At 36.4% G+C, this 576,716-nt stretch overlaps 1 protein-coding gene and 1 non-coding gene across 6 annotated transcripts; one reads left to right on the plus strand and one right to left on the minus strand.

The window, feature by feature from the left end:
* Positions 1 to 172,982: 172,982 nt before the first annotated feature.
* Shroom4 (shroom family member 4) lies at positions 172,983 to 439,740 on the minus strand. Of its 5 annotated transcripts, none has more exons than XM_003461976.5 (10): positions 439,501 to 439,740; positions 289,923 to 290,074; positions 216,333 to 216,467; positions 211,358 to 213,821; positions 205,101 to 205,162; positions 187,567 to 188,370; positions 183,231 to 183,380; positions 182,180 to 182,360; positions 178,128 to 178,397; positions 172,983 to 177,076 (listed from the first exon to the last, which is right to left on the minus strand). In XM_003461976.5, exons 1-10 carry the CDS (start codon positions 439,615 to 439,617, stop codon positions 176,807 to 176,809), a joined length of 4,605 nt encoding a protein of 1,534 aa, XP_003462024.2. In that variant the 5' UTR covers positions 439,618 to 439,740; the 3' UTR covers positions 172,983 to 176,806. The 5 variants fall into 5 exon arrangements, with proteins under 5 accessions (XP_003462024.2, XP_013014495.1, XP_013014502.1 ...); XM_013159041.3 differs by lacking the exon at positions 439,501 to 439,740 and adding an exon at positions 310,149 to 310,289; XM_013159048.2 differs by lacking the exon at positions 439,501 to 439,740 and having other exon boundaries at positions 216,308 to 216,467; positions 289,923 to 290,062.
* Positions 332,556 to 332,662, plus strand: LOC111758466 (U6 spliceosomal RNA). Its single transcript, XR_002792643.1, has one exon. It is a non-coding gene; the product is annotated as a U6 spliceosomal RNA (small nuclear RNA).
* Positions 439,741 to 576,716: the final 136,976 nt, after the last annotated feature.

The raw sequence follows: 576,716 nt of genomic DNA on the forward strand, positions 1-576,716 counted from the left end.
CAGATTCTGATAAGTTGTATTTGTATTTTTGTTTGCTTGTATGTATTGTTTAATTCCTTATTTAATTTCCCCTTTGACCCACTGATTGCTCAAGATTGTATTATACAGATGCCAGAGCAGAAAGACAACATGTCAACAATAAACCAATATATAACAGTTATAACCATTAATGTAAATGGTCACAATCAAACAATTAAAAGAAACAGACAGGCAGAATGGGTCACGAAACAACATCCATTCTGCCTGTCTGTTTCTTTTAATTGTTTAATTGTTGACATGTTGTCTTTCTGCTCTGGCATCTTTATCTTTCCATTCTGGTTAACTGTCTGCTTTGGTGAGTGTTTTTTTCCTATGTATATCTAGTCTGTCTTTCAGTATTCTTTGCAGGGTTGGCTTGGTGATCATGAAGTTCTTCAGCTGTTCTTTTTCATTGAAGCATCTTATTTCTCCATTCATTTTGAAGGACAGTTTTTCAGGGTACATTAGTCTAGGTTGGAAATCATTTTCCTTTAGGGTCTGAAATACTTCACTTCGTGCTCTTCTTGACTTTATTGTTTGTGCTGAGAAGTCTGCTGTGATTCTGATAGGTTTTCATTTTTAGATGATTTGTCTTTTCTCTCTACAGCTTTTAGTATTCTATTCTTATATTGGATTTCTGGGATAGTGATTATTTTATGTCTGGATGTAGTTCTTTTTTGCTTATGGTATTTGGAGTCCAATATGCTTCACTCATTCTGATGTCACTTTCCATTCTCATGTTTGGGAAATTTTCAGCTATTACTTCTCTAAATATCCTCTTGATATCATTTGTGTTGTGTCCTTCTTTTTCACTTATCCCTATCAATCTTATGTTGTTTTTATTTGCATCATCTTTCAGCTGTTGAATTGCTATTTCTTGATTACTTCTTATTTTTTAAAAGATCTTTCATTTCCTGTTCACTAGTTAAAATCTTGTCTTTGAGGTGTGCAATTGTGTCTTCACTTTCATTGAGGTGGTTTGACAACTTTCACAGCTATTTTTGATTTCCTGTTTATCTCTATGAATCTGCTTCATGTATTCTGTTTGTTTCTTATATTGTTCATCCAGGGATTCTATCTTTTTGTTTGGTTCCTCTAATTTTTTAACTGTCTTATGTAGTTTTGTTCAGCTTCTCTTTCATTATTTTTATCATTTCTTCTTTTACCTGGGAGATTATTTCTAGTTTCAATTCCTTTAAAGCTTCCAGGAGTTGCTTGTTTATTTCAGTTGCTATTATTTCAGGTATTTCAGGTGTATGGCATATATTTTCTTCTATGTACATAGCTCCTAAGCTTTCTTGAGATGGGCTGAAAGTTTGAAATTTCATTTTGGTCTTTCACTTTGTCATTTCTCAATATTTCCCTGTTTCAAGTGTTCTTCCAAGGCTTCCCCAGGGCCTTTGCAAATCATCTACTATGCTCTTGGCTCCTGGGACTGAATGGACTTTGCTGAACGTGGTCTAGTCACTCCCTCCAGACCTTCCATGCCACTTGCAGTGTTCAAGCAGCTGGTCAGGCACCTAACCACTGTGGATGATGGTTCAAAGCCCTCCCGGTGTAAGGACCAATGCTGTGGAACTCACTTTAGGTGACCTCAACAACCCTGATTGAAGAAGGTTGCTGGGCATAATCTAGTCAGGCCACAAAACCTAGTGTAGTCTAGGTTGTTGGAACCTGGTGGTGTCCTTGACCACTGGTAGCGGTAATCTTAAACTCTCCTGGGCCTTGGGATGGTGCCCAGACACTCACCTTTGGCCACCCAGTCCCTGAATTGAGAGAAGTTCACTGCACATGTCCCAGGCATGCCTGAAACCTGTGGAGCTGGTCGAGTATGGCTCAAACCTGGGCAGTTCCTTGACCACTGGGAGCGATGATCTTAAACTCCCTGGACTTGGCATGGTGTGCAGACATTCCCCTCCAGCCACCCCATTCCTGGGATTGAGAGAGAGGGTCACTGGAGGTGGCCCAGGCAGTCTCAAGACCTGTGGAGCCAGATGAGTGTGGCTGGAAGCTGAGAGGTTCCTTGACCACTGGGAGCAATTATCTTAAGCTCCTGGGGCTTGGGACAGTGCAGGGACACTCCTCTCCGTCCTCCCAGTTCCAAGATTGAGAAAGGATCACTGGGGGTGGCTCTGGCAGGTCTAAGACTTACGGAGCTGGTCGAGTGTGGCTGGAAGCTGGGAGGTTCCTTGACCACTGGGAGTGATGATCTTGAACTCTAGGGGCTTGGATGGTGCATGGACCCTCACCTCCAGCTGCCCAGGTCCCCTGATTGAAATTCACAAATTACAAATGTGCATTATTTCAACAGAATTCTTCATAATTAAGATTTATTTGTAAACAGATAAAGTCAGTCTTATGCAGTATACCTGTGAATGTTCACAAGTCAAATATTTGTAAGGTGAAGATTTACTGTAGTGTGAAGACCTTCTTAGTTAATGTTTGCTTTTCAGTGGACTCCTCTGGTTGTGACTAACTACTGACCTTTGCCTATGTCTCCAGAACCAACACCTTCCTTTGCTTGAGAGGTAAAGTTGAGGCATATTTGACTGAGTTCCTAATTCAAAATTGGACACAGTATTGTTAATAATCCCAGTGCAACTTAACTATTGGCATCTCACAAAAATGAGTTATAACAATGGCTATATCAGCTTGTTATAATATTAATCATCAGTGTGAATTATACCATTAAATGCAATTGAAATATTGACAAACCCTAAGCATTAATAAAGTACCACCCTTATGCATATGGAAAAAAGATAATAGGGGGAAAATGAAAGAGAAAATGGGGGAGAAAAGCCTCTGAAAATTTAATGAACCAAAAAGATTAATAAAAAAATAAAAACTCAAAAAATATTGAGTCAATGAAAAAGTTCCTGTATTTTGCAATTGGTGGTTTCTTTCTGTGATCTATAGTCTTGGAATCTACTCAGACATGATTTTACATCTCTAGTCCTAGGACCTATAAATTTTTGAGGTGCTCTCATTGCACAAGCTGCCTGTCTCTTCATTCCACTCTGGCTATGATTCAAGGTGAGTCCTTACTGTCCAATTCAAGGTGAGTCCTTACTCCCATTTTTAGGTAGGAAATGTGATCTTCTCTCTGTTCTCTGCTGAACATAGGCCACAAAATGGGGGCTCGTGGGCTCTTGTACTCAGTGTCAACAGTTATGAGGTCTAGTTGCTCCTTATCCTGAGTGTTACTCTTTTCCAAGATCAGGTTGGTTGGCTTGTTCAGGAACAGACCAGTGCTTCTTTGAAGTCAGTGGGCTTCCTCACATGTGGGTAAGATAACTACCCCTGGTCTGGTCTCTTACAGAGGGTGCAACATTGTTTCTCAAGTCTAACCAACTTTTTTTGTTGATGGAGGCATATCTCTCTCAGTCAACTGTTTCATGTGGAGTAGGCACTGCTCCTTGGCCTGGAACTTACAGGGCTAAGTGCCACTCCAAATCAGCTCTGTCAAATGGATGAGGTTTCTTAGGCATGGGTCAGCTTCTTCATGTAGAGGTATTGTACCACTCCTCTTGCACAGATCAGCTCTCTCCACAACAGTCATTTTTAAATAGCTTTCTTACTTTTAGATTTACCCCTTTCAAATCCTTTCATTATAATCTTACAAACAGGGCTGCCACATTACATAACTACAAGAAACTTTCACATTGTTCAATGTAGCATCCCTACTAAGAAGACTTTGTAAATTTATTATTTTTTTATTTTAAAGAGGGTAAAATTAAACAGAACAAAACAGATAATAAGAAAATAGTTTAAGAAACACAGATTTCAAAACAAGACCACCTGAGATCTCAAATGTCTATCATATTATCTCTTGTTTTCTTCCAAATAGTTGTCCATATTTTTACACACAGTGAATTCATACCAAACAAAATAATACTAAACTGATCAGAACAGGATGATGTAGGCATTTTACATCTTCAAGAACAGACAATAAGGAAGTCAACAATGGCTGCCATATGTCTCTTGTTCTCTTCAAAATAGTTGTGCATATCTTTACATGTTGAAATTAAATAAAAGAAAATAGACTAATGTCACTTTGGACAGAGAATAATAGTATTGCTAGATTTTATATCATAATGTTACAGAATTAGCACTGGGTATCATAGTGTCTCTTTTTCTTCAGAGTATCTGTTCATTACATCGTGCGTTATATAATCTATTCTCGTAAGCTTTTTAGAAGTTCTACACATGCGTGAGTCTCTACGTATGTACTTATCCTTTATGTATTATAGAGAAAACAGATGAAAACAAGACAACAAAAATTTCTAGAAAAACATGAAGGAAAAAAGACATATAAAACCACAATACTAGGTGATCTACAGTATTATGATGTACTATGATGTCTCATTTTCAATAGAATTGTCTATATCATCAGGCATAATATAATTTAACATAGCACAACATTGGAGACAGTATAGGACTTCAAAAGCAGTTAATAATTGAACTGGAATGGGTATCCTATTGCATATTGTCATCTTCAGAGTACTTACCTCTACTCTTAGACTTGATACTATCAAGTGTATCAAATTTGAATAAAATCAGTAAAGACAAAACAGAGATCTAACAAACAAGATTTAAATAATATCAATCATAGTAAGACAGTGTAATACAGGGCTTCAGCTTAAGTTAATAGGAAATTAAGGATAGTTACCATAGTATATCCAGTTATTTTGGGGATAGCTCTCTGTGCCATCAAATCTAGTACAAAGGAAGAAATTCTCCTTATCTCATTCCTGGAAGCATGTATTAATCTCGTACTAAAACCAGAGAAAGATCCAACCCCCAAAGAGAACTATAGGCCAATCTCCCTAATGAACATTGATTCAAAAATCCTCAGTAAAATCCTGCCAAACAGAATACAGCAAGTCATCAAGAAGATTATACACCATGACCAAGTGGGATTCATCTCAGGCATGCAGGGATGGTTCAGCATATGAAAATCAATGAATCATACATCACATCAATAGAGCCAAAGACAAGAATCACATGACCATCTCAATAGACGCAGAAAAAGCTTTTGATAAAGCCCAACAGTCATTCATGATAAGAATCCTACAGAAAATTGAAATAGATGATCTCTACTGATCTCAATCTGATAAAAGCTATCTATAACAAACCAAGAGCCAGCATCATATTAAATGATCAAAAAATGAAAGCTTTCACTCTAAAATCAGGAACAAGGCAAGTCTGTCAACTATCATCACTCCCGTTCAATATAGTGTTGAAATATTAAACTGAGCAATTAGATGAGAGAGAAATAAAAAGAATAGAAACAGGAATAGAAGAGGTTAAACTATCATTATTTCAGATGACATGATACGCTACATTCGAGACCCTCAAATCTCCATTGAAAGACTTCTAGATGGAATAAAAAAAAACTCAGTAAGGTAGCTGGATACAAACTCAGCACTGAAAAATCAATAGCATTCCTCTACATAAACAACAAACTCACTGAAAGAGAAATAAGTGAAACTACATCTTTCACAATAGCATGCAATAAAATGAAATACTTAGGAATCAATCTAACAAAGGAAGTAAAAGAGCTGTAAGTGAAAATCACAGTACTCCAAAAAAGGAAATCAAAGAGGATTTCAGGAAATGGAAAGACATTCCCTGTTCTTGGGTAAGAAGAACAAATATTGTGAAAATGGCCATTCTCCCAGTATTGCTATATAGATTTAATGCAATTCCAATCATAATATCATTAGCATACTGCATAGATTTAAAGAAATCATTCCTAAAATTCATCTGGAACCAGAAGAGACCTAGAATAGCTATGGCAATTCTGGGCACAAAAGCAAGACAGGAAGCATCACAATCCCAGACTTGAAATTATATCACAAACTAATTTGATAAAATCAGGATGGTACTGGAATAAAGTCAGACCTAAAGATCAATGAAATAAACTAGATGATACAACCACAACTACAAACACAGCTACCTTGTCTTTGAAAGAGACCAAACTTGTTCATTGGAAGAAAGATAGTTTCTTTAATACGTGGTTCTGGAAAAACTGGCTCTCTATATGCTAAAAACTAAAACTCAACCCATACCTATCACCATACAGTAAACTAAAGTCAAAATGAATCAAAGAACTAAATATTAAAACAGTAACACTAAATTCACTGGAAGACAAAGTAGGTGGAATTCTTGATGACATAGGATTAGTCAGAGAGTTCATGAACAAAATTCAAACTGGATGGGAAATACTTTCTTGATACAACAACTGGGATCTTGTCTTATTATAAAGTTTTAATGTCAAAAGAAGATTTCAAATGAAATCTCCAAGAAAGTGAAAAAGAAACCCACAAATTGAGAAAATATCTTAGCTGATTGTCTCTCAGACAAAGGACTTCAATCTAGAACATATAAAGAATTTTAAAAAATCAGACCCCCAAAATTCAAAGATGCAATCCAAACATAAGCATCTGAAATGAATACACAGTTCTCAGATGAAGAAAGACAAATGGAAAATAAATACAACAAAAAAAATTTTCAGCATCATTGATCATTAGAGAAATGTAAATTAAGACAACACTGAGATTCCATCTCACTCCAGAAAGAATAGCCAAGATCAAGAAAATCACCAATAACAAATGCTACAGAGGCTGTGGAGAAAAAGGAATACTTTTGCACTGTGGTGGGAGTGTAGAATGGTGCAACCATTGTGGAAATCAGTCTTGAGTTTCCTCAAAAAGCTGGGATTGGAGATCCCATTTGGCTCTGTTATTCCACTTTTGAGCATGTTCCTAGAAGAACTGAAAACAGCCTACCATAGAGATAAATGTGCACCCATGTTTATAGCAGCATAATTTATAATAGCTAAATCTTGGAAACAGCCCAAATGCCCATCAACTGAAAAATGCAAAAAAAAAAAAAAAAAAAAAAGATGTGTTACTTTTATACAATGCAGTACTACTCAGCTATAAAGAATTACATTGAGGCTTTTATAGGTAAGTGGATGCAACTTGAGATGACACTGATAATTGAAATAAATAAAACTCACATGTGTAAATACCATATTGTCTTCCTTGTATAAAAAGCTGAAAGAATAAATAAGATACAAAACCTTCAATAAATGTAGTGAAAGTGTGAGAAACTTTTCAAAGGGAAAAAATGTGTCATGGAAAAGGTGAAAAGAAGGAAGGTAAAAGAAAAAGGTACAAATTTGTATATATACACTTAAGATAGCTAAGATGATTGTACTATTAATTCTATTAATTCTTGGAACAAAACAGGTAACATTCTTAGGATTAGATCAACTTTGCATGTTTATGTCTGGTAATCTGAGTAACTCTTTCGAAGATAACTGTGCAAAATAATGTTAATTATGTGCCTGACGCCTTGTTTTGAAAGCCTATATTGTTCTTGTTTTGGGCTCTTCATTATTGTTATTTATTTGTCTATATTGTTTCTTGTTTTTCTATTTTTCTTGTATTTTGTTTTGTTTTGTTTTTAATTCTAATACAGAAAGGAGACATCTATGTGTATAGGCTTCTACATGCCTAAATCTTCTAAAGAGTACATCGTAGTTGATTTCATTATGTGTGATGGTATTAACAGCTACTTTGCAGAAAACAAGACATTATGGTAGCCATTGCTGATTTTGCATCATCTTGTTTTGAAGCCTAATAATGCTTTTATTCTTTGTTTTGATTTTTAGCCTGTTTTCTATTATTTGATTTCAATATGTGTGAAGATATGGAAAGCTATTTTGAAGAGAACAAGAGATATTATTGTAACCATTGTTGATTTTCCTATTGTCTGGTTTTGAAGGTCTGTAATGCTTTCAACATCTTCTGTTTTGATCAATTGTATACTATGTTGTTTTGCTTGAATCCATTATGTGTGATGATATGGTCAACTATTTTGAAGAAAACAAGAGACATAGTAGCCACTGTTAATATCATTTTGTCTTGTTTTGAAATCCTGTGTTGCTTGCATTATTTTGTTCTGATCTTCTTTGTGCTGCTGTGCTTGTTTTTTGTTTTGTTTTATTTTCTTTAAAATAAAAAAGAAAAATCCAAAATCATACTTAAAATCATACTTAACCAAATCATACTTAACCAAAATCATACTTAAAATAACAAAGCTAGCATTTACATAAATCAAACAAAAATCATAATTCACAATAAAACACTCTCATCTCCAATTTACACATTGGAGAATCAATTTTGTTTTTGGTCAAGAACTAAAGAATAGGTTACTTTCTTTTTACTTGATATATGTTTCTTTCTCTTCAGCCATTCATTTATAGCTTTATAAATTTTGGAGTCATTTCTTATTCCAAGTACCTCTATTATGATAAATTCCTTAATATGTTTCTTTAACTCAAGTTGCTTTTCAATACTTTCAATCAATACTTTATTTAATAATATTTGGGAAATCATGGACTGTGTGTATTAGAGCTAGATATTTTTCTAATATACATCAAGATGAATGGATAACTGTTGAAGATAAAAGTACTTCACTGTTTACCTCCTAAACCATCACACATACCTCAAGCAGTACACACACTGTGGTTAAATAAATAATGAGATAATGTCACAGTTGCTGTTTATTTTGCTGCTGCTGCATGAAGCCTAGATCTCTTTAGAAGAGAATGTGGTGGTGATGGGTGTTCAGCCTGATGTCTTTGTGATAATTATTGACAGAGAGTGTTAGTCAATACTGAGATTGTCTTCACTAGGTCAGGAAGTCCCACAAATAGTAGCAATTGCCTATGGTACTACTTTGCCAATCTCTGGACTGTGTTTCCCAGACTTAATTCCAGGATTTCTACAAGGTACTAGAGGCTCAGAACAAACCTTTGACACATATGTGGTACTTTACTCACAGAACTGGGTTGTAACCACAAGCCCCAAGTTCAGGACTTCCTTGTATCCTACAGTTTATAGTACTGAATGTGATGCAGCATAGTATTTTTTGCAGTTCTGGAGATGGAACTGAGGGTCTCATGCATGCTAGGTAAGTACTCCACCAATTTTTGAACTTTAATCTTTCACCCATAAAATGTGGGACTATGTTCACATATGTGTTTTTGAGTGCACACACACACACACACACACACATTATGCAGTATTTCTCAACTCTGTCTGTTCATTGTAATTACTTGGGGAACTTTTAAAAAACATTTTTCTCAAAAATTGTGGTTTAATTGCTGAAGTGGAGTCTGTTCATTAATATATTTTTTTCAAAGTTCTCCAAAATATAGCTAAAGTTGAGGGTTACTTAGAACATTGGAAAATTAAATAAAAGCATGTATAAAGCATCTGGTACACAACAAACAGACATGAAGTGTAAGCTACCAATAATATTCTCATTATTTTATTAAGCTTATTCATTGGCTACCTTTTCTAGGTTCCATTTTTGTAACCTTTCCACAGCCTGCCTTACTCTGGCAAGCCCACGCATTACTAGCCCCAAAGACCTGTCCAGCTGTCTGAACCATGTCTGTTGAGGATGTCTTTGAATATCATCCTTTGCTCATCTGGCAGAATCTTTGTAATACGTCTCTGTCACTAGGACAATGTGTATTCTACAAACTGGTTGGAGTCACTCACGCCAAGTTTGCGGGTGACTGTGAATAAGCCCCCCATCCCTTGCTTCTCTGTGGAATCGGAGATGCAGCAGGTGTCCATGGCAATCACACGTTGCCTCTCTCCCCCTCCCTCTTATCCAGGGACATCAGGTTACAAGAGAACAAGCTGTTCTGTCTTAGTGATGGGGTGGGGGAAGGGGAAAAGACCAGCTGTATGCATATGAGTCGCATATGAGCTGCATATGAAGCCATGGTTAATTTGTTGTTGTGGAGATTGTTTTGCTTTTTTTTTCATACCCCCAGTGACTGAAGCCAGTTTTGAGCCTAAGAAAGGCTGATAACATGATGGCTGTTTGCCAATGATCACCCTAAAAGCAATAGTTGATGTATATTGAATGCTATGCACTGTGTTAAAGTGCTTATATATGGATGATCTTATTTAATCGCTAGACCAGCCCTTAGAGACAGGGTCTATTTTTATCATCTTCATTTTCCACACAAGAAAATTGACTGGCCTAGCATTCAGGGTGCTAATGAAGGAACCCAACATATCTACGTGGCTCCTGGGACTGTACTTTTAATCAGAACCTTTACATTTAGTGCAAGAGATACAAGACACTGGACAGGCCACCTAATCCAATCTTCATGTTATCAGGAGGCAATACATATTCAGCTTCAAAAAGAAACATTTTCCTGAGCCATGGCATCTCTGCATCGCCTAAGAAAATCCATTTAAAGCAAATTTATTTAAAATCTAATATTCGGCCCTGTGTTAGATGCTAAGGATAGTCTGTGATTTTTAAAAAGACAATAATCTTTGCCCTCATGAAGCTTATATTATACATGAGGGCAAAGACTATAAACAAATAATTGAAATAAATACAGTATATTTAAAACTCATTAGCACTGTAATGAAGTAAAATGTGAGAGACACCTAGAGTATTGGTAGCTCCAATTTTTAATTGGGTAGTCAGAAAAAATCTCATTGAAAAGAGATATAATTTTAAATAAGATCTGAAACAGGTAAAAGAGTAAACCATTTTTGTGCTTTGTGGAAGAATTTTCCTAGACAGACAGAACAGCTGATGCAAAGGTCCTATGGCATGTCTGAGGAGCAGTCAAAAAGCCAATGTGGCTAGAACAGAGTGAGCATGAGGCAAAGTAGAAATAAAAGCTATTGTAGAGCTAAGTAGGGAAAAAAACATTCAACATTTATAAGCTATTGTAAGGTTTCAGCCTTTCACTCTGAATGAGACAGGAAATCACTGGAGGGTGTGAAGCAGAACTATGTGATTTTGACACAAAATTAGAATATCTTTTTGATGTGAGGAAAGCAATCTGTAGTAAGCAAGGATAGAAACATGAGGATGAACATGGAGACTATTGAGAGTGAATGGTGTGTTAGTGACAGTTGTCAAAAAGAGTACATATTGAAGATAAATTCAGTTGTGAGGAAAGAAAAGTCAAGAATTTCTGGTTCAGACTTTTGACTCACACTTCCTATTGGTTCCCAGGATTGCTTTCACTAAGCAGATATCAGTTACTCTCATCCTCCCTTTCTGTCCTAACTTCAGTCCAACCCTGAGGATATTTGACAGGTTGTGCACATTCTTTGGGGGAGCCTACTCTTCCCCAGGGATTCATGGGAAGTGCCTGAAGTTCATAGAGTTATTGAGCTACTATTATGAAGACGAGGCAACTTGGTTATATGTGCCCTATTTTACTCCAGATTATCTGCTAAAGGACCACTGCAAGAGAAAGGAATATTCTGAAATTTGAGACCATGTGTGCCCATTTGCCTGTTGTATAAAGTGGTCACTGTAGGCTGAACAGAACATAGTGTGGCTCCAAAGATTATTCCTGCAGTTAGTCAGCAGAGGCTTCATTTACAACCTGGAGCTAGAGCCCCAGGGGTGGTAATCTAGTTTTACCCTGTGGAAAGTTGCCTGTAAGAAGACCTCAGATTGCAAGGCCAAAGTTTAGAACTTAGAATTCTCTTTTGTTTCCTCTTTGAGTGACAGCTGTACATTAAGGCCTTTGCAGTTGTAATTCAAGTAAAAGGTTGTACACTCTCCTTTCTGTGTTTCTTGGGTCCTGTCTGCTAGGATTTACAGTTTCAAGATTCTTGAGAATAGCAGTTAATCTCAATCATACTTTTAATTACGTGACTCAAACAATTCTATATCCAGGAAGGTACTAGGTTGGCTATGAGTTTAAGTAACGGACCTAAGTTTAAATTTTTATTTAAAAAGTAAAACAGAAATTGATAACAAAATGATAGGAAAATAACGATAGCTAATACATTGCATATTGTCATCTTCAAAGTAAGTTACAGTAAAAAATGAGTGTAAAAAATTCTCTAATTCGTATTACCATGAACCTACCTTTTCAATGAACTAAAAGACACTAATAGTATAGCCATCTTGCATTTTTCTCCCTTTTCTCTTGCTTCCTCCCCCCTTCTCCTTTTCCCCATCCTATTCCCTTTTTCTTTTTAGGCAATTTCTTCCCATTTCACTATATCTTTTGTACATATTGCTTTATTTATTCTTTCAGTTTTTCACACTAGGGGGATAATATGATGTTTACACATGCAAGTCTGATTTATTTCACTTATGAGTATGGTCTCAAGTTGCCTCCATTTACCAATAAAATTTTCAAATGTATCCTTCTTTATGGCTGATTATTATTCCACTGTATAAAAAACTATACCTTTTTTATTCATTCCTTGGTTGATGGGCATTTGTGTTGCTTTCAAGATTTAGCTACTGCAAATTGCGCTGCTATAAACCTGGGTGCACATATTTTACCTGAGACATTATTTCGCACCTGATTCCCTGTATAGCTTCAAGGATTTTTCCCCTGGACTTCAGTTGCTATCATTTCAGAAATTTCATATGTGTGTATTTTAATTTCTTCTATGTCAGTTTCTCTGGATTTGTTCCGCATAAGCCAGGTGTCTGAGTCTTATCATTTTCTATTTCAATAATTTTTCATTTTCTTTTCAGTGATGATCCTTATGAGTTTTGTAGTAGGTGATAGGATTATTCCCAAAAGATGAGAAGTACAAAACAAAAGAGGCCTTTATTCTGAGAACACAGAGAGAACCAGCACCCCTGACCGCTGGAGCCTGGCTTTCTCTCTGGCGGACACGTGGCATCGGGGATATGTAAATAGCCTCAGTTTGGGGTGGAACCTAAGGGGGCATCAGGGATGCACGGGTAGCCCATTGGTCCTAGGTTTGGCACCATAGGTAAGTTCCCAGGGGCGGGGAAGATGATGTCACAGGTAAATTCCTAGGGGTGGGGGAGATAGGAGCTTCCTGGTTCCAGTTGAGGCTTTTCTGGCTACAGAGTCCTGTCTGGGCCAAAACCCTTTCAGTAGGTAGCTATATCATGATTATAAAGGTCTCTCTAGGAAGTCTGTTCTTCATGAATGTCCTCTGAGTGTAGGAGATTCTTGGTTTGTGTCTGTCCCAAGATCCTACTTTCCCAATTTTTTAAGAGTGAAGTTTTCATTTCTATTGAGCTCAGTCCCCAGTCCATGATATAGGCCTGTGTTGAGGCTATTACTCCAGTTCTTCCCAGTATTCTTGCAGAAATGAGAAAACTAATTACAATACATATGACATCCTGACAAAAGTAGGAAAATTAGCTATCACAGTAGCATTAATCACAATTTAGAAGCTGACAGACTATTATAACTATGGATTTTGCACTCTAGATCATAGGTGCAAAATCTATCATTATGTAACAACTAGTCATAAATTAAGAGTTCATATGCAAAGAGTTTCCCATTAGTAAAGCAATTATATTCTGTGGTGGAAAAATTTAGGGAGAATAATTTATAAGCCAAAAATAACTGGAAAGTAGGTAGAGTCAAAGCTGGAACTTGGTCTCTACTTTTCAGGGATGGATTAGTTTTCTGGGACTGGAATTCCCAGCCATTTAGAAAAGAGAAAAAAAATAAAAAACAAGAAACAAACAGTGAAAAAAGAAACAAAAAGGAAAAAAACAAAGAAGAAAATTTTGAAACAGAAAGCAAATTTTGTAAAAATAGCTGGCCACTAAATATCTGTTTTTTTCTGATGCTGATTGCCAGTCTCCCAGTGCAAGAAAAGGGTCTAGCACCTGACTTCCTCTGGCAGTGTTTGCTTCTGAGTCCTTGGTTTCCCCCACTGTTTTCCAGTTCCACCATTCGTTTGATTTCTTAATGACTGCCATTCACTTTGTAGTAAGATGGAATGATAGTGTTGTTTTTATTTATAATTCTCTAATTTCCAAAGATGTTGAACATTTTTTCATATATTTATTGACTTTCTATTTTTTTTGCTATGCATGTATATTCATTTACATTGCCTATTTTCTGTCTGGGTCTTTAATTTCTGGTGGTTTAATTTTTTTAATTTTTGGTATATTCTCGATATAAGTCCTCTATCTGGGGTATAGTAAGAAAAATTTTTTACCCAATCTGTAGGTTATCTTTTCACCCTACTAATTGATTCTTTTGCCATACAGAAGGTTTTATATAGTTCTACTTGTTGATTTTTACTATTATTTCTTGTGTAAGTGATAATCTGTTCAGAAAATTCTTATCTTTATCTGTGTCTTCAAGCATTTTAACTATTTTATCTTACAGGAAGTTTAATGTTTCTGTTTCAATGTTTATATCTTTGATTAATATTAGTTTTAATTTAGTGTATAGTGAAAGATAAGGGTTCAGTTTCAGTCTTCTGCAAACTGTTAACCAGTTTTCTCAAGCTACTTGTTGAATAGGCTATCTTTCCTCCAACATGTTTCTGGTCACTTTATCAATGATCAAATGACTGAAGGTGTCTGGTAAAGTTTCTGCATACTCAATTCTGTTCTATTGATCCACGTATCACTTTTTGATCCAGCACTATGCCATTTTTACCACTATTTCTTAGTATGTTTTGAAGTCTGTCTATATCTCTTGCTTTGTTCTTTTTATCTCAAGTTTCTTTTGCTATTTTGGGTATCTTCTGGCTCTGTGTGAATTTTAGGACTGTTTTCTTTGGATCTGTAAAGTATGCTGCTGGTATTTTGATTGAAATATATATGGCATCTCTCTAGATTTACCCCCAAAGCCTCATGTGGTCATATTTGGGACTTTTTGGAGTTGTTTGGATCTATGGTTTGGGCTCCTGGGATCCAGAGTGTAATCCTAGGATTAAGGGTGTCAGTGCAACCCTCCACAAGGGCAGGTAACTAGGAAAATTGTGACAAGTTGCTTGTCACCTGCTTGTTGCTTCTGCTGTTTGTCTTCTGATTTCTGATTTCCATGAAATATTTTTTCTCTGAATAACCATTGTGTTATGCCACCCTGCTTTGTATCCAGCCACTATGAACTGAAAATTTGAAAAACTTTGAGTAAAATAAACCTTTTCTACTTTAAATTTGGGTATCAGATATTTTGTCTCAGCAACAAGAAAAGCAAATAACAGAATTTGGTACTAGGGAAGTGGTCTCATTGCAGTGACTGTACCTGACTATGTAGTTTTAGAGCCTTTGTAACTGGCTTTGTCTGAAAAGTTTGGAAAGATTTATAGATGCTACATTTTTTAAAAAAGCTCTGGAACATCTTATTCTGTACCTATGAAAGATTCTGGTCAGAGCTCAAAAGATGAGAATGCTGATAGAATTTTAGCTGGTAAAATCAGGCTCAGGAGGTTTCCTTTGAGAAGAAAGACTGTATTGGATGCAGGATTCCAGATTATGTGAGTTTTGCCTTGGCAGAAAGTTTGCATCTTACTCGTGTCAAGAGACTGCCTAAGACTGAGATTAAGGATGGCATCTAATTAATCTTGCAGAAGAAATTTAAAGATGGTCTAAATTTAAGGTTATGTTATGGCTACTTGTGGGGGCTTTTTGTCTGATTTATCTTAAAAATTAAAAGCAAAGAGCCCAGAACAATGATTTAAAACATTTTGAATTTAGCCACAAAAGAAACTCTAGTAAAGTTGTGGCCTGCCAAAATGGGACAGATGAGAAACTGGTCATTTAAAAAAAACTAGCAAGAAAAAAATCACATATTTCAGAATAGGACAATGAAAACAGATTGCCTAATCACATCACAAGAAACAGCAAAACTCCAGTTTCAGAGTTGCAAAGGTAAAAGAATTTACTTTGAGAACAGAGCACCCTGTTCTACAATGGTAGTTTCATAGAGACTCTGTTTTTTGTGATTAGTTTCGGAGTGCTTAGTGACTCAGAAATTAACACTTATGACAAAAGGATAAAGAGGCCTGGATACTGTTGTAGCTGACAGCAGGCTTTGGCATCATACATATGTTGCTGGTTTGAGATGTATGCAGAATGCAAGAGTTGTGGAGTCAAGAAGCTTTCCACCAAGATTTCAGAAGAAGGTCTATGGGGTCAGTGTGCCTCAAAGAGGCCAGTGTGTGAAGCCATGAGTGTGAAGTTGAAGGTACAATGTAGATCCCAGACATTAGGATAAGCGAGGAGCATGTATCATCTTAGAAAATCGGTATTGAGTGAGCAAAGTGAGACAAAGCAAAAAGCCATGGGAGCTGCAACCACAGAAATTGCCTTAGGGGTTGCGTAACACAAGCACATTGGAGTTCACACTTTGCCACAGATTACCAGAGTTGTTGCACGTGGTACTATGAGATTTAGTGCTTGCCATGTGGGATTTGGTATTGCTTTGGTCCCATTCTCTTCTATTCTCCTATTTGTATCTGTTGGAATGGGAATGCTTTTCTTGCACCATTGTATGTAGGAAGTGTTTAAACTTCTTTTTATTTAAAAAAAAGGTGCTTGAAACAAAGTTTTAAAAAAAATTTTATTTAAGGAGAAAAAGAAAAAAAAGCAGAAAAAGGGTACAAGTTATACAGAATTTCAGAAAAAAATAAATAGGAAATCACTAGTTAATGGATTACATATTATCATCTTAGAAATATTTGTTCAAGTTACAAAATTAAAACATATAAAGTGGACATTCAAACAATGAGACTGCAAACAGTTTTGTTCAATGATCCAACAAAACTCAGTAATATCATTGTCTATCTTATACACTTAAATATACATGCAGTTATATAATTTAGAGCACTTTCTTTTCCTCTCTTCTGTACAATGACTATTACACTTTTTGGGTTTTATTATTCCCACAGTTCTTATTACTTTTTTGGAAGAAAGTAAAACCAAATGTGACATAACAGAACAGAGTCAGTCAAATCAATAGGGTGGACATAATAGATAATGTAAACACATAATACAAGGTGATCAACAATGGTTACCATAATGCCTCCTGCTATCTCCAATAGAATTGCCTATATCATCAGTCATAATAAAATTGAACTAAACAGTAAAGAACAAAACCAACAGAACCAAAACATTGGAGACATTACAGGTCTTCAAAAGTAGATAATAGTCAACCAGCATGGGTGTCATAATGAATCCCACTATCTTCACAGCTGTTGCCTAAACTTTCGAACCTGGTACTATCAAGCAAAACAGAATAGAGGAACATCAGTCAAAACAAGATGGTGAGAGCAATACAGGGCTTCAAATCAAGTTAATAGAAAATCAAAGTGGGTTAATATAATATATCCTGCTATTTTTTATTTATTTTCCCTTAATTAAAAGGATAAAAATAAAAAAATAAATAATAAAATGGAGATTGAGATAAAAGAGGGCATAACAACAAAACAGCGCAGATCAAAACATAACCATTTAAGCAAAATAGTGTTTCACCACACGATAATCCCGACATAAAAGTAGTTACCATATTGTCTCTTTCTTTGAAATCTTTGAGAATAACTTTGTATACTGTAGCATCAAATATATCAAAACAATGTAAAACCATTCAAGAGAATGACAGTAGAATCAACTAACAGAAAATGAACAATGGTTTCTGTATAATCTCCTTGTCTATAAAAGTTATTGTTTATACTATGACGTATAATAAAATCCAATAAGATACAACATGTTAAGACCTATGGAGACAGAAGAACAAAAGCTTGATGGGACTTCGAATCAAGATGATATTAAATCAGCATTACCTATTACAACATTTTCTCCAAAATAGCTGTTCCTATCATCCAATCTTCTCTGCCTCATTTCTGTTGAGCTCTTTTTCTGTCATTAGTTGTCAGTTTGTCTTCTTCATTTCACTTTCTCCTCCATTCATTGTGGCCTCTCTGCCACTATTTCTGGATTCTTCATATTTTTATTTTTTACAATATTCTGCATTATTCTCTGTAGGGTTGAATTGGTGGTTGCATATTCCCCTAGTTCCTCTTTATCCCGGAAGCACCTTGTTTTTCCATCAATTTCCAGGGATAGTTGTGCAGGATATCTCAATCTTGGCTGGAGATTATTGTCTTTCAAAGCTTGAATTATTTCCCCCCACACTCTTCATGATTTAATGGTTTGTGCCGAGAAGTCTGCGGTAATTCTGATGGGTGTTCCCTTGTAAGTGATCTGTTTCTTGTCTCTGATAGCTTTTAATGTTCTGTTCTTATATTGGATTTCTGGTATTTTGATTATTATATGCCTGGTGTAGCTCTGATTGGGTTGTTGGCTTGGACCCTGTATGCTTCATACATCTGAGTATCTTTAACTTTTGCTAAATTAGGAAAATTCTCCTGGATTATTTCTGCGAGCAGCTTTTGTAGTTCATTTGTTTGTGTCTCTACCTCTTCTTTTATGTTCTTTATTCTTAAGTTATAGATCCTCTTATTTTCTAGTCTTTGTATAATTGCTGTTTGTTTCTTTGTTATTTTTAAGAAGTTTTTCATTTCATGATCCCATATTACAAATCTGCCCCCCAGTTCAGATAATCTATCCTTAGTTTCTTTCAAGCTGTTATGCCAGTTTTTGATAGAATTTTTAGTTTCCTGGTAATCTCTTTGAACTTGCTTCATGTATTCTACATTTTCTCCATCAAACAAGTCTGCCCTTTTTTTTCTGTTCATCCATTCCACCATCTGTTTTTTCTTGGGTAGTGCTTAGCATTTCTCTAACTATTCTGCTTATGTCTTGCTTCAGGTCACTAATAACTTCATTCCTGAACTCGTCTATGAGGCTCTGGAGATAGCGCTTTATGTCTATTGGTGCTGTGTCTGCTATTGCCTGTTTGTCAGGATTGGGGGCCAAGGAGTGTTTCTTGTTCCTCCCTCTTCCCATATTCTTTGTTCCTTAAATATAAGCATATATAGAAGGCCCAGCTTCCTTCTCTGTCTGCCACAGTCTGATTGAATTGCGCTGGCTAGGTGTTCCTGCCCACCGCAGCACACCAGGGAGTTACAGACCAGGCAGCCTATGTGGGGCCCACTCCTCCAGGTCAACCTAGTGAAGGCTTCACCACTAGGGTGCACCTCCAGGCACTGGGATCTGGGTTGTGCTAGCCTACTGGGTCTCAGCCAGCAGTGTCACGTAGGCTAGGCACTGATCACCAACACCACCTGAGAGGGGGATATGTGACTGAGGTCACTACAGTGCCCTGTTCCGGCAAGTCTGCCTGATCCCAGAATGTCCTCTGTTGAACCTCCTAGACTGTGGAAGAGTCCCAGTTTCCCTCACTCACTGCAGGTCAATGCACGGCTCCCCACTCGTCTCACTCTCAACTCCGGTCACTGATTCCCATTCTCAGAGCTTTCATGCATCTCTCTCCCTGCTGAGCTGATTCAGACACAGCAGCGGTGGCAGGAAACCCAAATTGCATCTTCCAATGGCACAGGTTCCAGCTTCCACACTGAGGCTTTATCTGTTCCTGTTATAGCACAAGGATTGCATTTCCAGTTGGTTTCTCTCAGCCCAGTTCGTTCTTGGGTCAGCAGGGTATATCTCCTCTTGCTTAGGGTTCCTCACTCTGCACCATTCCTGGATTCTAAGCTGGGTCACTCAGAGAGCCTCGGTAACTGCTGCTATCTGTCCTCCATGTTCTCCTGGAAGTCCAAAATAAAGTTTTTTTCTTAAATCTTGAATAGAGTTTAAACTTGGACTTTTCATGAATGCTAAAACTGTTAGGACTTTGGCAACTCTTGGTGATGGACTAAGTACCATTTGCACAAAATGATATGCATCAGTCTTCTGAAATTTTTTGAAAGCCTTGATAATTATTGGCAGTATAGCATACTTAAACATTTTGTGGAGTTCTCCAGATCCTAGACATTTTTAGTTGTTAGATTCTTTGTTAGTATGCCATATTTACAACTTGTTTTTGGATTGTTAAGCATATTTATTTATGTCTTCTTGGGTAACTTTTGGTAGTATATATGTTTCTATGAATCTACATTTTCTGCAAAATTTGCTAATTTGTTGAAAGTTAGTTTTTGGAGTAGTTACTGACTACAGTGTTACCTCAGTTCAGGAACACTATTATTTGTGATCAACTTGGTTTGCAAACAACACTATTTGGTAAAATTTTGCATTGTTTTGGAAAATGGCCATGCTGACACCAACACATTCCAGGGACACACTCTGCCTAGCTGCCTAGGTCCTGGAGGTTCTGGACACCACATAGCCAGGTATAAATCCCTAGTACCACACTCCAGGGGTATGCCCACACTAGGTGTATGGAGGACCTGAGCTCTGAGCAGCTCAGCATCCTAGTGTAATCCATCAGTGTCACAGTTCACAGGTATATTGAGCCCAGACCAGCCCAGAGCCCCAGAACACACCTCAGCGAGCAGCCTTTTATCTGACGGGTCTTTCAGAATCTGAGCTCCATCAATACGAGGACAAAGCTGTGGCTCTATCTTCAGGAGTGCAGTCTAGCTAGCTATGCTGCAAGTCCTGTAGGTTCTGAACACCTCCAGCCAGGAGCAAGGCCATGGCACCATACACCAGGGATGTACTCTGGTTAGCAGCATGCTCCAGAGGCTTTGAACTCCTCTCAACCAGATGCAATGCCCACTGCTGCAACACTCCAGGGGAGCATTGTGCCTAGCCATCTGGTTCCCTAAGGTTCTGAACTCCACACAGACAGGTGCAAGGCCCCAGTGCCACATTCTGGGGGTACATCACTGCTAGCCACTTGAGTCATGGAGGTTCTGAGCTCTAACCAGTCAGACACCAGGACTTGGTGACACACCCTGGGGGGTGGGTCCTGCTAGCCACCTGGGTTCTGGAGGTTCTGAACCCCACCCAGCCAGTTTCAAGGACCCAGCAACACACTCTGGGTGTGTGCCCCAGATAGCTTCAGGGACCTCTGCCTAGCTCAGGTTTCCAGAGCAACCCAGTGCTGTACATCAGAGGAATGCCTGGCTGGCCTCACAGGCCACAGAGCCTAAGTCTCTTGCCATAGTTCAGGGGTGTGCCCTGGCTAGTCACAGGGATATGAGAGGACTGAAGCTATGCTAAGCACAGCATTCCAGTGCAATCCATCAGAAGGATGTCTGACCAACCACACAGGTCCCAGAGGAACATGACAAAAGAACAAGATGTAGTCTGTCTTCCAGCCCAAAGAGATAACCCAAAAGATGCAAAAATGGAGGACACTGGATATCACATAACTGAACTTTCTGAAATGACAGCAACTAAAGTAAAGAAACAACTCCATGAAGTTACAGAGGAGATCATATCATAAAAAATGTCTCAGGTAAATAATGAAATGACAAACAGGAAAGAAATGTTGTGTATACCTAAAGAAGACCTACACAAAAAGAAGAATATGAGAAAATTATGGAAAACTTGAATAAACAATATAAGACAAAATTAGATTGCATGAAACAGACTCAAAGATATGTTCAGGAAATAAGATACTTCCATGACAAAGAACAACTGGAGTAATTCCTAACCACCAAGCCAACAGTACAAAGAGTACGGAAAGACTTTCTATAAAGAGGCAAATAAACCACAACCCCAAGAAAAACAGCAGAAAGAAATCACTAACCAGGGCAAAACGTTAAACAGAGAAAGTAGAAAACCAACAACAGAAAGATAATGTGACAGAGATAAGTCAGTACATACTAGTTATATTCATCAATGTATATAGTCTCAACTCACTAATAAAAAGAAACAGACTTGCAGAGTGGATTAAGAAACAAAATCCAACAATATGTTGTGTACAAGAAACACATTTGAGTCAGGAAGAAATTCATAGACTAAATGTCAAAATACGGAAAACAGTATTCCATGCAACAGGAACCCAGAAAGAGGTAGCTATTCTGTTTGCAGATAATGTGAACTTCAAACCAAGAATGATCAAAAGAGATAAACAAAGTCACTACATGCTTGTTAAGGGAAAATTTGAAGAGAAAATGATTAAATCATAAATACATATGCACCAAAAGTGGGAATACCCAACAATGTAAAGCAAATCTTAAGAGACACGAAAAATCAAATAAGCAATAATACAGTTATAATGTGGGACCTTAACACTCAGTTGTTACAAAGAGACAGATTAAACAAACAAAAAATCAGCAAATAAATAACAGAACTAAATCAAACTTGTGAATAAATAGACCTAGTAGGTGTATACCAACTGTTCCACCCAACAATATCAGAATACACATTATTCTCAGTTGCACATTTGTCATTCTCTAAAATAGTTCGTATGCTAATCCACAAAACATATTTAAGTAAATGCAAAGGAATTAAAATAATGCCATGCATATTATCTGACCATAGCAAAGTAAAATAGGAAAATAATGACAAAAAGCCCTGAAGAACTACATAAACACATGGAAATTGAATAACTCTCTCCAAAATAACCAATGGGTTGCACAAGCAACTAAAGGAGAAATTAAATAATATTTATAAGTAAAACAAAATGCAGGTGTCTGGAGGACTGTGGATATCTCAACAAGCAGGTGAGCATCACCAGTTCTGGAGGCTCTGCAGCCTGCAGTAAGTACCCAGTGCACTCTGCCCCAAGCCCAGACTGTTTGGGACCCTCCAGGCTTCTGGGTGCAGTGAAGTGGCTAAGTGGGTCTGAGGCATCTACATCCACCTCCCCATTTCGGCTGTGCTTGGAGAACTGTGGAGCTTCCAGCAAGCAGGCGGGCACACAGTGTCCCTGGAGCCCAGCTTACCTGGAACTATGGAGTTCTAAACAGGCAGAAGAGGGCCACTGGTTCTAGAGGCCCAGCAGCCTGAGAGAACTGGGTGCCAAGGTCCCAGGAGCTGTGAACATAGAAGTGGATTTCCAACAGACCCTGAGGAAGCTTTCAAATAACCCTCGAAACACAGAAATATAGGAAAATGCCAAAATGAAAGACCAAATTACAACCTCAAACCTCCAGTCCATCTCAAAAAACCCTAGGAGTGATGTATATAGAAGAAAATATATACCATTCACCTCAAATATCGGACCTAATAGCTACTGAAACTAACAAGAAAATCCAGGAAGCTTTAAAGGAATTCGAACTCGAAATAATCTCCCAGGTAAAAGAACAAATGATAAAAGAAATGAAAGAGATTCTGGATATATCTAAAGAAAACACAGGTAAAAAATTGGAAGAACTAAACAAAAAGATAGAATCCCTAGATGAGCAATATAAGAAACAAAAGGAATACATAATGCAGATGCACACAGATATACAGGAAATAAAAAACTCCACTGAAAGCTGTAAAAATGGCCTCCATGAAAGTGAAGATAGAATTTCAGACCTTGAAGACAGGATTGCAGCTAGTGAACAGGAAAGGAAAGATCTTTTAAGAACAAGGAATCAGGAAATAACAATTCAACAACTGCAAGCTGTTGAAAAGAAAAATAACATAAGATTGACAGGGATTAATAAAAAAGAAGGGGACAACATAAAGGATGTCAAGAGGATATTTAGAGAAGTAATAGCTGAAAATTTCCCAAGCATGGGATAAGAAACTGACATCAGGTTCATTGAAACCTATAGAATTCCAAATAGTCATAACCAAAATAAAACTACACCCAGACATAATAATCACCATCCCAGAAATCCAACACAAGAATAGATTATTATAAGCTTTCAGAGAGAAAAGACAGATCACTTATAAAGGAAAACCTATCAGAATCACAGCAGACTTCTCAGCACAAACAATAAAGTCAAGTAGAGCATAGAGTGAAGTATTCCAGATCCTAAGGCAAAATGATTTCCAACCTAGACTGATGTACCCTGCAAAACTATCATTCAAAATTGATGGTGAAATATGATACTTCTATGACAAAGAACAGCTGAAGAACTTCATGAACACCAAACCAACCTGCAAAAAACATTAAGAGACAGTTTAGATACACAAAGGAAAAAACCATTAAGCAAAGCACATAATAAAACAGGACAGAAAGATAAAGATGCAACAGCACAGAGATAACATGTCAACAATAAACCAGCATATAACAGTTATAAACATTAATGTAAATAGTCTCAATTCACCAATCAAAAGAAACAGACTAGCAGAATGGATCAAGAAACAAAATCCAACCATATGCTGTCTACAAGAAACCCATCTAACCCAGAAGGATACTCACAGACTAAAAGTCAAAGGATGGAAAATAATACTTCATGCAGCAGAAATAAAAAAAAAGCAGGAGTAGCCATTCTGTTTGCAGACAACGTGAACTTTAAACCAACAATGACCATAAAGGACAACGAGGTCACTACATACTCGTTAGGGGAAAACTCCAAGAGGAAGAGATAACTATCTTAAATATATATGCACCAAGCTCCAGAACACCCAGTTATATAAAACAACTATTAACAGAAATGAAAACTCAAATTATCAGTAACACAATTATAACATGAGACCTTAATACACCATTGACACCAAGGGAAAGATCAAGCAGACAGAAAATGAGCAAAGAAATAACAGAACTGAATGACACCTGAGAACAAATGGACTTGATAGACGTATACAGAATGTTCCACCCAACATCAGAATACACATTCTTCTCAGCAGTACATGGGTCATTCTCTAAAATGACCATATATTAGCTCACAGAACATACTTAAACAAATGCAAAAGAGTTGAAATCATTCCTTGCATGTTATCAGATCATAGTGCTCTGAAATTGGAAATTAATGATAAGAGATACTGCAAAAATCCCACAAACACATGGAAACTGAATAACACACTTGAGTAATCAGTGGATCACAGAGGAAATTAAAGAAAAAAATTAAAAAATACCTACAAGAAAGTGAAAATGCAGATAAAACTTACTTGAATCTGTGAGATGCAGTGAAAGCTGTCCTCAGAGGAAAATTTACTGCACTGAGTTCCCACATCAGGAAAACAGAACGAATAAAAATAAATAACCTGATGCTACCCCTCAAGCAGCTAGAAAAAGCAGAGCAAGTCAAGCACAAAGCCAAAAGAAAAGAGGAAATTATAAAAATCAGAGCAGAGGGGCTGGGGATTTAGCTCAGCGGCATAAGTGCCTGCCTTGCAAGCAGGCAGTCAGTTGTGAGTTTGATCCCCGATACCGATAAAAACGAAAAACAACAACAACAACAAAAAAAATCAGAGCAGAAATCGATGCAATGGAGACTAAGAAAACAATCCAAAGAATCAACGAATCAAAGAGTTGGTTCTTTGAAAGAATAAATAAAGTTGATAAGCCCCTAGCCAACTTTATTTACAAAAAGGAAGAGAAAGCTCAAATTCATGCAATAAGAAATGAAAAAGGTGAAATCACTACAGCCTCTACAGAAATACATATCATCAACACCTATTTTGAAAACATCTACCCTCAAAGGTTTGATAACACAGAAGAAATAGAGAGATTCTTAGAAACATATGAAGTACCAAAGCTAGATCAAGAGGATGTAAAACTGCTGAATAATCCAATCTCTATTAATGAAATTGAAAATGTAATTAAGTCCTTACCTACAAAGAAGAGCCCAGGCCCAGATGTATTTACTGCAGAATGCTACAAGAAATACAAAGAAGACCGAATGCCGACACTCTGCAAACTCTTCAATGAAATTGAAAGGGAAGCAATCCTTCCTAAGCCATTCCTGGAAGCAAATATTACTCTAGTACTAAAATCTGAGAAAGACCCAACTAAAAAAGAGAACTATAGACCGATCTCCCTAATGAACACGGATGCAAAAATCCTCAATAAAATATTGGCAAATAAGATGCAGCAAATCATCAAGAAGATTATACCCCATGACCAAATGGGATTCATCCCAGGAATGCAGGGATGGTTCAACATTCGTAAATCAAAAAATGTAATCCACCATATCAATAAAGTCAAAAGTAAGAATCACATGATCATTTCTATAGATGCAGAAAAAGCCTTCGATAAGGTCCAACATTCATTCATGATAAGAACTTTACAGAAAATTGGGATATAATAAAGGCCATTTATGACAAACCAACAGCCAGCATCATACTAAATGGCCAAAAATTGAAAGCCTTTACTTTAAAATGAGGCACAAGACAAGGATGTCCTTTATCACCACTCCTATTTAACATAGTACTGGAAGTATTAGCCAGAGCAATTATACAAGAGAGGGAAATAAAAGGGGTAAAGAGAGGAAAAGAAGAAGTTAAATTATCATTGTTTGCAGATGACATGATACTGTACACAGAAGACCCCCTAAATTCCATTGAAAGACTCTTGAATATAATAAATAAATTCAGTAATGTAGCTGGATACAAAATCAACACCCAGAAATCAATAGCATTCCTATGCACTAACAACAAAATCACAGAGAGGGAAATAAGAGAAACCACACTCTTGATACTAGCAAACAAAAAATTGAAATATTTATGAATTACTCTTATGACAGAAGTGAAAGACCTATACAGGGAAAAATATAATACATTGAAAAAGAAATTGAAGATGATGTCAGAAAATGGAAAGACATCCCTTGCTCATGGATAGGAAGAACAAACATTGTGAAAATGGCCATTCTTCCAAAACTGTTTTACAGATTCAATGCAATCCCAATAAAAATACCATCAACATACCTTATAAATCTAGGGAAATCACTCCTAAAATTCATCTGAAACCAGAAAAGACCTAAAACAGCAAAGGCAATTCTAAGCAGCAAAGGCAAGCAGGAGGCATCACAATCCCTGACTTGAAGTTATACTACAAAGAAACAGTAGTAAAATCAACATGGTACTAGAATCAAAACAGAGACAAAGATCAATGGAATAGATTACAAGATACAACCACAACTACAAACACACTCAATCACCTTATCTTTGATAAAGGAGCCAAGCAGGTTCACTGGAAGAACAACAGTCTCTTTAATAAATGGTGCTGAAAAAACTGGCTCTCCATTTGCCAAAAACTAAAGCTAGACCCATGTCTATCACCGTGTACTAAATTAAAATCTAAATGGATCAAAGATCTGAATATTAAAATAGAAACACTAAATCTATCGGAAGACAAATTGGGTAGAAACCTTGAAGACATAGGAGTAGGTAGAGAATTCATGTAAAAGACTCAAATCGCACGGGAAATACTTTCCAGAATCAATAACTGAGCCCACCTCTTATTAAAATGTTTCTGCACGTCAAAAGAAATCTCCAGCATAGTGAAAAGAAAACCCACAGACTGGGAAAAGATTTTAGTGAACTCTCTCTCAGACAAGGGACTCTTGTCTAAAACATATAAAGAATTTAAAGAACTCAGACCCCCAAAACTCAAAGATCCAATCCAAACATGGGCATCTGAGATGAATACACACATGTCAGATGAAGAAATGCAAATGGCAAATAAATACATGAAAAAATGTTCATCATCATTAGTCATTAGAGAAATGCAAATTAAAACTTCACTGAGATACCATCTCACTCCTGAAAGAATGGCCAGGATCAAGAAAACCAACAACAACAAATGCTGGAGAGGCTGTGGGGAAAAAGGAACTCTCCTACACTGTTGGTGGGAGTGTAGACTGGTACAACCTTTGTGGAGGTCATTCTGGAGATTTCTCAAAAAGCTGGGATTGGAAGTCCCATTTGTTCCCGCTATTTCACTTCTAGGCATATTCCCAGAAGAACTGAAAGCATCATACCACTGTGATATATGTGCACCTATGTTTATAGCAGCACAATTTGTAATCGCCAGATCTTGGAAACAACCCAAGTGTCCATCAACTGAGGAATGGATAAAAAAGTTGTGGTATTTCTATACAATGGAGTATTACTCAGCTATAAAGAAAGATCACATTGAGATGTTTATCAATAAATGTGCGCAGCTCGAGACCATACTCTTAATTGAAATAATTCAATCTCACACGTGTGAATACTGAATAGTTTCCCTAATGTAAGTAATGATTCAAATATATAAAAGTATGTGGTAATCATGATTCCCCATTATGTGGCCTTGAAGCCTTATAAAGTTTTCACTTATTAATTCGAATGGCTTTATTCTGGGCTGCGTGATATGGAAATATTTGAGGCTATAGTATATGAAGTTATATTCACATATTTCAAGGAAAAAGACAGATACTCTGGTAACTAGTATTAAGTTGAGTTATTTGGTGGTGAAGCACTAGGTTGCTGAAACAGTCATGCTTTGACCTGTATGGTTATGTTGTAATGTCCTCTTTTATCTCAATCTCTCCCTAATTCATTAAAAAAATTATTTAGTTATTTTTTATGATTTTTAATTAAGGGGAAAAATTAGCAGGATATGTTATAGTAACATTTTTGATTTCCTATTAGCTTGATTTGGAGTCCTATAATACTGTAATCTTGTTTTGACTGATTAGACTCTGTTCCATTCCGTATGATAGTATCAAGTTTGAGGGTATACGCAACTACTTTGAAGGCAATAAGATTCACTAAGATGCCCATTCTGGTTTGACTATTATTTCCTTTGGAAGTCCTGTAATGTTTACAGTGTTTAGGTTTTTATTGGTCTTGTTCTCTACTGTTTTGTTCAACTTTATAATACCTAATAAGATAGACAATTCTTTTTAATGGACCAAGAGACATTATGGTAACCATTGTTGATAACCTTGTACTGTGTTTTTATATCATGTGCTATGTCTATCCTTGGTTTTTACTGACAGCTTTATTTTGCCATATTTGACTTTATTATTTTCAAAAAAAGAACTAAGGAGTAATAAAACCCAAAATGTGTAAATTTTGTTGTAAAAAGAGAGGGAAAAAGTGCTCTAAAGGACACAACTGCAAGTGTGTTTAGGGGTGTTAAATAGATGACCATATTAATGGTTTTGATTGGATCATTGAACACAACTGTTTACAATCTCACTGTTTGAATGTCCCTTTTGTATGCTCTGATACTGTGACTTGAGCAACTATCTCTAAGATGATAATGTGTAATCTATTAACTGGTGATTTCTTGCTGTTTTTTTTTTGTTGTTGTTGTTATTCTGTATTACTTGTACTCTTACAACGCTTTGTTTTGTTTTGTTTTGTTTTTCTCTTTTTCCTTTTAAATAAAATTTAAAAAAAAGAAAATACAAATTACTGGAAACTGTGGAACACAATGAAATAAGTCCTCAGAGGAAAATTTATAGTGATAAGCTGCCGAATCAGGAAAACAGAATGAACACAAATAAAACAAGACGAGGATATCCATTATCACCACTCCTACTCAATAGTGCTGGAAACATTGGCCAGAGCAATAAGGAAAGAGAGAAAAGTAAAAGGAATAAGGGTAAGAAAGGAAGAAGTTACGTTATCATTATTTGCAAAAGACATGATACTCTACACAGAAGACCACAAAAACCCCATTGAAACACTTCTAGATATAAAAACCAAATTTAGTAATGTAGCTGTATACAAGTCAACACTCAAAAATCAATAGCATTCTTGTACTCAAATAATAAATTCACTGAGAGAGAAATAAGTGAAAATACATCTTTCACAATAGCATCCATTAAATTGAAATACTTAGAAATCAATCTAACAAAAGAAGTAAAAGTTCTGTACAGTGAAAAATAAAATACTCTGAAAAAGGAAATCAAAGAGGATTCCAGAAAAATGGGAAGACATTCTGTATTTTTGGATAGGAAGAAAAAATTTTGTGAAAAATGGCCATTCTCCCAAAATTGTTATACAGAGTTAATGCAATTCTAATCCTAATACCGATTGCATATCTCACAGACCTAAGGAAAGCATCCCTAAAATTTCTTTGGAACCAGAAGAGACTTGGAATAGAAAAGGCAATTCTGAGTAACAAAAGTAAGGCAGGAGACTTCACAAGCCCAGACTTGAATTTGTATTACAAAGCTATCATAATAAAATCAGCATGGTGTCTGAATACCAGCAGATCTGAAGATCAGTGGAATAGACTAGAAGATACAACCACAACTAGAAGCACATTCAATCACCTTGTCTTTGACAAATAGGCCAAACATGTATGCTGGAAAAAAGACCCTTTAATAAGTGGTGCTAGAAAAACTTGCTTTCCCTATGCCAAAAACTAAAACTAGATCCATGTCTATCACCATGCACTAAACTAAAGTCAAGATGGATGAAAGATCAAAATATTAAAACAGAAACAGTAAATCTGCTGGAAGACAAAGCAGGTAGAAATCTTGACAACATACATAGGTGTAGGCACAGAGTTCATGAACAAAAGTCAAACTGGATTGGAAATACTTCCTGTATTCAACAACTGGGATCTCATCTTATTAAAAAGCTTTTGTATGTCAAAAGAAATCTCCAAGAAAGTGAAGAGTAAAACCACGAATTGAGAAAATAGCTTAGCTGACTGTCCCTCAGACAAAGGAATTCTAACTAGAACATGTAAAGAATTTTTAAAAATTAGAGCCCCAAAATTCAAGGACCCAATCCAAAAATGTGCATTTGAGGTAAATACACACTTGTCAGCTGAAGAAAAACAAATAGTAAATAAATGTACAAAAGATGTTTAGCATCAATGATCATTCACGAAATGTAAATGAAAACAACACTGAGGGCCAGTGCCATTGGTTCCAGAGGCTGGGGCACCTGGGGTGACTGTCCCTGAACCAACCCCCAAGCCCAGCAATTTTGGGACCCTCGCTCAGCACAGACAGGAGACTTCGCAGCTTCCTGTTGCACTGGACCAGCTTAGCATGTCTTCAGTTGGTCCGCCCCACCCCTAGTAATCCTCTCTCAATCTAGGGAGCTGGACAGCCAGAGTCCCAGGAGCTGAGGGCATAGAAGAGGATTTCCAGGCCCAGGGGAAGCCGTGGAATAACACTTGAAACACAGAAATACAGGAACATGGCAAAATGAAAGACCAAATTACAATCTCAAACCTCCAGCCCATCCTAAGAGTGACGTACATAGAAGAAAGCATATGAATACAAATAAATAACCTGATGTTACTCCTCAAACACCTAGAAAAAGAAGAGGAAGTCAAGCCCAAAGCCAAAAGAAGAGAGGAAATTATAAAAATCAGAGCAGAAATTAATGCAATGGAGACTAAGGAAACAATCCAAAGAATCAATGAATCAAAGAGTTGGTTCTTTGAAAGAATAAATAAAATTGATAAGCCCCTAGCCAACCTATTTTAAAAAGGGAAGAAAAAGCTCAAATTCATGCAATAAGGAATGAAAAAGGAGAAATCACTATGGACTCTAGAAATGTAGAAGATCATCAACACCTGTTTTGAAAACCTCTACTCTCATAGGTTCGATAACACAGAAGAAATAGACAGATTCCTAGAAACACATGAAGTACCAAAGCTAGGTCAAGAAGATATAAAACTGCTGAATAACCCAATTTCTATTAATGAAACTGAAAATGTAACTAATCCTTACCTACAAAGAAGAGCCTATGCCCAGACGGATTTCTGCTGAATTCTACAAGAAGTGCAAAGAAGATTTAATGCCCACACTCCTCAATGAAATTGAAACGGAAGCAATTTTTCCGAAGTCATTCCTGGAAGCAAATATTGAGAAATACCCAATTAAAAAAGAGAACTACAGGCCATTATCCCTAATGAACACAGATGCAAAAATCTTCAATAAAGTACTTGCAAACATGATGCAGCAAATCATCAAGAATATTATACACCATGAACAAGTGGGATTCATCCCAGGCATACAGGAATGGTTCAATATTCACAAATCAATAAATGTAATCCACCATATCAATAAAATGAAGTGTAAGAATCACATGATCATTTCTATAGATTCAGAAAACTTTTCATAAGGTCCAACATTCACTTATGATAAGAAATTTACAGAACATTGGAATAGATGGTCTTTGCCTCAATATAATAAAGGCCATGAATCACAAACCAACAGCCAGTATCATATAAAATGGCCAAAAATTGAGGTTTTTACTTTAAAATCAGACACAAGACAAGGATGTCCCTTATCACTGCTCCTATTTAATACAGTACTGGAAATACTAGTCAGAGGAAGTAGAAAAGAGAGAGAAATAAAAGGGGTAAAGATACGGAAAAAAGTTAAATTATCATTATTTGCAGATGACATGGTACTCTACATAGAAGATCCCTAAAACTCCTTTGAAAGACTCTTAGATATAATAAATACAGCATTGTAGCTGGATACAAAATTGATACACAATAATCAATAGCATTCCTATACACTAACAACAAAATCACTGACAGAGAAATAAGAGGAAACCAAACCCTTCACACTAGCAACCAAAGAAATGAAATAATTAGGAAATACTCTCATGAAAGATGTGAAAGACCTATACAGGGAAAATTATAATACACTTAAAAAAGAAATTACAGAGGATCTCAGAAAGTGGAAAGTTACATCTTGCTAATGGATAATAAGAATAAATACTGTGAAAATGACCATTCTCCCAAAACTGTTATACAGATTCAATGCAATCCCCCCCAAATACCATCAACATACCTCATAGATCTAGAGAAATAACTCCTCAAATTCATCTGGAGTCAGAAGAGACCTATAATAGCAAAGACAGTTCTAAGCAGCTAAGACAATGCAGGAGGCATCAACTGTAGCAAAATCAACATGGTACTGGAATCAAAACAGAGCCGAAGATCAATGGAATAGATTAGAAAATACAACCACAACTACAAACCCACTCAACCAACTTATCTTTGATAAAGGTGACAAACATGTTCACTGGAAAAATGACTTTCTCTTTAATAAATTGTGTTGGAAAATCTGGCTCTCCATTTGCCAAAAATTAAAACTAGATCCATGTCTATCACCATGTACTAAATTAAAATCTAAATTGATCAAAGATATGAATATTAAAAGAGAAACACTAAATCTACTGGAAGAAAAATTGGGTACAAACCTTGAAAATATAGTGGTAGGTAGAGCATTCATGAACAGGACCCAAACCACACAGGAAATACTTCCTAGAATCAACAACTGCGCTCACCTCTTATTAAAAGTTTCTGCATGTCAAAAAAATATCTCCAGCATAGTGAAAAGAAATCCCACAAACTGGGAAAAAAATCTTAGTGAACTGTCCCTCAAGCAAAGGACTTCTGTCTAAAACATACAAAGAATTTTTAAAAATCAGACCACCAAAATTCAAAGATCCAATCCAAAAATGGGCATCTGAGATGAATACACACTTGTCAGATGAAGAAATACAAATGGCAAATAAATACATGAAAAAATGTTCATCATCATTAGTCATTAGAGAAATGCATATTAATACTACACTGAAATTCTATCTCAATCCTTAAAGAATGGCCAAGATCAAGAAAAGCTCCAACAACAAATGCTGGAGATGCTGTGAGAGAAAAGGCACTCTCCTGCGCTGTTGGTGGGAGTGTAGATTGGTACAATCATTGTGGAGGTCGGTCTCGAGATTTCTCAGAAAGCTGAGATGGGAAGTCCCACTTGTTCCAGCTATTCCTGTTCTAGAAGAACTGAAAGTATCATACCACAGTGATATATGTGCATCCATGTTTACAGCAGCACAATTTGTAATAGCCAGATCTTGGAAACAACCTAAGTGTCCATCAACTGAGGAATGGATAAAAAAGTTGTGGTATTTTTATACAATGGAGTACTACTCAGCTGTAAAGAATGACCACATTGAAATATTTATAAATAAATGGACACATCTTGAGACCATACTCATAAGTGAAATCAATCATTCTCACATGTACAAATACTGAATAGTTTCCCTAGTATAAGAAATTAAAAGAATACATAAAAGTATAGGGTAATTATGATTCCCCATTATATTGCTTTGAATCCTTATAATGTTTTCATTCACTAATTGGAATGCTTTTATTCTGGGTTGTTTGGTTTTATTGTCTGTGATGATATGAACAGCTATTTTGAAGAAATCAAGACATCTTAATAGCTAGTGCTGATTTAATATCATCTTCTTTTGAAGTCCCATCAATCTTTTGTTCTTTTGTCTCCATTGGTCTTATCATGTTGTATCTTATTGGATTTTATTATATGTTATAGTACAAACAAAAATTTGTATGGAAACCTTTGTTTATTGTCTGTTAGTTGGTTTTAAATACCCTGTAATACTTTCACTCTCTTGAATGGTTTCCCACTGTCTTGATATGTTTGATGCTATAGTATACAAAGTTATACTCAAATATTTTAAGGAAAGAGACACTATGGTAGTTATGTTGGGTTATCTTGTGGTGAAACACTATGTTGCTTAAATTGTTCTGTTCTGACCTTTGCTGTTGTATTTTATGCCATCTTTTATCTCAGTCTCCTTTATTTACTTATTTATTTGTTTATTTTAATTAAGGGAAAAATTAATTAAAAATAGCAGGATATATTATAGTAACCATTTTGATTTCATATTAACTTGATTTGAAGCCCTGTGTTGCTCGCACCTTCTTTTTTTGACTGATTTTACTCTATTCTGTTTTATTTGATAGTATTAAGTTTTAGGGTATATGCAACTACTTTAAAGACAATAAGATTCACTGTGATGTCCATTCTGGTTTGACTGTTATCTTCTTTTGAAGTCCTGTAATGTGTCCAATACTTAGGTGTTATTTGTATTGTTCTGTACTGTTTTGTTCAATTTTATCATAACTGATATAGGTAATTCTTTTTAAGATAGCAAGAGACATTATGGTAACCATTGTTGAGCACCTTGTATTCTGTTTTTACATCATGTACTATGTGAATTCTTTTGATTTGACTGACTATGTTTTGTTTTGTTGCATTTGGTTTTATGGTCTTCAAAAAAGGTAATAAGAGCTGTTGCAGTAATAAAAGCCAAAATGTGTAATTGTTATTGTAAAAAAAGAGAGGAAGAGAAAGTGCTCTAAAGGATATAACTGCATATATATTTAAGTGTATAAGATAGATAACCATATTACTAAGTTTTTGTTGGATCATTGAACAGAACGGTTTGCAGTCTCACTGTTTGAATGTCCGCCTTGTATGCTTTAATTTTGTAACTTGAACAACTATTTCTAAGATGACAATATGTAATCTATTAACTAGTGATTTGTTACTGTTTATTTTTTTAAAATTCTGTATTACTCTTACACTTTTCCTGTTTTTTTCTCTTTAAATAAATTTTTAAAATGATAAAAAGACAAATAAAAACACTGAGATTCCATGTCACCACAGAAAGAATTGTCATGATGAAGAAATCAATCAATAACAAATGCTGCAGGGGTTTGGGGGAAAAAGGAACTCTTCTCCACTGTGGTGGAAGTGTAGGCTGATGTCTCTACTATGGAAATCAGTGTGGAGATTCCTCAAAAAGCTATGACTAGAGATTCCATTTTACCCAGCTATCCCATTTATGGGCATTTTCCTAGAAGAGCTGAAAACTGTACCACAGTAATGTGGTAACGTTTAAAGCTACACAATTTTTAATAGCCAAATCTTGGAAACTAACTCAGTGCTCATCAATCAAGGAATGGAAATAAGAGATACGGTAATTTTATATATTGGAGCACTAATCAGCTTTAATGAAGGATTGCATCTTGACTTTTATAAGTGAATGAATGTGGCTTAATATCATACTCACAAGTGAAATAAATCAAACTCACATGTGTAAATACTGTATTGTCACTCTAGTGTAAGAAACTGAAAAAGTATTTGCAATCCAAAATCTACAAAAAATGCTGTATAAGAGTAAGAAATGGCTCAAAGAGGAAAAGTTATTGGGATAAGGGAATGGAAGAAAGAATGAAGGGAAAAGGAAAAGAAATAAATTTGTGTATATATACATATATATGATAGCTAAAATGACTGTGCGACTATTTTTTATTTTATTTTAAAGAGAATAAAACAAAAGAGAACAGAAAAAAGCAAATCAGAACAAAACAATGTAAGCAACACAGCACTTCATGACAAGGCAACCATATAAACAGTAGCTACCATAATGTCTCTTTTCTTTGAAATAGTTGAGCATGCTTTCATACACAATAGTATCAAACAAAAAAATACTACAAAGACATTCAAGAGAATGAAAATATTATAGGACATTCAAAACCAAATAACTTATAATAAATAATGGCTAATATAATATCTCATTTTCCTTAAAAAATTTGTATAGACTGTCACATATATTAAAATCCAATAAGACACAAGGTGATAGAACCAATGGAAACAGAAGAACAAAAGCATGGTAGGACTTCAAAGTAAGATGATATTAAATCAGCGAAGGCTGCCATAATGTATTATTTTCTTCAAAGTAGCTGTTTATACCATCACACATAATAAAATAAAACAAACAATAAAACCATTCCAACCAATAAATAAAATATTACAAAATTTCAAAGCAATGTAATGAGCAACCATGATTAATATATAATTTTATGTACCATTATCATTTCTTACACTAGGGAGACAACACGGTATTTATACATGTGAGTTTGATTTATTTTACTTATGAGTATGGTCTCAAATTGCATCCATTTATTTATGAATATCTCAATGTGATCATTCTTTATGGCTGAGTAGTACTCTGTTACATAAAAATACCACATCTTTTTTATCCATTCCTCAGTTGATGGACACTTAGGTTGTTTCCAAGATCTGGCTATTACAAATTGTGCTGCCATAAACATGGGTGCACATATATCTCTGTAGTATGACATTTTCAGTTCCTCTGGGAATATGTCCAGAAGTGGTATAGCTGGGTCAAATGGGACTTTAAATCTCAGCTTTTTCAGGAATCTCCAGACTCATCTCCACAGTGACTGCACCAGTCTGCACTCCCATCTACCTTGTAGAAGAGTTCCATTTTTCCTGCAGCCTCTCCAGCATTTGTTATTGGTAGTTTTCTTTATCCTGGCCATTGTTTCTGGAGTGAGATGGAATCTTAATGCTGTTTTAATAAGCATTTCCCTAATGACCAATGATGATGAACATTTTTCATGTATTTATTTGCCACTTATATTTCTTCATTTGAACATGCAGTTGTGTGATCATCTCAGATGCCCATTTTTGGAATGAGTGTTTGAATTTCAGGGATCTGATTTTTTTTAATTCTTTGTATATTCCAGACAGAAGTCCTTTGTCTGAATGTCAATTCGCTAAGATCCCCCCCCCCCAATTTGTGGGTTTTCTTTTCACTATGCTGGAGATTTCTTTTGACATGCCACAACTCTTTCATAAGACATGATCCCAGTTATTGATTCTGGGAGGTATTTCCTGTGTGGCTTGATTCTTGTTCATGAATTGTCTACCTACATCTATGTCTTCAAGATTTTTACCTACTTTATCTTCCAACACATTCAGTGTCTCTGTTTTAATACTTAGAACACTGATTCCATTAGATTTGAGTTTAGTACATGGTGATAGGCATGGGTCTCATTTTAGTTTTCAGCATACAGAGAGCCAATTTTTCCAGCACCACTTATTAAAGAGACTATCTTTTTTCCCATGAACATGTTTGGTCCCTTAGTCAAAGATAAGGTGGTTGAGTGTGTTTGTAGTTGTGGATGTATCGTCTAATCTATTGCATTGATCTTCGGATCTGTTTTTATTTTATTTCAGAGCCATGTTGATTTTATTACAATAGCTTTGTAGTATAACTTCAAGTCAGTGATTGTGATGCCTCCTACCTTGTCTTTGTTTATGCTATTAGTTTTATGAAGTATTGGGAAAGAGTAGTATTCATATGATTGGATTAATTTTGCATGTCTATATTTGCTATTCTAAGCACCATTTTGAAGGTAAAATGTAGAAGATATAATGATACCTAGATTCAATTAATACTTCACATGATTTTGGAAAATATGCAATATTGCAATCATTGTCAAATTCCTATCATCTTTTTTGTAACCCTGTGCTATTATAATTATTTTGTAACCCTGTGTTATTATAATGGGTTTATTATTGCTGATTATGTCTCTTTTGCTTTTTGTTTTTTCTTCTGTATTTTTTAAATGCCATTTTTCCCACATGAACATGAATGTGATCATATTTTCCAAAATCATGTGAAGTATTAATTGAATCTAGGTATCATTGTATCTTCTGCATTTTGACAGTGTCTGATATTTTATTTCTAGGTGTTAGGCATTTAGAGCTTGTTTTGAGAAATCTACTATGATTATAATTGATTTATCTTTACATGGGATTTTTGTTTTTCTTTGACTGCTTTTAAAATTACAGATTATTTTTCCTAGATATCAGATAATTTAATAAAAATATGCCATGGTGAGTTTCTTTTTGCATCATATTTTTTTTTGGTGTCACTTCCTTACATTTTTAAACTCATGTTTGGGAAATTTTCTTCTACAATATCTGTAAACATTTTAATAAATTCAACGTGCAATCTTCTAATTTTTTCTAACTCTGGTTAGCCTTAGTTTAATATTCTTATTGTCATCTAGCAGTTGTAATCTTTTCTTATGCTCTTATTTTGCTTTATCTTCTTTGAATTCCTTGTCATACTTTTGTTTTTAGTATCTGCAATTTATGAATTCTATACAGATTTTTGTTTCAGGTATTTCTGTCCAACATGTTTTTGAGGATTCCATGTCCTTGTTGGATCTGTCATTCAAATTTTGAACTGTTTTGCTTAGCTCATTCAGTTTTTATAACCTGTTTCCTCAAAATTCACTATAGGCATATTGAAAGAAATTGCTGTGAAATTTTGGTTCATTTTCTCTTTGAATTTATCTATTTTCTTCATATCTTCTATAAACTTTTCACAGGTTTCTATTATTTCATTTTTGTTTTCTTTTTCCTTTCTGGCCCCTTGTTTTTCCTTGGAAGTATTTGAGACCCTACTGTTTTCTTGCTTCCCCATGCTGATATATATATATATATATATGTATATATATATATATATATATCTTGCACCTCCCTTTTTGAGGGAGCATTGTAGATTGGGGACTAGAGACGTGGGAAAAATTTGTGGCTTATATAGACATTTGTAGTAAGACACTGCCTCCCTGTGAATAATTTTAACTTTGTGTGTTCAGTGCTAGCTTTTGCTCCTTCTGTCTTTTACTTTAAGTAATTTGACACTAACCCTAGGTTTTGTTTAAAGAATTATTTCTGGTCATAATAACACCCACATATTCAATCTTACAACACAACACTTGTATATGATAGACTTTGTAGTTACATTTCTCACTTGTCTAATGTCTATGCACACTATAACACTTTATTATTTGCGATTGCTCTGCAATGATGTAGCTGAGGTAGGATGAGGAGGGGGGAGGTGGTAGGATGAGAGGTGTTAGACAATAAGGGGGTGTTTCAAAGGGAAAATAGTGGTAGATGACAAAAAGGATTGATGTGGGGTCTGATTCTATTAGGAATCAGAATGAGACTATTTTAGTTGAGTTAAAGGATTGCTATTGATAATTTTCAATGAATATTTGTAGCAGCAAAGGTGAGATATGGGATAAAGCAGGTCTACTTCACGACTGTAACTGTATGATTTTCAGAACCTGCTTGTTGGAAGTACAATAAGCTAGGTAAGATAAGAAGAACCATAGTTTGGGGAAGAGTGAGGATTAATATTAGAGAGGATAGGAGTGATTGTGTGGGAACTATGAATGGAAAATTTAAAAACTTTGGAGGATAAGTTTATGTGTTAGGAAAATGAATAGAGAAATATGTTAATGATATTGTTTCAGAGGTTTGAGGTGAAGAAGCTAGATAGGGACCTGAAAGATGGAAAAGAACCTAGACATCTATTAAATCAGAGTCAATATAAAAGCAAAAACAAAGTTAACAATGTAATACATTCAAGAAGGCATTTAAAAATCACATACACCCATATTACTAAAGAAATCAAAAACATATAAAAACTTAAGTCTATATGTCTGATATGAATGTACATTAAATATTAAAGTGAGACATTGAACATATGATTCCCACGTATCTTCTTTGTTAGAGAACCTGATTGCTCCCACCCCCAATAACTCTTCTGATTCATCCACTACAATATTAAAGCTAACTCAGACTAAGGACTTCTGTATTCCAGATTGTCAGCATTCTTGTACAGTCTGATCCAGGCTGAGTCCTTGGGTTAGGATGGAGTTCTGGCTGTCCCTTGTCCTGGTTGTGATGTTGGAATCATCAGACAGGTTCACTGGCACAAAATTGCCCACTGAGGTAGGATTATTCTTTTTCAATCAAACCCACTACAGTAGTAACAATTTTATGCATTACAGTGGCATCTATCAGAACTAATTGAGAAATATATCATGACATCTTGTTTTGGGTCCCACTTTAGCTTAGAGAAGAAATTCATTAGTATAGTGAAAGCATGACAGTGCAAATATTGACACACAGGTCATATGCACTAAATGAAATGGCTACATCTCCTCTGATCATAAAAAAAGCATTCAGTGGTACTTTATAGAATCAGTTACATACAACCCAGAGAGTGTTTAGGAACTGGGTATTGCCAGGAGCAGGGAGATCTTTATTTTCAAGTCTTCTGTTCTGTAGTATAGAAAGGAGAAAACGAGAAGATAAAGGATTCCAATTATAATTAAAGTATGCTATATATTTAGATAGGGGCAACAAGGAAAACTGTGTAAAAATTGTTAGTGAGAAACAGGGGTGGGAATAATTCTATGAATAATACAAATGCTAGACAAAAAGTTAGAAGGAGATAAACAAACAGAAGGAGAGGAGAGATCCAAAATATGTAATAAGTATTGTTGAAGTGAAAAGGAAAGAAAAAAATTTGAGAAAGAGTAAGAAACAAGAGGAAAAAAGGTGAAAACAGGAGGGATATAAGGGGAAAAAGATTTCCCCTGCCCTTTATAAATTATAATGGAAGAAAAAGATGAGAAAGAAAGGTACACATGCACAAATATGTGCAGAAAATTTTAAAATGGGGAATAAGAATGGGGTGGAATGAACAGTGAGAGGAAAACAGTGAAAGAAGAAAGAAAAAAGAAAGGAAGGAAGGAAGGAAGAAAGAAAGAAAGAAAGAAAGAAAGAAAGAAAGAAAGACATTTTTCTATTATTTTGAACCCACAGTTCTTTTCCTCAGACAATTTATGCTCCACCCTCAAAAAAAAGAGACAAATTCCACTTCACCTACAACCTTAACAATATTTGTTATTTATTGTTTTCTTGATATTAATTCTTTTGATTGAAATGTAATATGAGGGTTGTTTTAATTTCATTTCTAGAAAGACTAGTGATGTTGAACCTTTTTAGTGGACATATTTATTGTTTGTACTTCTTTATCTGACAAATGCCTATTCATTTAAGATATCCATTTTTGGACTGGGTCTTCCAATTTGGGGGATCTTTGTTTTTTAGTTCTTTATATATTGTAGATATTGGTCCTCTGTCTGAAAAGTAGATGGAAAAAAATTTTCCCAATTTGGTGGGCTATGTCTTTATCCTCTTAGTGGTATAGCTTCTGTGCAGAAGCTATTTAATTTAATGTTATCCAATTTGCTGATTCTTTGTAATAATTCCTGTGTAATTGAGGGTTTGTTCATAAAATCTTTATATATACCTATGTCTTCAAGGATTTTATTCTGTCCCCCAGCAGTCTTTTTAATTTTAATGTTTAAGCCATTTATACACTTTGATTTTAGTTTAGTACATGGTGAAAAAAGCAGGTCTAAGTTCAATCTTCAGCATGTGGAAAGGCAGTTTACCCAGCACCACTTAGTAAAGAGACTATCTTTCCTTCATTGAAGGCTTTTGGCCTCTTTGTCAAAAATAAGATAGTGGGGGCATGCATGGAGTTGTTTCTGTATCTTCTATTCTGTTTCACTGATCCTTGGGTTTGTATGTTTGCTAAGGCCATGCTCCTTTTATTATAGTAGCTTTGTAATATAACTTGAATTTGGGGGTTGTGATGAATGTGCTTGGTCTTTCTTTCCCAGAATTACTTTTGTAATTCTAGGTCCCTTATGATTCCACATAGAATTTAGTATTATTTTATCTAGGTCTCTAATGTATACTACTGGTAATTTTCTTGACATTACACTAAATCTGTATAATAATTTTGGAAATATGGTCATTTTCACCATGTTGGTTCTGCCTAAGAATATTTGATATCTTTCTATCATGTGATACCCACTTCATTCTCTCTTTTCAGAGCACTGGTTTTCTGTGCAGGAATTGTTCACCTCCTTAGTTAGATTGACTCATAAGTATTTCAGTTTTCTTGTTGCTATTGTGAAATGTCATTTCCCTGATTTCTGCCTTGGTGAGATTGTCATTGGTGTACAGGAATGCTATTGATTTTTGAGTGTTGACATTGTGTCCAGCTATGCAATTGAGTTTGGTTATTAACTCTAGGAGTCTTAAAAATATACTGTGGTCTCCAAAGACCACCTCAAGAGACCAGGGAACTCCAGCCAGAGGCAGGCACAGGACTGGCCTAGACCCGGGCCCCTCCTGTGACTCCCAACTTCACTGCAGATGACCTTGCAAGACCAGGGAACCCCAGGCAGAGTTCTCACCCTTTCTTCCAGAATCTTGCACTACAGATGATTAATTGTGCTAGCTTGAGGGGAGATTCAGTGACTGCTTCACCCAAATGGAAGATTTCGGCAGGCTTCAGTCAGTGTGGTGAGTGTGCCCCTAAAATAGAGGTGTAACAGTGGGTAAATAGGTCAGTATTAAAGCTCCCTCCAACTAACAGTAAGACCTTGGTGAGTCTGGAAAGAGTGTGGGTGACTCCTTTCTGCAAACAGAAAACATTAGGCAGAGTGAGTAGTGTGTCAATAAGGACTCCCCCAACTAGGAGAAATCAAAAAGGCTTATGAGACACACAGGCACACAATAGGGACACAGTAAGGTCTCAGTCTACACAAATGCTACAGGCAGGAAGATTTGGGGATGTGCAATAACCTGAAGATAATAGCAGGAACTAAAAAGTTGATCTGCATCCATATTACTAGGCTTGACAAGACAGGAAGAATATAGAAATCACCTAACAATCCCTGCAGTGGGAAGTCAGGAGAAGGCCCACCTATTCATTGTAGGACTCAGCAATTGGACAAACATCAATGTTACATTAGGACCCCAAGATACACACTACCAACACTGATGACACTAATGGGATTGAAGGACCGAATATTAACTCAAAAAGGGAAAATCGCAAAACTAAGAAGCAAAATGCAGTCTCAAACATCTAATCCACCAGAAGAAAGTACAGGAGACATTGAAATAGAGGGATTCAAAAGTAACACACCAGAAATCTCTGAAAAGTTAGCGAGTGAAATAAAAAACACAACTCCATGAGGCTATGCAGGAAATCAAATAAGAAGCACTCTCCCATGTAATGATAGAAACAACATTAGTAAAGAAGTTGCTGAGCACAGCTAAAGAAGAAATAGAGAGAAAAGTACAGGAGCATGGGAAACTGATTGCAACCTTGAATGAACAATATAGAAAACATGCAGAATTCATGAAACAAACTCAAAGAGACATCCAAGAAACAAAAAATTCTATTCAAAGCTGGCAAAACAGTTTAAATAAAGCTGAGGATAGGATTTTGGGCCTTGAGGACAGGATCGCAATTAGTGCTCATGAAAGGTTAGAACTTTTAAAAATAAGAAAGCAGCATGAAGTGAGAATCCAGCAGCTTCAAGATGATGCCAAGAGAAAAAATATAAGATTAATAAGCATCAGTGAAGATACAGGAGTCAATGCAAATGACATAACCAAAATATTCACAGAAGTGATAGAAGAAAATTTCCCAAACATGGGAAAAATCTGATATGCAGATAAAAGAGACATATAGAATGCCAGTCACAACAAAAATAAATCTACACCCAGACATATAATAATTAAGCTCTCAGACATACAGCATAAAAACAGAATACTAAAAGCTGTTAGAGAAAACACACAACTCATCTATCACGGAAAGCCCACTAGAATCACAGCAGGCTTTTCAGCACAAACCCTCAAGTCAAGATGAGCTTGGCATGAGGCATTTCAAGCCCTGAAAGAAAACAACGTTCAACCCAGAATTATGTACACAGAAAAATTTTCATTCAAATTTAATGGAGAAAGAAGATACTTCCATGACAAAAAACAACTGAGAGAAATTCACATCCACCAAGCGAACCCTAAAAAGAATATTGAAAGACATACTAGATAGAGATAAAAATGACCACATTCCCCAGAACAACAACACACAAAAACCACCAGGTAGGACAAAAAATTAAACAAGGGGAAAAAGCAGGAAGCAAACAACTGGAACATAACATGGCAAGATTGAGCCAGTACGTGTCAGTGACATCCATAAATGTAAATGGCCTCAATTGACCTAACAAAAGAAATAGGTTGACAGAATAGATCAAGAAACATGATCCTACAATATACTGTATACAAGAAACACATCTGACCCAAAAGGTAACTCATAGATTAAAAGTCAAAGGATGGAAAACAGTATGCCATGCAATAGACACCCAGAAAAAAGCAGGAGTAGATGTTCTATTTGCAGACAATGTGAACTTCAAACCTAAAATGATTAGAAGAGATAAAGAAGCTCACTACATACTCATTAGTGGAAAAATTCAAGGGAAAGAACTAACAAATATAAATATATATGCACCAAATACAAAAGCACCCAACTATATAAGATAGATACAAATAGACAGGAAAACCCAAATACACAAGAAAACAATTGTAACAGGGGACCTTAATACCCCATTTTCCCACAGAGATAGATCAACTAGACACAAAGTCAGCAAACAAGTAATAGAACTGAATCATACCTGTGAGCAATTGGACTTAGTAGATGTTTACAGAGTGTTCCACCCAACCACATCAGAATACACATTCTTCTCAGCTGTGCATGGAACATTCTCCAAAATAGACTGTAGAGTATCCCATAAGATATTCTTCCATAACTGAAAAGGTATTGAAATTATCCCATGCATACTGTCTGATCATAGCACACTGAAATTGGAAATTAATGGCAAAAGAAATTACAAAACAACTATATGGAAATTACATAACAACCAGTGGGATACAGATGAAACTAAAGAAAAAATAAAGCAATATCTAGAATTCAATGAAAATGTGGAAACAACATACTGTAACCTGTGTGATGCAAGTGGTCTTTAGAGGGAAATATATATAGCAACAAATTGTTGTATCAAGAAAACAGAATGAGCACAAATAAACAAACTAATGCTTCATCTCAAGCTTCTAGAAAAAGAAGAGCAAGTTAAACCCAAATCTCATAGAACAGAGGATATTGTAAAGATTAGAGCATAAACGAATGCAATTGAAGCTGGAAAAACAATACTAAGAATCAATGAATCAAAAAGGTGATTTTGTGAGACAATAAACAAAATTGACAAACCTCTGGCTAACCTCATAAAGAAAAAGAAACAAGAAAAAAATTCACGCAATAAAGACTGAAAAGGGGGAAATTACTACGGATCCCATGGAAATTCAAAAGGGCATGAATACCTACTTTGAAAATCTCTGCTCACATACAGTGAAAAACACAGATCAAATGGACAGATTTCTAGAAACATATGAACAACCAAATCTCAACCAAGAAGATATAGCAATTTTAAATAACTCAGTATCAACTATTGCAATTGAAAATATAATTCAAAACTTACAAACAAAGAAAAGCCCAGGTCCTGATGGATTTCCAGCTGAATTCTACAAGAAATTTAGAGATTATTTGATGCCAATACTCCTTAAACTCTTCAATTAAATTGAAAAGGAAGCCATCCTTACTAAATCATTCCTGGAGGCAAGTATCATTATCACACCAAAATCAGAGAAATACCCAACCAAAAGAACTATAGGCCAATCTCACTATTGAGCATTGATGCAAAGATTCTCAATAAAATACTAGCAAATAGAAGGCAGCAAATCATCAAGAAGATTATACATCATGACCAAGTGGGATTCATTCAAGGAATGCAGGGATGGTTTAACATATGCAAATCAATAAATGTAATACACCACATCAACAGAGCCAAGAACAAAACCATATGATCATCTCAATAGATGCAGAAAAAGCTTTCAATAAAGTCCAAAACACATGTTCATGATAAATGCCCTTCAGAAACTCAGAATACAGTGCCTACCTCAATCTTATAAAGGCCGTCTATGATAAGCCAACAGTCAACATTATACTAAACAGACAAAAACTGAAAGCTTTCACTTTAAATTCATGAACAAGACAAGGATGTCCACTATCACCACTCCTATTCAAAATAGTTCTGTAAACACAATGAGACAGTGAGAGAAACAAAATGAGTAAAGATAGGAAAGCAAGAAGTTAAATTATCACTATTTGCAGATGACATGATACTCTATATAGAAGATTCAAAAACTCCATTAAAAGACTACCAGAGGTAATAAACAAATTAAGCAGTGTAGCTGGATACAAATTCAATGATCAAAAATCAATAGCATTCCTGTACACAAACAAAAAAACTCACCAAGAGAGAAATTATGGAGATATGATCCTTTACAATAGCATCTAAAAATGTGAAATACTTAGGAATCAACCTAACTAAGAACATAAAAGACCTATATGCTGAAAATTATGCTATGGTAAAAAAGGTGATTGAAGAGGATACTGGAAAATGGAAAGATATTCCTTGCTCTTTTTTATGAAGCACCAACATTGTGAAAATGGCCATTCTCCCAATACTGTTATATGGATTTAATGTAATCCCCATGAAAGTACCATTAACGTACCTCACAGATTTAGAGAAAACACTCCTAAAATTCATTTGGCAATAGAAGAAACCTAGAATAGCAAAAGCAACTCTGGGTAACAAAGGCAAGGCAGGAGACATCTCAATTCCCTACCTGAAACTGTACTACAAAGCCCCAGTGATAAAATGAACATGGTACTGGCAAAGAAATGGATGTGAGAATCAATAGAACAGATTAGAAGATGAAAACACAACTACAAAGACACTCAGCCACCTGATATTTGACAAACAGGCTATACATGTTCACTGGATGAAGGATAGCCTCTTTAATAAATGGTGCTGGAAAAATTGGATCTCCACATGTGGAAGACTGAAACTAGATCCATGCCTATCACTATGCACAAAACTAAAGTCTAAATGGATCAAAGATCTGAATATTAAAACACAAACACTAAATCTACTGGAAGACAAGATTGGTAGAAGTCTTAGAGACATAGGGGTCGACATAGGCTTCATGAACAAGACACTAACTGCCAGGGAAACACTTAAAAGAATCAACAACTGGATCTCATATTATTGAAATGTTTCTGCACTTCAAAAGAAAGCACCAAAAGAGTGAAAAGAAAACCCACAAAATGGGAAAGAATGTTAGCTATCAAACTCTAGACAAAGGACTTATATCCAGAATGTATACAGAATTAAAAAATATCGAGACCCCCAAATTCAAACACCCTGTCCAAAAATGGACATCTGAGATGAACACACAATTCTCAGAAGATATACAAATGGCAAATGAATACATGAAGAAATGTTCACCATCACTGGTCATTTGAGAAATGCAAATTAAAACAGCATTAAGATTTCATTTCACTCCAGAAATAATAGCTGCCATAAAGAAATCAACTGATAAAAAATGTTGGTGAGGCTGTGGGGTAAAAGGAACACTTCTCTACTGTTAGTTGGAATGTAGACTGATGCAAAAACTATGAAAATCAGTATGGAGATTTGTCAGAAGACTAGGATTGGAAGTTCCATTCAGTCCAGCTATTGCTCTCTTGGGCATTTTCCCAGAAAAATGAAAAAGTCATATCACATTGATATATGTGCACCCATGTTCATAGCAGCACAATTTGCAATAGCTAAAACTTGGAAACAACCAAGATGCTCATCAATTGCAGAATGGATAAAGAAGATGTGTTATTTTTATACAATGGAATATTACTCAGCTATAAAAAGGATGATCTTGAGGCTTCATAGGCAAATGGAGACAACTTGACACTACCCTCATTAGTGAAATAAATTGGAATAATATTTATAAATATAACATTGTTTGTAGGGAGCCGAGTGACAGGCATTGCTGCCTCGATGTCTCTCTCTCTCTCCTATGGGCACTGCGTCTGCCTACATTAACCATAATCCCCTTCTGCTTACGTCACGTATCTGGATGTGATGGTAACCCTGTTGCATTCATCTGTTTAACCTCTTCCTGTCCCAGCTCCTGCCCTTAGCCTATAAAAGGTGTGATTATTTTCTAAATAAACCAAAAGCTTGATCAGATTATTTCGTCTTGCTTTCTTCTCTCTTTTGTCTCCCCTATGTCTTTTATTTAATCCCCGTTTCCCCTCCAGGAGTTCTAAACTTGTTGATCTGCAGGCCAGATCAAGTGGCGCCCAATGTGGGGCTCCTGGCATGGAGAAGTTAACGAGGGAGCCATTCGAGAGACAGCCGGCTTAAACTGAAAGTAAAAGCAAATTAAACCAGAGACCTCGGCCGAGGAATGAGTAAACTAAATCAAGGATTAAAGCTTAAAGCAACAGGACATTAAATTAAGTACCGAGACCTGCGCAGACGACTACCCGACGTCCTGCCCGAGTCACGGTGAGTGAACGGCAACCCCATTTCCCTTCCCAGACATGGGTCAAGTATTGAGCGAACACAAAGTGTTTGTCGGAGGCCTTATAAAGGCATGAAAGACAAGAGAGATAAGGGTTAGAACAAAAATTATTGCAGTATTTTCAATTTATTCATAAGGTTTGCCCTTGGTTCCCCCTAGAGGGTTCTATAGATACCAAGAGGTGAAATAGAGTAAGAGATGCTTTAAAAGATTATTATAGAGTTTTCGGTCCAAAAAAGGTTCCTATGACCACATTTACATATTGGAATTTAATTTCTGAGCTGCTTGCCCAGAGGCATGCAGACCCTCAGGTTGAGGAAACAGTTGCACTAGGTGAGGCTGCCTTGCGCGACTCCATTAAATCTACCTCAAAACCATCCTCAGAAAAATCTAAAGCCTCTGATTTCTCAGATACAGAGAATGATGGCCTGTTAGAGGTCCTCATACATGGTGATCTGCCACCACTTCCACCTGTTGACATGATCAGCAGGTCCCAGGATGGCAGCCCGCCACTCCCTGTGCCTCCATGGCAAATTGGGGATTCATATAAGCCTTTAGAAACAACCTTAACTCTAAAAAGCTTGCAGCCACACAGCAGCTGGTGCAGGACCAGTTAGATGCAGGCCACATTGTTCCTAGTAATTCCCCTTGGAACACACCTATCTTTGTTATCCGGAAAAGGTCAGGGAAGTGGAGGCTGCTACAAGACCTTAGGACAATAAATAAGACAATGGTCTTAATGGGGCCCCTACAGCCTGGCCTCCCCTCACTCGGTGCCATTCCTTTGAGATTTTTAAAATTGTCATAGATCTTAAAGATTGCTTTTTCTCTATTCCTTTACACTTCATGACTTCCAAAAACTATTGGGAGACATTAATTGGCTCATACCATTTTTAAAAATAACTAAACATGATTTACAACCCCTTTATGTGCTGCTTCAGGGAGACATAGATCCAACTTCCCCCCGAGAGCTTACACCTGATGCTAGGAGAGCGCTCAATAAAGTAGAAGAGGCTATTGCTCAACAAACTGTTTCCTTTATGGACTACAATGAGCCTTTACAGTTTCTCATTTTTAATACAAAGCTTTGCCTCACAGCAGTGTTCTGGCAACAAGCTCCCCTCATGTGGGTCCATTTATCAGTCTCCCCAAAAAAGAACACTTTTGCCTTATTTCCAAGCTGTCTCAGACCTAATAATCCAGGGTAAAAAGCAAGGAAAATGTTACTTTGGCAAAAAACCAGATGTTATCATTCAACCTTTTACAAAAGACCAAATAGATTGGCTACTTCAGAGTACAAAAGTGTGGCCTATTGCCTTAGCTTCCTATTCAGGGACTATTGACAATCATTACCCTCCAAATAAGCTAGTTGACTTTACTAATCCTCACTCATTTATATTCCCTAAAGTCACAGCTTCGCAACCCCTTCCAGGTGCCCTGGTTTTATTCACTGATGGCTCATCCTCCGGAAGGGCTGCTTATGTATCTCAAGGCAATGTTTCTACCCTCCAGGCAGATACCTCCTCTACACAATTAACAGAGTTAGAAGCTATTCTTGCAGCTTTTGCTGCTTACTCTGACCAACCATTTAATTTATATACTGACAGTGCTTACCTTGCTCAGTCTGTTCCATTATTAGAGACTGTTGCTACTATATGTCATGCTTCCCCAGCTGCAAATCTGTTCAAACAATTACAATGCTTCATATGGCTTCGCCGTCTTAAGTTCTTTATTGGTCATCTGCAAGCTCATTCCAACCTCCCAGGGCCTCTTGCCCAAGGAAATAATTTGGCTGATGTTGCTATACGAGCACAGGTTTTTATGGCTCAGGACTCCAAGGTGTCTGAGGCCCAACAAATAGGATGTATCTTATTGGATTTTATTATGTACGATAGTATAAGCAAAAACCTTTTAAAGACAAGGAGATTATATAGAAACCATTGTTCATTTTCTGTTAGTCAATTCTAAATACCCTGTAATGCTGTCATTCTCTTAAATGGTTTTACATTGTTTTGATATATTTAATGCTACAGTATACGAAGTTGTACTCAAGGATTTCAAGGAAAGAGACAATATGGTAACTACTTTTATGTCAGGATTATCTGGTGGTGAAACCTATTCTGCTTAAATGGTTATGTTTTGACCTGCGCTGTTTTGCTGTTATGCCCTCTTTTATCTCAATCTCCACTCCATTATTTACTTTTTTATTTTTATCCTTTTATTTAAGGGAAAAATAAATAAAAATAGCAGGATATATTATAGTAACCCACTTTGACTTTCCATTATCTCGATTTAAAGCCTTGTATTGCTCTCACCATCTTGTTTTTGACTGATGTTCCCCTATTCTGTTTTGCTGGATAGTATCAGGTTCGAAAGTTTAGGCAACAGCTGTGAAGATAATGAGATTCATTATGACCCTTTCTCGTTGACTTTTATCTACTTTTGAAGACCTACAATGTCTCCAATGTTTTGGTTTTGTCGGTTTTGTTCTTTACTGTTTTGTTCAATTTTATTATAACTAATGATATAGGCAATTCTATTAGAGATAGCAGGAGGCATTATGGTAACCATTGTTGATCACCTTGTATTATGTTTTTACATTATCTATTATGCCCACCCTTTTGATTTGACCGACTCTGTTCTGTTATGTCACATTTGGTTTTACTCTCTTCCAAAAAAGTAATAAGAACCGTGGGAGCAATAAAACCCAAAACTTGTAATAGTCATTGTACAAAAGAGAGGGAAAGAAAGTGCTCTAAACGATATAACTGCATGTATATTTAAGTGTATAAGATAGAAAATGATATCACTGAGTTTTATTGGATCATTGAACAGAACTGTTTGCAGTATCATTGTTGGAATGTCCACTCTACAAGCTTTAATTTTGTGACTTGAACAATTATTTCTAAGATGACAATATGTAATCCATTAACTAGTGATTTCCTACTGTTTATTTTTTTCTGTAAATTTGTATAACTTGTACCCTTTCTCTGCTTTTTTTTCTCCTTAAATAAAATTTTAAAAAAAGAAATCACTTATGCCACTGAGCTAAATCCCCAGCTCTTGAGAACTTATATTTTAAGAAGACCGAAATGCAGAAGAAATGGACAGAATCCTAGGTACATATGAAAGCTGAATCAAGAAGATCTAAAAATCTTAAATAAAACTATATCAATCAATGAAACTGAATATTTAATTAAAAATCTATCAATAGCTTCCCATAAGCTGGTAGAAATCATGTGGGTCCTGGGATGAAAAACAAAAAGCGAACTCACCCTTTCTATGAGCCAACCATGGGGCAGACTGTGAGACAAGAGCACACACCTTCCATAAGCAACTGGCTGATTCAGAGGAATGCAGGCTGAGATCTCAGCAACTGAGGTACAAAAACAAATTAATGCTTGCATTGTTTGATCGACTTTCCAGGCCTTGAGACAGTAATAGGAGACTCTATTGAGAGGATAACAATTACAATAGAGCAAAAACAGGGGATTTCTGTCTTGTCTTTGAGATACACTATCATTTTCACAGTTTTGCTTTGTTTTACTTTATTGTTTTGTATTATTTAGTGTTCTTTTTTGATTGGTTTAATTCTGTTCTCTTTTCTTTGATTTTATTATGTCTGAAGGTATGGACAAAAATTTTGAAGCTAACAAGAGGCATTATGTCTCCCCACTTCCTGCCATGCTTGGCAGACTCTGGAGTTCTGGGTCTGCTGCCACCATCAGTTCTGGAGGCTGGGTGGCCTAGGGTGAGCGTCCCCACACCATCCCCAGAGCCCAGCTAGTTTAAGATCCTCATTTGGCCCTGGCCAGGGAACTTTGCGGCTTCCTGCGCCACTGGACCAGCTTGGCGGTGGGTCCTGAGCGGGCCTGCACCAGCTTCCCACTCCCTACTGAGCTTGCTGGACTCTGGAGTTCTGGGCCTGCCTGTGCCATTGGAGCCAGAGGCTGGGTGGCCTGAGGCAAGTGTACCCGCACCATCCCTGAGCCCAGCAAGTTTAGGATAATCACGTAGGCCCAGCCAGGGAACTTTGTACCTTCCTGCAGAACTGGACTAGCTCTGCAGGTCTTGAGCCAGCCTGCGCCGGCCTCCCTACTTCCTTCCATGTTTGGTGGACTCTGAGAATTTGAACCTGCCACTGCCCTAAATTCTGGAGACTGGTCAGTCTGAGGTGAGTGCCCTCACACCATCAAGACTGGAGTTTGGGATTATTGCTCCAACCAGTCAAGGAACTTCACAGCTCTGTGCCACACACAACCTGCCCTGCAGGGCTTTTGCCTGCCTGCCCCACCCCCAGTGACCCTGTCCAGATACCCTGGAGCTGAGGACATAGAAGAGGATATCCAACAGGCCCTGGGGAAGCCTTGGAGTAACACTTGAAACATAGAAATATAGGAAAATGACAAAATGAAAGACCAAATTAAAATCTCAAACCTCCAGTCCATCCCAAGAACCTTAGGAGCTATGTACATAGAAGAAAATACATGCCATACACCTGAAATAACTGACATAATGACAACTGAAATAAAGAAGCAACTCCAGGAAGCTATAAAGGAATTCAAAGTATAAAAAAATCCCTGGGTAAGAAAAGAAATGATAAAAGAAATGAAAGAGATGCTGAACATATCTAAAGAAGACACACATAAAAAATTGCAAGAACAAAACAAAAAAGTAGAATCCCTGGATGAACAATATAAGGAACAAACAGAATACATAAAGTAGATTCAAAGAGATATACAGGAAATCAAATATTCCATTAAAGTTGTAAAAATCACCTAAATGAAAGTGAAGATAGAATTTCAGACCTCAAAGATTGTAGCTAGTGAACAGGAAAGGAAAGAATTTTTAAAAAATAATGACAAATCAGGAAATAACAATTCAACAGCTGCAAGATGACACAAAGAAAAACAACATAAGATTGATAGGAATAAATGAAAAAAAGGGGACAACATAAAGGATGTCAACAGGATAGTTAGAGAAGTAACAGCTGAAAATTCTCAAAAATGAGAATGGAAACTGTCATCAGAATCAGTGAAGCATATAGAACTCCAAATAGACATAAGTAAAATCAAACTACACCCAGACATATAATAGTCACCATTCCAGAAATCAAACATAAGAATAGAATATTAAAAGCTGTCAGAGAGAAAAGACAGATCACCTTTAAAGGAAAACCTATCAGAATCACAGCAGACTTCTCAGCACAAACAATAAAGTCAAGAGCATGGAGTGAAGTGTTTCAGATCCTAAAGGAAAATGATTTCCAACCTAGACTGATGTACCCTGAAAAACTGCCCTGCAAAATGGATGTAGAAATAAGATACTTCCATGACAAAGAACAGCTAAAGAACTTCATGATCACCAAGCAAACCCTGTAAAGAATACTAAAAGACAGTTTAGATACACTTAGGAAAACACCACTAAGCAAAGCAGACAATTAAACAGAACAGAAAGATAAAGATGCAACAGCAGAAATTTAGCATGTCAAAAATAAACCAACATAGAACACTTATAACCATTAATGCAAATGGTTTCAATGCACCAGTTAAAGAAATAGACTGGCAGAATGGATCAGAAACAACATCGATCCATATGCAGTTTACAAGACACCCATCTAACAAAAAAGGATACTCTCAGACTGAAAGTTCAAGGATGGAAAACAATTCTTCATGCAACAAAAACCCACCCACCCAAAAAAAAAAAAAAAAAAAAAAAAAAAAACCCTGGAGTAGCTATTCTGTTTGCAGACAATGTGAACTTCAAACCAATTATGATCAGAAGAGATAAAGAAGGTCATTACATACTGGTTATGGGAAAACTTTAAGAGGAAGTGATAACAATGTTAAATATATATGCACCAAATTCCAGAGCACCCAGTTATATAAAACAAGTATTAACTGAAATGAAAAACCAAATTAGCAGTAACACATTTATAACAAGAGACTTTAACACACTACTGACACCAAGGAAGAGATGAACCAGACAGAAAATCAGCAAATAAATAATAGAACTGAATCACACATGAGAACACATGGACATAATAAACATATACAGTGTTCCATCCAACAACATTGGAATACACCTTCTTCTCAGCAATAATGGGACATTCTCTAAAATAAACCATATATTAGCTAACATAACATATTTAAATAAATGAAAAAGAGTTGAAATTATCCTTTGCATGTTATCAGAGATGAAACTAGACATTAATGATAAAAGATACTGCAAAATTCTCGCAACAAAATAGAAACTGAATAACACACTCTTAAGCAATAAGTGGGATACAAGGGAAATTAAACAAGAAATTAAACAATACATACAAGCAAACAAAAATACAAATTACTGGAATCTGTTGGATGCAATGAATGCTGTCCTCACAGGACACTCCTCACTTTATTGCACTGAGTTTCCATATCAGGAAAACAGAATGAATACAAACAAATAACCTGAAGTTACTCCTCAAACATCTAGAAAGGGACAGCAAGTCAAGGCCAAAGCCAAAAGACGGTAGGAAATCATAAAAATCACAGCAGAAATTAATGCAATAGAGACTAGGAAAAGAATCAATGTATCAAAGAGTTGGTTCTTTGAAAGAATAAATAAAATTGATAAGCCCCTAGCCAACCTTATTTAAAAAGGGAAGAAAAAGGTCAAATTCATGCAATAAGGAATGAAAAAGGAGAAATCACTATAGACTCTGTAGAAATATGAAGATCATCAACATCTATTACAAAAACCTATACTCTGATAGGTTTGATAACACAGAAGAAATAGATTCTTAGAAACATATGAAGTACCAAAGTTAGGTCAAGAAGATGTAAAACTGCTGAATAAATCAATTTCTATTAATGAAACTGAAAATGTAATTAAGTGCTTATCTACAAAGAGCCACCCAGGCCCAGACAGATTCACTGCAGAATTCCACAAGAAGTACAAAGAAGAATTAATGCCAGCACTCCTGAAACTCTTCAATGAAATTGAAAGGGAGGGAATCCTGCTTAAATCATTCCTGGAAGCAAATATTACTCTAGTACCAAAACCTGAGAAAGACCCAACTGAAAAAGAGAACTACAGACCAATCTCCCTAACAAACATACATGCAAAAATACTCAATAAAGTATTGGCAAATAGAATGCAGTAACTCATCAAGAAGGTTATACACCATGACTAAGTGGAATTCATCCCAGGCATGCAGGGATGGTTCAACATATGTAAATCAATAAATTTAATCCAACTCCAATCCAATAACAATAAAGCTAAAAGTAAGAATCACTTGATCATTTCTACAAATGCAGAAAAAGCTTTTGATAAGGTCCAACACTCACTTATGATAAGAAACACAAAAAATTGGAATAGATGGTCTTTATTTCAATACAGTAAAGGCCATGTATGACAAAACAACAGCCAGTATCATACTAAATGGTCAAAACCTGAAGGCCTTTACATTAAAATCGGGCAAAATACAAGGATATCCCTTATCACTGCTCCTATTTATTATGGTCCTGGAAATATTAGCCAGAGCAATCAGACAAGAGAGAGAAATAAAAGGGGTAAAGATAGGGAAAAAATTAAATTATCATTCTTTGTAGATGACACGATACTCTACATAGAAGACCACCAAAACTTCATTGAAAGACTCCTAGATATGATAGATAAATTCAGCAATGTAGCTGGATACAGAATTGATACTAAAAATCAATAGCATTCCTATACCCTAGCAAGAAAAGAAATGACAAAGAAATTAGTAAAGCTACACCCTTCACACTAGCAACCAAAAAAAATGAAATATTTAGAAATTATTCTCATGAGAGAAGTGGTAGACCCATATCAGGAAAATTATAATACACTGAAAAAAGGAACTGAGGAGGACCTCAGAAAGTGGAAAGACATCCCTTGCTCATGGATACAAAGAATAAATATTGTGAAATGGCCATTCTGTCAAAACTGTTATACAGTTTCAATGCAATCTCAATAAAAATACCAACAACATACCTCATAGATCTAGAGAAGTCACTTCTAAAATTTATCTGGAGTGAGAAGAGATCTAGAACAGCAAAGACAGTTCTAAGAGACAAAGGCAAGAAAGGAGGCATCACAATCCCTCTCCTGTAGTTACACTACAAAGCAACTATAGTAAAATCAACAAGGTAAAATCAAAACAGAGCTGAAGATCAGTGGAATAGATTAGAAGATACAACCACAACTACCAACACACTCAACCAACTTATCTTTGATAAAGGAGCCAAACATGTTCACTGGAAGAATGACAGACTCTTTAATAAATAGTGTTGAAAAAACTGGCTCTCCATATGCTGAAAACTAATACTAGACACATGCCTGTCACCATGTACTAAAATAAAATCTAACTAGATCAAAGATCTGAATATTAAAACAGAAACACAAAATCTATTGGAAGACAAATTGGATAAAATCCTTGAAGACATAGAGGTAAGTAGAGAATTCATGAACAGGACTCAAACCGCACGGGAAATACTTCCCAGAATCAACAACTGGGATCACCTCTTATTAAAAATTTTCTACATGTCAAAAGAAATCTCCAGCATAGTGAAAAGAAAACCCATAAACTGGGAAAAGTCTTAGTGAACTGTCCCTCAGACAAAGGACTTCTGTCTAAAACATATAAAGAATTACAAAAATTCAGACCCCCAAAATTCAAGGATCCAATCCAAAAATGGGCATCTGAGATGAATACACGCTTCTCAGATGAAAAAATACAAATGGCAAATAAACACATGAAAAAATGTTCATCATCATTATTCATTAGAGAAATGCAAATTAAAACCACACTGATATTCCATCTCACTCCTGAAAGAATGGCCAGGATCAAGAAAAGCACCACCAACAAATGCTGGAGATGCTGTGGGGAAAAAGGCACTCTCCTTCACTGTTGGTGGGGTGTAGACTGGTGCAACCATTGTGGAGGTCAGTCTGGAGACTTCTCAGAAATCTCGGATTAGAAGTCCCATTTGTTCCAGCTATCCCACTTCTAGGCATATTCCCAGAAGAACTGAAAGCTTCATACCACAGTGATATATGTGAACGCATATGTATAGCAGCACAATTTGTAATACCCAGCTCTTGGTACCAACCTAAGTATCCATCAACTGAGAAATGGATAAAAAAGTTGTGCTATTTTTATACAATGGAGTACTGCTCAGCTATAAAGAATGCTCACCTTGAGATATTTATAAATAAATGGGAGCAGCTTGAAACCATACTCATAAGTGAAATAAATCAAACTCACATGTATAAATACAGAATAGTTTCCCTAGTGTAAGAAATGATAAGCATACATAAAAGTATGTGGTAATCATGATTCCCCATTATATTGCTTTGAAACCTTATGATGGTTTCATTCATTAATTGGAATGCTTTTATTCTGGTTTGTTAGATTTTATTGTCTGTGATACTATGAACAGCTATTTTGAAGAAAACAAGATATCATAATATCTAGTGCTGATTTAATATCATCTTGTTTTGAAGTCCCATCAAGCTTTTGTTCTTTTGTCTCCATCAGTTTTATGGTGCTGTATCTTATTGGATTTTATTATATTTGATAGTATAAACAAAATTTTTATAGAGAAGAGATAATATAGAAACCATTGTTCCTTTTCTGTTAGTTGGTTCTGAATACTATGTATTACTTTTATTCTCTTGAATGGTTTTGCACTCTCTCAATGTTTTTGATGCTATAGTATAGGAAGTTATACTTCAATATTTCAAGGAAAGAGACACTGTGGTAACTACTGTTACATTGGATTATCTTTTGGTGAAACACTCTGTTGCTTAAATTCTTCTGTGTCATCCTATGTTGTTATGTGCTCTTTTATCTTAATCTCCTTTTTTAAATTTTTGTTTATTTTAAAGAGGCTTTATGGCAGCCATTTTTGATTACCTATTATTCTGTTTTCAAGTCCTATATCTTCTTCAGTGTTTTTAATTGGTGTTATTCTCTTTTATTTGGTGGGACTGATTCTCTTTAAAATAAAACGAAAAGAGAAAAACCTACCAACAAACAAAAGACCAAGCCTTGAATGATTCACTACCAAACTGGACAAGATATTCAGAGACCTAGTATCACTAATTATCAATCTCTTTAATGAAACTGAATGTGAAGCAATACTCCAAAATTCATTCCCAGAAGCATGCATTACCCTGATACCAAAATGAGAGGAGTCATATAAGAAAGAGAACTGTAGGCCAAATGCTCCAATGAACATAGATGCTAAAATTCTTAATGAGACACTGGCAAACAAAATGAAGAAAATCATCAAGAAATTGTACCCCATAAACAGGTAGGATTCATCCGAGGGATGCAGGAATGGTTTAACTTAGGTGAATTAATAAATTTAATACACCGTGTTCACAGAGCCAAGGACAAAATCTGTATGATCACTTCCAGAGATGTAGAAAAGCTCTTCACAAAATCAAAACCCAATCATGATAAATACCTTACAAAAATTGGAAAAGATTGTCTTTATCTCAATCTGATTAAAGCTGCCCATGACAAACCAACAGCCAATATTATACCAAATTGACAAAAGTAAAAACTTTCACTCTATAATCTGGAAAAAAATTACTTCTTGACATTTAGCAAAGATGAAATGTAGTAAAAGCAGGAAAAAGATGTGGATTCCCACTATCACCACTATTATTCAGTATAGTTTTGGAAACATTAGTCCGAGAAATTAAGCCAGAGTGTCTTCCAGAAGAACATGGTGGATAGATAGCAGAAGCTATGGAGGCTCTCTGAGAAAATCTGCTTAGAATCCAAGAATGCTGTCGTTCAAAATAAAGCAAGAGATAAGTAGAATAGTTAGAGAAATGCTAAGCACCGCCCAAGAAAAAACAAGATGGTGGAATGGAAGAAGAGAAAAAAGGGGAGAATTTTCTGATGGAGAAAATAGATAAAACATAGAATACATGAAGCAGGTTCAAAGAGATTACCAGGAAACTAAAAACTCTATCGAAAGCTGGCATAACAGCTTGAAAGAAACTAAGGATAGATTATCTAAATTGGAGGGCAGAATTGTAATATGGGAGCATGAAATGAAAAACTTCTTAAAAATAACAAAACAAACAGCAATAATACAAAGACTAGAAGATGATAAGAGGACCTACAACCTAAGAATTAAGAACATAAAAGAAGAAGTAGGGACACAAACAAATAGACTACAAAAGCTATTCACAGAAATAATCCAAGAGAATTTCCCTAATTTAGCAAAAGGTAAAGATACTCAGATGTATGAGGCATACAGGAACCCAGCCACCTATAACCCAAACAGAGCTACACCCAGGCATATAATAATAAAAATTCCAGAAATCCAATATAAGAACAGAATACTAAAAGCCATCAGAGACAAGAAACAGATCACTTACAAGGGAACACCCATCAGAATTACAGCAGACTTCTCTGCACAAACCATCAAATCACGAAGAGCATGGGGGGAAATAATTCAAGCTTTGAAAGATAACAACCTCCAGCCAAGATTGATATATCCTGCACAACTGTCCCTAGAAATGGATGGAAAAACAAGGTGCTTCCAGGATAAAGAGAAACTAGGGGAATTTGCAACCACCAACTCAACTCTACAGAGAATACTGCAGGATAGTCTAAAAATGGAAAATACCAAGACTTCAGAAATACTGGCAGAGAGACCACAATGAATGGAGCAGAAAATGAAATGAAGAAGACAAACTGACAACAAACGACAGAAAAAGAGCTCAACAGAAATGAGGCAGAGAAGATTGGATGGTAGGAAGAGCTATTTTGGAGAAAACAAGACAGCATAATAGCTCGTGCTGATTAAGTATTATCTTGCTTTGAAGTCCCATCAAGCTTTTATTCTTCTGTCTCCATTGGTCTTAACAGGTTGTATCTTATTGGATTTTATTATATGAGATAATATAAGCAAAAACTTTTATAGACAAGGAGATTATACAGAAACAATTGTTGATTTTCTGGTAGTTGGTTCTAAATACCCTGTAATACAGTCATTCTCTTGAATGGTTTTACATTGTCTTGATATGTTTGGTACTACAGTATACGAAGTTACACTCAAAGATTTCAAGGAAAGAAACATTATGGTAACTACGTTTATGTCAGGATGTCTTGTGGTGAAACAGTATTTTGCTTAAATGCTTATGCTTTGACCTGCGCTGTTTTGTTGTTAGGCCCTCTTATATCTCAGTCTCCTTTTTTAATGATTTACTTTTTTATTTTTTTCTTTTTAATTAAGGGAAAAATTTAAAAAGCAAGATATATTATTATAGTAACCCACTTTGATTCCCTATTAACTTGATTTGAAACCCTGTATAGCCCTCACCATCTTGCTTTGACTGATTTTCCTCTAGTCTGCTTTGCTTGACAGTACCAAGTTCGAAAGTATAGGCAACAACTATAAAGACAATAAGATTCATTATGACACCCATTCCGGTTGACTATTATCTTCTTTTAAAGCCCAGTAATGTCTCCAATGTTTTGGTTTTATTCTTTACTGTTTTGTTCAATTTTATTATAACTGATGATATAGGCAATTATTTTTAAGATACCAAGAGGCAATATGGTAATCATTGTTGATCACCTGGTATTTTGTTTTTACATTATGCATTATGTCCACCCTTTTGATTTGACTGACTCTGTTCTGTTATGTCACACTTGGTTTTACTCTCTTCAAAAAAAGTACTAAGAACTGTGGGAGTAATAAAACCCAAAATGTGTAATTGTCATTACACAAAAGAAAGGAAAAGAAAGTGCTCTAAAGAATATAACTGCATATATATTTAAGTATATAAGATAGATAACCATATTACTGAGTTTTGTTGGATCATTGAACAAAACTGTTTCCAGTCTCACTGTTTGAAAGTCCACTTTATATGCTTTAATTTTGTAACTTGAACAACTATTTCTAAGATAACCATATGTAATCTATTAACTAGTGATTTCCTATCACTTATTTTTTTCTGAAATTCTGTATAACTTGTATCCTACTTCTGTTTTTTATCTTTTTCTCCTTAATAAAAAAAGAAATTAAGCCAGAAAAAGAAATAAAAAGAAAAATAATGGGAAATAAAAATTTAAATTATCATTATTTGTGGAAGACAGGTAACTCTACAGGGAAGACCCCCAAAACTCCACCAAAATAGGTCTAGATTTAATAACCAAATTCAGTTGTGTATCTTGATACAAAGTCAACACTCAAAAATCAACAGCATTCCTGTACATGAATAATAAACTCACTGAGAGAAAAAATAGGGAAACAACACCTTTCACAATAACATTAAAAAATGAAATACCTAAGAATCCATCTATCAAAAGGAATAAAATTCTACATTGAAAACTATAGTACTCTGAAAAAGGAGACTGAAACAGGTATAAAACTGAAAGATATCCATTGTTCTTGGATTGGAAAAACTAATATAGTGAAAATATCCTTAATTCTTAAGATGCTAAATAGATTTAGTGCAATTCTGGTTAAAATTATGATAACATATGTCACACAATTAGAGAGAATAATTCTAAAATTCATTTGGAATCAGAGGAGACATAGAATATATCAAAGTTAATTCTGGGAAACAAAAGCATGGAAGGAAACATCAAAATCTGAGATTTCAAATTATATTACAAAGGTACTGTGATAAAAACAGCATGATACTGGTTAAAAAAATAGACCCAAGGATCAGTGGAACATATTACAAGATATAGAAGCAACTCCACACATACTTAGCCACTTTATGTCTGATAAAGGTGCCAAAAACATTTACTCAAAAAAAGATAGCCTCTTTAATGCTGGAAAAACTTGTTTTACACTGCCAAAGCTTAAAAGGCCATATCTTTCATCATGCATTAAACTAAAATCAAAATGGACTAAAAATTTAAATATTAAAACAAATATTAAATCTGCTGAACATTAGAATAAGTAGAACTCTTGAAGGCTTTGTTGTAGGCAAAGACTTTATTAACAAAATCTGATTGCACAGGTCCTAACAATCAGAATTTGTTGACTTTGTACCCAGAATTGCACTAACACCTGGGATCTCATCTTATTAAAAAGCTTTTGCATAGCAAGGGAAACCACCACCAGAGTGAAGAGAAAGACATTCCAAGTGTGAGAAAAATATTTCCCACATGTTCGTCAGACAAAACATTACTACTGAGATAAATAAAAATCTCAATTAAAGATCCAGTTCCAAAAATGGGCATCTGAGACAAATACACATTACTCAGATGAAGAAGTACAAACAGGAAGTAAATGTATGAAAACATGTTCAATATCTATGGTCACTTGATAGATGCAAATTGAAACAACCTTGGGATTCCATCTCACTTCAGAATAAATGGTTATGATCATGAAATCAACTAATGACAAATGCTGATGCCCATGTGGGAAAAAAAGTAGTCCTTCACCACTGTTGGTGGGACACTATTCTGATACAACCACTGTGGGAATCAGTGTGGCAATTTCTTAAAAAACTAGAAGTAGAGGCTCCATTTGACCCAGGTATTTCCCTACTTGGTATCTTCCTGAAAAATTTAAAAGCATTGCATCACAATGATAGAAGCACACCCATGTTCATATCAGCATATTTTTTTAATAAACAAATATTGGAAACCACCTAAATGCCCATCAACTAATAAGATATGGGGTTTTTAAAATGAAATAGAGCACTATTCAGCCATAAAGAAGGATAAACTTGAGACATTCATAGTTAAATGGACGCACCTTGGAACCATACACTGAAGTTAAATAAGTGGACACACATATGCAAATACCACACTGTTTCTCTCATGTGTGAAACCAAAAAGTGTAAATAAGGAACAAAATATATAATAGCTGTTGTGAAATAAGAAGAAAATGTTCAAATATCAGGGAAACCAATGAGAGGTAGTAGGAAGGTAAAGAAAGGAAAAATAAAATGACAAGTGAAGGAAAAATGAAAACAGTTTTTGTAAATAGGGAGAGGAGATCACATGATACTCTACATAGAAGACCCCCACAACTCCACTGAAAGACTCTCAGATATAACAAATAAATTCAACAATGTAGCTGGATACATAATCAATACTCAAAAATCAATACCATTTCTCTACACTAACAAGAAAATCACAGAGAGAGAAATAAGAGAACAACACCCTTCGCACTAGCAACCAAATAATGAAATATTTAGGAATTACTCTCACAAAAGAAGTGAAAGAAATATACAGGGAAAATTATAATACGGTGAAAAATGAAACTGAAGATGATCTCAGAAAATGGAAAGACATCTCTTGCTCATGGATAGGAAGAATAAATATCGTGAAAATGGCTGTTGTCCCAAAATGGTTATACAGATTCAATGCAATCTCAATAAAAATACCATCAACATACCTCATAGATCTCGGGAAATCACTTCTACAGTGAAAATCTGGAGTGAAAAGAGACCTAGAATAGCAAAGACAGTTCTAAGCGGCACGGGCAAGGCAGGAGGCATCAAAATCCCTGACTTAAAGCTATACTACAATACAATTGTAGTAAAATCAACACGGTACTAGAATCAAAACAGAGCAGAAGAGCAGAGGAATAGTTGAGAAGATACAACCACAACTACAAACACACTCAACCACCTTATCTTTGATAAAAGAGCCAAACAGTTTCACTAAACAAATGACAGTCTCTTTAATAATTGGTGTTGGAAAACGTGGCTCTCCATATGCCAAAAACTAAAACTAGACCAATGCCTATCACCATGTACTAAATTAAAATCTAAATGGATCAAAGAAACAGAAACACTACATCTATTGGAAGACAAATTGGATAAAAACCTTGAAGACATAGGAGTAAGTAGAGAATTCATGAACAGGACTCAAACCACAGGGAAATACTTCCTAGAATCAATAACTGGGATCACCTCTTATTAAAAAGTTTCTTCACATCAAAAGAAATCTCCAGCACAGTGAAAAGAAAACCCACAACTGGAAAAATATCTAAGTGAACTGCCCCTCAGACAAAGGACTTCTGTCTAAAACATATAAAGAATTTCAAAAAAATCAGGTCCTAAGAATTCAAAGACCCATTCCAACAATGGGCATCTGAGATGAATACATACTTCTAGATGAAGAAATACACATGGCAAATAAATATATGAAAAAATGTTCATCATCATTAGTCATTAGAGAAATGCAAATTAAAACCACACTGAGATTTCATCTCACTCCTGAAAGAATGGCCAAGATAAAAAAAAAAATTACAAAAACCAACAACAAATGTTGGAGAGGCTGTGGGGGAAAAGGAGCTCTCCTGCACTGTTGGTGGGAATGTAGACTAGTGCAACCATTGTGGAGGTAAGTCTGGAGATTTCTCAGAAAGCTGGGTCTGGAAGCCCCATTTGACCCAGCTATTCCACTTCAAGGCATATTCCCAGAAGACCTGAAAGCATCATACCACAGTGATATATGTGCACCCATGTTTATAGCAGTACAATTTGTATTAGCCAGATCTTGGAAACAACCTAAGTGTCCATCTACTGAGGAATGGATAAAAAAGTTGTGGTATTTTTATACAATGGAGTATTACTCAGCTATAAACAGTGATCACATTGAGATATCTATAAATAAATGGATGCAGCTTGAGACCGTACTCATAAGTGAAATAAATCAAACTCTTTGTATAAATAACGAATAGTTTACCTAATGTAAGAAATAAGAAATCATAAAGGTATGTGGTAATCCTGATTCCCAATCATATTGGTTTGAAGCCATATAATGTTTTCACTCATTAATTGCTATGGTTTTAACCTGGGTTGTTTGATTTTAGTATCTGTGATAGTTCAAATAGCTATTTTGAAGAAAACAACACATCATAAAGGATAGTGCTGATATATCATCTTGTTTTGAAGTCCCATCAAGCTGTTGTTCATCTGTTTCCACTGGTTTTAACATGTTGTATCTTACTATATTTTACTATATGTGATAATATAAATAAATGTTTTATAGGCAAAGAGATAATATAGAAACCGGTGTTCATTATCTGTTAGCTGGTTGTAAATACCCTGTAATTCTTTCATTCTATTGAATGGCTTCACACTGTCTTGATATGCTTGATGCTGTAGTATATGAAGTTATACTCAAATAATTCAAGGAAAAAGGCACTATGGTGACTACTATTATGTTAGATTATCTGGTGGTGAAACACAATAATGCTTAAATTGTCCGGTTCTGACCTGTACTGTTCTGTTACAATGTCCTCCTTTATCTCAATCTCCCCCCTTTTTAAAAATTAATCTATTTTTTTCTTATTTTTTTCAATTAAGGGAAAACTAAATTAAAAAATAGCGGGATATATTATAGTAACTTTTTTGTTTTCCTATTAACCTGATTTGAACCCCAGTATTACTCTCCCCATCTTGTTCTGCCTGATTTTACTATAATCTATTTTGTTTGATAGTATCAAGTTTGAGGGTATAGGCAACCACTTTGAAAGCAACCAGATAGACTCTATGATGCCTATTATGGTTTGACTATTATCTTTTTTTAAAGTTCTGTAAGGTCTCCAGTGTAGGTTTTGTTGGTCTTTTTCTGTACTGTTTTGATCAATTCTATTGTAACTGATGATATAGGCAACTCTTTTTAAAAATAGCAAGAGGCACAATGGTAACCACTTTTGCTCACCTAGTATTCTCGTTTTGCATCATCCTTTTGCAAAACGATGCCCATCCTTTTGTTCTAACTGACTCTGTTTTGTTTAGTCACGTTTGGTTTTATTCTCTTCAAAAAAGTAATAAGAACTGTGGGGGTAAAAAAACACAAAAAGTGTAATTGTTATTGTAAAAAATAGAGGAAAGGAAGGTGGTCTAAGGGATATAACTGCATGTATGTTTGAGTGTGTAGGATGGAAAACAATATTGCTGAGCTTTTGTTGGATCATTGAATGGAAATGTCTGCAATCTCACTGTATGCATGTCCACTTTATATGCTTTAATTTTATAATTTGGACAACTGTTTCTAAGATTACAATATGTAACCTATCAACTAGTGATTTCTTACTGTATATTTTGTTCTTGAAATTCTGTATTACTTGTACCCTTTTACTGCTTTGGGTTTTTTTTTCCTTTCTTTTTTCTCTTAATTAAAATAGAGACACTATGGTAACTACTATTATGTCAGTTTATCTGGTGGTAAAATACTATGATGCTTAAATTGTTCTGATCTGTGTTGTTCTGTTGTTATGTCCTCTTTTATCTCAGTCTACCTTTTTTTCCTTTTTCTTTAAAAAATTAATTTATTTTTTAAATAAGGGAAAAATAAATTAAAAAATAGTGGGATATATTATAGTAACTTTTTTGTTTTCCTGTTAACCTGATTTGAACCTCTGTATTGGTCTCCTCATCTTTTTTTGACTGATTTTACTCTATTCTGTTTTGTTTGATCGTATCAAGTTTGAGGGTGTAGGCAACCACTTTGAAGGCAATAAGATTCACTATGATGTCCATTATGGTTTGAATATTATCTTCTTTTGAAGTCCTGTAAGGTCTCCAATGTTTAGGATTTATTGGTTTTGTTTTGTATTGCTTTGTTCAATTCCATTATACTGAATGATATAGGCAACTCTTTTTAAGATAGCAAGAGGCGAGGACTGTGGATATCTCTGCAAGCAGGGAAGGATCACAGGCTCCTGAGGCACCGCGGCCTGTGGTGAGTACCCTAACCTGGCTGTGATTGAAGAGCTGTGGAGCTTCCAAGGGGTAGGTGGGCGCACAGTGTCCCTGAGGCCCAGCTTGTCTGGAACTGTGGAGTTCTGAACAAGCAGAGGAGGGCCATTGGTTCTGCAGGCCCAATGGCTTGGGGTAGCGTGGTGCCAGAGTCTCAGTAGCTGCAAACATAGAAGGGGATTTTCAAGAGATCCTGAGGAAGCTTTCAAATAACACTTGAAACACAGAAATATAGGAAAATGACAAAACAAAAGACCAAATTACAACCTCAAACCTCCAGCCCATCTCAGGAAACCCTAGGAGGAATGTATTTAGAAGAAAATATATCCCATCCACCTCATATATCAGACACAATAGCTACTGAAATTGACAAGCAACTCCAGGAAGCTTTAAAGAAATTCAAACTCGAAATAACCTCCCAGATAAATTAAGAAATGATAAAAGAAATGATAGAGATTCTAAATATATCTAAAGAAAACACAGATAAAAAATTGGAGGAACTAAACAAAAAGATAGAATCCCTAGATGAGCAATATAAGAAACAAACAGAATACATAATGCAGATGCACAGAGATTTACAGGAAATAAAAAACTCCACTGAAAGTTGTAAAAGCCGCCTTAATGAAAGTGAAGATAGAATTTCAGACCTTGAGGAAAGGATTGCAGCTAGTGAACAGGAAAGGAAAGATCTTTTAAAAATAACAAGGAATCAGGAAACAACAATTCAACAACTGCAAGACGATGCAAAGAAGAATAACATAAGAATGATAGGGATTAATGAAAAAGAAGGAGACAACATAAAGGATATCAAGAGGATATTTAGAGAAGTAATAGCTGAAAATTTCCCAAGCATGAGATCAGAAACTGACATCAGGATCAGTGAAGCATATAGAACTCCAAATAGTCATAACCAAAATAAAACTACACCCAGACATATAATAATCACCATCCCAGAAATCCAACACAAGAATAGATTATTAAAAGCTGTCAGAGAGAAAAGACAGATCACTTATAAAGGAAAACCTATCAGAATCACAGCAGACTTCTCATCACAAAAAATAAAGTCAAGAAGAGCATGGAGTGAAGTATTCCAGATCCTAAAGCAAAATGATTTCCAACCGAGACTGATATATCCTGCAAAACTATCATTCAAAATAGATGGTGAAATACGATACTTCCATGACAAAGAACAGCTGAAGAACTTCATGAACACCAAACCAACCCTGCAAAAAATATTGAAAGACAGTTTAGATACACAAAGGAAAAAACCACTAAGCAAAGCAAATAATTAAACAGAACAGAAAGATAAAGATGCAACAGCAGAGAGATAACATTCCTACAATTAACCAGCATTTAACAGTAATAACCATTAATGTAAATGGTCTCAATGCACCAACCAAAAGAAACAGACTAGCAGAATGGATCCAGAAACAAAATCCAACCATATGCTGTTTACAGGAAACCCATCTAACCCAGAAGGATACACACAGACTGAAAGTCAAAGGATGGAAAACAATTCTTCATGCAGCAGGAATCCAAAAAAAAGGCAGGAGTAGCCATTCTGTTTGTAGACAACGTGAACTTTAAACCAACAATGACCATAAAGGATAAAGAAGGTCACTACATACTCGTAAGGGGAAAAGTCCAAGAGGAAGAGATAACTATCTTAAATATATACGCACCAAACTCCAGAGCACCCAGTTATATAAAACAATTATTAACAGAAATGAAAACTCAAATTATCAGTAACACAATTGTAACAGGAGACCTTAATACGCCATTGACACCAAGGAACAGATCAAGCAGACAGAAAATGAGCAAAGAAATAACAGAACAGAATCATACCTGTGAACAAATGGCTTTGATAGACATATACAGAATGTTCCACCCAACAACATCAGAATACACATTCTTCTCAGCAGTACATGGATCATTTTCTAAAATAGACCATATATTAGCTCACAGAACATATTTAAACAAGTGCAAAAGAGCTGAAATCATCCCTTGCATGTTATCGGATCACAGCGCTCTGAAATTAGAAATTAACGATAAAAGATACTGCAAAAATCCCACAAACACATGGAAACTGAATAACACACTCTTGAGTAATCAGTGGGTCACAGAAGAAATTAAAGAAGAAATTAAACAATACCTAAAAGAACATGAAAATGCAGATACAACTTACCGAAATTTGTGGGATGCAATGAAAGCCGTCCTGAGAGGAAAATTTATTGCACTGAGTTCCCACATCAGGAAAACAGAATGAATACAAACAAATAACTTGATGCTACACCTCAAACAGCTAAAAAAACAAGAGCAAGTCAACCCCAAAGCCAAAAGAAGAGAGGAAATTATAAAAATCAGAGCAGAAATCAATGCAATAGAGACTAAGAAAACAATCCAAAGAATCAACGAATCAAAGAGTTGGTTCTTTGAAAGAATAAATAAAATCGATAAGCCCCTAGCCAACCTTATTAAAAAAAGGGAAGAAAAAGCTCCAATTCATGCAATAAGAAATGAAAAAGGAGAAATCACTACAGATCCAATAGAAATACAGAAGATCATCAACACCTATTTTGAAAACCTCTACTCTCAAAAGTTTGATAACACAGAAGAAATAGACAGATTCTTAGAAGCATATGAAGTGCCAAAGCTAGATCAAAAGGATGGAAAACTGTTGAATAATCCAATCTCTGTTACTGAACTTGAAAATGTAATTAAGTCCTTACCCACCAAGAAGAGCCCAGGCCAGGATGGATTCACTGCAGAATTCTACAAGAAATACAAAGAAGACCTAATGCCGACACTCCTCAAACTATTCAATGAAATTGAAAGGGAAGCAATCCTTCCTAAGTCATTCCTGGAAGCAAATATTACTCTAGTACCAAAACCTGAGAAAGACCCAACTAAAAAAGAGAACTATAGACCGATCTCCCTAATGAACACAGATGCAAAAGTCCTCAATAAAATATTGGCAAATAGGATCCAGCAAATCATCAAGAAGATTATACACCATGACCAAGTGGGATTCATCCCAGGAATGCAATGATGGTTCAACATACGCAAATCAATAAATGTAATCGACCATATCAATAAAGCCAAAAATAAGAATCACATGATCATTTCTATAGATGCAGAAAAAGCCTTCGATAAGGTCCAACATTTATTCATGATAAAAACTTTACAGAAAATTGGAATAGATGGTCTTTACCTCAACATAATAAAGGCCATTTATGACAAAACAACAGCCAGCATCATACTAAATGGCCAAAAATTGAAAGCCTTTACTTTAAAATCAGGCACAAGACAAGGATGTCCTTTATCACCACTCCTATTTAATATAGTATTGGAAGTACTAGCCAGAGCAATTAGGCAAGAAAGAGAAATAAAAGGGGTAAAGAGAGGAAAAGAAGAAGTTAAATTATCATTGTTTGCAGATGACATGATACTCTACATAGAAGACCCCGTAAACTCCATTGAAAGACTCTTAGATACAATAAATAAATTCAGTAATGTGGCTGGATACAAAATCAGTACTCAAAAATCAATACCATTCCTATACACAAACAACAAAATCACAGAGAGGGAAATAAGAGAAACTGGACTATTCACATTAGCAAGCAAAAAAATGAAATATTTAGGAATTACTCTTACGAAAGAAGTGAAAGACTTATACAGTGAAAACTATAATACACTGAAAAAGGAAATTGAAGATGATCTCAGAAAATGGAAAGACATCCCTTGCTCATGGATAGGAAGAACAAACATTGTGAAGATGGCCATTCTCCCAAAACTGTTATACAGATTCAATGCAATCCCAATAGAAACACCATCAACATACCTTATAGATCTAGAGAAATCACTCCTAAATTTCATCTGGAACCAGAAGAGACCTAGAATCGCAAAGGCAATTCTAAGCAGCAAAGACAAAGCAGGAGGCATCACAATCCCTGACTTGAAATTATACTACAAAGCAACAGTAGTAAAATCGACATGGTATTGGAATCAAAACAGAGCTGAAGATCAATGGAATAGATTAGAAGATACAACCACAACTACAAACACACTCAACCACCTTATCTTTGATAAAGGAGCCAAGCAGGTTCACTGGAAGAACAACAGTCTCTTTAATAAATGGTGCTGGAAAAACTGGCTCTCCATTTGCCAAAAACTAAAGCTAGACCCATGTCTATCACCATGTACTAAATTAAAATCTAAATGGGTCAAAGATCTGAATATTAAAACAGAAACTCTAAATCTATTGGAAGACAAGTTGGGTAGAAACCTTGGAGACATAGGAGTAGGTAGAGAATTCATGAACAGGACTCAAACCGCACGGGAAATACTTCCCAGAATCAATAACTGGGACCACTTCTTATTAAAAAGTTTCTGCATGTCAAAAGAAATCTCCAGCATAGTGAAAAGAAAACCCACAAACTGGGAAAAGATTTTAGTGAACTCTCTCTCAGACAAGGGACTCTTGTCTAAAACATATAAAGAATTAAAAAAAACTCAGACCTCCAAAATTCAAAGATCCAATCCAAAAATGGGCATCTGAGATGAATATGCAATTCTCAGATGAAGAAATGCAAATGGCAAATAAATACATGAAAAAATGCTCATCATCATTGGTCATTAGAGAAATGCAAATTAAAACCACACTGAGATACCATCTCACTCCTGAAAGAATGGCCAGGATCAAGAAAACCAACAACAACAAATGCTGGAGAGGCTGTGGGGAAAAAGGAACTCTCCTGCACTGTTGGTGGGAGTGTAGACTGGTACAGTGTTTGTGGAGGTCTGTCTGGAGATTTCTCAAAAAGTTGGGATTGGAAATCCCATTTATTCCAGCTATTCCACTTCTAGGCATATTCCCAGAAGAACTGAAAGCATCATACCACAGTGATATATGTGCACCTATGTTTATAGCAGCACAATTTGTAATCACCAGGTCTTGGAAAAAAACCAAGTGTCCATCAACTGAGGAATGGATAAAAAAGTTGTGGTATTTCTATACAATGGAGTATTATTCAGCTATAAAGAAAGATCGCATTGAGATATTTATCAATAAATGGGCGCAGCTTTAGACCATACTCATAAGTGAAATAAATCAATCTCGCATGTATGAATACCGAATAGTTTCCCTAATGTAAGTAATGATTCAAATATATAAAAATATGTGGTAATCATGATTCCCCATTATGTGGCCTTGAAGCCTTATAAAATTTTCACTTATTAGTTAGAAAGGCTTTATTCTGGGCTTCTTGATATGGAAATATTTGAAACTATAGTATATGAAGTTTTATCCAAATATTTTAAGGAAAAAGACACACTATAGTAACTACTATTAAATCGGGTTATTTGGTGTTGAAGCACGAGGTTGCTGAAACAGTCATGCTTTGACCTCTATTGTTATATTGTTATGTCCTGTTTTAACTCAATCTCTCCCTTATTCTTTAAAAAAATTATTTAGTTATTTCTTATGTTTGTTTTATTTAAGGGGAAAAATTTAAAAATTAGGATATATAATAGTAACTCTTTTTGATTTCCTATTAACTTGTTTTGAAGTCCTGTAATACTCCCATGATCTTGTTTTGACTGATTAGACTCTGTTCCATTCTGTGCGATAGTATCAAGTTTGAGGTTATAGGCAACTACTTTGAAGGCAATAAGATTCACTAAGATGCCCATTCTGGTTTGACTATTGTCTCCTTTGGAAGTCCTGTAATGTTTACAATGCCTCAGTTTTATTGGTCTTGTTCTGTACTGTTTTGTCTAACTTTATAATATCTAATGAGATAGACAATTCTTTTTAAGGAAACAAGAGACAACGTTGATAACCATTGTTGATAACCTTGTACTCTGTTCTACATCATGTGCTATGTCTATCCTTGGTTTTGACTGACAGCTTTGTTTTGCCATATTTGACATTATTCTCTCCCCCCAAAAAAAGTAATAAGAACTAAGGAGTAATAAAATCCAAAATGTGTAAATTTTGTTGTAAAAAATAGAGGGAGGAAAAAAAAAAGAGCTCTAACGGATATAACAGCAAGTGTGTTTAGGGGTGTTAAATAGCTGACTATATTAATGTTTTTGGATCATTGAACACAGCTGTTTGCAGTCTCTCTGTTTGAATGTCCACTTTGTATTCTTTGATACTGTGATTTGAGCAACTATTTCCAAGATGATAATATGTAATCTATTAACAGGTGATTTCTTACTGTTAGGTTTTTTTTTTTTCTTTTTGTAGTTCTGTATTACGTGTAACCTTACACTGCTTTGTTTTTTTTTTTGTGTGTGTGTGTGTGTGTTTTTCTCTTTTTCCTCTTAAATAAAATTAAAAAAAATAAATAAAACCATCACACAGCTTCAAAAAAAAAAGATAGCAAGAGGCATAATGGTAACCATTGTTGATCACCTGGTATTCTGTTTTTACATCATGTACTATGTCCATCCTTCTCTACTAACTGACTCTGTTTTGCTTTGTCACATTTAGTTTTTTTCTCTTCAAAAAAAAAGGAATAAGAACTGTGGGAGTAATAAAACCCAAAATGTGTAATTGTTATTGTAAAAAAAGAGAGGAAAAGAAAGTGATCTAAAGGATATTACTGTATGTATATTTAAGTGTGTATGATATTAAACCATATTACTAAGTTTTTGTTGGATCATTGAACAGAACTCTTTACAGTCTCACTGTTTGACTGTCCACTTTGTATGCTTTAATTTTGTAATTTGAACAACTCTTTCTAAGATGACAATATGTAATCTATTAACTAGTGATTTCTTACTGTATATTCTGTACTCACCTGCCCTTTCATAAGGAACCCACTTCCATGAAAGTGAATCCATTTCCATGACAGCGACCTATTATAAGGACACAAGAATCATGATATAATCACTTTGTAAATGTCTCACCTCCCAATACCATTATAATAGCAAATAAATTTCAACATGAGCTTTAGATGGAACAGACCATATTGACATCAATACCATAGGAATAATGATACAAATTCTGTAATACTACCAACAGTAATGCACTAACATGAATAAACGAGAGCAATAATAGAGCACCCTGAATATAGTGTATATTTAGCAAGTGATAACTAGCAGTTTTTTATTAAACATTTACAGAACATCTGTTAGATGCCAGGAATTTTATTAGAACTCTTAGAAACAGAGATGAGCAACATACTTGAAATCTCAAAGGCCTACTGCAAGAGGCAATGCTTAACTTAGGGATGCAAAGAATGGCTTTAAAATCAGGTTGGTATTATAAATGAATCCTGAGGAATTTGTAAATATTTCCAGGAAGTTGATAATTATAAGAAGGGTACTCTTAGGGCTTTAAAAAGATGAGGAAGTAGCCAAAATTCTGATTCAATTGTGGTGCAAAAAAAATGGAGTATTTCATTGGATTTGTAACTTTAAGGAACAGAAATTCAATTTGAAGCAGAAAAAATGTTTTTATAAGTGTTTAGGGGGTCTCACATGCCAAATAAGAAAGACCTCTGGAACTGCACACCCTAACCCCAGTGGGTGTTATCCTCACTCCTAGGGTCTCCACAGCTTAAGGCAACACAGGTGCCAACCAGAAGACTGACCTTATCAAAGAAGAATTCTATAAACAAGAGGAGAGCTTTACTTTAGGACTGAAGTACTATTCTACCATAGACTGGCCTTGGATGATGGGTTTGGGAAGGGATAGATGAAGTACACTTCAAGGTCTAGGATTAGACTAGGAAACCATGGGGGCTTGTGGGGGTCCAGGTTTAGAGGGTGAAACTGTCAGACATGGTGGTTCTGAAGGCAAAGGCATTTAGTATAGGGGCATGTTTAAGCTCTGGCATGACCACCTATGTCCAGCAGAAATTACAGGTCTAAAGGACTATAGGCTATAGTATCACTGGTCTAATTGTCTTCACTAAAATTACAGTGCACTTTGTTCTGAATAAAGAATGCTCATGAATGATTTGTAGGGTTTGTTAATATCCAGTTGATATTTGATACTACTGTTGTTATTGAATTTACCACTATACTCAAGTAGTGCTTTACAATTAGTTTTCTCTGCCAGTATCTCAATTTTCTGGGAGTCATAAACAATAATCAATGGATCATATGCACATAGGAGTAAGAGAAAGCAAGGCAACAGAAGATCTCCATGGTCTTCCAAATCTCCTAAGGCAGATCAAGGTGTCACAAAAGGAGAGGAAAGCAAATGCAGGCAGCAGAACTCTATGAAGGGAACTAGACAAATTCCAGGAAAAAAGGGGAAAAAGTTCTTAGAAGTATCACTCAAAATGCCAAAGTAGATACAGGGGAAATAAGTAAAAAATTAGAAGAACTAAACAAATTGGCTAAAAACATGAATGACAAATTTACCAAGCTATAAAATCCTCTAAAAGACATCAGACAGAAATGCCCAAAATAAAATGCTGAACAGAATTCATAAACTATAGACGTGGCCAAAGTGAAGATAGTGTCTGCAAATGAGGACAAAGTGACAAATTAGGAAGACATATTCAGAAAAGTCACAAAAATTACAGAACAACAAAAAGGTCATCAGCCACCTACTAGATGGCATGAAAAAGACAAATCTAAGTTTAGTTGTATTCATAGAAAAGCCATAAGATAGCATAGACAGATATATAAATAAATTTAGAAAAATAATAACAAAATTACCAAATATGACAAAAGAGTTCAACATAAAAGGAAATGAGGCTTCAAGAACAGTAGTCAACCATGATGAAAAAACCAACTCAAATATATATTTAATATATCCTTATTAAATTGTCAATATCTAACAAAATGAACAATCAAACAAAAACAAGTCAGAGAAAAACAAAAAATCACATGGAGAGGTATACCCATTAGAATTAAAGAAGAATTATCAACATAAACTTTACAGACTTCTAAACATAAAATTTATAAGCCAGAACAACTTTAAGTGAAGTATTTTAAGGTATAAGAGGAATCAATTTACCCAGTGAATTGGCCATTTAAAATAGATGGAGAAATAAAGGCATTTCATGAAAAAGGACAGTCAACACAAATATGACTATGAAACCAGCATTTCAGAAAGTACAGAATAATATTCTAAACAGAAATGATTAAGCCAATGAAGCCAAAAACGCTGATGAAATGAAAAAACTTAGAAAGGTCAATGGATAAACAACAATGAAAACAATGGAAGGAAAAGAAAAAAAGGAGTTACCAATAGAGAAATAAAGTAATGATAGCAAATAAATAATTAACACATCTCAGTAAAGTCTTTCAATGGTAATGGCCTCAACTCTGTAATTAATGGATTGGTAGACTGGATCAAAAAACAGAATCCACCAAAAAACTCACCTAATCCAAATAGATATTCATAGACTAAAAATCAAATGGTAGAAAACAAAGTTTTAAGCACCAGAACGCTGATGACAAGCAAAAGTATTAATTTTAACTACAGACATGGTAAACTTCAAGCTGAAACTTATTAGAGGAAAGTCTGAAACTTCTTAGGGATCTTAGTCGTGACCAGAATAGTTGTAGAATAATGGACATTAATGCCTGATAAACTCTCAGAAAAAATGAATAGTATCTCAGTGAAAACTTGAGAAAGGGTCATTCTTATTATAATGTAGCAAAATACTTGACTGAATTGTGTTCAGGTCCATTGGCTCTATGGAAAGTATAATTTAAGAGCAATGAACTAAGATGTCTGGCAGAAGAAATTTCTGAACAAAACATTGCAACAATTTTGTGATTTCTTTTAATTCTATATAGTAAAGTGGTAGAAAAGATAAATAATTTAAAGATGGAATTTACAACTAAAAGGGAGATAGAACAATAAAAAGCTTATTACAGATAGAATACCAAGGGTGTAATCAAATAAACATTTAATAAGATTAATATGAGTAGAAAGAAGCCATATGCTATTCATTTGGATAGTGGGAGAAAGACTCCAAAAACCTTTCAGAGATCTCTGAAGTTGACCATAACATCACAGGCCCAGATCTCTAGGAAAACAAAATAATTTCAGGGGATAAGCTCAGTGTCTCCTCCACTGTACCCAGTGCCAGATAGGGACTCTGCTCTTTAAATTTCACTGTAACACCCCTCAGTCACTCCTAAAATGGCTCATGCTCACCCAGATGTAGCACAAATTATCACTCCGGAAGGTACAATTAGTGAGCCTTTGTGGCATTGATGTGATACTAATTTTTCAGACACGCTAAGTTCTTGAGGTGTAGAGTACAGCTTTTTCACCTATATCTCAGAGGGATGCACCAGACAGCCTAGAGGTACAAGTAGAAACCTGCCACAGGATGGGATTCACTAAGGAGTTCCTATTAGGGATGTATTTAGGAAATTGCAAGGCAGGACTCCTTCACACACTCCACAACTGTAGGGATGCTAGTGTGCAATGCCAATCTGAGAGAGCTGCATGTACAAGACTCCAATTTGTGAAAGCTGAGCACAACAAATACATAAATGCAGTGTTGGTTCCAGTGGGCACAGTGCATGTGACATGGAATAAAAAAATTATTGCTCACCAGCATTAAGACTTAATATTGCTGTCTCTGTGGAATTTGAATTTACTTGGAATCTGTTACTTCTCAAAAAATGTCCACCTAACCTATGCCTGCTTCATCACTGTATTTCAACAAGTTTACTTTCACAAACCACATCTGGAGAGGAGTTGGCCTTGGGATGAATCATATCTTGAGTCTCATTAACATCTAATTTAGATCAGATTCTAAACTTTGAAGGAGTTGATGCTGGAACAAGTTAAGGCTTTGGGGTTATGGTACTGCAATGGGTGCATTTTTTGTGTGAAAAGGATATAACTTTTGAGGTGCCAGTTATAGAATACTAATGGTTTGTTCCTTTTAAAACTCATGCTAAAATTTAACTGCCTATGGATAGTATTAAAATGTGAGATCCTTATGAGGCATTTAGGCAATGAGGGATCTGCTCTCCTAATGTACTAAAGCTGCTCTAAGGAGTTCTCCATAAAAAGACAAATTTGGCATTTTTCTTCTGAGTCTTGACCCCTTTTAACCCTTTTCCATGGAATAAATCAGCAAGAAAGCTTTCGCCGATGTCAGTCTTTTTCTTGAACTTCTTATCCTCCAGAAATTTGAGGAGATGAATTTTTGTCTATAACAGATTATTTTATACTAGATAATTTATGATGAATTTTTCATTACCTAGTAATGAAAATTACCTAGTGTCAGATATTCTGCCATAGCAGTACAAAATGAACTAAAATGGACTATTTTATGTGTAGGTAACTGAGGTACCAAGAAATAAAATGCCTTGCTCAAGAACTTATGAATACTGAGTAGCAGAGTCCAAATTGAAGTTTAATTCTTAAGGCCTGTAAATCTTGCACGCTATAAATTTGTGGAATGAATTTCAAATTAAGTAGATATGAAATACCATCAATACAAGTGCAGAATTTCAGGGACAGAAGGATATACAAGACACAATATTCTAGGAAACAATAACTATTCTACTTGATTTGTGGACTTGCAGAAGTGAGCTTAGTAAGAAGGTATCTGAATGCAGATGGCCTCAGATGTCAAACAATGAAGTATAAATTTTATTCAGGAGACTTATCAGAATGACCTGAATAATGTGTCCATTTGACAATACTAATCAAACACCACTATGCAAGATAGACTTGAGAGCAGGGAACCAAAGGAGTTAAATCACAGCCCTTGATGTTGCTCAGAAATCTTCATTTTCCTCAGCCCCTCTGTTGTTCTCAGTGGGGTCTAAGATCTTTAAATCTATTCTTGAGCCCCTTAACTACCTCCATTGGTTTCACTTGCAGCATCAGACCTTTATTGGGAAGGAGGACTTGGGTGGGAATGTCTTCCATTCTTGACTTGCTACTGCCAAATTTATCTCTACCTTGCCCTGTATCATTCCCATTTTTAACAATATCTACTCTTTTAAGCACTTACTACCTCAGATAATCCTTGCAACTATACTGTGAGAAAAATTTCATTATCCTCCATTTGTAACAGAGAAGATTGAGGTTTTGAGTGGTTAAATGCCTGTCCTTTTCACCAGATAGAATGTGACAGATTGGGTATTTTAATCAATGGCAGTTTTACTCCAATGTCACTCTTAGAACTTCTACAGTGTAGGAATGAGCAACATCTGCAGCAGTCTTTCTCCAAGGTCCATTCTATCCCCCTCTTTAGGGTCTCTATCCAGCAATTATCCCATTTCTTCAGTAAATTCACCCTCTGTACTCCTGTGGACTTTTCCCTCTTGAAGGATATAAACCCTCAAATCTCATCTATAAAAAAATCAATGCAAGAGTCATCTTTACCACATTTTGACCCATAAACATAATTTTAGTTCATATGCTCCACTTCAAATGTCTGTACACATTTGCTTATCCTATCTCTATTGCTTCACTTCCCACCCTGAAATCTGGTTTCAATATCTGTACTGCATTTAGTGGTTTTTCTAGAGTTATCAAGTTGACAAATTCGATTTCAGTTTTTATATTAACTAGTCCATCTCCAATACTCTTTCTCTGGTCATTCTTCTGCTGTATCTTCTATACTTAGCTTCCATACCAATATTATTTCAAATTTTCATCATCTCTTGTCTCAATAAATCTTGTTTCTCCACTCTTGCCAGCTTCAATCCAGTCTTCATACTGGTTGCAAGAGTAAGCTTTTAAAAATGCAAATCTAACCATGTTATCATCCTGCTTAAAATCCTTCAATTAAAAGGAAGAACTACATAGTATGTAGTACATGGATCTCATAGACTTAGGGTCCTTATTTAGATTTTCAGCCTCATTCCTCCCTGTACACCCTAGGAGTCAGTCACATTAGGTGACTTACTTTCTCATATGCTCACACTTTTACTTTTCTTTTTTCTCTCTGTTTCATACACTTCTTTGTCAATGGTTGAGAAGGTCTCCCTTCAAGACCCAGTTTTAACGTAATCTCTTTGGTTATGCCATTCTTGACTCACTTCCCTGTAACTCTTCTACTGCCAATTTTTCACTATGTCCCAATCTCCCAGACACATTTTACTGTTTTGCCCTCTATTTTAACACAGTGCCTCAATTACCACTAATTAGCTCCAATAACAAAATATATTCCTCAATGAGACTGTCAGCTCCTCAACGCAGACTGGAACACTGTATCTTAAGCGGCTGACACATAGTAGGTGATTAATGTACGTTAATTAATTAATTAATGTAAGTGGTTGACACATAGTAAGAGATGAATGTACCTTAAAAAATGAATGGGGCTGACAACTACACACACACACACACACGCACACACACACACACACACACATACATATATATGTATATATATGTATGTATCTGACTCATGGAAACAGCCATAAGAATAGCAAACAGAAAAAAGTGGTGGATGATTGGGTATGAAAACCTAGGCATAAGCAAAATGGCAAAGATGATTGTGGGTACGCGAATGTAACAGAGAATGAAAAAGTAATGTAATTTAAATTCTGAGATAAGACTGGTTATAACAAACATAAACATGAAACATTTGGGTGGAGATTTGGGGTTGCTGGAAATAGAGGTATTGAAGTTTGAAAGTGAAGTCAAGGTTTCCAGTGTAGAATCTTGAAATGGCTTATCTTATAAAAACTAGATATGCTAGTAGGACTAGGATTGAAATTGCCTGCATCACTTTCTTTCTTCACCACAGATTTATAAAAACTAGCTATTAAGAGCTTCCTATTCACAAGTCAGGATTAGAATACTATGGTTGCATGTGTGTGACAAAATAAATGATGAAGACACACATTCAGTTGTCTTTCAGTCACTGATTTCTTACACAAATATTCAGCAAGCCCCTAATCTCCACCAGGCTTCATGCTACCTACTGGTCTGAACAATACACACTAAGTCTATGCTTTTGTGTGGCTCAGCAGCAGGCTGTGAGGAAAACATCATAAAAATCATGTGAATATGTACAAAATAAATCATAAATTAGGGGAACCTAGAGTGGGAACTTGGAACAGCCAAGACTTCTCTGAAAAAATGAGACCATAATTTTCACAAAATTTTTTAAAGTTAGTTACTTAAAAATAGGGCAAAAACCATAATAAAGAGTCATTCAACATTGGGGAGCTCAGCTGCATATACAACTTATCCTTTTAACGTGAATCCTGTATGCATGGATATATATATATGCATATATACACATGCACCACCACCGTTATCTTATTCCACTAATTGACCCATTTATACTTGCATAAATGCAAAGATTGTTGGAATCAGAAGCTAGGAAGGGTTCTGTAGAAAGTAGTCTCTACATATAACTTCCAATAAATCATACTTCCTAGTGTTCACATCCTTGTATTGTCTTCTATCTCACTAACTGTGCTGGATCTCTGACGTGCTCTACTAAGAAAATAGCAGAAGTGATGCTTTGTAACTTCTGGAGTTTGATCTTTAAAGATCTGAAATTTCTTTTTTTCCACTTAGAGTATGCCATTTTGAATCTACCTATATTACTATGAAAAAGCCCCAACAATGATGCCCTACATGAACAACACGAGGGAAAATGAAATCCTTAACTAATGCTTCCAGCTAAGCTAACAAACAATTAGTACCATGTTAGATCTCTCATCCACCCCAGAACTTCAGTTGACAGCATACATTATGATTTTTGTCTAGATGTCTCCTTAAAGCCTCATGCAGTCTTAGGATAGACCTTTCAGAGGTGGCTGAGTCTAGAGTATGTGATGATGAGATTAAAGATGTGTGATAGTAAATCGGTCCACTGTTTGGTCTGGCATAGTTCTGGCTAGGATGAGGGGTGTGAGTGCTACATGTGCCTTAGTGTGAATAGCCTGTACACAGTATAAGAGTGCCTTTCTGCTTTGTTGCTTTTCTACCTTTTGGCCACCATGAACTGTTCTCCTCTCTGATGATCCTCTGCCAAGCCACCTTGCCTTAACTGATTATGGGCTGAAACCTCTACAAACTGTGAGCTAAATTAACCTTTCCCCCTTTAATTTTGTGTGTTGGTTATTTAGTCTCAGAAATGAGAGAAAGGCAACAAAGACAGCACATGAAGGAAAATCCTTAAGCCTACAGACAGAATTAGGAAAAATTATGACATTATTATTTCAAACCACTAAATTTTGCAGCATTAAATGAAATAGGTTCTTATTCCCAGAAAAAATATGATAATGAGTTGTGTTGAAACTATATGAATTATCTTGTCTTTTTGTTTATTTTGTAATTTCTTATATTTTTCTACAACAATCAATAATTGGCTGAATAATTAGATCAAAAATGAATCTTTTTAAGGATAGGAGCTTTTCTTGGGTATGTGGGTGTATCTTTGGGCAAAGGCTTGAGTGATCAACCTGAAGGATAACAACCCACAAAACCCTTTTGATGACTCTCTGTTGTCAGTGGTGATGGCAACTGCATATTTTTTTCTGAACCAGTCAGTATTGGCAAAGTGTCTTCCTATGTTATATATGAGTCCAAATTCTTGTCAGACCACGGGTAAAGGTATCACAAATTAGTTGTAAATTTGCAATAGAATGGAGGGAACCAGGAAAATAAAGTCAATAATTCAAAACAGCACATATATGAAAGAAGTTGAAAGGTTTAGGGCAGAGAATAGCTGAATAGTTCTGGAAATATTTGAAATCTTATTGTTGGGAGAAAAATATGGTACAGAAACAATTAAATATCTCCTAGAACTCTGGTCAGTCCCAATTCTCACCTCTCTGTTAGTGAATACTTTGGTTTGGCAAGAGGTATGCAGGCAAAGCAGGTAAATTTCAACTCCCAAATAATGAATCAAAATGATAGCTGTCCAAGTGATATCATTCATCAAAAAAATCCATTCTTCTCATGGTGAGAATACACACTAATTGGCACCCAGAAGCTTTATTGCAGCAAAACAATGAAGAAAAATAATTAGACCCTAAAATGTATTTTCTTGTCACTGGTCACAAAAGCTGTAAGAGTATAAAGTTGCTACTTCAGCCCCCCAAATAAAGAAAGATTAACACAAAGATTTACTCTTTTGGAAAGAGCAAAGTGAATTTTGAAAATTCTTTGCTTTGTTATTCCATTCAATCCACACGTGACAATCCATTTCTGTCCATTCCGTTGGTTAAATGTAAATAAACTTGTCCGTATTTGGCAATGTTGATAACAGTCTCCTCAGTGTACATTACTATAATATAAATAGATTTTCTTGAAATTTTTTATAAATTTTAACTATTTACAAATGCTATTTATTGTTCATTTCCAAATAGAAATTAGAATAATTAAAGCCAAGTTCTACATTCAAAGTAATACAAAAGTTTTATAAAGCAGTAGGTTGAGAGAAGGCATGTTTTAACAATTTCAAGAAAAATCAATCCTAAGTTTGTGGTTTTGGAGCAAAGTTTTGCTAAAAGCTAATTGTTAAAAGACACAGTCAATGAAACTGACAAAGGAATGTGAGTGGTAGGGTCTCGTTAAATACCTTAATGGTGTGGCTTCCAGACTCTTCATGAACTCCTGACAGAAACAGTACAGTTTTTCACTTTTCATTCAATTGACTGCTTTTGAAAACAGTCTATTACCTTGGACTAAAATTCAAAACTCAAATTAATACATAAATGTGTTTTGGTTCAGGCAAATACCCATTCGTGAAGACCAAGGCCTCTGGAAATATAAACTTGTCTAAATGACATCTAGAAAGACTGAAAAGGAGAGGTAGAGATGAAAGATCTAGGAGAAAACACGAGTTATGAAATAAGTAGTGAAGACATAAAAATATGAGCAGGTCAGGTACAGATAATTCCAGAGTTTCGTACTTGGAAAAGGTCTTTGTTCTAGGTGATTCTATTGATAACATCTGATTAGTTGACAGTATTTAGAATTGACAGAAAGTCCTTATTTACTGATTCACCAGATAACATGTAAGAAAAGACTCTGGTTTAAGTGAAAAGTAGTATTAATTCATAAATTTATTCAGAACATGTATAAGTGAACAGAATTAAATCTCTGCTCTTACAGAGCCTACATTTCAGCAACTAAATTGAAAATTACAATAAACCAAGTTTTTAATAGTTGTAAAAAGGTATCTATATATAATGTCTGCAATGTCTCTTGTACAAGCTCTTTATTTCTGAACAGCTGATTTTAATTCTTTATGGACATCTCTATGCCCATATCAGGATGCTTTCCTTATAAGTCAATCATTTTTGCTTTAGCTCATGTCTAGTCATCGGTCACCACCTTGAGACTTACCTTTTAGGGTCAGGATGAATTAAAGAATAAGCGTTTATTTCACCTTGTGGAATAAACTCCTCAAATTTGTGTTAGAATCTGTGGCCTCAAAAGAAGCCCTTAAGTATCCCCAATATGCTGACTGTAGATCTTTCCAGGCAATAGAAGTTGATGATTATGAAACTAGAACAGAAAAGGTAATGAATATGAATTCTGACTACTGTTGGTTAGTCATACATTCCTAAGAGACAACGTGCTGTGGCAATAGAAGACCAAGATATATCCAGATAAGGTATAGCTAGATCAAATGGTATTTTATGTTTAGTTTTTTGAGGACTCTCCATACTGATTTTCATAGTGTTTGTACTAGTTTACACTCCCATGAAGAGCATACGAGGGTTCCTTTTTCCCCTTCTTCCCCTGGATCTTTACCAGAAATCATTGCTTTGTTTTGTTTTTATATTCTTTTTTGTTTGTTTTTGTTTTTATATTCTTGATGATAGCCATTTTGAATGGGGTGAGATGGACTCTCAAAGTAGCTTTGATTTGCATTTCTGTAGTGGTGAAATCTCTTGAGCATATTTTACATATTTATCGATAATTTGCATTTCTTCTTTTAAGAAGTGTCTATACACTTAGTTTTTCTGCTTTTTTGATTTGATTATTTGTCTTTGGGGAAGGAAGCTAGGAGGTAGACTTTTGGTTATAGAGAAGTGGACAATGGGAAGAGAGAAAAAAGGGAGAGGAAGGTCTTAGAATTGAAAATGGTCTTGATGTATCAAAAGTATGTAACAGTTTCCCAAAATGGACCTCACAATTCTGTATCACTAGCATGCGCTTATACAAAAGAAAATACAGATTATTAGAAAAACAAGAATAACTGATACCACTCAATGGGAGGGAGGGAGGGAGAGAGAGAGAGAGAGAGAGAGAGAGAGAGAGAACAAAGAAAAGAGACAGAGATAGAAGACCATGAACAGACAAAAAAGGATCAGAAATAGAATAGAAATTACTGTGCTATCCAGTTTTAAAAATTGTATAATCTAATGGAAAATACCAGATGCACTTGCTACTTTTGTAATCTTAGAAAAAATGCACACTGAAAAATAAAGCAACCCTAATCATAGCTGGGACACATAAGTGTAGTGTTAAAAATACATCTACACACGGATGTTTTGAAGTGAAATTAAGTGTAATAAAGACTGCCACCATCAGGATCTAATGCCTTTGAGTCTTTCCAGAAGCTGTCTTCAGAATTTCTACAAAACTCTCAATCTACTCTAATTAATCTTTATTCTTCTCTAACTAATCTCTGCTCCTCCCTAAACCTCTAGTAACCACTCATCTGTTTTCAGTCAGTAGAGTTTTCCATATTCTATAATGTCATATCAATAGTACACTGTATGTGGCTTTCTCTGACTTTTTTTCTCACTAAGAGGTATGTTTGTTTCATCTATATTATTGGATGAATCAAAACTTCATTCCATTTTATTGAAAAATGCTGTTCAATATCTTTAAAATTGAAACATAATTCATCTATCCACTCACATTGAAGGTGTCTTGTTTCCAGTTTTTCAAAATTAAGAATAAAGTAGCTATAAATATTTGCATGTAGGCTTTTTGTGGACAAAATTTTCAAACCAGTTAGTTAAATACCTAAGAACATGATTACTGGATCATATGGTAAGATTCTGTGTATTGTTTTGTTTGTTTGGTTTTTGAGATAAGGTCTTGTTGTTTGCCCCAGCTAGCTTTGAACACAAGGCAATCCTCCTGTCTCAGTCTCCTGAGCACTGGCATTACATGTGTGTATCACAATGCTTGCTTTTTTGGTCCACTTTTAAATATGGTTGATTTCTTATTGATGAATTTTACGAATTCTTCATATATCTGGATACAAATCCTATATCAGATAAGAATTTTGCAAATATTCTTTCATTTGGATTATTATTCTCTTAATAGTGTCTTTCATAAATCAGACATTTTTTTCTTTTTATGCTATCTAATCATTAGTTTTAGTTTTTATGGCATGTATGTTGAGTATACTATATAAGAACTCTAGATCTAACCCACAATCGTAATCTTTTTTTTCTAAAAATCCTTTTTGCATACATTATATTAGGTTTGTGATTCATTTTGAGTTTATTTTTATATAAAAATGATCAGACATTTGGGACCCTTACAGAGAGTTTTCAATGTCCCATATGGTATAATGGCACATGATGAAAAGAAAGAGAAATAAACAAAATGATAATGTAATGAGATGTGGGATGACCATCTGTTCACAGGGAACAAAGGGCCATGAGGCAGTTAGAATCTTGGCATTTATTGATTGAGGAAAATGGTGAGAGGTTTATGAATGACTCAGAGGGTGGTATTGATAATATGCTAATGAGAATCATTATATTGATGAAGACTATGGGGAGAGATGGCAGGTTAACACAGAGTTTTTCCTTTCCCTAAGATGAGACTCTTTTTTATTACTATGGCTCTGGAGGAACCAAGATGTCTTCATCTGGGGTGTCATAGTATCATTGAACCATTGAGGCCTCAATTGTGATTGTAGGCATATAGGGTTATGTTTTTGCATAACATAGCTGGCTCCCATGGCAAGATACTAGGCCTCAAATAAGCCCTAATCAAAACTTAATTATGGAATGTTTTCCCCATAAATTTATATAGAATCATCATCAATAGATTGCCATTTCTTTTTATTTGCTTGTCGAAATTGAATCATCCCCTCTCCTTCATCTGAAAGACCTCAGCAGCAGAGGAGAGCCTTGATCATCCCTCTTCTACACACAAAAGATCTCAGCAGCAAATGAAAGCCTTGGCTATTCCTCCCCCATACCCAGAAGACCTCAGCACCTGAGGGTAGACACAGTCACCCCTCCTACTCACTAACACATTATTGACAGCATACAGCAGCATCAGAATCACCTTCCACCACATGAAGTAAATCTGAAAGGCTGGTGGGAGCCTCGGCTGCTTGTTTCCCCACCCAGAAGAACTTAGAAAGCTGGTCAGGGGGTGATGAGTTCTACCAGAAGCAGAGGACTTCAGTGCATTGGCAGGAGCCTCACAAGTGCTCATGCACCCAGAGGTCCTTAGTGAGCTGATGAGAGTGTGAGTGAGTCCTTTTGCCAACCCTGTGCGGGCTGATGAAAGTACTTGTAATGGCTTCTCCCATGTGGAAGAATCTGGCTGGGCTTGAGAGTCACCAAGTGACACAGTAAGATCCCAGCTGGGGAGTGTATCACAGACAAGGCTAGAACAGTCTGAAATCACAGTAATAATATGAGTTAAGGGTGGGTTCACATCAGCACTCCTAGGCTAGTCAGCCTAGGAAAATATAAAATTCACTTGACTGACCCTCCAGGAGGAATGCAGGTGATTGACACCCTCTCTGCACTGCAGTTTCCAGCAACTGAGTGAATGTCAGCCACACAGTAAGACTCTAAGAAACACATGATGGACAGTCAAGATTAAAGGATTTAAAAGACCAAACTATTAACCCAAGAGTTGAAAATGAGAAAACAAAAAAGCAAAATCCAATCTCAAATGTCCAGCCCACATGAAACAAGTATAAGAGACATTGAACTAGAGGACCTTGGCAGTCACACAGCTGAAATTTCTGAAAAGATAGCAACTGAATTAAAGAAAAATCCATGAGGCCATAGAGGAAATCAGATTAGAAATAATCTCTCAGGTAAAGTAAGAAATGACAACCTTAATGAAGGAGTTGCTCAGCATACCTAAATGTAGATAAAAGGAAGTACAGGATCATGGGTAAATCATGGAAATCTTGAATGAACAATATAGGAAATAAATAGAATGTGTGAAACAGTTACAAAGAGATATCCAGGAAATTAAAAAGTACATGGAAACCTGGCAAAAATACTTGAACAAAACTGAAGACAGACTTTCAGACCTTTAAGATAAGATCACAACTAGTGGTCACAAAAGGAAAGAAATCTGAAAAATAACAAAGGACCATGAAATAACAATTCAACAGCTCCATGATACAAAGAAAAACAATATAACGGTGATAGGTGTCAATGAACATGCAAAAGTCAACACAAATGATATAAAAAACTATTTATACAAGTAAAAGCAGAAAATTTCCCAACCATGAGAAAAACTCTGACATGCAGATATGAGAGACATACAGAATTCCAAGCAGCCATAAGCAAAATAAGTCTACCTTCAGACAAACAATAACCAAGTTCCCAGAAGGTCAGCATAAAAATAGAATATTAAAAGCTGTTAGTGAAGAGAAGCAGATCATTTGCAAGGAAAGCCCATTAGACTCACAGCTGACTTCTCAACACAAAACTTCAAGTCAAGATGAGCTTGGAGTGAAATATTTCAAATCCTGAAAGAAAACCACTTTCAACCCACTTGATGTACCCTGAAAAAATATCCATCAAATTTAATGGAGAAATAAGATATTTCCATGACAAAGAACAATTGAAGAAATTTATGTCTATGAAATCAACTCTAGAAAGTACTGAAAGACATTCCTGATAGGGATTAAAATGTCCACAATTCCAAAACAACAACAGACAGAAACCACTAGGCAGGACAAGCATTAAGCAAAGGGGAAAAGCAGGGAACCAACTACAGGAAAATAACATGACAAAGTTAAGCAAATACATATCAGTTATAACCATCAATGTAAATGGACCCCACTCACCAATAAAAACTAGATTGTCAGAATAGATCAAGAAAGAGGATCAAACGACTTACTGTATACAAGAAACACTTCTAACTGAAAAAGAAACTCATAGACTGAGAAATAAAGGATAAAAAACAATATTTCATGCAATAGAAACAGAAAAAAGCAAGGGTAACTATTCTGCTTGCAGACAAGGTGAACTTCAGACCAAAAATGATCAAAAGAGATAAATAAGGTAACTACATACTTTGTTAGGGGAATATTCAAGAGCAAGACATCAGAAGCATAAATATATATGCATCAAATACAGAAGCACACAACTATATAAGAGAAATATTAATAGACATAAAAATCAAATAAACAATAACACAATTATAATGTGGGAGTTTAATGCCCCATTGTTGCAGAGACTGATCAACTAAACAAAAAGTCACCCAAGAAATAACAGGACTGAATCAAACCTATAAACAAATGGACGTATTAGGTATTTAAAGATTGCTCCACTCAATAACATCTGAATACACTTTCTTCTCAGATGCACATAGGACATTGTGTAAAATAGACCATATACTAGCCCATAGAATATGCTTAAGTAAATGTAAAGAGATTGAAATGACCTCATACATATTATCTGACCATAGTGTACTGAAATTGGAAAGTAATGGCAGAAAACACTGAAAAAACTTAAACATGTGGAAATTAAATAACACTCACCTAAACAATCACATGGGGTGAATGAACAAAATGGGAACTGAATTTGAGATCTGGACAAAACTACCATCTGTGGAAGGGTCCTATCTAGTGAATGAAAAATTGCTAGGGATAGATCCATCCAGGTAACCAGCCTCAAAAGATGAGGATTAGGTATGTAGGCCCAATACACTGTTGCTTGGGTGGAGAGAATACATACTACACCATCCATTATAGCAAGCATGGCAACCAAGATGGTTTCTAGGTTAGGGGCCAAATGTTAGTGGAAAGTCAAGTGGCATGCTTTATCCATCATCTCTTTCAGGATACTCCAGTTAACTATCTAGCAAGAATGTTGTTTTTTCTGGTGTTTGACATGGAGTATCAACGTCTCCCAGGTTTCCTGTCAGTGTCAGATGAGAGGTTCCATTGTGGGTCTTCATCAGTATGCACCATGATCACATGCATTGGGACAGCAACCATAGGCTTTCTCCATTTTCTATGGAAATACAAATCCTCACCCCTATGTTATCAGCATGGTGGGACCATTCCACTGGCCTGTCTGAGGATTGCACCACAGGACTAGGGCCTTCTATCTTCAGCTAAAAAAGGAAAAACAATGTTGTCAATGAATCATGGTGGAGGCTGATGAGATTCAAAGAGCTGGGCTTAAAATTTTTAAAAACATAACTTATAAAATCTAATAGCATTTTTGAGAGCATCTGGATCCCCCTTTTTGTTTTATTAACTGTTGTTTTAAAGTTAAATGAGGTCTTTCAATAATTGATTGACCCTGAAGATTGAAGGGGATTCTGGTTATATCCTTAATTTCTTGTTGCCATCAGGTTACAAGGAGAACAATTGCATCTAAAACACATAATTATAGTTTTTTTTATAATGGTCACCCAAGAAGTCAAATACAAAGAAAGTGCAAGAAATCTGTCCACACTTTAAAGACCTAGAAAACCCAGATGAGGGCCTGGACCCTATGGTAATAAACTGCACGAGCTCAGCTGAAAACCTAGAGTTCAGGACAATGCCCTCCATAGATCCAACTGCAGGCCTAGAGCCCACAACAATGACTCATGCAACTCTGTTTAGTTTGATTATATTCTGTTCCAGTTTGTCTATTTGTATTAGGTCTGATGGCATGGACAGTTATTCCAAAGATAGCGGATGGTATGCATTTTTGATTTCCTATTAACTTGATTTGAACACTTGTATTGCTTTCACTGTCTGGTTTTGACTGATTTTATTCTATCCTGTTTTGTTTGATCATATCAAGTCTGAGGGTAGAGGGAACTACTTTGAAAACAATAAGATTCACTATGATACCCATTCTGGTTTGACTATTATCTTTTTTTGAAGTCCTGTAATGTCTCCAAATGTTTCATTTTTATTGGTTTTGTCCTGTATTGTTTTGTTCAATTTTATTATTCCTGATGATATGCGCAATTCTTTTGAAAATAGCAAGAGGCTTTATGGTAACCATTGTGGATCACCTTGTATTTTGTTTTTACATCATGTACTATGTTCATTCTTTTGTTTTGATTGACTCCTTTGTGTTTTGTCACATTTGGTTTTATTCTTTTCAAAATAAAAAAGTAAAAATTAAAGAAATTGGCAAGCATTAACAGAAAACAAAATGAGATTTTAAAAATCCTACAAACTAGAAAATGACAAGATGCAAAGCCAAATGCAAACCAGATCCCTGGATAAGGCTGGAACTCAGTTACATACATGAAACTGAAAGTTAAGCATTGGAACATTTTGAAATGATAACAATAGAAATGAAAAAATGAAAAGACTATAGAGAAAATAATCTCTCAGATACAAAAAGAAATTATGTTTAATCAAAGAATATACAGATAACAGAATAGGTGATGTTATAAAAATGATAGAAACAAAAATTGCCCAACATAGGAAAGAAATGCAATTCATGAAACAGATCCAAACAGAAATCCAAGAGGTAAAACACTCCAATGAAAGGATATACAACAGATTAAATGAAGTAGAGGGTATAATTTCTGATCTCAAAAACAGAATTGAAGTTAGTAATCATGAAAAAAGATACCTTAAAAATAACAAGAGACCATGAAAAAATCAAACCAACAGCTACAAGATGAGTCAAAGAATAAGAAGATTTATTGGAGTCAATGAGAAAGCTGGATACAGTGGAAATTCCACAAAAATACTTTTCACAGAAATAATGGCAGAAAGCTTTCCAAATGTGGATAAAGAATTTTACATAAAAATAATTGAAGCATATAAAACTGCAAACAACCATGACCAAAATAAAACTGCATCAAGAAATATAATTATCAAGATTTCCGAAGTTCAGCCCAAGAACAGAATATTAAAAGCTGCCAGAGAAAGAAAACAGATTGATGTTCCTGCAAAACTATCTTTCAAACTTAATAGAGGAAAAAAAAAAACTTCTGTAAAAAAACAAAAACAAAACAAACAAACAAAAAAAAAAACTGAAGAAAATCATGCCCAAAAATCCAAAACTACAAAAGATACTGAAATATATTACAGACAGGGCCAAAAATGACCACAATTCTAAGAACCATAAAAATAAACCACTAAGAAGGTCAAGCAATTAAACAGAGAGGAAAAGCATGGAAACAACAGTGGGACAATAAAATGACAAAGATAAGCTGATACATATCAGTTATATTCTTCAATGTAGGTGGCTTCAATCACAAATCAAAAGAAGTATACTAACAGAATGAACCAAGAAACAAGATGCAAAAATATGCTGTATACAAGAAACTTTTAAATCAAATACTCCATGCAAGAGGAACAAAGTAAAAAGCAGTGGTAGCTATTGTCTTGGCGGACAATGTGAACTTCAAATCAAGAATGATAAAAAGAAATAAAGGAGTCAGTACATACTTGTTAGGCAAAATTAAAAGGCAATGGATAGCAATCATTAATATGTATGCATCAAATATATGGGCATCCAACTATATTACACAAATGTTAATAGACATGAAAAGTCAAATAAGCAATAGGACTATTGTAACAGACAACCTTAATAATGTTTAACACAAAGAGATAGATAAACTAGACAAAAATCAGCAAAGAAATAACAGAACTAATCCAAACTTGTGAACAAATGGACTTGGTAGATGTTCTCAGTGTTCCACAGAATAACTTAAGAAAACCCATTCTTGTCAGCTGTATATGGAACGTTTTCTAAAATAGACCATATACTAGCCCATGAGATACGCTTAAGCAAGTGCTAAGAAACTGAAATTATCTCATGTTTATTATTTGACCATAGTGCAATAACATATTTCACTATGACAAAAGAAACTGCAGGAAATCTATAAGAACATGCAAATTAAATAACACTCTCTTGAATAACTAAATGAATTGGAGATGAAAAGAAGGAAGAAATTAAACCATTTCTACAATCAAATGAAAATGGAAATACAACTTACAGAACCTGTGGCACACAGTGAAAGTGGTCCTAAGAAGAAAATTTATAGCAGTGAATTATCACACTAGGAAAAGAGAAAGAACACAAATAAACAACCTGGAGCAGCTGCACATCAAGCTTCTAGAAAAAGAAGAGCAAGTCATACCCAAAGCCTACATGAGGGAGGAAATTATAAAAAATCAGAGCAGAAATTAGCACAATTGAGACTAAGAAAATAATCCAAAGAATTAATGAAACAAACAGTTGATTCTCTTAAAGCACAAATAAAATTGATAAACCCCTAGCTGACCTTATCAAATAAAGGAAAGAAAAAACCTCAAATGCATGCAATAAGGATTGAAAAGGGTGAAATCACTATGGATGCTGAGAAAGCTCAGATCATCAATTCCTACTTCCACAGGATGGAAAACACAGAAGAAATGGAAAGATTCCTAAAAATGTATGAATTACCAAAGCTGAGCCAATATGATATAAACGTTTTGAATAATCCAATATCCATTAATAAAATTGAAAACTTAACTAAAGACTTGACAGCAAAGAAAAGCCTAGGTACTGATGGATTCATGGCTGAATCCTACAAGAAACTGAGAGAAAATACCAATACTCCTTAACCTCTTTAATGCAATTGAAAGTGTAGCAATTTTCCCTAATATTCCTGGAGGTGTTACCCTGATACCAAAACCAGAAAAATACCTAACCAAAAAAGAAAACAATAGGTGAATCCAACTAATATAAATGGAAGCAAAAATTCTCACTAAAATGGTAGGAAACAGATTGCAGCAAATCATCAAGAAATTTGGACACAATGAACAAGTGAGATTCATTTCAGGAATTCAGGGGTCATACAACATATGCAAATCAATAAATGTAATATACCATATCCACAGAGTCAAAGACAAAATCACATAATAATATTGTTAGATTCAAAAAGAGGTTTTGATAAAGTCCAACACTCACTTATGTTAAAAAAAATCCTAGAGAAAAATCAGAATAGGTGGTCTTTTCTTCAATCTGATAAAAGCCATTTGTGACAAAAATATAGCCAATATCATGGTAAATGGACAAAAACTGAAAATCTTCAATATAAAATCAGGAAGAAAACAAGAATGTCCACTATCGTCACTCCTCTTCAACATAATTCTGGAAATATTAGCCAGGCCAATTGTCCAAGAGAGAGAAATAAATGAATAATGATAGGAAGGTAAGTAGTTAAATTATCATTGTTCATAGATGACATGATATCTATATAGAAGATTCCAAAACCTCCACCAAGACTTCTACATTTAATATATAAATTCAGTAACGTAGGTTAATGCAATTTTTACTCAAAAATCAACAGCATAAACACTCATTACGAGAGAAATTAGGAAAACAACACCCTTCACAATAGCATCCTAAAAGGTAATACTTAAGAATGAACATAACGAAAATAAATGGTCTATACACTGAAAATTAAAATACTCCATAAAAAAGAGATTGAAGAGGATATAAGAAAACAGAAAGATATTCCTTGCTCATGGGTAGGAAGAATAAACAGTGAAAATGGCTATACTCCCAATATTATCATGCAGATTTAATGCATTCCTGATCAAAATACACTTAGCATACCTCACAGATCTAGATAACACATTCCCAAAATTCATTTGGAAACTGAAGTGTTATAAAATAGCAAAGCAATCCTGAGCAACAAAGTCAAGACTTGAGGCATCAAAATCCCTGAGTTGTAATTATATTACAAAGTTACTATGGTAAAATCAGCATGGACTGGCACAAAAACAGATCTGAGGGTCATTAGAACAGATTAGAATATTCAGACACAACTACAAACACACTCATTGACCTTATCTTTGATAAATTGTCCAAACATGTTCACTGGAAGAAAGAAAGCCTCTTCAACAAATGGTGCTGGAAATACTGGTTTTACACATGCCAATTACTAAAACTAGATCCATGTCTCTCATCATGTCAAAATGTATCAAGAATCTAAATATTATAACAGAAATACTAAATCTACTAGAAGAGAAGGTTGGTAGAAACCTTAATTCACAGGGTTGAGTGGAGAATTCATGAACAAAAAGTACACTGTATGGGAAGAACTTCAAAGAATCAACAACTGAGATCTCATCTTCTAAAAAATCTTTTGCACATCAAAAGAAATTATCAACAAAATGAAAAGAAAATCCTATGACTGGAAAAAATTAGTCATGTGTCTCTCAGAACATACAAGGAATAAAAAATCAGGCCATGGAAATTCAAAGACTTAATCCAAAAGTGTGTATCTGAGATGAAGACACACTTCTCAGATGAAATATAAATGGAAAACAAATACATACCACAGCAATATACATGCACCCATATTTACAGTAACACAATTCATAATAGCTATACCTTGGAAACAACCCAAATGCCCATTATTTGAGGAATGGATTAAAAGGATGTGATTAAAATGGAGTATTCTTTCGATATAGAGAAAGATAATATTTGAGACTTTCATAGGTAAATTGATGCAACTAGAGGCCATACTCATAAATGAAATAAATCAGACTTGCACGTGTAAAGATATTGTCTCTTTAGTAAAAAACAAAACAAAACAAAACAAAGAAAACTGAAAAAGTAAATAAGAGCTAAAACCATACCATAAATAGATATAATGAAATGGAAAGAAATTGCTCAAAAGTAAATAACAACTGGGATTAGGAAAGATGAAAAGAAAGGGAAAACCATATATTTACATATATTAGCTAAAATCATTATACTATTACTTTCTATTGATTCATTGAAGAGAATTGTTTGTGCTTATGTTGTTTAATGAAGTTTGTATGACTATATCTTTTTTTAAAATTTTATTTAAGGAGAAAAAGAAAAAAAAACAGAAAAAGGGTACAAGTAAGACAGAATTTCAAAAAAATAAACAGTAAGAAATCACTAGTTAATAGATTACATATTGTCATCTTAAAAACAATTGAAGTTACAAAATTAAAGCATATAGAGTGGATATTCAAACAGTGAGACTGCAAACAGTTCTGTTCAATGATTCAATAAAAACTCAGTAATATGGTTATCTATCTTATATGCTTAAATATACATGCAATTATATCCTCTCTTTTTTTACAACGACAATTACACATTTGGATTTTATTACTCCCACAGTTCTTCTTAATTTTTTGGAAGAGAATAAAACCAAATGTGACAAAACAACACAGTCAGTCAAATCAAAAGGATGGACATAGTACATAATGTAAAAACAGAATACAAGGTAATCAATAATGGCTACCATAATGCCTCTTGCTATCTTAAAAAGAATTGCCTATATCATCAGTTATAATAAAATTGAACAAAACAATAAAGAATAAAACCACAACATTGGAGAATTACAGGACTTCAAAAGAAGATAGTCAAACCAGAATGAGCATCATAGTGAATCTTATTGTCTTCACAGTTGTTGCCTATACTCTCACACTTGGTACTATTAAGCAAAACAGAACAGAGTAAAATCAGTCAAAACAAGATGCTGAGAACAATACAGGGTTTCAAATCAAGTTAATAGGAAATCAAAGTGGGTTACTATAATACACCCTGCTATTTTTATTGATTTTTCCCTTAATTAAAAAGATAAAAATAAAAAAAATAATAAAAAAGGAGAATGAGATAAAAGAGGACATAACAAAAAAAGCACAGGTCCAAACATAACCATTTAAGCAAAATAGTGTTTCACCACAAGATATCCTGACGTAAAAGTAGTTACCATAGTATCTCTTTCCTTGAAATCTTTGAGTATAACTTCATATACTGTGGCATCAAACATATCAAGACAATGTAAAACCATTCAACACAATGACAGTATTACAGGGTATTTAGAACCAACTAACAGAAAATGAACAATGGTTTCTATATTATTTCCTTGTCTATAAAAGTTTTTGTTTATATTATCACATATAATAAAATCTAATAAGATACAACATGTTAAGACTGATGGAGACAGGAGAACAAAAGCTTGATGGGACTTCAAAACAAGATGATATTAAATCAGCACTAGCTATTATGATGTCTTGTCTTCTCCAAAATAGCTGTTCATACCATTCAATCTTCTCTGTTTCATTTCTGTTGAGTTCTTTTTCTGTCATTAGTTGTCAGTTTGTCTTCTTCATTTCACTTTCTGCTCCATTCATTGTGGCCTCTCTGTCACTATTTCTGGAATCTTGGTATTTTTCTCTTTTAGAATGTCCTGCAATATTCTCTGTAGAGTTGAATTGGTGGTTGCAAATTCCCCTCATTCTTCTTTGTTCTGGAAGCATCTTGTTTCTCCATTAATTTCTAGGGACAGTTGTGCAGGATTTATCAATCTTGGCTGGAGGTTATTGTCTTTCAAAGCTTCAGTTATTTCACTTCATGCTCTTCATGATTTGATGGTTTGTGCGGAGAAGTCTGCTGTAATTCTGATGGGTGTTCCCTTGTAAGTGATCTGTTTCTTGTCCCTGACAGCTTTTAATACTCTGTTCTTATGTTAGCTTTCTGGAATTTTGATTATTATATGCCTGGGTGTAGTTCTGTTTGGGTTGTATGTGGCTGGGGTCCTATATGCTTCATAGATCTGAATATCTTTACCTTTTCCCATATTAGGGAAGTTCTCCTTGATTATTTCTGTGAATAGCCTTTGCAGTTCATTTGTTTGTATCCCTGCTTCTTCCTTTACATTCTTAATTCTTAAGTTATAGATCCTCTTATCATCTTCTAGCCTTTGTATTGTTACTGCTTGTTTCCTTGTTATTTTAAAAAGTTTTTCCTATCATGCTCCCATATTGCAAATCTATCCTCAAGTTCAGATAATCTATCCTTAGTTTCTTTCAAGCTTTTACGCCAGATTTCAATAGAGTTTGTAGTTTCCTGGTAATCTCTTTGAACTTGCTTCATGTATTCTACATTTTCTCTATTTTCTCCATCAAACAGTTTCCCCCTTTTTTTCTGTTCTTCCATTTCACCATCTGTTTTTTCTTAGGGGGTGCTTAGCATTTATTTAACTATTCTACTTATATCTTACTTTGCTTGGTTAAATACTTCACTTTTGAACTCGTCTATGAGGTCCTGGAGATATCACTTTATGTCTATTGGTGCCATGCCTGATATTGCATGTTTTCTGTCCTCATTCTCCTTTGCATTTACCTTTCCTGTATCTGTGTTGTCTGGATTGGGGACTGAAGAGCCTTTCTTGTTGCTCCCTCTTCCCATATTTTTGTTCCTTCCATACAAGCGTATATAGGAGGTTCAGTTTTCTTTCTTTGTCGGTTAAAGTTCATTTGAATTGCGCCAGCTAGGTGTTCCAACCCACTGCAGTGTGCTAGGGAGACACAGACCTGGGCAGCCTATGCTGGGGCTGCTCCTCCAGGTCAGTCAACCTGATGAAGTCTTCACTGCATCAGGGTGCACTGCCAGGCACAGGGACCTGGTTTGGGCTAGCCTACTATGTCTTAGTCCGTGGCATCACCCAGGTCAAGTGCTCTGCACCAATCCCGTTTGAGAGGGGAATATGTGACCGAAGTCACTGCAGCATCCTGTTCTGGCTAGTCTGTCTGGTCCCAGAATGTCCTCTGTTGGAGCCTCCTAGTCTATGGAAGGGACTCTGTTCCTCTCACTCACTGCAGGTTGATGCAGGGCTTCCTGACAGCTCTGCTCTCAATTCAATTCACCAATTCCCACTCTCAGAGTTTTTGTGTTTCTATCCCTGCTGTGCTGATTCAGATGCAGCGGCGGTGGCAGGGAATTCAAGCCACGGTTTCCAGAGGCATGGGTCCCAGCTTTGACACTGAGACTTTAGCTATTCCAGTCATAGCACCGGGATTGCATTTCCAGTTGATTTCTCTCAGCTTAGTTTGTTCCTGGATCAGCAGGGTATATCTCCCCTTGCTTAGGACTCCCCACACCACATCATTCCTGGAATCTAAGCTGGCTATTTCAGAAAGCCTCCTTAGGTGATCTTATCTATCCACCATGTTCTCCCAGAAGTAATAAAAGTAGTCAAGCAGTGCCTCACCTAGCTGCTGGCGGTCTCTGTTCAGGTCTCCCTGTATGACCATATCTTATAGTCTGAGCAACTAAATATGAAGATAACAATGCACAATGTAGTAACCATTGTTAATTTCCTATTATCTTGCGTTGAAACTCTGTATCATTGTTCTTTCTTTTTAAATAAAAAAAGCAAATATTGAGTTTGTCTTTTCCCCAAGATGAAATTTTTTTTTATTATTTCTTGGTTCTTGAGGAAACGGGATGTCTTCAACTCATGTAATCATATTCTGGAGTGTCACAGCATCATGGGCTGTGGAGGCATACTTAGCTTTGATTGGAATTACAATGATTTACATTTCTGTATACCATAGTCAGCTTCCATGGCATGATACTAGGATTTGGACAAGCCCTAATTGGACTATTTAATTCTAAACTAATTTTCCCTCCAAAATTATATAGAAGGGTCCTTGGCAATCAGGGTTCATTGTTTATAAGCAGAATCCTTGCATGTTCTACTACCATTTGTTGAGAAGACAACTTTTAATGTTGTTATATTTGTACTTTTGTTAAAAATGGTTGACCCAGCTTGTGTTGGGCAATTTCTGATTTTCTGTTTTGCTCCACTTATCTGTATGTCTATCCCTCTGTCAATACAATTATTACCTTGATTTTGTAGCTATATATAATAAGACTTAACTTTGCATAACGTTCTCTCTCCAACTACTACAACACCCTTGATGAAAATAGTAAAACTTGAATTAACAAGTTATGAGTCCTCAAAGTTTCTGGTTTTTCAAAGTTATTTGGCTATTATAAGTGTCTTGACTCTTGATTTTAGTTTAATAATCAGCTTATAGTATGTAGAAAAAAATCCTGATATAATTTTAATTGACTGTACATTGAATCAATTTCAGGAAAACTGACATCTTAACAATATTTCAACTCAGCAGCCCATAAACACTGCTAATATCTCTATTTGTTTCTTTTTCATTTGATGTTTTTCCTAAATGATTTGTAGTTTTTTGGTATGCATAACCTGAATATATTTTGTTAGTTTTCAATCTAAGTATTTCATTTTTCTAGTGTGATTTTAAGTTGTCCTATTTTTTAAGCTTTGGATTCTGATTGTTCTTTGGCAAGCGTGATTTTTACATATCAACATTTTATTCAGAGCTTTGGAAAATTTTGTTAATTAACTATATTAGTGTTTTACAGATTCTGTGAAATTTTCTACATAGATAACTGTTATCTGTAGTTAGAGATCATTTTTTGCCTTTATATTTGGTATGGTTTTCACTTGCGTTCTTGTACTAGGTAGAACTTACAGTAGGATTAGAATCTTACTTAATAGATATGCTGAAAATTGGGCTGGCTGTCTTTGTGTGGTCTTTCAGAAAATGTATTTCAATATGTTAAGTATGTTGTTATTTATAGATATACTTTATTAGTTGAAGGAAGTATATTCTGTTCCTATTTTGCTGTGAAGTATTTTTAAAAATAGATTTATTGGGGTTTAATGTAATGTGGTCACTGGGTATTTTTGGGTAAAGAAAGAAACTGCCTCACAAGAATGAAAAGCATTTTCCCTAGACATTGTTATCTGGACTGTCAAGTAATTCTCTTGTCCATTGACTGGGCTCAACTAGAGTTATTAGGAGCAATCTCAGCTGATCTGGAAAAAGCAGAAGCCTTCTTAACTCACCTCCATCTAGCATGTTAGGGTCAGGAGATGCCAGAAATAGTTTGCCTTCTGTTGCTCTGACAAAAGAGATCATAAGACGCTGGACTGCTGTGTTGTTCCTCCAATACTAGAGTCCCTGGCCAGTCCATCTTCCAATTTCCACAATTCAGGATGTTGCTATGGTTTCTTGTGTTACATTATACTTGTTCTTAGCAGTGAGAGATGAACCTATGCCATATTTTCTAGATCAAATACTTAGATCATTTGTATTTAATATAATATTATAAATGAGGCCTAAGTCTTCCATTGTATTTTTGGGTTCCTTTTGCTTTAAATTTTTCTATATAGTTTTTCCAAGTTTCCTATGGGTACCTATACATTTTGATTTATCTATAATGTTCTTGAGTGTATATCTTCATATAAAAGTTTTAGTGGTTGCTTTAGTTACTACATTGAATATACATAATTCATCAAGGTCTACAGTGGTACAGATGATTTCACAGTTTGAAGGAAGTACAGAAACTTTAATAAATTTAAATTTCTATGCCTTATCCCATTTATAATTTTCTTGAATATTTACCTTTATACAGTCAAAATCACATCAAACAATATTATAATTTTCATTTGAACCACTGAGCCTAATTTAGAAAACTCAAAAGAAGGAAAGTCTAATGAATTTGAACATATTTTACACTTTGTTCTTTCTTCCTTCTTGATGCTCTAAAATTAATTATTTATTTTGGTTTGTTTGGTTTGCTTTTTTATTTAAAGAGAAAAAAATAAAACAGTAAAGGGGTACAAGTAATACAGAATTTAAAGAAAAATAAACTCTAAGAAATCACTAGTTGATATATTACATGTTGTCATCTTAGAAATAGTTGTTCAAGTTACAAAATTAAAGCATACAAAGTTGACACTCAAACAGTGAGACTGCAACGAGTTCTGTTCAATTATCCAATAAAAAATTAGTGATGTGGTCATCTATCTTACACACCTAAACACACATGTAGTTGTATCCTTTAGAGCACTTTCTTTCCCTCTCTTTTTTACAATAACAATTACACATTTTTGGGTTTTATTACTCTCACAGTTCTTATTAATTTTGGGGGGAAGAGAATAAAACCAAAAGTGACAAAACAAAGCAGAGTCAGTCAGAACAAAGGATGGACATAGTACATAATGTAAATAGAGAATACAAGGTGATCAACAATGGTTACCATAATGCCTCTTGCTACCTTAAAAAGAATTGTCTATATCATCAGGTATAATACAATTGAACAAAACAATATAGAACAAAACCAATAGAACCTAAACATTGGAGACATTACAGGACTTCAAAGGAAGATAATACTCAAATCAGAATGGGCATCACAGTGAATCTTACTGTCTTCAAAGTAGTTGCCTATACCCTCAAACTTGATACTATAAAACAGAACAAAGTAGAGTAAAATCAATCAAAACAGGATGGTGAGAGAAATACAGGGTTTCAAATAAAGTAAATAGGAAATCATAAAAGTTACTATAACATATACTGCTAATTTTTTATTTATTTTTCCCTTAATTAAAAAATGAGAAAAAAACAAATTTTAAAAAAGGGGAGATTGAGATAAAAGAGGACATAAGATAATAACACATGTCAGAACAGAATAATTTAAGCAACATACTGTTTCACCACAAGATAACCCGATATAATAGTAGTTACCATATGTCTCGTTACTTGAAATATTTGAGTATAACTTCGTATACTATAGCATCAAACATATCAAGACAGTGTGAAACCATTCAAGAGGATGAAAGTATTACAGGGTATTTAGAACCAGATAACAGAAAATGAACAATGGTTTCTATATTATCTCATTGTCTGTAAAAATTTTTGTTTATACTGTCAAATGGAATAAAATCCAGTAAGGTACAACATGATAAAACCAATGGAGACAGAAGAATGACACTTTGACGGGAGGTCAAAACAAGATGATGTTAAATCAGCACTAACCATTATGATGTCTTGTTTTCTTCAAATTAGCTGTTCATATCATCACAGACAATAAAATCAAACAACCCAGAATCAAACCACTCCAATTAGTGCGTAAAAACATTATAAGGATCTAAAGCAATATAATGGGCAATCACGATTGAAACATACTTTTAGGTATTCATATCATTTCTTACACTAGGGAAACTATTTGGTATTCATACATGTGAGTTTGATTTATTTCACTTATCAGTATGATCTCAAGCTGTGCCCATTTATTTATAAATATGTCAATGTGATCCTTCTTTATAGCTGAGTAGTACTCCGTTGTATTAAAATACCACATCTTTTTTATCCATTCCTCAGCTGATGGACACTTAGGTTGTTTCCAAGATCTGGCTATTACAAATTGTGCTTCTATAAACATGGGTTCACATATATCACTGTGGTATGATGCTTTCAGTTCTTCTGGGAATATGCCTAGAAGTGGAATAGCTGGAACAAATGGAACATCCAATACCAGCTTTCTGAGGAGTCTCCAGACTGACTTCCACAATGGTTGCACCAGTCTACAATCCCACCAACAGTGCAGAAGACTGCCTTTTACCCACAGCATCCCCAGCTTTTTTGTTGGTGGTTTTCTTGATCTTGGCCATTCCTTTCAGGAGTGAGATGAAATTTCAGTGTTGTTTTAATTTGAATTTCTCTAATGACTAATGATGATGAACATTTTTTCATGTGTTTATTCGCCATTTGTATTTCTTCATCTGAAAAGTGTGTATTCATCTTAGATGCCTACTTTTGGATTGGATCTTTGAATTTTGGGGGTCCGATTTTTTTTAATTCTTTATATATTTTAGACAAAATTCCTTTGTCTGAAGGACAGTTCACTAATTATTTTTTCCCAGTTCGTGGATTTTCTTTTCACTATGCTGGAGATTTATTTTGACATGCAGAAACTTATTAGTAAGAGGTGATCCCAGTTATTGATTCTGGGAAGTTTTTCCCGTGCAGTTTGATTCCTGTTCAGGAATTCTCGAGCTACTCTTATGTCTTCAAGGTTTTTACCCAATTTTTCTTCCAATAGATTTAGTGTTTCTGTTTTAATATTCAGATCTTTGATCCATTTAGATTTTAATTTAGTACATGGTGATAGGCATGGGTCTAATTTTAGTTTTCAGCATATGGAGAGCAAGTTTTTCCAACACCATTTATTAAAGAGACTGTCATTATTCCAGTAAAATTATTTGGCACCCTTATTAAAGATATGGTGCTGCAGTGTGTTAGTAGTTGTGGTTGTGACTTCTAATCTATTCCATTGATCTTCAGCTCTGTTTTGATGCCAGTACCATGCTTATTTTACTACAGTTGCTTTGTAGTGTAACTTCAAGTCAGGGATTGTGATGCCTCCTGCCTTGTCTTTGTTGCTTAGAATTGCCTTTGCTATTCTAAGTCTCTTCTCATTCCAGATGAATTTTAGGAGTGATTTCTCTAGATCCATGAGATATGTTGATGGTATTTTCATTGAGATTGCATTGAATCTGTATAACAGTTTTGGAAGAATGGCCAATGTCACAATGTTTGTGATTCCTATCCATGAACAAGAGATGTCTTTCCATTTTCTGAGATCCTCTTCAATTTCTTTTTTTTGGTGTATTATAATTTTCCCTCTACAGATCTTTCACTTCTTTCATGAGAATACTTCCTAAATATTTCATTTTTTTGGTTACTAGTGCAAAGGGTGTGGCTTCTCTTATTTTTCTCTCTGTGATCTTTTTGTTATTGTATAGGAATACTATTGATTTTTGAGTATTGATTTTGTATCCAGCTACATTGTTGAATTTATTTGTTATATCTGAGAGTCTTTCAATGGGGTTGTGGGGGTCTTCTATGTAGAGTATCATGTGATCTGCAAACAATGATAATTTAACTTATTCTCTTCCTGTCTTTACCCCTTTTATTTCTGTCTCTTGTCTAGTTGCTCTGGCTAGTATTTCCAGTACTATATTAAATAGAAGCAATGATATGGGACATCCTTATCTCATGCCTAATTTTAAGGTAACGGCCTTCAGTTTTTGGCAATTTAGTATGATACTAGCTGTTAGCTTGTCATAGATGGCCTTTATTATATTGAGGGAAAGACCATCTATTCCAATTTCCTGTAAGGTTCTTATGATAAATGAATGTTGGACCTTATCAAAAGCTTTTTCTGCATCTATAGAAATGATTATGTGATTCTTACTTTTGACTCTATTGATATGGTGGGTTACATTTAATGATTTATGTATGTTGAACCATCCCTGCATACCTGAGATAAATCCCACTTCTTCATGGTGTATTATCTTCTTGATGATTTGCTGCGTGCTATTTGCCAATAATTTATTGAGGATTTTGCATCTGCGTTCATTAGGGAGATTTGTCTATAGTTCTCTTTTTTATTTGGGTCTTTCTCAGGTAGTGGTAGGACAGTGATATTTGCTTCCAGGAATGACTTAGAAAGGATTGCTTCCCTTTCAATTTCATTGAAGTGTTTGAGGTGTGCCAGCATTAAGTCTTCTTTGTACTTCTTGTAGAATTCTGCAGTGAATCCGTCTGGTCTGGGCCTCTTCTTCGTAGGTAAGGACTTAATTTCATTTTCAATTTCATTAATAGAAATTGAGTTATTCAGCAGTTTTGCATCTTCTTGACCTAGCTTTGGTACTTCATATGTTTCTAGGATTCTATTTCTTCTGTGTTATCAAACCTCTCAGAGTAGAAGTTTTTGAAATAGCTGTTGATGAACTTCTGTATTTCTATAGGGTCTGTAGTGATTTTGCTTTTTTCATTCTTTATTGCATGAATTTGAGCTTTTTATTACCATTTTTAATAAGGTTGGATAGGGCATATCAATTCTATTTATTCTTTCAAAGAACCAACTCTTTGATTCATTGATTCTTTGGATTGTTTTCTTAGTCTCTATTGCATTGATTTCTGCTCTGATTTTTATAATTTCCTCCTTTCTTTTGGCTTTGGGGTTGACTTGCTCTTCTTTTTCTAGATGTTTGAGGTGTAACATCAGGTTATTTATTTGCTTTCAGTCTGTTTTCGTGACTTGGGAACTCAGTGTAATAAATTTTCTTCTGAGGACAGTTTTCTTTGCATCCCAGAGATTCCCGTAAGTTGTATTTGAATTTTTATTTGCTTGTGGGTATTTTTTAATTTCTTCTTTAATTTCCCCTGTGACCCACTGATTATTCACGAGTGTGTTATTCAGTTTCCATTTTGTTGTGGGATTTTTGCAGTAGCTTTTATCATTAATTTCTAATTTCATTATGATATGATCCAATAACATGCAAGGTATAATTTCAACTCTTTTACATTCATTTAAATATCTTCTGTGAACTAATTTATGGTCTATTTTAGAGAATGACCCAAGGACTGCTGAGAAAAATGTGTATTCTGATGATGTTGGATGGAACACTCTGTATATGTCTATCAAGTCCATTTGTTCACATGTGTGATGCAGTTCAGTTATTTCTTTGCTAATTTTCTGTCTGGTTTATCTGTCTCTTGGTGTCAATGGTGTGTTGTCTCCTGTTATAATTGTATTACTTCCAATTTGGTTTTTCTTTTCTATTAATACTTGTTTTACATAATTTGGTGGTCTGGAATTTGGTGCATATATATTTAAGATAGTTTTCTCTTCCTCTTGAAGTTTTCCCTGACCAGTATGTAGTGACCTTCTTTATCTCTTCTGGTCATTATTGGTTTCAAGTTCACATTGTCTGCAAACAGAATGGCTACCCCCACTTTTTTTGGCTTCCTGGTGCATGAAGTACTGCTTTCCATCCTTAGGCTTTCAGTCTGTGAATTTACTTTTTGGTTTAATGGGTTTCTAATAAACAGCGTATGGTTGGATTTTGTTCCTTGATCCATTCTGCCAGTCTGTTCCTTTTAATTGGTGCATTGAGACCATTTACATTAATGTTTATAACTCTTATATGTTGGTTTATTTTTGACACCTTATCTTTCTGCTGTTGCATCTTTATCTTTCTGTTCTGTTTAATTGTCTGCTTTGCTTAGTGGTTTTTTCCTAAGTGTGTCTAAACTGTCTTTCAGTATTCTTTGCAGGGTTGACTTGTTACTCATGAAGTTCTTCAGCTGTTCTTTGTCATTGAAGTAAATTATTTCTCCATCAATTTTGAAAGACAGTTTTTTATGGTACATGAGTCTAGGTTGGAAATCATTTTCCTTTAGGATCTGAAATACACCACTCCATGCTCTTCTTGACTTCATTGTTTGTGCTGAGAAGTCTCCTGTGATTCTGATAGGTTTTCCTTTATAGGTGATCTGTCTGTTCCCTTTGACAGCTTTTAATATTCTATTCTTATGTTGAATTTCTGAGATGGTGATAATTATATGTTTTGGTGTAGTTTTATTTTGGTTATGACTGTTTGGAGTTCTATATGTTTCACTGATCCTCATGTCAGTTTCCAATCTCATGTTTGAGAAATTTTCAGCTACTGCTTCTCTAAATATCCTCTTGACATCCTTTATGTTGTCCCTTTCTTTTTCATTTATCCCTATAAATCTTATGTTGTTTTCCTTTGCGTCATCTTGCAATTGTTGAATTGTTATTTCCTGATTCTTTATTGTTTTTAAAAATCTTTCCTTTCCTGTTCACTGGCTGGGATCTTGTCTTCGAGGTCTGAAATTCTATCTTAACTTTCGTTGAGGCAGTTTTTACAACTTTCAATGGACTTTTTATTTCCTGTATATCTCTTTGCATCTTCTTTTCATGTCTTGTTTGTTTCTTATATTGTTCATCGAGGGATTCTATCTTTTTGTTTATTTCCTCCAATATTTAACTGTGTCTTCTTTAGATATGTTCAGCATCTCCTTCATTTATTTTATCATTTCTTCTTTTACTTGGGAGTTTATTTCTAGTTTGAATTCCTTTAAAGCTTCTCAGAGTTGCTTCTTTATTTAAGTTGCTATTATGTCTGATATTTCAGTTGTATGGCATGTATTTTCTCTTATGTACATAGCTCCTAAGTTTTCTTTGGATGGGCTGGAGAATTAAGATTGTAATTTGGTCTTTCATTTTTTCATTTTCCTATATATCTGTGTTTTAAGTGTTATTCTAAGCCTTCCCCAGGGTCTCTTGGAAATCCTCTTCTATGCCCTCAGCTCCTGGGACTCTGGTTACCTAGTTCCCTGGCTTGAGAGAGGCTCACTGCAGGTGGAGCAGGCCGGCTGAAGACCCACCAAGCTAGTCCAGTGCACCCAGAAGCTATGAAGTTCCCTGTCCTGGGCCAAGCAACAGTCCCAAGCTAGCTGGGCTCAGGGGATGATGCAGGGGACACTCACCTCAGTCCACCCAGCCTCTGGGACCTATGGCACTCACTCGCTCAGAACTCCAGTGTCCACCAAGCATGGTTGGGAGTGGGTTGGTACTTTCAGGCCTGCTCAGGACCCACTGCACTGGTCCAGTGAAAACTCATTATTTTGTAGTTTCTTTTATACTTCGGGACTTACTTCAGTCATAAGATAAGCATACAATGACAGATTTTTTTTATTCTTTCTTTGAGATTGTCTTATTTTTGACTTAGTTGTTATAGGATATTCTCACTGGATATTGAGATTGACTTATAGACACTCAATTTTTGGTCATTTTATTTATTTTCCTTTGAAATAAGACTAAAGTCCCTTTCATGACTGCATCTAGCACACTGTTGCTGGTATAATTGTCACTATGTCCTATGTTGTGATTTTAAAAAGTCATTCACATATGAGAGGATACCTGCAGACTCATACAGAAATGCTGTTTGTCAGCCTGCGGTTAAAATGTGGCTTGGAAGGGTGAAGTGTACTAAGGTTGAACCAGGAACTGACAGAATGAAGAAGAAGCTGACAAGTAAAAATATAGCTACTGTGGTGAAGAAAAGAAGCAAATTCTTTGTAGTGGTTTTGTCCTGTGTAGTTGTTTGTTTGTTTTATTTTTATTAGCCAGGAATAGAAGGTAGTAAGAGGCAGTAGCGAGAATATAACTTTAAGGAAAGATTTTAATATTGTGTTTTTTTCTCCTCTTCTACCTATGTTATATGTTATCTGCCTCTTCACTACAGAAATCAGCAGAACCATCACAAACCACAGTTATCAGTATCATCAGGTATATAACTATATATTAGGCCCACAAAATAATCTATGCTTGATTGAGTTGGATGTTGCTAAAAACCAAAAAGCATGCCCCTGTAGTTTGGTCATTCATTTCTCCACCCTTTCCAAATCCACAAATCTGGCTATGAAAACCTGCAGACAATGACATCTCCAAATAGCTGCTTTTCTTAAAGAGGTGAAAGATGAACCCTTGATCATAGTAGTCATGCTACCAGCCACTTAGGTCAATACGCTCAGGTTCATTTGCTTGCTGCAGATCAAATCTAATTAGGCCATTTATTTTGGTAAAAAATGAAAAAAGAAAGAATTTTTTCAAAGCCCACTCTGAGGAGACAGAAGAGATCATCTGGCTCAAATCACTTTCATCTTGTACAGGTAAGTAAGGAGCCTTTACAGTAAGGAACAGAGAAGAGGGTGAGTACAGGGACATGATGGAGAACTTCATATTTTCTTTATTATTTCCAGCCATCTTCATGTCAGGGGGAGGGGAGCAAAGATAGATAATGTGGATCTCCACATCTGTTTTTATCAATTTTACTCATCTCTGGTTCTTGCCTCTTTCTTGTGGAAAGGAACCAGGGATCCAGCCTCCTGGGATTGTCACTGTTTGAGGCTGAGGAAAGGAAGCATTGGTTAGCCACTCAACGGAAGGAGGTTTGGAGAAACTATATATCTCTAAACGAATAAAAGTGAACTTTTAAAGTTCCATTTTGCAATGACAGTTGCAACTGCATATATATTAACACATACCTCTGGTATCTTGGACCACTATTTCCCCACTCTTCAAACACCCTTAGGCTGATACAGATTAAGACAGTTAAGGTGAAACATAGGCACGCACAATCATATTGGGTAAAAAAAGTCAAACACAAAAATAAAGTTCTCAAATCTTTCTTTTTAAAAATTTTTTAATTTTAAAGGATGTAATATTAAACATAACTAAACAGATAATAAGAAAACAATTTAAGAAACATAGATTTCAAATAAAACCTCCGGAGATCACTGTCTATCCTATTGTCTCTTGTTTTCTTCGAAATAGTTGTCCTTATCTTCACACACAGTGTTTACATACCAAACAGTATAGTACTAAGCAGGTCAGAACAAGGCATTTTAGGTCTTCAAAACCAGACAATAAAGAAGTCAAAAATGGCTGTCATAATGTCTCTCGTTCTCTTTGAAATAGCTGTCCATATCTTTATGTATGTTGAAATTAAACAAAAGAAAATAGACTAATATCCTTCTGAATGCAAAATACTTTAACTATACTATTGCTTTGAACCATACTATTGTATTGCTAGATTTTATATCATAATGCTACAGAATTAGCAGTGGGTATCTTAGTGTCTTTTCTTCTTCAGAGTAACTGTTCATTACATTATGCATTATATAATCTGTTCCTATAAACTGTTTAGAAGTTCTACCCATGCGTGAATCTCTACATGTATGCCTATCTTTTCTGTATTATAGGGAAAAACAGATCAAAACAAGACAACAAAACAAATTCCTAGAAAAACATGAAACAAAAAAGACATACACAATACAAGGTGATCTACAGTAGTTACTATGATGTATCTTGTTATTTCCAATAGAATTCTCTATATCATCAGGTATAATAAAACTGAACATAGCACTACATAGCAATATTAATAAAAACACAACATTGGAGGACTTCAAAAGCAGTAAATAATCAAACCCAAATGGATATCCTATTGCATCTTGTCATCTTCGAAGCAGTTGCCTCTATTCTTAGACTTGACTCTATCAAGCATACCAAATTCGAATAAAATCAGTCATGACAAAACAGAGATGTAACAAACCAGCTTCAAATAATATCAGTCATAGTAAGACAATGTAAGCAATATAGGACTTCAGTTTAAGTTAATAAGAAATTAAGGATAGTCACTATAGTATATCCTGCTATTTTTGGGATAGCTGTCTGTGTGCTCAAATCTAGTACCAGTAAACAGACAGGAACAGAATAAAATCAAACTAAACAAAATGGCAAGACTATTGTGGCTTTTAATTGCTCATACACTATTAATGTCTTCTGCCTTCCTTTTTTAGACAGTTCCTCCTCTTTCCCTTTCTCAGGATTCTTTGTAGATTTTGAGTCCCACTAACTCCTTTAGTTTTTAGATTAGGAGGGCAACCTGCTATCCAACTAAGTGGTTCTGAATCTTTTTACCCCTGAGTTTGATCTTAAGTTTTATTCCTTTACCTACTAAAGTCTCAAGGTTTTCCTTCCTTCTAGCTGCATAGTTCTCCACTGCACAAAAGTGTCATGTCTTTTCAACCTATCTGCAGCTGTTGGATGAGTTATCCATATTTCTCTCTGGTTCCCTGTCATGTAGAGCATTGTTTTCTCTTCTTTGACTTTTGGTTCATTAACTCTCTTTCAAGTTGAGTATATTTCCTATACAGAGCACCTTGGTGGACCCTATCTCCTGATCTACTCTGCTTGTGTTTCTTTTTGTTAGTGTATCAAGGCCATCTATGTTAGAGATTATAGTCAACCTTCTCTGCCTCATCTCTGCTATGCTATTTTTCTGTTGTTGATTGTCTACTTTTCTCCCTCATTCCACTGTCTGCCTCATTCATTGAGGCCTCTATGCCACTGTTGCTGGAGTCCTGGTATTTTTCTCTTTGTCTCTCTAGAATGTCCTTCAGTATTTTTTGTAGGGTTGGATTGGTGATCATGAACTCCTACAGTTCCTCAAAAACAATAAAAAATCTCGCTTTTCCATTAAGTTTGAGAGATATTTTTTCAGGGTACACCAATCTGGGTTAGAGGTTATTTTCTTTCAGGGTTTGGAATACTTCTCTCCAAGCTCTTCTTGATTTGATAGTTTGTGTCAAAAAGTCTGTTGTGATTTTGATGGGTTCTCCTTTATAGGTGATCTGTTTCTTTTCTCTGACTACTTTTGATATTCTCTTGTGATTAATTTCTGGGATCTTGATTATTATATGTCTGGGTGTAAAACTGTTTTGGTTGTAGCTGGCTGGAGTTCTGTATACCTCATTTATCTGGATATCATTTCTTCTTCCTATGCTTGGGAAGTTTTCCTTAATTTTTTCTGTGAGTAGCTTTTGTAATTCATTTGTGTTTACTCCTGCTTCTTTACTCATGTTTTTTATTCTTAAGTTATAAATCCTCTCTTGTCATCTTCTAACCTTTGTATTGTTACTCACTGGTTCCTTGTCATTTTTTTCAGAGATATTTTCTTTCATGATCACATATTGCAAATCTATCTTCAAGTTTTGAAAGTCTAGCTTTAGTTTTTGTCAAGGAATTTTGCCACCTTTCAATGGTGTTTTTAATTTCCTGGTAATCACTTTGAATCTGTTTCATGTATTTAGATTTTATTTATATTCTTCATCAAAGGTTTCTCTCCTTTTTCTGGGTTTCTCTGTTCTTCCATCTATGTCTTCTTGAGAGGTGTTTAGCATTTCTTTCATTAATCTTTTTATATATTGCCTTACTTGAAATAGATTTTCAGTTCTATGTTCACCTTTGAGGTCACAAAAGTATTTCTTTATTTCCACTGATGGTATGGCCTATATTGCATGATTGCTGTCCTTGATCTCTTCTGTATTTATGTCTCCTGGACTTATTTTCCCTGGGTCAGTGGCTGAAGGCTTTTTCTTATTTTTTTCTCTTGTCATGTTTTTGTTTTCTTTCAGGCAGGTGTATGGTGGAGGTCTCAGGCCCTTTCTGTATTGTTTATGGTTTTTCTGAAGTGTGCTGGCCTAGGGCATTCCTGCCTTTTCCAGTTTACTGTTGATCTGTGCATGCAGGAACAATGTGGGCTGGCCCCTCTCCTCTGAGCCAGTCAACTGGCAAGTGTCTTCAGCATGTTAGCCTGTGCCGTGTGAATGTCACAGGTTTGGGACAGTATCTTACCTGGCTATTGGTTCCCAACCAGCGGTGTGACCCAGCCCATGCATATCCCACCAGTCTTCTTTGGGCCAGAGATGGCCGACTAATGCCACTGCGGTTCTGGGTTCAGGTCCATCTTGCCCAACTCCAGTATGTCATCCAGCTGGTCACCCTCTCCACAGGACCCAACTCCTAACACTCACCACAGATTAATGTAGCTCTCCACATTGGTTCCACTCTCCATTGTGCCACATCCTCCTGCCAAGGGCCCTGGGTTAATCAACTCTTGATTTCAGTGGCTGTGACTTCAGCACAATCATGAGTCTTCCAACTCTGGGACCTACCTCAGTGAGAGCATATGGTTCCAGCCTTTTGTCTACATTTTTCCTTCCTTTCTTTCCTTTTTTTTTTTCTTTTTCTTTTTCCTCAGTTTCTTCCTGGGTCTTGAGAATACCTCTCCTTTTGTCTGGTCTTCTCTGTGGTGTTAAATTCTAGTGTCTGAGTTGTTTTCCTCAGAAAGGCTCTCTATCCTGCTACCCAACAAGCCACCATCTTCAGACCAATCTCTCAGATTTTTCAAATATAAAAATTGAATCCTTTGTTTAAAAATATATATTGATGAGGCTTTTAAAAATGTCTAGTCAATAGTATTTTTATTTTAAGGAGAATAAAGAAAAATAAAACAGAGTAGAGCCAATCAAAACAAGCCAGGGTAAGTGACACAGAACCTCAAAACAATAGGGAACCAACAATGGTTACCGTAATGCCTCTTGTTGTCTTCAAAATAGCTACAGGTACCTTCAGACATAGTAAAATCAAACAAAATGGAAAAGCATAGAACCAGTAAAAACAAAACGATGAATTCAATAAAGGACTTCAAAACAAGGCAGTAGTAAATCCAAAATGGCAGCTATAATATATCTTGCTATCTTTGAGATAGCTTCCTATGCCATTGCACATAACAAAATCAAACAAAACGGAATAAAATGCATCCCCCCAAAACAATGAAAATGATACAGGACTTCAAAACATAATAGGGAATTAACAATGGTGACCAACATCAGGAGGAGATCTCCTATAGATGCTGCATTGCGTATTGTTATCCTCTGATTAGATGATCAGGCCACAGGCCCTAGAAGTGCAAAGTCTGTGCAACAACAAACACCACAAGCACCAAATTGTATTTTACCTCAATACCTATCATCACAGCCTGTGTTTCTCCAGATCAGCCAGTCACTTATGGGGCTGGTCAGAGGTTGGTTCTTCTTGTTTCCCAGCCTATGTTCCAGAAGGGGCTGGCATCTGGCTGACCTCCCAGTGGCCTGCACATGGAGCTGATTTGCATGGAAGGCTTCCTTCTTGGTGACTTTTTGTTCTCTTTGCCCACAGTCCATGAATGGAACTGACTCACAGGAAAAGGGTGGGGTCTGGCTGTCCCCCTGACAGTCCACACATGGCACTGATTCTCAGGGAGGGCTCCCTTCTTGGTAATCAATAGTATTAATAATGAGAACAGTTAAAATTTTCCCTATGGAATATTTTCCAGTGAGAATTTCCCTATAGATAACCCATATCTGCATCTCAAATAATCAAAAAGAGACTTTTATGTTCCTAAACCATGTCTTTAAATTCGAGAAAAAAGTATAAAGTAATATAACATCTGGGAAAAATAGATGAAGATTTAGGAAATGCTTGTGTTGTTCATAGGAAAACATAATTACCTCCTGTCATGCTAATAATAGAAGTGTGGGTGGCAAAGCTCTTTAATCTGATATGAGGCTTCTTGAACACAACACTGGATACAGGAATATAATTGAGTAATATTTTAAAAGAACAGGATCTATAATGTTTAAAATGACTTTGAGGCTATAATTTTGTACTTCTGCATTTTTTATTTAAGTACAAAAATAATAAAAGTATTCTGGACCATGTAATGTTTCATAAGTTATTCCATTCAATGATACTTTCTGAAGACAATTTTGAAGAAGGTCATAAAATGAGGGAGAAAAATATGGAGTTTATTGAAACTACATTAGTATATACAGCTAAATTAGATAGAAATCAATAAATAGTTAAAAAGGGACTGGGATTTCAAGAAAATCAGCAGAAATAGTAAAGACATCAGACTCATGTCTGAAGGCACATCTGAAGAATCCCAGGCTGCAAGATAAATTTTCAACGTCCAGACTTATATGCCTCTCTAAGGCATATGCAGCAAGTTGGAGTTATACTATAATCAGCTACCTGCAATTTGTCCAGGAAGTCCAGATAAGTATCAGTCACTTGAGCATCTGAACTTGTCTTTCCAAAATGCTTTGTTCTTTATTTATGCCCTTGTTACATGCCCTGATTCCCAATTGGACCAATATTATCTAAACAGCTATACTTGTAATCCTAGACTGATTATATTTAGAGTCACACTGTACCCAAATTGTGACTTTGCTGTATACATTACCCCTGAAAATTGGCCTTGATGGCCATCCATTTTCAGTATCCCCCCTCTCAGGAGTTATCTTTCAATAAGTCTTTTCTACTCTTAACATTCATTCTTCCTTGAAATTCATTCTTTGACTTTGTAGGACTTGAAATGAGCAAATCTGACATCTAACAGATTGGACATTGTATTTCTTATATATCAACATGCATGATAATTTAGTGTGTTGATGACTTGAAAAATTAAAAACTGAGTAGAAAAGAAAAAATTTTGTATCCATAGTAATTCAGAACTAAATATCATAAGATTGGGGTTGTAATATGATGTTGAGGTTAGACAGAAAAGTGAAAAGTATGAAAAGAAGAGACAAGATGCATCAGTCAGGATTTACTAGAGAAACAGATACAACACAAGACATACAACTGTATAAGAAATTACAAGATTGGCTTACAGAGGATGTCTGCATGCTAGAGGTTGAAGGGTCCAGCCCAAGGGCTGGAGTTTACTGCAGTGTCCTGTGTAAGTCCATTATCAGGAGGCCGAAGAGTCTATGATGGAACACTGAAGAATCTACAGTGTAAGGCTGAAAAGTCTACCACAAAGGTTGAAGAGTCCCAGGCCGTGCCTAACAGTCTGTGCCAGAAGGGAGGAGATGATGATGTCCAAGCTGGAAATGGAGACTGGAGCTCCTCCAAACAGCCAGTAATCAGTCCCTGCTCATTTGCCTATTTTTGTATGCAGGATGCTACAAACTAGGGATCATGGCCCCCTGCTGAATCACTTGGTTAAACTTCCAACCATTTCAAATGCTGAAATACTTAGTTAAGCTTCTAGATTTGTAAACCTGACACAGTGCTTAAACCAAAACACAAGAAAACTAAGATTCTAAAATTATACTTTTAAGAAAAACTGCAGCTTCATGGCAATACTCTTTTGCTTCTTGGAAATATCTCCAAAAATATTCCTAAAGTTCCTTTTATAGTGAGACTGTAAATTAAGCTCTTAACTTGTCCATTTCACCTGAAAATTGTACTTTATCCATCATCAGGAGGCAGCAATTTTGGAGGACAGCATGTCTTAACTTCAAACACATATAGATGCTTACATTGTAACCTGACGTACAGTAAAACTACACATCCTAGCCCCCCATCTTGAATACATTCTCTTAAATGTAGTCTGCTCCTGATTTATAGCCCATCTTGTTTCTGTAAACATATGTGCTTCATTCTTTGAATGAACACTAACAAGATAACTTTATATCTGTTTCTGACACATCTTAAAAATTCTTTTTTCCATGAAAAGAGTCAATGAAACTACAAACTTACCTTTTAAGGTAGAATAGGCCCTTTGTGTCAACCTTAGGAACTTCACAGACCTAGCTCAATGACTTTATTAGCAAGACCCTGGGTTCAATTCACAGAATCACAAAAAAGTGGGAAAGGAAGGTGTTAGAGTTTTTTGCATGGTGAAAGAGAAAAATATAAAGTACAAAGTAGCCTTTATTCCAAGGACATGGAGAGGAGTCCAATGACTGTAGACAGTTTACCCTCCTCTGACCAGAATGTAGAGTATGGGATATATATATAATCTCTGACCAGGGTGGTGCTTAGGGTGCACATTGATGACACATGATGAACTGATTGGAACTTTTTTTTTGCACCACTGGGAAAGGAAAAAGGAAGATGTAATAAAGGAAGGAGGAAGTGACCTCAAGGTAAACATCCCTTGGTTCTGCCTCTTGATACCTTAATATCATGTAACTTATTCTAGAGCAAAACTCTTTCATTCCCATATTTTAATTGTTAGGAAAAGGTTGAAGTCTCTCTATCACTACTTAATGCTGAAAGGGGGCACCATATTGGGGTTTAGGAATGTTGACAAGATGATGGCTGATGCCCATGCAGAAGCTGGAACCAGGTGTTTCAGCCAGAACAACTTCATCATTGGTGAATGCCCACAACTTAGACTGAAAAAACAAAGAGACAAGGTGCTATGAGAAGACAGGACACTATCATTTAAGGCCCCAAGGGAGGTAGAAGGAAAGGTGTCTTTGGTTTAAATATGCCATTCCATCAGGACCATGGTGAGGTAGAATCTGAAAGATAAGTGTAGGGTTAGAAGGAGTGACGTTATGAGAGGTAATTATTTTTCCCATCTTAAAGGGTAAAAGTTAAAAGCATAGGTAGGTAGGTCTGGTCCAGGAGTTGAGATGGAAAGAATAAGAGGGCTGTGGCTGTGTCACTATAAGGGAGATGAAAGCCTAGGCCCACAGGGATCTCATGTTTGACTAAACAAATGAGGGTAGAAAAAACTAAGACAGTTTTTATGTAGAACAACATGAAGATGATTTTACACATTATGTGGAAGTCTTTAGGAAAAACTATCAAGAGTCCTGCTGCAAAAAAACCAAACTTAATAGACTGTAAGGGATTAGAAACCAAATTAGATAACAAAACATGACTTAGCCTGAGAGTTGTGGCTGTGAGGCCTTGGTGAGACAGGTGGGAGATAGAAGAGGAGATGACCACTCAGGATAGTTAGATTCAGGGTTGGGAGGACACTGCTTAGATTTAGTGACGTGAAATCAGGATTGTAGTACAGCAAATTTGACTGCTGTTGGGGTTGCCAAGAAGACCAGGTAGTAGCCAATCCACCTTGGTTGTAGTCCTATGGATTTAGAATATTTGAGATAAATTAAGTCTCCTGGGGATATGGGGGGAATCTGGTTTGGCCCCTTCAGAGGGTTGGAGAAGGCAGAGACCAGCAGGTTGTCATAACAAGTGTAAGAGGAAGGAGAGGATTGGGATGTAGTCAGCAAGAAGAGGGAGATTTTGGGGGATAGGAAGATTGTGGAGTAAGAATGGCCTGCCATACATAAGTTCAAAAGGGCTTAAAAATGTAGGATTCCCATTGAACACATCTGTTTGCAGTTTCACTGTTTGAATGTCTACTTTGTATGCTTTAATCCTGTAACTTGAACAACTATTTCTAGCATGACAATATGTGATCTATTAACTAATCTATTAACTATTTCTTACCATTGTTTTGAAATTCTGTATTACTTGTACCCTTATACTGTTTTGTTTCTTTTTTTTCCCTTTAAATAAAAAAGTAGGATCTCAGGGAAGTTCCTTGAGGTTGGCTAAGGCTAGGGGCAGATGTTGAGGCCAAGGTTGGTGTAGTTCTAAAATGAGTTTTGTAAGGTTTGTTTGTAGGATGTCATTTGGCTTTTCTACTTTTCCTGAGGATTGTGGATGGTATGAAATGTGTAGGCACCAGGTAATCTTTAAGCCTGAGGATACCTGTTGAGTGATTTGAGAAATAAAGGCTGAACCATTATCTGACTGAATACTCTCAAGTAGACGAAACCTTGGGATGATTTCCTGTAACTTTAGTAACTACTTTAGTAACTATATCATCAGACTCCCTGGTTTTGGGAAAAGCTTCTATCCATCTTGAAAAAGTACAAACAAATGTGAGAAGATATTTGAGAGCTTTGTGGTGGGGCATGTGTGTAAAGTCTACCTGCCAGTCCTCACTAGGGTGTGTCCATGAAATTGATGAGTAAGAAAGGAAGGGAATGCTATGTATCCCTGAGGAGAGGTCCTAGCACAGAAATGACATGTGTGAGTAATTTAAAGAATGATATCCTTTAGAGAAGGATGTGTAACTACTGGGGCTAAGAGTCTGTATAGGGCCTGTGATCCTATATGGAAACAGTTATGTAAGTCAGTGATGATGTCTAAGGCCTGCTGATCTGGGAGAACAAGTTTTGATCCCTGGAAAACCCATCTGTGAGTGTTTTGTGTGCCACCTGCCTTATGAAGTAATTCTAGCTGCTCTGGTGAATAATTAGGTTGAGGTAGACTGTTGGGAACTAACGGGAGAAGATGAGAAGGATAAGGCCTTTGTGCAGCTAACTTGGCTTGTGAATCTGAAAAGGCATTGCCTTGAGCAATGAGATCTGCAGAATTCTGGTATCTCTTATAACGAATAACTGCTGCCTGCTTTGGGAGATGTGCTGCCTCAAATAATTTAAAGATAAGAGGTGCATTAATGAAGGGTGTTCCCTCAGAGTTGATGAAACCCCTTTCTTGCCAGATAGCAGTATGGGAGTGTAAAATGCTAAATGGATACTCTGAATAAGTGTATATATTTATGCCTTTGTCCTTTGCTAGTTAAGAGCCCTTGTAAGGGCAATAAGTTTTGCCCTCTGGGAAGATGTCCCAGGTGGCAGTGGATTAGCCTCTATAACTTTTGACTGGTTAACTATTGTATATCCTGCTCTCTTTGACAGTTTTGTTGAACTGCCATCTACGAACCACATGTCAAAGTCTAAATATATAGGTGTGCTACTAATGTGAGGGAAAGGAGTGGGAGTCATCTGTCAGTCCTCAATACAGTCATGGTGAGAGTCACCCTCTGAGGTGGGAAGCAACGTTGACACATTAAGAGGACCACTAGATGCAATAGAGATAGAAGGGTCCTGAGAGAGGTATAGATGTACCTGTTGAAGGCAAGAAGGGCTCATCAGGGGAAGGAGTGCCTTATATGAGAAAAGCTCACATAGATGATGAGGTGAGTGTACTGTAATGGGCTGGCCTAATGTGAATTTCTTAGCTTCTTGTGTCAGTAGAACTACAGCTGCATGGGCTCGGAGACAAGGTGCCGATCCTTTTACTGTGTTGTCTAACTGCTTTGACAAGTAGGCTACCACTTGAAAAGAAGGTCCCTTCTTGTGTCCCAGTACACCTATAGCATTGTGGCCCTGAGAAGTAGTATATAGAGTGAAAGGTTGAGTGGGATCAGGAAGGGTAAGGGCTGGAGACTTTAGGAAAGCCTCTTTCAATTAACAAAAGTAAGCATGTATGGGTGTAGTGGAGTCTAGGGGCTCTGGTAGGGGGACCTTAGAAGCTTTATAGAGGGGTTGGGCTAGAGCTGCAAAATGACAAATACAGAGATGAAAGAAATTAGCTAAACCTAGGAAAGATATAAGCTGTTGTTTGGTTGTGAGCACCTGGAGGTCTCGAAGAATTGCCTTATGATCTGTAGTTATGGAATGAGTGGTAGGGGTGAGAGAGAGAGATCTAGATATTTGACTTTTGGGGAAGCTATTTGGGCTTTAGCAGGAGATACCCTGTATCCATGATTGGCAAGGAAGTTAAGGAGACTAGCTGAATGCTGTATGGCTAACATATGGGATGGAGAAAATAAAAGATGGTCATCTATGTATTGAAGAAGAGTGCTAGGTTTGAGATCAAGTGCTGCAAGGTCAGCAGCAAGAGCTTGGCTAAAGAAGTAAGGACTATCCCTGAACCCTTGGGGGAGCACTGTCCAAGTAAATTGTTGAGACCTGAGAGTGGCTGGATCACCCCACGTAAATGCAAAGAAGATCTGACAATTGGGGTGAGGGGGCATGGTTAAATAAAGGCACCTTTAAGATCTATGATTGTAAAGTGAGTGGTAGAGGGAGTGATATGAGTATGGTATAAGGGTTTGGCACCACTGGGTGGATTGGGGTAACAGCACTATTAATTTCCCTAAAGTCCTGCACTAGACCGTAAGACCTATCAGGCTTGAGTACCAAAAGAATGGGAATATTACAGGGCTAATGGGTAGGTTTAAGAACATTGTCTCAAAGGCACTTAATTATAGGTTTAAGTCCCTGTAAATGTTTGGGAGCTATGGGATATTGGGGAACACAAGGAAAAATTGAAGAATCTCTGAGATGAATTAAAATAGGTGTGGCATGGGTAGCACAGATGGGATTGGAGGTATCCCAAGCTATGGGATTGACCAGAGGAAAAGGGAGGGGAGGGGTTATCTTTGAGGTGCACTGTGAGGGTGTTTGGAGGACTAGAGCTGTGGGAAAGGAGAAGGTAAAGGAGAAGTTAAGCTTTTGAAGAAGATCCCCACCTAAAAGTGTGTGGGACATGTTGGAATTACTAGGAAGCTATGGGTAAAGGAGAGAGTCTGGAAACTGCATGGCATAAGTCCTGTAGCAAAGGCTGTGTAGGTTGGCTGTCAACACCTACTACAGAGACTGAGGACTTAATACAAGGTCCTGAAAACTCAAGAAGTACACTATAAGTTGCCCCATGTCTACAAGTACAGATAACATCTTGCTTGAGACCTCAATTGAGATCCAGGTCTCCAAGAAGGATACCTTAATGGGGGCAGTGGGCCCCAAGCCCTATCAATCTTCAGCAGCAAGTCTGAGCAGATCGGTCAGCAATGAATCTGGTAGTGATGATATCTTCTGTGAGGTCAAGGAGTTAGAAGATCCCCAGTTGCCACTGCTAAAAGATCAGAATAATATTTAGCAAAAATTTTTTGTGCCTCTTATTTCTTTTTTTTTTTTTTTTTTTAGTTTTTTCTCTGTTGAAAACACAGAAAGCTATATTAAGAAGGTCTCCTTGTGGAGTTTGAGGGCCATGTTTAGCCTTTTGTAACTTTGCATGAATATCAGGAGCAGACTGAGGAATAAAACAAGAGTTAATAACAATCATCCCTTCATGAGAGTCTGGGTTTACATAGTAAACTTAATTAAGGTGCTCCTAAACTGATTCAGGAACACAGCTGTTTTTTCATTAGCCTATCGGACCTGTTCTAAAAGTTTGTTATAATTAGTATGTTTGAGAGCTGCTTTATTAAGGCCCACAATTATACATTCAATCACCTTATATATTTTATAAGAACTTTCTCCATTTAGGTAATTCCAGTTAGGATCCTCTTTAGGCACCATAGCAGGCTCAGGGTCATTCTCAGTGGTATTTGCCTTATGTCTGTGATGTTTTTTTTTTTTTGTTTGTTTGTTTGTTTGAGCTGCTTGCCACAGCTGAGCTCACGCTTGTGAGCTGAGGGTGGTTTTCAGAATCACATAAATATCCTTGAAATGTAAATGATAACAATTAACTATAAATTTAAATTCTCTTATATAATTCTGTGGTTCAAGAGAGAAGCAACCTAATTTATGGCTAATCTGAGATAGGTCAGGGAGGGGAAAAGGAACATGAACATTAACTAATCCCTTAGGGCAAGCCTATTTCCAAAGAGATTGAGGCTTAGAAGGCTGTGGAGTAGATAGCCACCTAGTGACCAACCATCTGGCAGTTGTGTGGGCAATTACCCAATGATTGGCTACAAAACAGCTGCTCATCACCATGCAACAAGGAAACACAGGTTGTTGATGGGTTACTGTGTGACCTGTAGCAGCACAGCTGCTGCTAGTAACACAGTGAGGGAGTGCAAGATGGTGACTGGTCATCATGTGACCTGCAGCATTAAGGGATGCTGCTGATCACACGAGAGGCCACAAGGTGGTGGCCACTGACACTGAGACCCATTGTAAGATGGCAGCACACTGTTACATGGTGGAGGGCCTCAAGATGGCAGCTGTCCTCCACATGAGCTTCAGCAAGATGGCTGCTGACAACTATGTGGCCTGCTGGAAGGCTGGAATACATGAGACAGTGTATGATGAGCCAGTGGAGAAAATGGTGATGCAGGGGAAGGGGACAAATAACCCATCAATGGAAAAGATGGATTGGAGGGGATTGAGAAGTTGGATACTGAGGGGAGACACTGAGGGAAGGATTAGAGGCTGCTGTGGGTGAGTGGGGAGAGGATGGTGCATGGGGCACAGAAACCTTTGGCTGAGAAGGCTGAGAAGGCTGCGGTGTTTGATCCCGGGTATATGGAGGAGGATGAGTAAAGACAGGAGGCAGATCATCTAAGGGGTCCGGAGGGGAGGAAGGTAGAGTTTCTGGTACAGTAGAGTTAGCTAGATATATATTAGCTGCCATACATGATTGAATGAGAAAAGATCACGTCCTTAGGGTAAGGAAGGCCTGTACATACTGAATTTTTGCTAAGTTGTCACCAGTGTAACAAAAGTCATATAAATTTTTAAGAATATAGGGGTTAAATGTCCCCTCTTTAGGCCATGGGCTGCCATTAAGCTTGTATGTTGGTCATGCCTCCTGGCAGTAAAAGATTAATTGTTTAATTTTTATAGTCTTCTTTAGTCCAGGCACCCCAGATATGTGCTTTTTGGGGGACAGGAAACAGTATTCCCCAAGACAAAATTAAAAGTGAGCCAAAAGAACAATTTTGTCACAGGATGTAAGAGCTCTAGCTCTCCCCTGCCCAAGGAACGTGAAAATTGTTCCAGATCACACTTAATAAATGAGATCATCACCTATTTTGGAAGCATGATAATGAAGGTTCCAACCCAATCTCATTGGCCATCACCAAAAAGCACCAGTCGAGATCCCAGAGAACCAGAGTAACAGCTCTGCCACATACCATCAAGGAATGTGAGAACTGATATCTTAGTCCAGGGATAGAATGCATAATCTGGCATGGGCCCAGCCCATGGTAACAGAAAACCCCGAATGGAAAATGGCTCACCTGTGATAAATGAGATAGGCCGATGTTGTTTGCAGGCTGGTGGCGAAAAGTTGAACAGGTTTCTTGAAAAGGAAGAATTAATTCAAGATACAGTCCAGTCCTTGGATTAGCAGGGGACCTGAAACTGGGAGATTCCCAGGAGCCACTACTCTGTCATCTGAGTCACAACACCATTAATGTTAGGGTTTTTGGTATAATAAAGGAGAAAAACATAAAGTAAAAAGTAGCCTTTATTTCAAGGGCATGGAGAGGAGTCCAACCATCATAGATGGTTTAGCCTCCTCTGACTGCAACATGGGGTATGGGATATATATATATATATATATATATATATATATATATATATAAAACCTCTGACCAGGGGTGGTGCTTAGGGCAGGCATAGAAGGCATGTGAGGAGCTCATTGGAACTTTTACACCACTGGGAAAGGAAAAAGTAAGTTGTAATAAGGGAAGAAGAAAGTGACCTCAAGGTAAACATCCTTTGGTTATGCCTCCCTCCACCTTAATATTGTGTAACTTATTCTTAGGCAAAACTCTTTCAGAAAGAAGGGAGGGAGGAATAGGGAGAGGGAGACAGAGAGTCATTTTATAGAAAGAAAGAGACGAAAAAGTAATTTTAAATTTTTAAACATGATCAGAATAAAACAATGAGAAAGACACGGTAGGATCCAAAATACATGAAAAAATTTCAAGTGTTTATACTCAAGATTAAAATATTGACAAAAAGAAAATATAGACATTGTTAAATTTAACAATTAAAATATGGCTAAAATAATGCAAATATTTAGAATAATTGCAAGAAAAAATATAACTTGTAAACCAGGATATGAAAATCCAATGTATCCTGTGGAAAGCAGAAAGAGGCAAAAGATAAATGAGTCAACATGGTTTACAATATTTATTTCTAAGTTGAAATATTCACTATGTAGTCATGAATGACATTGACTGAAGTAGAATTGAGGAATTCAATGCTTCTGAGAAGCTAAAGTAGTGAGTGACGTCTGTATGGATTCATTGCCAGAGATGAGAAAAATCTTTTGATTCTTCTATATCTGGGTTTTCCTATCCTTTTGGCTAATTCTTACAATTTATGAGAAATGAGAAAATTAAAAGACTTCAAAGAAAAGCCTATATGAAAAGTAGAGTCCTCTGGGAGAAATAACATATCTCAATTAAGAAAGGATATAGAGAAAATGTTCAAACAAGAGGGACAGCAAAAATGTCTCTTTAAATTTTCATAGTCTGAGCTTGTTTAACTGGCAAACAGGGTATGAAGTACCACATAAGAAGGATTTTAGAACAGGGTGATGAATGATAGACGGGAACTGGAGAAAGATTTCATGATTAAGATATGGGTGTACAAAGAGGGGTAAGTGATAGTGCAAGAATTTCTGTCCTTTGGGTAATATCTGGGGATTACAAGATGAAAAACATTCATGATATTGGCTGTCCCCAAAGCTCATTATTTCATATTGTTTTATGCCCAGTATGAGCTGAATTGTTGTCTGGTGAACAACTTGATGCCAGCACCCTCAACAATCCTCCTATGTTAGCTACTTGGTGTATATGAAGAAGAAATAGAGACCTCTTCAGCCTCCATTACTTTTTCCAATTTTTTTTGTCTTCTCTCATCTTTTACTTCTCTTCCCCATCTCCATATTAATCATAACTTCTGTCTCTAAAAATTAAGTGACCTAACAAGATAGTCTAATAAAAGCATTGATCATCTCATAGAATTTGAAATGAAGACTGCCACCTTGTGATCAGAGACCAAAAGTAGCTAAAATGAGTCAAATTTAGGGTCTCAAACTAGAGCGTGCATCAAGATGGAGGGCTTGTTTAGAGTGTTGGGCTCCACTCTCATAGCTTCTGATTTAGTAGATCTGAATTGAGACTATAAACATACATTTCTAACACATTCCCAAGTGATGCAACCATAAATGCTTCAGAGGCCACACTTTGAGAACTGTCACTGGGCTGGGTCTGAGGGGTCCTTGAGGCTGAAATAAGAAACCTATCCCACATTTTTAAATAAATTTAGGAGCTAGGTATGGTGATGCATACCAGTAATCTAAGCCTTCAAGAGGCTGAGGCAGAAGGATTGCTGGAAATACAGATATTAAAATTATAGTTTTAAGAAAAACTGCAGCTTCAAGACACAACAGTTGCCTAAACCCTTTTTCCTTCCAGGAAAAGCACTCAAAAGAAAATTTCTAAATGTCCTTTTACAATAAACCTCTAAATCCATTCTGTCTATATCTATCTTTTGGTTGGGGAATTGAAACCTTTCACATTGAAAGTTATTACTGAATTCATTGAGTTATTTCTGTCATTGCATTATTTTCTTATAACTAATTCCCCCTTCAAATTCAATGTCTGCTTAACTACTCACTTTTTGTTTTATTCATCCTGTTAGGCTTTTTTTTTGGCATTGTCAGCTTCATTTTCTCTTTCTAGAATACCCTTGGGAATGGTTGTTTTGTAATCATAAAGTTCTTATTGAGTTTGTGTCATAGAAAGATTGTATTTCTTCATCAAGTTTGAAAGATTGCTTTACAGAATATATTTGTAATGGTTGGAAATTATTTTCTTTTAGAGTTAAAACACTATACTCCAAGTTTTCCTGGCCTTCAAAGTATATGTTGAGAAGTCTGCTGTAATTCTAGTCTGTCTTTATAAGTGATTTGTTGCTGTTCTCTAACAGCTTTTAAGATTGTCTTAGGGTGGACTTCTGGATTTTGGCTATGATGGACTAAAATTATGTTTTCTGATTGTGGCTCTTTGGAGTTCCAAATGCCTCATTTATCTGTACAGTAAATTCTTTCCCAGCATTTGGAATGTGTTCTGCTATTATTTTTGCAAATGTGAATTTTTATGCCATTTGTGCTTTCTTCTGATTTTTTGCTAAATACAATTAACCTTATATTAGTCTTTGTTAATCAGCCAATGGCTGTTACAACCATTTTTCATGTCATCTTGTTATTTCAAGTTATCTTCCAGTTCTGACACCTCTTCCTGAAAAAATGGCTAATCATCAAGAAATCAAATAATAGCAAACAGTGGCTAGGCTACAGGGAAAAAGAAATCTTTCTACATTTTTAGGTGAAAATGTAAACTAGTATGACCAGTAGGGACATCAATATGGAGATTGCTGTAAAAACTAAAACTAAAAGTCCTATTGCACCCAGCTATTTCCCATCTAGGTATCTTCCTAAATGATTTAAAGACATCTTATTACAGTGATACATGCAAATTCATGTTTCTAGCAACACAAATCACAATAACTAAACTTTATATGCAGCTTGTGCTTTTGTTTAGTTTAGCTAGCTTTATATTAGTGTCTTCTGTAAACTCAGTGATCATTTTGTTTATTTTTATCATTAAGTTTATAGGTACAATTCAGATATACGTAATGATCATATTCATCATACATAACATGTACCCATGCATCATATGTGTCAATTCTTATTTTTCCCCAATCCCCTCCCTCTCCTCCTTTCTGTCCCTCTTCCTCTTGTTATTTACAAAAGCTTTGTTTACATTTTATCTTTTTTTCTCATGTTTTTCTTTTCCCTTCCTTCCTTTCTTCTCTCCCTTTCTTTGCACCCCTTCATAGTTGAGTGTTTTCTTCCTATTTTGCAGTATTTATTATACATTTTGGTCTGTATTTACAATTTAATTTTCCTCATATCAGACAATGTAATATTTACACATCAGACAACATAATATTTACACAAGTGTGTTCAATTTATTTCACTTAATCATAAGTTCTCTAGGTGCATCAATTTACCTAAAAAGTCTCAATTTTGTCCTTATTTATGGCTGAGTAGTATTCCATGCTGAAAATCTCTACATTTTTAATCCATTCATTAGTTGATGGGTATTTGGATTGTTTCCAATATTTAGTTATTAAAAACTATGCTTCTGTGAACATGGATATGCCTATATCATTGTCATGTGATGCTTTTTCATGTTTTCATGAAGATACAATGAATGGAATAGCTGGGTCGAATGGAACCTCTAGTCCTAGTATTTTGAGGAATCTTCACACTAATTTCCATTGTGATTGCACCAAAATACACTCCCACCAACAATGAGGAAATGTTCATTTTTTCCCACATCCCCACTGGCATTTGTTATTGGTTGATTTCTTGATAATACTCATTCTTTTTGGAGTGAGATGGACTCCCAGGGTTGTTTAAATCTGCATCTCTCAAATGATCAGTGATGCTGAACATTTTTTTCATATATTTATTTGATATCTGTACTTCTTCATCTGAGAAGTGTGTATTTATCTCACATGCACATTTTTGGATTGAGTCTTTATCTCTGTTGAGTTTGATTTTCTCAATTCTCTATCCAGTCAGAATGTCAGTCTTTCGTGTGAGGAACATCCAGAAAAATATTTTTCCAGTCTGTGTATTGTCTCTGTACTGTATCAGAGACTTCTTTTTCTGCACAGAAGATTTTAATAAGATGAACACCTAGCTGTTGATGTTTTGGTAATATTTCCTATGCAATTAGAGTTTCATTTATAAAGTATTTGCCTACTCTTATGTCTTCAAGAGTTCTGCCATGTCTCCCAACAGATTTGTGTTTCTGTTTTAATATATATAGATCTCTGATCCATTTCAACTTTAGTGTAGTTCATGATGAGACACATGGGTAGAATTTTAGTCTATAACATGTGGAAAGCCAGTCTTTCCAGCACCATTTATTAAAGAGGCTATCCTTCTTCCAGGGAGAGTGTTTGGCCTCCTTGTCAAAAATAAGATGGCTACGTATTTTTGGAGTGGTTTTTGCATCTGCTAATCTGTTCCATTAATCCTCAGGTATGATTTTTTTAACCAATATCTTGCTGCTTTTATTACAGTACTCTGTAGAATAATTTAAAGTTAGGGGTTGTGATGCCCCCTGCCTTGCCTTTATTGCCCAGAATTGTCTTTGCTATTCTAGTTCTCTTCTGGTTCAAAATGAATTTTAGTAATGGATCTCTAGTTCTGTGGAGTAAACTATTGGTATTTTCATTGGGATTGCAAAAAATCTGTGTAACAATTTTGGGAGCATGACTATTTTTATTATGGTTGATATTTCTACCCAAGTATAAGGGATATATTTTCATTTTCTAGTATCACCTTCAGAGTTTAAGATCCTTGCTCCCATTGGCCAAAGAATTTCACAGATTCCTGCCACAGGTGACCATACTCTGCAGGCCTCTGACTTGCCTGTGCCACCCACAGTGACCCTATCTCAATCTGGGAAACTGGGAGGCCGGAGGTGAGTGTCTGCATATCATCCCGAGACCAAGGAGTCTAAGATCATTGCTCCCACTGTCCAAGGAACTTCCCAGCTTCCTGGCACACTTGACTGGCTCCACAGGTCTTGGGACAGCCTGTGCCACTCACAGGAACCCTCTCTCAATCCAGGGAACAGGGTGGCCAGAATCCCAGGAGCTGAGGGAATAGAAGACGATTTCCAACAGGCCTAGGGGAAGACTTGGAACAACAATTGAAACAGGGAAATACAGGAAAATGGAAAAACAAAAGACCAAAATGCAATCTCAAGCCTCCAGCCCATCCCAAGAAAGCATAGGAGCTATGTACATAGAAGAAAATATATACCATACATCTGAAATACCTGACATAATAGCAGCTGAAATAAAGAAGAAACTCTGGAAAGCTGTAAAGGAATGCAAACTAGAAATAATATCCCAGGTTTAAAAAATGATAAAGGTAATTGAAGAGATGCTGAACACATCTAAAGAAGACAGCTAAAAAATTAGAGGAACAAAACAAAAAGATAGAATCCCTGGATGAACAATATAAGAAACAAAGAGAATACATGAAGCAGATTCAAAGAGGTATAGAGGAAATAAAAAATTCCAATGAAAGCTGTCAAAACTGCCTCAGTGAAAGTGAAGACAGAATTTCAGATCTCAAAGACAAGATTGCAGCTAGTGAAAAGGAAAGAAAGATTTTTAAAATAACAAATAATCAGGAAATAACATTTCCATAGTTGCAAGATGATGCAAAGAAAAAATAGCATACAATTGATAGGGATAAATGAAAAAGAAGGGGACAACACAAAAGATATCAAGGATATTTAGAGAAGTAATAACTGAAAATTTCCCAAACAAGAGATCAGAAACTGACAACATGATCAGTGAAGTATATAGAATTCCAAATAGCCATAAGCAAAATACAACTACACCCAGACATATAATAATCACCATCCCAGAAATCCAACATAAAATAGAATATTAAAAACTGTCAGAGAGAAAAGACAGATCATCTATAAAGGAAAACATATCAGAAGCACAGCAGACTTCTCAGCACAAAAAATAAAGTCAAGAAGAGCATGGAGTGAAGTACTTCAGATCCTAAAGGAAAATGATTTCCAACCTAGACTGATGTACACTGCAAAACTGTCCTTCAAAATGGATGGAGAAGTAAGATACTTCCATGACAAAGAACAGCTGAAGAACTTCATGACCACCAAGCCAACCCTGCAAAAAATACTGAAAGATAGTTTAGATTCACACAGGAAAAAAACACTAACCAAAGACAATTAAACACAATGGAAAGACAAAGATGCAACAGCAGAAAGATAATATGTCAACAATAAACCAACATATAACAGTTATAACCATTAATGTAAATGGTCTCAAATGCAACAATTAAACAACTGGCAGAATGGATCAAGCAACAAAATCCAACCATATGCTGTCTACAAGAAACCCATCTAACCCAAAAGGATACTCACAGACTGAAAGTCAAAGGATGGAAAACAATACTTCATGCAACAGGAACAAAAAAAAGTGGGAGTAGCTATTCGGTTTGTAGACAATGTGAACTTTAAGCCAATAATGATCAGAAGAGATAAAGAAGGTCATTACATACTGTTAGAGGAAAACTTCAAGAGGATGAGGTAACAATCTTAAATATATATGTACCAAATTCCAGCACATCCAGTTATATAAAACAAATGTTAACAGAAATGAAAAACGAAAGTCTACTGTGATTTTGATGGATTTTCCTTTATAGGCAATCTGTTTCTTTTCTCTGATGGCTTTTAATATTCTGCTCTTATACTGAATTTCTGGGATCTTGATTATTATATGTCTGGGTGTAGCTCTGTTTTGCTTGTAGGTGGCTGGAGTTCTGTATACCTCATACATGTGAATATCATTTCCTTTTCCTGTGCTTGGGAAGATTTCCTTAATTATTTTTGTGAATAGCCTTTGAATTTCCTTTGTTTTTACTCTTGCTTCTTCATTCACATTCTTTATTCTTAAGTTATAGATTCTCTTGTCATCTTCTAGCCTTTGTATTGTTACTGCCTATTTCCTTGTTATTTTTAAGAAATTTCTCCTCTCATGATTACACATTGCAAACCTGTCAAGTTTTGATAGTCTATCCTTAGTTTCTTTCAAGAAGTTTTGCCAGCTTTCAATGGAGTTTTTTATTTCCCAGTAATCCCTTTGAACCTGCTTCATGTATTCTAAGTTTTCTTTATATTTTTCATCGAATGTTTCTCTCCTTTTTTGTGTTCCTCAATTTTTCTATCTGTGTCTTCTTGAGAGGTGCTTAGCATTTCTTTTATTAATCTACTTATATCTTGCTTTACTTTATTAAATAATTCACGTTTGAGCTCATCTATGAGGTCCCAAAAGATATCTCTTTATGTCCACTGATGCTGTGTCTGATATTGCATGTTTGCTGGCCTCAATCTCTTTTTTATTTACCTCTCCTGGATCAATGTTCTCGGGGCCAGGGGCTGGGAACTTTTTCTTGTTTCTTTCTCTTGTCATGTTTTTGGATTCTTCCACACAGATGTATAAAGTAGGTCCCAGCCCCTTTCCTTGTTGGTTATGGTTTTTCTGAAGCATGCTGCCTAGGAATTTCTACCCTTTCCAGTTTGCTATTGGTCACTGACATGCAAACAGAGGGCCATCCCCTCCAAGTCAGTCAACCTGTGGGGGCCTTCATTGTGTTAGTGTGTGTCAAATGTGCAGAATTAGTTTGGGGCCACTTATTGGGTCCCAGCCAGGGGCATGACCCAGGCCAAGAAGATCCCACCAATCTGGACTGGGAAGGGAACAACTGACTGAAGTCACTGCAGTTCCTTGTTTCTGCCAGTTCTGCCTGATTCCAACATGTCCTTTAGTTGGTCACCCCTTTCTCATGGGAGGGCCTTATTCCCAATACTCACTGCGGGTCAGTGCAGGTCCCTTGCCAGCTCCATTCTCCATTGGACTCACAGACTTCTGACTTCAGTGTGACGGCAGTTCCAGTGAGTCATAGCAACAAGACTTTAGGCAGCTTGTTTGCAGTGGCAAGAATTTGGGTAGCTAGGTGAGTCATGGCTGCACGAGTTTGGACACTGCGGTGAGGGCATTGTGGCTGCTAATCTTAGCTGCTCCAGTGGTAGACTTAGGACTGCATGTTTGATTGGTTCTTTTCCCTTTAGTTTCTTCCTGGGTTGAGAGGATCCATTTCCCTCAGTCTGGACCTCCCAACAATATTTTATTCTGGCATCTGAGTTGATTGTCTCAGGCAGCCTATATATTCTGCTGCTTATCTATCTGCCATCTTTAGCTCCTCCCTCCACCTAGCAGTCTTTCATTGAATTTTTGGGGGTCTTCTATGTAGAATATCATGTCATCTGCAAATAATGATAGTTTAACTTCTTCTTTTCCTATTCTTACTCCCTTTATTTCTCTCTCTTCGCTAACTGCTCTGGCTAGTTTTTCCAACACTGTATTGAATAGGAGTGGTAATAATGAACATCCTTTGTCTTGTTCCTGATTTTAAGGTAAAGGCTTTCAGTTTTTGGCTGTTTAATATGATGCTGACTGTTGGGTTGTCATACATGGCTTTTATCCTATAGGAGTAAAGACCATTTATTCCAATTTTCTGTAAGATTTTTATCATGAGTAAGTGTTGGGCCTTATCAAAAGCTTTTTTGGTATCTATAGAAATGATTATGTGGTTCATATTTTTGGCTGTATTGATATGGTGTATTACATTTATTGATTTACATATGTTGAACCATCCCTGCATTCCTGGGATAACTCCCACTTGGTCATAGTGTATAATCTTCTTGATGATTTGCTGCACTCTGTTTGCCAAAATTTTATTGAGAATTTTTGCATCTATGTTCATTAGGAAGATTGGCCTATAGTTCTCTTTTTTGGTTGGTTCTGTCTCAGGTTTTGTTTGCTTCCAGGAATGAGTTAAGGAGAATTGCTTCCCTTTTGATTTCATTGAAAAGTTTGAGGACTGTCAGCATTAAGTTTTGTTTGTACTGTAGAATTCCGCAGTGAATCCATCTGGGCCTGGGCTCTTCTTTGTAGGTAAGGACTTAATTACATTTTCAACTTCATTAAGAGAAATTGGGGTATTCAGCAGTTTTACATCTTCTTGACCCAGCTTTGGTAGTTCATATGTTTCTAGGAATCTGTCCATTTTTCTGCGTTATCAAACCTATGAGAGTAGAGGCTTTTGAAACAGGTGTTGATGATCTTCTGTATTTCTAAAGAGTCTTTAGTGATTTCATCTTTTAAATTCCTTATCGCATGAATTTGAGCTTTTTCTTCCCCTTTTTAAATATAATAATAAGGAGTTCCAATATTTCTTTTTGATTTTTGTCTAGTTGATCTTTCTATTTGTGACAGTGGGATATTAAGGTAGCCCCTTACAATTCTGTTAGTGCTTTCTTGATGTTAACATTTATTGTATAAAGTTAGGTTTGTCTCTTTTATCAGTATTGGCTTGAAATTCACGTTGACTGCAAATATAATACCTTTCTCTGCTTTTTTTCTGAGTTCCTGTCACAAGGAGTACTGTTTTCCATCTTTTGACTTTCAGACTATTGCAAAAAATTATTGGATGTTGTCTCTTGATCCATTAGCCAGTCTTTTACTTTTGATTGGGGAATTGAGTCCATTTACCTTGACTATAGTAATTGATATGTATCACTTTTCTTTGTTATATTATTTCCCACTGTTGGTTGCCTATCTTTTCTCTCCATCTAATTGTTTGCCTTGCCAATTGACTTCTTTCTGTTGGTGCTCTTAGAATTGTGTCCTTTGTTATGTCTGGCTAAAATATTTTCAGAATATTTTGTAGAGCTGGTTTGGTAGTCATGAATTTCTTCAATTGTTCTATCTCTCTCAAGTATATGATTTTGCCACTGATCCTGAAAGACAGTTTTTCAAGTTACATCAACCTGAGTTGGAAGTGTTTTTATTTCAAGACTTGAAACATTTCACTTCAAGAGTTCCTTGACTTAAGAATTTTTGTTGTGAAGTCCGCCATGATTCTGATAAGCTTTCTTTTATAAGTGATATTTTTTTCTAACCCTATTTAATGTTATGTTCTTGTGCTGAATTTCTGGAGTTTTTATGTGCCTCTGTGTAGAGTTATTTTGGTCATGGCTAATTGGAATTCTATATACTTCATTTATCTGTATGTCAAATTCTTTTACTGTGTTTGTGAAGTTTTAAGCCATGAATTCTGTGAACAAGTGCTCTTTGTAGTTTGCACTGACTTCGTCATTTTCTTAAGCTCCTCTATTTGTTCATTTTTGTCTAGTTTACACTCACTGAGCAAATCCTTCATTATGTTTGTCATCTCTTTATTACCTGAGTATTTCTGATTTATGTGTTTATTCATCTGATTATTTCTGATTCACCTGTTCATCTGTTTTTTGTTTGTTGATATCTTTTGTTTTGTTTTTTGGGTTTTTTTTCTAATATCATTTTAGAAATTTAAAGTGAATGCCTTTTGATTTCTTGTATCTCATTTTCCATGGGATTTGTCCTGGTAGACTAGAGATCTGCCATTATATTTTGCTTCTTTGCCTTGTAGTTTTCTGGTTTTTTTTTAAACTTTAATTTGTTTCCTGTGTTTATACCTGTAAATTTCTCATGTTAGCTAGCTTTATCACTAGTAACAAGGATTCCTTAGGAAATATCTGTTCTTCTGTGACGTCTTCTAGGTGTGGATGGCTCTCCATCTTTGTGTTTGCCCCAAGACTCTAACATCCCAACTTAGTAGAAATGAGAAGATGCTGTTTATTGACTCAGCACCCAGTCCTTTGGTACCAGACCATGATGATGATTATGACCTTAGATAATTACAGCAGTGTCATACAAGAGTGAACAACTACCTCAGGTATTGCATCCTGCCTAAAGTTTGTACAATTGGCAATAGCAATGTCATCAATCACAGCCCAGAAATTGACACACTGTTGTAATTGTGAATTTGGTACCTTTAACTGTAGTAGCAAAATCTATAGTTACATAATTAAATCTAACATAAGTCAGGAACTTGCTACAGTGATTTTCACCTTGTTTCCCCTAGTTAGTGTAATTTTTCTCTAGGGTGGGAGGGAGGACTTCAAGAGGGATAGGAGGCAAGTTAGAGAGATAACTGAAAAGAAATATAGTGGAAGCAAGGCTAAAGGACAAAGATGCTTTGGGAGACTGGGGCAGAGGACAGGATACAAAGGATGAAAGAGAAACTAAATGAATATGGAAGCAAACAGAAAATATTAGAGACAATGCTTATCCACATGTAAATATCAAAGAATCTAGATAGACAGTTGAGGGAAGAGAAACAGGATGAACAGAACAAAAGAAGCAATGAATGTCAAAACCTAAACAACTCCCTCCCCCAGAAAAAAAAACTCACAGAAAAAAGGAAAACAAAACAACCTAATAAGCAAATACAGAAAGAAGAAAAGCAAAATTCTCCTGTTGCCCACAGTTAGCTAGTAGTATCCTCCTCAAAGCCCAGGTCTGATCTGGGTAACCCAGCCAAGTTTCCAGTAGGGTTAGTGGTGGATGTGGGGTTGATCTTGGCCTTGAGATGTGTTGGCTGGGGCCAGAGTCTTCATCCAGCAACATAGTGAATATCCTGCCCACATTTCCTACCCTGATAGTCTCAGTATCACTTTCCCAGTTGCTGTGGCACTTTCACACTGAGACATCCAGGGACTCATTCCAGTCCCACATATGATTGTCCCCCCACCCCAGAACTTGCACAACCTCCTCTGTTCCACACCACTGGCTCCTCTCACACACTCATCACAAAGTAGGTGGCAGGGGGGTAGTGTACTGGCTTCCTACTCCTTGTCCCTCTGCACCCAAGGCTATATTCACTGCTAATCACAGGATGGGGGGATCGGAAACCCCACTTCTTTTCCCTCTGTACCAAAGGCTGCTTGTGCTACAGGCTGCAGTGTGGGGGGGGTGAATGCTGACACCCCTCTCCTTGTCTCTCTGCACCAAAGACTGCCTGCACCTCTGATCACAAGACAGGAAGGGTACTGACTTCTTAGCCTATGGCTGCTTAAATTCCACATCCACATTTCACACCACTTTCTTATTTTAGGTGGTCACAGGGTAGAAGTGGTCATACAATTCCACTCACTTACCCTCGCTGCCACCACGGAGGTCCCTAACCTAGTTGTCCTTATTTTGTTTATTAAGTCAATTATTTACTAGTTATATCTTATTTGACCTCACAAGCACCTTGTTATTTTGTTTTTATATTCTCTTATTTTATCTTTTCAAATAATTTAACTGTGTCACCCTGACTTCCCATCAATGCCTCATAGATTACTTTTTGGCAAGCTGGCTCCTGACAGTCTTTGGAAGCAGTTCATTGCCTTGTCTCCTCATGATATGTCTGTGTGTTTATGTGTGCTGAAGTTTAGGTACTGATTATAGTGCAAAACTTAGGTGCCACCATAGAGGTTTCTTTACACAGTGTCTGCTCTTCAGTAATGCACTCTGAGAGTACCTAAATATAGACCTTTGCCTCTGTGCCAAGATCCAAACTTCTCTAATTGGGAGGCTAGAGTATAGTGTAATTGGCCCTGTACACAGTTCTCTGGGAGTAAACCACAGTACTATTGATAACTTAAAGGCAATGTATATATCATTGTGCAGAGAAAGTCAATAAATAGCAACAACTATGCCACCATAATGATGGTATTATAATTAGCAACAGTAATTGAGTCAAAGTCAAACTGGATATTAACATACCACAAGTGCCAACTACTTGCCACATTTAATCATAGAAAAGAGAGATATATAATTATAGTATAAACACAAAGACAAACCAAATATAGACTTACAGTAACTACTGAATGCAGCATCTCTGACTCCTCTAAGACTACAAAAGAATTTAACAGTAATAGCATAAAGTTAGCTGAGCATCTAAATATATAAATATTAATAAAACTTAGTGGTATATGAGTAAAGATAAAAGAGATAAGGAATAAGAAAGTGAAACAAATAAAATTTGTAAAACAAGGGTAAGAAAAAGGAAATAAAAGTGAGATAAATGAAAAAAAGTGAAATAAATTATCCTATTAAAGAAGATAATGGAAACTAACATATTTAGGTAAAATATCAGGAAAGAAAAAACAAAAGAAAGAAAAAAACAGGAAAACAGAAAAATAAGAATAGAAAAAAATTTAAAGGAAAAATTCAAATATCAAAGCAAATTAAAAGACCAAGTGTGAATTAAAGCCTCCCACAGAGATCCCTGCTTGGCTATGTAGCCTTAGAACTTTGCTGGGAACCTGGTAAGGCCCTGCCCAGCATCCCTAAATAGCCCAGGCCCTGTCTGAACCACATCCAGTGACCTCTAGGTAGCCAAGAGCAACTGTGTGTGAACTGAAGCTCAACACAGTGAACTCTTCTAGCTGTGCAGACTCAAATATTTGCTCAGAACCTGGTAGGGTGCCACCAAGAGACCCCATGAAGTCAGGGAGATTTTGTGCATCATATGGCATGAGCCAAAGTTCTGCCCAGTGTATTCCACTTACCATTTAGCCTTATTATGCCACTCAGAACCTGGTAGGATCCTTCCCAGTGAACACAAGCAGCCAGGAAGACAGTGAACCATGTGTGTAGTGCTTAAGGTCCACCCAGTGCACACCACCACATCTAGGGATCCTTAGAGAGCCACCAGGGACACAGGGAACATGGGAAAATGACAAAATGAAAGAACAAAATGCAATCTCAAATCTCCAGGCCATCTCAAACTAGTCTAGGAGACATGGAAGAAAGTGTAAGTCATGCACCAGAAACTTCTGAAATGATAGTAACTGAAGTAAACAAGCAACTTCATGAAGCTATAAAGGAACTCAGATCAGAAATACTCTCCCAGGAAAATTAAGAAATGATGAAAATAGTAAAAGAAATGCTGAACACATCTGAAGAAGACATACTTCAAAAATTAAGAACTGAAAAAAGATGAAACCTTGCATGTACAATAAAAGAAAGCAATAGAATGCATGAAACAAATTCAAGGAGATATCCAGGAAATCAAAAATTCCATTGAAAGCTGGCAAAACTGCCTCAATGAATATTAAGATAGATTTTTGGACCTTAAAGACAGGATTACAGCTACTTGACATGAAAGGAAAGAATTTATTTTGGTACTGGGAATCAAACTCACAACCACAACCAGGTAGGCACGTATGCAACTAAGCTAAATCCCCAGCACTGGAAAGATCTTTCAAAAGTAACAAGGTATCAGGAAATAAAATTTTAACAGTTTCAAGATGATACAAAGAAAAACTAAATAACATTGATGGGTGTAAATAAAAAAGGTGACAACACAAAAGCTATCAAAAATTATTTATAAAAGTAATAACTGAAAATTTCCTAAACATGGAAAAGGAAATTGACATACATATAACAAGCATATGCATCTCCAATTAGCTATAAACAAAATAAATTTATGCCTAGACATATAATAATCAACATCCCAAAAATTCAACAAGAGAATAGAATATTAAAAGCTGTTAGAGAAAAGAGACTGATTATCTATAAAGGAAAAACCATCAGAACCACAGCAGTCTTCTCAACACAAAAGATGAAGTCAAGAAGAGCATGTAATGAACTATTTCAAATCCTAAAGGAAAATGGCTTCCAACCCAGATTGATGTACCCTGCAAAACTGTCCTTCAAAACTGATGGAGAAATAAGGTACTTCCATGACAAAGAACAGCTGAACAACTTCATGACAACCAAACCAAACCCACAAAGTATACTGAAAGATATTCTATATAGACATAAAAGTAACTACAATTTCATAAACATCAACTGAAAAAAGTCACTAAAGAGTGTAGACAATTAAAGAAAAGGGAAAGAACCAATAGCAGAAAGATAACATAACAAAAACCATCCAATATGTATCAATTATAACTATTAATGTAAATGACCTTGATTCCTCACTTAAAACAAAGAGACTGGCAGTATTGATTAAGAAAAAACAACCAACCATATACAAGAAAACCATCTAAACCAAAAGGGGAATCATGGACTGAAAGTCAAAGAATGGAAACAATACTTCATGCAACAGGATCCAAAAGAGTAGGGGTAGATATACTGTTTATAGACAGCATGAACTTCAAGTCAAAAATGACCAGAAGAGGTAAAGAAGGTCATTACATACTAGTTAGGATAAAACTTAAAGAGGAAGAGTCAACAATTCTAAATATATATGCACCAAATATGGGGACACCCAGCTGTGTAAAACAAATATTAATAGAAATGAAATGGCAAATAAGCAATAACACAATTATGACAGGAGGCCTAAACACCAGTATGACAAAAAGAGACAGATCATCTAGACAGAAAGCCAGCAAAAAATAATACAATTGAATCAAACTTATGAACAAATGGACTCAGTGGATGTGTAGAGAGTGTTCTACTCAACAACATCAGAATATACATTCTTTTCAGCTACACACAGGACATTCTCTAAAACAGACCACATACTAGCCCATAGAACATGTTTAAGTAATGCAAAAAATTGAAATTATCCCATGAATATTATCTGTTCATAGTGCTATAAAACTGGAAATGAATGACAAAAGAAACTTTCAATACTCCATAAACAAATGTAAATTAATAACACACTCCTGAACAATCAATGGGTCACAGAAAAAATTTAAGAAGAAATTATACAATATCTATAAGTAAATAAGCATCTTATGGGAACCTGTAGGATGCAAGGAAAGCAGTACTCAGTGGAAAATTTATTGCAGTGAACCTCCACATCAGGAGAACAGAATGAACAAGAATAAACAACCTGATGCTATACCTGAAGCATCTAGAGAAACAAGAACAAATCAAGCCCAAAGCCGAAAGGAGGGAGGAAATTATCAATGTCAGAGCAGAAATCAATGCAATAGAGACTAAGAAAACAATACAAAGAATCAATGAATCAAAAAGTTGGTTATTTGAAAGAATAAATAAAATTGACAGGCCTCTAGACAACTTTATTTATAAAAGGAAAGAAAAACTCAAATTCCTACAATAAGGAATAAAAAGGGTGAAAACGCTACAGAACCTGTGGAAATACAGAAGATCATCAATATCTACTTCAAAAAAATTTGTTCTCATAGATTTGCTAACAAAGAAGAAATGGACAGATTTCTAGAAACATATAGATTACAAAAGATGAATAAAGAAGATGCAAAACTGCTTAATAAACCAATTAAAGTTAATGAAATTGAAAATGTAATTAGAACCTTACCAACGAAGAAATACCCAGGTCCTGATGGATTAACTTCTGAATCCCAGAAGAAATTAGGGAAGACTTAATGCCAACACTCCTCAAACTCTTAAATGAACTTCAAGGGAAGCAATTCTCCCTAACTCATTCCTAGAAGCAAGTATTACCCTAATACCAAAACCAGAGAAAGGCCTAATCAAAAAAAAGAGAACTACAGGCTAATCTCCCTACTGAACTTATACTGAAAAATCCTTAATAAAATACTGGCAAACAGAATGCAACAAGTCATCAAGAAGAGTATACACTATGAGCAAGTGGGGTCCATCCCAGGAATGCAGAAATGGTTCAACATACACAAATCAATAGCATAATATATGATTTCAATAAAACCAAAGATAAGAGTCACGTGATCATCTCAATAGATGCAGAAGTAGCTTTTGATAAAGTTCAACTCTCATTAATGACAAGAAGACTACAGAAAATTGGAATACATGGCCTTTACCTGAATCTGATAAAAGTCATCTATGACAAACTAACAGCTAGCATCATATTAAATGGTCAAAAACTGAAAGCTTTCACTCTAAAATCAGGAACAAGACAAGAATGTTCACTATCCCCACACCTATTCAATATAATGATGGAAATACTATCCAGAGCAATTAGACAAGAGAGAGAAATAAAAGGAATAAAGATAGCAAAGTAAGAAGTTAAATATCACTATTTGCAGATGGCATGATACTCTACATAGAAGACCCCTAAATCTCCATTGAAAGTCTTGTAGGTATAATAGCCGAATTCACTAATGTAGTTGGATACAAAGTCAATAATCAAAGATCAATAGCATTCCGTACACAAAAAAACCCACAGAGAGAGAAATAAGAGAACAACACCCTTCACAATAGTATCCAAAAAATTGAAATACTTAGGAATAATTTAACAAGGGAAGTACAAGATCTATGCTCTGAAAAGAGAAATCAAGGAGGAACTCTGAAAATGGAGAGTCATTCCTTGCTCATGGATAGGAAAAACAAATATTGTGAAAATGGCCATTCTCCCAAAACTGTTATACATATTCAATGCAATCCCAACCAAAATACCAGCAACATATCTCACAATCTAGTGGAATCATTCCTAAAATTTATCTGGAACCAGAAGAGACCTAGAATAGCAAAGGAAATTCTGGGCAAAAAAAGCAAGGCAAGAGACATCACAATCCCTGATTTTAAGGTATACCACAAAGCTACTGTAATAAAATTAGCATGAATAAAAACAGACCTGAATATCAATGGAATAGATTAGAAGATAGAACCACAACTACAAACACACTTAGCCACCTTATCTTTGACAGAGGGGCCAAACATGTTTACTGAAAGTGAGGTAGCCTCTTTCATAAGTGGTGCTGGAAGAACTGTCTTTACATATGCCGAAAACTAAAACTAAACTCATGGCTTTCACCATGCACTAAACTAAAGTCAAAATGAACCAAAGATCTAAATATTAAAACAGAAATAGTGAATCTGCTGGAAGACAAAATATGTAAAAATCTTGAAGACATAGGTGTAGGCAGAGAATTCATGAACAAAAATCTAACTGCATGAGAAATAACTGGTATCTCATCTTATTAAACAGTTTTACATGTCAAAAGAAATATCTGAGTGCATAGAAAACTCATGAATTGGAAAAATCTTAGTCCACTGTCCCTCAGACAAAAGACTTCTATCTAGAACATATAAAGAACAACAACAACAAAAATCAGGCCCAAAATTTCAACACTAGGAGATGGGTGTCATAAAGGCCATATCAAAATTTATTTTCAGCAGAGAGATGTGGTAGTACAAAGGTAGGTGGTATTCACCTAATCAATAGTTTGGGCAAATGCTGCTTGACAGGTTTCAGCATCAATATTCAGCCAAAGTCAAACCCAAATTCCTAGAAGTGGGAGGAATGAGGAGTACAGACTGACAGTGAACTGTGGCCTCTTTAGGACCTGGAGGCTAGACACCAGGAAGAAAAAAATTGGTGAAGAGAACTGAAAAACCAAATTCCCATGAATTGGGAGACATCTGATGAGAAGACTGCAAGCTGCAGAGAAGCTGGAGTGACAGAGTACAGACAGAAAAAACAATGAGGCAGTTTATAAGGTTCACCTGGGCTGCTAGGGAGGTAGATTTGCCTCTGCTAACACAAGTTAACCCTGAAGAGGGACAGTTGTTTCAGAGAAAGATACTGGATGACCATAAACAGTGTAAAATGCAGGGAAAGATCCAACATTTACACATAAAACTGTGAGTGTGGAAAAATAGATCTTAGCAGTGACTTACTATTTCACCCCATATCTGCTGGACTCCAAGACTAGAGACCCAGGAAAGATTCAGGAAGCAACATACTTATTCTAAAATTCAGAGAAGTTTATTTTTAAAATTTCTTTTTTAATTGTTTGTTTTTATTTTAAAGAGAATAAAACAAAATAGAACAAAGCAGAACAGAGGAAAAATGTAAATAACACAGGATTTCAGAAAAAAGACAGCAGGAAATAGTCATATGTATCTTCACACACAATAAAGTTAATAAAAATCAAAATTGCATAAGAGCAATAAAAACAAAAGAATGAGAGCCTTAGAGGATTTCAAGACCAGACACTAGGAAATAAAAAATGGCTACCATAATGTCACTTGCTTTCTTCAAAATACCTGTCCATACTTTCACACATACTGAAATCAAATAATTGACAATAGACTAAAACCAATCAAAACCAAGAATAAAAGCATTATTGGACTTTGAAACAAAATGATAGAAAATCCTCAGTGGCTACCATGATGTCTTGTTTTCTGCAGTGTAGTTGTTCATACTATCACACATTGTAACATCAATTCTTGTAAACACTTTAAATGTACTTACAGGCACATATAAGCCTATATATGTACATCTCTCCTTTCTGTATTACAGGGGAAAACAAAACAACAAACAAATAATTCCAACTAAGATCACACAACAATAATAATATAAACTTTCAAGACAAGTTGGTAGGAAAACAACAAATTTTGTTGTTTTGCATAGTTGCCTTCAAAAGTCTTACTCAAAATACCACATATAGTCATGCAAAAATGATCTAATCCTAAGGATGTTGACTGTTTTGCTCCAAGAACTAATAGAATTAGTAGTACAATCATCTTCGTAATCTTAAGTGTATATATATACAAATTTATAACTTTTTTCTTTTCTCTTCTTTCTTTTCTCCTACCCTGTCTGAATTATTTTGTCCTCTTTGAGCGATTTCTTACTGTTTCACAATATTTATTGAAGAACTTGCATCTTGTTTACTCTTTCAGTTTCTTACACTTGGGAGACAATATGGTATTTTCACATGTGAATTTAATCTATTTCACTTATAAGCATGGTTTCAAGTCACTTCCAGCTACATATAAGTCTCAATGTGGTCTTTCTTTATAGCTGAGTAACACTGTACTGTATACAAATATCACATCTTTTCTATCCATTCTTCACTTGATGTGCATTTGGGTTGTTTCCAGGATTTAGCTATTACAAATTATGCTGCTAAAAACATGGATGCTCATATATTTCTGTGGTAGGCTGTTTTCAGTTCTTCCAGGAACGTGCTCAGAGATGGGATAACTGGCTCAAATGGGATCTCCAATCCCAGCTTTTTGAGGAAACTCAAGACTGATTTCCACAATGGTTGCACCATTCTATACTCCCATCACAGTGCAGAAGTGTTCCTTTTTCCCTACGGCATCTTAAAGTATTTGTGATTGGTGGTTTTCTTGATCCTGGCTATTGTTTCTGAAGTAAGATGGAAACTCAGTGGGGTTTTAATTTGCATTTCTCTAAAGAGCAATGATGCTGAACAATTTTTCCTGTGTTTATTTGCCATTTGTCTTTCTTCAGTTGAGAACTGTTTATTCATCTCAGATGCCCATTTTTGGGTTGAGACTTTGAATTTTGGGGGTCTGGATTTTAAATTCTTTATATGTTCTAGACAGAAGTCATTTGTCTGAGGGACAGTTCACCAAGGTTTTTTTAAAAATTGGGTTTTGTTTTTACTCTGTTGGAGATTTCTTTTGATACACAAAATTTTTTTAATAAGATGCGATCTCAGTTATTGATTCTGGGAAGTATTTCCCATGCAGTTGGTTTCTTGTTCATGAATTTTCTGCCTACACCTGTCTTCAGTATTTCTACCTACTTTGTGTCCCAGCAGATTTAGTAGTTCTGTATTGATATCTAGATCTTTGACCCATTTTGTAGTTGTAGTTGTATTTTCTAATCTATTTCATTGATCTTCCGGTCTGCTTTTATTCCAGCACCATAATGATTTTATTACAGTAGCTTTGTAGTATAACTTCAAGTCAGGGATTGTGATGCTTCCTGCCTTGCCTTTGTTGCCCAGAATTGTCTTTGCTACTCTAGGTCTTTTCTGTTTCCAGAAGAATTTTAGGAATGATTTCTCTAGATCTGTGAGGTATGCTAGTGACATTTTGATTGGAATTGCATTAAATGTTTATAACAATTTTGGGAGAATGGCCATTTTCACAATATTTGTTTTTCCTATCCATGAGCAAAGATGGTTTTCTACTTTCTGAGATCCTCTTCAACTTCTTTTTCAGGGTATTATAATTTTCCCTGGATAGATCTTTTATTTTTTTGCTAGATTGATTCCTAAGTATTTCATTTTTGGATGCTACTGTAAAGGGTGTGTCCTCTCTTATTTCTCTTTCAGTGAGATTGTTGTTTGTGTGTAGGAATGCAATTTATTTTTGCATGTTGACCTTGTACCCAGATACATTCCTGAATTTACTTATTATACCTATGAGATTTTCAATGGAGTTTTGAGGATCTCTATGTAGAGTATTATATCATCTGAAGGTAATAATAATTTAACATCTTTTCCTGTCCTTAGATTATTTCTCTCTCTTGTCTAATTGCTCTGGCTAGTATTTCCAGAACTATATTGAATAGGAGTGGTAGTAATGGATATCCTTTGCTTGTTCCTGATTTTAAACTCAAAGATCTCAGTTTGTGACCATATAATATGATACTGGCTGTTGTTTTGTCATAGATGGCCTTTATCATATTGAGGTAAAGATCATCTATTCTGATTTTTTGTAGGGTTCTTATCATGAATTAGTGTTGGATCTTATCAAAATCTTTTTCTGAATCTCTAGAAATGATCATGTGATTCTTATTTTTTACTTTACTGATATGGTGGAGTATATTCATTGATTTCATATGTTAAACCACCTCTGCATTCATAGGATGAATCTGACTTGGTCATGGCGTATAATCTTGATGATTTGCTGCATTGTTCTTGCCAATATTTTATTGAGAATTTCTGTATCTATGTTCATTAGGGAGACTGCACAGTAGATCTCTTTTTCGGTTGGGTCTTTCTCTGGTTTTGACATTAGAGTAATATTTGCTTCCAGGAATGAGTTAGGGTTAATTTCTTCCCTTTCTATTTCATTGAAGAGTTTGAGGAGTGTCAGCATTAAGCCTTCCTTGAATTTCTTGTAGAATTCCACAGTGAATTCATTAGGACCTGATATTTTCTTCATTTGGTTAGGTTTTAATTACATTTTCAATTCCATTAATTGAAATAAAGTTATTCAGTAGCTTCACATCTTCTTGTTCTAGCTTTGCTAATTCATGTGTTTCTAGGAATCTGTATATTTACTCTGGTATCAAACTGAAGAGAGTAGAGTTTTTCGCCATAGGTATGGATGACCTCCTGTATTTTCACAGAGTCTGTAGTGATTTCACCCTTTTCATTCTCATTGCATGAATTTGAGTTTTTTTTTTTTCTTTTTAAAAATAAGGTTGGACAGGGGTTTATTAAATGTATTTACTCTTTCAAAGAACCAGCTTTTTGATTCATTGATTCTTTTTATTGTTTTCTTAGTCTCCATTTCATTGATTTCCACTCTGATCTTTATAATTTCTTCCCTTCTTTTGTCTTTGGGCTTTACTTGATCTTCTTTTTTATTGATGTTTGAGGTGTAGTGTCGGATTATTTATGTTCATTATGTTTTTCTGATATAGGAATTCACCATAATAAAATTTCCTCTGAGGACTGCTTTCATTGCAACCCACAGTTTCTGGTAAGTTTTATTTGTATTTTCATTTGCTTGTAGATAATATTTAATTTCTTCTTTAATTTTCTCTGTGACTCACTGATTGCTCATAAGTTTATTATTCTATTTGCATGGGTTTGTGGAGTGTTTGCAGTTTCTTTTTTCTTTAATTTCTAGTTTCATGGTGCTATGATCTGATAACATGTATGGGATAATTTCAATTTTTTCCATTTACTTAAGCATGTTCTGTGGGCTAGTATATAGTCTATTTTAGAGAATGTCCTGTGGGTAGCTGAGAAGAATGTATATTCATTTTTCTCTTGTATCAGGGATGGAACTCATGCCCTTGCACTTACAAAGCAGGTGCTTATGCCACTGAGCTTCATCCCCAGAATGTATATTCTGATGCTGTTGGGTGAAACACTGTACACGTTCACTAAGTTCACAGGTGTGATATAGTTCTGTTATTTTTTGCTGATTTTCTGTCTAGCTAATCTGTTTCTTTGTGTGAATGGATATTAAAGTCTCCCATTAAAATTGTTATTGCTCATTTGATTTATTTTCATTTCTGTTAATATTTTTTTGTATAGCTGTGTGCAATCAAATTTGGTACATATATATTTAAGATTGTCATCTCTTCCTCTTGAGGTTTTACACTAACTAGTATGTAGTGACCTTCTTTATCTCTTTTGATCATTCTTGGTTTGAAGTCCACGTTGTTTGAAAACAGAATAGCTACTCCTGCTTTTTATGGGGGGGGGTCCTATGGTATGAAGTATTGTTTTACACACCTTGACTTTCTATCTATGAGTTTCCTCTTTTGTTAGATGGGTTTCCTGTGCACAGCATATGGTTGGATATTGTTTCTTGATCCATTCTGGAAGTTTGTTTCTTTTAATAGGTGTTTTGAGACCACTTACATTAATGGTTATAACATATGTGTATATATGTGCATGTGTGTGTATATTTTTGAGATGTTATCTTGCTCCTGTTAGTTGTTTACCTTCCCCTCTTTTTAACTGTTTGCCTTGCTTAGTGGTTTTTTGCTATGTCTATCTAGAATGTCTTTCATTATTCCTTACTGGGTTCCTTTGGTGCCTATGAAGTTCTTTAGCTATTCTTTGTCATGGAAGTATATTATTTCTTTTTTTTTTTATTTAAAGAGAAAAAGAAAGGACATAAAAAAACAAAGCAGTAAAAGTACAAATAATACAGAATTTCAAGAAAAAATATACAGTAAGAAGCCACTTGTTAATAGGATACATATTGTCTTCTTAGAAACAGTTGTCCAAATTATAAAATTAAAGCATATAAAGTGGACATTCATACAGTGATATTGGAGACAGTTCCATTCAATGATCCAACAAAAGCTCAGTAATATGGTTTTCCATCCTACACACTCAAGCATTACCTGTAGTTATATCCCTTAGTCCACTTTCCTTTCCTCTCTTTTTTACAATAACAATTACACTTTTTGGCTATTTTTACTCCCACAGTTCTTATTACTTTTTTTTTGAAGAGAATAAAACCAAATGTAACAAAGCAAAACAGAGTCAGTTAGAACACAAGGATGGGCATAGTACATGATGCAACAATAGACTACCAGGTGATCAAAAGTGGTTACCATTGTTCCTCTTGCTATTTTTAAAAAGAGTTGCCTATATCATCAGATATAATAGAATTAACCAAAACAGTACAGAACAAGACCAATAAAATCTACACTGGAGACCTTACAGGACTTCAAAAAAAGATAATAGTCAAACCATAATGGGCATCATAGAATATGTTATTGCCTTCAAAGTGGTTGCCTATAATCTCAAACTTGATACTATCAAACAAAATAGAATATAGTATAATCAGACAGAGCAAGGTGAAGAGAGCAGTACTGGGGTTCAAATCAGGTTAATAGGAAAACAAAAAAGTTACTATAATATATCCCACTATTTTTTAATTTAGTTTTCCCTTAATTAAAAAAAATGAGAAAAATAGATTAATTAAAAGGGGGGGAATTGAGATGAAAGAGTACATTGTAAAAAACAACGCAGGTCAGAATCAAACAATTTAAGCATCATTGTGTTTCACCACCAGATAATCTAGCATAATATTAGTCACCATAGTGCCTCTTTCCTTGAATTTTTGAGTATAACTTCGTATGCCGTATCATCAAGCATATCAAGACAGTGTGAAGCCATTCAAGAGAATGAAAGAATTACAGGGTATTTAGAACCAGCTAATAGAAAACGAACAATGGTCTCTATATTATCTCTTTGCCTATAAAACATTTTGTTTATACTATCGCATATAGTAAAATATACTGAGATACAACATGTTAAAACCAGTGGAAACAGATGTACAACAGCTTGATGGGACTTCAAAACAAGAGGATATGAAATCAGCACTAGCTTTTGTGTTGTGTTGTTTTCTTCAAAATAGCTATTCATACTATCACAGATACTAAAATCAAACAACCTAGGTTAGAACCATTTGCAATTAATGAGTGAAAACATTATATGGCTTCAAACCAATATGATTGGGAATCATGATGACCACATACCTTTATGCATTCTTATCATTTCTTACACTAGGGAAACTATTCGGTATTTACACATGTGAGTTTGATTTATTTCACTTATGAGTATGGTCTCAAGCTGCATCCATTTATTTTTAAATGTCTCAATGTGATCATTCTTTAGAGCTGAGTAGTACTCCATTATATAAAAATATCACAACTTTTTTATCCATTCTTCAGTTGATGGACACTTAGGTTGTTTCCAAGATCTGGCTATTACAAATTGTGCTGCTATAAACATGGGTGCACATATATCAGTGTGGTATGATGCTTTCAGTTCTTCTGGGAATATGCCTAGAAGTGGTATAGCTGGGTCAAATGGGGCGTACAGTCCCAGCTTTCTGAGAAATCTCCAGACTGACCTTCACAATGGTTGCACTAGTCTACGCTCCCACTAACAGTGCAGGAGAGTTCCTTTCTCACCACAGCCTCTCCAGCATTTGTTGTTGGTGGTTTTCTTGATCTTAACCATTCTTTCAGGAGTGAGATGAAATCTCAGTATGGTTTTAATTTGCATTTCTCTAATGACTAATGATGATGAACATTTTTTCATATATTTATTTGCCATTTGTATTTCTTCATCTGAAAATTGTTTATTCATCTCAGATGCCCACTTTTAGATTGGGTCTTTGAATTTTGGGGGTCTGATTTTTTAAAATTCTTTATATGTTTTAGACAGAAGTTCTTTGTCTGAGGGGCAGTTAACTAAGATTTTTTTCCAGTTTGTGAGTTTTCTTTTAATTATACTGGAGATTTCTTTTGAAGTGCAGAAACCTTTAAATACCAGGTGATCCTATTCATGAATTCTCTACCTACTCCTATGTCTTCAAGGTTTTTACCCAATTTGTGTTCCAATAGATTTAGTGTTTCTGCTTTAATATTTAGATCTTTGACCCATTTAGATTTTATTTTAGTACATGGTGATAGGCATGGGTTAGTTTTCGGCATATGGAGAGCCAGTTTTTCCAACACCATTTATTAAAGAGACTGTCGTTCTTCCAGTGAACATGTTTGGCCCCTTTATCAAAGATAAGGTGATTGAGTGTGTTTGTAGTTGTGTTGGTATCTTCTAATCTATTCCACTGATCTTCAGCTCTGTTTTGGTTCCAGTACCATGTTGATTTTACTAGGGTTGATTTGTAGTATAACTTCAAGTCAGGGATTGTGATACCTCCTGCCTTGCCTTTGCTGCTTAGAACTGTCCTTGCTATTCTAGATCTCTTCTGGCTCCAGATGAATTTTAGGAGTGATTTCTCGAGTTCTGTGAGGTATGTTGATGGTATTTTTATCGAGGTTGCATTGAATCTGTATAAAAGTTTTGGGAGAATGGCCATTTTCACAATATTTATTCTTCCTTTCCATGAGCAAAGGATGTCTTTCTATTTTCTGAGATCATCTTCAATTTCATTTTTCAGTGTATTATAATTTTCCCTATATAGATGTTTCACTTCTTTCATGAGAGTAATTCCTAAATATGTCATTTTTTAGGGTGCTAGTGTGAAGGGTGTGGCTACTCTTATTTCTTGCTCTGTGACTTTGTTGTTAGTGTATAGGAATGCTATTGATTTTTGAGTATTGATTTTAAATCCAGCTACATTACTGAATTTATTTATTATATCTAGGAGTCTTCCAATGGAGTTTTGGGGATCTTCTAGCGTATCATGTCATCTGCCAATAATGATGGCTTAACTTCTTCTTTTCCTATCTTTATGCCTTTTATTTCTCTCTCTTGTCTAATTGTTCTGGCCAGTATTTCCAGTACTATATTAAATAGGAGTGATGATAAGGGACATCCTTGTCTTGTGCCTGATTTTAAAGTAAAGGCCTTCGATTTTTGGCCATTTAGTATGATATTGGCTCTTGGTTTGTCATGGATGGCCTTTATTATATTGAGATAAAGACCATCTGTTCTAATTTTTTGCAAGGTTCTTATCATAAATGAAAGTTGGATCTTACCAAAAGCTTTTCTACATTTATAGAAATGATAATGTGATTCTTACTTTTGGCTCTATTGATATGGTATATTACGTTTGTTGATTTACATATATGGAACCATCCCTGTATACCTCAGATGAATCCCACTTGGTCATAGTGTATGATCTTCTTGATGATTTGCTGCATACTATTTGTCAATATTTTATTGAGGATTTTTGCATTTGTGTTCATTAGGGATATTGTTCTGTAGTTCTCTTTTTCAGTTGGGTCCTTCTCAGGTTTTGGTACTTAGGTAATATTTTCTTCTAGGAACCATTTAGGAAGGATTGCTTCCCTTTCAATTTCATTGACGAGTTTGAGGAGTGTTGGCATTAGGTCTTCTTTGTATTTCTTGTTGAATTCTGCAGTGAATCCATCTGGGCCTGGCCTCTTCTTTGTAGGTAAAGATTTAATTATGTTTTTGCTTTCATTAATAGAAACTGAGTTATTCAGCAGTTTTACATCTTCATGATCAACTTTGGTACTTCGTATGCTTCTAGGAATCTGTATATTTCCTCTGTGTTATCAAACCTTTGAGAGTAGTGGTTTTCGAAATAGGTGTTGATGATCTTCTGTATTTCTGTAGGGTCTGTAGTGATTTCTCCTCTTTCATTCCTTATTGCATGAATTTGAGTTTTTTCTTCCATTTTTAAAATAAGGTTGACAAGGGGCTTATCAATTTTATTTATTCTCTCAAAGAACCAGCTCTTTGATTCATTGATTTTTTTGTGTTGTTTTTCTAGTCTTTATTGCATGGATTTCTGCTCTGATTTTTGTAATTTCTTCTCTTCTTTTGGCTTTGGGCTTGAATTGCTCTTCTTTTTCTAGATGTCTGAGGTGTAACATCGGGCTATTTATTTGTATTCATTCTGTTTTCCTGTTGTGTGAACTCAGTGCAATAAATTTTGCTCTGAGGACAGTTTTCTTTGCATCTCACAGATTCCAGTAAGTTGTATTTGTATTTTCATTTGTTTGTATGTGTGGTATAATTTCTTCCTTAATTTCCTCTGTGACCCACTGATTACTCAAGTGTGTGTTATTCAGTTTCCATGTGTTTGTGGGAATTTTGCAGTACCTTTTATCATTAATGTCTAGTTTCATAGCGCTATGGTCGATAGCATGCAAGGGGTAATTTCAACCCTTTTGCATTTATTTAAATATGTTTTGTGAGTTAATATATGGTCTATTTTAGAGAATAACCCATGCACTGCTGAGAAGAATGTGTATTGTGTTGTTGTTGGGTGGAATACTCTGTATATGTCTATTAAGTCCATTTGTTCATAGGTGTGATTCAGTTCTTTTGTTTCTTTGCTGGTTTTCTGTCTGGTTGATCTGTCCATTGGTGTCAATGGTGTGTTAAGATCTCCTGTTAGAATTATGTTACTGCTAATTTGGTTTTTGATTTCTGTTAGTACTTGTTTTATATAACTGTGCGCTGGTATTTGGTGCATATATGTTTAAGATAATTATCTCTTCCTCTTGGAGTTTTCCCCTAACCAGTATGTAGTGACCTTCTTTATCCCTTTTCATCATTATTGGCTTGAAGTTCACATTGTCTGCAAACAGAATAGCTACCCCCACTTTTTTTGGGTTCCTGTTGCATCAAGTATTGTTTTCCATCCTTTGGCTTTCAGTCTATGAGTATCCTTTTGGATTAGATGGGTTTCTTGTAGACAACATATGGTTGGATTTTGTTTCTTGATCCACTCTGCCAGTCTGTTTCTTTTAATTGGTGCATTGAGACCATTTACATTAATGGTTATAACTGTTTGATATTTTTTTGTTAACATGTTATGCTTCTGCTGTTGCATCTTTATCTTTCTGTTCTGTTTAATTGTCTGCTTTGTTTAGTGTTTTTATCCTAAATGTATCTAGGGTGTATTTCAGTATTCTTTGCAGGGTGGGCTTGGTGATCATGTAATTTTTCAGCTGTTCTTTGTCATGGAAGTATCTTATTTCTCCACCAATTTTGAAGGACAGTTCTTTACAGTACATCAGTCTATGTTGGAAATCATTTTCCTTTAGGATCTGAAATACTTCACTCCATGCTCTTCTTGACTTTATTGTTTGTGCTGAGAAGTCTGCTGTGATTCTGATAGGTTTTCCTTTATAGGTGATCTGTCTTTTCTCTCTGAAAGCTTTTAATATTCTATTCTTATTTTCAATTTCTGGGATGGCCATTATTATGTGTCTGGGTGTAGTTTTATTTTGGTTATGGCTACTTGGAGTTCTATATGCTTCATTGATCTTGATATCAGTTTCCAATCTCACATTTGGGAAATTTTCAGCTATTACTTCTCTAAATATCCTCTTGACATCCTTTATGTTGTCCCCTTCTTTTTCATTTATACTTATCAAACTTACGTTGCTCCTCTTTGCTTCATCTTGCAGGTGTTGAATTGTTATTTCCTGATTTCTTGTTATTTTTAAAAGATCTTTCCTTTCCTGTTCACTGGCTGCAATCTTGTCTTCGAGGTCTGAAATTCTATCTTCACATTCACTGAGGCGGTTTTTACAACTTTCAATGGAGGTTTTTGATTTCCTGTATATCTCTTTGTATCTGCTTTATATATTCTGTTTGTTTCTTATATTGTTCATCCAGCAATTCTTTTTGTTTAGTTCTTCCAATTTTTAAACTGTATCTTCATTAGATATGTTCATCATCTCCTTCATTTCTTTTATCATTTCTTCTTTTACCTGAGAGATTATTTCTAGTTTGAATTCCTTTAAGGCTTCCCAGAGTTGCTTCTTTATTTCCGTTACTATTATTTCAGGTATTTCTGGTAAGTGGCACATATTTTCTTCTATGTACATGGTTCCTAGGCTTTCTTGGAATGGGCTGGATGTTTGAGATTGCATTTTGGTCTTTTGTTTTGTCATTTTCCTATATTTTCAAGCTTCCCATGTTGTTCCAAGTGAAGGAGAGAGGTTCGCGAGGCTGGGATGCGTTCTATGGCATGGCCAGACTCAGTGTTCCTGGCAGGAAGCCTCAGTCTGACCCCCAGGCAAGGGAGAGAGTTCTGCCATGCTGGGACAGGATTCTCTGCCTCCCCTGGACTTACTGGTCCTGACAGGAAGCCTTGGCCTGCCTCCCAGGCAAGGGAGAGAGTTCCGCTGGACTGGTGCTGGGTTCTGTGCTTCCACTGGACTTCCTGGTCCTGACAGGAAGCCTCAGCCTGGCCCCCAGGCAAGGGAGAGAGTTCCGCTGGGCTGGGATAGGGTTCCCTGCCTCAGCTATACTTACTGGTCCCGACAAGGAAGCCTCATCCTGGGCCCCAGGCAAGGGAGAGAGTTCTGCCAGGCTGGGACAGGATTCCCTGCCTCTGCTCAACTTATTGGTCCTGACAGGAAGCCTCTGCCTGGCCTCCAGGCAAGGGATAGAGTTCTGCTGGACTGGGACGGGGTTCCACACCTCCCTTGGACTTCCTGGTCCTGATAGGAAGTTGGGCCTGGCCCCCAGGCCAGGGAGACAGTTCTGCTGGGCTGGGACAGGATTCCCTGCCTCTGCTGGACTTACTGGTCCTGTCAGGAAGCCTCAGCCTCACCCCCAGGCATGGGAGAGAGTTTCTCTGGTCTGGGACAGGATTCCCTGCCTCTGCTCGACTTACTGGTCCTGTCAGGAAGCCTGGGCCTGGCCCCCAGGCAAGGGAGAGAGTTCCACCTGGCTGGGATGGGGTTCCCTGCCTCTGCTTGACTTACTGGTCCCAACAGGAAGCCTCAGCCCAGCCCCTAGGCAAGGGAGAGAGTTTCACTAGGCTGGGATATGGTTCACTGCCTCCACTTGACTTATCTGTCCCGACAGGAAGCCTAAGTATATTATTTCTTCGTTGATTTTGTAGGACAGTTTTTCAGGGTACATCATTCTGGGTTGAAAGTTATTTTCATTTGGGATCTGAAATACTTGACCACACACTCCTCTTGACTTCATTGTTTATGTTGAGAAGTTTGCTGTGAGCCTGATAGACTTTCCATTATAGATGATCTGTCTCTTTTCTCTAACAGCTTTTAATATTCTGTTTGTATGGTGGATTTCTGGGGTGTTGATTATTATATGTTTGGATGTAGTTTTATTTTTGTTATGGCTTCACTTATCTGTATCTCAGTTTCCATTCTCATGTTTGGGAAATTTTCAGCTATTACTTCTTGAAACAGCCTCTTTGTGTTGTTACCTCATTTTTGTTTATACTAATCAATCTTATATTGTTTTTCTTTGCATTATCTTGCTGCTGTTGAATTATTTCCTGATTCCTCGTTATGTTTAAAAGATCTTTCCTTTCCTGTTCATTTGCCACAATCTTGTCTTTGAGATCCAAAAGTCTATTTTCACTTTCATTGAGTTTATTTTGCCAAATTTTGATGCAACTTATAAACAATATTTAAAGAGATAAAAAGCACAACAGAAAAAAGGTAAAATAATGCAGAATTTCAAAAGTAAACAGTAAGAAATAACTAGTTGATACTGTTACATACTGTCCTCTTAGAAATAGTTGTTCAAGTTATAGAATGCAAACATACAAACTGGACATTGAAACAGACTACAAGTAGTTCTGTTCAATGATCCAACAAAAATTTAATAATATGGTTATCAGTCCTACACATTTAAGCATATATGCAGTTATATCACTTAGAGCACTTGGTTTTCCTCTCTTTTTTGCAATAGCAATTACACATTTTGAGTTTTATCACTCCTAAAGTAATTATTACTTTTTACACTAGAGACACAATGTGATATTTATACATATGATATTTATTTCACTTATGTGGATAGCCTCAAGTTGCATCCATTTCAATATGAAGGCCTCAAGATCATCATTTTTATAGCTGAGTTAAATTCAAATTTATAAAAATACCACATGTCGGTGTCGCTCCCGGCCGGCAGGAAGGACACACGACAAAGTCTGGCAGTGGACAACCTTTTCTTTTATTTTCCTTCTCCGTACAGCCTGCCCTGGGATCGCTCCCAGCCGAAGCCTCCTCTGGTCCGCTCCCCGCGGCTCCTTGCGTGCTTCTCCCTACAGTCTGTCCCGAAGCCTCTACCGGTCCGCTCTCCGCGGCTCCTTGCGTGCTTCTTCTGCTTCTTCTGCTTCTTTTTTCGTGGCGGGAGAGGCACTCACTTTTATAGGGTTACAGTGGCCAATCAGTTCAAAGCGCGCGATGCGGGCTGATTGGCTAACATCAGTTGTTGCTAGGCAGACTATCTTACAGGGCGGGTTGTGAAGCAGGAGATCTTACAGGGCGGGTTGTTTACCAAGCAGGAGATAAGCGCCATCTTAGCACACTCGATGGGAGGGGTAATCTAGCTCAGGCTTTGCTCTTTCCTACAGGCCTCACGTCCGCCAAGTAAGGCGACCGGGCTCGGGGCTGCGGCTCCCAACAACCACATAATTTTCATCCACTCTTCAGTTGATGGGCATTTTAGTTGTTTCCAAGGTTAAGCTACTACAAAATGTGCTGCTATGAACATGGCTGCACATATATCACTGCAATACGACCTTTTCAAATTTTTTGGGTAAATACTCAGGAGAGGAATAGCTGGATTTAATGGAACTTCCAATCCTAGTCTTCTGAGAAATCTCCAGAGTGATTTCCCTAGTGGTTGCACCAGTCTACACTCCCACCAACGGTGGAGCAGTGTTCCTTTTCCCCCCACAGCTGTGCCAACATTTGTTATCAGTTGATTTCTTGATGGCAGCCATTCTTTCTGGAGTGAGATGAAATCTCAATGCTATTCTAATTTGCATTTCTCTAATGACCAGTGATGGTGAACATTCCTTCATATTTGCCATTGGTGTGTCTTCATCTGAGAAATGCGTGCTCATCTCTGATGCCCATTTTTGGAGAGGGTCTTTGAATTTGAGAGGCTTGATGTTTTTCAGTTCTTTATATGTTCTAGATATAAGTCCTCTTTGTTGGCTATAATTATTTCCCATTTTGTAGGCTTTCGTTGCACTCTATTGGTGATTTCTTTTGAAGTGCAGAAACGTTTCAATAATATGAGATTCAGTTGTTGATTCTTTTAAGTGTTTCCCTGGCAGTTTGTGTTTTGCTCATGAATTTTCTGCCTACCCCAGTCTCCAAGACTTCTTCCTACCTTGTCTTCCAGTAGATTTAGTGTTTCTGTTTTAATATTTAGATTTTTGATCCATTTAGACTTTAGGTTTGTGCATGGTGATAGCCATGGGTCTGGTTTTAGTCTTCAGCATGTGAAGAGCCAATTTTTCCAACACCATATACTAAAGAGGCTAAGTTTCTTCCAATGAACATGTTTAGCCCCTTTGTCAAATATAAAGTGGATGGGTGTCTTTGTAGTTGCATTTGCATCTAATTTGTTTCATTGATTCCCAGGTGTCTTTCTATGTCCATACTGTGCTGATTTTATCACTGTGGCTTTGTAGTATAGTTTCAAGTCAGGAATTGGGATGCCTCTGCCTTGCCTTTGTTGCCCAGAATTGCCTTTGCTATTCTAGGTTTCTTCTGTTTCCAAATGAATTTTAGGACTGTTTTCTCTATATCTGTGAGGTATGTTAATGGTATTTTGATGGGGATTGCATTAAATCTGTATAACAGTTTTGAGAGTGTGGCCATTTTCACAATATTGGTTCTTCCTAGCTAACAGCGAGGAATATCCTTCCATCTTCTAACATCCTCTTCCATCTCTTTTTTTAATGTAGCATAATTTTCAGCATATAGGTCTTTTACATTCTTAGTTAGGCTGATTCCTAAGTATTTCATGTTTTCAGATGCCATTGTGAAGGATGATATTTCCATAATTTCCCTCTTGGTGAGGTTTTTGTTTCTGTCCAGTAATGTTACTGATTTTTGAGTGTTGGCTTTGTATCCAGCTACACTGCTGAAATTGTTTATTACCTCTAGTAGTTTTTTAATGAAGTCTTTTGGGTCTTCTATATAGAGTATCATGTCATCTGCAAATAGTGATATTTAACTTCTTACTTTTCTATCTATCTTTATTCCTTTTATTTCTTTCTCTTGTCTGATTGCCCTGACTATATTTCCAGAACTATATTGAATAGAAGTTGTTATACTGGACATTCTTGTCTTGTTCCTGATTTTAGAGTGAAATCTTTCAATTTTTGTCCATTTAGTAAAATGCTGGCTGTTGGTTTGTATTAGATGGCCTTTATAATACTGGGGTAGAGACTGTGTATTCCAAGTTTCTGAAGGATTTTTATGACGAACATGTGTTGGACCTTATCAAAAGCTTTTTCTGCATTTATTGAGCTGACTATGTGGTTTTTGTTTTTGGCTCTGTTGATGCATGTATTACATTTATTGATTTGGATGTGTTAAACCATCCTTGCATTTCTGTAATGAATCCCACTTGGTCATGATGTGTAATCTTGATGATTTGCTGCATTCCATTTGCCAATATTTTATTGAGAATCTATTGAATCAATGTTCAATATTGAGACTGGGCTATAGTTCTCCTTTTTGGTTGAGTCTTTCTCTGGTTATGACATGAGAGCAATACTTACCTCCAGGAATGATTTAGGGAGGATTGCTTCCCCTTCAATTTCATTGAAGAGTTTAAGGAGTATTGGCATCAAATCTTTTCTAAATTTCTTGTAGAATTCAGCCATGAATCCATCAAGACCTGGGATTTTCTTTGTTGGTAAGTTTTTAATTACATTTTCAATTTCAGTAGTGATATTGGGTTATTCACAATTGCTTTGTCTTCTTGGTTGAGCTTTGGTAGTTCATATGTTTCCAGAAATCTCTTCACTTCCTCTATGTTTTCCATCCTATGTATGTCGAGGTTTTCAAAGTAGGTATTTATGATCTTTTGAATTTCCATGGGGTCTGTAGTAATTTCCTTTCTTTTCTGTCCTTATTGCATGAATTTGGGTTTTTTCTTTCTTTTTATTTATAAGGTTAGCTAGAGATATGTCAATTTTTTTATTCTCTCAAAAAAACAGCCTTTTAATTCATTAATTCTTTGTATTTTTTTAGTTTCAATTGCATTGATTTCTGCTCTAATTTTTACAATTTTCTCTCTTCAACAAGCTGTAGATTTAACTTGCTCTTCTTTTTCTAGAAGCTTGAGATGAAGCATTAGGTAGTTTATTCGTGCTCATTCTGTTTTCTTGATGTGACAATTTTTTGCTATATATTTCCCTCTTAAGACCACTTTCATTGCATCCCACAGGTTTCAGTATGTTTTTTCTACATTTTCATTGAGTTGTAGAAATTGCTTTATTTCTCCTTTAATTTCATCTGTAGCCCACTTGTTATTCAGAAGGTTGTTATTTAATTTTCATGTATTTATGCAGGTTTTTCAATTTCTTTTGCCATTAATTTCCAATTTCAGTGTTCTATGACCAGGTATTATACATGGAATAATTTCAGTACCTTTGTGTTTACTTAAGAATGTTTTATGTTATAACATATAGTCTATTTTGGAGAATGTCCCGTGTGTTGCTTAGAAGAATGTGTATGCTGATGTGGTTGGGTGGGACACTCTGTAAACATTTACTAAGTCCAATGGCTCACATGTATGATTGAGTTCTATTATTTCTTTGCTAACTTTTTGTCTAGTTGATATATTCATGACAATGTGGTGCTAAGGTCACCTATTATAATTGTGTTCTTGTGTATTTGGTTTTTAATGTCCATTAATATTTGTCTTATATAATTGGGTGCTCCTATATTTGGTGCATATTTATTTATCATTGCTAGTTCTTCCTCTTGAATTTTCCACTAACAGGTGTGTAGTGACCTTCTTTATCTCTTTTGATCTTTTTGGTTTGAAGTTCACATTGTCTTTGAACAGAATAGCTACCCCTGCTTTTTTCCTGGTTCCTGCTGCATGGAATATTGTTTTCCATCTTTGAGTTTTAGTCTATGAGTTTCCTTTTGAGTCAGGTATGTTTCCTGTATGCACCATATTGTTGGATCCTGTTTCTTGATCCATTCTTTTAATATATTTCTTTTAATTGGTGAATTGATGCCATTTACATTGTTGGAATGGCCAGTGCCATTTGTGTTGACTCCTACATCTTCATTGATGCATATTAATCTCATAATGTTTCTCTTTGCATCACCTGGAAGCTTTTGAATTGTCATTTCATGCTGTCTTGTTATTTTAAAAAGTTTTTTCCTTTCTTGGTGGCTAACTGTGATTTGGTACTCAAGGTCTGAAATTCTACCTTTAGATTCATTCAAGTGGTTTTGCTAGCTTTCAGTGGAATTTTTTATTTCCTGGTTATCTCTTTGAATTTGCTTCTTGCATTCTACTTCTTTTCAGTATTGTTCATTCAAAGTTTCCATCATGTTCCCATGCCCCTGTACTTCTTTTATTTCTGTCTTCTCTAGCTATGCAGCATAACTCTTTATTAAGTTTGTCATTTTTCTCTTTATGTGAGACTTTATTTCTAATCTGATTTCCTATATTGCTTCATGGATTTGTTTCTTTATTTCACTTGCTATCTTCTGAGAAATTTTAGGTGTAAGACTTCTAATTTCCTCTATTTCAATGTCTCCTCTACTTTTTCCTGGTGGACTGGACCTTTTAGATTGCATTTTGCTTTTTTGTTTTGTAATTTTTTACCTCTTGGTATCTTTTCAATTCCACTAGTCTCAACCATCCATTGTGTGTGTCTTAGTGTCTTACTGTATGATTGATGCTTGTCCAGTGGCTGGGTGCCACAATGAAGGGGAAGGGACTGTCACCTGAATTCTTCCTGCAGGGCCTGTTGGGTATTATTGATGTAAGTCAACAGTTACTTCCTTTTGTTACTATGACTTCAGGCTCTTCCAGTCTACAAGATCTACCTGGCTATAGTGTTCATCTCAGCTGGGACCCTACTTTGTCACTGGGTGTCTCATAGGCTCTTTTGATTTCCTCCATGTTGGGGGAGGCCTTGTCAGCACTCTCCTCAACTCACCTGATATTCTCTATGTGGAAGAATGGTTTACCCACATTCTTGCCAGACTCACCAAGGTCCTACAAAACTGGGGATAATTCACTGCTTTTCCTGTTTATCCACTGAAGTCATCTACTTGAGAGGCAAACTCATCACACTTTCACAAGCCCACTGAGGTCCTCTTTGTGGGTGAGGGGTTGCTTAGGTTCCCACCATCCAGCAAGGTTTTGTGGGTGATGAAAGGAGTCACTAATTATTGGTGGACTGCTGCAGTCTTTTGGATGGGAGGCATGATGACCAACAATCCCATTGTTCTCCAAAGTCTTGGGGTGAGGAGGAAGTGTGATGGAAGATCCTGCCAGCACCTAGGTCTTTGGGGTCAGGAGAGGGGCAAGCCCAATGATCCCTCTGATTTCTAGATCTATGGAAGAAGGAGGGGTGATGTCAATGATCCCACATGCCCCTAGGTCCATAGCGGGGGCAAGGCTAATGATCCTTATGACCCTGAGGCCCATGGAGTGAGGAGGAGGTATGAGGCTGATGATCCCATGGGCCTCTAGTTCCGTGGAGGGAGGAAGGGGGCAAAGCTGCGCCAATTTATGTCCTCATCAACAATGTTTCAGTATTCTAATTTCTTCATAAACTCAATATCACTTAATGTTGTTTAACTTTTTTATTATAACCATCCTACTGGGTGTGAAGTGATAACTCATTATGACTCTAATTTGCATTTTCTTTAAACATTAGTGATGAGTACCTTTTTCAGTATTTATTGTTTATTAGCATATGTTTATTAGCATAGTGTTTCATACTGTAGCCTCAAGTGCATATTTGAAAGCTCTATTTTGAGGTGGGGCCTTTAGGAGGCAATTAGATTTAGATGAAGTTACAAAAGTATGGCTCACATAATGGGATTAGTACCATTGTAAGAAAAGGTAAGTTCTCCATTCTCCCTGTTATGTGAAGATATATCAAGAAGGCACCTATCTATAAAACAGGAATCTAGCTTTCACCAGACACAGCACTTGCTAATACCTTGATCTTGGGATTTCCAGTTTCTAGGTTTATGAGAAACAAATTTTTGTTTTTTAAACTACCCAGTCTATGGTATTTTATCATGCTACATTATGGCAAACCAAGTATATATGTAATTTCTCTTTTGAGGAATAACTACTACATTCCATTGCCCATTTTTAATTGGTTAACTTTCTTTTTATTATTGAGTAGAAAGAGCTCTGTATATAGTTTGAGAAATACATTATTGGATATGTGATATGTAAATTATTTTCTTCCACTATGTGGGTAATCTTTTCATTTTCTTGATAATATCATTTGCAGCTGAAAAAATTTTTATTTTTATGTATCCCAATTTATTTCTATTTTCCTTGGCTGTTTATATTACATCGCCTAATTAATTGTCATAATTTATGATTGTTTTCTTTTAAAATTTTAAGTGTTTTCTTCATGTTAAATTCTATGATTTATTTTGAGATTTTTTTGTTGTTGTTGTTTAGAGTATATGGAAAAGGTACTTCATTTTTCCTTTGTGTCTCATTTTTCCCCCAGTTTTCTCAGTACCTTTTATGGCAAAACAGTTCCTTTCTCACTTTATTGTCTTAATAAGCTTTAATTGCATTTAGATTAATTTGTATCATCATCCTTAAGATTTTTCAATTCAACATGTAATATTAACTTCTAGGTTTCTCATGTATTTCTGTTATTTAAACTAGCAAATTTATTATTAAATTTTGTTTCTAAGCTTATTCATATAATATATATTAAAGTATTTATCATAGGAAATTTATATGTTATATGATATACCTTGATTCCTTTTCCCCCAATCTTCTCTGGTCCCTTCAACTCCTCTTCCTCTCTATGTTTCCCATTTGTCCTTCTTTTACCATTTTTCCCTTCCTCATTTCTCTATTCCCCTTCCATAATATCCATTTCTTTTGTACAATTTCTTCCTATTTCCCAATAATTATTACACACTTTCATCCTTAATTACATTTTTGGTTTCTCACACCACAGAAACATTGCAATATTTACACATATGTGTCTGATTTATTACAGTTAAGAGGGTGGTTACAAGGTGCATCCACTTACCTCTAAATGTCTCAAGTTTATCTTGCTTTATGGCTGAGCAGTACTCCATCATATAAAAAAAGATCTTCTCTATCCATATATTGATTGATGCACTTTTGGGTAGTTTCCAAGATTTAACTTTTACAAACTGTGCCATTATAAATATGGATGCTCATATATTGCTATAGTGTGATGCTTTTAATTCTTTCAAGAAGATAATCAGAAGGGGAATACCTGGGTCAAATTGGATCTCTAATCCTAGGTATTTTTTTTTTTTAATCGTTACACTGATTTCCGCAGTGGTCGAACCAGTATATACTCTCACCAACAGTGAAGAAGAGTGCCTTTTTTTTGCTACTGCCCTGCTAGCATTTGTTATTGTTTGATTTCTTGATGATAGTCATTGTTTCTGGAGTGTGCTGGATTCTAAGTTATTTTAATTTGCATCTCTTGAATGATCAGTGATACTAAATATTTTTCACATATTTATTTGCAATTTGTACTTCTTCTTATGAAAAGTGTGTATTCACCCCAGATGTCCATTTTTGGATTATTTAAATTTGTGGAGTCTGATGTTTTTCAATTTTTTACATTTCCTAGATTTGTCTGAGGGACAATTGGCTAAATTTTTTTCTCATTCTGTAGGTTGCCTTTTCATGCTATTGGTAATTTCATTTGCAGTGCAAAAGCTTTTTAATATGATGAGATTCCAGTTGTTGATTCTTTGAAGTATTTCCTAAGTGATCAGGATTTTGTTCATGAAATCTTTGCGTACAACTATGTCTTCAAGAGTCCTTTAGTTTAGTCTCTCTTCCAGGTGATTTAGTGTTTCTGCTTTACTATTTAGATCTTTCATCCATTTTGATTTTAGTTTACTGATAGACATAAGTCTAATTTTAGTCTTCAGCCTGTGGAAAGCCACTTTTTTCAGCACCATTTATTAAAGAGGCTACATTTCTTCCATTGGTTGTGTTTACCCCTCTGTCAAAGATCATATGGTTAAGTGTGTTTGAAGTTGTTTCTACATTTCCTAATCTATTGCACTGATCCTCAGGTCTGTTTTTGTGCTGCTTTATTTTTTACAGTAGCTCTGTAATATAATTTCAAGTCAGAAATTGTGATTATCCCTGCCTTGCCCTTGTTGCTTAAATTTTTTTTCTATTCTAGGTCTCTTTCTGTTCCAAATGAATTTTAGGAATGCTTTCTCTAATTCTGTGAAGTATGCTAATGGTATTCTGAGTGGGATTGCATTGAATCTGTATAACAATTTTGGGAGTATAGCTGTTTTCACTATGTTGTTTCTTTCTACTTATGAGCAAGGGATATCTTTTCATTTTCTGATATCCACTTCAATCCCTTTTTCCTGAGACCTGTAATTGTCAATATATAGATCTTTTACTTTTTTGTCAGATTGATTCCTATTTCTTTTTGTGCTATTGTGAAAGGTATTGTTTTCTTAATATCTCCCTTAGGGAGTTTATTGTTTGTGTAAAGGAATACTATTGATTTTTGAGTGTTGAATTTGTATTCAGCTTTGTTACTAAGTTCTGTACTTAAATCTACAAGTATTTTGGTGGCATTTTGGGTTCGTCTATGTAGAGTATCATGTCATCTCCAAAGAATGATGACTTAACTTCTTTTCCTTTCATTATTACTTTTATTTATTGCTCTTGTCCAATTTCTCCAGAATTATATTAAATAAGAGTTGTGATAGTAAACATCCTTGTCTTTTTCTTAATTTTAGAGTGAAAGTTTTCAATTTTTCACCATTTAGAAAAATGCTGGCTATTGGTTTATCATAGATGGCTTTTATCACCTTGAGAGAAAGACCATATATTCAAATTTTCTGTAGTACCCATGACTGGGTATTTGGATTTTGTCAAATATTTTTCTACATCTATTGGCATTAATATGTAATTTTTGCCTTCAGTTCTATTGATATGATGTACTATATTTGTTGATTTTCATATGTTGAGCTATACCTGCATCCTTGGGATGAATCTTACTTGGTCATGGTGAATAATCTTCTTGATGATTTGTTGTGGTCTGTTAACTAGTATCTTACTGATAATTTTTGAATCCATGTTTACCAGGGAGACTGACCTGGAGTTCTTTTTTGGTTGGGTCCTTCTCTTGTTTTGATATCAGAGTAATACTTCCTTTCAGGAATGATTTTTAGATTCTTGTTTGCCTTTCAATTTCATTAGAAAATTTGAAAAATAATGAAATTAGCTCTTCTCTAAATTTCTTGCAGAACTCACCCATGCATCTAACAGGACCTGAGATTTTCTTTGTTGGTAAGTTTCGGAATGCATTTTCAATTTCATTGACTAATATTTTATTATTTAGAGTGTTTATATCTTCTTGATTCAGTTTTGACAATTCACATAGATTTACAAATCTATCCATTTCTTTTGTGTTTCCATATTAATAGAGCACATGTTGTCAAAGTAGGTACTGATGATTTCCTGGATCTCTGGAGGATGATTATGTTTCACTCTTTTTATTCCTACTTGCATGAATTTTAGTCCTTTTCCCTCTCTTTTTGATAAGGTTGGCTAAAGTTTTATCAATTTTATTTAATATTTTAAAGAATGAATGCTTTAACTCATTGGTTCTTTGTATTGTTTTCTTAGTCTCAATTGCATCATTTATCTGCTCTTATTTTCACAAGCTCCTCCTGGGTACAAGCTTTGAATTTGATTTGTTCTTTTTCTAGAAGTTTGAGGTTCAATATTAATTTTTTTGTTTGAGTTCAATCTGTTTTCCTGATGTGAAAGTTTAACATTATAAATTTCCCTCTTGGTCTGATGTCATTGTTGCTTGTAAGTACAATGTGCTGTATTGACATTTTCATTTAATCCTAGATACAGTTTAATTTCTTCTTTAATTTCATGCATGACTCATTGGTTGTTCAGGAGGGTATTATTTAATTTCCACAATTTTATGGAGTTTCTGTTGTCTCTTTCACTGTTGATTTCCATTTTCCATAGTACCACTATGGTCAGATTATATGCATGGGATAAATTCAATTCCTTTGATTTTACTTATGCATGTTCTATAGGCTAGTAGGTGGTCTATTTTGGAGAATATTCTTTGCACAGCTGAGATGAATATGTATTCTGATGGTCTGGGGTGGAATACTGTAGATATCTACTAAGTCCATTTGTTCACAGGTTTGGTTCACTTCTGATATTTCTTTTTTATTTTTTTGTCCAGTTGACTTGTCTATTTATAACAGTGAGGTATTAAAGTCCTCCTCTAAACTCAGGTACTTACTTGATTTTTTTGTGTAGCTTAATATTAGTTTTTTTAAATTTTATTTTATTTTTGGTACCAAGGATTGAACTCAGGTCCTCATGCTTTCCAGGCAGGTGCTTATGCTGCTGAGCTAAATCCCTAACCCCTAATATTAGTTTTTGCATTGGTATTTGATACATACATTTATGATTGTTATATGTTTGTGGAATTTTTCCTTGACAAGTGTATGGCCGTCTTCTTTGTGTCTTTTGATCAGTCTTGGCTTGAATTTTACAATGTCCGCAAACAGAGTAGCTACTCCTGCTTTTTTTTTTTTTTTCTGTATTCCTATTGCATGGAATTTACATCCTTTGGCTTTCAGTCTATGAATTTTTTTCTTAGTTAAATGTGAGTCTTCTGTGCAGCATATTGGTGAGTACTGCTTTTTGATCTATTTTTTTAAGTCTGTTTCTTTTTATTGGTGAATTGAGGCCATTTACATTTATGGTTATAACTGATAGGTATTGGTTTGTTCTGCTCATATTTTTCTGTTGTTGGTTCCCTGTCTTTTCTTTCCATTTAATTGCTTTCCCTGCTTAGTGGCTTCTTTCTATTAGTACTCTTGGAGTTATTGTCTTTATTATCTCTTTCTAAAGTATCTTTCAAAAACCCTTTGTAGAACTGGTTTGGTTGTCATTAATTTCTTCAGTTTTTCTTTGTCATGGAGGTAACTTATCTCTATTTATTTTGAAAGAGATTTTTGCAGGTTGCATCACTCTGAGTTGGAAGTTCTTTTCTTTTAGAGTTTGAAATATTTCACTCAAAGCTCTCCTTCACTTGAATGTTTGTGTTGAGAAGTTTGCTGTTATTCTAATGAATTTTCTTTTACAGGTAATTTTTTTCTTTAACTGCTTTTAATATTTTATTTTTGTGTTGAGCTTCTAGAATGTTATTATATGACTCAGTGTAGATTTATTTTGGAGTTCTATTTGAATCACTTATTTGTATGTTAAACTATCCATGTTTGGGAAATTTTCTGCCATTTCTTGTGTGAGCAGGTTTTTTATGGTATTTGTGTTTTATCTGGCTTTCTCATGAATCTGATCAATCTTATGTTTTTCTTTGCTTTACCTTGTAGCTGTTGGCATGATTTCATGTTCCTTCATTGTTTTTAATACATTTTTCTTTTCTTGGTTGCTAACCACAATCTTGTCTTCTAGATTTGATTTTCTATCTTTACCTTCATTCAGTCTGTTGAGTATACTTTCAATAGAATATTTATCTTCTAGATATCTGAGTTGATTTATTTCATGGCTTCCATTACTTTCTTATGTTGGGCATTCATAATTTCCATCATTTTCCTAAGCTCTCCTATTTTTTTAAATCTGTATCTAATCTAGATTCATTGGGCACAGTTTTCTTTTTGATCATCATTTTTTTTACCTGAGAGATTATTTGTTCTTTAGCCATATTTATTTTTTCACTTCTGCTGCTAATATTCCAGAAAAGTCCCAGTATGTGGCTGTGATTTCTTCTATTTTATTGTGCTTTGGATTTGTCCTGAATGGGCTGGAGATCTGGGATTGTATTTTGCTTCTGCATCTTGCTGTTTCCTATTTTCTACTTTTTATTTTGTTTTTATATTCTGCGTTGATGCTTATAAATTTCTTATAGCAGAAAGATTTTTTTACTAGTATCATCTTCCCTAGAAAATATCTATTCCTCAAATATGTCTACTGGGTGTAAGCAGTTCTTGGTTTTTCTGTCTGTCCCAAGATTCTACCTTCCCAATTTATTAAGGATGAGATTTTGCTATCTATTTGGCACAGTACCCAGTCCTTTGGTACTGGATTTTGTTGATGGTTATGATTCCAGACCATCCGAATGCTGTCATACAAGGGAGAACAATAGATTGCAACAGGTATCACATCACAGCTAACGTGGTACAATCAGTGATAACAACAGCATCAAGTACAGCCTAGAAACTGACCAACAGGTAACTCTTAATTTGACACCATGAACCACAGGGCAAGATATATAGTAATATAGGAAAATTCAATATAATTAAGGAACTTGTATGCAATGAGTTTTCCCCTAGTGGAGTAATTTTAGCCTGTGGTGAGTAAATTGAAGAAGTATAGGGGATAAAACAGAAAGATGAAGAGAAAATAGTTGGAACAAGGCTGTAGGACAAAGGATGATCATGAAATCTGTGAGAAACTGGAGAAGAATGCAGAAGAGAAACAATGAAGGAGAAACCAAAAGATTATAGAAGCTAACCAGAAAGACTGAGATAATGTCCACTCACTTGAACATATCATAACATTAAAAAGGTAGTTGAAAAAATAGATGAATCGAATAGAACAAAAATATATGTAAAAACCTAAACAACAATAAAAATACCCCCCAAATTAAACAAAAATTCAAAATACAAAAAACCCCCAACTAGACACAAAGAAAAAAGAAAGTAAAATTCTTCTTGTGTCCACGGTTCGGTGGTATTGTCCAAATCAGAGTTCTACAAAACCTGCAGTCGATGTGGTTCTGATTGTGGCCTCCAGATGTGGGGACTGTGGCCAGGTTTCAGCTAGCAGCTTTCTAGAAGGCCTGTACATGTCTCTTTACCCAGTTTGTTACTGTATTGCTCTGCTAGTTGCAGTGGCACCCTCAGACAGAGACAGCCCCAGGATGCTCCCAGTTCTACATATAGTTGGCCCCTTTCACATCTTAAAGATCTTGCTGCGTTCCAAAGCCTTTCTTTTTTTTTCTGAAACAATTTCACTACTTTTTTATTTAAAGAGAAACAAAACAAAACAGTAAAAGGGTACAAGTAAGACAGAATTTCAAGAGAAAAAATATACAGTAAGCAATCACTAGTTAACCGATTACATGTTGTCATCTCAGAAACAGTTGTCCAGATTACAAAATCAAAGCATACAAAGTGGACATTTATACAGTGAGATTGCAGACAGTTCTTTTCAATGATCCAACAAAAACTCAGTAATGTGGTTTTCTATCCTACACACTTAAATATACATGCAGTTATATCCTTTAGATCACTTTCTTTCCTCTCTTTTTTATGATAACAATTACACATTTTGGGTTTTATTACTCCCACAGTTCTTATAACTTTTTCTTTGAAGAGGAAAAAAAAAAAAAACAAACCAAACCAAACCAAACCAAACCAAACCAAACCAAACCGAACTAAACCAAACCAAACAAAAAAACCCCCAATGTGACAAAGCAAAACAGAGTCAGAACAGGAGGATGGACATAGTATATAATACAAAAAGAGATTACCAGGTGGTTGCCAACAATGGTTACCATTAGCCTCTTGCTATCTTAAAAAGAGTTGCCTGTATCATCTGGTATAATAGAATTGAACAAATGCTACCTTCCTTATCCTGAGCTGCTGGTTGCAAGTCTGAGGGAATGCTGACTTCTCAGTCCAAGGGACTTGCTTCATTAGTCACAGGACGGTAGATACTAGTTTCCCATTTCTTGTTCCGCTGCCCCATGCTGCTTGCATCGTTGGTGGAAAGTTAAATGATGTGCTGTCTTCCTGGATCAAGGGTTCTTGTGCTGCTGGTTGCTGGTTGCAAGTCAAGGAAGTACTAATTTCTCACTCCTCATCCCTGCTGCCACTGATTGCGGCAGAATGTGTGGTCTGATTCCCTCTTTTTCACCAGTCATAAAGCGGGAGGGATCTTGTTTCCTTCTATCCTCAATGCCACTGCCAGTTGCTAACCTTGTTGTCATTATAGATTCCAGGTAGCAGTTAAAGCCTCAAGAATTCTAAAATACTTAGGAATAAATATAACAAAAGAAATGTAAAGCTACAAAAATATTTTTGAATGGAAAGAAAAAAAAAAGAAATAGAACAAACAAAATATTGGTGACCCATTGGTGAGGGGGCATTCATTTGCCTCTCTGTGTGCATTAGCAAAATTTGTTGCCAGGATTCACTGACCTCTGTTTGCAGGAAATCAAGAGGCAGGGGATTTATCCAGATTTATCCTGTGTGGATTGAGTTTGTCACACATTGTCAGTCTCTCCAATTTTTTTTTTTTTTTCAGAGAACGGCAGTTTCTGCTTCGATCCCACAGTTGATAAACCCATAAGCAGTTCTGTTGCCTGGATTAACGCTTTATAAGTCCTAAAGTCCCTTTTCAGATTGATTTTGGCATCAGTATGTATGTCGTCACTCTGTTTCTTCAAATTACCTGTGTTTTAGTTGATTTTCTCTGAGATGCTCAACATGATTCTTCTGTTCAGTGACACTGAACCTCCACTTTACTGTCTTGGTATCAGTAAAAATTGTGAAAATTAACCAATCACAAATCTGCTGGCTGATTTCTAGACCCTATTCATTCCCATTTATATATATGTCTGTTCTTGTGCCGGTACAGTACTATCATGATTAATGCAGCATTGCAGTGTGGCTTTGAAACTGGGCAGTGTAAGTTCTCCAATTCTGTTCCTTGAAAGACTGTTTTAGCTATTTTAGCAATTCCATATGTATTTTAGCAATTCCATATGTATTTTAGGATCAACTTGTGCAAAAAAATCAGATAGTATGCTGTAGATCACCTTGGAACATACTGTTATATTAAACACATTGTTTTCCAATCCATGAACATAATAAGTTCTTTCCATTTATTTAAACTTCTCTAATTCTTTTCAACAGTGTTTTGTAGATTTACATTTCTTTTGTTATATTTATTCCTTTTTTATGATTCTTGATGCTATAGTAAATAGAATTGCTTTACTTTTAATATTCAATTTTTTAATTTTTAATTGAAACAATATAATTGTATATATTTATGGGTTACATTGTGACACTTCTATACATGTACATCTATCACTTCAAATGTCTATTATTTCTTTGTGATGGAACATCTAGGAATTATATTTTTAATATCACTTGATTTTGTATTTTGCTATGATTCAAATGTGTTTGTGAGAAAGTATGTGTCTGAAACTAAATTCTCAGTGCCACAGTGCGAGAGGTAGTATCTAATTGGAGGTGGCTAGGCCATGAGAACTCCAGTTTCATGAATGTATTAAAGCCGACTTAAAAAGGACCCAAGTCTTTGTACTGACTCTCTTGCTTTTTCTTGTCTTCTGTTTGCCCTTCTGTCATGGCATGACACAGAGGCCCTCACTAGATGCAAGTTCCTTGAAGTTCTGAAGTTTCACCCTCTAGAAACATGAAGCAAAATTTTTTTGTTTATTGTAAGTTATCCAGTTTCAAGTATTCTGCTGCTGCAGCGGAAAAGGACCTAGGAATATATTCACTGTGTATCCTGCAGCATTGCTAAACTCATTTAGGCAGGAATTGTAAATAATTAAAAGGGAATGAATATGTCTAGAATGAAGGAAGTATCAAGACTATAAGAATAGTTATCATCCATTGAGTATATTTGTGACAGGCCATTGTTTCCTAAACTTTAATATGCAAATGAATTTCCTGGAAATTAGCTAAAGTTCAGACTCTTGTCAAGGAGTTTGGGATGGGGCCTGGTAGTCTGCCTAACAACAGCTCAGTAGATAGCTTGTAGCTTTTATTTATTATTTTCCAGTTACAGCAGTCCTGCTATATAGATATATTGCCATTTTATAGATAAGAAAATGATCTCAGAAGTTCAGAAAGTTACCCAGGATCGTAGTATGCAGAACCAGCATTTGAACACAGTCATTGTAATGATTAAACACTGTACACTTTTCACTCTCCAACATCTGGATATCTGAAGTATGTAGAGGACAATTAGGTTAAAAAAGAGTCTGCTCTTTTTAACCAGAATTGCTGCACAGAACATGTTTGGGTCTAAGCTTTAAGGTTGTTTTGGAAAACTCATCAGCTCCCTTGATTTTCAGTGAGCTGAGAGTGAAGGAGTGAGGTGTAACTATCAGAAAGAAGTAAAATGATATACATAGAACTCAAGATTGGAGGAGGTATAGAAAGCTAATCAGGCTAGACTCTAGAAAAGGACTCTGAATTCTGCTAAGGTCTACCCATAAAATTACATCTCCGTTGTTGAATCTTCCTACATTTTAAATGAGGGGTTGGACTAATTGTGATGTTGCTATTGACTAATGCTATAGTTTGGATATGTCATAAGTTTGTTCCATAGGAGTTCATGTACTTTGAGCCTGGTATCCAGTGTGGCAATATTGATAGGTGAAACCTATTGGGAGTTTTGTAGGTTACTGGGAGCTCTCCTTCAGAAAGGTTATGGTAGTTGTTGTGGGATCCCTGAATTATTATTAGTGAGACCAACTTGTTAAAAAAAAAAAAACAAGAATCTCACAACTGAATTGTTCTTTGATTTTCGGTAAGATTACTCCTTCTTACATGTATTTCTGCCACTGTGGTTCCATCCACTTTGAGGTGGATGTCACAGAACTGAGCTGATGTTAGTACCATGAACTTGAACATTCAAAATGGTAAGTTAAGTAAACCTCATTTCTTTATATATATATTTTGAGCCTCAGGTGTTTTATTATAAGAAACAGAAGGATGGACTAATACAATTAAGCATAGAGGAATAAATATATCAGTGAACTAAAGGACAGGCATTGTTGTTTTGAAATGTTTCTCAGTAGAAAAGCAAACATGTTTCCATCTTGTAGTAACAACAGAAATATCTACAGCATAAACTCTGTGGTTCTTATTCATGAAACTCTTGGAATAGAAGTCTAAAAAATATTCCCCTAAAAAAGTCTATTTCAGACCTTACTATTTTCCTAGATATGATGAGTGATGCAGTTTGAACACCATTCCTTAGAGATCGGGTTAAGGGTTTAGGGATGTAAGTAAGGCTCTGGTCATATAGGTGCTTATGAAATACAACGGATAGACGACCACATTCTTCTCCAGTATTTTACAGCAGAGTATTAAGGGATTTTTGTTGTGGCAAAACATGAGTCAAAGCATGTGAGACAATTATTTTTGTCCTTAGCACCTTTTATTGAAATATGACCCTTGGTGACAATTTGGCAGATATATAGTTATATCAGCCAAGAAGGGAGTGGTGGAGGACACAAATATAGAAACAATAAGATTCAGAAAAAATAATAGCTTTACATGGGATAGATGGGTGACCCCCCCACAGTTGTACAACAAACACTGGTTCTTTATCTAAACAAAATATTCCTGTCCCCCCTTAAAGGTCTACTAATCTTCAAATAATATAATGTGTTGTTACAGAAACATCACTGGCATAGACAATTTCTCTGGCAAAGACAGTAGGAGTTGCCAAAGTTCCAGATGGGTAGTGGAAGTCTCCATAACTGTGCCCAGCTTCTTCCATCTGGGGTCTGCTACTGGCAAAGCAGCACCTTCATGGAGGCTGGGATTGAGGATGTGACTCTAGTGACCCTGGGAAGCATTTCTTGGGGGCACATTTAACATGAGGTTAAATGTAAAATAGAGTATGAACCTAACTTTGGAAAGAGGCATTGTATCTTTTCACCTTTTCTCTGCTTCTAAGCTCTTCCTTACTTGGGCTTTATTTTTAGTGTCTTTGTCTCATCTTGACTTCCACTGGGGCATTTATTTCTATATCCTGGCTGAGTCTCTGGGGATGAGGGAAGAAAGAGAGGACATGTGACAGGAACACTTGCACTGATTCCTTTCTAACTATTCACCACCCTGCTTACATCTTACCCTCTGAGACCTCTGCAAGTATTTGAAGGAACAAAGTACATGTTGAAACCAATAAATGTCTATGGCAAGTTTTGTTCACTTGCCTTCCAAACTTCTGTGCCCTAAAAGCTTTGGAAGAGGAATAGCCCAGAAATTGAGGATAGGGAAGTGACAATTCTGGCAATTGTGTAGTACTATTATACAGGACTGCCACAGCAAGAGTTGGCATGCCAATGTCTGTTTAGTAGTTCACTTTTGTTTACAGGGCATTGCTGCTCAGTATAGTTTGGAGTTAAATTTTTAAAACTGTTTTTCCAAGTGAAAATGAGCGTCCTTATATATTGACTCCAATTATAGAAACTAATCTGAAGTGAGATGAGGGGCGAAAATGACAGTTAATAGTAATTTTGATATCACCTATCTTAGGTATAATTAGTTTAACAATGTCTAGAAAAATCCATAATGTGGTCATAGTCTCTAGGTAAGTGATCATTCTTTGCCCACGCCCCATAGTCTCGAAAATCTGTTAGAATACTGGAATGCATTCACCTCATCGCACCTCCAGTAAAAGACATTTCAATTTGCTTTTGTTTGTCTCTAAGCCTTGTTTAAAAAAAAAATGGTGGCAACTATCACCTTTTTTCAAAGCACTTTCCTCATTGCTCAACCTTCAGTTGAGTAAACCTAGCCATTCATAAGCCATCAGCCTTCTTGATAAGGGAAGAATCTTCCACTAGAGGGCAGAATGGTGGGGTGACATTAACAGTGGTTCTCATATCTAGCAGCAGTACTAATAGCACAGCCAAGGCCTCACACAAGGGGTCCCCCTCCCACATACACCCTGCTGGCTAAGATTCTTCCATTGTTTTCAGATACAGTGAAGAGGAAATGGAAGCCTGTGACTCGAATCTATGGCAGCAACAAAGTTCCTTGGTGATTTCTTTGGTTGAATGAGGTACCTCCATTACTACAGTCAACCTCCAAGCATCTTGAGGAACTCCGCTTTACAAGTGATGCTAGGGCTTTGGTAGACTGGGCTTAGGTGGATTGTATGACATGAAAGTTTGATGCCAATCAGCAAGTCACAGTGAACTGAGCCAGGTAACAGGGCAGGGTTTGGTTACAACTTCTTTTCTGCCATTGTCCACTGGGGGAGAATATAAGCTGGCTACCAGTCAGGGCCTTGGAAACAGCACTAGCTTGGATTCTTTGTACAGTAGTCTCCCCTTAATCTGCATTTCCATCTTCTGCAATTTCAGTTACCTATTGTCAACCATGGTCCAAAATGATTAAATGGAAAATTCCAAACATAAACAACTCATAAGTTTAACTTGTGTGTCATTCTGAGTAGTATGATGAAATCTAGTTCCATTAAGCTCCATCCCAGTCAGGGATATGAATCTTCCTTTTGTCCAACATATCCAAGTCGTGTAAGTTTCCCACCCTTTTGTCACTTAGTAGACATCTCAATTATCAGACTGGCTTTTGCAGTACTACAGTGTATAGTACTTGTGCCCAAGTAACCCTTCTTAACAATAATGACTCTAAAGCACAAGAGTAATAAATCAAAAGAGGCACCAGAACACAGAACATGGGAAGACTAATTAACCCTACCTCTATGTGGCATTGCTACAGAGCATGGAAGAAAAGGCACAGTGTATATATGGTTTCTGGTGTCCCCCTGAGGGTCTTGTAACATATCCCTCAAACTAAGGAGTGGGTGCTGCATGCCAAGATATTGACTGGATCATAGTTTGTTCTGCGGAGCTGGACTTTGTTGCAACTCCTGGCTATCAAAGTTCTGGTTCCCTGAGCCAGACCATAGGCTGAAAATCAGTTAATAGAGAAGCATGTCCTGAACATATCTCTATTCATTTGTGACTTGAAGCCATTAGAAAAATGGGTGACTTTTGTCAGTTTCAGGAGATTTCTTTGGCTTAAAAAAGATAAGAAAAAGTTTAATGCTGCTGTGGAACAGTAAGCTCACAGTCATTCAAACCTCAAGGGAAGAAAGCAGCCTGGTCATGATAGGGAAGCTATAAACTCAAGATCATCTTTCTTAAACACTTGTAGCTATAGTGGGAAGGACGGAATGCTTCAGCATATGCTTACCTAGCCATGGTGGATTCAGGCTGATCTGCAGAAAATGCTTTCCTGGGCTAACTTTTCCCTCTCCAACTTCCCTCCTCCACCTTACTAGTTAAAAAAGAAAAAGAAATCAATCAAAACATGAAAATAAATAAAATTAAAAGGCCATTTAAAATATAATAATAAGAACTTCCCCACCAATAATGAAATATATATCCTGAAGTGAGCTATAATAGAGCTATTAAGGACCTACAGTGTGAAGCATTAAAGTGGGAACCTTTAACTCCCAACAATGCGAGAGCAAGATGAAATATAAGGTGGCAGACCCAGTCTTAGGGAAGGAGGAAGGTACACTAGCCAAGGCTGTAAGCAGGCTTCTTTCCTGTTAACCAGCTACTGGGGAAAGTAGAAGTACAACAAACTTGTTTAAGCCTGGCTTTTTCCTGAGAGTCACCTGGGGATACCTGACCTTCACTCACATTCTCTTGTGTGTAATAGCTCCTTTTGTGTGTCCCACTGCAAAGCTTGAGTGAGTCCCTTGAAACTGCTGGTAAATGAATGCCCTCAAGGCAGGCAGATCTCCATAGCAAATGGCCAGGGCCACAAACCCTGGGGCATAAAGGAGCTGCATGGATAGCTTTTCTCTGATCCTTAAAAAAAAAAAAAAAAAAAAAAAAAACCATTATGGTGTGGTTTAGGGTTCAAGATGTCTTTAGTATCCTACTACAAAGAAGAAGGAAGGCACTTTTTCAGTTCTATAAGCAGTTTGATGCTTGCCCACACACACTGTGGGAAGGAGAATACTCTTGTGTTGATCACATCTTGCTGCAGCTTCCTTAGGTAGAAGGTTGGTACTTAGGATATCCTTGCTGATTGGGACCACTTCTAGGGAAGGAGCAGTGAGAAATGTCCAGGGTAATAGGATTGGAACAAACTGCTAACTAATTGCTATCTACTTGCTAGCAAACTGATACTGAAGATGAAAACATTTCCACTGTGGCTGGTCAGGGATGGTGTGGCAGACTGCTGGTGATTTAGAAATTACTGGGACCCAGGAGTAGGCTCTCCCTGAGACATTTGAGCTGCTCTTCCCCAAGCTTGATCTTTTCTTCCAGTTCTCTTTGTTCAATGATGAGAGCAGATTTCATCTTGACAAAGTGCTGGTAATCTTGGAGCTGGTCCTGAGGCAGATAGCGGGAGACCATGTCAAACACCAACTTCTCCCGACGATCCACATGTTCTTTCAGCTCCTTGGCATCTGCCAACTGGCCTGTCAGCTGCTGCTTCTTCTCTATCAGCACCAACTGTGGAAAACAGAGGAGAGATTAAGCACTATCCTGATTACCAGACATCTGCTTAACAGTGTTTCAACAGGGAGGCAGGCTCAAAGCAGCTATCCATTCTGCTGATTAGTCCTAGATGTCCTGTGGTAAAATCCACCTCCATGCAAAAAGTTGTTTTCTCTTGTAGCTGAAGGAGCACACCTATGGCCACATCTCTGTGAAAGGGTAAATGCAGACTCCTTCCATCTCTACGGCCACCTGCATTTCATGTGTGGGCCACTACTGGGTTTGGTGTGTGATTGATTTTGACAAACTCAGTTTTATCTCTTCCATCTGGGAACAGCCATGAATGTGGCAATGGTTTCTGTGTTGTGTGTGTTTCTGTGGAGGTGGACACATGTGAGTATATGTATCTGTGTATGTGTATACAAATGCATATGCACCTCTTATTGTAAATTCAAAGGTACTTGTGTAAGGAAATGTAAGGCAGTTTAGTTCAGGACAGATGCAGAATGATTCGAGCTATAAAACTGACAGTGTTTCCATGAGACATTCCCTTCCAGCTCTAGCAAAATTGTTGCTGCTGCTGTTACTGTCATTACCACTTTCACCACTACCATCACTACTACTGGCAGCTAGCAGTGATTCAATAATTACCCACTTCCAGGTCCTGTTTTTGTTTCTGTAGCTCTGAGGATGGAACTTAGGGCCTTGTGCACTGCTAGGCAAGTGTGCTCTACCACCGAACAACAACCTTAGAACCAGGCCCTGTTTTAAGTAATAAACATGGATTATCTACTTTAATTCTCACAACAATCCCATGAGGCAGGTACTCTGTTCATCTCACTTTATAGATGAAGAGATTAAAATAGAGTAATGTTAGGTAACTTGCCCATAGTCACACAGCTAGTAATTGGAAAAGCCTGGTTTTCAGGGAATTTAGAAGCTAGTATTCACACTTAGCACTATTCTCTTCTGCCTTCCACAATAGCCCAATCTCAAAGAAAGAGTTTAGAGAAATAAAGCAGATGGCAGTATCTTCCATCCACACTCATGGAGACTACAATTTTACCTTCTCCTGGTTGGCTTCTGAATCGATGCTGTTAAGAGCATTCTCCACCCGTGCCAGTCGTCCGGAGAGTGACAACAACAGGTTAACAACTTTATCCAGATCCCCGATAAACAAGCGATATTTTTCAAACTCATTGGATTTGCAGACAGCTTTTAAATTGGATTCCACCTCCTCTCCAAGGGCTGAATTGGCACTGATATCCTCTAGCAGCCCTCGCTGGGCTTCCCTTAGGACAGAAAGTTTTCGGCCAATGCTTTCGATAAGCTGTATCTAGGGGAGTTAAATAGGGAAGGAAAAGGATAAGCATGGAGACCAACCGAAACTGATTTATAGCTCTAACTTGTGTTTTAGGACCCAAGTATCAGATGGTAGGCTCTACCCTAGTCACTGGAAACAAAGGAATCCTTTGAGGTCATGAATATTTTCAATTTTGGGGGCAGGTACTTTCTTTCCTTGTTTGATAGGCATATCCATGTCACCACAAAACTAACTGGAATTAGATAAGTAGGCTAAGTACCACTTGCCAAATGCAACAGAATACTTGATAAGACTATATAATAAATTGGAACTAGAATGCTTCTGAGATCCTAGGTTGGAAACGTATTTGTTATCAAATACCCATCACTTTACTCATTCTTCTTTAATCCATAAAAGTATTTCTTATGTTCATGGTACTGTGCTAGATCCTTGCCCACTTAGCATGGCTTTTAATGTCTTTGAATGTGACTGAAAATCATAACTGAGTTTGATGTCTATCTCTGCCACCTCCTAGCTTTGAAACTTTGGATGATCTGATTTTATTGAACATCTTTCTTTATCTGTAGAAGCAAAGGGGATAACTGAAGCACCTGTTGAGTTGGGTGGTAATGCTTCAGTGACAAAATACATGCTAACAGCAAGTCCTCAGAGCATAGAATAAATGCTTAAATGCTATTATTATTATTATTATTATCATTATTATTATTATTATTATATCTACTCCTATTCTACCATTCTAAAGTCCCTCCTCAGAATCTTTCAGGGTTAGCTCTTCATCCTTTTGTGCGTTCATAAAACTCATTCTTGCATTCTTGAGTTGCTTCTGCATTTCCGTCTGCCCTCATACCCTTTCTTTTCTTTGGCTATTCCTATTCTTTTTTTAGGGCACAGCTCTGCCCTTATCTACTCTATAAGAAGTCCTCTTCTAGAAGCATTCTCTCAATGATTACATTCTTTCCCAGGCTTTCAAGTATTCTAGAATTAGAACCCTATTGTGTAATTTGAAGTTTTTAACATTCTATTTTATATATGAGTCAAATTCCTTGCCTGTTATTGATTCTAAGTTCTCAAGGAAAATGAAAAAAAAAATGCTTCCTTTGTCTTCCAAGCTTTTCCCTTGTTCTGGGACTGCATTCACAGGAAAACAATATTGTACAGTGGAGTTTTAGAATCAGAGATATTCAGAATGCAATTCTGTTTTCTCCAAACTCTGAGATCTTGGAATGAATATCCAATTCTACTATTTCTTCATGTATAAACTGGAAAAGCTCTCCACTCAATCCCAGTATTGTTGTGGTGTTTGCTGAGATCACAGAAGTGAAATATTATTGTGTCTGTTATTCTAAAGGCCCAATTATGTTTACTGATGTTATTATTAAGTTCATAATTACCACCACCACCACTATGACTATGACTATAACTACAACTACTACTACTGTTGCTGCTGCTGCTAACTCACGGCGCTCTACACCATAAAGGATATTGATCTGGCTACAAGATTCTGACAGGTATGGAGCCACCCCAAGTTGCCCAGAACCTTCACAGCCAGTATTGCATTGCAGTTAAAATATGGAGTGAACAAATTACTTGACCATCTGTGCCACAATATTGTCATCTAAAAATAGTATAACAATGCTGCCAGTCTCATAAAGTAAATGATAGAAAGCATGCTTCGGTGTTTATTATTATTCCAGCCCAGGTATTCTGGGACCATAGGCTTGTAGTTTTCTAGATTATGTTCTTTTCTAGCAGTTTACTTTGAAATGCACAAGGTGACCAAGATTAAGAGAGCTTCATCTGGATTTTAGGACCTTTTGTCATATTTTAGAATGTTTAAAAGTCAGAGATCACTAGGACCATAGCCTGAATTATAACAGGTCTGCATTTGGCAAAATTTCCCAAGCCCACTAGGATATGGGGATCACTGACATAAATGAGGCAGCATAATTATGCAAGAGATTCCCAGTTATCACCTTCTGTTTTCTCACACAAAAACTCAATGCTAGGAACAAGGAATAATCCACACTGAAAATTTCCTACCCAGCCTGGCTTCCAGGCTTTGGAGATGGATGGTAAGATGAAAATGAAAGTTCTTTCTTTCTCAGCACCTGACCTCTAAAACTTGACCTTTAGCCCTGGAGAAAGTATAAAAGATACAGCTGTGGAGCCATCACAGACCCAGTTAGAGCTGAATTGTTTTTTTGCCCAGGTTATTTAAAATTGGTAACCTTCTTTATCTTTTTTTTTATCTTTGGAGACAAATACTGTCCTAATCTACCTGTAGTCTCTGCCAATCACTCTCCGTCATTCATTGTTTTGCCATTTCTGACCATCTCTCTCTTTTTCTGGCCATATATTTTGTAGGTTTGCTCCCAGAAAGGCTAGGTTCTGAATGAAATAGGAGCACCCCTATTATGCTCACGAGTCATGGAATTTGGATTCTTTCTTGGGAAAGATCATCTGGGCCAAAAAGTTTCAGTATCACCATGCTTCCAATTTTTCCCATGATATTTTGCTTCAGATGGAAAATTGGAAGGAAGGCTTTTGCAAATGGTCCTGATCTTTCCTAAAGATCATATTCTGCAAGAGAACAATGGACAGAAGAGTAATTTACACTGAGCTCATATATCCACAAAATAGTAAAATGTGCACTGGAGGTTTCCATGGCAACCATATTTGCTTATGAAATAAAACTGGTAAATATAGGGAGTGCAAAGTATTTCCAGGAACTTTATCAGAAAACTAGGTTAGAGGTACTTACAGGACAAAAGAGAGGCTTGGGAACATCATCATCATCATCATCATCATCATCATCATCATCATCTATACTTAGCTGTTTTGTAGTTTTAAAAATATATAAGAATCATTGCAAATAAATACTAAAGTATGTCAGCCTATAATTTCTTATCTTCCTTAGTCAGTCTATACTCTTTCTAGAAAGTTGCACAGAAAAGAAGTATATGTTAATGCCATAGGCTAGAGTTTAGTGGCAGAAACTATGTCCTGGGTGTTGAGTTACATTGAAGGCTGGTTTCATTCTGAAAGACAGCATTGTAGGGCAGAAATTCAGCTTGACTTCAAGTTCTGGACATATTATTTAGTTTGTAATCCTTAGGAAAATTAGTTCTCTCAACTAGTAAAAAAAGAAAAAGGGGTAGTAATATTTACTTTGCAGGACTGGGTATATGACTCAGTGGTAGAGCTTGTGTATCATGTGAAAAGTCCTGGGTTCCATCCCCAATACCATTAATAATAATAATAATAATAATAATAATAATGATAGCAAATAGGTGTAGAGTTCAGTTGTAGAGTGATTGCTTAGTATATATGAGACCCTAGGTTCAATGTCTGGCAACACACATACAAAAATTGTACTGCAACTCTTTCAGGCAGCTCAGTGGTAGAGTGCTTGCCTAGTACAAGCAAAGCCATAGCATATACACACACAAAGAGCTTGTAGGTCTAAAGAGCACAGAGACAGTGATCATCCCTACTACTGCTACTACTATTGGTTGGATTAAAGAGACTGAAATTTTACTGTGAGAAACCCAGACAGGCTGTGTGATTTCCATATTGAAAAAGCAGGTAATTTCTTACTGTTATGTTTTTTTGTTTTGTTTTGTTTTGTTTTGTTTTGTTTTGTAGTTCTGTATTGCGTGTACCCTTACGCCGCTTTGGTTTGTTTTGTGTTTTTCTCTTTTTCCTCTTAAATTAAAAAAAAAAAAAAAAAAGAAAATATCTTCACACACTCAAGCTAAATGCCAGAAATCTCTAGGGTACACCAAAAACTTTACCTTTTTTTGAGCTAGTTCATAGTCAACTTCCTCCTCACCGAGGCCAATTTCTGCTATCTCTGGTTGGTCTTTCAACTTGTTCAGAAGCTCTGCCTTGGCCACAGAAATATTGTAATAAGCTGAGTAAGAGGTAGGGATTCCTTGAGTCCCTGGAGGAGGTGAGAAGTGCTGAAACTCTTGCCTGTGGAAACAGTGATCATTTGAGGACCTTTGTTGAGAGGTTGCTGACCATTCTGCTTTAATTTTCCCATCTACAAAATGGTACACCAATTCACCAAAGTTGCAAACTAATAATATTGGTGATAATAATACTAATGGTTCCATTGGTACTACTCAAACATAAACAGATCATTTGGCTATCTAGAATCCAAGTAAAGGCAAACCTCAAGAATCTAAAAGTATGTTTCCATGTCCTTGACTTTAGCAGATAGGGAGACTTCTTTAGAGATAATTTGGTATGGTCATTAATGCCCCATTAAAATCCAGAAAAAAAAACTGGTAGGCCCTGAAAAGTCTGGGCTTCTGTTCACCAATAAGTCCCCTTGGTTTATGGCACAAGTGTGTGAATACCAAAGAAGGGACTAGGTAGTAGAAAAGCATGTAAGATCTTAGCTATCAATTTAACAAGCTTATTTGCCTCCTTCCTACCCATCTACATACCTCTACTCACCACATCTCTATCTAAACTGTTTGCTTACAAAAGCACCCTGTAGTTTTCTTGGACACTCATTTCTTCTTTTCCTGGTGTCACTTCTGCTTGAAATGGCCCATCTACTGAAGATCTCCTATAGCAAAGAGGTCACCTATTATTTCAACAGTGGTCCCCATGTTGGAGGTTGGGGTTAGCACCTCTGCCAGGGACCTGCCAATGCTCTCTCATGAGCTTGTCTGAGACTAACTGCTGTAGGGTAGCCCTTCAGCCTGAGAAGAGATAGTATCTCTCTACTTCTGGCCATATTTTCAGTGACCCAAGCCTCCAGCACAGTTATAAAATGAAATGGGAAAAATGGAACCAGTGACATTCAGGGGATTGACAAGTGTAGTAACAGACCTTGTTGCCTTGGGTTCACCGAAGTCTGCAGGGCCAAGGAATTGTTTCTCGGAGCCCCATCCCATGAAAGAGAATTTATCCTCAGGAAAGAAGAAGCTCTGGCTCCATGGTGGCTTGGGTTTGGACTCCTCTGCCAGTGATGCTTCTGATCTGGTGAGAAGAAGACAGTGAAGAGAAATATCACAATGTCGGGTTTCAGTGATGGCGTTTATGTAAAATGGAGGCCCACTCCCAGAATATTCTCTTTACCTACCGGCCACCCTCACCCTCCACCTGTCTTTGTCACTACCCCTTTGTTAAGCTCTAGTTGTCCGAAAGGGAAAGTAAGAGAAATCCAATCATCCTTGCAGTTATATGCAGCTCTTAGACACAAGTTAAACATAATAGTTAAAGCTCCCCAACCATTTACTGGTTCATGATGTGCAGTCTCTTAATTCATCACACAGAATAAACTTGGGCATTCTGGGCATACCATTATTCCTCATCCTACGTAAATTCATTTTACATGTAAGGTTTCAAGATTATAACACTGATGGGGTAACAATATTAGCTGATGTTCACACAGTGCTTATCATGTCTTAGAAACTGTCCTAAGATAGATATATGTGTGTTTGCACACACACATAAACACACACACACACACACACACACACACACACACACACACAGGTATGGGAATATAGATGTACAATTGTATGTTTATCAAAACCACTGAGAAGGTGAGAAACACAAGACTTCAAGAGGTAAAGTGATTAGCCCAGGGTCTCCAGCCAGTAAATGACAGACCTGCAATTTTTACCTGGGCAGTACAACTCCACAATTTGTGCTTTTGGCCATTATGCAATATTAACAGAGGGACAAAATGATATCTTATAAAATCTTAGTGTAAGGAATTTTCTGGCTGTAGGATATGTAAGCAGAGAAGAGAGAACATTCTGGAAGGAATAGGAAGTTAAAACCTTAGTGAATTTTGATGTACAAGAAAAATATTAAGCTTCTAACATGGTGACCACAGATGAGACAATAGGAGAACTCTTTGCTGTGGGAGATCTTCAGTGGAAGAGCCATTTCGAGCAGAAGTGGCACCAGGAAAGAAGAAATAAGTGTCTAGAACTCAAATATTTAGGGAATGTATGGAGTTTCTAATCAGAAATTATCAAGGAATAAAGGATGCGCTGACTGTAGATTGAGTTCCTGAGGAGACCCAGCCCTGTATCATGTTGTAGTGTATCATAGTAGGCCCTGTGCTCTAGGCTCCCTTCCTTATCATCTCTACAAACAGGGAAGAAATCACAGAAAACCCATGAGAATATAAGCAGAATTTGAAAGTGAACAGTAAAGCAAAAGCCATGAGTCCTTCCACAGTGCACTGACAAGAAGTACATATAACCCATAGAGCAAGCTATATCTATATTTGAATCAGAGCTATTAAACTTGAACAATATTTGAAAATTTTGCTAAGCTGGTTGTATGCATATTTTCGACACTAAATTGCAATGTAAGTTGTCTGAAATTTGGATGTCTTTGTTTGCATTTTAGGTTTAAAGTATTACATATCTACCTGCCACTAACACTATACTTCTTTACAAAATAAAGCTGCATCATTCTGGTTCTATGAACTTCTAGGGTGTAGAATAGAATCTTCTTCAAGAGCCCAGAGACCCTGAGGTGATGTGTGGGCATAGTGAATCAGACTGCCTGGGTTCTTGTTGCCTGTGATCCTACAATAAAGTTACACTTTTTTTGATCTCACTTTTTCTCATCTAAAAATGGAAGAGACTAATTATAACTATTTCATAGGTTTATTGTAGAGATTAAATCAGCACATATCCTCCTCAACTTAAAGTGGAGTTATATCCCAATAAAGATACCATAGGTCGAAAATATCATGATTTGAAAATGTATTGAGTTTACCTAATCTAGAAAATATCACAGCTTAGTAACATAGTGCACTGTAGAGTCATGGTCATGTGGCTGACTGGGAGATGTGGTTACTGCTGCTACCCAGCATCCTGCAAGAGAATTGTTCTGTAATTCATTAGCCTAGGAAAATGTTAAAATGCAAATTTTGAGGTATAGCTTCTACTGAATGTATATTGCTTTTACACTATGGTAAAGAAAAAAAAGTCCTAAGTTTAGCCATTTGCTTAGAACAATATATGGCACTTAATAGGTAAAAATGTTAGCTATATTGGGAATGAGGCTGATCTTTAAATCTCTATCACTCATGGGAGCATCTGTCTGCATTCTTCTACTTTTTTTTTTCTTTTGTTGTTCTGTACTGGGAATCAAACTTGTGCTTGCCAGGCAAGTGCTTATGCTGCTGAGCTATATTTCTGGCCCCTCAAGGGAGCATCTGTAATTGATTTTTCAGGCAGAAGCCAGGCTCTTTGCAAACATGTTTTTCCTCCAATCTTATTGTTATTAAAATAATCTCTGGAGTGAGTAACAAGATCTCTATTGATAGTAATTTCCTCCTTGTGGCCAGTATGCAAAGATGAATGGAGGTACACAAAGAAGGAAAGTTCAGGGCCTATAATTGCTACCTCTAAAGTGACCCTACAACAGAAAGACCTCCTGAAGATCTGGTCCACTGGAAGACCAAGATCTCTTGCAAGAAAGTCCCTTGAAGAAAAAAATTAATCATAAGTTAGAAAGTCAGATCTTGAATCTTTGAGGTTTAACACTGAATTAGGTAGTCACTTATTTGTTATAATTTAGTTTCTTCAATTGTCAAGTGGGGATAATAATGGCTAACAGGAGTGGGGAGAATTAAATAAAATAATAGACATAAAATTCATAGCAGTGTCCAATACATAGTAAATACTTAATAAATGTGCATTCATTCATTCACTCACTTATTCATCCTCCCTTTCTTTTGAAACATTAGTTAAGTATCTACCCTTCCCTTCTCTTATCTGTGATACTTAAAAATTACAGTTACTTTCCCCAAAACATTTTCTAGCCGCAAATAAGAATGATCCCTAGAGAGGTCAGACAGCTTGAGAAGTAGCCACATGAAGGAATTCTCACAATGCCTGGAGGCCAGGCCATGAAAATACTTTAAGTGACAGCTGGTCAGGGTGGCACATGCCTGTAAATTCCAGCACTTGAGAGGCTGAGACAGAAGAATCTCTGTGAGTTTGAGGCAAGCTTGGACTAAATAGTGAGTTCAAGGACAGCCTGAACTACAAAGTGACACCCTGTCTTAAAAAAGAAGGAAAGAAAAAAGAAAGGAAGGAGGGAAAGAAGGAAGGAAAGAAGGAAGGAAGGAAGGAAGGAAGGAAGGAAGGAAGAAGGAAGGAAGGAAGGAAGGAAGGAAGGAAGGGAGGGAGGGAGGGAGGAAGGGAGGGAGGGAAGGAGGAAAGGAAGAGCAGAGGAGAGGAAAGGAGAGGGGAGGGGAGAAGGCTTGCAGCACCTCAGACTGGAAAATCGCTTAACCTGCTCCAGATTGTCAAGTAACAAGATTCACCTGTCAATAAAGAGCACAACAACAAAGTACATCTAGTAGCAATAAGTCTTAGGAACTTTGTTTTAAAGTGATTTAAAGAAACATTTGAAAGACACTTCTTTCCTGCTCTCAACCTCAGGAGACAATGGGCAGTGCTCTCTGCAGAAGGACACTTTAGAGCTGAAAGCTGAAGCACTGTGCAATGGTAGTCTTGGGGCTTTGCTCTGGGGTAAAAATGATAATGAGATATTGTGGGGTTCAGAAGCACTGGCACAGTGAAATGAACAAAGTCCTGTAGTCCCATGCAGACCACATTTTTGCTTTGATTTCTCTGTGAAATTCAAAAAGGCAGGGAAGCAAGGAAGGGGGGGGGGTAAGTGGAAGAGATAAGGATTGTTGTTAGCTATTGTAAGGAATTATCAGGATACAAACAGCTTGTTTCAGGAATTTTAATGCTGAGGTGGGAGAGTTTAGAGGCCCAGGTTGCTTAGCCTACAGAAGATTGGCAAACTAGGTTTCCATAAAAAGACCTTAAGCCAGGTATCCAGTAAAGGCCTAGTACAAGCAAAAAGGCTTTAGTAGGCCTGTGTTTCTGGGATCAAGGGCCAGGTATTGATACATACCTTAAAGACAAATGGAATAATAATAAAATAGTTTAATGATGATATGTAGGCATAACCTCTATTTATTGAGCACTGACTATGTGCTACTTATGTAGTTCTGTTGTTTGCATATAATACTTAATCATGCAGAACAAGTGTTATCAGGTAAGAGCTCTAAGGCTGGGAGAAATTTAACAGCCTGAAGCTGGTAAATAATAGAAGTAGAATTCAATCTCATGCTGCCTAGATCTTCAAGGACCCAGGGTCTCTCACAAACACTTACTTGGGGGAATCAGTGGCTTCCCGTTCTGATGTCTTCCAAAGTCCACCAATGCCATAATAGAAAGGGGGCTGTGCCTGCTCGGAGTGAGATCCTAGGTGGCTCCTTACTGCAGGCAGGAAATCACTGGAATGGAGACATAAGGACTCTTGGTCTGAGATGCTTTGTGAACTCTGCCTTGAGGCCTCCAAGTGGTCGAGGCTCAGAGGTTGTGGCTGTTCCACGACTTCTTTAGGATTGAGAGCACAGGTACCAATGGTTTCTGAACTAAAATACTGAGGTGGTAAATCTTCTGCTTCCTCTTCTCCCTCGTCTTCCTCCTGTACCTCTTCTTCATCCTCTTCTTGCTGCTGTTGCTGCTGTTGTCGCTGCTGTTGCTGTTGCTGTTGCTGTTGCTGTTGTTTTTGCTGTTGGGCTGCCCGAAAGAGCCTGTACTTTTCCCAGTTGGGAGGAGGAGGGCGAGGAGGAGGAAAGGCCTTTTTCTTGGCTCCAGTAGGATCAGGATGTGCTCCATCGCCTTTGGTAAACAGCTCCCTCCGACGCTGCACCCAAGCCTGGGTATTCTGAGGCTCCAAGCTGATGTGACTTTCTGAGAAGGCACGGCTACGCAGTGGACGAGGCATGGAGGCAAAGGAGTTCTCTTCCTCATAAACTGAAATTTCTTCTGTTTTTTTCAAGGCATGTCTGGAGTCTCCAAGGAGGTCAAGAGAAGAAATTGCTCGGTGGCTTAAGTCCAGTGCTGGGTTCTCAAGGCAGGAATGGAAAGGAGTTGCCCATGGAAAGTTGGCCTTGGAGTGAGCTATTTCCCTGCAAAACAGTAGATGAAGTTTGAGTAAGACAAAGCACTTTGCAGATGGCTCTATATTTTGGAAACACCACTTATATACAATTTTAAATGGCTGCAAAACCATTGTGATGTATATATCAATTGCACTAGTCACAGTAATAATAATCACAATAATAAAATAACAGTAATGATAGCTAAGAATTACTGTACATATATTAAGTGTCAGACACTATTTTAAGTGTTTTTATATCTGATTTAACCTTCACAATAACCCTGGGAGGTAGTTGTCATTATTATTTTATAGTGAGGGAAAGTAAAGCATAGGTTAAGTAATTTTCATAGGGTCATAAAGCTAGTACATGGTAGAGTTAGGATTTGAACTTGAACTATCTCACTCTAAAGTACGGATACATACACATTGACCTACTCTGTTTACAGCACCCAGATACCTAGATATGCTATATTTTGGGGCTTACAGTCTGGTTGTTGTGGTTTATCTGATATTTTTGTTTTATTTTTAATTAAGAGAAATTTCAAACATTTACAAATGTACAGATGTCATAATAAAGAGCCATGTTCCCACCTACCACTCAAAATTAGTGCATTTTAATACTTTCCACCTATGCTCCATGCATTTTTCTTTCTAAAGAATAAACAATCTCCTTTGTATTATTCCTCACCGGTATTTCCTTTCTTGCTTCCTTAGATGCAACCCATATTATGAATTAGATACAGATACTATCTATGTTCTTATATTTGTAGCAAAAATACCAAGGAGACCATTCACAACTATCTGCTATTTGGATTTAAAATATCTTCCTCTAGTAAAGTTTCAATAAGAATTCCAAACATAAAATTTATAACTATAGATTTTTTAAATGGTACTTTGCAAGAAAAGACAAGATATTACATTAAAATTTTTCTGCTACTGAAAGGGGATAAGTAAAAGGAAGGGGATAAGTAAAAGATTTAGCATGTTATAAAACAATTGTAATTAAAAGTATTTTACTGATTGATGGAATAGAAATTCTAGAAAGCATACTGTCTATAAAAACATCAGATATAATCTTCCAAAAGAAGGAAAAAACAAAATATTGTTCAATAAATCTTTTTTGAGGTAACTGTAGAACAGTGCTATTTGAAGAAATACCATATATTGTATATCAAAATAAATTCAAGATCAAGACAGATGGATGTGTTTATATATAATTTTAATGTACTACATATATAATTATATGAATATAAATATTATAGAAACATATATATTATAGTTAGAAAAAATACCAGAAAAATTTAAAAGACTATCATATGGGAGGCAAAATAATATTCTCTTGTAATAGAAAAAAATGTTCAAGGAAAAAGTCCAGGTCTATTAATATAGATATTTTATGTATAAAATGTCAGTCTCCAATATAATAAACTTAAAAGACATCACTTTTGCCCCGGAATATAAATGGTTAAGCCCTCTGAGCTATAAAATCCAGTTTCCTGTTGTAGCCTCTGAGCAATCAACATCATGCTAAGTCCTACCCAGTGACAGGAAATTCCAAGGGTTCAATCAGATCATCAGACAGAACATCCATTCAGCAGTCATGAAGACTGAGAATATTTCTTTAAAAATAATAATATATGCAATAGTAGCCCGGCTCAGATACAATGGAAAGCACAATATCTTTCACTCTCCATATCTCAGATTCTCTCCCAAACTAGCTAATGGATCAGAAATTCATATTCAGATACCTCCACTTCCTTTCTCTCTGTGTGTAGATCCCTTATGCTCTCTTTCCTCAGGAAGAGGAATTTCTTATGTGTATGTGTAAACTCTTCTGCCTGGCACAGTCCTCAGGAAAAATAAAAATAAAAACAAAAAGTAGTGGTGGACATAAAGGATAATAAACGCATACCAGGCAGAGAGGCGTCTCCTGATTAGTTGATCTAATATAGAGACTTCTTAATTATCCTTAAGTCTACTTGTTGTTTCTCTGACCATTCATTCCAACCTAATATGTTACGTACCTATTTTCACTTATTTTGTGTCCTACTGTTCAAAATGTAAGTTCCAAAAGGGAGGGATCTTATATTTTATTCAATAGGTCTAGTGACTAGTACATAGTAGGTCTTTGATAAATATTTGTTTAACACACAAAATATGAAATTTTTAAAAATTATGATATTCCCCTTATAAATACATTTTATTAAACGCAAAAAGCAATAAATAAGACACAGACAAGGCTCTAATTACCCTGAAACTTTGTGCACTAAAACAATACATCGAAATTGATAAAGTAAAATCTATAGCAAATGCAAAGGTGGAAAAAAGCAAAAACAAAATGTAATCCTATTTCAATTGATGACAGACTATGTTCATTGAAAACTAAGAGAATGAAAAAATCTAAGTTTCGTCATACACTAAGACTGAAATGATCAAAGTAGTTACATTCACACACGAATGTGTTAAAATAAAATCTAATAGTCGGTATAATAACTATGCACTAAAAAGGGTGTGAAACAAAAAGGCTATATTTTCTTTTCAAGGGCTTATTGAGTATTTTAAAAACTGTCTACACATATGGAGCCAGAAAGCAGAAGTAGTTTTTAAAACATTCTCTAATGACAATAAGATAACACTGGAAATTAATAACAAATTTAAAACACAGAAATTTCTAGCCTATAGAAAATAGGGGAAAATTCATCAACTTTAGAAAATGAGGAAATTGTGTAATACCTAGCAAATAACAATGAGGAAAATATTAGAAGCTAGAGGATATGATTGGTTAACTGCATTCCCAAATAGATTGATATATGAGTACAAATTAAATCAAATCTTCCACAAAAGAAGTTATGCAAAGAATCTTAAAAATAAGCTTAAGCAAAGCAAAACTATATAAAACTGATACATTAAAATGCAAATGATAGAAATGATAATGAAAGCCAAGGTCAGTTCTTCAAATACTTGTCAACCTAATTTTAACACCCCAAACATACAAACAGAAACGGAGAAGTAACCAATTACAGAACAAATGAAAAGACTAAAAGAATGCTTTATTTACAACAAACTGAAAACTCAGGATGATTTTCTAGAAAAGCAAAAATTACAAAACTCACTACAGATTATCTAACCCACCAGTTGCCACAGAAAACTATGGATGATTTCTAGCAAAAATAACACAGTCATATAATCTCATATTAATTTGATCAACTTTCATGAATCAGAAAATATCAATGCTACTTATACTTTCTTGACTCTGGAATCTAGAGAACAAAAAGAGAAGAAATATTTCTGCATAACAATGACACCAGAATGCAACAACTAGAAAATACATAAAGTAAAACTTGAATAGTGATGCAAAAATCTTAAATAAAATATCAAAGAGAATCTAGGAGGATATTACACAAACAGTACACCATAAACAAATACAGTTAATCTTATAAATAAGACTGGTTCCATATTTAAAATCTAGTCACATAACAGACAACATCAATAAACCAAAGAATGAAAGTCACAACACAGTCTCCCTAATCCTAAAATATATGTGATAACAATTCAACATCATTTCCAGACTTTCCAGATTGAAAAAAATAGAGAAATGTGGGTATTCTATAGACCGTAATTATCATCATACATTTTGTACAGGCAAAAGTTAATATTGTGCGTAATGGCAAACAAAATACTAGAAGGATTCCTACTAAAATTACAAATAAAAGAAATTGCCTACTTTCTCCACTGGTATTTAAAATTGTTCTGAAAGCATTAGATATGCAATTTGGCACGATAAATATGTAAACTTTGGAACAGGTGATATTATGTATAGATGATATGATTATTTTACTGGAAAATTCATAAGGAAGAATTCTAGGCCAGGCATGGCAACATATGCCTGTAATCGTAGCACTCGGGAGGCTGAGGCTGGAGGACCACTGTGAGTTCAAGGCCAACCTGGGCTATATAGTGCGTTCAAGAGAAGCCTGAATTAAAAAGTGAGACCCTGTCTCAAGCAAAACAAAGCAAAAAACTCCTCCCCCAAAACCCCCAAAATTGTAAGAAAATTCGGTAAGGTGTCAGGGTATAAAAGTAATATGTAGAAACCAACAACTTTCTTAAGCATAAAATAATCAGAAAATACAGTGGAAGGAAACATTATGTATAATACATCAATTAGAAAGATAAAATCCTTAGGAATAAACCTAAACTAGAAATATGTAGGACCTACATGCAGAAAACCATAAAACTCTATTGAAAGATGTAAAACAAGATGTAAATAAATGAAAACGCACACTTTCTTAGTATAGAAGATTTGATATTGTAAAGATGTCAAATCTACCTAAAATAATCTATAAACTTAGTTCAGACACAGTAAAATTGTCAACCATTTTGAAACATTATTCTAAATTTCCCGTGGGAAAAAATAAAGTTGTGAGAATTTCCAGGAAGGGTAGGGAAAAAAAAATGATGAGGAGAGAGTAGTCCTATAAAGTAATAAAATATGCTTCAAAGTCACAGTAAATAAGGCAGTCCCAAAAGTAGAAAAGTAGATCCATAAATCAAAACATAGAACACTAAACACTTAAGTAAATCCAAAACACATATGGAAGGTTAATTTATGAAAATGAAATTATTTCAAATAGTGCAAGAATGATGGCTTAACCAATGTACTTTTAGAACATCTAGATCGCTACTGGGACAAAAACAAGACTGAATCCTCATGTTACTCTTCATAATAAAATAAAGTTCAGATTATCAAGACACAAATGTAAAAAAAAGTGACACTAAAGACATCCCAGAAGAATATGAAAGCATGAGAAAACTAAAATAAAATCTTGACTGCATAAGTTCTTTTTTAGTATGATACCGAATACAGTATAGAAACACTAAAACAAAGTGGATAAATTTAACTTCTTAAAAATTAAAAATTTGTGTCTTAAAACGGTATAAAGTGAAAAGGTGATGATACATGAATAAAGTATTTGTAACATATAACTAAGAAGAAATGCACTTCACATGTAAGGTATATATACACATGTAAGGTATTCTGTATATAATTCACAGAAAAATGAAGATAATTTATCAATGTATGAAAAGGGTCTAACCTCACATTAATTAATATTGAAGAGGTGCGAATACAAAATATTGAAACATTTTAAAATAAAAACTTAAAAATTGATAAGAGTGTAAGGAAACAGGATGACTAACACAGCTGGTATAACTACTTTGGTGTGTATTTTGAAAGGGATTAAGGCAAAATGTGAATATTCTTTCATGCAGCAATTCAACTTTTAAGGATATATCATACAGATATATTTCAACACGAATACAGCAAAATGTCCATAAGGGTATTCAGTGTAGCTTTGTTTGTAATCACAAAAGATGAAGAATTATAAATGCTTTTCTACTGGAACTAGTTAAATAAAAAGAACTATCTAGACACAAAATGCTGCCTAGCCTTTAAAGGCGATGCAATAGATCTAAATGTAACTTGTAGAAAATCATCAAAATGAAAAAGATGTAGAATAGAAAAAATGTATATTATGCTCTCATTTTTGTAAGAAAGAGCATGTATACATGCACATCCCTTACTTTTCTGGAAAAATACATACCAAGCTGCTGAAAATACTTTCTGAACCAGTTACACTGGTAGTTTGGGATGAGAGTTTTATAGTGCATGCATGTGTGAGTGCACGTATGTTTGTACTACATACTTTTATCTTTCAATTAAAAATTAGAGATTTTTGGCTAGGAAGGCATGTAGTTGGATGGCACCCGAGTTCTCCTGGTTTTTGGACTGTTTAGCAGGTTTGGGTATTACTCTGGCAGCAATGCAGTTCAACTTCCTTGATAGGAGCATGACTGAAGCATATACAAACATATGCCACAGCCTCAGTAAGAGAGTTCACTCTAACAATACAGTTCTGTCATTTATTAGGCACTTTGCCCTATACACAACATCATTTCTAGGTCCTTTTTATATAGTTAATCTTCACAGCAGCTTTGTAAGACAGGTTATTTTACTGAAACTGAAATAAATAGCTTGTCCAAGGTTACACAGCTTTTGAATTTTGGAAACAAATTTTCAAATTCTACTGAATTCAGACCCAAGTCTTTCTGACACTGTGTATTTTCAGATCTGCTCTATAGCCTTTCCTGTATCATAGCTAAGAAAATGCAAAAGGTGGCAAATTACTTCTTATTACAGAGCAGGATTCTTCTCACTCATGACTACAGGGCATGCATAGCATTCATTCATTGAAGTGTGTTAGGCTCAAGCTAAGGATACCGATATATTATAAGGATACTGATGTACTATGTTTACAAAGGCTCAGTGTTCCAATTGCACTGAAATCAACGATTCCACTTTGGGACCAATCAAGTTTTCTCTCTCTGGGGTAGAAGGCCAAGAACTGCAATGGGCAGGAACTGCAGTTTCTTACTTATTACTATATATTGGGCACTGTGTTTGGCTTTTCTATTTTTTAAATTTTCATTGGAGTTTTTATTTTGTTGGTTATTTTCCTCTTATTTTTATTAGTACATATTTATAGTATATAATGATTTCATTCCTCATTAGGAGTTAGTACATGCACATAACATGCCTTAATTCCTTTTTCATCCCCTTATCTCCATCTCTTGGACCCCTTCAATTTTGCAGAAGATTTATCTCCCTTACTCCTATTATCTTTTATCTTGCTATTTATTTATATTTTTGGTTTTTCATGTAAAAGAAATCATGTCATATTTAGACCTGTGTACCTGATATATTTTATGTAACATTATGGTCTTAAGGTGCATCCATTTTCCTAAAAATGACTGAACTTTACCCTTCTTTATGGCAGAATAGTACTCCACTGTTTACATGTGGATTTCAATGAATCTTCCCAACAACACATCAAAGTGAGTACCGTCATGGCTAGTTTAGAGATGAGGATTCTAAGGCTCAAAAGGGTAAATATTTTTCCCAGCACGTAAGAGGCAGTAGAGTCCAGACTAGAACTTGCCTTGTCTGGCTCTAAGGGCCAGTTCCACTGAAGCAAGGACTCCTTGGGTGGGTCAAAAGGTCTTTGCACTACATCCATCTCAACATGTCCTTGAAGAGTTTATTCCCCCATTGAGGAAAGGGAAAGAAGCATGAAAGCTAAGTATAAGAAAGGGCTTTGTTGACACCAAAGCACTTGTCTGCCAAAGTTTGGGTTGTTCTCTTTTCCTCTTGGCACAGGTTGAATTTTCTTCTGATGAACAGATTTTCCTCTTTTGTTAAAATTTTTTTGACCTAATAGTAATTGAAAGTGAAGGCTAATATTTGCAGAGATTTAAATTCTTCTCCTCCCTTTTCCCTGGCCCTTTTAAAGTTCTCTTGTTTGGAAATTTTATTTTTAAACTCATCACAATAGCTTGGCATTCCAGGATCCCAGTAGCAAGAATGCACAAAGCCAGGTTCTCTTGCCTTTCTCTCCTTTCAGCAGCCAAAAGATAAGAGTGCGCCAAGAGAAACAGCTACTCCACGGTTATTGCTGAAAGAAATGTTTGTGAGATCCAGGAGTTGAGACAAAAGGAGACTACACAAGGAAGAGAAAAGGACCTATAGAGACTGTTGTTGCAATCTGTTTTTGCTCTTGGGTTCATAGGACTTCTAATAAGGAGCAATGAGTCTAGAAACAACAAATACAAGCAAAGGTACTCACACTAAACCTTCTCTAGTCCCCAAGAGGCTGATGTTAAGTGTCCTTTGAAGAGATCAGAGAAGTTCTGGCTTTATTTGAGCTGTCCTAGGTGAAGCTTAGTTCCCTCTCTCCAATGATCCTCATCTCTGTTTATTGTCAACTTCTCCATATGTACACAAGTACCATGGTAGACAGACATTATTTTTGTGTGTGTGCACAATAGCATCAAAATGCAAGCTCTCTGGAAACTACTACTAGTGATGGAAGTGAAGAGAAGTGGGAATATTTAAGAAAATGATGATTCTGAGCCAGATATTAAAATTTTTTACTGGTGTGTGGCAGTTACTAGGCCATAACTGTGATATGGTGCTTCAGAAAAGTCTGGTAAGGTACCTCCTCAGAAGTGTCCATGTTCTCATGGACTTAGACAAGCAGAAGTCCTGATGGAAAATTCTGGCAAACCAAATTTTAGCTAGCAGTGAGATCAAATCCATCTGTCACTGATAGGTTTTTTTTTTCCCCCAAAGCCATTGATCTCTAATTTCTCAGCTCTAAATCTAACTATTTGAGATACCGCATTTTCAGATTTCCTTTTTGTTATAAATTATGGAAGCTTGCCATGTACCTAAAAAATATCGTGTGCATACAAGTTCAGGTATTTATATTTTAGCAGATTCTTTTCTTAATTTTGTGTATGGTTACGATCAGATTCAAAATGTGCTTTAGGATTTAGCTTTTGGGGAGTAAATGCTATCACAAATACCCATTCATTACAAAACCAATTTTTTTATACCTGTTTGCTGTTTTTTTTTTTTTGGGGGGGGGGTACCGGGGAACTCATGACCTCATGCATACCAGGCAGGCTCTTATGCCACTGAGCTAAATCCCCACCTGTCTGCTCTTAATAGTTATTCTATTCCAGGATGATGACATATTAGCTTGGTAAGCTGTTTCCATAACTATACACAGTGCTACTTATATTTATATTTTTCTTTTAGCTTATTTCTTTGGAGGTATGCAGGGTCAGAATATTCAAAGTTTTATAGCACTTGACACATACTTCCAGATTGTCCTCTAGGTAAACAGAGCTAATTGATATTGTGTCTAGAAACACTGTTTCCTCACAGCCTTGTCAAGGGAGATTTTATAATTTCTGTTTATCATTTCTGCTAATTTTTAATAGTTCAGTCAAATTATGATGCCTTAAAGTAGCCTTTTATTTGTATTTCTTTAATTGCTACAAAGCTTGGAATGGTTTTACTGTCTTATTTCCTCATATGTAAAATAACTTGCCTGTTTATTTTCTTTGCCTGCTCATGAAGCCAAATCTTCTAAGGGACCTTCTCTACCTGTATCCATTCTTTAATCTTTTTAGACAGGCATCTGTTATCAGTGATATTGATCTCAGACATTCTCTTCATTCAATGTGTAGCTTTATTACATTTTGTTGTAAAAAGGATTTTTTTAAGTTTTATATATTTGAATCTATTCATCTTGTCTCTAGTGACATCCTCTGTTTAAGAGATACATATTTATCTTCCATCCACAGCTGGAATAAATAGGTTATTGCACTGGTTATTTTCTGCATAGTATCTGCTATATAAGATAGTTTTCTCTAAGTTGATATCTAAAGTTCCTAAAACTTACTAGTGAGAGTGATTGCTTTCCTCAATTCAGTGTTGCTTCTAGGTCTAGAGTAGCTCAGGTCTGTTTACAGAACCTCTTTTTTTCTAATTTCACAGTTTAACTTCTAAACACATTATCAATGTTTGATATTTATCACAGTATGATGGGTTTTCCACTATCATCGTTAAGGTTAAATCCACTATCATTGCCTTTGAGATTCTCACCCACTTTTTCCAGATATTGCACTATGAATTTAATAAGTTTTATAAGTCATCCTGTGCTGATTGTAATCATAGTGCTTTACATCTATATGCTAACTTATGGAGAAGGCCTAAATTAAAGCAGAAGACATAATTTTCTTTAACTAAGTATGTGTACTGAAGTACTATACTAATGGTGAAGCATTAACAATCACTTTATCATACTTATGATAAATCATGCTTCTAAAGATTGTATTTTTCTTAGGTGGTAAAAGTTTCTTAAAAGGTGTACTCATCCTGATGAAATCAGAATCAATTCTGAATTGACCATTTTCTTTTACTCAATCATTAAACAAGAAATATGTAGTGGATTTTCCAAACCATGCTTGTGATACAGTATAACAAAGGGAAGGAAGAGAGCCCTAGGCTGATAACTGAATAGGATTCTAGTTTTGTCAGAAGTGATGGGATTATACTCTGGTGTCAGATGCCTGTTTGATATTGGGTGAGTGACTGTAATTTCTTCATGAGTTTTCTTGGCTGTAAAACTGGGTCAATAAATAGAACTATCTCATGAGGTCATCATAAATAATAACATAATTCATTTATTAATGGAGGTAATGAATATATGTAACACTAAATATTATCTATTATATTTGTTAACAGTGAAATAATTACTTAAGTTTTATATTCTTCATTAGTATGATAAGAAAAATAAGGCTTAAACTCACAATTTATGAGGATTATCTGTAACTACTCTACACATTCTAAAGTTGCTACAAAGTAGAAAAGTAGAAAAATAGAAATTTCACCAAGCTATCATGGGTACAGAATACCAAGAGGAAATTCAGAAAATAATATATTTTGGCTTTAAAATACATACACGTTTGTAATTTTTTTCTTCCAATGAATCTATTTACCATTTTGTCTCTCCTGCTAATATCAAAATGGGTTTAATATTAGCACAAAACAGTGGAGGTAAACAACCAAGAGTGTAACTATTTGGAGTTATCATAGCAGGCTTCGAGGTAGAGAGCAGTTCACGATTATATAACTGACTTTCCCGACTGTACTCATCATGCTAATTGTAAGGGAAATGGCATAATAAATGTTAAAAAGCCTGTGTGTGGTGGTGATAAACAGTGAGGAGAAATTTCACCAGAGATTTTCTCCCCAAATATCATCTCTTCCTGGACTTTCCCTAGTCCTTCTTACCTTGCCTGAGATCTTTAGCTGTGATTTGCCTTTCCCATCTTCAGCATGAAAAACCCTTCCCTTTTAACTGATCTGTCCTTTCTGTTTTTAAAATAATTCAGTGTCTGATAGCCTGAAAAAATCTTCACCTAAACTGATGGCTCTCAAACTTTGTGTATATCAGAATTTCCAGGGCAGAGGGTTTTAAAAAAAACCAAATAATTCCCGCCCTCATATCTCAACTTTTTCATTCAGTATATCTGATTGGGACTTTATAATTTTCATTCTTAACAGTTCTTGGGTGATAAGGCTGCTAAGTCTGGGGTGACATTTTGATAGCCACTAAAGAAACCCATTTCTCTGTTTCTTTTCCTTAGCCAACTTCTTTTTCAACATTTTTAATGACTAAATATCTTTTCAAAAATTTTTTTGTCTTTTTGAAATAGGGTCTCACTATGCAGTTCAGGCTAGCCTTGGGCTCACTTTGTAGCCCAGGCTGGTCTTGAACATACAATGATCCACCTGCCTCAGCCTCCCAAGTGCTGGGATTACAGGAATGTGCCACCATTCTCAGTTTACATATCTTTTTTAAACATTCGTTTTGAACATTAAAATAAATGCACAGTAATAATCATGGTATTACAATTAGTAGAAATAAAATGATCTCTCCTACATTACTGGTTGAAATGTAAATAGTACTGTTACTTTGCAAAAAGGCAGTTCCTTAAAACGTTAAAAGTTACCATATGGCCCAGAAATTCTACTCCTAAGGATATACCAAAAATATCAGAAAATGTATTTATATAAAAACTTGTACATGAGTTTTCATAATAGTAATGTTCACTATAGTCAAAAAGCAAAGCCAACTCAAACATCTATTAATGGATGAATTGATAAACAGAATGTGGAATAACAATATAATGAAATATTATTATGCATTGAAAAGGAATGAACCATTGAAACATGCTACTACATGGATGAACTTTTAAAACATCATGCTAAGTGACATAAAAGCACACATTTCATATGATTCCATTAAATATAAAGTCCACAGAAAAGGCAATTCTATGAAGACAGAAAGTAGATGGGGATTGAGAGTGAGAATAGTGAGTGATTGGCAATGGTCATGAGGAATATTTTAGGGTGACAGAAATATACTAAAACTGGATTGTGATAATGACTGAACATCACTATAAATTTACTAAATGTTTTCAAAATGTAAACTTAAAATGGGAATTTATGATATGTAAGACTGGTTGCATTTCTTCTTTAATGGTTACACTTTTTTAATGGCTTTTCAATGGTTTACTTTCATATCCATCAGTTTACTAAATCCACTTCAATTGAATGTGATTTCAAACTGCCAAAGCTATTTTTACTCATCTTTTTATTTTCCATGGTGGGGGTCTATTCACAGATTTCTCCTTCTATCCCATTAGCAGCTTGACCCTTCAGTTTCCATTGTTAGTTCTTTTCCTCATCCTACCCCTTTCCCAAGTGTTTAGAAAACGTCCTCCAGAAGGCCCTACTTGTATATGTGACTAACTTCAAATATGACACATACACATTTTAATATTTTCTCCACAAAAGTAGCTTTCTTTCCCAACTGCCTCATTCATGTCAGTATCTTTCTCAAAGTCTTTAAGATTCAGAGTTATTTTCTGTTTTTCCTCAAAGCTTTAATTATCAAGGTTTCTGTACTTATTTCTCAAAATGTGTCATGCATCTGTGATCAAATAATCTCAACAGACAATACACATGACAAGCAATACAGATATTAAACAAACACAGGAAAAACATTCACATTGGTGTGATCAAAGGACCTGATTTAACAATAGGTACCATTTACACCAATTGCATTTGGAAAAGGAAATTTTCAATAATGGCAAAATTTTAAGAAGACTGGTATCCTCATTTATTTCTAAGCGCAGTGTAAAATGCCTTCTGGGGAAAGCAGTTTGGTGAAAGCTCTGAAAACTGTAAGAATGTTCACATTCTTTGAACTAGTAACCCAAATCCAGACAGTTATTTTTAATAAGATAATTCAAACCTTGTGTCTGACAAAAAGGTTTATCTATAGCTATTGCTGTAGGCCCACTTTGTAATAACAAGGAATTGAAGACAACCTAATCATTCAAAAAATTTGGAATGATTAAAAAATTAAAGCATATTAAATTGGTGAAATATTATACATCCATTAAAACTGTAACTGCTGAGGAAGCCTAAACAGCAGCATGAAAATTGTCTACCACATAGTGCTTAGTGGGAGAGGGGAATCAGGACACACAAAACACATCTACATAGTTATTATAATCATGCAAAAATAATTTGTGCACCTGTAGATAAAACAAATAGAGAAATGAAAATAATTTCCATGACAAAACATTTTCCTCCCAAAATATCTCGTGTATTTATCTATCTCTTCTACTCCCTTTGTATTCTTCCTCTACCTCCCCAATCCAGATCACACTATTTCATGCCTGGTTAATGCCTATACTGGTCTCTGTTCAAACTTTGCAGTGTGCAAATTGTGCCAAGTTACCTAAAGTACCATGTTTATCAAGATACTTAATTGATTAGTATTTTTGTAAAATTTTAATTCATTTTATACTAATATGTAATCATGTAAAAGTTTATACATATTCATGGGGTTCCATGTAACGTCAATACAGGTATATATTATATAATGTTAAAATCAAGTTAACATATCCATCTCTTCAAGTATTTATCATTTTTATTGTAAAAATTTGCAAAATTCTTTCATTTAGCTTTCTGAAATGTACAGTTCGTTATTGTCTATAGCCATCATACTGTGCAATAATAGCCTAGAACTTCTTATCCTATCAAACTGTTGCTTAGTACCCATTGGTGATTGGTAATCTTTAGCTATTCCCATGTTTGTAACCCTAGCTAGTTTTCAAGGTCTACTTATTTTAGCTCAAAGCTAATCATCTTTATCTACCGTTGCTGCTTTTTGTACTCCTGTTCCTCCTCAGCACCACAGTTAATATTTATTGCTGGTTTATGATGTCAGATTTTGTTTTCAAGAAATAACATATAATAATTTCTTTAGTCCTCGCAATTTACGCCACGTTGCTAATAAGGAAAGAGAGAGAGAGATGAAAAGGGGATGGAGAGAGGGTGGGAAGGAGGAGAAGGAGAAAAGGAAGCACTTGTCAAGCCCATAATGACTAGTGAATAGAAGAATCTGGACTTGAAATATAGGATTAACTCCACAGTTCTAGAATTTAACCAATATGGTGGACACCTCCAAAATTCACTGGTGTTTCCTCTCTAGACCTTCCCTTCTGTAACTTCCAACATTCAGTTTTCTTACCTTCCAACGAATTTACATAAAAGGCAAGAATACTTGTCATTTATTGATCCTTTGCCAAGTTCCAGGTACTTGTTTAATCTCTATATTTGACAGGATATTATATCTTGTAATCTATGTAAGCAAAAGCTGTGTTCAAATATGGGCTTATCTCTACTACCTATGAGACCTTCAGTAGATTACTTAGCCTCTCTGAAGTTCAGATTCCCGTAGTGATCCCAGTTGCATCAGCGTCACCCTGGAAGCTCACCAGAAACACTGGTTTTGAACTCCACTATATACCTACTGAATCAGACTCTCTGACAGTGGAGCCTAACTCTCCAGGTGTTTCCATAAGTTCTCCAGGTGTTTCTGTTGTGCACTTGATTCTGAGACCTACTGCCCTAGTATAATAATGGCAGAATTGGTGGGAAGACAAAAAATAGCCTAATGTATGTAACAAGGCACAGGGAAAACAGGTTGTTTTGCAAGTGGCAGTGTATCACTTCTGCTACTGAACTGCGTAGGAGTTATACTTCCCTGCTTGTGGTGAGCAAGCACTATGCTTCCTTCTACTCTTTTGCTAATACGTCCCATCTGGTATAGAAAAAGCTAGCATATATGTCAGATTTTCAATAAAGTCTTCCTTCACTGACCAGTCTATCACATAACCATTTTGGAGGACGTAGTAGAGTATAGTGTCTCTGAAGCTAGACTTCCTAGGTCTAGTTCGTATTAGCTGTGGAATTTTAGATAAATAAATGCACATATGTATGCCACAGTCTCCTTGTCAAAGGGACAAAAATAGCACCAACCCCATAAGTCACAGTGATAAGTCACTGTATATAAAATGTTTTGGATGGTGCCGAGTACAGAAACAACTAACCTCACAAAATGTTAGTTAGCATTATTGTTTTTATGTCTTTTCACCCATTCAGTGGTGAATAGGTTCTGTTTCTTCCTTTGGCAAGCAAATGGTAAGTATCTCTTGAGCAATTTCTCTGTGTTAGGCACAGAGAATAAGGTTGTGTTCAATATATTGTCTCCTCTCTAGGAGTCCTGGTCTAATGTAGGAAATTCACAGGGCTTGTTAGGACTGGAGTGATTTCCCCAAGGATATAAAACAAGTCAGTCCAGGGCTGGGGAATACAGGCTCTTCATAAAATTCCTACCCAAACCGTAAACTTCTGAGACATGAGGCTGAAGGATCAGCATGAAGGGCTTTCTTACAACTTCTAATTGAAACAGATAGAAGGGGAAAATTATGAATTTTGAAGCCACACAGACCTATGTTCAAAACGTATTTCTATCACTTGCAAGCTGTGTGATCTCAGCTAGATTATATAACCTCTCTGGATTTTATCTATGAAATGGACATTAAAATGAATTGTTGTGAAGAATAAATGAGATTTCCAGGATAGAAAGATCTAGCTCCAGTCTATTACTAGCACTTAGTAGATGATTCATGAATATGGGTTTCCACCTCTTTCTCATTAGCATGGAAAAAGAAGTCTCCCATATTTAGGAGTCAGAAAAAAGTGAGAAACATTCCTGGCTATGCTGTAAAATCAAAAAGGATAATGTAGACACCCTTAAAAGAACCCTGCTCTCTTCAAGATTCAGAAGATTCAGACTCTAGTCCTTTCTCCATGTCTTCACAATGGAGAAGAGAGGCACAATTGGGTGCCTTCTTCCTTGTCCCTTTATTTATTCTGGAGATTGCATGAAGAACCAATACAATGTAGGGGCCTCTTTTATCATTTGGGCTGCAAAAAGCTGATTTAAGGATTCTCAGTCAGTCCACACAAGTAGGTCTACCCAGGCTGACAGAGCAACCCAATGAAAGAAACTCTCTGTGCCTCATAGTCACCTAGGGCAGTCACTTACCACACCTGATCTCTAGAGAGCACAATTGCCATTGCCATGATCTCCATGTTACAAGGATATACTCTGCATCCTGCAAGGATTTTCCTTAAGGGCTATGTCCAAGAAATGCTTTACTGTATTCCAAGTCATATATGACATTTATTTAAAAAAAAAAACCCTCTGTCTCCAGGAGTTGTCATTGTCTGTCCCCAGACCTTTTTTTGCAGTAGTACACTGGGAATTAAAATCAAGTCCTTCATACTGGGATAAATCTCCAGCCTTTTATTTATTAATTTTTTTACATTTAAGACAGGGTCTCACCATGTCACTAAGTTCCCAGGTAGTACTCAAACTTGTGATTTTCTCTTCTCATCCTCCTAGAATGGTGAGACTGTTTCCGGATTTCCAATAAGAATACTTGAGTCCCTCAACAAACTGCATTAAAGGGAAGGTGGCAGAAGCCAGTAACCAGTTATCCCTAGCAACTCAGGTAAAGGCACAGCAGCAGTTGGTGAGTACTTCTTCCTTTCTACAAGCTGCATCTTCCCCATGACCACTGGAAAGGGAGGCACAGCTTATGCTTTTCCATTTCTTTTTCAGCAGAGTCTGGTCCAATATGACCTTTGACCAGTACAGTGATGACTGAGGTATCTATGCTGATGTATATAAAGTGTCCAACACAATACTGGCTAATTAGGGTACATCTCAAAATATTGCAGCAATCGGTTTGGTCTATACCCAACTGTCTAGGATGCAGGCTGGATTATATCTGTGGCAAAAAGTCCTTGGTATGGATACCAGACCAGTTTCCTCAAAGGAAATTAAATTAAAGACCTTAGTAATTTTATGGAAGCCTCAGAGGCACCAATTTACCCCAGCTTCCTGAGCTATCACTTACCTCCCCAACTGGCCAGTCTTCTTGTTTCCGATAATTGGTTTCCATTTGTCCTCAGGAAATTCCTGCAAAGCAAAGTTCTAATAAGTTAGGGAGCTCTGAACAACCAGGTATCCAGATGGTTTCAAATAAACAAAGCAGTCCGGAACCTATCTCTGACTAGCCATCCAGTTGGTACAATCTACTCCTCTGGGCAGGCTACAGAAATGTGCACCTGGAAGACTGCCTTTTTGCCAAGAGGCCTGATGAGCTACTTCAGGCATGCAGTGATCCAGAGACTGGACACAGGTGGTCTGAAGAAGTTGTATTTCCTACATTTTCTGTTTCCCTTTTAAATTATACTCAAAACCAATTTAACGTGTTTGCTATGTGCTCTGGCTTTTGCCTGCATTGAGGGTCAAAGGAAGGAGGTCTTTTTGTTTGTTCTAGTGGATGAACCTTCTCACTCCTTCTACCTCTGTCAATACAAAAAGCATCTTCATGGAAGCTCTGGCCTTGGGTGTGTGTGTGTAAGGGTGTCACAGTCAAAGTCTCCTGCTGCAGAAACCCTCTCCCAGGTAGGTGAAGGGAGAGGGAGAGTAGATCTGCCAGCACAGCCTGCCCCACAGTGGCTCTTTCTCTCTCCACATCTATTGGCAGGGGATGATGTGGGCTCTTTTTTGAGGAATACAAATACCAGATGCCATGATATCCATACCACATGAGCAGATTTTCTACTCTGGACATTTTTTTTCCTTAAGAGCTATGCCCAGCCACCACTTTTTCCATCCAGGCCATGCCATGTGTTCCATTTATAAAAATGTTCTCAGCTTCCTGTTCTAGCTCTAAAATGAATGAAAAATTTCCTCTCAGATTCTTCTTGATTTTCCACCCATCACTATCTATCCAGAGACTCAGAACTTAGCCCAAAAAGAATGCAGTTTTTCCTAAACCTGATTGATCTTCCAAACTCTGTTTCTCCAGTGTTGTTATCATTAGTCCCATTCAAGATTTTAATACCTTTACCTCAATAGCACCTTTTGGGGAGCACTGGTGAAGGAGAATCAACACAGATCTTTGGTGTCAGTCATACCAGGTAAGATATTTACTAGTTGTTTCCTATTGTCATTATTATTTTACATATTTTGTAGCATGGTAGTAAAGGATTAAATCCAGAGCCTTTTCATTGAGTTACATCCCCAGCCACTTAAACATTTTAAATTTGTTGGTACATTTTTGCAGTACATAATAGTTGGTACATATACGCAGCACATCTTAATTCATTTTATTTATACTCATTCCCCCTTCCATCATTTGATCCCCTTCCTATTTGCAAAAGATCAATCTTCCTACTTCAATTATCTATCTCATATTTTGTTTTTTACTTATATTTTGGAGACAAGGTCTCACTAAGTTATTAAGCTGTCAAGTCTAAACTCAAACTTGTATTCTTACCGCTACAGTCTCTCAGAGTGCTATTATTATGGGCATGTGCCAGCACACCTGTGATACGGCATTTGTTATTTGAGAGCTCAGTCACTTCCTTGGACCTCAGTTTCAATCTAGCAAATAAGGATTATGCTATTTACTCTTGTGGGTTCCCAGGAGGGAGGATCAAATCAGATGTGCAGAGAGAAATTCTTGCACAGTGCTTACGGGAGAGAAGGTTCTGGATGTCAGTAGCCATGGAAAAGGTGAAGTTTATTTCCAGGCTGTAGCTTTCATAGGACCAAAGTATCCTCCTACATGTACCTGAGACATCAGAATAGCTTTAGCCACTTGAATTTCAGATTCTGTCTTGATGCCCTTGTGAGATGTCTTTGCCCACAAAGACACCATGACTTGTTTAGTTACAATGGGAACCAGGATTTCCTGCCCATGGCCTGTCTAGCCCTGTGGAAGTGTTGAAAAAATAGCAGTGGCCAAACTAAACAATGTCCTTTACTCATTGCTAAACTGCTTTCCATATTTCCAGTTTCAGTTTACTTTTTCCCCTGAGACACTCAGGTTCCTGTAAACTGCCTGTGTCCTTGAACTGAAGAAGCCATTACCTCCATGGCTGGTGATCAGTGGGGGTTATGGGGGAACTTGCTACCCCAATGGAAGTGATATTACTAGAAGGCATCCTGCCACACCGGAGATTGTCTGGACTTTGTTAGCAGCTGATGGAGAGGCAGTAGAGCAAACTAAGGTGTTTGGCCTCTATACCTAGAGGGTAAAGCTTTAAATCTCACACTTGTCCTTCACTAGATGTACAGATTCAGTTTCTCTTTACTGTCATTCCCCAGCTAGATAGCAGCAAATATGAGATAATAAGAGTCCCTGTTTCTTTTTCTTTTTTGTCTTTTTCCTTTGTATCGGTACCAGGGATCGAACTCACGACTGCCTGCTTGCAAGGCAGGCGCTTATGCCGCTGAGCTAAATCTCCAGCCCCGAGTCCCTGTTTCTTGACTGCTTGAGAATTCAATGAGTTTATGCATCTGATGCCCTTAGAATATACTAGTGATATTAGTGCACATCCAAATGTCAGTTACTGCTGTGGTATCCAAATACTGGCTCTGCCATTTGTAAAACGTGTGACCACTCTGAGTCTCAGTATCCTCTACTGTAAACTGAGGTTCTTATTATAATTTACCTCATACAGTGAAATAATCTATGTGTGCAAAAATAACCAGCATGAAATATAGGGGATATGAATGTGTGCTGATTGCATTTCTAACAGCATTGAAGAAGAAAATTATCTCCTCCATTTTCTTTAGCAGCAAAAGAAACAGAATATCAGCCATACTTCAGAAATCCACTGTCAGAGGTAACTTAGTCATCAGAACTCACTGCAGCTGAACTCATGACACAAGTTTCCCCCAGGTCTTGCAAGGGTGGGGTGCAGGGTACAGGTGGTGGGGTACACATGGGCATGCCTTGGTTCCTAGATAGCCATCTCAGAAGACCTGCTTAGCCAGTCTAAGAGGCATTGGGAACCCAACATGCCCCTCCCTCCAAGCACAAAGGGAAAGTTGTGGTATATGCACATGTTAACCTGCAATGCTGCTGCCAGTTGCTTCTATCTGCCATTTAGCCTCCTTCCCTTACACAGTTGCTGGACTTGGGTTGCCACCTTTGCAGTCATCATCTCCTCACATCCTCTTCCTTCTCAGTCCCCTTATTCTGTAATCCATTTGTGAGTCCTTTCAACTAAAATTTATCAAGCTGAGCCTAAATCTCCCTTTATCTTAAAATACATCTATCTTACTTATAAGATAATTATCATGTGACACTGTTTTAAAGGCCTTACACACCCATCATCCTCACAACCAGTTTATGTAGTAGGTGCTGTTGTTACCTTCATTTCTTAGATAGAAAGGGATAGGCACTATACCTTCTAGAGAAGTAATTAGAACCCAGGAAGCTTTGTTCTAGCTTCAGTGTTCTTTAACCATTCTTCTGTATTTCTTCTCTGTTTTTCAACATTGTATTTTAAAACATCCCCAAACTTTGAAGGATGTTTATATCCATATACCTACCATCTAGATTCTACAATTAACATCTTGTTACAAACTAAAAAGCCACCAAATGAAGCCACTGAATGAAGAAGAAATAAACAACCTAAATGACCCAATACCTATTATAAAAATCAAATCTGTAGTTAAAAACCTTCCAAGAGGGAAAACTCCATATTTAGGTGGATTCAATGATGAATTCTACCAGATATTTAAGGAATAATATCAAGTTATCTGTGAAAATACAAGCATGTATTTCTCAGCTCATTTCTGAAGGGCACATTATCCTAGCAGAAAAAGCAGCCAGAGATTTTACAAGAAAATTATAGACTAAAATTCTTAATGAATAGATAGAAAAATCTTTAACAAAATATTAACAAACCAAATCTAGTAACATATAAAAAGGATATGACATTGATGATCAAGTAGTATTCATCTTGGCAATGCCAGGCTGGGAATTATTTCAAACATCAATCAATATCAATCACCATGTTAACAGATTAAAGAGACAAGTTACATATCTCAATAAATACAGAAAACGAATTTGAATTTTGAAAAAATGTTAAAAATCCACTCTTACAAAACACCTTAACAGTAAAAAGATATTTATTCATCAGGTGTGGCATTACCCAACTGTAATCCCAGCTATTTAGGAGACTGATACAGGAAATTCAAGGCTAGTCTTGTTAATTTAACAAGACCTTACCTTAAAATAAAATTTAAAAAGATGGTGATGTTGTTTAGTGTTTACCCTAGCATGTGTGATGTATCCTGGGTTTAATCACAAGTATAAAGAGGAAAGGAAGGAAAGAAAATAGGAAAGCAATATGTGTGTGTGTGTGTGTGTGTGTGTGTGTGAGAGAGAGAGAGAGAGAGAGAGAGAGAGAGAGAGAGAGAGACAGAGAGACAGAGAGACAGAGAGACAGAAAGACAGAGAGTGAGAGAGATATTATAGCTAAAATCAAATGTAACACTGAATGACTACAAAACAACAATGTCTGCTCTCATCACTTTTTCTGAAGTGATGATAACCCTAGACAGTGTAATGAAACTCCCCTCTCTTCCAAGAAAGGGCACATACAGTGGAAAGGAAGACATAAAAATTCTTTCTATTGATAGAAGACATGATTGCTTATGTACATATCTTTTATAATCTACCAAAATGTTAGAACTAATCCATGCATTTGGCAAAGTTGCAGGATGCCAGGCCAATATACAAAGTTTAACAATATTTCTACATAGTAACTACAAAGAATTTTAACCAGTCATTAAAAATACCTTTATAGGGCTGGGGCTTTAGCTTAGCGGCATAAGCGCCTGCCTTGCAAGCAGGCAATCCTGAGTTCAATCCCTGGTACCGATAAAAAGGAACAAGACATAAAAATATATTTATAATAGCATCAAAATACGAAATTTTAGAGATAAGGATGCTAAAATATATGTAAGGTTTGTATGCTGAAAATTATAAATAAGCTATCAACATACTTCAAAAATATTTTAGCATATATATTAAATAGCTTTATATTCACTTACAACATATTTGTGGAAAAATTTGCTTCTCAGATATGTACAAGTATTAAGGTTGCATTTGTTGACTTTTGATAGACACACCTGTGTAACTAGAAACTTTATCAAGAGTATGCTCTCATGCCCTTTTCCAGACAATCTGTGCTGCTTGCCACTGGCAAGCACTTAACATTTTCTCCACAGGTATATAGCCTTTCAGATCTTCATATAAAAGGAATTGTAGAGTATGTACTCTTTTGCATAAAGTGCTTTTCACTTCCAAAGCTTCTTCTGGCAAATAAATTATACTGAGCAGTTTCAAACACTGTCATTTCCAAAGTGTTGACCTATGAAACAACAGTTCAATACACAAATTTATTTCTGGGTTGAGTGCTGCAGCCAAAAGGTGGCACTAGGGATGTCACTGGGAAGGGATCTGGTAGTGAGGGAACAAGGACATAGAGTGTTGTTTCAGAAGTACACTGGGGAAAGGTAGGAACTGATGTTATGTGGGTAGGTCATAATCAGGGCCTTTCAGCAGCCAGTCTAGGCCTGGGTCTCCAACAGAGAAAGGCTGGAGAGGAGGGGAACGATTTGTCTTGGAGAATTTAAAAAAAGACAATCAGATCTCTGAAAGCAAAATCGAAGGGAATATTTGCATATTTTATAGTTTCAAAGAGTTTTTAAACAGGAAATGGAAGACAGTAAGTGCTGATTCACATCACACACTGAGCTGGCATGCTGTACACAGAGCTTATTTGATCCTCATAACTGATCTGTGAATCTCCAACTTTAGAAATAAGGTAATAAGACTGCTTTTAGTATTGGCTACTTTATGAGGTAAATATTAGTTTTTCTTTTAAAATCATAAAATTTCAATTTTTGGTAGTTGAATGCTTAATGTTACTTACATACCAATTTTACAAATGGGATAGAAAACCAGTTTTGTTCACATAGCAAAGCAGAAGTTACTTGTGTGTGTGTGTGTGTGTGTGTGTGTGTGTGTGTGTGTGTGTGTGCCAGGGATTGAACTCACGATCTCGCGTTTGCCAAGCAGGCACTTAAACCGCTGAGCTAAACCCCTGACCAGAAGTTACTTTTATCTAACTTAGAGATGCACAGGTATATTGTAATTTTGGTGACTAAGTGCTTTGCCCAAGATTACTAAACCACCACCGTGTAGAGACAAAATGATAATTATTACATTTTCAAATGACTTATCTTTCTCTTCACAAGGAGAATAATGAAACTCAACTACCCCATGGATCAAGTCCTCACCTGCACCATTGGCTTCCTGGATTCCCAAGCATTGCCAGATGCCAAGCTGCTCTCCTCAAGGGTGCTGTGCTGAGGATTATGACAGCAAGCTGCACACCGCATGCACTGGTGGTGGTGGCACCTGCAGTTGTAGCAGTTGGGCATCATATTTCTTTTTAACAAGCCAGGGCAGATTTCTCCAGAACAATAAATGCAAGTATCATGGACCATGGCTCCCTGAACACTGCAGGAGTAAGAGCAGGTCCTGCGGCAATCAAAATCACTGCAGTGCAGTGGCTTACAACATAAAGAATTTTCTAGACCTTTGTTTACAAAGCATTCTGAGTAAGTGGGAGTTTCTGACTGAAGGGGTGGCATGGAATGATATGATTGATCTGTGGCATGATGTGGTTGATCTGTAGAATAATATGATTGGTCAACAGGACAGCACCTCAATTCCCTATAGCTGGCATTCATTGACTGGAAGTTTTGGTCCATAGGTTTTGGTCTCTGGGTAAATGTCTTATTACTATGAGTAGTTAAACTTGGCAAATGAGATGTGGATAAGGATTTGCTGCTCTCTTCAAAGAACTTTCTTCTGTCTGCAAAGGGCAAGAGGGTGGTTTCTTCCCCAGCTTGAGTAATAGAAGTCTTCAGTTCCTTATTGTCACATGAGTTGGAAGGGCCTTCCATGGCTAAGGCCACACGTGGGGGTAGATTATGCTCTAGAGACCATCCTCGATTACCTCCACGGATGCCATGGTAAGCAGTCCCTCTTTCAGAGTCTGAGATGGATGGGTCAGATGCTTTCCAACAGGTGTTCAGGCCCATGGAGGACTGGCCAGACCTCCGGCCAGGGTTTATTTGTTCCTCCAAGCCTGTCCTAGATTCATGGCTCTCAGGACCTTGGCTAAGGCACTCTGAAGACCTAGCCCTGAATATCATGCTTTTGTTGAAAAGCTTATCTCTGGGGCTAGGGGGACTTTTATATGAAGATAGAAGTGATGAATTAGGAGCAGGAAGTGGAGGATTTTCGGGAAGCTCTTGAGTTTCTTGCACTGGTTCCTGAGGGTCACACAGCTGTGACAAAGGACCCTTGCTCTTCTGAAGCTGGGCCTTCCGCCTCTGAATTTCATTACGCAGACTGGTAGCAAAACGTTCACTCTTCCTTCGGTTTTGGATCGAGCGGCCCCGGAGGCCTCTGCTTTGTCTACCACCCATCTGACTACACTCCTTGGGTTCACTGTCTCCTTCCCCTATCACTTCTGTGCTGTCATCTACTTTAGTGGCTGAAGGGCAGTCTTTGGTTTGTTGAAAGAGAGAGCAAGAGGCAGCAGGCTGCTGCCTGACCAAGTCACTGCCTGCTCTGCTTGTGTCCAGGAATCCTCTTTCTGGTGGGCATCCATCAGCCTCTCTATGTGGAGAACTGCTTTGGGTCTGGAATCCTGAATTCAAAGGCCTATCATCCATTGGCCTGGCCTTTCTTTCTCTGCTGAGATGATCCTGGGAACCTCCTGTAGGGGAACAGGAGCCTTTCTTCCCTCTGTGGCTGCTGTGCAAAGGGGACAGAGTCCACTGGTGTGCATCCTGTACAGCTGGGCGTTCCAACCCCGCGCTACCTCTGGGACCCAGGTGCACATGCTGTAGATGGGATACCAATAGCTGTTCAGGGGCACTATGGCGATGTCCTGTGGGTCCTGTGAGGTGTGGAGGGCTGCCAAAGGATGAAGCCTTAGTTAGCTCTGCTGGTGTCTCATCGAGGAGGCTGGGATCTCTGCTAGAAGTTTTGTCACAGGTTTTGAGAGAAGCCTCCATGAGGACCTGCTCAGAGCCCTGCTGGCTACATTCAGAAGGCTGACTGAGCTCACAGATTTGATGCTCCTTGCTTGTTACATGGTCTTGCCCACTGAGACAGCAGAACCTGTGAGGGTTCCTTGGGGATAAGACTGTGTCTAAGTTTGTTTTCTCTTTCTGTTGCAAGGAGTCTGTAGGCTCAGATGTTTTGCGCTGTTCTCCATTGAGGACCTGGGCTTTGGAGGCCTGGAGGCTATCTCGCCTCACTGGAGGTTGTGGAGGGCCCCTGACTGTCTTGGCAGGCTCTGAGTAGCTCCCCTGTGTGTGGAATGGCATCTGGGAGCTGGGAGATAGGTGGCCAGTGTTGGTGTGCTGGCTACCTCCTGAGGTCTCAGATGCATTAGCCTGGGCAGTGGGAGGCTTAGCTGGCGCTAAACCCTGCATGATGCATTCTGTAGGGGCTGCCTCCTCTGGCCTGAGGGAAAGAGCACAGTCAGAGGCATTTGAGCTAGCTGAGAAGGAGCTGTAGGCTGAGTCACGCTGGTTAGGATACATATTTTGTTCAATGGGCAAGAGGTGGCCCTCATAGGTGGCTTGGCCTGATTGCTCCAGGCTTTCCATGCTGCCAATGGAGCTGCTTTTCTCAGTGCTGCAGTGCCGGGAGAGAGGACACCACTGTGCACACACGTCACTGTAAAACAAGAAGAACACTGGTTAATCAGCCAAGCCAACAGGTCCTTTTCACACCTTGGCTAGCCCTACCATGGGAGAAGCCAAAACAATATAGAGACATCCATCCCACAGATGTGAGATCAATAAGGTGAGAAAGGTAGAAAGTATAATAGGGAAGGAGATGGATACGGGGGTACTGCCGAGACATGCTAAAATGGGGGACACATGACAAAGATTGCACGTGAGAAAATGTCATGGGAATTATGCATCACTCCCTGCCATCAACAAGTTTGGAATTGCTTCTAGGTTGTCAATGTCTGTTGGGAGTTAGCATGTGGCTCTGCTAGGACAGTCACAGAATATCAGCATTAGACAGGGGTCCTACAGGGCTGACTCAATTTCAACCAGATCATTTCATAAATCAATAGTTCTCAACCTGGCAGGTGCATCAGCATTAATACAGACGGCTTTTTATAATACAGGTCAGCAGGCCCTATACTAGGGTACTGATGGCTAACCTTTTAGAGCTTTCAGTAATTAAAAACAGCCTGCTGTGGCACGTATGTCATAGATTCACCACCACTGTCTGTAGTTTTAGGTTCAGTTGGATCCTGAATATATGCATTTCTAACAACTTCCCATGTGCTGCTGGGACCAGCTGCTGGTCCAAAGCCCCCATATTTGAGAATCATTAATGTCAACAAAGTAAAGTTTGAAAAAGGAAGTGACCTTGAAGAAGCAATTTTCTCAAAATCACTCAGCTTTAACTAGCCCACAGACAAATTGCCAATTTAGGCATTCCCCTATTCTATTCTTTTTTAGGGCCTTGAGCATGCTAGGTTAAGTGCTCTACCTTTGAGTTACACTCTAGCCTCTGCTCCATTTTTTTTCTTGATAATAGCAGTCCTATTTGCTGAAGACCTACAGTGTGCCTAGAAATTTAACTGCAAGGGAAGATCACTATTGCCACAGTACAACTAAGAACACTGAAGCTTAGATAGGTAAAGCCAACTGAGAAGTTCACTATTATACTAAAGAATCAGAGCTGGAATTCGAACCCTGGCCTGCATGGATCCAATGTTTTAGCTCTTTTCTGATATCATCTTTTAAATGGGAATAATATGAAATCAGTGTCAGACAGTTTCTGTGTTGATAAAATCAAATAATAGTGTAGAGCCCTTATCACAGCCAAGAGCCTAGCATAGGATCACTATATGGTAGTGTCTACTCTCTTGATTCTTGTTAGTACAATCAGCAAATTGTTGATTTGCTGATCAGTACAAATAGTAACTATTACAGTGGCCTTTGCCCATCCATGCTACCCACATCTCTCATGACAGAGATCAAACATGCAGGCAAATAGCAGATGCAATCTTGAATTTTAAGTACCATTTCTTACACACCTAACTAAAGTGAGCTGAGTCATGCCGGTAACTCCCTCTGACTGGAACTCTGGAGGTGTTGTTAGGGTGTTTTCCGAAAGGCCATGGTCCAGAAAGCTAAAGCTGAGCTGTGAGAGCAGCCCTTCAGACCTTTAGGTCAGCATCCTTTAATTCCTACTCCCTGCTTTTCCCCTTAGCCATTCTGCTCACTTGTGCTCTGTGCTAAGAATTCACCAACTGTTTGTTGGCAAGAGAACCTGAACTGACTATACCACTCTTTCTGCTAGAAAAAACAAAACAACAACAATAACAAAAAACCCCAAACCAAAATATCTCCTCTCAAATAGGAGCCCAGCTCAAAATGTGTTTCTGTATATTCTTCTAGAACAAAATCACTTCTCCCTGAGACTCTGCCAACTCATGACAAATAAATTCATTGAGTCAGAGCAATCTCAATTCTTAGTTTCCCTAAGTCTCTCTCAAGAAATCCCTTCTTGGAGGGAAGAGTTGGTTGTGGAAAGTAAAATGCAGCCAATGGCAGTGTGCTCTGAGCTTGTCAAAAAAGTTGTCTATCTCTTGACAACTATTTCAATAAGAAATAACACTGATGTCCCTGAATAGAGTGATCTTTTTTGCAGATAGATCCAGTTTTCTGTCTCTATTTTGGAGACTTTGGTCTTGTAAGATACAACTGATAAACACTGGATAAAGTTTCCAGTGATTGCTGCAGGCATAACACATAGCCAGAACGAAACTCTGATGGTCCTCTTGTATTAAGAGAGCAGTGATATGGAAAGAATCAGGAAAAGAGACTGAGAAAAAGCAGCTAGTTAAAAGCATGAGAAATAGGACAGTGTGGTGTCCTGTAAGCCAAAAGATGTATTTCAAGAGAATAGTCACAAAAAAGAAAGGAAAAAAAAATAAAGAAAGAAGAAAGAAAGGAAGGAACAAAGAAAGAAATTACTGGCTGTAAGAAAAGTCATAGAGACTTAACAGTAGACTAAGATAAGAGAACAAGTAATCCGGACTCCCATGACATTTTCAGTTCTATCCCTCTTGTCTCATAAAACATCCATCAGGGACCAGAGCAGAGGAGGAATAGTGGCCAGGCCCTTCAGCTCACCTTGAGGAGAAGGCTCCAGACTTACCCAGTGTTGCAACCTGAATGCCAGGATAAGCTGAAGGCCTCAGAAGGAAAATGCATGGTGGTGGCCGCTTCAGGGCATCCCTCCAGGAGCTTGGCCACATGCCATGAATGCGGTCTACTGACAAGGGCGTTTCTCCTACAGCAAGAAAAGGACAGGAAGTTAGCTTAAGGAACCAGGGCTGAAATCACTTCCCAAGCAGCTTCCGCTCCCACCCCTTCTTTCCCTTCAATGAAGTAGAACATCTTGCAAGGAACTGGTGTGGGAATCTGAGCCACCCCCCCAAACTCTCAGTACTCAGGTCTCCTTCTTAGGGAAAATCCCTGGAGACACAGAATACTGGCTTCATAGGGTTATTTACTCTATAGGAGTATCCTTACACATATAATAATGCTAGACACATAGTAGATATCAGTAAATGTTTGTGGTATAAGAGAGAATAGTTTCCCAATAAGTACTGAGCCTACCTTTACTTCTGCTTGAGAAAAAAAAACTGAGTTTAGCAAATTTCCAATTTTTCTTTGAGAAAGAAAGGAAGAAGTGATTGAATATGTCAACATTGGGCTGTGAAATCTCTAAGTTTTATGCATTAATTCAATAGGCATTTGCTGTGCATGTACTGTATACATGTAGCTCTGGGGTACTGACATGAATCAAATCCAATCTGTCCTTAAGGATCTACAGATTCATTCAATGGACAGAGTTAATCCAAGTAAAGCATGGTAAAGGCACTGAGTGAGGGAAGGACACGATGAGCACAAAGGTGAGACACTTGAGTTCATAGCCACAGTGGTTTCAGGGAATCCTAGCTTCTGTGAGGTGGAAAAAAGAACAAAGTGATGAATGTCACAGTGCTACAGGGAGATTGGTTACAAAGAGGGTCAGCAGTGAATAAAATGACTAGGTCTGAGGCTAAATCCTCCAATGCACACTGGTACTGGAGGCTCTGGCCCCATTGAACCAACTGGCTCATACAGCTTTCATCTCTGTCCACAAGCATGCTTCATACAAATAGATGCCACTCTTGCAAGAGGGAAAGAGCACACATGGCGCACAGGCAATGCCAGGGGATAAAGAAATGACTGATAGGATAGAAAATAGGAGGGAGAGGGAAGGAGGAAGAAAGATAGAGAAAGAGAGTACAAAGAGGGGGAGGGAGAAGACATGGAGAGGAAAAGGGAGAAGGAGAGGAAGAGCAGGAGAGAGAGGCAGGCAGATGTTAGAGATAAAAGAGAAACGACAGAGTGGAAAAACAAATGATAGAAAGAGAAAACTGAGAAAGTTTATAGAGAAATGTATAGCATAGTGAATTGGATGATACAGAGATAAATGTTAGAGTAAGAAAAGCAGAAGCTAAGTGGACGATAGATTAACAGATAGCATATTTACTAGTTTATCACCCATTTTTTACTAATTTATTTACAGTTACTGTGCCAGGCTTCATATTAGGCATTGACGATTCAAAGTTGAATGACATAAAGGCTCCTTTTTTCAACAAGCTTGATGTATAATGGGATAAATCATCTTTCCACTTCCCAGGTGTGGTGATAGACAGTCAAGCTTGAGGATGCTATCCTAACCAGAAATGTCCCACACTCCAATGGAAAGAAAAAAGAACCCAGCTATCTCAGACATGAGGTGCATGGGTTTGCTAGAGACACAAAGATTGAATAGCAACAGGTCAGACATGGATAAGAAGGCACAGGAGGAAGGGTGGGGTAAGCTGTTTGACAAAGTTCAGCACCATAGATGAGCAGCAGTGGCTAAGAATTATAAGGAAGAAAGCCACCTGAGGCTTTCACCTTTGCAATCACATTGTTGCAATTACATGGAATTTAAGAGTGGTCCAGAACAAGACTAAAGTTGAAAGAAAAGAGGACTTGGGGACTGCACTTGCTTCAGAATCTCACATATAAATTTCTGCCTTATAGTTGTGAGATCTCTCCAGCTGTTCTTACCTGGTAGTCATGTGCTCAATAACTACTTATCAATGAAGCACCTCTGAGCAGTAGAGTCTTGTGTACTACTAGTTCTATGGAGAATGTGTATCTACTTTATCCTTATGCCTCTATGCATTGAAAGTGAAGTGGTATCATCTTTTCTCTAGCTGTACAAGCCCATCCTGAGTTCTGTCAAATCTTCTCTGATGCTATATTTCTATTTTTGCTTCTCGCTCATTCCATCTCTCTTCCCCTCCTTTTCTCATTCTCCCTTTTGCCCTTGTTCTCCTACTTTTTCTTCATTCTCACTGAGATCCTTACACAGTATTTACACCTCTCTTCCCAGAATCCACCACCACCACTTCTTGTTCTAGCCCTTGGTATCTTGCATTCAAAAAACCGCATCTGCCCTCCATTCACTCTCCTCTTGTCCCACTTTAGTCATTGTTTTTAGATCCTATCACATTAAGCACCAACTGAATTGAAAGCACTCTCTTACTTTGAATTTTCCCTAATTTTTACCCTGTCTTCTCTCAAATATAAAGTGAAAAGGTTGCCTCAAAGCCTTCTATAACTATTTTACTCACCTACTGCCAGCTCAACTCTACTCCAATCACACCCTATAACTGGCTCTCCCCTTTCTGACTGCATTTCTAGCATAACCTACCACAGGCTCTGGAATTGGACCACTTTTGTTTGAATTCAAACTCTAACAATTATTAGCTTCTGTTGCTTCAGGCAAGTAACTTCATTTGTTTGGGCCCTAGTTTTCATGGCAGTAAAAGGCCAGTATTTGCCTAAAGGTATTCCTGAAAAATATTAAACTAAACAATGCACATCAGGTGTTTAAAATTGGATCCATTCAGTCCTCAACCTAAATTACTATGACTGTTCTCCTGTCAGAATGCACCTTACTTTGTTAACCTAAATCCTATCTCTTCTTTAAGGTACTGTGAAAATGCCATCTTCTCCAGGGAACTTGTCCTGAATACTCTAAACATCACAGTTTATCCTATAATAATATGATACTTTACATTGTTCATCCTCCTTTCATATATGACAGTCTCAACTTACCACTTGTACCAAGCTAGTAACTAATGAGACAAAAACAACTGAGAAAATATCTAGGTTCCAATTCTAACTCTATCATTTTGGATGTGTGATCCTATGAGCCACTTAGACAGCCGAAGTTTAGTTTTGTTACCTGAGAAAGGGAATGCTAGTTCTGACCTTGCTATGTTATTGCAGATACTACAAATAGTATTATTCAAAGCATCCAGGAAACCATCCAGCCCATAGCAAGTGGTCAGGAATGGTAGGTACTATTGTAACATTTATCACCTCCGAATTGTCAAAGAGTACCCCTCCACCAAGTTAGGTATGACTGTTATCCCAGATGGATGGAGGATCATGAGATTGAGGCCAGTCTGGGAAAGCTAAGCCCACCAAGTGCCAGGGTTTCACCTCTTTGCTTCACTTTGAAAGGTAGTTTAAGTAGCTTACAAATCTCTCTCTGTCTCTCTGTCTCTCTGTCTCTCTCTCTCTCTCTGTCTGTCTGTCTCTCTCTCTCTCTGTCTCTCTCTCTCTCTCCCTCTCTCTCTCTCTCTTCCTCTCTGTCTCTCTCTCCTCTTCAGAAATAGGATAATTCCATTATAAAGGAAGCAAACAAAAACACTAGGAGGAAAATGGATGTCTGGGAGGAAGAAAATTCCAACAGATGAAACTGGAGCCTGGACACTTCTAACTCTAGTTCAGGAATGCAAACTTTATAGGATTTCATACATAGTCTAGTGTTATTCCTAATTGCCCTGGATTTGAAGCCAGTCCACACTTGTACTGAAGTCCTAGTACGTGACCTTGGGAAAGTCACTTCTCTGAGTTGCAGATTCTTTTTTTCTTTGTGATGGGGCTGTGAATGAAACCCCAGCTAGGCAAGACCTCTACCACTGAGCCATACTGCCCCAGACATTTGAGTTACAAATGAGGAAGATGATCATCTCTTTCTTTTAAATTATGGTGTGGAATAAGATGATGTAGATCCATGTATGAAATCAAATGGTATAGTGCCAGACAGAGATATTTTAAAAACTTAAAAAAAAAAAAAAAAAAAAAAAAACCAACAGGGGCTATTTATTTAACATTTCAGATATGCCAGACATTAATCATTTTGCATGCATTAGTCATTTTAATTCTTATTCCAACCTAATGTAGTGCAAGCTGTTATTACCTCCACTTTACAAAGAGAAACCTTAAGTGATTTGTCAAGTAATCAGCTGAATTCAGATGAGACTCAGATCTCCAGCTTTTTCTAGGATACCACATGACTGCTCCTCCCTGAAGGGAGTCTGTCTCAGGAAGCATATGTACCTGAGGCTTGCCATAGACATTCCTTCAAGAAGCAGTCAGAAAAGAGGGGTGCAGCAGTCCTAGAAACAATCCCTTCCTGTGCATTGGGAAAGGGAGATGATGAGAAATAAGCAGAGGAATGAGAAGATTCCAGTCAAGATCCATGCAGTCCAGACCTAAGTGTGGAGGCAATGACCCAAGAGCACACTCTTTTTGACTCAGGCACTATCAATAAACACATATTAATATTCAATTCCCCCAAATGCATTTTTAGGATGTAAAAAGTAAAGGACACACAAGAAGGAAATAAAGAAAAGAAAGAAGGGCAGTGGCCATAGCAGTCACGGCTACTGGCTGTACCTACCATGGAAGTTGCCCAGGGCGGAGAGTTGGCTCAGCAGAGAATGAGGTATCCAGCTAGCTCAGACTCTTATCAACAACCCTTCTAGCAGTGTCCTGCCTTAACTGGAACCCATCTTCCCCCCAGGTGTCACCTGGGGTGAGGAGCCATGAGCCCAAGATTCTGTGTGTGTTCAAAGGGTCTCAGGCATAGTCAGGTTCAAGTCCCAGTTTTAAGAACAGGAAGGGGTAGCATTGAAGGGCAGGTATGGTCATCAGCCTGGTTGCGTCTTGATGTGGCCCCAGCCTTAGAAAATAAAAGTCAGTGTTAAGAGCCAGATAGGAGTGAAGACGCTGCTCCAGGAACCAGCCAATATGCTGGTGGCAAAGGGAAGGATGAAAGGCAGTTCCAGCAGCACAAACAGCCCCCCTCTTCCCGGCTCCTACCTCTTCTGAGCCCAGTCCCACCCCCTCCACAGCTCAGAAGCCAATAAGGAAGCTGGGCCCCGGCCGCTGCTAGAACTCAGGAAAGGAGTAAGGAAATGATGTTTGGGAAAGATAAAGCGGATGTCTAAAAAGAATTTTTAAAAATACACGTGAGGAGAAAAATATCCCAGAAACATACACTTAAAAGAATTCCTATGCTTCCTGGACTAAGTTGACCCCACCCAGCTATCTCTGTAGGTCCTTAGGGTCCCAGAAAATGAACGCCTATATTAGCCAGGTCTAGCAGCCTCTAGGACCAGAGGATAGGCACTATAGCTATTTTATAAAGCTGGAGGCAAATGACTTGGAAATTCTCAAAGTTCGCAATTCTGCATATTTACAAGCTCTGTACTTCTTAGGGAACACCTGAGAAGATCCAAAGAAAACTCCATTTCATACTAGTAAAGGTGCCCCATCACAATGTTAGAATAGTGGTGCTTTGGGTCAGTACCAGTGGATATGCCATGAATTTATTCTGACCTCTGGCAAATTGCTCCCCTTCTCTGGGCTTCTGTTTCCTCTCTGCAAAATAAAACATTGAACTCAATCATCACAAATGACCCTTCCAGCTACAGCAAAATATAATGTATTCCTAAGCTTCAGGCTGGGATTCCAAATGACATCTTCACTGATCAGTGCATTAGTGAGAACCCAGAGCAACCCCATATTGGGTTTATTGCACCCCGAAGCTCAGTTTCAAGCATCAGAATTTAAGTTCTCTTGGAGATTTGGAGTTAGGGCTTTTCCTTCATAAGACTCCTAATTCCTATTCCTGTTTCTCTTGGCCCCTGGCTCCAATTCCAATAATTTCTGGCTTCTGAGGAAGCTTACATAAGCTCCATTATGACAAAAAAAAAAGCATGTTAGGACTTTCCCTCCTTGGGGAAATCATTCCCAAAGACCCTTTTTACTCTCTTTTCCCTAGGTCTCACAGGGAAGTCTGGGTTGACTTTTATCAACTGTGTGAGGATACCATTTGGGAGGAAATTGGAGAGTTTGTGGAGGCATAAGGAGCTGGCTTACAGCTTAGGTCGACCACTCTCTAGTTGTTTGGCCTTGAGCATGTCACAGAACCTCATTTTCCTCAATAAAATGTTTAACATATGACAGGAACTTGATAATTAGATCTGTTATAAAATACTATCCCCTACCAAAAATAATGTTAAAATAATAATGTCAAAAATAAAAATAACAGGAAAAATGTTAGTAGCAAGAAAATGAATTTCTTCAATTTAAACAGAGGAAGAGAAAGAACCAGTTAAAAGAAGGCTCAAAGCTAAAAATGCTACACACTATTCAAAATTTCATGGCCATATGATCGTCTACGAGTCTTAAAATGTAGATTTTGACTCAGCAGGGTTAAAGTGGGGTCCACACTTCAAATGTATAATGAGCTTCAGAGTGTTAAGGCTGCAGGAGTGATAACCATGTTTTGAGTATCAATGTATTAGAGAATTATCTCTGGTCCCAAAAGCACCACGATGAACATTCTGTTTTCATGTCCATACTCAGGCCTGAGTACCCAGCCTTTCCTGAATTTTTGCCCATCAAATGTCTTCTACCTTTCACTGGCACATGCAAGTGCTTGCCTGATGAGCTTTGCCAACTCCTACTTCCTCACACTATACAGAGCAACTAGTTTGACAGCAGTCTGACCCTGTCACAGTGGCCAGGGGAGGCTGAAGAAACAATCACTACAGGTACAAGTATCCTTGTGCAACTGGCTGAGGTAGGGAGGGTAGAGGGACAACAGAGTAGGGTAATCCCCAATGAGGTGATAAGCAGTGGGTATAGATAGGATATACTGAAGAAAAATCCCTGGGCAAGGGAAGATAAGAAATTTTGGGATTTTTGGGGGGGGATTGGAATGTTTGGTGGGAAAAGCAGCACTCTGATACTTAGCAGAGGTGGGTTCCATATAGCATCATCAAGTATAACCTCTTATCCTGCGGGCAAGGTAAAAATGGCTTCTTCTTTTCCAGGTACTCAAAGGACAAGAACTTGGCACAGGAATGAGTGTGAAGAGCTCATGCATTCAAAAGGGGTAGATCATCCAGAAACTGGCTCTCAGAAAAAGCCCTGGCAAAATTATTGTGAAAGGTAAGAGGAGGAAGATGGAGCAATTCTGGAAGGAATCAATCTCCATCTACACTAGTGGAATGCCACCCTAATATTTTTTGATAGGATTACCTGTCTCTGTACCTGGATCCCAGTAAATTCCTTAGGAGACACTTGGGAAAGGACACTCAGAAAGAGTCATGGCTCTACACATTATAGGAAATAAAGAAAATGTAACTTGTTGTTTGGTACGGTATTTAGCAAGAAGTTTGAGCCATAATGTTGTATGGACTCTTTCCTCTTTTGAAAGTGTTTGTATAAGGAGAAGTAAAGAAAATGCTCTTGATTAGCTGTTTACTTTCTGTTGCTCTTCAAGCCTCCCCCAAAGGGCACATTCCACCTACCTGCTAGGCAGGAAGGGAAGCCTGGGGGTAGGGGAGGACAGAACAATGCATGGCTTGTTTATCTCACTGAGGAAGGGAAAACCTGCTTGGTCACTATCTAAGGACACAGACAGAGCTCTCCCTCCTACCCCCATGCACACATACTGTTGTCTGTAGGACTTTGTAGCTTGGTGATTCAGAGACCCTTCCTTATTACAAACTCAGCCAAGGAGGAAGTGTGTGTGTGTGTGTGTGTGTGTGTGTGTGTGTGTAGATACAAGTGTGATTTTAGAAAGAACTTTCAAGACAATGGCTTTCTCAACAGACTGAGACCTCTATAATCTGGGTCATCTGAGAGATGGATACTTTCTGAAGAACAGATTTTTAGTTCCTAGTTCTGCCTCCCTACTTCCCCTCTTCCTCCCTTTTATATAACTTGGTCAAATCCTTCCACATAAATCTGCTAGATATACATCTTCACCTTTCACCTCAGGATCTAACTCTGTATATAAACCAACCTACAATAGGAAATAAATAAGGAAGAGAATTTTGGGTCAGAAATAAAAACTTTTCAAATACTGCAGTATATGCGTTAGGACATGCTTTCTGGCTTTCCGTGTGGGGAGGATTATGGGGCCATTACATGTGACCTGTTCCTGTTACTCCAATTTTACACTGAAATATTTAAAATATAGGGAGATTTCTTTTCCAGAGAAGGCTAGAAGTATCCATGCATGTGACTTGGTAGAGCTTTGCAGTTTCAGAGGGTAGAAAAATTAGTAGTTAGAAACACAGTAATTGTAATTCTCTTTCACAGTGAGCTTAAGATCAATTTGTAGGTTTGCTGTGTGTAGTCTGATAAAATATACAAAATATAGATTATTTCTGCAATGATCCTAAAGGCAAAGAGGCTTATAATACATATTTTGCAGCTTTTATAAGGAAGAGGAACATGTAAAAACTGAATGAGATAGGGTTTTTCTTTTTTCCTCAATATACAAAGACTAAGCATGCAACATGAGAGGTCCGAGTAAGTCTCCAGAGAAGTATAGAAAGATAATGACAGCAAGTACATAGAGAGCTGTCTTACCAAACAGATGGCATTAAAGCTTTTGCCATGATACCCAATCTCCTAAACCAAAACCCTAAGTGATAAAGAATGTAGAGGCTATTTGTCCTACAGCTCTGGTTTCTGACAATAGTATTTAAAGCATCCCTTAGCAAGGAGGCAGCAGGAATAATACAGCTTTCTTCCTCCTTTAGGCCAATTATATCCTTCAGGGCATGCCCAGTATCACACATATCATTTTTCAGGCATCTGATGGAATCTGCTAAGGTTTTCCCCATGGACAAGTCTCAAAATTCTTAGAATTACTTCTGGCCACTCGTGCAAGTCATCTCTACAGTTAAGAAATGGAGCACAAAAGGCAACACTGGCTGGGACTTGAACAGGAGAACCTACTCAGCCTGCTTTGGGCAAATATGATGATGAGGAAACACTAATGCTCAGAAGAGCTGGAACTCCACGAGTAAGGTGTACATTAGCAGAGATAAGGTTGGGAGGTACATAGGCCAGAGATCACAGAATTTTCCAAAGCCAAGGTAAATGTTTTAATTTTAAAAACAATTAAAAGGATAAAAATGATACAGAACCTCAAAACAAAATAATATGAAATTAATACTAGTTAATACATTGCATGTTGTTATCTACAAAGTAGTTTTTCAGATTACAAGATGTAGGCAGTTTTAATTTTATTTCAGTGAAACAGGAAGCTGTTAGAATTTGTTAAGCAGGGAAGTAACATGATCTAAGGTTTGAAAAGATTTCCCTTCCCTTGGCAGATTTAGGATTTATGACCAAGGACAACAGTAGCAGCCAGAGAACTAGTCTCAAAGGCTCTCACAGGTAAGAGAAAGGTAGTTGTGCTAGAATGGGTGGAAATAGGCATACAGAAAAGAGGTTTAAATAAAGATATTTTGAAGAAGTGGAGTTCATGGTATTTGTTGATAGGTTGAATATGAAGAGGGAAGGGAAAAGAATAAGCTGTGACACTGGGGTTACTGGTGTCTGTACCTTCTTAGGATAGTATTCATTTCCAAAATCGAGTCATTAACACTTCAGAAGTAGTAGAAAGAGAAAGAGGAAAAGAAGTTAAAGAAGGGAATGAAGACGTTGTTGTTAATGGTGATTCTGGCAGGAATCACCATTTTATCCAAGCATTTATTTAGAGTTTCTCTCTACATTTAAGATGCTTAGAAGGTATTACAGACATCAGAACAAAGAAGCTATAATCTCAGTTCTCTGAGTATTTATAATACAATGGAGTGTGGAAAAAAAAGATCTGAAAACCATAAATGGCAGAATGTCAAAAGTATCAGAAAGGAAATCCTAATGAAAGCAGAATTAAAAGATCAAATAGCTGGTTGAGTCAAAGAAGACTTCATAGTGTTTCAGAGCTAATTTTGGAAGATTAGTACAATTTTAACTGGAGAACGCTGGGAGAAAGGTCCTGCCAGGTTTACACGACCGAAAGAGGGAAAGGCAAGAATATAATGAAATAAAATTACATAGTAACTAAAAGACATAGGAAGTAAAATAAGAATGATTAAAGAGCATGGAAAATCTTAGGTATCAAGTTGAAGCATTGGTTTTAAATAACCCCACAGGCAAGAGACAGGACCTGGAAATTCCAAGAGTTAGGAGAGTAATATAATGTAAGAAATATTTCAGGAATATTTATTCTCATAGTGACATAGAATAAATTATGTGGATAAATAATGGAAGCATAGAGAAGTGGGTAGGCTAGTTGATATAGAAACAAGACAAACCAGCAATCTCAAGGAAGATAGAGCAGAAAGAAAAGATGTGCGAGAAAATCAACAATTATGAACAACTAGTTAGATATGGAAGGGAGAGATTGGCTGTGAAGCAAATCTGCTCTCCCTTCCATAAATGATGATATCACTAACATAGGGCAGTCAAGAAAAGGAGCTGGCTTTAGGATACGGGAATTTGATTTCAGACAAAAAGTTGTTATACCATTATTCTGCAGGCATGCTTGTCCACTGGGCAACTGGCCATCCAGGCTAGAGTGCTAGAAAAAGGTTAAGGCAGGAAATGGACGTGGACATATCTATTATCCACAGATGAGGCAGCCAAGCTGTTGTAATGGATGTACTGTCCATGGTATGTGTGTGTGCAAATCAAAGAGCATTAATGACAGATTTGTAAAAACTTAGTGTACTTCAGACAGGAGAAGAAGAAAAGAGTCAAAACAATAAAATGCCATTTCACTGATATTAGCATAATTTTCAAAAATAAGTGTCAGCAAGGTTGCTGAGAAATGGGCATTATTATACATGCTGTATAGGAATGGAAATAGGTATACACTTGCAGAAGGAAGTTTCATAACATGTTATCAGGAGAATGAAAAATGTTCCTTCTGTGCTCACTTTTGTTGACGTATACTAAAATGAATGATAAAGAGATTAACATTCCCCTGTAAAAGCCTTGCATATGGATTCATGAAATGTTCCACATTTCTTTTGGAATTACACAGTGGTAATGTTTTTATAGCCTTGTAAATATACTTCAACACCTTGAATTACACAATTGAAGTAGTGAATTTTATAGTATGTGAATTATGTTTGTTTTAATAAATGCTCCCTTTTATTTAATCTTCACTTTTAGAATTCTATCCTAGAAAGCAACTAGAGGTGCACAAAGATTTATATACATGAGTCATCACACACTACAGGATTATTTGCAATGGTATTTAAGGGATGTGCTCAGAGTTCAGGGTTTAGGAAGACTGAGGCAAAGTACTGTACATCTACATGAAAGAATAAGAGTCTTCCATTAAAAGCCATGTTTCTGAGGACTACTTAATTTCTGTAGAAAATGTTTTCAATATAATAGTAAGTGAAAAAATAGCATACAAAACTGAACATAGTCAGCACAATGAAAACACTACATATTCAGAAGAGGGCATGTAGCTCAGTGGTAGAGCACTTGACTAGCATGTGTGAGGCTCTGGGTTGGATCTCTGGAGTGCACACACACTGTGTATATAGATATGCATATAATTTCACACATATACACATTAGTATATAAATATATGTATGCATACATATTCATATGCAAACATACACAAAAAGTATGTAGATGCATGTTTATCTTACCAATGGGTTTTTATCTCATGCTGGGATTAAGGGTCATTTTTCTTTTTAGTACTTTTTTAAGATCCACATTTTCTACACTGCATATGTGTGACTTTTTTGTAGTAAGAAGAGGTTTCTAGGGAAAATGACACTGTTCTATATGGACACATTGTGATTTCACTTGATTATAGACTTCTGGATTCTGCCCTGATGGAAATCATGTTATAGCACACCAACCTAAGATAATGCTTTCCTTTCATAGTTTTGCTGCATGTTAGTGGATTCTGTCACTCCACTAATGTTTTAGAAATTGCATCTGACCTTTTTTCCAGTGCTAAGAATTAAACCTAGGGCTCTGCCTATAAAAAATTCTCACTGTATCACTGAACTACACGATCAGCTCACATCTGACATGTTTTTTTCAGTACTGGGATCTGTTTCTCTCGGTGAGACCAAAGCTGGAAGAACAAGAAGAAAGTCTGAGAGGAGGTCAGCCAGAGGGAAAGGTAGCTCAAGTCAAGGTGAGTATCTAGGCCATGCCCAAGGGGTTGAAAAAAGTGCTAATCAAGGCCTTCTTAGCTTGCATTCTTTTCCAGTTGTCTGGTGGACTATGTGGGACAAAGTCAGGTGGAAGAGAAAGAAGTACAGGAAAAAGTGGTGGGAAGTGGCAACAAGTACCCTTTGTGAAGTCATCTTGCTGCTAATAGTTTGTGTGATATTTATAATTTGTAAGAAGTTTTGTAGATGCCATCCCATTTAATCCTTAAGTGACCTCATAAACTCCACTTTAAAAAGAAGAATCTTAAGTGAAGTAGATCACACAAGACTTGAGCACAAGTTTCTGCTGTCAAATTACTGTGTCGTGGGGCTGGGGATTTAGCTCAGTGGCATAAGCACTTGCCTTGCAAGCAGGCGGTCGTGAGTGCGATCCCCGGTACCGATAAAAAATGAAAAAGACAAAAAAAAAAAGAGGTGCTGTATATTTTTTAAAAAATCACTGTGTTGTTTTCTCTTAAACAGTAATTTTGAGAATTTGTTCTAGAGACCAACATCAGCATCAACTGGGAATGTGTAAGAAATTAAATTCTGCAGCCTTATCTCAGTCCTGCAGAAACAGACACTCTGAGGGTAGGACTACCTTGGTAGTAGAAATTGAACCCAAGGCCTATGTGCTGACCTGTGTTCCCAATCCTTTTATTTATTTATTTATTGTTTTCATTTTGAGACAGAATCTTACTAAATTTTACTATGCTGGGCTCAGATTTGGGATCTTTCTGTTTCAGCCTCCCAGAGCAGTGGATAATACGCATGTTCTACCACATCTGGCTGAAGTCTCAGTTTTAATAAGCTCTTTACATGATTTTGATGTATGTGCAAGTTTGAGAGCTATTATTCTACCATACATTGTAAAATAAATTTTCAAATGAGCTCTTTAAAATGCTAACATCTGCTTCTGTCTCCTGCTGATTTGACATATAATGCTTTTGGTTTTCAAGATAAGCTGGGAACCCCCCCTTCAAATGTCAGTGCTATGTGCATAGTAGAGGGTAGCTGCTTGAAAAGTACTAGGGCCCTGGGGTTACGAATGTACTTCTTTATGCTGAAGAAATTTTCAGAGCCAAGTAAGTGATTCATGGATTACAGCTGCCTTTGTCAGGGGAATAGATGGGAAAGTGAGAAACTGCCAATGTGTGTCTCCCTTGTGAAATCTATTAAGATAAATTCTCTCACTTGGTTCCACAATGCTCTGCATAAGCCCCTGGGAAATTTTTTCACCTGATGTATTTATATCCACAAACCTCTTGCTCATCAAGCTTTTTCATTTCCTTGGTTTTCCTTTTTTATGGTTTTATTAAAGTTTAGTTTACAAATAAAAATTATATATATTTATGGTATACAACATGATGATTTGATGGATGTACACATTATGTAATGCTTAAATCAATGTAATTAAGATTTCCATTACTTCACATAGTTATTTGTGTGCATGTGGGAGTAAGAAAATTTTTTACTCTGTCTTACAATTTGTAAGCATACAATATATTATGTTTTTTATTTTCAGATTTTATTTTTTATTAGTACATGTTTGCAGTTCATAATGATTACATTGTTTGAGGGGAGCTGGTACAGGTACATAACACACCTTAATTCTTTTTTCATCCTCTTCCCCTCTTCTCCCTTCCTGCTCCCTCCATCTCTTGCTTTCTTTACATTTTGCAAAAGATCTATCTTCCTATTGTCTATCTTTAATTTTGCTCTTTATTTATATTTTGGTTTTCTCATGCATGAAAAAACAATGAGGTATTTAAACTTCTGTGTCTGATTTATATCAGTTAACATCATGCTCTCAACTTGCATCCATTTTCATACAAATGACTCAAGTTTATCCTTCTGACATAGTAGTACTCCATTCTGTAATAAATATCAGTCTTTCTTTAACCATTCATCTGTTGATGGACTTATATGCTGCTTTCAAGATTCAGTAATTATGAATTACAGTGCCTTCAATATGGACATGAATGTATTACTGTAATATATCTTTATCTCTTTCAGGATGATATCTAGAAAGGGAATTGTTGGGTCCAATAGAATTGCTATGGTTAAGTTTTTTGAGGAATCTCCATATTGATTTCCATAGTGGTTGTACTAGTTTACATTCCCAGCAAAAACACAAAGCAGTTCCTATTTTCCTGTAACCTCACTATTATTTGCCATTATTTGATTTCTTGATGATAAATATTCTTTCTGGAGTAAGGCGGTGTGTCGGTGTTGTATTAACTTGGACCTCTCTCATGGCCAGAGATGTCAAGCATTTTTTTCATGTATTCATTGGCCATTTGTACCATTTCTGAGAAATGTCTGTTTATTTCAGCTGCTCATTTTCTGATTGTCCCTTTTATTTTTTGGGAGATGTCTAATTTTTTGAGCTCTTTATGTATTCTAGACATTAGCCCTCTGTCCAAGGAATATGATACTATTAACTACTATACAGTTACCATATTGTGCATTAGTTCTCCAGAACTATTCATCTGGCATAGCTGAAACGGCACCTTTGTCCACCATTTCACATTTCCTGCTTCACACCACAACCCTTGGTATCACCATCTTACTCTGCTACTGTGAGTTCAATTATATAATTCATATATGATTTTTCTTTCTGTGCTTAACTATTTCACTTCTTCAGTTCCATCATCCAATTCATCTTGTCACAAATGATAGAATTTCCTTCTTTTTTAAGACTGAAGAATACTGCATATCGTTCTCTACCTACTCATCGATTATTAGGTTGCTTTATATCTAGTTATGTGAATGATGTCACAATAAATAAGGAAATACAGAAATCTCTTTAAGATGTTGCCTTCATTTGTTTTACATATATACCTCAAGTGGGACTGCTGGAGTATGTGGTACTTGTGTCTAGTTCTCTGAAGAAACTCCATACTGCTTTCCATAATAGGTATACTAATTTTCATTACCACCAACAATGTAAAAGTGTTGTCTTTTCTCACCAACCTTTGTTTTGCCTTTTTGAGACCAGTTACTACAGTAAGTATGAGGTGATATCTCAGTGTGGTTTTGCTTTTCATTTCCCTGATAAATTGTGATACTGAGTAGTTTTTCATATGCCAGGTGTTCATTTGTATGTCTTCTTTTAAGATGTGGCTATTTAGTTTCTTCGCTTATTTTCTAATCAGGTTATTTGTTTTCTTACTGTTGTTTGCTTTTCTTAGATATTTTTATATTATCAGATTATGGTTTACAGATACATTTTTTTCATTCCATATATTGTGTCTTTACTGTGTTGTTTCCTTTGCTATAAGATAAAGAAGCTTTTTAGTTTGATGTAACCCCATTGGACTTCACTTTTGTTGCCTGTGTTTTTGGGTTCATATAAAAATAATTTTGCCTAGGTCAATGTCACACATCTCTTTCCCCATGTTTTCTTCTAAGAGTTTTGGAGTTTCTGACCTTATATTTAACTCATTAATCAATTTTGAATTTATTTGTGTATATGGCATGACACAGAGTCCAATTTTGTTCTTTTGTATGTTTGTATCCAGTGTCCCTACCACAGTTTTTATAGAGATTGTCCTTTCCCCATTATGCGCTCTTCATAAGTTTATTGAAGATCAGTTGACAGCAAATGTATGGATTTACTTCTGGGATCTCTTTTCCATTAGTCTGTATAGTGGTTTTATATATTATACTGTTGTAACTACATAGTCTTATAGTATATTTTGAGATGAGGTAATGTGGTTTCTCTCTGGCTTTGTTCTTTTTGTTAAGAGTTATTTGGCTATTTGGGAACTTTTGTCATTTTATATGACTTTTAAGATTGTTTTTCCTGTTTTTGTGAAAATTATTGAAATTTTGATGGGATTACTTTGAACCTACAGGTTTTTTTGGGTAGTATGGACATTTTAATAATATTAATTCTTCCAGTCTTAAATACAGGATATGTTTACTTTTCATTATTTACATCTTATTTATTATATGATCTATAATGTCTTTTATCAATGATTTATAGTTTTTCGTATACAGTTTTTACTTTCTTTGTTATGGTTATTCCTATGTACTTTAAATTTTTTTGATATTATTGAAAATAAGATTATTTTCTTAATTTCTTTCTCAGGAAACTTTAAAAATTTTTTTTTTATTTTAAAGAGAATAAAGCAAAGCAAAACAAAACAAAACAGAACAAAGTAGAGCAGAGTAAAACAATGGAAATAACACAGAATTTCAGAAAAAGCAGGAAATCAACAGTGGCTACCATAATGCATCTTGTTTTCTTCGAAATAGTTGTCCATACCTTCACACACAATAAGTTAATACACATCAAAATATCATAAAAGAAATCAAAACACAAGAATGAGAACCCTAAAGGCTTTCAGCAACAGACACTAAGAAATCAATAATGGCTACCATGTCTCTTGTTTTTTTTAAAATAGGTGTCCATATCTACATGCATATTGAAATCAAATAATTAAAAATATACTAAAACCAATCAAAAGCAAAAATAACAGCATTATTGGCTTTAGATTCAAAATGATAGGAAATCATCAGTGGCTACCATGGTGTCTTGTTTTCTTCAGTGTAGTTCTTCACACTATCACACATACTAAAATCAATTCTTATAAACCGTTTAGGTGAATTCCTAGGCATATATAAGCATATACATGTACATCTATCCTTTCTGTATTAGAGGAAAAAACATAACAACAAATAAATAACTGTATTTAAGAGCCCAAGAGGCTGGGGATTTAGCTTAGCGGCATAAGCACATGCCTTGTAAGCACGCGGTCTTGAGTTCGATCTCCAGTACTGATGAAAAGGAAAAAAGACCAAAAAAAAAAAAAAAAAAAAAAAAGAGCCCAAAACAATAACATTATAGGCTTTGAAAACAAGGTGGTAGAAACATAACAATTTTTGTTTTTTGGCATAGTTATCTTCATACGTCTTATTTGGTCAGGCAAAATTGATCTAATTCTATGGATATTAATTGTTTTGTTCCAAGAACTAATAGAATTGATAGTACAATCATTTTAGTAATCTTAAGTGTATATACACAAATTTATATCTTATTTCCTTTCTCTCTTTCTCAGGAAGTTTTAGTGTGTAGAAATGTTATTAACTTTTGCAGGTTGATGTTTTTATCATCCACCTTTACTGAACACATTTATTATTTCTAACAGCTTTTAAAAGGAACTTTAAAGTTTTCTACATGTAGGATTATATCATCTGAAAACACGATTTAAGTTTTCCTTTCTAATTTGAATGAATTTTATTTCTTTAGCTTGCTTAATGGCTCCGACAAGAAGCCCTCGTCCTATGTTGAGCAGAAGCAGTAAAGCTGGACATTCTTGTCTTGCTCCCTATTTAAGAGAAAAAGCTTTGAACTTTCTACCATTCAGTACATTATTAGTTGTGGGCTTTTCATATGTGGTGTTTATTACATCGAAGCATATTCTTTCTATATCTAATTTATTGAGTTATTTTCCTCAAAGCATGTTGAACACTGTGAAACATTGTTCTGTAGTTATTGACATATTCCTTAATTTTTATGGTTTTTTTTTATAAATGTGGCATTTAAGATTGTCAATTTTATATATTGATTTTTATATGTTGAATCAGCCTTGTGATGAGAAGTAAACAATTAGATAGGGGAGGTGGAGGTAGGGAGTCCATACTCTCCAGAAGAAATATAACACAATATTTTATTATATTAAGAGTGGTTTCTTCTTCAATGAAACTGAATCTCCAAAGTCACATTAATGGTATCTGTTTGCTTTTTTTTTTTTCTCCCTTCGGTACCAGGGATCAAACTCACAACCTCAAGCTTGCCAGGCAGGCACTTATGCCAATGAGCTAAATCCCCAGCCCCACATTAATGGTATCTGGAAGCTGGGTGTTTGAGGGAAAATTAGGATTAGATGAGACCATGAAGGTGAGGTCCTTGTGACTGTCATAGTGGTATAGTAGTAAAAAGAGAGGTATAAGTTACAATTCTTGCTGTGTTTCTCCATGTCGTATCCTCTGCTACTCTAGGACTCTACAGAAAATCCTATCAGCAAGAGATTGATATAGCACCTATGCATTGACTTCCTAGCCTCCAAAACTGTAAGAAATAAATTCGTTTTCTTTATGAATTACCCACTATGTGGTATTTAGATAGAACAAAGAAAAAGGGCTAAGACCATATTGACCACAGAGGGGAGGAGGAAATAGGAGAGATTCCAGACTATCATGATTCTAGCTTTAATAAACCTGTCAGGAGCATTAGTGAAAGAGTTGGGAGGAAAATTAATTCAGTTTTGAACAAGTTGATCTTTAACTATTTCTTATATTTTTAAGTAATACATTTAATACAGAAGGAAAATCACTCATTTAGTACACAAAGGTATAAACAATGAAAAAAAGTCCTCCACATTTCACAGAAAAATTTCTGTTTATTCATGAACGTGTCGCACTGTTCAGAACAGAAACTCAAGAACCAAACTGCTTAGTATTTACTCCACCATTTCTATCTGTGTGGTCTTAGGCTAGTTTTGTTTTTTTTTTAATTTTTATTTATTTATTTATTTATTTATTTATTTATTTATTTATTTTGTTACCAGGAATCAAACTTACAATATTGCACTTGCCAGGCAGGCGCTTAGGCCACTGACCTAAATATTTGGCTCTTAGGCTAGTTATTTAACATCTCTACCCCATTTTCATTGTCTCTGAAACAGAACTTAATATAGTGGAACACACAAAAAAATTGTATTATAATTGTTTAGAACTTTGCTACACCATATCTTAGAGATATTTCACATGTGCAGATAATTTTACACAAAATTTTAATATAGTATAATATAGTATTGCAGTATGTGACACTTTTCAGTTTAAGCTTTACCACTCAAGTAATGAATACTAAGGTTGTTTCTAACATTTTGCTAATACAAACAATGCTGTGATGAATATGTTTCTACGTATTTTCACACATACAACTGACCATATCTTTTAGATAAAGTTCTACAAGTGGAACTCTGGGTAAAAAGCATGTAAATGTATAATGTGATATAGATTACTAAAATATAAGTGGTTATCCTGAATTGCACTTTAACCAACAATATATTAGAGTAGTGCTTTTCAAACCTTATGGACATGTAAATAACTTATCAATCTTGTTAAGGTGCAGATTCTGAAGCCAGACCTGGTAGTGCAGGTCTGTAATCCCAGCTCTCTAAAGGACGAGGCAAGAGGATTACAAGGTGAAGGTCAGCATGGGCAACATAGAGTTCAAGGCCAGCATGACTGAACGAGATAGAGAGCCCAGGACTCAAGATACCAAAACAGAACTAGATAAAGAAAGAAAGAAAGAAAGAAAGAAAGAAAGAAAGAAAGAAAGAAAGAAAGAAAGAAAGAAAGAAAAAGCAAGCAAGCAAGCAGATCCTGATTTGGGAGGTCTGGAGTAGAGTTGCATTTCTAACAAGCATTTTGTTGATGCAGATCTCAGGATCACATTTTGAGTTAGAAGTATAAGAGTACATCTTTCTCCACATTCTTGCAAAAATATATATTAAATGTTCTGATTTTTGTCTGTCTGAAAGATGACATTTGTATTGTGCTCCTTAAATTAATCTGTGTATCTTTAATTATGAGTGTTGTAAGGCAACTTTTCATTTTTTTTTATAAACCAGCTTTCTTTTAATCTGAATTGCTTGACCAGCTTCAGACCATCCTTCTTTATTCGGATGATTATTGGCATTTTACTCAGTTATTCTTAGGTGCTCTTCGTATACTAAAGGATTTTATTTATTGTGTGATGCTTTACATTTTAATTTTTATGTTGGCAAAATAAAATGTTTTCCCTGATGGCTTTCAAGTTTGGTGTCTTGTTTAGAAAGGACCTTAATATTTTAAGATACAATCAGATAGTAAACATCATATATAGCTTTCCCTCAATGTCTGTGGTAAATTGGTCTTAGGATACACCATAAATATCAAAATCTGGAAAGTATTGTTTCTCTTATAAAAAATAGCACACTATTTGCATGGAATCTATGTACACACTTCTCTATACTTTAACTCATCTCAAGATAACTTATAATATCTAAGATAATGTAAATTATATGTAGTTATTATACTATATTATGTGAAGAATCATAACAATAAAGAAAGCCTGAACATGTTCAACACAGACATATTTTTTGTGAATACTTTTGATCTGAAGTTGGTTGAATCTGCATATGTGAAATCTGCAGATCTAGATGGTTGACTATTGAATTTCATCTTTGGACCAATTTCTAGGCTCAGTTATGGTCTACTGATCTCTCTGTTTATGTACTGCTACTAAAGTACTTTAATTACTGTAGTTTTTAATATGTTTTAATAAAAATAGTCCCTTTCTTCTTTATTACTTTTTCCCTACTGACTAGCAAGAGCCTGCATTTAAAATCCCTAATTTTCTTGCTCTATCATCTATAAAGTAGATTCCTTCCTTTCATTTCCATTACTAAATAGGGCCCTATTGCTCTTAGCTGATTATGAACATTATTTTCTGCATTTTAATGCTAAAATTCTGATTAACAAAATAGGTAAACAATTAAAATACTTGCATCTCAAGTTTAACATCTAATTAGATTATTATGAACAGTAGGAGATAGTATCTTGGTGTCCCTGGAGTACCTGTGCCATAACACAAAAGGAGATGAGATGCAGCGGGATGGTGTGTTAATGTTCATAATTATGCATCTTATGTTTCAAAACAAATTGCTATTTGACGTAAGAGAAAAGAACAGTGGTAAGAATTATGATAAAAAGATATAAAGTTAATAACATATAACTGAGTATCAAGTAGGTACATTATAGATGTTTTCCTTTATTGGTGTTATGATTTATTTAGTTATTTTTGGTACCAGGGAACTCATGACCTCACATTTGCCAGGCAAGTGTTTATGCCACTGAGCTAAACCCCAGACTGATTTATTATTTTTAAAAACTGTAATTAATCCAGTAGAATATAATTCCCTATTAAAGATGCCTGAAATGAAAACATGCACACACAAAGCAAATTAACTTTTTATGACATATAGTGGGTATGTTATTTAAGGGAGATTTTGGTCCATAAATGCAATAACCTACATGTATGGAGGTGTCAACTTCTTCAGTGATACTTGGTCTAAAACATACACATACAAATACACACATATACTCTCTCTCTCTCTCTTTAGGGACAATTTCAACCTATCAGAAAAAATACTGGGTTAAAGATACTTTTTCAGTATTTCTTCATGATGTAAAGAAACAGTAGGAATGGAGTATATAAATGACAATTTTTCATGGACTGAAATCCAGCTTTAGACTCAAACAAGATGTATTCATGCAACAGATGGCTGCTGCCTTCCTGTACACAGCCAGTGAACATCAGTTTAGTTGTCAAGCAGACTCACACTTGGAATCTTAACCCTCACTCCATCCAAAAGTCAGTTCGTCCAGTTTATTTTTATGTACAGGCTGGCAAGCATTGCAGATTTAGGTGAAATAAAAGCCTAAGTAATGGAAACATTCACTCATCCTCTCAGATCAATATATACTTTCTTTTGCTTTGGGATTTACTGGAGACCAAGGTTGCTGCGGAGGATATTACTTACAGGGTGAGGCAAGAGAGAAAGCATACACAGTCTAAGGATATTTTAACTCATAGAGAGATTTTTGTAGAACTCAGTTAATATTTAATTTAAAGCCTCTGAAAATATTACTGAGACAGAAGTAAACAGGTAGGTTCCAAATGAGGTGTTACAGAGAACATCCTAGTCAGACAGACCTGGCTGTGACATAGCAGACATGAGAGTTTCTTTATTCTTTGCACCTCCATCTGCTAATCTGTATATTAGGGATACATTCTTCTCAATCCTTACAAGAGAGCTATGATGACCAAATAATATGATGCACTTGAGAGCTATGAGTACTCTATCTGGCTCATAGTAAGTACAGGGATAAAAAGAGAGAGGTTGCAATTACAGTGTCTCTTAATCACGATTCTGGCTGATCTTCTTCAATATTAGGTGGGAAAAATCTTGAAAGAATGCTTCATTCTGGATTCAAATCCATAGAGAGAACTTACTTTATCCCTTACTGAAACCAAATGTAGGGTATAGAACTGGCGCACAGCACCATTTCTTTGAGCTGTAGAACTATGATAGTCTTGATGACTGGATTTTCCCGAAACTCAACAATGTCAATCCAGGAGAAAAAAGATGCATACACAAAGAGTCTGGATTTGAGTCCCAGCTCTGACAATTATCACTTATGTCAACTTAGGCAACTGATATGTTTATTCTGAGCCTTAGTTTGCTATCATTATTCTATTTCATGATCACATGAGATCTCAGGCTATAAGAGCTAGTAAAATCCTGGGATACAATACACAAATAATAAAGAGCTACCTTCTTAGTCCAACTGTGACAAGTGAATGACTAATATTAGTGTTTACCCTGATAAGCAATAAGGACAAGAGAAGAAATTTTCCTTTTAGTAGAGATTTATTGTGGTCATAAAAGGTGTTTCTAGCAATTTATCTTGTTCTGGAAATTGTATCATAACAGATTTTTGATCATGTATAATGAATCAGTCATACTGCACATCACTTCATGAATATCCTTTCCCACTCATACTTCAATTCTCCTTTATTAAAGTTCTAAATTTTCCTAGGCAGTACAGAGTAGCAAAGAATTGCTCCCACACTCATGCATATCAAAAACAAAAGATGAAAGGGGGAATGGGGAAGTGAAGGCAAAAGAGGAGAGGGAAAGGGGAGGGAAAGAGAAAATTTTCTTAATCTCATACAAAACCACACATACCAAAATTGTTTAAACATTTTTGTTCAAAATGTTCCACTGTCTTGGAAAGGTCATGGTACTTTAAGAAATTTCTTTCTGAAGAACAGAGAATAACTTTAAATAACTTTCATTATTTTTTTTTTTTGTCTTTTTTTTTCCTTTTTATCGGTACCAGGGATCGAACTCACGACTGCCTGCTTGCAAGGCAGGCGCTTATGCCGCTGAGCTAAATCCCCAACCCCTCATTATTTGCAAATTTAAATCAAATCATTTTTATGGCTAAGAGAAAGAGAAGGGCAGGTGATTTTCTATTCTTTCTCTATTCTATATAACTTCTTAAATATCATTCAAAGACATGAATTCACTTTATAATCAATAAAATTAAAATATATTCTGCTCCCTCATTATAGGAAAAAGGGGGAATAATATATTTTTGAATTAGGAGACAGCGACATAATCATTTTTAGCTGAAAAAGGATGCCAGGGTGTCTAAACAAAGCTTTCCTTTTGATTAGCTGGAAAGCAATCAGCGTACTGCTACTAGATATTAGCCTTCATACAAAATAGAAATTGGCCTGAAGTTCAGAAAGACTGGAGAAAAATTCTCAAAAAGGATTGTGACATTTGTACCCAGATCCAGAGTTTCCATGCTCAAGACCCAAGTTTAAGTTTGAGGCGTTAAAAATAAAAAAGAAGTTGTTAAATAATAATGATTGATGAGACATAGTCGACATCTTTAGGGTTCAGATGTTTTCTTCATTAGCTGAAAGAAACAGATTATATGTTTAAGATTTGTTTCATTTGGCTATTTTTATAAAACACTGAACTTTAATAAAGACCTTTGTTTAATTCTGAATTTATAAAAGCTGTAAAGAAGTGATGCATATAATTATTAGAATGAAATATTAAAGTATTATTGAGATTCGTGCTTCAGGGAAAATAGTGGTGAAATTTTCTTTAGTCTTTCCACTCTTATAACTAAAACACTGGGAAATTACAAAAAAACATAAAAAAAGACTCTCATCTTGGTATTACTCATTAGGAGAAAAGTACTTAGAAAACATATATTTGACAAAAGACTCATATTTAACATATGTGAAAAAATTTCAAAACTGAAAGGTAATAATCGAACTATCCTATAGAAGAGTCACAATGTAATAAAAACAACTTCTATTATACTAAGAAGACAGACCAGGTAGGAGCTATGGGTTCCAGTGCATGACACACTGGAAAATTTCCTGAATTTTGCTTTGTCCTATATAGTTCAGATTTAGAATTGAGACACAACAACCTAAAAACCCTAGTAGAACAGAATAATAAGCCCTCACAAAAGTCTGCTCTTACTCTCCAGAGAAAGAGGAGAATTGTATCTTGATGAAACAGAAAACTTTCAGACAAGAAATTCTCTACTGCAACCAAAGACCACAGAAAATCTATGGCTCAAGATTTTCTTCCAAGAGAGACTAATCTGAGAACTGAGATTTCCACTCTAACCAGGTATAAAAATTCCCACTTCTCCAATCCTAGGTATTTACAGAAAAGGCTAAAGATAGAGAGGGCTTTCACCTATGTTGGGTGGTAAGATTTCCCCTACAGATGGTGTCCATAGGGAGCATGAGTATTATGGTTTAGATCTAAATTGTCCTTGAAATAATTTTGGAAAGTGATTGGGTTGAAGGGGCATCATACTCAGTGCATTAATCCAAAGATTAACTCACAGATAAATGCACAGTTAAGAGGTAAGATCTCAGTAGAAGAGGCCAGTCACTTGAAGCATGATCCAGAAGGGTATATCTCTCTCCCTAGTCTGCCCTTCTCTCTCTTCTTCCTGGCTGACATGAGGTGAGCAGCAATTTCTGAATTTTAAACAGCCAACCATGGAGTAAAACTTCGGAAACTATGAGACAAATACACATCTCTTTTAAATTGTGGACACTGAGCATTTTGTCTGACTAGCAAAGAAAATGACTAAGACTGATTTTGATACCAGACAACTGAGGTCATTGTTATTACAGTACCTGATAATGTAGTTTAGACGTTTTTAGAACTGGTTTCTGGAAGGAATTTAGAAAAGTTTGGAGAGGCCAATTAGAGAAGTCTTAGAATGATGTAAACCAAGCTAGATGAGTGATTCCTGTCAGAGCTAAGATCATCAGAATGCTGACAGGAATGCAGATGGTAAAGGCTAGGTTCAAGAGGTTTCAGGTTGAGAACAAGGACACAATCGCAGTTGGGCAAGAGGCTGCATGTACTATACTTTGGAAGAACATTTATATTTTTCCCATGTTCCGATATTTTGTGGTAGACTGACATTTACGGGAGCAGACTAATTATTCAGATGGAGAAAAATTCAAGGCAGTTCAATATGCAGGCTGCAGCATGGGTACTAACCACAGCTTTGAGCATGATCTATAGTAGAAGCAAAACAAAGAGTTGAATGACGTGTGTAGCCTGGCTATTAAAGGAAGCACCTGAAAAGTGATGCCTAGGAAAGCTTGGTTGCTAAAATGATTAGCATTAAAGTGAAACCAAATACTTTGCATTATGGCAGTCATAAATATGTCTTAAAGGCATCTCAGTAATCAGCAATGCATGCTCAGTGGTGTAAAAAAGGAATGGTAAACTCTTTTCAAACATTTTGCTTTAAGAAGAGAGTCCAACAGCAACCTGCTCAAGAAGGTCTGTCTAATGATTTGATTTTCCAACATTTGGGAACTTGTGGGCTGATGCAGCCAGGATTCAAGAGGGGTAAGCTACAACTTGAGCTATTGGCAGACCTTGGCATCATTTACAATGTCCTGATTTTAAAAGTATGCAGAATGTAGGAGTTGTGGGGCCAGAGAGGTGCCCATTTAGCTCTCAAAAGAACCTGTGGGAGGTTGGGCAGTGTGTCCCTGAGAAGGAAATGTGTGAAGCTGTAAGAGTGAAGCCAAAGGTGCATTGGAGACCCAGGAAGTTGAAGAATTCAGAAATGTGGAATATCTTCTGAGAACAGTCACAAGCAGTGAGCAAAGCCATCCCAAGGAAAAGGCCACAAGAATTGCAACAAGCAGTGTCATAGAAGTGGGACAGCACAAGTCCTTTTGAGTTTACATCTCATCACAACTTGCTCCGGGTGCTGGACATAAAACTACAAGATTTATTGTTTGCCCTGCTGGGTTATGAGTCTTCCATCAGTCTGATTCTTTGCTATCCCCCATCACTCTTTGGTGGAATCATCATGCTTATCCTGTGCCATTGTATGTTGGAGTGTTTTATTTTATTTTATTTTTTTTACTTTAACAGAATTTTGCCTTGAGACTTAGAGGAGACTTTGAATTTGAACTTTTTAGCAATGCTGGAACTTAAAAATTTGGCAACTCTTAGTGATGGATTAAATCCACTTTGCATAAAGAGATGGACATGAGTCTTTTGGGGGCCAGGATCAAAGTGTTATGATTTGAATCTAGAATGTCCTCTGAGAGCTACACATATTCAAGTGGGGCTTTTGGAGAATGACTGAATTGTGGGGGCACTGTACATGTTGTTGGATTTAGCCACTGGTGAGTTCAGTGGCTGAGTGTGTTGTTGAGAAGTGGAGCCTGATCAGAAGAGGCAGTTCACTGGGGATGTGACCTGAAAGTGTGTCTCTTTCCCTCTTTGAGTCTTTCCTTCTTTCTTTGCTTCCTGGCCTTCAAGAACATGAGCAGAGGACAGTTTTCCACCTTGCCAAGTCCTTCCACTATACTATTTCTGTGTTTGAGCCAGCTGAACATCGACTAAATATGTGAGCCAAAATAAATTTTCCTGCTTTAAGTTGTGAGTGTTTGGTACTGTGTCCTCCTTGTCTCAGCAAAGATTAAAACACTGGTCACCATAATGTGAGCCACTTTACTCTTCTGTGCACCTCTATCATGCTGTTCTGCCTTGGAACAGCCAAGCATGGACTAAAACATAAACTTGGCATTAATAAAGATCAAGTGAAGAACCTTGACTTAAACTTCTGCACAGCGGTAGTCAGGAATTGACCCTATTCCCAGCCAGGGTTGTGTCACAGAAGGCCAGCTAAAACAAAGTTTAAACATAATTCATAATTCAATATTCATAATATAGTACACAGTAGTCCATGTTTCAAATAGAAAAGCAATCATCATATGAAGAACCTGGAAGAACTTAAATTGAAGTATAATGAAAAAGTAATCAGTATCACACCAAAATGATATAAATGTTAGAAGTATATAATAAAAGAATCTATCATAATGATACTTCAGTGAGTATTTACAGGTATGTCTTAATTGAATGACAAAACGGAACATATAGGCAAAGAAATAGCATATCTTAGAAAAGAAATATAAATGACCACCAATGGAAAATTTTAAAACTTGAAAACAGAATATTCAAAATAAAATGCTAAGTGAATGGCATCAACAGAAGACTAGAGGGGAGCAAAATATCAGTAAACTTGAAGATAATATAATAGAAACAATACAATATGAATAATAGAAAGTAATTAGAAAACTGAATAGAACCTCAGATATTATTGGGACCATAATGAAAGCGCTAACATTCAAACAAGTATTTGTTTACAACCACACAAGCACCCAGCATTCAGATCATAACTCAAGACTTTGGTCATAACTTATGATCTGAATGCTGGTTGCTTGTGTGGTTGTAAACAAATTCTTATGATGCCAGAAAAGTGAATGTAAGCATTTGTAAGGGTCAGGCTGAGCCCAGATGCAAGTGTTTGTAGATGTGATTTCAGTCAGTGCTTTATATAAATGCTACTGCTATATAATCGATTGCTGATATCAAGATGACCCGCCCAAAAGCTAGAATGTAAGATAAGGAAAGAAAGTAAGATTGAAAAAGGAATCACAATCAAAAAGAAGAAGGAAGTTGTGGAGAAATACGAGAGTGGCTGTCTCAGTTACTTTTCACATTGCTGAGACAAAATACCCAACATCCAAGGTTAAAGGAGAAAAGGTTTATTTAGATCACAGTTTGTAGATATTTCAGTCCATAACGGGCTGGCTCTAAAGCAAGGTGGTGTGGCAGAGGGGCTACTTTTCATGATACCATAAGATATCAAAAGCAACAAGAGAGGAGGGGAGAGCAAGCTTCTTTCTGTCCCTTATATTGTATGCAGGCTACCAACCCTAGGGCAGGTATAGCACTCATAAGTTATGATCATTAGTCCCAGGATTATGCCTTGGGTCAATCAAAAACTTTAGATTCAGCTGCTTTAAAAAAGCCTGTCCCCCAATGACCACATGAGGCTTTGGAGTGACATTAAGATACAAACTACAATAATGGCATTCTTGTGACCCATCTCCCTAATATGTTCATCATATCATAATCCACCATCTCAACAATTTTACAGAGAAAAGATTTGTACCAGAAGGATGCTAACATTGAAAAAGGTGGCACTCAAAATTAGTAAGTCACAGTCAACAGTGTTAGACAAGGTAGGAAGGCCATTATTAGTATGGATAAATGAAAGGCAGATGGCAGGTAGTAGCCTATATGAGCCTGTAAGTTGTGGAAAAACGAGAGATATAAATGCAGACCTTATGATGAAGGCTAATCCATTAGTGAGTGATAATGGTGAACCATTTCATGCCAGTAAGGGGCAGTTTCACAATTTTAAAGTGAGAATCGGGGATCATAGTGTAACTAGGCATGGTAAAGCAGCCAGTGCTGATAAAAGTGCTGCTGAAAATTACATATACTGCTTTGAAATGATGACACAAAGAAATGGCTTTTGCTCACATCAGGTTCTCAATTGTGATAAAACTGACCTTTTCTGGAAGAAAATATCCAAGAGAACATATATTAGCTAGGAAGAGAAGAAAATGTCAGGCCATGCATGAGCGGACAGTAGGCTAATCTTATTACTACAAGCCAATTCAAGTGGTCACCTCAAGACAAAGCACCTCTTGGTGTATCACTCTGACATTCCTAGAATGTTCAGAAAAGACAAAGTCATGAAGAATAGGCTACCGATCATGTGGAGATCTAAAAAGAAGCCTTTGTGGGTGGATCAGAGAGGCTTTGTGTCTTACTGTTAAGAAATACCTAGAGAACAAAGGTTTACCATTTAAATCTCTCCTGACAATGGCTAATACTCCTGATCATGCACAAAATATTGAAGAATTGCTGAAGAATTTCCATGGCTCTCAGTCGAGTTCTTTCCTTAATACAATTCCTCTATTGCTGCCTATGTGCCAGCAGGTTATAGCTAACTTTAAGAGAAATCATACAATGTCTATCATTGAAGACAATGAAGATATAAAATAGACAATAAAGGAATACTATAAACAAATTTACACACATAAATGATAATTCATATGAAATGGACTACTTACTTGAATTACTAAAAACTACTATAACTCACTCAATATGAAAGAAGTCATTTGAATAGTCCTATAATTATTATGGAGAGTGATTAAGAGATTAAAAATACATAAAAGAAACTCGTAGGCTCACATGATATTCCTGGAGATTTCAAACTAAATCTTACACTGTAATCCAAATATATGCAATTATTACATGCTGAAGGATAAATATTGCTTGGTTTCTCTTATATCAGGAACCCAAAATATTCCCACTCTCCCCAAAAAAAAAAAAAAAAAAAAAAAAAAAAAAAAAAAACCACAGACTTTATAAATAAGGAAAGAAAAATCCTCCAGAAAACATTAGAGAGTATAAGTTTTCAATAAACAAAAAGAATTAAATAATACAGCCAAGTAGACCTTATTTCCATGATGCAAAACTGGTACAAGGTTTTTAAAACAATAAATATGACATATAGTATCAACAGAAGAACAATTAATGAACAAAATATATGTGAATTATCCTACTTACATATAAAAAAACCATTGCATAAAATCCAACGTTCATTTTTAATTCTCAGCAAATATGGAATAAAGTGAACCCTTCTCACATGATAAAGAAAACATCTATAAAAATCCTACTTCTAGCCAGGCATAATGACCCACACTTGTAATCTCAGCAGTTTTGGTGGCTGAGGCAGAAGGATTACAAGTTAGAGCCCAACTTGAGGAATTTCATGACTCAGCAAGAACCTGCCTCAAAAGAAAAAAATAAAAAGATAAAATCCTGTGTATATAGCTCAGGTGAGGGCCCTAAATTCAGTCGCTAGTCCCAACTTTTCCCATACAAATCCTACTGCTTACATCATACTTAATCAAAGACTGATTTTCTACTAAGATTGGAAGCAAAGAATGAATAACCATTCTTCACATTTCTTACTCAACATAATACTGGAATTTATATTCAGAACAGTAAGAGGAATAAAAGTCAAAAAAGTATTCAAATTGTAAATAAAATAAAACTGTCTCTCCTTCTGGATGACATATGTCAAAAATGCCAAAGTCTAAAACAAAAACAATAGAAACTGCTACAACTACTAAGTTTAGCAGGGTAGAAGTATACAAGACGAACAAATTTGGAACAGGGATTTAGCTCAACGGCATAAGCACCTGCCTAGCAAGCATGAGGTCATGAGTTCGATCTCTGGTACCTCCCCCCAAAAAAGATGAACAGATGAAAAGAAATTACATTTCTATATACTAACAACACACATATACACACACACACACAAACACACACTACCATTTACAATTGCTCTAAAGAAAATGAAATGCTCAGGTATAAGTCTGACAAAACATGATAAGGTTTGTATGCTGAAAATTATATATTACTCATGAAGAAAATCAAATACAGTATAAATAAATGGTTGTATTCATGGATTAGAAGACTCAATATAGTAAAAACATAATTCTTCTACATATTTAAACAATTTCTATACAAATTTCATCAATCTTTTTTGATATAGACATGAACAATTGTTCTAAAAAAGCAGATGAACTAAAATAACTAAAGTAATTTTGGATAAGGCAAATAAAGGGGAAGAATCAGTCTACCCAACTTTTACAATCATGATAATCAAGAGGGAGTAGTATTAGTAGAGAGCTGTACATGTTGGTGAGTGGCACAGAATAGAAAATGTACAAATAGACCCACACAGTTATACTAGTCCTTGTCAATGTTACATTAAAACACATCACCTTAAAACATACTTAACCCTGAAAGGAAGCCAATAGCAAGTTCATAAGTCTGCTTAATGTAGTGCAGCTATCCAATATACAGTCAGAAACGCAATAATCCATTCTCTCAGTCTCCACCATTCCATTATTTTTTTAAAATTCAAATTGAAGTCACAAGACAAACTCTTAGTTATCAACATTGGTAAAATTTTTAAAAAGTTACATAATTCCAAATTACAATGGCTCAGGGTAAATATTCCCATTCTAAAAGGGAAGAAGAGAGGAATAGAAAAGAATAAGAACCAAGCAAGACTGAAAATCAGCAGGGCCAACATTAAACCCTATAGATCCATGTTTGGAATTTAGAGTATATGATGGTGAGATGTGAGTTCTAGAGGGCAGCCTCACCCTTATGGTCTTCCTGTTTTCAACCCACACAGCTTCACTCTTGGGCTGGATCTACTTATGGCATGCAGCTTCCCTTTACAGAGGTCCCACATTTCTGGCATCTCTGACTTCCTGGGGTCTCCACTGTACCTTTGGCTTCGTTCTCATTGCTTTATACCTGCCCTTTCAGGAGATCCTTGCTTGACCTCTAGACCTGCTTTGAAATCTGGGTGAAATCCTGATCCTACAACTCTTGAATTTTCTTGCTGCCAGTAAAACCAGCATCATGTGGAAAATACCAAAATCAGCTGGCAGTTCAAGAGTTAGCCAGGCACTCTTGGATCATTTTTACAGCAAGCCTTTGTGGGACAGGGTGGCCAGGCACAATTAGATGAATCTCAGGTAACACATTCCCTAGAAAGTCCTTCTTGAGCAGAAATCTCAGGGTCTCTTCTCAAATGAAGAGCCATGGAGCCTGCATTGGTGGGGTCTTGTGACACATCTCTGACAACTTAAAGGAGAGATATTTTAATTTAACTCAGGATTTCAGGAGATTTAATATGTGGTCAGCAGACTCCAAGAAAGAAATTTATGGCACAAGGGTGTGGTGGACAAAAGCTGCTTAGTGAATGGTGGCCAGGAGGCAGAGAAGGGAAACAGTAGCAAATAAGAATAGAGGGAGAATATATAGCATCCGAGGTCACAACTCCATGACCCACTCAGACAGACCCAGGAGGCTGTTTACTAAAGTTTTAAGTGTTTTTAATCCAATGAAGTTCACATATTACCATTAATATTCATACTAAATTATTTCTAAGTAAGTTTCAAAAGTAATTCAGTAGAAAAAAAAGATAACCTTTTCAACAAATTGTGCTGTACAGTTGGATAATCATGGGGCTTTAAATGAACATTCACCTAAGTCTCAAAAACACACAAAATGCATCATGGACCTAACACCCATGTAAAACTACAAGTGTTCTATAAAATAGGAGAAACACTATGTTTCTGGTACTTTGCAAATAGTTTTCAGATTTGAGAACAAAAGATGGCTCATCAAAGAAAAAAATCAATAAATTGAATTTTAAATTACATCATTCATTCTTAAAGTAACTGCTCAATATACTATGATGTGCTAATATTTTAAAGATATCAAAAGGAAGTTCATGTCTTCAAGGAGCTCACAGTTTGTAAAGAAAAGAGAAAACTGAACTGATAGTTATGTGGTATGTACATAAAAAAAAAACAACCTCTAGCTGTCCTGTGGGAATGAGAAATGGCTAATAATGAATGGCAATGACCTGTAAGAATAAATAGGGGCTTACCAGGAAAAAGAGGAATGGGAGACTGGCCCAATCAGAGAAAACATTATTTGTAAAAGCAGAGTTATGCAATGACACTGTGTTTAGGGAATGGTTAAATGTTCAAAGAGGCCAAAAGCACAAGGTCTGAAACATGACATTTTGAGGTAGAACCAACGGATTTAGTAGATGATTTGAGAAAGGTTAAGTGGGTGGCTTAGAGAAATAGCAGAGGGTAAGATACTACTGGAAGTTCTACTTTAGGGAACCAGGATCATTAAATGTGATCCAGAACAGGAAAAGAAAGATGTTCTTTTTAAGAGGGAAGGGTTCATAAAGACATATTACATTTGAGTAACATGTATGTCTCAGTAAAAATATAATACACAACTGGGAATATGTGGCTGGTATTCAAAAAACAGTCCTAGAACCTGTGCCTTCCTGTGAACCAGCAGCAGCAATGCGTCAGGGAGGAGAATCAAGAAGCCAACCTATACCTTCCTGTGAGCCAGAAGCAACCATGTGGGCTGGGAGGAGAATCAAGAAGCCAACCCTCATCTTCCTGTGAGCCAGAGGTAGCCATGAAGGTCAGGAGGAGAATCAAGAAGCCAACTCACACCTTCCCATGAGCCAGTTGGTACTCATGCTGAGAAATTAGAAGAGCAATGCCACATAAACATCCCCAAGTAACCAACTGTTTTGGAGGAAGTCAGGATGAGATGATAGCAAATCAAGTAAAAAAAATAATGTAATGCTTGTACTATTTGATTGATTTTGTAGGCCTAAAGCTGGTAGTTTGAGCATCTATTTGGATGATAACTATGCATTATAGCAACCATGGGTGATTCTTCTTCTGTATTGTTTCTGAAATCCAATGTTTTGTTCCATTTTATTGTTGTGTTTTATTACTGTATATGATAATTTGAGCAAGTATTTTGAGGATAACAATATGTAATATAACAATCACTGTTAAATTCATACAATCTTATTTTAAAATTCTATACCACTATTGTCGTTTTCTTTTGTTGTCATTTTGCCTTTTTTTTGTTTGTTTGCTTCTTGATTTTTCTTGATTTTTTTCTGTTTTGTATTTTAAAAAGCGAAACAAAAAAAGGAATACAAATGACAGAATTTCAAAAAAGAAAAAAAAATAGGGAATTAACACTAGTTAAAATATTGCAATTATCTCAGAATTATTCATGTTATAAAAATATAGATAAAATAGCAATCAATCAAACATTGGCAGCACAAACTCTTCTTTTAGATGAATTAAGAGAAATTAGTAGTATAGTTATCTATCTGGTATACACATACATACATAGGTTCATATGTGTTTACCAACATACATATGATCTTTTCATTTTTTCCTTTATTCCTTTCCCATATCCCAGTAGTTCTGTGTTTTTGAGAACTTTCTTCCCCTTTCAATATTACAATATCTATTGTATATTTTGGATCTTACTACTCTTTCAGATTTTTATTTTTTATTATTTTTTATACTAGGGAGACAATAAGACATTTATAAGTGTGAATTTGATTTATTTCACTTATGAGTATAGTCTCAAGTTGCCTCCATTTACCTATAAAAGCCTCAAGATTATCATATTTTATAGTTGAGTAATATTCCATGGTATAAAATACCACATTTTTTTATCCATTCTGTGCTTGATGGGTATTTTGGTTGCTTCCAAGATTTCGATATTACAAATTGTGCTGCTATAAACATGGGTGAACATACATCACTGTTGCATGACATTTTCAATTTTTCTGGGAAAATACCTAAAAGGGAAATAAATGGAACTTTTATTTCTCGTTGTTTGAGGAATCTCCACACTGACTTTCACAGTGGTGAACCATTTTACACTCCCACCAGCAGTTGAGAATTTTTCCTTTTTCTCCACAGCTCCACTGACATTTAGTATTGGTTGATTTCTTGATGGTAGCTATTCTTTCTGGAGTGAGATAGAATCTCAATATTGTTTTAATTTGCATTTCTCAAATGGTCAGTGGTGTTGCGCATGCCTTCATGTATTTATTTGCCATTCATAACTCTACAACTGTGAAATGAGTATCCATTTCAAATGCTCATTTTTGATTTGGGTCTTTGGATTTGAGGGGACTGATGTTTTTCATTTTTTATACATTCTAGATAAATCATTTGACTGAGAGCTGGCTAAAATTCTTTCTCATTCTGTGGGTTTTCTCTTCACTCTGTTGGTAATTTATTTTAAAATACAAAAACATTTTAATAAGAAGAGAACCCAGTTATGGATTCTGGGAAATACTTTCTGTACAGTTTTCATTTTATTTATGTCTATCTTATGTCTTCAAGATTTCTACCCACCTTGTCTTGTGTTATATTTAGTGTTTCTGTTTTAATATTTAGATCTTTGATCCATTTTTACTTTAGTGCATGGTGATAAACGTGGGTCTAGTTTCAGCCTTTGGCACGTGGAAAGCCAGTTTTTAAGCACAATTTATTAAATAGGTTATCATTTTTCCAGTGAACACGTTTAGTCCCTTTGTCAAAGACAAAGTTAAGTGTCTTTGTAGTTGAGTCTTCATTTTTTGATCTGTTCCATTGATCCTCAGGTCTGGCTTTTTTTTTTTTTTTTTCGCCAGTATAATGCTGATTTTACTACTGTAGCTTTGTAGTATAGTTTCAAATCAAGAATTGGGATGCCTCTTGTTTTGCCTTTGTCACCCAGAATCTCTTTGTATATTATAGCTTTCTTCTATTTCCAAATGAATTTTAAGAGTGTTTTCTCTAGATCTGTAAGGTATGTTAATGGTATTTTGATTGGAACTGCATTAAGTCTGTATAACAGTTTTGAGAGTATGGCCATTTTCATAATGTTGGTTCTTCCTAACCAAGAGCAAGGAATATCCTTCCATTTTATGACACCTTCTTCAATTTCCTTTTTGAGAGTGCTATAGTTTTCAGTGTATAGGTTTTTTTTTAACATCCTTTGTTAGATTTATGCCTAAGTATTTCATTGTTTTGGATGTTCTTGTGAAAGGTGTTATTTCCATAATTTCTCTCTCAGTGCTTTTGTTGTTTGTGTATAGGAATGTTACTGATTTTTGAGTAATGACTTTGTATGCAGCTACACTGCTGAATTTGCTTATGAACCCTAGTAGTCTTTTGATAGAGCTTTTGGGATCTTCTACATAGAGTATCATGCTGCCTGCAAATAATGATAATTTAAAGTCTCCTTTTTCTATCCTTATTGTTTGTATTACTCTCTCTCTTGTCTAATTGCTCTGGCTAATGATTTCAGAACTATATTGAACAAGAGTGGCGATAGTGGACAACATCTTGTTCCTGATTTTAGAGTGAAAGCTTTCAGTTTTTGTCCATTTAGTATAATGTTGTTTGTTGGTTTGTCATAGATGGCTTTTATCAGATTGAGGTAGATACCATCTCTTCGAAGTTTCTGTAGGATTTTTATCATGCACAAGTGCTGGACTTTCTCAAAAGCGTTTTCTGTGTCTATTGAGATGATCATGTGACTTTTGTCTTTGGTTCTGTTGATGTGATATGTTATATTTATTTATTTGCATATATTAAAACATTCCTGCATTCCTGGGATACATTCTATTTGGTCACGATGTATAATCTTTTTGACGATTTGTCATTATTTTATTGAGTATTTTTTGCATTGATGTTCATTAGAGAGATTGGTCTATACTTCCGCTTTTCAGTTGCATCTTACTCTGGTTTTGGTATCAGAGTAATACTTGTCTCTCTCTAGGAATGAGTTTGGAAGAACTGCTTCCCTTTCAATTTCATTGAAAAGTTTGAGGAGTATTGGCATTAAATCTTCTGTAAGTTTCTTACAGAATTCAGAGGTAAATACATCAGGACCTGGGCTTTTCTTTGTTGGTAAGTTTTTAATCATGTTTTCAATTTCAATAGCTGATGTTGGGTTATTCAAAACTGTTGTGGTCTTTTGGCTGGTGGGTGATGGTGACCGATGATTCTGCTGACCCTCCATTGAGCAAGGAGAAAGGGCTAGGGCAAAGTTCTCACTGACCCTAGCTCTGTGGAACCAGAAGGAGGGGCAAGGCCGGAGTTCTTGCAGACCCCTAGGTCTGTAGAGAGAGGAAGAGGGGAGAGGCTGAAGACTTGCTGTTCCATGGAGCAAGGTGGGGAGAAAGGTTGACATCCATTGACCAGATGTCTGTGGGGCAAGGGTTTCTTTTTCCTCTTAAAACTAATAAAAAAGAAAAAAAACCCCAGAAAACAGTTCTATGATAGAAATGTAAATATGAGAAATATTTGGATTCAGGTAGTTGAAGCCATGGCAATAAATTATACTGCTTATTGAAATGAAAAACTGAGAAGTTGGCTATATATATATATATATATATATATATATATATATATAATGACAAAAAAGAAATTAATAGAACAAAATCCAATGCTCCTTTTTTTGACTAAGTGCCATTTGATCTTCAAAAATGATTTAGATTCTCTCCAATGCATTCAATATTGACAGTATTCTGGCTTAAATAAGACAAACAATTGAAAAGGTTGCAGTTTACTCATTGCTGCCAGATCTATTCCTTGGTAAGGCATCTCTAGGGATTTGCTGAAGTAAGCAAGTAAAATCCCAGAGCTTTCATGGTTGAATTATCAATGACTACAGAAAATGACTTGGAAATCATTTAAGAAGGCACGGCTCAAATCCCTCATGTTGAAAATGAAGTTTTCCTTGCCTTCAATGAAAAAAGAAAGCAGACACCTTCACACTTGTGCCACTGATTTGTGCTTTCTAAGATAGACAAAATGAGAAAGTAGATTTTTTCAAGAAAAATAAAGTGGCTGATGGGAGATCTTAGGGTTCACAGAGAAAAATGGGCAAGTGGAGAATGAAGTTCAATTCCTTACATTCTAGAAATGCAGAATTATTTGTTTCTAGAGAATATTTTACAGGGCCTAAAAGCAGTTATTAAATCACTTCTTTCTGTATTATCAATTAAATATATTTAAAAATCCATCTCATAGGTTTTATATTTTGCAAAGTAAAGCTTTCCCATGGATATTAAATTGGTTGGGAAATTAGTTAATTTCACATATTTGTTTCATTTTTGCATTTTGTTTGTTGAACCATTCATGGCAAGTGGCTATTTCTGAGTCTGAAAAATTTTATATTTTCATGTTAAATAAACTTGACTCATTTATAAAGCCTAATGACTTTTCTATCCATTATTTTAGGGTACTTCCTTCGATTATTCACCAAATTCTCTGCACTCATCTTTAGCTGTTATGCTAGGACCACCTTAACTCTAATCAAAAAATGTGTTAAATATTTTTCAAAACAGTCTGCTTTGTGCAAGAGATACAAGACCTTGAAAAAACATTTCAGAGAAAACAGCATTAGCACTGTTGTTAAAGGAAGTTGGTTGCTCTGGGATATTAATTAAATACAGTTATTGTATCAAAATCAAACTGGTGTCTCATAACTGCAGCAAAACAAAAGCAGCACCATGGAGGAAATGCAGAGACAAGCTGAAAATATATCCTGCTTAAGGAAAGAGAAAAATGGGATTTTTATATACTTAGTAGCATCATTTCCCTAATGAAGCTATTTCTTTCTCTATAAGTTCTGTTTACTAAATAAAGATAAAATAACAATATAAAGAAATCTGAAAGCAAGGAGACTGAACATGCATATTTAGAACTCTCCACTGGCTAGGAAACAGTTTACCTGCACCCAGCACAGTATGAAGGATAAATAATCACTGAGTGGTAGACATTAGTGCTTTGGATACTGAGGAAGTTCCAAGAACAAAGACATGCTAGTAGAATAGTATTTTTATTTATTTGAATTAATATTTGGGGTTACTTGATTAAAAAAAAGAGCAACAAAGTAGCCTAATTGTGCTTTACCTGTGTGTTTTTAAAAATTTCTCTAAAACTACCTGTGGTTAATGTTAAACTAAGGTGTTAAGCTACGGTGTTATAACGTCAATATCTATGACTTTCTAAAGTAGAAAAGCATAATTTTCTCTTTACTCCATATGATGAAACATAAAAAGCAATTTTTACTTTTCTGATAATACTGAATATGGAAAAAAGAATGGAAAAATAGTTGATTCTTCTTAAGATGGTAAATTCAAAGTACAAGGGGTGACCACAGTGTATAATCAATGTTTAAATTAAAGCCACTTATTATGGCAAGAGACACTATGATTAATCTCCCTCAAAACATTCCCCTATTCTTCAAACATACTTATCCTATTGTTGTCTTTCTTTCTTTCTTTCTTTCTTTCTTTCTTTCTTTCTTTCTTTCTTTCTTTCTTTCTTTCTTTCTTTCTTTCTTCCTCCTCCTTCTTCTTTTGTATTTTTGAGGCAGGATTTCTCTTTGAAGTTAAGGTTGGTCTTGAACATGTTTTGTAACCCGAGCTGGCCTTGAACTCACAACAATCCTTCTGTCTCAGCCTCCTGAGTGTTGAGATTACAGGCATGTGCCACCACACCTAACTTATTACCACTTTCTTTAGCAGCTCTAAGGTCCTGTTTTGTGACTGTCTTTGCAAGTTGTGATAAAAAACACAGTGAGTACTGCTGCTATGCATCATGCAATGGAAAGATAGGCTCATAAAAAACCTTCTAATATGCTCTCTTCCACCATCTTTACTGGGTGTGTCACTGTGTAACTTCTGACTCTTGCCCAAAGTTAAAATGACTACCAAAGGTAAACATTTTTAATTGATTCAGAACTTAGAGGCAGCAACAACAATATAATTAAAGACATGAAAAAGGACTCTAGAACTGCTTCAGAGACTCAGGTATTTAGGGAGGAAAGAGAGGGAAGATGAAAGTGATAAAAGAAAAATCAGGATGTGTTATATGCATGTACCAACATCCAATGATAAATGTAATCATTTTGTACCAAAAGTACTAATAAAAACTTTAAATATAACAAAAGAAAATGGCAAGAATTGTGACATAAGTGTGCTTGAAACACAGAGGGCTATTTTAGGAGGATTAATGGCAATCCATTTACTACTTTAGTAAATTTTTGAACCTTTAAGCATTCACCATATTTGTAGATTACCCCACATATCTCATCTCTGTACTTTCATTTCATTCTCAGAATAAACCATTGAAAAATAAATAAAAAACCAACTTGACTCAGAGATATTAAAACATGTCTAACCTTTCAGTTCACTGCTCAACTTATATTGGTGTACCCAGGTATACTCCCCATAGTGTCATTTATTCATCAAGTACCATATTTTAGTACTGGAGTCTTGACTTAGAGCTTAGTAGTAAGCACAAAGCCTCGAATTTATGGAGTTTCACCTGTCCCTGACTAATTCTCCATGTCTTCTGGAGTCCACTCTTTCAACCTATTGACATCCTGTATTTTCTCTGACACAGTCAACTAAATTAGTGTAGGAAAAAGCTATTATGTCATATCCAGTACATCCCTCTGGGAACAGAGTGAAACCACTCCCTGTATTATGTTGCATGATTTCTCAACATTGTCCTGTCTAGTTGTAAATAACTGTGACTCAGTGATGGGGTTTCCACTATTTCCTCTCAAAGGTTTGCTCACAGTCCAGTAATTTTCAGTGGCAAGATGGTTTCTCAGATACCTTTAAATAGCCTTATCTTGATTTCATCTAATTATGCTCTGATCTACTCTAATTCTATTCTATAAAATCCTTTTTTTGGTTGTAGTACTGGTGATCTATCGCTGAGGCACTCTTCTATCACTCAGCTACACTGCTATCCCTTTTTAACTTTTTATTTTGAGATAGGGTCCTGGGTGGCCTAGGGTTTCCTAGAGCTTGCGACTCTCCTTTATCAGCCTCCTGAGTAGCTGAAACTATACATATGTATCACCGTGCCTGGCTTATCGTGATATTTATACCCTTCAAATATTGTCCTCTCTTCCATGGCTGGCTATTAAGCTTCTTGTAGCAGAAAAAACTAGTCCTACATGACTTCGAGCCATCTAAGCATTTTATATCCTATGCAGAAAAACACGAATTACTTCCAGTTCTGGGGCCAGATCTTCCAGATCTCTGTCTATATATGAGGCAGAGGTATGTGTCAAGATACCACAGATTGAGTTGGAATTACTCTACCTTCTGTCAACTTCACTTTTTCATTTCTCTAGGGTCCAGGAATATTTCTTCAGTGTTATTTTTCTAATCATATGTTTGAAGGGTAGCAGAATGATCCAATTTTCTCAAAAGAATATTTTAAGAGAGTTTGTGGAGTCTTTCTGGGTCCAGAACTCTACTTTTGTTAGAAACCTGCAGTAACATATCCTGTACAAGTTTCTCTGTGTATATTATGCAAATTTGACATGTCTCTCTTCTTCCAACAATTGATAGTCCAATAAGAAGATAAATAGCTTTCTTTCCCCAGGTCATCTGCCATTCTTCTAAAAATATTTTTGGACTGGAGATATAGTTCAGTGGTAGAGTGACTGTCCAGCATGAGCAAGGCCCTGAGTTAAAACTCTAGCACAGAGGGCTGAGATATAACTCAGTGGCATAAGCGCCTGCCTGGCAAGAACAAGATAGTGAGTTTGATCCCCACTACCCCCCCAAAAAAAGTTATACAAATATTTTGGGCCAAGGATTTAGTTCAATGGCGTAAGTGTATGCCTGCCAGGTGTGAGGTAGTGAGTTCAATCCCTGGTACAAAAACAAAACAAAACTCCAACATCAAAACAAAAACACTGACATGTACAATTCCTAATATACTGTTTATTCTTCATTACAATTGAGTCTCTAACAGTAATGTATGCTTTTGGTTTGTGTTTAGTTTTGTATAATGTTTTATTTTGTTTCGTGTGTGAGGGATAAAATCCAGGGTCTCCTAGTACATAAAAGACAGGTTGTTTGACACAAAGCTATAACCCTACTATCCTAATGGTTTAACAAAGGCTTTTGAGAGAACTTGAACCCTGAACTAGCAAACCCAGTACTCTTTTTAATATTCATCTAACTTGACTGCAGTATGTAGTGATGTTTATTGATAAACTGCTCCTTCTTGAAATCCTTTACCTGAGTTTGGTTTCCATGCCATCTCTGGTTACCCTTTTTTTCTCTGTTTACTCTAGATTTCCCCCCTCAATCTCTGATACATGCTTCCTAGATTCATTCCTTTTGTCACTATAGCCATTGCTAAGATTTTAGTTTAACCCACCACCATCTCGTCTGAATTATTGCAATTAATTTTCTAAAAAGTTTCACTGTTCTGCGCCTCCCTATGGTCTGTTTCCATATTGCAGCCGGTACTATTATCTCCAAGTCCCAAGCCAATCAAATTGTTATCCTGTTTAGAATCCTCTAACATCTTCCCCCCTGCAAGTAGAACACATTTAAATTCATTACTAAAGCTAAAACGTCCTATGTGATTGTGTCTTAATTACTTCTTTAACTTCATTTTCCTTCATGCTCGCTTTTGGTTGATAAACTCCAAATTCAATACTTTTCTTTCAGATCTTTGATTATAGTATGCTTTTCCATTTTAAGGGCCTTTACGCTGATATCCTTCTGCCAGGAATACTCTTATCTTCAGATCTTTATATGGCTACTTCCTTATCATTTGTTTGTTTAAGTATTTTAGAGAGAGGCCTTTCCAGAACTAGCTAAAATTTCCCTGCCCCGGTGTCTCCAATATACCCATAATTCATCATTTTATATGTCTTTACAACAGTGATTTATTTTCCTATATAAAACTTCGCACTAACTTATGCTATGCATTTGATTCTCTGTGATTATTGTCTACTTCATTCATTCCTACCAGAATATCAAATCTATGAGTTAAAGAATGATTTTTTTCACTGCTATATCACCAGATCCTACACAGTACCTGGCAGATGGGCCGAGTACACATTTGTCAGACTAATGAATGAATGGTTCCTCTCTCTGTGCTTAGCTTGTAAACACATGTCTCCCTAGTTTCCTTCCTTTCCACTCGACTGCTTCTAGAAGATCCCACCCAACTCAGTGGTTTTATTTACCATCTACTCACATAACTCTAAGTCTAATTACTGAGTTAATATTTATTTTCTGTTTCTTAAACCAATAGTTACAATTCCCGACTGGACATTTTGATGTGAATGTCCTAGAAATGCTTCAAATGCTAAATTTCCATAATTAGATCATTTTACCATCATTTTAATGTATAAAGTAGGCAGTCCAATGTCCAAGGACTGACTAGGCACTCCATAACTGTTAGGTCTCACAAATCACATTTGTGACTTGTAACTCCATGCAGTCTAATAAACAATAACCTTGCACAAGAAATCTCCTCCTGTTTTCAATAGTAGTTATCTTACTTTAGATTACAACAACTATGTAGAAGACTCCTTTTCCACATATCACTGCCAACATTTGTTGCTCTTTGCAGTCTTTTAAAATTTTTATTAGTAATTCTTGGCAGTACATAATGATTACATTCATTATGGGGGGTTGGTACATGCACACACAGCTTAATTCTTTTCCTGCTCCTTGTTCCCTGCTTACCCCTCCATCCATTCTTTGATAACTATTCTGAGATAAAATGGAATATAAAAATTGTTTTGATTTGCATTTTACTAACAGCTAAAAATAATGATATTTTTGTATTTGTTGGTCATTTTTATTTCTTTTGAGAAGTTTCTATTTACTTCATTTTCCCATTTTTCATCAGGCCATTTGTTTGAAGGAGTAAAATTTTAGTTCTTTATATATTCTAGATATTAGTGCCCTATGAAAACATTCTATATATTAGTGCCCTATGAAAACAGTAGCTTAAATTTTTTTCACATTCTGTAGATTGTCCATTATTTTTAAATCTAAAATATGCCCTCTACCATTTCATGTGTTTAGAGGGAGACTGGATCATGAGAGCAATATATTAATGAGCATATTCATCCACTGATGAGATCAGTAGCTGCATGTGCTGTTAGATGGCAAGATCTCATTGGAGGAGCATCTCTGGGGTTGTAACTTGTAAACTCGTGTTTTTTCCCTGGCTCCTCCATTTTTTCATTGCTCCCTGGTTTCCATGTGTTCAACAGCTTTCTTCCATAATGCCTTTCCAGCATGTCATTTATTTCTTGGAGAGAGTTGAGCATTGACTGAAACTTCTTTAAATTGTGAGTGTCAGGAACTTTGTCCCAGTGGTGGGAAAGTGACTAACATAGAAAATTAGTAGTGAAGAAGTGGGGTAATTGCTTTAATGAGTCACGACTATGTGGTTTAGAAACCTTTGGAACTGGTTGATGGGAAGAATTTGGCAAGGTTTTCTGAGGCCAGTTAGAAAAACCCTAGAATGTTGTGGAAACAGAGCCTTGTAGATGATATTGGTCAGAGCTCAAAAGACCAGAATGCTGACAGGCATACAGACAGTACTGGTCTGACTCTGGAGGCTTCAATAGATAATAAGGACTCCATTGACAATTGGACTATAGGCCAGGTATGTTACATTTTTGCAGAAAATGTGTCCATATTTTGTTCATGATCTGTAACTTTTCAAGAGACTGACATTAAAGGTACTGGAGTGATTACTTGGGTAGAACAAATGTCACAGTTCTGCTTTTTTTGTTGTTGTTGTAAAGGGCTTTCACCTCCTTGATAAGGTTGATTCCTAGATATTTAATATTTTTAAAGCCATCATGAATAGAATTGGTTTTCTGATTTCTTTCTCAATGCATTTACTATAAGGTTGATTTCAGAGTGATTTTGTATCCTGCCACTTTCCTGAATGTGTTTATTGTATTTAAGAGTCTATGGAGTTGTAACTTGTCAACTTGTGTTTTTCTCCCTGGCTCTTCCATTTTCTCATTGCTTCCTGGTTTCCATGTGTTGAACAGCTTTTCGCCATAATACCTTACTAGTGGAAGTTTTTGGGTCATCTGAGTAAACAATCCTATTATCTATAAATAGAAATAATTTCTCCTTGTTTTCTGCCCATATCGTTTTTTCTTTGTTTTGCTTCTTTTGCCTGATTGTTTTGGCTAAAGTTTCAAGTGCTAGAGTGAAAAGCAGTTTTGAGACTGGAAACCCTTGTTTCAGTCCATGGGGCTAACGAAAAGAATAAACTTCAGTGGAAGAGTAGTTAAACAAAAGGAAATTGAGAATCAAACACTGAAAAAGCAATATAAAGGTAAGTATATACATTTCAATAATAACACTCAATCTAAATGGTCTTAACTCTTCAATCAAAAGACACATATTGGCAGAGTGGATCAAAAAACAAAACCCAACTGCATTTCCTGCAAGAAACACACTTCATTCACAACACAGATGAAATATTAAAGTAGGAAAAAAGGATACTCCAAGCAGTTGGACTCCAAAAGAAAGAATTTAGTTATTCTAAATTCTGACAAATTTGATTTTAAACCAAATTGGGTCAGAAGAGACAAAGATGGTCACTATATATTAACTTTAAACATATATGCTATGAATGACAGTACACTTGGCTTCATAACACAAAAACTACTTGACATGAAAGAGCAAGTAAACATGAATACAACTGTAATGGGGAACTTCAACACACCAGTATTATAGACAGGTCAATCAGACAAAAATGTCAGCAAAGAAACATCAGAGTTAATCCGCACTATAGAAAAAAAATGGACTCAACAAATATCTATAGGGTGTTTCAACCAACAACAGCAGAATTCACATTAGTATCAGCAGCTTACTAAGCTTTCTTCAAAATGGACATATTTTAGCCCATAAAACAAACTTCAATAAGTATAAAAAAGTGTGCAAGGGTGTGGAAAGCCTCAATAAGTATAAAAAGAAAGAATCTTATACAACCTATCAGATCATAGTGGAATCAATAGCAAAAGAAGCCACAAACACTATACAAATACGTGGAGATTGACTAATATACTCCTGAACAATCAACAGGCAACAGAAAAAATCAGAGAAGACAATTAAAAATTCCTAGAATCAAACGACAATGGACAGACAACATATTGGGATGTGTAGGACCCAGCAAAAACTATGAGTAGTAAGTTAATAACTGTGAGTAAGCAAGGTGAATTTAGAGCTATGAATGTCTACATTAGCAAAACAGAATGATTCTAAACAACATAAAGAGGTATCTATAGTCTGAAAAAAAGAGCAATTCAAACCCAAAACAAACAAGAGATAAATTATAAAGAGCAAAGTACTAAAATAGGAGGAGAAAAGAAGAAAAAGAAAAGAAAATAGACATAAATTTGTATACATACACCTACGATTGTTAAAATGATTGTACTACTAATTCTATTAGTTCTTGAAATAAAACATTTGGCATTCATAGGATTAGAACAATTTTGCATGTCTACATCTGGTAATCTGAGTAACTTTTGAGATAGCTATGCAAAATAACAACCTTTGTTATGTGTCTACCACCTTGTTTTGAAAGCCTATATTGTTATGCTTTTAGGTTCTTTATTATTTTGTTTCTTTTGTTTCTTGTTTTTCTTGTATTTTCTTTTGTTTTTAACTGTAATACAGGAAGGATAGATGTACATATATAGGCTTATACATGCCTAAAATTTCTTCTAAAGAATTTACATGAATTGGTTTTATTACATATGATAGTATAAACAGCTGCTTTGAAGAAAACAAGACATTGTGGTAGCCACTGATGATTTCCTATCATCTTGCTTTGAAGTCCTATAATGCTTTTATAATTTATTTTGAATGGTTTTAGTCTGTTTTCTATTATTTAATTTCAGAATGTGTGAAGATATGGATAGTTATTTTGAAGAAAACAAGAGACATTATGGTAGCCATTTTTGATTCCCTATTGTCTTGTTTTGAAATCCATAATGCTTTTTCATTCTTTTGTTTTGATCGGTTTTACACTATTTTGTTTTGTTTGAATTTATTGTGTGAGGGTATGGACAGCTATTTTGAAGAACCCAGATACATTATGGTACCCACTGCTGACTTCCTGTTGTTTTGTTTGAATCCTGTGTTGCTTATATTGTTCTGTTCTTATCTGCTTTGTTCTGTTTTATTTTATTCTCTTCAAAACAGAGTTTAAAAAGAAAAAAAGTATACAATTTAAAAAGTACCAAAATAACAGTACCAGGGACAGATGAATCAAGGAGTTGATCATTTGAAAAGATAAATAAGATTGATAAACCCTTAGCCAAACTTACTAATAAACACCCATATCAATGAAATAAGAAATAAAAAAGAGAAAATCAAAACAGCCATCACTGAAATACAAGGGATTATTAGAAATCTCTTTGAAAACATATTCTGATAAATAAAAGAATCTGGAAAAAATGGATAAATTTCTAGACACATATGACTTTCCAAAACTGAACAAAGAAATATAAAAAAGACCTATGAAAAGACCAAAAAGAACAATGAAATCAGTGCAACAATAAAATGTCTACCAATCAAGAAAATTTCAAGATCCAATGAATCTGCCACTGAATTTTACTAGAAATTTAGAGACGAGTTAACACTAATATTTTTCAGAATTTTCCATGTAACCAAAAAGGAAAGAATGTTTTTAAACATTTCATGAAGCCAGAAATTCCTGATACCAAAAACTGATAAAGAATCAACAAAAAGAGAAAATCACCGGTCAACAGTCTTGATGAACATTGATAAAAAAATCCTCAGTAAGATACGTGCATATAGAATCAAAGAACTCATTTAAAAGATCATACATCATGATCAATTTGATTTCATCCCAGAGATGAAAAGATAGCTCAACACACATAAATCAATAAATGTAATATACCACCAAAATAGAAGCAAGGATAACAATCACATGATAGTCTCAAGAGATTTAGGAAAAAAACTTTTACAAAATTCCAAATCCTTTCTTGATGAAAATAGGTATAGAAGGACCTTGCCTCAAAGTGCTGAGAGTCATATATGACAGACCCACTGTCAACAACATAATGAATGGAAAAAACAAAGTGAGTCCTCTAAAATCAGCAATAAGATGAGAATGGAGATGGGGATCTTTGCAGATGTAATTAGTTAAAATAAGGGCATACTGCTGTAAGTTAGGCCACATAGCCAATGACTGATGATCTTATAACAAAACCACACAAAACAGAGATACATTGAGGCACAAGTGAAAACGCTTTCTGGAGACAGAGCTAGGTTGGAACATTGTGTCTATAAGCCAAAGAATGATGAGGACTGCTTGTATTCATAAAAAGATAGAAGATACAGGGAAGTTTTTTCCTAGCGCCCTCAGGGGGAGCTAGGATCTCCCAACAACCAATTTCAAATTTCTAGGCCCCTGAAGTATGAGAGTTTTGATTGTTTTAAGGCACTCCATGTGTGGTACTCTGTTTTTGCAGTATTTGGAAATATAAAGAAGTGAATTAAAGAACAGATTGTAAGGAGCCCATTTTTTTAAATTAATTAACAGGTCAATGGTAATTCTGAGCAGACTTACTTGAGAGATGTGCTGGGGGATCAAGTTAGGATGTTTCAGGTTGAGCTTATGAGTGGAACATGTAGAAGGATAACGAGTGAGCAAACACAGTTGTCCAAAGGGAAACAGCTAAAGGTGAACATAGCTTTGAGAAAGGTTGTTTTCAGAATAGGAGAGTACTGACTAGGTTTGTAGATTTTGGAGAAGAAATTATGACAAGCAGGATAACAAGATGACAATACCTGAAGAAGACAGTAGGAATTCAAGGAGAAAGATTTCTTGAACTGCAGGAGAATGAAGTATAGGACACAGGCAAAAAAAAAAAATGAGCATGTACAAAGAAGACACTACTTGCTTTAAGGAACTCTTTGGGTTGCAAGAAGATAAATCATGTAGACCCATCTATACAAGGTCATAAATTCTGTGCTGAAGTACTTGGACTTATTTCTGGAGGCAACTGAGACTTCTTCAGAAATGAAATGGCATGACCCAAGCTAAGCACAATAGATATCTTATAAGTCATGAGGTTTATCCAAAGCACAGTTATTGTTGATTGAAATAAATATACTTTAGGAAGATTATTTTGGTTGAAGTGCAAAGAATGAGTTGGAAAGCATCCAGATAAGAGGTAATGAGTCCCTGTCAGTAGCAGGAAAAAGCCAGTGGAGAGAGATGAGATGCATATTGGAAGCACTGCAGAGTGAGCTCAAAAAGTACTCAGGACAGTTGACAATAAAGAAGGTAACTGAATAGGGCTCTGCAATTGTGAGCCTTACTTACAGGGATAGTACAGATGCCACAGATAAAAATTTAGATATCAGGATATTCGGGCTGGGTGTCAGAGGTAAAGTGTATACTTTAGAAGTCTGGAGTTCAGGAAGAAGGAAAACCTAGGGCCAGGGATTTGGCAGTCTTGTGTGTCCAGGGAATAGATAAAACATTTGGAAGTAAATCAGTTTTAAAAGAAGAGCTGGAAGAAAAAAAATGTGAAGTTAAAGGATAAAACCACATACTTATTTTGCTATAGGAAAAAGTCATCTCTCTCAAGTGAAGGAAGACTTCTTTTTTTAAATTTTATTTTAAGAAGAAGAAATAAGATAAACAATGAAACCGACTTTCAAAACAAGTCAGTAAAACAGTTACAATAGTTGATACACTGTGTATTGTTGTCTTCATAGTACTTATTTAGATTATGGGATATAGACAATATATCTTGTCTAAACATTAAGGCTTAAAGAACATAGCAAGTAGCCGGGCGTGGTGGCTCACGCCTGTAATCCCAACATTTGGGAGGCTGAGGTGGGAGGATTGTTGCGAGTTGGACACCAGTCTGGCCTACAAAGTGAGCTCAAGGCCAGCCTGAACTGCATAGTGAGACCCCGTCTCAAAAAGACAAAAAAAAAAAAAAAAAGAACATAGCAAGTGTGACACATACCAGAAATAGTGGAAAGAAAACTGGACTGGCAAGCAGAGATACTGGTTGTCATGCTATCTCTGTCACTCTCAAGACTGTGATTTTAGGAAAGCCCTTCCTCATTCTAGGCCTGTTTTCTCACCTGTAAAATGGAATCATGAAGCACAGTGATACAGAGACTTGTTTTAGCTCTGAGAATAATTGATTTTTGATTAGAGCTTGACTTCAGCCAGTCTTTGGTTTGGAAGAGTAAGGCAGAAAAGTCTATAGATAAAGGAACAACATAGAACATGTAAAGAAGGCAGCTGGATGTATATAACTCAGTGATAGAGAGCTTGCCTGGCATGTGAGAGGTGCTGAGTTCAATCTTCAGCACTATTAAGGAAAAAAAGCAAAGAGAAACATTTAGTAAAAGAGAAGGAAATCAATTTGGAAGTAGTCATTTTTCACAACTTAATCTATCCAACCTAATGATTACTCTGAAAGCTTTTAAAGAGACTGATAAAATAATCTGGTCTATGTTATCAAATGTGCTATTTATTAACAGGAAATTTGTACAATGAAGTATTAGACTCCCTGCTAGAAGCAGCAATAAAGGATAAGCAGTGCTTTCCTTTATGTTTTTGAGAAAAAGCAATGTTACCTAATGCCTACTTTATTTCAGGTATTTTCACATATTTAACTTAAAGTGATTTCCATGAAGGCAAGTTTTTTCTTTTAAAACTATTGTTTTAACTGCTCTATCACTAGTACCTCCAATAGTGCTGAACACATAACTGCCATGCAATAAACATTATTTGAATGACTTCAAAAAGTACTTCATTTAATCCTTATGACAAACTTGCGGAAAGCACATTAAGATTAAATAAAATAAATAAGAACCCAAGCTTAAGCACGGTATAGATTCTCTCCTCTGGGAGACACAACATATAAAAAAAGAGCAAGATAAGGAGATAGATAAAATGAAACTGGGAGTTAGATCTACTGCACATGAGAAGGGGAACAGGAGATAAAGGGAAGGGAGGAAGTGGGGAGGGAAAGAAGATATAAAAAAAGAATTGAAACATAGACCAAATACCCACAATGAAAGCAGTCATTATGTATCACGTATAAGTATCAAAATAAATTAAAATAAAAAATAGAATTCTTATTACATAGGAAGGAAAAAAGAGGCTAAAATAAGTTATGTAAACTTGCTCAAAGTCACACATTTAGAAGTTATATGAGGATTAAACTTGACTCACAGTAAGTTCCACGTGAGCAGAAAATGAAACTCTCTTATTCACTGTGGTATGCATAGCAGCTAACTCAGTATCTAGGTTCTAGTAGCACTCAATCTTGTGAAAAGAAGCAAGCCAGCAAACACTTATATGTATGAATTCAAATGATATTAATTTTACCCTTATCGATGCCATTGTGGCTCAAATTTAAGTAACAACCTCAAGAAATCATCGATTTTCCTCCCATGTTTGGTGGTTTTATTCTGTGATTTTTTTATATTCATTTTTACTTATAGACTATAATGGTTTTCTTTCAGGATTTGTAACTATTAGCTAAAGTTTAAAGATTATTTTTTGGAGGATGCTTTATATCAGGGACCAACAAACTTACTCTAAAGGGCAAAGCAGTAAATATTTTAGGCTTTGTAGAATACATAGTATCTGTTGGAACTACTCAATTCTGAGGCTGTGAGATATAATCACAGGCAACTCATAGATAGATGAGCATGCTGGTGCTCCAGGAAAACTTTATTTGCAAAATCAGACAGCAGGGCAGATTTGGTCATAGGCCATAGTTTACCTGTCGGTGATTTACAATATTATTTTGATCTACCTTTCATTTGTCGTTTCAGCAATCATAAAATACTGTGCCAAATATGAAACATCTCATATCCGATATAATAATATATGACACAAAACTTCAATTTTAATAATTTTAATCACTTCCATTTAATTGTACATTGCAAGGGTATCATGATAACAACAGAAAAAAAAAAAAAAAAAAACACAAGGGAGGTTGGCAAGTGGCCTGGACAAGGCCCCAATATGGCAGTTCCTTTTTATAATCTTCATGCTGATCTAAATTCTGGACATAAGGTTCAATGATAAAAACTAATTTTTTTGGTCCTTGTTCAATATATTCTGAGTTAATCAGTTATTCAAAAACAGTCTCACAAATAGCTATGCTTATAAGAGAATAGAGTCCATGCCATGTGCCAATTTAGGTAACTTTGAAAAATATAACTATAAATGTAAGAGGGAGGCATAGCTATTTACCTACACCAGGACATGTACAAAAATTTTCTGAGTCATTCCTACTTCTTTATGTGAGGATGTGTGAAAAAAATTGTCCTGAGTCCTTCCTGGGTCATACAAGGCACTATACCCTGGAGGAACAGCAATGAATAAGAAATAGCCCCTTTATCAAGGTTCTGCTGTGGGAACCAGAAATATTTTTCTTCAAAGGCCAAATAAAGATAGTTTGAAACTGGAAACTGGAAATCATGGACAAAGAAAATCACAAAACTTACACTGACTCACAAATTAAACAACACCCTTCTGAGTAACCAATGGGTCACAGAGGAAATTAAATATGAAATTAAACAGCATATATGATTAAGTGATAATGCCAGTAAAACACACTGAAAATTATGAAATGCAAAGTAAGCATTTCTATGAGGAAATTTATAATGATGACCTCACATTTCAGGAAAACAGAATAAGCTCAAATAAACAACCTAATGTCGAACTTCAAACTTCTAGAAAAAGTACAAATCGACCTCACAGCTCATACAAGAGAGGCAAATATAAAGACAGAGAGCAAAAATTAATGCAATAGAGACTATGAAAACAATACAAAGAATCAACTAGTTGAAATATTGGTTCTTTGAAAGAATAAATAAAATTGATAAATCATTATCCAATGTTGGATCTGTTGAAACTGAATACATGTGCAGGGCTGTGGCATAGTCTGGACATGGCTGAACTGAGAATGAGGAGACACCTTGGGAGGCAGGATAGGCCACAGCTAAGGCCACCTGGGGACTTTCTCCTAGGATAGTTCTCCTTAACAGTCTGTTGCTTGGAGGGTTCTCTGAATGCTTCCCAAAATCCTGCTAAGGTTTCCTGTGTTTTCCACTCTAACCTCTTCTTTGTGTGAAAAAAATACAAGCCACCCACAGACATCGTCTGTCTCTGTCACCAAAGTTACGAATTTTGCAGAGGATTTTGGTCCTCCTGGAGCTCTAAAGATCATACCACTTGTCTCATTCTTCTGGGTCTTCAACCATGCACTCGTTTAGGAGACGAGGGATCGAGGCACAGTCTGCAATAATTCAATTTCATCAAAAAGAGGAAAGAAAAAAACAAACCACAAATTCAAGCAATTTGCAATGAAAAGGGGGAATCACAATGGAGCCTACAGAAATCTAGGATATTATCAATACCTACTATAAGAATTTATAATCTAACAAGATGGAAAACACAGAAGAAATGGACGGATTCTTGTCACAATGGAATTTTCAAAACTAAATCAAGAAACTATAAAAAAACTAAATAACTGAATATCAGCCAATAAAATTGAAAACGTAGTTAAAATTTACCAACAAAGGAAAGCTCAGGCTCTGATGGATTCACTGTTGAATTCTACAAGAAATTTAGAGAAGAACTAATGCCACTAATGCTGAAACTCTTTAAAGAAATTGAAAGGGAAGCCATGCTTCTAAAATCATTTCTGGAAGCAAGTATTGCCCTGATTACAAAACCAGAGAAGAATGCAACCAAAAAGGAAAACTGCAGGCCAATCTCCCTAATGAACATAGATGCAAAAATTCTTAATAAGGTACTGAAAAACAGAATGAAGCAAATCATCAAGAAGAGTATGCACCACGACCAAGCATGATATGTCCACAGGATGTAGGGATGGTTCAACTAACACAAATCAATAAATGTACTACACCATATTAATGGAACCAAGGATAAGAATTAGATGATAATCCCAATGAAAGCAGAAAAAAAACTGACAAGTTCAACATCCCTTCATGATAAAAAATACTACCGAAAATTGGAATAGATGGTCTTAATCTCAATCTGATAAAAGTCATCTATGACAGACTAATAGCCAACATCATATTAAATGGTCAAAAATGAAATCTGTCACCCTAAAATCAGGAACAAGACAAGGTGCTCATTATTACCACTCCTATTCAATATAGTTCTATAAACATTAACCAGACATATTATACAGAGATAAAAATAAAAGGAATAAGGATAGAAAAGGAAGAAGTTAAATTATTATTATTCACAGATGACATGATACTCTATTTAGAACATCAAAAATTCCATGAAAACACTCCTAGAGTTAATAACCAAATTCAGTAGCATAACTAGATACAAAGTCAGCACTGAAAAATCAATAGCATTCCTGTACACAAGCAACAAATTCACAAACAGAAAAATTAGGGAAAACATACCCTTCACAATAGCATCTAAAAAATGAAACACTTAGGAATCAATCAAACAAACGATGCAAAACATCTCTTACAGTGAAAATTACAGTATCCTAAAAAAGGAGATCAAAGAGGATATCAGAAAACAGAAAGATACACCTTACTCTTGAGTAGGGAGAACCAACACGGTGAAAACTGTCATAACCCCAAAACTGCTATAGAGATTTAATGCAATCCGAATTAAAAAAAAAAACATTAGCATACGTCACAGATCTAGAAAAAACATTATTAAAATTCACTTGGAACCAGAAGAGATATAGAATAGCAAAGGCAACAAAGGCAAGTCAGGAGTTATGACAGTCCCAGACATGAAATTATATCTCAAAGCTATTGTGATACAATCAGCATTGTATGGGGGGGGGAATGAAGCCTGAGGTTCAGTGAAACAGGACAAAAGATTCAGATACAATCCCAAACACACTCAGCCACGTTATCTTTGAAAAAGGAGTCAAACATGTTCACTGGAAGAAAGACAGTCTCTTTAATAAATGGTCGCTAGAAAAATTAGCTCCCTACATCTCACAGACTAAAACTAGACTCATAACTGTCAGCATGCATTAAACTAAAGTCAAAATGGATCAAAGATCTAAATATTAAAACAGAAACACTAAACTTACTAGAAGACAAAATAGGTATATTTCAAAGACAAAAGTGTAGGCAGAGACTTTATGAACAAAGCCCAGACTGTAAGGGAAATATTACAGACAATCAAAATTTGGATCTCACCTTATAAAAAGTTCTGGGCAACAAAAGCAAGTTAGGAGTTATGACAGTCCCAGACATGAAATTATATCTCAAAGCTACTGTGACAAAAATCAGCCAAACAAAAGAAATCACTAACAGAGTGAAAAGACAATCCACAGTGGAAATTGTATAGCCAGTTGTCCCTCAGACATAAAGAATTGAAAAAAAAAAAATCAGATCCCCAGCAAATTCAAAGACCCAATCCAAAATTGCACATTTGACATGAATACACACTTGTCAGATGAAGAAACACAAAGTGCAAATAAATATGTGAAAAAATGTATAGCATCACTGGTCATTGGAGGTATGCAAATTAAAATAACACTAAGAGCCCATTTCACCCTAGAAAGAATGGCTGTCATCAAAAAAACAACCAATAACAAATGCTGGTGGGGCTCTGAGGGGAAAAAGGAACCCTTATCCATCATGGATGGAGGTGCAGACTGGTACAACCACTGTGGAAGTCAATGTGGAGATTGCTTAAAAAAAACAAACTAGGATTAGAGGTCTCACTTGACCCTGCTATTGCCCTTCTGAATATTTTCCCAGAAGAATGAAAAACACCATACTGCAATGATGCATGTGCACTCATGTTTACAGCAGCAGAGTTTGTAATAGGAGGAGGAGGACACAAGGAGGAGGAAGAGGAGGAAGAAGATGAAGAGTAGGAAGAGGAAGAGGAAGAAGAGAGGGAGGAGACAGACAGGAATGGAGGGAGAGAAGCAAGGAAAGGGAAAGAAAACAGGAAAGAATGAAAAGAGGAAAAAAATGAAAAGGAATTATGGTTTGGAAGTTATCTACAGAGAGCATTTGTAAACTTGAGTTCATTCATTAAACTCTGTCTTGCCTTGTAAAACAACACAGTTCCCTTTGTCTGTGCACACCATCACAACTTATTTGTGCACATTTCTTAATACAGTTTTGTAATTTTTTCTCTATATATACTGTTTCTGTCATGTATATGTCTTCATAAGGGCATCACCCCATATTTTACATGTTTGGTTACTATTGTGAATGGGAGATATTTTTTCATCTAGCTTCTAACTTATTTTTGTTTATTGTTACCTTCAAATTAAATTGTTCTTTCCTTGACTTTTAATTTGAACTGGTTGTAACACCTTGAAATTCCCTTATTTGGGTTATGTAAAATCTTGATGTTGATTTTCATATCTGTATTATTTAAGAATTTCCCCTTTAACATTATATTTTAACACTTGCATTTATGTTAGTCCTATATCAGTGAATAAGAGTTGATAGGATTTAGTTTATAGACTTTGCCTATACATAGATTAATTAGAATACATTAATTCTTTTTTACAGCAGTCTCTCAGGTGTGGTATCAAATGCTACGCTCAAAGCAATGTTAATAATTCTGCAATACTTTCAAATCTATAACATTATTTTTTAAAATTTTATTTAAAAGGAAAAAGAGAAAAAACAAAACAAAACAAAGCAGTGTAAGGATACAAGTAATACAGAACTACAAAAAAAAAAGCAGTAAGAAATCACCAGTTAATAGATTACACATTATCATCTTAGACATAGTTGCTCAAGTCACAGTATCAAAGCATACAAAGTGGACATTCAAACAGTGAGACTCAAAACAGTTATGTTCAATGATCCAACCAATAACATTAATGTGGTCATCTATTTAACACCCCTAAACACACTTGCAGTTGTATCCGTTAGAGCACTTTTTTCCCCTCTCTTTTTTACAACAAAATTTCCACATTTTGGGTTTTATTACTCCTTAGTTCTTGTTACTTTTTTTGGGAGGGAATAAGGTCAAATATGGCAAAACAAAGCTGTCCGTCAAAACCAAGGATAGACATAGCACATGATGTAAAAACAGAGTACAAGGTTATCAACCATGGTTACCATAATGCCTCTTGCTTCCTTAAAAAGAATTGTCTATCTCATTAGGTATTATAAAGTAGAAGAAAACAGTAGACCAGTAAAAGCAAAAGACCAATAAAGCAAGACCAATAAAACCTAAACCTTGTAAACATTACAGGACTTCCAAAGAAGAAAATCGATAAACCAGAATGGGCATCATAGTGAATCTTAGTGCCTTCAAAGTAGTTGCCTATACCCTCAAACTTGATGCTATCATACAGAAGAGAACCGAGTCTAATCAGTCAAAACAAGATAGTGGGAGTATTACAGGACTTCCAATCAAGTTAATAGGAAATCAAAAAAGTTACTATAATATATCCTGCTAATTTTTTAATTTTTCCCCTTAATTAAAAAATCATAAAAAATAATTTTTTGATGAATAAGGGAGACATTGATATAAAAGAGGACATAACAACATAACAATACAGGTCAAAGCATGAGAGTTTCAGCAACCTAGTGCTTCACCACCAAATAATCCGACTTAATAGTAGTTACCATAGTGTCTTTTTCCTTGAAATATTTGAATATAACTTCATATACTATAGCTTCAAATATATCCAGTAAGTGTAAAACCATTCAAGTGGATCAAAGTATTGTACGGTATTTAGAACCAGCTAACAGAAAATGAACAATGATTTCTATATTATCTCTTTGACTATAACAATTTTTGTTTATACTATCACATATAATAAAATCCAGCAAGATACATCATGATAAAACCAATGGAGACAGAAGAGCCATAGTTTGGTGGGGCTTTAAACAAGATGATATTAAATCAACACTAGCTATTATGATGACATATTTTGTTCAAAACAGCTGTTCATTTCATCACAGGCAATAATATCAAGCAGCCCAAAATAAAGCCATTCCAATTAATAAGTGAAAACTTTATAAGTCTTCAAGGACACATAATGGGGAATCATGATTAACATATACTTTTATATATTTGTATTATTACTTACATTAGGGAAACTATTCGGTATTCACACATGCGAGATTGATTTATTTTACTTATGAGTATGGTCTCAAGCTGTGCCCATTTATTGATAAATATCTCAACGTGATCCTTCTTTATAGCTGAGTAATACTCCATTGTATAGAAATACCACAACTTTTTTATTCATTCCTCAGTTGATGGACACTTGGGTTGTTTCCAAGCTCTGGCGATTACAAATTATGCTGCTATAAACATAGGTGCACATATATCACTGTGGTATGATGCTTTCAGTTCTTCTGGGATTATGCCTAGAAGTGGAATAACTGGAACAAATGGGACTTCCAATCCCAGTTTTTTGAGAAATATCCAGACTGACTTCCATAAAGGTTGTACCAGTCTACACTCCCACCAACAGTGTAGGAGAGTTCCTTTTTCCCCACAGCCTCTCCAGCTTTTGTTGTTGTTGGTTTTCTTGATCCTGGCCATTCTTTCAGGAGTGAGATGGAATCTCAGTGTGGTTTTAATTTGCATTTCTCTAATGACCAATGAGAATTTTTTTCATGTATTTATTTTCCATTTGTATTATTTCATCTGAGAAGTGCATATTCATTTCAAATGCCCATTTTTGGATTGGATCTTTGAATTTTGGGGATCTGAGTTTTGTTTTAATTATTTATATGTTTTAGACAAAAGTCCCTTGTCTCAGGGGGAGTTCACTACGGTCTTTTCCCAGTTGATGGGTTTTCTTTTCACTATGCTGGAGATTTCTTTTGACATGCAAAAACATTTTAATAAGAGGTGATCCCAATTGTTGATTCTGGGAAGTATTTCCCGTGTGGTTTGAGTACGGTTCATGAATTGTCTACCTACCCCTATGTCTTCAAGGTTTCTACCCAATTTGTCTTCCAATAGATTTAGTGTTTCTGTTTTAATATTCAGATCTTTGATCCATTCAGATTTTAATTTAGTACATGGTGATATGCATGGGTCTAGCTTTACTTTTCGGCAAATGGACAGTCAGTTTTTCCAACTCCATTTATTAAAGAGACCATCGTTCTTCCAGTGAATCTGCTTGGCTCCTTTTTCAAAGATAAGGTGGTTGAGTGTGCTTGTAGTTGTGGTTGTGTCTTCTAATCTATTTCACTGATCTTCAGCTCTGTTTTTATTCTAGTACCATGTTGATTTTACTACTGTTGCTTTGTAGTATAACTTCAAGTCAGGAATGTGATGCCTCCTGCCTTGCCTTCGCTGCTTAGAATTTCCTTTGTTATTCTAGGTCTCTTCTGGTTCCAGATGAATTTTAGGAGTGATTTCTCTAGATTTATAAGGTATGTTGATGGTGTTTTTATTGGGATTGCATTGGATATGTATAACAGTTTTGGGAGAATGGCCATTTTCACAATGTTTGTTCTTCCTATCCATGAGTAAGGGTGTCTTTCCATTTTCTGAGATCATCTTCAATTTCTTTTCTCTGTGTATTATAATTTTCCCTGTGTAGGCCTTTCACTTCTTTCATAAGAATAATTCCTAAATATTTCACTTTTCTGGTTGCTAGTGTGAAGAGTGTGGTTTCTCTTATTTGCCTCTCTGTGATTTTGTTGTTAGTGTATAGGAATACTATTGATTTCTGAGTATTGATTTTGTATCCAGCTGCATTACTGAATTTATTTATTATATCGAAGAGACTTTCAATTGAGATTAGGGGGTCTTATATCTAGAGTATCATGTCATCTGTAAACAATGATAATTTAACTTCTTCTTTTCCTATCTTTACCCCTTTTATTTCTCTCTCTTGCCTAATTGCTCTGTCTAGTACTTCCAGTACTATATTAAATAGGATTGGTGATAAAGGACATCCTTGTCTTGTGCCTGATTTTAAAGTAAAGGCTTTCAATTTTTGGCCATTTGATATGACGCTGGCTGTTGGTTTGTCATAAATGGCCTTTATTATATCGAGGTAAAGACCATCTATTCCAATTTTTTGTAAAGTTCTTATCATGAATGAATGTTGTACCATATCGAAGGCTTTTTATGCATCTATAGAAATGATCCTGTGATTCTTACTTTTAGCTTTATTGATATGGTGGATTACATTTATTGATTTACGTATGTTGAACCATCCCTGCATTCCTGGGATGAATCCCACTTGGTCATGGTGTATAATTTTCTTGATGATTTGCTGCATCCTTTTTGCCAATATTTTATTGAGGGTTTTTGCATCTGTGTTCATTAGGGAGATTGGTCTACAGTTCTCTTCTTTAGTTGGGTCTTTCTCAGGTTTTGGTACTAGAGAAATATTTGCTTCCAGGAATGACTTAGGAAGGATTGCTTCCCTTTCAATTTCATTGAATAGTTTGAGGAGTGTCGGCATTAGGTCTTCTTTGTACTTCTTGTAGAATTCTGCAGTGAATCCATCTGGGCCTGGGCTCTTCTTTGTAGGTAAGGACTTAATTAAATTTTCAATTTCATTAATAGAGATCAGGTTATTCAGCAGTTTTACATCCTCTTGATCCATCTTTGGTACTTCATATGTTTCTAGGAATCTGTCTATTTCTTCTGTGTTATCATAACTTTGAGAGTAGAGGTTTTCAAAATAGGTGTTGTTGACCTTCTGTATTTCTGTAGAGTCTATAGTGATTTCACCTTTTTAATTTCTTATTGCATGAATTTGAGCTTTTTCTCCCCTTTTTAAAATAAGGTTGGCTAGGGGCTTATCAATTTTATTTATTCTTTCAAAGAACCAACTCTTTGATTCGTTGATTCTTTGGATTGCTTTCTTAGTCTCTATTGCATTGATTTCTGCTCTGATTTTTATAATTTCCTCTCTTCTTTTGGCTTTGGGCTTGACTTGCTCTTCTTTTTCTAGCTGTTTGAAGTGTAGCATCAGGTTATTTATTTGTATTCGTTCTGTTTTCCTGATGTGGGAACTCAGTGCAATAAATTTTCCTCTGAGGATGGCTTTCACTGCATACCATAGATTCTAGTAAGTTGTATCTGTATTTTCATTTTCTTGTAGGTAGTGTTTAATTTCTTCTTTAATTTCCTCTGTGACACACTGATTACTCAAGAGTGTGTTATTCGGTTTCCATGTGTTTGTGGGAATTTTGCAGTATCTTATATCATTAATTTCTGATTTCAAAGCGCTATGATCTGATAACATGCAAGGGATGATTTCAACTCTTTTGCATTTGTTCAAATATGTTCTGTGAGCTAATATATGGTCTATTTTAGAGAATGAACCATGTACTGCTGAGAAGAATGTTTATTCTGATGTTGTTGTGTGGAACATTCTGTATATGTGTATCAAGTCCATTTGTTCACAGGTGTGATTCAGTTCTGTTATTTCTTTCCTCATTTTCTGTCTGGTTGATCTGTCCCTTGGTGTCAATGGCATATTAAGGTCTCCTGTTACAATTGTGTTACTGACACTTTGAGTTTTCATTTCTGTTAATAGTTGTTTTATGTAACTCTGTGCTCTGGAGTGTGGTGCATATATATTTAAGATAGTTATCTCTTCCTCTTGGAGTTTTCCCCTAATGAGTATGTAGTGACCTTCTTTGTCCTTTCTGATCATTGTTGGTTTAAAGTTCACGTTGTTTGCAAACAAAATGGCTACTCCTGCTTTTTTTTTTTTTGGATTCCTGTTGCGTGAAGTATTGTTTTCCATCCTTTGACTTTCAGTCTTGAGTATTCATCTGGGTTAGATGGGTTTCCTGTAAACAGTATATGGTTGGATATCCTTGATCCATTATCCTAGTCTGTTTCTTTTGATTGGTGCATTGAGACCATTTACATTAATGGTTATAACTGTTGTATGCTGGTTTATTGTTGACATGTTATCTCTCTGCTGTAGCATCTTTATCTTTCTGTTCTGTTTAATTATCTGCTTTGCTTAATGGTTTTTTCCTTTGCGTACCTACATTGTCTCTCAATATTTTTTTGCAGGGTTGGCTTGGTGTTCATGAAGTTCTTCAGCTGTTCTTTGTTATGGAAGTACCGTATTTCACCATCAATTTTGAATGATAGTTTTGCAGGGTACATCAGTCTAGGTTGGAAATCATTTTGCTTCAGGATCTGGAATACTTCACTCCATGCTCTTCTTGACTTTGTTTGTGCTGAGAAGTCTGCTGTGATTCTGATAGGTTTTCCTTTATAAGTGATCTGTCTTTTCTCTCTGACAGCTTTTAATAATCTATTCTTGTGTTGGATTTTTGAGATGGTGATTATTATATGTCTGGGTGTAGTTTTATTTTGGTTATGACTATTTGGAGTTCTATAGGCTTCACTGAACCTGATGTTGGTTTCTGATCTCATGCTTGGGAAATTTTCAGCTATTCCTTCTCTAAATATCTTCTTGACATCCTTTATGTTGTTCCCTTCTTTTTTATTAATCTCTATCAATATTATGTTGTTTTTCTTTGCATCATCTTGCAGCTGTTGAATTGTTATTTCCTGATTTCTTGTTAGTTTTAAAAGATGTTTCCTTTCCTGTTCACTAGCTGCAATCCTGTCTTCAAGGTCTGAAATTCTATCTTCACTTTCATTGAGGTGGTTTTTACAGCTTTAAGTGGAGTTTTTAATTTCCTGTATATCTCCGTGCATCTGCTTTATATATTCTGTTTGTTTCTTATATTGCTCATCTAGGGATTCTATCTTTTTGTTTAGTTCCTCCAATTTTTTAACTGTGTTTTCTTTAGATATGTTCAGAATCTCTTTCATTTCTATTATCATTTCTTCTTTTACCTGGGAGATTATTTCAAGTTTGAATTCCTTTAAAGCTTCCTGGAGTTGACTGTTTATTTCAGTAGCTATTATGTCTGATATTTGAGGTGAATGGCATATATTTCCTTCTATCTACATCACTCCTAGGGTTTCTTAAGATGGGCTGGAGGTTTGAGGTTATAATTTGATCTTTTGTTTTGTCATTTTCCTATATTTCTGTGTTTCAAGTGTTGTTCAAAAGTTTCCTCAGGGTTTGTTGGAAATCCGCTTCTATGTTCACAGCTCCTGGGACTCTGGCACCCAGTTCCCCCAGGCCGCTGGGCCTCTAGAACCAATGGCTCTCTTCTGTCTGTTTAGAATTCTGTAGTTCCAGATAAGCTGGGCTCCAGGTACACTGTGCACCCACCTGCTTGCTGGAAACTCCACAGTTCTCCAAGCACAGCCAGAATGAGGAGGCGGATGTAGGCGCCTGGGGTTCACTTAGCCACTTCACTGCACCTGGAAGCCTGGAGGGTCCCTAACAGTCTGGGCTTGGTGCAGAGTGTACTGGGCACTTACCGCAGGCCGCGGGGCCTCTGGAATTGGTGATGCTGGCCTGCTTGCTGAGAAATCCACAGTCCTCCAGACACCTGGGGAGGCGGATGCAGGTGCCCCAGATCCGCCTAGCCCTTACTCTGCACCTAGATGGTGCAAGAGTCCCAAATAGGCTGGGCTCCAGGGATAGTGTGCGCCTGCCTGCTTGCTGGAAACTCCACAGTTCTCTGAGTGTAGCTGGAATGGGGAGGCGGATGTAGATGCCTCAGACCCAGTTAGCCACTTCACTGCACCCCGAAGGAGGGTCCCAAACAGTTTGGGCTTGGGGCAGAGTGCACTGGGCACTTACCACAGGCCGCGGTGCCTCTGGAACTGGTGATGCTGGCCTGCTTGCTGATAAATCCACAGTCCTCCAGACACCTGGGGAGGCGGATGCAGGTGCCCCAGATCCGCCCAGCCCTTACTCTGCACCTAGATGGTGCAAGAGTCCAAAATAGGCTAGGCTCTGGGGATAGTGAGCGCTTGCCTGCTTGCTGGAAACTTCACAGTTCTCCAAGCGCAGCCGCCTATAACATTATTATATGACTGGATTGTTTTTCCTATAAAATTTGAAGGAATTCACTGAGCCTAATATAATTTTAGAAATTTCTGTTTGAGTATTGTTTGAAATATTCTTGTTAAATCTCATTTTTAAACTTGTCAATGATTTTTGCATCTACAATTTTATTATGTATTTTAAATGCTGAGATTTTCAAGCTAAGTAAGATTTAAATATAGAATATGTATTTAGTATCATTATCTGTATTTTTATATTCTACTGATAACTACATTTAATTTATAATTCATATTTGTTTTACTGGTCAAAATTGCTGGAGGTTTATCTAATTATTTCTTCTCTGAAAAAAAACATCATTCCTTGTCTTCATATATATCAGATTCTTAAGTCATGTAATTGCATTCTTCATTTTACTTTATTTTATTTTTGAAAATGAAGAATATGGTAAGCAAAACTTAGAATGTATTATAGTTACTTTGCTTATATTTTCAGTGTCTTTGCATATTATGCCTGTATGTGCAATTTTATATAAAATGTAGATTTCCATTCTCCTTGAGTATTATACTAAATTATGAACTTGAATAGTTCATTAGGAATTAAGGTGCAAGTTTCATTATGTGCTTTAATCTCTGTTTTTTTTTATTTTAAAGAGATTAAAAGAAAAGAAAGCAATAAAAACAAAACAGTCTAAACCATATATGGTTTCAAAATGAGTCACTATATTGCATATTGTAATCTTTAAAACAGTTGCTCACAATACAAGATACAAGCGTGCAAAACAGATCAAACAATATAAGCAACCACAGGTTCTTTCCCACAACTAATTGGATCAATAACACAAATATATATATATATATATATATTTAAGCAGCATCTCACAGAAAGCTTTATTCCTTAAGGTTTTCCGAGCAAGCCTTGCTCTCTGTAAGTTAGAATGCAGGCACACTAAGGTCCTGATGTACTATTTAAGAATGTTTGCTTCCCTGCTGATGCTTCCTTTCATGTCTTAGGTAAGAGACTGAAATTCCCAGAGAATTATGTGAAAGGCATTTTGAATAAACAGCCTCATTTAATTATCATAATAATTCCGTTATACTAGGAAATAGTATTTCTCATGAAATAGAACAACTATACATATATACATATATATATACATATATATATATATATACATATATATATATATATATATATATATATATGTATATATATATATATATTCCCTTTCTTCTTTTTTCTTTTTCTCCATCCAAGTTGTTATAAGGCTTCCCTTATTTCTTGATCAGTGAGTCTGTTGTTTGTATATAGGAATGCTATTGATTTTTGAGTGTTGACTTTGTATCCAGCTATATTACTAAATTTAGTTATTATACCTAGGAGTCAAGGCAGGACCCTACCAGACTCAGAACAAGGCTCCAAGGCTTCCCCATGGGATGGAGATTGCTGCACCCATTTTCAGCTCACAAGGCAGAGCACAGGTGGCTGCAGGCCACTGGGGTCACTGGGCAGTGCCTGTTGAAATCTTCCATAAAGATGTTTCTACAATTTTACTTTTAGTACAGTCAATAGAAGCTGCCTTTTTTTGCAAAAATATCACTTATGAATGCAATATCTTCAGTATATTTTTTATTTTCTATCAGAATGAAGTGAATCTTTTGATAACTACATGGCTGAATGGTTGTTGTCCTCCTTTTTTTAAATAGAGAGGTGACATATTACACACTTGTTTTGACAATGGATTGATTGCAAGGAGGTGAAAATGAGTGCTGTAAATCCAGTGGGAAGGCTCTTAAAATACTGTTATTCAGGTGAAAAAATCATGAGTGATTGAAATAAGACAGAGGCAACAGAGGTTTTTAGCAGGTCAGGAAGACTAAGACTTGGACTTACTTGGACTGCAGGAATTGGGTCAAGAGAAGGGTTAAGGGTGATGCTTTACACATCTTTCTGATTTAGGCCACCATTATCAAAATGGAAAAGCTAATTTGGTTTTTCACAATAGGCCATTTTCTACAGTTCCTTCTCTTTGTGTTTACCCTGCAAGAAGTGACACCAGACCAAAAGGTCAGTTAGAACTTTGTCAGTTGCTTACTGAGACTAAACTTGTTCAACCTTTGTGTAAAACACTGTGCTAATTATTCATGAATATAGGGAGCTTTTTCATGGGAGCTCTATCATGAATTTAAGAAAAAAAATTTTAAGACTAAACAATATTGAATTCCCAGTCCAAGGTAGTAGGTATGTAAAGGTTAAATTTCCCACAAGAGGGCAGCATCACCTCATAAATTATGCAGTGAAGGCCATCAAAGGGCTAAGGTACAAGACTGAAGGCATTGGGCCTGCCGCAGAATGAAAATCCAGAAGGCCATTTGATCTCCAAGATCATAATTATAATCGTTCCTAAGTACCTGGTAGAGTCAAATGTTATTATGCATGAGAGGAAAAATACACAGAGCTCACCAAGAAAAGATGAGTGAGTAAAACAGTGGAATTTCATGTTCCTGTCACTGGCACAGAAGCTGCTCAGGAAGATGCCTACATTCCCTCTGTGTGCTAATATTGCTGTATAAGCAGCATCTCACAGAAAGCTTTATTCCTTAAGGTTTTCCGAGCAAGCCTTGCTCTCTGTAAGTTAGAATGCAGGCACACTAAGGTCCTGATGTACTATTTAAGAATGTTTGCTTCCCCGCTGATGCTTCCTTTCATGGTAAGGTAGAGACTGAAATTCCCAGAGAATTATGTGAAAGGCATTTTGAATAAACAGCCTCATTTAATTATCATAATAATTCCGTTATACTAGGAAATAGTATTTCTCATGAAATAGAACAAGGAAGTAGCACACATCAGTCTCTAAAACAAGAACTCTTAACAAGCTATCTTCCAAGAAGTAGTATTTAAAATCCACATCATGGCCAATCGATGACTGAATCAATAATAATGTGTCTACTGTATTGCACTAAGTGTGCTTAGCATGCTACTTCCTATCCAGTTATATACATAGGCAAGCATGACTTAATCTTAGGTATCAGACAGTAATATAGTAAGTCAATAAAATGGTATATAACAACGTCCTCCTAAACTCTGAATACTACTTCTAAGTGTTCTAAGTGCTCTCTCTTCAGGATAAATCATTTGGATATAAAATATGAGAATAACGGAAGAACTGAAGATGGACCTACATTTCTGGCTTGATTGGCAAGATAGTCCTGGTCAGTGATACATGGAGCTTAGGAGGAAAGGAAGATATTTTGTTAGGTTTTGAGCATATTGTGTTTGAAATGTTTCTGAAATGCCTTAAGAATAAATGTCTAGTGGGAATTTGATTATTTGATTTGGGACACAAGAGTTAGGACCATATTTGTATAGAAACAAACTAGCTAGAGGATAGGGTGAGATTTTCAGCAATATAATAATGCAATTAGAGTAGAACTAGAGAAAACACTCACATTTAAGCGGTGGTTAGAGAATGACAGATATTAAAGGAGTTTGGTCTCAAAATGGACTGAGAGGTAGGGGGAAAAAAGCAACATGGCATCTGCAAAGTAAGAACTGTATGAAGGAAGATGGCAGATTGGTAAACAGCAAAGAAACAGCTTCTCTGAGTTTTGGTGTCCAGATGCTGAAATATAGCAATATAAGAAAGAGGATAAGGAGAGAAGATGGTCCCCAGGACCAAGCAAGGATATCAAGTGAGAATTGAATATGACAGGGAGAGTAGAGAAAGAAATATCAACATACAAGGAGGACGTGGCAAATAGCACTTTCCACCTGAGCCCTGAATTACTGTGTGGGAGAGGAGGCTTCAAACTGCAGATGCACAGTTGAAACTCACAACTGCAGAGGCCTCCACAGACAAATACACCAGTAGAACAGAGGAGCAGATACATGAGACTGCAATGACTGGTGAGTTATTTGTGTTCAGATGTTCCACAGGAGAGGGTAATTGGCTGGTAGCCATCTTGGAGAGGGTTCAACTGAGCTCAGAACTCAGAGATGCTACAGGCTGGCTCCATCTAGTGGTTCCCAGTGTCAGGTAAATGTAAAGCCTAGTTCAAGTTGGCAGGAAGTCAAGGAACAGAGTTCACGACAGCAGGGAGCTGAGTTCAAATTGGCAGGAGGCACACAGAGTGTTATAAGTTATAAGGTTTTATTTGTTCACAGCCAGAATTCAGCCAGAACTTGAGTGGAATTAAAGGTATAAATTTGCTGGGATTATAAAACAATCTCCAGCCTAGACGGATGTATCATACAAAGCTAATTTCAAAATTGATGGAGAAGTAACATACTTCCACAACAAGGAACACCTGAAGAAATTTATGAATACCAAACCAGCACTCCAAAATGTTCTGAAGGACATTCTACAAAGAGATAACAAGGACTACAACTCCATGAACTCCAAAACAATGAGTCCACCAGGCAAGACAAGTAAATAAAAGGGGAAAAAAGGAAAATGAATAGGTAAAGAGCATGACAAGGATGTCAATATGTATCAGTTATTACCATCATTGTAAGTGGTCTCAATTCACCAATCAAAAGAAACAGACTGGAAGAATGAAACAAGAGACAACATTCAACAATTTGCTGCATACAGGAAATACATAACTCAAAAAGAAATTTATAGAATGAAAGTAAAAGTGTAGAAAACAGTACTGTGTGAAACAGGAACCTGGAAAAAAGTAGGGGAAGGTATTCTATTTGCAGATAAACTGGATTTCAAATCCAGACTGATTAAGAGAGGCAAATATATCCTTGTAAAGGGAACAATTCAAAGGGAAGAGATAACAGTCTTAAGTATATATAGACCAAAGATCAGCACACCCAATGACACAAAACAAATATTAACAGGTATGAAAAATCAAATACACAATAACACAACTGTAATGGAGGGGATTCAATACCCCACTGTTACAAATAGACAGATCAACTAGACAAAAATCCAAAAGGAAATATAAGAACTGATCCAAGCTTCTGAACAAATGGTCTTAGTAGATGTTCACAGAGTGCTCCAATGTACAACATCAGAATACACATTATTTTCAGCTGCACACAGAACATTCTCCAAAATAGGCAACATATTAGCTCATAGAACATGCTTAATTAAATGTAAAGAAATTAAAATTATCCAATGCACACTGTCAGACCATAGTGTAATGAAACTGAAAATCAGTGGCAAAAGAAACCAAAAACCTCCATAAAGACATGGAAATTAAATATAACCTCCTGAACAACCATTGGGTCACAGATGAAATTAAAGAAAAGATTAAACAGGTCATAAAACTAATAATGCAAGTAAGAATACCAAAACTGATGGGATACAATGAAGCAGTCCTGTGAGAGAAAGTCATAGCACTGAATTCCCACAATCAAAAAAAAAAAAAAAAAAAGAGCAAGCGCAAATAAACAGAGTAATGTTGAACCTCAAGCTTCTAGAAAAAGAAGAAAGTCAAGCCCAAAGCTCATATGAAGGAGAAAATTATAAAGATCAGAGCAGGAGTCAATGCAATTGAGGCTAAGAAAACAATACAAACAGCAAAAGAACTGGTTCTTTAAAACACTAAATAAAATTGATAAATCCTCAGCCAAACTTTTCAAAACACTGAAAAAGACCCAAACCCATTCAATTAGGAATGAAAAGGGTGAAATTATAACAAATCCTACAGAAATCCAGAAGATCATTAATACCTACTTCCAGAACCTATATTCTAATAAGATATAAAACATGTAAGAAATGGACAGATTACTACACATGAATTAACAATGATGACTCAAGAAGATAAGAAAATTCTAAATAATCCCATATCAGTCAATGAAATTGAACATGTAACTAAAAACCTGCTAATAAAGATATGTTCATTTCCCAATGAATTCACTGTGGAATTCTACAAGAAATGTAGAGTAGATCTAATGCTACTCTTCATAAACTCTTTGATAAAGCTGACAGAGAAGCAATACTCCCAAAGTCATTGCTGGAAGCAAGGGTTACTCTGATAGCAAAACCAGAGAAGAATCCAACCAAAAAAAAAAAAAAAAACTGCAGTACAATCTCCCTATTTAACATAGACAGAAATGTCCTCAATAAGATACTAGCAAACAGAATGCAGCATATCATCAAGAAGAGTATGTACTGCGACCAAGTAGGACTCATACCAGAGATGCAGAGATGATTCAATGTAAACAAAAGAATAAATGTAACACACCATATAAACAGAGTCAAAGACAAAAAACTTAAGGTCATCTCAATAGATGTACAAAAGCATTTGACAATCTAACACCCAGTTATGATAAAAACACTACAGATAATTGGAATAGATATTCTTTATCTCAAACCTGATAAAAGCCATCTATGACAAACCAACAATCAACATCATACTCAACAGAAACTAAAAGCTTTCACTTTAAAATCAGGAACAAGACAAGAATGTCCACTATGAACACTCTTATTCAAAGTAGTTCAGGAAACACTAGCTAGAACAATTAGACATGAGAAAGAAATAAAAGTAATAAGTAATAATAATAAAAGTAAACTAGCTTTCTATGTGCCAAAGAAGAAGTTAAATTAACATTATTCATCAATGGCATGATATTCTACATAGAAGACCCCAAAAACTACCAAAAGACTTCTAGATTTATTAACCAAACTGAGTAGCATAGTTGGATACAAAGTCAGCACTCAAAAATCAATAGCATTCCTATATACAAATAACAAACTCACTGAGAGAAATTAAGAAAACAATATCTTTCACAATAGCATGCAAAAATAATGAAAAACCTAGGTATAAATCTAACAAAGGAAGCAAAAGACTGTTACATAACAAACTGAATGACTCTGTAAAAGGAGATCAAAGAAGATATCAGAAAATAGGAAGATATCCCTTGTTCTTGATTAGGAAGAACCAATATAGTGAAAATGGTCATACTTCTAAAATTGTTATACAGATTTAATGCAATCTTGATCAAAATGCCAATAGCATATCTTACTGAATTAGAGAAAACAGCCCTAAAATTCATTTGGAACCCAAAGAGATCTTGAATACTAAAAGCAATTCTGGACAAAAACAAAGACAAGGAAAGGGTCATCACAGTCCTCAACTTGAAATTACACTACAAAACTATTGTGAGAAAAACAGCACTGTACTGGGAAAAAAAAAAAAAAACAGACCTCAGGATAAATGGGACAGATTAGAAGGTGTAAAAGTAGTGTTAAACATACTCAGCCACCTCATCTTTGACAAAGGAGCCAAACACTGAAAGATAGCCTCTTTAATAAATAGTAGCCATAAATAGTAGTAATAAATAGATAGCCAGGAAAACTAGCTTTCTATGTGCCAAAGATTAAATAGACCCTTATCTTTCACTGTTCACTGAACTAATGGATCAAAGATCTAAATTTTAAAACAGAAACCCTATGTCTGCTGGATGACAGAATATATAGTATCCTTGAAGACTTTGGGGCAGGCAAATACTTTATGAATCAAATCCTCAATCACACAGCAAATATCACAAAGAACCAACAACTGAGATCTTTCACCTTATTCAAAAGCCTTTGCACAGCAAAAGAAACATACAACAGAAAAAGAGGCAGTCAATGGTATGGGAAACATTTTTGTCAGGTGCTCCTCAGACAAATGACTAATATGTGGAATATATAAAAATCTCCAAAAAAAGACTCCAGATTTGAAGACCCAATCAAAAAATGAGCACTTGAAATGAATAGAGACTCCTCAGATGAAATAGAAATGAAAAATAAAAATATGAATAAAACTTCAATATCAGTAGTTTTTCAAGAGATTCAAATGAAAACAACCCAAATCCATCTTACTCCAAAAACTCCTTACTCCATTAAAACAACCCAATCCATCTTACTCCAAAAAGAATGGCTATTATCAAGAAATCAACCAATAGCAAATGTTGTTGGGGATGTGGGAGAAAAGGAACACTTTTCCACTGTTGGTGGGAGTGTACAACCAATATGGAAAAATCAGTATGGATATTCCTCAAAAAACTAAAATTGGACCCAGGCATTCCCCTGCTTTGTCTCTTCCCTGAAGCATTAACAGCATCATATCACAGTAACATATGAACACCCATGCTTACAGCAACACAGTATATAATAGCTAAATCTTGTAAACAATCCAAGTACACATCAACCAATAAATGATTAAAGAATATATGGTATGGGGCTGGGGATTTAGCTCAGCAGCATAAGCGCCTGCCTTGCAAGCAGGCAGTCATGAGTTCGATCCCCAGTACCGATTTAAAAAGAAAAGGAAAAAGACCAAAAAAAAAAAAAAAAAAAAAAAAAAAGAATATGTGGTATCTTTATACAATGGAGTACTACTCTGCTATAAAGAAGGATAAGCTTGAGACCTTTCTCGCTAAATAAATGCATCTCAAAACCGCACTCTTAAGTAAAATAAACTGGATAAACATGCTTAAATGCCACATTATTTTCTCATGTGAGAAACCAAAAATGTAAATAAGGACCGTAATGTATATATGTCATTGTGAAAAGAGAAGACATTTTTCAAGTGGGAAGGATAAGAAGGGAGAGGGTAGGGAAAAAGGAAGGAAGGGACAAGAGAACAGAAGAGAAGAATGGAAATAAAGCTTTTTTTAAATAAGGAAGGGTAAAGGAGTTTAAAGGTGGGGAGGGAATGCAAAAAGAAGAAGTGAAATATATCATATACAAGTACAAATTCCGTATGATGCATATTATCATTATGTATATCTAAAATATACCAATAAAATTAAAAAGAAAACAAAAGGTAAAGTAAAAAAAAAGTATTGCATGAAGGGTGCACAATCTGGAGCAATGTTGTGGACACCGTATATAAATCATATATGATGAAGAATGAAAATAATCCATTTGCTTTGATCACTGGCAGATAATTTGTATTACAGAGTCATTTCAGAGGAGTTCTGGGATCCAAATTCAAATGGTACAGAAAGCTAAATGGCAAAGGCAGAAGTGAAGACAATGAGTATAGACTATTTCTCAGAATAAGTAGGAATAAAAGAAAGAAGGTGGGACAGTAGCCAGAGGGGGAAATGGAATTGTGGGGAAATGATTTTAAATTTTACTCTAATAAAAATAATTCAAGTTGTGAAGTTGGACACGCGGATAGGATTAAGGCAAGTAACTAACAGAAATGAAGTCTGAGTTTCAACAGTGCAAAACCTAGGAGTGAAAGGCAAAACAAAGAAAACAAAAGAAAAGAAAAGAGAAAAGAAAGAAAACCAAACGAAAGAAGAAAAGAAAAGAGAATAAAAAGATCATGGAACTGGAGGCGTACCTCAGTGGTAGAGCACTTGCCTAGCATACACAGCACTGAGTTTGATTCTCAGCACTGAAAAAGAAAAGCTCCGTAAATATCTCACCGATACACAGATGGCTTGGAAACACCAAGATAACTGTCCAAGTTTGTCCTTACTTCCTTCTATTTACTCCACTTATCCAGAGTATCTCTTTGCCGATGGGTTGTTTTTCCAATTCTACTCATCCATTAGCTCATATTCCACCTCCTTAACATGTTTTAACCTATCAGTTTCCAAGTGATCTCTTTCCTTTTTAAAGTCATGTCATGTGCACTAACATTTTGACCATTATATTCTGTTATGCGAAATTTCCTTTAGTCCTTTTTTAAATAGATTTTACTAATCAATTTGTTATATATGTGTCTTTTCTCCCCTGTTAGATTGTATATTCCTCAATGGCAGTTTCTATCAGCCTCCAGTGTGCCTATTATGGCTGGCAGTGGGATTTCTTTAAGTCTTGTTGATACATGATTAAACAGTGGCAGCCCCTTTTGAAAGAGCAGACAGGAACATGCTGAATTAGGCAAGTCCTTAGTGTATATTGAGTTAATTTGTCCTCGCAATAGGAAATAAGGATACTAAGTCTTGAGAAGCAGAATCAGTTTATCTAAAGTGATAAGTTTAGTATGCAGCACTGCTGGGATTTGAACCAATGGCTATTTTTTCCTATGCCATTCTGCTTCCATTGTCTACAAAATCTATTCATGTGAAATAATTCTGTCATGATGATAATGATAAAGATATAACCCTATAATGCTTTATTATCAACCAAGCAGTTTCAGTGCCCTCTGCACCTTATATCAAAATCCTTCTGTGTCTTACCTCCTGACAATCAGCTTGAGGGTTCTGAAGGAGCCTTTGATGAGGATGAGGGCCTCTTGGCGGGAGCCATACAATGGAGTGCCATTGATGTTCACCAGCTCATCACCAGTCCTCATCTTCTGGGACAAAGCTGCCTTGCCTCCATCTTCAATCTGTGTTGCAAAAAAACAAAACAGAAAGCAGGTGCTGAAGTAACTTCCCCATAACTCTACTTCCTGACTCCTCCCAACCTTGGAGCCAAATGAAGGACTAGGATATGGCTCCAGGTAGCTTCTAGGAGCAGCCAATGAGTTGATCACAGGCCATTATTTACTGGAGGCAAAGCTTGGGCAAGCCCACAAGGCAAGAGGCAACAAAGGAAAAATACAATATCTGACTGGTGGAATGAATAGGCTATTCTGGGAGACAAGCACTTTTAAAAACAGAAAAATGACTCTTGGAAGGCACTACCACAGAATGACTAAAAGATGTGCACAAAAATTGGAGCCAGAAGGTATAGGCTCCAGTAAAAGCCAGCAAATCCTTTCCTATTTTTGGGCAGACTTTGAAGTCTGATTCGAACTTGGTTTGAAAGCTTGCTCTGTTACTTTCTGGCTGTGTGATTCTGAGGAAGTTATCACTATGTCTTTATTAACTTGCTTGGGAATTGTAGATAGCAAGAATACCTATCTACCATACAGAATTATTGGTATAAATAAAAGCTCTGTTTAGTACAACAAGGTAGTGAACTGTGAAAATATTGAACTTTGCTGCTAACTCATTCTGTGAGTGAAATTTTAAATTTGAAAAGAACAGAAGTTGGGGCCAGAGATTTAGCTCAGGGGCATAAGCACATGCCTGGCAAGTGAGAGGTTTGTGAGTTTGATCCCTGGTACCCTCCCCAAAAAAAGCAAAGCAAAGAAAAGAAAGAAAGAAAAAAGATCCAAATTTGTTACAAAGCAGCTACTAATATACCTAAATCTCTTCAACAAGTACCTAGAACAGTGGTGGCAAACCTATGGCATACGTGCAATAGGGGACTGTTTGCATCATTGAAAGCCCTAAAAGGTTTATTATCATCAGTCCAGAACCATGCTTCCAGTGTTTAACACACAGTGAGCATTCAGCAAAAGCTGGGAATATGGGCGTTCTCTGTTCCACTGTAGCCTACAAATTTCCTTTGGCTCCAGTAATCCAGACAAGAAGATTGTCAAGCTGAGAGACACTGAAAACAATGGCAATTAATAGCCACCGAGGCAGGCAAACAAAACCAAAGTAAAGCAGAAAGTCCCCAAGTGCCATTACTTATAGTTTATTTTAGATATAACATTCCCTTTACCACAAAACTAGTAATTAGATTCACCTATTAGAATACCAATTTCATTCCAGGTGATAGGAGTCATCTCATTTAGCTACCCACTAACTCATTATGCAATTATCTGGTGAAATTTTATGATGCACAAACAATATATTAAGGGCTAGAGGCATAAAAATGAACACAGATCATAGCTCTCAGCCTCAGAGGGGAGTTATTGTCTACTGCTTCTATGTTTGTTGAGATGGACAGTTGAGAAAAAGTCCATCTTAATCAGATGTTTTTCAGAGGGAATGGAGAGGAGAAGTAAGGATGACAAAATCCTACTGCCCTTAGGGGAAAATAGATTCTAAAGGGGCAACTCAGGGATGGTCTTTGCTGAAGGCTGTATATAGTTATTTCTACTCTTGTCCTAATCTTTTTCTCATTTTTGTATGCTTATTTGCTTGTTTTGTATGAGATGTAGTAAAGGGATTGATCCCAGGGGTGCTCTATCACAGTTACAACCCCAGCTTTTAAAACATTTTGTAAATTTTGAGACACATTTGTCCAAGATGGCCTTGTGATCCTCCTACCTCAACTTCACAGAGTAGTTGGTATTACAGGCATGTGCCACTATGTCCGGTCCTCTATCCACACACTGTGAAAGTTAGACTACTATTGAGTTTTAAATCAAATAGCTTAGATGCAGTTTGGCAGACAAGACCCCTGAGTACAGAGAAAAATGTTAATTCAGGATCTTTTAAACCACTAGGATCTTAAAAAAATAAAACTTAAATCACAAACTTATTAAATGTTTTTCAGCTAACACAATAGTAGGGTGTGTGTTTATATCTTCATTCTGGTACCTGCACCACCAATGAAGACAAAACAAGCCAATATTGGTAAATGAGGAACAACTCTCAGCAAATTAATTAGGATAACATTTCTAGTTCCACTGTCATAATTATTATTTCTCAGACTTGACTGCTTGCTGCTTAAAAATAAGAGAAAAAAGTAAAGTAAGGCAAAGTGCTACACTTGAATTTCACAAGTTCTATTTGAATGACTCATTCTTTTGGCATTCACTGAAAGCCCTCAGCATTAGGCAGAACTTTCAACATGGATCAACCATTTGAAAAGGCTTCCTGAGGCTAACAAAGGACATCAAACAGTAGTCTAACTAACGAATGTTAATGGATTTTCCCTATTGATGTACATTGGTCTTAATTTAATCTATTTGTATGTTTATTCATACCACTCATTATCTATATTACAGGTACCCACTGCAAGTCTTTCCCTCAATAGGTACTGATATTAAGTACCTCATGGCTAATTAAGCACAGAAGGACACCATTACTATCTCTGTACTGTACATTATATGCCAGGATATGAAAGAGGGGAATCTTTTAAACTAAAATGCTTCCTTATCACTGTAGCATAGCTCAGGCCTTTTAGTTTCCCTGCTGCATTTTGTCTGCCACTGAGTCCTCTCACAGACTCTTTTCTTGAACTACAGTTTCAGATTGACAGTGATCATTTTTATCTTCCATGTCCTTAGTTGATTACAACATCTTCCACAGAATGGGTAGACTGAGTACAACAATGCCTCTTTAGTACAAATGTGAGACTGCTCAGACAACAAAATAGTAAATTTTGAGTACCCACCATATTTTTAAGAGTCCAGTTGATCAAATGAAGAAATGAAACTGTCCAGTTGAAGATCCCAGACTATGCCTCATTCTAGTTCTTTTCTATATGTAAGCCATTTACTAAGCTATACGGTTGATTCCTTACCCTTCCAGACTTTTTGGTCCTGTTTCATGATTGTTTACTAGTCTGTCTCTTCCATCCTCTGCTTCTTAATCCCTTAGATCTACCATGTCTTGCATTTATTGTTTGCCTTTCTGAACAGTACTCCAAGGTCAATGGCTCAAATACATTTTTGTTTATATGAATGACAAGGTTTGTGTTCATATTCTGAGAGAAGCACGAAGAGAGAGACAGAGAGACAGAGACAGAGAGAGAGAGAGATGTTCATATTCTGAGAGAAGCACGAGAGAGAGAGACAGAGAGGGGGGGGCGGGGAAGGAGAGAGGAGAGAGACAGGAAGCAAATGAAGAGAAAAAAATCTTATGGAGAGAAAAGAACACCTACATATATCTCTTCTATAAATTTTTTTTTTCTTTTCCACCACTTTCCTTGTAACCTGGATGAGGCCCAGGAAAGGTATGAATCAACAAAGTTGCTAAAATTAACATACCCTGCTGTATCATATCATATATATCATAAATGCTGTCCATTCAGTAAGGTTTACCTTCTCTTTCTAAATCAAATTATTGTTTCATCTAAAGTGTTGTGTATTCTCAGATTATACCCAGATGCATTGGACTATTCATGTAAACACACATAACAAAACTCAATATAAATGATGATCAACTTAATATGTCAATTTGGATTATCCAAGTGCTCACTAGTGGCCAAGCAACTGAAAATATATGTTAAGAGGTTATACAATGAAAAGCCAGCTGATTTCTGGAAATCAAGGGGGATGTCAATTGACCATGGACAAGTTCCTTTCCACTCCTGAAGCCTCTATTACACTTACTGGTAAAATGTGAGGCCCTGCCTGGATGATTTCCTTGGGATCTGATAGCTCTGGGCCTTTGTAGTGCTGACATTCAGTGACCTGTGAGCCATTTCCAAAGTCATGCATTATCCTTCTGCTGACAAAGATAATCCCAGCTTTTCCCTCCATTTTACTTTGTCTTCATCAGTGTTTCACTCTTCTAAAGCTAATTAACATCCACTTCTTGATTCTTTATTGTTTCAGAGTAGTTCACCAATAAGGGAATATTTAATAAGGCATAGTTAGGACAATGAGAGAAAATGATTCCTGGAGCCCCATCTTGTGTTAATGAGTTAGTGACTTGGAAATGTTTAATATGTTTTCAGTGAAGCATAAAGTGTTCTGACAGTTGTCAACAGAATGACAAGTTGGACCCTTGAGAGTAAAGGGAAAGAAAAACGGGCATATCAGCACTTTACTAGCTTTTTAGTAGCACTTATTTAGTCAAATGCAAGCAGATACTTGCTTGTATCGTTCAAATAAATTTAGGAGATATACAGATGTGAAGTAATATTAGATTAGTGTTTAAAAAATCCATTCAGTAGACAAAATACCAGCCACAACAATAACCAACAAGTATTGAATGCCTATTATAGGAGCACAAGAACAACACTAAAGATTAATGAAGTGACTGTGAATATCTCTGTTTTCTACAAGAAATTTATTAGAGAATGTAGTCATTGGCTGAAAGTTGCTCATCAATTCTCAGAGCTTCAGCCCAAACTACCACATCATACTCCTACCTCTGCCAGCTTATTTATAGTGTAACATGGCGAGTAATATTTTTTCATTGATCTCTTTCTGCAAATAGAAACATTCCTCATAGATATAGATATTTAGATACAGATATATCCTCGAAATGTCTTTTCGGCATCCTTGAAATATTTTAAGGCTTTTATAAGGTTAATAATATAAACACCTGTTCATCAAACTACCATTTTCTGGGAAATCAATAGAGAGAAAATGTAGAGATAAGGATAAGCTGCCTTTTAACCATTAAGAAACGGATTTTCAAAGATTGTATAAAGTCAGTCCTTCTTCTGAAATTTAGTGTGAAATCTTGAGTGAACAAGAGTTATCTTTTTATCATCTTCCCTCTCTCCCCTATTAGTATCTCTTAGAATCTCTGTATGCTATAAGCAATTAATCAGAGTGACCTGAACAGGAAAGAGATAGGGGTTTTAAAACCACTGCAATCTCTTTGGCATGCCTTTCAGCACTATGATCCCAGGTGGCAGGCACCGGCCGCCCTAACTTATCACTCTCAGAAATTCTATCTCTGAAAAATCCTTCTCGAATTTCAAAAGTAGTCTAATTTTAAAAAATAAACCCAAGAAATTCTATTGCTACTAATTTTATCTTTCCTACTTTACTGCACATTACCAAAAGGCATAACAGAAAATGAAAACATATCTCTTAATTAAATGAAAATTCAAAACTCACTAGTTAAAAAGGTATAAGCAGGTCTGGTTGACAGCAGTAGTGCATGCAGGCAGCAAAAGTGAGAAGATGAATATCAAGGGAGAAACCATTTTTCTTGTCTACACAAAAAGCAGTTGTTTAGATCATAGAAGGAGCTTCTGCAGAGTGTAAAGTCCTTGTGGATCCAGCTCAAGGACTTCTCTGACCTTGAGCCAATTGGACTCTGCTGTGCCTCTACACGATGCCCTACCCCTACAGCAAGGCTCCTTCCCAGCTGCCTCATCACCCTGTGGTTTACCAATCTTCACAACAAAGGCCTTCAAAGCTCTAAATCATTAAATTTTCCTAGAGATTAGACCAAGTTGAAGTCTAAGCAATTTTGCCATAAATTATCCCAGAGCCAACCTTAGCTTTAGGAATTTGGTGATGAGGATAGGGAAAAGAAGTCAGAAGCACTGTCCTATGTCATCAATAAAAGGCAAGTTTCTCTTTGCTCTTACCGAGTCAAACATCCTGCTGTCTTTATAAACCAGGGCAGGGGAGACAAACATGGCTGGATGAGAGAAAACTCATTATTAGCTGATTTCTTCATTGGAGTCTTATTTGCACTTTATCAACAATAGTCATTTTACACTGAAGCCTTTTGCTGACATTAGTATTATCAATATTCATAACAAATGTTAGTATTCAATGGTTTAGAACAATAGTATCCAGAACAATGTATTAACATTAATATTAAGATATTAATAAGATGACTCACTAGAACATTTGTTTATATTTCTATTTATCTAGGACAAATTAAAATCAAATTTTATTAATACTATTGTTGGACATAAGTTACATCTTGATAAATAAAATTGCATATATTGAGGAAATGTGCTCAAAACATTTTTACTAACATAAACATTTCTTAAGAAAATAAGAAGGCTTTAGCTCTCATTATGACCTTGAAGTGGACAGATATTTCTTTAATAGGATGTAAAAAGCAGAAACTGTGAAAAAAGTGACATGAGAATTTACCAAAGCAAAAAAACCCTTCATCAAAGATATCATCAACAACAAAAAAAAAAAAACAAGGAAAATACAAGCTGTGTATCAAAAAATATTCATCATACAACTGACAAAGGACATACACCCAGAAAATGAAATGAACTACAAAGCAATAAGAGACAAACATTCAATTAACATTTGGCAAAAGATGTGCATAAGCACTTCAACAAAGCAGATAGCCAACTGCCTGATAAGTGTATGAAAAGGAATTCAATCAAAATTTTCATCAAGAAAATGTAATTTAAATCACTGTAAAATATCACTACACATCTGAGTACCTAAAATTAAAAAGACTGAAAATATTACATATTGCCAAGACTGTAAAGCAATTTGAACTCTGCGTTCCTGCCAGTAAATCTACAATCTGGAAATCTGTATACTTACTTAGTCCCAGATCCAGAAATCTAATACATAGAGACATCCAAGAGAAAGAAATGCATGTACACATAAAAATATGTATGACATGGATATCTACCAACACACACACTGATGCACACACGAACATGTGCATGCACATGCAGCATACAACACAGTAATTAAAAAGAACAAACTACTGATGCATACAATAAAATGCATGAATCTCAAAAATATTATGTTGTGTGAAAGAGGCCAGATAACTATATGGATCTATATTAGATGAAGATCAAGAACAGAAAAAGCTAACTATAGAGAAGTTTCATTCATTGTAAAAGCACATGAATAATTTTCTGGACAGGCAGACATACACACACACACACATGCATATATATTTGGTTGCTGATTATATGAGAGTGAACAATATCTACAATTCATTGTGATTCATGTCTTTTACTGTATATAAGTTATTCTCTAATTTAAGAAAAATTTTGAAAAATAAAGACCTGGAGAATATACAGCTTATTATTCTAAATGACAAAATATTTCTCTTAAAGTGGAAATATCCACCATAGGGTTCTAATTTATGAATTTGATCATTCATTGTTCCTATCTGCTTTAAAACAGCATTCATCCACTCTTCCCTTCAAGGTGAATGTGTACAGTAGGAAGTAAAAATGAAGATCAATACTTCCTTTTCTTTATCTGCCAACTGATAAAGTTCAAAAGTTTTGCCTTGAATCTCTAACTGCTATCTATCATAACCTGTCCTAAGCATAGAATCAGTCTTTGCTCAGTTTTGGAGCCATCCACTCCTCTTCCTCTTGTCTATGCTAGATATGTCTCTTTCTTATGGTTCCCAGAATTTCTGACACTTCTAGTGACTGAATTTCATCAGGCATTGTCATGCAAGCAACTAGCTCTTTCTCAGATATCATTATTGTCCGTTTGTTGGTTGCTCGTGCTTTTGGCTATTTCATAAGATAGGACCTTTAGTGGTACAAGTGATTAAAAAAAAAAACCTCACAAAGCTGATAACAATAATGAGAATCTGGGGAAGACTAGGGTGAAAGAAATTAGAGGAATGTATATGGCAATGTGTGATAAGTTTTGCTTCTGAATTCTACAAGCAGTTTCCAGGAACACAGTCCACTATGTACAGTTATGATATGCTCCTTTGTATAATATTTTTTAAATAGTTTAGAACAAACCAAATCTACAATACCCTCCAGAACGGGGAAGTCACTGCAAACAGATATAGCAGGTGAGATGAGGACACTGAAAAGAACAATAGTGTTTTACAAACCATCCAATATAGAAATACTGCTGACTGGAAGTGTAGCTCAGTGGCAGAGTACTTGCTTATCACACACAAGGCCCTGTGTTTCATCCCCAGCAGTTGTGGGGAAAACACTCGGAGTACATATCACTTCTTTGGCATTTTTGAACTATGTATAATGACCGAATTAAAACAAGAATGCATATTAAATTCCACTGGATTACTAGAGAGAGATGTAAGTAATACCACTTGGATTAATCTAATCTTTTTTTTTCTCTTCAGTATCAACAAATTGCTAATTTGAAAATCATTCTTCAAATTGATCAGAACCATCTTCTTAAGTTACCAGCTGACTGCAAATGAATTAGATACAACCTTCTATCCTAAGACGATGTGACTATCTGGAATCTGAATCACCCTAAGGCCAGGTTCACTGAATAACTCAGTGCTCATTCCCTAAAGCCATTTACTCATAATTCATTATGTAAAAAGCCAAAGAGAGTTTCTTTTTTTTTTTTTTATTTAAGAGGAAAAAGAGAAAAACACAAAACAAACCAAAGCGGCATAAGGGTACACGCAATACAGAACTACAAAACAAAACAAAACAAAACAAAACAAAAAACCATAACAGTAAGAAATTACCTGCTAGTAGATTACACACTATTTTCTTGAAAATAGTTCCTCAAATCACAGTATCAAAGAACACAAGGTGGACATTCAAACAGGGAGACTGCAAACAGCTGTGTTCAATGTTCCAAAAACATTGATAAAGTCAGCTATTTAACACCCCCAAACACACTTGCTGTTATATCCGTTAGAGCTCTTTTTCTTTTTTTTTTCCCTCTCTTTTTTACAACAAAATTTACACATCTTGGATTTTATTACTCCTTAGTGCTTATTACTTTCTTTGGGGGGGGGGAGAATACAGTCAAATATGGCAAAACAAAGCTGTCAGTCAATACCAAGGATAGACATAGCACATGGTGTAGAACAGAGTACAAGTTTATCAACAATGGTTATCAACGTTGTCCCTTGTTTCCTTAAAAAGAATTGTCTATCTTATTAGATATTATAAAGTTGGACAAAACAGTAGAGAACAAGACCAATAAAACTTAGGCATTGTAAACATTACAGGACTTCCAAAGAAGACAATAGTCAAACCAGAATGGGTATCTTAGTGAATCTTATTGTCTTCAAAGTAGTTGCCTATGTCTTCAAACTTGATACTATCATATAGAATGGAACAGAGTCTAATCAGTCAAAACAAGATCGTGGGAGTACTACAGGACTTCAAAACAAGTTAATAGGAAATCGAAAAGAGTTACTATTTATATATCTTAATTTTTTTGAATTTTTTCTTTAATTACGACAAACATAAGAAATGACTAAATAATTTTTTTTTGAAACAATAAGGGGGAGATTGAGATAAAACAGGACATAACAATATAACAATAGAGGTCACAGCATGACTGTTTCAATAACCTAGTACTTCACCACCTTATAACCTGACTTAATAGTAGTTACCATAGTGTCTTATTCCTTGAAATATTTGGGTAAAACTTCATATACTCTAGCTTCAAATATTTTCATATCAAGAAGCCCAGAATAAAGCCTTTCTAATTAATGAGTGAAAACTTTATAAGGCTTCAAGGCCACCTAATGGGGAATCATGATTACCACATATTTTTATATATTTGAATCATTGCTTACATTAGGGAAACTATTCGGTATTCAGACATGCGAGATTGATTTATTTCACTTATGAGTATGGTCTCAAGCTGCGCCCATTTATTGATAAATATCTCAATGTGATCCTTCTTTATAGCTGAATAATACTCCATTGTATAGAAATACCACAACTTTTTTATCCATTCCTCAGTTGATGGGCACTTGGGTTGTTTCCAAGATCTGGCGATTACAAATTGTGCTGCTATAAACATAGGTGCACATAAATCACTGTGGTATGATGCTTTCAGTTCTTCTGGGAATATGCCTAGAAGTGGAATAGCTGGAATAAATGGGATTTCCAGTCCCAACTTTTTGAGAAATCTCCAGACAGTTCTCCACAAAGCTATACCAGTCTACACTCCCACCAGCAGTGCAGGAGAGTTCCTTTTTCCCCACAGCCTCTCCAGCATTTGTTGTCGGTTTTCTTGATCCTGGCCATTCTTTCAGGAGTGAGATGGTATCTCAGTGTGGTTTTAATTTGCATTTCTCTAAGGACCAATGATGATGAGCATTTTTTCATGTATTTATTTGCCATTTGCATTTCTTCATCTGAGAATTGCATATTCATCTCAGATGCCCATTTTTGGATTGGATCTTTGAATTTCGGAGGTCTGAGTTTCTTTAATTCTTTGTATGTTTTAGACAAGAGGCCCTTGTCTGAGAGAGAGTTCACTAAAATCTTTTCCCAGTTTGTGGGTTTTCTTTTCACTATGCTGGAGATTTCTTTTGACATGCAGAAACTTTTTAATAAGAAGTGGTCCCAGTTATTGATTCTGGGAAGTATTTCCCGTGCGGTTTGAGTCCTGTTCATGAATTCTTTACCTACTCCTATGTCTCCAAGGTTTCTACCTATTTTGTCTTCCAATAGATTTAGTGTTTCTGTTTTAATATTCAGATCTTTGACCCATTTAGATTTTAATTTAGTACATGGTGATAGACATGGGTCTAGCTTTAGTTTTTGGCAAATGGAGAGCCAGTTTTTCCAGCACCATTTATTAAAGAGACTGTCGTTCTTCCAGTGAACCTGCTTGGCTCCTTTATCAAAAATAAGGTGGTTGAGTGTGTTCGTAGTTGTGGTTGTATCTTCTAATCTATTCCACTGATCTTCAGCTCTGTTTTGATTCCAATACCATGTTGATTTTACTACTGTTGCTTTGTAGTATAACTTCAAGTCAGGGATTGTGATGCCTCCTGCTTTGTCTTTGCTGCTTAGAATTGCCTTTGCGATTCTAGGTCTCTTCTGGTTCCAGATGAAATTTAGGAGTGATTTCTCTAGATCTATAAGGTATGTTGATGGTATTTCTATTGGGATTGCATTGAATCTGTATAACAGTTTTGGGAGAATGGCCATTTTCACAATGTTTGTTCTTCCTATCCATGAGCAAGGGATGTCTTTCCATTTTCTGAGATCATCTTCAATTTCCTTTTTCAGTGTATTATAATTTTCACTGTATAAGTCTTTCACTTCTTTCATAAGAGTAATTCCTAAATATTTCATTTTTTTGCTTGCTAATGTGAATAGTCCAGTTTCTCTTATTTCCCTCTCTGTAATTTTGTTGTTCGTGTATAGGAATGCTATTGATTTCTGAGTATTGATTTTTATCCAGCCACATTACTGAATTTATTTATTGTATCTAAGAGTATTTCAATGGAGGTTAGGGGGTCTTCTATGTAGAGTATCATGTCATCTGCAAACAATGATAATTTAACTTCTTCTTTTCCTATCTTTACCCCTTTTATTTCTCTTTCTTGCCTAATTGCTCTGGCTAGTACTTCCAGTACTATATTAAATAGGAGTGGTGATAAAGGACATCCTTGTCTTGTACCCGACTTTAAAGTAAAGGCTTTCAATTTTTGGCCATTTAGTATGATGCTGGCTGTTGGTTTGTCATAAATGGCCTTTATTATATTGAGGTAAAGACCATTTATTCCAATTTTCTGTAAAGTTCTTATCATGAATAAGTGTTGGACCTTATCGAAGGCTTTTTCTGCATCTATAGAGATGATCATGTGATTCTTATTTTTGGCTTTATTGATATGGTGGATTACATTTATTGATTTGCGTATGTTGAACCATCCTTCCATTCCTGGGATGAATCCCACCTGGTCATGGTGTATAATCTTCTTGATGATTTGCTGGATCCTATTTGCCAATATTTTATTGAGGATTTTTGCATCTGTGTTCATTAGGGAGATCGGTCTATAGTTCTCTTTTATAGTTGGGTCTTTCTCAGGTTTTGGTACTAGAGTAATATTTGCTTCCAGGAATGACTTAGGAAGGATTGCTTCCCTTTCAATTTCATTGAATAGTTTGAGGAGTGTCGGCATTAGGTCTTCTTTATATTTCTTGTAGAATTCTGCAGTGAATCCATCTGGGCCTGGGCTCTTCTTGGTGGGCAAGGACCCAATTACATTCTCAATTTCATTAGCAGAGATTGGGTTATTCAACAGTTTTATATCCTCTTGATCTAGCTTTGGTACTTCATATGCTTCTAAGAATCTGTCTATTTCTTCTGTGTTATCAAACTTTTGAGAGTAGAGGTTTTTGAAATAGGTGTTGATGATCCTCTGTATTTCTATTGGGTCTGTAGTGATTTCTCTTTTTTCATTTCTTATTGCATGAATTGGAGCTTTTTCTTTCCTTTTTTTAATAAGGTTGGCTAGGGGCTTATCGATTTTATTTATTCTTTCAAAGAACCAACTCTTTGATTCGTTGATTCTTTGGATTGTTTTCTTAGTCTCTATTGCATTGATTTCTGCTCTGATTTTTATAATTTCCTCTCTTCTTTTGGCTTTGGGCTTGACTTGCTCTTCTTTTTCTAGCTGTTTGAGGTGTAGCATCAAGTTATTTATTTGTATTCGTTCTGTTTTCCTGATGTGGGAACTCAGTGCAATAAATTTTCCTCTCAGAACGGCTTTCATTGCATCCCACAGATTCCGCTAAGTTGTATCTGCATTTTCATTTTCTTTTAGGTATTGTTTAATTTCTTCTTTAATTTCTTCTGTGACCCACTGATTACTCAAGAGTGTGTTATTTAGTTTCCATGTGTTTGCGGAATTTTTGCAGTATCCTTTGTCATTAATTTCTAATTTCAGAGCGCTATGATCCGATAATATGCAAGGGATGATTTCAACTCTTTTGCATTTGCTTAAATATGTTCTGTGAGCTAATATATGGTCTATTTTAGAAAATGTTCCATGTACTGCTGAGAAGAATGTGTATTCTGATGTTGTTGGGTGGAACATTCTGTATATGTCTATCAAACCCATTTGTTCACAGGTGTGATTCAGTTCTGTTATTTCTTTGCTGATTTTCTGTCTGGTTGATCTGTCCATTGGTGTCAATGGTGTGTTAAAATCTCCTGTTATAATTGTATTACTGCTAATTTGGTTTTTCATTTCTGATATTACTTGTTTTATATAACTGGTGCTCTGGAGTTTGGTGCGTATATATTTAAGATAGTTATCTCTTCCTCTTGGAGTTTTCCCCTTACGAGTATGTAGTGACCTTCTTTGTCCTTTATGGTCATTGTTGGTTTAAAGTTCACGTTGTCTGCAAACAGAAAGGCTACTCCTGCCTTTTTTTGGATTCCTGCTGTATGAAGAATTGTTTTCCATCCTTTGACTTTCAGTCTGTGAGTATTCATCTGGGTTAGATGGGTTTCCTGTAAACAGCATATGGTTGGATTTTGTTTCTTGATCCATTCTGCTAGTCTGTTTCTTTTGATTGGTGCATTGAGACCATTTACATTAATGGTTATTACTGTTAAATGCTGGTTAATTGTAGGAATGTTATCTCTCTGCTGTTGCATCTTTATCTTTCGGTTCTGTTTAACTATTTGCTTTGCTTAGTGGTTTTTTCCTTTGTGTATCTAAACTGTCTTTCAGTATTTTTTGCAGGGTTGGTTTGGTGTTCATGAAGTTCTTCAGCTGTTCTTTGTCATGGAAGTATCGTATTGCACCATCTATTTTGAATGATAGTTTTGCAGGATATATCAGTCTTGGTTGGAAATCATTTTGCTTTAGGATCTGGAATACTTCACTCCATGCTCTTCTTGACTTTATCGTTTGTGCTGAGAAGTCTGCTGTGATTCTGATAGGTTTTCCTTTATAAGTGATTTGTCTTTTCTCTCTGACAGCTTTTAATAATCTATTCTTGTGTTGGATTTCTGGGATGGTGACTATTATATGTCTGGGTGTAGTTTTATTTTGGTTATGACTGTTTGGAGTTCTATATGCTTCACTGATCCTGATGTCAGTTTCTGATCTCATGCTTGGGAAATTTTCAGCTATTACTTCTCTAAATATCCTCCTGACATCCTTCATGTTGTCTCCCTCTCTTTCATTAATCCCTATCATTCTTATGTTATTCTTCTTTGCATCGTCTTGCAGTTGTTGAATTGTTGTTTCCTGGTTCCTTGTTATTTTCAAAAGATCTTTCCTTTCCTGTTCACTAGCTGCAATCCTGTCTTCAAGGTCTGAAATTCTATCTTCACTTTCATTAAGGCGGTTTTTACAACTTTCAGTGGAGTTTTTTATTTCCTGTATATCTCTGTGCATCTGCATTATGTATTCTGTTTGTTTCTTATATTGCTCGTCTAGGGATTCTATCTTTTTGTTTAGTTCCTCCAATTTTTTATCTGTGTTTTCTTTAGATATATTTAGAATCTCTTTCATTTCTTTTATCATTTCTTCTTTTATCTGGGAGATTATTTCGAGTTTGAATTTCTTTAAAGCTTCCTGGAGTTGCTTGTCAATTTCAGTGGCTATTGTGTCCGATATATGAGGTGAATGGGATATATTTTCTTCTATATACATCGCTCCTAGGGTTTCTTGAGATGGGCTGGAGGTTTGAGGTTGTAATTTGGTCTTTCGTTTTGTCATTTTCCTATATTTCTGTGTTTCAAGTGTTATTTGAAAGCTTCCTCAGGATCTGTTGAAAATCCCCTTCTATGTTTGGAGCTACTGGGACTCTGGCGCCGCGCTACTCCAAGCCATTAGGCCTACAGAACCAGTGGCCCTCCTCTGCCTGCTCAGAACTCCGCAGTTCCAGAAAAGCTGGGCCTCAGGGACACTGTGCGCCCACCTGCCCCTTGGAAGCTCCACAGTTCTTCAATCGCAGCCGTGTTAGGGTACTCACCACAGGCCGCAGTGCTTCATGAACCTGTGGACCCTCCCTGGTTGCAGAGATATCCACAGTCCTCCAGACACGCAGAGAGGCCGGTGAGGGCACCCCAGATCTGCCCAGCTCCTCCTCTGCAGACCTATGGCCAGGCGCGGCAGCTAAACAGGCTGGGCTAGGCTGGTAGTGTGGGCCAGCCCACCTATCGGGAGCTCAGCAGGTCTCCAAATGAAGCCGGGAATGGGGAGGCTGATGTGGAAGCCTCAAACCCACCTCTCCCCTTCACTGCACCTGGAAGCCTGAGGGAACTCCAGCAGACTGGGCGCAGATATCCAGAGTCCTCCAGACACGCAGAGAGGCCAGTGAGGGCACCCCAGATCTGCCCAGCTCCTCCTCTGCAGACCTATGGCCAGGCGCGGCAGCTAAACAGGCTGGGCTAGGCTGGTAGTGTGGGCCAGCCCACCTATCGGGAGCTCAGCAGGTCTCCAAATGAAGCCGGGAATGGGGAGGCTGATGTGGAAGCCTCAAACCCACCTCTCTCCTTCACTGCACCTGGAAGCCTGAGGGAACTCCAGCAGTCTGGGTGCAGAAATCCAGAGTCCTCCAGATACACAGAGAGGCCAGTGAGGGCACCCCAGATCTGCCCAGCTCCTCCTCTGCAGACCTATGGCCAGGCGCGGCAGCTAAACAGGCTGGGCTAGGCTGGTAGTGTGGGCCAGCCCACCTATCGGGAGCTCAGCAGGTCTCCAAATGAAGCCGGGAATGGGGAGGCTGATGTGGAAGCCTCAAACCCACCTCTCTCCTTCACTGCACCTGGAAGCCTGAGGGAACTCCAGCAGTCTGGGTGCAGAAATCCAGAGTCCTCCAGATACACAGAGAGGCCAGTGAGGGCACCCCAGATCTGCCCAGCTCCTCCTCTGCAGACCGTGGTTTCTTGGAAGCTGTATCTGTGTATATTCTTTTCTGGGCAATTATACGTGGGCTAGTTGGCCTTACAGGGGTGCCCTCCACTCCTTATCTGTAATGTCACGTTCTGAGGTTTTTGCTTTCCAGTCCACTTAGTCTCCGCTCTGGGAGCGCCCGAGTGCTGACCCTCCCCGCCGCCCGGGTCTCTCCACCGCCAAAGAGAGTTTCTAAAGAGTGCACATACCCAACATTAGTCACTTCTGACGGGAAAATGACAAACACACTAAACACACTTTACAAACAAAAGGCTGCCTCTGGAAATTACTGGCCTACTTTGCTGCCTTGAAACCACTTGTCAACCTTCATTCATCCTATCCTCCTACAGATAGGATGAATGAAGATATGCTTGCTTGCTATTTTCCAGGGCTAAGCACCTGTATTCCACCCCTGGAACATTATTTGCCCCTTCCCAGTTCCCATTTCCTTACCAATGATTTGAAACTCTGACTTTTTCTTAGCCTTCTAACCACTGGGAAATGAAGAAAAGAAACATTTAAATTCCATCCATCTGTTTTCTACCAAAGTAAACAGCTCCCACAGAAACAACCTACCAAGGCATATGTGTATGTTGCAAAAGCAATAACAGTATCTTTTAGTGCCCCCAGGAAAAATTTACTTTTAAATTAAATGGTCACACTTGCTTCTACTTTCACTCAATACAGCAAAGATGATAATAAATGAACATACTTGTCTTTTTCAAGTGTCCCATTCACATGGTGACTAAGAAATGACATACTTCCTCTTTCCCATTCAGTAAAAAGTGTCAAATAACGTAAAACAACTAACCTACAAATTAATGAAAATGGACTCAATTTTTATGTGCGTTAATGGTAGACAGAGATTCATATCAGAGATCATTTTCTGTTGGCAATTCAGGCATTAGCTAAATGACACAAAGGAGGAAATTATAGGCATTCTGGTTCAAGGCCTGGGGCATAAAAGATGTGTAGTGCAGAAGCCATTCTGATATTAGATTTGCCTTTTAGGTTAAGAATAGGTGAAAAGGAAGAACTGAATTTTTAGTTCCTGTCCTTGCTCACTCATATTTCTCTTATGTTAAACACAAGGGTAGAGCCCTGCCCCTTGTCCTATAATGGTGGACACTCTCTGACAACAGACTCTACATATCTTGGCACTGAGACTATCTAATAGCCAAAGTCACTCTAGTGCTTTTCCTTTTCTGAGATTGTAACAAAATATTTTTGTTTTCCATATGTACGTTGCTCTTTGTGATCTTTAGCTAACAATGCAGAGTTTTTGCTAAAGAGGCATTCTAAGTTTTTTTATGCATTGTTTTTAATTGGCTCAGAATATTCCAGAATAATTATCCTTGAACTGAATGTCCTGTTTCTCATAAGGTGATCAGAATTAAATGTTAGACTCAATTTGGTAGGAGGAATGAATTCTTTAAGGAAATCTTAGATACATGGCAATTATACCTTGTGCCCAGATATGATCATCCTTAGTTTTTAACATTCCTGGAATTAGGAAGTTAATTTAAAACATACACACGCATGTACACACACACACACACACACACACACACACACACACACACACACGCCTTCACAAACAGACCACAAATGTGGAGATTTAACTACTTCCAGCATCTGGGAATTCAAACATGTACTCTATCTTCTCATTCTCAGACATTATAACAGGCTCTTTTGGTCTGGATTTGAGAGCAAATGTAGATTATGGGCATAAACCAAATTCTAAGTTGATTTAGTTCTTAGTTAACCATTTCCCTCATACTCCTAAAAGGTATGTGTGGTATGATAGAGCGGGACCCTCACTGATGTTTGAATGAATCTGTCTTATCCTTACTTCATGTGACTATGGTTCCTTTTTAAAAGACTGCTTGTTCAGTGAGTTTAGTTTTATGCCTTCGTGATTTCATGTTTATGCCTTTGTAGGACTGTTCATATAAACAAATTCACAAGTCAGAAAAAACAGTCTTTGTCAAGTTAGGTTTACTGATTTTGGGTTTGGAAAATATGGCTGCCATAATATAGCTTAAAAAGAAAAAAATCTAAATATCTGTAATGTGCATTCAGCACACTAATAGACGGTAAGTGATAGTGAAGTTTTGTTGGATCTGATTTAGATTACCTGTGGCTGCTGTGAATTATATGGAATTACATAAAGTTTAATGGTTCTCTGGTAATTTGCCTTGGTCCAGAGCCAAGACAGCTAACGTTTCAATCAAACTGGAGTCCCCTCCCTACCCCAAGACAATTTGTATTCCTATCTGAGTGTATATGTGATGAAGTTTCAATGACACTCCCATTGGAATAAGAAAGTTCTTTTGTCTCCCCTACCCCTTCTGTCTTCTTTATGATCAAGTACATTAACTGTTCCTGTTGCTTTACTGAGACAAACTGCTATTATTTATGAAGATAGCAGCTGTTAAGGTTTGGTCAAAACAGAAGAGCCAACAGTGAAAGATGGAAGCAGGCTAAATAATAGTCCTATCCCTTTCTTTTGTAGTGCCATCAGCAATATCGAACTCATCCTTAAGGGTAGGGGCCCTAGAGCCACTCCATTTCATAGATGCAGCTCAGGGAAACATCCCATTGTGGGCAGGTATAGTAGCCTGACAAGTAGCCTGACTGTAGCATGACAAGCTAACCTTCCTCTCTTTTTAGGAACCTAAATGGCCCTGAGGCTGGGACTCTGCCATAGATTGTTGGCATCACTTTCACAGCATTAGAACTGTGACAAAAGGCCAACTGCAAAAAGGGCAGAAAAGTCCTCAGCAAACTTACCAAAAAAGGCATGTTTAACTTCAAGATGTAATAGATTCTGGGCCAGATCTTGTGTCAATCCTGTTCTTACCCTTTCCTGTTCAATTTCTTCTCAAACTTCCATTGGCACTTCAGCAGTAGCACCTACTGCTCTTTTGGCTAAGATGACTCCTAGACCCTTTGTCCAACCAATTCCAAAGTCCCATTTACTGGCTCTTTTAAGGACAAAGCTCATTTTAAGAGACTAGCTGCCATTGAACCAGCAGGAGGGAAAGGGCAGAAACCACAGGATTCCTACTCTGCTCTGATTGCTTATAACTCATTTCAGCTGCTAAGGGGAGGCCCTGTTGGGGGAGCTGGGAGAGGAAATGGGTTCCATGTACAGTCCACTTTAAATTACTCACAATTGTGTGCTTGAAAATTGCCTCCACTAAACTTTTAGCTTGCCCATTAGCACAAGATATAAAGCTTTAGATTTTGCTGCATGTTCACCCAGAATTCCTGAGCTGATTCCTTAGGCAAAAATTATTAAATGTTTGGCAAGTCAGACATATGCAGGAAAGATAAAGAAGCTCCAAGAATGGTTAAACCTGGACTCAAGAAAGGTGGCTTCATATGATTTTTAAACACATACAAGACAGTGAGAATCAGCTGTTCTCAATTTTGATTGAAACAGAGCAAATAAAAAGAAATTGAAATTGCAATGAAGGAGACTGATGCTAACAAGAAGGAAGAACTTCCTGCTAGGAAAGTTGGGTAAATATAAGACCAAGTGGTGGGTTCATGAAGAATATGGAATTTCCTTCTTTGGAGTGACTTCTCTGTATGGAGTATTTCTATGTGGTCCTTCCAGGGGATGAGGGGAGGTGGAAAGAAAGGCAGCTAAAGGTTGTATTCAAGTCCTCTCAGAGCTCAGAATCTCTTTTTTGTAACATTCCAGAATCTATAACAAGGATACTATGAAAGAAGCAACAAGTAGCATGCTGCTGATCTCAAATATTTAGATGCGTTCCAATTCTCTGGATGTGTGTGTGTAAGTCAGGTTTTTAGCCTGGTCCCCATGAGCTGAAGAAAGCAAACAAAGACTTGCTTTTGGCTCCCCAAGACCTCTAGGGCATGCATTTGGGAATAATATTTTCTGAACCCAAAAGCAGGATGTGGTCTGACAATTATATTAATGGGGACAAGAAAACAGAATATGTGAAATCAAAACTGTCCTCAGAAATCTAGGACATATACTCTCCATAGTCACTTATTACCTCTTTCTGAGAGTCCCAACATAGAAATGAGTTCATTAAACTACCATGTGGTTTGGGGCCTGGGTTCTTTTCTTCTTTGCAGCAAGACCATTCAAGTCTGTGGAAAGCTAGGGTCATAAAAGGCCAATACAAACTGAAATACCTGCTTAGCAGGTTAGAGAGAGAGGTAATCTCTGTCCTTCCTTAGCATTCTCTCCATTCTAAAATGCATAAAATGTCGTACTTTTATCCTTTCCATAAATCATACATAGGTTACAAATGGAAAGAAATGTGGTCTGTTACAAGTGACTATACCCGTTCTTCCTTCCTTATGGCAGCAGTTCTCAAAGTGTGGTCCCTGAACCAGAGGAATTAGCATCTTGTAAAATTGTCACAAATACAAATCATATGGACCTACCCTTGGTGAACTGAATCACAAACTCTGAGGCTGGAGTCAACGGTCTGTGTTTTTTAATCATTCCAGGTGATCCTGATGAAATCCCTAGATTGAGAGTCTTCCTAAGTGTTGCTCACATTGCCAACCAGCATCAATACTACAAGTCAAGAATATCAGAGACACAGACATGTTTAATAAGAGCAGACTCTAGCCCATTATTATCTATGCCAATACAGCCTACAATGCCTCTCATAAATTCCTCCTAGATCATAGACTCATCTGAGTCTTACAACATATCAAATTATAGTTGGCCTTCGATATCCACAGGTTCTGTGTCAATGGATTCAATCATCCATGAGTCAAAAATAATTTAAGAGGAAAACTACACCTGTGTTGATCATTTACAGGCTTTTCCCCTTGTTAGTCCAAAAATAATATAGTATAAAAACTACGTACATTGTATCACGTATTATAAGTAATCTAGAGATAATTTAGTTGTAGATTGTATGCAAATACTGCACCGTTTTTTAAAAGGGTCCTTTACAACTATGGATTTTGTAATCTATTAGAGTTGGAACTGAGGCTTTTTGGAATGCATCTCCCATGAATATCAGGAACTACTATGCTGGGTACAATGGAATTTCCAGTGAGTAACTCGCATTCTCTAATAGGCTCTTTTCAAATAGGCCAAGGCAATTTAAACTTCTAAATACTACTTAGGTGCACATAATCCTCTGAGCATTCTGTAATATTTCAGCCCTTAGCCTCAATCTGAGTCTCAACCAAATGACTAGAGCTAACTCTGAGGACAAAGCCAGAAGCACCTTATGTTTAGAAGCATCTTCTTGACCTTTAAGCACAAAATGCTGAAAAGAGCACCCATTTAGTGCTAGGCCTTAAACCTGTTTCAATCAGGTTTAAACTCATAAAGTCAATTGCTATAACAAACAAGCAACCTTTAACAAATACCTACTTAAAAGGAACAAGATATATTTCCAGGTGAAAGTTATCAAAATTAAGGTTATGGAGGATCAAATCTTGTTAAATACTTTCTGATTCTCCCCTAGAACCTCAATCAGTGAAAGAAAAGAGATCAAAACACATTCTAGTTAGGAACACTGAATTCTGCAACAGAGCTGCTGATTCAGGTAGGAAATGGCACAGAAGGGTTAAATTCAAGAAATGCAGATTTCTGGGATGGTAGTAATGGTACATCTAGCTAGGATACACAGTGCATGGTGTGTCAAAACTCAATGAATGGTATACTTAAGGTTGGTGAACTTAAATCACATGAGAGTTGTGTCTCAAAAGAAAAAAGCTGTGAACACTGAACTCAAGTAAGTAGTACACATGCAGAAATTTATATCGGACTTGTACTGATGCATTCAATTTATTTTAAAATGTGACAGAAAGTAATAGGGACAAATAGATGGACAGAGAATATCAATACGTGGATATATATGTCATAAAACAAGTAATTAATACCTGGTAGGGCCCCACTATGGAGCTTCAGTGTGCCATGTGGCATGAGCTGAAGGCCTACACAGTGTACTCAACCTAGCCATGCAGTTCGGTTCACTGTTCAAAATCTGGTAATACCCTGCCTAATGACCCAAGCAGCCAGGGAGTCTCGATGTGGGGCCAGCTGAAGGTTCGCCCAGCAAACTTCATCCATTTGGGGATCCTCCAAGTGCCATTCAGGACCTGGCAAGGCCTGCCTAATGACCCTCACTCAGCTGAGGAAAACCCTCCAGTATGGACATCCATCCTCAACCCAGGAAACAACTGAGACTTCAAATTCAGCTGTCCCAATGAAAATGAAAAAAAGATAGAGCAAATGTAACCTGAAACCTCCAGCCCATCCCAAATAAGGCTAGGGGACATGAACATAGAAGGTATAAGTCACATACCTTAAATTTCTAAAATGATAGCAACAGAAGTAAAGAAATAACATCATAAAGTTGTAAAGGAAATCATATCACAAATATTCTCCCGTGTAAAAAGAAATGATAAATGTAATGAAAGAAATGATGAACACGTCTAAAGAAGACATAGTTAAAAAAATTGAGGAGCACTGCAAAAAGATGGAAACCTTGAAGGAACAATATAAAAAGAATTAGAATGCATGAAACAGATTTGAAGGGATATCGAAGAAAACAAAAATTCCATTAAAAGTTGGCAAAACTGCCTAAACAAATGTGAAGACAGACTTTCAGACCTCAAAGACAAGATTTCAGCTAGCAAACAGAAAAGAAAAGATCTTACAAAAATAACAAGGGAGCCCTCGGCTGAGAACACCCTGCAAGCCCTCAGCCCACCTGGGAGGCCTCAGACGGTTGCCACTCGGCTTGCCCCTCAGCTGAAAATACTTGGCAAGCCCCCAGCCTGCCTGGGCTGCCTCTGACCACCACTAGGTCCGCCTCCTGGGGAACCCACCCACCTTCTAGACCTAGTACTACAATTGATCATTGGATCCAACACCCTAACCCAGAACCTTGCACTACAGTGGATTACTGAGTTGGCTGGATGGGAGACTCAGGAACCCCTCACCCAAACAGAACACCTCAGCAGGCTCCAGTCAGTGTGGCGAGTTTGTTCCTAGAACAGAGGTCTGCAGTGGGTAAATAGGAGCAGAAGTGAAACTTCCTCCAACTGTAAGACCTTGGTGAACCTGGCAAGAGAGTGGGTAATGCCCTCCTCCATACAGAGAAGATCAGACAGGTTGAGGACTGTGTCAATAAGACACCTCCCCAACTTGGAGGAAATTTAAGAAGCTTATGAGACTCTGAGTGACACAAACACTGTAGACCGGGAGATCTGGTGACCTGCAACAACCTGAAGACATAGCTACAACAGGAAATAAGAGTTGACCTACATCAATATTTCTGGGCTAGTTAGCCCAGAAAGAATATAGGACTCACCCAGCAGGCCCTGTAGGAGGAACTCAGGTGACTCTATCTCCTCTTCATTTTGCTATCCAGCAATTAGACAAATATCAACTATAGAGTAGGACCTTAAAACTCATACTACTGACAGTTGAGACTGTTGGGATTGAAAGACCAAATATTTAACTAAAATGTGAAAACGACAAAATAAAAAAGGCAAAATGCAATCTCAAACATCTAGTCCATCAGGAGCAAGTACAGGTGACATCAAAATAGAGGACATTAAAAGTCATACACCAGAAATCTCTGAAAACATAACAAATGAAGTAAGGAAACAAAACCATGAGGGTATAGAGGAAATAAAATTAGAAATAATGACTTATGTAAAGACAGAAACAACAACCTTAGTAAGTGAGCTGCTCAACAGAGTGAGAGGAGAAAGAGATAAAAAAAATACAGGAACATGGAAATATATTCCCTGCTCATGGATAGGAAAAATAAACATTTGAAAATGGCCATTCTCCTAAAATTGTTGTACAGATTTAATGCAATTCCAATCAAAATACTACCAGCATACTTCACAGATCTAGGGGTATCATTCCTAATATTCATCTGAAACCAGAAGAGAACTAAATAAGAAAATCAACTTTGGGCAACAAAGTCAAGGCATGAGGTATCACATTCCCTGATTTGAAGTTATACTACAAATCTGCTATAATAAAATCAGCATAGCACTGGCAAAATAACAGACCTGAAGATCAATGAAAAAGAATAGAAGATATAGAAACAATCACAAACACACTCAGATACCTTATCTTTGACAAAGGGACCAAACACTTTCTTTCTTCACTGGAAGAAAGATAGCCTCCTTAACAAGTAGTGCTAGAAAAACTGGCTGTCCACATGCTCAAGACTAAAACTAGACCCATGCCTATCACCAGGCACTAAACTGAAATCTAAATGGATCAAAGATCTGCATATTAAAACAGAAACACTAAATCTGCTGGAAGACGAACTAGGTAGAAACCTTGAAGATTTAGGGGTAGACAGAGAATTCATGAAAAAAATCAAACTGCATAGGAAATATTTCCCAGTATCAGCAACTGGAATCTCATCTTATTAAAAAGATTTTACATGTCAAAAGAAATCTCCAACAGAATGGAAAGAAAATCCATGAATTGGGAAAAAAATCTTAATCTACTGTCCCTTAGACAAAAGACTTCTGTCTAGAACATATAAATAACAACAAATAGAAATCAGTCTCCCAAAATTCAAAGACCCAAACCAAAAATGGGCATCTGAGATGAATATACACTTCTCAGATGAAGAAATAGAAATGGCAAATAAATATATGTAAAACTGATTAGCATCATTGGTCATTAGAGAAATGCAAATTAAAATCACACTGAGATTGTATCTCACTCCAAAAAGAATGACCAGGATCAAGAAAACCACCAATAACAAATGCTGCAGAGGCTGTGGGGAAAAAGGAACTCTTCTGCACTGTTGGTGGGAGTATATACTAGTGCAACCATCATGGAAATCAGTCTTGAGTTTCGTCAAAAAGCTGGGATTGAAAGTCTTACTTGACCCACCCATCCTGCTTCTAAACATATTCTCAGAAGAACTGAAAACATCACACCACAGTGATATATGTGCACCCATGTTTATAGCTGCATAATTTTTAATAGCCAGATCTTGGAAACAACCCAAATGCCCATCAATGGAGGAATGGATAAAAAAGATGTGATATTTTATATAATGGAGTGCTACTCACCTATAAAGAAGGGTCACATTGAGGCTTTTATAGGTAAATAGATGCAACTTGAGACCATACTCATAAGCAAAATAAACTAAACTCACATATGTAAATACCACATTGTTTCCCTAGTATAAGATACTGAAAGAGTAAATAAGATACAAAATCTTCAATAAAAATTATGAAAGTGTAAAAAGCTGCTCAAAGGGAAAAAATAACATGGAAAAGGAGAAAATAAGGGAAAAGAAAAAAGATACAAATTTTTATATATACACTTATGGTAGCTAAGGTGACTGTTTTACTAACACTATTAGTTCCTGGAACAAAACAGCTAACATTCATAGGATTAGATCAATTTTGCCTGTCTATATCTGGTAATCTGAGTAACTCTTTTGAACATATCTATGCAAAACAACAACCTTTGTTTAGTTCTTACCATTTGTTTTCAGTCTTTATCATTGTTTTGGGTTTTTTGTTACTGTTATTTGTCTCTTTTGTTTCTTGTTTTCCTTGTATTTTGTTTTTATCCAGTTTTAAAATAAAACAGTAAGTAATCAGAAATGTGAATAGAGCCTAAATGATGAATAAAAGCACATTTAATGTAATATCCTTTTAGCTTTTATGTATACTTAAAAATCCTATCATAATGTCAAAAATGCAAGAAAATTTTGAATTAATTATCAAATAGACCATTAATTATTTATTCATTCCACATACAGTATACATGAACTTACTGTGTGTGAGGCACTAGTTCAAATGTTGAGTCTGCCATTTAATAACTTTGGGTAAATCACTTTAACTGTCTGGATTCTGTTTCCTTATCTCCTAAATGGGGAGATTAATAGTACCTACTACATGGAAGTGCTTATTGTTTAAACTGCATTTAAATTACTGTACACCTAATCACAGTTGGACTCGGTAGAGAAGTAGGGGATTCTTGATGAAGTGCTTCTTGTTTCACAGTGGCAGAAATCCTTTAGAGTTGATCTCAGTTTTATAGCTGAGGACATTTTTTTCTTGGAGCTTTTTGCAGTTTGGGCTAAAAGCCTGGATTATGCTGTCTGTGTAGCACTCAAATGCTTCCACTGACTCCCTGATATTCTACAAGATTTTAGGTTGCAAACTACCCTTTGAGAACAAATAATGCTAGAAAAAAATCTTTGGAAATAAATACAAAGCAAAATTTATGAAAAAGTAATTCTGGAGTGTGATTTAAGCTCTCTCCACATCCATTTGAACCCATGGTCAAAATGCTTTATCAGCAACCTGCTCTTTTGCTCATATTCTTCCTTCACTGTGGTATCTTTTCTACCTCTGGGGTGATTCCCAAGAAATGGACCACACAGTTTGGAAAATACGTTCACCTTTTGTAGTTTCCCTTTTCAGTTCACTTCCTGAAAGATTTTTTCTCTACATTCTTCTCCTTAATGCAGATGTCATCATTTACTAATTAGTGAGAGAAAAGTAAGGCATTCTATTTTTCAAGGCCAGGCCCATGGTCCTGGTGGTCATATCTGGCTTTGATGAGTCACCTAGCAGGTTCAGAGTAACAAATAGGCTGGCTCTGTCTCCCCAGAAAGCACTGTTGAACATTGGACCTGAGGATGAGTTTGAGAACAGACAGATGAAAGCTTGTCTAAGGAGGCGATAAAGTCTAAAAACTGACAAAGAGCCGAAACTCAGACCAAAAAGTCACCCAGAAAGGAATTTTATGAAGTCTCCACCTAGCAGGTCTGTCTGTAACACAGACAACCATGTCCCCAAATGCAGCAGTGTTTCATGTGATCAAATCCAATCAAAATACAGTTAAGGCATTTTAAGTGGCAGACAACTTGGACAGTAAAATGTCTCTGCAAAGCTTTGTCACTAGCCTTTCAAATTTAACCTTGAAGTTTATCTCATGGATTAAATACTACAGACTACTCACAGCAACATCAGCAGATGTTGTACAGTTCAGAAAACTCATAAGGTCAATGAAAATATCATTATATATCTTTTTAACTTAATTTTTTAAAAGTAGGAATATCAGTTTATTAATGAACAATGAGAATTTAACTGTCACAAATTGTTGGGAGCCGCTGAAGCTGACAATTGACCACACATGCAAGGCTGGGGTATGGATGTCCCAACAACAAAGAGTGCCTGTGGCTAGTCACATGAAGAAGCTGCTTCAGCCCAGAAAACACCTAGCCCCAAGACAATGTGAACAGTGGGTTGCTAGGACAATGGGTGTCATATGACATTAGGTTGTTAAAGGTATAAATAAACACAGCTACAGTGAAGGAGCAGTTCCTTTCCACCCATCCAGAGAATAAAGGCTCCACCTGACTGCAACTTTGTCTCTTTTTTATTTTCTCATCCTCTTACAGTCCTTCATCCAAGGAACCTCAAGGGGCCACATGGATTGTAGTAACAAATACTTCAATTTTTGAGGGCCAAGCCTGTTTACTCTTTGCAGGCTGCCCTTCCAGAAAAGAAATGTATAGTACAATCTTAAGATTTCAGAAAGACATAATAATGGCTTCCTATATGGAGAAGTACACACCAGTATTCATATTTTCAATCTTATATCTTGATGATAAGATTGATTGTGAAGTTGGGCATGGTGATACATGCCTGTCATCACAGGACTCAGGATGCTGAAGCAGGAGAATCCTGTGAGTTTAAGGTCAACCTATGCTGCACAAAGAGTTCCAGGCTAGCCTGGACTACATTACGGTGCCAAAAAACGTAATATTGATATTGTCAACATGACACCATGATGATAAGATTGAGAGTGAGGACAGGCATTGTGGTGCATGCCTGTAATCCTAGACTCAGGAGGCTGAGGCAGGAGGACTCTGTAAATTCAAAGTCAGCCCGTGCTACATAGTGAGTTCAAGGCTAACCTTGACTACATAGTGAGAACCTATCTCAAAACAATTAAAAAAATGATAGTGAATCCTCAACACAAATGAAGCCAGAAATGGCCACATTTTACAATAAAACAAAAGGCAGAGTAGATATTAAAGAGTTATCCAGAAACTATGACATCACTCAAAACACAAAGTGTTGGCCAATGGTTGTGCTTTATTTGATCCCAAAACATGTGAGGTATAAATAGCTCATAGTTTACAAAGAAAACAACAAGCACAAAGTAACATAGAGAAATTTTTTTTAAAGGATTGGGATTGGAGTTGAAAAGTGATCAATTACAACAGAAGGAAAACAGTATGTACTGCCCAAAGAACTCCTCAAAAGATTCTGAAGCAGACTGGTAAAAAGGCAAGTGAAACCTAACGAGAACCTCCTAAGAAAACAGGAAGACCACCAAGATGTTAAGTTTGTCCTACCAAAGAAGACAGAACAAAGCACATGTGCTGACAGTGTAAGTGACTTATGTATGGGGCATGCTGTTTTCATATGTGAAAACTACCTTAGTTATGATAATTAAAGATTATTTTTCTGGTGGTTTTATTTGTATTTCTACTGTAATTCACATAGGAATTGATTTCTGTGGGTATTTTTTAGATTTAGTAAACAATCGATCAGCTGATGAAGAATATGTTGATGTTTATTCTAAGCACTCAGTATATATATGGTATTTTGTTTTATCAATATTTCATTCTCCTGCTAAGTTGACATTGTATAATATAACAGGAAGCTCCTGACAAAAGGGTAAGACAAGAGAGATGACAAGTATGGCCCTCCAAACAGGAAAGGAAAGCTAAGAACTCATTCTGTCAGTGCTAGCAAAACTTGTGTATGGAACATGCAGTTTTCATGTGTGAAGACTCCCTTGGGTGTAATAATTGAAGCAAAGATTATTTCTGTGGTATTTTTGTTTATTTCCATTATATTTCAAATAGAAATTTATTTTTTGTTATTTTTTGTATCTTTTAAGCAGCTAAACAGTTCATGTTGAAAATGTTGCTGTTTATTATGTGCTCCTTATATATTAAAAATTAATATTTGAGAAATTAATATTTTATTGACATTTTATTTTCTTGTTAAGTACACTTTTCTCATATGATAAAACTCATACAATTAAAATTAATAGTTCATTAATAGAAATACTTCTAAAAATATACATGGGCATTATGTATCCCTGTGATACCCCTTTCTAAAAATCTGCCATAGGGCCACCAACTCACTCAGGACCCCCTTCTTAGTCAAGAGCTCTCTTTTTTAAAAAAGAGCTTTGTTTCTTTCAATAAATATTCCCTACTCTTAAAAAAATAAAGTAAAACTTTGTCATGACCCCCGCCCTGGACTATATTATGTTTTCTGGAAAGTTGGTACACATGCCCCAATCAGTTATTAAGTGCCCAGACTTTTGCAACTTTCAGAGGACGTGCCATAGAAAACCAGGAAGTGACTACAGATAATCCTGTCCTGTCAGTGAGTTTCAGTGTTCAGCAACATTCTAAGACTCTGTCACATGGAGTGGCTTAGTTTTCGGACTGCTGATTAGAAGCTCCAGGAAAGCTGTGTCATTCAGCACAATGGAAGTGAGGAAGAAGAAAATAATCACAATGCTTTGTATCCTTAGTAAACAAGTAGATTTTAAGCATTCTATCACATAATGGTAAGTATTCATGGTAATATGTATATTAATTAGTTCCATTTAACTATTCCACAATGTGCACATAATTGCAAACATCAAGTTGTCCACCATAAATATATATGGATTTTTATTCCTTATTAATTAAAATAAATAAAAATAAAAAGGCCTTGTTATGGTTTGGATCATAAATGTCCTCCAAAAGCTCATGCACTGAAGGCTTGTTCCCCAATACAGTAGTGTTCAGAGGTGGTATCTTTGGGAGGTAACGGCAACATGAATACTCTGAACTCATAAAAGTAACTAGTCCTGTTATGAATTCATAGCTTAATGTATCTGAGGAAAGGGACTTGTAGTAAAACCACTCTCCCTCTTTCTCTGCTTCCTGGCTACCATGCGATGAGCAGCTCTGATTTCACTGCCAACACACTATCTGTTATGATGCTCTTTGCCTGGCCACTAGCCCAATGTACAGAGATAAGCAAGCATAGACTGAAACCTTTGAAACCATGAGACAGAATATCTCTATCCTTTTCATACACTGATTAGATCAGGTATTCTATCACAGTAACAGAGAACTGGGTAACACAGATTTGAAAAGAATATGGTTCTATATGGCTTATCAAATATTCTCACAACATCACACACAAATCCCACTATAGACTGCTCAAATCCCACTATAGACTGCTAGGAAGTAAGTCAGTGATTATTACAGTTGCCATTTGTGACATAAAGGAACTGGCTTAGAGCAGTTAGTTCACTTTCTCACATAGCTGACCTGAACTCAGTGTTTATTCGGATAACCCAGTGTTGTTCACCGTTCAGTTTTCTCTCCTATCTGTAAACATAGAATTTAAAATGTTTGTCACACCCATGTATTCCATGACTTGCTAGTTGGACTAAGTAGAATGTCACTATAAGCACCAAAATCAGCCAATCCTGAAGCCTGCACTTTCATTAGACTTCTTTTTATATGAGACAAGGCATTTCCTAATTGTTTAAGCAAGCTAAAGTCTGAAATTCATTTCCTTGCAGTTTAAGCCATAGCTTCTTGCCAAAAAAGCCTGAATGTTTTTAAGAAGGGATTCAGCCCTTCTTCCACTCTGGCCATTCTAACAATACTTAAAGTTTGGCTTGCTACCCTGTACTACACTTTTGCAGGTAAGGAAGATAAATCTCAGAGAAAGGGTAACGTAGAAATCCTTAAAACAAAAGCCAATTTGTTGCTGAAGAGACCAGCAGTCACGAAGCCATGTTAATTGATTGTAGCAGAAGCTGGTGATCCTATCATGAAAGATGTAATGTGTTCTCTACCTCAGTGCCACAAGACAATGTCTCCTGATAGTGCAGAAGAAAGGGTAAGAATATTGAAATTACTTCCAACGTATAGTCTTCAGATCTTCTTAGAAAGACTGCAAGGTGACACCTCTTCAGAAGGGAGTGATCTTCAATTACTCACATTAGGGAAGCAATTTTACCCCCAAGTCACAAAGGTATTTCTACTAGAGTGGATAAGGAAAAGTTCCAGAGAGATGATGCATATCTTGATTCTTTTTTACATTCATTATGTGGCTGAGACACACTCTTGGAATATTTCCATTTCCCCTTGAAATAGAATAGAGATGCCACTTGCTTGTTCCCTCTCTTCACAAGATACTAGCTATATGAATAATATTCATGATATCTGTATGAATGCCAGGAATATGCTTTATACCACCTTCAAGTTTGGACCCTGGAGTTGCATATAGGATTACAAAGATGATGGAGCCATGTGAAGGTATCCTCCATGGTAGGCAGTGTGCATATTTTGAGATTCTATTTTGTGCTGAGCCTTGAACTGGGCTTTGGGACTACACTGATGAGCATGCAAGCCACTGATCCTAGTCTCCAAGAATTTTCATTTCATATGAAACAGGTGTATAAATCCAGACATGGGACATGAAAATTTCAATATCTACTGGAAGGAGCAGATGAGAGATGATGCTAGACAGATGGGATGGGATGGGATGAAACGAAGCACGAATGCAGAGGTAATTCTCAAAATATTTAAGAAATCCTCCAGTAGGAACACCAACTAAGCAGAAGGTTTCAGGTCAATGCTTTTGCTGTGCTGGATTGTAACTCTTTAGTGAAGGGGTCCAGCAATGGGGAGCAGGATAGTTGGCAACTTCAGGAGGGGACTTAAAGGGGCTCAGAAAAGAAATTGGTATTAAAGTATGACAGAACTTAACAAATAATTTTAATGAGTATATCAGTGCATATCAGTTGAATATAGCCCTACTTTGATTTCGTATGATGGGTACATCTGTTTACCTTGTGGACATCCAAGAATCCAGAAATTCCATACATAGTGCAAAGAGCAATTTAGCAGCAGTGTTCCAAAAAAACTGGATTATAGCAACATAAAGTCAGGGGAACAAACAAGAAGTCTCTGCAATACACTAGGGAAGATGGAAGAAAGTCTGAATTACTATAATAACAATAGGGAATATATTTCTATGAACACATGCGAAGATGCTTGCACAAATCCTTACCATCTACAAACCACTTAAGAGTTTTCCAGTTCTCTTTGCCTTCATGATTCCAAACTAGTCTGCTGCAGAATTTGAACCCAAGTATGCATACACACCTGTGTGTGCTTGTGTCACAGATCCTGCTTCACTATGTATACTCAACTAGTAGCTATCAGGCTATAAGCTGTCTTGGCGATAAACCTGCCAAGAAAAATTCATGTATTGAGGTCATCCTACTTCCAGCTTCAGGAGAGTGGCTATAGTATAAACACCTGCCTTCATAATCCCAATTTACATTTTTAATAGCCCTCTTTACCTTTCTAGGCAAAGCCATACAATTATCTTATTTTTTCTTCTAACAATAATTCTAGAAAGTTGATAGTGCTGATATTATATAGCTCCACTATCTGAATGGGAAAAGAGGTTCAAAAATAATAAATTTGTCTAAAGTACTCATAAAAAGTCAGCAGGATCATTAGGACTAAGTGCCTTCTGCCTCTTGGTCCCATGCTCCTTTCAACTTTCATATGGCCTCTTTCAGACACTTTCAGATCATTCTGGTTTCTATCTCCTGTAAAGAAATACTCATTCTATGCATTCTTGTAGTTGTTTCTAAGAGAATGCTTAGAGGTATTTTCTTAGCTGTGGATTTCTAAGCATACTTGGAATATGTAAATAGCTCAAAGCCACCAATCCCCATCCCTCAAGGTCTTGCTCAGTTCTCTCCATTTCATAAAGCAGATTTTCCATGGTTACTCTAGTTCCATAACCTCTATCACTTCTTTTGTAAAATTAAGTACCTGTATCACCACATTAGTGTTTCATTCTCTCCTATTGTGTTTGATTATTCCTTGTGTGACTTGTAGTTCCCTAGCTTGTCTTTTTCTTCTCTTTATCTATCACAAGGTACAGCACACAGAGAACACTTATTGACTTAGTTAATGGATAGCTTGATCATCATAGGCTGACTCTGCCATCAGAATATCTGCAATTCTCAGTTCCATACACAGGACTTGTAATATAGATATGTGTGTGGGGGGGTACGGTGTGCATGCATGTGCCTGTGTATCCTCATACCATTCATCCTGTGATGCTAAGGGTAACTTACTGCTGTCAAAATATCAGCATCAGCGCACAGTTATTTTACATTCCATCAGGAAATACAGCAAGGAAACTTTCCCCCTAAGTTTTGAAAATAAATACTGCTCTAGTTCCTGGACTTATGATTTTGACACTGTGTATACATTTCTGAAATAGAGTCCTAATAAGAAACCAGGTCTTATGTATGCCAATCACAATATGGGAATTCAAGATTCTTACTCATGAGCAATGGCATTTCTGAAATATCAGATGCAAAACTAATTAAGTATTTAAAAAGAAAGAAAAAAGGTCAGAGTTTGCAGGAAAAAGTAAAGCCAAATAGGGATGATTTCCAAACCATATCTTTGAGGCCTGGGACATAAATGGGCATAGAGAAGACAGGAAAGAACTACTAAAATTTCATCTTTCTCCTCTTTTCCTTAGTCACACAGATTTCTAAGAGACATAAATGAGAATGCAGCTGATGACATTTCTCAAGAAGTCAGGACACTTGTATAACACCCTTTAGACAAAGGCATGTGAACTCTTAGGACAATTAGGTAAACAGGTCTCAGAATACACCACCCACTTGTTTTCTTGGTGATAAATTTCTCCTTAAAGTCCCAAATGTGGTTGAAGAAATTCTTTTTTCTATTTCTTTTACATCACATAATACTGTCTCAGTGCCTATCATGTACAAATTTGACATTTACCAATATTAACTGTTTTGCCATGTGTACATTCAGTGTTCCATTTTATAGATGAAGAAACTAAGATATTAAATATTTGCCTATTATCACACAGCCACTATGAATCTATATTCCGGGATCTTCCCATTGTAACATTCTACTTATTTGGGCATGCTCAGTGACCACTAAAAAGAGGGTAGCTGAAAGTCCATTCCCAGCAAACCTAAAGTTATACGGAGGTGCTTGATTTTACATCATGTGTGAGTAATATCCTAAAGGAGAAAAAGAGGTAAAGGATGCCCATTCCTGGTCAATAGAATCAAAGGTAGAAAGGTACCATAGTGAGAAAGAAAATAATGTTCAGAAAAATGAGTTTTTGTAGAGTTTACTAAGGTTGAGGACAAATGACAATAGACCACTGCCCCCAGGCCTGCAAAATCAACCAAACAATACAAGCATTTAGTTGCTTTAATGTACCTTAGTTGCTATCAAATTAGACTGTCCTACAAACCAGTGAGTTGCTTATGGGTGTCGGGGTTTGCTTCTCATTCCATGTGCCAGTGGGCCCTCAGAAGGTGCTGACTTTTCTCTTCCTGGAAGCTGCAAGGCTTGCATAGTTTACCGAGAAAGTCTGGTTGGTTGGCTTCTTGCTAAATCCTCCCAGTCCCAGCATGGCCAATTCTCAGGAGGCACTGACATTTCTTTTTTATTATTTATTTATTTATTTTTATTTTGAAGAGACTAAAACCAAATGAGACCAAACAAGATAGAATCAGTCAAAACAAAAGGATGGGCATAGGACATGACTTAAAAATAAGATACAAGGTAATCAAAAATGGTTACCATAATGCCTCTTGTTATCTTCAATAGAATTGCCCATATCATCAGGCATAATAAAATTGAATAAAACAGTACAGAACAAAACCAATAAAAACAAAATATTGGAGACATTATAGACTTTCAAAAGAATTTAATAGTCAAACCAAAATGGGTATCATAGTGAATCTTATCCTCTTCAGAGTAGTTGCCTATACCCTCAGACTTGATACTATCAAACAAAACAGATTTGAATGAAATCAGTCAAAACAAGACAGTGAAAGTAATTCAAATAAAGTTAATACAAAATCAAAAATGGTTACCATAGTATATCCTGCTTTCTTTGGAATAGCTGTCCATGTCATCAATTCTAGTACAAGTAAATACACTGGGACAGAATAAAACCAAACTAAACAGGGTGATGAAAACAATATGGGTTTCAAATCATGATATAAGATTAACCATGATCACTGCCTTCCCTTTCTATACAATTCTTCCACTTTCACTTTCACAGGGTGCATTGTACAGTTTGTATCCACAAACTGCTTTAGTTTTTAGATTAGGGAGGCAACCCCCTATTCACCTAGGTGATTCTGAAACTTTTTACCTATGAGCATGATCTCAAGTTGTATCCATTTACCTACATGAGCCTCAAAGTTTTCTTCCTCTATAGCTGAGTAGTTTTCCATTGTATAAAAGTTTCATGGCTTTCCAACCTATATGCAGCTGATGGGCAAGCTACCACCACTTTTTTCTGGTTCCCTGTCACATAGAGCCTTTTTTTTTCATCTTTAACTTTCAGTTTATAAACTGTCTTTCAGGTTAATTATATTGCTTATATAGAGCATCTTGCTGGACCCTATCTCTTGTACTACTCTGCCTATCTTTCTTTTTATTGGTATATCAAGGCCATCTATATTAGTGATTATGGTCAATCTTCTCTGTCTCATCTCTGCCATGCTATTTTTCTGCTGTTGGTTGCCTACTTTTCCCCTTCATTCCACTGTCTGTCCCATTCAGTGAGACCCCTCTGATGCCATGGTCTTTTTTTGTCTCTCTAGAATGTCTTTCAATATTTTTTGTAGAGTTTCTTTGGTGGTCATGAACTCCCCCAGTTATTCTTTGTCATGGAAGCATCTTGTTTCTCCATTAATTTTGAGAGATAGTTTTGCAGGGCGTATCAATCTGGGTTGGAGGTTATTTTCTTTCAGGGCTTGAAATGCTTCATTTCAAGGTCTTCTTGATTTGATGGTTTGTGTCAAGAAGTCTTTCATCATTTTGATGGGTTTTCCTTTATAGGTTATCTGTTTCTTTTCTCTGACAGTTTTTAATATTCTGATCTTCTGTTGAATTTCTGGGACCTTGATTATTATATGTCTGGATGTAGAATTTTCATTATAGCTGGCTGGGATTCTGTATGCCTCATTTATTTGAATATCATTTCTTTTTCCTATGCTTGGGAAGATTTCTTTATTTCTGTAAACAGCCTTTATATTTCGTTTGTATTTACCCCTGCTTCTTTAGTCACATTTTTTTAACCTTAATTTATAGATCCCCTTGTCATCTTCTAGCCTTTGTATTGTTATTTTCTGTGGTTCCTTGTTATTTTTAAGAGTTCTTTCCTTTAATCACAAGTTTCCAACCTGTCTTCAAGGCTGGTTAGTCTATCTTTAGTTTCTTCCAAACAGTTTTGCCAGCTTTCAATGGAATTTTTAATTTCCTGGTAATCTCTTTGAATCTGTTTCATGTATTCTAAATTCTTTTATATTCTTCATCGAAGGTCTCCCTCCTTTTTCTATGTTCCTCTATTCTTTCATCTGTGTCTTCTTGAGAGGTGCTTAGCATTTCTTTTACTACTTTTTATTGTATCTTCTTTACTTGTATTAATATTTCTTTTTTTTTTTTTTTTGTCTTTTTCCTTTTTATCGGTACCAGGGATCAAACTCACGACTGCCTGCTTGTAAGGCAGGTGCTTATGCCACTGAGCTAAATCCCTAGCCCCTGTATTAATATTTCTATTTTAACTTCTTTTATAATTTCACAAAGATATTTCTTTATGTCAGATACTGTTGCTTCAGAAAGTGCAGGTGTGCAACTCCCAATCTTTTCTGTGTTTGCCTCTTCTGGGCCAGTACTGCTTCGGTTGGAGGCTGGAGAAAGTCTTTTGTTTCTTGCTCTTCTCATGTTTCTGGTTTCTACCAGACAAGTGGGTATTGGGGTCCCCAGTATTCTCTGTATTGGTTATAATTACTCTGAAGCATGCTGGCTAGGGATTGCTGCCTTCCTCAATCTACTGGCAACCACTGGAGTACAAGCAGGGCAGGGCAAGCTGGTCTCTCCTTTCTGAGATGGTTAACCACTGGGAGTCTTCACCATTAGTGGGTGCCCCTCAGTTGGGGCCAGTTAGGGATAGCTTTAGGGAAATCTCAGCCTTGGCTATTGGATTGCACACAAGGATGGAACTCAGTCAAAGCAATTCTCAACAATCTGCTCTGCTAGGTGTAGCTGAATGAAGCCAACTGCAATTCTGGTTCTGGGCCTATCCTGCCCAACTCCAAAATGGTGAATAGCCAATTGCCCACTCCCACATAAGAACTGAGTCCCCCATACTCATCTGCAAGCCAAGTGCAGTTTTCTGGTCCACCACTCCCCTCTGCTACCCCATCATCCCACTGAGGCCCTTGGGCTTGCCAAGCCCCAACTTCACTGTGACCCTGTGTCTTTGGATTCCAGTGGCATTTCATACAAAGTAGGACCAGCTCCAGTGAGATCAGGTCTGGCTACCACCTTCTGTGCAATTTTTCTTTTCTTTTCTTTCTTTCTTTTTTTCACTTTAGTTTCTTCCTGGCTCAAGAGGATCCATCTCCTTCCATCTGGTCTTCTCCAGGATATTTTATTCCAGCATCTGAGCTGTTTCTCTCAGAGAGGCTTTTTACTTTGCTATTTATTGATCTGCCATCTTCCCAGCTTCTCTCCACCTTCTTTCAATTTTGTATGACGATTTTTATTATTCTCCAAGGTGCCACAGGTGATAGACTTTTCATAGTAATTACCATATTTGATGCATTTCTTTTTGTCCAGTCTTCTATAAAATTTGCTTGCCACTTTTCAAAAATTTTATTTTATTAGTACCATTTTCCATTTCATGAATTTTGCATTCATCTTATAGAGAAATATATGTAAATAATATGTTCTGATTCATTTTTATTCTCCTTCCAACCCCTACCCCCTCCATCCCTCCATCTCTAGATTCCCTTTCTCTCTTTTTATGTTAATATTACTATTAATGCATATTTATGACATATAATGTTTACAGTCACTGTGGATATTTGGTACATGTACATGATATAGCTTAAATATTTTCACTTCCTTTTCTCTTCCCCCACTCACCCTGTCTCTTGAATCCTTTCCTATTTGCAAAGTACCTATGTCCTATTAGAGCTTTATTTTGCTTTTTATTTACACATTGTCTTGCTCAAATGATATACATCAAACAGTATTTAACCTTGTGTATCTAATATCTTTCTTTTGGTATTATATTTTACAGGTGTATTCATTTTCCTAAAAACTCTCAAGTCTTTACAGCTAAGATTTCTCAAAAAATTAAAATTAGAAATTCCATTTCACCTAACTACTTCTCTTCTATGCACCATCCCAAAAGAGTTAAAGACATCATATTACAGGAATACATGCATATCAATATTTATGACACAACAACTCATAATAGTCAAATCCTGGAAGCAGCCTGTATGTCCATTAATACAAAACAGATAAAGAAAGTTATCTTTTAAAATTGTTGGAGGAATAGTTTTCAAATGACAAAGAGCATACTTAAAAATCCATGGCCAGCATTGCAAAAAAATTTTAAGGATATTTTAGAAAAAGATAATGAAGACACAGTACAAAGATGTCTAATACTGCAGTGTGAATAGTTAAGTAGAAAGAAAGAAAAAAAAGAATCAGCAAAAAGAAAATAATACAATGACAGGAATTAATCAATACTTTCAGTAATAACTTTCAATGTGAATGATCTTGATTCTCCAATCAAAAGATATAGATTAGAAGAATCAATCAGAAAACATATCCTTTAACTGCAAGAGAACATTCCACACCTAGTGCACCCTTGAGAGAGGATGGGGATGAAGATGATGACCCCTGGTCACCTTCTCTTCCTTCTCTTCTTCCTTCCCTTCCACCTGTGGCTGAGACAGAAGTAGTATCTCCTTATCAAAGATTGGTTAGACAGGCTTCACTTAATGGACCGCCCTTCAGGACATGTGCATTTCCAATTAATATTCATCCTAACCCTACTAATTCACAATGAAGTATTCACACGTACTATCCTTTGGAGTATAAATTGATAAAAGGGTTAAAATCCAGTGTCATGAATAATTGGGCTCAGGCACCTTTCATGTTGGGCTTTTTGGAATCAGTCCTAGGAACTTTGTGCTTACCTCCTTTAGACATCAAGCACTTAGCTACATCCTGCCCTTCTGCCCTTCAACACTTAACTTTCCATATTAATTTTCAAGAGTAAGCAGCAGAGCAAGCTTAACAGAATCAGGTGGCAAGACACCCAGAGATTATGCAAAAAATACTGTTGAGTACAGATCCATACTCATATTTACTCTCATATTTACCCTTTCCAGACCAGGCTTATCAGCAAATGGTTCTCATAATGAAACCTGTGTAGCCATTCCTGAGGATAATATTCCCATTCAGTCTTTTTTACACATTCTTCAAGGCTTCTGTGAGAATTATGCCCAGTTGTTAGCCAGGATGCAGGAATCTGTCCGATGAGAGAATCCACATACCCAAGCAGAAAAGATTATTGTGTTGTAGATGGCCTTTGAGAATACTCATAAAGACTGTAAACAACAATTGGGACCTGTCCAAGTGACCAAAAATCTTGCAACTATTAGAAGGTGTATCAAAATGTGAGCACTGAAGGTCACAATTCTTCTACATTTGTCCAAAGTATGTTTGGTTTAATTAAAAAAAAAATCAGGCTTCTTCAAAATTATGATGTCTTAATTGTAGCAAAATAGAAGATATCCTTAAACAGTGCACTAAACTCCAGGGAAGAAATGGTACAATTGTTTCCCCCCTAAGAGAAGGGAACTTTCACAACAGAAATCACAGAGCTGACCAATGTCATTCTAAGTGTCATTGAGATGACACCTCACTGGTGGAAAATGGGGTGTAGGCCCTGCAAACAATAGGGAGGAATTCTTAGTATGGGCATATAGTCCTAATCTCCAGTGGGTCTCCAAAGAGACAGTTGAGTTCCTTGTCACTGGAACCCCAGGACATGTGGGATTAGACGTTCCTGCTGCTGAATGGGTGACATTTATTGGCAGAGATAAAACTGTTAAAATTCCCATGAGAATCTGAGGACATCTCCCCTTATGTAGCATGGATGTAGTCCCAGAAAAAATTAGTTTAATTCTGCAAGGTGTTGAAGTACTTCTTGGAATTACTGATTCAGACTATTTGGGGCAAATTCAGTTTGTGGTTTAGTCATATGATATTTGGTTCTTTGAACCAGGTGATTATATTACTTAACTAATTCTTTTACCAGCTGTCAGAAGACAGCCATTAAGCTAAGAAGCTAAAATATTTAGCAGTACCCTCTGCATAAGGAAGTGTTTTTCAGTCAATGTATCACAGGCCACTATCCCATATATACTCTTAAGGTTAAAGGAAAACGTTTTTGAGGACTCATGGACACAGGTGCATATATTTCAGTGATGGCTTCATCCCACTGGCCACCTGCCTTGGCCAACTTAGCCAGCAGCCACCTCCTTGGTAGGGCTTGGGTCACCCAGACAGGTTATGCAGAGTGATATTCCTCTGCCTTACATAGGCTCTGATAATCTTAAGGAAATAATTCAGCCATTTATTGCAAGGATCTCAGTGAATTTATGGGGCAAGTATCTGCTGAAAGAATGGTGAATTCAAGTTACTAATAAGGCAATTCCACCTGTTGATAAAGAGATGCCCAAATCTCTGAATTTCTATCAGAGGAATGAAAGGGAAGATCCTGCATTGAGACAAGTCTTTAATGGGGGTCACTGTGCCTTCTCCCTATTCAAAGACTGCTATCTCATTGAAATGGAAATCTGATGTACTGTTTGGGTGGGTCAGTGGCCACTGCCAAAAGAAAAGCTCGTTTGCTTACAAGTATTAGTGGAAGAACAGCTGAAAGTGAGACATATCAAGCCACACACTAGCCCTTGAAATACTCCTGTTTTTGTTATACCAAAGAAATTAGGAAAGTGGAAGCTGCCTCAAGAGATATTAATTCATGTATTTATCCTACAAGTGCTTTTCTCAGCCCAGATTCCCCTTTCCAACTGCAGCTGGATAGAACTGGCCAATGATTGTTATTGCTCTTAACAATTGGTTTTTCCTATCTCTTTTGGTCTGCAGGACTGACCACTTTTTGCTTTCTTTTTCTGCCACTGACTTTCTGTAAACTATGTGCAATACCAATGGGCAGTTTTACCACAGGGGATGATGAATAGCACTATCCTGTGTCAATATTTTGTTCACCAGACTTCAAAACCTGTTAGGAAACAAATTTTCTCAGGCTTATACAATACATTGTATAGATGATATATTGCTTGTTATCAATTCCTAGCAACAACTTATTCTTTTTCTTGCAGGAACAAAATTGGCTTTGAAACAACATAGGTTATGCATAGCCCCAGAGAAACTTCAAGCTATTACCTCCATAGTTATTTGGGAACCCTGGTTAACAGAAAGAGCAGGTTGAGTCCAGAAATTAACATTAAGAAGAGACTCACTATTAACTATGATTTCCTGAAATTAGTGGGGGCATTATTTGGATTTGCTCAAAATTAAGAATACCTACATATCAGTTAAGCAATCTATATAAACATTGCAAGAAGATACAGATTTGAATTCTCCTCATACCCTCACATCCGAGGCCCTTAAAGAACCTTAAATAATATAAACTGCTTTGACAAAGAGACAAGTATTTTGAATTAGTCTGTGCCATTTCTGCTAATCATACTACCTATGCCTCAGTGTTATAGTGGATGCTTTGGTCAAACAGTGAATAATAAATATCAACCTATTGAAAAGCTTTATCTTCCTAACCAGCTTACAAAAAGTCTTCAGATTTACACAGATGAATGGCCAAGGTAATTGAACAAGCCCACCACCACAGTGTACAGCTTTTAATATTTGATCCTGATAATTTTGTGCTTCCTATTAATCTTTCACAGCGTACTTATTCATTGAAAACTTCTGTACTCTGGCAGATAGCCTTTGCCGATTATATTGGAGTGGTTGATAACCATTATCATTCTGATAAGTTTAATTGTCATTATTCATTTATTTTACCTAGAAATACTCAGACAACTCCTATTAAAAAATGCTTCAATTTATTTTACAGATGGATCTTCTCACAACTTTGATGTTCACTAGACTGCAAAATCAGAAAATTGCTATCCTTGGACTATTGGGGTTAAAGATTGGCATTAACTGCTATAATTACTGTATTAGAATGTATGAATCTGTTTACATTGTATGTAATTGTAGCTATATAAGTTAATATCACTAACTGTTTGGAACCAGGCACTATAAAAAATTATTCTAGATCCTCCTTTGTTCAATTTGCTTTGGTGATTTCTGACAGTCATTCAGAATAGGACTGACTCTTTTTACATAGCTCATATGCACTCACACTTTCATCTTCCTGGACCAGTGGCAGAAGGAAATTGTCAGGCTGATAGATTCATCACCTCAATTTTTCAGCAAGGGAGACTATCACAGCTTTATTTTCATGAGAATTATCAAGCCATTACCTTTAAGCTTTAAACATTCTATATCACAGGTATGCCACATTGTATATTCTTGCCCAGCATGCTAGACTTCACCTACATAAGTTCCATCAGATGGATACAATACCTGAGGCCATCAGGAAAATGAGCTATGGCAAATGGATGCAATACATATATCTTAATTCCACAGGTTCCAGTATGTGCAGGTTAATATAAATACTCATTCTCATTTTATGCATGCTAACTGCCACGTAGGCTATATTGCAAGGCATACACATTTACATTGTCTCTTGGCATTTGCAAAGATAGAAGTTATTAAGAAAAGAAAAAGAATGCTCGCTTCAGAAGCACATATACTAAAATTGGAATGATACAGAGAAGATTAGCATGGCCCCTGCACAAGGATGACACGCAAATTTGTGAGAGGTTCCAGATTTTTACAAGACAAGGATGTCCCGTATCACCACTCCTATTTAGTATAGTATTGGATCTACTAGCCAGAGCAGTTAGACAAGAGAGAGAAATAAAAGGGGTAAAGAAAAGAAAAGAAGAAGTTAAATTATTGTTTGCAGATGACATGAAACTCTACATAGAAGCTCCCCAAAACTCCATTGACTCTTATATACAATAAATAAATTCAGTAATGTAGCTGGATACAAAATCAATGCTCAAAAACCAATAGCATTCCTATATACTAACAACAAAATCACTGCCAGAGAAATAAGAGAAACCACACCCTTCACACTAGCAATCCAAAAAATGAAATATTTAAGAATTACTCTCACGAAAGAAGTGAAAGACTTATACAGAGAAAATTATAATACACTTAAAAAAGAAATTGAAGACAGGGGGCTGGGGATTTAGCTGAGCAGCGTAAGTGCCTGCTTGCAAGCGTACAGTCGTGAGTTCATCTCTGGTACTGATAAAAAAAAGAGATTGAAGACAATCTCAGAAAATGGAAAGACATCCCTTGCTCATGGATTGGAAGAATCAATATTGTGAAAATGGCCATTCTCCCAAAACTCATATACAGATTCAAAGCTATCCCAATAAAAAATACCATCAACATCCCTCATAGATCTTGAGAAATCACTCCAAAAACTCATCTGAAGTGAGAGAGACCTAGAATAGCAAAGACAGTTCTAAGCAGCAAAGGCAAGGCAGGAGGCATCAATCCCTGACTTGAAGTTATACTACAAAGTTATACTACTAGTAAAATCAACATGGTACTGGAATCAAAACAGAGCCAAAGATCAATGGAATACATTAGAAGATACAACCACAACTACAAACACACTCAACCACCTTATCATTGATAAAGGGGCCAAACATGATCACTGGAAGAACGACAGTCTCTTTAATGAATGGTGTTGGAAAAACTGGCTCTCCATATGCCAAAAACTAAAACTAGACCCATGCCTATCACCATGTACTAAATAAAAATCTAAATGGATCAGAGACCTGAATATTAAAACAGAAACCCTAAATGTATTGGAAGACAAATTGGGTAAAAACCTTGAAGACATAGGAGTAGGTAGAGAATTCATGAACAGGACTCAAACCGCATGGGAAATACTTCGCAGAATCAATAACTGGGATCACCTCTTATTAAAAAGATTCTGCATCTCAAAAGAAATCTCCAGCATAGTCCAAAGAAAACCCACAAACTGGGAAAAAATCTTAGTGAACTGTCCCTCAGACCAAGGACTGCTGTCTAAAACATATAAAGAATTTTAAAAAATCAGACCCCCAAAATTCAAAGATCCAATCCAACAATGGGCATCTGAGATGAATACATACTTCTAGATGAAGAAATACACATGGCAAATAAATACATGAAAAAATGTCCATCATCATTACTCAATAGAGAAATGCAAATTAAAACCACACTGAAATTCCATCTCACCCCTGAAAAAATGGCCAGGATCAAGACAACAACCAACAACAAATGCTGGAGAGGCTGTGTGGAAAAGGAACTCTCCTGCACTGTTGGTGAGATTGTAGACTGGTGCAACCATTGTGAAGATAAGTGTGGAGATTTCTCAAAAAGCTGGGATTGGATGTCCCATTTGTTCCAGCTATTCCACTTCCAGGCATATTCCCAGAAAAACTGAAAGCATCATACCACAGTGATATATGTGAACCCATGTTTATAGCAGCACAATTTGTAATAGCCAGAACTTGGCGACAACGGAATTGTTCACCAACTGAGGAATGGATAAAAAAATTGTGGTATTTTTGTACAATGGAGTACTACTCAGCTACAAGGAAGGATCCCACTGAGATATTTATAAATAAATGGGCGCAGCTTGAGACCAAACTCATAAGTGAAATAAATCAAACTAACATGTGTGAATACCGAATAGTTTCCCTAGTGTAAGAAATGACATAAATACATAAAAGTATGTGGTAATCATGTTTCCTCATTATATGGCTTTGGAGCCTTAAAAAGTTTTCACTCATTAATTGGAATGGTGGTATACTGGGCTGTTTGATTTTATTGTCTGTGATGATATGAACAGCTATTCTGAAGAAAACAAGACATCATAACAGCTAGTGCTGATTTAATATCATCTTGCTGTAAAGTCCCATCAAACCGTTGTTCTTCTGTCTCCATTGTTTTTATCATGTTTTATCTTATTGGATAATATTATATGTGATAGTATAAACAAAATTTTTATAGGCAAAGAGATCATATAGAAACCATTGTTCATTTTCTGTTAGCAGGTTCTAAATACCTTGTAATACTTTCATCCTCTTGAATGGTTTCACACTGTCTTGATATGTTTGGTGCTATAGTATACTAAGTTATACTCAAATATTTCAAGGAAAGAGACACTATGGTAACTACCATTAAGTCAGGTTATCTTGTTGTGAAACATTATGTTGCCTAAATTGTTCTCTTCTGATCTGTACTGTTATGTTGTTATGTCCTCTTTTAGCTTAAGCTCCCCCTTTTTATTTATCTATTTAATTATTTATTCATTTTAATTAAGGGAAAAATTTTTAAAATTAGCAGGATATATTATAATAACTTTTTTTGATTTCCTATTAACTTGATTTGAAGCCCTGTATTGTCCTTACCATCTTGTTTTGACTGATTTTACTCTATTCTGTTCTATTTGATAGTATCAACTTTGAGGGTATAGGCAACTACTTTGAAGCCAATAATATTCACTATGATGCCTATTTTGGTTTGACTATTGTCTTCTTTTGAAGTCCTGTACTGTTTCCAGTGTTTAGGTTTTATTGGTCTTGTTTTTCACTGTTTAGTTCAATTTTATTATACCTGATGATATAGGCAATTCATTTTAAGGTAGCAAGAGGCATTATTGTTGATTACCTTGTATTCTGTTTTTACATCAAGTACTGTGTTCATCCTTTGTTTACACTGATTGCTTTGTTTTGTCATATTTGGTTTTATTCTTTTCCAAAAAAGTGTAATAAGAACTGTGGGAGTAATAAAACCCAAAATGTATAAATGTTATTATAAAAAAGAGAGGAAAATAAAGTGCTCTAAAGGATACAACTTCAAGTGTGTTTAGGTGTGAAAGATAGAAGACCATATTACTAAGTTTTTGTGGATAATTGAACAAAACTGTTAGCAATCTCATTGTTTGAATGTCTACTTTGTATGCTTTCATTTTGTAACTTGAACAACTATTTCTAAGATGACAATATGTACTCTATTAACTAGTGATTTCATACTGTTTATTTTTTGAAATTCTATATTACTCGTATCCCTTTTACTGTTTTGTTGTTTTCTTTAAATAAAATTTTAAAGAAAGAGATAATGACACTGCCTATACAAGTGAGAGTTTTCAATAATTTTTGTATCAGTGGAATATTAGTCATTCCACTTGAATTCCTGTAATCCACAAGGACATGTTATTGTTGAGGATGCACATTTGACATTAAAATGACAATTACAGTAACAAAAGGGGGAGTAATAGGTCATAATGAACCATAAACACAGCTTGATTTTGCAACTTTTACACTTACCATTTTTGAATCTTGTTGATAGTATAGATAGCAACCCAGTGGAGTTTAATTGGTCAAAAGTACAAGAGCATGGGGAAAGGGAGAACACAAGAGTGTTGTAGCAGTCTCTGAAGATGGGAAAATAGGAGGGACTGGTTACCCTGTTGGTATGGGAGTAGAGGTTTGCTTATTTCATTGCAGGAAATGCATAGATAGTGTGGGTACCATTCAGGAGCATGCAACCATGACAAAGTTCTCATGATGCACCCATGGAGGAATTTGACTCCACTCTCCTCACCACTGAAAGTCTTCCCTCAGATGATGACTGAAGAAAAGTACTCAAGAGGCAGAAAGACTATTTCATGGTGAGTCTCCCTCAGATGAGGACACCTGGCATCTACTGAGGCCCTTTTTAATACATCCTCTGGAGGGTGTCTCTGATTGTCAATCACAATTATGTTCCTCTTTATCTGGGAGTTGCTAAAACAAGCTTCCCCTGTTACCCACTCATGTAAGTTAGAGGTACTTCTTCAGAGGAGAGAACAATTAAGTTAGTCATGGTATAGGCAGTCAGATAGAATTAGACACTGGAAAAGAGCCAGTACAGATACATTACAACAGTGGTTAGAGGTAAAGTAATTAAAGGGTGGTCCTCAACCCAAAAGATAGAATAACTACACCTACATACTTACCCTAGGGATGAACAGCAGTTATTCATATTCAAGTGTGTTTTGTAAAACAAAAAGGGGGGATGTGGAATACGAGGTAGGAAGACTGAGGCTTAACTGGTCTCTGCAAGACCTAAGAAGAAAGGTGGTGTGTAGGCATGCTGACATACTGTAAGTACTAGGTAAAAGTTAATTCAGCTGAGATCCTATTTTTTACCTAGGCAGTACCTTGGGTGGTTGGAGGCAGATGAATCATGTGTTATTCTAATTGTTTGTACCTGTGTCTGAGTGAATAAAGGCAGAGTGAGCCAGTCATTCAGGGTTCTTTGTTGAAGAGAGAAGAGAGCCCCTTGGCTTCCACATTTTAACCAAAATCTGTGTTTCTTTGTTTTTTTTTACCTTCATCGTCCTTTGGTCATGTATAAAGGTCAGAGGCTGGCCCCAACAATGAGGTACAGGTTTAATGCAGTTGCAATCAAACTATGAACACTAATCCTCATAAAAATAGAGAAAACAATTCTAGAATTCATATGAAGTCAAAAGAGACTCAGAATAGTAAAAGCAATCCTGGGTAACATAAGCAAAGCAGAAAGCATGATAAACAGGCCTCAAGTGATATTACAAAGTTACAGTGATAAAAACAGAACAGTACTAGCACAGAAATAGACATGTGGATCAATGAAACAGAATGGAAGATACAGAAACAACTCTGGGCACATTCACCCAAATGATATTTGAAAAAAGGGCCAAACACACAAACACTGGAGGAAATATGGCCTGTAGAGCAAATGCTGCTGGGGAAAGTGGTTATCTGCATGCCTAACATTGATTCTAATCCATTTTCCTTACATATACTAAACTAAAACCAGAACAGATCAAAAATCAAAATGTTAAAACAGAATTAATCTGCTGGAATATAAAATGTGTAAAACTTTTGAAGACACAGGAGTAGGTAAACACATTCTGAATAAAACTGTAATTGCTCATGAAATAACATCAAGAATCAACAAATGATATCATATCAAAATGAAAAGCTTTTGCATAGCAAATGAAATAACTAGAGTGACCAGACAACCTATAGAACGAGAAAAAAATGTCCAGCTATTCTTTGGAGAAAGGACTAATACCTAGACTGTATAAAGAACTCAAAAATAATCTGAGCCCTCCAAATAAAAGATATAACCAAAAAATAGATGATTGACATGAATGGGCACTTCTCAGAAGAAGAAATACAAACAGTACATAACACAAGAAAAAGTGTTCACTATCTCCAGCTGTAGAGAAAGTCAAATAGCATTGAAATTTAATCTTACTCCAGAAAGAATGGCTATTATCAAGCAATCAGATAATAACAAATTCTAGCAGAGGAAGAAGAAAACTTCCACATTGTTTGGGATGTAAACTAGGACAACTAGTATGGAAATCAATGTGGAGATTTCTCAAAAAGCTAAAAATAGAAACTCTATTTAATCTAGAAATTCTCCTTCTAGGTATCTTCTCAAAAGAATTAAAGAGATATTACAGTGGTACCTGTACTTCTGTTTATAGCAGTAAACTTAATAATAGATAAATCTTGTAAGTGGACTATATATCTATCAAAAAATGGATAATGAAAACATAGTACCTATGGAGAATGGTGCACTACTTTGCCACAAAAATGTGAGTCATTTGTAGGAAAAAGGATGCAAGTTGAGACTATAATTTTAAATGTAATAAACTGGATATGCAAGTTTAAATACTGCATGATTTGTCTTATTAAGAGAAATATAATAAAATATAAAATATGAATAAATTATAAAGAAAAATAAGAGACAGACAATAAGAAACAGAGAGTCAGATATTTTGCATAAAGGAAGAGCCCAAGATATGGATGGAGAGAGAAAAAAGGGGAGAAAAAGATAAAGAAAAAATGAGATGTGTCATGTATATGTACCAACTCCCCATGAGGAATATAATCATAAAATACTGTAAACATGTACTAATTTTTAAAAAGCAAATAGGCATTTGGCAAGTATTTTCTACTCATACATTATTTATTGTTAAAAGTAAGATAAGTCCCTCCCTGGAACATACAAATATGTTACTTTACGATACAATCTCTTTTGCATCTTTTAAATGTGATTTTGTTAAGGATCTTGAAATGAGGTGACCCAACCTTATGCACGAATCCTTAAAAATACTTAATTCATTCTGGATGTGTTCAGAGGAAGATGTAACTACAGAAGAAAGGTCAGAGATCTGAATGTTATTGGCTTTGAATATGGAGGGAATGAGTCAGGAGTCAATGTGGGTTACTATAAGAAGATGGAAAAGTAAAAGTAGTGAATTTACCCCATGAGATTCTATAAGGAGTGCAGCTCATCTAACACATTCAATTTAGCATAAGGAGACCTAGTACGATTTGAACGTCCCAGTGAAAACTCCGTGTTGAGATTTAATCACTGTCATGAGCTATTCAAAGGAGGGAAAAGGTGGGACCTTTAACAGATGATTAAGTCATAAAGTTTTGCTTCATGAATAGATTAAACCATTCATGAGCTACTGGATTCATAAGGTAAAGGGTTATCTTAAGGGTGAGTCTGCTATAAAAATCCAGTATGGCTTTGTCTCTCATTTCCAGCTCTCTTGCTGTTTGATATCCTGTACCTTACCTAGAGACTGCAGCTTTCCCACTAGTAAGAAAGATGTCAATAAATGTGTGCCCTCAATCTTGTACCTCCTACACTCCAGAAGCATAAATTGAATAAACCTGTTCTCTTTGTAAATTATCTGTTCTGTTGTATTCAATTGTAGTAACCAAAAAATGGACTAAGGTGAGGCATGTGCTATATTTCTTTTTTGTGTGTCAAGAAATTTTTAAACATTTAATTTTTTACTTCTCCATTTATAGTGCACCTAACATCTTAAATATTAAAACACAAGGAATTATTTTCCAGTCCTTTTTTGGACAAATTATATAATGGGTGACTTCTAGAAAATGTTTATGAAATTGTAAAAAAGCAGTTTTATTGTTTTAAGCTATTATTTAACCATAAAATTGCATTCCATGCTGGGTATTGCAGGCAGAGAATATCAGGAGCTTTTGGCCTTCTAGGACTTGCTACTTCCGCAAGGGTATCACACCAAAAAAAAAAAAAAAAAAAAAAAAAAAAAAAGGCTACTGTTGCTCTCCCTAACTCCAGTGCAGAGATGTACAAGTTCTTCTCAGGGGAAAGACAGAAAGAGAGAAGATTTCATCATAAGCACCAAAGGCACCAGCAGCTTTTCTTGATGGGACTGACTTTATTTGGAACAGATTTGGAAAAGTTAAGGTCTAAGAGTCATCAGACATCTTGAAGAACAATTAAGAGGTAGCTGGTATCTCCATGATATTAGTAGAAACTAAGAAAATGACAAACCGTCCAGAAGTTTAACACAGATAATAAGAGAGATAACTAAACAGAGTCATCTTGGGGTGATCAGCATCACTAGAGGGTCTGGAAATCTGTGCACATACTACACTGTACTCACGAAGGCACAATCTGAACTGGGAGGCAAAGTTGAGAGCATTCTCCATGCAACACATAGTTCTATTAGGTCAAGGAACTTAAACATAACTTCTTATAAAATACCGGCCAAACAACAAGCTATTTTGATCCAGGGGTTGCTTCTAAGAATCCAGCCCTAAAAAACAATATTAGATTTATCACTAGTGGTCTGGAATACTATGTGCTTCATGGGGCTACACTGTCATAGAAAAGACTAGATAGAGAATATCTGGCTAAATTCAAGAAAAATCATAAATGCCTTGAATTTTGAAAGCAAACTCAAAGTTACACACACATTAAAGACTTAATGTGTACCTGGCTAAGAGGATTAAGTGTAATCTGAATAAATGGTTTATAAAGATACAAGGGTGACACGTAAGAAGCTAGGCTTAAAGATGAAAACAAAGAAAAAACTTGAGCATGGGCATCACAGGTTGCACACTATAGTGGAAATAGACTTCAGAGTTACTTCAGAGAAGTCGTCAAATAATAAGCAGATAGGAAAGCTTTTGCAAAAGGCAATAGGACCAAGAAATGGACAGGGAAAGGAGAAAAGGAAAAGGGAATGAAAAAAGAATTTAGATATGTTATGTACATGTACCAACTCCTCATGGTAACTGTAACTATTATGTACTGCAAACATGTAATAATAAAAATAAAAAATAAATAGATGACTAAATAATAAGTCCTGGAAATGAGAGAAGGCATGATCATGACTTAAAACTGCTACAGAAGCTTAACAGGTAAATCACGTGTTTAGCATACACAAAGCCCTGGTTTTGATTCCTAGCACCCTCAAAATGGTTAAAAATACCCAATACACAAGTTGATGATGTGGAGGAGAGTTCACATATTACCTATAATGTCCAATTTCCAAAAACATTATAAGACATGAAAGATACAGGCAAACGTGACCCATACACCTAGGAAATGAGGTAGACAACCCAAAGTACCATTGAAGTGGTTCAAAAATTGGATCTAAAAAACATTACAAATCAGATATTTTCATATTTTACTTAACATCAAATCAGGGTTTTATGCATGCTAGGCAATCACTCTACCACTGAACTATAACACTAGTCCAGCAGCTATAATAAATATGTTAAAATAACTAGAAATAAAACATAAAGAACAAAAGTATGATAACAAAAATGGATTAAGTATAGAATACCAATAAAGAGATTGAAGCTGGATATGGTGACACACACCTGTAATCCCAGATACTTAGGAGGCTGAAGCAGGAGCATTCTAAGTTCAAGGGCAGCTTGGGCAAGTGAGTAAGATACTGTTTAAAAATAAAGTTTAAAAAATAACTGGAAATGTAGCTAAGAGCTAGTACAATGGCTCATCACGTGTAAGTCCTTGGGTTCAATACTCAGTACTATAAAAGTATAAAATCAATAATATAAAATGCATAAATTACAAATTTTGGGGAACTATAATGTAGAACTGTATGTCTAATGTATTTGTAGATAACATCACAAAGGAGCTGCTATGGCTTCTGTTTAGATGGCCCCTCAAACCTCATGTCATCATATGTGGGGCTTTTCAGAGGTCTAGATCTAGAGTGTATGATTTTGAAATTAAGTGTGGTGCTAGAATCAAGGATATGTGATTACTAAATTAGTTCACTGGTTGGTTTGCCATAATTCTGGGAGTATATAGTAGAAAGGCCCTGGTAGGTGTGAGTGCTACTTTACCCTAAGTGTGAGTAGCTTGGAGGAAATATAAAGGGCAGAAAGAAGAATGATGTTGTTGCTGGTCACTTTCTGCTTACTGCTTTTGCTGCTTTCTACCTGCCATGAACTGTTTCTCCACTGTGATGCCCCTCTGCCATACCACTGCCATACCACTGCCTTGGCGCCAGTGGATTATGGACCAAAATGTCTAACAGTTTTTGTGAGCCAAAGTAAAGCCTTCCTCCTTTAACTTTGAATATCAGGTATTTTGTCTCAGCAACAAGGAAACGAACTAAAACAAGAGATGAGCGGCAACATAGCTGTAATGGGCTAAGAATGGCAAAGTGATAATTGTAACAATGAATTGTTAAATTAAAATAATAGATGTACCACAATATGTGTAACAATAATAACATAAAAAGGGAGTATTATGATTTGGATATAAAATATTACCCAAAGGCTCAAATGTCTAGAAGTGAATCCTTTGAGATGTGATCAGATCATGAGACACTAACATCATCAGTAGGTTAATCGACCGATGAGTTCATAGCTGAACGTGCTGTTGTGCTGTGTCTAGTTTGAGGAAGTGGGTAACTGGGGAACTCATCTGGAAGGTTATACTTCTATCCCCATCCCTTCCTTTCTCTCTTGGCTTCTAGTCACTGCTACAAGTTGAAAGTTTTCTTTTGGCTGACCATAGACTAAAACCTCTTAAACCATTACACAAAACAAGCCTTACAGAAATATAACCAATTTAAGAAGTTGAGGCAGAGAATAAGCTATACAAGAGTAATATTTCTATATGTTCCTAGAATTCCATCAGTATAAATTTAAACAAGATTCCAATAAATTAAGATGTATACAGGAAAGTCAAGAGTAAAAACTAAACAGTATTTATAAAATAGTGACAATCCAAGAATAAAATTAAAACGTTCCACTAGGACTTATCCATTCAATACAAAAGACAGCAGCAAAGGGGAACAAGGAAGATATGAGGTGTAAGGAAATAAAAAACAAAGCAGCTGTATATTCAAGCATATCAATAATCATAATGAATGAAAATGGATTAAACAGTACAATGAAAAGGCAGAGACTATTAGACTAGAGATATGTTGCCTGGAGAAGACACATTTTGATTCAAAGACAAAAATACATTGAAAGTAAATGACAGAAAAGCTGGAGTAGTTAGGTTAATATCAGAACAAATAGACTTTAAAACTTTAAAATATTACTAGAAGTAAAAACATAATCATCAAGTGGTCAATTAATCAGGCAGAGAAAGCAATTATAAACATGTCATCAAATAATAGAACATCAAAATATATAAAGCAAAAGATGACAGAAATTAAGGAAGAAACAGACAATTCTACAATAGTAATTTGATACTTCAGTATTTCATTTTAAATAATGAATAGTACAACTGGATCAATAATATAATAGGAAATTTGAGCAAAACTATAAACCAACTACATATAATTGACACCTAGAGAATACTCTGGTGAATGGAAAAAGGATATATATTCTTCTTAAATAGTCATGAGACATTGTTTAGGCTAGACCATGTTTTAGGCTATAAAATGAATAAATATAAAAGGTTAAATATATAAAATGAAAATAAATATAAAAGGTTATATATATAAAAGTGAATAATTATAAAAGCTTATAAATATAAAATGTAGAAATACTTCAACATTAGTCCTTTGACCATATGGAATGAAATTATAAATTAGTAAGAGCAAAACGTTGGGAAACTAACAAATATGTTAAAGTTGAATACCATACTCTTAAATAACCAATAAGTCAATGAAGAAATCAAAGAGATATCAGAAAATATTTTTAGATTAATAAAACTAACACAGCATACCAAACCTCATTAGATAGACATAAGACAATACTTAGATGGGAATTTTTAAGTTGTAAACACCTATTCCAAAAAAAAGCAAAATCTCAATTTGATAACTTAATTTTCCTCCAGATATCATAAAAAGAAAAAATCCCAAAGCAACGAGAAGGAAACAATAAAGATTTAAATGCAAAAATTAATGCAAAGCAAAGAAAATATCCATGAAAGAAAACATCCTTAAAATCAAAAGCTCCTTCTTTGAGAAGATCACAAAATAGACATATTTTTAGTCAAACTAGAAAAAAAAATTCAAATTACTAGGGTTGACATAAGAGCATTATTACTAACTTTACAATTTCAAGAGAAAAAAAAACATTTTACAGAATTCAGTGGTTTCTCATGATTAAAAAAAAAAAACAAAAAAACAAAAAAACAAGCAAAGAGCAGACGTTCAGCCATACAGATAAAATCACACATAACAGTAAAAAATTTAAATCTTTCCCTTAAGGCTAAAAATGAGAGAAGGATGTTTGCTCACGCAATATCTATTTAACAACACACTGGAGTTTTTATTCAGCACAATTGAGCAAAAAAGAATAAAAGCAATCCAGGATGGAAATGAACCAGCAAAAGAACATCTGTTCACTGATAATATTTTCAAATAAGATTATCTGAAAGTCCATAGTAGACCAAAAACTATTAGAACTTAATAAAAACGATGAATAAAGTTGAAACATTTAATCTCATTGTAGACAGATCTGTTGTATATCAATAAAATATCACTGAAAACACCAAAAGTGAAATTAAGGGAAAATACATAAATATAATAGCATCAAAAAATAAAATCTTTAGGAACATATTTCACAAAAGAAGTATAAAATTTGCACAGAAAGTTACAAAAAGATACTAAAAGAAATTTTAAATGGAAAGACATATTCATGGTCTGGAAGACTTTAATATGGTTAAAAGGTCAATACTTTCCCAACGGATCAACATATTCATGAAATTCTGATCAAAATTCCAGTGATTCTTGTGCAGAAATTGATGAACTTCCCAGAAAATTTACAAACTAATGGTGGAGATCCCAAATAGTCAAAACAATCTTGGGGGCAAAAAAAGAGAACAAAGTTGCACACAAAGACTTCGCAGTTCAAAAACTTGCTAAATATTTTATTCTGCTCTATGAGCCTCTGAAGTCATTGGCAAAAAATTCTTATCTCTAGACCTGAAAAGGTGGAAATGGGAGCCCCTAATCTTTACCAGCTGTCACTAACAGTTCACTGCATGTGTTCAGGGTGCAGTCTCCATATTAAGAGTGGGAGCTTGGCAGGCAATGACAGCACTCAATCTTCTTGGCCATATTCTCTAGAATAAACCTACAATACAGAATTGGAAGGGCTAGAATAAGAGTCACTAGCAGATTGTTTATCTTGCAATGAAAGTAAAGCCCTACAACCAGTTGGTGGTGAAAAAGAGTCTCTGTCTTCTTGGCTTCTAAATATTTTGTAAGGAAAGCTGGAAGAGGATACAAATGGGAGTAGGTCTCTTGATTCAAATGCAAAAAGTGCCAATTGTTTTTATCTACATTCCATAAATTTTCTTAAACAAATGATTTTCAGTTTGTTCATGAAATGAAACCAATTCATAGACATGTTAAATAGTTGTTATTTTACTTTTATTATTATGAGTTTTAACAGCTGCCTCACTGGCAAGGTCTCCTAAGTTCCTTATGCCAGAAGTTAGTGTGTTACAATCACTTCTGTTAATTGAATATATATTTAGCACGCACCTTCTATGGGCCAAGTATATTAGGTTTGTTTTAAGTAACAGACTTCTTAAGGTATGCTTGAAATATATATATATATATATATATATATATATATATATATATTTGATGACCTTGAATATATGCATGTTCCATCACCATAACCATGATAGTGAACATACCTGTTGCCCTCTCAAAAACATTTCTACATGATCTTTGAATTGTCACCCATCATTCCTTGGCCCCCTCCAATAGGCAACCATGGATAAACTCTGTGTGATTATGGTTTTTGTAACTTTTTAATTTGCAAACTTAATTTGTAGTGAGATGTAGCTTTTATCAAGGATCATATTTCAATCAGATTTATCTTTCATGACAGAACATTTTAAAGGTTTCCTTTCTGCCACTAATTCAAGAATCCTCAACAGAAAAAAAAAAACTGCAGCCATAACCTTCCTATAGTGAGAGCCAGCTCAGCAGATTTCTGAATAGATGGTTCTGGACATCTAAAAACTTAGCAGCATTTGATGCTTATCTAGGTTGGCAAATTTAAATCATTTCATTTGAAGAGTCATGAGCCAAATAATAAGCACCAAGAGAGTTGTTTCCTCATAACTGAGACGGACTGAATAATCATTAGGAATCCTTTCACTGTCTCTGCCTACCTGCCACCAAGGAATTAAAGCAACCTAGTATTTTCCCATTGTCCTTCACATGAATTATCATCACAGACTAAGGGGCTCTGCTGCCTACTGTCACATAAATCAAATCCCAAACCATGCACATGCTATTTTCCTCTCATTCTTTAATGAGGAAATGATCTCTGCAGTTCCATGGGGCTGAGGTACTATCAAGCGGAACTAATCCTAACTGCAAGGATTTATTGATTGCCTTCCATTTATCAAGTGATGGCCTATGCAGTACAAAAGTGCTCATCTTGTTTATAATGTAAATCCCTAAATTTGTATAACTTTCTCATTTTACATAATAAAAAGCTGAGTTATGGGAAGTGAAAGGACTTATTCCAGATCACACAGCTAGTGAATGGCAGAGGAAGAACTGAAACCCAGATAAGGGCCTGAAACTACCTTCTACCCTCTCTACTATAATATTTGATTGCCAATTTGAAATATTTCCTATCACATCCAAAAGAAAGTTCTACAAAAGAAAATTCCAGCTTGGCGTGATGGGGTAGACCTGTAATACCACCAGTTGGGAGTCTAAGGAAGGAGGTTAACCAGGAATTGGAGAGTTTAAGGCTACTCTGAACGTATTGAAACTTTGCCTCAAAAATCAGTCAATTGAGAGAGAAAGTGGGGGATTCTAACAGTATGGCCTTTCTGTAGTGTGTCAACAATTGCTAAGTGGTTCTTGTATTTTTATTGCTTTTTTGAAAGCCTATATCATCCTGTATGAGGGATTAAAAGCACCAGTTCATATAAATGCCTCTCCTTATAAAGAACAAAGAAAACATGTTATTACCCTAAAAACCTGTGAATGGGCAGTTGCGCCACCTGTCAGGTGTGGAGCCAGCAGAGAGGGGGCTGCGGGAGAGGAGGAGGAGTTGTGGAGCCTGGGGCTTCCTAGACTCGCCAGCCAGCTGGCCATAGAAGCAGAGGCAAGGCTACGTGCGCTCTGAGCCAGCGTCCTCCACCAATGCGGTACACGCCGAGGATTCCCAGTGCACACACAAAGCAGCCACATGCACCAGGGAGGCACCGGGCCACCGGGCCAGATACACCAGCACCACACCCTCAGCCCCTAGGACCCTCAGAGCAGCTGGAGCCCTCTGGCTGTGCCAGAGGAGGGCACGGAGAGGACCATGTGCCTGAGCACTGAAGCCAGGCCCCCCGCAGTTTTCTGAAAAGGCAGGATGCTGATCAAGACCTGGAAAAAACTTCCTGCGTGACTCCTGCTGGCCCTGAGGAACACATGCAGCTCTCAGACCTCGGTCCTTGCCTCCAAGTGGTTCCTGTGCAACTCCTGCTAGAACTGAAGAATGCCATGCCAGCCTCAGATTGGCCTGTGCCACCATGCACTTCCTGTGCGACTCCTGCCAGCCTGAAGCAATGCCGCAGTGCAGGCTGCTGCCCTCAGCCACCCTCCCCATCTCCTACTCCCAGACCAGGTACTTAATATTCACCTCCCATTCCTCCTCCTAGAACCTTAAACTGCAATGGATTAACCATGCTGAGTTGAAGCGAAACTCAGTGATCTTTCACCCAAAAGAAGATTTCAGTAGGCTCCAATCACTTACGCTCCTGTGTTTCTCCTGGCATTTGTCCTACAACTTCAACAACCAGTTGAAGTTACAGCTTCACTAAGTAAAATAGGACCAAACAGGATAAAATAGAATGAATGCAATCAAAACAAAACCATGAAAACAATATAAGACTTCAAAACAAGACAGCACCCCGTGGACACCTGGACTGACACAATGGCCATGCCCCTCAGCCCAGGACCATGTACATTGATGCACCATGCTTCCTGCCTGCCCCATGGACAACCAGACTGATGCCACTGACCCAACTCTTGGTCTAGGGACACATAAGCCACAGTGCCACACTTCTCGCATGCCCTGCAGATACCCAGACTGATGCCACAGGCCCGCCCCTTGTCCCAGGACCACCTAAACTGCTGTGCTGCACTTTCTGAGCACCCAGCAGATGCCCAGACCCAGTACACTGTTGGGCACTCGAGGAAACTCCCTACCTCCTGGACCTAATACTGCTGTTGATCTTCAGCGCCTACCCTTTTTCTCAGAATCTTGGAGCGTAGCAGGTTAACTGTGATAGCTTGAAGGGAGATTCAGTAACTGCCTCACCCAAATGGAATATCTCAGCAGGCTCCAGTCAGTGTGGTGAGTATGCCTCTAAAATAGAGAAGTGTACAGTGGTTAAATAGGGCCAATTGTAAAGCTCCCTCCAACTAACTGTAAGACCTTGCTGAATCTGGCAGGAGTGTGGGACACACTCTTGCACACAGAAAACATCAGGCAGGGTGAAGAGTGTGCCAGTAAGGGCTCCCTCAACTTGGAGAAAATCAAAAGCACTTATGAGACATACAGACACACAGTAGGGACACAGTAGGGCCTCAGTTGACAAAAATAATATAGACAGGGAGTTTTCATGACCTGAATAACCTGAAGATAAAGTAATAGCAGGAACCAAAAGTTGACCTACATCAACACTCCTAGGCTTGCCAGCCGAGGAAGATTATAGGATTCACCCAAAAGTCCTTGCAGGAGGAAGTCAGGTGACTGGCCCACCTATTCATTGTGGGACCCAGCAATTGGACAAACATCAATCTTGTAGTAGGACCCCAAGATGCACATTACCAACAGTTGACACTACTTGGACTGAAGGACCAAATATTAAGAGAAAAAATGCAATGTCAAAAATCTAGTCCACCAGGAGCAAGTACAGGAGGCAATGAAATAGAGGACTTCAAAAGTAATACACTGGAAATCTCTGAAAAGATAGCAAGTGAAATTTAAAAAAAAATGCCATGAGGCTATAGAGGAAATCAAATTGGAAGTACTTTCCCATGTAAAAACAGAAATAATAACCTTAGTAAAGGAGTTGCCCAGCATACCTGAAGAAGAAATAGAGAAAAAAGTACAGGAGCATGGGAAATTGACTGACATCTTGAACAAACAATACAGAAAACATGCAGAACTCATGAAACAAACTCAAAGAGACACCCAAGAAACAAAAATTCTATTCAAAGCTAGCAAAACCATTTAAACAAAGCTGAGGATAGGATTTCAGACCTTGAGAACAGGATCACAATTAGTGATCATGAAAGGATAGAACTTTTAAAAATAACAAAACAGCATGAAATGACAATCCAGCAGCTTCAGGGTGATGTCAAGAGAAACAGTATAAGATTAATAGGCATCAGTGAAGATGCAGTAGTCAATGCAAATGACATAACTAACATTCACAGAAGTAATAGCAGAAAATCTCCCAAAAATGCAGAAAAAATCTGATATGCAGATAAGTGAGGCATATAGAATGAAAAACACTGACAGCCAATATAAATCCACACCCAGATAGGTAATAGTTAAGATCTCAGAAACACAGCATAAAAACAGAATACTAAAAGCTGTTACAGAAAAGACACAACTCACGTATCAAGGAGAGCCCATTTGAAACACAGCAGACTTTTCAGCACAAAACCTCAAGTCAAGACGAGTTTGCAGTGAGGTGTTTCAAGCTCTGAAAGAAAACAACTTTCAACACAGACTGAGGTACCCAGAAAAATTTTCATTCAAATTTAATGGAGAAACAAGATACTTCCATGACAAAGAAGAACTGAAGAAATTCATGTCCACCAATCGGACCCTGAAAGACTATTGAAAGACATACTAGATAAAGATAAAAATGACCACATTCTCCTGAACAACAACAGAAAGTAATCACCAGGTAGGAAAAGCAGTTAAACAAGGGGGGAAATCAGAAAGCAAACTACTGGAATATAACATGGCAAAGCTGAGCCAGTACATATGAGTTGCATCCATAACTGTAAATGGCCTCAATTCATCTATCAAAAGATATAGATTGACACAATGGATCAAGAAACAGGAACCCACAATATGCTGTGTACAACAAACACATCTGACCCAAAAGGAAACTTATAGATTAAAAGTCAAATGATGGAAAACAGTATTCCATGCAACAGGAACCCAGAAAAAAAGCAGGATTAAGTATTCTATTTGTAGACAATGTGAATTTCAAACCTAAAATGATGAAAAGAGATGAAGAAGGTCACTACATACTCATTAGAAAAATTCAAGAGGAAGAACTAACAATTATAAGTATATAGGCACCAAATACAGGAGCACCCAACTACCTAAGACAAATACTAACAGATATGAAAAACCAATACAGAAGAACACAGTTATAACAGGGGACCTTAACAGTCCACTGTCACAAAGAGATAGATCAACTAGACAAAAAGTCAGCAAAGAAATAATAGAACTGAATCATTTCTGCAGACAATTGGACTTAGTAGATGTTTACAGAGTATATCACCCAACCATATCAGAATACACATTCTTCTCAGCTGCACAAGGGGCATTGTCCAAAATAGACCATAAACTATCGTATAAAACATTCTTAAATAAATTAAAAGCGATTGAAATTATTCCATGCATAATATCTGACCATAGAATACTGAAATTGGAAATTAATGGCAAAAGAAATTGAAAAACCTGCATAAATACATGGAAATTAAATAACAACCTTCTGAACAACCAGTGGGCTACAGATGAAATGAAAGAAGAAATAAAGCAATACTTACAATTCAATGAAAATGCAAAAACAACATACTGTAGTCTGTAGGCTGCAATGAAAGCAATCTTAAGAGGGGAATATATAGCAATAAATTGTCATATCAAGACAAGAGAATGAGCACAAATTAACAACCTAATGCTTCATCTCAAGTTTCTAGAAAAATAAGAGCAAGTTAAACACAAAGCTCATAGAAGAGAGGAAATTGTAAAGATTAGAGCAGAAATCAATGCAATTGAAAGTAAAAAATGATACAAAGAATAAATGAATCAAAAAGCAAGTTCTTTGAGAGAATAAACAAAATTGACAAACCTCTAGCTAACCTTATAAAGAAAAAAGAAAGAAAAACCCCAAATCCAATAAGGTCTGAAAAGAGGGAAATTACTACAGACTCCATGGAAATTCAAAAGATCATGAATACCTACTTAGAAAATCTCTACTCACATAGAGTGGAAAACACAGAGGAAATGGAAAGATTTCTAGAAATACATGAAATACCAGAGCTCAACCAAAAAGATTTAGCAATTTTGATAACCCAGTATCAGGTATTGAAATTGAAAATGTAATTAAAAACTTATCAACAAAGAAAAGCCCAGATCCTGATGGATTGATGACTGAATTCTACAAGAAATTTAGAGAAAATTTGATGCCAGTACTCCTTAAACTCTTTGATGAAATTGAAAAGGAAGCAAGTCTTCCTAAATCATTCCTGGAAGCAAGGATTACTCTCATACCAAAAGCAGAGAAAGATCCAACCACAAGAACAACTATAGGCCAATCTCACTAATGAACATTAATGCAAAGATTCTCAATAAAATATTGGCAAATAGAATGCAGCAAATCATCAAGAAGATTATACATCATGACCAAGTAGGATTCATTCCAGGAATGCGGGGATGGTTTAACATATGCAAATCAATAAACGTAATCCACCATATCAATAGAACCAAAAATAAAAACCACATGGTCATCTCAATAGATGCAGAAAAATCTTTCAATGAAGTCCAACATATGTTCATGATAAAAATCCTTCAGAAACTCATAATACCACACGATGTCTACCACAATCTTATAAAGGCCATCTATGAGAAACCAACAGCCAGCATTATACTAAATGGACAAAAACTGAAAGCTTTCACTTTAAAGTCAGGAACAAGACAAGGATTTCCATGATCACCACTCCTATTCAATACAGTTATGGAAATACTAGCCAGGGCAATTAGAAAAGAGAAAGAAATAAAAGGAATAAAGATAGGAAAGGAAGAAGTTAAATTGTCACTATTTGTAGATGACGTGATACTTTATATAGAAGACACAAAAAAACAATTAAAAGACTACTAGAGGTAATAAACAAATTCAGCAGTGTAGCTGGATACAAAGTCAATCTCAAAAATCAATAGCATTGCTGTACACAAAAAATTCACCAAAAGAGAAATTATGGAAATATCACCCTTCTCAACAGCATCTAAAAAAATGAAATACTTAGGAATCAACCTAACTAAGACTTATATGCTGAAAAATATGCTAGCTAAAAAGGGAAATTGAAGAGGATATTAGAAAATAAAGGGTTATTCCTTGCTCCTGGCAAGAACCAACATTGTGAAAATGGCCATACTCCCTAAACTGTTATACAGATTTAATGCAATCGCCATCAAAATACCATTAGCATACCCCACAGATCTAGAGAAAACACTTCTAAAACTCATTTGGAAATAGAAGAAACCTAGAATAGCAAAGGCAATTCTGGGCAACAAGGCAAGGCAGGAGGCATCTCAATTCCTGACTTGAAACTATACTACAAAGCCACAGTGATAAAATCTGCATGGTGCTGGCAAAGAAATAGACCTGAGGATCAATGGAACAGATTACAAGATGCAAGCACAACTATAAAGACACTCAGGCACCTGAGATTTGATAAAGGGGCTAAACATGTTCACTGGAAGAAGCATAGCCTCTTTAATAAATGGTGTGGAAAAACTGGCTCTCCACATGCCAAAGACTGAAACTAGATCCATGCCTATCACCATGCACAAAACTAAAGTCTAAATGGATCAAAAACCTAAATATTAAAACAGAAACACTAAACCTACTGGAAGACAAAGTAGAGAGAAATATTGTAGACACAGGGGTAGGAGGAGAATTCATGAACACAACACAAACTGCATCGGAAATATTTCAATGTATCAACTAGTGGGATCTCATATTATTGAAAAGTTTCTGCATTTCAAAAAAAAATCACCAACAGAGTGAAAATAAAACTCACAGAATGGGAAAGAATTTTAGCCAACAACCCCTCAGACCAAGGACTTATATCCACAACTTACATAAGGAATTGAAAAACATCAAGCCCCCTAAACTCAAAGACCCTCTCCAAAAATGGGCATCAGAGATGAACTCACAGTTCTCAGATGAAGATATACTAACGGCAAATAAATAGATGAAGAAACGTTCACCATCACTGGTCATTCTAGAAATGCAAATTAAAACAGCACTGAGATTTCATCTCACTCCAGAAAGTATAGCTGACATCAAGAAATCAACTGATAACAAATGTTAGCAAGGCTGTGGGGAAAAAGGAACACTGCTCCACTGTTGGTGGAAGTGTAGACATGTGTAGCCATTATGGAAATCACTATGGAGATTTCTCAGAAGACTAGGATTGGAAGTTCCATTCAATCCAGCTATTCCCCTCCTGAGTGTTTTTCCGAGAAAAATAGAAAAGGCTGTATCACAGTGATATATATGCACCCATGTCCATAGAAGCACAATTTGTAATAGCTAAATCTTGGAAACAACCAAGATGCCCATTAACCACAGAGTGGATGAAAAAGATATATTTTATGCAATGAAATAATACTCCGCTATAAAAAAGACGCTCTTGAGGCCTTCATAGGTAAATGCAGACAACTTGAAACTATCCTCATAAGTGAAATAAATAAGAATCATATTTATAAATAACACATTGTCCCTCTAGTGCTAAAAGAAATAAGAACTGTAGGAGTAATAAAACCCAAAATGTGTAATTGCTATTGTAAAAAAAGGAAGTTCTCTAAAGGATATAACTGCATGTATGTTTAGGTGTGTAGGATTGATGACCATATTACTAAGTTTTTGTTAGATAGCTGAACACAACAGTTTGCAGACTCGCTATTTGAATGTCCACTTTGTATGCTTTACTTTTGTAACTTGAACAACTATTTCTAGGAGGACAATATGTAATTTATCAACTAGTGATTTCTTCTTGTTCAATTTTTTGAAATTATGTATTATTTCTACCCTTTTTCTATTTTGTTTTGTTTTTTTCTTTAAATAAAAATTTTAAAAAATAAACCTGTGAATGACTTCAGATTCAGGCTGTGATTTTAACTGTTTACACAATAGTGAATCACAAAAAAGTGATTATATTCTAAATGTGTATGACTAGCATCTTGGGGTCTTGTAATAGTTTAAAAAACAATAATTCTCCCAATCAGTTTCCATGTAATATATAACTTTTAATTCACTTATGTTATAAACTGGCAAAGATGCCTATTGTAATGTTTTCACGAGGGCTGCTTTATAAATTTGAGTCCAGTTTGCCTCCTCTACGTTATGTTATATCTCATACAGGATTACCACTCTACAGAAGGGGTGGGTGAGAAAGGCTGTTAATACCACAGGGCTGCTTGGTTCAAGCCAGAATTGAAGTGCAAAGCAGTTATTGACTCTCCTCACCAGAGGGCAATAGCGGGCAGGGCAAGGCAAGTAGGAAGAGAGGAGCTGGACATTACTTTCTATGGTACACTCACTAAACTCTCAGATACAATGCCTATTGCTTTACAATCTTTTGTGAATACTGATGGTGATCCTTGAAGGTGGTACCCTTGGCAACATTTTAGCCTCCAAAACATTATATGAACTGAAAACAGACCTGATGCTTTCCCATTTAATTATATCATGCTGCTTCCCAAGGACTGCTGAATTTTAAAGCCCTGAATGAGGGAGCTTATATTGATGAACTAAATGAAGAATCTTGTCTGGGACAGAGAAAGTCCCATATATTATGAGATCCTAAAACGTATGAACTGGCCGGGAAATGGGGAGCATTTAACAAAGATAATCTATGAAAGTTATAAATATTGGACAACATGGAAATTACCTAGAAATGTAGTTCAGGGGAGACTGTTTCAGAGCAGCAAGGCAGTCACCTGGTTACTTTTCAGACTGACTACATTAGCCAGACTGTCATTACAGACCACATCAGACTTAGGGGATGCCTGATGCAGATAGGAACGTCCCTCCTACAAATAAACACTGGCCTCATTTGCCCTTTACTTTCTACTCTCAGTGAATAAGAAAAAGAAACTTGGATCCCTGAAGGCCTGTCTTCAAAAGCTAATGTTTAAATCTGAAATAAAGGAAGACTACTCAAAATCTAAAACAACTTTGAAAGTCCTTTATGTAAGAATATGCATTCAAACTGTTATCTCCCAAAAGAGAAAAATCTAAAGCTACTTTTGAATCCTTCTTTGTGTCAGACAATCCTGAAACTATAGGGGGAATCACCCAAAAATTTGTCAGGTAAGCTCCTGAATCTCAGTCTTAATAATATGTGTCTCCTTCTTCTGATAGAACAAAAACCAAAAAGAATCTTGCTATTTAATTATTTTTAGATATGGTTTCAGGGCCATAAACTCAGCCTTCATCTCTTACAGAGCTAACCCACACCTAGTCATACACCCTCACAAATATAGTTATAAATCCTGCAAGCTATAGCGGGCAGGGAGAGAACCCTGTAGAGATGGAAAGTTCCAGAAAGAGAAATACTTACTATACAAAGGAAGAAAGTAGGAAAAAGAGAAATGAAGGTAGTAGTTCTTTGTTGGTGCTTTCTCTGGATTACTTAAAGGACTTGTAAGAAAGTCTTCATTGGTGACCTTTAAGTCTCCACAGTAAGTCACTTCCTTTCTCAATTCACAGCAGCTCTGCAGAAGTCTAATCTCCCTGTTTGCAAAATCAAAACGATATCCTGCCTTACAATAGTTACTCTTCTAAAAATAGTGCAGGAGACTTCCAAGGAATACAAAGGATTATTACTGTTACATTGAAGGAACAAATTATTATTAGACTCATTCCAGCTGATGTGCCTTTCCTCATCACTTCACAGAAAAGTATGTAAAGCAATTCAGTATCCCTGGGAGCAAGGCCTAGCACTGAGCTATCCATTACAGCAGCCATCTACTATTCACATGTGACCACTGAGCACTTAAATGTCACTAGTCCAAATTGAGATGTGCTTGTAAGTCTAATATACATTTATATGATGAATGTAAACTAAACCTTTTTATGTTGACTATGTGCTGAAATGTTTTTGATATATTGAATTAAATATTATACCAATATTCACTTCCCTGATTTTTTCTTATTTTTATATGTGACTACCTGAAAACTGAAAATGGCATGCATTTACCATTCATTATATTCCTATTAGCCAGTGTTGGCCTAGCACCTTACCTTTCACACAGCTGACATTCTATTAATGTTCACTGAATGAACAAAAGAATAAAAAAGAGGCAAGACCAAGTCTAAAAAGGAACTTGTATTGCTTAGACTCTTGACCTGAATCATTGAATCTCTCATACTAATAAAAAGGGGTTTCTGTTCTTGTTTTTCTTTATTTGTTTTCAGTGCTGAGGATTGAGCACAGGACCTCATATATGCTAGGTAAGAACTCTACCTCTAACTCCAAGCTTGGATTTTTTGTTGTTTAAATTTTTTTTGAGATGCTGTTTCACTTTCTTGTCCAAGCTAGGGTCACACTCTGGCTCATGTGATCTGCCTGCTGTAGTCTCAAGATTTGCTGAGAATGCAGTTGTATGCCACAGTGCCTAGTAGATTTTGTATTTTTGAAAGAGTAGGAAAGGCTGTACCCATATGGCCCTAATTTAGGTGATATAACGGAAAATTTTCCAAGAAAGCATCTAAAGTACTTAAAGCAAAAGACCAAACTTTGGAAGTTGGTGGTGAGGAGTACTTAAAACTGCTGCTTAGGATATGGCTCATTTTCTGGGACTAAATAAAATACTCCCAATGCAGGGAACTTGCTGAAACAACTGGAAGCGAGCAAGGATGAAATTATTTATTATTCCTGGTAACTCCAAACTGCTAGGCATCATGGTTATGGACAATAGGGAAAATGATATAAGAAAATACATTTTTCAACCGGTATTTCTGCAGAATAAGATTTCTCTCACCCTTAAAAACATCTGTCTGAGTAGTATAATAAAGTTTGGGACTTACTATTCCCTGGAGCTATGAACTAACAGTAACACAGAAAAGGAAGCGGTGTACTACAGTGGAACAATTTTAGGATTTATAGTTGAGGAAATCTGAGTTTAATTACTAATTTTTTATTCATGATATTTAAGCTTTCTAAGCAAATAAAGCTAATTGAAGACCTAATTCGTAAAGTTATAAGGATTTAATGGTAACCTATTAAATATAAAACACTGATTTGTATACCTGGTATATCGTCAAAACATCAGTAATTGGCAGCTGTCCCAAAACAGTGAAGGATGCTTTCCAAAGCACTGTTACATGTCTCATAACCTAAGTGACATCATTTGTCTTTACATTATTACTAAGGAAAACTTTAGTTGGAAAAAGTGGGTGGCTTCTCTGTTGCTCTCACATGGATCTCCGAATAAAAGGCTTGCTTTTAAGCAGTAGCCACACCTGGAAAAGAGCCATAGGCCTAGACACAAAGAATTCATCCATCTATCAATCCACTAGTTACTATTGATATAAATGGAATCATATTGTATATGGCTTTATGTGCCTGGCTTCTTTTGCTAAGCACAATTTTTTGAGCTTCATTTATACATATCATATAACAGTGCATTTATTTTCATTTTGCCAAAATTTCATTGTATGGATATACCACATTTTATTTATCCTTTCATCAGTTGATTGTTGATGAATATTTCAGAGTTGACTGTTGTGAATCATGATGCTATAAACATTAATGCACAGGTTTTTGTGTGGACACATACTTTTATTTGTCTTGGGTATATATGCAGGCCTAGAATTTCTCAGTCATCTGTTAAGTCTATGTTTATTGTTTTGAGGAACTGAACCTACTTTCCAAAGAACAGCACCATTTAGCAAGGCATGAGAGAACTCTAGTATTCTATATCCTCAAAGAAAATTGTCATTTTGTGCCTTTTTCCTTACAGCCATTCTAGTGAGTGAGAAATGTTAAGTGAAGATGGTTTTGATTTTAATTTGCCTCATCAATAAGGAATATCTACTCATGTGCTTACTAGTCATTTGTTCATTTTCTTTTGAGCATGGTCTTCTTAAGTTTTATCACGCTTTTTGAAGACTGATTTGTCTTCTTATTATTGAGTTGTAAAAAAATCTATATTTTCTCAATCTAAATATTTTGTAAGATATATGACTTATAAGTATATTCTTCCATGCTTTGGGGTAACTTTTCACTTTACTGTTTAAAGTATAAGTCCATTTTATCATTTCCTTTTTATCACCTGTGCTTTGGTTGCACCTTAGAAATCTTTGTGCAACCCACGATCACCTCTAAGAGTTTTAAAAACTGAGTTTTTTAAGGTATATGACACATTTTGAATTCATTTTCATTTATGGTATAAGGTTGGATTTCATTAAATGCTTTTTCTGTATTGATGGTATTGATCATGTTATTTTTAAATTTTATTCTACTAACAATGTTTTCATAACTTTTACTTTTTATGTTCAATGAGTTTTGTATTTCATTTTGTCATGGTATGTAATTCTTTTTTTATATAGAGTCCATTTGTATGAATTTTGTTTTAAAGTTTTACATTTATATTCACAAGGTATATTGCTCTATAGTATTTATTTATGATGTATTTCACCTTAGTATCAAGGCAAATTTTGTAGACTGAGTTCAAATTTGTTTTTTCCTCTAATTTCTCGGTTAGTATTAACTGTTCTTTGAATATTAAGCAGAATTCACTAGTGAAATGGTCTGGGCCTGAGATTTTGTTCATGACAAGATTTAAACTCGTAATTCAATCTCTGTACTTACTACGAATATATTCAGCTATTCTATTTCTTCCTGTGCAATTTTGTAATTTGTAGTCTTCCAGGAATTTGTCCATTTCACCTCTTTGATTTTGGTAATTCTTAGTTTTTTTTTAAAAAATTGTCCATTTTTTTCTATGTTATTTAATTTGTTGATCCACAGTTGTTTATAGTACTCCTCCATAATCTTTTATTCATTTGTTCTGTAAGTTCAGAAGTGATGTTCCTTCATTATTCTTTGTCCTTGTAAGATATCTTATGTCTTCACCAATATATTTAAGGTTCACTAACATGGACTGAATTATGTCTGTATAAGATTTATATTTTGAATCCCTACCTTCTATTACCTCATAATATGAATGTATTTGGAGATGAGGTCTTTAAAGAAGTAATTAAGTTAAAAATGAGACTGTTAATGTGAGCCATTATCCATTCTGACCGATGTGCTTATAAGGAGGAAATCTGGACACAGGGAGACACCAGACACATACATAGGCACAAAGGAAAGACCAGGTGAGAACACAGGGAAAAGGTAGTCTCTGACAAGCCAAAGGTGGCCTCAGGAGAAACCAAACCTGCTGCCACTTTGATCTTATACTTTTAGCACCTAAAACTTTGACAAAATAAATTTATGTTGTTTAAACCACCAAGTCTGTGGTTGTTCATTATAACAGCCTCTTTCAGTCCATTTGTGTAGCTATACCAAAATATCACACACAGGGTACTTTACAAGGAAAAGAAGTTTATTTTGGCTCACAGTTTAGGAATCTAAAAAGTCCAATGTCAAGCAGTGACATCTGTCACAGGTCCTCAAGTAACAATAATATGGCAGATGGTATCATATGCTGAGAATTTTTTCAATCACATCAAGTAGCATTTGTAGAACAGAAACTTGAGGGAGAGACCAGGCTCCTTTATAACAACTCATTATTTTTGAGTACAACCAAACTCTGAGAGCTAGAAATCCTATCAAACTGCATTAATCCCTCTGAGAGTGATGACCTACGGACCACATAATCTTCCATAAGGCTCAGCCTCTTAATAGTTGTATCACTCTCAACATTGCCATACTGGTATCCAACCTCCCAGCACGTGACTTTTTGGAGAATGAGTCAATCCAACCCATAGCACAATCCCAGAAAATTAATGTATCCATTTTGTTGGGTTTTTTCAAAGAACAAAACTTGTTAATTTTCTAGGTTAGTTCTGCTTTTCATTTCATTTTGTTCCACTCTCATCTTTATTATTTCTTTCCTTCTGCTTGCCCTGGATTTCTTAAGTTTCTTGATATAATGGATTTTTAATTTTTTTAACATAGACATTTATAGGCACTAAATTTTCCTATAAATTCTGTTTTACTGTATCCTGTGTTTTAATACATTTTCATTTGTACTCATCTTAAAGTATTTCTTATTTTTTCTTGAAGTTTGTTCTTTGTCTAATTGCATATTTCAGAAGTGCCGTTTAATATATATATATATATATATATATATATGTGAATTTTCCAATTTTCTATTTGTTGCTGATTTCTAATATTTTTGTGATCTGCAAATTTATTTCATAGGATTTCTATTCTCTTAAGTTTCTTTTATATTTTAAAGATAATAAAAACAAAGCAGACTAGAACAAAAAAACGCAAGCAACATAACATTTCAAAACAAGACAATAGGAAACCAACAGTGGCTAACATAATGTCTCTTGCTTTTTTTTTTTTTTTAAACAGTTGTCCATATCTTCAAGCACAATGAATTCAAAAAAGATAAAATAGTATAAAACTGATTAAAACAAACAATGAAAGCAGTACCGGTATATAAAATCAGACAATAGGAAAATCAATAATGGTTACCATGTTTCTTGTTCTCTTCAAAATATCTGTCTGTACCTTCACAATACTGAAATCAAATAATAGATAACAGAATAAAATCAATCAAAACAAAGAATGAAAGCATTATTGGACTTAAAAATAAGGTGATAGGAAATCAGCAATGGCTACCATAATGTCTCATTTTTTTCAAAGTAGCTGTTCATACCATCCACACGTAATAAAATCAATTCTTTTAAACTCTAGGAGAAGTTCTAGATATGTAAAGGCTGCTCATGTACATCTGTCCTTTACTTGTTAGAGGTAAAAACAAAATAAAATGAAACAAAATACAAGAAAAGCAAGAAACAAAAGAGACAAATAACAAAATAAATAGCCCAAAAATAACAATATAGGCTCACAAAACAAGGTGGTTGGAACATAACTAAGGTTGTTATTTTGCATACTTATCTTCAAAAGGGTTATGCAGATTACCAGATATAAACATGTAAACTTGTTCTAGTCTTATGAATATTAAATGTTTTGTTCCAAGAACTAATAGAATAACTAGTACAATCATCTTAGCTATCTTAAGTGTATATATAAACATTTATATCTTTTTTCTTCTACCTTCCTTTTGCCTTTTCCTTATTTGAGTTACTTTTTCCCTTTGAGGGGTCATTTACCCTTTCAAAATATTTACTGAAGAATTTGTATCTTATAAACTGTTTCTTACACTAGGGAGACAATATTGTACTTACACAGGTGACTTTGATTTATTTCACTTACAAGTATGTTCCCAGGTCACATCCATTTACCTATAAAAGCCTCAATGTGATCCTTCTTTATAGATGAATAATACTCCATTGTATAAACATACCACATATTTTGCATCTATTTCTCAGTTGATGGGCATTTAGGTTGTTTCCAAGTTGTGGCTATTATAATCTATGCTAATATATACATGAGTGCATATGTATCACTGTAGTGTGATGTTTTCAGTTCTTCTGGGAATATGCCTAGAAGTAGAATAGCTGGATCAAATGGGACTTCCAATCCCAGCCTTTTGAGGAACCTCTACACTGATTTCCACAGTGGTTGCACCATCTTATACTACCACCAACAATGCACAAGAGTTTCTTTTTCCCTACATTCTCTAGAACATTTCTTATTGGTTTTTTTTTTTTTTTTTTTTGGTGGTTTTCTTGATACTGGCCATTCATTCTGGAGTGAAATGCAATCTCACTGTAGCTTTAATTTGCATTTCTCTAATGACTAATGATGCTGAACATTTTTTCATGTATTTATTTGCTATTTTTATTTCTTCATCTGAGAGACAAGTATTCATCTCAGATCCCCATTTTTGGATTGGGTCTTTGAATTCTGAGGATCTGATTTTTTTTTAATTCTTTATATGTTCTAGACAGAAGATCTTTGTCTGAGGGACAGTAGATTAAGATTTTTTTTCCCAGTTCATGGCTTGTCTTTTCATTCTGTTGGAGATTTCTTTCGACATGCAAAACTTTTTAATGAGACAAGAGCTCAGTTGTTGATTCTAGGAAGTATTTCTGTGTGGTTTGCTTTTTATTCAATTCTCTGCTGACCCCTATGTCTTCAAGATTTTGATCTATTTTTCTTGCAGCAGATTTAGTGTTTCTGTATTTATATTTAGATCTTTGATCCATTTCAACTCTATTTTAGTGCACCGTGATAGGTATGGTTCTAGTTTTAGTTTTCAGCATATAGAAAGCTAGTTTTTGCAGCACCAACTATTAAAGAGGATACCTTACTTCCAGTGAACATGTTTGATCCATTTGTCAAAGATAAGGTAGTTGAGTGTGCTTGTAGTTGTGGCTGTATTTTTTATCTATTCCATTGATCTTCAGGTCTGTTTTTATTCCAGTTCCAAGCTTATTTTATCAGAGTGGCTTTGTGGTATGACCTCAAATCAGGGATTTTGATGCCTCCTGCCTTGCCTTTGTTGCCCAGAATTGCATTTGCTATTCTAGGTCTCTTCTTGTTCCAGAGTACTTTTGGAAATGATTTATCTAGATCCATGAGATATGATGATAGTATTTTTAATGCAGTTGCATTAAATCTGAATAACAATTTTGGAAGAATGGCCGTTTTCACAATGTTGGTTATTTGTATCCATGAACAAGCAATGTCTTTCCACTTTCTGAGATCCTCTTCAATTTCTATTTTCTAAGTATTATAATTTTCACTGAATAGATCTTTTACTTCATTTGTTGGATTGATTCTAAGTATTTATTTTTTGCATGCTATATTGAAGAGTATGATTTCTCTTATTTCTCTCACAGTGAGTTTTTTGTTTGTGTACAAGAATGCTTTTGAATGTTGACTTTATATCTAGCTACATTATTAACTCTGGTTTTTACCTCTAGAATTCTTTCAATGGAATTTTTGGGTCTTCTATATAAAGTAATATGTCATCTGAAAACAATGATAATTTAACTTCTTCCTTTCCTATCCTTATTCTTTTTACTTTTCTGACTTGTCCAATTACTCTGGCTAATGTTTCTAGCACTATATATAAGAATGGTGATTATGGATATCTTTGTCTTGTTCCTGATTTTAGAGTGAAAGCTTTCAGTTTTGATCAGGACCTTGGCCTTTCTTTATTGTTAAGCTTGTAATTACATTTTCAATTTCATTAGTTGAAATTGGGTTATTCAGCAGTTTTAGTTTCTTGATCCAGCTTTAGTAATTTATATGTTTCTAGGAATTTGTCCATTTCTTCTGTTTTATCAAATCTATGGGAATAAAGGTTTTTGAAGTAGGTATTGATTATGTGTATTTTGACAGGGCCTGTAGTGACTTCATCCCTTCCATTGTTTATTGCATGAATTAGAGTTGTTTCTTTCCTTTTAAAAATAAGATTGGCTGGGGGCTTTTCAATTTTATTTATTCTTTCAAAGAACCAACTATTTTATTTGTTAATTCTTTGTATTGTTTCCTTAGTCTCAGTTGCATTTATTTTGCTCTGATAGTTAAAATATTCTCCCTCCTTTGGGCTTTGTGCTTGACTTGCTCTTCTTTTTCCACATGCTTGAAGTATGGCATCCGGTTGTTTGTGTTTGTTCTGTTTTCCTGACTTGGGAGTTCAACACAATAAATTTCCCACTAACGACTGTTTTCATTTCATCCATAGGTTCCAGTAAGTTATATTTGTATTTTTGTTTGCTTGTAGCTAATGTTTAATTTCTTCCTTATTTTCCTCTGTGAACTTTTGATAGTTCAGGAGTGTATTATATACTTTCCATGAGTTTATGAAATTTTTTCCACTTCCTTTGTCATTAACTTCTAGTTTCATGGCAGTATGATCAGATAATATGCATGGGATAATTTTGATTCTTTTGCACTTACTTGAGCATGTTCTATGGGCTAGTATATGGTCTATTTTAAAGAATGCCCCTTGTGAAGCTAAGAAGAATGAATATTCTGATGTTGTTGGGTAGTACACTCTGTATGTACATGTCTACTAAGTCCAATTGTTCACAAGTTTGATTGAGTCCTGTTGTTTCTTTGCTGATTTTTTGTCTAGCTGATCTGTTCTTTGTGTCAATGGGGTGCTAAGGTCTCCCATTATAATTATGTTATTACTTGATTTTTCATTTCTATTAATATTTGTTTTATATAGCTAGGTGCTCCTATATTTGGTGCATACATATTTTGGATTGTTATCGTTCCCTCTTGAAGTTTTCCCCTAACTAGTATAAAGTGACCCTCTTTATATCTTTTGATCATTCTTGGTTTGAAGTTTGCATTGTTTGCAAACAGAATAGCTACCCCTGACTTTTTTTGAGTTCCTGATACATGAAGTATTGTTTTCCAATCTATGACTTTCAGTTCGTGAGTTTTCTTTTGTATTAAATAGTTTTGTTGTACACAGCATATTGCCAGATGTTGTTTCTTGATTGATTCTGACAGTCTGTTTCTTTTATTTGGTGAATTGAGGCCATTTACATTAATGGTTATAAGGGATATATTTTGGCTTATTTTTGTCATGTTATCTTCCTACTGTTGGTTCTTTATCTTTTGCCTCTGATTAAGTGTTTATTTTGTTTAATGGGTTTTTTTTCCTGTTGCTGTTCTTGAAGTCCTAATTCTTTTTACTTTTATCTAGAATATCTTTCAGTATTCTTATTTATTTAAAGAAAAAAACAGTAAAAGGGTACAAGTAATACAGGATTTCAAAAAATAAACAGTAAGAAATCACTAGTTAATAGATTACGTATTGTCATCTTAGAAATAGTTGATCAAGTTACAAAATTAGGCATACAAAGTGGACATTCAAACAGTGAGACTCCAAACAGTTTTGTTCAATGATCAAATAAAAACTTATTAATATGGTCATCTATCTTACACACCTAAACTCACTTGCTGTTGTGTCCTAAGCACTTTCTTTTACTCTCTTTTTTACAATAACATTTACACATTTTGGGTTTTATTACTCTCATAGTTCTTACTACTTTTTTTGGAAGAGAATAAAACCAAATGTGACAAAACAAAGCAGAGTCAGTCAAAACAAAGGATGGACATAGTACATGATGTAAACACAGAATACAAGGTAATCAACAGTGGTTACCATAATGCCCCTTAAAAGGAATTGCCTATATCAACAGGTATACTAAAATTGAACTAAACAGTACAGAACAAAACCAATAAAACCTAAACATCGGAGACATTACTGAAAATCAAAAGAAGATAATAGTCAAACAAGAATGGGCATCATAATGAATCTTATTGCCTTCAAAGTAGTTGCCTATGCCCTCAAACTTGATACTATCAAACAAAACAGAATAGAGTAAAATCAGTCAAAACAAGATGGTGACAGCATTATGGGGCTTCAAATCGAGTTAATAGGAAGTCAAAAAAGTTACTATAATATATCCTGCTAATTTTTAAAAAAAATTTCCCTTAATTAAAAATAATAATAAAAAATAAATAAATTACAAAGAGGGGTTGGTTGAGATAAAACAGAACATAACAACATAACAACACAGGTAAGAACAGAACAATTTGACCAACATAGTGTTTCACAACAAGATAACTCGACTTAATAATAGTTACCATAGTGTCTCTTTCCATGAAATATTTGAGTATAACTTCATATACTATAGCAACAAACATATCAAGACAGTGTGACCATTCAAGAGGATGAAAGTGTTAAAGGATATTTAGAACCAGCTACCAGAAAATGAACGGTGTTTTCTATATTATCTCTTTGCCTATAAAAAATTTTTGTTTATACTATCACATATAATAAAATTCAAGAAGATACAACACGATAAAAGCAACGCACAGAACAACTTGATGTGACTTCAAAACAAGATGATATTAAATCAGCACTAGCTGATATCTTGTTTTCTTCAAAATAGCTGTTCTTATCATCACTGACAATAATATCAAACAGCCCAGAATAAACCATTCCAACTAATGAGTGAAAACTTTATAAGGCTTCAAAACCATATAATGGGGAATTGTGATTACCACATATTTTATATATTTGTATCACTTCTTACACTAGGGAAACTATTCAGTATTCATATATGTGAGTTTGATTTATTTCACTTATGAGTATGGTCTCAAGCTGCGCCCATTTATTTATAAATATCTCAATGTGATCCTTCTTTCTAGCTGAGTAGTATTCCACTGATAAAAATAAAACATCTTTTTTATCCATTCCTCAGTTGATGGACACTTGGTTGTTTCCAAGATCTGGCTATTACAAATTGTGCTGCTATAAACATGGGTGCACATATATCACTGTGGTATTATGTTTTCAGTTCTTCTGGGAATATGCCTAGAAGTGGAATACCTGGAACAAATGGAACTTCCAATCCCAGTTTTTTGAGAAATCTCCAGACTGACCTCCACAATGTTGCACCAGTCTACACTCCCACCAACAGTGCAGGAGAGTTCCTTTTTCCCCAGAGCATCTCCAGCATTTGTTGTTGGTGGTTTTCTTGATCCTGGCCATTCTTTCAGGAGTGAGATGGAATCTCAGTGTGGTTTTAATTTGCATTTCTCTAATGAGTAATGATGATGAACATTTTTTTCATATATTTGTCATTTGTATTTCTTCATCTAGAAGTATGTATTCATCTCAGATGCCCATTTTTGGATTGGATGTTTGAATTTTAGGGGTCTGATTTTTATTAATTCTTTATATGTTTTAGACAGAAGTCCTTTGTCTGAGGGACAGTTCACTAAGATCTTTTTCCCAGTTTGTGGGTTTTCTTTTCACTATGTTAGAGATTTTTTTTGACATTCAGAATCTTTTTAATAAGATATGATCCCAGTTATTGATTCTGGGAAGTATTTCCCGTGCGATTTGAGTCCTGTTCAGGAATTCTCTATCTACCCCTATGTCTTCAAGGTTTCTACCCACTTTGTTTTCCAATAGATTTAGTGTTTCTGTTTTAATATTCAGATCTTTGATCCAGTTAGATTTTAATTTAGTACATGGTGATAGGCATGGTTCTAGTTTTAGTTTTTGGCAAATGGAGAGACAGTTTTTCCAACACCATTTATTAAAGAGACTGTCGTTCTTCCAGTGAACCTGTTTGGCTCTTTTATCAAAGATAAGGTGGTTGAGTGTGTTTGTAGTTGTGGTTGTATCTTCTAATCTATTCCATTGATCTTCGGCTCTGTTTTCATTCCAGTACCATGTTGATTTTACTACGGTCGCTTTGTAGTATAACTTTTCAGAATTTTAAGTTAAACACACTGATTTTTTTTCAGAATTTTAAATTAAACACACTGATATCATTCTTTTGAACCCATGGCAACATTCATGCTAGAGAAGTGCTCTATCCCCGAGCTACACCCTTAGAGTTCAATTTATATCTTTCGATTGAAAGTGTGTCTCTTGCAAGCAGGCAGTCATGAGTTTGATCCCCGGTACTGATAAAAAGGAAAAAAAGACAAAAAAAAAAAAAAGAAAGTGTGTCTCTTTTAGACATCACATAGATGTTTTTTATCAAGCATGTTATCCCTAATTTTTCAATGGATTATTTAATCCATTCACATTTAACATTATTATTCATACGATTGACATTTGTCATTTTTTATATTTGTATCCCATATATTACACTAAAATTTGTTTTTGTTCCTTCTTTACTGTCATATTTTATATGAAACTAACATTTTCCAATGTACCATTTTAGTTCCTTTATTGACTTTTAAACTATGCTTTAGAGTTATTTTCTTACTTGTTACTCCATAGATGAGAAAACATCGTTTATCACTGTTATTGCATTTTATTCTTATCTAATTCTCTAAGATAGGAAAACTTTGCTGTACTATATAACTTCATTCTCTTTTTTGCTTTGTATTTTTACTTTCATTAAAATTGTCAATACACATTATGAACTCAACAATTCAATACTGTAATAATTTCTTTACATCATCTTATGCGGTTTGTACAAAGGAGAAAATTGCATTGACAATGTTTTTATAGTGAGCTTCTTGCGTAAAATTTCTGGCATTCTTCATGTCTTCCTGGACATTTTAATGTAATCTGATGTTACTCTTTTGCTTCACTGTAGCTACTTTCCTTTTCTCAACTCTGTGCTGTAATTGATAAGTATATCTCCATAGTCATTGATAAGTATATCTACATGTTGTATTCTATTCTACAGGCTTCAAAACTCAATTATATTAATCTTGTATATGTTATTGATTCTCATTAAATTAAAGGAAGATGAGAGGAAATAAGTAATTATACTGGGTGTTGTAGCTACCACATATTTTTACCAGAAGCTTTATATTTATTTATTTATTGTGAACTTAAATTAATAGCACTTCTTTACAGCCCACATAACTCCTTTTGATATACAATGTCTTGTATGGAAAGTTAAGAATCAACAAATTCTCTTCATCTTTGTATATTGGAGAATGTTTTTATCCTGGGGACCGTTATAAATACACTTAAGAAAAATGTGTATTCTAAAGTTTGAAAGATATTTTTGTCTGATATAGGATTCCTGGTTGAATTATTGTCATTTTACCTATGCTGAGTATATTATTTCTTTACCCACTGATCCCTATTTTTAAATGTGAAAATACTATTCATCTTACCAGAGTTCATTTATCTATGATGAATCATTTTTCCCCTGCTACTCTCATGATATTTTTTCCTTTGGTTCCCGATATTTCAACTCTGACAAGACTAGGTATGTATAGATCTTTAACTCTTTATCATTTTTGGAGTTCTTTGAGTTTCTGCATGTATATGTTAATATTTGTGTCACATATTAGTAATTTTCTGTCATTATGTCTTTGTTTATGCCCCATTCACTCTCTCCTCTTCTTCTAGCATTCTCATCTTGTGTATGTTGAAATAAAATTGTAATGCTGTCCCATGGATTATGTGGCTCAGTCTTCTTTCTCTTTCTTTCTTTCTTTCTTTCTTTCTTTCTTTCTTTCTTTCTTTCTTTCTTTTTCTTTCTTTCTTTCTTTCTTTCTTTTTCTTTCTTTCTTTCTTTCTTTCTTCCTTCCTTCCTTCTTCCTTCCTTCCTTCCTTCCTTCCTTCCTCCCTTCCTTTCCTTCCTTCATTCCTTCCTTCCTTTTTTCTCCTTTCCCTGTTCTTCAAATTGTATAATCTCTAATTAACTATTTTAAAATTCATTGATGCATTATACTTCCAGCCTAATTCTTGTACAGATGACCTCTAATAAATATTTCCATTTCAGTTACTATATTTCCCCAAAACCAGAATTTCACTTTGCTGTTCTTTTACAATTTTTACCTCTTTATTGATATTTTCTATTTAATTGATGTTCTCTCATTATTATATCTTACTTTCATCATTTTAAAGCAGTATTAGGGATGGAACCTAGGGTCTTATAGACAAGTACTTTACCACAGAGCTATATTTTTAAATATATTTTCAAAACTGGATCAATTAGCTCTTTGAAAATAATAACTATACTGAATGGATCATGACAGCCTAACAGTTATATCATTTATGGTGTCCCTCCCTAAGGTAGTTTTTCTTGTCTGCTTTTCTATTACAAAGTGATCACACTGTTCCATCTTTGTCTGACACAATTTCTTGTTTAGATAATAAACTGTAGCAACTCAAAATTTTGATTCAGCTTTTCACCATTGCCACCACGGGACATGTTTTTGGTGGTTTTTCTTGACTACATTTGTAAATTCTAATTCCCCTGAGATATGTATTTTTCATAGTACTGCTTAATTTTTTCAACTTTGTTGATTTTATTATGGTCTTTATTGTTTATCTTATATATGTGTGTGTGAATACATTTATGCAAGTGTACATGTACGTATGCTATATCAGCATAGCTACTGGGACAACATAACTTAAAGTTCAGCTACTGACTGGTTAGAGTTTATCCTAATGACCCTTAAGCTGGGGCTTTAGAATTTTGATGATGGACCACTGTGTGGCTCAGGGTATGCTTCTAAATTATTTTCATGTCCCAGCAATGCCTAATAGTTCTCAAGTGTCTACTATGGTTTCTTGTGAATCAATAGAACATGGCACATATATAGACCTCACTGACCCTAGGAACAAGTGCGATGCTTGCAGGCCTCTTTTTTAGCTGTCACTTTTTATAGCTCTCCTTGTTAAATTTATGGCTGATCTGCAACTTCATTTGTTGTTCTTAGTGTCATGGAAGTATTAATTTCCTAATAGCCATTCAACATGATGATGATCTCTATCGCTTTTGATAACACATTTAGAAGTAGGTTCCTCTGTGTGGTGTTTAGCATAATGTGTGCTTTTTTTAATACAGCTTCCGATCGCCTGGTCCTTTGATGTTTGCTAACATCCTGAGCTTAATTTCTGGTCTACTTCACTGTAGTGAAATGTGATAATCTGATTCTCCCTCAGTAATACCTTATCCTACAAGCAAGAACTGGAGGATAAGAATTGTAGCCCCAGGTTCTTGGTGTTCCCCTCCTGGTATAGAATCTATACCCTAAAAGTGAGGTTCAAGGTAAGGAGGGAATCTCAGTGCTTTTGACCATACTATCCCATAGTAGAAGCTGAGAGTGGGAAATAAGCATGTTGAGAGTCTATCTTTCCCAGAGTGAAACTGTGTTCCTACGAGTGGGAGCTGGGGGTAAAGATAGCTCCATCTTCTTTGCTATACCTGCCTACAGCAAATATTCCATAATACAGACCTGGGGAAAGAGAGGTAATAACAGCTAGCTCTATCCCCATTGTCCTTACTAAGTCTTGTAGCTTTGCTTGAATGCATTCTTTTAAATATATTAAATTTCTTGAGGTCAATTTCCAGAATTTTGAATGATTGTTTTCAGTAAGTTTTAACAGTTATGTGGTTATTACATTGGAAAGAGGACAGGTAAAGCTCTAGTTATTCTAGAAATCTTGCTCTCAAGCCTGCCTCCCTTCCTTCCTTGCTTCCTTTCTGGTACTTGGAATTGAACCCAGAGTCTTTGCATTGAGTTACATTCCCCCCATCTCTCTCTCTCTCTCTCTCTCTCTCTCTCTCTCTCTCTCTCTCTTTCTCTCTGCCTGTCTCTCTCTCTGTCTCTCTTTGTCTGTCTCTGTCTCTGTCTCTCTGTCTCTGTCTTTGTCTCTCTCTCTCTCTCTCCCCCTTTCTTTCTCCCTCTCTCTCCACCCTTCTCCCTCTGTCTCTCTTTCTCTTTCTCTTTGTCTTTGTCTCTGTCTCTTGAGACAGGTCCTCACTAAATTGCTCAAGCTGGGCTCAAATTGCTATCTTGCTTCATCAGCCTCTTAGAGTGCCATGATTACAGGCCTGAATTGCCACAGTGGTAAATTAAAGCATGGCTTTTTAAGACCTACTAAGTTTTGTAAGCATCTAAAAATTAATACATTTGTAAATTATCAGATAGCCTGGATCCATTTACCGATGGTTTACTTTCTGTACTGTAGATTTCATGTATACAGACTAACACAACAATGCCCACAATAAAAATTAAAACAGTGCACAAATTCATTGTTCATGTGAGTGGCCATATCCAACTTAATTATGTGTCTCATGCATTATCACCCTATTTTTCCAACTGATGGTAAAACTGAGCTCTTTTCCTAAAGCTAAATGTTTTAGTTGCCTATATTTTATTCCTTCAAATATCAGGCACTCAATTTTATCCATCTTGATGAATTCCATCTAAAATATTTCCTAAGTAACTTACTCAAAAAACAGATGATCTTAAGTACTTTAAAGAGAGATTGAAGGATTGCTAGAAAGGAATCAAATGCAATATATGAAAGGTATAAGAAATTTGTCACTTATTCAGAGGGACCACAAATTTTGCCACATATTTTATAAAATGTAAAATTGATGGTGTCAAACAGACCAAATATCATAAGTGTGCACACATTTTACTCACATTTCAAAAAAATCCGGTAAATAAATAATAACCCTCCAGCTGAAAATTGACTCTAATAAAGGCACTGCCATATCAGTCTTCCTTATTCTCAAGTAAAGAAAGAATCAATGTTTCTTCATGACATCTAAAGAACACTTAAAACTGGCCCCAGCCTTCCTTTCTATCTTAGTTTTTATCATCCTTCAAATTACAAGTTTCTTCAACCACACTTGTTTCCTTAAATACTATCTTCTCCTAATATGTTTCCTTTCCTATAAAATCCTGCCCTACAAGTTTGATAAATCCTTGGGTACAGAGACTGTGTTTTGTCCATCTCTATCTTCAGCAACCAACACAAGGTCTGTTTGAATAGATACTATGTATTTTTCAGAATGCAAGTAATCCTGCTGTCTAAACCCTGTTAAGTGTCACCTCTGTCTTTTTTTATTCAAGTTGGAAGAATCTTATTCTTTTAAATTCCCAAAGCTTCTTGCTCCTTTTTTTTTGTTTCTTTTGCAAAGTAGAGAATCAAATAGAGGACCCCTCGCATTATTTGGCAAGCACTGGGCCTCTGAGATATACCACTAGTCCTTGCCCTTAATCTTTCTAATGCTATCTACTATTGTCTTTGTTGTGCTTCGTTATAATTATTTCAATATCTACCTTATTACTTCTACTACTATCCTTGTTTAGACAAGAGGGAAAGTAAGACAAAATAACAAAGACCCACCACACATACCCCTCACACACACCATGCATGCATGCACATACACACAAACACTGAAAAATCACAGACATGGAGAGCATAGCTATTGCCTCATTAAAAAAAGTCTTGTGTATTTAAAACAATGCTTAGCACATAGGAGGATTACAAAAATATTTGCCAAATTGAATTGCAAAAACATTTGGATATCAGTGTGGAGATTTTACTTTAGATCCATACCTCATACCATACACTTCAATAAAGTCCAGATGGGACCAAGAATTAAACACACACACACACACACAAAAAAAAAAAAAAAACACCCTGGGGGAGTGCAAAAGACAGAATCACATATTTTTCCCAGCTGTGGAGGAGTGGTGAGTTTCTGAATACTGAAAAATAAAAGAAACATAAGAGACAGGATGGATAGATTTGAATATATAAATGTAAAGGGGAACAATTTTGCAGAGGGAAATATGATAAAGCACATATAAAAATGAAAACAATAAAATTGGAATACTATGTGACAAATATAAATAAAATTTTAACTATCCAAATATAAGGAAAGAATAAAAATATATAAAGCGGCAGCTAAGATTTAGCCTGAAAAGTGGTGAAAAAAACATGAGGTAACAACAAATTCTGACATTAAAAAGTGGAAAGCCTCATTAAATAAATTAAAAATAAGAGAGATTATATGTACTCATACACCTATTAAGCTAACAAAATGTTAGAAATGATAACATTCAAGGTCGCAGGGCCCTGTGAAAACAGGCACATTTACATAGTGTAATATGTTGGGAAATCTGGCAACATATAACTGCAGCTATAAAACAGCTTGTACCTTTTGGTCTGGTTATTATATTTTTGGTAGGATATCATAGCACATAACTCTAAACAGGAAAAATCCAATTTGTACAGAACCATTCACAGCCTCACATTTTATAAGAATAAAAATTTTTCAAATAAATTAAATTCCCCCAAACAATAAAATGGCAAGCAAAATCTGGTCTATCAACGCCACAGCCTTAGTGAATGAGGCAAGCTACCTAGCTCCTCTTTACTGCCAGGTTTGTGCTTTTATGGTCTCTTCATCCTGGTTACCCAACACTCAGGCTGTCACAGTGTTTACTTCCAGAGTAAGCAATCTCCACAAAATGACTCAGTCTGCCACCTGCCAATTCTGATTTGTTTCTTTTCTTCTGTGATAACTGAGAAAATAATAAATTCCCATTAAATTAAGGGCCAGGGTTGGGCATGTGCCTGTAGCCTTAACTACTCAGGAGTCTGAAGTGGGTGGATCACTTAAGCTTGAGAGTTTGGGGCCAGCCTGGGCAACACAGCAAGATCCTGTCTCAAAAATGAGACCAAAAACAAACACAAAGAAAGAAAAAAAAGTGAGTTACTCTGAAGTCACAATATAAACACCTCTTCTGCACTATGAGCTTTGTAGCAGCTGATTCAGAATCTTAAAGGCTTTATTCCCTTTTTCAATTTATTATTGGAGTCTAAGCTGTGTTTTAAGTTTCAAAAAAAGCAGGCAATTGTTGAAAATTGGTTTGCCTGAATTATAGGCTCTTAGTAAAACTTTGCATTTCACAAACACTATGTATTTGAGCAAAACTCTTTTAGATCAGACTAGAAATATATTCATACGGAAACATCGCTGGTCATTAAAGATAGCATTGAGCTCTAAAGTTGAAAGTTTTGACAATAGATGTGGCCTTTTTATGATTAAAGAGAAAACTGGGGACAAATACTAACAAATTCATTTAGTGGAGTTGGGCTAATATGCTTATTATCAACAAAATTATACTTACTTAAACAGAGAAGTATTCGGATTATTAAACCTCATAACTATCCCAAAATAATAATGTATTTACATTTCACAAATATGTGCAAATTAGTTTTGTCGTTCTAATCAAAGACCCTTTCTTAAGTATTTAAAAAAAAACAAACTACCAGTCATTAGTTGGAGATTTTACTTAAGGTCATACTTGATTAGCTTTCAAACTGCAAATTCAAACATGACCCAGATACAGACACTGTCATAAATGTGCAAGAGGCAAGAACTTTTTATGAAAGATCTGGACATCAGCCCTACAAAAGAAGTCAGTGCACATATTAAAGGCAATTTTAAAAAAAGAAATAAGAATATTCTTGGTGAGAAAAATGATTTTTGACAATGTATAAGAGAATGCTATCTTCACTTTGAGCAACACAATCAAGAAAACAAAATAGTCAGAAGAAATTTAAGCCATGAAAACTTGCCTTAATGACAAGATGATAAAAAATAAAGAATTTCCCACCTTTGATCAGCTCTCTGGATGAAGTTAGGATTGTTAAAGTTGTTTGTATGATGTTAGAAACAATAATAATCCTATGAGTTCTAAAAAGAAATTGCTGACTGAGTGCGCACTTTGAATTTGATTGTCCTGTAAACAGCTTTATTTTATATGTATAAAAACAGTATCCATGAATTTGAAGAACTTTTTGTCTATCTAAGAATATGATCTGCTTAATCAACAACAGTGTATGTATGTACTATTAACTCAACTTTAGTGGGTCCAACTATTCTCATGTGCTGAGCATATGAAACAAATATGCAGTGCCTGCTGATAGGCAGGAAAGGAAAGACCTCATGGTATCTTGGAGACAAAACCCATTTTCAGAATCTAAATCTGCTGAGGTCTAGGACAAACAACTTGGTAAATATTTATATGAATTAGATTGGCAGTCTGATAGATTTCTCATTACAAGTTGGGTTTCTTGACCTGTCTGGAAACTAGAAGAGAAGATCTGGACAACAATCACACCACTAGCAGGCCAGGAATGTGAGACCTGAAAAAGATGTTGGCTGAGCCATTTCCTGAGTAGATCAGAAGGGAATGATTTCAATTAATGAACACAATTGGCCAGATGTTCCCCCTTGCCCTAGACTATTTTTCCCAAACAAAGAAGGAACAAAGAATGGGAGAGAATAAAAAAGAAGAAGAAAAGCTAATTGAGGGAAGGAGAGAGGAATGAAGAGGGAAGGGGAAAGAGGGAGGGAGAGAAAGAGGCGATGAAAAGAAGGGAAAAAGAAAAAAATAAGGAAGGTAGGAAAGAAGGAAGTACAGAGGATGAGCACACAGGCATTACTTTTACAATCAAGTCAAAAACCATCATGAACAACCATAATGAATATAAAGATTATTTTTGCATAAAATAAAAGTAGGAAAGGTCAATTCACAAGATGTTAATATACTAGTTCAGTTCATAGGCTCGCATCATTAGGCTTAGTAGGCACAGGGGATAGTACCATATTTTTGTCACTTACACTTTTATGAGGCATATCTGTTCTGATGGCAGCTGACAGATAGGCAGGGCTACAAACTAGCATGCCTTCAGGTCATAAACTAATTATGGCACAATCATTCATTTGTTCTAGCCATGTTGCCAATTACTTCATGAGTAAGGAGGGTGGGACACTTGTGTAAGGCCAGTTCTAGAAATTAAACCTCTTGAACCTAAGCCTTCCTTCCTGATGAGTTTTGTGGTAGTCTTTAAAGCCATCAGTATTCTCAGGAAGCTCAGAAATCTATCCTGTTACTTCAATAATCCATGTGTCACTTATTATGTTTCTCTGTTGTAAAAGGCCCAGTAAGGAAATGGAAAAATAGGGAAAAAGTATACTTTAAGGGTTTAGAGTTCATGGGCCAGGAGAAGATAAGACTAATGAATACCTTCCTTCCTTCCTTCTTTCCTTCCTTCCTTCCTTCCATTTTCTGGCACTGCTGAGGATGGAACCCAAGGCTTTGCATATACTAGGCAAGTACTCTACCACTTAGTTATATCTCCAGCCATTTTATTATTTCTTATTTTGACCTAGGATATCAAAATTTTCTAGACTGGACCCTAATTGAGATCTACCTGCCTTAACCTCCAGGGTAGCTGGGATTATAAGTGTGTTCCCTGCATCTGGCCTCAGAATCCTTGCTTTTCTAAAGGCCACCTGCATTTTGTATTAGTCATCTCTTCCATCAGGACAAAATACCAGACACTCACAACTTAAAGTAGGAGAAGTTTATTTACCTCACAGTTTAGTTTGGTTCAGTCCATAATCAGCTTACTCCAACACAGAAATGGCATGGTGGAAGAGCCTAGCTGAGGAAAACTGTTCACTTGATAGTAGAGTAGGAAGTAGAGAAAGAGATAGGAAAGGAGCTCTGAACAAAAATACATCCTTTCAGGTCATACCCACAGTGACCTGCTCCTTTCAACTAGGCTCCACATCTGAACACAAGGCGACTTTTGGGAAGAATTTTAGATCATAACTATACCACTCTATCCCCATGTCCCACAAGGCTCATGTCCATCTCATTATGTAAAACGAACTTAGTCCATCTCTAAGAGTTGCTAAATCTTAATAGTTCCAGCAGTACTAAAAAATCCAAGTCTGAAGATTCCTCTGAGACTTAAATCACACTCTTATTTGGGAATTCCGATGAAATTTAGAAAGGTAAATATATATATATGAATATTTATAGAAATAGAAATAATTTAAAAGAAAAATAAAAGAGGACTGATAAGAATCAGGAAGTTAGATTCTTTACTGCAAGGAGTGAAATAAAAGAATGGGGATGTGGACTAAAAATGATCAAGATGCTATAGGTATATGTTTCAGTTCCCCAAGAGAAATGCAATTATTAGGTATCACTAACATATACTACCAAAAATATGAAGGTATTTTCCTCTAGGTTCAATGTACTTTTCCATATTTTCCCAATGATTACATACATAGTTCCATATGTATTCCAGACTTACAACTCAATGAATAGCTTACCAAAGCTCACCTGCCCAAGAAAGGAATCAATCTCTGTATTTCAGCACAGTGTATCTTCTGCCCTGATGCACTCACAAGCAAGCTTTCTGAAAAAGTACCCGCAAATTAGATGCATTCCTTCACACATGCATACCCACACAGCAGTAAACTTGCAAAAAGCTTCAGGGAACCAACCATGCATACACAAATACCAGACATGCATGTAAACACATGAAAAAGTATGCACCCGGTTTTGCTTACAGATAATCCGAAGAGAAAATAAACATACTCCAGTGGGGTGCTGAAATTTCACAGCTCAGTGAGATAGATACCTGGACAGTAAACAAAATGAGTAAGTCTAAAATCTCTGCAGGGTGCTCTTTTTCAAGACAAGCCACATGCACAGAGAGCTGAGACAAGTGATATGCAGGGATCAGAGAGTATGGGACTGTAGAGAATTCAAAAAACAGTTTAAGCATCACGAGGCTTCACTATATAGTAAGCCACTGATAGAATAGTAACACAGTCAAAGTTTCACAGTAAATAATTTCCATGCTCATTACTATTTATGCCAAGCATCAGGCAATGCAGACAGAAGTTCAAACAGTCCCAGCTCCCTGAATCAAATCAGGGAAAACATTCCTGCCAGGAACACTCTTTATAAGGTGGAACCTGGCCAAGAACACAGGCATCTGCTTTGCTCCACAGTCACATACACTCCTGCTGCCTCCCTCAACTTGTACAAGAGTCCATGGTGTGTTTGTGTTCCCACACCTGGCCCCACCCTCTAGCAGAGGCCAAGGGCATCATTCCTGGACCAGTGCCCAGCCTTTGAAGTCTGTTAGATGAAGAGATCCAGATTCAAGACTTCTCAACATACACTTCCCTTCCTCAACAATGCTTACAATAAAGTTATACTCAAGAGACACTCTGGCTGCTTTAAAAAAAAAAAAAAAAAAAAAACAGGAATCCAGAGGAGTGTGTGGGTGAATTAGTTTCTCTAGGCCAGCCTGAGCCCTCTGGAATGTCAGGGTCTCTGGAAAGTTGAGGAAGTTGAGGTCCTTCATGACAGGTGTGACTAAGTTTTCTTTAAACTGTATTCTAACCCACCAGTTTGCCTTAAAAACGTTTTTCTCCCCTGCCTTGTTCCTATGTTTCCATCACCCACCATCCATCACTACCACTACCACCACCACACTTAAAGAGCCAGGCCTTCAGGTTTGGTTCCCTAGATTGTAACAGAATAACTGAGGCAGAAGAGGATCACGAGAACTTGTGCTTCTCAATTCAAGTGCTTTTATAAAATCTGAGACATGAAGAATACATCTGAACATTTGCTTGGAAGCAGATAGCTTTAAAAGTAATTATATTACTTTATTATTATAAGAGTTTTCATCTTGTCGATTTGCGGGAGGGGGAATGGAAACACAGATTCTATAGAATAAATAGCAACCATTCATTCATGCATGCAAGTTTATTTAGACATATTTCATGGGAACTAGAGGAACAGTGGTCAAGATTCTGCCTTCTCCCACCCAGTCTTTAATGTCACTGGAGTACCATACTTCTAACAGTACAATTGCAACACTATAACTGCTAATAACTGGCAATTGCATGGCACTTAGTGCTTTACAAATCATCTTCTCATCCATTTTCCCATGTAATATAAACATCAACGAAGTATGTGTTATAATTAATAAAATGGTTAGTTTTGAAAAGGTATTTTCTTTTTCTGCTTGTTTGATTGATTTTGGTTTTTAAGCAGGGTCTTGCTATGTAATTCAGGCTGACCTTGAACTAACTATACAGGCCAGGATGGCCTCAAACTCCAACTGCAGCCTTCTGAGTGCCAGTCTTACAGGTAAGTGCCACCACGTTTGGCAGGATAGTCTCTCTGACAGCAATTCAGCTTCTTCTTTGAATTATTCCTGGTAAAATAATCTAATAAGTATATGAAGATATATGTACTCAAATAATCACTGCAAAACTATTTATAATAGTAAAATATTAGGAGAAAAATAATCTTTATGATACTGTTTAAAATAGTTATAGCACGTGATGTTATGAAGCCATTAATCATGACATAGATTGGAAAAGATTTCTGTGACATTAAGCATAAAATCATGGGCTATAAAACAATACATTTAATATGACCTTATTTTCACTGTATATGTGCACACAAGCATAGAAGGATACGGAGTGAGAATAAGTGTCAGCTAATAGTGACACTTGGTCCCTAAATATCAACACTTGCTATGTGGCCAATTTTCTTACTTACACTTTTGTGTATTTCTTAACATTGAATGAGTAAACATTATTGCTTTTGGTGGCATGGAAAATACAAAAGGTGTATTCATTTTGGAAGGAAAAGGAGGTATGAGGTGTGAAAACAATAATAGTAATAGTAATCAACATTTACTGAGCAATTGCTATATATCACAATTTTGAACATAACTGTCTCATAACAACACAATGAGGTGTCCCTATTTTCCCAACAAGAACAGACTGAAGCTCAGAGAGTTTAAGAGATTTCCCAAGAACACACAGCCAGAAAGAGACATGTTTGCAACAACGTGACACTTGGTCCCTCAAAATTCACAAAGGCAAGGAGAGTCTTTGTTTGAATCTTTTCTTCCTTCATCTATGCATTCTTTCTTTTGTATATATCTGTCAAGTACCAGGAACTTTAAGGCTATATGGGGTGAATAATGTCAACCCCCACCTTCAGGTAGTGTGTGATCTAGTCTCCAGAGAGCAGGCCTCAAAGGTCTGTTCACTTGAAAGCCTTCTTAAAGAACAAACTTCAGGTTAAAATAAATGTGAGCAATGATATATATAGAGAGGGGGGGGGAGAGAATAAACGATAACCAGCCATTACTACTAAGCAATTATGTTGTACCATGTTTGATTTTAGGTGCTGCCACCTATCTTACAATGCTATTACTGGTACTGCTGCTCCTGAAAAAACAGCAACTAACATTACAGTAATCCATTACTGGGTGAAACAGAAACCAAGCTAAGTACTTTATGTACAATATACATTTTCAAAAGGCAACACTTAGTATGAAAACAAGATGGAATGAATCCAACAAAGCCACTAAAATTCACCACAAACTACCTGTTTACAACTACGAATCTGATACTCATCTTAGAGTTGGAATGGCATGAATGTTCAGACATATATGTAAACACTTTTCATTTGTTCCATTCTTTTGTCCAGCTCACAAAGTTAAATTACTGAATAGAATTCTAGACAAAGATCAAGTACTTTCTGGTGATACAAGGACTATTCAGGGGGAATTTTCAATAACTCAGGCTTTTTAACTTATGTCCTTATTTTGAAATCTGATTTCAAGGGTGCATCACAGAATAATTATGTTATAACTAGCATAGGCCCAATAAATGATGGATGGCAATTTAATATACTAAATTACACAATAATTTTCTCAGGGTGGGATTCATTGTATAGATGAGGAAACAGGATTCAAAGAGCTTTATCCCCTCCCACATACACTGTTTTAGTGTAGTGAAACTAAGTTTAAAACCAGGTCTGACTGATAGCAAAACATGGTTCTTACAGGAGCGTCACAAAGGACACTTCCTTTTTGCTAGATAAATAAGGAAGACACAATGAGCAAGAAAATCACAGGGCATGAGCATAAAGGCAGATCCAAAGAAGAGTGGTGAAGAGAAATATAGGCTTATTAAAGCTGCTGAGCTTTATGAAACTGAACTCCATGATAATTCTGCTGTCCTGAGACAATGTCACCTGTTTTCTGGGGTTGAATACAGGAAAGAAAGCACAGCTACAGAACAAGATCTGTTTGCTGGTGAAGATCTCACGGCAAAGTGTCCAACAGAAGATTGCTTTCTTCCTTTAATACTCAATTTGGCAACATACAACTACACTCTTGGATGTGGCCTAGAAGATGGAGGCTTGATTCTCTGTCACTGAATAATCAAATATGTTGGTTATAAATTGTACACTGAAAAAGACACCTCAACTTCCATAGATGCCCATGCCATCTTTTTTGGAAAGTACTTTTTTTCACCTGAATCAGGTGCATCTAATTTTACAAAAGACCATTTTAGGATTTAAAAAGAGAACTCTTGCAGCAGGTTATAGTGACACAGGCCTGTAATCTGAGTACTCAGGAGGCTGAAGCAGAAGGATCTCTGTGCATTTGAAGGCAGTCTAGGCTACATAATGAGTTCAAGTTCAGCATGAAATAACCCTATTCCTGCCAAAAGAAAAGTAAAAAAAAAATAAAATGAAATGAAGCAAAACAAAAAGAGAAACAAAATGCAGCACCAGATGGCAGGAGATGTCTTCATTCATAGTGTCCTCCTTGCTGAAATCATTCAGCCTCTCAGTCTGGTATTCCCTGAGACCCTACAACTCCCTGTTCTGTGCCTGCATACCCAGTGCACCACTGTTAACAGATGAAATTAGAATGCAGAAAATATCAAGTGGGAACTTTCACATAAGACATGCCAGTACTTTAGGGCACATCACAAAACATAGCCATTTACCAAAAGGATCTCTCCATGAGAGTAAAAGCTATTCCACTCCCATTTAAGCTGTAAACTTGCATATGGAAACACAATTTAAATGAAAAACAAGGCACTAAGATGCCTCTGAAGACACACAATTCCCCAAAAGCTAACCACATCATAGTGAAGTTGAATTTTCAGACCAAAGAACTTTTAAAACTGACAAAATGATCAATGAAAGCAAAAATGTGGCAAATGAGCTGCTGAATGAATTAATGAACTCAAAGAAGATACAAATAATAAACTGAAAAAATTAAGGAATACGGATAGAAAAAGACCACTTCAATAAATAGATATAAGTTCTATAAAAGGAACCACCAGAAATTTTGGAAATAAAAAAAAACCCAAATGAGTCAAATAAAATTAATGAAAATCTAAGCAGTAGAAAAGACTAATTAGAAGAAAGACTATTAGGAGTTGAAAATGAGTAGAAATTATAGAACATTCATAAAGGAGCAAAGCAATGTAGGGTAAACACTACAGAACAGAGTACACAAGCATTTTTGGAGAGATATAAAAGTAATAAATTAAGATTCATTAGCTTAGAAAAAGGCATTAAAATATAAACTAATGTTTTAACAAGTCTATTCACTAAAATCATAGCAGAAAATTTCCCCAAACTATGCAATAAAATAAATACCCAAGTAAAGTAGCCAATTAAAGCCTCAAATAGACATGCTCACATCACATCATACTCAAAGAGCCACAAACTCAGAACAATGAAACAACTTAGTGCCAAATCACTTTTAAGGGTAAAACCATTGGAATAAACGCAGAAACTTTAAAGGCTTGGAAGGAGGGATTGGAAGGAAGTCTTTCAAGCATGGAAAAAAATAATTACGAATTATTATATCTTGCAAAGTTATCATTCAATATTAAAGGAAGAAGAAAGGTTTTACATGATAAGTAGAAAACAGAAATTCATGACCACAAGGCCAGAATTGCAGAAACTACTTACAGGATTCCTAAACATAGATGGAGAAGATAACAACTATGAAATGGAAAAAAGTAAGCTCACTGAGAGAGAAGATAAATAAACAACAAAAAGGAATCAAACACAATAAAAACAACAAAATTAGAGGAATTAGCACACGTTTCACTAATAAGTGTAACTGTAAATAATCTCAACTCTCCAATTAAAAGACATGAATTCATTGACTGGATCAGAGAATAAGATCCATTCAATTGTTGTCTGCAAGAAACACTTCATCTGCAAAGACATACATAGACTGAAAGCAAAATGATGGAAAATTATATTCTAAGTTACTGGATCCAGAAAACAAGCAGGAGTAGCTATAATTCATATCTGAAAAAGCAGATTCAAAATGGCTGATAAGAGACATAAAAAGCCACCACATACTTGTTAAGGGAAGAACTCATCAAAAAGAGATAACAATAGTACATATATATGCCCTGAACGTCAGTACATCCAACTTCAAAAAACAAATACTATTTAACATAAAAGGACAGATAGAACCCAACAAAATCAGAATGGGGAACTTTAACATCCAACTATCACAAATGAATAGGTCAACAAGATAAAAATTAACAAAGAAGCATAAAGAATTAAAATGTATTACAGACTGTGATGATCAATCATGTTAATTTGAGCACAAGAAGCTTAACTAAAAGAGCTCAGAAATTTCACACTATAGAGTGTGGAAGATCCATCCTAGGGCAGCTTGTCAACTTGATGGTATAAAAGGAAAATGAAGAAGGACAGATTTGTTTCTGTTTCTTTGGAGCTCCAGTCTTCACATTAACTTTGAACAACATCTTCTGGCTTCAAATATAGACCGTTCAAATGCACGTTAGAAAATGCACACATCCTTCAATCTTCTGGCATAGACTCTTCAGCTTTCTATTACAGACCCATCAGCCTCCAGACTCACATAGGACACTGCAGCAAGCTCCAGACCTTCAACTGAATACTAAGGTCTCCAGGGTACAGACAGACAGACCCTCTGCATTTTTCCTCATCCAATTCTGCCAATGGCAAGTATAAGCCAATTTTTAAAGTTCTTATATATTTGTATATGTTACGTTACATCTGTTTCTCTAGTAAACATGGACTGATACATAGACCACATATATTTAACTGGTATCTACAGAGTTTTTCATTCACCACTAGCACTTCCAGCATGGCATGGAACTTTTTCCAAAATATGCTACTACACTTTAGGCCATAAAGCAAGTCTCAATAAACAAAGAATTGAAATAATTTCATTCATTCTAGCAGATCACAATGGAATGAAATTATAAATCAACAAAAAAAGAAACCACAGAAACTATACAAACATTGAGTTGAATAATACACTTTAAAATAACTAATGATCACCAAAAAAATACAAAAATTCTGAGACTCAAATGATATAGAAACACTATACATCACATTCTGTGAGACACAAGGAAAGTAATTCTAAGAAGAATATTTATACCTATAAGGGCTTACATTAGATAAACAGAACCCGCTCAAATAAATAACTCAATACCAGATCAAAAGGGGTTAGAAAATCAAGAACAAACCAAGTACATAACAAATAAAAGGAACAAAATCAGAAAATTGAAGCAGAAATTGAAATTAAATAAACAATAAAAAAGATCAATGAATCAGAGTTGGTTCCTTGAAAAGTAAACAAGATTTATAAGCCCTGAGCTAAATTTAGCAAAAGAAAATTAGAAATATAAAAGAGAAAACTGCAGCAGACTATTTTCAAAAGATGTAATTCAATAAATTGGAAAATTTGGAAAAATGAATAAATTCCTATACACATATACCCTACCTAAACTGATCCAAGAAGATACGCAAAATCTAAACCAATTAAGAACTAGCAATAAGATTGAAGCTGTAATAAAAATTCTTCCAACTATGTAAAGCATGGGACTACATGGATTTCTGACTAAATTGTTTCAGATACTCTGATATAAAACCACTTAAAGTTTCAACAGTACAGTAAACTATGCATCAATATCCTTAAATAGAAGAAAATATTTTCAGTAAGAATGTTGCCAACAGAATTCACTATCACATTAAGACCATATATTATGAACAAGTTTATTTTATCCCAGGGTTGCAAAGATTTTTCAATATACATAGATCAATCAATGTAATACACCCCAAAAATTGAATAAAAGATAAAAATCATATGACTATATCAATAGATGTTGAAAAAGCCTTTGACAAAATCCAACACCTCTTCGTGATAAAGCCCTATTTAAAGAAGGCATAGAAAGTTGTCACCTCAAATAATAAAGGTCATATATGACAAACCCACAATGAATGTCAAACTAAATGGGAAAAAGGTAAAAGCACTCCAAAGCCTGAAATGAGGCAAGAGTGCCTACTGTTACCACTCCTGTTCATTATAGTACTTACAACTTCACAGAAAAACAAATAAAAGGTATAAAAATTGGAAGTATTTTAGATCAGACAAGAGAAAGAAAGAAATAAAAGGCATACAAATTGGAAATCTTTTAGATCATATAATCAAATTCAGCAAAGTGGCAAAATACAAAAATCAGTACACAAAAGTTAACTGTGCTCTATACACTAATAATGTAACCACAGAAAAAAAAATTGGGAAAACAATTCCATTCACAATAGGTCCAAAAGTCAAATAGCTAGACAATCAAGCAAATCAAGAAGGCAAAAGATCTCTATAATGAAAATTGCACAACTCTAAAGAAAGAAATTGAATAAAACATTAGAAAATGGAAGAATATCTCTTGTTCTTGGATTGGGCAGAATTAATATAGTTAAAATGACCATACTACTAAAAGTAATACATAAATTCAATGCAATTCCTATACCAGCAGCAATCTTTGCAGAATAGAAAAAGCAATACTGAATTTCCACTGGAATCAGAAAAGACCCACAATACCCAAAGCAATCATGAGCAAAAAGAGCAACACTGGAAGCATTACTATAACAGACTTCAAGCTATAATCTAAAGCCATAGTAATAAAAACAACATGGTATTGGCATAAAAAACATAAATGGAATAGGCAGCACACAAATTGACTTAAGCACATACAGTAATCTGATTTTGACAAAGAGTAAAAAATATACAATATTTCAGTATTTTGAGATAATTATAGTGCTTATGTATTCAATAAATATTTGATGAAGAAACACATTTGTTTAGTTGAAAAATATCCACAAAAAGCCAAGCTAAATAACTTTTCAAGGTCACATGTGAAGTAAATGGTACATTTTGGTTCAACTGTCTCTCTGCCTCCAGTTTCATACTACACTGCATCCGATAAAGATAGCCACAGAAAATGTGAATAAGCAAAAAAGAAGAAAAAATTCTTCCATTATATCATCAATATTGCTTTTCTTTACAGACTTTCAATCTACATAAGCTGGTGCTTTCATTTGACCTGTCCTTTAATTTTTCCACAAGCGGCTGGTATCTTTTTCCAAAACTCTTCATTTCTTCTCCCCATTTCACCTCAGCCACAGTCCAGAGCTCTCTGTATGATCATATCTGCTACTGATGGAATAAAATCCAGTATAAGTCTTCATAAAACAAGACTTTCTAAACCTGGGAGCTTAATGAGGTTTCACTGTGTAATCTGGGTAATATGGATACCCAAGTAGCCTCTTTAAGCTATTAGCTGCCCTCATCCTTTATAAAAGTATAAATTATCCAGTTGTAAACCAGGAAAAAAAATTCTTAAAAAGTTGATGAAGTTTAAAGTAAATCATCAGTTGCTTGGACAAGGATATATTCACAGAGATGCTTTTCACCATGTTATCAATGCTAAGAAGAAAAAAAAACAAAATGAACCCAACTGTTAAATTATAATGCATTCCTATTGTAAGCTATCATTATGCAGTAATTTAAAATCAGGTTTCAAAAAGTTCTAATGACAGAGAAATTAAATTAAACAAAATATTTGGAGAGAAAAGTACAGACAATATGATCATGTAGCATTATCTGAAATATGTTACTTTTATAATTAAAATATACTACCCTGTTAATGAGAAAAATAATCACCCTTTAAAAAACATGATGAAGAGTTGTGACACGTTTTTATCGTGCCTTTCTCTTACAGTTAGGTTTACTTTTTCTCAGACACAGTTTAAACTGCAGCTACACAGTCTAACTTTCAGTTGTAAAATGGAGTGAAAATACTAATCTCCCACATTTGCTGTTTGATGAGAAATGATGGATGAATATGGAGATTTTTAAACAAACATTAGAGGACATCTCACTCCTGAGCTATATTGAGGAAATTTTAAGTGTACTGACTTTCTGGTGGTTTTTATTAACTAATTTCTCTTGTAGGCAGGCCTTCCTGCCCATTTCTACTTCATAATCACATTCCAGGCCTTTTCTTTCTCACTGTCTATATTTCTAAACCAATCTTTGCATTAGACCTCCTGCAGCCTCTGTTTCTTCTATAGTGTATCAAAAATCATCTTCACTCTCCTATTATTTTTTGAAATTTGACTTTTTTCTTTAGAATATAAAAGAATCATCTTCAGATTGTACCTTTACTTAGATTCTCACAGAGACTCCTGATTATCCTTCATTTATCACACCAGTCCTTCTATGGTATTCTCCAACAGTCATCCCAATCCACATATAATCAGTTCAAGTCTTGAACATGTCTTAAATTACACAGTAGAAACACACTGCATGCTAGCTATTAATAAATGGCAGTGTAGCAGCTTCCTACTCAAAGTATGGCCATTGGTCTCCCCTGGAAGTTTGTTAGACTCTCTGGCTTCAAGCAGACCTACTGAATTAAACTCTGCATTAAGACTATCTCCAGGTAATTTGTATGCACAGTTAAGTTTGAGAATCATTGACCTAAAAAGTCCTAAAATTGGCAAGCAAAACAAAATGTTGGCAGATTTATTTATTCTATCCAAACCATCCTTATGTTTCCCTCACATACGTTTATCCATACACATCCTGTCTTAATAGTAAGATCCTTAAAAGGTAATAACTGATATCTTTCTCATTCTTTGTACCAACTTCTAACATCCAGAAGGCCCTTGTAACTGCTTAACAACTAAAAATACTTTTAAACATCATATTTAAAGTCAATCATGATAAAACCAATTTAGCATAGCATGAACACTAGGAGTATAGAATCTGGCGCTTGCCAACTTGAGATCAAAAATTATTTTCTAATACTTTTCTAATTGTATGACCTTGGGCATGAACTTGAATTTCCTCATCTGTGAAATGGAATTATAAATAAAACCCATCTCAAAGGTTGTTATGAGAGTTATATGAGTGAAGAGATGAGAAAATCTTAAAAGGCAGGAGAAATACCAAGTTCCAGCCCAGCTTAGACAACCTAACAACTTAGTGAGACCCTGCCTCAAAACAATAAGTATAAAAGGCTTGCTGTGAAGGTCCTGGATTCACTCCCTAGTACAAAAAAAAGGGCCAGGCTCAGTGGCATACGTGCCTGCTTGGGCAAGTGCAAGGTCATGTGTTCAGTCCCCAGTCCCTCTCCACAAAAACAAAAAATACAAAACAAGGTAAAACTTGATGGTTCAATTATTTTGGATGCCAGGTTTTAGAAGTGCAGTAACTAGATTTATAAGACTTGCTGATACAAATAAAACAAATAGTGGCTATTGCATGCACTGCATTCAGTAACCTAACATAAAGTTAACAGATTGTGGAAAGAAAGCCAAGGAAAATCATCTGAGCTTCTAAGACTTCCTCCTGCATTACAGGCAATGAAATTACTAATGGAAACTTTGCACTCAGAACTATCTAGACTCCCCTTGGATAGGAAGAAGGCAGAGATGTTTCTATGCCAAAATTGGAGAATCTGTAACACACAGGAAAGAGAGAGAAAGTCTCACAAGGTGCCTCTAGCACTCCTTTCTTGGACATTGCTATCTCTGGTTTTTCCTTTCTGCACTAGTGATTCACCTGTTTACCACCATCTTCACAAACAACTGAGGAAATCCACATATTTTTCTGAAGAAAAAGCATGGAGAGATCACGCCTATGATTTGGACCTGAGCTAGGAAAGTAGTATAATGTCCCCTTCCTGTTGAAAAAACAGGAGAGGGAATGGGTTCAGTGGTGGTCTTTGGGAATCTTTCAAATTCTTAGCAATCAGTGGTAGCATCTAAGGGACAGAAAATTACCTGGGGACAGAGGCATAACTGGGTATCCTAGTATGGTATTTAGCACAAGATTGGGCACTTCTTGGGATGTGATTAGGAGTTTCTTTGTATGACTACAAAGTATTAAATCTCTTAAGTAAGGTAGAAGCAAAAGAATCTTATCCAGTATTATGTATTAAAGCAAGAACAAAAAAAAAAAAAGATCCTGAATTATCTGTACACATAAGTGAGATATTTTAATTATTTAAACATATGATAATTTTTAAAAGCCAACCAAAAGTAGAAGTCACAGGGCCTAAAATCCACAATATGAGAGAAAAGCAAAGGGTAAGAGAGTAGGGAAGAATAAACAAAGGTTACATTATAACCTACTCTTGATCACTTTCCCATCACTGGGATAAAACACCTAACACCAGCAACTTAAAGGAAGAGAGGTTTGTTTTGATATGTGATTTAACTGTATGGTCAGTTGGCTCCTAGGCAGAAACAGCATGGTAAAGAGGTATGGTATTAAAAAATGGTGCTCAACCCATGGCAGCCAGTTAGCAAGGAGAGAAAGGAGGAGCCAGAAACAAGAATACACACTTTTAGGTCACTCTCCCACTGATCCACCTCCAAGCAGGTCTTATCTTCTAATAGCACATTCAGCTATGAACCTATCAATGGATTAAACCACTGAACAGTATAAGGCCCCCAGAATCCAATCACTTTCCACACACACAAGAATTTCGGGCAACAATTTAGATCCAAACTACAACAAACCTTGCAGGATGCAGTGGATAAAAGTGAATTTTTGATGGTAATGGTGAGATTTAAAGTTAAACCACTGAGTCTCAGAAAAACTGTTGCAGAAACACCAAACAGACTAAAATAACCCTTGTTATGTAAATAGAGCTGAAACCCACTGCAGGGTAGGAATGGGCAGGGAGCACTTTCAGGCAATTCTCTAAATACAAATGTGTTTCCTGTGAGTTCTCTCGCTAAAGGAGCAGAGGTGGGAGAATAATGGGTGGGGAGAGTTGGAGTCTTACATTGAAGCTTTCATCTGACCATATCATCTTATGATTGTATGTCCAGAAACCAAGATGCCCCCAGATAATCTAGGTACAGTCTCAGAGACGTAAGAGGCATAATAAAAGCAATTAATTAATTTTTAGTATGGTGTGGTAGAGAATTCTGCCTTTGGAAATATGAATTCCAAGCTATCAGCTCTAAACAGGAAAGGGATCTGAAAGTCATTGTAGACTGTTTCCTGAAGATATCAACCAATTTGCTGTTTTAAATAAGACAATTACTGCTCTAGAAATCAGGATCATAAAAGGGAAAAAAAGACACCTTCTTTCCTCTCTCTCACCCCTCAACCTGCCCATAATTCTTCTGCATGGCTTGCCCAAATCTGGAATAGTATATGTACATCTGCTTAATGTCTCTTAGTGCTGATGTTATCAACTTAGAGAAGCTAAAAAAAGAGGCTAAAATGAAGCAAGGTAGTGCTCGGTTGCTATCACAGCACTATGGGAGGCTGTGCCAAGAGGATCACAAGTTTTAGCCTAGGCTGGGACCTCAGTAACTTAGTGAGTCAGTCTCAAAGTAAAAAAACAGAAAAAAAGGTTGGGCATGTATGTAGCTCAGGGAAAAGACACTGTGTTTATTACCTTATACAAGAAAAAAGGTTTAAAATTATAAACTTAGCACAGATAATGTCCAATTTTATTCAATTAAACTTAGAGATATCACACATAAGTTTTTATAATAGCTACACTATGTAAGTCTTCCCTTCTTTTATTTATTTTTAGCTTCAATTCATTAATAACTGAAAACAGAAGGGAAATTAATGGCAAAGTGACATACTTTACTATGGGTGTTTACATTTTGAAATAGGAAGAGGGCACAAAAGATGAAAAGATAGGGGATCTATGTTATGCAGCTCTTGTACTGGGAACATCATCCATGTTATCTCACTTAATCCTCACGAGAACTATAAGAGTATGTTCTATTATAATCCCCACATGACTGATGAGGAAGTTAAAGGGAAGTTTAAGAAGGAAATCTTGTAATACATGACAATATTAGTAAACTTTAAGGACATTGTATGCAATGAAATGTCAGGTACAGAAAGAAACATACTGTGTGATTTCACTTTCATCAGGCATATAAAATCTTCAAAATCAAAAAAAGCAAAAAATAGAATGTTGGGTGTCAGCAACTAACAGTGAGGGGATATAGGGAGGTACTGATCAACAGATGTAGAATTTATTTATACAAAAATGAATAAATTCTCATTTTTTCAGGGATCTTCTCTAAAACATTAAGCCCATAGATAATATTGTATCATATTCTTATAACTCCGTGAAGCTATTAGTTCTGAAGTTACACATACTTATTGCAGTTAAAAATAATTAAATGATGAATGCTACACCCAGTATGTGTCTCTGAGTTAGGGTCCACTGAGATCTGAAAGTGACAGAGTCCAAACCATTAAACTGAATATAACGATGTGGTGAACAATATCTCTTTGACAAATGATGCCAAGAACACATTACTGGAAAATAAAACATAACTAAACCTGACTAAAGAGAACTTAATATCAATAACAAATTTGATCTCAACCCCCTCACGATCAAAAAATATTAGCAAGGAAAAACAAGGCAATGAAATGCCACCAAAGACTGCTAATTCTCCCAAAGCATTCCAAAGGGGCACTAATGGAGAGGAAAGCAGACATCAAGTAGCTGAGCTGTATGAAATATTTAAAGACAATACAAAGAAACTCACTGAACTCAAAGAAGACATATTGCAAAAGAGGGTGAAACTATTAAACAAAGTAAACAATGTAGTTATAGAAAAAACTAAAACATTGGAAGAGATGATCAAAATGGTTCAAAATATGAATAAGTTTATCAAAGAAACAACTGAGAAGATTCCAAACAGAAATTATAGAAATAGGGAATTCTTCTGAACAGCCAATATGATGAATATGAAGATACCATTTCAGAAATAATGGGCAAAATGAAATCATATGATAATATACTCAAATGAATCTTAAAATGATGAAAGCAAGAAAAATTTGTCTAACAACTACTAGATGATGCTGAGACTAACCTGATGCGAAGTGAAATTAGAGAGAAATTAGAGGAAAGCACACACAAAAGAAAAAATCTGTTTAAAGAAATCATGGCAGAATACTTGTAGAGTATGGGAAAGAATGAAACATACAAATAAGTATGAAATGCCAAACAACTTCAAGAAAGAAAAAAGCTTCTCACAGCACATGATAGACAAAATTCCAGAAGTCCAAGGCAAAGACAGAAACATAAAAGATATCAGAAAAAAAAAGAAAAAAAAAAAAAACAATAGAGGTAAATTCCAGCATGATCACAGCAGACTTTTTTCAGCACACATTTTAAAGGCCAGGACAGCTTCAAACAAAGTGTTTCAAGCCCTAAGAGAAAAAAACTTGTATTCTAAACTAATATATCTTGAAAAATTATCTTTTAAATTTTATAAACAAGAATATTCTATGAGAAAAAAATACTTCAAGAAACTCATGAACATAGAACCAGAACTCTTAAAAACTATTCAACAATATCTAAAAAGACAAGGAAGTCAACAAAGTGCAAATGTCAAATAGACTGAATACACTGAGCAAGGTGACAAAACAAGAAAAAGAAGGCACTGAAAGTAATAAATCAATAACTTTCAGTAACAACACTCAATGTAAATGGTCTTACCTTCCCAATTAGAAGACACAAATTGCAGCAGTTGGGAGGCTGAGGTAGGATTTCTGTGAGTTTGAAGCCAGCCTGGGCTACAAAGTGAATTCATGGCCAGCCTGAACTACATAGCAAGACTCTGTCTCAGGAAAAAAAAAAAGACACAAATTGGCAAACTGTATCAAGAAACAAAACCCAAAGTTCTGATGCATTCAAGAGACCCATCTAATCCAAAAAGAAATGCAAAGGGTGAAAATATATATGTACTGAATATTGGACATTTAACTTCAGAAAACTACTGAATATAAAATATGAAAGAAACACCAATGCAATATAGACAATACATCTAAATACCCTCTTCCACAAACAGATCAATTAAACAAAACAATTAAGAAAGAACTATCAAACAAATAGACTTATGAGATTATCTAGTGTTCCAGCCTACTACAAGAGAATACAAATTCTTTCCAGTAGCACACTGAATTTCCTCCAAAATACACCACATGTTAGTTCATAAATCCTGATTAAGTAAGTACAAATAATCAAAGAGATCATGCATCATAACCAAGTAGGTTTCATACCAAAAATGCAAAGATGGTTTATCATATACAAATCAATAAAGAAATATACAACATAAGGAGAAGCAAGGAATAAGTCACATTATCACATCAACAGAGGCAGAAAAAGGTTTTAACAAAATAAAACATTTGTAATAAAAACTCTGAAGAAAACAGGTGTACAGGGACCTTATCTCAGGCTGATAAAAGGACCAGAGACATCAAGTGAACAGAAAATTTTGAAACAGCTCATCAAAATCCCTACACACTGCTGATAAGAAAATCACCCAATTACAGCTTTTTCTAGGAACTGAAAAATCTGGACCACATATCCAACACTCTTGCTTTTCCAAGGGCTGTCCAGAGGACTGGTAACTGTCTTGTTCATCTTGGAGTGCTGATGGAACCAACCGTACTCTAGCCAGTTTGGGATCAACAAGGTCAGACAGGGGTTTACACTGACAGTTAGAACAATCTCTCTACTCAGCCTAGCACTGAGCCAACAGATGAAAAGTCCTAACTCTCAGCTTTCTCTCCAAGAAAAAAAAGGAGAATGGACCCATGTCCAGTGGTCAAACACCTTCAGGAGATACGCAAGCACTGGCTTATAACGTAAGCCTCTTGAAAAGTTGAAAGGTTTGGCACACTCTATTAACCTCACACCAAATACAAAACCTAAGATGAAAGATGATACAAATGGTGCTGAGAAAATGATACTGATAAAGATGGCTATACTCATGCAGAGGATTGAAGTTAGGGCCATATCTCTCACCATGTACTAAACTAAACTCAAAATGGATCAAAGACCTAAATATTAAAATAGGAACATTTAACCTACTGGAATATAACATATGTAAATCTCCTAAAGTCAATGAAGTAGGTAAGGACCTTCTGAGTAGAATATCAGTTATACAAGAAATAACATCAAGAATCAACACATGAGACAATATTAAATTGAAAACCTTCTGCATAGCAAAGAAAACAATCAAAAGACTGAAGAGACAAACTAGAGAATAGGAAAAAAAACTTACCAGCTACCCCTGAGACACAGGACAAATATCCAGACTATTTAAAGAAATAAAAAAATCTTAAACCCCTCAAAATGAAAGATCTATTCAAAAACTGGATGATTGAAATGAATACACACTTCTCAGAAGAAATATAAATAACCATCAAATACATGAAAAAATGATCAACCTCTATAGCTATTAGAGAAAGGCAAAGTAATACTGATATTTTACCTTACTCCAAAAAGAGCAGCAATCATCAAAAAATTTAATTAAAAAGTGCTGTAAGCCAGGCATGATGATGCACATCTGTAATGTCAGCACTCAGGAGGATGAGGCAGGAGCATTGCCATGAATGTGAAACCCACCTGGGTTAAATAGTGAGTTCAAGACTAGTTTTAACTACACAGTGAAACTCTGTCTCAAAAAACATGTTGGAAAAGCTGTGAAAATGGAATATTTATGTTGTGGGTGGAAATGCAAAGTAGTAAAACCATTATGAAAAACAGTACGGAGACTGGGCTCTACAGGTTTCCTGCCTGGCTGGGCCACACCCAGAGACCTTCTTTCAATCCAGGGAACTGGTCTGCCAGAGGTGAGTTTCAGCACACCAGCTCGACCCAGCAGAGTTTAACATCATTTCTCCCAGTGGTTAAGGACCCGCCTAGCTTCCAGCCACAGTGCACTGGGCTCTGTAGGTTTTGTGGGCCTAGAGAAGCCATGCACAACAACTTTCTTTCAATCCGGGAATTCCTGGATTGAAAGAAAAATGTTTTTTGAGACAGAGTTTCACTATATAGTTAAAACTAGTCTTGAACTCACTATTTAACCAGGTGGGTTTCACATTCATGGCAATGCTCCTGCCTCATCCTCCTCAGAGTGGACATTACAGATGTGCAAAGTGAGTTCCAGTACACCAGCACTGGCCCAGGGAGAGTTTAGGATCATCATACCCAACAGTTAAGTGCCTGCCCAACTTCCAGCCACGCTAGACTAGGCTTGGGAGGTTTTGCTGCCCAACTAAACAATGCCCAGCAACCTTTTTGAATCAGGGGAGATGAGGGCATGAGAAGTGAGTTCCAGGGAATTGATATTTGCATGGGTAGAGCTTTGGACCATCACCCGCAGTGGATACGAGCCCGCCTAGCTTGCTGGAACACTGGAGTTGGCAGGGGAGGTCCTGTGGACCTGACTGGATGATGTTCAGCAACCTCCATTCAGTCCCAACCTCCATTCAGTCCCAGTCCCAGGAGTCCAATGCCTGGAGTGCCAGGCATAGGAGACAATTTCCAACTCACTCAGGGGAAGCTTTAGAATGTCATTTTAAACAAGGACTATAGGAAAACAAAAGAAGAAAGTTCAAAACGCAATCTCAAACCTCCAGCCCATCTCAAGAAAGTCTAGGAGTCATAAACATAGAAGAAAATATATGCCACACACCTGAAATACCTGAAATGATGGCAACTGAAATAAAGAAGCAACTCCAGGAAGCTATAAAGGAACTCAAATTAGAAATAATTTCCAAGGTAAAAGAAGAAATGACAAAAGTAATGAAGGAAATGCTGAACACATCTAAGGAAGACATAGTTAAAAATTAGAGGAACAAAACCAAAAGATAGAATCCCTGGATGAACAATATGAGAAACAACTAGAATACATGAAGCAGAGTCAAAGAGATGTACAGGAAATCAAAAATTCTATGGAAAGTTTTCAAAACCACCTTAACAAAAGTGAAGATAGAATTTCACACCTCGAAGACAAGATTGCAGCCAGTGAACAGGAAAGGAAAGATCTTTAAAAAATAACAAGGAATCAGGAAATAACAATTCAACAGGTGCAAGACAATGCAAAGAAAAACAACATAAGATTGATAGGGATAAATGAAAAAGAAAGGGACAACACAAATGATATCAAGAGGCTATTTACAGAAATAATAGCTGAAAATTTCTCAAACATGAGAATGGAAACTGACATTTGGATTAGTGAAGCATACAGAACTCTAAATAGTCATAACCAAAATAAAACTACAACCAGAAATATAATAATCGCAATCCCAGGAATCCAACATAGGCACAGATATTAAAAGCTGTTAGAAAAGACAGATCACCTGTAAAGCAAAATGTATCAGAATCACAGCAGACTTCTCAATACAAACAATGAAGTCAAGAAGAGCATGGAGCGAAGTATTTCAGATATTAAAGGAAAACAATTTCCAACCTAGACTGATGTACCCTGCAAAACTGTTCTTCAAAATGCATAGAGAAATAAGATACTTCCATGACAAAGAACAGCTGAAGAACTTCATGCGCACCAAACAAACCCTGCAAAGAATACTAAAGACATTCTAGACAGACATAGGAAAAAACCACTAATCAAGGCAGACAAATAAATAAAGTGGAAAGATAAGGAAGCAACAGCAGAAAGATAACATGTCAAAAGTAAACCAATATATATCAGCTATAACCACTAATGTAAATGACCTCAATTCACCAATTAAAGAAACAGACTGGCAGAATCAACCAAAAACAATGTTCAACCATATTCTGTATTCAGGAAACCCATCAAACCCAAAAGGAAGCTCACAGACTGAAAGTCAAAGGATGGAAAACAATATTTCATGCAGCATGAACACAAAAAAAGCAGAGGTAGCTAATCTGTTTGAAGACAATATGCACTTCAAAGTAAGAATGATCCAAAGAGAAAAAAAGAGGTCACTACATACTAGTTAGAGGAAAACTGCAAGAGTTTAACAACCTTCAAGAGATAACAACCTTAAATATATATATACACCAAATTGCAGAGCACCCAGCTATATAAAGCAAGTATTAACAGAAAAGAAAAATCGAATAAGCAATAACACAATTATAACAAAGAGCTTAACACATCATTGACATTAAGGGACAGATTCACCAGACAGAAAAGAAGCAATGAAATAACCGAACTGAAACACGCCTGTGAACAAATGGACTTGATAGACAGAGTGTTCCATCCAACAACATCAGAATATACAATCTTCTCAGCAGTACAGAGGACACTCTCTAAAACTGACCATATACTAGCCCACAGGACATATTTAATTAAATGCAAAAGTGTTGAAATTATTCCATGCATGTTATCAGATCAAAGCTCTATGAAACTAGAAATTAATGATAAAAGAACAGCAAAAAACCCACAAACACATGGAAATTGAATAATACACTCTTTTTTTTTTAAGAGGAAAAAGAGAAAAACACAAAACAAAACAAAGCGGTGTAAGGGTACACGTAATACAGAACTACAAAAAAAAAAAAAAACTTAACAGTAAGAAATCACCTGTTAATAGATTACATATTATCATCTTGAAAATAGTTGCTCAAATCACAGTATCAAAGAATACAAGGTGGACATTCAAACAGGGAGACTGCAAACAGCTGTGTTCAATGATCCAAAAACATTGATATAGTCAGCTATTTAACACCCCTAAACACACTTGCTGTTATATCCGTTAGAGCTCTTTTTCTTTTTTTTTTCCCTCTCTATTTTACAACAAAATTTACACATTTTGGATTTTATTACTCCTTAGTGCTTATTACTTTTTTGGGGGGGAGAGAATACAGTCAAATATGGCAAAACAAAGCTGTCAGTCAAAACCAAGGATAGACATAGCACATGGTGTAGAAGAGAGTACAAGGTTATCAACAATGGTTATCAACGTTGTCTCTTGTTTCCTTAAAAAGAATTATCTATCTCATTAGGTATTATAAAGTTGGACAAAACAGTAGAGAACAATAATAATACACTCTTGAGGAATAGGTGGTCACAGGGGAAATTAAAGAAGGAATTAAACAATACCTACTAGGAAACAAAAATACAAACACAACTTACCGGAAGCTGTGGGATGGAATGAAAGCTGTCCTCAGAGGAAAATTTATTGTACTGAGTTCCTACATCAGGAAAATAGAACGAACACAAATAAACAACTGGATGCTACACCTCAAACATCTACAAAAAGAAGAGCAAGTCAAGCCCAAAGCTAAAATAAGGGAGGAAATTATAAAAATCAGAGCAGAAGTTAATGCAATAGAAACAAGAAAGCAATCCAAAGAATCAATGAATCAAAGAGCTGGTTCTTTGAAAGAATAAATAAAACTGATAAGCCACTAGCCAACCTTATTTTAAAAAGGAAAGAAAAAGCTTAAATTCATGCAATAAGGAATGAAAATGGTGAAATCACTACAGACTCTGTGGAAATATAGATCATGAACACCTATTTCAAAAACCTCTACTCTTATAGGTTAGATAATACAGAAAAAATGGACATTCCTAGAAACATATGAAGCACCAAAGCTGGGTCAAGAACATGTAAAAGTACTGAATAACCCAATTTGTATTAATGAAATTGAAACTGTAATTGAGTCCTTATCTAGGAAGAAGAGCCAAGGCCCAGATTAATTCACTGTGGAATTCTACAAGAAATACAAAGAAGAATTAGTGCTCTCACTCCTCAAACTCTTCAATGAAATAAAAAAGGAAGGAATTCTTCCTAAGACATTCATGGAAGCAAATACTACTCCAGTATCAAAACCTGAGAAATATCCAACTAAAAAAGACAACTACAGGCCAATCTCCCTAATGAACACAGATGTAAAAGTTCTCAATAAAGTATTGGCAAACAGGATGCAACAAACCATGAAGAAGATTCCACAACCAAGTGGGATTCATCCCAGGAATGTAGTGATGGTTCAACATATGCAAATCAATAAATGTAATCCACCGTATCAATACAGTCAGAAGTAACAATCACATGGCCATTTCTATATGCAGAAAAAGCTTTTCTTAAGGTCTAACATTCATTATAAGAAACTTACAGAAAATTGGAATAGATGGTCTTTACCTCAATACAATAAAGGCCATCTATGACATTCCAACAGCTAACATCATGTTAAATTTTTACCTTAAAATCAGGCACAAGACAAGGATTTCCCTTATCACCTCTCCTATTCAACATAGTACAGAAAATACTAGCCAGAGCAATTAGACAAGAGAGAGAAATAAAAGCGGTAAAAATAGGAAAAGAAGAAGTTAAATTGCAGACAACATGATCCTCTACATAGAAGACCCCCAAAACGCCACTGAAAGACTCTAGATATAATAAATAAATTCAGCTATGTAGCCGGATACAAAATCAAAACTCAAAACTCAATAGCACTCTATACACTGACAACAAATTCACTGAGAGAGAAATAAGAGAAGCCACAACCTTCACACTAGCATCCAAAAAATTCTTAGCAACTAATCTCACGAAAATGGTAAAAGTTCTATACTGGGAAAATTAAAATACCTTGTAAAAAGAAATTCAAGAGGATCTCAGAAAATGGAAAGACATCCCTTGTTCATGTATAGGAAGAATAAACATTGTGAAAATGACCATTCTCCCAAAACCGTTATACAGATTGAATGCAATCTCAATGCAAATACCATCAACATACCTCACAGACCTAGAGAAAGCACTCCTAAAACTCATCTGGAACAAGAAAAGACCTAGAACAGCAAAGACAATTCTAAGCAGCAAAGGCAAGGCAGGAGGCATCAAAATCCCTGACTTGAAGTTATACTACAAAGCTACTGCAATAAAATCAACATGGTACTGAAATCAAAACAGATTTGAAGATCAATGAAACAGATTAGAAGATACAACCAAAACTACAAACACTCAACCAGTTTATCTTTGATAAAAGGGCCAAACATGTTCACTGGAATAACGACAGTTTCTTTAATAAATGATGTTGGGAAAAGTGGTTCTCCATAGGCCAAAAACAAAAGCTTGACCCATGACTATCACCATGTACTAAACTAAAATCTAAATGGAGCAAAGATATGAATATTAAAACAGAAACACTAAATCTGTTGGAAGACAAATTAGGTAAAAATCTTGAAGACATAGAGGTAGGTAGAGAAATCATAAACAGGAATCAACCACACAGGAAATACTTCCCACAATCAGTAACTAAGATCACGTCTTATAAAAAAGTTTCTGCATGTCTAAAGAAATCTCCAGCATGGTGAAAATGAAACCCACAAACTGGGAAAAAAATCTTAGTGAACTGTCCCTCAGACAAAGGAATTTTGTCTAAAACATATGAACAATTTTAAAAAATCAGACTCCCCAAATTAAAAGACCCAATCATAAAGTGGGCATCTGAGATGAATACAGAGTTCTCAGGTGAAGAAATAAAAATGGCAAATAAATACATGAAAAAATGTTCACCATCATTAGTTATTACAGAAATGCAAATTAAAACAACATTGAGATTCCATCTCACTCCTGAAAGAATGGCCAGGATCAAGAAAATCACCAACAAATGCTGGAAAGGCTGTGGGGAAAAAAGAACTCTCCTGCACTGTTGGTGGGAGTGTAGACTGGTGCAACCACTGTGGAGGTCAGTGTGGAGATTCCTCAAAAAGCTGAGATTGGAGGTCTCATTGAGCTAGCTAGTCCACTTCTAGGCATATTCCCAGAGGAACTAAAAACATCATACCACAGTGATGTATGTGCACCCACATTTATAGCAGCACAATTTGTAATAGCCAGATCTTGTCCATCTACTGAGGAATGGTTTAAAAAGTTGTGGTATTTTTATACAAGGGAGTGCAACTCAGTTATAAAGAATGATCACACTGAAGTATGTATAAATAAATGGAAACAACTTGAGACCATTCTCATATGCGAAATAAAGCAAACTCACATGTATAAATACCATATAGTCTCCCTAGTGTTAGAAATAGTAAGAGTACATATGATTTTATGATAATCATACATTGTTTGAAGCCTTATAATGTTTTCATTCATTGGTTGTAATGGTTTTATTCTGGTATGTTTTATTGTATTCTTTGTGATAGTATGAACAGGTATTTTAACAAAAAGAAGACATTATGATAGTCAGTGCTTATTTAATATCATCTTGCTTTGAAGTCATACCATGCTTTTGTTCTCATGTTTCCACTGGTTCTATCATTTTGTATCTTACTGGATTTTATTATGTGTGATAGTATAAACAAATTTTTTATGGAAAATGAGATACTATAGTAGCCATTGTTCATTTTTGGTTATTTGGTTCTGAATGTCCTGTAATATTTTTATTCTGTTGAATGGTTTTAACTCTTTAGTTTGTTATGCTTGATACTATTGTATGTGAACATATGCTCAACTATTTCAAAGAAAAAGACATTATGGTAACTTCTGTTAATATCTTGTTGTCTTGTGGTGAAGTACTGTGTTGCTTACATTGTTCTGTTCTGATCTGCTTTGTTCTGTCTCCTTTTATTAAGCTCTTTAAAATAAAAAAGAATAAATAGAAAAAAAGAAAAATGGTACTGAGACACTACCCAAATATAAAATATATATATATATATATATATATATATATATATATATATATTTCAGTGGGCCCAGGTATTTCTCTACTAGGTATCTATCCACACGAATTAAAGACATCATATTACAGTTATACATGCACACCAATGTTTATAATAACACAATTTACACAAGATGAATCTTGAAAGTGGCCTTGGAAGCGGACCATAAACAAATGGGAAAAGAAAACGTGGTATTCATATCAATAAAGCCAAAAGTAAGAATCACATGATCATTTTTATAGATGCAAAAAAAGCCTTTGATAATGTACAACATTCATTCATGATAAGAACTTTACAGAAAATTGCAATAGATAGTCTTTAATTCAATATAATAAAGACCATGTATGACAAACCAACAGCCAGTATCATAGTAAATGACCAAAAATTGAAAGCCTTTACTTTAAAATAAGGCACAAGACAAGGATGTCCTTTATCACCACTCCTATTTAATACAGTACCAGAAGTACTAGCCAGAGCAATTAGAAAAGAGAGAAAAATAAAACGGGTAAAGATAGGAAAAGAAGAAGTTAAATTGTCATTGTTTGTAGATGCCACGATACTGTACATAGAAGACCCCCTAAACTCCATTGAAAGACTCTTAGATATAATAAATAATTCAGTAATGTAGCTGGATACAAAATCAATACTCAGAAATCAATAGCATTCCTATACACTAACAACAAAATCACAGAGAGAGAAATAAGAGAAGCCACACTCTTCACACTAGCAAGCAAAAAAATGAAATATTTAGGAATTACTCTTATGAAAGAAGTGAAAGACATATACAGGGAAAATTATAATACACTGAAAGAAGAAATTGAAGATAAGCTCAGAAAATGGAAAGACATCCGTTGTTCATGTATAGGAAGAATAAACATTGTGAAAATGAACATTTTCCCAAAACTGTTATACAGATTCAATGCAATCCCAATAAAAATACCATCAACATACCTTATAGATCTAGAGAAATCACTCCTAAAATTCATCTGGAACAGAAGAGACCTAGAATAGCAAAGGCAATTCTAAGCAGCAAAGGCAAGGCAGGAGGCATCACAATCCCCGACTTGAAGTTATACTACAAAGCAACAGTAGTAAAATCAACATGGTACTGGAATCAAAACAGAGCTGAAGATCAATGGAATAGATTAGAAGGTACAACCACAACTACAAACACACTCAACCACCTTATCTTTGATAAAGGAGTCAAGCAGGTTCACTGGAAGAACGACGGTCTCTTTAATAAATGGTGTTGGAAAAACTGGCTCTCTAATTGCCGAAAACTAAAGCTAGACTCATGCCTATCACCATGTACTAAATTAAAATCTAAATGGATCAAAGATCTGAATATTAAAACAGAAACACTAAATCTATTGGAAGACAAATTAGGTAGAAACTTTGAAGACATAGAGGTAGGTAGAGAATTCATGAACAGGACTCAAACTGCACAGGAAATACTTCCCAGAATCGATAACTGGGACCACCTCTTATTAAAAAGTTTCTGCATGTCAAAAAAAAATCTCCAGAATAGTGAAAAGAAAAACTACAAACTGAAAAGGTCTTAGTGAACTCCCCCTCAGACAAGGGACTTTTGTCTAAAACATATAAAGAATTATAAAAACTCAGACCCCCAAAATTCAAAGACCCAATCCAAAAATGGGCATCTGATATGAATACACACTTCTCAGATGAAGAAATACAAATGGCAAATAAATACATGAAAAAATGTTCATCATCATTGGTCATTAGGGAAATGCAAATTAAAACCACACTGAGATTCCATGTCACTCCTGAAAGAACGGCTAGGATCAAGAAAACCAACAACAAGAAGTGCTGGAGAGGCTGTGGGGAAAAAGGAACTCTCCTAAACTGTTGATGGGAATGTAGACTGGTACAACCTTTGTGGAGGTCAGTCTGGAGATTTCTCAAAAAACTGGGGTTGGAAGTCCCATTTGTTCCAGCTATTCAACTTCTAGGCACATTCCCAGAAGAACTGAAAGCATCATACCACAGTGATATATGTGCACCCATGTTTATAGCAGCACAATTTGTAATCGTCAGATCTTGGAAAACAACCCAAGTGTCCATCAACTGAGGAATGGATAAAAAAGCTATCGTATTTCTATAGAATGGAGTACTACTCACCTATAAAGAAGGATCACATTGAGGTATTTATCAATAAATGGACACAGCTTGAAATCATACACATAAGTGAAATAAATCAAACTCGCATCTGTGCACACTGAATAGTTTCCCTAGTGTAGGAAATGATTCAAATATATAAAACTATGGAGTAACCATGATCCCCCATTAGGTGCCCTTGAAGCCGTATAAAGTTTTCTCTCATTAATTGGAATGGCTTTATTCTGGGCTCTTTGATACTATGGCCTGTGATGCAATGAACAGCTATTTTGAAGAAAACAAAATGTCATAATAGCTAGTGCTGATTTAATACCATCTTGTTTTAAAGCCCCACCAAACTATGGCTCTTCTGTCTCCATTGGTTTTATCATGTTGTATCTTGCTGGATTTTATATGTGGTAGTATAAACAAAAATTGTTATAGGCAAAGATACAATATAGAAACCATTGTTCATTTTTCTGTTAGCTGGTTCTAGATACTCTACAATGCTTTCATCCACTTGAATGGAGTTACACTGTCTTGATATGTTTGATGCTATAGCATATGAAGTTATATTCAAATATTTCAAGAAAAAGACACTATGGTAACTACTATTAAGTCAGGTTATTTGGTGGTGAAGCACTAGGTTGCTGAAACTGTCATGCTTTAGCCTGTATTGTTATGTTGTTATAGCCTCTTTTATCTCAACCTCTCCCTTATTCATTAAAAATTATTTAATTTTTTAAATTTATTTTTTAAACTAAGGGGAAAAATCAAAAATACTAGCAGGATATATTATAGTAACTTTTTGATTTCCTATTAACTTGATTTGAAGTCCTGTAATACTCCCACTATCTTGTTTTGACTGATTAGACTCTGTTCTGCTCTGCATGATAGTATCAAGTATTAGAGTATAGGCAACTACTTTGAAGGCAATAAGATCCACTATGATGCCCATTCTGGATTGACTATTATCGTCTTTTGAAGTTCTATAAGATTTATAATGTTTAGCTTTTACTGGTCTTGTTCTCTACTGTTTTGTTCAATTTTATAATACCTAATGAGATAGACAATTCTTCTTAAGGAAGCAAGAGGCATTATGGTAACCATTGTTGATAACCTTGTACTCTGTTTTCACATCATGTACTATGTCTATCTTTGGTTTTGACTGACAGCTTTGTTTTGCCATACTTGACTTTATTCTCTTCCCCCGCAAAAAAGTAATAAGAACTAAGGAATAATAAACCCCAAAATGTGTAAATTTTGTTGTAATAAAGAGAGCAAAAAAAAAGTGCCCTAAAGGATACCACAGCAAGTGTGTTTAGGTGTGTTAAATACATGACTATATTAATATTTTTGATTGGATCATTGAACACAACTATTTACAGTCTCACTGTTTGAATGTTCACTTTGTATGCTTTGATCCTGTGACCTGAACCACCGTTTCTGTCATGGTTTATGTTTGTGTCCCCCAGGCCTCATGAGTTTGCATTGTTCATTTGTGATGGTTCATTGTATAGTGCTTGGATTGATGGTGTCAGTGCTCCACCCACATAGGGGTGGAGCCAGGGTGTGATGTAATGGCAGGAAGAAGGTGTGCCTTTCTCTTTGCTGGTTCGAGTTTGCTGTGGGTGGCCGCCATGAACTGTGGTCCATCCATGCCCGCCTGTCTTGGAGCCAACTGAGTGTGGACTGAAACCTCCAAAAACTGTAAAAAATAAACCTTTCCTTTCCCAACTTTGGGCTTCAGGTATTTTGTCTCAGCAATGAGTAAAAAGTAACTAAGACAGAAATTTGGTACCGAGGAGTGGGGTCGTTTGTTGTGAATATACCTGGCCATGTTTTTCAAGAGGTTTTGGAAATGGCTTGTGGGCGGAGTTTGGAAAGGTTTGGACATGTCGCCTGGATGCATAGAGCTCGAGCAGCTTAGGCTGTTCTGTAGAGGAGATTCTGGTCAGAGCTCAGGAGACCAGAAAGCTGATAGGAAGCCTGATGGCAAAGACCAGGCTTGGGAGGTTTCTGCTGGGAAGGACTGCATTGGTTGTTGGACTCCACATGATGTGTGTTATGGCTTAGCAGAAAGTTTGTCTGCATTTTGCTCCTGCCCAGAGACTTTGCCTGAGACTGAGACAAAGGGCAATGGACTGATTAATATCTTGAAAAAGAAATTAAAAAGCAACCAAATGTTGAGGCTGTGGCATGGCTATTGTTGGCAGCTTTTAGCCAGCTATATGTTTCAAATCAAGTGCAAAGAGCCCGGCAGGATAATTTACAATGCTGTGAGTTTGGCCAGAAGGAAAATTCCAGGAAGGCTGTGGATTGTAAAGACAGAGTTGAGATTTTGATTCCTGAGGAGAAAGAGAGAGATAAGAAACATGGCCCTGGGGCATCCCAGAAAGCAGGTCCCCACCCTGTGCAGCCTCACAGCAAAGATGAAAATTTTTGCTCAGAGGAAAAAGCTACAGAGTGCCATGCTCCAGAATGGTGACAGAGGCCACGTGAGGTTCCAGAATGGCGGCGACACAGAAAAGCTTTTCATCACAATCAGGTAAACAGAGCCCTGTGATCCAGGCAACTGACCCCTACAGCCAAGAGAGAGAAAAGCCTGGCCACTGCTTCAGCTAGCAGCAAACCTTGGCGGCATCCACAAGGTGCTGATTTTAGGTGCAAGGAAAATGCACAAATTCTGAGGGTAAGACGGCTTCCACCTAGATTGCAAAGGGCCTGGGAGGCCAAGCAGTGTCCCTGAGAGGGCAATTTGTGAAGATGTAAGGGTGAAGCCGAAGGTGCAGTGGAGACCCCAGAAGTTTGGAAAAGCCAGGAATGTGGATGATCCAAGGAAAGCTGCAAAAAGCAAGCAGAGAAGATTTAAGAGAAAAGCAGCAGAAGCTGAAATTGCTGGAAGTGCCCTGGGGGTGGAATCACCCAAGGCTTTTGGAACTTGCAACCAGGTTGCTTCAGATGCTGAGTGTAGAACTCTAGAATTTAATGTTTGCCCTGCTGGATGTTGGAATTGCTTTGTTTCCAATGTTTTATATTCCCCTGTTTATGTTTATCTTGTGCCTTTGCATTTCAGAAATGTTTAACCTTGTTTCATCTGTACAGGGGGTTACAGTTAAGAGTTTGCTACAGATCTTAGAGGAGACTTGGGACTTGGACTTTTCAGCAATGGTGAAGCTGTTAGGATTTTGGCAACTCTTGGAGGTGGACTAAATGTCTTTTGTATAAAGGATGTACATGAGTCCTGGGGACCAGGGGTGGAATGTCATGGTTTATGTTTGTGTCCCCCAGGCCTCATGAGTTTGCATTGTTCATTTGTGATGGTTCATTGTATAGTGCTTGGATTGATGGTGTCATTGCTCCACCCACATCGGGGTGGAGCCAGGATGTGATGTAATGGCAGGAAGAAGGTGTGTCTTTCTCTTTGCTGGTTCGAGTTTGCTGTGGATGGCCGCCATGAACTACAGCCCAGCCATGCCTACCTGTCTTGGAGCCAACTGAGTGTGGACTGAAACCTCCAAAAACTAAGAAATAAACCTTTCCTTTACCAACTTTTGGCTTCAGGTATTTTGTCTCAGCAATGAGTAAAAAGTAACTAAGACAGTTTCTAAGATGATAGTGTGTAATCTATTAACTGATGATCTGTTACTGTTTTTTGTAGTTGTGTATTACTTGTACCCCTACACTGTTTTGTTTTGTTCTGTTTTTTCCTCCTTTTTCCTTTTAAATTAAAAAAAAATAAAGAAAAAAAAAAAGAAATGTGGTATTTCTACAATGGACTATTACTTTGCTATGAGCAAGGACAAATCTGAGTCATTTGTTGGAAAATATATCTCACTTCAGAATATGTGAAATGCACCAGTCATACATACAATACAGTTCCTCTCATATGAGAAATCTTAAGTATAAATAAAGAAAAATAAAAAGAAATTGGGAGATATAGCTCCTGTAAATGTGAAAGGGATCAAGGAATGGAGCAAATTGGTAAAGGAGGGAAGGGGATATAAAAAAAACTAACATATGTGGTAAAAATAAAGTAAATAAACTAGTCATTATGCATTGCAAATATGTACTGATAAATACAAATAAAAATTCAAAGAAATCAACATCAATACAAATAATAAACACAAAAGCAAAGGGAGAAATTTTGAAAATTGCAAAAGAAAACTATGTGTCATATACAAAGCAACTTCCATAACACTACCAGTAGATTTCTCTGCAGAAATCTTGAAGGAAAAAGAATGCGATATGTGTGTATGTGTGTGTGTGTGTGTACATATATATATATATATATATATATATATATAGTATATATATATATATATATATATATATATATAGAGAGAGAGAGAGAGAGAGAGAGAGAGAGAGAGAGAGATGCATACACAGTTCAGGAATAGAAATGCTTGTAAAAATATTTTAATTTTATTGAGACATCATGAGGTTAATATACCTTTGACTTCTACAACTACAAGAGGTGCTCCAAGTAGTGAGCATTAGCTTCCAGACATTTATAAAAAATAAAAATCTAGTAAATATCTTAAGACATAAAAAAGAAACAGAATATGGCAAAATCTATGGGATATATCAAAATGAGTTTATAGAAAGAATGAAGTTTATAGAAATAAACACCTACACTGGAAAAATTTCAAACAACACAATTTTGCCCCTAAAGAAATTATCCAAGAAGAAATTAAGTTAGTTGGTTCTAAATATCCTGTAATACTTTCATTCCCTTAAATGGTTTTACACTGTCTTGATATGTTTGATGCTATAGCATACAAAGTTATACTTAAATATTTCAAGGAAAGAGGCACTATGGTAACTACTGTTATGTCGGGTGATCTTGTGGTGAAACACTGTTGCTTAAATTGTTCTATTCTGACCTCTGTTATGTTGTTATGCCCTCTTTTATTTTAAGCTCCTTTTTTATATTTTTATTTTTTAATAAAAATGTATAGATATAAAAGCTTAACAAAAATCAAATAAGCTTTATATATCAATGATTAAAATAGATGAAAATATCCTCAAAATGGATATTGTTGTGTTTTGGAATGATTAATTTAAGACTGCAGAATTGTTTCATTAGGAAGTTAAAGAAATGAGGATGATACATAAGTATCTGAAATGAGGATTAAATGTCATTGTAAAGAGCTACTGTTTTAAGATTCTTAAGATTTCTTTTCATTTATTATTAAAGTTCTTTATTAACTCCGTCAATTTCATTAGATTTATCACTCTCTAATGATTAAAGCTCTTTAAACTTCATTGTGTAAAAGGAAGACATTAATATTGGGTTATTTTATTAAAACATTTTTGTCAAAAAAAAGAAAATAATAAGGATTACAACAAAAATAAATAGAATAGTAAATGGAAAACTGAACAACAAAAATAATGATTGACTTATTGAAGAAATGAAGAAAATTGACAGTCCTTTAGTTATATTAAGAAGTAAACCTCAAAAATTAAAATTAAGGAGGAGATATTATAACACAGTACACATAAATGCAAAGAGCTATGAGGCTATCATTAACCAAAAACTTGGACAACCTAGAAAAATTGGATCAATTCCCAGAAATATACAACTATTTATATCAAATCATGATGAATACACTGTAACTAGTAAGGATTAGATCCATAATCAAAAACCACATAACAAAGAAATGTCCAGGTCCAGATGGCTTCATTGGTGAATTCTACCAATGCCTTAAAAAAGAATTAATGTCAATTTTTCTCAAATTCTTCTAAAACACAGAAAATGAGAGAACATACCTAACTTATTTTGAAACCAAGATTATGCTTATACTAACTGGACAGTGATAATACAAACAGACTACAGGTGAATATCCCAATTATAAAACATATAAAACTCAACAACATGTAAGCAAACCAAAATCAACAAAACATTAAAAGAACAATATATCATGAAAAACTGGATTTATATCCAGGGCCAACGATGACTCAATGTGCATAAATCACTATGTAAACACCACATTATCAGAATCAAGTTCTGTGATGCCAAAAGTCATAGGCATCAAAAAAAAAAAAATACTGAACAAAAAGTAGGCCATATCAAATGTCTTTGTTACTTTTCTCTCGATGTTCAGACAAAATATCTGACCTCCAAAATTAAGGAATAAAAGGTTTATTTAGCTTACAGCTTTTGGAGGTTTCAGTACACATACAGCTGGCTCTAAGACGGGGTGGCATGCCTGAGGCACAACGCTTTAAGACAGCCACAAATGACGAGTGAAAAGGGCAAAAATAGGGCAAAGCATGCCTCCTTCATTCCCTATATTGTATGCCAGCCATCTACCTCTGGGCAGGTGCAGCACTCACACCACCAATTCCAGCACTAGACAATGAACCAATTACAAGTGCTAGATTCAGCTGCCTTGGCTACAGCCTCCCCAGGGGAAGCACCACCAGTGTCTTCTGAGATCCCTGCCATGTTGGAACTTAGGGCACTGAGAAACCAAGCAACCAGCTTACTTCCCTGGTAAGTGGCTGTGGTGTGGCAAACTGCGGCCCCTTCAGGGGAGAACCACCAGTGTCTCCTGAGATCCACACAATGTTGGAACTTAGGACACAGGGAAACTAAGCAAGCAGCTCACCTCCCTAGTAAATGGCTGTGGTGTGGCAGGCTGCAGCCCCTCCTTGGGGAGAACCACCATCAACTCCTGAGATCCTCACCATGTTAGAACTTAGGACACTGGGAAACCAAGCAACCAGCTCGCCTCCCTGGTAAGCGGCTGTGGTGTTGCAGGCTGCAGCTGCCCCAGGGGAAGAACCACCAGTGTCTCCTGAGATCTGCGCCATGTTGGAACTTAGCATGCTGAGAAACCAGGCAACCAGCTCCCCTCCCTGGTAGGTGACTGTGGTGTGGCAGACTGTGACCCCTCCAGGGGAAGAACCACCTGTGTCTCCTGAAATCCATACCATGTTGGAACTTAGGGTACTGGGAAACCAAGCAACTAACCTGCCTCCCGAGCTTACCGGTGCACAGGCTGAGAGTCAAACATCCCACTTCCCCTGCCCCCCCATTAACAAATGGGAACCAGAAATCTAAGCATCTCTTGGGAGGTTGACCATATGCAATATAGCCAATAAGAGGGATTTCCTTCTACCATCTCTTTGAAGGCAAATATTTTTGCTACTGTTTTCCTTTATTCTGATTAATAATACTGCTCTATTCAATATTCTGCTTTGATAAGTTCTATAATGTTCTGTATTTCATTTTATTTTGCTATATGTGATGGAAAGAACAACTATTGTGAAGATAATGAGATATACTGTGATACCTACTACTGTTATCATGATAACCTACTGTGAATTTCTGTACCAATTTCACTACACTGTCTCAATTGGCTTTCTTCTGTCTTATTCTGTTGTATTTTACTACCTTCAAAATAAAAAAAAAATAAAATAAATTTAAAAAATAGATTCAGCTACCTCTCTGACTGCATGAGGCTTTGGGGAGACATTTAAATAAACCACAACATTCCACCTCTGGCCTCCCAAAAACTCATGTACATCCTTTATGCAAAAGAGCTGCCAAAGTCCTAACAGTTTTAGCATTGCTCAAAAGTTCAAGTCCCAAGTCTCCTTCAAGGTCTAAGGCAAAGTCTGGGTATAACAGCCTACACAAATAAAAAAAAAAATGCTTCCAACATAAAATGTCACAAGATAAACATTATAATTTTAAAGGATACAAATGGGGGTAGAAAGGATTGAAGCCAAAACAAGTCCAAAATACAGCATGGCAAACATTAAGTCTTGGAGTTCCATGCTCAGCATCTGATGCAATCTGGTTGTGAGTTCCAAAACGCTTGAGTGACTTCACCCCCATAGTACTTCCAGTGGTTTAAACTCCCATGGTTTCTATTAGACCTGCTTTGCTTGTTCTTTGTAGGTTTCCTTGGACAATCCATGCTCCTGACTTTTCCAAATTTCTGGGTTCATCACTGTACCTTTGGCTTCACAGTCACAGCCACACACATTGCTCTATCAGGGGCACACTGCCTGACTTCCCAGGCCCTCTGAAAATGAGATGGGAACCTTTTCAACCTCAGAACTCATGTGTATTCAGTGTGCTTAAAATCAGCACCATGTGGGTGATGCCAAGGTCTGCTGCCAGCTGGAGCAGGAGGCCAGGCTTTCCTCTCTCTTGGATGTAGGGGTCACATACCTGGATCACTGAGCACTCGAATCTGATTGTGAGGAACAGCTTCTCTATGCCACCACCATTCTGCAACCCAGTGCAGCCACTTTCATTATGGAAACTCGTGTGGCCTCCACTGCCATTGTGGAAGGTGGTGCTCTGCGGCTTTCTCCTCCAGTCTTTCACTTTGCAGTTTTGAGGCTATAAAGGGTGGAGACCCATTGCTTCTTCCTGGGATGCCTGCTGGCTATCCTTTTTATTTTCCTGTTTCTTCTCAGCAATCGAGATTTTAGTTCTATTTTTATAGTCCACAGCTTTCTGGTCAAACTCATATTATAAATCACCCTGTTGGGCTTTTTGTTCTTGATCTGCAATGTAAATGTGGCTAAAAGCCCCCAACCACAGTGAATATTTAAATATTTTAAAATATAGAAATCAGTATGAAGATATTTTTAATTTTTATTTCAAAGAAAAAAGATAAATAAAATAAAGAAACTGAGTTTTAAAGTAGGCTAGTGCAGCAGTCACAAGAGTTGATACATTGCAATATTCCAATATTTGGAAAAGGTTTCCATTCTCAAAAAATAAACCTAAATAAAAATTCCATTTGACCAAGTATATACATGAGTAACCCAATATAAACAACTTGAAAAGCAAAATGAAAGAGAGAATATAGGAAATAGAGTGGTAGACATTTTGGAGATGGGAAGGGGCAGGCTAGGAGCAGACTTTCTATCAGCTTTCTGGTCTCCTGAGCTCTGACCAGAATCTCCCAGCCTGATTACTTGTATCTTGTTGCCAAGACAAAATACCTAATGTCTGTAATTAGGGAAGAAAATGTTTAGTTAGCTTACAGTTTTTGGAGGTTTCAGTGCATACTCAGCTGGCTCCAAGGCAGGGTTGCATGGATGAGGGGCAACCATTCATGGCAGCCCCAAGCAAAAAAACGAAAAGGGCAAAAAGAGGGAAAGCATGCCTTATTCTCTCCCTTATGTTGTATGCTAGTTACCTGCACATGCATTACTCACACTGCCAATTCCAGTGCTAGACAACTAACTAATCAGAAACACTAGATTCAGTTGCCTCTATGACTCCATGAGGCTTTGGGGGACTTTTAAACAAACCACAGCAACAAACTGGAAAGCATCTGCATAACTATGGAAACACAACATAGTGAAAAAGCTGTCTGTGGAATGGGAGAAAATAATGCAAACCATTTATCTGATAAGAGGCTAATATCCAAAGTATACAAGAAGCATACACAACTCCATAGCACAAGAAAAAATAACCAGATTAGATTATGGTCAAAGAACTTGAATACACATCTGTCCAAAAAAAAAAAAAAACATGCAGATGGGCCTACCTAAAGATACCTACAAAGATGCACAAGGTCACGAATCAAACAAGAAATCAAAATCAAAACCACAATAAATTATCACCCTGTACCTATTAGGATAGTCATTATTATAAAAAAATTAGGTAAGCATTGGTAAGGATGTACAGAAATTGGAACACGAGTACACTGTTGAAGAGAATATAAAATGGACTAGCTGCTATGAAAAACAGTATGTAGGTTCCTCAAAAATTGGAAATTGAACTATATAGGCTACCAAAATCCCACCTAAAATAATTGATATCAGGATCTTGAAGTGATATCTATGCTATAGAATTCACAGTGCATTATTAGCAACAACCAGTATACAGAAACAACCTAAATGATCATCAATAGATAGGAAAAGAAACTTTTACATAACACACAATGGACTATTATTCAGGAAGAAATCCTGTCATATACAACAACATAAATGAGTCTGGAAGATATCATGCTTAATGAAATAAGCCAATGTAAAAAGAAAAAAATTGCAGGATTTTATTTACATAAGAACAGAGGAATGGTAAACTCATCGGAACAGAGTGGAATGGTAGTTGGGGGAGTGAAAAAGAGAAAAATAGGAAATTGCTATTCAACAAGTGTAAATTTCAATTACACAAGATGAGTAACTCCCAGAGATATGTTGTAAAACATCATGCCTATTGTCAAAAACATTACAGTTTACATTCAAAACTTATTAAAGGATATATTTCTGAGAAAAGAAACATGGTCAGCATCAAAGTACAGATCAGTATCAGATCAGCATCGAAGTGCAGCCTCTCAGGGACTTGGATTTGAGGCATCTGGAAGAAAACAACTTGCTGAATAGATAAAAAGAGGTGGATATCTAGGAATAGAAGAGAGCTGACAGGAAAACTGGAAACTGTTGTGAAGGTAGAGAGATGGAGACCAATTGCTTTAAAATGCATAGAGGAAAAAATTGCTCAATAAGATACTGACAAAAAGAGCAACAAATTATCAAAAAATCACGTACCATCACATCCCCTTCATCTCAGGGATTTAAGCATGATGCAGTATACACAAATCAATAAATGTAATACATCACAAAACAGAAGCAGAGACAAAAATCACATGAGCATCTCAATAGGTGCAAAAAACCCACTCCTTTGACAAAATCCAATGTGTATTTATGAAAAAAAAAACCCTGAAGAATATAGGTGTAGACAGACTTTATCTCAATTAGATAAAAGCCATTTATCACAAATCTACTACCAGCATCATAATAAATAGGCAAAATGCTGAATCCTTTCTCTCTAAAGTCAGGAACAAGACAGGGATGTCCACTATCCCCATTCCCATTCAATATAGTATTCAAAATATTACTCAGAGATATCAGACAGCAGAAGGAAATAAAAAGGACACTTGCAGGAAAGGGAAACATCAAATTATCATTATTTTCAGATGACATGATTCTCAACCTAGAAGGCTCAAAAATTACATCAAAAGACTCTGAAAATTAATAACCAAATACAGTAATGTAGACAGATACAAAATTAACACACACAAAATTCAAGATACTTCTGTACATCAATACTGAACATACTAATAAAGAAATACAGAAGATCATCAACACCTATTTTGAAAACCTCTACTCTCAAAAGTTTGATAACACAGAAGAAATAGACAGATTCTTAGAAACATATGAAGTACCAAAGCTAGATCAAGAGGATGTAAAACTGTTGAATAACCCAATCTCTGTTAATGAAATTGAAAATGTAATTAAGTCCTTACCCACCAAGAAGAGCCCAGGCCCAGACGGATTCACTGCAGGATTCTACAAGAAATACAAAGAAGACCGAATGCCGACACTCCTCAAACTCTTCAATGAAATTGAAAGGAAAGTAATCCTTCCTAAGTCATTCCTGGAAGCAAATATTATTCTAGTATCAAAACCTGAGAAAGACTCAACTAAAAAAGAGAACTATAGACCAATCTTCCTAATGAACACAGATGCAAAAATCCTCAATAAAATATTGGCAAATAGGATGCAGTAAATCATCAAGTAGATTATTCAACACGACCAAATGGGATTCATCCCAGGTATGCAGGGATGTTTCAACATATGTAAATCAATAAATATAAACCACCATATCAATAAAGCCAAAAATAAGAATCACATGATAATTTCTATAGATGTGGAAAAGCTTTTGATAAAGTCCAACATTCATTCATGATAAGAACTTTACAGAAAATTGGAATACATGGTCTTTACCTCAATATAGTAAAGGCCATTTATGACAAACCAAAAGCCAGTATCATACTAAATGGCCAAAATTGAAGGCCTTTACTTTAAAATCAGGCGCAAAACAAGGGTGTCCCTTATCAGCACTCCTACTTAATATAATACTGGAAATATTAGCCAGAGCAGTTATAAGATAGAGAAATAAGAGGGATAAAGATCGGAAAAGAAGAAGTAAATTATCATTGTTTGCAGATGACAAGACACTCTACATAGAAGACACCCTAAACTCCATTGAAAGACCCCTACATACAATAAATAAATTCAGTAATGTAGCTGGATACAAAATCAATACTCAGAAATCAATAGCATTCCTATACACTAACAACAAAATCACAGAGAGAGAAATAAGAGAAGCCACACCCTTCACACTAGCAACCAAAAAAATGAAATATTTAGGAATTACTCTTACAAAAGAAGTGAAAGACCTACACAGGGAAAATTGTAATACACAGAAAAAAAGAAATTGAAGATGATTTCTGAAAATGGAAAGACATCCCTTGTTCAGGGATAGGAAGAGTAAATATTGTGAAAATGGCCATTCTCCCAAAACTCTTATACAGATTCAGTGCAATCCCAATAAAAAATAGATCAACATACCTCATAGATCTAGAGAAATCACTCCTAAAATTCATCTGGACCAAGAAGATACCTAGAATAGCAAAGACAGTTCTAAGCAGCAAAGGCAAGGCAGGAGACATCACAATCCCTGACTTGAAGTTATACTACAAAGCAACCGTAGTAAAATCAACATGGTACTGGAATCAAAACAGAGGCGAAGATCAATGGAATAGATTAGAAGGTACAACCACAACTACAATACACTCAACCAACTTATCTTTGATAAAGGAGCCAAACAGATTCACTGGAATAATGACAGTCTCTTTAATGATTGGTGTTGGAAAAACTGGCTCTGCATATGCCAAAAACTAAAACTAGACCCATGTCTATCACCACGTACTATATTAAAATCTAAATGGATCAAAGATGTGAATATTAAAACAGAAACACTAAATCTATTGGAATTCACATTGGGTCAAAACCTTGAAAACATAGGGGTAGGTAGAGAATTCATGAACAGGATTCAAACCGCACGGGAAACACTTCTGAAAATCAATAACTGGGACCAGCTCTTATTAAAAAGTTTCTGCATGTCAAAAAAATCTCCATCATAGTGAAAAGGAAACCCACAAACTGGGAAAAAAATCTTAGTGAACTGGCCCTCAGACAAAAGACTTCTGTCTAAAACATACAAAGAATTTAAAAAAAAATCAGATCCCCAAAATTCAAAGATCAAATCCAAACATGCGCATCTGAGATGAATACACACTTCTCAGATGAACAAAAACAAATGGCAAATAAATACATGAAAAAATGTTCATCATCATTAGTCATTAGAGAAATGCAAATTAAAACCACACTGAGATTCCGTGTCACTCCTGAAAGAATGGCCAAGATCAAGAAAACCACCATCAACAAATGCTGGAGAGGCTGTGGGGAAAAAGGAACTCTCCTGCACTGCTGGTGGGAGTGTAGACTGGTACAGCCTTTGTGGAGGTCTGTCTGTAGATTTCTCAAAAAGCTGGGATTGGAAGTCCCATTTGTTCCAGCTATTCTACTTCTAGGCGTATTCCCTGAAGAACTGAAAGCATCATACCACAGTGATATATGTGCATGTATGTTTATAGCAGCACAATTTGTAATTGCCAGATCTTGGAAACAACCTAAGTGTCCATCAACTGAGGAATGGTTACAAAACTTGTGGTATTTTTATACATTGGAGTACTTCGCAGCTAAATAGAAGGATCACATTGAGATATTTATAAATAAATGGACGCAGCTTGAGACCATACTCATAGGTGAGATAAATCAAACTCACGTGTATTAATACCGAATAGTTTCCCTAGTGTAAGAAATGATTCAAATATATAAAATTATGTAGTAATCATGATTCCCCATTATGTGACTTTGAAGCCTTATAAAGTTTTCACTCATTAATTGGAATGGCTTTATTCTTGGCTGTTTGGTATTATTGCCTGTGATGAAATGAAAAGCTATTCTGAAGAAAACAAGACATCATAATAGCTAGTGCTGATTGAATATCATCTTGTTTTGAAGTCCCACCAAACTGTTGCTCTTCTGTCTCCATTGGTTGTATCATGTTGTATCTTACTGGATTTTATTATATGTGATAGTATAAATAAAAAATTTTATAGGCCAAGAGATAATAAAGAAACCATTGTTCATTTTCCATTAGCTGGTTCTAAATACCCTGTAATACTTTCATCCACAGGAATGGTTTCACACTGTCTTGATATGTTTGATGCTATAGTATATGAAGTTATATTCAAATATTTCAGGGAAAGAGACTATGGTAACTACTATTAAGTTGGGTTATCTTGTGGAGAAGCACTAAGTTGCTGAAATTGTCATGCTTCAACCTGTATTGTTATGTTATTATGTCCTCTTGTACCTCAACTCCCCCTAATTCATAAAAAATTATTTATTTTCTTTTATTATTATTTTTAAATTAAGTGAAAAAATAAAAAAATAGCAGGATATATTATAGTAACTTTTTTGATTTCCTATTAACTTGATTTGAAGTCCTGTATTACTCCCACTATCTTGTTTTGACTGATTAAACTATGCTCCATTCTGTTTGATAGTATCAACTTTGAAGGTATAGGCAACTAATTTGAAGGCAATAAGATTCACTATGATGCCCATTCTGGTTTGACTATTATCTTCTTTTGAAGTCCTGTAATGTTTCCAATGTTTAGGTTTTATTGATCTTGTTCTGTACTGTTTTGTTCAATTTTATTATACCTAATGATATAGGCAATTCTTTTTAAGGAAGCAAGAGGCATTATGGTAGCCATTGTTGATCACCTTGTATTCTGTTTTTACATCATGTGCTGTCAATCCTTTATTTTGACTGACTGCTTTGTTTTGTCATATTTGGTTTGATTCTCTTCCAAAAAAAAGTAATAAGAACTGTGGGAGTAATAAAACTCAAAATGTGTAAATTTTGTTGTAAATAAAAGACAGGAAAAAAAAGTGGTCTAAAGGATACAACTGCAAGTGTGTTTAGGTGTGTTAAGAGAGATGACCATATTACTGAGTTTTTGTTGGATCACTGAACACAACTGTTTGCAGTCTCATTGTTTGAATGTCCACTTTGTATGCTTTAATCCTGTAATTTGAACAACTATTTCTAAGATGACAATATGTAATCTATTAACTAGTGATTTCTTACCTTCTTTTTGTAATTCTGTATTACTTGTACCCTTACACTGTTTTGGTTTTTTTTTTTCCTTTAAATAAAAAAAGAATAGATTTCTTGTTAAATGTTTTCAGTAGAGTAAGTGCAAGTTAAGATGATGACACAATTTCAATACTGCTATGGTTTGTATCTTTGCTGTCCCCTAAGGTCCCATGTATTAAAGGCTTGGTCATCAGCTTGGTGCTATAGGGAGTCAGTGAAAATATTAAGAGGTAAAATGATCCATGGATCACTAAAGGGATGCTCTTAAAAAAGATTTTGAGACCTAGAGTTAGTGGGCTGGTCTCTGTGTATCTTTCTCTTTCCCTCACGGCCCCAAAACCCCAGACATGACATAAGTGTTTTATCTCTGATGTGGACTCCTGCCATGACATGTCAGTACAGGCTCAGAGCAACCTATCCAACCATGTACTGAAGCTTCTAATACTGAGCCAAAATAAGTGTTTTTATCTTCATAAGTTAATTGTCTTAGGTATTTCTTATGGTAACAAATATGTTTTTCTGAATTCGAAAATTAAAAAGTGAAGATAAGGAAAATAGCAGTATCCTTATTTTGGGGTCAAATTTTACCCAGTAGGCATCAAGGCATTCTAGAAGAGAAGACTACTTATAATGATGCCTGGTCCTTTCTAATATAGGCTATTGTTAGTAAAAACAGTAAGGGTCATGCAGCTTGCATACCAGTATGTGCTTCAGTAACTAGCATTACCTGTCTGCACAACAGATTTCAGGTGTTAGTTGAAAGAAAAGAAATAAGAGCGTTACTACACTCTACTTTCTTGGATGATTAAATCAAGGCAGGGATACCTGGTCTAAGTATTTCATTTGTTAAAAGCTAATCTTGGGGCTTTTATTCATCTAATAATTCATAACTTTTATTCAGGAGAGAAGAAAATATAAGATGTATGGTTCCCATATGGTTCAGTAGTAATCACAACCAGTCCAAGAATTCCTTAAAAAGTATGATAAAGTATGTGAAGGGAGAAGAAAAGGAGGCCCTGGGAAACTTGTACATGGTGGGATGGGGGTTGATAAAGATATTATGAGACCAGAGAGAGAAATCAAGAGCACATTTTCCCTTTGCAGAAACCAAGCTAGGGACTCTTATATAGGTGGCTTATAGTCATGTAAAATGTCAGGCAATCCATCAACAGATATGTTTAAAGCACCTATTAGTGAACAGAACACTGCAACTGGAACTGCTTAAATATTTCTTACTTCTGAAATGTAATTAAGTTGGTACGTATGGGGAATTAATAGCAGTACTGTGATTCCTTAAAGCAAGAAGTGTGACCCATTGAATTTGCCTATCTGTGTACTAAATCACGTTCTTGTCTAGCATGCTAGTTACACATGTCTCATTCAACCAACGAGTTTGACCAACTTCATATACAATTTTAAAACACACAAACATGAAGCCATAATCAGTATGGAGTTATGGTAAGAAATATAAGAATAGAAGTGGAGAAGAGGAGGAAGGAGAAGTAAGAGAAGTTCTACAGAATTCAGCATGTGCACTCACACACACGTGCACACAGACACAGACTGGGAATAAAAGCCATGGCTTGGTCAAGTTGGCTAAGCACTATCTCTGAGCCATATCACCAGTCCTTGGGATGTAGCATTTTAAAAGGGAGTTTATTAGCACAAAGATACTATGCCCCAATCACTCAATCCCTATGCCATATTACATCTCTCTCCCTTTTACTCTCTCTGTCCCTGTCCCTCTAACATAATAGAAACAGACACACACACACACACACACACACATCATCATCATCATCACATAATAAAATTTGCAGTCTCTAGCTTGAGTGGTATAGTATCTATCTATGTAATCAAATTTTATGTCAGTTTGTATAAAAATAGTAATAAATGTTAAAGGCAAAGGAGAGGGTCAAACAGACCACACAAAAATAATGTAACAAAAGTTCTCTTTTTTAAGTTGTCCCATATATATATATATATATATATATATATATATATATATATATAGTAACTATAGCCAAGAGCATTTGTTTTTCTGACCCTGCCCTTGATGATAACTGGAAAGAAATGTATGAACTCACGGGAAATAACAGAAATAAATTTAGAGCTTATACATGAAACACAGGTTTCCAAAAGAAAGGTTGCACACAAAGTTAAAATAGGAAAAGAAATAATCTCAAATCTTACAGAAGTTCCTGAAGGCTAAATTTAATTGTTAAATTGTCTACAGAATATATTTGGGGTGAAGAAACAAATTCAGTGTCTTACATCTATGAGTTCTGCCTTTAAGGAGGTGATACATCCATGAAGGATGATAAAACAAGCATGTAGAACTCACTAGAAAGAACACAATGGAGCTTGGGGTGCAGCTCAGTGACAGAACATAAGGTTAAGTTTGCGTAAGGTCCTGGGTTCCATTTCCAGAACTGCCCAAAAAGTCATTGAATACATACATACAAAAAAAAAAAAACTTGTAAAAATAAGAACATAGTGAGCATCAGAGGGGAGCTTGGGGGAGCTTTAAGCGTTTTTGGTTTTTTGCTTTTTTTTTTTTTTTTTTTTTTTTTTTTTTCAGAGACGAGTTAGAGGAAAAATGCAGAGATGGAAGAGAGGGTAAAACAGGACCAAAAGGAAGTAGTATTAGAGGTAGTCCTCAAAAAATAAATAGGAATTAGTCAGGTAGATAGAACTACAAAAGTGTTTTGAGACTATAATGAGCAAAGTAGGAATTGTGAGTTTTCACATTTAGGACTAACAGTGTATAGTAATGATGACAGGTACAGGCTTTGGAGGTGGCCTATCTGGGCAAAATCCTAGTTCTATGATTTACTAACTGTGAGAGGCCAAATAAATCATTTGAATTCCTATATGTCTCATTTTTGTCATTTCTGAAATGGGGAAGAATAAAAGCACATGTGGTTGTTGTATGTACTAAATAATGCCTGTAAAATCACTTAGATCAGAGTCAGTAATCCAGTAAATGTTCAATAAATGAAACCTATTATTTCTTCTTAATTTCAATTAAATATTGGAGATTTAAGGATGGAAGGAAAGGTAGGAGCCTTAATTTGGAGAATTTGTGATACCAGACATAAGTGTTTTGAACTTAAGATAACATAAAAGAGGTTTTAGTTGAGCAGTTAAATTTAACAAAAATAATTATTATTATTATTATTATTATTATTATCATTGTAATTTTGGTACCATGGATTGAACTCAAAACCTCGTACTTATAGGCAGGTGCTTGAGCTGCTGAGCTAAATATCCAGCCCCGAGCACTTAAATTTAAACCAGCATAAAGGCGGCACAGGCTTACAACTGAAGTGCTCTGGGAGACTGTAGGTAGGAAGATGGCAGTTGAGCCAAGCCTGGACAGTTTAGCAACTTAGTGAGATCATGTGTCAAATAAAAATTAAAGTGAGCTGGGAATAATCTCAGTGAAAAGACTCTGGGTTCAGTCTCCAGTGGTAGAGATTTTAAGTAACGGAGTAACAGGAAGGCTGGTGTTTGTTCATGGCAGGAGACACAGAAAAACCCAAACCACCACATACTGAAACAGGAGGCTGACTTGTGGGAGGATGCCTCCCATGCACAGAAGGGCTCTTGAACAGTCTAGTCAAGCAAATTTCCAGCATTATAAATAGTGCTCAGGAGTGGGTCAGGGTCAGTCTGCCAGGGTAGCCTACCTATAAAACTTCTTTCAATTTGTGTGTTGATTTAAAACAAATATTCTAGGAATGATATGGAGGAAAGATTTGTGCCAAGACACTGTTAGAAGGATAGAATCACAACAACCATTTTGGCAAAATGACCGTGCAGGAATTAGTAATAACGGAACATGAGGATACACTGCTTGGAAAGATCTCTGATCTAGAATATGACAGGGAAAAGGACTTCACAAAAAAACTAGTCCGCCCAGCTTCCTCACTGTACAGACACAGAAACTAAACTTCTCAAATAGAGGAAGTGACTTACAAGATAAATTAAAATGGGGTGAGCCTAGCAACAGGGAAGCCAGCCAGGAATTCAGACATAAAGTAATGAGGGTTCAGCAGGGAAAGAAAGTAGCAGAAATTGAAAGGAAGAGGGTGGATCTTTCTAAGAGTTATTTTGAAGGAAGAAAGACTGACAGGACATGGTGATTGACCAGATATGGGCATGAGTAAGCTGTGACTCCAAGATATTAATCTAGCTGAGTGGGAGGTAGAAAGCCAAGGACAGTATGTTTTGCAAGGGGAAGATAACAAGTTCTGTTTTAGAAAAATTGGGGTGTGAAGAAAAAAAGTTATTAAGTAGACATTGTATATCAGATAGTCGAAAAGGTTAACACTAGCGACTTAGGTGTCATGAGATTTCAACATATATAGATAGACAGGAGGGAAGGAGAGGGGAGGAGAGAGGAGGGGAAAAGAGAGAATAAGTAGGCAGTTGAACTCTGTGCCTTGAAATATAAAAACATGAGAGAGAGCAGGGGAGGCAGTTGATTCATAAAGGCACATGCAAAAACAATGAGAAATGGTGGAGAAACAAGACAGTTCAGTATCACAGGAGTCATCCTCACAGCAGGGCTTGGAGATCACCAAGTCAGAATGGAACTTTGGAAACAATGCCAATGACGAGCAATATTAAGAATTAATTAATTAAATATAATACAAGTATTAAAAGAACAGTTATGGGCCTCTGTATACTGACAAGGAAACATTTCTTGGATACATAAAATAGCAAGGTTCAAAATATCATTTTGGCACATGACCTTTTGTATAAGACACAAGGTAAGGAATCTATAGTCATACCAGGTGTGGTGGAAATATAGACTCTGGAAAGGAACAATAAAAACATATAAGCAGAGGTAGGGCAGTTAACTTGGTAGGTGAGGGACAAAGATGACAGAAAATTCTTCTCTATTGGCCTTTGCTTACTATGTGGCTTTGAAGCCTTATGAATAAATTGCCTGTTCATCAAATAATTAGAAAATCAAAATAACTGGAGAAAATGAGGCAAATGAGAGAGAAATGGCCAATAAATAGAGCTCTCAGTGAGACGTAGTGAAAGCCAGATTGCAGAAGATTAAGAAGATAGGGCAGTGAGTACATAGAGATACTGAACCCTATGTATAATGCATAGATCAGCATCTCTCTAGAAAGGTACACAAGAATTCGTAATACTAGCTGTCTCCAGGATGGTAACTCAGGTGGTTTAGGGTTGATGCAAGACTAGGATATTTATATATATTTTTAATTTTTCCCATGAATATTTATCACCTATCCCTATATAACAACTTAAATAAATTGTGTTAGGAAGAATAAAAGGGAGAGAGTGAGGAAAGAATGGAGTAAGAAAGAAAGCAATGTTTCATTTCAGATTTACTAGAAAAGACAGGCATGGTAAAAATAATAGACAGTCAGACCCAGAGTTTTGTTTACTGCTTGTTTCTTTCCCAGTTAAAAAAGCAACAGGAGCACTGGGAAGGCCAGACATCCTCAAAATCAGATAAACCAAATTCTGCTGTATTCCAGCTTTGCCAGTTACTGGTTGCATGAATTCTGGAAATTTATTTAGCCTCCTTAGCCTCCTTATCAGTATTTTAGACAAGAAAAGTAAAAAGTATCTCCTGTGCATTAAATTATTTTTCCTAAAAGGCTAATCTGTCTATCTATTTTTTTTTGAAAAAGGGTATCACTCTGTAGTTCAGTCTGGGCTTGAACTCACTGTGTAGCCCAGGTTGACCTCCACCTCACAGCAATCCTCTTACCTCAGCCTCTAGTTGCTGAGATTGCAGGGATACACCACCATTCCCAGTTAGTCTTTACTTTTAATAAGTTTCTTAAGAAAGCTTTGCAATAATTTGTCTGTGAGTTCCACCTTGTCCAATCGTATGACACAAAGAGCATGGCCTCATCCATGGTTAATAGTGGGATTAGAAAGGAATATGAGGTACCAAAAGGAGCTCTTTGAAGCAAAATTTCAAGATACAGTGTGTGACAAGTATAGGATTTGGGATCAGGTAGAGTTGGTGTCACAGCTCTAGTACTTCCTGTCCCTGTTATTTTGAGACATTAGTTTTTCTCTCTGACTCTCCCAGTTCTCATCTGTTAACACAGGAATGCTAACAATTAATTTACAGTAGTGATGAGAAGTTTATGCATGTAAAATTCCCAGAACATAAGGAGCATCTAATTAATGGTAACTTTGATCATTCCCAGCCTGGAGTTAATGCTCCTGGACACATGAAGACAGCAATCCCAATTTCCTACTGTGCATTTCCATTCCTTTGGCTTGTGAAGCAGCCTTCAAAACATTAAAGCTCATCACCCATCCCTTTGATTTTTCAAGCACCCATGAGGTCACCCAAAGAATCCCCTCCTGCTCTTTGAACGTTTAATTCCTTCTCAAATGATTTACTGGCTGCCTGGCCTCCAAATGACCATGCTAGTAGCCCTGCCCTTAGTGACCCTTTGAGAACAACATTACCCCTGATGGGATCTACCATTCCCACACTCACAGGACCACATTTTAGGGCAAAATTTTTAATATTGGAAGAATGCTAATGGAAACAGGGTGGTAAGCAAACTAATATTGTTTGTATCTTCCACCTGGGTACAAAGACTGAATCATCTCCTCTTTAATAAGATCTCAGGTTGATTCTACTCCCTTCAGACTTATATGATTCTGATAAGGACAGCACTTCCTGGGGTCTTTTTCCAGGCTTGTCCCAAAAGTTCATTCTAGTGAGTCAAAATCTCCAGCAATAGAATGAGCAGGAACAAAGAAAGTTCTGTCACAGCACAACTATGAATTTCAACACTGTGGATCTTAACCTGTTCCATTTAGTTCACTGATATAACCTAAATGACACCACAGAGACAGTTAGCCACCAATGAGGTCAGAACCCATTAGGAAGAAGAACAGAGGCAGTTCTTTTTGGCCCTTCTTGGCCTTCTCATTTTAGAGTAAAATAGGAATGGAATGTCATGGTCAAATAATGAGGACACTTAGGGCATTAGGTATAAATACCAGACAGTGACTCACCTCCAAGGCCAGTCAGACAGAACACGTTAGGGCTAGCTTAAGCAAAAGTGAAAACACACACACACACACACACACACACACAAGCAGATACACAGTCAATCACCTTAGCTAACACCATACAGCGGAAGCATTAAAATCTCTGAATTGGACACAAGGCTCACATTACACCCACCCTGGACACATAGCAACAAATCAGGCGGCTGTTGTTTAAAGAGACTCACAGCAGCACCACCCAGTGCCATGGGGAATGCCATAATCATCTGCCAGCAGGCCTCTCCCACATGCAGACACAGGAAACATAGCACACATACAGGAAACACAGCTCACACACAGGAGCTGCAACAGCCAGGCATCCAGGGGACACCTTCTTCCAATGCTATTATCCTTCTTCTTACCTTGGGATGTATCAGGAGTCTTTTTCAACTTTAATCCTTACCACTATTTTTCCTATGCACTGTGCCTTTAGCTCAAATGTAGGTGTCACTCAACACTTACTACACTTATTAGATATTCCACAGAAACTGGGGTCTTGGCTAGTATATCAAGAAGTTCAAGTCATATTCTTCTTCTAATTTGGGGTTGGGAGAAAAAAAAAAGTTACCAAAAGTACAAAATTTTGCTAGACTCTTCCTATGTAGCCTCTTAACCAGCAAAGCATTCTGGAGAGCCCCGTCTGTGCTCTGAGCTGAGGATCGTGAATACTAGAGCCAGATGTAGAATGGTCTATAACACCAGGCTAAAAATGTTTCAGCTCTATTCTATAGGCAGCAGGGAACCATTAAATACTTTTAAGGGGGAAGGGAATGATCAAAGGGAGGGAGGCAATTGAGGAGGCGATTACAGTAGTGTAGTTGTTCCAGAAAGCGGCTTAGTCCTGCCTATCCCAGCTCTTGCTGGAGCTTCCTTCAAAGCTGCCCTTTCCCATCTGAGCTTGCCATCTCAGAACTCATTACTATGGCTCTCCTTTGAGCTGGGAGAGATATCAATGACTTTTTTATTCTGAATGAGACGCCTAATGTTGTAATGAAGTTGAGTAAAGAAATTAAAGAAAAAGATGAAGCATTCTGTGAATCTCCCAGTCTAGATGGAAGGAAATCTGATGCATGATTTCCACTGCTGCAATAGTATCAGTTGGCTTGGTCCCAAGGGTCACAGTCTCCGTAAGATCCCAACAGCACAGGAGGGAGAGAGAGAGAGAGAGGAGAACTGCCAGCACAGGGAAAAGCCTGATTGTCACAGGCTTTTCTGGGGCCTATTCCAGATCACTGTTACTTATAGGCTTGAACTAGAGCTTACCCTAAAATTAGGGCAAAAAATCTAAGGGATACAGATGTAAAGGTCCCAGTTGGGTCCTGGCAGTGGGAATTAACTGTCTCTGATCCTTAATTCATTTGGCTTTTCTTGGTAGCTGGAAAGGAAAAGATGCAACTGAACACTAATGCGCCTGAGAAGGGCTAAGCGTCAAAACCTTTCTTAAGCAGATACAGTATCTGCAGAGCCTAGGCAGGTTTCAGAAGATTGCACATTTCTCCAGTCAAAGGCATGGGAAAGATATATTGAGTTTTTCACATTAAATGGAGGGAATTATCATTTTCCCACTCAGACACATACAGCAAGGTCAGGTCAGCAACCTGGCTCTTAGAAAGGTTACAGCAATCAGACAATCTTTTCACAAGAATTCTGCCAGCACCTAGGTATTCAAATCAAATTCAAATATAAGGTCCATTAACCTTAGCATGAAAACTACTTTTTCTTGGAGGTAGGGAATAAATGGAGATTGAATACCGTAGCATAATCAAGTGTGACAACATTCTAAATTTCAGTTCCTTACCTTGTAGCTAAGTAGGGAAAGGGAACACCATGCAACAGTAATAAAGTATCTGGAAAGCCAATTCAAGGAGGATAGGGAGGAGAGGAATGGACTAGTCCTTATGTTGGCAGGCCCATCTGTATACAAAGCTAGCCTTTCCAGGAAATTTCATGTAACTATAAAAGACAGCAGTGCCAGGGTTTGAGTCAAATAGTCATTCCAAATTTGTAAATGGCTCAATAATACAGCAATATTTTCCAGCCAGATTTACAACAAATAAATTCACAAAGTAAATCTGTATTTCTTCCCTATTTTTGTTTGATGAGTGTATCACCTGAAGCAAAGAAGTTACACTTGGAAGTTTTACAACACATTTTTAAAGCTCATATTAAAGAACCATTAGTACTGTAGAAATGCTAACATTAGTATTCACATATTACTAATACTATGCTGTGCAAAGAGTTTAAAACTTTTATCAATGAAAATGCAACACAGACTTGAAACTCCTGTGGTTTGAGGTTTGCCCCACTAAGACACAACATTGTGCTTTTCATACAGGGAAAACAATCTTGAAACATCTTGGCAAGCCCCAAACCATTTTAACATTTCAGTATGAAGTCTGGCACTTTGACAATTTCTTCTATTTTGTGTTTGTTTGATTGATTTTTCCACTTTCCCATCATCTGAAACCTCTGAGTTAAATAAAAAGAACTCCAGCCAGGGACGTCTAAGCTGACTAGGAATCCCCACAGCTTAGAGGTGATAGCAAGACAAACCTGTGGCCAAGAAAGTTTACTAAACAACAAAGCAAGCATGTTTCCCATATCTCTGAGGGCACAAGATTGTCTGGCAATTGACTAATTTCCACAACGATCAATAGATAGTAAATTGTGCCAACCATTTTGTTCCTAAAATAATGACTTATTTTAACTGATCAATGTTCTTAAGTAAACAAATACATACTCACCCACTTCTCCCTACCCCAATTGCCTATGGTACTTCTTAGCTTGATATTTCTACAGAGCTTCAGCCTCAAAGTCTAAAATTGAAATAAAATTGGTTCCCCTTCTAAATACCTATCATTACTCAAAGGCTTTCAGTTTAGAAATATGGGCATAATCCCTGATTCCTACCTCTTCAATTCAAATATATATATTTTTTCATTAACATCTGGTAACTCACTAATGTATAACTAGTCAATACATTGCAAAGAAGACTGACTCTTTCAAACTGTCCCTTCCTATCTATTGCCCTGTTTAGTTTTTTCCTTGTGCAAGAATTTATGTGACTGGTATTGTGATAGGTATTTTTAATATGTTAATTCTCAAGACAACAAAAATGTCTACCTACTTCCAATCTGCATCCATTTTATCACAATATTCTGGGTTTTCCTGAATACCTGGCTTAAATCCATTCACTGTCGTATTCTGTTACTTCACAACAGTCAGTAGATTTCCACTGGTTCACTTATTAATCCAGCCACACAATGTCCACATGACATTGAGTAAGTTACCTAATCTCCTTATGCTTCAACTTCCTCACCTATAAGGTGGAGTTAATAAATTAGTATGTATTAAATTAGAAAAAAATGCTAGTCCAGGGTATGCACTTAAAAATTATTTGACAGGAAACAAATAATAGTGACATCTATGGAGCTCTGTACTGCTTTCATGGACCACAGAAAGATACTTAGCTCCTAGGACAGACACTCAATAGTACTTAATTAGTTAATAAATGAATAAATGAATGAACAACTCATGACCTGCCTTTATGTTATCATATACTTCACTGTGGAAGAATAAACTGGTTTCAGACTCCCATCTGTATCTTTAGTATATTGAGTTTATAATAACAGGAATTAACACTCTCATCCTTCCTCACTCTATACCTAAATTCCATGTATCCTTCAAGGCTCAGCTCCAATTCTTCTCCCTTGTCTCATGAAGCTTCAAATCACATCAACCCATAATGTAATCTCTGCCCACTGCATAAAGTTTGCTGTTTCTTATCTCATGGTGGTAGCACTCACAGCTTTTGGTTCCCTGGACTTGTAATAAATGTCAGTCTTCAATAAATCTGTCATCTCTTTGAGAATCCAGGGAATAGGTCTTCTGTGGTAGTAATTTCTTGAATTCTCTAGTTTAGGAATAGGTACTTTACAAAGTGCTCATCTGGTCTATCAGTCTGGCTGACTTATTGATTGACAATTTAATTGATTAAAACAGCCCAACTTGGTAAACTTTCAAAATGCTAACTATTAGGACATTAGTCAGAAATTTTGTCAGGCCTTCCCAGCTCTGGGAGCTGTAGACATCACACTGTCTTCCATACATCAAACACTGATTTGTTAACTTGAAATACTTCATTTTCAAAATTCAACATCCTCTTAAGAGAATTTCTGTTTAATAAGGAAGGGATACTTTGTATTTCTCTCTTAACTCACATACATCCCTACTATTCACAAGACTAAATATTCATCCTGCCTATTAGACATTTACATGTTTTATTATTTTCATTTCTCAAATAAGTAACAAAGAGGGAAATGACTTTTCCGAAGTCACACAGATAATGAGTGGCAGAATTAAAATTTAACTTTAGGTCTTGTGAGAGCTGAAGATATAGGTCAGTGGAAGAGTGCTTACCTACCATGATGAGACTCTGGGTTTGATTCCCAGCAAAACCAAAAACAAAAATATCCTGATTCTTCTAAATCCTAGCTCATTCCTCTTACTATGATTTGAGATTTAAAACAAACCACAAACACTCCTTTGACCCTCAGCCTTGAGGGGCAAGTATTTATTAATAATATTTCCAGTGTTTTCATGCAATTTCATTTCTCTCATTCCTCTTTTCTTTCTCTCCCAACTAACTTTTCTTCCTCTTTCCCCAACCTGTGTAAACGTGGTATTATCAAAAGCCCTGGAAATTTGAGTCAGACAGAAGAAAACTGGAGGTACCCCAAGAGGCTATTTCAGTGATACAGCAAATAAAAGGCTGTAGGTTTTATTCCCAGCACTGTGAATAAATAAATAAATAAATAAATAAATAAATAAATAAATAAATAAAATTTGAATGCCAGCTTTCCTTTTTGTGTATGAATTAGCATCTGTCAGTTAACATCTTTTGAGTCTCAAACCTCTCATCTGTACAATGGGGCATCAATATGTACCTTGAACAGTCGTTGTAAATATTAAATGTGAATACATATAAAAATTCCTAGAAGTAGCAATATTTACCATAGAGGAGATTCATCATCTTTCTGATATCACCCTATCTGGGATTTGACCACTCTTTGGTTTTAAGAGGTTGCTGAGATCCAATCCGGACTACATGACCTGCACCCAGTGAAGATTTGAAAGTATAAAGATCATTGCCTGATTCATCTTTCAGTCTACTGTTTTGGTCTTTCTTGATTGTCAATCAAAACTAAGAAAGTCCCAAAGTTTCACTTAATTCCTCTAAAAAATATGAGAATTGGGTCTGATACTGCCTTCCAGGCTCCAAGGTGCCATCATTCACTCCCAGTCATTGATGAGATGCCGTCACAAGGTGCCCACCTGTAGAAGTTTGTAGGAGACTTTTACTTAAATCAAACACAAACCAAAAAAAAAAAAATGGAAAACAGAAAGACAGCCCAACAAAGAGAAGGCTTTAGCTTGTCATCCTCTCATAAGGAAAGATGAGGTTGCAGCCATGCAGCTCCTACCCCTTTCTAGAGTAACTAGTCAAACCAGCTTTTCTTTTAGGTCTACCTCATCTCACTTCCAACAAGCTCCTTCAGGAGAAAAATCAGTTTCTATTAGACCATGAAAGGTAGTATAGAGCCATTGAAAATTCCCCTGCCAGAGGCTCAGGAAGAAGGAAGACCATGCAGTTAAGAATCTGTTGAGCGACATCCGGGTGGGGACCCACAAATACCAAAAAGGTCTGTTTCTCCATAGGTTTAACCCTTGATCCTGTCAAATGAGTTCCACCTCTTGCATTCCTCATAGATGTAACATTAAAAGGTTCAAGTGAAAGTTAACAGACCATGCCACCCCTGAGAACACATCAGGAAACAGCCACTTCTGGGATGATAGGACACAGCAATGTGGAGAAAAGCAATGATGGCACTACAAGACTGCCTACTATCAGTTGCACTTTAGCTCCCACCGCCTAGACAAGTGAAGATCATGAAGCCCTCAGCAACCCATCAGGAAAGCAGAAATTTTCCTCATGGAGAATCTCTGAAAAACGGAAGTGTAAAAGAGGTGAAAGAACAAGCCAAGGTTACTCAGCAAACTGTGAGGTGACAAAGGTTCTGTCTTTCTCAGGAAAGAGACAGATACAGTATGAAAATTTTTCTTTTTGAAGCTGCTGTGATTTTTTGTTTTCACACGTAGCAACCTCAACTTCTGTGAGCTTCTCTCACCCACCCACTGGAAGCATGTCTGGGCCAAGAGGGACAAATCTGGTATGCAGAAGGGCCCACTGTGATCAAAGGAAAAAAAAAGTTGAGTTTTAGATGGAAGACTGAGTAGTCAATGAATGAACAAAGAGGCAATGGTACTTGAGAAAAACTATCCAAATTGTAGGCCTCAAGCAACTGGAGATGATGGGTGGGGGCTGGGGAGCAAAGAGTGGACCTGACAGAAGGACAGCCTACATGCAGGCAAGATGTGTCTCTGTTACTTCACAATGGTACTTGTCCTTTGACATGGCACACTCACAGACTCACACTGAAAGAGAAGAATGTGGAACTGAAGTCAAAGGCAAAAGACTAAAGTTCACATAGTGCACATCCAGGATGGCTCTGTGCCCAAATAAACATGTCAGTGTGATGTAAGGAAGAACACATCATCCTTCATAACACTAATGCATGAGACAATCTTTACACTGGGTCTATTTATACTTGATGGGGCATAGGGTTTTCAGGGTAGAAATTTCTATCCCATCCCAGTCCTTGGAATATAATATTGAGTCAGGAAAAAAATAGTTTCCTAACTTATTCATTAATGACTAATTGAAGTCTGTGGAAAGGGAGTAATTCAGGGAGTGTGAAGACATAAAATATTTGGCTCCACAGAAATTAAATGAAAGGGATCTTGGTACCAATCTTACCAGTACAAAAGAGTCATTTTCTGATTACAAGAAAACTGTCAGGTCAACCTGCAGTACAGTTCCCAGGAGAAATATAGCCATATACATATATGGTCCCAGCATTAAAGGCATGGATGGGAGAAGAAATTACAAATTATGCATGATGGTGCACTTTGTAATCCCAGCTTCTCAAGAGATCAAGCCGAGAAGATTTCAAGATTGGGGCCAGCATGGACAACTAGCAAGACCCTGTCTCAACATAAAAAATACTTAAAAGAGTGGGGTATAACTCAGTGCTCCTTGAGTTCAGTGGGGGAGAGGGGCCTGGTACACCCATATCGACATTTGTTTCTACTAATTTATGAATGGACTTTCTCCAAGAATACTTTCTGTTAATAAGCATCTTGGGAGTTCTGAATATCATTTCTTGTAGACAAAATGTTACAAATGATGGTTATTACTGACACAGGTGGGGAGACTGAATCTCAAACCTATAACAAACAGCTGAAATTCTGGGGCCGTAAGCCTAGAAAAGCAGGATAAGAGGACATAAGCTTTGCTTTTAGTACCCCATGGGCTATCCTAAGACAGAAAAAGCACCCTTTTCTGTCTTGTCCCAGGGGATAAGGCTTGCACTGATGGATGACAGGTAGAGGGAGAATGAGTATAGCTTCACATAAAGAAAAGCTGCCCGCAGCCAAGACTTCCCAACAATACAATGGACAAGCATAGAAGGGAGTTCCACATGCCCATTAGAGGACAAGCTAAGGAACACTACACTGGAAGTTTCTGAAATGATCTGGAATTCAGTGAGTTCCAAAAAGTTTTTCCTACTCTGAAATTTGGGGTTCTAGGTCTCCACCCAAAACAGTACTAGTCTTGCAGGATTAAGCTGTGTGTCCTTGGATATTTGGGTGTGTGGTAGAGAAAAACAGCCCTTCCATACAATTTCTGCTATTCTTCACTAACTTCTCATTGATAGGTCAACATTTTTTCCTCCTGGATCAATGAAGCCTAACTATAAAAACCATGACGATCCTTCCAGATGATATCATGACTACTGATCTCAAGTCTGACTGATTCTTTTTTTAAAGAAATTCCTGGGGAAGGGGTTGGAAAATGAAAGAGGGAAAATCACTTTAATTAAAAAAAAAAAAAAAAAACAGTGTTCAATGGTCTTCCAGCTGGCGTTGAACTGCTTTCTTTGCCTATTTTTGTTTTGGGGGAAACTTCACAATAGTATTGGCCTTTTTTCATGTCAGAGAGCATATTTGTGAATCTCAACAGAGAATCAGGTGTGTTATATAGGACAGTATGACAGGGCCTAAAGCAGTATGCACCCAAAGGATTAGCCAAGTTTTACCAAACATATCACCGACTCTTCTTGCTCTGTCTCACCTCAGCTACTAGGAAAACCAAGGCAGGAGGATTGATGAGAGTTTGAGGACAGCCTGAGCAACTTAGTGAAACCCTGTCTCAAAAAAATTTTAAAAAGGTGGAAGTGAAGTTCAGCAATCCCTGAGTTCAATCTCTAGTACAAAATGAACAAACAAACACAGAACAAAATTTCATCCACATTTACTACCAGTTACAAGATAACCTCAGCCTATTTGGATCCTCTTGAAGTCTTAAAGGCCTCTTTGCATGCTTCTAAAAAATGAGCAGAGTGCTAAAAATGGGCAGAGTGGGAATCCAGAGAAGGGCTTAAAAACACTTTAAAGATCTTGACCACCAGTGTCCTAGACTAAAAGTAGCAAACAGGATTAGGATTTCCCAACTCATTCTCACATAATCTTTGATAACGATGTGGCAAGTGCTTACTCTTAGCAAACAGAAACTTGGATCTGGAGAGAGTAAAATGATATAGCAACATCACAGTGTACCATGAGGTGGGAGATGAAGCTTCTTTCTCCTCCTGGCTACTCTGCTACTTCACTCTACTTTGTTCCATGGCAGTAACTAGCACCCACCTGCTTCGCTACGCAAGATAAAATTTTTTTTAAAATGGGCTGATGATTTAGCTCAGTGGCATTAGAACCTGCCTAGCAAGCATGAAGTTGTGAGTTTGATCCCTGGTACCAATAAATAAGTAATTAAAATAAAATCAAACAAAAGTGCTCAGTGTGGTAGTGTACACCTATAATCCCGGCAATCTGTAGGCTGAGACAAGAGAATAGTTGCAAATCTGAGGCCAGACTGAGCTACACAGCAAGTCCCTATTTAAAACAAACAACAACAACAACAAAAAAAAAAAAAAAAAAAAAAAAAAAAGAAAAACCCGGAAAAAGAAAACAAAGATGCACACAAAAATGGGCCAGAAAAAGGTCAAAACATTTAGGTTGAGAATGTCTTCTGCTCATTACAGTTTTCATACTTCTCCTTTGCCTGCATCCCCACACTCATCTCCACCTTTCCTCTTTTCTTTATCCTCAGTCACTCTCGGGGCACATTTCCAAGAACTTTAAAGGAATTCAGACTACAATACAACTTGTAACTCAGTCAGTCAGTCTGTTTCTCTCTCACAAATTTCACAGGAGCATACTGCCTGAATCTCAGAGTGCTAAGAGATCCGATATGGTGGAGTATTATTGGTACCAAAGCCTTGAAAATTTATACATTCCAAGCAGGGTGTGGAGGCACACACCTATAATGACAGCACTTGGGAGGCTGAAGCAGGAGGATCATCTCAAATTCGAGGACATCTTGGGCTGCACAGTAAATTCAAGGCCAACCTGAACTACATAGCAAAAAAAAAAAAAAAAAAACCTCCATTCACACCCAAAGAGGAACTTTTTCCAAAGCAGGGTGTCAACTTCATGAATAACTTTCAACACTATAGAAAAAGATCCCTTGGTAGCAACAGAAACACATCTGATTACAAGACAATACCGATTTCACCCAGATAGACCTCCTGGCCTGATAAGGTAATATAAGATACTAACCAAAGGAACTGATAATGCCAGAGCCATGGGCCCAATCCTCAGTGGGTCAAGCTTCTTTTATTTGTTATCAGGAAGTCACCAGGAACACAACAAATGGAAAAATCATAAAGTATCCTTTAGAGTCCAGGATTTTTAACATTTTCTCTTTCTTTGCCACTTGACTGTCAGGAGACTACACAAATCTCTATAAATCAGTCATCTGAATTCCCCACATGTATGTAAATCATAGGAGCCAACAGAAATAAATGATTTCCCCAACTGATCATTTCCTGATGCAAAAGTTCTCCTATGACAAATATGAGCTACACTTCTACACTACATGCTTTCTTCTACCAGCCAACTTTACTCAAATTCCCCCATTCCTCCAATGTCTCCACCTTTTCCACCACATACCTCCAAGCAGGTATGGCACACCATCCTAGATCCATATAACTTTTGTTTTGTTCCCAGACACCAAAGTAGATTGATGCCATTCTCCACCATGGTTTTTGCATTTTCTGTCTCTACCTGATTCAAGTTATTAGAAGTCATGGAAAGTGTTCTCTCTTCCACCTTGATCCCAGACTCCCACTTCTGCCTTCACGTGCTGTGGACCACAGGCTGGCAGGGAAAGTATGCCTGAAGTGAGAGGCATGTAAAACTGCAAAAACACCCAAAAATCACTGTCCTGTGTCCCACACAATCTGTAACACCACAAGAAGATTTAAGAAGCTTTCACAGTCATGAAAACATGGAGTTGAAGAGTGCCATTGATTCAAAGAATGGTAGACCTAGGGGAGCCACTGCATCCTAGACTTGCTATTGCATTAGTTTCTCAACAGCTTTCCCTGATGCCTCACAATAGGAGGTTATTGAAATAAGGGATAGAGAAGTTCACTTTAAACAGTAACACTGTATGCAAATGAAACAAGTCACATTCCTCACTTAGCAACATTTCTGAGGAAAAAGTGAGAAAGCTAGCATAAGGGACTGGCCACTAGACTGTCATGGTGTCATTTAAAAGCCACCTATTTGAACAACACATTTAGCTCTGAGAATGCCTAGGCTAAGGAAGTCAAGTGGGGAATACAAGATTATGGAATTAAGGAAGGACAGAGCAAAGAACCCAAGTTTTGTCAGCCCATCCAATTAAAATTCTATTCCTTTCTGCCACATCCCCAACACTATATGCAAATTAAGTAAACTACTTTCAGGAAGAAAGTTATATTGTTCTGAAGTTTCTAAAAGGAAACTAAGGTAGAGTAATAAAAAGAGAGTTAATGAAATATGCCAGAATGTGACTCATCAAGAAAAAAATATAGACAAACATTGCACTGAACAAATAGTTTACCTGTTTAGATATGAGAGCTAACTCATTTATAGATGGATTTACTTGTAAAGGAGCTAGGTTATTGGGAAGAATGGGAGGACTGATTTTGCCCCTTGCATATCCAAATGCATGGAGTAATGAGTCTTCATATAATAAGTGTCAATTGTATATTCCATAGAAAGGGAATCATTAAAAGGCACCCTGCATCTCAACACAGGAGGCACTTCCTCAACAGCTTGGCCAAAGAAACCTCATCTGTCTTCAAATAATCCCCCAGCCAAACCACAAATTGCTGGCTGCACCAGACTGAGTAACACCGCCTGTCATGCTCCTGCAGACTCACAAAATACCCTGGACCACAACAGCAAGCACTCTCTGGGTACTTTTCAGATTTGGTGAGCCCTGAGTAGAAGGGAAAATGAACCTCTCTGAGGCAAGTTGTCTAAGCCCACTGTGCAAATTGGGCAGGGAGTGTGAGGAGGACAAGAAGGGGAGGAACTACCAGACTATGGAGGGCTGCATATCCCATTGTGACCTTGGTGGAAAGAGAACCGAGGGGAGGAGTTTGATTAGAACAAATTCCTGAAAGGGTTTTTCCAGAGTGTTTCTCTTTAAAAAAAATTTTTTTATTGCTCCAGACAATGGTGGAGAGACAGTGCCTTAGAGAGTGTGGTAGTAGATGACAAAGGCATCTCAGGTTGGTCCCAAATACAAGGCAAGTGTGAGTGTTGAGGTGCTGCATGAAGGTCTGGGCTGGCATAAGAAGGCTAAAGAACTCAGTCCTTCTCTTCCCCAAAATGTTGCCTCAACATTCCTCAGGTCACTGAAGCTGCTAGATACCCAACCAGGAAGGTGATACTCCAGGTTTGCCCCAAGGCCAAAAAGAATCCCATAAGTTACCAGTTACCAGCAGCTGCAATGCATTGTAGAAACAGCGCTATTACGAGTTGGGTATATGTGACTGTGCATAGCGGTGGGAGGGGGGTCATAACTGCTGAGAGGAGGAACATTAGAAAGCCCAAAAGAGGGCAGAGTGCATTTGCTCTGTGCTGAGAAAGCACATCCTGACCATGCATGCACATCTCAAGTGCAGTTTGAGGGGTCTGGTTGGGGGCGGGGAGGGGGGGCTATTTGAGTATTTAACAGAAACAAGACCGACAGTGGGATCAAGTTCCTCACGTTCCTTCCCTGGGCAATCTGGAGCCTCAAGGTGAGTCCTTCTACAAGCCACTCTGCAAGTCACTCTTGCCAGGAGCAGCCCCAGCTGTCCCTGCCCTCAGCCCTCCCCAGAGCTGCTCTAGCTTTGGGATTGCAGAGCACTCCAGAGCCACTCTCCCCTGTCCTCCTTTGCATCTTGGCTTCCAGCAGTTCACAGCCTCCTCAACAAACAAACCCTGGCGGCGGCAGAGGCAGCTCCTCCAGCACAGTCGTGCTGCATGGCGCACAAGTTTCCTCCACACTTCTCAATGAGCAGGAAATCTCGCTGGCCCGGTGTTGAGGCGGCGGCAATGGGAGCAGGCAAAGGCCAAGTAAACCGGCTGCAGCCACAGCCCAAGAGCTGAATGGATGTGCGCGCCTCTGGCTGTGGGAAATGAGGCTGAGGAGCCAGCCACCAACGCCCTCGCCTCTGTTCCCACACCGGACCCCAACCCTGCAACCTGCCCTGGCAGGACAGCCAGAGAGCTCCCAGAGAGGAACACAGCTGCACCGCCTACGTCCCCAGCCCCTCACTGTCCGCCCGGGCGCAGCGGCCTGGAGGAGAAGCCCCCGACTGCCGCCACTCCCTCCAGTCCTCCCAACAGAGGGGAGTAGTCTCCCCGAGGTGGGGGAACAAGGGCGGCCCCAGAGTCCTCGGGAGTGCCTGCTCTCCAGGCTCCAGCCGGGCCAGCCGTGCTCTTGTCTGCGCTCCAGCAGCCCTCGGGGGCTGTCTGCAGCTGGACTGGTGCAAGAGCCCTCCGCGCTGCTCCTGTCCCTCCGGGGGCTTTCAGCCCCAGCTGGAGCCGAGTTTCAAACTGCTCTGAGGGGTGCGAGGCCCCCGTCCTGCCTCAGCCTGCGCACAGCTCGTCCATTCAAAGTCAGGCGCCCTGAGCAGAGCCTCCAGGTCTTACCTTAGACACTGTGAGCGGCTCGCAGTGTTCCAGACCTCCCTTAAGGGTGAAGCCCCAGGGCGCCCCCCCTTGCAGCTGCACCGGGACGTACTGGAAGGACCCAGGCCGGTTCTCCATCCTGGGCTCCGCTCTGGCGCCGCCGGGCTCCTTCTCTGCGGGGGCTACGTTGCCTCCGCCCCCAGCGGCTCCACCACCATCGCCCTCCAGTGCTACGCCTCCCGCACCGCCCTGCTCCGCCTCCTCTCCGGACTGGAGACGCTCGGGCAGCGAGCGAGCCCAAGGAGGAAATGACACGGTGCTGGAGAAGGGGGGAGAGACGGGGGAAGGAGAAGGGGAAAAAAGAAAGAAAGAGAAAGAAAGAAAAAGGAGCAGAGGCGGAGGGACGGCGCTTTATGGACTAGAAATGAGAGCGATGGGGAGGGGCAGGCACTGGGACCGCGCCTAAGGGATCTCTGAGGAGTAGGAGCAGGGCAAGGCCTCACATCAATTGTTACATTGTTTCATTCAAGCAGGCCCCCTCTTTGGTCCTCCTCTCTGCTGCAGAGTTCCCCGCCCCTGCAGCCTGCAGAGGCACGGGGAGGTTAAAGTCGTTAGTGTGGATGGCCCGCGTGGCTGAGTGGGCTGAAACGCTGGTTTCCTGATTAGCCTGTTGATGTTTCTCTGACTGCCTTTTTCTTCCCAGGTCCCAAGAACCCACTCCCGGGAGGGTTGCAAGGCTGCTAATTTGTAGACTTGGTGTGCCTGGAGGGGTGAAAGTCAAGGAAGCAGGACCGGGAACACAGAGGGGCTGTGTGTGTAGGCCTCTGTGTATAAGCACTAGGTGTGTGGGGTCATTTAGGAAATGTTGCCCCGGAGCATAGAGTAAATCAAGGAGCACTTGGACGATGCCCCCTGCACAGGCAGGGCTACACCCTGGCTCAAGCTGGAGTCTGTGGGGAGCACTGTGCTTGTGTGTGTGTGTTCCAGTCATCTGGAGCTCTTGCCCTTGCCCCACTGAGATGATCACGCCAGGGATCCGCAAACTTTGGGACTAGCGGCATTGTCTCTCAACGAACCAACAGGAGAGCTTTTGTCCACCGATAGGCTTTTCAGTTAATAATGCTGTGCCTTTGTGAAGAATCAGCTTTTAGACAGGGTCCGAAGCATGGCTGTTCAGGCTTGAGCCTCCTGTTACTCAGATGGGCTTTGAAAACAGCCAACCATATAACCAAAGAACAGTTCTGACAAGAGAATTTGTGACTCAAGGGTGGTGAGTTTTAAAGGTCTCACAGGGGAAGGGAAAGTGTGGACAACTCAGTTGTGACTCAACGGGACTTTCTCCCTCTGACTTGCTCAGTGTCTGCCTTCTTGGTTCTTGTGCAGCTTCTTCCTCAGGTCAGTGAACACACCACGGCGCCTTCCTTCCAGAGCCAGCTCTCTGCAACCAGGGTTTCCACTCCTGCTTCCAGTTCCCCACCTCTTGCTGCCTGTTCTACACTTTGCCACTGGCCCAGGTCACCCCATCAACCTTTTCTCCTCAGCCCCCCGGGCTGCTACATAACATGAGCCTGGCTTCACTTTTCTTTAATAAAATGGTAGCGCAGAGGTTTGTGGCTGCCTTCCTTCGATTTTTCTTGCAGTCCTTAGAGAAGATTCACATGGGAAACTGCCCTCCCTCCATCTTTTTCATGTTTAGACAGAAAATATCACGTTGATTATGCTTGTTGTTTTGCTTTTTCCTTACTAGAAAGCAGAAAGTTTGAGAAAATGGCAGCTCAAGTTGTTGACTCTTTGTTATTGTTGTTGTTTACTTTCAATGCTGAGGATGCACCCCAATGCCTGATGCATGTGCTCTACCACTGAACAACACTCCATCCGCTACCCCTTCCTTGTGGCTGCCTTTAATTTTCATTGTTTTGGTCTAGGAATTGAAACAGTCTTTTGATTCTTAACCGTGTGTCAACCTATGAGATAACATTCTTTTGCTCTGCCTCATTTTGAAATTAAGCTTTATTTTCCCCCCTGGGAAAAGATCTCTGATTGAGATTCAAAAGGACTCGGCTTATTGAAATCTGTAAAGTTCAGCTTATAGGATATTTAGTTACCTGTCAAGAACTCCTAGAATTATGTGCCTAGACTAGAGGAAGGAGATTTTTAATCAAGAACACAGATCTGAGCCCTGGTGTTGTCAGTAACTAGGTTGGTGACCTTGGGCAAATAACTGAGTTAACTTGGAGATGTCCTTTCTTCTGTAGACTTTGGCTAATAAGCTCTGGCTTTCCTATCTCCACAGCCTGTTGAGAGTCTGAGACGTACTAATAAATACAAAAACACTTTGATAATTAAAAAGTAAAAATCCTCAAAAACTTACTATGAAGTCAGGCACTGAACTATCTTTTGTTTTCTTTTTATTTTCAGTGCCAGGAATGGAACCCAGGGCCTCAGATATGATTGGCAAGGGCTCTACCACTGAGCTTCATACCTCCTGAACTAGGCCTTTAAATTATATCATTTCAGGCCTTTTCCCCTAGTACTGTTATACTGCACAGGTTCTTTTTCTTTATCATTGCAGAAGAATATAAATCACCTAGCCCCTTATGCAAATACAAGTAACAGACATTTTGTAAATAGGGTGACAATATTGTCTTGCTTCTCTACTGATGAATATCACTGTTGCTAGAAAGCACCTCAACTTTGTTGGAAGGATAACTAGATGAAGAATGATAGAGTAGTGGAAAGAACTAGAGATACCTAGATTCTAAACTGATCCTGCAATTATTGAGCTGTGTGTGTTAAGCAAGTCATTCCTTCCCTTCAGTTTTCTAAAGTCATTGAGCTACTTTTTTCCTTAAGTTCCTCTGTAGTTTGAAAACTATGTGATACTTCCAGACAAATGTCTCAACATAACATACGTGTGAAGAAATGTGGATATTGGAGACAAACCAAGTGTGAATCAAGCAGTAGAGAATAGCTAGCTGATATCTCTGTCTCTGTCTCTGTCTCTGTCTCTTGGGTCTCTCTCTCTCTCTCTCTCTTTCTCTTTATCTTCTTCTATCCCTCCCTCTCACGCACACAAAGCGTAAAGTATGTCAAATTATCTGCATGGAAACTGGAAATTCCAGGACTCAGGTAGAAATAACAAACTATACATCAATGAAGAAATGAAATGATGTTTGGTCAACTTAATTGGAATAAAATATGTCTAGAAAGATGATTTGATGGTGAGGAAGTTAAATCACCAATAGATTATTCTATTGATGAGCCGTAGCTGACAGGGCTATTAGGAAGTGGGCCTATTTGGAACACGTAAGACTCTTGGGGCATGACCTTGAAGACTATGTCTTTTCTCAGACCCTTCCTCTTTTCTGTGCTTGTTAGCCACAAGTAGATTAGCAGCCGTCCTCCACTATGCCCTTCTGTCATGATATTTCTGCCTTGGCATTAGTCAAATAGGGGTAAAAACCTCTGAAGATCTGAGCCAGAGGAAACCTTTCTTCCTAAGCCGTTTTTTTCAGACATCTGTTTACACTGATGAAAATCTGACTAACAGTGATGGTGATCCAGAATACATATTTCAGGTATAATTGAAACAATTTGAAGAAAATAATCTCTCCTGGGGGGACTGGAATGAGAAGAGGAGGGAACTATAGGAAGAATACTGGATTACACTAATATTTAAAATATTATGTTAATATTTAAAAATCAAGAAAAATAATAAAGACCTCAAAAGCAGCTGCGAGAGGAGGTGGGCAAAAGGCCAACCTGCCGAAACAGGAGAAAAATGAATTATCAGAGTGCATACTCCCATCTCATTTTTTTTTTTTTTGATACTGGAAATCCATGCCTTGCCAAACAGGGGCTGTGCCACTGAACTTTAATCCCTGGCCCTCCTATCCTATTTAAAGTGTCCTCTTAGTAATATTTTCTTCATTAAAAATCTATTGATCTGTTCACCTCCTTGGGAAGAAGATTGAAATAACAGTACTCCATACTTGGTTAAAAAGTCCTATTGTAAGGTCAAATTTGAATAGCTTTCCTCATTTTAATAACTCTATCTCTCTAAGGAATCAAGTACGCTTTTGAGATTAATAATGGTATGCACTCTCTTCTGAAAAGGCTAAATGTAGGCCTGAGGTTGTAGTTCAGTGGTAGAGCACTTACATATTATCCTAGAGATGCTACATTCCATTACCAGCACTACAAAAGAAAGAAAAGAAAAGAAGAGGTCTATACATAATCTCCCAATGTTTTGGCTGAGACTTATGGACCCTAATTTACAATTATTGCTTTTATAGAAGGCAAGGTATGTTCTTTTTTGTTGCAAAGATATATATCATGGAATATATCATTAGAATATATTTTAAAGGTGCAATATATGTTATTAACTATGTATACATTTTTGTGCAGCATACATCTAAAATGTCCCACCTTGCATGACTGAAACTCTACAAACTCTACATTCGTTGAACAGCAACCTTTCATTTGACCTTTCCTGAGCCTCTGGAACCATGATTCTGCTTTCTGCTTCTATGAATTTGTCTCTTTCAATACCTCACATAAATGGTATCATGTAGTGTTTTTCCTGTCGATAGATATTACTAAATCTGTTTTCCATGTGAGGAGTCTGGTCTGTGAAGCAGCAGAATCAGAATTTGAAGGCAGGGAGGCTGGCAAATCATTCTGTGGTAATGTTATTAATCAGATCTCTGACTTACTCTTCTCTTTTGTAGGTGATGGATGGAGTTGAAGTCCTTTATTTTGCATTCTTCATGTTTCCATTTTGGAAAACTTCTTTTATTTCCTTGATATGTCTCTTCTCCCTCATTGTGGTGCAAGGAGGTATGGGGAGTTGCTTTTTAGGAAGCCTATTGTGGCCACCCTTCTCTTCTCATCTCCCAATACAGATTTTAAAAGAAATAAACTGATATTTTAAACTCCTATTTCACATCTTCCTGTGTCTATCAATTCATTCTGAAGTTTGGGAAAGAGATGGGCATCATTACTCACCATTGTACCTAAATATACCTGTGTAACACATTTCTATGCAGGCTGGAGGCCCATATGTCTGTATATTATATACTGAGTATCTATATGGGTCTATTTCTGACTTCACCTCTGACTGCTTAGCTGCCTCCCGTGTGTGTACATTTCTATAACAGGAGATATGCGTGCATGTTAGGCTCAAGCTCATACGATCCTAAGAATGATTGTTCTGAGCATCTGTGGGAGAAAGAGGGAAAGAGAGTGAAAGCATAGTCCTTGAACTTGAATTTGAGGACAACCATCCCATAATTTTAAGGACTTTCACCCTTCTCCTCTAGAATCAAGCCCTGCCTGGAAAAACTGCTCAGGTCCATTTCTTTTCCTTAAGTTTCACTTTAGATCCACAAACTTCTTTCTTCCCATCTGTGTGCTAGTGGTGTCAGAGAAGTAGAGCAGTCACTATTTCAGAATCCTGTTGTGTGCTGGCTCTAAGATTGTTTACAGATGGCTTACAGACCAGAGAGCTCTCATTTTTCTTGGGAAAATTATGATATCCAAGAGAAATCTTAGATATTCATGTAGTAAGAGATACTATGAAATTATGATAGTAAGAGAAATCTTACATGCATTTTCTGTTTTTTAATCTTGTCTCTTGTATCATATACTTATCTAATACTTGCTGCATGTTATCAAGTTGTCTTAATTTCATCACTTTTTGGGAAAAATTAAAGAGAGTCAGAATTAGAGTTACCATGTTACATATGAAATCAAAGGAAGGCTAGGTTCATTTCTTAGCTAATAATCCCTCCAACATTCCTTGGAATTGTAAATGTTGTTGAGGCCAACTATTCCTAGCAGTGTAGGCTCTTAGGCAAAAGGGGACCCAGACCATGTTTTTAGTGAAACAAATCTTGTTAGAAGTAATATCAAAAGTTTTCATTTTTATAAGTATTCATTTTTACTTGTTTACTTAATTTGTGCAGTGTTGAGGATGGAACCCAGGGCCTTGAACATCTTAGATGAGCTTTCTACTGCTGAGCTGCCTCCCCAGCCCCCAAAATGCTAATTTTGCATATTATCCATTTGATTTATCAGACTATTCTACTTGGATTTCCAGGGTTCCTGTTTATCTCTTTCTTCATTTACTTCACCCTGCCCAACAATTAACCTAACTCTTCTGGATATTTCTCACAGGAGAGAGATCTGAGACAATGATAATTTTCAGTAGAGAGGCAAAATAGAGTCTATCTGTGCAGATATTATTCATACACACATTACATGAAAATAACAGCAAGCTTCTCCTTCCCAACTGCCTTTGTCTCTGACAGTTGTAGCAGGTAGGACTGAGAGTGTGACAAGGTACAATTCTAAGTAAAGTGTCCTACTAAGATGTGCTTATTTAATTCTTGAGAATTTTGACCAGGGTTAGGGAAAGATCTATAGTGAACACTAGATGACAAAATACTACAACCTGGACACTTGTTAGTTAAATAAATTATTATAAATATATACAGTTGAAGAAATGTCAAGTTTATGTATCTCCTTAGATATCTTTATGAAGAGTGCATCTATTGCTATAGTATCCTTTTTGGGTCATTCCATGCTGCTTTTATCCATTTATAGCAATAACAATTGCCTCATGGATCTCAAGAGTCATAGCTTAGTACTGGATTTGAGACTATAGATTAAGAGTCTGTTCATCCTTCTAAAGAAATCCTTCTAAGAAATCTAGAAAATCAGTCTTTCTTTCCCTCTCCCTCTCCCTCTCCCTCTCTCTCTCTCTGTAAGGGGCTGCCATCTGCAGTGGTTGTACTCTAGAGAAGGTTTGTCAGAGTAGGTGTTGACTTGTTTGTGTTCTAAAGCAGCACTAGTGTCAGCTCAATTGGAAACTCTCAATTTGCACTTGGGGAAATCATTCACCTCTTACAAGCTCAACTGAGCTGTGATATGTGTCTGCCTTAGTTAGCTGTATCTATAGCAATTAGTCAGTAGAATTTATATTTATATTTGAGAGTGCCTAGCTCGTATGAGTCTGGCTGCTTCAGGTGCTAAAAGAATACGTTCCTGAATCCTAAAAGAATTGTCAGGTATTTCTTAGTAGAACAATTCCTTGATATTCTAATATGTAAATACATTATTTACATTGTACTTTTCCCATTGACTTAGAGATACCTTAAATCCTCAGTTTTTTCTCTTACTACCACCAACATTTATACAAACATGAAGCCTTATCACATTTAGTGGTAAATTGGTTCTCAAATTCATTACTGTCTCTTCATGTTCATAGACAACCCATAATTTCTCCCTTAGACTATTAGAGCAGCTTTCTAACCAGGTTCTTGCAGTTCTGATCAGGGCTTCTCATATATTCACCACTGGATACTCTATATCCAGGTTGCTCTTTCTAAAGCACAAATAAAAACAAAGTATATGTCACTCTCTTTGCAATTTTTTTGCAATAGTTCTCCATTGCTTACTGAATAAAAACTTATATCCCTTGACTAAAACTCTTCTTAGGTGAATCCTTTCTATGTAGTCAGCACTCATCTCCCTATCCTGTCTCAAACTAAGCACACATATATACACACACATGCACACATCTTTCTAAAAATATGAAATTATAGACAATTCTCACAAGCATGAACTATCTTCATATAGCTCTAGGACTTTCTGAAAAATATAGTGTTGAGTATTGAATCCAGGATCTTAAGCATGCTAGGCAAATGCTTTACTGAAGAGCTATATTCCCAGATCTGGACCTTTTTACAAACTGTTCTTTCTGCCTGGAATGCCCTTCACTTCATTCTTACTTGTCTGATAAATTTTTACTCTTTCTTCAAATCAGCACACAGTGCACACATACAGAAAAACTTACTTGACCTTCTTAAGCAGCCTAAGGCCATTCTTTCCTGATCGTCCAACTGCCCACTTAATATTTCTTCACTGTGACCCTGCTCATTCTACTCTAATTGTCTCTTTCCCTGGGCTGGATATTCCTTGAGGCGGAAGCATTTCTCATTCTACAATAAGTTTCCCAGTGTCCAAGATAGGATTTGGACAGTTATTGTATAAGCACCACAAGAATATGTAACTGCGAATGTGGAAAAGCAAAAAATATTTTAGTTAAATGAGAAGAAACATTTTGAATTTGATATATCTTTTAATCATTTTGTGGAAGGTGACAATTGCTTCACTAGAAGCAGCCACCAAATAAGACACCCCAAAAAGTCTCCTCTAGTGACTCAGAATTCAACAAAGGATTCTAAGACTGACCAAACTCTAGACCTAAGAAACTTTCTATATTGATGTTATTTACTCGTACATACTAATGAAGAACTAATAACAAGAAGAGAAAAAATATAAACATTTGGCTGGGTTGTAGGTAAAGTATACTCTCTAATCTTTTTAAAAATAGTTTTGCAATTTAATGCTTTTAAACTTAACTCTGGGGGGGGGGGGCTAGTGATTTAGCTCAGCGGCATAAGCACCTGCCTTGCAAGCAGGTGGTCGTGAGTTCGATCCCCGCTACCAATAAAAAGGAAAAAAGACAAAAAAATATATACTTAACTCTGTGTGAGTGGGTGCTGGAGATGTATCTCAGAGCCTCACATATGCTATACATGAACTCTACCACTGACTCCATGAATCAGGACTCTTCTGTTTGTAAGCCACACAAATGCAACATAGTAATCTTAAACCAAAAGCAAAAAATTGTTCATACTAAAAGAAAAATACAGTTACCTTCTGACATAGCTAGATCCAGATGCTCAAATGACATAACCAGCAATTTGTTTCTGTCTCTTGAGCCTGATTTCCTCTGTGTTGACTCAGTTATCTGGTAGACTCTCTGAGATGGTGGCCAAGAAAGCCACCAAGAGATACAGGTTTGCATTTTACCAATCTTATCTCTAGCAACCCAAATGGAAACACAGACTCACTTTGTCAGCAGTCCCAGCAAAATTCCAAAATTGAGTCTATCTACAGTAGTCAGAGAAACAGACTTGATTAGTCATAGCTAAGTGATGTACCAACTAGGTTGAATAGCTCTGTTACCCGAGAGTATGTTTCATAGCAAAAGCACTATGTAACAGCGCTTGGTTTTGTATTCTCCCATGTTCCTCCCGTCAATAATTCTGATCTGAATATATTATCTGTTGTGCATATTTGTGTATCTCTTCCACTAGATTATGAGCTCTTATAGTTGTTTATTTCTGTACTGCTAGACATAGTATAGGAAATTGGCTTCTAATAAGTTTTCTCAATCAAAGAAGGATGAATGAATGGTTCTGCTGTGCATTTTACCCTATGATTAAATTATAAGGGCTTATACTGAAGGCCAAGTCCAGACAAATAGTTTAATTTGATACTTAGACAAATTAATAATGACTCTAATTTATTTGATTCAATGCATAATTGTTACTGGGTTTTATAGTAGAGGCATAAATAGTGAATGGTTCATTCTACATTCCAGAATTTTATAATCAATGCCTTCTGTATATCAGGGCTTGTGCTAAACACTAAAATTAGCTTTTATCTATTATTTAACTGCTCCTCACTAATGAGACTATATTGTATAGTATTTGTGTATGCAGACCTTAGGGTCGTGGATTAAAATCCTAGTATCTACATTTACTAGTCCAGTGATCTTTATCCAGTTCTTTGACCACCATGTCTAGCTTCTCCTTCTGTTAAATGGGAATTATACCTGTCATACAGGGTTATTGTGAGACTTAAATGCAGAGATGGCTGTGAATCATTGAAAATGGTGCCGGGAACACTAAGAACTTAGCATTAACTCTTATATTGAAGCATATGTAGCAGCTCATTTCTACCTCTATATTACTTAACCCATTACAGTTTATCTGAGGAAAGATCCTGGATCAGGAATTAAAATTGATTTGAAATAGAATTTCTGGTTTTCAAGAAAAGAGACTAGAAACTTATCTCTGTCCTGGAAAGCCATATTTGATATAAAACCTAGGATCTTGTCTGTGTTAGTGTAATATTATCATCTCCCAAGGCTGGGGATGTAGCTCAATGACAGAGTGTTTGCCTAGCATGTGACAGGTCCCAGGATCAGCACAGATTTGATATAGATAGATACAAATATAGATATAATATAGATATAAATAGATGTCAGATATATAGATAGAACATAGATAGATGGATACATAGATACATAGACAGACTGATGGACAGATAAATAGGTATCAAAATGTATCACGCTCCAATGAACCAGTAATCCAATTTATGAATACAAATAAGAAGAAAAATGGTCTTCCACATGGAAGAGTTTGTGTTCCATAATGGGCTAGGAGATAATTTTCTTAAATCTCATGCTCCACTGCATATAGGTCATTATGCAAATTAGAATACAAACAAATACTTGTGTGCCTGAAGATGATATGGTGAGAATATACACTAGTTCTAAGTGGGCCCTTGAGATAATGGAGAAAAGATAATATGAGACCAGTGACCTGCACTAAAATCCAAGGTCTTTTCTTTACTGCTTGTGGCATTTTGGATAATAATAATGATTACAACTCACAGCTTGTGAGTGTCTTACTGTGGGCCAGTCACTACTCAAAGCACTTTACATATATCATTTTCTTTAATTCTTGCTAACAACTTTAGTTCTTCTGCTATCCTCTTTTACCAGTGAAAGAAACTGAGGGGCATAGAAGTTAAGTGACTTGCCTCAGATCACGTGACTAGTAACTGGGCTCTTGAACCCAAGCTACTAACTGGAATTTCATGTTGCCCACCAACTCAGGCCTCAGATTCCTCATCTGTAAAATTAACTTCATTGTCCTCTCCCTGGAAGGTTGTTCAGATTTGAGGTAAGTTTAGGGAAACATGTAGCGTAATAGTGAACACAGAGAAGATTTTCTCTGAGTAAGAATTATTTCATCTCTCCATTGTCTCAAGGAGTATCTTGGCTGGAAATTTACACCTTCTTGCAAATGCTACTTCTTGATTCTGATAAATTTAAGTATAAATCAGTTTTTGAATGGAGGTATGTACTCTGGATTAATCACAGTTGAGAAAACTTAGATGTTGAGGATCTTTTTTAGTTCATCTACATACTGTGATTATGCCTTCTGTTTCCTAGTTACATGTGCCATTTGTCAGATCCCTCAATGTTGGTCTTTCTACTTTAAATCTAACTTTTATGGAGTTCTTGCCAGGCCAGCCATGTTCTTACATGCCATATTATTATGGAAAAGATGTGAAAAGGACTGAAAGGCCAGCCTGCTTGGCAATATCATATTTGAATACAAATATACCTGAAAAGTATTTTACCTTGCAGCCAGTTATTTCATTCATTATTGGTAATTTTTCATTTCCTGACACATTCTCATCTAATTGTAGAAAGAATAATGATTAAGACTAAACTGAAAGGGGGCTGGGGATTTAGCTCAGCGGCATAAGCACCTGCCTTGCAAGCAGGCGGTCGTGAGTTCGATCCCTGGTACCGATAAAAATGAAAAAAAAAAAAAAAAAAAGACTAAACTGAAAAAAAGCCAACCTGCACATGGTGAGCTTGGACTCTTGCAACCCCAATGAAAATAGGCCAAATATTTCAGGAAAACAGTTTGGTAATTTACATCAAGAGCTACAGTTATGTTTCTTCCCTTTGACACTGCAATCCCCTGCTAGAGATTTTATCCTTAGGAGAGACTTTGGCAGAAAGAAAACATAAGTTTACAGGCATACAGATTGTCAAAGCAGTATTTATTTGACTAATGAGAAATGAAATAATTGCAATTTTAAGCAACATGGTATGCATTAGAACCAGTAAAATAATTACTTTATAATACTGAATGAATAAAATAAAATACATAGTAGTTATAATCAAAGTAAAATACAAAGTAGTTATAAAATTGTCTTAAGTGAATGCAACCTAGAAAGGACTATGGAAAATGAAAATTCTTGTGTTATGATAATGACATATGATAGTATTATGACAGTCTCTTCCTCCTCAGTCTATGTCTTTGATTATTGATTTTAAATTAAGATTTTGAATATGTCTTTGAGTAAGTGGTGAAGACTGGGAAAGACTTAGAGAAGAAATTTCAAATTTAATACCTCTTAACTCTATTTCTTGGTCATTATCTTACAAATAAAGCTGTCTAAGAAACTGACTTAATTTGGTCATTAATGAAAATGATTGTCTTAATTTCTCATCTCTGAGACACAATATCCATCACCCACAACTTAAAGGAGGAAAGGTTTATTTCAGCTCACAATATGTAGAGGTTTCAGTACATAATCAGCTGGCTCCAAGACAGGGCACCATGGCAGAGAAAACACACTTAGAGGCATGGTGAGCTAATCCATAGCCCCATTACCCAGTCACTTTCCGAAAGCTTTACCTATGAGCATATGAGGTTTTGGGAAGACATTTAGATATAAGTAACAGATTTACACTCAATATTCTTACCTATTGTAACATATAAGCTTATTCATCCAGGATCCCACTCTCCAGTCCTTCTGTTTCTTGTTCCACTGTTACATGGAACAAGACAGGAACAAATACACTCATGTTTCCATCTATTACCATTAGCTGTGTGACCTTAAAAATGTTACTTTAACTTTTTTTTTAACTACAGCTTAGGTTCTTCATTTGAAATTTGGGGATAACAAAGGCACTGTATATCTTGGGTTGATGTGAGAATTAAGTCAATGAGTGCAAAGTGCTTAACCCTGTATGTTACATATTGAATATTTGTGCTTCCTCCCCCAAATTCCTATATTGAAACCTAATCCTGAATGTGAGATTATCTGAGGGGGATCCTTTGGGAGGCAGTTTGGTCAGAACAGTGGAGCCCTCATGAATGAGAACTCTTAATAGATTAGATAGGAGCCAGACTTGCTGGCACACACCTCTAATCACATCACTCGGGAGGTTGAGGCAGGAGGATCCCTGCAAGTTCAAGACCAGCCTGGGCTACAAAATAAGTTCAAGACCAGCCTGAACTGCATAGGGAGAGCTTCTCTCAAAAATACAAAAAGAATGAGATAAGAGAGATCTTTCTTCCCCTCTCTTCTTTCTACCATATGAGGGAACAGTGCAAAAAGAAAAATGACTATGAATGAACCAGGGAGTGCGCCTTCACCAAACACTGAAACTGCCACCATCTTGATCTTGGACTGCCTGGTTTCCAGAACTGTGAGCAAAAATTCTGTTGTTTATAAAACACTCAGTATATAGTATTTTTATAGCAGCAAAGCAGACTGAACATGATATAAAAATGCTGTACCTCAAAGGGTTTATAGGGATGAAGGAATGTATGTCAAGACCCTGACCAAATAGATGTTAAATGTATAGTGGCTGTCACTGTCAAAATTTTTGCTCTGAGTATTCTCTTCTAGTGACAAAGTAACTGGATAAGCCAGGCACAGTGGTACATGCATGTATTCCCAGAAGCCTGGGACAGTATGGTAAGAGAATGGCAAACTTGAGACCAGACTGGGGAAATTAGCAAGGCCTTGTCTCAAAATCTATGTATGTCTATTTGCCTTTTCATCTATCACCTATCCCAAATGATAGAGAAGACACTGAATGCTCATACTGATACCAGTTAGAGTGGTATTTGGAGAGATATATGTGTTACAAATTCCTCTCAAAAGGCTATATGAAATGTAATGATCTTTAAAAAATACAATGACCTTAAGGATCTTTGTGAATTGGTGACTAAGAAGGAAAGAAAAAGCTCTTGAAATCATAAAGAAATACAAAATTAAGCAGTATGATTATTGGAGATTAGAAAACTTCATAGAGTCAGGAGTAAATTAGGCAGAAAGTCTTAAAAGCAATGTTAAGGGAAATGATCAAAAGTGGCAGGTATGACTTGAGTCCAGAAAAGGAAGGAGCTAATGATAATAGCTAATACCTAGCCTATACTTAAAACTTCCTATATGCCAAGCATTGAGTAAAATGATTCATATGTATTAGAGAATATTCTTTTCCTTTTCATACTATTTGGTAAATTTGTATTATTCACCCCCCACATGGTACTTTGGATCTAGGTATTGCCTTAGCATAAAATCTTAAATTATATCCAGTTCCCATTCAATAGCTTCTTGAAATAAGCCATTGAGTCAGTTTCAAAGTGTCCAACATGCCTTTATTTGATATTTGGGTATAACAAAGGCACTTGAAAGAGTAAAAGAATTGGCCACATCTTTGCCCAGGGAATACATCATTCATTCTATGTTTGGCCATGATAGCTCTACTGTCTGCCAAGTCACCAATTCATGAAACTTAGGAGCAATGGCTAATTTCTTTTCTTTTATTTAATCAAGTCTAAGGTTTTACAATTTTACTTTTTTTGGTAGAATCCTGGAAATCAAACTCAGGACCTCATGCTTGCCAGGTAGGCACTGCACCACTGAGCTAAGTCCCTGGCCCCTACAATTTTACTTCATAAAATATTTCCCAAACCTCTGTTTTGATGTCGCTTGTCATTCAGGTTCTCATCTTTCTTCACACAATTTTAGCAATGTCCTGCTGGATTATATTCTAGTAGTGTCCTGTCTGAGTTTTCTGCCCTCTAAGTTTGAGTTTTTCTTATTTATTCTAAAACTGTAGTTAGCATGATCACTTCACTTCCTACCATTTTTTAAAACAAAGCAATTTCCAGTAGATGTAATCTTACACATTACTTTCCTCTCAAGAACTTTCAGTTATTCCATAATTATCCTAAATGACAACTACCTGAGTTTTCATGACCTGACGTGAGCCTGTTTGGTTTTATCTCCTGGCACTCTCCAGTCTCTGGACTTCATGTAATTCCTTCTAATTTACCGTGATAAGTTCATAGCCTTGCTTGTGTTATTTTTTTTTCTTCCAAGGTTGCCTTTCCTAAGTCCTTCTCAGTAATTGAGTCTCATCTTTGGCATCAGTATCTCCAGAAATTCTTTCTTGATTCCTGCCTGTTAAGTGATACTACTGTACTCTCTGCATTGTGCAGTTTATTAAAAAGATACTTGTGACCATGGGTCATGGCTCATTTTGCTCTACACTCCTCAAAACCTGGCAAGTACTTAATCTACAATGAGATTTGGACACATGTTTTTGAAGGGTGCAAGTATTTAGGATCTCTGCCCAAGTAACGTGGTACAGAATTGTAGAGTCCTAAAAGAAATGACTACCATCTTCAATGTTAATTGATACAATTTAAAGGGAAACGATTTAATACGGTATTATTACATAATATTATCCCAAAAAGTCAAATTCAGAAGAGTTCGGGAGGCCTTCCCATTGTGGAGACCCAAAAAATCCAACTGGGGACCTGAGTCCCACGGCAATGTACTACACAAGTAGAGCTGAAAACCTAGAGCCCATGGCAATGTCCTCCATGAGTCCAACCAAAGGCCTAGAACTCACAACAGCATTTGATGCAAGTCTGTATAAAGGATTTGCACTGAGAAGGTACAAAGGTCAGTAGTGGAACCTAGGAAGTCTGCATCAGTAGAGGAAGGATGTGTGATAGCAGGCTGAGGGATCTGCACTGGAGATAAGAAGCAACATGAAGGTAAGGACCAGAGCTCTCCTGAAAAGGACCACAGCCATCCTCAGCAGCAGTGAGGACCTGAGCTCCTTCAATGATGAGAATATGAGTTCATATCAGAAAAACCAGGGTGACAAGCTTCTCTCAGGGAATTAGCATTATGGCATCTTTCCCTCTAGTTGTCGTTTTATGCTGCTGGCAACAAACCTCAGATGGGCCTTCGACATCCAGAACCATGCTAACTCAGGTCAGCTGGGTGTTACAAGTTGCCCATTAGTTAATCCATCACATGAATACCATGTGGAAAGCTATAACTCTGATTGGATCTCACTAGTCCCCTAACTTGTTTTATTTTTCTCCATGGCATTTATTGTCATCTGTCATATTGTACATTTTACTTATTTTTTGCAGAATTTTCTCCCCTGTAACATTAATGCCATAAGAGTACCAGTACTTGTCTTTGGTTATTGATGTGTCAGTAAATATAGCAGGGTATTGTACATAGTAGGTTATCAGTAAATAGCTTTTGAAAGAATGTTGTGGGTATACACTTTCAATATATAATCTCAGTCCTCATGACAATGCTACAATGTAAGTAATAATAGATTTAATAGTATTTTTTTACAGGAAGCTCCTCATTATCTCCAGACAATGAAAAGAACTTTAGTTAACTAGTATATTTATACTGAACACAAAGTTTCAAGGATTCGAAGATGATTGATTCAGATCAGTGTATTGAGACTGGATGATGCAACAAAAATGTCAGCCGAGTCATATATGGTGCTGTACACCTGTAATCCTAGCCCGTTAGGAGGCCCTGACAGGGAGACTACAAGTTCAAGCCAGTTTGAGCAAGACTCTGTTTCTAAATAAAAAATAAAAATGATGGAGGATATAGCTCAGTGGTAGAGTATTCCTGGGTTCAATGGTCAGTACTGCAAAAAAATGAGTGTAATCAAAATATAATTTAATAAGTACATTTCTGTCAAGCCGAACAGAATTGACAGACTATGTAGTTTCTCCAAGATAATTCATACTTAAAATAGAATCAGTTTTGCAACCCAAATAGCTAATTCATTATCTGATTTTCTAAAAGCAATCTGGGGACTTATGAGGACATTCACAGGAAAATTATGAGGCAAGCCCACTATAGCAAGAGTGCAATCTTTGCAGACTATCTCCTAAGGATTTGAAGACAAAAGTTAGTTTGTGGTCCTGAGAGTTAGGGTGCCTGTTGTATGAACTGTTTTGTTACAGAGACACCTATCTTCATGAGGATAGATGAGAACTAAGCACTTTACAGAAGGTCTTACAGCCTTCCTTTAATTAGGGTCTATTATTTGGCATTATAAAAAGGCTATATTAGGACTTCCAGGAGAACATGGCAGATAGATAACAGCAGCTATAGAGGCTTTCTGAGATACCCAGCTTAGAATCTAGGAATGGTGCGGTGTGTGGAGTCCTAAGCAAGGGGAGATATATCCTGCCGACCCAGGAATGAACTAAGCTGAGAGAAACCAACTGGAAATGCAATCCTGGTGCTATAACAAGAACAGATAAAATCTCAGCGTGGAAGCTGGAGCCCACGCAACTGGAAGCCATGATTTGAATTTCCTGCTGCCACTGCTGTGTCCAAATTGGCACAGCAGGGAAAGAGACACGCGAAAGTTCTGAGAGCAGGAATTGGCGAAAAGAGTTGAGAGCAGGACTGGCGGGGAGCCCTGCATCGACCTGTGGTGAGTAAGAGGAACGGGGACCCTTCCGTAGAGTACGAGGCTCCAGCAAAGGACATTCTGGGACCAGGCAGACTAGCTGGAACAGAACACTGCAGTGACTTTAGTCACATATTCCCCTCTCAAGTGGGATTGGTGCAGAGCACATGGCCTGGGTGATGCCGCTGATGAAGACCCAGTAGGCTAGCCCAAACCAGGTCCCAGTGCCAGGCAGTGCACTCTAGCAGTGAAGCCTTTGGTACGATGACGTGGATGGGTGGGCCCAGCAGAGGCTGCCCAGGTCTGTGTCTCCCTAGTACACTGCAGTGGGCGGGAACACCTAGCCAGCAGATTCAAACAAACTGTAACTGACAAAGAAAAAAAACTGGGCCTCCTATATATGCTTGTATGGAAGGAACAAAAAGTATGGGAAGAGGGAGCAACAAGAAAGTGTCCTCTGTCCCCAATCCTGAGAACACTGATCCAGGAAAGGGAAATGCAAAGGAGGACAGAAAACATGCAATATCAGACACGGCACCAACAGACATAAAATGATATCTCCGGAGCCTCATAGACGAGTTCAAAAGTGAAGTCTTTAACAAAATAAAGCAAGATATAAGTAGAATAGTTAGAGAAATGCTAAGCACCACCCAAGAAAAAGCAGATTGTTGAATGGAAGAACAGAAAAAAAGGGGAGAATTGTTTGATGGAGAAAATAGAGAAAACATAGAATATGTGAAGCAGGTTCAAAGAGATTACCAGCAAACTAAAAACTCTAAGGATAGATTATCTGAACTGGAGGACAGATTTGCAATGTGGGAGCGTGAAAGGAAAAACATCTTAAAAATAAGAAAACAAACAGCAATAATACAAAGGCTAGAAGATGATAATAGGATCTATAACTTAAGAATTAAGAACATAAAAGAAGAAGTAGGGACATAAACAAATGGACTACAAAAGCTTTTCACAGAAATAATCCAGGAGAATTTGCCTAATTTAGCAAAAAGTAAAAATACTCAGATGTATGAGGCATACAGGACCCCAGCCACCTACAACCCAAACAGAGCTACACCCAGGCATATAATAATCAAAATTCCAGAAATCCAATATAAGAACAGAATATTAAAAGCCGTCAGAAACAAGAAACAGATCACTTACATGGGAACACCCATCAGAATTACAGCAGACTTCTCGGCACAAACCATCAAATCACGAAGAGCATGGGGGGAAATAATTCAAGCTTTGAAAGATAATAACCTGCAGCCAAGATTGATATATCCTGCACAACTGTCCCTAGAAATAGATGGAAAAACAAGGTGCTTGCAAGATAAAGAGGAACTAGGGGAATTTGCAACCACCAATTCAACTCTACAGAGAATACTGCAGGATATTCTAAAAAAGAAAAATACCAAGATTCCAGAAACCGTGGCAGAGAGGCCACAATGAATGGAACAGAAAGTGAAATGAAGAAGACAAACTGACAACTAACGACAGAAAAAGAGCTCAACAGAAATGAGGCAGAGAAGGTTGGATGGTAGGAACAGCTATTTTGGAGAAAACAAGACATCATAATAGCTAGTGCTCATTTAGTATCATCTTGTTTTGAAGTCCCATCAAGCTTTTGTTCTTCTGTCTCCATCAGTCTTAACAGATTGTATCTTATTGGATTTTATTATATGTGATAATATAAGTAAAAACTTTTATAGACAAGGAGATTATACAAAAACTATTGTTTATTTTCTGTTAGTTAATTCTAAATACCCTGTAATATTGTCATTCTCTTGAATGGTTTTACATTGTCTTGATATGTTTGGTGCTACAGTATACAAAGTTATACTCAAAGAAGGAAAGAGACACTATGGTAACTACTTTTATGTCAGGATATCTTGTGGTGAAACACTATTTTGCTTAAACGGTTATGTTTTGACCTGCGCTGTTTTGTTGTTATACCCTCTTTTATCTCAATCCCCCTTTTTAAAAATTATTTGTTTTTTTTCTTTTTAATTAAGGGAAAAATAAAAAATAGCAGAATACATTATAGTAACCTACTTTGATTTCCTACTTTGATTTCTCTAACTATTCTACTTATATCTTGCTTTATTTTGTTAAATACTTCACTTTTGAACTCATCTCTGAGGCTCCGGAGACATCGTTTTATGTCTGTTGGTGCTGTGTCTGATAGTGCATGTTTTCTGTCCTCCTTTTCATTTACCTTTCCTGGATTTGTATTGCCCTCACCATCTTGTTTTGACTGATTTTCCCCTTTTCTGCTTTGCTTGATAGTACCAAGTTCAAAAGTATAGGCAAAACTGTGAAGACAATAAGATTCATTATGATGCCCATTCTGGTTGACTATTATCTTATTTTAAAGTCCTGTAATGTCTCCAATGCTATGGTTTTATTCTTTACTTTTTTGTTCAATTTTATTATAACTGGCAATTCTTCTTAAAATAGCAAGAGGCAGTATGGTAACCATTGTTGATCACCTTGTATTTTGTTTTTACATTATCTATTATGTCCACCCTTTTGATTTGACTGACTCTGTTCTGTTATGTCACATTTGGTTTTACACTCTTCAAAAAAAAGTAATAAGAACTGTGGGAGTAAAAAAAACCCAAAATGTGTAATTGTCATTGTACAAAAGAAAGGAAAAGAAAGTGCTCTAAAGGATAAAACTGAATGTATATTTAAGTGTGTAAGATAGATAACCATATTACTGAGTTTTGTTGGATCATTGAACAGAACTCTTTGCAGTCTCACTGCTTGGAAGTCCACTTTATATGCTTTAATTTTATAACTTGAACAACTATTTCTAAGATAGTAATGTGTAATCTATTAACTAGTGATTTCCTACTGTTTATTTTTTCTGAAATTCTGTATCACTTGTACCCTTTTTTTTCTCCTTAAATAAAATTTTTTTAAAAGGCTATATTATATACCTTGCCTTTTATTTGACATTTCTAGTTGGCTATTCCACATTCCCTTGAAGCTCATGAGGTCTACAAATCAACTCATCATCTCTGCCCTTAGAGATTTCTGCCCCATGTGGAATTTAACCTAAACTACCGTTTCCCTGATATCTCTCAATATATTGTTTCCTCAGCAACAACTCTGCTCTACTACTCCATGTGAGACCCTTATCTCCTCTCATTTGAAGTGATATACAAACCTCTTTGCTAGCAACTTGACCTGCATTCTTATCTTTCTTTAGGTCACTCAAGCACAACTAACACCAAGTCATAAAAACTCTTCCATAACTTTCTATTACATCTAGGCTGAAATAAGAATCCTTAGCTTGGCATCACAGTCTTCCTCCCTTCTTTCTCCTTTCCCTCAAATATGCCCTGTATGCTGAAACTTTTAGTTTCCTAAAAGATATGCCAATTGAGCTAATATTTATGGGGTACCTATTATGTGCCAAGTGATAGCCTAAATATATCACTTCTTGTCATTTCATCAGTAGCAGCTACCCTTTATAGTACTTGGTGCCATAATTCCCTGTGAGACAAGAGGAAACTGAGACAAGGAAAGGTTGGCTAACTTATTCAAGGTCATATAATTAATCAGTGGAAAATTTTGCAGTCTGTATTCTGAAGGGATACTCCACCTCTCTCATTCCTTTCTGTCTGCCAAGAATGCCCTTTTTTCCTTTCCAATTGTTTACCAGGCTAAACCATCAAGGCTTTACTCAAGAATCGTTCCTGGGAAATGTTCCCTGACCTGTCCACATTACTTTGCTACCACTGATTCTGACCCTTAACTGAATAAGTTACCCGTCTTCTGGCTTATCCTAGGTCCTGTACATATCTCTAAATAGAGAACTTACATGCACATCTTGCATGTCTTTTCTTCAGTTTATTGAGTTCAAGGTCTTGCTTTAGTTGTTTTTAGCCCAGCATGTATGTAACACAGTGCCTGGCACACAGTAAATGCTCAGTGAGTAATTATTATTCTCAAAGATCTCTCAGAGAGAGATGAGTTCATACCTGCCAAGATATGACCTGAACCCTTCCAAAAAATTAAGCAGGAAAGACTTCTAAGACTTCATCAGCTGTATATTTTAATGCTTTGTTTGGAAAGATTTTCTAATATACAGAATTGTACATTGTATAAAAATAAGAATTATACAAAGGACATTGACATGCTGTTTACCAAGGTTTACCTATTGTTAACATGTCCCTTATTCACTTTGTTTTATCACCTCATCCACCTATCAGTTTATTATCTTAGCACATTTGTACAGTAATTGTTTTATTTGAACCATTTGTGAATGTCTTATATGTAATGGCCCTTTCACTCATAAATATTTCACTAATTTTTATGTAATCTTGTTATTGTTATCAAACAAAATTGATATATAATTTGATATCAAGTACTTCTATATGTTACATACAGAGTATGCAATTTCAATAAATTGTCCTTTATATCATTTTTGTTATTTCTGCCAGTAAAGCATCCCTTTAGGATCAGTTATTGGATTTTGTTGTCATGTATTGCTTTTCTTTTGATTTAGAACATGTTCGTAGCATTTGTCTTTTGTGACATTGACATCCTCTGAAGAATATAATCTTCTCAACCCTCTGCCTTTAAAATGTATAATGTTATTATTTTATACTTGATACGAAATTTAGATTTTGTGTTTCAGGCTGGGGTACCACAAATTGATGTTTCTATCTTACAGAGTAGTGGATGAAGCTGTGAGTGTGAGGATAAAAATTTAGTAGAGACCCTAGAAAGTCAGAGAAGCTAGGAATATGGAGTGTCTGAGGAAAGCTGCAAGCAGGGAGCAAAGCCCATCCAAGAGAGAGGCCAAGTGAGCTACAACCACTGGAGTATGGGGCAGGGCCTCCCAAGAAGTTGGAGTTTATATCTTGCCACAAATTTCCAGAAGTGCTGGATATAGAACTGTGGTATTTAATGTTTACCTTTCGAGTTTCAGACTTGCTTTGTTCTTATTCATTACTATCCCCCTATTTTTCCCTTTTGGAATGGGAATGTTTACACTGTGCCATTGCATGTCAACAGTGTTTAGATTTATTTTGATTTTTACAAGGTCTCACAGGTAAGAATTTGTTTTAAATATCAGAAGAGACTTTGGATATGGAATTTTCAGCAGTGCAGAAACTGTTAGGACTTTGAAAACTCTTAGATATGGACTAAAGGCATTTTACATAAAGGGATGTACATGAGTCTTTTGGGGGCCAGGACAATATTGCAGAGTGATACCTTGATTCATGAACTTAATTTGTTTAATGGTTTTGGAAAAGATGACCATGTTTGTGTTTGTGTGAGAAAAATGACCATGGTCATGTTGTCACCCAATGCAGAGTTTGCAAACAAAACCAAAATTTTATCAAACACTTCTTTACATGAACCAAACTGTTTGCAAACAAAAGTATTTGTGAACTGAGAGATCACTGAAGTTTATAATGAGATATCCTTCAAAAGCCTTGTGTGCTCATAGATGGGGCTTTTGGGAGGTGATTGAATCATAGAGACAGGTTAATCATCAGTGGATTAGTCTACTAATGAGTTTATAGCTAAATGTGAAGTTGAGAGTTGGAGCCTGGTTGAAGGAGGTGGGTCACTGGAGGCATGTCCTGGAAAGCAATATCTCTCTCCCTCCTGCCTTGATCTTGATGCTTTTCACTACCATGCTAGGATATGTTTTTCCTCTGTCATGCCCCTCTTTCATACTGCCCTGCCTATGGACTAAAACCTCTACAAAGTCTAAACCAAAATAAACTTCTCCTAATTTGAACTTTAGGTGTTGAGTATTGTGCTCAATGAGGTGAAATCAACTAGGACACTTAGTCATCCATTGGTACATGGTCAAAACAGTCTTTATTATAGTGTTTTCAAAGGATGTTTTTTCCAACTCTAGCACTCCCTTCATATTTACTATCAGACTTTGGTGTTGTACTGTAAACATGAGCCATCCACTCTCTTTCTTTGTTTAGTAACTTATTTTTATCAATTGTATACAATTCATGACTTTTTAAATCAATATTTGGTCAGATTTTACAGATTTTAATGACAGAATATGCCTCAGCCTGGTTCCAGTGTCCTTGAATCTTGTTTTCAACATTTTCGTAAACACTTCCTTACTTTTATTTTAATTTTTTTATTTAAAGAGAAAAAACCCGAAACAAAACAGTAAAAGGGTATCAATAATACAGAATTTCAAAAAAATAAACAGTAAGAAATCACTAGTTAATAGATTACATATTGTCATCTTAAAAATAGTTGCTCAAATTACAAAATTAAAACATAAAAAGTGGACATTCAAACAATGAGATTGCAAACACTTCTGTTCAATGATCCAAAAACCCTAATAATATGGTTTTCTATCTTAAACACTTAAATATACATGCACTTATGTCCTTTAGAGCACTTTCTTTTCCTCTCTTTTTTACAATAACAATTACATATTTAGGGTTTTATTACTCCCGCAGTTCTTATTACTTTTTTTGAAGAGAATAAAACCAAATAGGACAAAACAAAACAGAGTAACTCAAAATAAATGGAGGGACATAGTACATGATATAAAAACAGAGTGCCAGGTGATCAACAATGGCTACCATAATGCTTCTTGCTATCTTAAAAGAGTTACCTATATCATCAGGTATAATAAAATAGAACAAAACAGTACAGAACAAAACTAGAAAAACCTAAACATTGCAGACCTTACAGGACTTCAAAAGAAGATAATAGTCAAAACAAAATGGGCATCATAGTAAATCTTACTGCCTTCAAAGTAGTTGCCTATATCCTCAAACGTGATACTATTAAACAAAACAGAATAGAGTAAAATCAGTCAAAACAAGATGGTGAGAGCAATACAGGGGTTGAAATCAAGTTAATAGGAAAAAAAGTTACTATAATATATCCTGCTATTTTTAAATGTATTTTTCCCTTAGTTAAAAAAATAAATTAATTTTTAAAAAGGGGAGATTGAGATAAAAGAGGACATAGCAACATAACAACACAGGTCAGAACATAACAATTTAAGCAACATAGTGTTTCACCACCAGATAACCTGACATAACAGTAGTTACCATAGTGTCTTTTTCCTTGAAATATTTGAGTATAACTTCGTATACTATAATATCAAACATATCAAGACAGTATGAAACCATTCAGGAGAATGAAAGTATTACAGGGTATTTAGAACCAGCTAACAGAAAACTAAAATGGTTTTTATAGTATCTCTTTGCCTATAAAAATTTTTGTTTATACTATCACATATAATAAAATACAATAAGATACAACATGATAAAACCAATGGAGGCAGAAGAAGAAAAGCTTGATGGGACTTCAAAACAAGATGACATTAAATCAGCACTAGCTATTGTGATGTCTTGTTTTCTTCAAAATAGCTGTTTGTACTATCACAGACAATAAAATCAACCCAGAATGAAACCATTCCAATTAATGAGTGAAAACATTATAAGGCATCAAATCAATATTATGGGGAATCATGATTACCACAAACTTTTATGTATTCTTACCATTTCTTACACTAGGGAAACTTTGGTCTTTATACATGTGAGTTTGATTTATTTCAATAATGAGTATGGTTTCAAGCTGTGCCTACATATTTGTAAACATCTCAATGTGATCATTCTTTATAGCTGAGTAGTACTCCATTGTGTAAGAATAACACAACTGTTTTACCATTCCTCAGTTGATGGATACTTAGGTTGTTTCCAAGATCTGGCTATTACAAATTGTGCTGCTATAAACATGGCTGCACATATACCACTGTGGTATGATGCTTTCAGTTCTTCTGGGAATATGCCTAGAAGTGGAATAGCTGGAACAAATGGGACTTCCAATCCCAGCTTTTTGAGAAATCTCTAGACTGATCTCCACAATGGCTGTGCAAGTCTATACTCCCACCAACAGTGCAGGAGAGTTCCTTTTTCCCCACAGCCTCCCCAGCATTTGTTGTTGTTGGTTTTCTTGATCCTGGGCATTATTTCAGGAGATGGAATCTCAATGTGGTTTTAATTTGCATTTCTCTAATGAGTAATGATGATGAACATTTTTTCATGTATTTATTTGCCATTTGTATTTCTTCATCTGAGAATTGTGTATTCATCTTAGATCCTCATTTTTGGGTTGGATCTTTGAATTTTGGGGGTCTGCCTTTTTTAAATTCTTTATATGTTTTAGACAGAAGTCCTTTGTCTGAGGGACAGTTCACTGAGATTTTTTTCCCAGTTTGTGGATTTTCTATTCACTATGCTGGAGATTTCTTTTGACATTCACAAACTTTTTAATAAGACATGATTCCAGTTATTGTTTCTGGGAAGTATTTCTGATGCGATTTGATTCCTGTTCAGGAATTCTCTACCTACCCTTATGTCTTCAAGGTTTTTACTTAATTTGTCTTCCAACAGATTTAGTGTTTCTGTTTTAATATTTAGATATTAGATCCATTTAGATTTTAGTTTAGCACATGGTGATAGGCATGGGTCTCGTTTTAGTATTTAGTATACAGAGAGCCAGTTTTCCCAGCACCATTTATTAAAAAGACTGTCGTTCTTCCAGTGAACATGTTTGGGCCCTTTATCAAAGATAATGTGGTTGAGTGTGTTTGTAGTTGTGGTTGTATCTTCTAATCTATTCCATTGATCTTCAGATCTGTTTTGATTCCAGTATCATGTTTTATTGCAGTAGCTTTGTAGTATAACTTCAAGTCAGGGATTGTGATGCCTCCTGCCTTGCCGTTGCTGCTTAGAATTGCCTTTTCTATTCTAGGTCTCTTCTGGTTCCAGTTGAATTTTAGGAGTGATTTCTCTAGATGTATGAGGCATGTTTGGTGGTATTTTCATGGTGATTGCTTTGAATATGTATAACAGTTTGGGGAGAATGGCCATTTTCACAATATTTTTTCTTCCTATCCATGAGAAAGGGATGTCTTTCCATTCTCTGAGATCATCTTCAATTTCTTTTTTCAGTGTATTACAATTTTCCTTGTATAGGTCTTTCACTTCTTTTGTGTAATTCCTAAGTATTTTATTTTATTTTTTTTTTTTTGGATGATAGTACCAACGGTGTAGCTTTGCTTATTTCTCTCTGTGTGAATTTTGTGTTATTGTATAGGAATGTTATTGATTTTTTAGTATTGATTTTGTATTCAGCTATGATGCTGTATTTATAAATTATATCTAGGATTCTTTCAATGGAGTTTTGGGGGTCCTCTATGTAGAGTATCATGTCATCTGCAAATAATGATAATTTAACTTCTTTTTTCCCTAGCTATACCCATTTTATTTCTCTCTCTTGTCTAATTGCTCTGGCTAGTATTTCCAGTACTATAATAAATAGGAGAAGTAATAAGGGACATCTTTGTCTTGTGCCTGATTTTAAAGTGAAGGCCTTCGATTTTTGGCCATTTAGTATGATACTGGCTGTTGGTTTGTCATAGATGGCCTTTATTACAATGAGGTAAAAACCATCTGTTCCTATTTTCTGTAAGGTTCTTATCATGAATGAATGTTGGACCTTATCAAAAGTTTTTTTTTCTGCATCTGTAGAAGTGACCATGTGATTCTTACTTTTGGCTTTATTGGTGTGGTGGATTACGTTTATTGATTCACATAGGTTGAACCATCCCTGCATGCCTAGGATGAATCCTACTTGGTCATGGTGTATAATCTTCTTGATGATTCGGTGTATCCTATTGGTCAATATTTTTTTGAGGATATTTGCCTCTGTGTTCATTAGGGAGATCGGTCTATAGTTCTCTTTTTTTGTTGGGTCTTTCTCAGGTTTTGGTACTAGAGTAATAGTTGCTTCCAGGAATGACTTAGGAAGGATTACTTCTCTTTCAATTTCATTGAAGAGTTTGAGGAGTGTTGGCTTTACATCTTCTTTGTATTTCTTGTAGAATCCTGCAATGAGTCCGTCTCGGCCTGGGCTTTTTTTGTAGGTAAGGACTTAATTACATTTTCAATTTCATTAATAGAAAGTGGGTTATTCAGCAGTTTTACATCTTCTTGACCTAGCCTTGGTACTTCATATGCTTCTAGGAATCTGTCTATTTCTTCTGTGTTATCAAATCTTTGAGAATAGAGGTTTGTAAAATAGGTGTTGATGGTCTTCTGTATTTCTACAGAGTCTGTAGTAATTTTGCCTTTTTATTCCCTTTTGGATGAATTTGCACTTTTTCTTCCCTTTTTAAAATAAGGTTGGCTAGGGGATTATTGATTTTATTTATTCTTTCAAACAACCAACTCTTCAATTCATTGATTCTTTGGATTGTTTTCATAGTCTCAATTGCATTGATTTCTCCTCCGATTTTTATAATTTCCTCTCTTCTTCTGGCTTTGGGCTTGCCTTGCTCTCCTTTTTAGAGATGTTTGAGGTGTAACATCGGGTTATTTATTTGTATTTGTTCTGTTTTCCTGATATGGGAACTCAGGGCAATAAGTTTTCCTCCGAGGACAGCTTTGATTACATCCCACTGATTCCGGTAAGTTGTATTTGTGTCTTCGTTTGCTAGTAGCTATTGTTTAATTTCTTCTTTAATGTCCACTGTAACCCACTGATTACTCAAGAGTGTGTTATTCATTTTCCATGTGTTTGTAAGATTTTTTCAGTATCTTTTATCATTAATTTCTAATTTCCTAGCGCTATGATCTGATAATATGCAAGGGATAATTTCAACTCTTTCACATTTATTTAAATATGTTCTGTGAGTTAATATATTGCCTATTTTAGAGAATGATCCATGTACTGCTAAGAAGAATGTATATTCTGTTGTTGGATGGAACACTCTGTATATGTCTATCAAGTTAATTTGTTCATAAGTGTGATTCGGTTTTATTTCTTTGCTGATTTTCTGTCTGGTTGATCTGTCCTTTTGTGTCAATGGTGTGTTAAAATCTCCTGTTAGAATTATGTTACTGCTAATTTGGTTTTTCATTTCTATTAATACTTTTTTTTTATAACTGGGTGCTCTGTAATTTGGTGCATATATATTTAAGATAATTATCTCTTCCTGTTGAAGTTTTCCCCTAACCAGTATGTAGTGACCTTCTTTATGTCTTCTGATCATTATTGGTTTGAAGTTCACATTTTCTGCAAACAAAATAGCTACCCCAACTTTGTTTTGGGTTCCTGTTGCATGAAATATTGTTTGCCATCCTTTGACTTTCAGTCTGTGGGTATCATTTTGGGTTAGATGGGTTTCTTGTAGACAGCATATGGTTGGATTTTATTTCTTGATCCATTCTGCCAGTCTGTTTCTTTAATTGGTGCAATGAGACAATTTACATTAATGGTTATAACTGTTATATTTTGGTTTATTGTTGACATGTTATCTCCTGTTGCATCTGTATCTTTCTGTTATGTTTAATTGTCTGCTTTGCTCAGTGGTTTTTTCCTAAGTGTGTCTAAACTGTCTTTCAGTATTCTTTGCAGGGTTGGCTTGGTGATCATGAAGTTCTTCAGCTGTTGTTTGCCATGGAACTATCTTATTTCCTATTGATTTTGAAGGACAGTTTTGCAGTGTACATCAGTCTAGGTTGGAAATCATTTTCCTTTAGGATCTGAAGTACTTCACTCCATGCTCTTCTTGACTTTATTGTTTGTGATGAGAAGTCTGCTGTGATTCTGATAGTTTTTCCTTTATAGCTCATCTGTCTTTTCTCTCTGACAGCTTTTAATCTTCTATTCTTATGTTGGATTTCTGGGATGGTGATTATTATATGCCTGGGTGTAGTTTTATTTTGGTTATGGCTATTTGGTGTTCTAAATGCTTCACTGATCCTGATATCAGTTTCCAATTTCATGTTTGGGAAATTTTCAGCTATTACTTCTCTAAATATACTCTTGACATCTTTTATGTTGTCCCCCCCCTTTTTTTTCATTTATCCCTATTAATCTTATGTTTTTTTCTTTGCATTATCTTGCAGATGTTGAATTGTTCTTTCCTGATTTCTTGTTATTTTGAAAAGATCTTTCCTGTTCCCTGTCTGCAATCTTGTCTTCGAGGCCTGAAATTCTATCTTCACTTTCATTGTGGTGGTTTTTACAACTTTCAATGGAATTTTTGATTTCCTGAATATCTCTTTGCATCTGCTTTACGTATTCTGTTTGTTTTTTATACTGTTCACCCAGAGATTCTATCTTTTTGTTTAGTTCCTCCAGTTTTTAACTGTGTCTTCTTTAGATATGTTCAGCATCTCCTTCATTTATTTTATCATTTGTTCTTTTACCTGGGAGATTATTTCTATTTTGAGTTCCTTTAAAACTTCCCAGATTTGCTTCTTTATTTCGGTTACTGTTATTTCAGGTCGTTCTGGTGTATGGCATGTATTTTCCTGTATATGTATGGCTGCTAGGCTTTCTTGGGATGGGCTGGATGTTTTAGATTGCATTTTGGTCTTTCATTTTGTCATTTTCCTGTATTTCTGTCTTTCAAGAGTTGTTCCAAAGCTTCTCCTGGGCGTGCTGGAAATTGTCTCCTATTCCTGGGCTCCTGGGCCTCCTCTTGTAGCGTAGCTCCCTCCTTGGCCAGCGAGGCCCCCAGGTTAAAAAAAGGTTGCTGGGCTCCTCTCAGTTTGGCTTAAAGCCTCCTTAAGCTGCACAGCTCGTCCCTCTGGCACCAATGCTCCCCTGTTGGAAAGAAGGCCACCCAGCATGATCCAGGCAGGCCCAAATCCCGCTAAACCCAATCTAGTGTGGCCGCAAGCCCAGGGGTCCCACAGCCCCCTACAGCAAGAATCTCATACTCTCCTGTGGATTGGATGTTGTGTAACCATCCACCTCTTTGGATGGCAAAGCTCCCTGGGCTGTTAGAAGTTTACCCCTATGGGCTAGGTAGGCCTCAAACCTCCTCAGCAGGTCTGCTCCCTCCTTTCAGGTGGTGGCAGTAGTGCCGGTGCTCTCCAGGCCAAAAGAAGGTTGCAGCAAGGCCAGTGCAGGTTCCAGTGGCTTGGCTCAGCTCCCTCCTCCAGGCAGGGCAGCTGCAGTGTGCCCTCTAGGTGAGAGAAGACAGTCAGCAAGACCGGAGCAGTTACCCGTGGCTCCGCTCAGCTCCCTCCTCCAGGTGGGGCAGCTGCGGTGTGCCCTCCAGTTGAAAGCAAAACTTCCTCACTTTTTGCCACAGCAAAATGTTCCAGACTCACAGGCATCATGGTCCAACTCTGGAATAAGCTGCTTCTCTAGTGAACCCTATCTTCTTTTAGTGAGAAACAACATTTAGAGACCAAGATCTATGGGGCACTAGGTTTATTGAGCTATACTTTAACAATGATAGGAACCAGACATTGTGACACATGTCTGCAATTCCAACATACCTTACCCAGCCATACTGTAAAATACACCATAGTTATATGATATAGTACTACAAAATATACCAGTAGTATAAAACATAATATGTTACTCCAAAAAGAACCAAAAATTTGAGACCAGTCTGGGAAACTTAGTGAAAGTATTCCAAAGTAAAACAAAAGGGATGAGGATGCAGTGCAGTGGTAGACTGTTTGCTTAACCTTAGTAAAGCCCTGGGACAATCCCCAGTACTCCAAAAATTTAATAGAAAGATCTTATGGAATTTTGCCAGATAGATAAAGGTTCTCCTATCCATGGGAGAAAGGGGAGTTCAGCAGTTAGAGGATTTTTTCAAGAGTAGGTCTAGTTACTGTGGCACACACTGTAGGTTGCTCAGATGACAACCGTATGCGTTCCCTTTTTGTTAGAGGTTGAAAGCAGAGTTTTTCATTGCTTAGCACAGAGAAATGAATTATTATTGGTCTAAGCTAATCATGGTGGTGTCATTCCCATTATCCTAGCAATGATCTACTAGTGGGAAAATGACCAGATCTTGTGAATGAGATCTCAGGAAAAGTTTGTAGTGAGATCACTGAAAAGGATTCTATTCTTTCATAAAAGCTGAAAATCTTAAAGGAAGTCAGCTCCTGTGTTCTGTGCCTCTTTTTCATTGCTTGAGGGTGTGTTATTTAGTGCTACAATAATAATCTTATTGCCATTCATTTAATAGGTACTTATTTTTTAATTTTAAAGATAAAAATAGTGAAAGAGTTTCAAAACAGGTTAGTAAAACAGTTACAATAATTAATACACTGTGTATTATTTTCCTAATACTTATTCAGAGTGTGTATTTATTGAATGCAATCTATTGATCAGGAAATTTTGTAGGTACTGAGGATGAAAAATAAATACATGCAGGCTAAAGTCAATGTTTTTGTTTCTTTTTCTTTTTCCTGGGAATCAAACTCAGGACCTTGCACTTGTCAGGCAGGTGTTGTGCAACTGAGCTATATCCCTAGCCCAAAAGTAGCTGCTTTCATGGTGCATTCACTGTAGTGTGGGAGACAGAAAACAAATAAAACAAGGAAAATATATGTTATGCCTAATACTGTTACACGATATGAAGGAAAATGAAACAGGAAAGGAAAGAAGTAACATCATGAGTGGGACTATAAGTAATCGTACTACAGTAAGATTATCAGAAACAGCCCCCCAAAATATAGAATGCTTCATGAATTCAAGTATCATCTTTATACAAGACCATGTAAATTTTTATGTTGTTTCAATTTTAGGATATTTATGCTATTGAACAAAAGAGAGATTGGTACACATCTAGAATAGTAGACCAGAGTTCACAAAAGATGGCAGATAGATAACAGCAGCTACAGAGGCTCTCTGAGATAGCCAACTTAGATTTCAGGAATGGTATGGCATGGGGAGTGCTAAGCAGAGGGAGATATACCCTGCTGACCCAGGCATGAACTAAGCTGAGAGAAACCAATTGGAAATGTAGTTGTGGTGCTATGATTGGAACAGCTAAAGTCTTGGTACTGCTGCTTGAACTTACTGCTGCTGCTGCACCTGAATTGGCACAGCTAGGACAGCCCACTAGTTTCAACTCACTGGAGACATGAACGCTCTGAGAGTGTAAATCAGCAAACTGAATTATGAGCAGAGCTGGCGAGGAACCCTGCATCGACCTGTGGTGAGTGAGAGGAACAAAGACCCTTCCATAGACAAAGAGGCTCCAACAGTGGACATTCTGGGACTGGGCAGACTGGCTGGAACAAGGTGCTCCAATGACTTCGGTCACATATTCCCCTCTCAAGCGGGATTGGTGGGGAGCACTTGACCTGGATGACACCATGGATTAAGGCCCAATAGGCTAGCTCTAACCAGGTCCCTGCCCTAGCAGTGTACCCTAATGCAGTGAAACCTTCAGTAGGGTGACCTGGAGGAGTGGCCCCAACATAGGCTGCCTGGGTCTGTGTCTCCCTAGTACATTGCAGTGGGCGGGAACACCTAGCCAGCATGGCTCAAACAAACTGTAACCAACAAAGGAAGAAACTGGGCTTCCTATATACACTTATATGAAAGGAACAAAAAACTATGAGAAGAAGAGGCCACAAGAAAGGGTCCTCGGTCCTGAATCCTGAGAACACTGATCCAGGAAAGGTAAATGCAAAGGAGAATGAGGACAGAAAACATGCAATATCAGGCATGGCATAATAGACATAAGGCAATATCTCCGGGATCTCATAGACAAATTCAAAACTGAAGTATTTAACCAAGTAAAGTAAGATATAAGTAGAATAGTTAAAGAAATGCTAAGCACCTCCTAAGAAAAACAGATGGTGGAATGGAAGAACTGAAAAAAGGGGAGAATTGTTTGATGGAGGAAATAGAGAAAACATAGAATACATGAAGCAGATTCAAAGAGATCACCAGGAAACTAAAAACTCTATTGAAAGCTGGCATAAGAGCTTGAAAGAAACTAAGGATAGATTATCTGAACTGGAGGACAGATTTGTAATGTGGGAGCGTGAAAGGAAAAACTTATTAAAAACAACAAGGAAACAAGCAGTAACAATACAAAGGCTAGAAGGTGATAAGAGGATCTATAACTTAAGAATTAAGAATGTAAAGGAAGAAGCATGGATACAAAATAATTCAAGCTTTGAAAGACAATAACCTCCAGCCAAGATTGATATATCATGTGCAACTGACCCTAGAAATTAATGGAGAAACAAGGTGCTTCCATGATAAAGAGGAACTAGGGGGATTTGCACCCACCAATTCAACTCTACAGAGAATACCGTAAGACATTCTAAAAGTGAAATATACCAAGATTCCAGAAACAGTGGCAGAGAGGCCACAATGAATGGAGCAGAAAGCAAAATTAAGAATAAAGAATGTGAATGAAGAAGCAGTGGTACAAACAAAGGAACTGCAAAAGCTAATCATTGAAATAATTAAGGAAAACTTCCCAAACATAGGAAAAGGATAAGATGCTCAGATGTATGAGGCATATGGAAATTCATCCACCTACAATCAAAACAGAACTACACCCAGGCATATAATAATCAAGATTCCAGAAATTTGATATAAGAACAGAATATTAAAAGCTTTCAGAGACAAGAAGCAGATCACTTACAAGGGAATACCCATCAGAATTACAGCAGACTTCTTGGTGCAAACCATCAAATCTCAAAAAGTGTGGGATGAAATAATCCAAGCCTTGAAAGACAATAACCTCCAGCCAAGATTGATATATCCTGAGCAATTGTCCCTAGAAATTAATGGAGAAACAGCTTCCAAGATGTGGGAATTCACAACCACCAATTCAACTCTGCAGAAAATACAGCAGGACATTCTAAAGAGAGAGAAAAATACCAGGATTCCAGAAACAGTGGCAGAGAGGCCACAATGAATGGAGCAGAAAGCAAAATTAAGAATACAAACAGACAGCTAATGACAGAAAACGAGAACAACAGAAATGAGGCATAGAAGCTTGGATATAATTTCTAATACAGATGGCGTAGCTACACTAACTTAAAGGAAAAAAGAGAGACTTGCAGGCAGAGTGGATCAAGAGGGAGGGTCCACCAAGATTGCTCTTTATAGGAAATATAATTAGCCTGAAGTAGGTTATATGGACCAAAATCAAACCAAACATGAGAAAACTGAACTTGGTGTGATAGGGAATCAGAGAGTAATAAGGGAAACTAGACCAGTATTTATGGATAGGTTGAACAGACAGGCTTTAATAAATGAGATATATAACTAGAAATCTAGCCCAGGAGTGAGAAAGTTTGGAAACACTTACGTAAATAGCAGGTTGCCCCCCAATATAAAACCATGAGTGTTGAGGAGACCCAAAAATACAGTTTATTCTGGGGGAATAAAGGGGAGGAATAGTGTTCAAAAACAAACAGCAGAAGATATAGCTAATAGTGTATCAGGCATTAAAAACCTTATTACTTGCACCACTCTGCTTGATTGGAACTTGTTCTGCCCTAGTTCGTATACAAGCACTGGATCTGAGGGCCTAGACAGCTGTCCCAAAAATATCAGGCAGTAGCACTGTGGTCATCATTAGTTTCCTATTAACTCAATCAGGATTCCTGTATGGCTTATACTATTGTATCATGACTGATCTTAGTTAAATCTGACTTGTTTGATAGCTCCTTATTATTGACAGATTTTATTCAAAACTCTTAGATTGCTGGTATCAAGTTGAGTATAGACAACTATACTGAAAATGACAATGATTCACCATGATATCCATTCTGATTTGATTACTACCTGGTTTTTTTAGCTCTACACTATCTACAAAGTTGTATTTCTGTTAATTCTGTTACATACCCATATGTTCAATTATACTTTATCTGATGATATAGCCAATTCTGTTGATGATAACAAGAAACAGCACAGTGACCATGGTAGAACTCCTTATACAGCAGTTTTATATGTCTCTTTAGTTTTATGTGTCTATAGGAATATGTTTATTTCTGTCATGCTTTGTTCTGTTTCTCCCTCTAATATAGAAAGTATAGAAATACATGTTAAGACTCATACTTGCATAAAACTTATAAACAGTTTATGAGAACTGATCTTATGACACATGATGAAATGAACAAATACTTTGAAGGAAAGAAAGGGGCACCGCATTACCCAGTGCTGATTCTGGGATGTCATGATGTGAAATACAGCAATATTATTAATCTTTGTTCAGAAAGATTTTAATCTAATAAGTTTTGTTAGGTCTCAACATAAATGAAGATATGGATAAATGCGTACATGTCTAAGTGTATAGGATTGATAGATATATTACTTAGTTTTTGTTGGATAGTTGAACAGAACTGTTTGTAGTCTCCCTGGTTGAATTCTGATTTATATGTTCCACTTTTATATATTGAACAACTATTTGTGGGGGGACAATATGTATACATCAACAAGTGACTTATTACTGTTTATTTCTTTTCTTTGAAAGTATGTACTACTTCTGCCCTTTTTCTATTTTGTTTTTTTTCTTTCTTTAAATAATAATAAAAATTAAAAAAGAAGAGTAGACCAAAAGGGCAGAAAGAAAAAAGAATCTTTAATGATGTCATTGAAATAGAATAAACAACCTTAAGAGTGTATTGCTTCCATATTCTTGATATGTGAATCATAAATTGTCTGTATTATCTAAGTGAGAATTAGTCAGCTATTTGTAGTTTCATCCTAAAGCTTTGTAACTGATTGTAGGAAGAAAAGAATAATCAACCTACAGAGTTGAAGATTACCAAGATAATATAAAGATAGGAAAGGATAAAGGTAAAGGAAGAAAAATGTTTTCGAAATGAAAAAAAAAAAAAACATGAGGGAAGAAAGTATAGCCTTCGGGATATGAAATTGGGCTTTGGGGCTAGGGATTTAGCTCAGTGGCATAAGTGCCTGCCTTGCAAGCAGGCAGTCGTGAGTTCAATCCCTGGTACCGATAAAAAGGAAAAAGACAAAAAAAAAAAAAAAAGAAAAAAGAAAGAAATTGGGCTTGGAGTTCCATTTCTAATGATTGTTGAAAAGTTGATCTTGGATAAATATTTTATCTCTGACCCTCCATTTAAAAATGTGTAGGGATTGATCTACCAAATAGCATTGTATAAAGGTTATATATGTATCTCTGAGGCTCAGCTGCCTCCATCCCCAACATTCCTCAACCACTTATCATTAGGTGTTGTGCGAAAGTTAAATAATCTCTGAGTTTCAAGTTATTTACTATCAAATTATGATGATAACTGTGTCATCCTCAACTGTGTTGAATTAGACTCTATTTGTGAAGTTCTTAGACTAGTGTCTGATTAAGTGTTTTTCAAGCATTACCTATTAGCATTAAATGTGGAAGATATTTCAAGGAGGATCCCTGCACTATGAAAAACTTGGTATAGTATACTCAAATTGTCATAAGACAATAACAATAATTAATAACTCCAAGTGGGAAGAGTTAAAGAAAATCTTTTCTGACCTTAATGTGTTGTCCTTCTTGCAACATGTTAATTATCCATGATACCACTAAATCCATTTCATTGCAAAGATCTTAAGTGTCTTATCTCAAGTCATGATGTTAAGAATTAGAAGCCAGTTCTTCACCAACTTTTCATTTTAAGCTAAATCTCTCTTTGTTTCCTCTCTGTATATATTCTTGTAGAATTATTCTAATTGAAATACTTCACTCCATGTTTCATGCTGCCTTTCGCAGATAGAAGACATGATGTCTAAAGACTATCTAACTACTTCAGGTCTTAGTAAGAGCTGGATCCTTGAAGGACCATTTATGTCAGGTATTAAGCTACTAGATCATGGGATAGAGTAGAAAGAGCCTTATAAGGGTAACATTGTAGTGGACAGGGCCAAGACAGTACTTAACGGGTTGCAGACAATGCCTATATATAATTATAATGCTAGTATTTTAACACCAGATATTTAGTTATAATACATACCAGCTGTATATCAATTGTAGGCCTAGGAAAGCATTTCAGTAAAATATTTAACATCCATCCCTGATGCTGCCATACAAAATACTTGAATTCTTTGAGCTCTTGATGCCAGCTATAATTAGGCATATAGCCAATAACAAAGCAGGAACTACAACAAGATGATTTAACCAAATGTTTAAAATGTTCTAGTATTGTTCCAGTTGACCATGTCAGAAATAATAAGGAACAAAGCCAGGTAGCTAAGAGACAGATAGTAACAATCCAAGGCACCAGAGTGTCAAGTACAGAAGGGGCATAGAGACTACTTGTTCTATTTCCTCAGTTCTCCTCCCTCCAGGCTCCATTAGATGCAGACTAGAAAATCTGTGAGGTAACTTACCTTCTTGGCCTACTCTAAAACTCCTTTTCCCAGTCTGCCTGAGCAGCACTGCCCACCCAGTTCCTGAGTGATGAGGGGAAACTCCCAAAGTATACAATGATTTTCTTTCTGATAACAGAATGTCACGGTTTGTAGGATACAATAGCTACATTCTGCCTTAGTAATCATGACTTTTTTTTCTGAAAATCTCAATGAGGTATTAATAGGCATGGTTCTGCATATAGTACAATAAATACAATTGGTCTGTAGCAGAAGGAACTAGAGTCAGTATACTAAGGTGTACCTGAATTCCATTATTAAGTGTGGCACTATTTATAATGCAAAATTTATAAGGTGTGATAAAAAATATGACAAAATGTTATGCTGAGTGCCATCTAACAGAATGGTAAGCTCATACAAATATGGTGTATACTCATCCATCTTTTATTTATTTATTTATTTTTTTTGGTACTGGGGATCAAATTCAGGAACATATATTTGCAAAGAAGGGGTTTATGTTGCTGAGCTAAATCCCCAGCCCTCATTCATTGTATTGAGTGAATTTGGCACTACACAAATTCAGGCTCTGCCCCAATGTTAAAATGACCAGGAAACTTAATCATTCTCAATTGATTCAGGGCACTGAGGTAGACACAGCCAAACAACTAAAGACACTCATAAAAAGTATTTCAAGAACTGCTTCAGAAATGGAAAGAACCTAAGCCTCCAATAGTGATGACTAGATAAAGAAAATATATTATACAATGTCATTATATTCAGCCTTAAAACAGAAGGACTCTGTCATTTGTAAAAATGTGAATCCATCAAAAGTACGTTATGCTAAGTAAGATAATGTGTCGGTGTCGATCCCGGCCGGCAGGAAAAAACACACGACACGAGTAGTCGGCGGATAGCCTCTGATTTATTTTCTCTCTCCGTACGCCCTGTTCCGGGATCTCGGATCCCGCCTGAGGGAAGCCTCCTCTGGTCCGTTCCCTACGGCTCCTTGTGTGCTTCTCTCAGCAGTCCCTCTTCTTGGTGTGTGTTCGCCCCAGGGGTGGTGTCAGCATATATATGGACACATCGACCAATCACATCAAAGTAGGCAAGACGAGCTGATTGGCCAGCGTCAGCTGTTGCTGGGCAGACTAGCTTACAGGGCGTGTTGTTTACTAGCTAGGGAGCAGGAAATGGGCGCCATCTTGGCATACTCGATGGGAGGGGTAATCTAGCTCAGGCTTCACTCCTCACCACAGGCCTCATATCACTCGGTCGACGGGAGGGGCAATCTAGCTCAGGCTTCACTCCTCACCACAGGCCTCATATCACTCGGCCAGGCTCCCAACATCTCCCCCTTCTTTATTTATTAAGATAGTGTGGTCTGTGGGTCCATGTGAGGTGTCTGGGAGTGGGCCTATTTCGCAGGCCGAGGCATGAGAGAATGTAGAGGTCTATACCCTGCTGTGCATCACCTTGTCTCGTACATATCCTTGCGCCAGGACCATGCTCAAGGTGAGTGGTTCATTTTTTCGCAGGGCCAGGCTTTTGTGAACCGAACCTGGATGCATATAGACATTCATTCCTGCCTTCCCCTCAACCCTCGAGGCGGATGGCACTGCAGTACCCTTGGTCTCGCATCTCAATGCCATAACTCTTACTCCCTAGAGGACCCTCGGAGTAGAGCCTGTCTTAGGTTGATCAGGAGAACTTCTCCCGTCTTACCCGTCGTTGGCTTGCCCACTCAACTCTTAAAGCTCATATCTTGGGGGAGACACGGAGGGGTCAGCCGAGTGACATTTGAGGAACCGCGTAATCACTAATTACCAACCATAATCCCCGTTCACTACAATCACTAATTACTATTTTCTAATTATCAATGGGAACACGCCTTAAGCGTGGGGTCCTTCTAGTCTAAGTTCGCGGCCGCGACGGGGAAGGAGACGTACGTAATAATACTAGAACATCCGTAAGAATAATGGCGAGGGCAGCCACGTACTGGTTAAAGGAGCCGTGCCTTTCTAGCCTGAGCCCAGAAAACGCTAGGTGTGGAATCCCCTTGACTCTGGGCCAGCAACATCATCAATGTCATATGTGTCTTTTGGGTCGCCCTTATCGACCGCAGGCACCTAAGAGTCACGAGAGTGACAACCACAAGAGCAAGAATGATCCCATACGCAAGAAGTGACGAAGGTTTGAAGAAGGAGCCTATCTGGCTTAGGACATCATCAAAAAAGGAGGCTGTAAGTATAGGCACCTCTATCTGGTCTAGCTGCCGGATAGTCATATCCAGGCGCACGCTAGCGTTCCAAAAGGAAGAATTATAGGTGGTGAGAACATAATCCTGAAATTGCCTGTAAGCCGAACGGTTGACCTGGATGGGGGTAACGCACAACTGGGTGAATGCCCATCTGGCGTCACATAAATTGTTAGCCACCTCCCAGAGTCCCTGGACTTCCTGAGCGATTAGGTCGATCTGCTGCTGTAACGCCATTATGGCGTTGTGCTGGAGGAGGTTGACTTCTTGTTGCTCCCTCAGCGCCAGGGAGGTGGTGTCCGTAAGATTGGTAAAGGCCTGAGCCGTCAGCGTAGACTGGGTCAGAGCAACGGCAGCCGTCACAGCCGTCGCAGTCAGAGTCACGAACAGTGCTGTCAGGGCCGCTGTGATCCCAAAATCTCTCTTACGTCTGAGCATGGGTAGTTGGTCCTGCTGATAGACGGGATGAACCCAAACAGATTCGTTAAAGGGAACCCACATCAGTGGGGGTCGAAGAGCCAACATAGCATACGGGAAAGACCCATTCCAGCAGTTCCCTGTAAAGCATGGTTGGTTACTGCACTTAAAGGAGATGTCAGCAGAGAATACCCATAAGTAGGGCGGTTTTACGCATGCAGCCTCAGAATTAAGGGTGACATTGGTGGTTCCATTAGAGGCAGAAGCGTTAATAGCGAGCATGGGTCTTAAGTCCATGCAGGCTCCGGTGGAGAGGCACAACCAATTTTCATTAAGGGGGAAGGGGAAGCTTATTGCCCACTTGTTGTTCACTCTCAGGTAGGACTCCCACCAGGTCAACGCGAATATGTTGTTACTACCAGATGGAGGAGAGAACCGGGACCACCAAGACATGTTTAGATGAGTCACTCCCACGCCGTCGACAGTACAGGGCTGCCATGAAAGTTGTGACAGGTCCACCATCTGTCTTTTTCGGCTTGGGGACACACGGTATGGGCATGTGGGGAAATCGGGACGGGTGTGCATGGCTGCTCGGGGTTTGCAGGTTGAGTTAAAAGTGATGACTCCGCCGCTAAGTGTGCCAGCTTTAAAACATCCAGGCGAATGCAGGGATGGGACAGACAACCTCACCGTCAGGGAGGTATTGTACCATTTTACAAGGAGGGGCAGGAAGCTAACGCAGGATCCCCGGTGACACGAGGGGTTACTATTAGTGGAAAAAATGACCACGTCATTGGTGATGGGAAGGTCAAAACGTATGGGTCTGATGGTTAACGGTATATCTGGTATGCAAGGCAATCTGGCGGAGCAGTTTTTTGCATACAACTTTGGGAGAGAGGGGGCTGTGGTGGAGATAGCGGCTAGCGCTGGCGGATGATGTATTGCTGCCCACACCAAGTCTGCTCCTATTTCAGTAGTGGTGGTGAGCATCAAAACCAGAAGGAAGGGGGCTGCCGGAAGGCGGCGTGGCCTAGCCACTCTGGCTGCACCGTACCCTAAAAGAGAGCCAATTACTATCGAGAGCATAATCATTACTGTGTCCCATAAGTCATACGGTATTCCTCGGTCGAGCAGCAATATCCTGGTCGGACCGATCTTGATTAGGCTGTCCGCTGCCGTTGAGTTTTGGAGTGTCTCCTGCATTATGTTTCGTTGGATTCGCCACACGCGTCAGCCGTTCTGGGACCCACAATGGTTCTCGTCCTGGTTCCTGCGGGAAAACACAAACCGCACCTCGGTTCCAGCTAACTACTGGATCCGGGCCCATCCATTGTCCCGTCAGGACATCTTTCCATTTCACCCATCCCCTATTGCCAGGAGATGGATTACAATGTTCCATGGCCGGGGAGTGATTGTTGTTATTCAGGTTCAGAAAATTGTATGTGAACAGTGCCATGGAGAGCCGTGCCTTTGGGGGCAGGCCCTGACTTATTCCCCCTTTTTGTTTTTGTAGAATATCTTTAAGGCTCCTATGAGCCCTTTCAATAATTCCTTGACCTTGGGGATTGTATGGGATGCCATGTTTTAACTGTACCCCCATTTTTTCACAGAACTCATTAAAGGCTCTGCTTGTATAAGCTGGTCCATTATCAGTTTTTAATATTTTTGGTTTGTCCCATGCGGCCCAAGCTGTCAGGCAATGATTGATTACATGAGACACCTTTTCGCCAGTTTCAGCAGTCGCAAATATAATATGAGAGCAGGTGTCCGTAGAGACATGAACATATTTAAGAGATCCGAATTCTATCATATGTGTGACATCCATTTGCCAAGTGTCGCCAGGAATCAATCCCCTGGGGTTAACTCCCGTTGATACGACGGGTGTGTATGTGGCGCAAGAGCCGCATAACCGCACGATGTCCCGCGCGTCAGCCCTGGAAATGTGGTACTGGTTGGCTAACGTCCTGGCGTTGACATGAAATCTGTCATGAAACAGACGGGCTTGTTCTATTGAAGATAACATATTGAGTATCCACAACGGGCGAGTGGCCACGTCAGCTGCCGCATTGCCCTGTACCATGGGCCCTGGCAGGCGCGTATGTGCTCTTATGTGAGTGATGTATATTTTGTTGTGTCTATTTATCAGCAGAGTCTGGATAGACAAAAACAAATTAGTCACTTTGGAGGTTGGCTTAATCGGGCCCGCAGTCTCAAGGACCTGCATGGCATTAACAACGTATTTTGAATCAGAAACAATATTAAGGGCCCCTGGGAACTTCTCGAGGACGGTTTGTACAATTTGTAACTCTACCACCTGTGGTTGATCTGGTTCAAATTGTATGCTGATCGGAGGCATACCTGAGACCACATAGGCCCCTATCCCGGTTTTTGACCCGTCCGTATAGATCGTTGTTGCAGGAGTAAGTGGTGTGGACGCGGTGATTCTTGGAAATATCACCGGATGTCGAGTAACAAACTGTAGTATGGGGTCCCTGGGGAACTGGTTGTCTATCTCCCCAAGAAAAACACATCTCAGGATGGCCCACGTATCTATACAAGCAGTCAGGATTTTTATTTGAGAAGCGGTATAAGGTACCCGAATAGCATGGGGTGCAGAGCCAAAATGTTGGATAGCCCTGCCATGTGCCTCCAAGGCCAGGGAAGCGACCGTTTCCGGATAATGTTCGATAATCTTGGCAGGTGAGACCTTAGGGTGCACCCACAAAAGTGGTCCCTTTTGCCAAATCACTGCCGTAGGTTGAGAAACGGTCTGCAACAAGCAGACCTCAAAAGGCTGTTCTGAGTCAATTCTCCGCAATGCAGCCGTACTTAGGGCTTCCTCTATCTTTCTCAGAGCAACTCTGGCTTCCGGGGTGAACTCCCTGGGGGAGGCAATATCCGAGTCTCCTTTCAGGAGGTCGAACAGGGGCTTTAAGTCCGAGTTAGGGATGTGTAAATAAGGTCTGATCCAGTTTATATCTCCCAGTAGCTTTTGTATGTCATTCAAGGTCCTTAGGCTATCTGTTCTGATGGTTACCTTCTGTGGAGAAATCGATGTGGGGGAGACTTTGGTGCCCAGGTAGGTCACTATGTCTCCTCCCTGAATCTTGTCAGGGGCAATATGTAAATTTGCCTTTCTCAGGGCCCTGACCAATTGGCCAAGCATATCCTCCAACTCAGTCACATCTTTTGCACTGATTAGCAAATCATCCATGTAATGAATACATCTAATTCTGGGGAAGGCTTCACGCAAGGGGGCCAGTAGAAAATCAAGATACATCTGACACATGGTGGGACTGTTGGCCATACCCTGGGGTAATGTAACCCACTCGTACCTCTGATCAGGACTCTCTTGGTTAATGGTGGGTAGGGTAAAGGCGAATCTGTGGGTGTCCTCTGGATGCAGGGGGATTGAGAAAAAACAGTCTCTAAGATCTATGGCATAGACTGACCAGGACCGAGGGATGGCTGAGAGGGCTGGTAGTCCCCTCTGGATCGCCCCCAGGGGCTGCATCTGTGAGTTGACAGCCCTCAGATCATGGAGCAGCCTCCACTTGCCTGATTTCTTCCTGATAACAAAGACAGGGGTATTCCAAGGGGAGGTTGACGGCTTTACGTGTCCCGCCTGAAACTGGGTTTTGACTATCTCAGTTAATGCTAAAAGCTTCTCCTTGGGTAAGGGCCACTGAGGCACCCAAACTGGATTTTGAGATTTCCAGGTAATCTTAATTGGAGCGGGCAGGAGAAGTTTCTCAGTGACCCCTAGGAAAAACCCAACCCGTGTCTACCTTCCCTTTTTTCTACAGGTACGGGGGATGTCCGGCCCTGCAGGGCTGCGCCCAGGCCCTTGCCGGGGACATATCCCTGATTTTTGAGTATCCCTTTGGCTTGGGGAGAGCAGGTGGATGTAAGAGTGACATCCATCTGGGTGAGAACGTCTCTTCCCCACAAGGATACTGGCAGCTGCAAAACAAAAGGTTGAAAATGTCCTCGGTGACCTTCCTCATCACCCCAAGGCAGGGTCACGGCACTAACCTGGGGGGCAGCCACTATCCCCAATCCTTGGAGTGTGTTGTCAGCTGTGTTGGTAGGCCAACTAGGAGGCCAGTCTTTCTTGGAGACGATGGAACGGTCTGCCCCTGTATCTAGGAGTCCTGTTATCTTTTTTCCGTTAATCCTGAGCGATAGCATGGGCCTTTTATCAAGAGTCATATGAAGTCCTTCAAAAATTTCCTTAGAGGAGCCAAGTCCCTGACCCCCTCTAACCCGTTGACCGGACCGGGGTCTCTCATGGAGACTGGGGAACAGTAAAAGTTGTGCTATCTTATCCCCTTCATCAATTACTATGGTCCCTATATGAGATTGTACCATGATTTTGATGTTTCCTAAATAATCTGGGTCTACAACTCCAGGGATCACGGTAAGGCCCCGGAGGGCTGTGGAGGACTGTCCAATCACTAAACCAACTAGCTTGTCGGGTAGTGGTCCTTTGGAGGTGGTTTCAACCACCTGAACGCCCATATCGGGTGTTAATAGGAGTCTGGAGGCGACACAGAGGTCCACGCCTGCTGGCCCGGGGGTGGCCCCTGTGGGGGGGTGCCATCTTGTGTTGTCCTGTCTAGGGAGTGGGGGCCCGTCCGTAAGGAGGGCCCCCTCTGGCCGTTTTTTGGCTCCGTAGTCTCCCTGCCACTAATACGGTTCCCCTGGGCATCAAAAATAGATCTGCAATCTTTTGCTTTGTGAGAACCTTTACCGCACCTTTCGCAGGTTCCCGTTCGTCTGTCTGATTCCTGTCTCTTGGATATAAACTCCCCCTGTCCGGTCTTGGGGCAGTTTTTCCTTATATGGCTGGGATCCCCACACTGGAAACATCCCCTGGGCTTACCAGGGTGATTGGTCTTCTGAGGCCCTGTCTGTTGTAAGGCGGCGGCTAAAAGGGCAGCCACGCCTGAGTTGGATAATGGCCCCCCTATTTCTCTACAAATTTTAATCCAAGCCTCTATGTTTTTACCTTTATGGGGTGCTATGGCTGCCCTGCAGTCCTTGGTGCACTGTTCGAAGATTAACTGTTTAATAAGAGGAGCAGCAGCACTCGGATCTGAAAAGAGTCTGTCAGCTGCCTCCTGCATTCTGGCCACAAAATCCACAAAAGGTTCTGTGTTGCCCTGAACAATTTTAGAGAGGCATTGTGAGGCCACCCCTGTGTTGTTTACCTGCTTCCAGGCGCGGATGCCTATATTATGTATCTGTTCATACACATTTGGAGGGAATCTAGTTTGATCTTGAGCGTACTGACCCTTACCCATAAGCATATCCTCATTTTGCCCCCTATGGCCCCTAGCCGCATTTTTTTCAGCCTGTTCGGCGGCAAACTCAGTATACCAGGCGCGCCAATCCAGAAAAGCCCCGGGGGCCAGGCAGGCTTTAGCCAGTTGGGTCCAATCACTGGGCGTCAGAAAGCCACCGGCAGACAAATTCTCCAACATAGTTATAGTGTAAGGAGCAGTAGGGCCAAATGTGGCAACCGCATTTTTAAGCTCCTTAATTTGCTTGATCTCCAGTGGTTCCCAGTAATTGGGTCCTTGGCCTTGCGCTAGGAGCACCGGATAAAGCCCACATTGTTCATACTCATTCGCCCCTTGAGGAATCTGTTCCATTCTAAATGTCCATCTACGAAAATACCTTCCCTGGGACCTTGGCATTTTTTCACAGGGTGGTGCCTCCCCATGAGATGTTTGTCCCTCCCTATCACAAAATTGTATCTCTTTGTAACATGGCCGACCAGTCTTTGGGGCACAAGATGGCGGGTCGCCAGGCAGACAAGATGGTGGCCCTACATGTGACAACGGTCCAGGCCACTCCCTCCATGGGGGGGGTGACGGAGGATGGCCCCAGGCCGCCATCTCACCACAGGAACCGGTGTTTGGGACCTCCCAGGGTGGCGCGGAAGGCTCTACGGCTTTCCGTTGGGGAGTGCTCAGGAGTTTCCTTCCCTTCTCTAGGTCTGTCTGCATCTTGACTAGGTCTCTACGTAAAGCTGCAAAGGGATTAGGGGGGTCACTTGCCTCATTGTCCTCGCCTTCCGAGGTATCTGAGCCCGAGGAATCCGAGGCAGGGGGTACCTCTCTCTTGCCTTGCTCTCGCGAGCGCCTCCGCACGCTCCCTGCGACGGACCCCTCTCGGGAGGACTCCGAACGGGCCCCTTCAAAAGCTCGGCGGGCCTGAGAGAGCCTATCTGCGCTATCCTTAGCCCCATTCCTCTCCCCTTTGAGGCATGAATGAATCATCTCCCAGAGCGGCCGAACCGAAAGTGGGAGTCGGCGCTCCTCTTCTGCTCTTTCTAAATCCTTACCTAATTTCTCCCAGCAAGGTAGGGACAAGTGCCCCGTCGGCAGGAACCAGGGTGCCGCCTCATCTACTTGTTGGAGAAACTCCGTAAGTGTCTTGGAGCTCATTGATATACCTGAAATCTTGAGCAGGTCTTTCACCGCTCTTACCAGTGACTTGGAACTCTTAGTGGGTAAGTTGCCCATGCCTGTCACTGAGGAGTCCGTTCTCACCGTGTGAGGCTAACCTGCCACATACACGTGAGCTTGAGGGGAGTCTAAAAAGCCCTGTAGGTGCGCGCCACCCAGAGCCCAGGTTTATCCCCTACTCACCTGTCCTGCAGAGCAATACTGGAGCGTCGTCCGCCTCGCCTCGGGGGTGATCAGTTCCCCGTACGGGCCACCAAATGTCGGTGTCGATCCCGGCCGGCAGGAAAAAACACACGACACGAGTAGTCGGCGGATAGCCTCTGATTTATTTTCTCTCTCCGTACGCCCTGTTCCGGGATCTCGGATCCCGCCTGAGGGAAGCCTCCTCTGGTCCGTTCCCTACGGCTCCTTGTGTGCTTCTCTCAGCAGTCCCTCTTCTTGGTGTGTGTTCGCCCCAGGGGTGGTGTCAGCATATATATGGACACATCGACCAATCACATCAAAGTAGGCAAGACGAGCTGATTGGCCAGCGTCAGCTGTTGCTGGGCAGACTAGCTTACAGGGCGTGTTGTTTACTAGCTAGGGAGCAGGAAATGGGCGCCATCTTGGCATACTCGATGGGAGGGGTAATCTAGCTCAGGCTTCACTCCTCACCACAGGCCTCATATCACTCGGTCGACGGGAGGGGCAATCTAGCTCAGGCTTCACTCCTCACCACAGGCCTCATATCACTCGGCCAGGCTCCCAACAATAATGTAGTCAGAAAAAGACAACTACTGCATGACATCATTTTTCTATGTAATTTAAAAGTTGGACTCATAGAAAAAATATAGTATGGGAGTTACCAAAGATTAGGGGCCTGTGAATGGGAAAAGGGAAGATGTTGGTCAGAGGGTATAAAGTTTCAAATAGGAGAAAAAAATTTATTGTGTATTGCATGTTGACAATAGTCAATAATACATTTTGTATTTCAGAATTGCTGAAAGAATATATTTTAAATGTCCTGGCCATGAAGAAGTGATAAGTATGGCAGAGAATGTGTAGAAGTTGCTTGTCTTAACTAACTTTAGTAAAAAAAAAAAAAGCTTGTTTGTCTTAGGCAATTTGCTCTTGTCTTTGGTTGTATGCTTTATTTTACATGTTCTATTGCTACTACTTTTGCATTTTACCCTTAATCATCACAATGTATCGATGGATCGAAAGTAGTCAGTTCACATATAAATGCAGTGATGAAAATGAGCAGGAATTTAAGGTAACATTAAATGTGTAGATTGTCAATTTGCCTTTGGGATAAATACAAAATATAAAAATATATCCATTGAGCAAGTAAATATTAATATATGTTGATTAAAGCTATCATCACCAAACATTAGTGAAGAGAAATTAAACCAATTGATTTCTGAATACTGGTTTTTATTTGGTGGAAATCCTAGTATGTTGCTAAATTTCATTCAACAATGTCACTGTAGTTATTCGTGTGTGTGTGTGTGTGTGTGTGTGTGGGTGTGTGTGTACTGGGGATTGAACTCACAACCTCAGGCTTTCAGGAAGGTACTTATGCTGCTGAGATAAATCCCCAACCAATCACTGTAGATTTCATAACATCTTCATACAAAGCATGGTGCTCTCTTTGTTAATCAATCTTATGTTTTTCAGAAAATGCAATTATATATAATGCTATTTTTTTACTAAATTAATGGTACAAATGATATTAAATTAATCACTACTAAAGGGAGGTAACAGCCCCAAACTATAATAGCCTAAATGACATTTCCATTGTCTAGAATATATGCAGTAGTTCTAAAATAATTTATAAGAATTTATAAGTAACTACAAAGTCTGTGGCAACTGCTATATTACAATAATTCAACATGAATTTTGGTGCAGTTCCTTTATTATTTTCATTTGTTGCATAATATATTTAAATTACACAGTGGAAGAACAACTTCCAATATTGGAACGTTCTATGCCATACTTTCAGTTAGGATGCATAATACAGAAATACAAGAAAAGCACTACTGAACTTTTCTTTGGTTTATTGCTTAAAAAGCACTCTTCAAGAGAATTTCCATTCACTAACTTAAAGATCATTTTGTAATATTTGATAAGTATTGTAAATTATAAAGGTGAAATTAACATTGACAAAATAGCAACAAGGAAGTACAGTAGATCTACATATATAGAAGATGTTGTACCTGAAAGTCAATGCAGGCTGAGCTGCACTCATAGAAATGTTAGTGGTCAAAAATATCCCTCATGGTTTTGATTCAGTGTTTAAGAATATTTAAATGTGTATTATGATAACATATCTTTCACTGAGTGTTCATCTTTTCATGATGTTAAGAGATGCACAGTGAAGAACAAATCTATTTTTCCATGCTGATTTATCAAGACTATCAAGGGAAAAGATACTCTCCCATGATTTTTGACAGTTAAATACAAAGTATTTCTTTATGACAGTGCTAAAACCAGAAAAATCCATCTGTACGATTTCACTTGGAGTTTTTGAGATGAAATATAGTCTGTGTTTTGAACAGCCTGAGCTTATCACTTCAAGTATTAAATAGTACCATTCTATATTATTAGTATTTCTTTCAGTGACTTAAATGTTGCACAAATTGTTCAAACACCAAGAGTTTGACTTGGTAATTTCCTTCCATTATCAGTGCACAAAACAAAAGAATGTCATATTTTAAATCTTCATTCCATCACAGTAATGATTAAAAAATCGCACAGAGCTGAATACATCAAAAAAAAAGTTCACATATACTGCTACTATCTTCTGACTTGAAACATTTCAACATCTCATTTTTAAGTGTGATATTATTATAAACTTTGTGCCCAGTGAAGTGTTGAAGTAGTGAAAAATCATTCCATAACTTATATGTTAATGTTCTATTTGAGTATAAATATTGCAATCTAGCCAGGAATAGTGTCATACATTTGTACTTGCAGCACTGTGGAATGTTGAGACAAGATTATGAATTTGAGCATAACTTGAGCCACTTAGTGAGTTAGCCAGACCCTTTCTCCACAAAAAGAAAACAAACTTGGTAGGGGTAGAGTTTATATTGAAGGCCCTAGGCTCAATCCCAGTACTACAAAACAAAACAAAACAAAACAAAACAAAAATCCCATCCTTCAAATACTTGAGAAAAAATGAAACGATATGCAAAAAGGCACTGAAAACTAGTAGAAGCATAATATTAGTCTTCAATTGAGCTTTCATTTTTACTGTAGTTTTTTCTTTACAAAAGCTCTTATGGACCGAGACAACATGGCTGAAGAAAGGAAGAAGCTCCTTCAGAACTACTCAGAGAAATTCAACTAAAACACAGGTAACTGGAAGGGGTATACATTCTGAAACTAAAATCAATAGGAAGTAATAAATTAACAGATCAAGCAAAACATAGATAAAGGACTTAATGAAATTGTCAATCAGTCCAATTGGATGCCAGTGGATCACTGGATCATGGTGACCGCCCACCATACTTAGAATCTTAAAACAAGAAAAAAAAATGAAATATACTAAAATAGTGTGGCTAAATCAAGTCATATAGGACAGACTTGGGATGTAATGTCCCCTGCCTCTTCTGCGTTCCTCCAAAAAGAATGCAGCAGTGAATTCCACTGACACACATGGATGAGAGAACTGCTTCCTTCCTGATGATTGGCAAGTTTTCCTTCTTTCTTTTCTTGCTTTCCCTATTGTGCCTGAGTGGTAACTGAAGTCACCAAGAACAAGATTAAAGACTACAGGGTTGCATAGTAAATGGAACAGCTATCCCCTCTCCTGTGACCATGGTTAGAGAGGTACTGAGAATTAAACAGCCTTATATTTCAGGACTGTGCAGTCCCAAGCTGTCCTCACATCTACTTGGGGTAGGAGCAGAAATGTACTCCATAGCATGCCACTGATATTTCCAAAGGAAGTTACAGACTACAGCAGAGGCAGGTGGCTGGCAGCAAAACTTGTAAAGCAATGAATGGGAAGTTGGCACCCCACCTTAGGAGAAAAGAAAAAATTGAGACTGAGAAGCCATGGGATGCAACAGCACAAGCAAAGGACCAAACAATAGGACGGCATCCCAATTCTACCTGCAAAAATGACCTAAGAGTACAGAGACTCATCAATGGAAGAGGAGCACAGAAGGCTGAGCAGGGACCAGGAGGAGAAATGGTACATGAACAACTGAACAGCCTCCTGTCTCTATCTGAAAACATTACAATAACAGAAATCCTGGTACAGACACAAACCAAGAACCTCCTACACACTGAAGAACAAAACTTACCTAAAAAGACATTGACACCGGTGATGAAATACCTACCACAAATACAAGAATCAACACAGAAAACAAAATAAAAACTTTTGAAATACAAAATGAAAAGACACAGAACCAAAATGCAACCACAGACCTCCAGTCCACCTAGAACAAGCCCAGGAGTCAATGATAGAGTGTGAAATGGAAGACACAAACTAGAAATTTCTAAAATGATAGCAACCAGAATAAAGAAGCAAATTCACAAGGCTATAGAGGAAATCAATCACAATCTCTCAGAAAAAAATGTCAATAATCATGAAGGAATTGTTCAGCAAATCTAAAGTAGATATAGAGAAGACAACAGATGATGATAGGAAAAGGGTGGAAATCATGAATGGTCAAGGTAGGAAAGAAATAGAATGCATAAAATGGATTTATACAGATATCCAGGAAATTAAAAATTCCATTGAAAGCTGGAGCAAATGCTCAAACAAAATTAAAGCTAGACTTTCAGATCCTGAAGGCAGAATCATGGCTAGTGATCATGAAAAGAAAGATCTCTTAAAAATAACAAAAGATCTATGAATCTCAAGTTTATCTTTCTAGTAGTGTTAATCTAGAATTTAGTTTTGAAATTCTGTACCAATGATTTTATTGTTTTTTATTTTTAAAATATAATTAAAAATAAAAGATCAGGAAATAATTCAACAGCTGCAAGATGATGCAAAGAAATACAATGTAAATTTATGTCAGTGAAAAGGCAGGAGTCAACATAAATGACACAAAAGATTATTTGCTGAAGTAAAAGCAGAAAACCCACCAAGTATGGGAAAAGCTTCTGACATGCAGGTAAGTGAGACATGTAGAACTACAATTAGCCATGACCAAAATAAATCTTCACTCTGACATATAAAATGTCAAGTTCCCAGAAATTCACCACAAGAACACAATATTAAAAGCTGTTAGAAAAAAGAAACAGTTCACCACCAAAGGGAAATTCATCAGAATCACAAAAGACTTCTCAACAGAAACCATCAAGTCAAAAAGAGCTTGGAGTGAAGTATTTCAAGTTCTAAAAGAAAACGTCTTCCAAATCAGATTGATGTACCCTGTGAAATTACCTTTTAAAATTAATGGAGAAATAAATCATTTCCATGACAAAGAACAACTAAAGACATTCATAATTATGAAATTAACCTTATATAAGGTCCTGAAAGATATTCTAGACAGAGTTAGAAATGACGACAGTTAGGGCTGGGGATTTAACTCAGTGACATAAGCTCTTGCCTTGCAAATACGTGGTGTGAGTTGGATCCTCAGTATCCCCCCAAAATGAACACAATTTCAAGAATAAGAACAGAATCAAACTACCATGGAGAGGAAGCAATTAAAGAGAGGAAAAGCATGGAATCAGTATCAAGAAATTAACATGACAAAGAAAAGTGAATATGTATCACTTAACCATGAATGTAAACAGTCTCAATTCACCAATCAAAAGAAACATACTGGCAGAAAATGTTTCAAGAAACAAGACTGAGCAATATACTATATGAAAGAAACATGTTTAACTCAACAAGAAATTCATAGACTAAATTCAAAGAATGGAAAACAGTAATCCATGCAATGGGAACCCAGAAAAAATAGGGGTGGCTATTCTATTTGAAGACTATCTGAACTTCAAACCAAGAATAATCAAAATAGATAAAGAGAGTCAATATGTAATTGATTGGGGAAAACTTTGAGAGGACATAACAATCATAAATATATATGTACCAAATATGGGAGCACCTAATTACATAAGACAAATATTAATAGATATGAAAAAACAAATGAGTGATAACACAATTGTTATAGGGAAACTTAATACCCCACTATCACAAATATATAGCTAACCCAGCAAAAAAAAATCAGCAAAGAAATACCAGAATTGAAACAAACATAAGAAAAATATATTTAGTAAATGTTTACAAAGTGTTCTGCTCAACAACATCATAATACACATTTTTCTCAGTTGCACGTAAGACATTCTCTAAAATAGACCATGTACTAGCACATAGGATGTGTTTAAGTAAATACAGAGGAATTAAATTTTCCTAAGCATATTAACTGAACTAGTTCAAAGAAATTGGAAATTAATGGCAAAAACTCCATAGTCACATAGAAATTAAATAACACCCTTCTGAATGATGAATGATTCACAGAAGAAATTAAATAATAACTACAATTTAAAAATGCAGATACATCATAGGAGAATGTGTGGGATGCAATGAAAGCAATTCTAAGAGGAAAATTTATAGCAGTGAATTCTCACATTAGGAAAACCAAATGAGCACAAATAAACAACCTACTGTCGCATCTCAAGCTTCTAGTAAAAGAAGAGCAGGTCAAATTCAAAGCCCATACAAGGCAAGAAATTATAAAGATCAGAACAGAAATCAACATAACTGAGACTAAGAAAGCAATATGAAGAACTAATGAATCAAAGAGTTGGTTATTTGAAAGAATAAACAACATTGATAAACGCTTAGCCATCCTTATCAAAAAAAGTAAAAGAAAACACTCAAATTCATTCAATGAGGAATGAAAATGGTAAAACTACTACAGATCCAGTGGAAATACAGAAGGGCATTAATACCTGCTTTGAGAATCTTTACTCTCATAGTATGGAAAACATGGAAGAAATGGGTGGATTCTTAGATGTGTATGAATTTTCAAAGCTGAATCAAGAAGATATAAAAATCCTGAATAATGCAACATCAGCCAATAAAATTGAAAATGTAATTAAGAGTTTACCAACAAAGAAAAGCTCATGTCCTGAATGGTTCACCACTGAAATCTACAGGAAATTTAGAGAAGCTTTAATGACAATAATCTTCAAGCTCTTTAATGAAATTAAAAGTGAATCAATACTCCCTTATTCATTCCTGGAAGCAAGTATTATCGTGATATCAAAGCCAGAGAGCCAAAAAAGAGAACTACAGGTCACTCTACCTAATTAACATAGATGCAAAAATTTTTAATAAGATATTAGCAAATAGAATGCAACAAATCATTCAAAAGATTATGACCAAGTGGGATTCATCCCAGAAATTCAGGTATGGTTCAACATACATGAATCCAGCCAGAGACAAAAGTCACATGTTCATCTCAATAGATAGAGAAAAAGCTTTTGACAAAGTCCAATGCTCATTCATGATAAAAAAAAAACTTACAGAAAAGCAGAACAGATGTTCTTTATACAAATCTGATAAAAGCAATCTATGACAAATAAAAAACCAATGTCATATGAAATGGACAAACTGAAAGCTTTTGCTCTAAAATCAGGAAAAAGATAAGGATGTCCACTGTCACCACTCCTATTCAATAAAGTTCTTCAAACACTAGCCAGAGTAATTAGAACAAGAGAGAGAAATAAAAGGAATAGGGATAGGAAAGTAAGAAGTTAAATTATCATTATTTTCAGATGACATGATGCTCTACATAGAAGACCCAAGACCTCCACCAAAAGACTTCTAGATTTAATAACAAAATTAAGTTGTGTATCTGTATAGAAATACAATGCTCAAAGAACAATAGCATTTCTGTACACAAAAAACTGAGAGAGAAATTAGGGAAACCATAACCTTCACAGTAGAACCCTAAAAAATGAAATATTCAAGAGTCAATCTTACAATGGAGGAATGAGACCCATATACTGAAAATTACAGTACTCAGAAAAAAAAAAAGAGATTGAAGAGGATATCAGAAAATGGAAAGACATCCCTTACACATGGATAGGAAAAACTAACATAGTGAAAATGACCATACTCCCAAAAGTGTTATACAAATTCAACACAATCCCTATCATAATACTATTAGCATAGCTTGCAGAGCTACAGAAAATATTCCTAAAATTCATTTGGAAAAAGAAGAGACCTAGAATAGCAAAGGCAATCCTAAGCAACAAAGGCAAGGCAGAAGGCATTGCAATTCCTGACTTGAAATTACACTAGAAAGCTACTGTTATAAAATCTGTTTGATGCTTGCAAAAACAGATCTTTAGTGAGAGATAATGGAAGAGTAAATGAAGTCTAAAATGTGTAGTAGATATTGTGAAATGAATCAAAATTGCTCAAAGAAAAGGGAGCTATGATGGGTGAAAAGGAAAAGGATGGAAGGGAAAACGTAAAAATGTAAGTCAGTTATAGTATTAGTGTCTCTTAGTTGATTGAAAAAGTTTGTGCTAATATCAATTGGAGATATTTTATACCCATATCTTATACACTGAGCAGCTACTTTAAAGATCATAGCATGCAATTTTAACCATTGTTATTCTCTATTATTTTTTAATGAAATTTTGTTTTCCCTGCTTTCCATGAAACAAAAAATATAAATAAAAGAGCTATTATGGCAGTAATTTAGGCAAGAAGTCATTTATTTTCATTCTCAAGAGTTTCCCTACCCTCAGTTCATGCTACATAAATTAATATATTCCATGGTTTTGATATATGCAACACACACATAACAAACATGCATATACAAATGTCCATTATAATCTTTAACCAAAAACAAGGAAACTGACTTTGAAAAATGAAACAGTACAATAATCATTTTATTTCTTTTTTTTTTTTTTTTTTTTTGGTCTTTTTCGTTTTTATCAGTACCAGGGATCGAACTCACGACTGACTGCTTGCAAGGCAGGCGCTTATGCCGCTGAGCTAAATCCCCAGCCCCTTATTTCTTATTTTTTAGAATTTTATTTAAAGAAAGACTAAAACAACAGAAAATAGGTAGAAATAATACATATGTTCAGAGAAAAAAATGAACAGTAAGAAATCACTAGTTGATGTTTGCATATTGTCGTTTTACAAATAGCTGTTCAAGATACAAAAATGGAACATGTAAAGTGGGAATTCAAACAGCGAGACCGCAAACAGTTCTGTTCAATTGTCCAAAAAAACTTAGTAACATGATTGTCAATCCTATACACTTAAACATACATGCAGTTATTCATAGCTTCATTTACGTTTAGATTAAACAAACTAAAGCAGGTTAAAATCATTTTGAACAAAGAATAATAGTATCGCTGGATTTCACATCATGACACTCTATGATCAGCACTGGGTACTGTAGTCTTTTTTATTTAATTTAAAGAAAGACTAAAAAAACAGAAAATGGATAGAAATAATACATAATTTCAAAGAAAAAAATAAACAGTAAGAAACCACTAGTTGAGGATTACAGATTGTCTCCTTACAAATAGTTAGTAAAGATACTAAAGTGGAGCTTATAAAGTGGGGATTCAAACAGTGAGATTGCAACCACTTCTATTCAACTATCTAACAAAAACTTAGAAATATGGTTATCAATCCTGTACACTTAAACATACATGCAGTTATCCATATCTTCAATTATGTTGAGATTGAATAAACCCAAGCAGGCTAATATCACTCTGAACAAAGAATAATACTATTGATGGGTTTCACACTATGACACACCAGGATCAGCACTGGATATTTTAGTGTCTCTTTTTCTTCAGAGAATCTGTTCATTTCATCATGTGTCATAAGATCAGTTCTCGTAAACTGTTTATAGATTCTACACATGCATGAGTCTTAACATGTATTTCTATCCTTTCTATATTAGAGGGAGAAACAAAACAAAGCAAGGAAAAACAAAACATATTCCTGTAAACACATGAAACAAAATAAACATATAAGACTGTTGTACGAATCGTTCTACCATGGTTCCTGTGTTGTCTCTTGTTATTTCCAATAGAATTGGCTATATCATCAGACATAGTATAACTGAATATGTCAGTACATAACAGTATTAATAAAAACACAACTTTGTATAAAGTATAGAACTTCAAAAAACCAGCAGTGTATTGTTGAGTCTTGACATCTTCAGTGTAGTTGCCTATAATCTCAGACTTGATACTATCAATCATATCAGTTTTGAATAAAACCTTCTTTGTCTCATTTCTGTTATGCTCTTTTTTGCCATCAATTGTCTGCTTATCTTCTTCATTCTGTTTTCTGCTCCATTCACTGGGGCCTCTCTGCCACTGTTCCCAGAGTCCTAGTACATTTCTCTCTCTCTAGAATGTCCTGGAGTATTCTCTGTAGAGTTGGATTGGTGGTTGCAAATTTCCTAAGTTTCTCTTTGTCTTGGAAGCATCTTGTTTCTCCATTAATTTCTAGCGACAGTTTAGGAGGGTATATCAATCTGGGATGGAGATTATTTTCTTTCAGGGCTTGGAATATTTCACTCCAGGCTCTTCTTGACCTGATGGTTTGTGTTGAGAAGTCTGCCATGATTCTGATGGGCCATCCTCTGTAGGTTATCTATTTCTTGTCTCTAATAGCTTTTAGTATTCTGTTCTTATATTGTATTTCTGGGATCTTGATTATTATATGCCTGGATGTAGCTCTGCTTTGGTTGTAGGTGGCTGGAGTACTGTATGCCTCATATAGCAGAATATCATTTCCTTTTCCTATATTTGGGAAGTTTTCCTTAATTATTTCTGTGAATAACCTTTGTAGTTCCTTTGTTTCTATCCCAGATTCTTCATTTGCATTCTTTATTCTCAAGTTATAGATCCTTTTGTCTTCTTCTAGCCTTTGTATTGTTACTGTTTGTTTCTTTGTTATTTTTAAAAAGTTTTCCCTTTCATACTCCCCCATTGCAAAATTGTCCTCCAGTTTGGATTATCTATCCTTAGTTTCTTTCAAGTTGATTTGCCATCTTTCCATAGACTTTTTAATTTCCTGGTGATCTCTTTGAATCTGCTTCATGTATTCTATATTTTTTATATTCTTCACCAAATGGTTCTCTCTTGTGTTTGAGTTCCTCCCTTCTCCCATCTGTGTCTGCTTGTGGGGTGCTTAGTATCTCTTTAATTTTCTTATATCTTGCTTTATTTGGCTAAATATCTCACTTTTGAACCCATCTATGAGGTCCCACATATATCTCTTTATGTCCACTGGTGCTCTGTCTGATATTGCATGTTTGCTATTCCATTCTCCTTTGTATTTACCTGTCCTGGGTCAGTGTTCTCAGGGATGGGGCTTGGGGACTTTTTTGTTGTTGCTTCCTTTTCCCATCTTTTTTTTTTTTCTTCTTCCAGGAGGCCCGAGTTTCTTTCTTTGTTGGTTACAATTCTTCTGAAGTGTGCTGGCTAGATGGCCTTTCTTGCTGCAGTGTGTTAGTGAGTTGCAGACAGGGACAGTGTATGCTGGCCCCTCCCCACCAGATTAGTCAAGCTGCTGTGTCCTTCAGCTTGTGTATTACTCTGCGCTGCCTCCCTCTGGACCAGCCAAACCTCTGAGGCCCCACTGGCCCAGTGTGGTTAGTGTGTGACAACGCTGCAGGGACTTGACCTCAGAAAACCTATTGGGTCTCAGCCATGTCATATGATCCAGGTCTAGCTCACTCCACCAATCCCATTTGGGAAGGTAGCAACCGACTGAAGTCACTGCTGCCCCTTGTACTTGCCAGTTCTGCCCAATCCCAGAATGTCATCTGCTGGAGCCCCCCTATTTATGGAATGGCTCCACTCCCATCACTCACCACAGGTCTATGTAGGCTCCCCACCAACTCAGTTCTCCATTTGGCTCGGTGACCCTCGAACTCAATGTAACTGCCTCCAGTGAGTCGAAGTGACAGGACCTTGGACAGCTCATCAAGTCATGGCAGGACCCTGGCAAGTCATGGCGGGACCCCCGGCAATTTACAGTGGGACCCCTATCAGTTGTGGTGGGACCTCGGATGGTCGGCAAGTCACCTAAATTTCTTCTTGGGATGAGAGAATTTATCTCCTTCTGTTTGGGGCTCCCCACTCTGTATTATGTTGAATTCTAAGTAGACTATCTCAGGGAGCTTCTGTAGCCAGTTGTTATCTATCCGCCATCTTTGCTCTTCCAAAAGAGTATAATAGTCATTTTAATGTAATAGTTAATTTAATTATAGTATTTTGACAGGATACCTATGTCTAGTGAAACAATGATTTATGTCACAAATCAGTATTGACCATACTTTTATTTCTTTTACCATTATTTTCATCAAAAGAGAAAATACAACTCACAGATTTAAGCTTTTGGAAATTTCAGAAAGGATCTGGTGGATTTGGTATATAATTTAGGCTTTTTTTTTTGATACTGTGAGTTGAATCCAGGGCTTTTTCTGAACTATACCTTGAGTTATTTTGAGATAGATCTTGCTCAGGCTGGGTTCAAACTTGAAATCCATCTGCCACAGCCTTCCAGAGTTCTTGATTTTGAGGTATGTACCAACCTGCCTGGCTTAGAAACATTTATTTATTATAGTGGTAATTGAACCCAGGACCCTGCACTGAGCTACATTCCTAGTATTTGTATGTTTGAATGAATTTATTTACTTATTTATTCTGATGATTGAACCATTCCTTTTTATGTTTTATTTTGAGACAAGGATTCACTGTTCAAACTTGAGATCCTATTTCCTCAGTCTTCTCTAGTATATGGGTTATAAGTGTGTGCCACTGTGCCTGGTTAGATTTGAACAAATTTTGAAAAATAAAAAGGGGAAGTGAGGGAAACAGGGCTATAGAATAGGTTTAGTGTCATCATCTAGCAAAGTTCAAAACAATAATGATGTTGAAGCTCTTCTCTGGACAACTGATTTATTAAAGCCCACAGAAAAAGACTGGAATGTAGTTCAGTATTAGAGTACTTACCCAGTATGTGCAAGGCCCTGGGTTTGATCCTCCCAACCATATAATCAACCAATCAAAGAAAAAGAATGAAAAGATAGTTCACAGATATTTCCATACAAGCAGGATTGAGAATCACTGATCACTGTTCTATACATCTCCAGTCAGTTTTATTGCTTGTAGGAAGCAGGTAGGAGAATCTTGGATGCCTGGCAGATATACAGAAGAGAAGGGAAGCAAGCAACAGAAGAGAGATTCTGAGAACACTAATAAAAAGAAAGAAAGGAGGGGTCATGTGTAATAAAACTTGTTGAAATTTCAGTTTAGTTTTATTCAAATTATTTAGTTTATATGAAATACATATAGTTTATTTCAGTGATCTGGGGAAGTTTGTAAATATGTCATTTGTTAAGGTATTTTTATGGGGATCTAGCTAAGAAATTTAGCAGTGACATCAGCAATGTATATAAGCAACTCTCTCCTTGAGCGACTCTTGTAGAAGGATGGAATGCAGAGTGAACTCAAATAGGTAAAAATGAGAAAAGCACATACAAGAAAAACTATTCAGGCAAAATAGCCATAAACAATTGCATGACTGGAGTAAATCTAATATGTGGGATATTTTGTCTTTTGCTCATGCAAAAGAAGTGAGAATTGTAACAGGAGAGACTCACAACTAGTCTTTCCCCTGCCTCTTACTTCTGCCTAACGGTGCTCATTCAGATTAAGAGAAGGAGGGACAAAACAGAAAGGCAAGTTGTAGAATCCTGAGAATGAAGGCTGAAGAAATTTTGATGCTGAAAAAGAAATGTGGGTTAACCTTCCAGAAAATAGTTTCCTTTGTACAATATGGAAAGGAAGAGGAATTTTAAGGATATGAAAAAGGGAGCAAAGTTGTCTAGTTGTATCCAATAACTCGTTTCACCAGTTGTCCCAGTCAGGTGAAGTGGTGTGTACCTCCATAGTCCCAGAAGAGGCAGGAGGATCACTTGAACTCAGGAATTTGAGACCAACTTGGGCAGCATATCAAGACATTTCTCAAAAAGCAAATAAAAAACTGTAACAAAACAGAACAAAACACTCCCAAAGTTTCTCTAAAGTATCAGCTTTTAAAAGAAAATATTTATTTAACATTCTCTTAAGATAGCTCATTTGCTTGATATAACAAGGTGGGGTAATGAATTGTACTTTTCAGTCTTATGATCCTGAATTTAGAATTCCTGAGTGACTCTCCAGAAAGCACACGCTTTCCTAATCCTCCTTTAGCACTATACACAGAACACTCTCTCTCCTAGACCAACCTTACAAGTGGAGAGATACTCCTAAAACAGCATGAAGTAATGAAAATCCCATAATTTAAGATTCTCTACTCTTCGAAGCCATGTCATCTTGGGCTAGGTTATTGTCTTCCTGATGTACTTTCCTTATTTGTAAACTGGGAAAATAATTATAACCAATTTTTGGGTTTTTAAAAATTTTATTTTAAAAAGAGTAAAACAAACCACAACAAAACAGAACAAAGAGATCAGAAAAAAACAAAATAAGTGACACAGATTTCAAAGCAAGACAACATTGGTTACCATAATGTCTCTTGTTTTCTTCTAAACAGTTCTCTATATCTTCACAATGAATACATACAACACAAAACAGTATAAAACTGATCAAAGAGAATAATGAAGGCATTTCAGGCCTTCAAAACCAGACAATAGGGTTGTTGGATTTTTTGAGGATTAGATAATATGTTATATGTCATGTGATAATCATATACCAGCTATTGAGGGCTGTATTTCCTCCTTGTTTTTTTTTCAATATTGAAAATGTCTTAGGGAAGATGAAACCCAAGATTAAAGAGTACTGAAATATAGTTTTGAAATGAGAAACCACTAATATATATAATTCACTGAAAAGACAACTTGAATTTGTAAAGGTGAGATTTCCCAGAAGACTATCACTGGTACAAATATTTTCTTGCGTTTGTAAAATGTGACTCAGTGTCACTTTTCCTTACTTGAGTAAGAAAGGAGGATTTATTAACTAAACTATAGATAGAAGGTCAAACTATTAATTACATGAATTTTATGGAAGATATTTCTCAATATTGATGTGTAAATAGAGATGTATTCAATGGATGCTTTCAACACTAAAAAATATTTTTCTCACCAGATCAATCTCAATGAAAAGACTGTTTTCACCAATGTGGAGGATAATACAATGAATCGAAGGCATCTTTTTCAATGCTGTGTAGTGTTTGAAGCCACTAATTTTAGTTACTCCCTGGAAAACTAGAAATCACCTAGTATGCTTGGATCCTCTGTGGATCATATTACACTACAATTGACTAGAAATCATTTTCTGACCTTTTTATACTTTTATCTACATGGAATGATGCAGAGTCCCTGGGTAGCCCAGGGGTAGGTATTCAACTCATTAATTCCTGCTCTTAAATTTGCAGGAAATTTTCAAGGAAGCTCTAAAACATATCCATCTTTCAAAATTAAAATTTAGAAACTTACAATTAAATAAAAGTAACAAAAACTCATCATTTGCTATTAAATACATTGACTATTACCAATGATTTTGAAGTTATTTATATCTTTTTTCTCTGCATAGTGGTAATCTTATGTAATAGTATATGATGCTACAGAGTGTCTCACCTTAGCTGTGCTTTCAGTGATATCTTATAGAGCTTGAAATTGTCCTTGGTAAAAATAAAGTGGCAAACTCTACAAATTTGGGTATTTCTCTTGCATTTAGAGAACTGGTTCTATGTTTACTAGTATACCAGTAGAACCACCTCCTTTCTAGAGAGCCACAATTCACCCATTTAATACAGTCTCATTGGTACTCTACAAAACAACTGTCTACAAAATCTATTTCAAGTGGAACACTAAGACTTTCTCCATAGCTCTGTGTCCCAAATGGCATTTGCTTGCAGAGCTTTGTACTGTTATATCTGTTACTCTTCACTGTCTTCTTCAAATTCTGTCTCCTCCCTTCCTTATTCCTCTTTAGGTTCTTTCTTTTCTCTTTATATAATCATCTCTTTATATCACTTCTTATTGAGAACATATATTGGAATCATTTCTGTTTAAGCTTTTAAGGCCTTGAATTCCAAACTCTGCTAAATTCAAAGAAGGAAATAACAATGGTTTTCACTAGAATTCAAGTGTAGATATGCTGGCAACACCATCCATTTATTTATTCATGCATTCATGTATTTTTTAATCAGCTATTTATTATATAAACAAGAAACTAGGTATTGATGTTGCTGAGAGGAAGAAAGAAATGCATCTTTCCTCAGTAACTTCACAAGTTAGAAGGGAGACAGGTAAAATTATATGAGCTGAAATAAATATAAGTACAATGTTAGGGAAAGCCAAATGAGATAAACAACTAAACTTTCTTTCAGGGGGTTCGTACTGAGAAATATTTCATAGCAGAAATAACATTTGGTATTGCTATTTAAGAGTGAGTAGATATTCTTAAGGCCAAAAAGGCATTAAAAAGGATTCTGAGAATTAGAAACAAGTCCTTATATATGGGCTGATGGAGATCACTGCAGTTAAAAATTGTTAGACTTAAAACATGGGTAAATTTAAAATTTTAATGGAAGTGTAAAAGAGTGTTTTGGGGAATAAAATATGAAGTAGAGTACCTCTGAGAAAGTAGGTAAGTAAAACTGAATGAATGGTGTTTTCAGGTTATCACCGTATTCTTGAAAACAGTTCCAAATATTTTATGTCCTTGTGCTAAAGATTCAAATTCCTGTGAGAGGCCATGTTTGACATACCTTGCATTTCATGTCCACAATATCCTGGCTAGGTATGGTCAAAACAGTGTGACTGACAGTTAACAGTACCATCAAGACCATACCCAGTGAAAGAAGCACAATTCCTTTGAAAGGAAAATCATGATGGTGGAATCAGAAGTAAGAATAAATGCTGGCTGAACAACAAAAAATGATAATCAGGAGAGTGCCCTCTAATTCAAGTAGCATCTCTGACAGTGATTGAAGTTCCTGTTTCTACTAATAAGCCTTTCCTCCTTGTTCTAGCTTCCATCTGACAACCCCTATAATGAACTTGTCACTTGAACTATAGTAACAGTACATACCTAACAACTTTAGGAGTACTGGCAGATTTCTACAGTTTCTAGCTTTCTCTTACTTGGCCTATTGCTCTGCTAATTGATCACTTGATATAGGCTCTGTTTTTCCTAACTTGTGTAGTTCCTACTCCCTTTTCCAGGATAACAACTGATAAAAACCAACACAGGTGTTCAATGGGCTCAGAAGAGTCCACTCATCAAGATTGCAACTAGAGAAATTCCATTTACATACCTGGACTTTTAACTTTGAACTGCTCATGCTGAGCAAGTTTGGCAGAGAAGACTAAAAAACCACAGTACTGTGTCAAGGGCAAAAAAGTAGCTATAAACTGTAACCAAACACTTACCAAGTTGATGTTTTGTTCTAACCTCCATGGGAGGTATTTTTTCAAACGAGTTTTCCATGGACTTAGTTAATTATTATAAGCTTTGCCTCATGACCTTGTCCCTTTTTTGGAAATAAATGTTTTGCTGTTGTTGTTTTAGAACGTCATGCTATGTCTTGGTTCACAGCATATGCGTAGGAGCTGTGGTGCGCAGACTTTTGGGGGATCATGTGAGTGCAGAGTGTGAGTGTGTATGTTTTAAGTTCTGGTGACTCCTAGGTAGACATTTTATCTCTAACTCTTATAGAAGACAAAATTGTTCCTGAACAAGGAGGCTTGAGAATTTTGCTGACTTGTAGAGCTTGTCTTTTACTTCCTCAGGTCCATTTTTATAGATAATTAGTCATTATTGCCCAGGAGAACTTAGGAAGGGACAGGGAAGTGATGCCTAGGTTGACACTAAGGAAAAAGTGGAGCTTTAAACTCCTCACAATTTCTACTAGTCACTGCGAAAGTCCTCTTACAAATATATAATCAAATACAGTTTCTCAATAAATTGCTCTGCTTAACATCATCCTACACATTTACAAACAGAAAAATTATCCAAGAGTCTTCAGGAGCTGTGACTGTCTGCGAAAAAATTTCTTTGAGATCCATAAGAATTTCTTTTAGTTTTTCAATTCTGTGGTATTTTACATGGCTATTAAGATCATTAATTCTGACTATGTAGATTGGTATGAAAATGAGGTCTGCTTTACAGTTACTCAAAATTTGATTCACTTAAGTTAAAGTCCATTAGCGTAAGGGCTGTGGAGCCAATAGAGAGTTACATGACTTTTGTTGGGAGCACTAGGCAAGGGACACGGACCACACAGATGACAGATGATGCCACAAAGGCTCCAACCATACTGCCATGTATGGATCATACCTTTTTAAAAAATATTAACTTTTTTAATTTTTATTTTTATGAGTGCTTGTTTAAAATATAAAATTAGTACATTCCTCATGGGGACTTGATACATGTACTTAACGCATCTTAATTCTTTTTTCCTCTTCCTCATCTCCCTAGTTGATCATCTTGTCTCTTTCCTTTTTGGAAGAGATCTGTCTCCTTACTTTCTATTATATATCTTCTATTTTGATCTTAATTTATATTTTGAATTTCTCAAATAAGAGAAACTATGATATTTAAGGTTGTATGTCTAATTTATTTCACTTAATATTATGGTTTCAAGGTGCATCTATTTTCCTACAAATGACTAACAATCATGCTTCTTTTGGTTGAGTAGTACTCCATTGTGTAAAAGTACCACATTTGCCTTATCCATTCATCTACTGATGGACATATGGATCACTTTCAAGATTTAGCTATTATGAATTGTGGTGTTATATATAACACCACATAACATAAGCATGGGTGTTCATGTCTCACTGTAATACCTTGTCTGTGACTCTTGGGAGGATAGCTAAATGAGGAATACCCGGGTCAAAAGGAATTTCTAGAGTTTGTTTTGGGACTCTCTATACTGATTTCCATAGTGTTTTTACTAATCCAGATTCTCACCATCAACATAGAAGAGCTCCTTTTAATAGCCTTCCCAGTAGTTTTCTATTATTTGATATTTTTGATGATAATCATTCTTTCTGGAGTAAGTTGAAATCTCAGTATTGTTTTATTTTACATTTCTCTAATGGTCAGAGATGTGTAATACTTTTTCATGCTTTTTTTTTACATCATTTATATTTCTTATGCTGAGAAGCATGTATTCATTTCAGTTGCCCATTTTGTGACTTAGTCTTTTATTTCCTAGGGTATACATTTTCACTTCTTTATATAGTCTAGACATTAGTGTTCTGTCCAAAGAATAGTTGGTAAAAATTTTTCCTTTTCTCTAGGTTGTCTTTTCATTCTGTTGGTTGTTTCCTTTGATGAACAGGTTTTTAATTTGATAGGATTCCTTTCGTTGTGTCTTGATTTTTTTGTTTGTGTGCAACTGAGGATCTATTCAGAATATCCTTGCCAATATCCATGTCTTTAAAAACCCCACCTATTTTGTTTTCCAGTAGACTAGGGGTTTCTGTTTTAACATTGCGATTTCTGATCCATTTTGGTTTTAGATTATTACATTGTGAGAAAAATGGGCTAGACTCTACCATGCATGCAGAGAACAGTTCTTTTCAGCACCATTTGTTCAATAGGTTATCTTCCCTTCAATGTGTGATTCTTGCCCCTTTATCAAAAATCAAACAGCTGAATGTGCTTGAGGTTATTTCTGGATGCTCTATTTTGGTTCATTGCTCTACATGTTTTCTTGTAATCAATGTAGTTATGCAATGTTAATTGAGGTCTGGGCTATTTTCCTCTTGTCCAAGATTGCTTTTGCTATTCTGGGTCTCTTCTGGTTTCATATGAATTTTAGAATTATTTTCTGTAGTTCTGTGAGGAATGCTATTGGTATTTTTATTGGGGTTATGTTGAATCTGTGTGTCAGTTTTGGGAATATGGCCAATCTTGACAGTATAGGTTCTGCCTATCCACGAACAAGAAACATCTTTTCCATTTTCTGATGTCCTCTTTGAACTCTTTTAGAGTACTATTGTTTCTTTTGTAGAATTCCTGCACTTACTTGGTCAGGCTATTTTCTAAATACTTAATTTTTCTTGATGTTATTGTGGATGGCGTTGTTTTGCTAATGTCTTTCTGGATGAGTTTATTATTGGTGGATAAGAATGGCATTGATTTTTGTGTGTTGATTTCATATTCTGATACAATACTGAATTTATTATTAATTATAGGAGGGCTTTTTTGGTTATTCTATGTAGAGAATTATGTCGTCTAGGCATACTAAAAACTTGACTTCTTCCTTGCCTATACATATTATTTTCATTTCTTTATCTTTCCTCATTGCTTTGGCTTGTCTTGTGTACTGTATTAAACAGGACTGGTGATACTGGAATCCCTGTTTTGTTTCTAATTTTTAGATGGAAAGCATTCAGCTTTTGCCCATTTAATGTGATGTTGACAGTAAGTTTGTCATAAATAACTTGTATCAGATTAAAGTTAGGGCTTTCTGTACCTGTTTTCTTCAGTTTATTTTCCACTAATTTTAGATTTTGTCAAAGGTTCTTTTCTGTATCTATTGAGATGATTGTGTTTCTTGTACTTGCTTCTGTTTATGTGATGCATTACATTTATTGATTTGCATGTGTCGAGCCATCCCTGCAACATTTTAATGAAACTTACTTTGTTATGATGTATGATGTTTTTGATGATTTATTGTATTGTATTTCCTAGTATTTTTACTAGGTTCTGGGGTTTTGGTAATTCCTCCTAGAGATTATTTCTAGTTCTTTATGTCCTGAATTAAGAATTAGAAAATTTTTTTTCCAAATTTTTTCCATGTGCAAAACATAGCAAGAGTTTACATTTATTAAAGGTAGGGAAAGACCTGCTGAATAGGTGTGGACCAGTTTAAAGCAGAAAGAGGTACACTTTGCATTGTGAGACCAGATCACTGTGAATGAGAAAACACAGTGGCCAAGAGCCAAATAGTGTCAGTCTTTTGTATCTCATACTTCTTAGGCTGACATAAAGCCTAAGTCATCCTATCAAAAACTGAGTTTTTCAGAGATGAATTAAAGATAGAATTCTCTGATTAATCCCAAGTACAGGATTTTGAGAACTGTTTTTCTGTTCATTTCCTGAGCCTCTGTAATTGACAGGTCATACTCACTTGCTCAACTGGTTTACCATGCCCTAATCTACTTCAGTATTTGTTGAGAACATTTGCATCTATATTCATTAAACAGATTTCCCTCTAATGCTCTTTTTTGATTAAGTCCTTGTCTGTTTTGGGATTCAGGTTAATGCTAGCTTCCAGAAGTGATTTTGGTAATACTCCTTGCCTTTAACTTTCATTAAACAGCTTAAGAATTAGTGGAATTAGATCTTTCCTGAACTTTTTGTAGAATTCTGCAGTGAATTCTTGGATCTCTTTTCTTGGTTAGTGTTTTTTATTCTTCCTTTAATTTTATTACCTTTTAATCAGTTATTCTGGATTTTTATATCTGATTGATTTAGCTTTGATAATTCAGATACATCTAGGAATGTACTCATTTCTTTTCTGAATTCTCCAGTTTATTGAAGTATTTTTTAAAATTTTATTTATTAGTACATTTGCAGTACATGTGTTTTATACTCATCTTGAGGAATTGGTACATGTATGTAACACAGATTGTTTCTTTATTTCGATCACCTTTCCTTCCCTGTCCCTCCCTCCTCCTTTAATTCTTCTTCCCCCATTTTCAAAGACATTATTTGTCATAAACATGAAATGTTACTAGAGTATTGATTTTGGAAATAGAGTAGTCTTCTGGAATTTGGTGGTGACCATTGTGATTTCACCTTTTTCATGTCAAATTGTATTGATTTAGGTCATTTCTTTCCTTTTTTGGTAAGACTGGCCTAAGGTATCTTTATTTTATTTATTGTTTTAAACAAGCAGTCCTTTGATTTAGTTGATTTACTGTATTGATTTTTATCTCAATTTATTAATTTTTGCTCTGATATTTATAATTTCATTTCTTGTAATAGGTTTGGATTTTCATTTTTCTTGCTTTTCTAGGATATTTGATGTATTATTAGTTTACATATTTGGGCTTGCTCTGATTTTCTTAATAGGAATTCACAGCTATAAAATTCTCTTATGACGACTTATGTTGTGTCTCATATGTTGTGTGTTGTAATGGCATTATTGTTTGTTTCTAAAAACTTTAATTTATTTGTTGATTTTTATATGATACATTGATTATTCAAGATTGTATTATTTTTCATTTGTTTAAATAATTTCTATGAGTTCTTTTCCCACTGATTTCTAGTTTCATTTGCATTGATATGACAATTTGCTTGGAATGATTTTGATTCTTTTGCAATAACTTAAACACAATTTATGGGTTAGAATATGATTTATTTTGGAAAAGGTTCCATGTGCTCTTGGAATAACATATAGCCTATTGTTGTTCAGTGGAACATTGTAGATATATCCTAAGTCCATTTGAAAACTTGTTTCAATTCTGATATTTCTCTGTTGATTTTTGGTCTATTTGATCCATCTCTTTGTGACAATGGGGTCCTGAATTCCTACCTATAACTGTTGTTGTAGTCAGAGGTTATGAGGAGAACAACCAGAATCAGGACACAGAATTTATAATATTATTTTATGATGCTCACCCAGAGATAACACAAGAAAGTGCAGGAAATCTGCCCACAGCGCTAAAGACCCACAATATTCAGCCAATTGCCTGGATCCCACAGCAATGTTCTGCATGAGTCCAGGTGAAAACTTAGAGCCTATGACAATGCCTCCCATGAGTCCAACTGGAGGTCGAGAGCCCACAACAAGGACTCACATCAGTCTGTTTTACAGATCTGTGCTGAGAAGGCCCAAAGGTCAGTGGTAGAAACTAGAAAGTCTATGACAGTGAGGTGAAGGAGCTGTGTTGGTAGGTTAAAGATTCTAAACTGGAGCAGAGAAGTCATGCTCATAATAAAGACCATGGAGGGCTGTCCCAAAAAGTACCACAGCCATCCTCAACAACAAGGAGGTCCTGAGCTCCTCTGACAGTAAGAACAGAGGCATACATGCCAGGAAGCCAGCATGATGATTTGGTCCTAGAGATTAAACAGCACACCTCTTCTCCTCTGGAGTCAGGATGTAAGGATGATGTAAGGATGAGAGCTACCCCAAAATGAACCACAGCCACTCTCACCAACAAGGTCCTAAGATTCTCTGATGACAATGAGGAAGCTATTCATGACAAGCTCCTCCAGGAGAATGAACAGCTCCAAGCAACAATTAGGAGAACCCAAAGGCTTCACTCTTACTTCCCCGTTTACGCTGGTAACTTTCTTCAGTTGGGCCATCTACATTAAGCACCATGCTGATTTAATCCAGCTGGCATTGAATAAATCACCAGTTTTTAATCCATAAAAACTTTACTGATAGTATTGGTATTTTATGTTCTATAGTATTTATGTTATGAAGGTGTGTGCACTGGAATTTGGCTCATTTATCTGTGTAATTTTAACTTTTTTATTTTTTAAAAAGATTAAGATAACAGAGGACATAACAACACAGGTCAGAATAGAACATTTTAAGCAACATAGTGTTTCACCACAAGACAACCCAACATAACAGTAGTTACCATAGTGTCTCCTTCAGTAAAATATTTGAGTATACTTTCATACACTATAGCATCAAACAAAACAAGACAGTATAAAACCATTCAAGAGAATGAAAGTATTACAGGGTATTCAGAACCAACTAACAGAAAATGAACAATGGTTACTCTATTATCTCCTTATCCATAAAAAATTTTGGTTATACTATCACATATAATAAAATACAATACAATACAACATGATAAAACCGATGGAGACAGAAGAAAAAGAGCTTGGTAGGACTTCAAAACAAGGTGATATTAAATCAGCACTAGCTATTATAATGTCTTGGTTTTTTTTTCAAAATATCTGTTCATATTATCACAAACAATAAAATCAACCAACCCAGAATAAAATCATTCCAACTAATGAATGAAAACATAAGATTTCAAAGCAATATAATGAGGAATCATAATTACCACATACTTTTATGAACGCTAACAATTTCTTACATTAGGGAAACTATTTGGTATTTATACATGTGAGTTGATTTATTTTGCTTATGAGTATGATCTCAAGGTGAATCCATTTATTTATAAATATCTCAATGTGATCATTCTTTATAGCTGAGTAGTATCCCATTGTATAAAAATATCACAACATTTTTAACCATTCCTCAGTTGATGGACACTTGGGTTGTTTCCAAGATCTGGCTATTACAAATTGTGCTGCTATAAAAATGGGTGCACATATATCACTGTGGTATGATGTTTTCAGTTCCTCTGGGAATATTCCTAGCAGTGTAATAGATGGAACAAATCTGACTTTCAATCCCAGCTTTTTGAGAAATCTCCACACTGACCTCCACAATGGTTGTACCAGTTTACACTTACCCCACAGCCTCTCCAGCATTCTTTGTTGGTGGTTTTCTTGATCCTGGCCATTCTTTCAGGAGTGAGGTGGAATCTCAGTGTGCTTTTGAAAGCTTTTCTCTGATGAGTAATGATGATGAACATTTTTTCATGCATTTATTTGCCATTTGTATTTCTTCCTCTGAGAACTGTGCATTCATCTCAGATGCCCATATTTGAATCTTTGAATTTTGGGGTCTCCTTTTTTAAAATTATTTATATGTTTTAGACAGAAGACCTTTGTCTGAAGGAAAGTTCACTAAGATTTTTTTCTCAGTTTGTGACTTTTCTTTTCACTATGCTGGAGATTTCTTTTGACATATAGAAACTTTAATAAGGTGTGATCCCAGCAGTTGATTCTGGGAAGTATTTCCTATGCAGATTGATTAATCTTTATGAATTCTCTAACTACCCCTATGTCTTCAAGGTCTTTGCCCAGTTTGTCTTCCAATACATTTAGTATTCTGTTTTAATATTCAGATCTTTGATCCATTTAGATTTTAATTTAGTAAGTAGTCATAGGCATGGGTCTAGTTTTAGTTTTTGGCATATGGAGAGCCAGTTTTTCTAACACCATTTATTAAAGAGACTGTCGTTCTTCCAGTGAACCTGCTTGGCTCCTTTATCAAAGATAAGGTGGTTGAGTGTGTTTGTAGATGTGGTTGTATCTTCTAATCTATTCCACTGATCTTCAGCTCTGTTTTGATTCCAGTACCATGTTGATTTTACTAAAGTTGCTTTGTAGTATAACTTCAAGTCAGGGATTGTGATGCCTCCTGCCTTGCCTTTGTTGCTTAGAACTGTCTTTGCTATTCTAGGTATCTTCTTGCTCCAGATGAATTTTAGAAGTGCTTTCTCTAGGTCTATGAGGTACATTGATGGTATTTTTTATTGAGATTGCATTGAATCTGTATAAGAGTTTTGGGAGAATGCCCATTTTTGCAATATTTATTCTTTCTATCCATGAGCAAAGGATGTCTTTCCATTTTCTGAAATCATCTTCAATTTCTTTTTACAGTGAATTATAATTTCCCTATATAAATCTTTCACTTTTTTTAATCTTTCACTTCTTTTGTGAGAATAATTCCTAAGTATTTCACTTTTTTGGATGCTAGTGTGAAATGTGTGGCTTCTTTTATTTCTCTCTCTGTGAATTTGTTATTAGTATATAGACATGCTATTGTTTTTTGACTATTGATTTTTAAAAAATTTTACTTAAAAGGAAAAAGAGAAAAAACAAAACAAAACAAAGCGGTGTAAGTAATACAGTAATACAAGTAATACAGTAATACAAGTAATACAGAACTACAAAAAAAAACAGTAAGAAATCACCAGTTAATAGATTACAGATTATCATCCTAGAGATAGCTGCTCAAGTCACAGTATCAAGGAATCACAATCCCCGAGTTGAAGTTATACTACAAAGCAACAGTAGTAAAATCAACATGGTATTGGAATCAAAACAGAGCCGAAGATCAATGGAATAGATTAGAAGATACAACCACAACTACAAACACACTCAACCACCTTATCTTTGATAAAGGAGCCAAGCAGGTTCACTGGAAGAACGACAGTCTCTTTAATAAATGGTGCTGGAAAAATTGACTCTCCATTTGCCGAAAACTAAAGCTAGACCCATGTCTATCACTATGTACTAAATTAAAATCTAAATGGGTCAAAGATCTGAATATTAAAACAGAAACACTAAATCTATTGGAAGACAAATTGGGTAGAAACCTTGAAGACATAGGAGTAGGTAGAGAATTCATGAACAGGACTCAAACCGCACGGGAAATACTTCCCAGAATCAATACCTGGGACCACTTCTTATTAAAAAGTTTCTGCATGTCAAAAGAAATCTCCAGCATAGTGAAAAAAAACCCACAAACTGGGAAAAGATTTTAGTGAACTCTCTCTCAGACAAGGGAGTCTTGTCTAAAACATATAAAGAATTAAAAAAACTCAGAACTCCAAAATTCAAAGATCCAATCCAAAAATGGGCATCTGAGATGAATACACACTTCTCAGATGAAGATATACAAATGGCAAATAAACACATGAAAAAATGTTCATCATCATTGGTCATTAGAGAAATGCAAATTAAAACCACACTGAGATACCATCTCACTCCTGAAAGAATGGCCAGGATCAAGAAAACCAACAACAACAAATGCTGGAGAGGCTGTGGGGGAAAGGAACTCTCCTACACTGTTGGTGGGAGAATAGACTGGTACAACCTTTGTGGAGGTCAGTCTGGAGATTTCTCAAAAAGCTGGGATTGGAAGTCCCATTTATTCCAGCTATTCCACTTCTAGGCATATTCCCAGAAGAACTGAAAGCATCATACCACAGTGATATACGTGCACCTATGTTTATAGCAGCACAATTTGTAATAGCCAGATCTTGGAAACAACCCAAGTGTCCATCAACTGAGGAATGGATAAAAAAGTGGTGGTATTTCTATACAATGGAGTATTAATCAGCTATAAAGAAGGATCACATTGAGATATTTATCAATAAATGGGCACAGCTTGAGAACATACACACAAGTTTAATTGACTGTTGATTTTGTATCCAGCTACATTGCTGAATTTATTTATAATATCTAGAAGTCTTTCAATGGAGTTTTTATGTAGAATATTATGTGACCTGCAAATAATGATAATTTAACTTCCTCTTTTCTCATCTTTATTTCTTTCTCTTGTCTAATTGCTCTGGCTAGTATTTCCAGTACTATATTAAATAGGAGTGGTGATAAAAGACATCTTTGTTTTATGCCTGATTTTAAGGTAAAGGCCCTCAGTTTTTGGCCATTTAGTATAATACTGGATGTTGGTTTGTCATAGATGGCCTTTATCATATTGAGGTAAAGACAATGTATTTCAATTTTCCTTAAGGTTCTTTTCATGAATGAATTTTGGACCTTATCAAAAGATTTTTCTGCATCTATAGAAATGATCATGTGATTCTTACTTTTGGGTTGATTGATACTGTGGATTACATTTATTGATTTGCATATATTGAACCATCCCTGCATGCCTGGGATGAATCCCACTCAGTCATGGTGATAATCTTCTTGATGATTTGCTGCATCCTATCTGCCAATATTTTAATGAGGATGTTTTGCATGCATGTTCATTAGGGCTACTGGCCTGTAGTTCTTTTTTTTCTAGTTGGCTCTTTCTCTAGTTTTGGTACCAGAGTAATATTTCCTGCCAGGAATGACTTAGGAAGGACTGCTTCCCTTTTGATTTCATTGAAGAGTTTGAGGAGTGTGAGCACTAAGACTTCTTTGTATTTCTTGTAGAATATTGCAGTGAATCTGTCTGGGCCTGGGCTTTTTTTGTAGGTAAGGACTTAATTACATTTTCAATTTCATTAATAGAAATTGGGTTATTCAGCAGTTTTACATCTTCTTGACCTAGCTTTGGTACTTCATGTGTTTCTAGGAATCTATCTATTTTTTCTGTGTCATCAAACCTATGAGAGTAGAGGTTTTAGAAATAGATGTTGATGATCTTTTGTATTTCTACAGAATCTGTAGTGATTTCAACTTTTTCATTTTTTATTGCATGAATTTGATCTTTTCCTTCCCTTTTTAAAATAAGGTTGGTTAGGGGCTTATCAATTTTATTTATTCTTTCTAAGAACTAACTCTTTGATTCATATATTCTTTGAATTGTTTTCTTAATCTCTATTGCATTAATATCTGCTCTTTTTTATAGTTTCCTCCCTTCTTTTGGCTTTGGGCTTGACTTTCTCTTCTTTCTCTAAATGTTTGAGGTGTAGCATCAGGTTATTTATTTGTATTTGTTCTGTTTTCCTGATGTGGGAACTCAGTGCAATAAATTTTCCTCTGAGGACGGCTTTCATTACATTCTACAGATGCCACTAAGTTGCGTTTGTATTTTCATTTGCTTATAGGTATTGTTTAATTTCTTCTTTAATTTCCTCTGTGAGCCACTGATTACTCAAGAGTGTGTTATTCAGTTTTCGTGTGTTTGTGGCATTTTTGCAGTATGTTTTATCATTAACTTTAGTTTTATGGCACTATGATCCGACAACATGCATGGGAAAATTTCAACTCTTTTGCATTTATTTACATATTTTCTGTAGGCTAGTATAAGATCTATTTAAGAGAATGTCCCATGTACTGCTGAGAAGAATATATATTCTGATGTTGTTGTGTGGAACATTCTGTATATGTTTATCTAGTCCATTTGTTCACAGGTGTGATTCAGTTGTTATTTCTTTGCTGATTTTCTATCTGGTTGATCTGTCCTTTGCTGTCAATGGTCTGTTAAGGTCTCCTGTTATAATTGTGTTATTGCTAATTTGATTTTTCATTTCTAGTAATACTTACTTTGTATAACTGGGTGCCCTGGAATTTGGTGCATATATATATATATATATATATATATATATATATATATTTAAGATTGTTATATCTTCCTCTTGAAGTTTTCCTCTAACCAGTATGTAGTGACCTTTTTTGCTTCAGATCATTCTTGGTTTGAAGTTACCTTGTCTGCAAAGAGAAAATCTATCCCTGCTTCTTTTTGGCTTCCTGTTGCATGAAGTATTGTTTTCCATCCTTTGACTTTCAATCTGTAAGTATCCTTTTGCCTTAGATGGGTTTCTTGTAGACAGATTATGGTTGGATGTTGTTTCTTGATCCATTCTTCCAGTCTGTTTCTTTTAATTGTTGAAATGAGACCATTTACATTAATAGTTGTATCTGTTATATATTGGTTTATTTTTGACATGTTATCTGTCTGCTGTTGCATCTTTATCTTTCCAGTTTTTTCCTATGTGTATCTAAACTGTCTTTCAGTATTCTTTGCAGGGTTGGCTTGGTGATCATAAAGTTCTTCAACTGTTCTTTGTCATGGAAGTATCTTATTTCTCCATCCATTTTGAAGGACAGTTTTGCAGTGTCCATCAGTCAAGGTTGGAAATAATTTTCCTTTAGGATCTGAAATACTTCACTCCATGCTCTTCTTTACTTTATTGTTTGTGCTTAGTCTGCTGTGATTCTGATAGGTCTTTCTTTATAGTTGATCAGTATTTTCTCTCTGACAGCTTTAATATCCTCTTCTTTTGTTGGATTTCTGGGATGGTGATAATTGTCTTTCTGGTTGTAGTTTTATTTTGCTTATGGCTATTTGGAGTTCTATATGCTTCACTGATCCTGATGTCAGTTTCCATTCTCATATTTGGGAAATTTTCATCTATTACTTCCCTAAATATCATCTTGTTATCCTTTGTGTTGTCCCCTTCTTTTTCATTTATCCCTATCAATCTTATGCTGTTTTTCTTTTCATCATCTTGCAGCTGTTGAATTGTTATTTACTGATTCCTTGTTATTTTTAAAAGATCTTTCCTTTCCTGTTCACTAGCTGCAATCTTTTCTTTGCAGTCTGAAATTTTATCTTCACTTTCATTGAGGTGGTTTTGAGAACTTTTAATGGAATTTTTGATTTCCTGTATATCTCTTTGAATTTGCTACATGTATTTGTTTGTTTCTTATATTGTTCATCCAAAGATTCTTTTTGTTTTGTTCCTCTAATTTTTAAAATGTGTTTTATTCAGATATGTTCAGCATCTCTTTAATTTCTTTTATCATTTCTTCTTTTACCTGGGGGATTATATCTAGTTTGAATTCCTTTAAAGCTTCCCAGAATTGCTTCTTTATTTTAGTTGCTATTATTTCAGGTATTTTAGGTGTATGCCATATATTTTCTTCTATGTACATAGCTCCTAAGGTTTCTTGGGATGGCCTGGAGCTTTGAGATTGCATTTTGATCTTTCATTTTGTCATTTTCCTATATTTCTGTGTTTTAAGTATTATTACAAGGCTTCCCCTGGATGTTTTGGAAACCATCTTCTATGCTTTCAGCTCCTGGACTCTGGGCACCCATTTCCCTGAATTGAGAGAGGGTCACTGGGGTTGGGGCAGGCTGGCCCAAGACCTGTGGAGGCAGTTGAGTGTGGTAGGAAGCCAGGAAGATCCCAGGCCTGAGGGAACATTGATCCCAAACTCCTATTCTTGGGATGGTGCAGGGGCACTCACGTCTGGCCGCCCAGTTTCCAGAATTGAGGATGCAGACAGACCCAGTACTCCTGGAGCCAGCCAGTGGGGCAGGAAGCCAGGAAGTTGGCACACACCCGCCCAAGACCTGCAAAGCTGGTTGAGTGTGGCAGGAAGCTGGGAAGTTCCATGAGCCATGGTGGGAGCGATGATCCCAGACTCCTGGGGCTTGAGATGATGCGCAGATACTGCCCTCTGCCCAGTTCCCAGGATTGAGAGAGGGTCACTGAGGGTGGGGCAAGCAGGCCCAAGATCTGAAGAGCCAGTCAAGTGTGGCAGGAAGCTGGGAAGTTCCTTGACTGGTGGTGGGAGCAATGATCCCAAACTGACGGGGCTCAGGATGGTGCATGGACACTCACCTCCATCTGCTAAGTTCCCAGGATTGAGAGAGGGTCCAGATGTGTTTTTTGTATATGGCATATTGTGGGGTCCTGTTTCTTGATCCATTCTGTCAACCTATTTCTTTTGATAGGTGAGTTGAGGCCATTTACATTTATGGATGTAACTTTTGTGAACTGGTTTAACTTTGCTATGCAATTGTCCAGTTGGGTTTTTTATGCTTTCCCCTCCTTGATTAATTACTTGTCCTGCCTGCTGGTTTCTTTTTGTTGTTGTTCTGTGTATTGTGGTCATTTTTATCACTATCTAGTATGTCTTTCAATACTCTTTCTAGGGTTGGTTTGGTGCACATGAATTTCCTCAGTTCTTTGTCATGGAAGTATCTTGTTTCTTCATTACATTTGAAAGAAAGTTTTGCTGAGTACATCAATCTGGGTTGAAAGTTGTTTTGTTTCAGGGTTCGAAATACCTCGCTCCAAGCTCATCTTGACTTGAGGGTTTGTGCTGAAAAGTCTTCCCTGATTCTAATGGGTTTTCCTTGATATCTTTTCTCTAACAGCTTTTGGTGTTCTGTTTTTATGTTGTATGTCTTCGATCTTACTTACTATATGTCTGGGTGTAGATTTGTGTTGGTTGTGACTATTTGGCATTCTATATGCCTCACTTATCAACATATCAGTTTTTTTCCCCATGTTTGGGAAATTTTCTGCTATTACATGGGGAAAAACCTAGGAGTATTGATGTAGTTCAACCCTTAGTTCCTGCTGTGATTATGTCTTCAGGATGTTCCAAGTCACTGGATCTCCATGGTTATAGTGTTTGTCTCTTGGGACCCTGCTGTGTCACTGGGTGTCTCATAAGCCCTTTTAATTTTTTCCAGGTTGGGGGAGACCTTATTGGCCCACTCTTCAATCTTCCTGATTTTATCTGTGTGGAGGAAAGACTCATCCACACTCTTGCCAAGCTCACCAGAGTTCTACTTCAGGAAGGGGCTTAACTATTGCTCCTGTTTACCCACTGAAGGTGGCAAACTCTATTCCTATTTTAGGGGCAAACTCACCACACTGATGGAAGCCTGCTGAGATCTCCTGTTTTGATGCAGGGTTACTGAGTCTCCCATTGACACAGCATGATTTATCCACTGCAGTCCAAGTTCTGGGGGGAGGAGTGGGAGCCGAAGATCAACAGGAATACTAGGTCCAGGAGGAGGGGTCCCAGAGGGCAGTGTCAGGATGAGGCCAGCTTGGTCTGGCCCTTGCATGCTGCAGAAGGTCCTGTGTCCTGAGGTGGGCAGGGGGATGGTGGGGACACAGAAGGGACGGGCTCGGGGACCTGCTCTCTCAGTGAGTTTCTTACCTATGTACAGGAATACTTCTGAGTTTTGAGTTTCGAGTTTTTATCCTGATATGGCACCGAGTTTCTTTACTAATTCTAGGTGTGCTTTTGTGGAGCTTTTATAGTCTTGTATGTACAGTATCATGTCACCCACAAATAGTGCTAATTTAACTTGTTCCTTTCTTATCTTTATACTTTTGATTTCTTTCTCTGATCTAATTGCCCTTGTTAATGTTTTCAGAACTACATTGAACAGAAGGAGTGATAATGTGGATCCTTACCTTATTCTTGACTTAGAATGAAAACTTTTAAGTTATCATCCATTTAGTATGGTGTTGGCTTTGGTTTGCCATGGATGGATTTTATCAGATTGAGATAGAGACCTCTGCACCAATTTTCATGAGTGTTTTTATCATGAATGGATGTTGAACTTTTTCAAATGATTTTTCTGCATCCATTAAGATTATCACATGGGTTTTGTCTTGGTTCTGTTGATGTGGTGTATTACATTTATTGATTTGTATATGTTGGATCATCCCTACATCCTTTGAATAAATTCTACTTGGTCATTGTGTATATGATCTTCTTGTGGTTTGCTGCCCTCTGTTTGCCAGTATCTTATTTACAATTTTTGCATCTATGTTCCCTAAGATAATTGGTCTGGAGTTATCTTTTTTGGTTGGCTCCTTCTCTGATGTTTTGTTTGGTACTGTGACTCAAACTTATGCCTTGAACTTGCCAGGCTTGTGACACTGAAGTATATCCCTGGACCCTTTCTCTGATTTTGGTATCAGAATAATGCTTGCATCCAGAATAACTGTGTTAGCACTTCCGTTTTAATTTCATTTAAAAGTTTGTGGATCAATAGCATTACATCTTTTCTAAAGCTCTTGTAGAATTCAGCAGTGAATCTTTCAGGACATGAGTTATTATTTGGAATTAGTTTTATATATTGCTTCAGTTTCTTTGATACTGAATTATTGAAAGTGTTTATAACTTCTTCATTCATTTTTGGTAATACATATGCATCTAGAAATCAGTGCATTTCTTCTGTGCTTTCCATCTTATTGGAGTAAAAATTATTTTTGCTGATTTATTTATTTTTAAAGAGGGCAAAGATAAACAAAACAAAACAGATCATAGGAAAATTATAAGAGACACAGATTTCAAAGCAAGACAATTGGAGATCTTCAATGTCTATAATATTCTCTTATTTTCTTACAAATAGTTGTCCATATCTTCACATACAATGAATTCATACCAAACTAAATAGTAGAGATCTGATCAGAACAGGTAATGAAAGCATTTAGGTCTTCCATACCAGACAATTAGGAAATCAACAATGGCTGCCATACTGTCTCTCATTCTCTTCAAAATAGCTGTCCATATCTTCACGTGTGTTGAAATTAAACAAAACAAAACAGACTAAAATCATCCTGAACAAAGAATAATAGTATTGCTGGATTTCACATCATGATTCTATGGAATCAGCACTGGGTAACTTAGTGTCTTTTTTCCTTCAAAGTAGCTGTTCATTGGGCCACGGATTTAGCTCAATGGCATAAGCACTTGCCTTGCAAGTGCAGGGTTGTGAGTTCAGTCCCCCGTACTGATAAAAAAAGAGTAGCTGTTCATTTCCTCATGCATTATATTATCTATTCTCATAAATTCTTTAGAAGTTCTATGCATGCATAAGTCTCTACATGAGTACCTATTCTTTCTGTATTAGAGGGAAAAACAAACCAAGACAAAACAAAACAAATTCCTAGAAAAACATCAAATGAAAAAGACCTATAAACAACAATAGCCAAGAGTCCAGAACACTGACAATATAGGCCTTCAAAACAAGGTGGTATGAGCATAAGTGGGTTTTTTATTTTACATAATGATCTTCAAGAGTTCCTTAGATCACTATACAATACTATGCACAATTGTTCCAGTTTTATGAATGTTAAATACTTTGTTCCAAGAACTTGTAGTTTGTAACACAATCATCTTAGTTATCCTAAGTGTGTTTTTATAATTTTAGACATTTTTTCTTTTCCCATCCTTTTTATTTTTCCTCATTTTCCCTGAGACGCTATTTGTTGCTCTTTAAGAAGATTCTTATCCTTTCATTGTTATTATTGAGTTTTTTGTATCTTATGTACTCTAACCATTTCTTACTCTAGGGAGATTATACAGTATTGACACATGAAAGTTAGATTTATTTCACTTATGAGTATGGTCTCAAGTTGCATCCATTTACTTATAAATATCTCAATGTGATTATTCTTCATAGCTGAGTAGTACTCCATTGCAAAAAAAAATACATTTTATCCATTCCTCAGTTGATGGGCATTTAGGTTGTTTCCAAGATCTGTCTATTACAAATTGTGCTGCTATAAACATGAGTGCTCATATATCACTGTGATACTATGTTTTCAGTTCTTCTGGGAATATGCCCAGAAGTGGGGTAGCTGAGTCAAATGGGACTTCGAAACCCAGCTTTTTTAGGAATCTTCAGAATGACCTCCACAGTGGTTATACTAGTCTATGCCCCCACCAACAGTACAGAAGAGTTCCTTTTTCTCCTGCAGCCTCTCCAGCAGCATCTGTTGTTGGCAGTTTTCTTTATGCAGGCCATTCTTTCTGGAGTGAGATGGAACCACAGAGTTGTTTTAATTTGCATTTCTCTAATGACCAATGATGCTGAACATTTTTTCATGTATTTATTTTCCATTTGTATTTCTTCATCTGAGAACTATGTATTCATCTCAGGTGCTCGATTTTGGATTGGATCTTTGAATTTTGGGGATCTGTTTTTTTTTAATTCTTTATATATTCTGGACAGAAATTCTTTGTATCAGCGACTGTTCACTAAGATTTTTTTCCCAATTTGTGGGTATTCTTTTGGCTATATTGGAGAACTATTTTGACATGCAAGAACTCTTTAAAATGATGCTATTCCAGATATTGATTCTGTGAAGTATTCTGTGATGCTATTCCAGATATTGATTCTGTGCAGTTTGATTTTTGTTCATGAATTATCTGCCTACCCCTTGGTCTTCAAGATTTTTACCTAATTTGTCTTCCAACAAATTTAGTGTTTCTGTCTTAATATTTAGATCATTTATCCATTTAGACTTTAGATCAGTCCATGGTGATAGCCATGGATCTAGTATTAGTCTTTGGCATATGGAGAGCCAATATTTCCACCACCATTTATTGCAGAGTCTATCTTTCATCCAGTGGATATGTTTGGCTGCTTTATCAAAGATAAGGTGGCTGAATGTGTTTGTAGATGTTGTTGTATCTTCTAATCTATTCCATTGATCTTCAGGTCTCTTTTTATTACAGTACCATGCTGATTTTATTATAGTAGCTTTGTAGTATAACTTCATTCCAGGGATTGTGATGTTTCCTGCCTTGACTTTGTTGTTAGAATTACTTTTGCTATTCTGGATATTATCTGGTTCCAGATGAAGTTTAGGAGTGATTTTTCTAGATCTGTGAGGTATGCTACTGCTGTTTCAACTGGTATTGCATTAAATCTGTAGAACAATTTTGTTCGAGTGCCCATTTTCACAAAGTTTGTTCTTTCTATCCATGAACAAGGGATGTCTTTCCATTTACTGAAGTTCTCTTTGATTTCTTTTTTCATAGTACTATAAATTTCCCTGAACAGATCTTTTTCTTCTTTTCTTAGATTAGTTCCTAAGTATTCCATTTTGTTGGATGCTATTGTAAAGAGTGTGGCTTCTCTTTTTTCTCTCTCAGTAGTTTTCTTGTTAGTATATAGGAATGCTACTGATTTTTGAGAGTTGACTTTGTATCCAGCTACATTACTGAATTTATTTATTATACTTAGGAGTCTTTCAATGGAGTTTTGGGGGTATTCTATGTAGAGTATCATGTGATCTGTAAATAATGATAGTTTAAATTCTTCTTTTCCTATCCTTACTACTTTTATTTCTCTCTCTTGTCTAATTCCTCTGGTTAGTATTTCCAGAACTATATTAAATAGCAGTGGTGATAATGGACATCGTTGTATTGTTCCTGATTTTAAGGTAAATGTTTTCAGGTTTTGGCCACTTAATATGATGCTGGCTATTGGATTGTCATAGATGGATTTTATCTTATTGAGGTAAAGACCATCTATTCAAATTTTCTGTAAGTTTTTTTTTTATCTTGACCAAGTGCTGGACATTATCAAAATTTTGTGCCTATAGAAATGATCATGTGGTTTTATTTTGGCTCTGTTGTTATGGTGGATTACTTTTATTGATTTGCATATGTTGAACCATCCCTGCATTCCTGGGATGAATCCCACTTGGTCATGGTGAATAATCTTCTTGATGATGTGCTGCATTCTGTTTGCCAAAACTTTACTGAGAATTTTTGCATCTATGTTCATTGAGGTGATTGGTCTGTAGTTCTCTTTTTGGTTGGATCTTTCTCAGGTTTTGGTATTAGAGTAATGTTTGCTTCCAGGAATGAGTTAGGGAAAGTTGTTCCCCTTTCAATTTCATTGAAAAGTTTGGGGAATGTGCGCATTAAACCTTTGAATTTCTTGTAGAGTTCCACAGTGAATTCATCAGGACCTGGGCTTTTCTTTGTTGATAGGGATTTAATTACATTTTCAATTTCATTAATTGAAATTGGGTTATTCAGCATTTTTACATCTTCTTGACCCAGCTTTGGTACTTCATATGTTTCTAGGAATCTATTCATTTCTTCTGTGTTATCAAACCTATAAGAGCAGAGGTTTTCAAAATAGGTATTGATGATCTGTATTTTTCCAGCGTCTGGGGTGATTTCACTCTTTTCATTCCTTATTGCATGAATTTGAATTTTTTCTTTCCTTTTTAAAAATAAAGTTGGCTAGAGACCTGTCAATTTTATTTCTTCTTACAAAGAACCAATTTTTGATTGATTCTTTGTATGTCTTCTTAATCTCTATTGCATTGATTTCCACTATGATCTTTATAATTTCCTCCCTTGTTTTGGCTTTGGGCTTGACTTGCTCTTCTTTTTCTAGTTGTTTGAGGTGTAGCATCACGTTGTTTACTTTTGTTCATTCTTTTTTCCTGATGTTCACCACAATAAACTTTCCTCTGAGGATTGTTTTCATTGCATCCCAAGGGTTCCAGTAATATGTATGTGTTTTTGTTCGCCTGTAAATATTGTTTCATTTCTTCTTTAATTTCCTCTGTGACCCACTGTTTGCTCAGAAATATATTATTCAATTTCCATGTGCTTGTGGGATTTTTGCAGCTTCTTTTGTCATTAATTCCAAGTTCTATGGTGCTATGATTCGATAACATTCATGGGATAATTTCAATTCTTTTGCATTACTTAAGCATGTTCTGTGGGCTAACATATCGTGTATTTTAGAGAATGTTCCATGTGCTACTTAGAAGAATGTGTATTCTGATGTTGTTGGGAGGAACAATCTGTATACATCTACTAAGTCCATTTGTTCACAGGTGTGATTCAGTTCTGTTGTTTCTTTGCTGATTTTCTGCGTTGTTGATGTGTCCTGTTGTGTCAATGGCTTGTTAAGCTCTCCTGTTATAATTGTTATTGTTTATTTGATTTTTCATTTCTGTTAATATTTGTTTTGTGTAGCTGGGTGCTCCCAAATTTGGTGCATATATATTTAAGATTGTCATCTCCTCTTCTTAAAGTTTTCCCCTTACTAGGATGTAGTGACCTATTTTATTTCTTTGAATCATTCTTGGTTGGATGTTCACATTGTCTGAAAACAGAATAGCTACCCCTGCTTTTATTTGGGGATCCTGTTTCATGGCATATTGTTTTCCATCCTTTGACTTTCAGTCTATAAGCTGCCTTTTGGGTTAGATGGGTTTCCTGTATACAGCATATTGTTGGATGTTGTTTCTTGATTGATTCTGACAGTCTGTTTCTTTTAATTCATGAGTTGAGGCCATTTACATTGATGGTTGTAACTGATATATATATATATATATATATATATATATATATATATTGGTTTACTTTTGACGTGTTATCTTTCTGCTCTTGCTCCTTATCTTTTCACTCTGTTTAATTGTCTGCCTTGCTTAGTGGTTTTTTCCTATGTCTTTCTAGAATGTCTTTCAGTATTCTTTGCATGGTTGGTTTTGTGGTCTTGAAGTTCTTCAGCTGTTCTTTGTCATGGTAGTATCTTATTTCTCCATCTATTTTGAAGGACGGTTTTGCAGGGTCCATCAGTCTGGGTTGGAAGTCATTTTCCTTTGGGGTCTGAAATACTTCACGCAATGCTCTTCTTGACTTCACTGTTTGTATTGAGAAGTCTGCTGTGATTCTGACAGGCTTTTCTTTATAGGTTATCTGTCTCTTTTCTCCAGCAGCTTTTAATATTCTGTTATGTTGGATTTCTGGGGTGTTTATTATTATATATCTGGGTGTAGTTTTCTTTTGGGTATGGTTATTTGAAGTTCTATATACTTCACTTATCTGCATGTCAATTTCCATTCTCATGTTTGAGAATTTTTCAGTTATTACTTCTGTAAATAACCTCTTGGTTTAGCTTGTGTTATCACCTTCCTTTTTGTTTACAGCTATTAATCTTATGGGTTTTTTTTCCCTTACATCATATTGCAGTTGTTGAATTGCTATTTCCTGGTTATTTTAAAAATCTTTCCTTTCCTGTTCGCTAACTGCAATCTTGTCTTCAAGGTCTGAAATTCTATCTTCACTTTTATTGAGGCTGTTTTGTCAACTTTTGATGGAATTTTTGATTTCATATGTATCTCTTTGAATCTGCTTCATGCATTTTGGGTTTTTTTTTTGTATTGTTCATTCAGAGTTTCCTTCTTTTTCATTGTTCTTCTAGCTTTTTAACTATGTCTTCTTTAGTTCTGTTCAAAATATCTTTGATTGCATATATTATTTCTTCTTTTACCTGGGAGACTATTTCTGATTTGAGTTCTTTTAAGCTTCCCAGAGTTATTTCTTTACTTCAGTTGATATCATTTCAGGCATTTCATGTTTATGGCTTATATTTTCTTCTGTATCTATGTCTCCTAAGCTTGCTTGGGTTTGGCTGAAAGTTTGAGATTTCATTTTGCTCTTTTTTTGGTCATTTTCCTATATTTCTGGGTTTCGAGGTATGTTTCATGGCTTTCCCCATGCATTAAGACTCACCTGGCCTACATTCGGTTCCTTGGGCAGATAACGGGCAACAACTAGCTGCTTGGAGTTCACTGGGCATGGGTCAGTTAGGCTTCTGGGCACTCCTGTGTGACTTCCTGTGATTTCAGATGTGGGGTGTGGTCTTATTGTCTGTGAGTGAAGTTCAAAGGCTTTCCTGTGTGCTGGGTTTCAACCCATGCACACTCTGGGGCTGGGACTCAATTCAGACCCCAGCCAGTTGCTTGGTGTTCACCAGGCATCTGGAGTAAAATTCTTGAAGTGTGTATTTTTGATCATTTCTGTAGTATCTATTTTGATTTCACCCTTAATTTTTTAATTGCATGGATTTATACCTTTCTTGATAAAGTTGGTTAAGAGTTTATTCATTTTACTTAGTCTTTCACAGGACCAACTCTTCAATTCATTAATTCTTTGTATTGTTTTCTTAGTATCAATTGCACTCATTTCTGGTCTTTGTAATTACCTCTCATATACAGTTTGGGTTAAATTTGCTCTTCATTTTCTAGAAGCTTGAGGTTGAACATTCATTTATTTTTTAAAGATCATTATGTTTTTCAAATGTAGGAATTCATTGTTGTAAATTTCCCTCATAGGACAGATACCATAGCATTTTGTAAGTTCTGGTATGTTGTGTTGGCATTGTCTTATTTAGTTTTCTCATTGCTGAGAAAAAATAATATCTGAAGTGAAAGGAGGACTTCTTTGTTTAAATCCATGTTTCTAGTGGTTTTATTTCATAGCTGCCTGTCTTCAAGGCAGTTAGCCATAGCAGAGCAGCATTGCAGAGGACAAACAGCTCATGGCAGGAAGAAGATACAAAACTGAAAGCTACAAGGAACAGGCACTGACCCTATTCCTTTCCCTTATATCTTATCCAGGCCACCTGTCCTTAGGGTAGGTACCACTCACATACCATGGGCTGCTGTAATCTTACCCAGAACTGTGCCAAGCTAATTAGTAGGCTAATTTAATAATCAGATGCCTCACACACTTCAGTTTTGGTTACCACTGAAAAGCTCCCCATACAACTCAGTGAGGCTTTGAGTGGACATCTACAGACAAGCTGTAACAGGTATTATGTTTTAAACATAGAAATTGTCTAATTTTAAAAAAATTTATCTTTGACACATTGCTCAAAAGGGTCTCATTATTTTTCATGTGTTTAGGCAGTTTTTCAATTTCTTTTACCATTAATTTCAAATTTCATTACAGTGTGATCTGATAATATGCACAAGATAATTTCAATTCCTTTGTAATTTCTTAAGCATATTCTATGAGCTAGCATGTGGTGTACTTTGGAGAAAAATCCCATGTGTACCTGAAAAAAAATGTGTATTCTGTTGCTATGAATGGAACACTCTATAGATATCTACTTAACCCTAAAGATATTTACCATAAAGGTATCTACTTTATCATTTGTTCAAAGGTTTAGTTCAACACTGATATTTCTTTCTTGATTTCTTCTGTAGTTTACCTGCCTATTTGTGACAGGGGGCTATTGATCTCTCCCATTACAGTTGTATTAACATTTATTTAATTTTTCACAACCATTAACATATGTTTTATATAGTTGTATGCCCTGGTATTTGTTGCACTTATGTTTATGACTGCTAGCACTTCCTCTTCTGTTAACAAGAATGATGCAGGCACCTTCTTTGCCTCTCTTAATCCATCTTGGGTTGAAATCCAGTTTGTTTGAAAATAGAATAGCAACACGTGCTTTTTTTCTGGATTCTTGTCACATGCCGTATTGTTTTCCATCTTTGACTTTCAGTCTATGCATTTTTTTGAGTTAATTTTGTTTCTTGTATGCAGCATATTTTTGCATCATGTTTCTTCATTCATTCTGATAATGTTTTTTTAATTGGTGAATTAGTCCATTTACGTTGATGGTTATAACTAATATGTATTGGTTATCCTTGTCATATTATTTCCTGTTGTTGATTTCCTTTCTTTCACTTCTGTTTAACTGTTTCTTTTGCCTGGTGGGTTCAATGTAGTGTGATTTATAGAATTGTTCTCTGTATTGTCTTTTTTAGCATATTCTATGGAAGTTTTTGTAAGTACTGGTTTGGTGCTCATGATTTTCTTCAGTATTCTTTATCATGAAAGTATATTTTTTCTCCATCAAGTTTTAAAAATTATTTTGCAGTCTACATCAGTCTGGATTGGTGGGTGTCTTCTTTTAGGTCTTGAAATACCTCACTCCAAGTTCTTCTTGACTTAAGGGTTTGTGCTGAAATGTCTGCCTTGGTTTTGTTAGGCTTTCTTTTAGAGGTGATTTGTTTCTTTTTTTCTAACATCTTCTTATAACCTATTGTTTGTTAAATTTCTAGAATCTTGGCTGACATATGCCTTTCTGTAGATTTTTTTGTGATGATGGTTATAGTAGTTCAGCATGCCTCATTTTTCTGCATGTCAATTTTCCATTCATGTGAAATTTTCTTTCTTCTGTGAACAAGTTTTTTATGTCATTTGTGCTATCTCCTAGTTTTTCCTTGATTCTGAACCATCTTTTTTTTTTTTTTTTTTTTTTTTTGTCTTTTTCCTTTTTATCGGTACCGGGGATTGAACTCACGACTGCCTGCTTGCAAAGCAGGCGCTTATGCCGCTGAGCTAAATCCCCAGCCCCACCTGAACCATCTTTTGTTATTCTTCTATGCATCACCTAGCAGCTCTTGGGTTTGTTTTTCACAGTTTCTTGTTATTTTGGGGAAGAGTTTCATTTGATAATCACTAACTGCAAACCTGTCTTTTAGATCTGATATTCTGTCCTCGTAGTGGTTGATTCTACGATGTGTGCTTTTGATGGAATTTTTTAATTCCTGGATATTTGTTTACATCTGTTTCATGGAATCCAGCTTTTTCCTAAGTTAGGAATTCGTAGTTTTCATGACTTTCCCAAATTTATCTATTTATCTCTATCTATTTTAGATTCATTTGGTTTTCTATGAAATTACTTCTGATTTCTTTTTTTCTAGAGCCTCATTTGTACATTTTGCTACTTCTGCTACCATATAAAATATTTCAGCTGAGTGGCTTTGGATTTCTTCCACCTCAATATCTCCCAGATTTGCATTGGGTGAGTACCTTGGCTAAAGTGGCACATACAGTAAAAACAATAGCATCAAGTACAGTCTAGAAAATGACAACCTGTGATAACTCTTAAATTAACACTTTTCACCATATACATGCAATTTGTAGTTATTATAACAAAATTTAAAACCAATAAGAAAAAATATGCAATAAATATTCCCTCAATAGTGTGAATAGTATGAAAAACAACAACAACAAAACTATAGCTAAATAAATGGGAAAAAGTCCCTAAAAACAATGCTCACACTCATGAAAAAAGAGAAACAAACAATCAAGCAAAAGGAAAGATGGATGCAAAAATGAAACAAAAAAAGAGTTTCTCTGCAATTTCAAGCCCATGATTATCTTCTGGGTTTTATGATTTTTGTGGTAGGGTCCCATTTACGGTATGTCTCCATTGTCATTGCTAGAATAAGGGGTCACCAGAGCCCAGATCCATCCTGTGTGATCCCAGCAAACCTCTAATAGTATAGGGAAAGATTCTGATTCTGTTGTTTTCAATTCCACAGAAGTTCAGGCTGATTTTGGCTTCTGTTTTTGGATTTGGGACCCAAGTTGTTCAGGCATTCTGAGTATCTTTTGACAGCCTGACCTTGAATCCCTGCCCCCTGATGTTTCATGCATTTATGTCTCATTCAATCATGGGGAGCCCTGAGATTAAGTCAACCCAAAGCAGCTTTGCATCCTATGTTCATTGGCCCCTCCCTAATGTCATCTGGCCAACCACTCACTATAGGAGAAACTTGGGCTGAAGTCACTCATCACCTGTTGTAGTTCTTAGCATCCACTTCTCTTTTCCACTGTTATATTTCTCTCTGGAGGCCTCTGGACTCACTGGCTCTCACTGTGTCACTGTAGACTCAAGTCTCCTTTTTCACATTATGACCTATAAGTCAGGTAGAAAGTGCAGTTTGCTGCCTCTTTTTGATTGAGTTTGGTCTCTTTGTACTCCCTGTTGGCTCTAATTCTCCCTTCAAATCCTTCCTGGATCCTAGTAATCCTTCTTTGCTTTCTCAGATTGCTGTATTCCAGTCCCTATAGTTATTTCTTGTATACTATGTCCATTTCTGACAAATTATCATTGATTGATTACCTCTTCAGTATTTCATATCTTATCCTCTTAAGTGTGAAGTTGGCATTATTAACTTAATTTTTCAGGTGAAAAAACTAAGGTTCAGTGAGGGCTACTTCCAACATCATATAGCTAATAAGTTGGCAAAGGTCTAAATAATATAGGTCTTGAATAATATAGGTCCATAGCCCATATGCATCCTACTATCATGTAACTACTTTTATGTGACCTGATTTATTTCAACAGGCCAATAATGCTTATTAGGATCCTGTATTTTACCAAGGTTTGTTTCCTATTCAACCCGGCCAACTTTCTGCTTCCTCAGAGAGCTGATGAAATTGTTCAGTGGAAGAAATGTATGCTTAGTTGTTGACAAGGAGTAGAATATCAGAGGAAGAGTATAATGGCATTGAGTTTTGTACTTCCTATCTCCTTGGTAGTCCAACCCCTTGTAGAAGAGAAGAAATCTTTAGTCCTGAGATACTAATAGCCTAGAAATGCCCACTCCAGCAAACCCAGAAAATTTCAGGTAACTGGAGTGCTCCATATCTTTCTGGATAGGTCCAAAATTGGCCAGGGTGGAAGTTTCTTGTGTTGCTTCTCAGGTTTTTGAAATATGTGAGCCAAGGCTTTTCTCCTTTTACAATAATTAGGACAAACATATAATGTGCTGGGCCTGTTCCCCTCAATAACTTGACGTTGTGAGGGAATCCTAATCCATTGCAGTCTCTCCATCTGCAACTATGAGGCCTCTGATGGAAGTGATATCTCTCAGGTATGGTCTGAATTTTTCTGCTTCTCAACTAATTTCTTTGTCTTTTGAATATGGGATGGGAAGAGTACAGCAATTTTAATGGGCTTTTAGTAAAATAAAAAGGATGAGTAGAATGGGTCACATATGAAACTAAAGAAAAAATAAGCAATGTCTGCAATAAAATGATAATGCCAATAGAACATACCAGAACTTATGGGATGTAATGAACGCAGTCCTAAGAGGAAAATTGCTAGCTGTGAAATCTCACATCAGGAATACGGAATGAGCTCAAATACATAACCAAATCTGACCCTCAAACATTTTAGTGGGCCTGGAGCCATGGTTTTGGAGAAGTCACATTCCACCTCTATAAAGGGAACATTGGTGAGTCACTGCCTTGTACCTCGCTACCACCCCGAGAACCTCAGATTGGAGGAATCAATGTGCCGACCCCAACCCCCTGAACTGCAGGACAGAAAGTGTCCAGAACTCAACAACTGGCTGAGTCAGAGGAACACAAAAAAGTCAAGATGAAGGAATAAGGTGCAATCTCAGACCTCTGGTCCACCTAGAATAAGTCCAGGAAGCATAAACACAAAACAAATTAGAAGTCACACACTTGAAATTTCTGACATGATAGTAACTGAATTAGACAAACAACTTAGTACTTACACTTTTGATTAACTTTGCATACCTATATCTGGCAGTCTGAGCAAATATTTTGAGGGTAATAAACTAGTAACTATTGTTGATTTCCTTGTCTTGTTTTTGAAACCCAATATGGTTCTTGTTTTGGTTTGTGTCGTTTTATTGTTTTCTTTTGTTTTATTCTCCTTAACATAAAAAATTATTTGAAAAAGCTTCTATGAAAAGAAGAAAAAACCCAAGCCTAAATCTCATACAAGACAGGAAATTACAAAAATCAGAGCAGAAATTAATGCCATTGAGACTACAAAAATAAAAAAAATGAAGAACTGATTCTTCGAAATATTAAATAAAAGTGACAAATCCTTAGCCAACCTTATCAAAAAAGCAAAGAAAACTTGGAAATTCAGGCAATTAAGAATGAAAAGAGTGAAATCACAACAGATAATGCAGAAATCCAAAAGATAATCAATGGATACTGTGAGAATCTTTACTCTTATAAGATACAAAACATAAAAGAAATGGACAGATTTCTAGACATGTATGAATTAATACAGTTGAATAAACAAGGTATAAAAATTCAAAATAATTCAATATCATTCAATGAAATTGAAAATGCAACTAAAAAATTACCAACAAAGAAAACCCAGTTCCTGAAAAATTCACTGTTGAATCCTAAAACAAGTTTAGAGAAGATCTAATGACAATAGTTGTCAATTTCTTGAAATTGAAAGAGAAACAATACTTCTAATATCATTCATGAAAGCAAGTATTGACGTGATAATAAAATCAGAGAAAGGCCCAACCACAAAATGGAATTTCAGGCCAATCTCCCTAGTTAACATAGATGTAAAAATCTTTAATAAAATACTAGCAAACAGAATGCAGCAAATCATCAATAAGAATATACAGCATGACCACGTATGAGTGAGCCCAAGGATGAATGAATAGTTTGACATATGCAAATCAATAAATGTAATACTTCATATTAACATAACCAAGGACAAAAATTATGCAGTCATCTCAATAGAGTCAGAAAAAAATCATTTGCGAAAGACTAACACCCATTCATGTTAAAAATACTAGATGAACTTTATCTCAATTAGATAAAAGCCATTGGTGACAAACCAAAAGCGAATACCATTCTAAAAGGTCAAAAACTGAAAGCTTTTTTTTTATAAAGTCAGGAACAATACAAGAATATCCATTATCACAATTCTTATTCAATACAATTCTGAAAACACTACTAGAGTATCTAGACAAGAGAAAATATAAAAAGAATAAAGACAGGAAATGGAGAAGTTAAATTATCTCTATTTTCTGATTATATGATATGGTACATAGAACACATCCAAAATTTCACCAAGCTATTTCTAGATTTAATAACCAAATCCAATAAAATAGCTGGATGCGAAGTTAACACTAAAAAATTTATACTCAAATTTGTACTCAAATAATAAACTCACTGAGAAAGAAATTAGAGAAACCACCCTTTTTACAATAACATTGGAAAAAATGAAGTACTAGTAATCAATCTAACAAAGGAAATAGAAGATCTCTACATTGAAAAGTACAGTATTCTTAAAAAGAAAGTCAAAGAGGGTATCACAAATTGGAAAGATATCCCTTGTTCATGGGAAGAACCAACATATTAAAAACAGTCACACTCCCAAAATTGTTATAAAGATTTAAAGCAATTCCAATCAAAATGCCATTAACATACCTCGCAGCACTGGAGAAAACATTCCTAAAATCCATTTGGAATGATAAGAGACCTAGAATACAAAAAAACAATTCTGGGCAACAAAGACAAAGCAGGGGGCATCACAATCCTTGATTTGAAATTATACTTCAGAGCTACTGTGATAAAAAATAGTGTGCTATTGACAAAAATAAATAAACTGAAATAAGTATCAATGAAATGAATTAGAAGAGACATAAATAACTTCAAACACTCAGTTGTCTTATCTTTCACAATGGGGCCAATCATTTTTATTGGAAGATAGACAGCCTCTTTAATGAATGGTGCTGGACAAACTGACTTTCCACACACTGAATACTAGAACTATATCTGTGTATGTAGGTATGCACTAATCTAAAGTAAAATTGCATCAAAGATCTATATGTTAAAACAAAAAACACTAAATCTTCTGGGAGAGGGATTATATAGAACTCTTGAAGATATAGATAAAGGCAAAGACTTTCTGAATAAAACCTAGACTGTGCAGTAAGTACTACAAAGCGTCAAAAACTAGGAACGCATCTCATTAAAAACTTTTGCACTGAAAAAGAAAATCAATATAGTAAATAGTCAACATGTATATTTAGAAGAAAAATCTTAGTTTTTCTTCTGACAAAGGAAAAATATAAAGAACATATAAAGAATTGAAAGAAACAAACTTTTCTAAATTTAAAGAGCCAATTCAAAAGTGGCCACCTGAAATGCATAGAGACTTCACAGAAATTCAAATGGTAAATAAATATATGAAAAAATGTTTAACATCACTGATCTTTTGAGAGATGCAAATTAAAATTATGTTGACTTTCCATGGCACTCCAGAAAGAAGTATTTGATATTTATTACTAACAAAAAATCAACCAATAACAAATGTTGGCAGTATTGTCAGGAAAAAGGAACCCTTTCCAACAGCTGATGAGAGTGTAGATTGGAGCAACTACTGTGAATATCAGTGTAAAGATTCCTCAAAAAACTAGGACTAGAGGTCCTATTTGAACACCTATTTTCCTTGTGGGTATTTCTGGAAGGATTAAAAACATCATACCAGTGATATATATGCACCCATATTTGTAGTAGCTCAGTTTATAATAGCTAAATCTTGGAAAGAACCCACAGGCTCATCAATCATTGGATAAAGAAGATACATTTATTTTTATACTACTGAGCCATTAAAAATGATAAATTTGAGGCGTTGATAGCTAAATAAATTTACCTTAAGGTCATACTCTTGAGTGAAATAAATTGTATAAATAAGTATCATATTGTGTCTCTGGCATGAGAAACTGAAAGTGTAAATGTATTAAATATTGTGAAATAGGAAAGAACTGTTCAAAGGGAAAGGCAAATTGTGGGGATTGAAGCAAAAATAAAAAATGTGATAAAAGTAAAAGTGGAAGAAAACTTTGTTAATAAGTAGAGGAAGAGAGGAAAGGGGAATGGGAAAAATGAGGGACCAAGGTATATCATATACAGTTACAAATTCCCTATGATGCATATGATCATTATGCATATCTAAATTGTACCAATAAACTTAATTGTTAAAAAATTACTTTAGGATACAAGGTGGTGATTTTCTTCTTCTCCCCATCTCTTTTTCTCTCATATTTAATAGTGTTCTGTCAAAATTTTGGAATAGCTTTTCTCCATATCTTTAGTTGGTGAACTACTTAACTTTTGTGTCTCAGCTGAAATATCACTTTTAAGGCAATGCTTTTTGAACTCATCTGACAAAACAGGTCTGCCATACTACCTTCATCCCCTGTTGATACATGTTCCCATTGTACCACACAAATTTCCTTCATATCACTATCACACTTTAAAACATTTTTCTGTTCAATAAATATAATACATCATATCAACTGAGCCAAAAGCAAAAGTCACATGATCATCTCAGTAGACACAGAAAAACATCTGACAAAGTTTAACACCAATTAATGATTTTTAAAAATGCTCTAAAGAAGATTGGAATAGATGGTCTTAGTCTCAATGTGATAAATGCCATCTCTGACAAACCAACAACCACCATTATGCTAAATGGTAAAAAATAGAAAGCTTTCACTCTTAAATTAGGAACAAGAGCAGGATCTCCACTGTCACTCCACATGTTCAATGTAGTTCTGGAACCATTTTCTAGAGCACTTTTACAATAACAAATAATGAATAAGAATAATGAATAATAATGAACTAAGAAAGGAAAAAAGTTAAATTATCATCATTTGCACATGTAAGACATTGTATGCAGAAGGCCCCAAAGACTCCATCAAAAGACTTCTAGATATAATATCCAAATTCAGCAGTATAGCTGGGTACACAGTTAACACTCAAAAATTAACAGAGAAGTCATGGGCTGGGAAGAGAAACAAGAAGTCAGCCCATACTTCCTGTGAGCCAGTGGCAGTTGTGCCAGGAAAATAATCAAGAAGTTAGCCTGCCCTTCTCATAAGCCAACTGGCACATGGTCTAGGAGACAAGAAGTGACTCCATCCTATGTGGGTCATTGTCTGATTCAGAGGAACACAGGCTGGGATAATAGCAATTGAGGTACAAAAACAACTTAATGCTTGTAGTGATTGACTTTGCAGGCCTGAGGCCAATAATCTGGGTATCTGTTTAGAGGATAACAATATGCAGTATAGCAACTGTGGAGGATTTTCATCTGTCTTGTTTTTGAAATCCAATGTTTTCACTGTTTTGTTTTATTCCTTTCAAAAAATCAACATCATTCTGGTACACAAACAACAAACTCACAGACAGAGAAATTAGGGAAACCACACCTCCCATTATAGCACTGAAAGAAATTAAAGTAATTAGTAATCAACCTAACAAAAGAAGTAAATTGAAGAGGATATCAGAGAATAGAAATATATCCTTGGTCCTTGGGTAGTGTTTTAGTTACTTTATGCTCATTGCTGAGACAAAATACCTGATGCCCAAGTTGGGAAAGGAAAGGTTTATTTCTTACAGTTTTTGGAGGTTTCAGTCCACACTCAGTTGGCTCCAAGGCAGGCGGGGATGGCTGGACCGCAGTTCATGGCAGCCATTGACAGCAAGCTTGAACCAGCAAAGAGAGAGACATACCTTCTTCCTGCCATTACATCACATCCTGGCTCCACCCCTAAGTGGGTGTAGCACTGACACCATCAATCCAAGCACTAGACAATGAACGAATCACAAATGCACAATTCAAACTCATGAGGCCTGGGGGACACAAACATAAACCATGACAGGTAGGAAGGACCAATATAGTGAAAATGATCATACTTCCCAAATTGTTATACAGATCTAATGCAATCCCATTCAAAATATCAATAGCATACCTCACAGAATTATGGAAAGCAATCCTAAAATTTATTTGGGACAAGAAGAGTTCAAGAATAAGAAAATCTGTTGGGACCCTGGCCCAAGATCACCAATCTCCTGCTCAGGATTATGATGACAGAGTAAAACACAGACATACATATTGTAATTACAAGGGGCACCAGGATGATCAAAAATCAATAAGGACTAAGACCACAAGGCACAGTGTCCTTGGCCTTTATTAGGTGCACAGTTTGATTTGTGGTTGTGTTGGTGGGCTGCTGGAAATGATCACAGTGAGCTGCCTATGTGATCAAGGTTCAATAATTGAGGAAAAATGTATTTTTTAAAAAGCACACAAGAGCAGATCATGGTTAACTAGTAACCCAATTATCTGCTAACTGTGACTACTGAGCCAGAAGGAATTTGGAAGAGTCAGAGTCCTCAGCTGCCCTGTTACCTTGCTCTGAGTTGCCAGAACTTCACAGATCATTTGCTAGTCTCATTTCTGGCCATTGGATAAAAGATTAACCTGTCTATAAGTAATCCATTGGACTCACCAAAAGGCATGTCTAGGATTGACAGTCTATTTTCGTGTCAATTTATTAATATGGATCACTGCCCACTTAGTACCATATCAAGCTGGTGCTCAATAGTTACTCCTTTTTGTTTTTGTAATTGCAGCAGTTGAAACATTGGGACTTGTGGTTGGATAAGTGTAGGCATTGTTATGTTTGGTGCCCCCACTTAGCAGACAAGGAATAGAAATAAAAGACACATGCATATTAATATAATTAATCTAGCACAGAATATGAAATGGGTCTGGTGGTGGCAAACTTCAGCAAAGGTTTGGAGAGCTCTCTTTTTTTCATGGTTGCACATTCTAGGTTGGCATCCACAATGGTGTTTCATGATCTGTTAAAACACAAGCACACCTTCTTCCCCATGTTATTAACTGCATGTGACCATCTAATTTTCCTGTTTGGATTTCCTTTTACAGGATTTAAGCCCTAGGTGTGCCTATTATTGTGTATTTGCCAATGTAGTTTTGAGGGAGTGTATTTATTTACTCCAAGTCAATTTCAAAAATTAAAGTAAATATCAAGGTCTAATTATGCTTTTGGGGGACAGCCATAGTCCCCTTTTTCATTAAATTGAATTTTAAGAACTAGATGCTTTTATTAACTTTTGACCCTTTGCAAATGTATCTTCAGTTAAAATTGTGTGTGTGTGTGTGTGTGTGTGTGTGTGTGTGTGTTTTGAGGGTCCACCCTTGTTTAACTGTCTACAACATTTATAACTAATTTGGTTGTCTATAATATATTTTCATATGAAGAGCTATCCCTAACCAAGGTTAGGGGAGACAGAGTAGTTTTCATCGTAACTGCTTTGAGCTGAAAACTTCAGTTGATATAGGTGAGACCACAGAAGTCATTTCCAGAGAGCTAATCTAATAGGCCTCAGATAAAACTCTTGTAGTTCAGCACTTATGAGCTCTTTTTCAAGGTCAATATGGTGGGTCTCAGTAGAATAAATCTAGCACATTTACTGTAGATTTTACCTGTACTGTCACTTTGAGTTTGGCACCATCTTGGAAAGAATAAACCAATTTTGTTGAGAAATTAGAGCATTCATAATTAAAGTATGAACACTAGAATGGAAAAACAGACTGTGGAAAGAGCCAATTCTAGAAACTTTTTTTATGGTACTGGAATATTAATTATAACTCAATAGCTCTTAGAACTCTCTACTGCTAGATCCTGATTTTGTCATGCATTTCCATATTTTTAATCTTATGTAAATAAACTAAGGATTTTTGTTGATATTTTATAGATTCTACCTTTTTAAATGACCCACAACAGTGGTCATCTGTGGTGTAGCTGCAAACTGTCACATGACAGTGACTTGAGATCCTTTTTTATATCTAGCATATTATTATGGCATCACACACACACACACACATATATATATATATATATATATATATATATATATATATTATGCTTTTCTGCAGTATTTTCAAGGTCAAGTTAATATGAGACTTGTGTTAACTAACTTCTTGTTATTTATTAAAATGAGTTAAATCTCCTCAAGCATTACTTTGGAACCATGTACAGTGCTTTTCAGCTCCTCAGTGCCATCCCTCAATATGAGTCATGACCTTTGATTAACTGATCACATTCTATGAAAGCAGAGGAGACTTTTCTCTAGTGACCCTCCTTTGACCTACTGTTTGCTGTGTTCCTGTCCCTTGGGGCCTAACAATCTCCTTGGTCAGGAGGTTGTGATTCACCAGAGTTTTAAGATGTGACAGAAAAGGTTCCCTCATCCTGAGTCATTGTTGATTGCCGGCCTTAGAGAGTTGGGACCAAAATATTAGCAATTGTCTTAACCAAGCTATTTTTCTAGTTTTGCCACCTACATTTTACTTGTTCAACACCCAGAAGGGATCAGTGACGTTAGTATTGTAGTGGGATTAATTATTATAATTTATATAGATACCAAGGATCTAGAAATAAAAAGCATGGCAGAAGACTGTTATTTATTTATTTTTTGGTCTTTTTCATTTTTATCGGTACCAGGGATCGAATTCACAACTGCCTGCTTGCAAGACAGGTGCTTATGCCGCTGAGCTAAATTCCCAGCCCTAAGACTGTTATTTCATAACAATAATGGTTGTTCTAGAATGTTAACCAAAAGCAGTTATATAGTTTTACAAAGAAACTTGTGATCAAAAGTCACAATATTTCCGCATGAAAATTATGATATTGTATTTGTAACACATTTAAATATCTATATTCATATGAAATAGAGTGACATATGAATCATATGCATCACATAAGATTTCTATAGGCTACTATTTGATTAGTAATCTTATGTTGATTTGACATTTCTTTCTTTCTTTCTTTCTTTCTTTCTTTCTTTCTTTCTTTCTTTCTTTCCTTCCTTCTTTCTTTCTTTCCTTTTGCCACCAGGGATTGAACTCACAACCTTGTGCTTAACATACAGGTGCATATGCTACTATGCTAAATCCCTGGTACTTGACATATATTTATTAGCATAAGTAGTTTGAGTGTACGAGAAAGGCATATACCTGAGTCTAAAAGAAAAAGTTTTTTTACCATAATCAATTCAATTTTACGTCTTAGAATACCTGTACATTTGGAGGGCATGAGTAGATTCAATACACTATGAGATTAGCAATAATGAATAGCTATAGGGAAACTTTTGCTTCTAAAGTTAGTTTGGTATTGAGAGCATCTTTTTTTTTTAATTTTATTTAAGGAGAAAAAAAGAGCAGAGAAAGGGTACAAGTTATACAGATTTACAGAAAAAAATAAACAGTAGGAAATCACTAGTTAATGGATTACATATTGTCATCTTAGAAATAATTGTTCAAGTCACAAAATTAAAGCTTGTAAAGTGGACATTCCAACAGTGAGACTACAAACAGTTCTGTTCAATGATCCAACAAAACTCAGTGATATCATTATCTATCTTATTTTTTTAATTTTATTTAAGGAGAAAAGAAAAAAAAAGCAGAGAAAGGGTACAAGTTATACAGATTTACAGGAAAAAAATAAACAGTAGGAATACTGCAAACAGTTCTGTTCAAGGATCCAATAAAACTCTGTGATATCATTATCTATCTTATACACTTATACATACATGCAGTTATATCGATTAGAGCACTTTCTTTTCCTCTCTTTTGTACAATGACAATTACCCATTTTGGGTTTTGTTGCTCCCACAGTTCTTATTACGTTTTTGGAAGGGAGTAGAACCAAATTTGACATAACAGAACAGAGTCAATCAAATCAAACGGGTAGACATAACAGATAATGTAAAAGCATAATACAAGGTGATCAACAATGGTTACCATAATGCCTCCCACTATCTCTAATAGAATTGCCTATATCATCAGTTATAATAAAACTGAACAAACCCGACAAAACCAAAACATTGGAGACATTATAGGTCTTCAAAAGTAGATAATAGTCAACAAGAATGGGCGTTATAATGAATTTCACTATCTTCACAGCTGTTGCTTAAACTTTCGAACCTGGTACTATCAAGCAAAACAGAATAGGGGACATCAGTCAAAAACAAGATGATGAGAGTAATACAGGGCTTTAAATCAAGATAATGGAAAGTCAAAGTGGGTTACTATAATATATCTTGCTATTTTTTATTTATTTTTCCCTTAATTAAAAGGATAAAAATAAAAAAGTAAATAATGAAGTGGAGATTGAGATAAAAGAAGGCATAACAGCAAAACAGTGCAGATCAAAACATAACCATTTAAGCAGAATAGTGTTTCACCACAAGATAATCCTGACATAAAAGTAGTTACCATATTGTCTCTTTCCTTGAAATCTTTGAGTATAACTTTGTATACTATAGCATCAAATATATCAAAACAATGTAAAACCATTTAAGAGAATGACAGCATTACAGGGTATTTAGAATCAACCAACAGAAAACGAACAATGGTTTCTGTATAATCTCCTTGTCTTTAAAAGTTTTTGCTTATACTATCATACATAATAAAATCCAATAAGATACAACCTGTTTAGACCAATGGAGACAGAAGAACAAAAGCTTGATGAGACTTCAAAACAAGATGATACTAAATCAGTATTACCTATTAAGACGTCATTTTCTCCAAAATAGCTGTTCGTATCCTCCAACCTTCTCTGCCTCATTTCTGTTGAGCTCTTTTTCTGTCATTAGTTGTCAGTTTGTCTTCTTCATTTTGTTTTCTGCTCCATTCATTGTGGCCTCTCTGCCACTATTTCTGGATTCTTTGTATTTTTCTTTTTAAGAATATCCTGTAGTATTCTCTGTAGAATTGAATTGGTGGTTGCATATTCCCCTAGTTCCTCTTTATCCTGGAAGCACCTTGTTTTTCCATTAATTTCCAGGGATAGTTGTACAGGATATATCAATCTTGGCTGGAGATTATTATCTTTCAAAGCTTGAATTATTTCCCCCCACACTCTTCGTGATTTGATGGTTTGTGCAGAGAAATCTGCTGTAATTTTGAGAGCATCTTTTAATAACTTACCTTAAAATTTTACCATTTGATGATGACCAATGTAAATATATGAGCAATGTAAACATATAATAATTTATTTCATATTTATTGGTGTCAACCATAAGGCTATATAGATTATTGAGAACTCCATTAATGTAGAACTACTGGAGAAATACTTCCAGGTCGATGTTTCCCTACTCATCAAGGACAGTCTTGTCCAATAATTCCCCCAAGACTGAAGGGTCCCTACTTAATTATTTTTTTGTCTTTTCCTTTTATATCGGTACCAGGGATTGAACTCACAACTGCCTGCTTGCAAGGCAGGTGCTTATGCCGCTGAGCTAAATCCCCAGCCCCCCTACTTAATTATTTTAACAAATTTTGATAACCTACAGTAACAACATCATAGCATAACACATTATTTTGAACAATAAAGGACTCCCAAATTATTGTACACAGACAATAATATGAATTAATTTATAACCCGAATTTTAAAATCATTTTCACCAACTGGAAACCTTAAGAGATGCATGTCTTTAATTTCAATTACATTTATCTATAAGCCAACTTGAATTACAAACAAATGTTTTAAAACTCAAAAAATAATGCAAAAAGAAATAAAATTTTTTGAGCTAAAGTAAAAGACCTGTTGACAGAATAGACAAATATTTATAAAACAATTCATTTATAAAATCAAAGTGTACTAAGCTTGTTCAGAACCCTCGAGCCTTCCAGGTTCAGTGAAATAACTAGGCAGGTAAGAGGCGCCAACATCCACCTCCTCGAATGGCTAAGCTCAGAAACTGTGGAGTTCCAAGCAAGCAAGCGGGCACACACTGTCCCTGGAGGCCAGCCTGTTTGGGACCCTCTTACTGTCTGGGTACAGGGGAATGGCTGGGTAGGTCTGGAGCACCTGCATCCCCCTCCTCATGGATCTGGAGGAATGTGGATTTCTAAACAAGCAAGAGAGCATCACCAGTTCAAGACGCTGTGTGTTCTGGGGTAAGTGCCCTGTGCACTCTCCCCTGAGCCCAGCTTGTTCAGGACCCTCGAGCCTTCTGGGTGCAGTGAAACAACCAGGCTGGTCGGAGGTGCCTACACCCACCTCCTCCTTCCAGCTGCACTTGGAGAACTGTGGAGTTCTAAGCAAGCAGGTGGGAGCCCAGTGTCCCCGGAGCACAGCTTGCTTGTGACAGTGGAGTTCTAAGGAAGCAGGGGAGTGCCACGGGTTCCAGAGGCCTGGTGGCATGGGGGAACTGGGTGCCAGAGTCCCAGGAGCTGTGGCATACAAGTGGATTTCCAACAGACCCCAAGGAAGCTTTTGAATAACAATTGAAACACAGAAATATAGGAAAATGACAAAATGAAAGACCAAATTACAATCTCAAATCTCCAGCTCATCCCAAGAAACCTTAGGAGCAACGTATATAGAAGAAAATATATGCCATACACCTCTAATATCAGACATAAAAGCAACTGAAATAAATAAGCAACTGCAGGAAGTTTTAAAGGAATTCATACTAGAAATAATTTCCCATGATAAAAGAAATGAAAGACATGCTGAACATATCTAAAGAAAACACAGTTAAAAAATTGGAGGACCTAAACAAAAAGACAGAATCCCTAGATGAGCAATAAAGAAACAAACAGAATACATAAAGCAGATGCACAGATATATACAGGAAATCAAAAACTCGACTGAAAGCTGTAAAAACTGCCTCAGTAAAAGTGAAGATAGAATTTCAGACCTTGAAGACAGGATTGTAGCAGGTGAACAGGAAAGGAAAGATATTTTAAAAATAATAAAGAATCAGGAAATAACAATACAACAACCACAAGAAGACACAAAGGAAAACAATATAAGATTGATAGGGGTTAATGAAAAAGAAGGGGACAACATAAAAGACGTCAAGAGGATATTTAGAGAAGTAATAGCTGAAAACTTCCCAAGCACGAGATCAGAAACTGAAATCAGGTTCAGTGAAGCCTACAGAACTCCAAATCGTCATAACCAAAATAAAACTGCACCCAGACATATACTAATCACCATCCCAGAAATCCAACACAAGAATAGATTATTAAAAGCTATCAGAGAGAAAAGAAAGATCACTTATAAAAGAAAACCTATCAGAATTACAGTGGACTTCTCAGCACAAACAATAAAGTCAAGAAGAGCATGGAATAAAGTATTCCAGATCCTAAAGCAAAATGATTTCCAACCTAGACTGATATACCCTGAAAAACTATCCTTCAAAATCGATGGTGAAATAAGATACTTCCATGACAAAGAAAAGCTGAAGAACTTCATGATCACCAAGCCAACCCTGCCAAAAATATTGAAGGACAGTTTAGATACACAAAGGAAAAAACCACTAAGCAAAGCAGATAATTAAACAGAACAGAAATATAAAAATGCAACAGTAGAAAGATATGTCAACAATAAATCAACATATAACCTTTAATGTAAATGGTCTCAATGAATGAATTAAAAGAAACAGACTGGCAGAATGGATCAACAAACAAAATCCAACCATATGCTGTTTACAGGAAACCCATAGAAACCAGAAGGATTCTCACAGACTGAAAGTAAAAGGATGGCAAACAAAACTTCACACAACAGGAATCCACAAAAAAAAAAAAAAAAAAAAAAAGCAGGAGTAGCCATTCTGTTTACAGACAATGTGAACTTTAAATCAACAATGATCAGAAAAGACGAAGAAGGTCACTAGATAATTGTTAGGGGAAAACTCCAAGAAGAAGAGATAACTATCTTAAATATATATGCACCAAATTCCAGAGCACCCAGTTATATAAAACAAGTATTAACAGAAATGAAAACTCAAATTATCAGTAACACAATTGTAACAGGAGGCTGGGGATTTAGCTCAGTGGCATAAGCACCTGCCTTGCAAGCAGGCAGTCATGAGTTCGATCCCCGGTACCGATAAAAATGAAAAAGACAAAAAAAAAAAAAAAAAGAAATGAAAAATCAAATTATCAGTAACACAATTGTAACAGAAGACCTTAACACACCACTGACACCGAGGGACAGATCAACCAAGCAGAAAATCAGCAAAGAAATGACAGAACTGAATCACACCTGTGAAAAAATGGACTTGATAGACATATACAGAATGTTCCTCCCAACAACATCAGAATACACATTCTTCTCAGCAGTACATGGGTCACTGTATAAAATAGACCATATATTAGCTCACAGAACACATATAAATAAATGCAAAAGAGTTGAAATCATCCCTCGCATGTTACCGGATAATAGCGCTTTGAAATTAGAAAATGATGATAAAAGATATTGCAAAACTCGCACAAACACATGGAAACTGAATAACACACTCTTGAGTAATCAGTGGGTCACAGAGGAAATTAAAGAAGAAATTAAACAAAACCTACAACAAAATGAAAACACAGATGCAACTTACCGGAATTTGTGGGATGCAATGAAAGCCGTCCTCAGAGGGAAATTTATCGCACTGAGATCCCACATCAGGAAAACACAACGAATACAAATAAATAACCTGATGCTACACAAACAGCTAGAAAAAGAAGAGCAAGTCAAGCCCAAAGCCAAAAGAAGAGAGGAAATTATAAAAATCAGAGCAGAAATCAACACAGTAGAGACTAAGAAAACAATACAAAGAATCAATGAATCAAAGAGCTAGTTCTTTGAAAGAATAAAATTTATAAGCCCCTAGCCAACTTTATTTTTAAAAAGGGAAGAAAAAACGCAAATCCATGCGATAAGAAATGAAAAAGGTGAAACCACCACAGACTCTGTAGAAACACAGAAGATCATCAACAAGTATTTCGAAAGGTTTGATAACACAGAAAAAATAGACAGATTCCTACAAACCTATGAAGTACCAAAGCTAGATCAAGAGGATGTAAAACTGCTGAATAACCCAATCTCTATTAATGAAATTCAAAATGTAATTAAGTCCTTACCTACAAAGAAGAGCCCAGATCCAGATGGATTCACTGCAGAATTCTACAAGAAATACAAAGAAGACATAATGTCAACACTCCTCAAACTATTCAAAGAAATTGAAAGGAAAGTAATCCTTCCTAAGTCATTCCTGGAAGCAAATATCACTCTAATACCAAAACCTGAGAAAAATACAACTAAAAAAGAGAACTACAGGCGAATCATGCTAATGACCACAGATGCAAAAATCCTCAATAAAATATTGGCAAATAGGATGCAGCAAACCATAAAGAAGATTATACAGCATGATGAAGTGGGATTCATCCCCGTCATTCAGGGATGGTTCAACATAGGTAAGTCAATAAATGTAATCCACCATATCAATAAAACCAAAAGTAGGAATCACATGATCATTTCTATAGATGTAGAAAAAGCTTTCAATAAGGTCCAACATTCATTCATGATAAGACCTTTACACAAAATTGGAATAGATGGTCTTCACCTCAGTATATTAAAGGCCATCTACGAGAAACCAACAGCCAGTAACATACTAAATGGCCAAAAATTGAAGGCCTTTACTTTAAAATCAGGCACAAGACAAGGATGTCCTTTATCACCACTCCTATTTAATATAGTACTGGAAATACCAGCCAGAGCAATTAGACAACAGAGAGAAATAAAAGGGGTAAAGATAGGAAAGGAAGAAGTTAAATTATCATTGTTTGCAGATGACATGATACTCTACATAGAAGAACCCCTAGATTCCATTGAAAGACTCTTAGATATAATAAGTATATTCAGCATTGTTGCTGGATAGAAAATCAATACTCAGAAATCAATAGCATTCCTACACACTAAAAAGAGCATCACAGAAAAACAAGTAAGACAAGCCACATTCTTCACACTAGCAACCAAAAAAATGAAATATTTAGGAATTACTCTTATGAAAGAAATGACATAATACAAGGACCTATACAAGTGACCTATGCAAGATATAATACACTGAAAAAAGAAAGTGTAGATGATCTCAGAAAATAAAAAGACATCCCTTGCTCATGGATAGGAAGAATAAACATTGTGAAAATGGCCATTCTCCTAAAACTGTTATACAGATTCAATTCAATCCCAATAAAAATACTATCAACATACCTCATAGATTTAGGGAAATCACTCCTGAAATTCATCTGGTGTGAGAAGACACCTAGAATAGCAAAGACAGTGTCATGGTTTATGTTTGTGTCCCCCAGGCCTCATGAGTTTGCATTGTGCATTTGTGATTGGTTCATTGTCTAGTGCTTGGATTGATGGTGTCAGTGCTACACCCACTTAGGGGTGGAGCCAGGATGTGATGTAATGGCAGGAAGAAGGTCTGTCTTTCTCTTTGCTGGTTTGAGCTTGCTGTCAGTGGCTGCCATGAACTGCAGTCCAGCCATGCCCTCCTGTCTTGGAGCCAACTGAGTGTGGACTGAAACCTCCAAAAACTGTAAGAAATAAACCTTTCCTTTCCCAACTTGAGCATCAGGTATTTTGTCTCAGCGATGAGCATAAAGTGACCAAGACAGAAATTTGGTACCGAGAGTGGGGTCGTTTACTGTGACTATACCTGACCATGTTTTTCAAGAGGCTTTGAAAATGGCTTGTGGGCAGAGTTTTGAAAAGGTTTGGACATGTAGCCTGGATGCATAGAGCTGGAGCAGCTTAGGCTGTTCTGTAGAGGAGATTCTGGTCAGAGCTCAGGAGACCAGAAGGATGATGATAGAAAGCCTCATGGTGAAGACCAGGCTTGGGAGGTTTCTGCTGGGAAGGACTGCATTGGTTGTTGGACTCCACATGATGTGTGTTATTGCCTGGCAGAAAGTTTGTCTGCATTTTGCTCCTGCCCAGAGACTTTGCCTGATACTGAGACAAATGGCAATGGACTGATTAATCTTGAAAAAGAAATTAAAAAGCAATCGAACATTGAGGCTGTGGCATGGCTATTGTTGGGGGCTTTCAGCCAGCTTTATGTCTCAAATCAGGAGCAAAGAGCCCAGCAGGATAATGTACAATGCTGTGAGGTTGGCCTGAAGGAAGATTCCAGGAAGGGTGTGGATTGTAAAGACAGAGTTGAGATTTTGATTCCTGAGGAGAAACAGAGAGATAAGAAAGATGACCCTGGGGCATCCCAGGAAGCAGGTCCCCACCCTGTGCAGCCTCACAGCAAAGATGAAAAAAGTTGCTCAGAGGAAAAAAACTATAGAGTGCCATGCTGCAGAATGGCGACAGAGGCCAAGTGAGGTTCCAGAATGGCCACAGAGGCCACGTGAGGTTCCAGAATGGTGACAGAGGCCACATGAGTTTCCAGAATGGCGGCAACACAGAGAAGCTTTCCTTCACAATCAGGAAAACAGAGCCCTGCAATCCAGGCAACTGACCCCTACAGCCAAGAAGGAGACTAGGCTGGCTACTGCTTCAGCTAGCAGCAAACCTTGGCGGCATCCACAAGGTGCTGATTTTAGGTGCAAGGAAAATGCACAAATTCTGAGGGTAAAACAGCTTCCACCTTTATTGCAAAGGACCTGGGAGGCCAAGCAATTTGCCCCTGAGAGGGCAATTTGTAAAGATGTAAGGGTGAAGCCAAAGGTGCAGTGGAGTTCCCAGAAGTTTGGAAAAGCCAGGAATGTGGATGATCCAAGAGCAGAGAAGAGTTAAGAGAATAGCTGTGGGAGTTCAAATACCAGAGGTGCCCTGAGCGTGAAATCACCCAAGCCTTTTGGAGCTTGCAACCAGATTGCTTCAGATGCTGAGCATGGAACTCTAGGACTTAATGGGTGTCCTACTGGATGTCGGACTTGCTTTGTTTCCAATGCTTTATATTCCCCTGTTTGTAACTTTTGGAATGGTAATGTTTATCTTGTGTCTTTGAATTTCAGAAATGTTTAACTTTGTTTCATTTGTACAGGGGGTTACAGTTAAGAGTTTGCCATAGATCTTGGAGGAGACTTGGGACTTGGACTGTTCAGCAATGCTGAAACTTAGGACTTTGGCAACTTTCGGAGGTGAACTAAATGTCTTTTGTATAAAGGATGTACATGAGTCCTGGGGGGGCCAGGAGTGGAATGTCATGGTTTATGTTTGTGTCCCCCAGGCCTCATGAGTTTGCATCGTGCATTTGTGATTGGTTCATTGTCTAGTGCTTGGATTGATGGTGTCAGTGCTACACCCACTTAGGGGTAGAGCCAGGATGTGATATAATGGCAGGAAGAAGGTCTGTCTTTCTCTTTGCTGGTTTGAGCTTGCTGTCAGTGGCTGCCATGAACTGCAGTCCAGCCATGCCCGCCTGTCTTGGAGCCAACTGAGTGTGGACTGAAACCTCCAAAAACTGTAAGAAATAAATCTTTCCTTTCCCAACTTGAGCATCAGGTATTTTTTCTCAGCGATGAGCATAAAGTGACTAAGACAGACAGTTCTAAGCAACAAAGGCAAGGCAGGAGGCATCAAAATCCCTGACTTCAAGTTATACTACAAAGCAACTATAGTAAAATCAACATGGTACTGGAATCAAAACAGAGCAAAAGATCATTGGAATAGAGAAGATACAGTCACAACTACAAACACACTGAACCACCTTATCTTTGATAAAGGAGCCAAGCAGGTTCACTGGAAGAACAGAAGTCTATTTAATAAATGGTGTTGGAAATCCTGGCTCTCCACATGCTGAAAACTAAAAGTAGACCCATGCCTATCACCATGTACTAAATTAAAATCTAAATAGATCAAAGATCTGAATATTAAAACAGAAACACTAAATCTATTGGAAGACAAATTGGGTAGAAACCTTGAAGACGTAGGGGTAGGTAGAAAATTCATGAACAGAACTCAAACCACACGGGAAATACTTCCCAGAATAAACAACTGGGACCACCTCTTATTTACAAGTTTCGGCATATCAAAAAAACCCCATCACAGTGAAAAGAAAACCCACATAGTGGAAAAAGATCTTAGTGACCTTTCCCTCAGACAAGGGACTTTTGTCTAAAACATATAAAGGGTTTAAAAAAACTCAGATCCCTAAAATTCAAAGATCTAATCCAAAAATGGGACACTTCTCAGATGAAGAAATACAAATGGCAAATAAATACATGAAAAAATGTTCATCATCATTTCTCATTACAGAAATGCAAATTAAAACCACACAGAGATTCCATCTCACTGCTGAAAGAATGACCAGGATCAACAAAACCAACAACAAATTCTGGAAAGGCTGTGGGGAAAAAGGAACTCTCCTGCACTCTTGGTGGGAGTGTAGACTGGTACAACCATTGTGGAAGTCAGTCTGGAGATTTCTGAAAAAGCTGCGATTGGAAGTTCAATTTGTTCCATCTATTCCACTTCTAAGCATATTCCCAGAAGAACTGAAAGCATCATACCACAGTGATATATGTGCACCCATGTTTATAGCAGCACAATTTGTAACTGCCAGATCTTGGAAACAACCCAAGTGTCCATCAACTAAGGAATGGATAAAAAAGTTGTGGTATTTTTATACAATGGATTTCTACTCAGCTATAAGGAAGGATCGCATTGAGATATTTATAAATAAATGGGTGCAGCTTGGAACCATACTCATAAGTGAAAGAAATCAAACTCACATGTGTGAATACTGAATAGTTTCCCTAGCATAAGAAATGATTCAAATATATAAAAGTATGTGGTAATCATGATTCCCCAATATGTGGCCTTGAAGACTTATAAAGTTTTCACTCATTAATTAGAATGGCTTTATTCTAGGTTGCTTGATGCTATTGCCTGTGATGAAATGAACAGCTATTTTCAAGAAAAAAGATGTCATAATAGCTAGTGCTGATTTAATATCATCTTGTTTTGAAGCCCCACTAAACTATTGCTCTTCTGTCTCCATTGGTTTTATCATGTTGTATCTTGCTGGATTTTTATTATATGTGATAGTATAAACAAAAATTGTTATAGTCAAAGAGACAATATAGAAACCATTGTTTGTTTTCTGTTAGCTGTTTCTAGATACCCTACAATACTTTCATCCACTTGAATGATTTTACACTGTCTTGATATGTTTGATGCTATAGTATATGAAGTTATATTCAAATATTTCAAGGAAAAAGACACTATGGTAACTAGTATTAAGTCGGGTTATCTTGTGGAGAAGCACTAGGTTGCTGAAATTGTCATGCTTTGTCCTTTATTGTTATGTTATGTCCTCTTTTATCTTAATCTCCCCTTTATTCATTAAAGAAATTATTTATTGTTTCTTTTTTTATTATTTTTTAATTAAGGGGAAAAATAAAAAATTAGCAGGATAGATTATAGCAACTTTTTTGATTTCCTATTAACTTGATTTGAAGTCCTGTATTACTCCCACTATCTTGTTTTGACTGATTAGACTCTGTTCCGTTATGTTTGCTAGTATCCAGTTTGAGGGTATAGGCAACTACTTTGAATGCAATAAGATTCACTATGATGCTCATTCTGGTTTGACTATTATCTTCTTTTGAAGTCCTGTAATGTTAACAATGTTTAGGATTTATTGGTCTTGTTCTGTACTGTTTTTTTCAACTTTATTATACCTAATGATATAGGCAATTCTTTATAAGGAAGCAAGAGACATTATGGTAACCACTGTTGATAACCTTGTACTCTGTTTTTACATCATGTGCTATGTCTATCCTTGGTTTTGACTGGCAGCTTTGGTTTGCCATATTTGGTTTTATTCTCTTCCAAAAAATTAATAAGAACTATGGGAGTAATAAAACCCAAAATGTGTAAATTTTGTTGTAAAAAAGGGAGGGAAAAAAAGTGCTCTAAAGGATACAACTGCAAGTGTGTTTATGTGTGTTGGATAGATGACCATATTACTGAGTTTTTGTTGAATCATTGAACACAACTGTTTACAGTCTCACTGTTTGAATACACTTTGTATGCTTTGATCCTGTGACTTGAGCAACTATTTCTAAGATGACAATATGTAATCTATTAACTGGTAATTTCTTACTGTTTTTTTTTAATTTCTGTATTACTTGTGCCCTTACACTATTTTGTTTTGTTTTTTCTTGTTTTCCTTTTAAATAAAATTTTAAAAAATCAGAGAGTACTTAGATGTATTTCACCAAGTTGAATTACAATAAAATTTATAGTTTTTGTCTGTAATTTTAAACCTAGTAGACAAAGCTTTTTGTATATCAATTAACAGTGTTATTGTATAATAAAAACTAGAAGAAATATCCTTTTACCTATAATCAATATTTTTATATTTTATTTTAAGTATACTGACAACTTCATCTAGCTTCCTCTTTACCTAGTTTTCATTCAGACTTCTTTGTGTAATTTTCACATATGTGAAGCTTCTTTTTCTTTTAACAGCACTAGTGGGATCTTTCTAAGTCTTAATGTAGCAAAGATATGCCTAAAGAAATTATAATATTTAGACCAATCAAAAGCTATCAAATGACTGTTGTCAACAAAGGTAAGTCAGGAGGCAAAGTCTGTGACTTTAAATTCTACCTCAAAGCTATTGTGATAAAAAATAGCATGTTACAGGCAAAAGAAAAAAAAACAGGCACAAAGATTGTTAGAAAAGTTTATAATATGCAGAAACAATTCAAAACGCACACAGCCACCTTCTGTTCAAGAAAGAGACCACTATGATTATAATAACCTCTTTTTTGTGTGTGTTTTTCATTTTTATCAGTACCGGGGATCGAACTCATGACCGCCTGCTTGCAAGGCAGGTGCTTATGCTGTTGAGCTAAATCCCCAGCCCCTTATAATAACCTCTTTAATAAATGGTTCTGGTAAAATTGACTTTACACATGCCTAAGACTAAAAGTATATGCATGTCTCTCACCAGGCACTAAACGAAAACTAAAATGAATGAAAGATATAAATATTAAACAGAAACACTAAATCTGCTGGAAAATATAAAAGGCAGAATAACTGAAGACAGAACTGTAAGAAAGATTTTGTGAACAAAATCTTGATTGCATGGAAAATAATGCAAAGAAACAACTGAGATCTCATGTTATTAAGAAACTTTTACCCAGCAAAACAAACCACAAACAGAGTGAAGAGAAAACACATAGTGTGGGAAAACAATTTTGTCAGGTGTTCCTCAGACCAAAGACTAATATGTAGGATATATAAAGAACTCAAAGGAAGTCAGACCAACAAAATTTACATACACCATCCAAAAACGGACATCTGAAATAAATAGACATTTATCAGAAAAAGAAGTAGAAACTACAAGTAAATATATGAAAAATGTTCAGCATCAGCAGTCATTCAAGGGTTGTAAATCAATGCAGAAATTGAATCTAAGTCAAGAAAGACTGGCTATAATAAAAAAATCAGCCAATAACAAATGCTGGCATGGCTTTGGGGAAAAGGTATCTTTCTGTACTGTTGGTGGGAGTATAAACTTGTACAACTACTGAGTAAAGCAGTATCAAGAGTCTTCAAAAATTGAAACTAGTGATTTTATTTGACCTAGTTAGGTATCTTTCCAGAAGAATTGAAAACATTATACGACAGTGATGTCATAAAACCCATATATATAGCAGAAAAGTTTGTAATAGTGAAACTTCCAAATAGCCCAGATACCTTTTGACTAATGAATGGATAAAGAAGATGCAGATTTTTACACAATGGAGCACTACCCAGTCATAAAGAAGGTTAAAATTGACAGAATTCTAGGTAAATCAATGAATCTTGATGCCATACTCTTAAGGGAAGTGAATTGAACCCACATATGTAAATATCACATTCTTTGATGTGAAAAGCTAAAAGTATAAATAAGTTCCAAATCCATAATAGATATTGTTAAACAGGAAGTAAATGCCCAAGTGGGAAGTGGAACTAGGAAGGTGGGAGGGGAAAATGTTAAAGAAAAAAAGAAGAAATGAAGGAGAAAATAAAAGCACATCTTTTGGAAAAAAGGAATAGAGGGGTTGAAGGGCAGATAGGGGAATGGGAAAAAAAGAATTAAGACATACCACCACATGCAGGTACAAATTCTCTATGATGAATATGGTACCCTATAAATTTACTTAACACAAAACATTATTTTATGAGTTTTTAATATATTGTCATATTCTCTTTGACTATAACTTAAACAAGTATGTGTACATTATTATTAATGCTCTTCTCTGTGTCCCAAACCCAAAAAATTGACACATATTTGGGAGTTAATAAATATCCAGTGACAATACGTGTGTGTGTGTGTGTGTGTGTGTGTACGTGACTGAGTATAATTTTTTGTCTCAAAAACATATTCCTCTGTTAAAAAAAGGAAAGCACTTTCAACTTTGGGAGCCCAGTTCAGGATATGATCGGTGGATGTGGTAAAAGTCTAAAACTATCTCTGAGAACTCTGACATTCTCAACAGCATTCCTAACCATTTTAGCCTCAAAGTTGGAGATGAATATTATATTTTCTTGTTCTCTTTTTTGCTTCTTGTCCTCTTTCTTCAGTTTCCACAGTGCTATTTAGACTGAGAAGAGACAAAAAGAAAAACACAATGTAATTTTAACTTCTGGAAAACTTTATGATTTGAAGTCATTCATAGATTTTAGTTGAAGTTTTGGATTGTCTTCAAGATTAAACAACTACCTTACTTGGTGCTAATTTAGTCAATCAAATTCTTTACTTCTTCAGTTTTCAATTCTAATTTGAGAGGAAGGGAAGAGAGCAGAGATACTTCGATTCTCTGTATGACTCAGATGGAGTAGTAAATTTCAGGGACCAAGGGATTAAGGCTAAGATAAGAAAATTGTGCTTCTAATCTTCATGATATCCTCTGTCTGTGTCCCAGATTCTGACTCCCATATTGATGGAATCTATAAGCTCTAATTATTCCAGAAATCTTGTCACATTGATAGGAGAGGGGAGTACTTCTATGGGCAATAAGAAATATAGCATTCTGTCTATTCTAGGGACCAAAAGTAAAATGTGAGACTCATTTCTGACTTTCACTGATGAATAGAATAGTGTCAAACACATGAAGAGAAAGAGAGAGAGAGAACTTACTTTTAAAAGCACCTATTATTTTCCACTATATTTCTCAAATACTTGGCTTAGGTCTAGGCTCTAATACTTTTGCTTTATAACACCAAACACTGGCTTTTGGGAGGAAGACTAGATTTATAGACATGCAGAGCAAGGAGATGGTTGTAGAGTCCTTGGACAGATCATTCTTTTCTTTTTGCAGTGGTAGGAATGGAATCCAGGATCGTGTGCATAAATAGACAAGCTCTTTAATTCTAAGCAGTAAAACTCCAGCCACTGTGATTTTTAAACCTTTAAATATTTTGTTTATCTTTATTCACACATAATTATTATACATTTTTATAGGGGAAAGGGTGATAGTTTGATACATGTGTATAATGTGTAATTATTAAGTAATTAGGGTAATTAGCATTAGTAATGTATTTATATTGGAAGCCTTCAAGTTGTTTTCTTCTAGTTTCTTATATCATATTCTTAATCTCTTTTTCCTCTGTCCCAATTATCCAGAATTTCCTTTCTGTAATAAGATATCTTGGCATAGGCCCCATATTTATTGAGCCATGCTCAATGTCTAGGAAGCTGACGTAACACCTAAAAAGTGTAACGATATTTATGCACCAATCTCTAACACTTTTATGGAAATTCCACCCCTCCCTCTCTAATAGAAAATTATAAAAGTAGTTACCATAACTAGATAGTAGCAGAATAGGGAATGTGATTATGATTAATAGTTTACTAATGGCTTGATGGTATATTAATGACTAATAACTCTAATGGCTACACTAGCTAATATTGTCTATGAGAAGTCCAAAGGCTCCTCAGAGGGTATCATGCTTAGTCCTTGACTGCTTCCTTTACTAAATGAAGACATGTTCTTCTGTGTTACCTGGGAGAGATTATGAATTATATGCAAAATGAGAGTTAGAAATTTTTGCACTTATGCTGAGATTTACAAGTTCTGTTTCTAGATCACTGTTTCAAGGATCCTAGGAATATCATAAGGACAGTGTGTAGGGACCACTTGAATAGAAATTTCTCTATCCTCTCTTTTAAAATAAAGTTCTGAAGACCTAACATGGTATTATATTTTGGCTCTGGATGTTCCCCCAAAGCCTCATGCAGTCATGGAGATGGCTTCTAGAGTTTGAGAATGAATTATGGTGCAGCACTGGGATTATGGGTGTAAGTGCTACACTCAAGTGGGTGTGGCCTACATACAATATAAGGGACAGAAACAGGCTTCTCTTCATGCTTCTCCCCTTTTGCTCTTGTTGCTTGCACTGTTTTCTGCTGTCATGAACTGTTGCTCTCTGCTATGTGCCACTTTGCTTTGGAGCCAGCTGATTATGGACTGAAACTTCCACAAACTGTGACCTAAATAAAATTTACTTCCTTCATTTTGGGAGTCATGTATTTTGTTTCAACAATGAGAGAGAAATGACCAACACATATGGGAAACCAATTAAGAGAGTGCAATTAAAGACCAATACTCCTCAAATTTCTGACAAAGTCCTGAACTTGCAGACAGGTCTCCTAGATGGACAAATACCTTCTATTATAGCTGTGAAATCGCTTGACTGGTTTGAATGTTAGTTCCCCTTTTTACAGAATAAAAAAGTCAATACATGCCACAAAGTTGTAATTAATGAAATATGCACAAATGATCCAATGAAAAGTAGATGATTGGTGTGAACTACTTGTATCTCAATTTGTTCCTTACAACACTGTTCCTTAAAACTGCTTCAAAATCACTCTAAGGGTTCCATAGCAGGGGTGACACTGTTCTTCAAATCCTGATTTGGAGAACAGTTCAATATCATTTCAGTTCAGTCTTTTTAACATTCTTGGAGAAATGTTTGAAAAATTTTGAACTGATCTAGGAATGGAATACCTTCTTCTCTCTACCTATCAAAATCTTATTCATAACCGAAGACCTTCAAAAGTCAAGTTTCTGCACATGCTTTTTAGATCTAATGTATGGACTCAAGAAGACATCCTCAAGGAAGTGTTACTTGAGCTGAGATATGAAAATCAAAAGTGTGTAGCCTGGGGTATAGAAGGGGAGAAAGAATTTTGGGTTGAGAAGACTTCCAGAAAGATACACAAAACCTAGCAACAATCCCTTACACGGTCATCATGTTTTGATGCCTAATTATCATCCCATCCATATATGGAACTCTTTCCTGTATTCTTTTCTTTGTGCTACAACCACCAAGGTTAGCATGCATTTCCCTTGTTGTATCTGATTTTATTACTATATAATAAACACAGTATCACCTAGTGACATGCTCATTTCCAAGTGCTAAGAGTAGTGACACTTGTTGCACATGCATTCCAAAAGGTAACTTTCTTTCCCTGACATCTCTAGAAATGCTGGACATAGAGTCACACAAGAACTTCTTGAAAGAAATTCTGATTTTTTTTCTAAAATGAGCTAAAATCCTTGAAGAATGTGATTGTTTCACTTTTGTCTCACTCAAAACTCAGAGCAGTTTTTTCTGACGAGGCTTTGCAACATCTTCAACAAGGCTTTATCCATCAGCCTGGTTCCTGTAATAGTGAGCAGCTCGAAATGAAATCACCCCTCAACAAGTATTTATTGAGAACTTACAAAAATGAAGATAGGCATGACATTTGCATTCTTATAGCTTATATTTTACTTGCAAGTTGAGGAATCCTAGTGGGACTGCTTTACTTTAAATTGCATCTTCTTAAGAGGCTAAATGCTTATTGACAGATTCTATAGCAATCTACAAGATCACAGAGGAGGGGCTCAGAGTTTAGCTGCTGTGGGTGCAAACCTCTGCAGATTCTGCCAGTAAAGAGCTGTGCATACTTGGGCAGATTACCTTTTCTGATCTTCAGTTTTCTCACCTGTAAATGACAACAACAGCACTTAACTCACAGACTTTATCTAAAGATCAAATGAGATATGTAAAAAAGGATGCATCCCAATGCCAGCTAAATAAATATTTTTATGAAATGCACCATAGTATTTTCTTTTATTGAAAAGATTATTTTTAAATCATACATATTTCAAAATTAGGTAAATGTTTTCACGTACTCAGAACAGTACCCAGAGGAAATCACGTGGTTATGTGAAACATTTATATACTTTCATAAGTTATAAAGCTATCTACTTCACTGTAGTATTTCCTAAGAATCCCAATGCTACGCATTATTGCCTTGGAGTGCTACAGATAGATGTGTCTTACTAGCTTTTGTATTTCTAGGTTTATGTAGTGTTTAGAGCACAGCATGCTTACTAAAAGGCTTAACTCATTTCATTCTGACAACCACCCTCTAAATAATGCTAGCACTATCCTTGTTATTAGAAGAGGAATCTGAGAGAGAGAGAGTTTAGGTCAATTGCCCCATATTGCTAAACTAGTCTTAGTGTCAGACATTTAGGTGAACCCAGGCAGTCTGTCTCAAGGCCTGCATTCTTAACACTTAACACATTCTTATAGGAGGTGCTTCTTAGATATTTGTTGAATAAATACAGTTGCTAGAAAATATAGTTTTTAATTATGTCAAAGTTCCTAGTAATTATAAGTACTTTGTCCAATGCCATGATTCCCAGTTGAATACAAATGTATTTGTAAATTTCATGCTGCACATTAAGGGTTCCTGCTGTTCACACCTTGTGGTGACACATGTTTTTGTGTTAAGATGACTTTTGTCATGCCAGCAATCACATGCTGCATAGTTTGATTTATTTCATTTTTATGTTTAAATGTAGACATATGTATGTGAAAACAGGGAGAGCTGTTAATATTCTAGTATTTCCTTTTCTACTCACCTACAATTCACCTTTCCATTATCAACCTCAACTACAAAGATAGAAAGACAGATCATGCCTTTTTCTGAGACTTTGGAAAAGTGGAATGCATTGAGCCAACCAAAGGACACTTCAAGGAAAAACATCATAACATCTTACTTTCAGTTCTGGAAAGAAGAATAGGGTGAGATTTTAGGTTATTTTCTGTAACTAAGAATGATGATTTGTTCAGTCAGGTAAATCTTTTGTAGTATTTTTAGGCAGATAAATGAAATAAATTCAGTGAACTTTAGAATGTGCTGATCAAATATGTTAAAAAAGTAGACCATTAATATTAAAAAATTGCCACTCATTTGTTTATCTCAGTTCTAGATAATTATATCACTTAAATTTCATTGTAATCTTGGAGAGTAAAGAATATTCTCACTTCACAGTTAAGAAAATGGAGATGCACAAAGGTTAAACAATGCCTTCCCAGGTGGCAAAGAAGGAATTAAACCCAAATCATACTCTCCCCAGTGTAACACAATGTCTCCTTTTACCTCTTTTAATTCCATATTAGAATTCCAGTACTAAAAGAAATGGAAGGGAAATGTTCTTGAAAGATGCAAGCCTCATCCAGTATTATGGAATCATTAAGGGAAAGTATGTTCAGTGCTCTTGTTTCATACATTGTTGATGTCCTGACAGTTTTTTTTTTTTTTTTTGCTTTGGTTGGATAGAAATATAGGATGTGTATGTTGGTAAAAGAAAGAGGTCAAATAATAAAGAAAATATCAGGAAGGCGGAGAAGGGCTTAAGAGACATGGGCAAAGTGTGGGTACTGAAGAGAGAGGGCTTCTTTGCTGCCTCTCTCCAGCTTATTAAGCTGTCGTCAGCACGTCAGGCTAAATCTCTTTTCCATGGCATTCAGCTTGTGTGAAGTGTAAAAATAATTTTCCTCTGTCTATTATTAACTTTGTTCCAAGAAAAATTCTCAGTGGTTTACATGTACTAATTCATACAATCCTTACAACATCTCATTATACCTTTTAGAAGCTTGAAGAAGAGCCTATGATCTCCATTTTACAGTTATTTAAGCTGAGACACAGAGACATTAAATGAGTTGCTGAGTGTTGAGCTATCAAGTGGTGGAACTGAAATTTAAACTCAAGATTCACGTTCTCTTCCTGGTGTAACAGGGTTGTGAACTGGTTGTTAGGTTGTCAGGGCACAACGTGCCAGGATTTTTATATCAAGACACCTATGGTTACAATCAACCTAAATAATAGAGCTCAGATATTTTTCAACATAATAGAGACAAATGGCAGGGCAGTGAATGCCAACTCAGCTTCTTGGGTACAAAATGTCTGGAGACCAGAAAAGTGTAGTCATCTGAAAGAAATAAAAGCAATAGTAAGAAACCCAGGAACCAAGAAGAAACTGACAAATGAGTGGAAAAAATTCAAGTGGTACCTAAGAAATCACATCATGAAGGAAAGAGGAAGATCCTTGAAGAACACAGTGCCACAAGCAGAGGTTGGCTGGTTGCCAGCCAGAAGACAGGTTGACACGGAACTTTTGGCTTATGGAGAACAGGAAAACTGCTGAACCACAGATCTGCATTGGAGTTGAGAGAATTATGGCAGTTGGAACCAGCAGAAAAATATGGGACATAGTCAAGGGTTGGTGGATGACTTCCATGCAGTGCAAGCAGCCACAGTCATATTATAGGAGCTGCTAGGTTAGCATTGCAGGGAAGGATTGAGTGCTTCAACCTGAATCTGAAAACAGTCTCTAGGCTGCCAGCCATGGTCCACACTGTCAAGAAAGTATGAGCAAATAGTGAAACTCTGTCTGAAAAAGACCAAAAACAGAACAAACAGTGTCTGGGTAAAGGACACACACTGAAGACAACCAGAAATCAGTGATCAAGCTAAAGGTTGCCCTTCTGAGACTGGAGCTAGTTAGTGCACATGGACCTGGCCCCTGCAATCAGAGGCCAGGTTTAACCTAACTAACACATTTTGGCACTCTGTTCTCACTATAACCTGATCCCTGCATACAGCACCATCCTGGGGGGCAGAGTTGCTTCTTAGACTTCCAGCATAAATAGAGATACATCCTGGAGTGAGTTTTGCTTAATTCTAGGCTGAGTACAAAAGCTAAGTCTTCAAAAAATAGAAAACTTTAAAACAATTTTTAGTTTATTGTATTATTTTTATTTGAATTTTTTCTTTTTATCTTTCTGGTTTCTTCCTCTTTTTTTTCATTTCCTCTCATTTCTATTCTGTTATTTCCCCATTTTATTGTGTGAGTGTGTCTGCTTGTGTATATATATGCATCTCTTCCTTTTACTTTTTCCTCCCAATATAGTTTGTAGAAATAAGGAAACTGTTGACTGTTCCTTTATATCTCTCTTGTCTTAATCCATATTTAGCTGACTTTGTTCTGTTTCTTATTTCTCCTCAATTTTCCTTTTCTTTCTTCTGCCCCTTTTCATTAGTCCCCCTTCAACTTTTTTCTTTAATATTCATATCAGTCATAGAATCATTTCCCTTCCCCATTTGTCACTGCCATTTTTTACCCAGTTTTCCCTCTTATCCCCATGTAAATATAAGGCACATCTTCACCATCATTATAATCCTTTGCATCCTATTCCCTCATCACTGTACCACATAGCAGAAAATGTAAAAAACTCTTTATTTTAAAAATTATATCTTCCCCCTAATATGCATTACCCAGTCTCCAAAACCCTATATTACAGCTAATTGATTTTGTAAGATGATCGTGGAATGATGTATTTTATCATTAAAGGAGACAAAAATATCATATTAAGCAAATATTAACTGTGGGTCAATACTTGGGCTTTTATGATGCATTTACTATAGTCATGGATTTCTTCTCTACAATAAAAGTATTCCCAAAGAAGGGCCTAATATTATGTTATTTCATAGATAACCCTTGTAGATACCCCCATAATGGATTAGCCTGTTCCTATGTAGCCAATGGATTGTGTAGAAATATAATCCTGACTCTGTGAACATAATCATGTCAGTGTAACTGTCTGCTGATTCCACCATCATACCCAGGGAAATGGACAACAAGAGTTACCAACACAAGAATCTGGAGTGGATCAGCCATTGCAAGAATGTTTTCAACTTGGCTGAAATAATTCCTGAGTCTTTATTGAGATGGAAGGATCAGAAAAGTTATTGGAGTGTGAGCACTCAAACTCTCCAGCAAAAAAAAAAAAAAACAAAAACAAAAAAACAAAAACAAACAAACAAACAAACAAAAAAATCTACTTGGGAACCACTTATGCAATTCCTTATTGGAATAAATAGCCTCTGTTCATAGCAAATATCTTATAGATTTAAGTTTCAATGTGTTTCTTCAATGTTTAGTAATATAAGGCTATGTTACGCTCTTCTGTGCTTTCATGAGTTTATTAGGTTGTTACACTTGTATATTGTTCTTTCGTTGGCTCTGATTTAATTGATGGCTATGTTCTTTCCCTCATCTCAACTCCCTATCTAGTTTCTTTACCTCAAACCCTTGAAACAATATTATTAACATATCTCTTTATTCTTTTTCCTTGCACATAAATTCCTCCTCCCATGTTTTTAACTTCTCTTACTAAGGTCCCTCACAGTCATCATTGTCATGTCTAGGCTTAATGCTCAATCCTTATAATCACAAGGCTTTCGCTGTTCCATGTCTAACCTAGTCTATTCTCGCTATCAGTAGGTTCTGACAATCATATAGCTTTCCTTGATCACAAAGTTAACATCCTTTCTCAATATTTCATGGTAGCCCCCAAAACATTCTCTGATAACTCTCAATACTGACCTTTCATCTCAGTTAAAGGTACTCCAGTAGAATGAGATCCAACATCAACTTTTTCTTTTCATCTAATTCTATTCCCTTTCAAACCTCCCTCTTAATGTCTAATAATTTTCATTCAACCACCTCCTATTTTCCTAACTGTACCTACCTCATTACAGAATAAGTCACATACACTGTCATAGTTTATAAAGAGAATAGGCAAAGTGGAAAATTGTAACTCTAAGAATTAACATGTGTTTTAAGATTGAATTTCTGAACATTGTTATAAGCAGAAGTGATTCTTTCAGCAAAACATAGAGACAGAATTCAAATCAGATCAAGTAAATAACAGAAGGAGTAAATACTAACACTGGACATCAAAAACTGAAAAGTATTGAAAGTGAGAATCATACTACAAATCTTCACATAAGCCACAAACTCTGCACATTATATATATATATATATATATATATATATATATATAATGTTCCTCTTCCTCCTTTTTTCTCCTCCTTTTTTGGGAGGCTTTTGCATGTTGAGAATTAGTGAGGCTCTCTCTCTCTCTCTCTCTCTCTCTCTCTCTCTCTCTCTATTCACAGGAGCATGGCAAAGCAAGGAAACAAAAGAGTCCTGAATTCACTCAAATTTCTCAAAGCAAAGCAAGTGGAAATGAAGGGAAAAGAAAACAGTGAAACGGACTTAAAAATGGATGACTTAAGCACAACAGTTTAAAATTTGAATGACATGTTCAACAATAATATGGAATCCTCACATGATGTCGGACAGAAATGGTTTACATAAAAAACATATAGAATGCGTAAATAGCACAAGTGACCAATATGAAGACAGGCTCTCTGATATTGAAAACAAAATAGTGAATTAAAATGGATGGTTCAAAGAAGCCAAAAAGAAAATATAAGAACAAAATAAGATTATCCAGGAGCTACTAAATAACAATAAGAAGATGAATCTAAGGCTAATCAGAGTTAGAGAAACACAGAAGATAGCACAGCTTTGTTTACTAACATATTTATAGAAACCATTGAAGAAAATGTCCCAAACATAGGAAAAGACTTTAAAATACCTTCTAAAATGTTTATAGAATACCCAAAAGTTATGACAAAAAAAGAAGCTCATGAAGGTATGTTTTTATTAAATTCACAAATATCTGAAGGAAAAAACACATAATTTTAAAAGCACCCGGAGAAAAACAAAAAATGACATATAAAGGTAAACCAATTAGAATTACAGAAAACTTCCTACACAAACAATAAAAACTAGAAGATCTTGGAATAAATTATTTCAAAACCTAAGAGCAAATAACTTCTCCAACTCAGATTAACCATCTATTAACATTATCTTTCAAAATAAATAGGGATACTAGATGCATCCATGAAAAAGTCAAGCGCAAAAGACCCATGAGTACTAAACCAGCTCTTGAGAAAATATTTAATAATATTCTCAATAGAAATAATGAAATGGGCACAGCCAAAAACACAGATAAAACTAGTCAGGTGCACAGATAACTAGAAAAATATAGTCCAGAAAGAAAAAAGTTTCACCAACAACTAAGTCAATGTTATTAAATAACCAAAATAACTCAATAATATCTCTCAAGTTAACAGTGTTGACTTCTGTTATGGTTTGTGTCTAGATGTCCCCCAAAAGCTTCATGTGGTAATAGGGTTTTCTCAGAGGTGATTGGATCTAGAGTGTATGATGCTGGGACTAATTAATGGTGCAATTCCAGGTGCAGGGCACTAGGATTAAGGATGTGATTGTTGTATGCCCTAAGTAGCCAATATAAAATATAAGAGATAGAAAGAATTATTGATTGTCTTTCTTGCTTTTGGTGACTTCATCTACTATGAACTGTTACCCTTCTGCCACATGCCACTGCTTGAGAGCCAGCCAATAACAGGCCAAAACTTTTACAAAGTGTAAGATAATTGAACCTTTTCTCTTTTAACTTTGGATGTTGAGCATTTTGTCTCAGTAATGAGAAAGGTAACAAAGACATAATTTGGTACCAGAGAAGTGATTGCTGTGACTATCCAGCCAGATGGATCAAGAGACTTAAAAACTTGCTCATGGGAAGGGAAAAGGTTAGCTGCTGAAAGAACTAGAAAGGCTGTGAGTGAAGCTGTACTGTATGGGACTTTCTGGTCAGAGTTTCAAAGGCCTGAAACCTTGTAAAAACCAGACTCAGGAGATTTCTGCTGAGAAGAAAGACTTCACCGGTTGGTGGACTCCAGACAATGTGTGTCATTTCTTGATAGAAAATTTATCTGCGTTTTGCTCATGTCCAGAGAGCTTTCTTGACGCTGGAATTAAGGGAGGCAGTCTAATTAATCTGGAAGAAGAGATTTCAAGACAGTCCAATATTGAGGCAGTGGCTTGGTTACTGTTGTGGGCTTTTGCAGATTTATGTTGAGAATCTAGAGCAAAGATCTCAGCAGAATGATTTAGAAGATTTTCATTTTGGCCAAAACGGAAGTTCCAGTAAAGTTGCAGTATGCAAAGATGAAACAGAGGACAGAGACTCTGGTCACTGAAAAGACTAGAAAGGTAAAGCCAAGTATTTAAAAAGAACAACAGAAAAGATGACCTGAGGATGTCGCAAGAATCAACAGGACTCCAGACACTGCAGCCTCATAATTGCAAAGGTGAAAACGTTTGCTTTGAGAAGAGAGACACAGAGTGCTATGTTCCAGAATTTGCAACATTCTAGGAAATTTCCTCAGGCTTTGGTTCATAGGCACTTCATTCCTACAGCCAAGAAAAAAGGAAGCCTGGCTACTGTTCCATCTGGCAGCAGACCTTGGCATCATACATGCAGTGCTGGTTTTTGGTGCATGCAGAATGTAAGAATGGTGGAGTTAGGAAGATTCCCATCTAGATTTTAGAAGGCCTGAGAGGCCAAGCTGTATGACTCCAAGAGGGCAGAGTGCAAAGCTGTGGATGTGAAGCCAAAGGTGCAGTGGAAATCCCAGAAGTTTGGAGAAGCCAAGAATGTGGATTGTCTGAGGAAAACTGCAAAGAGGGAGCAGAGTCAGACTCAGAGAAAAGCCACCCACTGGTAGCTACTATTACCACAGGCAATGCTGTAGAGGTTATTGGAGTTCAAAATTGCCACAGATTTCTAGGGATGCTGGAAGTAGAACTGTTGAATGTTTGCCTAATGGATTTGGTCTTGCTTAGTTCCTATTCTTGCTAACCTTGTGAATGTAACTTTTGGAATGGAAATGTCTATCTCATGTCATTGAATGTAGGAAGTGTTTAACTTTCTTTTCATTTGCACAGAGGCACTTAGCTAAGAGGTTGCCTTAAATCACAGAGAAGACTTTTAATTTGGAATTTTCAACAATGCTGAAAGTGTTAGGAGTTTACCAGCTCTTAGAGACTGGCTAAATACATTTGTATAAAGAAATGTGAAGGAATCTTTGGAAACTCCAGAGTGGAATGAAAGAAAAGTAACTAAGACAATTCTCCAATTTAAAGATACAGATTGGCAGGCAGCATCAAAATAGAATACAATATAACTTCTTCTCTTCCTATCTTTACCCATTTTATTTCTCTCTCTTGTCTAATTGCTCTGGCTAGTATTTCCAGTAATATATTAAATAGGAGTGGTGATAACAGACATACTTCTCTTGTCCCTGAATTTAAGGTAAAGGCCTTCAATTTTCGGCCATTTGGTATGATACTGGCTGTTGGTTTGTCATAGATGACCTTTATTATATTGAAGTAAAGACCTTTATTATATTGAAGTAAAGTAAAGTAAGTATGGTTTTTATCATAAATGAATGCTGGACCTTATCAAAAGCTTTTTCTGCATCTATAGAAGTGATCATGTGATTCTTACTTTTGGCTTTATTGGTGTGGTGAATTACATTTATCGATTCACATATGTTGAACCATCCCTGCATGCCTGGGATGAATCCCACTTGGTCATGGTGTATAATCTTCTTGATGATTTGCTGCATCCTATTTGCAGGTATTTTATTGAGGACTTTTGCATCTGTGTTCATTAGGAAGATTGGTCTGTAGTTCTCTTTTTTAGTTGGGCCTTTTTCAGGCTTTTGGTACTAGAGTAATGTTTGCTTCCAGGAATGACATAGGAAGGATTGCTTCCTTTCAATTTCATTGAAGAGCTTGAGGAGTATCAGCATTAAGTCTTCTTTATTTTTCTTGTAGAATTCTGCAGTGAATCTGTCTGGGCCTGAGCTCTTCTTTGTAGGTAAGGACTTAATTACATTATTGATTTCATTAGTAGATATTGGGTTACTCAGCAGTTTTACATCTTCTTAACCTAGCTTTGTTACTTCATATGTTTCTAGGAATCTATTTCTTCTGTATTATCAAACATATGAGACTACAGGTTTTCAAAATAGGTGCTGATGATCTTCTGTATTTCTACAGAATCTGTAGTGATTTTGCCTTTTTTCATTCCTTACTGCAAAGTTTGAGCTTTTTCTTTCCTTTTTTAAATAAGGTTGGCTAGGGGCTTATAAATTTTATTTATTCTTTCAAAGAACCAACTCTTTGATTCGCTGATTCTTTGGATTGTTTTCTTAGTCTCTATTGCATTGATTTATGCTCTGATTTTTATAATTTCTTCTCTTCTTTTGGCTTTGGGCTTGACTTGCTCTTCTTTTTCTAAATGTTTGAGGTGTCACATCAGATTATTTGTATCCATTCTGTTTTCCTGATGTGGGCACTCAGTGCAATAAATTTCCCTGGGAGGATGGCTTTCATTGCATCCCACAGATTCTGGTAAGTTGTATTTGTACTTTTGTTTGTTTGTAGGTATTGCTTAATTTCTTCTTTAATTTCCCCTGCGGCCCACTAATTATTCAAAAGTGTGTTATTCAGTTTCCATGTGTTTGTGGGATTTTTGCAGTTTCTTTTATCATTAATTTCTAACTTCATGGCACTATGATCCAATAACATACATGGGATAATTTCAACTCTTTTGCATTTATTTAAATATGTTCTGTGAGCTAATATATGGTCTATTTTATAGAATGACCCATGTACTGCTGAGAAGAATGTGTATTCTGATCTTGTTCGGTGGAACACTCTGTATGTATCTATCAAGTCCATTTGTTCACATGTGTGATTCAGTTCTGTTATTTCTTTGCTGATTTCCTGTCTGGTTGTTCTGTCCCTTGGTGTCAATGGTGTGTTAAGGTCTCCTGTTATAATTGTGTTACTGCTAATTTGGTTTTTCATTTCTGTTAATACTTGCTTTGTATAACTGGGTGCTCTGGAATTTGGTGCACATATATTTAACTTCCTCTTGAAGTTTTCTCATCACCAGTATGTAGTGACCTTCTTTATCTCTTCTGATCAATCATTATTGGCTTGAAGTTCACATTGTCTGCAAACAGATTAGCTTATCCCGCTTTTGGGGGGGGGGTTCCTGTTGCATGAAGTATTGTTTTCCATCCTTTGACTCTCAGTCTGTGAGTATCCTTTTGGGTTAGATAGGTTTCTTATGGGCAGCATAAGGTTGGATGTTGTTTCTTGATCCATTCTGCCAGTCTGTTTCTTTTAATTGGTGCATTGAAACCATTTACATTAATGGTTATAACTTTCATATATTGGTTTATCGTTGACATGTTATCTTTCTGTTGTTGAATCTTTATCTTTCTTTTTTTGTTTGTTCTTTTTTTAACTTTATTTGTTAATATTAAGAAGAAAAGGTTAAACAAATTTTCACAACAAAATAATGAGAAAGTAACAATTGTTGATAAATTACACATCATTATCTTTAGTCACTTGAGTACAAAATATGGACATAAAAATTTCTTCGATCTATATTAGCACAACCTTTCCTATTCAGTGAACTAAGTGACACTAATGGTATAACTAATTTTCATTTTTTTCTTTTCCCTTCTATCCTTTCTCTTTTCCCCTATCTTAGTTTCTTCTTTTTATTGAACAGTTTCCTCCCATTTCACAGTGACTGCTGAATCTTTATCTTTCCTTTCTGTTTAATTGTCTGCTTTGCTGAGTGGCTTTTTCCTAAGTGTATCTAAACTGTCTTTCAGTATTCTTTGCAGGGTTGGTTTGGTGATCATGAAGTTCTTCAGCTGTTCTTTGTCATGGAAGTATCTTATTTCTCCTTCCGTTTTGAAGGACAGTTTTTTTACGATACATCAGTCTAGGTTGGAAATCATTTTCCTTTATGATCTGAAATACTTCACTCTATGCTCTTCTTGACTTCATTGTTTGTACTGAGAAGTCTGCTGTGATTCAGATAGGTTTTCCTTTATAGGTGATCGTTCTTTTCTCTCTGACAGCTTTTAATCTTCTATTCTTATGTTGGATTTGTGGGTGGGTGATTATTATATGTCTGGGAGTAGTTTTATTTTGTTCATGACTATTTGGAGATCTATATGCTTCATTGATCCTGATGTCAGTATCCATTCTCATATTTGGGAAATTTTCAACCATTACTTCTCTAAATATCCTCTTGACCTCTTTTATGTTATCCCCTTCTTTTTTATTTATCCTTATCAATCATATGTCATTTTTCTTTGCATCATCTTGCAACTGTTTAATTGTTATTTCCTGATTCCTTGTTATTTTTGAAAGATTTTGCTTTTCCTATTCACTAGCTGCAATACTGTGTTTGAGGTCTGAAATTCTATCTTCACTTTCATTGAGATAGTTTTTACAACTTTCAGTGGAATTTTTGATTTCCTGTATAACTCTTTGCATCTGCTTTTTGTATTCTGTTTATTTCTTATATTGTTCATCCAGGGATTCTACCTTTTTGTTTAGTTCTTCCAGTTTTTAACTGTGTCTTCTTTAGATATGTTCAGGATCTCTTTCATTACTTTTATCATTTCTTCTTACCTGGGAGATTATTTCTAGTTTGAATTCCTTTAAAGCTTCCTGGAGTTGCTTCTTTATTTCAGTTGCTATTATTTCAGATATTTCAGGTGTATGGCATATATTGTCTTCTACGTACATGGCTACTAAGATTTCTTGGTATGGGCTGGAGGTTTGAGATTGCATTTTGATCTTTAGCTTTGCTGTTTTCCTGTATTTCTATGCTTCAAATATTGTCCCATGGCTTCCCCTGGAAGTGTTGGAAATCGTCTCCTGTGCCCTAAGCTCCTGGGACTGAATGGAAGTTGCTGAGCCTGGTCCAGTTAGGCCCTTAGGCCCTCCTATGCCACCTTCAGTGTTTCAAGTAGCTGGGCAGGTGCCTAACCACTGTGGATGATGGGTTAAAGCTCTCCCTGGGAAAAGACCAATACCCTGGAACTCACTTCAGCTACTCTCAAATCCTATAATTGAAGAAGGTTACTGGGCATAACATAGCTCATCCACAGAACCTCCCAAGGCTAGTCTAGTGTGCCTGGGCTTTGGACGGGTCCTTGAGCTCCAAAAGAGACGATCTTAAAGTCTCCCGGGGGCTTGGGTAATGCAAATTTAGCTCCACCGCCACTGAGTTTCCCAGTTTGGGAGAAGGTCACTGGGCATTCCTGGGCAGGCCTGAAACATGCCAGTTCAGCCCAGTGTGGCTGGACTCTGGGTGGGACCTTGAGCTCTGGAGATGATCTTAAAGTCTCCCCAAGGCTTGGGATGTTGCATGGACTTACTCCAACAAGCTGTTTCCAGGTTTGAGAGGTCACTGGGTGTTTCCTGGGCAGGACTGAAACCTGCCAAGGGCCGCTTAGTGTGGCTGGGGTCTGGGCAGGTACTAGACCTCTGGAAGAGATGTTCTTAAAGTCTACCTGGTGCTCGGGATGGCTCAGATTCACTCCAGCCCACAGCTGAGTTTCCCAGTTTTGGAGAAGGTCACTGGGCATGTCCTGGGCAGGCCTGAAACCTGCCAAGCACAGCCCAGTGTAGCTGGGCTCTGGGCAGGTCTTTGAGCTCTGGAAGAGATGAATCAAACTACATGGGAAATACTTCCCAGAATCAATAACTGGGACCCCCTCTTATTAAAAAGTTTCTGCACATCAAATGAAATCTCCAGCATACTGAAAAGAAAACCCACATACAGGGAAAAAAAATCTTTGTGAACTATCCCTCAGACAAAGGACTTCTGTTTAAAAAATATAAAGAATTTTTAAAAACCAGACCCCCAAAATTCAAAGATTCATTCCAAATATGGGCATCTGAGATGAATACATACTTCTCAGATGAAGAAATACAAATGGCAAATAAATACATGAAAAAATGTTCACCATCATTACTCATTAGAGAAATGCAAAGTAAAACCACATTGAGATTTCATCTCACTCCTGAAAGAACGGCCAGGATCAAGAAAACCACCAACAAAAAATGCTGGAGAGGCTGCAGGGGAAAAAAGAACTCTCCTGCACTGTTGGTGGGAGTGTAGACTGGTGCAACCATTGTGGAGGTCAGTCTGGAGATTCCTCAAAAAGCTGGGATTGGAAGTCCCATTTGTTATAGCTATTCCACCTCTTGGCATATTCCCAGAAAAACTGAAAGCATCATACCACAGTGATATATGTTGTACCCATGTTTATAGCATCACAATTTGTAATAGCCAGATCTTGGAAATTTATAAATAAATGGTTTCAGGTTGAGACCATACTCATAAGCGAGATATATCAAACTCACATGTATAAAAACCAAATAGTTTCCCTACTGTAAGAAATAGTAAGAATACATAAAAGTGTTTGGTAAGCATGATTCCCCATTATATTTCTTTGCAGCCTTATAATGTTTTCATTAATTGGAATGGTTGTATTCTGGGTTGTTTGATTTTATTGTCTGTGATGGTATGAACAGTTATATTGAAGAAAACAAAACAATATAATAGCTAGTGCTGATATAATATCATCTTATTTTGAAGTCCCATGAAGCTTTTGTTCTTCTGTCTATATTGGTTTATCATGTTGTATCTTATTGGGTCTTATTATATGTGATAGTATAAACAAAGTTTTTTTATAGACAAGGAGATAATATAGAAACCATTGTTCATTGTGTGTTAGTTGGTTCTAAATAACCTCTAATACTTTCATTCCCTTGAATGGTTTACACTGCCATGTTGTGTTTGATGCTATAATATATGAAGTTATACTCAAATATTTCAAGGAAAGAGACACTATGTTAGCTACTGTTACATCGGGTTATCCTGTGGTGAAACACTATGTTGCTTAAATTGTTCTGTTCTGACCTGTGTTATTATGTTGTTGTGTCCTCTTTTATCTTAATCTCCTTCTTTCTTTTAATCTTTTAATAAAAAAAGCAGAATCCAAAAGTCTGTTGCATTAAAGAAACTCCTGTAGTTCAAAAAGAAATTCACAAGTTAAAAAAATAAAAGAGTGTAAATAACAGTTCATGCACCAAGACTCTAAAAACAAACAGGTGTAGCAACTTTTATATGGGACATGTTAATCTTCAAACTAAAACTGATTAGAAGGGAGAATTTCACTGCATAATAGTTAAAAGAAAAATACAAAAAGAAATACTATTGATAAACATATGCACTGAATACTGGAGCACTTCATTAAAAATGCTGAAATTAAAGATGCAGTAAACACCAACACAACCTTAGTAGAAAATTTTAACACCCCACTTTTGCATAGAGATAGATCAAATAACAACAATAAAACAATAGATATCAGAATTTAACTACTGTTTTTAAAATATGGAGTTAATACATACATAAAAAGTGTTTTGCCCACAAAAACAGAGTATACACTTTTTTCAGAAACTGTACTTTTTTCAAAGACATCACAAAACTTGCCTAAGTAAATAGAAAAGAAGTAAAATAGTCCCATGTATACTATCAGACAACTGTGCAAAAGAAAATAAAATAGAAATCAATGACAGAAAAAAAAATTCAGAAAAGGAAAAAAATTTTGGAAAATAAACAACATACTCCTAAAGAAACACTTGGTGAGAGAAGAAATCAAAGAAAAAACTTTAAAAATTTCTAGGAGACAATGACAGTGATGTTACAAACTTACTGAAACCTCCTATGAAAGCAGTCCTAAAAAGGAAATTCATTGTAATGAGTGCTTACATTAGGAAAACAAAACAAGCCTAAATAAATAACCTAAGGAAAAACTTAAGATACTCAAGGAAAAAAAAAAAACAGCTCCCAAAGTGAAATAAAGGAGGGTAGTTATACAGATGAGAGAGAAAATCAATGAAATTGAGACTAAAAACAACTATAAAAGATTGTTGATGAATTGAGAAGTTGGTTCTTAAAAAGAATAGCTAAGATGAGTGGTGGGAGAACATGGCAGATAGATAGCAACAGCTTCAGAGGCTCTCTGAGAAACCATACTTAAAATCCAGGAATGGTGCTGGGTGAGAAATCCTAAGCAAGGGGAAATATATTTTGCCGACCCAGGAACGAACTAAACTAAGAGAAACCAACTGGAAACTCAATTTCGGTGATATAACAGCAACAGATAAGGTCTCAGCATGGAAGCTGAACCCCGCACCGCTGGAAGCTGCAATTTGAATTTCCTGCAGCTGCTGTGTCCCAATCCACATGGCAAGCAGAGAGGCACAAAAGCTCCGAGAGTGGGAAGCTGTGAATGGAGTTGAGAGCAGGACTGGCCAGGAGCTCTGAATCGACCTGAGGTGAGTGAGCGGATCGGAGACCCTTTCATCAGAGTAGGAGGCTTCAGCAAAGGACATTTTGGGACTGGGCAGACTGGCCAGAACAGGTTGTTGCAGTGACTTCAGTCACATATTCCCCTCTCAAGCGGGATTGGTAGGCAGTGCCTGGCCTGCATGATGCCACTGACTAAGACCCAGTGGGCTAGCCCAAACCAGATCCCAAAGCCTAGAGGTGCACCCTAGCAGTGAAGCCGTTGTAGGTTGACCTGGAGGGGTGGGCCCAGCATAGGCTTCCCAGGTCTCTGTCTCCCTAGTACACTGCAGTGGGAGGGAATATCTAGCCGGCACAATTCAAACAAACTGTAACCAACAAAGAAAGAAAATGGGCCTCCTATATTCCCTTGTATAAAAGGAACAAAAAATGTGGGAAGAGGGAGCAACAAGAAGGACCCTTGGCCCCCAATCCTGAGAAACATGCAATATCAGCCACAGCAAAAATAGACATAAAGCGCTATCTCCAGAGCCTCATAGACGAGTTCAGGAATGAAGTTATTAATGACCTGAAGCAAGATATAAATAGAACAGTTAGAGAAATGCTAAACACCGCCCAAGAAAAAACAGATAGTGGAATGGAAGAACAGAAAAAAAAGGAAAGAATTGTTTGATGGAGAAAATAGAGAAAACATAGAATACGTGAAGCAGGTTCAAAGAGATTACCAGCAAACTAAAAACTCTATTGAAAGCTGGCATAACAGCTTGAAAGAAACTAAGGATAGATTATCTGAACTGGAGGAGATTTGTAATGGAGATTTGTAATGTGGGAGCATGAAATGAAAAACTACTTAAAATAACAAGAAAACAAACAGCAATAATACAAAGGCTTGAAGATGATAAGAAGATCTATAACTTAAGAATTAAGAATGTAAAAGAAGAAGTAGAGACACAAACAAATGAACTACAAAAGCTATTCACAGAAGTAATCCAGGAGAATTTCCCTAATTTAGCAAAAGGTAAAGATACTCAGATGTATGAGGCATACAGGACCCCAGCCACCTACAACCCAAACAGAACAACACCCAGGCATGTAATAAAATTCCAGAAATCCAATATAAGAACAGAATATTAAAAGCCATCACAGGCAAGAAACAGATCACTTACAAGGGAACACCCATCAGAATTACAGCAGACTTCTCCGCACAAACCATCAAATCATGAAGAGCATGGGGGGGAATAATTCAAGCTTTGAAAGATAATAACCTCCAGCCAAGATTGATATATCCTGCACAACTGTCCCTAGAAACGGATGGAAAAACAAGGTGCTTGCAAGATAAAGAGGAACTAGGGGAATTTGCAACCACCAATTCAACTCTACAGAGAATACTGCAGGATATTCTAAAAAAGAAAAATACCAAGATTCCAGAAACCGTGGCAGAGAGTCCACAATGAATGGAGCAGAAAGCGAAATGAAGATGACAAACTGACAACAAATGACAGAAAAAGAGCTCAACAGAAATGAGTCAGAGAAGATTGGATGGTAGGAACAGCTATTTTGGAGAAAACAAGACATCATAATAGCTAGCGCTGATTTAGTATCATCTTGTTTTGAAGTCCCATCAAACTTGTATTCTTCTGTCTCCATTGGTCTTAAAAGGTTGTATCTTATTGGATTTTATTATATATGATAATATAAGTAAAAAATTTATAGACAAGGAGATTATACAGGAACCATTGTTCATTTTCTGTTAATTGGTTCTAAATACCCTGTAATAATGTCATTCTCTTGAATGGTTTTATAGTGTCTGGAAATGTTTGGTGCTACAGTATACGAAGTTATTCTCAAAGATTTCAAGGAAAGAGACACTATGGTAACTATTTTTATGTCAGGATGTCTTGTGGTGAAACACTATTTTGCTTAAATGGTTATATTTTGACCTGTGCTGTTTGGTTGTTACCCCCTCTTTTATCTCAATCCCCTTTTATTATTATTTGTTGTTTTTTCTTTTTATCTTTATAATTGGAAAAATAAATAAAAAGTAGCAGGATACATTATAGTAACCTACTTTGATTCCTATTAACTTGATTTGAAATCCTGTATTGCCCTCACCATCTTGTTTTGACTGATTTTCTCCTATTCTGCTTTGCTTGATAGTACCAAGTTCAAAAGTATAGGCAAAACTGTGAAGACAATAAGATTCATTATGACGCCCATTCCGGTTGACTATTATCTTATTTTAAAGTCCTGTAATGTCTCCAATGCTTTGATCTTATTCTTTACTGTTTTGTTCAATTTTATTATAACTGACAATTCTTCTTAACATAGCAAGAGGCAGTATGGTAACCATTGTTGATCACCCTATATTTTGTTTTTCCATTATCTATTGTGTCTATCCTTTTGATTTGACTGACTCTGTTCTGATATGTCTCATTTGATTTTACTCTCTTCAAAAAAAAAGTAATAAGAACTGTGGGAGTAATAAAACCCAAAATGTGTAATTGTCGTACAAAAGAAAAGGAAAGAAAGTGCTCTAAAGGTTATAATTGCATATATGTTTAAGTATATAGCATAGATAACCATATTACTGAGTTTTTTTGGAGCATTGAACAAAACTGCGCTCTCACTGTTTGAAAGTCCATTTTATATGCTTCAATTTTGTAACTTGAACAACTATTTCTAAGATGAGAATATATAATCTATTAACTATTGATTTCTTACTGTTTATCTTTTAAATTTTGTATTACTTGTACCCTTTTTCTTTTTCTCCTTAAATAAAAAAGAATAGCTAAAATAGATAAATCCTTAGCCAGAATCAGCAAGCAAAAAAGAAAAAAAAAATCACATGAATGCAATTAGAAATGAAAAAGGTTAAATCACAATAGACACTGTCAAAATTCAGGAAACAGTAACTACTTTGAATAATTACATTACAGTAAATTAACAAACTATGAAGAAATGGTGATTCCTTTGTTGAAAATTGCACTGAGGTAATGCTGAGCAAGCTTTAGAATTAACCAGCTGGCTTTCTATATTAATTTATGAGTCTGTCCCAAGAATGAGTGACTTGCTTGAGGAGCCAGTGGCTGGCATGCAGAAATAGAAATCTATGCCAACACTCACGATAAAGATCTATAGTGGCCTGTGACACTGTGATGTTTGTGGAGGCAAGATAGCATTTAAGTGTCAGGTTCTGACTCTCCCTAAGATTTTTGAGGACAAAATCTGTCAACCTTAGAGATCAAACAATTCTCATCAAGCAAAGATTTACTGCTTCAAATATTTTTGTTCTACCTTCACAAGACCTTGCTCACTTTTACCTCATCTATGCTATGAGTTTCTTTGCATGCTCTCCCGATGTTACATACTCAAATAAACAAACGATTTGGAGAAGTCTTTTTCTTAGCCACAAGAGCTCTGAGCTTCCTGTACCTCCAAATACCATACTTTTTATTGTCTTTTTTCCTTTTGCAATACATTTGCCTATAGATTGGAAAACTGGCCAGCTCCTAATAATTGGCACCTAAACACTGGGACTGCTACTACTACAAAAACTGGGATGAGTATGGATCACCCTGAGCAGAAAGAAGCAGTGAAATAGAGAAGGAGAAGGACTTCACAGGGAGACTTACAGAGGAAGGAACAGGCAGGTAATTACTCACCACTGTGACTAGCCTTTTATATATGTGAATAAAACATGGGCAGAATAGATCAACTGAGGAACAGAGGTATACTCAGGTGCCCTGAAGGTTATTAAATAAAGCATTTAGGGGCTCATGTGCTGATAAAAATTTATCAAAAATGCTACAAGATATGTGGAGGACAACTGTGATGCCTCCCCTTGGAGGAAGATCATTTGTCTTCATTTTGGCTAAACCTTGCCCCAATTTCCACTGATTGATATGTACAGAGCTGTTTAGGATAATACTCTATCCTTTCAACTGGCTTTAAGCAATGCAAATGAATCCAACTGAGGATCTGATTGTAGCCTTTGAAGCAATTCAACAGGTCACTGATGCCCTGCCTGTAGCTCCCTACTGCTGAGTATGAGCTAGGTTGAGAGACATCAAACTGTCAGCTGGGATTGAGCCTCAAGAAAGAGGCAGGGCACAAGGGACAGACATCAAAGCTGAGGCAACAGACTGAAATCAAAAGACACTTCTTTTTTTAACTTTTTAAATTTTATTTTAAAGAGATTAAAACAAAATAGGACAGAATAAAGTAGATCAGAACAGAACAATGTAAGCAACACAGCACTTCTCCACAAGACAACTGGATATTCACAGTACCTATCATAATATCTCTTTCTTAGAAATAGTTGAGCACACCTTCACACACAATAGTACCCAACATAACAAAATAGTAAAAAACCATTCAAGAGAATAAAAGTGTTACAGGGCATTCAGAACCACATAACAGAAAATGAACATTGGCTACTATATTATCTCAATTTCCATAAAAAATTTGTTCATTATCACACATATTAAAATCCAATAAGACACAACATGAAAGAATCAATGAAAACAGAAGAACAAAAGCATGATAGGATTTCAAAGCAAGATGATATTAAATCAGCAATGGGTGTCATAATGTCTTGTTTTCTTCAAAATAGCTGTTCATAACATCACACATAATAAAACCAA

Source organism: Cavia porcellus, unplaced genomic scaffold (genome assembly GCF_034190915.1).
Source record: "Cavia porcellus strain 051 isolate PalLab524CR breed Dunkin Hartley unplaced genomic scaffold, mCavPor4.1 scaffold_3, whole genome shotgun sequence".
In the NCBI taxonomy this organism is placed as follows: domain Eukaryota; kingdom Metazoa; phylum Chordata; class Mammalia; order Rodentia; family Caviidae; genus Cavia; species Cavia porcellus.

Bases quoted from the DNA above. Each gene is read 5' to 3' on its own strand.
- Shroom4 (XM_003461976.5), bottom strand. From the start codon at position 439,617: ATGGAGAACCGGCCTGGGTCCTTCCAGTACGTCCCGGTGCAGCTGCAA. The intron at 205,163-211,357 runs GTGAGGACTTGA...TTTGCTTTGCAG, and splicing joins CCAGGAAGCCAATGGTGCAG to GAATTTCCTGAGGACAAATG. The intron at 188,371-205,100 runs GTAAGTGATAGC...ACTGTTTTGCAG, and splicing joins AAGACTGGCCAGTTGGGGAG to GGAAATAGCTCACTCCAAGG.